The sequence below is a fragment of the Pantherophis guttatus genome, chromosome 2 (assembly GCF_059756535.1).
Source record: "Pantherophis guttatus breed Tessera chromosome 2, ASM5975653v1, whole genome shotgun sequence".
Taxonomy (NCBI): Eukaryota; Metazoa; Chordata; class Lepidosauria; order Squamata; family Colubridae; genus Pantherophis; species Pantherophis guttatus.
In genome coordinates, this window is record NC_142064.1 from 139,969,082 (window position 1) to 140,545,797 (window position 576,716).

A 576,716-nucleotide genomic window follows, 5' to 3' on the forward strand; every position below is an offset into this window, starting at 1 on the left:
CATTGCTTTAAACTGTAATACAGTTACTTCTCAACTTATGGTCAAATTGAGCCCAAAATTTTTGTTACTAAGCAAGACAGTTGTTGAGTTTTGCCCCATTTTATAATCTTTCTCACCACAGTTGTTAAGTGAATGTCTGTGAATAAGATGGTTATTAAGTGAATCAGTCTTCCCCATTGACTTTGCTTCTCAGATCACAAAAGGTGATCACATGCAGCAACCGTCAAATACATGCCAGTCGCCAAGCAACTGAATTCTGATCATGTGATCATAGGAATGCTGCAATGGTAATATGAAAAACAGTGATAAGTCACTTTTTTCAGTACCATTGTATCTTCGATCATTAAATGAATGGTTATAAGTTCAGGACTACCTGTGGTCCTTGGAAAAGCTTAATTACTTAATGAGTTAGGAGCATATAATGCTCAAGACTGAATTGCTCATGAAAAGTCTAACTGAAATCTCTACTCAGACCATGAATTCTACAAGTGATTTTAGGTGAGGTGCTTTGTGAGTACTTTGACATTATTATTACAATCTTCATTCCCAACTGCTTTGCAAAACTGGAGGAAGCCCAATTGCAATCATTCTCATTTTTATCTATTTTGCTAGCATACCCGTAGCATTTTCAGTTCTTGCTGATATATTTCTGTCTCTGAGCAACATCCATGACAGGTTTCTTAACTGCAAAGTTGTTGTCCTCTATTTACTCATTGGCAGATTCCCCAAGTTGTTCTGATTATGGCTGTGTGTTGTTACGATAGGAAAGCAGAAGTTACTGACAATGCTCCAAGACACTTAACTTCTACAAATAAAATAATGGCTCCAGCCCAAAATTTGGGAGTCCATTAGCACTCTTGTCAATTTGAAAAATGGACCAGGACTAAGCCGCTGCCATGTTAGAAAATGAAAACCAGATTTTACTATGGTTTCAAGTGAACTGTGCAGAGCCAGAAGCCATGTACTTTCAGAAAACTGTAGAGGTTTACAACCAATCTTTGCCTGGTGCAAAACTCTTATGCAGAGATGCTGAAAGTCTTGTGTCGAGATGGTGCCCTCCATTATGCTAATAAATGCATTACTGCCTGTCTGAAGGATTCTGGAGGTCAAATATCTGAAGCATTCTGAAAGAGACTTACAAATGCTAAATAGCTTTATCAGGGTATTTTTAGAGTGGTGTGACAAAGGTTTAAGAATTTATGTTGCATTCCCAAAGTAATTTGGCAGGACTAGGAAGAAATCCTGTATAAGAGGTTAGATTCTGACTTCTGACCCAGTAAGGTCTCTGTATCTACTGTACTGTACACAGTTGGAATGATTAAAAAAAGAAGCCAAATCACAGCTTGTTCGCTTAAGCCAAGGACTAGATACGGGTAAGCAAGTGTGTCCATGATGGTATTAATGGCATATTAAATGTCAGAGCTGAGCTATTTACTGGTATTATAGTTCCCAAACCTCTACTTACATTTATCTTCTAGTTATGTGTATCATCAAAAACCTTCGAGTTCATAAAATGCACTATAATCAGCTAAACTTGCACACTTTTAACCAAGTGTATTCTGGGCTTTCAAGTATGTTTAAGCTGATGTTTCATTGTTTTCTATTTGTCATGCATGATGGAAGTTAAACCCTTTACACTATTAAAAAGAAGAATTAAACTAGGTATCTACTAATATTCCCACAGGGGCTAGTTCAACACCTATTTAGAATAAACATTTAAGAAAATAGTTACCATACAACAAGCCAAATAGTGCCACCTCCTGGTGAAAAATAGGATTCTATAAAAAAGAGTCTGGATTAAAAGTTTTCCACAAAAAAAAATGACAGAGCATTTATTTAAGTAAAAATGTTTCAAACTATATAATAATGGTAAGAAAAGTAAGATATTTCACAATTATAAGATTATAGGTAGAATTTAAGTAAACAAATAATACAGATTAAAAATAAGGGTTTATACAATGCATCAGAGCCAGTTCCCAAAAGGTGCTTCAGAACACCGAAATGTGTAAACTAAGCATTGGTCTGCAACTTTTTAAAGTAGCCACATCTTTTCCCAGGATTGCTCATAAGCCCTCTGCGGTTGCCATCTGATCTGGAAAAAGACAAGGATGCTTTAAAAAGCTGCCCAAAGGTACTATGTTTTATGCTCCACAGACTTTCAAGTTCCATTTTGGAATTGAATCCAAAGCACTGCATAACACTATTAAAATTATTGCAACAAAGCATTTAACCAATTCAAAACACTATGTTTTATATAACACATGCAGCCAAGCTGAAAAGCTCTAAACGCATAAGGCTATCAGTCTCAAAAAAAAAAAAAAAAAAAAAGTTTACCACTATATAGGTTCTTTTTCTTGCAACTTTTTTTTCACACTGAGTCAAATCTGGCAGTTTGGTTCATAGAGAACTCTGATTGCTTGCCAAAAGAGAGAATCAAGTTTTCAAGAGGAAAATGTTATTCAGGACAACAAGTATAGAAGGTAAATTATACTGCTCAAAAAAATAAAGGGAACACAAGCAGAAGGCATCCAAGATCTGAATGAATGAAATAGCCTTATTAAATACTTTGTTCGTTACATACAGTAGTTTTGCGTTCCCTTTAATTGTTTGAGCAGTGTATGAACTACTGTATGTAAAGAACAAAGTATTTAATAAGGCTATTTCATTCATTCAGATCTCGGATGTCTTCTGCTTGTGTTCCCTTTATTTTTTTGAGCAGTGTATAATATCTGAAAGACAGAAACTATGCCATCCTTAAGCTGATTCTTGGGAACAAAGATGCTCCTAAAACCAGCTTGGAGAAAGCCAATTGATTCATAGGAACCTGGATGCCAATTTACAACTAGAGTTGTATGGACAAAATAAAATAAAATAAAAGATAAAATGGACAGATTCTCTCCTAATCCTGATCAAGCAAAGTCAGCTTTCCCTTTTATAAAATTGCAGACTGCATATCATACTGTAGGTACTGAACAATACCTCTCTTGAAAACAGTGTTACCACCATTTTAAAAAAGTATTACTCTGTTTTTATATATACATTAAAGTGCAGTCTCTTTTAAAGTAGTCCCCATCTCTTGGAAACTGATCTGGAAGCTCTGCAGTAGTATTGTTAGTAGTGATAATGTCATAATTAAGTATATCAAAGCCCTATCTTTTTCGCTTAACTGTGAAATGGCTGAAACTGTGGTAAGCAGAAGAGAATACAATGCCTTTTAAGTGACTAAGTTACAAAATGGAATGTGAAACACATTTTTGCTCAACTGAGGCAGCAGCTATCTCCACAATTTTAAGCATTTAAACTTTATCACAAAATTGGTAACATTCTTGCATGTTCCAAAATATATTCCTATAAAACAAATCTGAAGAGTTATGTGATTTTTCACACTAATTTGCAACACAAAGTCACTTTCGTAAAGACGCCTGCTTTAGGAATAACAAAACATTACACTCCAATTTAAGGCCCTGCACTTTTCAGTAAGTCCTCTATTTAAAGAAAAAAAAAAAGAGAATAAAATCTATTCTTCATCATTATCTTCATCATAGTATCTGTTCCTCTTGATCTGTTCTTCCACACTTAAACCATCTTGGTCTTCTCCTTCAAAAAGCCCTGTATCTTTGGATCTATAATTTGGACTAGTGGAGAATTCTTTTTCACTTGAGAGAATCAAGGATGAATATTCTGGAGAGATACAAATCATTGGTTCTTTCTCAAGAAATGCTGGTTGTCCTGCACCTTCTTCTTCTTCTTCTTCTTCTTCTTCCTCTTCCTCTTCCTCCTCCTCAGGCTCAGCATTATTCTGCCCTTTCTTAAATAGGAACGCTCCATTTTGTGCTTCTTCCTTTTCCTGATCTAGTTCTCTATCCTTCTCGGCAGTATTTGGGGTACCGACATACTCAATTGTACTGTTTTCTTCCTTCGGTTTGTTCTTGACTGCCATTTCCTTCACAAGCTCGTCACTTTGCCGTGCTGTACTTGTTTCATGCTTGGGAGGAGATGAGTTTTCCATTCGATAGTTCCTCACAGATACTGTTCTAAATGAGGCAGCTACCGTAAATGGTCGACATCTTTCTTTTAATGATGATGTTCTGCGTAGCTTCTTAAGATCTTGGTCTACTTCTTCCTGCGGATCTGGTTTCTGAACCTCATCCTCTGGGGGCCACTTTGGTTTGAATACTTTAATGCCTTCTTCCAAGACACTCCCTTGACTGCCTTGTTCAGGAGGAGGTGGCCAGGAAATCTTCAACTTTTTTGTTTCTGTAGTTTTTTCTTCCTTCTCAGACATTCCAGCAGCTTTTGCTTCCATGCTGGCAGCTAAAACCCCAACTTTTGCAATTGGGGCATCTTCTACTCCTGGACTATGAGGGGCTTCCACGGCATTTCCAATACAGTCATCAGTCTCAGTTTTGCTTGTCCATAGTTCTTTGTGAGGCTTATGTCCAAAACCTTCATCATAATTACCTTTAGACTTGAACAGCTGGTTAAAGTGAGGCTTGCAGTAAACATGTCCTTGAAGAGAGGCATATGTTCCAAGTCTGTATAAGGAAGACACAATAAAAATGCCCATTAGTAACTCACACAATTGAAGAAGCTTACCATGCCTTTAAAAAAAAAGCCAGCTATTTTATCACTGACTACATAAAATAACCTAAGCTAACATATGAGATTGGGCAGTTGCATGCATCTACTGTTAAATATTATACCAATCTAATTACACTAGTTGTTCTGTTTAGAATCACTTTCCTTATACAGCAACTTTAAAAGGGAAAAATTTCTCAGATACAAAAGATAGTCATAGTTTAAAAGAAATCATGGTTATTAAAAGCAACACCTGCTGTTGTCTTACAAAGGGCCATATATAAAGAGAAAACTGCAGAACCCAATCTGCAGATGGAAATTATCATAATGAACACTGTACAACCATTTCAGGACAAACCACTTATTATTTTTAAAGCTTAACAGGACATGTGGATTTTGACTAGAAAATTGTCATGGGATTGCGTAGCCAGTGTCCAAATGGAGTCAGAGACGCTGACATGAACCAGTTTTATATAAATAAATATATTTACAGTATATAAGATAGGCAAACGGGAGCATCATTAGGTAAATCAACACAGCAGGAACATCATGAGATAAAACACAGACAGCACACATATCATATAGAGCAGGGGTGTCAAACTCAAGGCCCAGGGGCCAGATCTGACCCACGGGGTGCTTAGATCTGGCCCGCGGGGCTGCCCTGGAAACAGCAAAGGACTGGCCCGTGGTGCCTCTGCCAGCAAAAACAGAGCTGTGTATGACCCTCCTGAGCTCAGTTTTTGCTGGCAGAGAGTTGCAGGAGGCCATTGCAGCTGAAAATGGAGCTTGCGAGGGCCATGGGCGGCATTCCCAAGCTCCATTTTCACTGGCAGAGGGTTGCAGGAGGCCATCGCAGCTGAAAACTGAACTCAGGAGCCTATTTTTGCTGGCAGAGGATGCTGGCCACCATAGGTGCTCCCAACACAAGGGACGTCAAGCTGACCGTGCCCACCCTGGCAATGCCCACCACAGCCCCCCAAGGTCAAACACAACCCTGATGTGGCCCTCAATGAAATTGAGTTTGACACCCCTGATATAGAAGAAAAAGGCGGGAAACAAGGAATCTCCCCCTTTACTCTTACAGCAACCAATTACAACTCTGATTCCCTCATGCAGTGGTCAACTCTCTTTAACCAATTAGCTGTGTGTTCTTACTCATTGTCCAATCCTTCCCTGCTCCAGCTATTACATTTTAAATATCTTAACAAATGGATCTGAAATATAGGTAGACCTTGCTTAATGATGGTAATTGAGACCAGAATTTTCATTGTTAAGGAATACGGTTGCAACATCATGAGACTATGTTGCTTAGCAATGGTAATCCCAGCAAATCCCCATTAGTCATGATAGTTATCTGATCTTATTTTTGGAAAAAAAAATCCAGATTAATAGCCTTCTCTATCTCTAATGCTGTTACTTTTTTTAAAATTTAGATCATATGGATTTTAATTTTCTTTTTGCTACCTCAGTTAGAAACTGCACAGTAAGCTTTATTATCTATGACTACTTCATTGTGAGCATGTATAACTGCCCCCAAATTAATATAGCTCTTGAACTTCTTGTGACCATCCAAAGACTATACTCAGTTCACATTTTGGTATAGCTCTACTATACTAAAATCATTTATCTACCTTAAAGCACATTAGAACATTAAATGTATATAGTAAACTACATTTATTTTGTTTGAGGCTTACGTGAGTTTGCTACTGCAGTAAGAACAGCGGAAACAGCTAATGTGATAGACTTGCTGGTTGGCAAAGAGACGCTCCATTGGATATACAGTCTTCTTGCAAGCAATACATATTTCCTTTGCTGGCACCTGAAATTTCTGTTGAAAGAAAAGTGGATGAACGGTGTAAATATGAACAATCTTTTGATATTTTTCATTCAAGAGTCCTGAAGTTAGCCTCTACAGAACCTTCCTCTAAAGTTAATACAGATTAAATTATGTAATTTAAAAAGAACATTCTCTCCTATGTGTACCTAGTCCTAGATCTCATCACATTAGAAGGGTTAGCATTTTTGAAAACGTTTGCAAAATCCCAAAATAATTTAGCAGGCTATCTTTTGTTTATATTTCTAACGGGCTCCAGAATTTATCGAACAACCAGATGGAATGGACAAAATTCTAAATTTCTGTCAATTTAATGTTACAATTGTATCATCTTCTTCAGCATCTCTAGAGGGACAACAGATTCAAAAGAGAGGTAATTGAAGAGGGAGACCAAGAGCAAAAGCAGCAAAGGCACTCAAGAGTCTAAAACACGGGTGTCAAACTCGTTGTGTCACGTTGCCGTCACGTAATGTTTCACGTTTTTTCCCTTCGCGGAGCTGGGGTGGATGTAGCCTACGTGTGACACATCTGGCCCGCGGACTGCCAGTTTGACACCCCTGGTCTAAAACAATGAAGACAGATTTAAAGGCTCTAACCAAATACTTAAAAATGTTAGTAGTGATTAGTTTCACTACAAAAAACACTATCATCCTGAGCATTATCAAGGCTACTCTCGGAGAGGGAGGGAGAGGAATGGAAGAAAGGGAAATGGAGAGGAAGGGAGGGTAGGGGACAGGAGTAGGAGAGAAGATGAGAAGGGGGAAAAGAAGAGAGGAGTGGGGGAAAGGAAAGGGAAGTAGAATGAGGTAGGAGAGGAGGAAGGAGAAAGTAGGAGAGGAGAGGAGGGAGGGAGGGAAGAGAAAGAGGAGAAGAAGAAGGTGGTTTGTTGCGAAATGAGGGAAGAAAGGGTAGAAGAGCAACTCCGAATGTAATTAAAATACCTTGTTTAAACGCTTTCTTTAAGGAAAACATGTATGTGCATGATTAATTATGTATAAGAAAATTTATATTTTATATTATGTATATAAGAAATAAAACTGAAAAACTTTTCCCAAAAAAAAAAGAAAAAGGCTACTCTCGGTTTAAAATGCCACTCACAATTCTTTTTTTTTTTTTTAAAGGTGGCAAATTAATGTCCAGAACAGCTCTGCTAAAGCATGCTAGAACTAGTCAGTCAGCACCACTCGGAGCTGGCTTATGGTTGACGCATGTAGGATTGTTCCTCTTCTCTCTTTTCCAGTGCTCAAGCCTGGGAGCTCTGCCTTCACCCAAGCAGAAAATGCATGAGAAAGCATACACAAAGTTGAAGAAGCGCAAGGAGTTAGGGAAGCTCAAGGGTATCTACAGGCTACGGTCAAAAAGTCACTATGGCAGCCATAACACAGGTAGTCTCCGACTTACAACCACAATTGGGATCAAAACTTTCATTACTAAGCAAGGCAGTTGTTAAGTAAGTCATGCAATTTTATGGCATTTTTTTGGTCACGATTGTTAAATAAATCACTGTGATGGTTACATGAATCATGCAATTGTTAAGCAAACCAGCTTCTCCCATTTACTCTGTCAGAAGATGGCTGGGAAGCTTGCAAATGATGACCACATGACCCCAGGATACTGCAACTGTTGTAAATGTTGGTTGCCAAGTGCTAGAATTTTAACTGTGACCACCAAAAAGGGTAACAGTCATAAGTGCAAGAATGGGTTGTAAGTGACTTTTTCAGCACCACCATAACTTCAAACTGTCGTTAAATGAATAGTCATAAATTGATGACTACCTGTAGTGCGATCAAAGCTCTGCTTCCTTTTTATGACTGATTGTAACTTCAGTGAATTTACCTGAGCAATTAGGTGAACTTTTTATCACATGCTCTGCTGCCTTCAAAATCAACTGTCAAACAATTGATTCTTATAGTAAGCTATCTAACTGAAATAATTTCATAATTTCTGGAATTAGTGCTTCAACAGGCAGAAATGATGAATGTATTCTAATGTATGAAAACTCTTCCTGTACCTTATAATTGCTATAAGAATGTGCCATTTAAATAAAAGTGAAAACAGACTGGGCGGCACAAATTAAACAAAGAGATAGGACACAGCTGGGCGGAAAGAGATGTGCTGCTAGATAGACCATTCAAGCAATGTTGATAATTAATAATATTGTACCTAAAGCCTATCAAGATTTCAGTAGGTTTAAATGCCCGGTGTTGCTTTATATATGGATTAGCTACCCACAGCTTTTGGAAATGGGTGGCAAAAAAAGCATAAAGCTGGTTTTGTGTTCTATAGAAAAACTTTTCTGGAAAGAAAGAAATGTTGCACACAATGAAACGTTTTTATTATAATGATTAGGGAAGCTATAGTGGCATGGAATTCCCCTAATAGTGCAGTCTACAGATCCTTCTAAAGAATCCAGGAAATAAATCTGAATATTAAAACTCCACCTTTTCCAGCTTGCTCTGGGAACAGGCACACTTTGCAATAAATGACATCAGTTGCAGCAATGTGTATTCCCCTTTCCAACTTACATGGGAGAAACTTTTGGGGGTGTGCAGAAGTATATTCCTTTTCAAGCATGTTATGAAGAGCAACTACAGTAGAACCATGAAGTCCAGTTAATAAAAAGAGGAGAGGACGCAGGAAAGCTGAGAGATGAGCTCACGTTAAAAAGGAAGCAGAAGACAGGAATAGAGATTAGAAACCAGGAGCAGGAAACAGAAGCTGAAAAAGACAAATGACTATTTATAAACGTATATGGACTTGTTGGAAAGTATACTAAGTAGTTCCTCCAGTGAAAAATATTTTATTATAAAGCTATTAAAGTAGGCTCAGGCGCTAAGAAATTCCTTTATGAACAGGCAAAAAATTTCAAAACAAACGGTAACAGCATATATACGACAGTATAACATATTTCACACAGAACTGTTCAGGAAAAATTACATGGACATATTAATGAAATCATCAGCAATACTGCACAGTTTCCTATTTCAGTCAAAAAGCTGACATACCCCTTCCCCCAAATTAGTGGTAAACAGAAATCAAGTGTCAAATGTTCTGGTTTCCATAAACATTTCTATGACTCAAAAACCATACCATGTACCTTCTTTCTATCCCTTTAACAGACGCAGTTGAAAATAGAATTTAGTCTATTGTAATTAAAAGGTAGAGGGAAATATAGATTGACATTGTCTTCATTATTTCACAAATATCACCAATAGTCACAGAAAACGTTATGATATGTCAGCAACTGGACTTCCTCATGGCTAAAGAAAGTTTGAAGCACTTTGTATTTTTAGAAAACATATATTCATGCAGGTATGTTAAATACAGAAACATAACAAGCTTAGGGACTCCAAAGCAGAATTATACCGATAAGCCAGTCCTAAAATACGTTTCTAAATAATTAGACCTTTTTAGGCCTATGTATGTTTTCTTTTTTCATTTATGTATACATGTATGTACATGTAGCCATGTCATTGTTCATTTGTATATCAACGTATTTGTGTTGCTTATTTTTGAATGCATTCTGTATGTTGAATATAAATTAAATCATGTTATACAGAAACCATTGTACCAAAGATACAATTTTTCAAAATAGCTTTTGTTGAGATGTCGTGAGAGTCAATGTAAAATCACAGTTAAGGTGCTGGAGTAGTGTTAAGAGACACCCACTTGGTCACTTTTTCTCAACTCACTCTGTCTCCCAGAATTGTTAGAGGAAAAACTGGGTTAATGGAAAAAGGCAAGACATAAATCTAACAAAGGAATAAGCAAATATATTTTGCAATTTCACAGAACTATAATGTAGTATTCTTTCATGACCTAAAATGTGGAAAAAGATAACTTAATAACATTTGGAAGTAAAAAAGCAGCATGATGTACAATTCTCACCAACTAATTTACATTTTTGATTTTTTTTCCTACATTGCCCATGAATGAAAAAAAATATCCATTGTACCTTCACTGCTTTGGGAGGAGAGCTGTCAGACTGAGAAGACGCTCTAGAATTAGGACTTTGCTGTTTGGCATAGACAGGTCTTGCAATTTCAATCTCTTTCTGGAAGTTACACCCAGCTAAAACAAAAGGAGTCATATTAGGTTCTTTTCCTCAAAACTCATGAATACAAGGCTCTGCCACACAGTCCCAGTTCCACCAAATCCGCCAAGCAATCAACACTGCTGCAGTTGAAGAGCGATGAGCACCTGTCTGATCATATGGCCCCCCACCCTGAATGAAAAAGAAAAAAGAAAGAAAGAAAACCCTGAATGCTTGCTGTGAAAGGAGACTTTTGAAGCTGTTAGGCCACATTCCATTTCAAGGACTTATGAACAGAATGTTATATGACACTTAGGATCCAGTGAGGCAAGAATTTCCGGCAAGAGGAAAAATGACTACCCATAACTTTTGCAAAGCAAAAATAAATAACGTTTCTATGTGATACTGGATATACTGTAGCTGAGTTAGAAATTAGTCAATGTGACAGCTGAACCTAGTTGATGGTCTGGTTTTGCAGTGGTGCTAAGAGCCTATCTATGTTGAAGTGTCCACAGACAAATCCTAGTACTAAAAAGTTAACTTATTAAATGCAGTGCACAAAAACATTGTTTTTCACAAGCTGCAAGGTGCATAAATGTTTTGTCCATAAATGAAGCTAATTAAGTAAATCAGAGCATAGGTTTTAAATGACTGGTGAGTTATCGGTTTGACCCAACAATATTTTCCTACCACATAAAATAAACTGCTAAGTATTTTTCTGAGGAGAGGAAATTGAAAACAACAAAACAAAAACAAAAAACATAGAGGTATGATTCAAACTTAAACTAAGTGAGACATTTGTTAAGTGAGTTTTGCCTTTCGTTCTGTGCATGCGCAGAAGCGCCCCACCCATGCTCCCGGTTCCGAACCGGTAGTGAAGGTAAGTGGAACCCACTACTGAGTGACACTAAAGAAAGTTAGCCCAGGATCTCTTATGATAAACCTTGATTTTTGCCTCGATAATTCCACCAAACAAGCTATTTCTAACTTCTTATCTGCACATCCATTCACATTCCCTTCAGGAGACAACACAAAAAGTACATTATTTCTAATACACACTAACCTACATGAGATCACACTATCTGATAAACAATGGGGCCAAGCAGATTTATATTCCAAATCTATTATTCTGCAATAATTCAGAGGTTTCATTAGCATAGAGTTGTACCAATATTTTTGTTTGTTTTTTTGCACTTATAGTAGTCTCTTATCCCTGTTTTTATAGGCAAGCCCTCAAATTACAACCACAATTGGGATCGGAACGTCCATTGCTAAGTAATGCGGGCATTAAGTGCGTTATGCCCAATTTCATAATTTTTTTGCCACCAGTTGTTAAACAAATCTGGCTTCCCCTGTTGGCTTTACTTGTCAGAAGCCCCCTGGGAAGTTTTTTTAAAAAATGACCATGTGATCCTGGGATGCTGCAACTTTCATTAATAAGTACTGGTTGCCAATTTTGATCTTGTGTGAGTTATTAAGTGTGAAGACCGGTCATAAGTTACTTTTTTCAGCACCACTATAACTTTGAACAAATATTAAATGAAAGTTAAGGACTACCTCTATGGCAAAATCCATTTAGTTCTATTTTTGAAAGTCAGAAATGATCAACCGTTATGCAAGCAAGGAGAACACAGTCTAATCTGTTTTAAGCACATGCAAAATTCTTAAAGGGTTCAAAGTACAGAACAATCAGCTGTGGGATGATTTAGGCAGTTTTGCTTCTGATTATATAGAAGACTGGCAGTGTTTCCAGAATTAGGTTTCAGAAGGCAAAACAGGTATTTTTCTGAACTAAATAATTGGTAAAAGCTAACAGACAGGAGGACCTTCGGGGTAGCATTGCAAACTGACCATTGATGCTTTTTGTGGAACCTATGAATATGGTCAAAATAGGAGCTGATGAAGGGATCAGCTCATCAGAATTCTTCTCAAGACTAAGAAGAAAATAAAGATCACCCGTGTGGATCTATTTAAAAATGCCAGAGATGAGAGTGATGTGCAAAAAGATGTCAAGATGAATTTACCAATGAAACCAGTTGATGTTCTGATTGTTAAAAAGACATACAGGTATAATCAGAAGAGTGTCTTCAAAAGCCTTCTTACTTTGGATTTACAAAAGCAACATATGTGGAACCAGGAAAATTTTCTTAGAGAAGAGACAAAAAGGAACTGCTTAAGGTGTTCCCGGAGGAAGAGAAATTGATAAGAAATCAACTTGTGGGACACTAATTGCCTTGGTGGCACAGCAGACTAAAGTGCTCTTAAGTAGCACCAGCTGCCTGCAATTACTGCAAGTTCAAATCACACCAGGCTCAAGGTTGACTCAGCCTTCCATCCTTTCGAGGTAGGTAAAATGAGGACCTGGATTGTGGGGGCAATAAGATGACTTTGTATAAAAAAAGAACACCGCTTAGGGGGCCCCAAAAGCCCTACTAAGCAGGTATATACAAAAGTATGAAGGTTATTGCTTAACGCATTGTAAGCCGCCCTGAGTCTCCGGAGAAGGGCGGCATATAAATCAAACCAATAAATAAATAAATAAATAAATAAATAAATAAATTGATGGGAACTAAAGATCAAGCTTTTTAAAAGCGGAAATAAGATATATAAAGTGTATATGTTTGATAATGGTTAAAAAAATATGTTATGGTTTTCTGGTAGCTGTTAATGGGATTTTTGGGTAGCTGTTAATGGAATTGTATGATGAAGCTTTAAAGATCTATTTCTAAATGGGAAGAAATTTCTTCTGCTTTATCCTTTACAGAAAATGACAAAGTTTGGATTGCAATTTTTTTTTATTAAGATTAGGAATGAATATGTTAATATTTCTAGTGATTGTTAACAGACTTTTACTGATCAGGATGTGTAATTTATGTAATGTGATTATTGATAAGGGATAAGATATGGGAAGAAGAATTTTTATTTAAGTACTAGAGAAGGCAACAATTTAGTCAAATTGCTTATATTTGCCTAGAGGAAGGGGGAGTCATCTCTTATACATCTTTTCTCATTTCTGTTTTCCTTTCCTTTTTTCCACATTTCATCTTTTTATATTATTCTTACTTTGCATTTGTTTTTGTATCTTTGTACTTGTAAACTTTAATAAAACTATTATAAAAAGCCTAGCAGACAGGAGACATCTGTTAATTCCTTATTTTGTAGGTTTGGGGATAAAAAGAGAGATTAAGAACTCACCAGTGCCATCTTCACCGAGACTGGAATTCAAACCATCTCTTACTGAAACCTGTAGGAGAGATATGCATATGAACCATCTTTCCTTATGGAGTTACCCAGAGAAGTAGAATTTATCTCATGTGATAAGCATAAAAGCAGCAAAGCAGGCAAAGTTGTTGGGAAAAGCACAAAGCAGATTGTGATTAAATGCAAAAACACAGCATTACTGCCACATCAAATCTTAAATTGCCACAAACCAGCAGTCCCTACTATTGTGGATTACATAAACCATTATACCATGTCTGGAGGTTTCTGAGGACTACAAGCTAGCAATTGGCAATGTGAAAAATAGAACACTCCCAGATAGTGTCCACAGAATCCAAACTTTAAGTAATGTTTTAATTTGTATTTTAAGGTAACATTTAAATTTTTCTGCATAAAATCACCAAATCACAACTCAAAATCGTGTAAGATTTGGATGACAAAGCCAAAGACTCTTACATTTGGTAAGTCTCAAAATTTTCACCATCCCCCCCCCCCCCCCCAAACTTTGGCACTAGTACTACAGAAAAATAATATCCTTGAGAGCTTGGATCACACTGGGAACAAATGCTTCATAGTTTTAGATTCTATTTGTAATTATTTGCATTTAGCTAACAAGTCCAATCCTCCAGCTCCAAGATCCATCTGTCTATCAAATTTATATGCTTAAGTGTATAGCTTCCACTATCATGATTTTGCAGCTCCAGTGCTTGCAAATTGTTTGATTAAGTCAGATTCTATGTAACTAATGAACATTTCAAGATTCAACACAGATACTATAAGACTATTTTCTTTGAGTAAAATTCAACTTCATTTTTACAGATGCATCCATGTTTAATTATTTTAGTATGGAAATGATTTGCCACTGGAACCTTCTGAAATTTTTTTTCAACCTTAATATTAATAGATCATCTCCTTTTTCAAGCACCAGCCAGGTTCAACTCTGTTTAGCTTCAAAGGCCAGACAAAAGAGATTACTCCCCAACCTTTTGGTCTTGGGAGGCCCAGCAGGGGAGAGGGAATGGTAAAGTGTGAGAGGCAGGTGTGCACAGCTCCATTTGCTCAAGCAGCAAGCACACGTGCCTGCTGCTTGCACAAGTGGAACTCCATGTGTGTTTGCCTGCCACGCATGTGGCCAAATTCTGAACGTGTGGTGGCCCAGTTTTGGGCCACAGCCCGGGGGTTAGAGACCCCTGCTTCATAGCACTCTCTAAGTGGTTTACAGAGTCAGCATATTGCCCCTAGCAGTCTGGGTCATCATTTTACTGACCTTGAAAGCAGGGAAGGCTGAGTCAACCTTGAACCGGTCAGGATTGAATTACTGGCAGTGAGCTGAATTAGCCTGCAATACTGCTTTCTAACCACTGCGCCACCATGTCATTTAGCCTTTGAACATGCAGTCTTCAGAAATTGAGAGAAGCATCTAGGATGATACTATCTTTCTATACACCTTTGTTTCTCCACTTTGTTTCTATACAGTGTGTGTGTGTGTGTGTGTGTGTGTGTGTGTGCGTGTGTATTTGTTTTCTGAGGTTTTCGTGGGTGTTTGTATGCAATCACAGCTGCGATCACACATTGCTCCTAGAAGCACGAAGCTGAAAACACCAGCCTGAAGATGACGAATGAGACTTCGTCGAAACGTCGCCAAGACACTTCCAATTTTACGCGGGAGAAAACCCGGATAACCAAAGACCTACACACATACACACACACACACACACACACATATATGTATAGTTTATACAGATAGTCTTCGACTTACAACTGGTCACCTAGCAACTGTTTGAATTTACAACAGACACCCCTCTCTCCAAAGGTACATAAAGACTCTGTTCCAAAGTTCCAAATCCCCCCCCATCACATGACTTATTTTGGGTGCCCATCAACTAGCCCAGCTGTTTGCAATGTCCTGTGGTCATGTGACTGTGATATTTTGTTGAAACACTTCTGGGTTTTCGCAAAAATGCCTCATGATGCATAATGATGAAAAGGTTGTATAATTGGGTTGGTCATGTGGGTGACCTGCTTTACAACCATCATGACTTACGACCACAATGGGCAGGTTCCATTAGAATACTAAGTCCAGGACTACCTGCAATCTCCCACATTGTTTTCCTCAACCCTGATTCACTATCTTTTAACATCATGCTATTTGCATTACAGTTTTTAATTTGCATGTCAATCTTATTCGTTCCACATTTGAGAACACTGTACCGCATCAGGAAGAAACACTAGCTTATCTTCGCTTAATAAAAGTAGAACTCAGCATTTTATCTACAGGAGAGTTCTATCTGGAATTTCAGAGGACCGACCAATATGTACACACATGCACAGAGTATATGTTTGTATACACATGTACACATGCATGCTTGAGTACAGGGCAATCATAAATCAAGTTGTGCCACATTCTGAGTAACAGGGTGCCTCCCCGCCCCCAATATTCACCCTGTTAAATCAAATGCACCTTAAGACTGCTCAATTAAGGAATTAATACACCATAATAAGCTTAACTGCAGCTTCCTTCTAATTTACAGTGAAAGCCCCACTGTGAGCAATTAAACTGTGCAAATTAACAAGAAGCCAAGTAAGCTGGGCTAACATTCTGTGCTTGTGGGGCTGATTTGGAGAAACAGATGATCCCAGGCATTTCACAGCACATTCAACAGCACTCTCAGTGAAAGACACTCATGTTTTAAGCCCTCACGTGATATGAAGCAGTGCTTTTGGCATGCAATTAACATGCTGGTAGGTTTATTAAATATTCTTGCGCACATTCTTCCTATACCTAGGAAAGCTTTAAAAACTTTCCCCCCCCTTATTTCCACATTTCCTGCATGAAATTCTCATGCGTATCAAGCAAATGCTTAACCGGGGCAGAAGGGAAAGCCACAAAAAAAGCCTATAAAATCATAAGTTATTCACTCTTTCAAATCAGCAGGAAGAGGCCTTTTACTGAAAGCATCCATTCAGCTGTAGGAAAAGAACAAATAAGGGAAATTACTTCTTTAATCCATGGTGCTTGCTTTAAAATGAGCTGACCTTCTGTTGGGGAAGCAACTCCCAACAAACCAGGAGGTTACTAGGATAGGATTAAGATCAGTTTACCTGAGAATGCAGAGAAAAAGCTCTATCTAAGGAATAAAAATGTGCTGATAGCTTTCAGGAAATAAGGGTATGGGTTCTGCACAGGAATTTTTTTAATGGGCATTTCATGCTACTCTACACATTACTTCATGTTCAATGACTCCATTAATCTATGCTTGGAAACAAAAAGCTACTAAGATGTATCTTGGATACTATAATACATATTAAAGGCCCGCTCTATTCAGTCTAAGGCAGTGTTTTTCAACCTCAGCTGTTTTAAGATGGACTTCAAATCCCAGAATTCCTTAGCCAGCATGTTGGCTAGGGAATTCTGGGGACTGAAGTCCACACATTGTAAAGATTTCTGAGATTGAGAAACACTGGTTTATGCCAATAAGGCAAAATAAAATATATACATTTTGGTAATCATACACAGTATAATTTTAGATTGAAATGTTTCCACAATCTTATAGCCAGAACATTTATTCACCAGTTTTCATCAATACATACAATCCCATTTTAAACATTCACAGGAATTCCATATCTGGGTTGTTTTAATTTTTAGCACCATGGCAGTCCTCTTACCTTTTCTTCAAGGTGCTGGGGAAACAAATTGTCAGAACATGGTGGCAAATTCTCCTTCTGCTCATAATTGTAGTCTTTGTCTTCATTTTCATTAGTTTGAATCTCATTCTAAAAAAACCCAAAACACTTGAGTTTGAATAAATATTAGTCTTTAGATTAATTGAATATGGGTTGAGTATATTTTTTAATATGCCTACAACTAGATTTCTGTGTAGAAGAATATGGCAAAAAAAGATGAAAGAAATATAATATTAAAGTAACAGACCCATTATCTTTACCACACAGTATGTTGTCGTTTTAACCATTCAGTCTCTTGGTGACTTTATAGCATTAGACATGACTAAATGGTTAAAACAACACAGTATATACACCCTATATTTAATTACTGTATTATTATGTTACCATTCAATTATATTCCTAAAGTCATTCTTAAGGCTAGAACTGAAATGATAAATTCATTTTATAGTCAACTAAAACCTGCAAAATCAATCAATCAATCAATAATAAACCAAAGGGAGGTACCACCTCCCTTAAAATCTTACAGTAGGACCCGGTCCACATATATAATGCTAAAGAAACTTGTCTGAAAGCTAAAGAAACCTGTTTCTAGAAAAACCAGTAAGAATTTCCCAGTGAATCTCTCAACAGAAGCATTGATATGTGGTCCTCACTTACAACCATTTGTTAGTGAATGTTCAACATCACTTTAAAAAGTGACAATCATGATTGTTCTTCCCACTTATGATGGTTGCAACATCACCATATCAATGGGGGAAACCGGATTTGTTTAATAACTGCATTATTCATTTAATAACTGTGGTGGTTTGCTTAACAAGATCATAAAATCAGGCACAGCTCACTTAACCACCTTGCTTGGCAACAGAAATTCTGGTCCCAACTATAGTCTTAACTCAAGGAATACAGAACATTTCTTGTACAGAATATTTCACCAGTAAGGCACAACCCTGGAAAAAGTCCTCCTTTGGCAGTTACTAGTTTCAACTTAGTGGCAATAGACCTTCTCCTACAAATTTGGTTTCTGTCTAGTTTAAATAATTCCATTACAGCCCTGATGGATTTTTTTGCCCAGCAAAATGGGCATAACATTCATTTCAATCTCACACTGGTGCTAACTTAAATTAATTTACATTATGTAATCAGTACCGTTAATTATACAAGTAAGGCAGAAGTCATGCTGTTGGATAAAAGTGCCCATTTGCTCCTGCTAAAAGGAAGATGAGCGAGGAGAATTGCAGCTGTGAGAACGATTGGAAAAATTATTACTGGGAGAATCATAATTCACTAAAATTAAATTCTTTCTTAAATGCCAAAGCATCGCTACAGGGAAAGTAATAGTGCCAAGCTGTTACTGTGGGAAATACTTCACTGTATGGAATTTTAAAAGTTCAAAAATGTCAAACATCATTATGAAAACTTCACAGGGTTGAGAGAAAATGTTTTTTTTCTTATGTTAACAAGAACAAGGGATATCAAATTGGTACCCCTCCCAATACTAAAATATTTTTTTTTCTTTTGTTAGAAAGCTAGCTGTATTTTGGGAAAAAGAAATTGCAATGAGTATGGTTTATGATTTTCCCTGTGTAGTAGGCATGAGTGATGACTTTTGCACTGAAAAAAGAAAAGCTTTTTTTAAAAAAAAAAAACAAAGCTTTATTTGCAGGCAGATGTCTACTTCTCTCTCTGCAATACATACACGCAACTATTAAATATGCAAAATAGCAGGAGGAGAGATATCTTCCATGCTATTTCCTGCTTGCCTTGTCAATTGCACAGAATTTGGGGAAGAGAAACATTTTCCTTTAAAAATCATTTTAGGCTTTTGCAAAGGCTTAGGGAGAAAATGCACTTCGTTCATTCCCAAATTCTCTGTTTGCTAAGCTTAAGAACATAAGATAAACTCTGATGATATACTATAGAGTTGTTTGGGCTGATGGCCTCTGCTCTACTCTCTTATTTATGGAACTCTGAAAATTATACTGCATATACTGCCTTCTATATGGTACTCTTGAGATATTTTAGACCACAATTCCCAGCGGCCAAGCCTGCTGTCTTGGGAGTTGTAGTCTAACATGCCTTGAGAGGATCTCACTTGGATAAATTAATGTAGATCTTTGTAAACAGAAGAAAATCCCACCCCACCCCCCAACAAAATTTATTTGCAGTTAGAATATTCCTATACAGATACAGAAAACATCTTGGTTTTGCACAGTGAAATTGTTTCTCTTTATCAAATTTCCAAGTAAAACGCCATTCCTTATTATCTTAAGCTTTAAGGAGCTATCAGCTCTCTAAAATAATATGTAACAACTGTTATTATTGGGTTTCATAGAATAGACCATTGAAGTCTAACCTCAATCAGCTGTTCAAGCTTTATCACAAATTAGCCCTGCATTCCCATTCCTTTCCTTCCTTTTTATAAGAACTGCTGACAAATGAGTTAGCAGACTCATCCTTGGGGAACTACTACTTTTTCCTAGAACTTCAAAGAACATGAACTGGAATTGGGTATAAAACAATACTGCAATTAGGGAGGAGGGCATCTAAACACATATAGCCAGTTTTTAAGACCAAAAATGTTTTCAATTTCAGAACTGCATTTGTATATAAGAATCCAGTTTTCTTCAAGCTTTTTTAATTTCAGTGGCCAAATTTGAGAAGAAATTTTCTTTGGCAAACCAGATGGGTTAGAGTTAGCCTAAATACTTGCTAATTTATTGCACAAACTCCAGAAATTATCCAAGTAGATATTGATCTACCCTAGGTTCACATTAATTTACTAACCTCTTCTAAATATACAGAACATAGTAAAATGTTCAGTAAGCAGGATAGGATACAGTATATTTGATTACTTTAAATGTTATGGTCTCCTTAAAATATAACAAACTCATTTTAACTAGTTGTTGCTTGCAATTCCTTATTTCAAGTATGCAGTAGCCCAGTTGCCTTTTGAAAAAACACCTTTGAGACATAAATCAAATCTCTCATTCTCAAAGTTCTTTTTGCTTAGACGAAGCTACTAGGCATTGCTATGTACATTTTTATGAAAAAGTAGCTGTTCTAAGAGACCTGAGTTGTAATACTTGGCTTTCTTGAAATTGTTCATTTGATAAATTGCTGTCCACTCATCAATTATTCCCCTAAACCAGCCTTTCCCCCACTTGCTGTAAAAAACAAGACAAAAAATAATATCTCCTTCAAGTTCAATCACATTTTGGTGTGATCTGGAGTTATTGCTTGTTTCATTGGTCCTTGGAGTTATTGATGGTCTGCTAGTGTCTAGTCTTAGGTGAGCATCCATATTCAAACTGATGTTACCTAGTTAGGTAATGAAATGTCCGCAAACCAAGTTCAGAGAGCATCAAGGACTCCACAGCAGAATTTCTCTGACCCCGCAAGAGGATATTACCTACTAGACCTCAATCTACATCACAATTTGACATCAGGAAATACACAAAATACAGGGGATGGGCTCCTACATCTAAATTTTATTTTATTGAAAAGCAAAGAATTCTAAGCCAGACATTAGAAACTCAATTCTTTCCATGCTGAACAAAATAGCACAAAATTTCCATTTCTTCCTGTATAGAAATATGGAATCTCTGATCGTTTTTTCATTACAAAACTAAGTGCTTTGGTGTAAATGAGGGAGTCATAGATAATAAAGGTAATTTAAAAAAAATCTTTCCAATTCTCACAGGTAAGCAAAGCTTATCCCCTGTTCTGTTACAGAGGCAAAAAAGAGAAAATCCCACACACATAAAAAGAACCTGAAAGAGGTTCCACTAGCTTTAATTAGAAATGAGACTTTAAAAGGGGAAAAATCATGACTCAAGAATTTTGAATAAAGTCTTCAGTAACATTTTAGATGGAATCCTCTACTGCAGAGCAGTGACAGCCACCCATCTCTAAAAAGTAAAACTTACCACATAACTGTGAGAGCCACTCTGCTTGGACACAGCCGCTTGGTACTTAGCAAGTCTATCTTTGATGGATGTTTCTGAAAAGCGAGGTATTTCTAGGTTTCTCCTGTTCTCTGCTTTCTCCGGGTTTGAAACTGCAGAGGAATAAAGCAAATTATCTAGAGCCATATTTTTCAAACTTGGCAGGTTTAAGATGTGTGGACGTCAAATCCCAGCATTCAGACATTTCAGACAGCATGTTTGAAAGTTTGAAAAACACTGATCTTCTAGAATAAACACAGCTGCTGATACTGAGACCCATTGTAAGAGATGAAAACTTCAATCTGCTTAACACAACAACTATTTAGTAACCCAGGTGGCCAAAGAGCATGAATTAATTCCAACTCCATAACCAAAGCAAAAAAAGTTTACCTTAAAGAATGAACTTTGCTTTAAAGATTGCATTCGTTTCTTTGCTAATTTAAAGCTTAATTATAGGCAATAGCATTAGACCTGGATGTGAGTAGTTCAAGAGTTACCCTTTTGAAAACAAGAAGATGTCAAAAAAAATAACCTAAGTACAGGTTGGGGAAACCCTATGATTTAGATGCTTATGCTTTTGGCTCCCCCCAAAAAGCACTTCCCCATTCCCATTTGAAAAATGTATGAGGTTATTTCTGAACTTACATAACATCCAGAATTGGAGTTGAAGAGGTTGCTTGGGGGCACAGTATTGAGGTTCATACAAGCACAAATTTATGTCATCCAATTTCAAATAATACAAATCACACTCAACTTACAAACTGTCCCAGTTGTCCAGTTTGCTAAGAAAATCAGGGAAGGGCTGCTGCTGCTGCTGCTGCAGGGCCAAATCTTATGTAATTACTATGTCACCACAGTTAATATGGGTGTAACTTATATCTACCAACAATTATGCTGCCATATCTGTGGAGATCTGTCTCTACACCAAAGAAAAACATATGATCATGTTATCTCTTTTGCACACAAGGATATAGCAGTTGGTAGTGACTGCAATCCCCAAAGACATTTCCATTTTATTAAAGGGATGCATTCGTTTAGTATCTAGAGTATCTGTTCAAGTAAACACAGGTCATCACCAGAAATCTGGTTCTAATAGTAGAGTAGCTATGAATCTGAGAAGTATCAATACTGAAAGTTACATATTTTTTAAAGAAATCCAATCAAAAAGGACAAAACAATTATCAGCTCTAGAATGATTTTTTTTCTTGGTTCTATGTATCAAACTGAAAAAGAAATATTTGATCCACCACTATTACAAGTTCCATCTCAAATCAAATTGTATCAAAACACAGTTGAACTCACATTGGGCTACATCATCATTTCAAACTCTTTAACAGTTCACACTAATTTTCTGTACTAAAATTTTTTCCATCCCTTTTCCTATGGCAATTTCAGGTAAAAACATTGATCAGAAGAAAACAAGTATTACTTAAATTTCAAGTTAGGTATCAATTAAATCTCGTCATAAATCTAATACACTTTCTCCTTCCTTTAAGAATTCTATTTGAGTAATAATATTTGGAAGTCTCTGGGAACTATACCAAAATTTTCTACTCCTCTGTATTAGATGATTTAGGGATGTTTCCATTCACTCTCAGCTTCAATTCCCTATTACGGTGGATTAATTTCTCTGGCAAAGGGCAGTGTTCTTCAATTTTAAGTGTGGACTTCAATTCCCAAAATTCCTTAGACAGCATGTTGACTGGGTAATTCTGGGCACTGAAGTCTACATATGATGTCTGGGAAATTCTGGGAGTTGAAGCTAAATATTTTAAAGTTGCTGAGGTTGAGAAACACTGGTCTTGGAAAACCTTTTGTCTGAAATGGCATAATGTTTCCTGTTTTGGCAGGGGTTTCAATCAGAATAGAGCTGGAAGGGATCTTGGAGGTCTTCTAGTCCAATCCCCTGATCAAGAAGGAGACCCTGTTAAAATCCATTTTTTAAGCGCTGTCCCCGCCTGGGTTAAATCACTTCCCCGGCTTCCAAACAATTTGCTCTATTTCTTCACTTCTTCCTCCTGCATCTCACTTTTCCCGGTTGTCACAGCCTCAAGGCAGCCGCCATGGCTGCCGCTCAGCCGACGCCGAGGGTAATCCTCGGCCCCAAAGAACCTGCCCGTTCCTCTCGGCCGATCAAGGGGTCCCCCTCTTTCCCCCTGTCCCTCCAGGACAGGGTAGGTCTGTAGACCTGCCAGCGGCGGCATAACAGACAGGGTTTTCGCGGGGCTCCTAAAAGCCCCGCTATTTCACCATCTGGGTCGCCGCGACGCCAACCGCCTTAAACAGCGGCTACAGACTGTGGGGGCAAGAAGATTTAAAAAGTTATTTGCTGGAGGAAGAGACCCATTTATGAATGACTTTTATTATTGAATGCTGTGGAATGGCTGTTAGTTGGAAATTGTAAAACTTTGAAACTCTTTGTCACTGAAATGGATTACTTCTGGAGAGACAAAGAGGGAAGAGGTGGTAAGCAGAAATTTTTTGAAGCAACCGGGAAAGCCCAGCGGAGAATTACAGAATGGCTAAAATGGAGTCATCTTGTGGAGAAGTGAAAGTTTAAACCTATGGATTGCTTTTGAATTAACTCAGACACAATGTATCTTGTTACCTAAGTTGGTCAATTATGAAAGCAATTAAGGAGCTCCAACTTTGGGGATTTCTATTGGTGGTATTAAGGAAAGAAATAAGAAAGAACAATTTAAACTGCCTAAGCAGATGTGGCAGAGGAAGTTAAAATGGTTGCCTGTTAAGAAGAAGTGAAAGTGTAAATTGTGGACTGCTTAATATTTAAAGGAGAAACTTTGACTCTTGCTTTCTCAAATGGATTATCTTGAAGGAAAACTAAAAAAGTTTGATTTTGGATGTACTTAATTCGTTTCTGGACTACCTATGGATAGTTGGAAAGAAGGAATTAACTGGTCAATTAAAACTATTGATTAAAGGCGAGGCAACAAAAGGAAAGGGCGTAGAAACGGAAGAGGACATGACAATATCATATAGGGAATAAAAAAGAACTAAATCCTTTAGTCTTTATAACTTTACTGACATTGGATTTGAAAGGAAAGAAAAAAAATTGGGTAGCAAGACGAAAAATACTATAGTCTGATTAAAATGGATGTAAATGTTTTTTATGTAATTGATGTCTAAATAATGTAAGGAGGAGATTTCCTCTTCCTTCTTTTACTCTTCTTTTACTTTTACTTTTTTATTTATCTTATTACTCTTTTATTTTATTCCTCTTTTCCCTTTTTCTGTTCTTCTGTGGAATTCTTTTTTTTTAATTCTTTTTGCCATACCTTTATTTTTATTTTTATTATTATTATTATTATTTCCTTTTCCCTTTCTCTTTCCTTTTTTACTTTTCATTACTGTTATTAAAAGAAGTTATTTTTAAGGTGGGAAAAATCTGATTTTAGAAAAACTATGAAGAGTATGAATGAATTTTTGATTATTAATAAGAATTGTTGACAGATTTAATGATTACAGAAACTTGCTTTTTTAAAAGCGTTTAAAATATTGTTCTTTACAGAAAATAAGAAAATGTTAATGAAGCCTTTATTAACAAGAATTGTTTATAGATTTTATGATTATTTTTAAAGCGAGAAATGCTATTATAGAAAAACTACAAGAAATCTGAAGACTATGAAAGAACTTTTTAAGTATGAATAAGAGCTTTAATGGTTATGGAAAATTGATTTTAAAGTGGATTACAATGTTGTTTTTTCTTTTTAAAGTAAATAAGAGAATGGGAATGAATTTTTGAATATTAATAAGATTTGTTTATAGATTTTACAATTATGGTAAATTGATTTTGGAGATATTTAAAGAAAATCAATAGTTTAGGAGAGAGTAGGAGAGAAGATCTGTCAACACAGACTGCGACCGGTCGGAGAGAAAGGAGGAGAACCACTGTAAAACAGTGCCCCCCACCCCCAACCCTTCCAACCGGGTCGATGGTATCAAAAGCCGCTGAGAGGTCTAATAGGACCAGGACAGAGGAACAACCCCTGTCCCGACCCCTCCAGAGATCATCAACCAATGCGACCAATGCCGTCTCTGTGCTGTACCCGGGCCTGAAGCCCGACTGGAACGGATCTAGATAAGTCGATTCATCCAGGTACTGAGGCAGCTGCCATGCAACCACACTCTCAACAACCTTCGCAACAAAGCGAAGGTTGGAGACAGGACGATAATTTGCTAACACAGCCGGGTCCAGGGAGGGCTTCTTGAGGAGGGGCCTCACCATGCCTCTTTCAAGGCGGCAGGAAAGACACCCTCACTCAAAGAAGCATTTATAATCCCTCGCGTCACCTCCCGGGAGGCCAGTACCAACCAGGAGGGACACGGGTCCAATAAACATGTGGCCGCACTCAGTCTGCTCAGTATCCTGTCCACGCTCTCGGGAGTCACAGGATCAAACTCTTCCCATATAATATTCTCAGGACCTGCCCCTGTCATCTCCCCTGGATCTACCCAGTCAGAGTCCAGCTGTTCCCGAATCTGAGCGATTGTTGACAGGGGGGCAGAGGTCGACCCCGAGGCCCCTTGTATGTGGGGTGCCGCAAGGATCGGTCCCCTCGCCCCTTCTGTTCAACATTTATGTGAAGCCGCTGGGTGAGATCATCCGTGGTTTTGGGGTGAAGTACCATCAGTACGCTAATGACACCCAGCTGTACATCTCCACCCCAGACCACCCCAATGATGCCCTCGAGGTGATGTCCCGGTGCCTGGAGTCCATACGGATCTGGATGGGGAGGAACAGACTCAGGCTCAACCCATCCAAGACCGAGTGGCTGTGGTTTCCGACGTCCCGATATAGTCAGTTGGCGCCATCTCTGACTATTGGGGGTGAGTCGTTGGCCCCCACAGATGGGGTTCGCAACTTGGGCATCCTCCTGGACTCGCGGCTGTCTTTAGAAGAGCATATGGCGGCCGTGGCCAGGAGGACTTTTTATCAGGTTCGCCTGATTCGCCAGTTGCGTCCCTTTCTGGATCGGGACTCGTTACGCACGGTCACTCACGCCCTTGTCACCTCACGCCTGGATTATTGCAATGCTCTCTACATGGGGCTCCCCTTGAGGAGCACCCGGAGGCTCCAATTGATCCAGAATGTGGCCACGCGGGTGGTGACGGGAGCGATGTGGCGCTCCCATGTGACCCCCCCCTCCTGCGCAAGCTGCACTGGCTCCCAGTGGTCTTCCGGGTGCGCTTCAAGGTTTTGGTTACCACCTTTAGAGCGCTCCATGGCTCAGGACCAGGGTACTTACGAGACCGTCTTCTGCCACCAGTAGCCTCTCACCGACCAGTTCGCTCCCATAGAGAGGGGCTCCTCAGGGTGCCGTCGGCCAAACATGTCGACTGGCAGCCCCCAGGGGGAGAGCCTTCTCTGTGGGGGCACCTGCCATCTGAAACGAGCTCCCCCCGGAGATACGGAGGATCCAAGACTTACGCATCTTCCGCCGCACCCTAAAAACGTTTTGGTCTGGCCTAACTCTCCCTTTTAAATTGGGTTTTAAATGTTTTGTAGATAAATTGGATGTTTTAATTTGTTTTTTTGAGCCTAAATTATTTAATCTGTTTTTAATAGTTTTTTAACTTTTGTATGTCTTTGTATTTTATTTTGGCTGTTCACCACCCTGAGTCCTTTCGGAGTAGGGCGGTATACAAATATGATAAAATAAAATAAATAAATAAAATAAGATATATATTAAAAGGCATTATTATTTTAAATTGGTAAGTTAAAGTAAAATGCTATGAATCAAGTTAATTAAATGGAAATTAGGATTAAATTGTGAATTAGTTAAGTATAAGGTTAGGAGTGGAGGAAAGCAGCTCTGGAAAACAGCTAACTAAGCTGTGAACCAGCTAGAAAAATAAACTTAGGAGGAGTGGAGGAGATAATGCTGGAGAGCAGTTAGAGCCAAACTGTGAACCAGTTAAATGTAAGGTGAGGAGTGGTGGAAAGCATCCCTGGAGAACAGCTAATTAAACTGTGAACCAGCCAAAAATAAACTCAGGAGGAGTGGAGGAGACAGATCTGGGAAGCAGTTAAAGCTAAACTGTGAACCAGTTAAATATAAGATTAGGAGTGGAAGAAAGCATCCCTGGAAAACAGCTAACTAAGCTGTGAACCAAGCTAAAAATAAACTTAGGAGGAGTGGAGGAGACAATGCTGGAGAGCAGTTAGAGCCAAACTGTGAACCAGTTAAATGTAAGGTGAGGAGTGGTGGAAAGCATCCCTGGAGAACAGCTAATTAAACTGTGAACCAGCCAAAAATAAACTCAGGAGGAGTGGAGGAGACAGATCTGGGAAGCAGTTAAAGCTAAACTGTGAACCAGCTAAATATAGGTTAGGAGCGGAGGGAAGCATCCCTGGAAAACAGCTGATTAAGCCGTTATCCAGCTAAAAATAAAACTAGGAGGAGTAGAGGAGAAAATGTTGGAGAGCAGTTAAAATCAACTGTGATCCAGCCAATAAATAAGGTTAGGAGTGGAGGAAAGCATCTCTGGAAATCAGCTAACTAAGCTGTAATCCAGTTAAAAGCAAACCTAGGAGGAGTAAAGGAGATATCTTTGAATTAGTTGTAATGGAGAAGATGATTTAACTAGCAAAAACAAAATATTTTGGGTATAATAAAATATAGGTGTGGAATAAATTTTAAAGTGAAATGATTTTGAAATGTTTGTAAGAGAGGAGTAAAATATTCTATGTTGATCTTTAGATGCAATATTGACGAAATACTGACTTAATTTGGGTCTTTGAAGTAAGAAAAATATATGAAATGCTGATTGTAAAAATAATAAATGAATATTATAAAAAGCTGTTTAGATTTGGAATTTAAGATTTAGGGTGATATATAATAGTATGTTAAATGTTAGAACAAAATGTTAGATTGAATGATAAAAATTGGGTTTAGATCTGTTTTTTCTTTCTTTTTTTTTTACTTTTTTTTCCTTTCCTTTTTAAGATGTTAATGGATGAAATTTGGAATCTATACTTATTTTATACCGGACCAAACTTTTGCTCTAAAAAGATATGTTTTTATGTTTTATGTTTAAAAATGAATAAAAATTTTTAAAAAAGAAAAAGAAGGAGACCCTGTACCATTTCAGACAGGTGACTATCCAGTTTTTTTCTTAAAAACTCCAGTGATGAAGCATCTACAACTTCTGAAGGCAAGCTGTTCCACTGGTTAATTGTCTTCGCAGTTAGGAAGTTTCTCCTTAATTCCAGATTGCTGAAGCACTTTGTACTTATTTTGTATATACAATATTTTGATCTCTTTGTCTCATGTACAATCCCTGATTGATCAATTGCAACTTTCTTCAGTACATACAATATGTGGCCATTTTTAATAATATCTACAGAGACAGTCTTTGACTTATAACACTTGGCCTGGAATTTCAGTCATTAAGCAAGTCATTTCATAACAGACCTGATTTTATGACCATTTCTACTGTGTTCATTAAGCAAATCACATGGTTAAACTAAACACATGGTTGTTAAACCAATCACACAGCTGTTAAGCAAATCCAGCTTTCCCCATTGACTTTGCATGTTGGAAACTGTCTGGGAAGGTTACAAAATGTGATCATGTGACCACAACATGCTGAAACCCTCATAAATTTGAGCCAAATTGTGATCACGTGACAATGAGGGCGGGGCAAAAATCATAATTTTGAGGATGGACCATAAGTCACTTTTTTCAGTGCCATTGTAACTTCAAACCATTGTCAAACAAGTGATCATAAATCAAGGACTAACTGAACTTGCATATTATCTTGCATATTATAATGATCAGGCACACAGTTTCAATATATTAGCAAAATATAAGCATTTATCCTATATTTTTCTTTTAGCCACTTCATATAAATTAGATATATTTGCATTTTAAGTTGTTTAATATTTTGAGCGTTGAGTTCTTTAATATTCTTTATTAAAGAATAAATACTGTGCATGCAATTGTACTTATAGGAGTCATCCCATCTATAATGAATATTGCTCACGTAAAGAATTGTGGCTCCTTTCTCCATGAGGTAAGTCGAGGTCCTCTGAAAAGAAGTGGCTCTCTGAGATCATCCTACCCTCAGCAGCTCTGCCATGGTCGTGAACAACCTGCTTTAAAAAGGAAAGATTTTCTATTTATTATTTGATTAGTGGTCAAATGAAGAAAAAGAAATAGGTAAGCAGCAGCAAGGAAGATCAGTCCAACAACATTCACACAGCAAGCCAAGATGTTCTTTCTCTTTCAATGAACTCTAAATGTATGGTGAATGCTAAGAATTTATTCAAGCTGGTAAGCATTAATTTAGTTATGTTGACTGTACAGGTAGTCCTCAATTTATGACCAAAATTGGGCCCACAATTTCTGTTATTAAATGAGACAGTTAAGTGAGTTTTGCCCCATTTTACGACTTTCCTTGCCACAGTTGTTAAGTGAATCACTGCAGTTGATAAGTTAGTAACCTGATTGTTAAGTGAATCTGGCTCCCCCCCCCCCCATTGACTTTGCTTGTGAGAAGGTCGCAAAATGTGATCACTTGACCTTGGGACACAGCAACAGTCATAAGTATGTGATCTGTCCCCGTCCCCACACACACACCACACAGCCAGCCGAGGGTTAAGGAAACACTTTGGAACGCACTCAGTTCTTATCTTCCTCTTGGCAGCGATAGACACACCGTCTGCCAAGGGACTTTATTTTCACAAACAGACAGATAAGATACGAACGTTCAAGAAAGTCCAAACATAAAATAATATTCCTCCCAACAGTTCCGGACGAGGCTTCAGTGACTATTCAAGGTTTACTTTTGTTCGTCACAAAAGATTCTTGACCACAACCCTCTATTATATAGTCTCTGGGGTGTGGTCTCTGGGGTGTGGTCCAGTGACTCAGTTCTAATCCCTAGCACGCCTCCCCAGCTGCTGCAAACGTTTATCACGTCTTCGGAGGCGTGCGTCCAGGAATGAGGTGTCATTATCACTCTGATCTGAAGCAGCTGTTTCTTCTCCCTCGGCCGGCACTTGAAACAATGCCAGAGGGGAGGGGCCTGGAGAGGGAGGCCTGGCTGACTCCTCTTCCTCATGCTCGGAGCTTTCTTCCTCCGATGGGACAGGCTCAGAGGGCGGGGCCACAACACTATCCCCCACCGCAGGGCCCTTCCCCCGGGTCTGACGGTCGGGATGGGGTCGGGACGGGAACTGTTCGTGGAAAGCCCGCACCAGGTCAGGGGCCTGAACGGCAGACGCATCCACCCAGGTGAAATCCTCGGGCCCGTACCCCTTCCAGGCAATGAGGTATTGGAAGCGCCCCTTCAGCCAACGGGAGTCCCGGATACTGTCCACCTCGTACGTCGAGGCATCGTCCTCGTCGGCTGTGGCTGGGGGGGCAGGCGTCGGCGGGCGGCGGAGATGGCTCGCAGGGGCCTCAGGGACCAGGAGGGACCGATGAAAAACAGGGTGGAGCCGCATGGAGCGGGGTAGAGTCAACCGGTAGGCCACCGGATTGATGACCGCCTCGATAGGGAAGGGACCGATAAAGCGTTGGGCCAGTTTCCTCACCGGCCGGTCCGTGGGGAGGTGTTTCGTGGACAACCACACCCGATCTCCTACTTCCAGCGGTGGCGTCGCCCGGCGGGCGCGATCGGCGAATCGTTTATAATCCTCTTTCGCCCGGATCAGCTGCCGCCGCACCAGTTGCTGCACCGCCTGCAGCTCCGAGAGGAAGTCCCGGGTCTCGGGAACAGGGGAGTCCATGATGGTCAACGGGAAAAGCCGTGGATGGTATCCGACGTTGGCATGGAACGGGGTCATCTGGGTGGAGGTGTGTTGGGAGTTATTAAAAGCGAACTCCGCTAGGGGAAGGTACTCGGCCCAGTTGTCCTGCTGCTGGTTGACAAAACAGCGGAGGTACTGCTCCAGTATGCCGATGACCTTCTCCGTGCCCCCGTCAGTCTCCGGATGGTGCGCCGACGACAGGCACACCTGCACCTCCAGCGCGGCCATCAGGCTTTTCCAGAAGCGGGCCGTGAACTGGGCCCCGCGGTCCGAAACCACTCGGTCCGGCAGGCCGTGGAGGCGGAAGATATGTTGCAGGAACAGGCGAGCCGTGGTGCGGGCCGAGGGCAGGCCGCGGCACGGGATGAAATGTGCCATCTTCGTGAGCGCATCCACCACCACGAGGACGGTCGTGTACGTAGCGGACAGGGGCAGGTCTGTCAGGAAGTCCATGGAGATGGCTCCCCACGGTCTCTCCGGTGTCGGCAGCGGCTGGAGGAGTCCGGGAGGGGGGCCGGACGCGGCTTTGGCCTGTCGGCACGTCACACAGGACGTCACGTAGGCGTGCACATCGTGCCGTACCCGAGGCCACCAAAAAGTCCGCGTCACCAAGTTCAACGTCTTAAAGAAGCCGAAGTGCCCCGCCGCGGGGTTGTCATGGCACTGGTTCATGACGAGGGCTCGGAGCGGACTCGTGGGCACGTACAGCCGACCCCGGTGTCTGAGCAAGCCCTCCTCCACGGTCCATGGGGACGCGGGGCCGACGTCCGCTCTCCGCTGCTGCGACCAGTCGTCCCGTCGCTGCGCTTCCAGCACCTGAGCCCGCAGGTCCACCGGTTCCTGGACCGCGGCCAAGGAGTCCACTGGCAGCACCGTCCGGGGGGGAAGGGAGTCCTTGGGGCAAAAGTATTCCGGCTTACGGGATAGCGCGTCCGCCCTCTGGTTGAGGTTGCTCGGAATGTATGTGACGTGGAAGTTGAACCGGGCGAAAAACAACGACCACCGGATCTGCCGCTGGTTCAACTTTCGTGCCGTGGTGAGGTGCTCCAGGTTCCGATGGTCCGTCCGCACCTCCACCTGGTGTCGGGCCCCCTCGAGGTGATGTCGCCAAGCCTCGAACGCGGCCTTGATGGCCAGCAACTCCTTTTCCCAGATGGTGTAGTTGCGCTCGGAAGGGTTGAGTTTCCGGGAGTAGTATGCGCAGGGAAAAAGAGTGCCGCCATCCACCGGAGCCTGTAGCAGCACCGCCCCAATTGCCACGTTGGACGCGTCCGTCTCCACCACGAACGGACGGTGTGGATTGGGGTGCCTCAGGACTGGCTCTGTGAGGAAGGCCTGCTTGAGGACCTCGAAGGCCTGCTGCTGCGGGGGCCCCCACTGGAACGGGACCTTCTTCCGAAGGAGCTGGGTCAACGGCAAGGTCAGGGTGGCGAAGCCCGGGATGAAGGTCCGATAGTAGTTGGCAAATCCCAACAGACGCTGGACGTCCTTCACCCGACGCGGGGGTTCCCAACTGCGCAAGGCCTCCACCTTGCGCGGGTCCATCGCGATGCCCTCGGGGGTGATGATGTGCCCGAGGAACTCTATGGAAGTCTGGAAGAAGTAGCATTTCTCCAACTTCGCATAGAGCTGGTGCTCCCGCAGGCGCTGCAGGACCTGGCGGACATGCTGGAGGTGACTTTCCGGGGTCCGGGAATAGATCAAAATGTCATCCAAGTAGATCACCACGAACCGATCCAGCATGTCCCGGAACACATCGTTCATCAAATGCTGGAAGACCGCGGGGGCGTTGGTCAACCCGAACGGCATGACGGTATACTCGAAGTGTCCATACCGAGTGCCGAACGCCGTCTTCCACTCGTCCCCCTCTCTCACGCGCACCAGGTTGTAGGCCCCTCGGAGATCAAGCTTAGTGAAGATCGAGGCCTCCCGCAACCTCTCCATCAGCTCCGGGATCAGCGGCAGGGGGTAGCGATTTCGCACTGTGATGGCATTCAAGCGCCGGTAGTCGCAACACAGGCGCAAGTCCCCCGTCTTCTTTTTAACGAAGAGGACCGGGGCCGAGAGCGGGGAGGTCGAAGGCCGGATGAACCCACGGGCCAGGTTCTTTTCCAGAAAGTCCCGTAAGGCGGCCAGCTCGGGCTCCGACATGGAGTACAGGCGTCCCGAGGGCAGGGGCGCGTTGGGCATTAGGTCCACCGCACAGTCGTAGGGTCGGTGCGGGGGCAAGCGGTCCGCCTCCTTCTCGCTGAACACGTCGGCGAAGGGCGTCAGCTCCGGAGGCAAGGAGACGTTTGGGGCAGAGACGTCCTGGCCGGCGCAGGTGTGGCGAAGGTGGTCGACACACTGCAGGCTCGGGAACGAGATGGCGTTTCTCGACCACGCCACCTGAGGGTCGTGCGCCCGAAGCCAGGCCATCCCCAGGACCAAGGGAAAGTGCAGATCCGCCGTTACGTAAAACTGGATCGCCTCCTCGTGGTTCCCGATGGCGAGGCGCAAGGGCTGGGTAGCGGTTTTGATGGGCCCCGCCACGAGTTCCCGCCCATCTATAGTTTCGACCCTCAACGGAGGGTCCACTGGAACCAAGGGGACTTTGTAATGGGCCACAAAGGCCTGGTCCATAAAGTTCGTGGTGGCCCCCGAGTCCACCAGCGCGTGCGCCTGGAGCCCTTCCGACCGGTTAGCCAACAACACCCGGGTGTTCAAAATCAGGTGCCGAGGGGGCTCACAGTCCACAGCCGCCGACTCCGGCGGGGCATGGTCACGTGCCTGACCCAGAGTTTCCCCTAGGCCAGGCCTGGCCCGTTTCCCGGCTGGTCACGCCGAGACTCCGAAACAGGCTTGAGCGGTCCACTCCGCTTCCGGGGACACGAGGCGGCAAAATGTCCCGCCTCGCCGCAATAGAGGCACAACCCCCCTTGACGTCTCCGCATCCGCTCCTGGGCCGTCAGTTGAGGTCTGGCTGCTCCAAGCTCCATGGGCTCCTCAGCCGTCGCCACAAAACGCTGTGCGGTCCGGAGCGCTGTCGGTGCGAAACGTGGGGGTGCCGACGCTGTCGGTGGTTCCGGAAGAGCCCGACGGGGCCGTCGCCGTTGCAGGCGGGCGTCGATGCGCAGGCATTGGGTCACCAGCGCGTCGAGGGTCGGTAGCGCCTCCACACGAACCAGCTCGTCCTGCATCTCGTCGGAAAGGCCGTCCTGGAAGGCGTCCATCAGCGCCACCTCATTCCAAGCCGAATCCTGGCCTAGCAGTCGGAACTCTGCAATATAGTCCTGCAGGGGGCGCTTGCCTTGGTGGAGGTCCTTGATGCGCCTCGCTGCCGTCTGCACCCGGAGGGGGTCCTCAAACATGGTGCGCAGGTGTTGTAAAAAGCCCTGAAAGTCCAGGAGCAAGGGGCTATCTTGCAACAACAGGGGCGTGGCCCATCGGGCGGCAGTGCCAGAGAGGGAGCTGATAACAAATGCCACCCGAGCCCGGTCATCCGGAAAATCCTCCGGCCTCATCGCCATAAACAGTTGGCATTGTCCCAAGAAGGCCGGAAACATCTCCTGCTGCCCAGAAAACCTATCTGGCACGTTCACTGGGCATCTCGGACGGGGAGGGGGAGGAGGTGGAGCTGCAGGAGCATTTCCCAAAGCAAGTTGGGCAGTTAGCTGTGCTACTTGCTGTTGCAGAAGCTGATTGGCTTGCAGTATCTGCTGTAACTGCTGCTGCAGCTGTTGGTCCATCGTGGGTTAACGATGGAGTATGGGGGTGACGAACAAGATGATCTGTCCCCGTCCCCACACACACACCACACAGCCAGCCGAGGGTTAAGGAAACACTTTGGAACGCACTCAGTTCTTATCTTCCTCTTGGCAGCGATAGACACACCGTCTGCCAAGGGACTTTATTTTCACAAACAGACAGATAAGATACGAACGTTCAAGAAAGTCCAAACATAAAATAATATTCCTCCCAACAGTTCCGGACGAGGCTTCAGTGACTATTCAAGGTTTACTTTTGTTCGTCACAAAAGATTCTTGACCACAACCCTCTATTATATAGTCTCTGGGGTGTGGTCTCTGGGGTGTGGTCCAGTGACTCAGTTCTAATCCCTAGCACGCCTCCCCAGCTGCTGCAAACGTTTATCACGTCTTCGGAGGCGTGCGTCCAGGAATGAGGTGTCATTATCACTCTGATCTGAAGCAGCTGTTTCTTCTCCCTCGGCCGGCACTTGAAACAATGCCAGAGGGGAGGGGCCTGGAGAGGGAGGCCTGGCTGACTCCTCTTCCTCATGCTCGGAGCTTTCTTCCTCCGATGGGACAGGCTCAGAGGGCGGGGCCACAACAAGTATGAACCAGTTGCCCAAGCATCTGAATTTTGATCACATGATCATGGAATTGCTGCAAAGGGCTTAACTATGAAAAATGGTCATAAGTCACTTTTTTCAGTGCTGTTGTAACTTTGAATGGTCACTAAATGAACTGTTGTAAGTCGAGGACTACCTGTATTAATTTTATGTGAAATTCCAGGTGCCCGAAATGTGTTAGACCCAAACACCTGGTGGCTCAGCAGACTAAAAACATTGTGATTAACACCAGCTGTCTGCAATTACTGTAAATTCGAATCTCACCAGGCTCAAGGTTGACTCAGCCTTCCATCCTTTCTAAGGTAGGTAAATTGAGGACCCAGTTTGTGGGTGCAATAAGCTGACTTTGTATAAATATACAAAAGTATGAAGGCTATTGCTTAACGCATTGTAAGGCGCCCTGAGTCTCCGGAGAAGGGCGGCATATAAATCAAATTAAAAAAAACAAACAAAGATATATCAGGTCGGCTGGCCTGAGGGTGGCACTCTGTCAAAATTGAATATATCCTGGCTCAAAATTCTTTACTTATACGTAATGTTGGTTGTTAAGAAACAAAAAGTCCCACAAATTCATCTATCCAAATTCAAAGCTTCTGAATATAAGCTGCCAATGGAACCCCAGGTTTGCATACACAGTATATTTTTAAATTCCTATTTTGATCCGTTAGCAGAAAATACAGCAATTTCATCTGACATTCGATGATACTAAAAATGACATATAATTTAGATATAGTAAAAAAGGAGGCTCAAATACACAGACATACATACACATAATTCCCAACATCACCTCCTTTACACACAGCACCCAATGATCTTAGTGAAGATAACCACATGACAATTAATAGCAGCGGAATCACCTCAAATCTAACAAGAAAAAAATGAATGCAGCCAAAAACAATCAACAGACTAATCAATAAAGCATTTGAGCTTTGTTTCATCAGCGAGAGGTGTTTTATTTCAGAAGCAGTTTGGTTTTCAAATAATCTTTTAGAGTAATAGGAAACATGGGGAGGAGAGGGGGAATAGAAATAATTTCTTTCCAAATTGAGAGAGATGTTCTTGTTAAACATCATACTGCTACACTTAATCAAAACCCAAATTTTAGCGATAAAGTCCATTTTTTAAAAAGTGCACCCAGACGTCAAATAGATTCAGTTTCATTAAAAATGAAAGTTCAGGGGTTGCTCTAATTTCTCAGGAGCCATTTCTCCTCTCCTTATTAAGATGCTGTCAGCAGAGAGGAATTCATCTGGGCCTGCATTTTTCTATACTCAAGAAGGGAAGGATTAGGCAATAGAATTGTAAGACAGCGCACAAGTTCCAGAAATCACAGCACTGCAGAGAATTAGAAAGCATGTGAAACAAAGCAAGTCACACACCCTACATATGGTTACCACACACAAGTACTTCCTAGGAAGTGAACAGCCTTTGCAGAAAGTTTAGGACCATGTTCTGTCCCCCGCTTCCCTACACAGGCAAACACACAACCAGGCACGCCTGCCAAGGTTTTATTATGCAATCAGACTAGAATCCCTTGCAGATAAGAATTTTGGCAGTAAACTGCGAAATGCCTGCCAAATCAGTTTTCACTCACAGTAAGCAAGAGAGAGTTTATCCTCAGTCCGGTCCAGTAGCAAAAAAGTAATCCACGAAGCAAGAGTTAGCCAAGGTCCAATCCAAATATGTACAAGCCAGATTTCAGGTAACGCGATGTGACTCTCAGGTTTTTAACTTTGACCGTCACAAAGCCTGAAGAGCAATCACACCCACTTTTATTCCTTGTGGGGTGTGGCTCAGTGACTCAGCTCAATCTCTGGCCCTCCCACGCCTCTTTCGTTGCTGCGCACGCTTCTCCCTCCGACGCTGCCTTGGATCAAGCCAGGATTCATCATCCTCGCTCCCTATCTGTTGTTGTTCCGATATGCTTTCCTCCTGGCATATCCCAGGCTGTTCCTCTTGGCCTTAAGATGGAACCTGAGGCATTGCCAGAGAGGAGGGTCCTGGAGAGGGAGGCCTTGTCAGTTCCTCCCCATCACCTTCTGAGTCCTCTTCCTCTGTTAGGACAGGCTCGGGAGTCAGGGTCACAACAGACCAACAAGAAAAAGCATTTCATCAGAGGAAAAAATGAATGTGTGCATGTTGACATTTGGGTGTTATGTGCATGCATGAAAGTCGACAGCAGGAAAAAATCATAATGTCCTGACCCCCATTATTGTCACAAATAGCAGAAAGGATACAGGAGACAGATGTGCTGACTTCAAACTAATTTGACTCAAAGAATTGATTGTGGACTAAAGTGAAGATGTTTATGGGTTTTGTTTTTCTTATCACTCATAGCTTAAGAAAAAGCAAGTCTAGAAATTTGCAACAGGAGAACAAGAAAAAAAATATTGAACAATTTATAATAATAAATTGGGCAATTTATTTCTATAAATGTATTGAGGAAATATTAAGATGGACATCAACTTTCCATGGCTCTTCCACTTTCACCACAGCTTTTATAAAGCTGCTACTTGCCATCTAATAATTTTTTCTTCAATACTGTAGTCACAGCAAAGTCCCGTCACATCTAGAATTCTAAAATACAGGCCCAATGTTGCTCACAACTGAAAGGACCTGGCATTGTATTTTTAAAGTAAAGCAGTTTTCTGCTTGATTATGCTTAGGTAGGAGTCAGCCTAGATGTTTAAAGCAGCTAAAGGAAAGAGTTCCTATGGGTACAATAAATAAGGGCTCCGATTACGTGGAACAATCCAACAAAGTCTACACAGAACCCACTTAGCCCTTAATTGAATTCTGTGCAAAGGAGAAACAAAGCCACATTGTACAGTTTTAAGAACTGCCTGTCCTTAGGAAAGTTATATGGGAAGGTGTGGCAGAATTTATGCCTTAGTTGTAAAAGATGTCATTGCCAAAAGGATAGCCGTACTACTAAACCTGCACATCCTCTGTTTTGTGTAATAGCTAAGCTATCATAATTGTCCTCCGCACTAGAGAAGACCTCCCAGGTTGCATGATCCAATTTAATTCACAAGACTAAAAAAAAAAAAAACATTACCAATGCAGTCATCTTTAGAATGATTACATACATAAGCCAATGCCAATTGACTATGAGATACAAACTGTTCAAACTTCCAAAAAGTACTTTAACGATTAATTCTCAGTTCAAGTATCAATTCAGAATTTTTAAAAAGAACTTCACAAGATTTTATGTCTTTCTTTCAATCAATCACATGTACCAGATTCTTTTATTGGTACTTCGGTGCCCCTATTTTGCAAATACAGTTTGCATTAAAAAGGTCACGGGGTATCAGATAGGACTAGAGGTTGATATGCTAATTTTTATTATAGTAAGATATTTTATTATAAAATATCTTAGACATTTTAGAACTTAATAGTTCTTAAAGGAGGATTTGACAGATGGACAAAAGTATAAAGGGATAAGAATGTAGCATAATCAAGCAAAACAACTTCCTAAAGTATCTTTGCATTAAATGTCCTGGTCTATTTTGCAGAAAACACACAATGAGGGATGAGATTGGGCTTGCATTGTCTTCAAAATATTTTTCTAATGCTATTATAATATTTTGATTTAAAAAACCCACTTTAGACATATGTTATTTACACATGCCCAGACGTAGCAGCATGCTGCAGATCTGCTAAACGGGATTGGAAGCTGAATCAATAGCTATTTGCATTCCACTCTTCAGTGTGCTAAAACCAGTTTGTATACTCTACAAGCAGTGTGACATTGCCAATATATCTGGGGGGCATCTAGCGGAGGAAGGCCATTTAAGTATATAATTATTCTGAATCTGATTTTTTTTTTTAAAAAAAAATCCCAATGTCTAACACCAAATTAGTTCCAGTTTATGAAATCTTTGTAAAGCCTTCCTTTTTAGAGATCACTGCCCAAAAGTCTTCACCAACTTATAAAATGTTGAATTTGTATTAAACAATTGTAATATTACATAATTAACCAATGTGAGGATGGCTATAAAAATAGATGACAATGGGAAGGGGTATAATATAGAATAGAAGGGAAAAATTGAATTTGATTAAGATTAGAGATGAGGATGAAGGGTAATATTGGTTTTTTTAAAAAATAGATGAGGAATAAATATGGCAAAAAGGAAATCTAGAAATTGTAAATTTAATTGAAATGACTAAACACTGTTTAAATTTGTGAACCGGCCAAATATTCTGTTCAAAGAAAATACATTGTATGATTGTATGTGTGCTTGTCTAAAAAATAAAAAAAAACTTTTTATAAAACAAAACAAAACAAAAAAGGTAGGTACGTCTTATAGTCCGGTGCGTCTTATACTCCGAAAAATACGGTATTCTACACTCTAGATAATTATCTGATTAATGGCCAAAGTCCTCAAAAAGTCAGTGCCTGGAAAGAAATACTGGAGCAGGAAATTTTGTCAGCATCTTTTCTGTCATCATTCTCAAAAACCAGGCTGTTGAAACAAATTAAAATGGGATTCTGACCATTTTCAAAGCAATGAGGCATCCCAATCTCAAGAATCCACTATGTGCCATATTGTTATTGAAATGGACCATATATATTCGTTATTCTAGGCACTTTTCAGCACAGCCTTTGCCAATTTAATATCCTTCCAATTTCTTGGCTTTTTAATCTCATAATTGCTGCTGCATTGTGCTTAGCACAGGACTAATCTAACTAATCTCATAATTAATACATCTCACTTGAAGGTCCTGCATTGAGCATAATGTTGATAATACATTCTAAAGTGAACACCCTCTGGATGGTTTTAGGCCCTTAGGCATATTTACTAACTGTCTGAGATTCTATGATTTAAGAACAATCCTTAGTATAAGATATATAACAGCATATAAACATTTTATTACTGCAAAGTTGGTACTAATATAGCAAAATGTAGTTTAAAAGTAGGAATATAGTAATTGGTTGAGTGAACCAGAAAGGTAAACTTTATCCAGATCTTTGAGCTTGAACTACAATCAGGGTATATTAGGATTACCAAAATGCATAAGAAGCAAAGGGGGTGGGGAATCAATGGGTAAGATGTGTGAATATACAAAGACTCGGAAGACATTATCTAAATACCAGGGTCAGCAGCTTGGGTCCTGCAAAGACTTAAGTAAGTCCATCAAGGCAGGGGTGGGTTCTACTTACCTTTACTACCGGTTTGCAACAGGAGCACACACGCGCACTTGTTTCTCTCGCTCACGCTTCTGCACATGTACAGAATGTCAATTATGACGTCCGGGTGGGTGGGCGGAGCCTCCCGCCACTTTTACTACCGGTTCTAAAGAATCAGACAGAACCAGGAGCAACCCACCACTGCATCAAGGCCAACGTTCCACAAGGCTTTTTAAAATACTTTTTTAATGAAAGAAAGCTAGCATGCTCCAACAGATTTCAACATAAAATTTATAGGAATGCCTTTGGTCTGCACAAAGGTCTAAATGGATGGACAGAAAGCATCCTGCAAAGAACATTTGCCTTCTGAGATACTGTTATTTAATAGCAGTGGTGGTGCAGTAGTTAGAATGCAGTATTGCAGGCTAATTCTGCTCACTGCCAGGTGTTTGATTCTCACCGGCTCAAGGTTGACTCAGCCTTCCATCCTTCCGAGGTCTGTAAAATGAGGACCCAGATTGTTGGGAGCAATAGGCTGACTCTGTAAACTGCTTAGAAAGGACTGTAAAGCACTGAGGAGTGTATAAGTCTAAGTGCTATTGCTATTTTGTTACTGGCTATTTTTATAGTAATTTTGCAAATTAGCAGGCTTTTCATGGAGGTCTTTTTTTTAACAAGAGTACAATTTGATCTCAAAATTTCCACATACACTCAACCACAAAGAATGCCCATCGCTGTAGTAAGTAGTGCTGATGACATAAAAATGTCCTTGCATAAAAATTTTTCTAATGATCATTACTCTATGGGACAGGACAATGTAGAATAACAGAGTTCGAAGGGACCTTGGAGGTTTTCTAGTCCAACCCCCCGCTTTAGGCAGGAAACCCTACTGTACCTGTGCATTTTGTTTTTCTTGCCCAAATGTAGAACCTTGCTTTTTTCACCACTGAATTTCATTTTGTTAGATAGTGCCCAATGTTCAAGTCTGTCAAGATCCTTCTGTATCTTTAAACCTATCTTCGGGAGTGTTGGCTACTCCTGAAAGCTTGGTGTTGTCTTCAAATTTGATGAGTTCCCCATCTATCCCCTCATCCGAATCATTATGTGAAGTGTACTGGGCATAAAATAGAGCCCTGGGGTACCCCACTGCATACTTCCCTCCATGTAGATGCGGTTCCATTGAGGACTACACGTTGAGTGCGGTTGGTCAGCCAGTTATGAATCCATCTGGTGGTGATGCTGTCTAACCCACATTTTCCCATTTTATCAAGTAGTAGGTTATGGTCTACTTTATCAAATGCCTTGCTGAAATCCAAATGAATACTGTATGAATACAAAATGATTCAAAGTGTAATGAATACAGTATGATCTAAAGCAAGGTGTGTATGTGTGTGAGAGAGAGAGAGAGACAGAGGCAGAGGCAGAGAGAGAAGGTGGGGGAAAGAGACAGAGAGAGAGATGCCTTTACTCTAGGACCTAAATGTTGTTTGCATAATAACTATCTGTCTGGAACTAGATTCAGCTTGAAAGGTAATGATTGCTCCAACATTATCTAGTGCATTTTTCACTAGTAGGGCTGGATCTCTCCAGATGATATCAACCATTGACTGCAAATCACTGGCTCTCACTGCAATGCCTTTCCAATGACAAACTTTTGAAGAAAGACCACATTGTTTATTAGGGCTGTGTGCAATGCATGCTTCAAAAATTACTTGAAAGCATTGCACAAAGACCACCACATAACTTGTACAAGACCAAAAGGGAGAGAAATGCCATTGCTTTCAGGAATATACTCATTAAAATTAATGCAACCAGAAGCCTGCTTTAAGAAATAGTACAAAGGGGCTTGGCCTTGGGCAAGATCCAAAGCACTTCTTTTGAATCATTTTCAAAAGCTGCATGCACAGCCATATTGTTTGTGTCTTCAAATAAGTCTTAGGCAAAGGAAATGACATTATCATAAAGCACATAGCACAAAATTCTACTGGTCTTTCCTTCACTACTGTATTTAATAGTCAATCAATTTAATACAAATCACTTAAATCCAGAGATATCTAGTGTGAGCACAAAGGCATTTCAGTTAGATTGCACAAGGCAGCCAATCAAGTTCTTTCCATTCCTACTATTGTTTGCCATTCTCTATTATGCAATTTCAGAGGAGCTCCTGAACTTTAAAAAGAACTTAAGTCTTAAGGAACAGGGACATACGGGAGAGAAAGCCCTCATTTTGTATCAAATCTCTCTTCATCTCTACATCCAAACTATTTGGTTTTGACAGTTTATATACCCCTCCTGCATTTATGAACAAAATGGTTTTTAAAAATCGTTAAATAGAAGAATATTGGTGGGGGAGGGGATTCCTGTTCTTGTCTGCAAAACATTTAAACCGGATTTTGTTTGCAGTTTTCAACAAGATAAAAATGTTTACTTCTTACTGCTGTGCATTAATGTTATAGTTATTAAACAATCCAATCAACACATTATGCTTATCTTTCTTTTGAACGATCAACTGTCTACTGACTTCTCCTTCCTTGGCCCCAATTTTTCCCTAGTGACTTCTGCTAAGATGCCCAACCAATTCTTGCTCTTGGAAGTTCACTGTAAATCTATTGTTTCAGCTTATTTTAAAGGGAATAATTATAACTCAATTGCAAGCTTTTCCTAGCTGTAAGATCAGGTAAGGATTATCACAGCCTAAAATATCTGCGATTCTTAACTGTATTAATCCTGGACTATGGAAATATATACGAGGTGTTTCCTGTCCTTTTCTTACTGCTACGTTATTGAATCTCTTCCCATTTATTACTTTAACTATGTTGCTTGTATCTTTCAATTTATATTGTTTTTATTTATTTCCTAATATGATTTGATAGCTCATTAGTAACCTAAGTGTTGTATCTTATTCTCGATGAATGTATTTTATTCTCCTTATGTACACTGAGAGCATATACACCAAAGACAAATTCCTTGTGTGTAACTTGACCAATAAAGAACTCTGTTCTGTTCTATTCTGTTCTGTTTTGTTCTGTTGTTCTGCTCTGCTCTGCTCTGCTCTGCTCTATTCTATTCTATTCTATTCATGGGTTTAAGTCCATTGACAGAGACAGAGAGATCAGTATTTCTGTAATGCTGTCATCTGCTCCCAGATAGTGGATAACACAAAACATAACACCCATATGCAACTATATATGTATTCTAGTGGATTCTGAACGTATCAGATTGGTACACTGAGGACACATCAGGCATATGAATCAATGAGAACTGCATTATATATTCCAATTCTGATCTGAAGTTTCCAGAGCCTTGTGGTAAACTAATTCTGTCCATTTCACATATATTTTACAGGATTTTACACAAAATTGATTGAAGTTTAACTACTAGAAAGAGGAAGGGAAAAATACCTAAAGCATCTAGTTTACCATCACAACTTTTGTGCATCTGTGAAATCCAAAATATGCTGCTGTAACATATTTTCTGTACTACTAATTTGTCAGTGATGCAAAACTACATAACAATCACTTCTATTCGGATATAACTTTTACAATGCACAATTTTATGACTTTTTTTAAAAAAATGTAAACAATGATAAATATGCACCTAAAGACCATGTCTTCAGGCTGAAACATTCTTCCTGCAAAATCATTTCGCACAGCTATGAATAGCTTTCTAATTATAAAGAGTATGAAATGTTTTCTATATGGGACAGTTTTCTTTTATAACTGAAAGATTTTGTAAAACTGGAAAAGTTGCATATTCCTAGCATGTTTAACTGACTGTAAATTTGGCCTAGAACCAATACAAGCAGCATGTATATTAAATTTTGAAACATGTTTAAGATGAGTAATCTATGTCTACAGATCAGGTGTCCACATGTCTTGGGATAGCTGTACACACCCAGCTATTTCATCCATGTTATGTTCAGATCTAATTGGACCACTCAATCAGCATAGCAGGCTGTATCTAGTTAAGGTAAAATAAACTGCTCCTGTGGCAACCTAGATTTGGAGATCTAATTTAGAAAATTTAGCTTGACTCCAAAGTAATTCACCTTTTCAAAGCCCTGAGGAATTCTAAATCACAACTATATCTTGTTTATATTCTAGCATAAACTTGGAACACATACAAGGGGCTAAACTGACGGGAAACTACGAAGAAACTGGGAAAAGAGTGCTTCAAGCCACTACCATATGCAACTCATTTTCTTGTTACTCAATTTGCAATTTTCCCCAGGGATACAGTCTGTAGTCCACATGCTGGATCAGATTTCATGAGTACTTGTAGGAAAATGCAAGGCCCATGAATTTGCAAGTCAAAACTGGCGAAGACAGGCATTCTCAGACTATCATCACACACTTTCTTCCTGTGAGAAGATTTAGCAGCAGACAGAAACATTTGCCAGGATGCAGACAGAGAAGAGTGCAAAAATTGTTGCTTCAAACATTAGTTTCCACAACTCAAAAAATTAATAAATCAAGGAACAGTTGTACTGCAATCACAATATGCGCGCGCGCACACACACACATTCCCCAGGTTCTTTTCACAATTGCATGCATGCGCACATCTCAATTTATTTGGAGGCTTCAATAGGGCCAACACCCCAATTAGGCTAACCTCAGTTAATTAGGTTTCTTTTTGCAGCAGCTATTGGCATTCTAAAAAACCTGCATTCTGCCACACAAACTCTTCTCCTTTGAGCAAGAATTATTGTGAGCAAGAATTATTGTGCTATCCACAAAGGGGGGGGGGGATTTTTGACAATGGGAACAAATAAAAGATACCCACTTCCACGGCAGGCGGATTTTAGTCACCCTTTTACCATTTTTCTTTTCTTTTCAAGAGCCAGGGAGAACTGAAGCAAATCGTTCCTTACCTTTGTTTGAACTGCATCCCCCCTCTCAAACATCATCTTTAGTTTGTTTAGAGGAACATTAAACTTCTCTATTTTCCCTGACGACTCTGAGATTTCACTGGTCTCCAGCTTTCCTATGTCTTGTGTGGATTCTCTAAGACAATTTTCCATTTCCCCACTCTGAGACGACTGCGCTTTATCGTCTTCGCTGCCGACACTGGGATATCTGAACCGGCCAAATAATCTGGAAGAGGACTGAAGTCTCAATCTTGGACTAATCCCTGAGGTTTTGTTAATTTCTGCTAGGGAAGCAGAGCCGCTTTCAGTTCCACCACCAGGGCTGACAGCCTTCTGCCTAACCTCAGCACGGCAGCTTTCCACAGCTTCCTTCCGGACCTCCGTCCCCAAGCTTGGATTTTCCCACTTCTTCTTCAAGATGCTGAGGTTCCCCCTTTTAAAATGAGGGGGAAGTGGGTCAATGCTCTAAAAAAAAAAAAAATGAATAAGAAAGTGAGACCGGTTATAAAAGCTGTCCCGAAGTTCTTTCTCCAGGAAAGAAAGGAAGTTAAAACGCTGAGCAGACGGCACTTTCAGACAGCTGTGAATCGTTAGAACTGTGCCACATGGAGCAAGGCTGGATCCAGGGCAAGGAAGGGGAGAAGGGAGGGGAAAAGAAAAAGGAGCTGAAGCAGGAAGTGAGAAAGCAGGATGGCCTTATATGGAAGCAAGGGACTCCACTGAATGAGAGAGCTAGAACCAAGCCTATTTGCCTCAACATTCAGCACAAAGGAAGGAGAGGAAAAAAGCCCACCTTCTCCCAGCCTGCTTCCAGAATAGGTGGGAAGCCATATGAGATGGCTACTGTCAAAAGAACCCCTTGCCTCCCATCTGCTCCACAGGATGACAAAGAGGACCTAACAGCAAGCTGTTTTTTAAAAAATAATAATTGAGGCTTATCTTCCAAGGAACCTGTCATTCACTCTCTGTTCTTTATAAGCATTCGCTTGATCGTATTTTGGTAATTTTCTTCCTAACCGCGCCAGCCATTAATTTTATTTCTTTTTACCTATTTATTAAAGGTGGATCACACCCTCACAAGGATTGTGATTTGGACCACCGATTAAATGATTTAGAACCAAAGGGTTCTAAAAGATTTAAGGTAGACCTGGAAAACGTTGTGCCATTCCTGTTTTAACACAAGCATTTTATTTATTAAACGGGCAAACTCTTCTGCCCAACTTTTTCTAAGTGAGCCATTCACAGTAGTTGGCAACCTGTATCTTCCTAGTTTGCTATACTGGTGTTCTGCCAGGTATAAGATCCAACTAAAAAAATGGAAAGGGGCTACAAATTTTTAGGTTATTAAACAGGATAAGCGGCTATACTGGGATTAGTTCTCTGTTATTTCTTGTGGCTACATTGAGAGTTCCACCTTGCAAATCAGTGAGAAGGAAACATACGGTAACTTTCAGAAATAATCAGTTTTCTGCTCCATTTCAAGCAGGTTTAAATGTACAGAGAGAAGTAAGAGTGCAAGATCAGGGAGTCAGAAATAAAAAAATAAAAAAAAAGTGGGGGGAAGAGGTACAGAAGAATCACATAAAGCAGTGTAAATGTTAGTGCTTTTATAGAAAAATCAGGTCCCAAAAAAGTATTCGGTTGCATCTGGAAATCTGGAATAAACAGTACAGCACACTGTGACTGATCTTGGACACTGTTTGAATTCATTTTTGTTTTAATGCCCCTGTGCAAAGCTCACTTTTGTGGCCTCTGCTGACCTGACTCAGAGTTTACTACTCAATCCTGTACGTCAAAAGAATCATCAGCCAGACAGAATTGCTATCTAACAGACACAGGTCCAAGAGTCAGCTCTTTAATACAGTGAGTCACATATTAGACTAGGAATGCTAAAAGAGAGGGAGAAAAAAAAAGCCAAGTTTGATAACAATCAAAAGCAGGACAGAGAGTTCTCAAGCTCACCAGAACAAAACTTCATCTAACACAGAGGATAATCAGTTCCAGGCAGCACACAAATACTCTTAGTAAGGTTGGAAGGTTATGCTGAGCAGGCAGAACAGAATCAGAAGCATGGATAAGGTCAAACATTAGCAAAAGCTGTATCCACATTCAGTACCCTAGATTAGATAACAGAGCCCAAAATCAGCAATCTGTTTAAATTCAGAGCTATTTAAATGAAATCACTTCAGTGAACACAGGAGTAGGGAAGTTACAGAGGCAATTCTAACTTCACTGGTATAATACAGAGAAACTCCAAGGACTGAAGTTAATAACCAAAGGATCTGTTATTGTCTAATGTCCATTTTTTATTTATATAAATTTTACCAGTGTTGCAAACGTTGTCAACTTCCATTTGTCACCTTATCAGGTTTTTCATTGTACTTCCATCTTTTTTTTTTACCACCACAAAGATGGAATATCTATCTATAGATTTTGAATGATATGATGGTAGCTTTCTATATGTTCCATCCCTTATACATGTAGTCCTTGACTTACAACAGCTCATTTAGTGACCGTTTGAAGTTACAATGGCATTGAAAAAAGTGACGTATAACTGTGTTTCCCACTTACGACCGTTGCAGCATCCCCAGTCATGTGATCAAAATACAGACGCTCGGCAACTGACTCATATTTATGAGGGTTGCAGTGTCCTGAGGTCATGTGATCACCTTTTGTGGCCTTTTGATGAACAATGTCAATGGGGAAACCAGATTCACTGCAGTGATTCATTTAACGACTGTGGCGAGAAAGGTCATAAAATGGGACAAAAGTAACTTAACAGGCTTGCTTAAGCAATAGAAATGTTGGGCTCAAATGTGGTTGTAAATCGAGGTTTACCTGTAGCCAACTCTGCCTTAGGTTATTTTCCCCAGAGGTTTTCACTAGAAACAGCTTCCTCTTCTACCTTTTCCAGGTATCTCTCAAACCGAGAGAACTGACTGAGGGAGAGAACTCATTGTTTGCACACAGCAGTGTTGTTCTTTGCCCTGCTGCACCTCCTTCTCCTTTCCCTTCCACCATTAATTCAAAATTCTGCATCTGAGGACTTTGATGAGATGATCAGCCCAGAAATATGATTGCTTCTTCCTGTTTTTAAAATGTTGAGTCCAGCTAAGATGCCTTCCCTGTGAAGATGCAGTCCTAGTTCTCAAAGAAGATCAGCCCACACTAATTGCCTGACTTCATAATCAGGGGTTTCGGGTGCAAGCTGTTTTGATGTATGCCTATGGGCTCATATCTGTGGACAGGGAAATATAATTTGAAGGCAGTGAAACCTGGTCCTAAAATGGCAATATATTCTGCCTTGTGCTTGAAAGAGTGATCTAAGCTCTCACTGCACAAAATTCTTGACCCATCCTGATTCCCAGCTCCTGGCAATATACTCTGCAGCAGCAGAAATTTGGAAGGCCAAATGTTTGCTACAGGGAACACAGAGAAATGCTAATGATTTACTTATATTTGTGAAAAATGTATTTATAGTGGACTTAAAGAGGACAAGACAGTTAATAGTAAGTGAATACTGATTGGCTGACAATTCCTTATGTTAAACCAGAGGTCCCTAACCCCCGGTTCGTGGACCAGCACTGGTCCGCTGATGCGCAAACAAGCAAAGCCCCATCCGCCAGATGCAGGCAGCACGCAAAGCCATGCTTCCTCCGGTCCATGGAAAAACCTCTCTCCATGGAACTGGTCCCTGGTGCCCAAAAGGTTGGGAGCACTGTGTTAAACTATAACTAGTCAGAATGGTATTCTGAGTACAATTGGCAGTGATGTTTCTGCTCACAGAAACAAACTTTGGAACCAAAATATAATATACATTATATTATATTATAGATATTATATGAAGCTAAAATCCTTCTGACATGTTTTATTCCCAGAAACAGAACCAGGCATGCATCTGTATTAGGAAGATTATTTGTTACCAAGGCCATTTTTCCAATGGCTGGTTAAAGTATTATCCATAAGTTCTTGGTTGAATATTTGCTACACCTAGTGCTGTTTTTTCTCTTATCTCTGCTGCTATTAATTGCTCATTTATGGTGCACGGGGCAATTTGAAGAAAAGGAATGCATAATTCATTCCTTTGCTTCAGTGGTGGGTTGCCCCCGGTTCACGCTGGTTCTATAAAACTGGTAGTAAAACTGGCGGGAGGCCCCACCCACTGACCCTGACGTCATGAAAACGCTTCTGTGCTTGCACAGAAGGAAGTGCGCACGGCCCCGTTGCGAACCGGTAGTAAAGGTAAGTAGAACCCACCCCTGCTTTGCTTCTTGTATCCCTTCCTTCCCACCAAACAGCACCAACAACAGGAAAAATACTTTCCCCCTCCCCCACACCCAATTTCTCTCCTTAATGTAGTATGAGAGTTGGGGAGAAGACAAGGAGCTGTGTGTTGAAGCCAGAGAGAAAGTTACTTCTCCCTATGTATCACACTGCCTCCCACTACACGCTAGCTGTAAGTTAGGCTCCCTTCAAATAGGAGTTTAAGTAAGTGAAGGTGAGGATGTAGAGAAAGCAGGAACAGGCTTCTCTGCCTTCCCCAATACTACACAGACCTCCTGGTGCCAGTTGGGTGTTAGCTGGGCTGATCCTTCTTTTAAACCAGATCTACAAGCAGGCAACCTGGCCTTGGGAAGAACCGTGCCTGCAGCAGCCTAAAGTGGCCAATAGGTGCCAGGCTAATTCCACCCTCTAAGAAGTCATCACCAGAATGGTTAGGGAACAGCATTAGAGCGCACCTATGGTAAAGCTGCCATGGGTTATTGGCTACTTAAGAGGAAAAACACAAGTTAAATATAAGAATCACTAAGGATAACTTTAATTATGTTGCTTCCAGGAATGTGTCGGGACACTGTAACAACATGGCAAAACAACAACAACAACCCGGATCTACTTAATTATATTGTCATAGGCAAATTAGGAACATTACTAAGCAGAATGATTTCACACCTACATGTAGATGAAAAGTACAAACTTGACATCCCGGAATAAAACTTGGGCTATCTTCGGCCACTGGAAGGCTGTTCTAAAGCTTTCTTTTTTGCAAATGTTTTTGCTATGTCAAATGTCCTATTCCAAAATTTTGAGTTAATGATTAGAGACGTAAATAGCCTGTACAACAGGACAATTCAGAAGCAGCTTCAAATATTCTTAAGACCAGATCATTCTCCCAACTTTCTTCATGTTGGAGCAGGAGGCAAAGGAAGGTGCTATTGTTCTCATTCTCCAACATCACATGCATTTCTGGATGTCTTTTCTTTCCGACATGCAGTGCAATGTCTACAAAGGGATGTGGTATACAGCAGCATGAGCCTAAGCTCAGCACATTGGGCAAACCCAGTCAATTGTGGCTTATTCGGTTAAAAATGTGTATACAATCCATGGCTTGGTACAATATGTGAATTCAGCTACTGTGCCTTTATATTATTCTTGTGGGCTTCACTAGAAGGATATGTGTATAAAAGGCTTAAAATTATGGTTTGCTTTGTATCAAACAAAAATATAGAGAGATTGTAGTCAATTAATATACAGGTAATTCTTGACTTTCGACCACTATTGGGACCAAAATCTTAGTTACTGAGATTAATCTCAGCAATTAATCAAGATGTCCAGGAGATGGTTTCTTTTAATGATGCAATCCTGGCCTTCTCCGTTGTGGTTGTTAAGCAATCTCGGCATTGTTAAGTAGAGTTCCAGGTAAGGTGTGCAGGGTGGCTCAGGAAAGTAGGAGAGATCCTAGGAGGCTCTGTTCAGGACTTGAAAATCCTCCCTGCCAAAATCCAAGTAGGATTTTCAGTCACTGAGCAAAAAGGCACATGTGTGGCCTGCGCTTGGCTTCCCAGGGCCTTCTCTACCTGACTGGAGCACTCCACACTCCTTACTTTACCAGGCTGCCACTTAGCTCTCTGTTTGGATTTTAATTCCCTCTTGTCTCTGGGGATGGTTGAAAGTTGCCTGCCAAAGTATTTCACCTCCTCTCTGTGCACAGAAGGAATCTAACTTCAGCTCTGTTTCTGCACCCCGCCAAACGAATTCAGCTCCCCTTAGCAGGAAGCTCTTTCAGCCAACCCCCCGAGACAAGAAGGGGTCTTCTTGTAAAGTAGAAGCTGTTTGCACTCTTCCTTGCTAGCTTTCTCCACTGACTTTCTGGAGAAGGTTGCATATGGCAATCGCATAATTGTGAAGTGCTTGGCAGCCAATCATAAATGCAGACAGATTGCCAAGAACCCAGATTACGATCACGTAACCGTTCAACATTTTGGGATGGCAGGAAGTGCTTTATCGGCTGTAAAGCACCCTTTCTGTGGCCATTGTAATTCTGGACTGTTGTTAAACAAACGGTTGTAATTCAAGGACTACCCGTAGTAATGAAGGATTACAATAGTCTGATCATATTAATTTGTAATTCTAGGCCTGGAGTTTTCGAGATGTGAGGGAGGGGGGAAGCTTAGGTGGGATTATGATGTTCCCATTTCAGAACTGAAGCTTTGAGTCAGAAACAGTATCTGATAACAAAAAAAATCTCTGAACAGCTGGAAAGTATTACTTGGAATAGTAAAGATGTTATTTTGGAAAGCAATGGCATGTTAGCTTTATTTATTTTTTTCTTCAGACTGCTACTTTGCTGAATAAAATATAATCAAGAACCATCAACCTTATTTACATAAATCTAAGGAATCGGTTAAAAAATTAACACAAGCGGCAGAATTATGCAGACAGCCCGCATCTAAATTTGAAAGTTAGCATTACAACTGCATAAAAGCTGAACACAGCAACCTATTGTGCTTTGAATCTAGGACAAATAATTTAGCGTCTCAGACGTTTTGAGTGTCAGGAAACTTACTTGATTTTCTCATTAGTCAACCCTCGTGTGAAAAGAAGAAACTGCGTCATAGCAAAGTCTAAACCAGGGTGGGGAACTATGGCCCTTTTATGACCTGTGGACTTCAACTCCCAGAATTCCTGAGCCAGCATGCCTGGCTCAGGAACTCTTGGTGTTGAAGTCCATAAGTCATAAAAGGGCCATGGTTCCCCACCCCTGGTCTAAACTAAGGCCTAAGGCTAAGAACATTTCTCAAAGTCAGCACTGGAAGAGGAGACGGAGAAAATCTTTTGAGGAAATTCAAGAGTAACTGCTAGAGGGGATCAAAAAACTGAGATGTCATTAAGTTGTCATGCTACTACTGAGTTCATAATCATTTAAAAATACTTACACTTCTTTTTTTCTCTGCAGCCGCTTCTTCAGCTGCCTTCTGGTACCTTTACAGCAAAGAAAGGCAAAAGGTGGGAAAAAAACATTTTTATTCCAACCACTAAACTTTTCAATGATATGTATACAAAATTTCAAGAAACAACTAATTATTTTTTTAATAATAAGCTGCAAGTAATTGATATCACAGTTTAGTAGAAAAGGGGAACAAAAAATGTGATCTTATATTAAAAAAACACCCAGGAAAATCCCATGCAAAACTAAACAAAATAAATATTTTAAAGGGCCACATGTGACAGATATATCATAATATGAACTTTTTACCAGCTACGGATCATTTTGCAAAATGCAAAAGTGCTAATTTCATGCAGCCAGATCAGCTCATATGCAAATATACCCACAGGAAAAAAAAAAAGAATTGTAATCCAGCTGCCCTAATACTTCCTGGCTCACTCTGATAAAGTAGGACAAAATCCAACAAGTTTGTCCCACAATAAAAGTTTATCCTTTAAAGTTAAATAAAAATTGAGTAACATTTTGTGGTAAAAGATTAACAAGGATATCCATTGTGCAATTGATTTACACCATAGCATTAGCTATCTATAATTATGTAAAGCTATTTATTTTTTGAAGCTTGTGGTCCTCTCAGAGGCCTCTGATGAGGAACTATTAAAAGCCTTCAAGACAGAGGATTATTTCAAGATGACTTTTTTCCACGTTTTCATACCAAGCAGCAATTGCAGAACAAGTTAAAACCAGCAGGTAAGATAATAGTAAACCTGAGGCGAGTCACTGCTCTTGAAAAGGCTGATCACCACACCCATGACTAAGGCTGATCTGATAGCCTTTGTCCTACCCTTTGCAATCTTTAGCAGCCTCCAGATACAGATTCTATTACTAATTATACATATATACATATACATATACATATACATATACATATACATATACATATACATACATACATACATACATACATACATACATACATACATATATATATGTTGCAACAAAATTCAAGTTCCTTTCCTGGCAAAACAGGTTAGATCAAAAGGATGCTCACAGAATATAGTCACTTGATACTCCAGTGAAATATGGAATAAATGGAGGTTCTTTAATGTGTACGCACATTGTCCCAATCTTATGCTTGAGCTAATGTAAGGAAAATGTTTGAATTGCCTCAGGGTGCTACCCCCCTCAGAACAATTTTATCCCACACTTCTATCAGGCTTTTTCAGGTGTATCAGCAACATAGGATTCTGAAATCTCTCTTCATCAAGATGGGATAATGGCAACTGGCTCAGATTAATTTAAGGGATCTTCTACAATTGTAACTGATCATGAATTTTCTCAATAGCTATGATCCAGCATGCCTCCACGATCAGAGGAAATTTGCTTCCCAGAAATTTATTCAGTACTTTGTACAAACACTCAGTTTCAAGAGTCCAGCAGCGAAATATTTAACACATAAACACATGCATCAGTTTTCACCACCTAATGTTCTTCAAATGTCTGCAACATGCTCTTCAAGTGCTGCAGAACTTTGGAAATTGCAGGCCCTGTAGACCCGATGCAGGTAGAGCAGTGCTTCTCAAGCTTGGCAACTTTAAGATGTGTGGACTTCAATTCCCAGAATTCCCTAGCCAGTCTGATGTCCACACATCTTAAAGCCTGAGAAACACTGCTCAAGAGAAAACTAAGAGAAAGGCTGAAACAGCATCTCTGGAAGAGGAACACTGATTAAAATGCAGTATTGCAGGCTAATTCTGCCGACTGCCAGGAGTTCAATCCTGACCGGCTCAAGGTTGACTCAGCCTTCCATCCTTCCAAGGTCGGTAAACTGAGGATCCAGTTTGTTGGGGGCAATATGCTGACTCTGTAAACTGCTTGGAGAAGGCTGTAAAGCATTGTGAAGCAGTATATAAGTCTAAGTGCTATTGCTATCAGTTCAAAGTAGTACTCCAAGAACAAGCACAAAATTGAAGTATGTGGTCATTGTGAGAAACAAAACTTTGAGCTATATAGCCTTCAGTCTGCTTCAGTTGAACTATTATTCAATTTCAATTAAGTCCCACTGTTCCTCCAAGGAACACCAAGTTGCATAAATAGACCCTATTTCCAGGCTTCTATAATCGAAACATCCCTGAGAGAATTAATTGGAGAAATATTCCATGGTGCCTCACTGATGACACTAGCTATGACCTGTCTTTGCATGCTTTTGGTCTACAGCAGGGCTGTCAAACTCCCGGCCCATGGGCCGGATGCGTCACCTGTTGGCCACCCCCGTGCCTCGTTTAGCGAAGGGTGGGAAAGTCCCGATATGTCATGTGACGCTGCCATGACGACACAAGTTTGACACCCCTGGTCTATAGACATGCCTCTCTACTACAGTTGTTGAGCAATGCTTTCTATGACCTATTTGTCAATTTTACATACTGCTTCAATCATGACAGACAAGCATTATTTTTGTCTTGGGCCATTCAAATCCAGGTACAAACCTGGATTGTCTTGATGAATAAACAGCAACACTTGCTTCATTGGTTTCCTGGCTGATATTTGGTTTGTTCTCATATATTGCTGAAATTTCTACCAAATGAACTGACGCAACAAACACGAGAGCTGCTTTTATTTATTTATTTTCAAATGAATATTTGGATCTAGGATAGTAGCTATACACGCCTGGCCTCTCTGCTTTGTAAACCATAGTTTATGCCTCGGAATGTTGTATAAACCCACTCATGGTTGCTAAGGTTCAAATCAGAATCTTAGCAATGTCTCTGTGAGCTGATGCAATATTTGGCTGTAGAATCTGGATTTAAAATGTTTTTAGTGAGAAGAACTCCCAGATCAGGCTACTGTATAACAACAACAACAACCAATCTGTCTTCAACTTTATTGTTAAAAAGAATTTAAATCCTACATCAGTCCAGTCACATTTTGCATCTTTTGCTACAACAGACAACATGGCTCTCCTCCTACATAATTAAAAAGTAAACTCTCTTTCAGATTATATTTAATTTCTGATGACTTCACAGACACACTCGTGTATGTATAAAGAATAAAGTATTTTGCTATGCCTTCTTATGGAATTTTTGGTTTTACTTCCTAGTTTAGCTTACAATGCTGGGATCGAAGGATTAACTAAGTCTGACACTGATTGGGTTTTAAAGGTCAGTCCGGGTGCTACTAACAGTACTTACAGTGGGAAGGGAAGGGTAGGAAAATGGGAAAAAGCAATACAAGTATAATCTGTTCTCTCTCTGACCTGGCTGCTCTTAAGAGTGATCAGATGAGGATCAGATGATCCCTCCCTGCCCTGGAAGCTCTCACACTGTCTCACAGGGTGCAGATAGCACCCATTTAGCAACTGGCTCGTTTACTGATCATGTGCGGTTACAATGATGATGGGGGAAAAAATAACTTTACAACTAATATTTGCGTTTATGACTCTGGGCAGCCTGTAATGCAAAAGAACCTGAACTTTGATCATTAAGTACTTCAATGGTTTCACTCAGTGACCACTTTGCTTAGGAACCAAGTCCCTAGTCCTAATTTTGGCTGCACCTATGCAGAGTTTGGAGCCCTCATATAGAACCTCCACAGCCAATAATTGAAACAGCCAGGAGAAAAAGCAGCTCCTCATTGTTTCCCTCTTTAGGAATAAATAAAGGCAAGGCTGTCTCCCTTACTGAAAACTACATTTATTATTTATTCCAGAGAAAGAGGCTTGTAGGATTTTCTGCCTACGATACCAGAATAATTTAGCCAGTTCTGGCACTATAATCCTCAAATTTACATTTTTAAAAGGTAGTTCTAACTTCAGACAACATATCACATTGGGCTGGGTTAGTCTGTAGCCTAACCGAAGCAAATGCAGAAATTATTTAATGGATTTATATTGCCACCCCTGCGGGCGCACTTTTGAAAGTAGCTTTTAATAATTAAAACCAATTAGAAAAATGAAGTAACATTCTGCTAAAGTAACAATAACATTGAACAAGAAAACATTTAGCAGGCAAGTAAAGTTATCAGATATGTTTAACTGATTCAGTAGTTTCCTGGTGGAATGACAATTTTATATTATTATAGAACAGAGCAAAATGTGGGTGGGGGCAGCAAGTTAACCATGGGAAGCAAATGGTGAGACGAATGCCAGTATGATCTGTTCCCATCCTCAAAACATTACAACCTGAACAAAATATGCTTCAGCTAGTTCTCACTATATTGCATCTTCTTAAAGTTTCTTTCCGATACTCTGAAAATATCTGTGATTAACCTTCTCTCAGCCTTTGTACTGGTGGGTTCTACTTACCTTTACTACTGGTTTGCAGCGGGGCCACACGCGCGCGCACATGCGCAGAAGTGTTTCATGGAGGTGTGATTATGCCCACTGTCTGGATAACAATCTAGAGGGGTCGGTTTTACTACCGGTTCTATAGAACCGGTGCGAACCGGGGGCAACTGACCACTGCTTTGTACTAATCTGCTTTCAATAAGCAAATTCAAAGCTAAAAAGCTTATGTGCAGAAGTGACTTATTACACTAGCATTCTGGGTTTGTCATTAACATGTTTTAATGGGGGTTAATTTGGCCAAAATGTGGCTTAATGGTATGAACCAGCCATCCTCTTGTCAAATTACACATTTCTGAGAATCCAAAATTATTTGTGATTCCACTGTGTGGCCTAAAAGAAGTCAAATTAAATACTAATTGGAGGTATTGCAATACCATTAGCAAAGATCAGCATACAATCATTGAAAAATACAAGTGTAACTACATCGGGGAATAAGGGTCTCCTTGCTTTTTAGTCTGTTTAGTCTATTTGGAATTTTTAAAATAGTTCTGTGTGCCCTTCTGAAATAGTGGTTGCCAAACAACACACATCACAAAGCACCTGAGTTTAGATGCTTTCTCTACTTTTGTCCATTTCATAGAATCATACTGTAGAATCATAGGGCTGGAAGGGAGCATGGAGATCATCTAGTCCAACCCTCCTGCTCAAGGCTAGACACCTTATACCTTCCTGATCGAATGCTTGTCTAGCCTATTCTGGAAAATCTCCAGTGTGGAGCACTTTTTGTTTTAATTTAAGGAAGACACACATATTTTTAAACAAGGCTCTCTCTTGCAGCCATCTATCAAGCTGATGGGGTCTAGGAGTACCCTTGAAAATAAAAGTGATGCTGGAAGCTATCTGTTCAGTTACTAATTTTCATTAAAAAAAAAAACTAAATTCATTTTTAAAATCTATTGGGGGAAAAAAGCTTGGGATTCCTTGAAGACCTATCTGGGTGGACACTGGTACTTCTGGAACTATCCTTCTTTTCATCAAGAAGTAAGAAATCAGCCCATCAGTTATAGCAGCCTCTGTATATGAACGGGCCTCCCCACTGAAGCTGTTGGGTGTTGAAAATATTCAGAGTGTGAGCCTTTGCTAGTCCATCTTGAACAAGTCCACAGATAATCAGTTCTAATTTCAGCCTGTGGAGGAGGTGCTGCCATGCTAGTGGCAGGTAAAATTGCTGAAAGATTGGATTACAACAGCCAGGCCTTTTCAATTCTGTCCTGTCTCCTTTGGAAATTTTAAACTGAACTATGCTCACTTGTGCTCTCTTTCTTTCTCTCAGGAATTCAGGGAAGGCATTTCCTGAAAACACTTAAGGCAAAATATGCTGCCAATTGTGGCTCTTTCTTTCCTTGGTTACAATGACGTTTACTTTCCTAAGAACAAAAATACTGTTTTCTCAACTCCCTGCGTTTTCTTTCTGCAAAGGAACATAATTGTCTTCTAATACATAGAAATGTGGTTCAAAAACCTTATATTAACTCAAGTTTAGTGTCATGTGTAAACCAACAATCCAAAATTACAGATATTGTGCCAGCACAGAAATTGGAGCATAGACCAGCCAGAAACCAACAAAATACATCTGACTAAACTATAGTTACATACTGCAATCAAACATATATAAAGTGCAGCAAAGTATAGTTTGATGGGACATGTTTATTGAGCAGTCAAAATCTCCAAAGTACACACTAGTTGCCGTCATCATATTTGACCCTTTCAGGCTCCCAAAAATAGAGGCCAGCAGGTCAGAGAATCTGCATAATTCCAAGAAAAGATCCTTAAATCTAGACCCATTATTTCCATTTGTTCCTTATCAGTTCAAGCTTGCTCAATTTTCTTGAAACCTAGTATCTACTTGTCACCTTTCAATTGCCTATCCACTGGTGAAATATAAAATTTGTTACTACTGGTTCTGTGGGTGTGGCTTGGTGACTTCGGCTGAAGAGGTTGTAAACAAAAATGCTTTTTAAAAGCCTCTGACGATCCAGGCTGAGTTGCCTGATCATCAGAGGCTTTTTTTTCTTTTAAAAACATTTTTTCTACAACCTCTTCAGCCAAAGAGGTTGTTTAAAAAAATGCTTTTAAAAGCCTCTGACCATGAGGCAACTCAGCTGGGATCGTCAGAGGCTTTTAAAAGCATTTTTTTCTGCAACCTCTTCGAGAAGTTGTAGAAAAAATGCTTTTAAAAGCCTCTGATGATCCCAGCTGAGCCGCGCAATCATCAGAGGCTTTTTTTTAACTTTTAAAAGCATTTTTTAAGCCGAAGAGGTTGTAGAAAAAATGCTTTTAATTTTTTTTTAAAAAAAAAGCCTCTGATGATTGTATGGCTCAGCTGGGCGTGCATATCTAATAATAAAATTTTAAAAGGAAGAAAGCAAATTCCTGAAAAATACATAGCAAAATACTTTCCGCTTTAAATATTCATCCCTGTATCAAGCTAATGATGATTCCATTAGCTAAGCCAGGGAGTATGCAATGCAGTGCCAGTAGACCCAACATGTCAGACATTTCCCTTGTTGATGTGGCCACCAGACATTAGGGGAATTTACACAAAGAATAACAACAGAAACAATAAATGCTACAAAGTAAAGTATCAGATTATAGTATTATCCTTATAGAAAAAGTCTTGGGGGGGATGTCCATGTTTACTTTCTAAGCATTCTTAGGAAATAAAAAGTATGGCTAACTCCAATTAAGTATTTAGTTTAAGAATGTGCCACTTGGCCAGAAAAAAAAAGAAAAGAAAAAACTGAATTGGTTGACGAGTATTCAGGGAAGGAGTAATTGCTTATTGTGAGCTGATATGGAAAGGATTTTGTTTTTCTGCTCAAACACAGGCACACATATTACACTTTCTCAATCCCCTTCCTCACCTCTGCTCCATGGCTGAAAATTCTCATTAGGAAGCTCTGATATTTATCAATTTGCATCTCACATGGACATGCCTAATTACAGCACAGTTTTGGAGTATTAATTGTAAAAAATGTCTAAAATTCTGTGTGTGAACATATGCCTTCTCTATGTTTACTAAATATTTTTAGAAAAACTGATATTGGGCACAAAATTTTACTGCGTCTCAGCTCACTAATTGCTTCGAGTTGGAAAAAAAACTTGATACATCAAGTCTTAAAACATGGTATTCTCTACAGTAAGGGTTATAGCAATATGTATCTTAAAAATAACTTTTTATTTGATAAGTCACAACCTGAAAATCCCAACGGAACTTACTTGGAGAACCTCTGTAGGAGAGCTGATGATGTGTTCGCATTGACAAGAGACAATTCTTTGGCAGTTATCCTCAGCGAATGTGAAGCCCATTGCCTTCGGTTAAATGGAGATGGCTCCATTCTGAAATGCAGTAATGCCTATCGGAGAATGAAAATGACAGACTGGTTTTTACATAGAAATACTCTCCATCCCATTGTCTTTGAGTGACAGTAACTCCCCACTTCCCCACTTCTTGAACTTCATTCTAGACCCCAAGAAGAGTAGAATGTTTAACTTTCAGTTTAACTTTTAAGAAAACATCTCAGAAATATTGGTTTCTGATCCTCTAGTCTAGATAGAATAGAGTGCAACATCCATAATTTCCAATCAGTATTGCCATGGAAGTTATCAATTTGGGAAAAGTTAATCTAGCTCATTCAAGCTACTCCATGCAACCCACGAAATAAGCTGCATCTCATGAAAACATCTGCTGTAAATAAAATTGTTAGTCTCAAATATGCTACTAGACTTTCTGAATCCTAGATCAGTCTGTAAATGTTTTTATAGTAAAATACATTAATTCATTAGGTATAAATATTTTAACCACCCACATATCAGTATGTTAATAGTATATTGTCACTAATATATAATGCCAACAAGACTTTAATGCCATGGTAGAGTGATGATGTGTGGCTTTATGCCATTATTTGGATGACTGGAGTATGTGAAGCCAACTCAAAGCAATAGAGGCAGAAAGATTTGTTCAGGAAATTGTCAGCTTATACATCATATAGACAATGCCAGTTGTAAAGAAAACACAGCGAGGTACAGAATATACCAGTCTCACAACAAAAGAAGGCTTTCAAAACAACAGATAGTTTCCATATAAAGGCAATGGCACTCCACTGGAAAGTACTAGGAGGCATGAGAAGGCACCTAAGATGAGATTTGTCAAACTTTAGGCGGCTTTAAAATGTAGGCATACTTTGGAGCTGTCTCAGACTACCATAGTTGGCATCTTGCCTTTGTTCTTCTGGAACACAAGATTAGCCTAACCAGATATTTATTTATTTATTTTATTCAATTTGTATACCGCCCTTCTCCTAGTGGACTCAGGGCGGTGCACAGCCAGAACTAAAACACATACCAATACAAAATTTAAAAATTATTAAAAGAATTACATGACTTTGGCCCAAATTTAAAACAATTCAAACTAAAACCCATTGACAATTTAAAAAGCTAAAAAACTAAAAAAGACTAAAAAAGGCTAAAAAAAAAAGGGGGGGTACAGTTATGCATGGATGAGAAAGTTCATAAGTGAAGAATTTGTACAGCTGATCACTGTTTGTGTCAGACCTGGGGTTTTTTTTAAGGAACAAACAGCAGATTTGAAGGTACTTTCCATCTTCAAAATGTCTCAACAAACATAACGGGGTTTTTTTTTTATTAAGTGATAATCTATGTCACATATATCCTGCATCTGCATAACCTGTCTTTCACCCTCCTTCTCCTCACCCCATTCCAATTAAAATTCTACTTCAAGCTAGCCACTCTATATATCTCAAAGGATGAACTGCAGCTTACAAAACTTTTTAATAATGTTGGTTAGTTGGAAAAAGTGCTACTAGTATCCTGATTTTTTTTTCCAGCCTCAGCATAACATTCTTGGGTATAATTTTGCAATAAAACCTCTTTTCTGCTATTGGACTGTCCTCCATATAAGTAAGCAAATGTATTAAAATACACTTTTCTTCATACCTTTAAAAATCAGCCTAAATACACAAAAAAGACTAGAGTTAAGAAACGTAAGAAAACTCACTGCTAAATCTTCTTTGTAAGATTTACATAGAAAATTCATTATAGCTAGCATTTTAGTTTTCAAAGAAAAAAGTTCAAGGAAAAAAATATAATGCAACACTTAAAACCAGAGCAACAGAATAAATTCAGTTCAGCCATTCTGCACTGCCAACAGATGCTTTTCTGGAGTAATCTGTTACTAGCAAATTATTATAACTGCATGAAATTGTTAGGGAAATTTGAAAAAGCAGTTCTAAAGAGGCAGATTTTAGTAGGGAAGATATCGTTGACTGCTCTCACTCTTTCTTTTGTCTTTCTTTCTACAATTCCTATCATCCTCTCAAGCCGAAAAATAGGATATACTAACTTCACAACAACCTTGTAAGATGATGTCAATGCAACAACAACAAACAAAAAGCAGCAAAACTTATACACTCCTTCAAGTCCATGTCATAATTAAGCAGATACTATATTTGAGCAGCAGTCATCCCGTGTTCAAAGTACTCATTGCACATTGGCTAAATGTTATGTGATGACACTAAATCCTGGAATTTAGGTGAAAAATGAAAAGTCCAAGCAGATAGTGTGAGCAGTTTTTCCCATGTGCAATGAATACATTCTCACATAGCGTTATCCATGTTAGCAAGCTAGAAAGCATGACACACACTACATGAAGTAATACTTTACCTTTCAGAGAATCTTGTTTCCCATGAATGGTAACTTATCACTTTATCAACATATGGAGAAAAGATGTAGGGCTTAACCTCCAAGTGATGCTAAAAGTATCCAAACCATCACAACCTGTATTTGATGTATAATGAGTTAAACAGAAAAAAATGTTCTTTAAAAAGCCATTAAGGCTTCGATTTGATCAAAGGGCACTTTAGGAACCAAGGCAATCACTAGTGGGATTGACAGGTGAGGTTCAGAGCCCCAGTTTCAAAGTCTTTCTTCATTGTGGAACTTATTGGGAACTCTGAGCCAATCACTATCCACCAAACAAACTTAGAAATACCTATCCAATGCTCTATTAAGCCATAAAAAATGTACATATATGTTGAAAACCAAGCTAAGTGCAAATTATTTAATAATAAATTGAATACACCATGATTTATTGGCTGTATTTATACATGCCACCAAATTGTATGTATTTTTTTATGGCTTAACATGTTTCCTGAAACCAGCTCTTGTGGTTGTCATTAAACAATGTGTCACCTAAATGTGTGACATGAAGCCAGTCAACTATATTTATTCTTGGTTAGGCGAACCATAGCTTAATAGGTTACCATCACCCTTAACCAGTGGTGGGTTGCCCCTAGTTCACACCAGTTCTATAGAACCGGTAGTAAAACCGGCGGGAGGCTCCACCCACCGACTCCAACGTCATCAAAATGCTTCTGCACATGCGCACGGCCCCGTTGCGAACCGGTAATAAAGGTAAGTAGAACCCACTCCTGCCCTTAACCCACAATTGACACAAAATGAAGGTTTTGCTCAGCAAACAAACTAAGCACAAGCAAACCACAATGTGACTTAGTATGATGGTTTGATTCACGCAGGAAAGATATAACATGGTTTTAATTTAGTCTTGTAGTTTTTCAACCATATTTATGCTTTAAAATGTTCTGCTAAAGTAGCTATAAAGCTGCCACAAGGATTAAAAAAAGGGCGAGAAAACTGTAAATCAGCTTGGAAGAATAAAAATGTGATGTAATAAAATAAATAATGCAGGCCTCGTCTTCAGGCAATTGATGAGAAGGCTGTTTTTTCCTGTCCTTACCTTCCTCAGGGATTCCAAGAAAAAAAATTACAGGGAGGGATTTCTTGCTTTAAGCATTTCTGTGTAGGAACTTGTAATCAACCAGCATTGCTGTAGCAAATGAGTCCCAGGAAGTAACTCCAATTTCAGACACAGATGCTGAAGTCCAACAAGAGCACACAGGAAGTTCAGAAACTGGTTCTCCGACTCTGCTTATTGAGGAAAATGACCCAACTGTACAAACCCTGGAAGACGTCCTATCCCCCTGGGTGGAGACTGGCAGAAGGAATAGATTGTCTATTCTCCGACATAACAGGAACAGAAAAATGTGCCAATTATAGAGAATGTGCATTTGCAAATATAGGAGACCCAGTGAAGCATATTGAAAACAAAATGAGCTATTCAAACTCTCTTCAAGAAACCGAAGCTGTTGCTTCTACCGAGAGTCCACTGAATGGAGATAAGCCAAAAACTAGACTGCAGAATGTAAGAACTTTCACCCCTTCAAGTGGTTAACATGAAAAGGGTTGACTATCCATATAAGAAGTCTGAAATGTGCAACATGCAGATTGGTTTTCTATACAAAATTTAGAACAGGAAGTTTTTGTTTGTAATTTGAACTCTTTGTACTGCATTATGTAACAGTTCTTAGCATCTGCACTCCTCTAAACAAAATTAAGTTTTTTAAAGTGTAAAGCATGCTTTAGTGTTGTCAATCCTTTAAATTTGGGTGGGGTTACTTCCTTTGCTGTTTCTTAATCTACTGAACTATATTCTTGCACCATTATTAATTATTTTCATTTGTACACCGGTACCCTTAATAATATATTAAAATTGTTCTGCACGTCATTTGATTGTCAGCAGGCATAAAAAGTGCAAAGAAAATGCTATCCTCCGAACTGGGGCAATACCTGCAATTGTGTATATACATCTAACTGTGTGTAAGGTGATCTCTGACTCTGGAAGATTCAAATTCTATTTCAAAGTAAGTTGTGTCACAATATAACCCATTCAATTTGCAAGCCATTCCTGATGGATGGAAACCTAATCCACTTTTCCTTTATTTTGTCTTCCCGAATGGCAGATTGCAGATTGCTTTCAGGAGCTCACTGCAAGCAAGCATGAAATGTGAGCTGCCAGGCAGGACGCATGGCAAACACTTATAGTCTCTCCAATGAAACAGAAAAGCAGAAGAAAAGCACACTGGAATTCAGGTCCCACTCTGTAAGGAGTCATAAGAGAAGAAATAAAGTTGGCATCCTAAAATTGCAGAGAAGGTGGAATTTTGGAATGTCTGCAGTGTCCCAGGAACAGATTTGTAGTTAATGGCATATGACTGAGGGGGACATTTGCAAAACACATCAGGTAAAATCTCTGTTTGTGGGGATTACTATTTCTTCTCAAGATCTAAAATCTCTCTCATCTTTGAAGTGAGACAGGAGAACTTGGAAAGGTATGAGACACAGTAATTCAGATCCGAGGCAGGAAAGGACTTTCAGAGTGGATAATGGGTATAGGTGCACTCTGAATGCTTCCATATTTTTCTTACATTTGGGTGGTAGCTCTGCATTCCTACAGCAATATGGTTTTGAGTTAAGGATGCCCAGACAGCATGCAACAAATTGTCACATACTTGGCCTCAATTCAGATACACATTCTCCAGGAACCCTGAGGCTACCAGGTAAGCCATGAAAAGGGGTGGCTTCTTTAATGCAATGACAATTTCTAGAGTAAGCATGCCCACAACCTTTCCAAAGCAATTTTCGCTTTAGATCAGAATAGCTGCACATGTTGTTTTCAAAGGAAAGGATAACAGCCTGCAATGGTTAAATCATGAATTCTTATTATTGAAGAATTATATGAATTGAGTTCACCTTTACCAGACATCTTCACTTACCAACCCCATTTAGCAAGTGGGGCATCTGTATAATTTTGCTTATTCATCCAAAAGTGATTTGAGAAGGAAATCTGGGAGAAAGCTTTTGCTATTCTATCTTTTTCTTCACTATTTGGCTTTAGAAGCAATCAGATTTATGGATTCTGTTCCTTTAATGTCCAATCCACAGCTCTAGAAACCCAGTACCAAACTGCATACATATGACTGAACACGAAGACCTCTAGCAACCACTTGTGTAAATAAACTGTTGCAGTTCAAAAAATTTGTGAAACATTTTTTTCTAAAAGGAAGCTGAGCAGATCCCGAGAAGTGTTTGTTCACCAGCACTCCCTTGGTCCCTCTTGCCTTACCTGCTATTAAGAGTGTTATTTAATATACACTTTATAAAGGTGAAGTGCCACAGTCACACATTAACTCAAGATTAAAAATACAAATGTCTTCCTTGCAATGCTAATTTATAGGGCTGAGCGTGCTTCAGAATGATTCACAAAAAATACTTTAGTCCTTATGTAAGCATAGCTATTAATTAAGCCAGCCTGCCTTTTTTTTGGGCTTCCATAGGAATCTGAAAGAAAGCTCCCCTTGCTTTAGGGAATTAGTTCGGTCAATTGTATGGGTTAATGATGCAGTACTTTTCTGCAAGGTCACAAGGAAGCCTGGGAGGGAAAAACCCAGGTTGCTTTACAACTTGGAAGCATTTCTTCCAAATAATTTTTGAATCTCGCACAGCCCTACTGACTTACGCATCTTTCTGATTTTAGGCATCTTTTGCTACAGAGTAGCACTGCAAATGCAAAACGTTAACAGCTAAGACCAATGTAGATGCCAAGATGACAACTGACCATCTTTAAATATGGATTTCTGTGGGACATATTTCAATTATTGTCTTTCAGCTTTAGGTTATATTTTTTATACCACATTCTGCACATACCACCCAGGATTTCATATCAAATTCTATGGTGGCCAGCAAAGTCAAAAACCACTAGTACCTACTGAGCTATTACCCAGGAAAAACACCCGCTTTCCTTAGCTAGCATAAATCTGCACCAAAAAAATTCTCATGTTGATTATAAGGGAAAAATATGTATCCACAAGGGCACTTTTAGTAAAGGTATAGAAATTTTGTAACATTTCAATGATGCCAAAGTTCTTGTACCTTTTCATCAAACAAGTTACTGAAAGGCAAGAATGAAGGAGGGTACAGTAGTGACTAATTTTTGACAAAAATGTGCATTTTCATAGATGATGTTGAAAGGCTGTTCCCCAGAGCCATTTCCATTCCACTAAGTTTAAAAATAATTTTCTGAGCACCATGGGACTGTCTTCACTACCAAATGATGGCACACTCCCTTCAACTGACTCACACGGATCAGATCAGAAAAAACTCAGGAGCTGGTGGGAGCCCTCTTCAACTCATTCCATCTTTTTGGGTTTTTTTACAATGTGGTTTGAAAGGAATAACCCTGGTAATTGTCAAGGAGAGTAGCAAGCTGTTCCTCTCTTTAATTTTAGAAGACCAGTGGGTGGAAATGTAACATTAAAAACAGTTTATCAGGTAGAGAGAGGATAGAAAGTCAAAGAGCTGAGTGTTTCTGCCAATGAGAAATTGCTCACCCCAAAAATCTAGAGCTGATGCTCCAAACTGGGTTCACACCAATTTGATTTGAACCACAGCAGCAGCTAATTTATAGATGTAGGCTTTCTTGGCCAACATCAAACTGATATTCCAATGTTTTGCCAGCAGCTGTGGCTGGCTTCTTCAGAGCTGAAATTGATCTGCTCTCTTGCACGCTTCTTGGCAGCTCACTTTCACCTCTGAAGATGCCAACCACAGCTGTTGGCATAACATCAAGTTACCAGATAATTAAGCCACAGACTATTAGTTTGGAAACTCATCAACATCGGAAGAATCTGAGCTGTACTGCTGTTACTGAAAATGAAGATGTAATGTCTTAAGGGCCATCACAGTCCATCAAAGAGCACATGATCATTACAGGTGGAGCAGCCATAATGGTAGTATGTATGCTCTCCTGTGCAGGAGCAGACCTTCCTACCTTTTCATAAAGATAGGGCTAATGAGGCTTCCAAGTCACAATTGTTCCTACAGAACAGTATTTGCAAAGGCCAACTAAATGAGTGGCTCTCCATCTCAAACTCTTTATCAAGGCACTCCCAGGATTGGTTCAGGACATTATGTGTTTTGTGTAGTTAATGTTTACATGGGAACACTCATCCGTAAAACAAACATTACCTAACTAGGTTGGTTGCGCCTTTCCCCACTGAAACTGAAACTTCAGAATGGGTAGGTTTTATGATCCCGATGTAATTTTGATAAATCCTGATGCAAAACATGACAAGGCAGTGATTCAAAATTTGGTTTACTTTCTTGAAATCAAGCATGGAAAGGTTTGAGAAATGGATTGCCAGCGTCCTCAGAACTAAACATAAAAGTGAATAGCATGTTTTACTGAAATGCTGTTAGAATAGTCACCAAATTTTGCCACTTCACTGAATCTAGTCTATTTTAACCAGCTTCTATGGCAAAATTCGCTCTTATTTAAATGGTTATGAAAACAAGATAATAAAGCAGCTCTGCAGGAAATTTGGCAAGTTAACCTAACCAATCCTCCCTTCCTCCAAGCCAACTTGAGTTTTCTCTGTAAAATCATATGCCTGGCAAAAGCTCTTTGCTATTTATTTTAACAAGATTTCCTCTTCGACATCTAAGCCTAAAGAACCAAGTACAATGTGTCTGTCCGGCCCCAATAGTGCACTGTACAAACACCCTTTTCATGCATGCTTGTACTTTTGTCTAAAGAACAAAGATTTTAATCTACATGACAAGAATCATTAGTTATTCCACCATTAGTTATTTTTACTGTGCTAATAGATATTACATCAGATCTGTTGTGTTAGAGACTGGCAAGAATCCAACCATTTATATGAAATTTAGTAATTTATATACCTATAATTCCAAAATAGTTATGAAAGCATGAGGTCAGAGACACCAAGAGTACACAGATGTAACAACAGGCACATCCATTGTATAGCACAGTGTTTCTCAACCTTGGTAGCTTGAAGATGGGTGGACTTCAACTCCCAGAATCCCCCAGCCAGCAGCGCTGGCTGGGAGATTCTGGGAGTTGAAGTCCACCCATCTTCAAGCTACCAAGGTTGAGAAACACTGGTATAGCATATCATTAAACATAAGACAGCTATGCTGGATCAGATCACAGGATCAAGTTCTACAACCACTTTCTACAAAATTCAATCCAGCCAGGCGTTAGCTTATTGCTCAGTATAGTAAGAGGATAAATGTTCCATATTTAATAGTTTTGAATGTATAAATTTCATTAATGTATTCATTCAATTTGTATGTCCACCCACTTCACTAAAAGTGACTCTGGGGAGTGGACAACTATCAGATAAAAATTAAAGTTGTACCATGGCCAAAATGCAGCCAGGTTAGGAAGGCTATGATATAAGGAGTATATTAAAAGGTTTCTCTCAGATTCTGCTAGCTGTTGTTTTAAAGATTAAAGAAAGATTTACTGATTGACCTTTCTCTTTAAATGCAAGACAATAACTTTTGTAGGATTTGCTAAGAAAATGTGCAGACAGAGAATTTTAAAGTGCAATTATTCTTCCTTAGAAACCCTCAGATCAATCAAATCAAACTTTTATTATAGCATAAGGTGGGCAAGATGCAAAGAATCAAAATCATACAAGATACATTAGAATAAGAAAAATCATGTCAAAAGCCAAAAATATCTTTTTAAAATCTAATGAGGAGGACTAAAAACAGGGATAGGAGTAAAAGAGCATGACAAACTAAATCTATCACAATACACATCACTCTAAAATAAACTAGATGCTCATTAAAACTGTCTTATCATCTTCTGACATATTTTAAGTACTGCTGGCAGAACCTGGCAATATTGTATGTTGTAGCAGGATTGGTATCTGAAAGCAAAGAGAGGTGTACAAGCCTTAGAAATCTTGTTATGGTTATGACCATAAGCCCTGTTAGCTCCTGAAAGAAACTGTCATGTTACTCTTCTTCAAAGTTATTCATTCCTGGATAAGGGAGGAACTCGTACAGAATATTCCAAGGTTACTCCAAAATGAGTGGAGAAGATAATCCAGGACAGAGGTGCCATTTGCACACAAATCTATAGTCCTGTCAACCTACTTTATCAATCACAATCTGCTTAGCCAGAATATGCATCTAATCCTTCCAACTAGTACAAATAGTCCTTGATTTACAAACTTTTCTTTAGCAACCATTCAAAGCTACAATGGCACTGGAAAAAGTGACTTACAACTGTTCCTCATCTTATGACTGTCACAGCATCCCCATAGCCATGTGATCAAAATTTGGGCAACTGGTATGCATTTACGATGCTTGCAACAGCCCAGGATCATGTGATTGCCATTTGCAATCTTCCCAGTCACTTCCAAATTGGTTTAACAACTGCAGGATTCATTAACCAGGGGGAAAAAGGTCATAAAATTGGGCACAACTCACTTAACAATCACCTTGCTTAGCAACAAAAATTCTGGTCCCAATTGTGGTTGTAAGTCAAGGACTACCTGCATTTAGCCAAGTCCTAATGGATCTTTTTAAATGTTCCATATATGCCATTATGAATCATATTCCATTGTTTTTGCTATACCAGTTTTAGCTTTGTGAGAGTTATATCTGGCTAATCAGCTTCAGAATTCTCTTTATTTTCCTGGTAATTGGGTACAATTGCAAATCTGCAAATTCAGTAGTAGTTTAGAAGAATAGCTTTAAAAAATCAGTTTGGCACTGTAATAAAGTAGACACATGGATATTAATATGAAATTATAGTAGTGCATTTACAGAATACTAAATCTATACAATAAGAATGAAAACCAAAAAAATCCCATATGTTTATCTTTTGTTTTCATTGTACAAATTTCATCTTGTGCTCTAGAATGAAGACAAATTAAGGGAGACTAAAACAAGAAACAATATGAGCAATGAATTGTTATCCGGCAATTAAATATAACAACTTTGAAGTGAAGAATCACAATGATAAAATGTAGCAGACAAGAATTCAATAGTTTTAGGTTCTATTCTTTATCAAGACCACATAAATAAAAACAATTAAAACTTTTTAACAAGAGATAGTTAAAAGTTACATTGCTCTTCTTGTAATTAATCATTACTCATCATTAAATGTACTATGACCTACAGTAATTGGCATATTAATAAAATATTGAGCCTGGATATGCCAATTACAGTAGATCATAGTTCATTTAATCATTAAATACTGAATAAATCATGGATGAGTCCATATACAATACTACTTTTATGGTTGTGGTTCATAAATCATAGACTGTTATGCTTTATGAACCACAGCCATAATAGTATGGTTGACATAAAACATTAAGCCAAAATCAATCAGTTTTGAAATAAAACAGAACATGCATTACTATAATAATGGCTTCAGAATCATTTTTAATTAATTGCTATTTCTTTCTGAGCCACTTTTTTCTCAACATCCACTTTTCTTATCTCTTAAGGAACTATTTTCAGGAATGTTTTATTGAAATGCATATAAATGACAGAAAATACTGTACAAAGCTAACAATAAGAAGTTAACTGGCAGCTTACAAACCTATATTCCCATAATATACATATTTCCCTCAGAAATTCACTCCTCAAGGTACCTAGTAAAGGTCTTTTCCTGAATACTTTCCTTTTCTTACCATGAAAAGACTTCCTTAGAAAATCTCTATAAAAGTCCAGGCTTTTGTGAGTTAGTTAAACTGAAAATGTACCAAGTCTTCCAATAATTTTAAAGGCCATTCATTCACTATGATATCCAACTCAAACATAACATTATGGAATGATGACCACAAATCTCTATCAAAAATCACTTGTTAAAGAGAGTAAAATGTCTCTTTTTAGTAAAAAGAGTAAAAGTATGACAGCTTAAAGATCAGTTCAATAGCTATGAAAAATACATCTTTAAGTATTTTTAATACTTAAAGAAAAGAAAAAGAAGATTCACCCAAAAATATCTACCTGGTATATAGTAATGGTCAATTAAGAGCGACACAGCAAATGTCCTAATACTATAACTATGGCTTACTAACTATCTGCTTTAATTCATCTATGATTACTCCAGGGCAATCATTCCAGAAGGAAAAACAAGGTGGTGAAAACCAACATCAGACCTGCCCTTACACAAAAACAATTTTCAACTAGTATATACTCGGTATGTTTTTTTTAAACCTAGACTTTTAAAAACTATACCACCAGAGCATTCCAGTGGTATACCTAATAAAGTGAGAGTGCTGCATAATGTAAACCAGTGTTTCTGAATCTAATGCCCTATAATTTATTAGGCTTCTTTTTCCCAGCATTCCACAGGTGCCTTGGAAATTCTAGTTATATATTCCCAATTCTCCCAGAAAGTCCAAGATTTAGGAAACTGAGATAGAAGTGATGCAGCACTTTTTATGCCTCCCTCCTTCCAGAGACTGTTTTTAGTGGCTATGCAGTACACAATAATACACAATTTTTTCCAAAATATCCTACTCCAGATAATAGAACATTTAATTGAACTAAATCAAAAGAGAGTAAAAAGATATTTACTATTAAAATTTGGCAAAATAGCTGATAACGAATCACTAATGAATCTGCAGATTCATGTTTGGATACAAGGAGGTCATTTAGCACCCTTAATAAAAGGGTTTCTTGTTTTCAGCAGCAATATTTATGGCATAAATCAGAGACATCTGCAATAGTACAATTACCTGCTTCTGCCACTAATAGGCTTAAATCCTTTCCTAACTAGAGATAATTTTGGTGCTTGGTCCACAAACTTGTTTTCTGGACAGGTTGTTTTCACAAGAATTTTAAAATGATTATGATATGGAGCTCAAGTTGACATATTTTGTTAAACAATGATAGTTTGCGTGTAGCTCACCATTTTGAATTCAGATACCATGGCTTATAAAACCAGTCATGGTTTAGAGCTTAGGACATGTTGTGGTACAATTTATAGTTATTAAAAGCATGTTAACCAACTATGGTTTAAGGTATATATGAAGAAAGTAACATAGCCACAAACATACTACAATAGTTTGGGTAACATATTGTGCTAATTACAAAGCACAGTCTATAAAGTACAAAAGGTAGCTTTGTACTATATACTAAGCACGATCTAAAGTGTTTTCTTTGGATCTTGCTTAGTATTATACTACAAAGCTACCTTTTGTACTTTACAGACTATGCTTTGTAACTAGCACAATATGTGACCCACACTACTGTAGTATGTTTACAAACAATGGTTAATGTAAACCATAAATTGGCATTGTGCTATCCAGATATAGTGAAGGAAACATCAGTTTCTAACTAACAAAGAAAACAGCTCATGTAATAGACAATTTGAAAATTTGGAATAACAAGTCTCAGATTTGGGACATAAAACTCAGACAATTGACCAAAGGGTGGATGGAGAGGGATTACCCAGAGTTTGTTGAAAAAGCCATAGTAGCCTGATTCAAACATAATTCTTGATAGTTGGGTTTACCCATCATGTAATCAGAGCAAAGCATATTATGGCTTAATGTGATGTGTGAATGCAAACTAGAACACTCTTACTGAATACTGTAACTTTTTCCACAGCCAATAGTTATATTATGTTACAGTGTATGTGTTTGTAATAATAGTGTGTATTAATATAAATATTAATTATAATTGAAGATTTCAAGGTCAGAGGCAGCCCTCTGTATTTTGAGACACTATCAATTAACAATTATTATTCTGCAGATTTTTCTTTTTGAACAACAAAAAATCCATTCCAGGTATTAGCAACCACTCCTTCATTTGTACTATGTAGCCTAGAGAGTATTCCAGTGCTCAGGGAGAAAGGTGAGTCAAGGACATAACTCGGTCAGAAGAAATTTTTAGATTTTAAAGGTACACCTTGAGCTTTAACAAGCCATAGACTGGCCTCCACACAGTCCTTTTTATATATCCTTTTCTTATCTCTCTTTGGTTATAAATTAGTCAATCCTGGAATAAGCAGGATTTACACCTTCAACCAATTCTACCATTTTTCAAACATCGTGAAAATCGTGGCAATTTTCATTAGATTGCATTTTACAGTTTTAATGTAGTTGGGCTGCCTTAACACATCCAATAAATAAAAACAATATTGGCCTGAAGAAAGATTTTTGCTAACTCGTTTCCCTTGCAAATATTATGAAGTACTATATTGATGGAATATAGAAAGTAGAACTCTTGATTACTATCAGCTAAAGGGAGAAACAATCATCACTTCACTAAGAGCAGCGCTAGAAGCTATAGGCCAACAACCTTGCACCCTATTAAGCCTACATAATAGAAATTTCTAGGGCAATCTTTCTCAGTAGAATATCCTTGTACAATATCCTTGCAATTGGTTGGGGCAACTCCTCCCATGGATCACAGCCAGCATACTTGGTAATATAGACTGAGAATGCCAACACACTTAGAAAGCAATAAATTGGGGAAAGTAGACCTAATGTCAGGATTACTTGACAGTCTAATAAGTTCTGGGAAAAAATGCTGAAAGACATCCAGATAGGTTATCTTTCATAAAATTAAGTAACCGCTTGTCCAAACAGATTCAAGATCTTAGACCCAAAACACTATATAGACATTTGCAGCATATTGAGCACCAAATAGTTTTAACACTGAGAAAATGAACTACATCTAGTATTCTCAAACTGCTAAGCAAAAGGCAAGATCAAGGTGTACAGGATGAATGACAATATGGAAGATTGGCAAGCCCATTATTAGTGCCTCTACCTAAAGATTCTCAGTATAAAAATGCCTAGGAAATTATAGAGTTAACAGGAAAAAATGTCTAATTCCTTCTAACATAAAAACCAGAAAAGTAGTGTTGTAGGCCAGAAATACAACACACGCACACGGTAAGATATAACTGTCTACAAACTGAGCTTCCTGGCCCCTTGCCCTTTAATCGGCTGAACTCCTATTACTTACCTATTTGTTTATTCAAAGCATTTGAGCAGCAGTAACCAGTTCACTGCATACAAGAGGTCCGTTCAATAAACTACATTCTTTTAAACAGTCTCCTACAAAGCCCCCCCCCCCCCCCAATTAAAACACTCAAGGCTTTCTTTAATAGTTGCTCAGCTCTTTCTTCTCCCATTCAAAGGACGGAAGAGATAAAAGGAAGGAGCGTGGTTGACACTTCACTATTAATTAATGTAACTATTTCAGAGATGGGAAGCAACTATGGGAGAACAGCTATCCATTCCTTAGAACGGATATACTGTATTATACACATTACACTATATAGGCACCTTGATCCTAGAGTGATACGAATTACATTTTTGCAAAAGCAAGATTACAGCATCTCAGCGAAATAAAATGTGCGTCACAAATGCCAGCAAGATAAGCCAAACATAATGTCTTTCCATCTACCTCGACTTCTCAACAGCGGCGGCCGCTCCCCAAACCTCTTAGCTGCGCGCACCTGTTGCTTCTGCTGCGGCAATAGGTACCTCCGGCGCCAAGTAAAGAAGCGAGATAACCACGCCCCCCCGGAATCTGAGCCGCCTATGCCCGGCTTTGGCCCCGCCCCGTCATTTTCTAAGCCAGAACGCTTCTAATTCTTTAGCGCATGCTCGACCTGTTGCTCTCTCTCCCTCTCCCTCTCCCTCTCCCTCTCTCTCTCTCTCTGCGCGCGTGTGTGTCATTTCATAAAAGAAAGCAACTAAAAGATACAGTATTCCCATTTTTTAATGAGGAGCAGCATAATTTAGCGAACGCTAATTTATCCTGAGAAATAAATGGTAGGAGAGGTTCTTGCTCAAATGAGCAATGGCTTTTCCAATATGCGCTACAATTTCTTTCTTTTCCCCTCATGCGATGCCACAGCACACGGAATTAAACTAGCCAACCACACCTTAGTCTACCGAACTCAGCCAATGTAGTTAGTTTATGGCTCAGTAGATGAGTGATTGAGTAAACCATGGATAAGTTAACCATAAACGAGCATGTGATAACAAGCACAGCTAGTAGATATTCTTCGAGATGATCTCAAATCTGCACTAAAAATGCAAACGATTCAACCTTTACATTTTCATAAGCACAGTTTTCCATGTAATCTATTGTCCATAAGTTGCAAACAAATATATTTTTACAGGACAATAAAAAAAAATGCATATTAAAAGGGAGATTCTGAATACTGAATTTTACTATATGTGATTCTTGCTTTTCAATATTGGGAAGTCTAAAAAAGAATTTGCCTTTTAGAATTCACCATAGCGCAGTGTAAAGGATTACTTTTTGTCCATAAACAAAGTAGTGCAGTATTTATAGCAACCATTACTGCTATAATCAAGTCCTTCCACTTTGCTGGTCTTCTTCACACCCTTCCTGATATATATATTTTACAGTGTTTCTGTTCTGCTTCTTCAACGTTCAATTTTTGTTTTCATAGAGTGTTATAGGAAAGCTATTCCTTATATAATTTTGATTTTTGTATAGACAACTGTGGAAACTGAATACTGTATCTCTTCCAAGGCTTTCACTGCCATTATTCCAGATGTGGTCTGTGTCTATGGTCTGTGTCTATGTCTGTGGTCTATTCTTGACTGCCAGTTTTTTTTAAAAAAAATTACTGTTGATAGTGAATCCTAAAGGCAAAAAGCTACCCATCAGTATTTTCATTGTCAGCTCTAAAGCTGGTTTCTGTGCTTGTTGTTATTTTCAGAGTAGTGTCATCACATAGCATAAGTTATTGATGTTTGTTCCTTCAGTTTTAAGGTCACACTCATCTTCTTCCCATCCAACTCCTTGTTTTGTTGTTTATATATATAATGCTTTGTTTATATATAATAAGGAAGACTAGAAAGCCTTGTCTCATTCCTTTGCCAATTCGGAGCCAGTCTGTTTTGCTGTTTTGTCTGCACTATGATTTCCTGAACTGTGTACAGGTTTTGCATGAGGCCAATGAAATGTTCTAGGATTCTTATTTTTCCAAGTGCAGTTTTGAATATAATTGATACAATCAAAAATCCTCCTATAATCAGTGAAGCACATGCTGACTTCTTTTTGACATTTTTTGGCTTTCTCAATTATCCAGTAGGCATCAACAATAATATATATTGTTCCCCAACTCTTTCTAAGACACCTTGAACATGTGGCATCTCTCTTTTTATGTAGGGTTTTAATCTTCTAGGGATAATGTGGTATGTAAAATTAAGAGTATTGTATGACAGTTTATATAGTCTATCAAATGTCCTTTGATATTTGAACGTAGGCAATTATCTTCCAATCTTTTGGCCACTATGTTTTTCTCCAGATTTGCTGGTATAGATTGGTCAGAACATTTACTGATTTTTCTTCTGTTGTTTCTATTTTTCTGTAAATACTCCATCAGTTCCTCTAAACTTTAATTTATTAATAACCAGAGTGCTGATCTAACTTCATGTTCTAACACTAGAGGTTCTTCTGAGTTTTGTACATTTTCTAAGGCATTTCTGAAGGTTCTTGTGAACATAGAATATTTTCTATTTTGGAATTTGACATTCCTTCTGTAAAGAATTTCAGGGTACTACTTCCATTTTGTTTTTATTTTTATTTTTATTTTCTTTGAATCAGTTACTATCTTATACCAAATATACCAATGGAAGATTTCATTGGACTTCAGAAATCTTTTGGAAGAACATTTCCTGTTTCAATCTTTCATACCTTTAGCAATATCATTGCAATGTTGTTTCTTGCTCTTCTGATAGCTCTTTAAAATTGTTTGTTAATTCTTGATATGTTTGTCTTTTTTTTTTTTTTTTTTTTTGCTTTGGTCTCTCTTTTCTTTGCAATTTTCACTATTTACTTTGACCTCTAGTTTGCTTTCTTTCTTCTGATTCTTGGTCACTGATAGTTTCTTTTCACACTCAACTTTAGCAACTTCTTTCATTTCATTCCATACTTCCTCTTGTTCCCTATCAATGAGTTTTAGGACTTCAAAGTGATCTCTGATGATATTCTTGAAAAAAAGTAATTGAGATGCCTGGATATAAACTCTGGTGGGTTTTAATAATATATATGTTAAAAAGCAATGGTGCTAGAATACAGTTTTATTTCACCCCCTTGATAGTCCAAATATAGTGGGAAAGTTCCCCTTCTGGTTACATCTTATTCCAGTTTTATCATATTGTTTACGAATCAGGAATAAGGATGGAGTAATGGTTAGCAAATGTAGTGTCAATTTGCTGGTTCTCTTGTGGTGCTGTCTCTGGATAATTGTTTAGAAGGGGCAACAATTGGCTTGGACAAATTGGTGATTGAGGGAGAAGACATTTCCTGCTGCCAGTTAAGGTGGCTAATCCTGAGTCTAGCGTAACCCCATAAGAGACATTTCGTAGGCAGATCAAATAAAGCCAGATTGGGGATCAGAATCAGAGTGTTGGCCACTCCTATGGAAAGAATTCAGTTGCAAGTTGCACAGAGGAATAACAAGTTGTAGATGAAGCAGCATTGGATTAATAGAATCAGGATCCATACAGGAGGAAGCCAGTGGGAGGGGGGCTGTGGTTTGACTAGTCTGATCTTTAGAGTTCAGTTGTATGCATTTATCACCTATGGAATGAACATCTGGAAGATTATAAAGGGATTGTGTTACATTGATATACTGTACTGTACTTGCCTGTCCCTCATTTCATTGAGCCATGATGGCGCAGGCTAATTCTGCTGACTGCCAACTGCCAGCAGTTCGGCAGTTCGAATCTCACCAGCTCAAGGTTGAGTCAACCTTCCATGCTTCTGAGGTTGGTAAAATAAGGACCCAGATTGTTGGGAGCAATATGCTGACTCTGTAAACCACTTAGAGAAAGTTGTAAAAGCACTATGAAGTGTTATATAAGTCTAAGTGCTTCCCTGTTTTCCCCAAAATAAGACATTCCCTGATAATAACCCCAATCTGGTTTTTGAGCGCATGGTAATAAAGTCAAGTGCTTATTTCAGGGTTCAAAAAAATATAAGACAGGGTCTTATTTTTGGCGAAACACAGTATTGCTATTTCTCTAAATGAGTTTTGGGCTGGAACCCTGGCATCCTATAATGATTAATAATTAATTAATTCACAATTAATCAACTATGATCAATCTAAATTTTTAGTTTTTTCTAACAAAAGACAAAAGCCCAAGTGGACAATTGATTCCCATGAATTACAGAAAGTCGAATGTTTTAAATACTTGGGCATAGTATTTCAAGCATCTAGGAAATTAATAGCCTGGATAAATTGTGCCACATCTACTGCCAAAAAGAACACACAAGCAATAACTAAACTGCATGGGCAGCAGGGGGCAAATTACATTCCAGCAGCTATCAAACTGTTTATGGCTAAAACAGTTGCCCAACTATTACAGCATATGGCCTATATACGAACCTAAAGGGTTTATGAAGCCATTCAATCAAATTTCCTTAGGGCTTTGGTACCTCAAAATGCATACACCCCACTCAGTGCAGCCTTGAGGCTTAAGCTAAGGTGTGAAGTAGTAAGGCAAGAAGATTTCATGGAACTACTTATTTGCAGAGTCTTTGCCCTTGTGGATCCAGAGAGGCAGAAACTCTTAGTCACGTCCTCAGTTGGTGTCTTTTTTTATGATGTCCCAAGACATGCTCTGACCTCCCCAATCATTTCCAAATATGAGGGTCACACTGATAAATTTTATGTTTATTATTCTTTAAGGGATGCCCACATTACATACCAGTTGCCAAGTATCTTTACCAAGTCATACAATTGTGCCAACTTTTAATTAGATATATCATTTTATAATCCTATTGTTCTGTCCCAATTGTTGTATTAAATTGTTTTTCTTTTTACTGTAAAAGCTAATCAAAGATTGTAATAAAGGCATTTTATTTCATACATCAAAGACTTTACAGTAATCAGTCTGGGTCATAAACACCATTTGTTCTCCAAAATATTCTTGGCCTTCCTCAGTAATATGTTGATTGCCATCGGACCTGAAGGGACATCTTCTGACACTATAACTTGAAATGCTTCATATTGTTTATCTAGGGTGTTTTCTTGGTGAAATATAGGAGTGACTTATCATTGTCTTCTCTCACGCAGTATAAAACAATACCTTTGTCATTGTCACTAAAATGAACACCTGCCTCCAGCATTTTTCCGTGTCACTGCTGCCTTATATAGATGCCTGCTTGCTTTAACTAGACAACTGGGTTGATCGTCACACCCAATAACCCTATTGGGAATATATACTCTTGGCATACACTTTTTTTTTAATTTATTGCATTTTATCTCCCCTTTATTACTTTATAAGTAACTCAAGGTGGCAAACCTATCTTGTATGCCTTACTTCTCCTGTCTTCCCCACAACAACAACTCCTGTGAGGTGAGTTGGGCTGAGAGAGAGTGACTGGTCCAAAATCATCTAGCCAGCTTTCATGCAAACTCACAGTCTTCTGGTTTCTAGACCAGCACCTTAACCAGTGGTGGAATTCAATTTTTTTTTACTACCAGTTCTGTCGGCGTGGCTTTGTGGGTGTGGCAGGGGAAGGTTACTGCAAAATCTCCATTCCCACCCCACTGGGGCCAGCCAGAGGTGGTATTTGCCAGTTCTCCAAACTATTCAAAATTTCCACTACCGGCTCTCCAGAACCTGTCAGAACCTGCTGGATTTCATCCCTGCTCTTAACCATTACAATAAACTGGCTCCATAAATCAATCCCAGCATTTTTCAAATCCCTACTAGGAACATATGGCCAAGATAAGGCAGCACAGCAGCACAGCAGGTAATGTGATCTAGAATAATAAAAGCACTAATGTAAAAGACAACCTGTGACATTATTTTGAATAGTTACAGGCTACTGTCAAATATAGGATGCGGTGGCTCAGTGGCTAAGATGCTGAGCTTGTTGATTGAAAGATCGGCAGTTCAGCGGTTCGAATCCCTAGTGGAGACGTCTTCAGATAGCACTGACTCTTTGGCTTTGAAACGGAGATGAGCACAGCCCCCTGGAGTCGGGAACAACTAGCACATATGTGTGAGGGGAACCTTTACCTTTACTGTCAAATGTATCATTGGTTGGTAGAACTGTCAAACAAAGCATAGCCATGCAGTACACTTCCTCCCATTTTACAATCCTGTCAGCCTTCCCATATAGACCAGACAAGAAATACAACCAGATGAGTTAATTGTACTTTATTGTAAAGCTACATCAATGGAATTTTTCCAAGTCTGAAAATACAAATTTCCCAATGTCACTTTTACATCTTGAGAAGCTGGGGAGGAGGGAGGGTGTCCCTGAGTCTCTTTCTCTGCCTGTTACACAGCTCCAGCCTGTGCAATCCATTATCTGACTATTCCCTAGGCAGCATTTCTTTTTTTATGTTGCTCAAGGTCTTTCTCGGGTACCATTACAATTCCAGAAGGAGTGGTAATTGCCATACTGTAGAATCAAGTGGACCTCTTTATAGACAATTTAAAACGTTATCCAATAACATTGTTTAAATGTTAATCAAGTGACAGTGCTAACAATATTATTGTCCATGTTCCACCTAAGTTATATTGCCTCCAAAACAATCATATTAATAAAATAAAGGAGAAGAAAGAATTTTACAATCAGGAAGGATGGTGGTAGCAAGATAAATCTGGTAGAAATTTTCCATTGTTAATAGGATTTTTTTTAAAAAACCAATTTTAAAGAAAAAAGGATAAGAAAAGTACATCCACTACTGGGAAAATTCCCCCATACAGTGCTTGGATCTGATGTTGCTCATCAGGAAGGATAGAAGAGCCTTGGTGGCGCAGCAGACTAAAGCACTGTTAAGTAACACCAGCTGCCTGCAATTACTGCAAGTTCAAATCTCACCAGGCTCAAGGTTGACTCAACCTTCCATCCTTTCAAGGTAGGTAAAATAAGGATGGGGGCAATAAGCTGACTTTGTATAAAAAAGAACACTGCTGGGGGTGGGGGAAGCCCTACTAAGCAGGTATATACAAAAGTATGAAGGCTATTGCTTAATGCATTGTAAGCCGCCCTGAGTCTCCGGAGAAGGGAGGCATATAAATCAAACCAATAAAGAAATAAATAAATAGCTCAGCAGAGAAACAAAATCATAAGAATTTGTGAGGTAAAATTTAATAATAAATACATAACTGGGAACATCTAGTTTTTTAAAAAGGACACTGAAGAGGTTTCCGCAGTACCTGGAGGAAACGTCTTATCTAGATCCGTTCCAGTCGGGTTTCAGGCCCGGGCACAGCATGGAAACAGCATTGGTCGCGTTGGTAGATGATCTCTGGAGGGCTTGGGACAGGGGTTGCTCCTCTGTTCTGGCCCTGTTAGACCTCTCAGCGGCTTTTGATACCATCGACCATGGTATCATGCTGCACCGGTTGGAAGAGTTGGGGATGGGGGGCACCATGTTACGGTGGTTCTCCTCCTTTCTCTCAGACCGGTCACAGTTCGTGTTGGCAGGGGGGCAGAGATCGACCTCGAGGCCTCTTATATGTGGAGTGCCTCAGGGGTCGGTCCTCTCGCCCCTTCTGTTCAACATTTATGTGAAGCCACTGGGCGAGATCATCCGTGGCTTTGGGGTGAAGTACCATCAGTAAGCTGATGACACCCAGCTGTACATCTCCACCCCAGGCCACCTCAACGATGCCCTTGAAGTGATGTCCCAGTGCCTGGAGGCTGTGCGGATCTGGATGGGGAAGAACAGGCTCAAGCTCAACCCTTTCAAGACTGAGTGGCTGTGGTTCCTGGCATCCCAATATAGTCAGTTGACTCTATCACTGACTATCGGGGGCGAGTCTTTGGACCCCGTGGAGAGGGCGTGCAATCTGGGAGTCCTCCTGGATATGCAGCTGTCCTTGGAGGAACATCTGATGGCTGTAGCCAGGGGGACCTTCTGTCAGGTTCGCCTGATTCGCCAGTTGCGGCCCTTTCTTGATCGGGATTCCCTGTGCACAGTCACTCATGCCCTCGTCACCTCTCGCCTGGACTACTGCAACGCTGTCTACATGGGGCTCCCCTTGAAGAGCACCCGGAGGCTCCAACTGGTCCAGAATGCGGCCGCGCGGGTAGTCACGGGAGCCGCATGGCGCTCCCATACAACTGGCTCCCAGTGGTCTTCCGGGTGCACTTCAAGGTGTTGGTTATCACCTTTAAAGCGCTCCATGGCATAGGACCTAGTTATCTTCGAGACCGCCTGCTGCTACCGACGGCCTCCCATCAACCTGTGCGCTCCCACAGAGAGGGCCTCCTCGGGGTGCCATCAGCCAAACAATGTAGGCTGGTGACCCTCAGGGGGAGGGCCTTCTCTGTGGGGGCACCTACCCTCTGGAATCAGCTGCCCCCAGAGATAAGGAGAATCCAAGACCTCAGTGCCTTCCGCCGTGCCCTTAAAACCTTCTTTTTCCAGCAAGCCGGGCTGTCCTAACACTTTTAAAAATGTTTTTAATTGTTTGTTATTGTTTTTAATCATGGGGCCAAATTTATATATATATATTTAATTGTATTTTAATGTTTGTAGTTTATGCTTTTACTTGGCTGTTCACCGCCTTGAGTCCTCAGGGAGAAGGGCGGTATACAAATTTAAAAATAAATAAATTAAATAAATAAATAAAGCTAACAAATGACTATCATAATTGACCAATGAACAAGATGACTATCGTAAAAAAGTGTGAGGAAGGTTTCCCTCAGGAAGGAAGTAATAGAGAAATCAAGGGAATAAAAAGGAAAGGAAATTAAAAAGAGAGAGCATTCCCTCATGAAGGCATGTTTGTAGAAGAGATTCAGCTTCTTCTCCAAAACAAATATACAGGTAGTCCTCAATTTTCAACCACAGTTGAGCCCAACATTTCTGCTGCTAAGAGAGACATTTGTTAAGTGAGTTTTACCCCATTTTGCAACCTTTCTTGCCACAGTTGTCAAGTGAATCACTGCAATCATTAAATTAGGGACATGGTTGTTAAGTGAATCTGGCTTCCCCATTGACTTTGCTTGTCAGAAGGTCGCAAAAGGTGATCATATGACCCCAGGACAATGCAACCCACATAAATATGAGTCAGTTATGAAGCATCTGAATTTTGATTGTGTGACCATGGGGATGCTGCAACAGGCGTAAGTATGTAAAATGGTCAAACTCATAGGTCACTTTTTCAGTGCCTTTGTAACTTTGAATGGTCACTAAATGAACTGTTGTAAATCAAAGACTATTTGTATTAAAAGAACATTTTAGAGAGAGAATTGAGAAAATAGATGCAACCAAACAGAATACAGTAGAACTCTGACGAACGCTTCTGACCACAACCAAATCGGGTTCCGACCAAAAAATTCACTTTTTTTTTTTGAAGCTGATTTCCCCTTCTGGGCCATATTTTTGTAAGCACCAAATTTCTAAAATTAGGTTTGGGCCACGATTAAATCGGTTTGCGACCAAAGTTAGGGAACGAATCATGGTCATGACCAGAGGTTCTACTGCTTGGAATATCTGAAAGGGAAACTATATAGTGAAGAGAGGTAGAAATGGAAAAACTGAGAGAAAAGAGAAACAAATAACATATGGGAGAGATATATTTCAGCAAAATATACAACAACCTATTAAATGCCACCATTATACTGCCCTTTAGTTGGATTTTTTTTAATTGACTATTTTTAATATTTTAATATTTATGATTTTATTGCAAGCCACCTAGAATTGCTTTTTACAATTTTTCATTGTAAACTGCCCAGTTTTGCTTTTTACAGTTTTTATTATAAACCACCCAGAGTGAGATAGGTGGCATATATATTTTATAAATAAATAAATAATTCCCAAATATTTTACCATATATATGCCTATATTGTTCCCAACAATATTGAAAAAGCTGCCAAAAGATAGGAAGTCTAAGAAAAAGAGTTTATGAAATTTATCCCTAACCTTAAAAAGTACAAGAGAGAATTAGCAGAAATCTGTGATGGTATTTTATAGACTCTTATGAGCTATTCAAACAAGCAGTTTATAAAACATTTTAAATTTGTCCTGCTTTGTTTAGAAAATATAACACCTTAAAAATGAAAATATGACAATATTTTATTGAATTTGCCTCACAATAAATCAGTCCCTGAAATGGAGAGAAGGAGCTTAGGGGTATTTGCTGGAGAAGATAATAATAAAAATAGTAGGGCTATACTAATTTTATTTACAGTGACCTCATTAGCTGGAGTGAAAGTTAAGGAACTGGCAACTGACATACTTTAAAAGTATAAGTGATAGTAGCTCAATTAGTTCTGAATGAAGAAAAATTATCAAGTTAATTAATTAGAAATGAGAAAAAGATTGAATTATATAGAATGAAGAAAACGATAAGACTTAACAAAGCGTCTTTCCAAAACCAGGAAAGACTTAAAAGTAATGATGAGGCTTGCATAGCAAAATCTATCTAGATCACATGATACCCAGATCATTGGTACAATAAGAAAGCTAGGTTTATAAAGTTCTAAACAGGGAATAATGATCTTCCTTCCCCTTAAAACCAATAATATAAAGGTTGAATAGGAAAATTCTTCTTTCATGCAAGAAAGGCTGGAAGGACTTTTCTGTGCGGTCCACTGAAAAACTCAAAGCTAAATAATTCATCTCGAAATGCAGAAACTGTAATGCCAGAACTGCATTTGTGGTAGTTGTATTCAAAAATTCTATAAACCTGATTTCAACAGTCATTTCAAATTTACTGGATGCAACAATAGAGGAGGATGGTGTAGACCAGATCAAATGAAACAAATAAGTTGCAGAGGAGGACCAAAAGCAACTGTAAGTAATGGTGCAAAGTTTTAAAGAAATCTTCAGCAATCAGCTTGTCTTAAAACATTGGATCCATACATAATAATATACTATTGAATATTAAAAAAATTAAGATTGTGCTCAGACTAAAGATAAGTAGACTCTTTACCAGTCAATGGGATTCATTAGTGATGTGGGTTAAACTGGTGACTTTATGAGAATATATAAAGATTATAGAATATAAACTATATTATAGAATATAGAATGTACTTTATGTGTATTCTTTGCAATTTAGTTGAATTACTGGAACATGCCATTCTTATTTCTCCTCTATCTAAAGTGTCTGGCAGACAAAGATGGAGCACAATTCAGTGGAAAAGTTTTATATTTTGATTAGCCTGTGAAGAAAAGCTGGTAAATTGTATAATATAATCAGTAATTTACTATAGGGAATGTGTCCTGCTATTTGTCTTGTACTTATGGTACTATTTTGAGTACTAATAATGAAAACCATATAAAATATTCAGGAATCTTGTTCTATTACATAAGGATAGTAGGATTTACAATAAATGTATAAGAGGTACATATACGGTAGGTTTATTTATTTATTTATTTATTATATTTCTATACCGCCTTTCTCCCGTAGGACTCAAGGCGGTGTACAGTCAAGAAAAATATAGACACACAAACATCATAAAATTGCTAATTAAAATTGTTACTTAGTTTGGTCAATTAAATAAAACCCAGAATTAGATAACATTTAAAAAATCATTTGAATGTTTGTATGTTTAGCCCTGCCTGTTGGAACATCAGGGTCTTGAGGGCACGGCGGAAAGCACGGAGATCAGGGATATTCCGTATCTCTGGGGGCAGTTCATTCCAAAGGGTTGGAGCCCCCACAGAGAAGGCCCTCCCCCTGGGAGTCGCCAGTCGACATAATTTGACTGACGGTACCCTGAGTAGTCCCTCCCTGTGAGAACGAACTGGTCGGTGGGAGGCTATTGGTGGCAAAAGACGGTCTCGTAGGTACCCAGGTCCTAAGCCATGGAGCGCTTTAAAGGTGATAACTAACACCTTGAATCGCACCCGGAAGACCACCGGGAGCCAGTGCAGCTCGCGTAGGAGAGGTGTTACATGGGCGTAATGAGCTGCGCCCATAATCACCCGCGCGGCTACGTTCTGGACCAGTTGGAGCTTCCGGGTGCTTTTCAAGGGGAGCCCCATGTAGAGAGCATTACAGTAGTCCATACGGGAGGTAACTAGGGCATGAGTGACCGTGCGCAAGGCGTCCCGATCCAGAAAGGGACGCAACTGGCGGATCAGGCGAACCTGATAAAAGGCACCCCTGGCCACGGCCGTCAAATGATCTTCTAAAGATAACCGTGGATCCAGGAGGACACCCAAGTTGCGGGCCCTCTCTGTGGGGAGCAAGATCTCATCCCCTATTGTCAGTGATGGTACCAGCTGACTATAACGGGACGCCGGAAGCCACAGCCACTCGGTCTTGGAGGGGTTGAGTCTGAGCTTGTTTCTCCCCATCCAGATCCGTACGGCCTCCAGGCAACGGGACATCACAGCAAGGGCATCATTGGGGTGGTCTGGGGTGGAGATGTATAGCTGTGTGTCATCAGCATACTGATGAACACTCACCCCAAAACCACGGATGATCTCACCTAGCGGTTTTACATAAATGTTGAACAGAAGGGGTGAGAGGACTGACCCTTTTTTTTTTTTTTTTTTTTTAATTTGATTTATACCACAAATAAGGTGCCTCGAGGTCGACCTCTGCCCCCCTGCCAACACAAACTGCGAACGGTCAGAGAGGAAGGAGGAGAACCACCGAAGAACGCTGCCCCCTATTCCTAACCCCTCCAGCCGGTGCAGTAAGATACCATGGTCGATGGTATCAAAAGCCGCTGAGAGATCTAATAGGACCAGGATAGAGGAGCAACCTCTGTCCCGAGCCCTCCAGAGATCATCCACCAATGCGACCAATGCCATTTCTGTGCTGTATCGTGACCTGAAGCCCGACTGGAACGGATCCAGATAGACAACTTCATCCAGGTATCGGGGTAGTTGTTGTGCCACCACACTCTCAACAACCTTCGCAACAAAGCGAAGATTGGAGACTGGACGATAATTTGATAATATAGCCGGGTCCAGGGAAGGCTTCTTGAGGAGGGGCTTCACAACCGCCTCTTTCAAGGCGGCGGGAAAGACACCCTCACTCAGAGAAGCATTTATAATCCCCTGGAGCCAGCCTCGTGTAACCTCCCGGGAGGCCAGTACCAACCAGGAGGGACACGGGTCCAATAAACATGTGGCAGCGTTAAGCTTGCCCAGAATCCTGTCCACGTCCTCAGGAGCCACAGAGTCAAACTCTTCCCAGATAACGCTCTCAAGACCTGCCCCCGTCTCCTCCCCTGGATCTACCCAATCGGAGTCCAGGCCTTCCCGAATCTGAGCGACTTTATCATGCAGGAATTGTACAAAATCCTCAGCTCGACCCTTTAAGGGATCTTCCCATACCCCCACCTGAAGTAGGGAGCGGGTCACCCTAAACAGTGCAGCTGGGCGGTTCTCTGCAGATGCAATAAGAGCGGAGAAGTAGCTAGACTTCGCCGCTTTTATCGCCACTAGGTAGATCTTAATATAAGATCTCACCTGTGTTCGGTCAGATTCAGATCGGCTTGTCCTCCAATCACTCTCCAGGCGTCTTTTCCGACGCTTCATCTCTCTCAGCTCCTCAGAAAACCAAGGAGATAGACGAGATCGGCATCGGGTCAGAGGCCGCAAAGGCACGACGCGGTCCAAGGCCCCAGTAGCCGCCCTGTCTCAGGCGACCACCAGGTCCTCAGTCGAGTCGTGAGCCAGAGTCTCAGGAAATGGCCCAAGCTCCATCAGGAACCTTTCGGGGTCCATCAGGCGCCTGGGACGGAACCATTTGGTTGGTTCCGTCTCCCTGCGGTGGGTGGAAGTGACTTGAAAGTCCATGTGAAGGAGAGAATGATCAGACCATGACAAGGGCTTGATGTCTATATCCCCTATTCTTAGATCATTCAGCCACTGATCAGAGATAAAAATCAAGTCCAGAGTGTGATTCCCCAAGTGGGTGGGGCCTTGAACTACCTGGGTCAGGCCCATGGCCGTCATGGAAGCCATGAACTCCCGAGCCGTCTCCGACATCTCACCAGCAGATGGCAGGTTAAAATCCCCCATAACAATAAGTCTGGGGGTTTCCACCGCCACCCCGGCTATAATGTCGAGCAGCTCAGGCAGGACCGCTGTTACGTGGCAGGGAGCCAGGTACGCAATCAGTAGGCCCATCTGAATCCCCTGACCCCACCTCACAAGGAGGGACTCACATCCGGCTATCTGAGGAACAGAGGCCTCCCTCGGGCAAAGACTTTCTCTAATGATTGCTGCCACTCCCCCACCCCTTCCCTGAGTCCTTGGCTGATGGAATGCACGGAAACCTGGTGGGCACATTTCCACAAGGGGAACTCCTCCCTCCTGGCCTAACCAGGTCTCCGTAATCCCTGCCAGGTCAGCACCCCCCTCTGAAATAAGATCATGAATGAAGGGGGCTTTATTTACCACTGATCTGGCATTACACAACATCAGCCGTAGACCCAGGGTTATAATGTGCAGGGAGAAAGTGTATTCCTATTACAGATAAGGGAATGATAGAGAGTAAAAAATGTATGTTATCAAAATGGAGGTCTGATTTTTCTTGGCTGGAGCCAATTATTAATGAAAGTTGTTTTTTAGTGCTTTAGCTTCTGTCTGAGTTCAAAAAGTATGCAGAGTTCTCTAAACTGTGACTTACTCTAGTCTAGCTACACTGTAGAATCAAGTAAGTCTGTTTATAAACCATTTTAAATTATTTAGTAAAGATCAATTAATTACAATACTTTGCTTAATTGTTAACCAAATAATTGTGTTCTCCTATGCCTTTTCCAGATTTCTGGATAATGGTATTCTGTTGTGATTCTATTTTTGTGATAGATCCTCATTGGGAATAAATTCTTCTTGGGAATCTATTTATTTATTAATGATTATTCTATTGATCTTACTGAATGGGTAGTTTAATTCTATTAACTGAACATCTCAGCCAAGCATATCCCAACAAGTGTAATTGATATATAGAGTCTGGCTATAGATGATAGATTTGGTGGTATATTCTGGATAGAACCTGGAAGTAGGTAGGGTATGCATGTAAATTGTAGGTTTCTTATGTAATGTGATGTTTATTTCTCCAATGTGTAGTTTATAACTCCGGCTTTAGCCAAAGGGGTCATTGATCTTTGTAACTGAAAGTTGTGTGGATATTGTTAAGATCAGGATGGAATTTGTTGAGAAATTCATTTCCATGAGTCCAGATAATGCAAATATTATCAATGAATCTCAACTAAGGAGAAAAGTTGAGAATATATTGTTCTAGATCAGCCATGAAGATGTTGACATATTGTGGAATCATATATGTGGCAGTACCACAGATTTGCAGATATATATTATTGCCAACTGTAAAATAGTTATTGACAAGTATAAAACACACAGTCTGATAATGTTTACGATGGCTTGAAGTCCCTATTTGGTGGGGGCAGGTGATACTCTATAGTGCTTGAAATTCCATGGTGGCTAAAGTGATATTTTTAGAGTAATTGCCAATGGATTTCAGTATTCTTAGAAAGTCTGTGTTGCCTTGGCGGCTGAAAGGGATGTAATAGTGCAGTGATGGCAAACCTTTTTGCCATTTCGTGCCAGGACCGGGAGGGGTGGTTACGCGCACATGTGCCTACATCCATAACTCTATGTGCCCTGCCTCCGTACATGTGCATGCGACCCCCCCCCGCTCCCCCTGCTCCTGGCACGCAATGGCATGGTAGGCCTGTTTTTTGCTCTCCCCAGCCTCCAGAGCCTTTTTATTAGTCTGGGGAAGGCAAAAACAGCCTTCCCCACCCCCTTGGAGACCCCCCAGAGGTCCCACTGAAAGTTGGCAAACGGGCATTTCTGGCCTCTGAAAGACCTCTGGGGGGTGGAGAAGGCCATTTTCGCCCTCCCCAAACTCCTAGAAGGGCTCTGGAGGCTGGGGAGAGCAAAAAAGTGAAAAATGGGCCTTCCCCACCACCTCTCAAGGTCCTCCAGAGGCAGGAAACAGCCTGTTTCCCTACTTGTGGTGGGCCCAGAAGGCCTAAAATCAGCTGGCTGGCGCATGCATGTGCACCAGAGCTGAGCTCGTGTGCCCACCAATATGGCTACACATGCCACCTGTTGCACGCGTGCCATAGGTTTGCCATCATGGTAATAGTGTATTTCACATTAAATCTCCTATCATAGCCATATTTTCCTAGAAGCGGAGTCTTCATTATTTTTACTTATTGAAGCTAAAGTTTTCTTTTTATGTAGCATATATAAACCATCCAGATTCAGATTATAAGAAAATGGAAGAAAATTCTTGCAGAACAATTTCTGAACTTGTACAGACAGAGCCTGGTATGCAGGCAATTGTTAACAAGAGTAAACTGAGGTCAGTTCCTAGGCACTGCCAACAGGGGTGAAAAAACCTGTAGCCTTCCAGAGATACTGAATATTTCTCTCAGCAGCCTCATTAAGCATGTATACCATACAGGGAATTTTAATTCATCAATATTTGGACATTGGAAAGCAACAGGTTCCTCACCTTTATGTCCAGCCAGGATACTATATTCCAAAGCATTTAATATATTTAGATTCACAATTGCTTTACAATGTCTCATTCCCATTCAATAGTAATTTATTTGATTCCCATTTGGATATTCTAGAGCAGTGATGGCGAAACTATGGCACACATATTTATGACCATTGCAGAGTCCCAGGGTCATGTGATCATCTTTTGTGACCTTCTGACAAGCAAAGTCAATGGGAAAGCCAGATTCATTTAACAACCTTGTTACTAACTTAACAACTGCAGTGATTCACTTAACAGTGGCAAGAAAGGTCGTAAAATGGGGCAACATTCACTTAACAACTGTCTCACTGAGCAACAAAAATTTTGAGCTCAGTTGTGGTCGTAATTAGAGGGCTACCTGTACTGTTTTTATAAATAACTCAAGGCAACAAACTTAGCCTTCCTTTCTCCTGTTTTCCTCACAACAGCCCAGTGAAGTAAGAGGCTGAGAGAGAGCGACTGGCCAAAGTCACCTAGCCAGCTTTCATTCCTAAGGCATGACTAGAACTCAATCTCCAATTTTCTAGCCCTGGTGGTTTAACCATTAGATCAAACTGGTTTTCTTGAAATATAGAGATACCCCTATATTAGCAAAAAGTAAGGAGGAGCTCATTATGGAAACTGAAAAAAATCAGTTTTAATTAGATAAGCTACTTACATACTTAGTAAACTTAGAGTTGATAGTAAGAAAGTGAAAATACTAGAATTTTGTATTCTGGACTCAAAACAGATAAAAAAGTTTTCTAGGGAAGTAAATAAAAGGTAAATTCTAAGAAGGAAAGTAATGGCAAATAAAACAAAAAGAACATTATGTCCTGACAAGATCAGAACAGTTAGAAACATTCATTTATTTATTACTAAATTTATATAGATGCCCAACTCACACACAGTGATTCCAGGCAGCATAGATTAAAGAGATTTCAGGAGTGCCCTGGAAGAACTACAAATGATTAATAAAGACAGCAAGATGACAAGGCTTTGTCCATTCAGCCTTCATGAGCAGCTGAGTCTGAGTTGAAGGTGTCTAATTTTCTGAGGAATCTGATTCTATATGACGTTTGAATTCATGTCTTTACTTTTGTTTCTACAATAGTGATATAAAGAGCCAAACTATTTTTGTTTAGAAATGTTGCCTGCAGGGGAGGGTTTCAAAACCCATCGCTATCGGTTTGCTCGTGGGTGCTCACACGCGACACTTCTGCACATGTGCAGAAGTGTCCGGGCAGGTGGGCGGAGCCTCCCACCGCCTCCTCTACTGGTTCACCTGATCCAGGGTGAACCAGTAGCAACCCACCACTGGTTGCCTGGCAGGGCAAAATCTAAGATTGTTTGATTGATCTGATTTGATTTGTGTGCTGCCCATCTCATCTAGAGGCTTCCTACAATTACCCTCTCTGTTCCTATTCCTTTTCATCCTTTATTCTTTTTCTTTTTAAAGACTATCTCGAACAATTGGATATACACAACCCTCACTATCAAAATGTGATTGGTTATTTTATATTATGTTATGAAACTTAAGGAATATGGGTATCTATAAAGTCTGGTGATTTGCACAAATTCAGGTTAATTTAATAAACCACAGCTTACCATAGGTACTTGTGGGTTAGTATGTTATGTGAACATGCACTGTATGATTATTGGGCTGGAAATATATTTGAACTGTATAGCAGATCCTCGACTTATGACCATAATGGAGCCTGCTCATCTTGATTGTAAGTTGTGATGGTCATAAAGTGGATCACCCGCATGACCAAGCTGATTTTATGACCTTTTTTGTAATGGTCATTAAATGAACGCTACAGTCATAAAGTTGGGCCATTTTTGTAGAAAAACCAGAAATAAATGCTGGTTTGCAGCAAATCCTTCATAAAATCCAGTCATGTGAATGTGAGACATTGCAAATGGCCTAATTGAGCTATTAACATTACTAAATGACCATGGTTTGAAAGAGATCTTAACTTTTGATATCTTCATATTGTACATTTTTTCTCCAACCCGGTAGGAAGCAAATATTCAGGGGAAAAAAAAACAAGTGTTTCCTTGGGGAAAAAAAGTTTAGCAATTGGGATGGCAGGAAAAGACTATCTGTTTGGGAGAATGTTTTCTTCCCTTGCCCCTTCCAGTTGTGTTCTGGTTCTGAGGAGAGAAATGGCAAAGGGTCAAGTAGGCTTGCCATGTAGGCAATATGCAATTAGTTTCCGTTATTGGCTCAGGCTGAAGCAAGTGAGATATTCATTCCTGAATCATGCTCTTGATTAAACTCTTCTTTACTTGAGATATGAATAATTTGAGATATGCCTTCTACCAGTAGTGGGTTTCCAATTTTTTTACTACCGGTTCTGTGGGTGTGGCTTGGTGGGTGTGGCATGGCTTGGTGGGTGTGACTTGGTGGGCATGGCAGGGGAAGGATACTGTAAAATCTACATTCCCTCCCCAATCCAGGGGAAGGTTACTGCAAAATCCCCATTTCCTCCCGATCAGCTGGGACTTGGGAGGCAGAGAATAGGTGGGGGCGGGGCCAGTCAGAATTTTTACTACCAGTTCTCTAAATTACTCAAAATTTCCACTACCGGTTCTCCAGAACTGGTCAGAACCTGCTGAAACCCACCTTTGCCTTCTACAAAGAATCCTCAAACGTGAGAGAGAAAAAATCAGGAAATGGATGAAAATTAATAAATAGTGATTCCCTTTGGCTTAGAGCTAAAGTGATAAAATAAGTCAGTACAACTCCTTTCCTTTTGAATTAGGCATAAGGGAATTGAAACTAGTCCTGCCCATTTCCTGACATCTTAAAAGACTTTGTAAACAAATCTTGAGAGATTTTATTTGTGCTACCTACTCAGTTTAGTCGTAAATAGCACTTCAAAGTTGCAACTCAGAATTTCCTTCCATTATCTTTGTACTTAGCATAGAAGCTGGAGACAAAATATCCATATCTTCACTTGGCTTTCCCACCTCTATCCTTTTTTCCCCATTTTCATCCTGTCCCTGAATTCAGTCAGATTACAATGCAGCAGGGTGTAGAAGATACATAAAATGACTGAACCTATTACACCATAATGCAAGAAAATACGTCTGAAAAAGTATGGAAAGCTTGGCTGCAATTTTTACTTATATCAGGTTTTGCCCTAAAATACAAATGTATTGGCCATGGATTTGGTTACTTACACACAAACACACAATATTCTTCTTTTGGACCCTATGAATACGTAGCTACTAGAATTCTTTTTCAATAGGAAGTAAGTCAATTGTTCTTTTGCTTTCAGTTACTAAACTCTAGACCAGGGGTGTCAAACTCACGGCCTGTGGGCCAGATGCGTCACATGCTGGCCCTGCCCCCACACGGTTTAGCAAAGGGGGGGAAGTCCCGATATGTCATGTGACGGTGCAAGTTTGACACTCCTGCTCTAGACAAAATGTATTCAAAGTGTATACTAAAAGATGAGAAATCTTAATGGTAAAGATAAAGTGGTCCTGATTCAAAGCTTCCTTCACTTACTTGAATTGTATATAATGTTTATAGCTGATGTTCTTTCTTCCTATACATTCTGTCAAAGATTTTCCAAGACTTCATTACCCTTACAGACTTATTTATTGATGTAAGAAGTTTCAGTATTTATTTCAATAATCTATTTTGAATTGGATGTTACTTTTATATTAAAAGTAAACTGAAACTGTTACTTTTATTTTAAAAATAAACTTCGATAAACTGAAATTTATTTCCTCACTGTTTGCCATTTTCTTTTCTTTTAAGAGTGAGAGCTAGTTTGATGTAGTGGTGAAAGTGTGAATTCTAGTCCCACTTTAGCAGGGGTGAAATCCAGCAGGTTCTGACAGATTCTGGAGAAACGGTAGCAGAAATTTTGAGTAGTTTGGAAAACTGGCAAATGCCACCTCTTGCTGGCCCCAGAGTGGGGTGGGAATTGAGATTTTGCAATATCCTTCCTCTGGAGTGGGATGGGAATGGAGATTTTGCAGTTTCCTTCTCCTGCCACACTCACCCAAGCCATGCCTACCAGGCCACACCACACCACGCACACCAAGCCACGCCCACAGAACCGGTAGTAAAAAAAATTGGATTTCACCACTGCACCTTAGTTATAAAAGCTGGTTGAATGCCTTTGGGTCAGTTACACATTCTCAGTTCAACTCTCCTCACGGGGGTTGTTGTGGGGAAAACAGGAGGAATATCAGGTATGTTCCCAATCTTGAGTTATTTGTAAAAATAATAAAGGAAATAAAAACAAATCTAACCTAAAAAAAAGAGAGTATGATTACAATATTTTGTCTAAAATTCATTGTTCGAATACTGTTAAGATATATTAAATCTTCCATAGAAGGAATCCTTGTCCTAAGGTTGCAAATTTAGGAATAAAATAACAAGCAAGGATATTGCTCTCTCATTTTTCCATTCTCTGGTGAATTTAATTATAATTTCTAAATTAAGCCCTAACTTAATTTGAAGGGTACTATCATGTTGTATAATTAACTGAACATTTTCTCATTAGTAATTACATTTCTGAAATATTTAAATATGACAATTTTATATGTGAACTTCCACAAAAAAATTGGATTTTCAACTTTTCTGATTATGTCAGTGAACATTTGTGTGAGGGTGGTAGTGAGAGAAGAATACCTACATTTAGGGAATAATGTGGAAAAAGAAGGTTTGGGGAAACCATCTATGCACGTTATGGCAATGAATTCCATAGTTCTGCACTATATATAGGAAGGAAGAAACATAATGATGATAGGGATAGTAGATTGAGATTTGCGTGTATGCTATCACATTTTTATTACCATGATCTCATTTTTTTTTAAAAAAATGATTTATATGCTGCCCTTCTCCAGAGACTCAGGGCGGCTTACAGTGCGTTAAGCAATAGCCTTCAAAATTTTGTATATTTTATACAAAGTCAGCTTATTTTTAATACTATACATATTTTTATGTATAGATAGGAGAATATTTAATTAATTTGTATCTCCATCATTACCTTTACTTATCTTATCAATAATCTTATATTGTCATTTATATTCACATACATTACTCTGGACAGCTTACAATAAGTAGATAAAAAACTAAAATCACATATACTGTAGTACAAAAAACAAAAACACACAACAGTCAGAATCAGAAAACAATTGTTAACATAGTCAGAAGATAGGCTCTGATACACACCTATGGCCCCAGGCTCTGGCCTAAAGCCAAGTTTCCAAGACCTTGAGGAAGGTCAAAAAGGTTGGAGCCAATTTGATATGTAATTTGTCCCTATCAGCTATGCATATAATACTGAATATTATAATTTATATTTTCTTTCTAGAATACTGTAAAGACTTAGGTGCCTCATAAATACTATAAATAGGTATTTAATTGTATAATAATGTGTAAATCATTATACACTGGCTGTTTTCCACACCATACATTAAACCAAAACGATACTTTATAATCTATGCTGTGATTACGTATGCATAGTATGGTGTCGGAAGAAATGTCCATCTGGGTTCAGTTCCAAGTGGGAAGAAAGACACTGGAAACCTGGAGACTGCTTGGAAAGATGGTTTAATGATGGACAGTATCACATGGTTTGAGGTCCTGGGCAAAAAGAGCACATGGGTGAGAGAGGGGGAGACATTTTTACCCTCTTTGAACTTGCTTCCTGTTCCTGTGGCAAGAAATGTATCCTGATTGGTTGTCAGACTCCCATGCTTGGTTGAATCTTGCTGGGTGATGTAATCTTCCCAGGTGCCATATGATGAGATGGGTAGAGAACTAATCCTATTATGTCCTGAGGGTGAAGGTCTTTTATGTTGTAGATAAGCTGGCCCAGCCTTTTGTCTTGTAAATAACCAAAATATCTCGCTGGGGGCAGGGAGCTGAGGCTAAGTTTCTATTTTAAGATTTCTTTTTCTCTTTTAGAGGAAATATTCTGCCTTTTTAATATTTCCTAGAATATTTCATTTTTCTAGGAGAGGGTGGGTGCTAACTTCCTACAATCGACTCTTGTGTTATCTGAATGATGAGGCCACTATTTCAAGTACCTGGAAAACAAAGTCTGTTGACAAAATATGTAATGTGAACATACTATAGTTGTAAGTAGATACTAAAACTCTGATTGCATTTTTAGAACCACCATACTGAAATTATAGAAAAGTAAAAGTAATTTATAGTATTGTTATAAATATTGTAGTGATCAAGTACAGCTGTCATTTGTGATTTTTGGCTATCAACCGGTTTATGTTTATCCTTAACCTTTCCCAATCTACTGGGCTCCAGATAACTGGCAGTTGTGCAAAATAAGGAACATAGAAATTATATCTTAAGTCATGTGGAAGGCTCCAAGTAGGAGAAATTCTGTAGTTTAAGAGAGAGTAAACAGATAATTGTAGAGGACATTTTGCACCTACTCAATCCTTTTAACTAGCCCTTCAGTCCTATATCCTGCAATATCATATCAAACCAATTTCTCTTCTCTTCTTCTAGCAGTGTACTTAATGGAAAAACAGCTTAAGATAGAGTCCTGGTTTAATCAATTATTACATGGGAACTTAAGGAAGAAACAAAAACAAACAAGAAAAAACTGGTAGAGCAAGCTCTGGAAATGCATGCTTTTGATTCAGTGCCCCAGACATTACATTTTTGGAGGAAATGAAATATACTTTCCTCCCAAAAGCCAATATTCATAACAGTCATAGTATATGCTGCTGAATATTTATGCTGACCTAGAAAATAACTAAATTAGCTAAAAGGTGGCATTGTCCCCAATGCTTTAATTCTATTAACTTGTGCCTAAGGAACATCATGACATCAAAACACTATGTAAATAGTAGGGCTGATCATATAAGAGTCAAGCTAGCATTACTGTATGTTCTATCATGTTTCTTCATTATCAACTTTTTTCTATTTAAAAAGTACTGTAATGAAATAAAGATTCTAGGTCAATGTAATTGCAAGCATTCCATACTACTGCCAAAGGCAATGTTGTAATTAAGCATAAACTGTGATGTTCCGGTATAAACATTTAACATTGTCAGGTGTTTCCTCTGTTCTTAATCATTGTGCTGTAGTGATGGGGATTTATTCATTTTGCTTGTTTCAATATTGATCTCTTCCCATTAAACATGCTTATTAAATTTTCTTAATGTAAGTTTTATTCTATTGCTGTTAGCCAGCTGCATCTGCAAACTACAATAATTTCATCAATGACTTCAGGATTAAAATAAATTAGATATAGATCAGGTTTACACACAATAGAGTATGCTGCCATTCAGATTTGTTGAGTCATAATTCATGGGAACAGGTGCTGAACATGTTTTCTGGGAATATGGAAGTCCTAATCCAACATGCGTTCAGAGCCCTATTATTGTACTGCCAGAGCATCACATACACTCCAGCCATTGTAATGAAGTTTCTGAACTCCCGGACTGGATGAAATTAAATTAGTCTAAAACGATAATACGATACCTAACTATTGCCTATGTTTGATCATTATGAATGTTTTTATTCTAGTAGAATTTGGTCACTTCAAATATTTACTTATGCAGAATCCTTCTGCTCCAATAATATAAATCCTGATTTATTTCATTCCTGTTGCAAAATCATTCTGTACACCATGTTCCTAGAGGCACAATCTTCTGAGGAGAAAAATCTCAGAGGAGGAGATGGGTACAGCTAAGCCAGCTACGAATGGCCTCAGGCATGGCACTTCTGTTTTTCCTCTAAATGATTGCATAAAGGCCATTGTTTCAATATATGTGGGCGAAAGTATATGACAGTGTCTTAGGACACATTTGTGGCTGAAGTTATTCCTGTTTGTTTTTTAATTTTTACTGGAGAAAGATTGCAGTGTTTATTTTCTGAAAATGTCACTTTCTAAAAGTTGTTTATAAAATGCTTAATGTTGTGAAAAACTTATTTTCCCAGCAGAGAGGAAAACATGATTAAAATGCTCAGGGACATTCTACACACATTCCCTTTAATTATATACTGGATTATATAGTGCCTCCGGCAGCATGAAAGACATGCTGAATTGTGTCTTGACTGGGTCACAAATCCTATTGAATTCAGTAGGAACTACTGGCAAATAAGCCACCCTTCACTTGGATAACCTCATCTCTGTAGTAGATTTTGTTTCTTGGTATCATGCTAATACTGTAATTCTGTGTGATTTGATAACATAAACTGAGTTTTTAAAAGCACCCAGTTATTTCCAAAAACAATTCTTTTAGTTGAAATTCAGTATTACCTATGTAGGAAGTTAGCACCCACCCTTCTCCTAGAAGAATGAAATATTCTAGGAAATATTAAAAAGGCAGAATATTATATTTTCCCTAAAGGCAAAATATGTTTCTAAAGACATAAACTCAGAGCTCAGCACCCTGCCCCCACCCCCACCCCCCAGCAGATTGGTGCCAACCTATCTACAAGACAAAAGGCCTTCAGCTCCAAGATGCTAGGATTAGCCCTCACTCAAGATCCAAACCAGGACAAAGCCATTAAGCCATAATAGGAATTGCCCAACACCCTTTCAGAACACATGCCTCTTCATTACATCATCACCCAGCAAGATTCAACAAAGCCTGGGACACAGACAGCCTACAAAGTTAGCTAAGATCCCCGCCCCCTGGGAGTCTGATAACCAATAGGATACATTTATTTCACCATTTATGTGAGATCTTTTGTTTTAAAACTGATTCTGTTTCTTAATTACTATTTTTTTGCCATCAATTGCAGCCACGCTTTTCTTCCAGTTGGCAAAAATAGTGGGTTCAACAGAGCTTGAGTGTCAGTTGCTCAAGATTCACAGCCCAAGAGAGTGACCATATTCGCTATTTGGCTGGTGCTTAAATTTTCCAGATGTCAATTTTTGAGAAGGCTTGTCCTGATTATTTTCCTAAAGGCTTAGGTCTAGAGCTCCAAGACAGTCTTTCTAACAATATCCATGTTTTTGTTCATACTGATGCTTTCCCCAACCAAAAATGAAATGTATGTGGCTCTGACTAATACCTGTAAGTTCCTGATGCAATTTCATCTCTAGGTCTATGCTGGCAAGCAATGCACAGGATACAAACACAGTTGCATTGTTGTGCTCTTGCAACTGGTCACAACAAACTGCATTTCATTGTGGAGCTATCTCTATTTCCACGAACACTTAACTATAGTTTGCACCAGTGGTGAAATCTAAAATTTGTTACTACCAGTTCTGTGGGCATGGCTTGGGGTGTGTGTGTGTAATGTGACTGGATGGGCGTGGCCAATTTTTTTTTTTAACTTTTACAACCATTTTTTCTACAACCTCTTCGGCAAAGAGGTTGTAAAAAATGCTTTTCAAAAGGCTCTGACGATCCCAGCTGAGTTGCCTGATCGGCAGAGGCTTTTTTTCTTTTAAATGCTTCTGACGATCAGGCAACTCAGCTTGGATCGTCAGAGGCATTTAAAAGAAACAGAAGAGAAACCAAAACAAAGAAAGACAAAGATCTCAGAAAGGAACTTAACAAGGAATTTCATAGAGCTATTATGAGAGACAAAAAGTACACAACATCTGTAAAGACACTGAAATTAGAAACAGACGTGAAAAAACTAGGAAATATTTTTAAAAGATCTCAGAAGGAGCTTCCAGCCTTGAATTGGTATTCAGATGCTATACATAGCCCTACCAAGATCATTGTTATTCTGGCAATAATTTTCCTTGTGGTGCTTTATAGAAGTGAAAGTTAGACTTTGAAGAAACAGTAGTATTGAAAGACTGTTGATGGTTTTGAACTTAGGTCTTGGAGAAGACTCTTAAGAATCATAATAGCAAAGAATATAGATTATCCATAGAACAAATCAGCTCAAGAGTTCTGATTAGAAGCACAGATATCCAGATCCAAATTATCATATTTTGGACATGTAATATGAAAATCAGGTTTCTTGACAAGTTTATATTGCTTGGAAAGATGGAAGGGAAGAGAAAAAGAGAAGAAGTGGTCAATTCAATTATAGAAGTGTTGAATAGATTGGAAAATCTGAAAGGTGAGAAGATCTACTATGTGGGTGCTAAGAACTGATACAACTTGATAGCACATAATTGATTAGGAAAAAAATTACACAAGGTTAGGATTGCATAAGGCATAACAATTTCTCAGATCTGAAGCACAATCCTATCTCAGTATATTCTTTAAGTTATCCCATATTATAGACAAGAATGTACTGGTTCCTTTTGTACACTTAGTTAACTGGGGGATGAGGTAGGGTGGAGGCTAAGCTAAACTCTAACATTTAATTTAGCCCTAAACAAACTGAAATTTCAACTAAATCTCTGCCTTACTCCCCAGCACTGTATCATGCAAACTCATACCTGTAGGTTAACTGTCACACCTGATGCTCATGATTGACATGAAATCCTGGAATAGGGCTTTCATATCTAGAATGCAAAAATCTGAATAAAATATTCTGCCTACTAATGGTGGTTTAGATTTTTGCAGTCCAGAGAGGTACCATGAAAATAGGGCCCAAAAGTATATTTCTATGGCCATTTGGAAGGGTTAAAACCAGGTATAAATGCACACATCCCCCCAAGCCTATCTATATAGCACCAGCTCTGATGAAAGAAAACACTGCCAGTTTTCTTTTCACTTCTGTAGGAAAAACAAAACCAGAAATAGGAAGGAAAGTAACAGCCTCATCCACATAAAATATATGTAGATATATATTTTTAAAATATGGTTGTATTGACTACTGTCAGTGATGTAACCTATCATGTGCTAGCAGTGCATTGTAGTGAGTAAGTAACCAAAGGAGGAGATGACATGGGTAGGCATGTATGTTGTATATGTCCAAGTTATTACTTTGGCTTATGGTCATGTGTTTAGCTTGCCCTCCTTTAAAAAGTAGTAACAACATTTCTTTCTCCAAGTATTTTGCTAGCATTTAAAACATGTAAAAATATAAAACCCCATCCCTAATGCTGACGTTCCTACTATTCTTTGGCATTAAAAAGTATACAGTAATGAATTTATGGAGTGTTTTTATTTAGTAACTATGGTGACACATTACACAACACAAAAAGTATGATCCTTTTTCTGCAACATCGGTGCTTTTCAAACATCTGACTGCTTTACTGATTTTAGTTACTAGGGAATAAAAAAAAAGTATAGAAAATTAACCATTGGAAGAAATTGGTAGACTTTGGTTCTGAATAGTGCTTGCCAAACAATACACTGGTTGCCAATTCCTCAAACAGACCTTCTTCTTCAACTCAGAATTGGTATTAGCACCTGGCAACTGTGGGGTCATAACTATAGTAGAATTCGGTATCGAAACTGACCCCGAGCTAAACTTTTGTTAAACCTAGGGCTGTGAGCAATGTCAAATGCTGATTTATTTTTGTGTAATGGATATTTTGTTGAGAACTGTAGAAAAAAAAACCCCATGTGATTTGGCATTTGTATCCCTAACCCCATCTTTGCCTTTCATTCAGCTGCTTGATCAAGTTATTTGACACTGAGCCCCATTTATTTCTCTTCTTTAAAACAAGCATTGCAGCAGAAAACTGTGGGTTCAAAGAAAAACTTAGGTGTTTAAAACTCAGAATCTGTTATCTTCTTTAGACTTAGGTTTGTGATGGAATGTTTGGTATGACTCAGAAAAGGGAGACGAGAGTGCTAAAACCATTACACATATTCTGAGTCCTGGAAAGTAGAAAGTGTGAAAAAGGAACTCAAAACAACTCCATCTGGTTTTGATAGAAATGGAGATGGGTAGGTTGACCTGGAGATATGTTACAGACTTTCAAGATTGTTGCAAAACTCTTACCACATTTAAGTATAGTTCAAAACTCCTGGTTTCCAGACTGCGCCAACCTTGACTGGCTAGCAATTATCTTCCTTTTGACCTCAGACTTGTGTTCTGGGAAATTAGTATTATTTATGATTAACTAAGCTTATTACTTTATGTATATGGATACTTTTTTTCATCTGCAACACATATTCCATTTCAAATGTGCTTGCTCATCCCAAATGACAGGGAAATGCAAATGGTGGTTGAATCTAGTGTGTTTAATTCTCTATAGTCTTATTAACTGAAGCTGTATTACTTTTCCTAAGGAGGGAAAAGAAGCTGCTGGTGCAACAGCACTCTTTTGAAATAGCAGGGTTGAATTAAAATAGTAGGATTGGGACCAACCAGGTAAACAAAGCTGATAGATGTGAAAATAACTATGAGAAAGAGTAGAATAAAAAATAATAATAGGCTGGTAGGCTGCTCATCATTTGACATAGAAAGCCGTCAGTACAGCAACTTTTCATCTGCCTACAGCAGCAGAAAATAAAAGCCACGAACAAGCCTTGATTAAAGGCCGACACATACTAGGGTGAGTGGTGGGGTGATGGGGCACATTATTGAACTATTGCCCTGTGTCAGCTGGGCATTTCCGTTTTGTACTGAAAGCAGCTCAGGCCCGAGTGTGCCTTGGGCCTGGGCTTTCTCTTCCCCACCAGACTCTGCTGAAGGCTTCCAGCACAATAGGGCTTAGTCATACTATTTGTCAGCCTGACTTGGCAGACAGGATCTTTAACTTTTGGCCTCTTTAGGAAGCAAATTCCTGATATGCTGCCTCTGAGGTGGAGTTTCCTGTAGGTGGGGAAACAAGGCTCTTGCGAAATGAGGAGAGTTGAAGTATGACTTGCTGGAGGCAATGAGCTCTAACACGTAGGTGAAGTCATATTGACAGTAGACGCTGGGAAAACCAGAGAAGAGTGGTTTTGATCAGCTAGTTGTCGTCACTGTACAATTCAACCCTCTACTGTTTTTATTTGAAAATATGCTTATTAAGGTTTAAGTCCCACTGATTCAATAAGACTTATTTCCAGGCGATTGTGCATAGGATTGCCATTAATTGATTTTTCAGAAGGATTTCACCATCAGTTAGAAAAATGCTCCTTTTATCAGTGCCTGTAGCCAGATACAAGAAACAGTAATCAATAATCCTGGGAAGACTCAAAAGATACAAACGTGACTACTTCATTTGTCCTTCCTTGAGTTCTCTATCTGGAGGCAAAAGAAACTGATTAAAAGAAGTCTGATAATAAGACATTTGTTGCAGCTACAGCAAACTGAGCATATGAACGTTACTATGTCATGACTTTTATCCTTAGAGATTTGATTACAATCTTTGATTATTCTCCCCACTGGATGAGATTTATGTGGTTATAATCCTAAATTATCAGGAAGATGACTATTCCTGCTAAAGGGGGAGGGGGGAGGGGCCCCCAAAAGACACATTCCTTAGCTCAGCAAAAATCCAGTACCTTTTCCTGTAAAACCAGTTGTCAAGAGCTCTGTGTGACAAACTTTCCATCTGGGCTTCTGGATCCTTAACATTCATGAATTACGGCGAAACACATGTTTTATAATGGTTTTTATTTATTGGTTGTTTTATAATATGAAGCTGATTCATATAAACTATTTTTAAAGTATCTTGGACTCTCTGTTGAAGAGTAAAGTATCAGCTAAACAAACTAATAAAAATATCAGTTAAATAAATTAATAAAAAATATCAGAAAAATATAAATGAATCAGGTCTACAATAAATACTGTATATTGTTATTCAACCCCTTATATAACATATTGTTTTAACATATTGAAACAAATTGTGATTATTGTCTAATTTACAAATGCTTAAAATTATATCCAGATATTTTCCATCTGGGAATATTCTGAATCCTGCAAAAGAAGAGAGAACATGAGTTTATATATAAGACAAAATAATTTCATAAATATATGTTGCGTATTTTTAAAGCAGTAATTATATGATTTTGCTTTCAGAATATTGTCATTTTGAAGCTGTTTACTATGCACAGGTATAAAGATATAAAATAGATTATAGTTGAACAAAGAACGTTTAACCATTTTTAAAATTAATTTTAGAACAGAACTATATTTTTCAAAGTTTCAAAATAGCAATTTAAATCTGCGACTGCATGCTGTGAGTTGTTAATACTTTTTCTGCTTTCTCCTTGTCCCATTGCAACCTATGTTTCAATTATATAATGTGTTAAAAAGAGATGTATTGCTAAGTGTGAGCAACACATCCCCGGTCAAAACATTAAGAGAGTTATGTTCGTTGGGAGACTCACAAAATTGCTCTAAGGGCTGTCCCCAGCTGTTTGTGTGCATGCGTACAAACATAGTACTTTGCTTCACTAAGAATCCCAGCAGAAGTTATGTCCGTGGATGAGCTTTCAGATATGATAGTCTAGGAAGCAAAGGTACCTACAGGATCTGATGCTTCTGTCAAGAAATGAAAACAGTGTTGCACCATCACGATACCGTTTCTGTCCCCATTATATTGTATGTCTGATGCGACAATGCAGATACAAGCTTGCATCATGATGGCACAGCATTGTTTTCATCATTGCACCTTTCATGCACACTCCAGATGCTTCTATATAATGTAACTAAATGGTGCTCCATCACTGGAGGCTTTTAAGAAGAGATTGGACGGCCATTTGTCTGCAATGGTAGGGTCTCCAGCTTGAGCAGGGAGTTGGATTAGAAGACCTGTTAGGTCCTTTCCAACTCTGTTCTGTTATTCAGTTGAAATAAGAAAACTATGATGAACTTTTCAAAAACTGATGTAAGTTTCTCCTATTCAATAGTGACATCTACAGGCTACTATGCACAGAACTGCAGCTAATTTTATTTTGTTCCATATTAGGGTCATGCCTATCCAGTATTCCCAACTACTAACAGATACTATCTATGCCTCATGTATTTATACATATGAGTTGTTTTGACTGCCTGGGCAAATTGCAAGAGGTAGATGAGGGGTAGAGGCTTTACAATCTTCTCACCTAACTTGTTAGTTAAGTGAATCTCTGTGTTTAAGAGACAAGGGGAATCTTCCTTCGTTCCTTCCTTCAAGAGATGGAAGAACAAGTGAGGCTTTTCTGACCTCACATCTTTCATTTTTAAGAAGCTGGCATGCAGATCAATAGTTCCCTTGTGCTTCATCCTACTCTCCTCCTATGCCCCATCCACCAACCAACCAGATTTTTTGGGGGGTGGGGTTACCATAGAATTACAGGGCGAGAGAGAGGGGGGGGACCTGTCAGTCAAGGATGAACTTCACATGGAGACAGAATTATCAATCAGGATGAAACTCCCTTAATACTACGATAACTAGCAAATAGAAAGGTTACTGACAGGTCTATTTTGTATAATATAAATATCTAATCTTTCTTGAAGTTCAATCCAAGAAGCAGGGTCTGGCAAGAGGACAGGAGAGCAGTATTCCTATAAATAATAAGTGTAAAAAAGATTAATTTCAATCTTTGAGTTGATTGATAATAGGACAGTTAGTCAATTCACAACTCTCAGAAGTGGGCCCAAGAGGCAGAAATCTGGGGGAAGGTTCAGGGCTATTTCAGGCTTTTCTTGCTCTTGTTTGCAGCTGGTTTATCTCCAGTTACTGTAAAAGTAACCTTGAGGAACAGGAAGAAGAGACACAGCCAAGACAACAGTGAGATTTTTTAAAAAATGAGTTTAAAACAGAAATGTAATTTGAAAAAAAATCTCTTAGATTTGACTTTCCCTAGTTCTCACAAAGAAAAAGAGAGAGTGGGGACATATATTCAGACCAGAAACATTCTTTTATTGTAATCATATAATAAAAGTAATATTAGTATTCATAACCTTGCTTTCTAGTGTAGTCTAAAGCTAATAGTGCATTCCTACCCTCCATCAACCTGTCAGCAAGGATTTTATTTGTTTGTTTTTGGCTCAAGTATGCCAATCTCTTAGAAATCCAATGTTTGTTTGGAAAGCAATATCAGAAGATCAATATTTAGATATCAATATAATACTGAAAAGACTATGCAAACTAATTGCCCTGTCTAGTTCATAGCCCAGGTCAAAATGGCCATTGATGGCAGCTCCCAATGACTTAAGGAAGGAATATGTATCTGTAGCAAACTTAAATGGCCAGTTAGAGCTGGACATAGCCATGATCTGACTGTGTCATTAGCCTCATCGTTGGGGCACTGTAGATTGTATGATAAGATTTACATTAGAAGAGATGAAACATTACATTAACATCAGCTCTCTCTGTAATGTTCTGGGGATGAAATGTATGCATTTATTCATCTTAGATATAAATCTGATCTTTCGTTTGAGAGCTCACAGCAGCATTCAGAATATCCCTCCTGTTTATTTCCACAAAAGCAGCCTTGTGGGGTAAGAGAGAGAGATGGAGGTCCTGTCATGAGATGGTGTGCTTTAAGACTTGTTGAAAGCTGCCTCATGCAATGCCAGGTAGGAGGCGACGATGAGCTAGTGACATGGAGACTCCATAAAATTCCATGATTGGAGCAGGAAGAGCTGCTTCATTTCTTCATCTCAAAGCAACTGGGATCCTTGACAGAAAGGAGGCAGTATTTGACTAAAGTAAGAATGTGGGGAGAGTGGCAAGCAGTCAAAATGATCTTGCTATGGGGCCTTAGATCTGGATAAAGAGCCAACAGAACAACTAAGGGCTAGGTTGTCCTTCTCAGCCAGGGTCATAATCATTGACAGAGGTAAGCCATTTTTGGATGGCCATGGGCCAACATTTGAGAGGATGCAATGGGCATGGCAATGGGAAAAATTTCCATCATACATATGAAAATGCTATCTTCCTCCCCCCCCCCCCCCCCAATTTTATGGTATACTTGTTTGCTGTCATTCATTAATTTTCTATGTGCTGGCTGTTTTAGAATGGTGGGAAACTATTTCACTCATTTTGTTGCTTACGTTTGGTGGTGGGCATACAAAAAACATGCGTAGAGTCAATGGTTGCCTACCCATATGCCATAGAGATACCCTGGATATATCTATGAAGAGAGTTAGGTAAGGAGAGGGGTCATCTTCTCATCTTTAAAACAACTATCTAAAATAGAGGCAGGAGGGGAAAGCATCATTATTCAAGAACTGGCTGCTAGAAAAGGTGACAGCCCGAGGTATCTATGGAAGCAAAAAAAGTTCTGAAAATGATAATGGCAGAAGCATCACATCAGATAAATTGCTGAGGCTGCTGTGGATTGATGTTCTTTAATCAGTGTGAAAAAAAATCACAAAATATTGCATTAAATCTTCATCACTTATATCAGCTGTCATCACAGAGATTCCTTAATGCAAGGCCACTTACCGAGTCTCCATATATCGAAGGGGCTTCCCCCTCACAGAGGAAATGTCTAATTCCAAAAATCTAGGAATATCTGGAAAGCCAGAGGTCTCAGACCACAGAAAAGACACAGGTGCTTTGGGTCCAAGGGGAAAACTCAATTCTGTGATATCGGTCTTCCACAGTGATTCTATTTGCTCGCTGCTTGGCTTTCTTCTGTAGAGAAAATACAATTATAATGCAAATGGAAAAATATTGGAGTAATCTATTTAATACAGTTTAATAAAATGATGTACAAATTCTTATATATTTAACATGAGATAATAGCTCTGCAGAGAATAAAAAACAATTAACAGAGAAATTGACATGGTTTGTTTAGCTATGGCGTGATGAATAAGATAAAATTAAGTGGATGTACACAATATAATAAACCATGAGCCATGAACTATGTTTCTCAAAATACAATGGCTGGATTCACACAACACTATTAGCCAAAATCAAACCAACCAGATTATGTTTTAGCGTAATAAGTGATGCTTCATTGGCTCTCAACTGTCCACTCCCAGCAATTAGACTATTAGTACTATACTATAGGCATTTCTCTATAAGATGTATTTTGGGCATTAATTATTTCAAACAATACAGTGACTAAAAAAAGGTACATTATATTCTTAAAAGTTATGGGAATAATTTTGGAGCACCCTCTTCAACTTAGTCTCATCAGAAAAATTCACTATTAATTTTTCAAAGACTATGAAAAAGTTAACACTTCCGTTTTATAAAGAGCTTCAGAAAATAATACAGCTGTGCAATGCTTCAGATGCAAAGATATTTTAGAGCTTGCAAGAGCACAAATGTAGCATCCATCTACATCACAGCACTTGTGATTTTCCAGATTTGCATGCAATCCTCAGAAAAGACACAGATGCTTTAAAGTGTTGCAAGCAGGTGATACATTCATGCTTCAAAGCATGTTTGGGACATCAAATCATAGTTTTGTTACTGATTCAACTATATTTTAATGATTTATGGGGTTTGATGAAAATGGTATTGATGTTATTGCCATGAACAATCTTGATGGTTGCGTTTGATATTGTGCTTGAATATAACTTTAAAAATAATTTCCTACAGGGAATTTAGGTTATCTGATGTGAGGAATATAACTAAACGATTTGCCCCATTGTAGCCTTCCCTCCCTGTGGTTTTTTTTTAGCCATACCTGACCATAGCTGTTACTGTGAAATCTTGGGATTTCTTCACCCTAATCAGGGGGCTTTTGTAAACCTTAGTCTTCAAGAAGTCTGGTCTAATGTGAGGCATGTGGAAGGTCTCCTTCTTTGTGATATCTTCTGCTTTAACTATCAATAGGCATGGATTGCTGAGGTGGAGTTGGGCACTCGAATGGAGCTATAACAAGGACAGAAAGAAAGAATTTATTGCACCTCACTATGGATTATTAATTGTCTATTATTTCGATTCATCCATACCATCATTTTGAAAAGTTGGATCTGAATCAGATTGTTGGTTTGGACTCCTAACTGGCTAAATCAAACACAAATCAAGAAAGTATACTTTTCTCTGTAAAAATACTTGTCTATGAATTAATTCTAGCATTGGGATTAACATCCCCATCATGAACATCAGATTCCTATCTTCATTTATATTGCAAAATAGAACTTATTGACTGGATTCATACATCATACTAAATCATTATCTGTTCTTTAACCATTTTAATCAGCAACAATTAACTAGGGTTACATGCAATACACAATAACACATTGGGGCTTAATAAGCTATATGAACATCATGTGAGTTTAAGCTACTATAAACAAGTTTCTTTATTCTCTAAACTTTTCCCAATGTAGAATGATTGTGAATCATGACATCAAAGTATTCCAATTTGGCAATCTCCGAACAAATTGGCAACCTCCAAACATATTATGGTATTTGTAATAATAGTAAGTCTAAAAAGATATTAGAAAGAAATAGACAGCAGTAAAGGATTTTTAAAAGCCATTGCTTGTATCTGCACTTTGTATACATTACTTTTCTGCATGCATAAAACATGTCTGTGCATACATACACATAGGCAATTATAAAAATATAGATATGATAGAAGAACCATAAATAGGAAGGAAAATGGTTGGCCATAACTTTCCTGGAAGAGAAAGGTGGAAGGGCACAGCTGCAGGGGAATTGTCCAATGGAAGGATGTGGCAATCTGCAGTCCAGTCTGACCTTGCAAGCTGCTGCCAAAGTACCTCACTCCTGAGAGGATTTTCATAAACTCCTTTGAGCCAAGCCAGGATGAACACAGGGCAGGAACAGTGTAAGCACTAAGTGCAGATATGACAAGTGTCTCAAAATATCAGAGGATGGGGAATTCGATGAGTGCTTATGAGCTCTCCAGAGCTGTGGAAAAGCAGTGGATTATTAGCCTAGGTAATACTTCTGAGGCTTTATACTGTCAATTCATACTTGTAGGCTTACCTGGGCAAACAGATCAACCATTTTTGTAAGGCAGTACTGGCGCTGCTTCTCTACAATATTCTGCTTAACTTTCCAGTTGTCCAGAAGCTTTTTCTGATAAGCATCCACCTTGTCCACCATCTTGTACAAACTCTGCATTTTGGCACCATCATTTGCTTCTCTGGCAGCGTCTAACTGAAGAATTAAGCTATGTCTGTGAATTAGGAGTAGTGAGAATAAAGTAGGTACATATTTCTTCATTGCAAGTAGTTTAGACCTAATGCTTTAATAACTTGAACCAAATTTAATACAATAAATAATTCTTCTTTCTCAGAATTTCAATTATATGTATCTCAGCTGCTCAATATTGCTGTTTAATATTTCAGTGTTAGACCAATAACAATAATATGTTTCTTCCAAGTATCAATATCTAACTTTATAATTGTTTACAGTTTAGGAAAGTGAAGCCCTACCCAGTGGTAATGGGGTCTTTGTGTGTAGGGGCCGTGGGTGTGTCACGCTGATGAAAGCAGTGCTATCTTGTCACCAGGGGTGGGTTCTAAATTTTTTTGCTACCGGTTCTGTGGGCATGGCTTATTTCGTAGGCGTGGCTTGGTGGGGGGTAATGTGACTGGGTGGGCATGACCAACCTTTTTTTTTTTTTTTTACTTTGAAAAGCATTTTTTCTACAACCTTAAGAGATTGCAGAAAAAAATGCTTTTAGAAGCCTTTGACTATCAGGCAACTCAGCTGGGATCGCCAGAGGCTTTTAAAGGCATTTTTTTTCCTACAGCCTCTTCGGCCAAAGTGGTTGTAGAAAAAATGCTTTTAAAAGTAAAAAAAAAAAGAGCCTCTGATGAAGTGGGCGGGGTAAGCGAGCGGCTAACGGGCCAGGGACCGGTTTGGGGGCGTGGCCAGCCAATGTTATTACCGGTTCTCCGAACTACTAAAATTGTTTACTACCGGTTCTTGCGAACCAGTGCGAACGGGGAGCAACCCACCACTGCTTGTCACCAGTCCTGCCCCTTTCCTATATGTATTGGAGAAGAATCCTACAGATGCCACTGGCCTAGTCTGCTAAAATAATATATAAAATCTCTAACATATTGCTTTATAACAACTGCTGTGAGTTTTTCTTTCTTTTTTATTCTTTTCTGGAAATAGGAAGAAAAAGTGGGTAGTCCATTTATATTATATTTATATTATAGTACTATATTATAGTACTTAAATAGTAAAAGAAACTGTAGACCTTTACAAATTCCAGCAACAGAAGTCAGAATGGGAGGAAGTTAACATGTAAAGTAAGGTGACCAGATTTTAACATTGGTAAAGAGGGACATTGTGGGCGTGGCTTATTTTGTGGGCGTGGCTAGCTGGTCATGTGACCGGGTGGCCATGGCTATGTTTATAGGGTAAGGTGAACAGATTTTAACATTGGTAAGGACACCATTGTGGGTGTGGCTTATTGTGTGGGTGTGGCTTATTGTGTGGGCATGGCTACCTGGTCATGTGACCGGGTGGCCATGGCTATGTGTATAGGGACTACTCAGAGGGCTGAAAAGTCATTTCTGACAGGTCCTCACACTTTTGACTGGTCCTCACACTTATGACCATCCTCACATTTATTTATTTATTTATTTATTTATTTATTTATTTATTTATTATATTTCTATACCGCCTTTCTCCCGTAGGACTCAAGGCGGTGTACAGTCAAGAAAAATATAGACACACAAACATCATAAAATTGCTAAATTTATAAAATTTATGCCCGTGCAGCATTCTTAACAACCATGTCACTCATTTCACAACTGCTTCTCTTCAACAAGGTGACAAGATAGGGCAAAAATGTAAAATGTGAGGACAGTCGTAAGTTCGAGGACTGGTCAAAAGTGTGAGGACCAGTCAAAAATAACTTTTTCAGCCCTCTGAGTAGTCCATATGCACAAAAGGACTAACCAGAGGGCTGAAAAAAGTCATTTCTGACAGGTCCTTGCACTTTTGACTGGTCCTCACACTTATGACCATCCTCACATTTATGCCCGTGCAGCATTCTTAACAACCATGTCACTCATTTCACAACTGCTTCTCTTCAACATGGTGACAAGATAGGGCAAAAATGTAAAATGTGAGGACAGTCGTAAGTTCGAGGACTGGTCAAAAGTGTGAGGACCAGTCAAAAATAACTTTTTCAGCCCTCTGAGTAGTCCATATGCACAAAAGGACTAACCAGAGAGCTGAAAAAAGTCATTTCTGACAGGTCCTCGCACTTTTGACTGGTCCTCACACTTGTGACCATCCTCACATTTATGCCCATGCAGCATTCTTAACAACCATGTCACTCATTTCACAACTGCTTCTCTTCACCATGATGACAAGATAGGGCAAAAATGTAAAATGTGAGGACAGTCATAAGTTCGAGGACTGGTCAAAAGTGTGAGGACCAGTCAAAAATAACTTTTTCAGCCCTCTGAGTAGTCCATATGCATTAAAGGATTACAGCAATAGAGAGGGATGAAGGAATGGAAATTAGAGTAGGAGTGAGGGTAAGAGAGGGAGGAAGAGAGGAGGAGAAGGAGAAAGAAAGAGGAAGTAGGGAGGAGAAAAAGAGGGTGGGGGAAAGAGAAAGTAAGAAGGAAAGAAAAGAGAGAGGTGGTAGGTTTGAGGAGAAAGATTGCTGTACAATAAAAAAGATGAAAGGGAAGAAAGCCAACCCCAAGCAAATATAAAGATATTAAGATAAAGAATGAATTGTTAAACTTTAGAGAATAAAAGAGAACAAATATGAATATATAGCAATAATTAGAAACACACATACAAACATACAATGTATTTTCTTTGAACAGAATATTTGGCTGGTTCACAAATTTAAACAGCGTTTAGTCATTTCAATTAAATTTACAATTTCTATATTTCCTTTTTGCCATATTTATTCCTCATCTATTTTTTAAAAAAACCAATATTGCCCTTCATCCTCATCTCTAATCTTAATCAAATTCAATTTTTCCCTTCTATTCTATATTATACCCCTTCCCATTGTCATCTATTTTTATATCCATCCTCACATTGTTTAATTATGTAATTATGTAATACAGTTGTTTAATACAAATTCAACATTTTAATATAAATCAATTAGTTATAAAACTATCTTTTTTGTATATTAATGAATATGAACATGAATATTCCAATTATTTCCATGCAATCCAATTTCTTACAAATCAATTGATTATATTTACCAATAATAATAAACCAAATAATTTCCCCCATATATTCCTCTGAACCACAACTTAACCATTTCTGCTTTCAACACAATATACAATTAATAGTATCTCAATTATTACAATTCCCTAGTTAAATACAGCTTTTTTTTCTTTTGTGTTTTAAAATCTTGAACTCTCCTCCTAAATTTCCCATTGTTTGCAGTTTTTCACCTACCTTTTTTGGGGAGGAAAAATAAAAATAAAAATAAATCTCTCTCTGCCTCATTTTGTCACGTTGCACCAAAGATCCTGGTTTCGGTTTCGGTTTCGGAGCTTAGCTAGGGGAAAAAAAACTGCTTCAGGAACTCTTTATACTGATTGCCTGTAGGGTGGCCCTTTGAAGCCCCGGGCAAGAGTTTAAACAGTTTTTTTTTCTTCTAGCCATCAGCTGGGGCTCAAGAGGCAGAATGAAAAATCGGGACTTTTTTGAAACGCCGCGGGACGCGGGACAAATTGCTAAAAATCGGGACTGTCCCGCCAAAAGCGGGACGTCTGGTCACCTTAATGTAAAGTAAAATTCCACTGAGATAAATAGATTTCTAAATAAGTATGCTTGGGGTCAGAGTATGATACTGGTTCTTTTCCCCATTGAGAAATAGTTTTTTGTTCTTAAAAATTTCAAACACTGTAATTTAAAAATTAAGTATCACACATGTAGTAAAAAAAGTTTTTAAAAACAAAACCAAAAATTAATCTAAGAATCTTCTCTCTTTGAAGATGTTTCACTTCCCATCCAAGAAGCTTCAGAAAATCCAGTCGCCTCTTGAAAAAGTACTTTTGGGATAATTAATCAAAGAGTAAGCAATGCCCAATTCTACTTTTTCATTAACATATTTGCATTTGAAAACAAATGGTAGAGGAACGTATTTGTTGTGGTTGTTGGAAAGGAAGGCTTAAAAATCAGTCATGAAGATCATGGAAAACCTAATTTTCGGGGGGGGGAGAAGTATAGAAAGAATAGCTTTCTCTAAGAAAAAACTGGTGTTAGTTTATGCATAGTCATATGTAAATTTAAAACAATCCCCAAGTTTTTGCCTCATGTAGAATTTTGCTAATTACTCCCTATTGTTTTCATTTAGCATCTACAGAAATTATGATAGTTAGAAATATCTGTAGCTTTTCAGAAGTTTGGCTGCTAATGTAGGAGCAATTAACTGAGAAAAGCAAAAATAACTAGGAATTTTTATCTGGAGTTGCCTGAAATTAAAATGCAGTTACTGCTTTTGTGAAATTTTGTATTAACACTTATATTACCTGCTTTAGATGTCTTCCTGCTTTCAATATTTTAAATTTTTTTATATATATATATATATACACGCACCAAACAGAATTCAAAAATGCTAACAATTTAGGATACTACAAGAAAGAAACAATTTTCAGACTAATACATATACATGGGCAGGCAGAATGAAACTGGCCAATATTTACTTAGCAACCAGCAATGCATCATTCATAACTTAGTTACCAAACCAATCATATGAGCCGAGGTGGCGCAATGGTTAGAGTGCAGTATTGCAGGCTACTTCTGCTGCCTGCCAGCTGCCTGCAATTTGGCAGTTCGAATCTCACCAGGCTCAAGGTTGACTCAGCCTTCCAGCCTTCCGAGATGGGTAAAATGAGGACCCAGATTGTTGGGGGCAATATGCTGACTCTCTAAACCACTTAGAGAGGGCTGTAAAGCACTGTGAAGTGGTATATAAGTCTAAGTGTTATTGTTGTTGTTTTTATTAATATTATTATTAATATTAGTATTTATTCAGTATATTCTTTTTGATAAATAGAATGTATTCTCTGCATTGCAATCTCAAAAGAATTAAAGTATTGCAGAACTATTTGATAACAGAATTGGTGAGGAGTAAAGCATTGAATAATCTCCATGACTTTCAAAGTCTCCCTTTCTCCAAAGTAAGAAAGGTATAGCTTTTCAAACTATAGATATGTTTTAAAAAAATTTATTGTTTTATTCATAAATATTTTTGAATACAGTGTATTGTCAGGGCATAGATATTTTTTGTTCCCTCGTTTAAAGTAATTAAGAGGCACAATAACAAATCCAGCTGATGTAACTGAGGTGCTTGATGCCAGGATAGAAAGGGTTTGGATCTACTTTGTCCTGTTTCCAGAACACTTCATTTTAGTGTCTAATGCTAGGGGAACATAACATAACTGAAAACAGTTGAAGCCTATCAACAAGTGAAGCCTATCAAGGTTTTTGCAAATTATGAATAGGGCCCTCCACTATATAAATACAAATTATAAATACATGCAGTACTTAACAGAAAGAGAAAACTGAAAATAGTTACACCCTACATTATTTCAACATTTAGACTTTGCTCTCTGATGAATAGTAAACAAAAAGTTGAAACTAGAAACCGCACCTTTTAAAACAAAAACCCAGCAATACCTTCATATAGTTACAACTGGGATTTAGTAAATGCAACGCATGTTTACGGTATACACAGGATTGTTCTCCACTATTTATGGCATACATACAAACCTCTCCTATTGTACATTCATTGATATTTAATGAGTAATATCTTCTTTGAAAATGGTGTTCGCAAAACTTCTTATTTGTGTTCTTTTTTTGATGTTTTCTATGTTTTCTTCAAGAATAATATTAATTAAGAAATAATATTAAGAAATAATATTTTCTTCAAGAATAATATTAAAACCAAAAACTTGTAATATTTTCCCAAAGTCTGGGAGATTTATAAAATGGACCTTTCTATTCTTTGTAGTTTGAACCACACTTTCTGCTTGTCTAATAAATTGTAAAAATTATAGACTGCTTGTCATATGAGTAGTTTTCCATTGTGTTTATAAATTGCTCAGGATATCTCCATCTTGTTATTATTCTTTAAAGTAACTAATGGCAGTGTATAAAACTGAGGCCTGTAAATATCAAATATTTGGAAAATAGTGTAAAACTGCTAAGTCTTTTATGACCTTCAAGTTTGCAAATATCAGGCTTTCTAGAGTTTCTCTGGCATTGATAAAATTTCTTTTCATTGAGAATATTTATTCTAGCAAAACTCCTAGCTTATTTGCAAATGCTAGGAAATCATTGCCATCAAATAGTCTTGCATGACCTCCACATTTTATGATGTCTAAATGGCTGTAGGTGAAACAAGGATTAATTAATTCCTATAATATTATAAAGCTTCCTTTTAAAAAACTAACAAACAAACAAAGAATGGTTGCATGTAATAGCCAACTATTTACTGTTCATGTTTTGAGATAGGCAGTACTGCTTCATTAATTTCAATGGCATCTAAATCAACTATAAGTGTTTTACCTGGATAACATTTTGTATATATAGGTTTTAACTCATCATCTGGAGAAGAATTCTGACAACTCATAGGAACCCAGTCCAAATATTTGCGATTTATCTGGAAATGAATAATTTATGACTTATATTTAGATTGGAAGGATTCCTGTTCAAAAATATCTTTTCAAAATATATGCACGCTCACACTGCTGTAAAACACTCCATCTAAATTTGGACAAATTTTTTGGGCATATGTGGATCTATGAGTTGTACTGGAACAATAAGCCACTGGCTTCAATAATCTATCATGATCTTGAAACAATGTTCCACCTGTTGCAGGGCAGCGTCAGTATTCAATCAGTATGTCACTATGTCTTCAGCTATAGCCTACAGGGAGATTTATTCCTAAAATAATTTCCATCTTCTGTGGAATGTTCCATGTAGGTGTCATATTTGTTCAGTTTTAGAACTGCAGCGTTACCAGCTTTTTAGTTAGTTTTTGCTCATAGTCATCCGTGAGTAAGCTATGAAGGGGGATTGTCTACAGACACCAGAATGCTTTCCAGGTGTGAGATAAACAAAGACATTTTCCTTTTGAATGATTTGGAATTAGCAGATTTCACACACACAAAAAAGTGATTATATATTAAATGCCATTAAGAGCTATCCTTTTGTATATTTTCCCTATGTCATGGATAAGTTTTTAAAAGGTAAAGGAGTTCCTGTGGGTTTTACTCCCCCAGTCGTAGTCAGCTTTAGGGGGCGGTGCTCATCTCTGTTTCAAGGCCATTGAGCCTGAAGACATTTCTGTAGTCATGTGACCAGCATGATGTCATAGAGCACTGTTACTGTCCTACAGAAGGGATACCTATTTATCTACTCATTTGCATGCTTTTGAACTGCTAGTTTGGCAGGAGCTGGGGCAAAGATGGGGGCTCACCCTGTTACACAGTGCTTGGATCTCGAACCTGGGATTTCCAACAAGCCAATAAGCCAACAAGCCCAGTGTCTTAACTGCTGAGCCATCAGCTGCCCTGGATAGAGTTAACCAACTAAAAAATTAACTATATCACTATACAATCTGTATATGTGTTTTTACATTTAATTATTAAAGTATTTTATTTTTTAATTGTTTTATCTTATTCTTCTTACCTTTTGATTCTTTTATTTTGTTTTGTTCTGTCTTATTTGGGAATGTGATTTAGTCCCTGTCTACTATATAAAGAAAATTATATCGTATTTCACTACTGTACAGAGTCAGTTTTGCTTTTCTGTGTATACACCATTACGCAAGGCTACAAGATTTTCATGTGCTCTCCTGGGGATGGGAGCAGGTGAGCAGGGTCCTTCTCTCTTTGATTAGATCTTGAGGTTGAAGCAGTTTCATATATGGCTGCGCAGATATTAGTATTTTCTCAAATAGTGTAAGTACCTGAGTCTCTTATCTGCTTAATTTAGAGAAGAAGATAGAAATGGATTGCAGACTAAACCATTCTGTAGTTAAAACAAAAGTTGGTTGTTATTTGATTGACTAAGTGATTAACTGACATAACCTCTAGAATGGCACTAAGAGCAATTAGCAATTTACCTTCTGAGACATCTCTTTCTGGTTTAAACATCAATTTGTAATTTTTTATGCTTGTCATGACCCATACTGAGAGTGTCAGGCCTGAAAGCCATCTTTTGCATTGGATCTTCAGGCCTGCCACATTTAGTGCTGTGGGAAACTGGGAGGGGGGGTTATATGGAGCAGGGGAGATATATAGTCATAATAACATTCCTTTCTCCGAGAGTCAAAGACAACTTGCCCTGCACCTGGTGTGGTGCGACTGGGAGGCATCTCCAATTGGGACGGTGCATTGATTGGACCATGTGTGATGGACGTGTCAGTGCTGGGCAGGGACTTGGACTTTTCTTTGGGTGGGGAAACCCTGGAAGCTTTCAGATTCGGGTTTTCCCAGATGTGCCAATATGATCTCTCTAATAAAATGGATGACAGAGAACGAGGTGGCTGGATGGAGTCACTGAAACAGTAGGTGTGAGCTTAAAGAGGATAGTAGAGGACAGGAAGGCCTGGAGGAACGTTGTCCATGGGGTCATGATGAGTCGGACACGACTTCGCAACTAACAACAACAACAACAACAACAATAAAATGGAACTTTGAGGAACTTCTAGCCTCAGATTCTTTCTTTGGGGGTGTTACTTGGAACCCTGAAAAGAGAATTCATTTTCAGAAGCTAAGTACAGCCTTAGACTTAGAGAGACTGATGGGGACCAGGAGTTGGGGCCTAGTAGGGCAAACTGAGTGATTCAGACATTTGTGGCTCAAGATTCCAGCTAGGATTCTAAAATCTACAATAGTGGTTCAAGACCCAATTGCCTGAGACACACAGACATGAAAGACTGTAAAGAAAATCTTGCAGAATATTGGGAAATTACTGTTATTCCTGAGGAATCTGGCATTTTCTGTTGAACAAATTCAGTTTATTTGGTTTCAGGAAAATTCTATATTTGGAGCTGACCCAATACAGTACTAAAAGCAATTCTTGTGTGGTCTTACAACCACTTGCTGGAAGCCATGCCCCATTTTCCACGATTAACTAGATCTTACCCTTTCCAGACTTCTCTTGTAGTAACCCAGACTGTGAACAGTTAATCCGAAGAGCAAAGTCTCAAAACTCAGATTAGCAATACTTATTTTAGTAGCTAAGAAGATTAAAGGTGCAATACCAGCAAGTACTCTACTTTCAAATCAGAAATCTATAAACAGGCAATTTAAGGTGGCAAGATTCTGGTTCCTTTTCTTATGCTTTTTCAATATAAAGAGCAGGAAACTTGTTGCTTTTGTGAAGACAAAGCAAAAATACTTGATGATTGCTTTTGAAAAGGTCTAAGAGTTGGTCTTACACTGATAAAGGTTCAAATGACTAAGCACCTAGTTGTAGACTTCTCTAAAACTGTAAGACTTCACCCTAATCTACCCTGAGATAGATTGGTTCTAAATTGAGAGTTTCTTTACTAGCTGGAATTCTTATACCCCCATCCCACTCTTCTCAATAAACTCTGCTAAAGTGAACTCTATGGAAATCATGCTTAAAAAGAATAATTTTGGTTCAGATAGTACCAAAGGATCTCCTAGAATTATTATCAACGTGACAAGCGAATGTCACACTATTCATTTGTACAATAGTAGGATTCAAACTTTTTTACTACTGGTTCTGTGGGCGTGGCTTGGTGGGCATGGCTTGGTGGGCTTGGCAGGGGAAGGATACTGTAAAATCTCCATTCCCACCCCACTCCAGGGGAAGCTTACTGCAAAATCCCCATTTTCTCCCAATCAGCTGGGACTTGGGAGGCAGAGAATAGATGGGGGCAGGGCGAGGCAGAGCTGGTATTTACCGGTTTCTGAACTACTCAAAATTTCCGCTACCGGTTCTCCAGAACTGGTCAGAATCTGCGGAATATCACCTCTGCACTTGTACCTTCCTGGTATTTGGAACTCTTCCTAAAGTATCTTAGTTAGCTTCTGAATTATTGATAGATCTTTCTTCTATTTCATTCCTTGTCTGTTCTGTTTTTGTTTTTCTCTGCAGTAAAGTCACTTGTCTAGCTCAGTTGCTTCTCTGAGTTTACTGTAATTCTGTTTTTATCAATCAAGGGTTATCAAGGTATGAAAAATAAATAAAAAGAATTACATCTTTGACTGGTATTCTTTGAAAAACTGAGTTCCAGTCAAGATCCTAGAAACTAACCAAGTAATATTGTAGTGTGAAATTATAACATGTGCCCAGCAATATGGCTTCTATAAATCCGCGGTTGATATAGCTACACTTTTTAGTTCTTGTAAACATTTATTTAAGCCATTTGTTATTTCACTGACTAACACTATAATAATTGTAGGGATGATTTTGTGAGATCTTTTCCATCAGCTACTCATTTCAATTTTTACATCCCTATATTTTGTATTTTTTTCTATTTTTTTCCTTAGTTCCTTGGGTATTGATACATATACAAAAAATATTCTTTTCATTGTTATTTTAACTGTTGCATTTATGTTCCAGATATTCCAGAGCCATGGCGATGCAGTGGTTAGAGTGCAGTACTGCAGGCTATTTCTGCTGCTTGCCGGCTGCCTACAATTTGGCAGTTCGAATCTTACCAGGCTCAAAGTTGACTCAGCCTTCCATCCCTCCGAAGTGGGTAAAATAAGGTCCCAGATTGTTGGGGGCAATATGCTGACTCTGTAAACCGCTTAGAGAGGGCTGTAAAAGCACTGTAAAATGGTATATAAGTCTAAGTGCTATTGTTATTGCTATTATTATCTGTATGTGAAAAATCTTTACATTAAAATTTTAACATAATTTTCAATGATTGTTTTCAAATTTGTTATACCCACATCTAGGAAACCCATAATTTTTGCAACAGATGTCAATTGATATTTTGTTGTGATGTTGTCTATATATGAAAACTGAGCAATTTTTTTGTACCTACTAAATATGTGATCCAATGTTCTACCTTTTTCTTTACAAAGTCTGCATTTGCTTGATTTCATAACATTTGTAATGTTTGTTCTTTAATGATAAAATTAATCCTTCTGATGATGTCAGCTTTTAACTATTGCCAATTTTTTGTCTTGTCCACTTTATTTGAAATTTTTAATGTATTGGTAATGATTTATTTCCCCAATGTTTTAAATGATTTATTGAACAATTCATGTTTATAGTCCTTTTTGCTTCTGCTACATTCTGGATGTTTTCTTTGCAAACTACAACAATAATTTTCTCTTTGCTTGCCTTAATATAATTGTGTGATCCTGGTTATCTTTGTTTTTCCACTCTTATACCAGCAGTAAAGCACAACCTCTGATTTTTAATGCTAATGTACTCAATCAACATCGATTTGTGGATTTAGTGCATTAAGCATTGTCATCAGCTTTCAGGTTTTCTGATCTAAATTGTCCAGTTCAATCTGTGTCCAGTTTACCGTATTAACCATGCATTTGTGGCTTTGATTGTATTTCCACAATTTAACTTTAAATTTAGATACCGTATTTTCCGGCGTATAAGACAACTGGGCGTATAAGACGACCCTCGAATTTTCCTGTTAAAATATAGGGTTTGGGCTATACTCGCCGTATAAGGCTACCCCTCTTCCAACGCGCACCAAATAAAAATTAAAAAACATCAACTGGCTCACCCACAATGTAAAAGCAGCTGTGCTAGACCCAAAATGGCCCCTGAAACAAGCAGGAACCTCACACAGCCACAAAAAGCCCAAAAAAACAACTTTCATACTTTACACACACACAACACAACACAACACAACTGGCTCACCCACAATGTAAAAGCAGCTGTGCTAGACCCAAAATGGCCCCTGCAACAAGCAGGAACCTCACACAGCCACAAAAAGCCCACAAACCCAACTTTCACACTTTACACACACAAAATTCCACATACAGCTTTGTGAGATTTTGTGTGTTGTGTAGTTAGAGTGAAACACTACAAAAACACACTAAATCTCAGAAAGCTGCACAAATATTATTTTATTTTATTTTTATATGAAAGCTAAATTTAAAACTTCCTAAACTTTAAATGGCTAGGTCTAAAAAAGAACAACTAAAAAAAAACCCAATTAACTATTTTTTTAAAGATCCCAAAGGGGAAAAAACTTACCCAATAGACCAGGGGTCTCCAACCTTGGCAACTTTAAGACTTGTAGACTTCAACTCCCAGAATTCCTCAGCCAGCTTTGTTTTGCTGGCTGGGGAATTCTGGGAGTTGAAGTCCAAAACTCCCTGCCTGCTTGATTGCAGGCAGGGAGTTGCTTGCTGATGGAATGGATTCAGGCAAGCGAAGCAAGGCAAAGTGAAGCAAGGCAAGCAGCTAAGGTAAGCAAGCTGGAGGGGGAAAACTTTTTTCCTTCTCCATGGCTCTGGCGATCCCAGCGGAGTTGCCTGATTAGCAGATCGTCAGAGCTTGGATCGCCAGAGCCATTTAAGGCTCGTCAGAGCCTTTCAGGCTGGTCTGCCTGGTTATAGGAGAACGACACCTGGCGTATAAGACGACCCCCGAATTTGAGAAGATTTTCATGTGTTAAAAAGTCGTCTTATACGCCAGAAAATACGGTATATTTTTTGCACTTCTTTCAAATATTTTAAACTGGATTTCTTTTTAACTTTATCATGCAAGCTGTTATTTGATCTAGGTTATCTGATCTAGATATTTGTAGTTTTCCTCCAATAGGCAAAGATAAGATTCACATTTTAATAGTATATCGTCATTTTGATCAGTTCTTCCTTTTTTTATACTGAGCATTGTACACATGTCAATTCCAAATTTCATTTTGTTATCATCATTATATATACTTACAATACTAAGGATTCAATTTCAGATTTGTTTTTTCTCCCAAGTAGTTTTAAATCATCCCTATATAACAGATGGAATATTTTCTACCCTTTTTTTAACAGTTCATATCCAAGTTTTGTTTTATTCAAAATATGTAAAGGGTGTCATTGAGATGGTAAAAAACAATGGAGCAACTGAATTCCCTTAAAAAAATCCTTTTCCTCTCCTTTAATTTCACAATTTACCATCAAAGTAGTAGTCTACTTTTTATTAACTTTATTTATTTTAATAAAAAAATGTTGTGTATCCAACTATGTGGAAGAAACTCAGATCCTTTATATATTCAAACCAAGCATTCTACTTTGATTTTTGTTTTTTTGTTTTTTTGCATCATTTTATCAAATACCAATTGATCTTTCGTTCCTTACACCTTTTGGCATTTACCTTTTTATTCAAGTAGAGACATGAGTGTTTGGATATGTAATTCAAAATCACGATTTTGTAAGTCCCATCATTCATTCATATCTCAATGAGATATCTAGCACCCTTGAAGAGGTAGTGCCAAAGGTGAAAGGCATTCTTGATAACTTAAAGCTATTTCTTAAACTTCTAAAAAATATCATTTTTGGGTGGCAGGAGTTATCAGCAGAGTGCACAGGGAGAAGACAGTTCATAAACTTGAGGCAACACTACTCCCAAAGTAAAATCAGAGGCAACAGCTTGAATGACTGGCAATGACAGATAGATCTGACTGATGGTTAAAAATGAACACCTGGTTCAAATTAACATATAAATTATGAGTTTATAGCAGTTCATTCCCAGCATTAAATGGGATGAGGAAATAAAGTTGCAAGAACAACTGATCTTTCCATTACGGTCAACCTACTATAGTCCCCATAGAAAGGGGCCTATCTATGGTAGTTGATTTTGTCCTACCTACCTGTGAAATTGTGAAATTGATTCACAATCTGGGATAACTGGTTTATTTGACTTAGTTCTGATACTAGAGTCAGACACTAATAACTAGCCTGATGGTCGGTGAGGTTTTTAGAGGCTCAGTATTCAACAATCATGATTTTCTGACAGTTCACACATTAGCTTGGTTCTTTGGTTTGACTTTGCAGAAGTTACTTGACTAGATAAGAATCTTTATGGTAGATTAGATTGCTCATTACCAGTGAGTTATTTGCATGAACTAATTTGGAGTATTACACTTCTGATCAGTGGTGGGATTCAAAAAGTTTTACTACTGGTTCTGTGGGTGTGGCTTGGTAGGCATGGCATTGCTTGGTGGGCATGGCTTGGTGGGCGTGGCAGGGGAAGAATACTGTAAAATCTCCATTCCCTCCCCACTCCAGGGGAAAGTTACTGCAAAATCCCCATTTCCTCCCAATCAGCTGGGACTCGGGAGACAGAGAATAGATGGGGGTGGGACCAGTCAGAGATGGTATTTACCGGTTCTCCGAACTACTCAAAATTTCCGCTACCGGTTCTCCACAACTGGTCAGAACCTGCTGAATACCACCTCTGCTTCTGATGCTGTGATGTTTCTTCTTATATTCCAGAAATCAATTAGGCAATGCTTGGTGATCTTTAAGCCGAGCAGTACTATATGTTGCATATGTGCCATCTCTGGCCATAGATTACAGGAGAGCTGCTAGAACCTGCCTCAGTCTTCTCAAACCCAATTGCAAAGGATAGTCCATACAATTCTATATAGAATGTTTGCCATATTTCTAAGATGAAGCAACAGGATGCAGCTTGATGGTACAGCCTCTATCCTACATCCAGAAGGTCATACTGTAGTTTTAATCCATGGTCTTTACAGTAAAACCAGGAAAAATTCCAGCTTGAAATTTTGGAAAACAGTGCAGATCATATTAAACTAGGTAGATTAATAAAATGATTTGATATAAGGGACCTTCTCTTGCCAATATTCTAAAGCATGGATCCTTCTTTTGACAAGTCAAGTTGCCAAATTTATGAATATGGATCGATTATTTCTTAAGACTGCTGTACTGTGTTTTACCATGGAATATTACAACACAATTATAATACAAAATTGACAAATACGTTGCAGCAGTGCATGTTATGCATAGAGTAATAATCATTCCTACACTGCAACTTTGCTTCTCTTGGAAAATACTTTATCGGTCTTTTATACCTACGGTGATTAAAAATATAGGTTTGCTTTTAACTCTTCATTTATAAATTAGTGGGTTTAAAAACTATCTATCATGCTTTAATCTAATAAAATGTGTCTCTTAGTTGCAAATACCAGTATTTAGCTTCATATTTGATGTTTGATCTTACCTGACTTCGTGGAGATTGTAGAAAGACTTGTATTTGCGAAAGAGCAAAGCTAGCCTCTCCACGTTGCTGTGTAATGCTTGCTTGATAGTTTCTTTAGTATCATTGTATAGATCTGGTGAAATACCAGCCCTCTGAAAAGCTTCCCGCAACAGCTTCAGGTTTTTCCTCTGTGCTTCCACATTTATCCAGTAGCGCTTCTCTGGGATGCCGTATGTAGGAAGCTCTTCTATTTTGGTGAACATTTTAGGGAACCATGTAGTTTCTAATTCAGAGTAATCTTCCTTTAATGCAATACTAGAAGAGGGAGTGGTCTGAGGAGTGGTAGAAATTATTTTCTCCTTAGTAACGGGTGGCATTTTACATGGCTTAACAAATATATCCAAAACAGAGCTTTCCACTACTTTCAATTTGGGACTCAAGGGCTTATGTTCCTTCGGTATCAGTCTCTGCTTCTCCGGCACCTTGCTCTTCTGCTCCTGATCTCTGCTCTCTTGATCTGGTTGTTTTTGCATCTCCTGCTGCCAGCTTTGCAGTTGCTGCTGCCAGCGCTTCTCCCAAGTGTGTTCGAGCTCTTGTTGCTTCTTCTGCTGCTCTTTTTGCCACTGTTTATACTGTTCTTCTTGCTGCAGATGGGCTTGCCTCAGGGTTTCCATCTGTCCCTCGTGCTTTGCCTGTTGTTGCTGCCACTGCCTTCTCTTAATCTCATACTCCTTATCCTCCTCTTTCCAGATCTCCTGCTGCTTTCTGTGCTCTTCCTTCAACTGGTTCCAGAACCACTGTTCTTTGGCCTGCTCCCCTTGGAGTATCACATGCTGCTTGTACTGTTGTTGCAGCTGTCTGACCTCCTCCTGCAACCTGCACTGCTGCTCCTTCTGCTTCTCTCGTTGCTCAGCCCAGTACTGCTGATAATGATCGTTTTGCTGCTGCAGGCGCCGCCAGTGCTCAAGCTGCATCTGCCAGAGATGCTCCTGCTCCTTGTGTTGCTCCTGCTTCTGCTTCCACTCCTCCTGCTGTTTCTGAAACAACCCCTGCCATTGTACCAGATTCTCTTTGGCCTTTTCTATTTTCTGACATTCCCCCTGTATCCGTAACTGCTCTTCTTGCATTCGTTCCTTCTCTGTCAGTAGCTCCTTTTGAAGTTGCTGGTACCAAAGCTCCCTCTTAATATTTAACTCCTGCAAGCTCTTCTGTTCCAAATGGCTCACTTTTGGGGATAGCTCTTTTCCTTTGTCGACAGTCTTTGGTCGCTCCTCAGAAATTGGTATAATTATTTTCTTCTTGTCTTGTTCTTCAGCTTCCTGCTTCAGTTCCTTGACCTGCTCATCACCTTCATCAGGCACACGTTCCAGAGATTGCTCCTCTTTTGTGAGAGGTAAAGCCTTGGCCAGGTCTTCTTTCTTCTCTTGCCATTTAGGTAGGCGGACATCCGGTGGAAAGAACAATTCTTTGTCCTGGGGAAGTGGGACCAGAATGGGTACCTTCTGGGGAGGCAGGACCAAGATAGGCATGTCCTCAGGAGGGGTGACCAGGATGGGTATGCCTGGGGGAGGTGGGACTAGGGTGGGTATGACCTGGGGAGACGGGATCAGGGTGGGTATCTCCTGCAGAGGTGGAGGCTGGGCAAGGGTAGATCTCTCCAGAGGAGGTGGGACCAAGCTGGGTATCTCCTGAGGAGGTAGGACTAGGGTGGGTATGACCTGGGGAGACGGGATCAGGGGGGGTATCTCCTGCAGAGGTGGAGGCTGGGCAAGGGTAGATCTCTCCAGGGGAGGCGGGACCAAGCTGGGTATCTCCTGAGGAGGTAGGACTAGGGTGGGTATGACCTGGGGAGACGGGATCAGGGGGGGTATCTCCTGCAGAGGTAGAGGCTGGGCAAGGGTAGATCTCTCCAGGGGAGGCGGGACCAAGCTGGGTATCTCCTGAGGAGGTGGGACTAGGGTGGGTATGACCTGGGGAGACGGGATCAGGGTGGGTATCTCCTGCGGAGGTGGAGGCTGGGCCAGGGTAGATCTCTCCAGAGGAGGTGGGACCAAGCTGGGTATCTTCTGGGGAGGTGGGACCAGGGTGGGTATGACCTGGGGAGACGGGATCAGGGTGGGTATCTCCTGCGGAGGTGGAGGCTGGGCCAGGGTAGATCTCTCCAGAGGAGGTGGGACCAAGCTGGGTATCTCCTGAGGAGGTGGGACCAGGGTGGGTATGACCTGGGGAGACGGGATCAGGGTGGGTATCTCCTGCGGAGGTGGAGGCTGGGCCAGGGTAGATCTCTCCAGAGGAGGTGGGACCAAGCTGGGTATCTTCTGGGGAGGTGGGACCAGGGTGGGTATCTCCTGCGGAGGTGGAGGCAAAACCATGGGGGGTATGATCTGGGGAGGTGGGACCAGGCTGGGTATCTCCTGCGGAGGTGGAGGTGGGACCAGGGGGGATATCTCCTGTGGAGGTGGAGGTAGGACCAGGGAGGATATGTCCTGGGGAAGTGAGACCAGGGTGGGTATCTCCTGGGGAGGTGGGACCAGAGGACGTATGTCCTGAGGAGGTGGAGGTGGGACCAGGGTGGGTATGATCTGGGGGGGTATCTCCAAGGGACGTGGGACCAGGGGTGGTATATCCTGGGGAGGGAGGGCCAGGATTGATCTCTCCAGGGGAGGCGGGACCAGGCTGGGTATCTCCAGGGGAGGCGGGACCATGGTGGGTATCACCAGGGGAGATGGGACCATGGTGGGTATCTCCAGGGGAGGCAGGACCAGGGGGGGTAACCCCAGGGGAGGCAGGATCTGGGGAGGTATCTCCAGGGGAGGCAGGACCAGGGGGGGTATCTCCAGGGGAGGCAGGATCAGGGAGGGTTTCTCCAGGGGAGGCAGGACCAGGGGGGGTATCTCCAGAGGAGGTGGAAACAGGGGGGGTATCTCCTGAGGTGGTGGGAATAGGGTGGGAGGTGGGACCAGGAGAGGTATGTCCTGTGGAGGTGGAGGTGGAACCAGAGTGGGTATATCCTGGAGAGGTGAGGACAGGATGAGGGTGGGTATATCCTGGGGAGGTGGGAACAAAGTGGGCATCTCCTGGGGAGGTGGGACCAGGGGGGGTATGTCCTGGGGAAATGGGGATGGAACCAGGGGAGGTATGTCCTGAAGAGGTATAACCAGGGGGGGTATATCCTGGGGAGATGGTGATGGGATCAGAGTGGATATATCCTTGGGAGGTGTGGCCAGGGTGGGTATTTCCTGGGGAAGTGGGGCCAAGGGAGGTTTGTCCTGTGGAGGTGGAGGCAGGACCTGAGTGGGTATGTCCTGTGGAGGTGGAGGCAGGACCTGAGCGGGTTTGTCCTGTGGAGGTGGAGGCAGGACCTGAGCGGGTTTGTCCTGTTGAGGTGGAGGCAGGACCTGAGCGGGTTTGTCCTGTTGAGGTGGAGGCAGGACCTGAGCGGGTTTGTCCTGTTGAGGTGGAGGCAGGACCTGAGCGGGTTTGTCCTGTTGAGGTGGAGGCAGGACCTGAGCGGGTTTGTCCTGTTGAGGTGGAGGCAGGACCTGAGCGGGTTTGCCCTGTTGAGGTGGAGGCAGGACCTGAGCGGGTTTGTCCTGTTGAGGTGGAGGCAGGACCTGAGTGGGTTTGTCCTGTTGAGGTGGAGGCAGGACCTGAGTGGGTTTGTCCTGTTGAGGTGGAGGCAGGACCTGAGTGGGTTTGTCCTGTTGAGGTGGAGGCAGGACCTGAGTGGGTATGTCCTGAGGAGGTGGAAGCAGGACCTGAGTGGGTATGTCCTGTGGAGGTGGAGGCAGGATCTGAGTGGGTATGTCCTGTGGAGATGTGTCTTGGGTAGATATGTCCTGAGTAGGGGTGACATGAGTAGATGAAGGAATTTTGGTTATTTCTTCTCCACTTTTATCTTCCAACTTTTCCATGCTTTGCGAAAACTGTTTATCTTCCTCCAGATGAGTAAGGGACTTCTGCTTTATCAAGAAGCATTCTTCCACTTTGTCCTGTATTGCCTTAAATAATTGTTGAGCTTGTTGATCTGTGGGTTGAAATTGAACTGATACTTTTCCACTGCCTGGAGGACCTTTCTTTAACTTTTCTAGCTTGTCCTCTAAACAAGCAAGAGTGGCTTCTTGAAATTCACGGAGAGCAGTTTCTTCAACTCTTGAGACTCTCCTTTTTTCTTTTGTAGTATATGCTTGTTCAGCTGTATCAGGAGGCAATGTGGACTTTTTTATTTTGGCAGGCTTGTCTGCATGGCGGCCTCCAGTCACTGGTGCTGCTGCAGTGTCTTTATATGATGGCTCTAATTCTTCAAAAATATGTTTGATAGTCTCTATATCTATCATACCATCCTTCTCCCTGGCAATCTCTTGCAACTTCATATTTAAACCATGAATCACTCCTTCAGTTTTCTCTGCCTGCTTTGGGAGTTGTAATGCTTTAGTCCATCGTTTCGTTTCTTTCTTTTCTCGGATATCTTTTGATTTCTCTGCTAATTGTTTCGGGGCTTCCTCAATTTGTTCTGCTATAGCTGTTTGTATCAAGTCTTTATCTTGGGATTCTGGCTCCTCCTTGGTTTCTGAAGTTGTTGTTGGCTTTTGAGTCAGTTCACCTCCAGGAATGTCCTGGGTAGGGGTGTCTGGGGTAGGAATACTTGGGGTAGGAATGCTTGGGGTAGGTATGTCCCTGGCTGTCTCTTGCAACTTTGCATCTACACCATGTCTTACTCCTTCAGTTTTCTCTGCCTTTTTTGGGAGTTGTAATGCTTTACCCCATCGCTTTGTTTCTTTCTTTTCTCGGATATCTTTTGATTTCTCTGCTAATTGTTTCGGGGGTTCCTCAATTTGTTCTGCTATAGCTGTTTGTATCAGGTCTTTATTTTGGGATTCTGGCTCCTCCTTGGTTTCTGAAGTTGTTGTTGGCTTTTGAGTCAGTTCACCTCCAGGAATGTCCTGGGTAGGGGTGTCTGGGGTAGGGGTGTCTGGGGTAGGGGTGTCTGGGGTAGGGGTGTCTGGGGTAGGAATGCTTGGGGTAGGAATGTCCCTGGCAGTCTCTTGCAACTTCATATCTACACTATGTCTTACTCCTTCCAACTTCTCTGCCTGCTTTGGGACGTGTAATGCTTTGCCCCATCGCTTTGTTTCTTTCTTTTCTCGAATATCTTTTGATTTCTCTGCTAATTGTTTCGGGGCTTCCTCAGCTTGTTCTATTATAGCTGTTTGTGTCAGGTTTTTGCCTTGGGACTCTGATACCTCCTTGGTTTCTGAAGATGTTGTTGGCTTTTGAGTCAGTTCACCTCCAGGAATGTCCTGCGTAGGAGTGCTTGGGGTAGGTATGTCCCTGGCTGTCTCTTGCAACTTCGCATCTAAACTATGTCTCACTCCTTCCGACTTCTCTGCCTGCTTTGGGAGTTGTAATAATTTACTCCACCGCTTTGTTTCTTTCTTTTCTCGGATATCTTTTGATTTCTCTGCTAATTGTTTCGGGGCTTCCTCAGTTTGTTTTGCTGCAGCTGTTTGTGTCAGATCTTTATCTTGAGACGCTGGCTCCTCCTTAGTTTCTGAAGTCGTTGCTGGCCTTTGAGTCAATTCACCTCTAGTTATCTCCTGTGTAGGGGTGTCCTGTGTAGGGGTGTCCTGTGTAGGGGTGTCCTGTGTAGGGGTGTCCAGGGTTAGTATAACCTGGGTAGGAGTGTCCTGGATAGGGGTGTCCTGGGTAGGGGTGACCAGTGTAGGTATATCCTGGATACGGGTGTCCTGGATAGAGGTGTCTAGGGTAGGTATTTCCTGGGTAGGGCTGGCTGAGGTAGGTATGTCCCTGGCAATCTCTTGCAACTTTACAGCTACACCAGGTCTCACTCCTTCCGACTTCTCTGCCTGCTTTGGGAGTTGTAATAATTTACTCCATCGCTTTGTTTCTTTCTTTTCTCGGATATCTTTTGATTTGTCTGCTAGCTGTTTCACGGCTTCCTCAGTTTGCTCTGCTGCAGCTGTTTGTGTCAGGGTTTTATCTAGGGTCTCTGGTTCCTTCTTGGTTTCTGAAGTCATTATTGGCCTTTGAGTTAATTCACCTTCAGGTATTTCCTGGACAGTTGTGTATAAGGGAGCTGTGTCTTGGCTAGGCATGTCCTGGGTAGGTGTATCCTTGGTAACTGGGAATTTGACCATCTTTTTTGTTTTCATGGTCACTACAACTTTATCTGCAGTACCTTTCATTGATAACTTGCGCCTAGCTCCTTTTTTATCTTTTTGGAGGCTTTGACCTGAAATGTCTTCTGCAGTCGGTTCAGTTAATGATGAAGGTTCCATTGTAGATGGAGTTCTCTCCATAGGCTTTTCATAACTGGATTTAGGAACCACTCTATCAGATTCTGTGTCCAATGTTTTGTGACTAGTGAGCATTTCGCCTAGTACCTCTGGTGATCTTTCAATGACTGTTCCATCCATTGGTGGACGTTTTTCATCTGTAGTCTTTGGTGGTTGCTTTGTTTTCCCCTTGTCAGAAACTGCTTTCTTCTGTTTAATTTTTATATCCTGGATGCTTCCAGTTGGAGTTGGTTCTCTCCCATAAATAGTTAGTAGAGATGCTTCTGAACTCTCTCCTTGAGATTCCCATTTTTCATCCAAGATTTCTCCTTCACCTTTTCTAGTTAGCTTCTTTTTAGGTTCTGTTGGGAGTTTTGGTTTCTCAGCTTGTTTGCTCTTTACATCTTTTTCAACAACAGGTGTTTTAGTCTGAGATTTACCTGGAGTAACCTTGGAAAGGGTGATGTTATCTGCTAATGATGCTTTCTCATTTGCATCCTGCAATTCTTTTTGAATCATTTCATTTGTGACCAGGAGTGCCATGCACCTTTCTTCAGCACTTTGGACTTGCTTCTCCAATGCCGTCTTTCTCTCCAGGGCCATTCTCAGTTCTCTTTGTAGGACTAGAACCTGAGGATCTTGCTTCCTGCCTTCCACAATAGTTAGACTGTCACACTTGAGTTTTAGGTTGCGGCATTGTTTAACTAGAAGGCTGAAAGCCTTTATAAGGTTTCCTACCATGGTTGCAGTATACTTGAGGGCAACTATTTCTGCTTTGTTGAAAAATGAAGATTCCCCTAGTTCGTGTATCATGTTGTTAACATCATGACAACGAGTAAAAGCAAGAGATTCATCATCCAACATCTGTTCGGGTGTCAAAGGCTCACCTTCCTGAGGTGTATCTGCTACTTTATCTCGCCATGCTTTAAACAGAAGGGTATATTTTTGACCTGAGGTAGAAAGGTAATAATAAGAGTAATAACAATAGCAATAAAAGGAATAGTAGTAGCGTCGGTAATAATGTAAAATTGAATTGAGAGATAAAAGATCATTGGACCAGAAATTTTTAAATGTTATTACTATAAGAGTATATTAATAAATCATCTCATATGTCAAGAAGAATATTACAACTAATTGTACTTATGTCTGTAACATAAATTGTACAAGAACATGGTCAGGGAATCCCTATTAGATATATTTAGAAAACAAAAGCAGCTCAGAGTCGCCTCAAACTGTGAAATGGGTGGCAAAGAAATTTGATAATATTAATAATAATAATGGGGGAAAAAGCTCTCCAGAATCAGCTTACAAACACTGCTAAACAATAGACTTGGGACACAGCTGGTAAAACTGCACAAACGATAAAAACTGGAACCAGGTGACTGGGATTTGTATAGTGATTAAAAAGACATCAGTCACACAAAAGTGAATGAAATGTACATCTTCCCTAGCAATATGCAAATGCTGACAGTGGCTTAGAGATAGATTCTGCTTCTGACATTGGGTCTTTTGTGGCTGATCTTTGCCAGGTGATGGTTCTCAGATACATTTTGTAATTAAGCCAAAAGTATGGCTTCTAGTGAATCCACTACTTTTTTTTAGGTACCTGATTTCCGCCGTGCCCTCATTTTCTCTGCAAAGAGTGGCTGGAATAGCTTGATCAAACGTTGAACGTTTCCTTCAATTTTTTCAATAAATTTCAAGAGATCCCTCTCCATTTTTTCAACTATTTCTTCACTGGGAATTAGTTTTTCTTGTAATTCAACTTTTTTCAGGATTCCATCTAGAGAGAAATTTTAAACTCAAATGGGATGGAAGAAAGATCCTTCTTAAATAACATTTTTTTTTTAAATTTGATTTATATGCCGCCCTTCTCCGGAGACTCAGGGCGGCTTACAGAGCGTTAAGCAATAGCCTTCATACTTTTGTATATTTATACAAAGTCAGCTTATTGCCCCCACAAACTGGGTCCTCAATTTACCTACCTTAGAAAGGATGGAAGGCTGAGTCGACCTTGAGCCTGGCGAGATTCGATCTTACTTTAATTGCAGACAGCTGGTGTTAAATTACAGTGCTTCTGTCTGTTGAGCTAAACCAGGCTCAACATTGAAATTCTTCCTTTGGAAAATATTCTATAGAGCCATGATGGTGAACCTATGGCACACGTGCCACAGGTGGCATGCATAGCCATATCAATGGGCACGCAAGCTCAGCTCCGGCACGCATGCGCGCGCCAGCCAACTGATTTTTGGGCCTTCTGGGCCCATTGGAAGTAGGGAAACAGGCTGTTTCCTGCCTCCAGAGGGCCTCCGGGGTTGGGGGGTGGGGAAGGCCCATTTTTTTATCTCCCCAGGCTCCAGAGCCTTTCTAGGAGGAAGGGGAAGAAGCCTGGGCTAAGAGACAGTTACTGATTCAGAATCTCCCAGAAAGTTTCCATAAGTGAGGATACCAAATCTGAATACTAGTCCACTATCTTTAACTTCTCTACTACATTAGTTCTCACCCGCGGGAGTGGGGGGAGGATGAAAAATTATCCTGAAGTTTAAGTCAATAAACTTGCAGTTACTTGATAGCAGGCATTCCCACTGATAAGAGCCTATATTCTGGAATACTTTCCCTGGGAAATTTAACACATCAATTATATCCGATTGAAACCATCTCTCTAAAATCAAGCCTCTCCTGTACGAAAGTTAGATTAATTTTTCAATTACATGTTTGTTTTTCACTATCTTTTTACATTAAAAAAAATTAATTATTTTTCACATTTCTGTACCACCATCACCCTCAAAGAGGGGCTCTTAATGTATTATTTTATTATTATATTTTAATTGTTCTATTTTGCGGTGCAAATGTATGGCTAGTGGTATATAAACTAAAATGAACAAATGGACATTAAGTGAGGACTACTTATACAACGATGGGTTTAGATTAGACATTATCTCATGGAAGAAGCATCACATGGTAGGTAGGGAAATAGTTAACTTATGAATGTTAAATTAAGCAATACAGCAGTTTACTGTTTTTAAGGCATATCAGATTATTTTATATGAAACCAAGACTTTTTTTTACCTGTTACAAATAAAGCCGAAATATGGTTCACAAGATAGTTTTGCATGCTAGAATATTGGTTGGATGTCCCAAGTCTTCTTATAATTGACCTTGTTCTATTTGGGGGTTAGGGTTAGTGTTGTGACTGTGACACAAAATAATTGCTGAAGGCTATGCACTGCCCACCCCTATCCCTTCCTTTGTCAAGGAAAGACCAACAGGAAAATGTCCTTGATTTAAAACTTAAGCAGACCCCAGAATCTTGCCAAATAATAAGTAGCTATAGCGTTCCAAGTCCAAGAGATAGCAATCGAAAATTTATTGCACTGAGCTTATTATAAGAAAGTAGATCATTTTTTAAAAATCAGTTTATCCTAATTATAGGCACTTCTTGGGTTACAATATTCATTCAGCAACTGTTTAAAGTTCCAACAGTGCTGAACAAGGAGACTTAGGACCAGTCCTTCAAGTTGCAGCCACTGCAGCATCCCTGTGGCCATAGGACTGCAATTTGGGCACTTGGTAACCAACTCACATGGTGTTCTGGAGTCGTGTGATCACCATTTATCACCTTCCCTGCTGGCTTCCCACAAATGGGGAAGCTGGCAGGAGGTCACAAGTCTTTTTCACAGAATGAGGATACAGAGGTAAATAGATGCAATGAGCCTAGCTGATAAACTAAAAATAAACCAATGAAAGTTTAATTAAATAACTAAAACATGGTATAACTGATAAATTAATAGTAGAATGTGTGTAAATGCATGCATATCCTTCCAAGGAAAAAAAATGACTTTTTCTTTCAATTGCTGGAAGATCCAATTACTTTGATAGGGCAATTGGTGGGATGTAAGGTATATAAGATTAAGACCATTGTGTTAGAATTTAGATTCCTATTAAATGTTAGCTAAACGTAGACTTCACATCAGTGGTGGGTTGCCCGCGGTTCGGACCAGTTCGCAAGTTTCTTTAACAAGTATAACCAGTGGGAAGCCCCGCCCACTGCCCCAGATGTCATCATTGGCGATCTGAGCATGTGCAGAAGCTTCTGCGCATGCGCAGAAGCAAGGCGTGCACGCAGAGGCAAGGCGCACACGCGAACGAAGCGAACTGGTAGTAAAGGTAAGTAGAACCCACCCCTGCTTCACATGCATTATATAAGTATACCTAATTAAACAGTGGTAGATTCTCATTTCTACAGTATCAGATCCAGCATCTATTGGATCAGATTGTCAAAACTCTTTTTCTTTTGAAAAAAACAACTTTTCTATGAGATAGAATTTTGCCAGATTATCCCTTCCCACTGTTGGTGTTACAGAACTTACTGCATTCTTTTAATGAGTCCAGTACTAGGCGCAATTCCAGTAATTTATCCATGTTTACATTTAGCACATCATCAATGTCATCTAGGAAGTGAGATCGACGGCTTTTCTCCTCCCATGTTAATATGGTGTTATATTCCTTTTCTAATTTTGGATCGATGCCATCATCTTTTTTATAGCGCTCATAAGCTCGATTCACGTTCTCCAGAATGCGAAAGAGTTTTTTAGAAATCTCCTGTAAGAGCAGAACATATTTGCAGAGAAAAGTACTGTATTGAATTGTTACAGGAATTCCCAACTCAGCTGTCTAAACCACTTCTTAGTTTTGGAGCTCTTTCAGTCTCCTCTTAAAATTCTGGGAAATTTCTAGATGTGTGAATGTGATCTTACTGTAATACTTTAGTTGGTATGCTACCTGCTTTGTGTCCTATGAAGAATGGGGATAGAAATGTATTTTTAAAGAAATGTTAAATAATAGTGAAAATCTCTTAGATTTTAAAATGAGCAAATTCATAAAAGATATGCCTATCCATTTCTGCAGGTATTAATCAAACAATGTAAAACCTCCAGATTCAGAAATGATTACCTTGGAAAAAAGAACATAACTAGAAACTAGAAACTCTGCTTCTAGATTTCCTTGAAGCATCTCTCCTCTCCCCTCCTCGCATTGTAAAAAAAATACCCCAAAACAGGACGTAGACTCTGCTTACTAGCAGGAGGAAGGCATTGTGCTTTCTTTTTTCATTCAGGAAGGGATTCAATAATAAATAGTATTTTTCATGATGAAAGAGTGTAATGTGGGTGTTTTAGCATTTATTTGTGAAATAAATTAATATTTTCCTTTTTTCTACCTTTCAGAGGTGGTTGGAGATGCTCAACAAGGCAGAACCAAAACACTGGGATATTTGAGGGGGAACAACAAATGCTACTCTCTTCAAACTGCATTTCCTAGTATTCAAGACAAATCAGATGTTCCCCCGAGATAGTAAATCCTATAAGATGTTTTCTCTGTATCTGGGAGATGTAGATGTAGATACATTTGCGACTTCTCTTCCCAAAAGTATAAAGGTGATGATAGTGGTTTAAAAGCAGATTATAGTACTGTAACAATAAAGTTTTAAGAGTTTACCATTTCTTCCCCTTCATTAATGACCAGAATCAGATTGTATTTTGCCTAATGGTAAAACTCTTACTGATTTGTGGTCCGAGAATATGCAATTGATAGTCATGAATCTATGAGGCAAACCTAGATACTATTGTGAAGAGTTCTGCAAACTTTATTGTCCTTTTCCAGGGCAAGGTGCTACATTTTTGGTGCCTACCTTCTTGGCTCGTTCCAGTTGTTCCACGTCAATTTTATCCAAAACACGCCTTACAGGAATAGGAATTTCCACTGGCATGGTTTCTTTTTTGGTGGTTGTAATTTTGGGCATACCAAGACCTTCTGATGCAAATTCATTCACACTTCCTGATTTCGATGATGATGAAGAGCCATCAGATTTTGAAGTCAAGGATGGTAGATTTTCCCATGCAACAAATCTTTGGAAATGCATGATTACTGCACAGAATGAGCCAAATAAGCCTCCTGTACTCTTTATCACATAATTTGTGTTGGTAGGTGAGTGGATGGGTGAAAACAAAGAGATTTACATTTCAAAAAAAAAAATTTTTTTACAGTTAAATGGAAAATCACCCAGAGAGGAGAGGAGCAGATTCTGTTTATAGAATTGATTTCTCCGTTGCCATTCCATGGCTTCTAATCCATGATGTCACTAAGCAAGCAACAAACATTTGCATATAAAGAAGCTTCAGGGAAAAGAAATTCATAATTCTACATAAATAGGAAGTTTCATTGCCAACATGTCCCACCATATATCAGACCTTTGGAAGGAAAGCAGCATTGCAGTGCTTCATTAATATATACAGTAGTAGTTGAGCATTTTAAGTTTATCCTCAGTTTAGACAGACATTTTGAAAATATTGAATATACTAGCTGAATATCCATGCTCCGCTACGAAACTATGTGATCGGGCTTGATAAATCGACACTTAAGAGTTTGAAAATTAATGAGTAGTTACAATTGGCCTCTCCTCTCCCCTTCTCTCCCTCAGGCTAGCCCCACAGAAGCCTCTCCTCTCTATCCCCTTCTCTTCCTCAGGCTTGCCCCATAGATCCTCCCCTTCTCTCCCTCAGGCTTGGCCCACATAAACCTCTCCTATCCTATCCCCTTCTCTCCCTCAAGCTTTCTAGCCCCTTTTATCCATGAGTCTTGCTCCTCAGAAGCCTGTCCTATGCTATCCCATTCTCTCCAGTTATTTTCAAGTTGGGAGGGGGAGTAGAATGTCTAACTAATTAGCATCAGTGTGTGTTATAATATAGGAAATAATAATGCTCTGATGGTCATTTCAAAAAATCCTTTTAGTGAGCACCTAGAAGCCAAGAGGAACACACGTGGCAAATTTCAAGTTTGTAGGCTTTACGGTTCTGGAAATTTCATGATTAATGTGTGAGTGGTTTTCGCTTTTATATATATAGATTTGTATATTGGCACTGAACAGAATCCCTTTTCAATCCTGGCATTATTTCTCCAAACTTGAATTGACAGTGTAAGCCATTATCAAATGTTACAAAATATTTAATGTTATAACTTTTGCATAGCAGGCAGCTGATTTGAAGCATCTGTCATAGATAGAATGGTAATGTTGATAATTGATTATCAATTATAATGTTATTGCATGTTTACTGCGAGACAGAGAATCAAAGAATGACAACTACTTGGAGGATTTTTTTTTTACTCACAACTTGGACAATTTGGGATATTTTATTCCATGACTTGGAAAAATATAGTTTATATGTATGGGCGTAAGTATATATATTTATATATATATATATATATATATATATATATATATATATATATATATATATATATATATATATATATATACGCCCTACTCACACGGGGGGAAACACGCTGGACCTGGTTTTTGTCTCTGGTCAGTGGCTGAGTGGTCTCGAGATAGGGGATATAGCGATCGAGCCCTTGTCATGGTCAGATCACTCCCTCCTTCGCTTTGACCTTCGAACCGCCACACCCCGCCGCAGGGAGGCGGAACCGATGAGGTGGTTCCGCCCCAGGCGCCTGATGGACCCGGATAGGTTCCAGACGGAGCTTGGGCCATTTTCTGAGGCTCTGGCACACGCATCGACTGAAGACCTAGTGGCTGCCTGGGATAGGGCGGCCGCTGGGGCTTTGGACCGGGTCGTGCCTTTGCGGCCTCTGACCCGGCGTCGATCTCACTTGGCTCCCTGGTTCACCGAGGAGCTGAGGGAGATGAAACGCCGGAAAAGACGCCTGGAGAGCAGTTGGAGGGCCAGCCGTTCTGAATCTGACCGAACACTGGTAAGGTCTCATATTAAGACCTACCTGGTGGCAATAAAAGCGGCAAAGTGTAACTATTTTTCCGCTCTTATTGCGTCATCAGATAATCGCCCGGCCGCCCTGTTTAGGGTGACCCGCTCCCTGCTCCACCAGGAAGCGCGGGAGGATCCCTTGGAGGGTAGAGCCGAGGACTTTGTACAATATCTGTATGACAAAATCGCTCAGATTCGGGAAAATTTGGACTCTGACTGGGTAGATTCAGGAGGGAGGATGGAGGCAAGTCTTGAGAATATTACCTGGGAAGAGTTTGATTCTGTGACTCCGGAAAACGTGGACAAGATACTGGGCAGATTAAGCGCGGCCACATGTTTATTGGACCCGTGTCCCTCCTGGCTGGTGCTGGCCTCTCGGGAGGTTACACGAGGTTGGCTCCAGGGGATTATAAATGCTTCCTTGAGAGAGGGTGTCTTCCCTACCGCCTTGAAGGAGGCGGTGGTGAGGCCTCTCCTCAAGAAGCCTTCCCTGGACCCAGCAGTGTTGGCTAATTACCGTCCAGTCTCCAACCTTCGCTTTATTGTGAAGGTTGTTGAGAGTGTGGTAGCGCGACAGCTTCCTCAGTACTTGGATGAATCGGCTTATCTAGATCCGTTCCAGTCGGGCTTCAGGCCTGGATACAGCACGGAAACGGCATTGGTCGCATTGGTAGATGATCTCTGGAGGGCCCGGGACAGGGGTTGCTCCTCTGTCCTGGTCCTATTAGACCTCTCAGCAGCTTTTGATACCATCGACCATGGTATCATGCTGCACCGGTTGGAAGAGTTAGGGGTGGGGGGCACCGTGTTGCGGTGGTTCTCCTCCTTTCTCTCTGATCGGTCGCAGTCTGTGTTGACAGGGGGGCAGAGGTCGACCCCGAGGCCCCTTGTATGTGGGGTGCCACAGGGGTCGGTTCTCTCACCCCTTCTGTTCAACATTTATGTGAAGCCGCTGGGTGAGATCATCCGTGGTTTTGGGGTGAAGTATCATCAGTATGCTGATGATACTCAGCTATACATCTCCACCCCGGACCACCCCAATGATGCCCTTAAAGTGATGTCCCAGTGCCTGGAGGCTGTACGGATCTGGATGGGGAGGAACAGACTCAGGCTCAACCCATCCAAGACCGAGTGGCTGTGGTTTCCGACGTCCCGATATAGTCAATTGGTGCCATCACTGACTATTGGGGATGAGTCATTGCCCCCCACGGAGAGGGTTCGCAACTTAGGCGTCCTCTTGGACTCACGGCTGTCTTTAGAAGAACACTTGACGGCTGTGGCCGGGAGGTCTTTTTATCAGGTTCGCCTGATTCGCCAGTTCCGCCCCTTTCTGGATCGGGACTCGTTAAAAACGGTCACTCATGCCCTCGTCACTTCACGCCTGGACTACTGTAATGCTCTCTACATGGGGCTCCCCTTGAGGAGCACCCGGAGGCTCCAGCTGGTCCAGAATGCGGCCGCGCGGGTAGTTATGGGAGCAGCATGGCGCTCCCATGTGGCTCCCCTCCTGCGTGAGCTGCACTGGCTCCCTGTGGTCTTCCGGGTGCGCTTCAAGGTCTTAGTTACCACCTTTAGAGCGCTCCATGGCTTAGGACCGGGGTACTTACGAGACCGCCTTCTGCCACCAATAGCCTCTCACCGCCCAGTACGCTCCCATAGAGAGGGGCTTCTCAGGGTGCCGTCAGCCAAACAATGTCGACTGGCGGCCCCCAGGGGGAGAGCCTTTTCTGTGAGGGCACCCACCATCTGGAACGAGCTCCCCCCAGAGATACAGAAGATTCCGGATCTGCGCACTTTCCGCCGTGCCCTCAAAACATTCCTGTTTCAGCAGGCCGGCCTGGCCTAACTTTCCCTTTATATTGCTTTTTGATTTTATTTTAAACTGGGATGTCTTATATTATCTAGGACCAGAATGTTTAGTATATTTTAATTGGTTTTTATTAACGTTTGTATTACATGTATTTCTATCGTTCGCTGTTCACCGCCCTGAGTCCCTTAGGAATAGGGCGGTATATAAATTTAATAAATAAATAAATAAATAAATAAATATATGAATGTATATAGTATGTTTATATGTGTGTCTTTTGAAAGCAGGTAACAGAATTTCATTTTTAAGTGTATCAGTATGCTCGCAGTACTCCGAGAGCATATGCACCAAGACAAATTCTGTGTGTGTCCAATCATACTTGGTCAATAAAGAATTCTATTCTATTATCTTCTTTCTCAACATCTCATGAGCCAGACATGTTGTTATCTACATTAATCTCCTCCCCCAAACAACAGAAATTAACAAAATTGTTCTATCTTCTCTTATTTAATAATTATAATTGAATCAAACCCTGGTGCTGCAGAGCTGAGAGATAAAATAGTATTTATTGTTCAAAATGATTTATTTATACAAATTTGAATAAGTGGGAAAGCTTACAAATCTCCTGCAGCACAGAATTTCAGCTTCACAAAAAATAGAATCAACATCTATCTGTCCTATCTGTTCAACCACTGTTTAACTTTTTGCTGGAAGCAGAAGGAAATTAAATTTTAATTTGGGGTTTTCACAATTATTATAGAAATATTGTGTATTGTTGATTTTAGAGTAAGAGGTTAATGTATTTTATGTCTGTATCTGTACCAAAGAAAATTGGAAGCTATTGGATGTTTTTTTTTCCCCTTTCCTTCTGATTTTGCCTTTTAACTCCTCTTTTCCCAGCCCCCCTTTTTTTTGTATTTTATCTTTTGCTGATTTTATTTTTAAAAAAATGCTTGGAGCATTGCAAATACGAGAACACCGTGATCAGAATACCTCTTTTGTACTAAATCCAAAAATTATTTGTGCGGAAGATACAATGCAGGAAAGTTGTTTACATCATTTTCTGCCAGCAAACATACAGGTGAATAATAAAAAGGGAGATAATATTATATATAATATAATATAATATAATAAATCTCAGATAATATTGGGGAAATCCTAAATTCCTTGTTCATTAGCATGGCTCTTGTACTATAGTATGTCATATCAAAACAAAGCATAGTGGTCAGGAAAAGTACTATGAAAAGATCATGGAGATGTTGGGTGACAAAGATTAATCAAAAGTTTGATACTTGTTTGTATCAAATAGATTTTTTTCTACTTATGTTCCCCTGCCTCTCTATACCTACTATGTAATACACTAGTAGTAATATGGAATAGATTTCAGTTTTGTCTTCTTTAGTTCAGGACACTAAGTTCTGTAACTTCAGTGCAATGAAGTTTACGAAAAAGGGCGCCTTCATCAAATACGTGATCAAGACAAAACAGCACTCCCCCCGCCCCCGCCCCCAGAAAAATAGGTTACACATAGCAGTTAAAATAATAGCTTTTAGTCTTCAAGATGCTACAAAACTTTAATTCTAGCATACTGGAGTGACCGAAGGAAGGTACCGTAAAAAGAAGCATTTTGCAAAGTCGTCCTACAAGCTCTGAGCTAAAAAAAAAACAAAACCCCACCTACGCTTGCGAAAATTTAGCTGGATTAAAGTACTCAGCCGTGAGTTTAGTTTAGCCAAAATAAAATAACGCGGAAACAGTACAAAACAGATTTTCAGGATTGGCTGGGTATAAATCGGCTCGCGTATCTTGCACGTGTTTTTCACATTCCTGCAATACGACGCTCCCTACGGGCAAAAAGAATGGTTCCTGCGAAGAACAGGTGGAGGAATGGCACCCCCTCCCCCTTTCAGCTAATGGTACATTCTGCCGCTACCACGCTCGCGCGGCCGCTAACGCGATCGCTTGTCACCAGAGGGTCATTTCTCTAAGGCTTGTCAGTGAGCAGCTCGTAGTCCGGAAGCATTTGTGGGAATTGCCCCGGAAGGGGAGGGGGGAAAGGTTGCGTGTGGCGGCGGCGGCTGCGGCGGCTGCTGGGGCTCGGCCCTGGTGGTGAATGGAGTGATAGCGGCGGCAGGAAGGAGAAGGAGGCCGGAGGAGGCGGAGCTCGCGTCTTTTTGCGCGGAGTCAGGCTTTCGTTGCCGGCAGTGGTGGAGGAAGACGACCTCGGCAGCTCGCCTCGGGGGCTTTGGTCGGGGTCGGGAGGGTCAAAGACTGGCCGGGGGGGAGGCTGGAGGAAAAAGATGCTGCTCTTCATGGAGGTGAGTGGGGGGTTGAGCCACGTGACTCGCCAGGCAGCGCGCGCTCGCCCGTTCGCCGCCCGGCTGGAGGGGGGGGGATGGGGCCTGACACAGCAAATAGCCCCCTCGTGCGCGTGGGCGCCGGTGGGGAGCGGTTTTGTGTGTGTGTGTGTGCGGGGGGAGGGGAATCTCCAGGCGGGAAAGGAGGGAGGTTGGAAGGGACGGCGCTCCCGGCGCACTTGCCCGCCATGGTGCGCCATGGGAGCAGGAGGAGGAGGAGGAGGAGGAGGAGGAGGATCACGCGGCCGCCGGCGGGGTAATGGGGCGAAGCGTGTTTCGGGACCCAAGCGCCAATCGGACACGCTGGGCCAGTGGGTGGGCCTCCCAAGGTCAAGCTTCGTGAGCGGCCCAGGAAGGCCTGTGAACTGGGGCCGGGATCTGCGCTCGTGTGGGCGAAGGGGACAGGATGTGGAAGCGTGGCTTGCCGCGTAAAGGTGAAGTAGGCCTAAGGGGAGCGCAGTTCAGGGGACCGTACCGAGGAGCCTTTGTGCGTTCGTGGACGAGTTGTGTTAGCTGCTTCTGTCTATTCCTCGGGGTGGGTGCCGGGGTGGAAAAGAGTCTGGGCGAGAGGAGAAGGCCACGAAAGACGTCGCAATGACCTTTCGTAAAAGTTTTCCCTGATGGCTGCTGCTTGGAACATGGCCGGACACGTGTGAAGGTTACACGCATATCTGAGGCCCGCGCCGAGGAGGAAGAAACGTTTTGGAAGCAGTTTTCTGCCTCCCTATTTCCCATCTTGCCTCTTGTTAAAATAAATTTTAAAAAAAATAATACGTGGGAAGTCATCCACTTCCAACTCTCTCTCTCTTAAAAAAAAAAAAACCTGCAGGCACATGGCAGGAGTACAATATATAGTCAGCTGACTGCTGGCTTTCTTTTTCCCTTGCCTGGCTAATGCTTTGAGTAGATTCCAGATTGTATTGTTCTTATTGTAGAAATGTCAGACTAGTAAAGCTGTAACTTAGCAACGTGGCACTGGTTTAACTGTGCCCATATAAACAGAGCTTTTAAGAGGAAAGTGGTGTAGGTTTTTGGTGCTAACCTGGCTTTTAAGGCTGGATGTTTAAATTATTTCTATCCCTTCAGAAATTGCTGAAGGAGGAGCTTCATAATATTCGTTTTAACTGAGCAACACAGTTTCACATTTTTAATTCCATATACATTGCAACATATGGAAAAGTTTTTATACTACAGTGAAGTTTCAATAGAGACAGCAGTTTAAGATAATTACTTAGTTAAAAATCATTTTTAAAATAAAATACTTGTTTGGAGTTGTCTATTTTATAGAACAGGCTTAAAGGTACGAAGTTTTATTCATAAACGTGCATGAGACTGATTCTGGGAAATAACACATAGGAAAAGGCTTATGCTTTGATAGCTTGTTCTGCAAACTAATTGATAGTTATAGTTATATAGTTATATATCTATATATAGTTTTATATAGAGTTTTATATATATAACTATATATAGTTATATATAGTTATATATATATAATTATATTGCAATCCCCCCCAACATCAAACCTGTAACTGAAATTTATTCTCGATGGGTAGACCACCTTGGCTGTGAGAAATAGACACATGCCGACTTAACATGAAATGATATTACGTTTGCCGCCTTATTATACTCAAGGTATGCAAAATGTCAACTGCACCTAAATATGCTTGCTGTGAAGCAAGGCCCACTGAATTCATTTGGGCAATAGTCTAGGTAAATGAATATAGGATTTCATCTTAAGTCAATGAATACTCCAAGAAATAGGACTGTTAATGTATAAAAAAATTATAAAGTAAGAGTCTAATTTATAAAGATATCTACAATAAATCAGATGGAGTAATAATTATTAGCAATAAAATGCTTTTATGTTATTGTGAAATATGTGCAATCATTTAATAGGGGGATAACTGGAGGAATAACTGATCCTGCTATTATAGTTCTTATAGAGAAATATATCCCGATGTGCCATGACTCATCATTTATTACTATTAAGATGATTTTCAAAGTTTGCAACTTAATCCTTTTTTTTAAAGAAGGTGAAGATAAATATTCCCAAGGCAGGAAAAGTCATACAGATATAGGCAGACACTTTTCCTGATCTTTTGACTACAGCTGTTAGAAAAGTTGTAATCCTATATTTTTACTATCAGCCTGAGGTGCAGTAGCTTTTTGTAATATGTAAAATATTTTTTTTAATGTTTAAAGATCTGTAACAATTCTGAGAAACTTAACTACAATTATAAATATGATTTTTTTTTTACAAGTAAGGTTTTTTTCTGGAGAGCTTTTAAAAGTGCAAGCTTGGAATCAGAGTATTGAAATCTACTTAATGATGGTATTTATGAGTTGTCATTATTCAGTTCTGTTTGACAAAGTTGAATAAAATTATGTTGGCTCTTTCACATAACATTTTACTATAGTACAGATTGAATTAGAACATTGACCACAGCAGTATGCCAGAATTATAGTATAGAAATCTAATTAAAAAAAAAAAGTTGAATAAAATTATGTTGGCTCTTTCACATAACATTTTACTATAGTACAGATTGAATTAGAACATTGACCACAGCAGTATGCCAGAATTGTTGAGAATTCTGGTTTATATGTTATAGATAATGGACCTGTGCAATAGGAATATTAAACTCTGGTTTAGAGGAGATAAATACTTCCAGTTAGATTGAACCTGTGCTTTGGATTGTTGAAGAAGGAACAAAATTATAAATCCTGAACAAAAAAAATTGGCATTATTTTCTGGCTGGTTTAGTGGCATAGCAATTCTGGATTAGTTTTACTTTGAATGTGGCCACATTAGCGTTGAATCCTGAATTCCATGGTTGTCTTTTCTCTGCTGTGACTAGCAGCTCTGTAGTTGAAGGAAGGAAGATAGAGTTTGTGGCCTTTTGTGGACTATACAGGTATCTTACAGCTTCATCTTAAAGCTTCAGTCAATACATACATAGTTGCCTAGTAATTGAGCATTTTCTCCTGTTTTCTTTCTATCACAATATTTACTAGCTCATCTAATTTAAAACTGGTGAGAAAATAGCCATCTCTTCTTGATTTAAAATATCGAAGACTATAAAAATATAATCCTTGGCATCTCCACTGACATAAAGTTGGGTTATAAGGAAGATGGGCCTGATAGAAAAGATAGTTTGGAACTGGTGTAGATGTGGTTGATATATATATATGTGGCACCTTAAAAGAAACCCCACATTTTTCTGGTCTTGTAATTGTATAGCTCCAGAAAAAAATATGCTCAAGAAGTGTTACAGAGATTGTGATAGGGTGGTGGTACCCTGTTAATGTTTCTTTTAACTCAAATTTGGAAGAGTTTTATGACACCCCCCCCCCCCCCAGTAGATTTTGGAATGGTACAAGAAATGTGCTCATGATGTTGAATTAAAACTAAAGTTTTTTTAAAATCTCTATGCTGCATCAGCATTAATGTAGGTGGTTTAGTTCATCTTGAATTTTAATACTGAAAAAGAACAATAGAAAACATTTCTTGTTGCTGAATGATTGAATTCTTTGTGCAAATTGCTTAAAATATACTGATAGATTTGAAGAGCAGGTATTATAAGTAAATTTTGTCATATTTGGCAGTTATAATGGAAGAAAACATACATGCACTCTTGCGTATAGTCCTTTGAAGGCAATTTTAAATTTTGCACTTTAAATATTAACTGAATTGCTGAGTTAAAAGTCAACCCTTCATTGTCGGTGATGCAATTAGTTTGTTTAACTGAGTTTTTAAATAAAATACTCTCTGTGTTGTTAAAGTTAGATATTTAAATCTTTTAGTGTCAACAAAGCTGGATTTGAGTTTTGTCCATACAACCTGAGAAGCGCCTTTGAATTGTCTAAATAAAATATTTTGTTTAACTCCGCCTTTTCTAGGAAAGTTCAAATTAGTTTTCTGCAGTTGAATATTATGTATCATAACTAACCTGATAGTGAATAAAGTTGATTCTCCTAAGCAGACATTAGCTAATTTTTAAACCCACTAATAGTTGTCATATATCTTTCCTTCCTTTGTTGCAATTTATCCATGAAACAGATGTGATCATTGTTATAGCAATCCAGAGAGATCACTAAATACAGTTTAGAATGTCTCGAAACATTTACTATTGCCCATAAATCCTCTCAGAAAATATTTGAGCATTAACTAGCTTAAGTCGAGTACCAATAGGTTGTTAATGCTTTTGTCTTACAGCGTATAGAATTTATCTAAGATGTAACTTTTGATTTTATGATAATTAAGGACTGCCATTGCCTGAACCATATTGGGAAATGCTGATGAATATTTTCACGTTGTGACTTCTTACAACCAGAACTGAAAATATGAAGGAGAATGATGGATTTTTGGTCAAAATTAAATTTTGGTGCACCGATATTAAACAACTTGCATTTCTTGATTTTTTGGGCTGATAATGATCACCTAAATGATGTGTCAAGTCTCTTATGGGATGTGGATGTCAGATAAAGCATTACTTAAATCTGCTTAGAACTAAAGCAAAAATATGTGTGGGTGGTCATCATTCTTTGTTTAAATGTATGATTGGATGATTGATTTTGGTATGAAGTACCAGATTGTGAACATTTTAATTTATATGGAAAATATGTTAAGGTATTTAAACTTGAATTTAATTTACCCCACACATACCTTGCAGTAAAGAAGCATTCGTTACAGTGCATTCTGTTATTCTTGTTTTGTGGGCCTCAAGAACACACATAGGATGAGTTCATTCTAGTTCTAAAACTTTACCTATACAGATAGTTCTTGACTTACAGCCTTTCATTTAGTGTCCATTCAAAGTTACAATGGCACTGAAAAAAATGACTTACGACAATTTTTCACACTATCATTGCAGCATCCCTATGGTCATATGATCAAAATTCAGACACTTGGCAACTGGTATGTATGTATGGCAGTTGCAGTGTCCCAGGATCATGTGATCATATGACCTTTTGTAACCCTCTGACAAGCAACGTCAATGGGGAAGTCAGATTCACTTTACAGCTGTGTTATTAATTTACTAACTTCAGTGATTCACTTAACTATGGCAAGAAAGGTTGTAAAATGGGGCAAAACTTGCTTAGCACCTGTCTTGTTTTGCAAACAGAAATTTTGGGCTCAATTGTGGCTGTAAATCTATTCCCCACAGCAACTTAGGCAATTTTTATAATTGATATAAGAATAAGATTGTTCCATTTCCAAACCTTTGTGACTTAATCAAGAAACAACAGTGTGAACAAGCCATTGACCTGATTCACACATGGTTGTCTAATAATTTATCAACCAATAGTGTTTTTGTTGTGAAGATAGTTGTGCTTTTAAAATACTATTTATAGCAACAACAGAGGAATTATAATAGGTAGAAAAGTATTGCTGGTTTTTTTGTTAAGAGATCATCTGGAGGGTATTATGAATTTCAGTATATTAAAAATTCATTTTCCAGTCCCAATTGTGAACATAGATCAAGGACTAGATTTATTCAGAATCAGTTATGTCCATCCAAAGGGGTTACTTGTCTAATAAGCATGTCTAGAGCTAGAGCTGAATTAGATGTACATTTTTAAAAACATGCAGTACTTATTGGTGACATAGGTGATTCAAGGATGGTATTTTAGGATTATTATAACAGATCATTCTGTTGTGTATTGATTTTGAGAGAGTTGTAGCTTTGGTAGTCGTCTTGATAGACATGGTCTCTACATCTGCTTGATTTGTTGAGTGGGGAATCATCTCTTCATGTTCTATTACTGTACAAGCTGTATGAATTCTGCATTCACTTTTTTTAATGTTTGCAATAATTTAAATATTTAGAAAGGGGAAAGTATTACAGGCTAATATAGGCCGCATAAAAATAGAAACTATATTATGAAATATTTTCACTGAAAGATAGCCTTGTGTAACAGGTTCTTAATCCAAACTATTGTATACTTGGACATACCACACTATTTTTTGTTTTCAAGGCTGCTCAGTCATGAGTTGTCAGCACATTGTAAAAGTAAGCTACAGTGTTGCTTTAGATTTCAGCTGAATCTTATATATGAAAATTTGGGATTGCTAAAAGAAGCAGGAAATTGGTACAATGAAACCATGATTTTAATTATGGTTTGAGTTTATTCATTAAAGATTATTGTTAGTAAACATCAATTTAATTTACAGTTAAACAAATGTTTATCCTTATAAATTATTTCAAACCCTCAAAAAGTAGTATTATAAGAAAGTCCTGCCAACTATAAAAAACTACTAGTCATTAAAAAATATGTACAGTAGTCACCCTTATAGCATTATTATTTACCCACTTGTAAGATTGTGGATTAGGATAGCTCTTTTAAAAATGAAAGTATTTTAGAATGATAATTAGCAATGCCGTTGGTACGGATTCACTGAATTGTTCAAAATCATGGCATGCCCGTACATTAAAATTCTATTTTATTTTTAAGAATGCCCATTGACCTGTATATAGCCAAAACTTTAATATACTTGAGGCTGGTGTTTTACTTTTTATTATATGTGCATCCAATTTCTATAATTACATTAAAATGTACTTTTTCTAGTACTGAATGATACATAGGCAATGTCAGTCATATTGCAGAATCCAGAACTAAACGAATCCTGCAAAAAAAGCTATCCTTAGTTCTATGCCTGAGGAATACTCAGCAAACATTTATTTTACTCCTACTTTTTTTAGGAGTATTGGAATTCTTATGTGGAGCACTTATTATACTTTGTACTTAAAATATAATGACTAAATAGCATTGTTTTCCATGCCAGTCATTTATATGTGAATTTCTGCCTTTGGAATGCACTTCTTTGTACATTAGCCAATTAAATCGAGTTTTATAATAGTAACACAGTGTGTAGAAACTTCTGTTTGATCAGAAACATAAGTGCTTAAGGAAACTAATGTAATGAAACAAGGATGCACTAATTAAGTTCTGGTTTGTTTGTTTTTTTGCTGTCCTAGGTTAATTAATTAGTTGATTCTTGTGGAATTAATGTGGAGAACAGTCTTGTTTTAAAGTTTTACACATTAATTTCATTTTTTAAGAACGTTTTTGGGGCAAATATTAAGGGAAAATATAGATGAAACTCAATTTTAAATACAATCTAAGCATGGGTTACTTTTTCAAAATAACTCCTTCAAATATCATAATGGAGAGATTTTAGGACAAATTGTGTAGGTAGTTTATTAGTTGCAAAACTAACAGCTGTTAGAATTTTTGAACTTGTATAGGAGCAAAAGTATATTAATGGCCATCCAAACTGTTTCCTTATGTCCTATTTTTTTCTGTTCTATGGACAGGGGATGGTACTAAAACTACTCCTTGATGCTAGAGAGACTCCAGAAGGCTAGACTCTGGAAATTCAACTTCCTTATTCTCTGGCTTGTGCTTCTCTGTGGCAAGATGGTCAGTGCTTGTTTAGTATGCCTTAATAAAGAGGCTTTTCTTGTGTTGTATTTTGAGATGTGATTTTGTTCAGGAAAGTATTTTTTCAGTGTATAAGGTTTGGGCTTTCACAAAAGAGAGTGAAAAGGCTGTAAGCAAGATTGCAGGGGAGGGGGGAACGACACCCTAAAATCTTTGAAGAACTGGGCTTTACTGAATGCCAATAGTAAAACCTGAGATGTGCAGATGGTTGAATGACCAGAAGAACTTTACAGTATTTTATACTCTAAACTGAGTGCTTTGAAATTGAGGAATAACATGGAACCTAAATTTACTCAATTGCATGCAATGATAAATCACAAGTGTATTTATTAAACTGTAGATTGCCTGAGTAGAATGATTGAACAGCAAAGAGCAATAAAAACAATCCAAAGTTATTTTCTGAAATTTTTATTATTTTCTAATGCATATCTTCTGTTTTCTCAGCAGGTAACCTCGAAAGGTGCCAGCTTAAATCCTAATGCAAAGGTATGGCAAGAAAGTATGCAGGGAAACCCAGAAGCTGCAGCAGTAACTAACGGCACTGAGCAATCATGGCAAGAGGCAGCAGCTGTGCAGGGTAATTGTACAGAAGGTAAGATGTCAGGTTGATATATCTAAATGCTATTTAATTCCTTTCTTAGTTTTGAATTCTACATGTAACACTAATACCAGAATTTAGTAGTAAGAAGCAAATCTTGTTCTTGAACAGCCTGTGATAGCTACTGAATGCTAATGGCATGTAACATGAGGCATTAACTTCGGAAAAGTTAGTTAAGATATTTGAAAAGAGTAATTTTTTTAGGACTGTTAGTGGCCCAGTGATGACCAAGTATCGCGCTAAGAGGGGATCATGTTGCTAAATGTACAGAAATGATCTCTTGACTTATTCTTTCTCTTTCTTCTCCTCTTTCTTTTCTTGTCTCACTTTTGTCTTGATCTTTTTCTCATTTCTGCACCTTAGTGAACACTTGACCCTATGAACAAAAAGATTATGAGATCTGAGGGCCATGTACAATCCTTCCTACTTCCTTAGAATAATGAGCAATTTAGTAAATAATTTATTATGGAATCAGGCCATTGATTTCATCATCAGTTATTTGCACTATGAATAAACTTCATTTTGTTATTTGACATGTAGTAGCTGCTAAGTAAGAGATTACTGACTCTTAAGTATCTTGCAGTATTTATGTGAATTAGTTTGGCTAATTGTTGCTGGGTGATGAGAGGCTAAGGAGATAATATAGAAATATTTATTAATCAAATTTATATGGCCACCCATCGCATTGAAAGTGTTTCTGGGTGGCGTACAACAATCCAATAAAGCAATAAATATAAAACAAATATAAAATAATTACCTAAAATATTATAAATTATTAAAAACATTAAAAACTATAAAAGAATAACATGTATATAAAATAACTAACTAATAACAATACTAATTTTTTTTGGATTTCTGCAACAAACTTTATATGTAGTTGATAAAATTTAAATGTACATAATGGCTTATGAGAGTTGTATAATGACACCATCATAATGATATAAATTGATAGATGCTACCATTTGTCCAGTGCCATCACTCAAGTAAATCACCACTATAATGTCCTTCCTTATTTAGCAGACATTCATGAATAGCAAATATTTCTTCCCTCTCCATTAAATTGAGTAATATGGTTACTTTCTTTGTGTTTAATATTTTTTGTCACAGTAAAAAAATTAATATAGTAGCTCATATTTGGCCTAGAGCCAACTTTGCTGTAGTAATTAAGGTGCTTGACTAGGAAACAGGAGACTTTGAATTTTCGTCCTGTCTTGTGCATGAAAAACCAAGTGGATGTGACTTTGGGTCAGTCACTCTCTCTAGCCAACCCACTTCACAGGATTGTTGTGGTTAAAACAGGAGAAAGGAAAGAATATTAGGTGTGTTTGCTGCCTTGAATTACTGATAAAATAATAAAGGTGAGATACAATCTGTGTTCAAGGGGTTACGGAGCTCACTTAAAATTTTGGTGTTTTCACTGGTGCCTTGGGGACTTTGGTTTACGTGTTTTGTCTTGGTGGTTTCCAAATATCTGTAGAAAGGATCTAAATATAAATCACTGAATCACAGTTTGCCTTTTTTGTCTTTTGAAACAAGCTTTTGGAGTTGTTTCACAGCTGTAATCTGAAGAATGAAGGACATGTAGAAAGGATTACAGGGTTGTAAAAAGTAGGAGAGAGAGAGAAGGTGGTATAGTTCTTATTGTCTAGTATCCTTGACAGTCCTTTAAGTTGTCATTTATATAAAAATATTGGGGGGGAAAGCCAAAATTGGTGGATGCATCCAAGTTAAGTTAACCTATATATCTGAGCACAGTAATTGGTTTAAAAAAAAAGCCTTGTACTTAGAGGTCTCACAGGTTCTTTTAATTATATCCAATTTACAACTATTCCTACTACTGCTACTCCAACTACTCCTTATAAGTCCTACTCCTAGAGACAATTATCTCTTATCTAACGGCTTTGCTCCCAGATAACACCACCAGCTGCCTCTCAGCACAGCTTTTATATCCAAGGTTGCAGTGCTGGCTACGGAGAATGCTTAAAGAGAAAGGATTATAGCAGCACAACCATTTTCTGGGCAGCCTGCTCTCTCACAAGAGGTGCTCAAATATTAGCTTTTTATATAAGGATGGGATGCTACTAGACTTTATTTCCCATTGATTGCTCTTGTACTCTTTCAGGCAATACTGAGGCTGCAGAGGATTGTACTAAACAATATGAAGCAATGTATTCATCTTGTGAATTGTCAAGAAACAGTACATGTGCTGAAGAGTCAGCTGCTAATGGTCTGGTCTTAGCACATGAGGAACTTGGATATCCACTCTATGATGTTTCCGGTAAATAGTCTACATTGTGAAAACCTACATTGATTCAAACTAGGAATAGCAATGAAATGTTATTCTGAATGCATTGGCAAATTATGCAGTATATTACATAGGTTCTGAAAGTACATACACACTGTGTATACCCTCAGTATCAGTTATGTATAGTGTTTGAGATTATTGATATCTCAGAACTTGGATAGTGGCAGTAGTATTTTTGTTCCCCCAAAATAATACTTATCCCGAAAATAAGCCCTAGCATGTTTTTTACATGCGCTTAATAAAAACCATATCCCCAAAATAAGCCCTACTTAAGAGCCTGCGCAGCTGGCCGGCCATTTTGTCTGGTGCTCGCAGTGCTATGGCCACGGGTGTGTATGTGTGGAGCTGCCCCACGTGCCCTGCACCAGCTTACCTCAGGACTCCTACAGTCAGTTCATCCAGGCCCGACACTTGCCTTGCCTTGCAGCGGCAGCACCAGCAACCATGTGCAGCAGGAGCCCACGTGCCAGCTGGCCCATTTCTGCTTGCTCATGGCCACAATGAAGCAGGAAGTCAAGCAGTATGCTGGTGCTGCTGCGGTGAGCCAAGCCAGGTGTCAGGGCATGGCTGGCTGGTTTCGGGGGCCCTGAGGTAAGCCAGTGTGGGGCAGCTCCACCCCTAGACGCACCTCGTGGCTGCGGCACTGGCGCGTCGGTTGGCCTGCTTCATTGTGGCTGTAATTAAGCAGAAGTGGCCCAGTGGCCACGCGGGGTCCTATTGGACAGGGCTGCTGGAGCCACCACTGTGAGGCAGGTGTCATTGCGAAAAGTATAGTTTCCAAATAATTAATACATTTAATTTTGTGTTTTGTTATTTTTATTATATCCCAAAATTGACAGCAGTTGTCGAATTCTGTACTTTAAAGGAGTTCTGGAAAAACTGGATCACTTAGGAAAGGAGGAGCAACAGGGATGACTAGGGAATCAGGGAACAGGGAAACAGGGAACTAGATTCTAATTGATTCAAATTGCTATGAGGAGAGGGAAGGACCCAAGTTAGTTAAGCTTTGAGAAGCAAAAACTAGACATATAGCACTACCCAGATTCTTGAAAATATGTTACACAGATTTGTGATTGTGATTCTCTTAGTATTATTCCAGAATGTGAGGATTTGTTACAAGATAGATTTCAATTCAATGTTAAAAGTGTATTAATAGTGAAAACAATTGATAAATGGAATCAAGTACCCAAGGAAGTGGTATGATCCACTTCAGGGGCTGTATTATCATTGAGACTTGATAGCCAGGCTTTAATTTGGATTCCTTCACTGAACAGGGACGCAGTGACCTAAATGGCTGCCTCTAACTTCACAATTCTAGTGGAGGTATTCTGTATATATTCTGAGGTACAGTTCTTTCAGTTGTTTGCTTTTGAAGAAAGATACAAAGAAAAAATATTGCAGCTTTGAAACCACACCAAAATGTTTTTAAGTGTTTGAATTCCAGTCCGCACCCCACACACCATGTTTAAGGGGTTTACTGAAAAGTTGAAAATTATAATTTAGTTTCCCAGGCAAGACAAGGTCCTGTTTTATTTCTCTTCTTTTAAATGTTTTTAAAGGACACTAGATTGAAAATAATTTCAGGACAAATTGCTTGTTCTTTTTTCATGCTTTCTGTTTATTATTAACTGTTTACTATTAAAAAATATGTATATATTTTTATTTCTTGTTTGATATATTGGTGTCCCAATTCAATTTTGTGCCATAGTCTCATTTTGCATTATTTGTGCTTATGCAACAACAAAATGGGAAGCCTGTTTAATTTTATTGTTTGTGTGTAAATTGCATGTAAGATTTTCTTCCAGGTGATAATTGTTTTTTTCTTCTTCAAAACATTTGAAGATACTAACATTTAGATACTAACATTTGAATTAGTATCTAAAGGCAAATAGACTATTGCAAGTATTTGTGGGTTATAGATTTCTGGTAAAAAGCCCTGTATATTTTTGAATTATGTTCACTATCACATTAGCTCTAATTTGATTGCTTTATAGACCCTAAATGACAGCAGCAATCCTATAAAGAACGTTTAAATGCAATTGATATTAATAGAATATTTCTTTGTTCAAAATATACCTAGAACACCGTAAATACTACAAACCAATGTTGTATAATTAATAAAGTTTAAAAAGAAGGAACAGTAATTACTAGGTGCAGTTACAAATAACTGATTGCAGCCTAGGTATTGGGGATTTGGTATCATTTGTTAAGTTTGATGTTCTTAATAAATCTGCCCTACTGCAATTCCACCAGTCCTCCATGAAGAAAAAAACTTTTTTGGCTATTGATATCCTTTGATCCAACACTGCTGAAAGGAGAAAGGAAGTAAGATACGTGTTTTCAAAGCCTCTGCTTTCTAAGAATTCCCTAATCTTTAACACCATATTCTCAGAAAGGTGTTAGGAGCTAGGGAGAAGTGTGTTACAACTGCTTTCTGTCAGAAGAGATAAAAACTAAATATAAGTTCCTGATTTTAGACAATATATTCTTGGATTTTTTTTCTCAGGTGAAGGCAATCCTGTCATTTCCACAGAAGATTTAAAAGAATGCTTGAAGAAACAATTAGAGTTCTGTTTCTCACGGTATTGTGCCTTTTGATTATATTAGTGTATTCATGAGGTTAGTTTCAGCTAAATAGAACCACTTGGCATGCTTTGTGGATATTTTATAAGAAATTAATTTGAAAATCTAATGAGAGATATCTCTAGAGGCTCCCAGTGCTAATAATAAGACCTTGATATAGTTGTGAAGTCAGATTGATCTAAACATACCTTAATTAAAATACCCTGAAATAAAATAGAGAAATAGTTTATTTTTCTAATAACTGTCCCTGCTTTCTTGGGGATAAATAATTTGAATTCTTTAATTTTAAATACAGTTGCCAAATTAAAACCTCAGTTTGCTGGACTGTGATGCAATGGGGTTCATATTGAACAGACCATTGCAGTTTACATAATTGGTGTAATTATATCATTACACAAATGATCCAAATTATTTGCATAATTTCACATCATTAATGACCTAAAATGTATAATTTGCGTTGCTATGATAATGTACACTTTGATATAGTTGATTCAGAGAAATAATGGACTCCCTTTCCATCCAGGTTTTTTATTTTGCTAAAACAAGGTTTGCTGCAAGCTAGTCAGGAATGATATTCATAATTTAGTGTAATGCATTAATAAACGCTTGCCAAAACCATCTTGGAATAATCTGGATGATGTGATGTGGGAGCAAAGAAATACTTAAAATGTTTAGCACCCTCTACTTTTTCACCCTAAATCTGAAACTATTTTTCAGTAATAATATCAGATTATATTGCTATGGTAATTCTTTAATTTGGGAATATGATCAAGATTTTGTTTAAAAATAGTACATCCTTTAAAAGTGGCTGGGTTGTATTATTAACTGCTTAAACTGTTTCTGGGGTTAGTAGCTTAATTTCTTTTGAAAAGAAAATAGTACCAGTATTGGTTTTTTTAAAAGTTCCATAAAATGTTTATTAATTTATTTCTAGTGAGAATTTATCCAAGGATCTTTACTTGATGTCTCAGATGGACAGTGATCAATTTATTCCAATATGGACTATTGCCAATATGGAAGGAATTAAGAAACTGACAACCAATATGGATCTTATTGTGGAAGTACTAAGAGGTATATAAAAATCTGATTTCTCTGTGAATTCTATAGAATTGTTATTCTATATGAATCTCTTGTCCTGATCTTGTTATTACATAGAAATGGATATAGAGGTATTCCTTCTTTAGCAACTACAGATGGGACCAGTAGTTCTGTCTTTAATTGATGATGTTGCTAAGTGGGAAATCACATGCCTGTGTTTTCCTTTTCTTCTCTCACCCATCCTTTGAAATGATCACTCTAGCACTTGGATAATTAGCAAGAAGGGAATTGATGTTTTTAGCTACTTTCTTTGACAAAAAGGGATGACAAAAATAGGTCAGGTACAAAAGAGACTAACTAGATATTGCTTGCCCTCCCCATTTAAGTAATCTGCCCTACCGAGTTTAGAAAAAAAAAAAAAGCAATCTCTTTGGTACCTGACCCATTTGTTCTCTCCATTCCCCTTGCAGAATAAAGAGATTGGAGAGAAAGGGATTACAAGAGTGTTAGCAGACACACTGGACTGTTTGTGTATGTATTCAGAATTGGCACCAGTGTATTCCTTTCAAAATGTATTCCCCATTGTGTGTCTGCTAACCCTCTTGTAACCCTTTCTTCTCCCATCTCTTTGGAGGTTAAAAAAAAGAAAAGGAATCCCTGTGGATTTTACTCTGCTAGTTGTTGCCGACTATAAGAGGCGGTGCTCATTTCTGTTTCAAGGTGCTTGAGCCAGCACTGTCTGAAGACATTTCTGGTCATGTGGCATGATGACATCATGTAACACTATTAACTCTCTGGAAGGGACAGAATATAAAACCAACAGTTCAGACACAGGATCACATACTACAATGACAATCATGTGACTAAGACATGCTCTGAAGGCACAAATGCAGGCATTCGTCGTAAAGCTACTTGTTCAGCACTATCCCAACTTTGGCAAATGAGGCAAGAGATAAGCAAGGTTTCCCTGGATTTACAACCAGTCATTTAAAACTTCCAGTTGTCATAAAATATCCCTCCCACCACCACTTATAGTGGTTGCATCTGAGTAATTAGAACTTGTTTGTACTTATAGCAATAGCACTTAGACTTATATACCACTTCACAGTGCTTTACAGAGCCCTCTCTAAGCTACTTACAGAATCAACATATTAGCCCCAACAATCTGGGTCCTCTTTTTACCGACCTTGGCTGAGTCAACCTTGAGCCTGGTGAGATTTGAACTGCCAAATTGCAGGCAGCCAGCAGTCAGCAGAAGTAACCTGCAGTATTACATTCTAACCACTGTGCCACTGCGGCTCTTATAACTGTTTGCCATGTGCCCCATGATCATGTGATAGCCATTTGCATTTTTTTCTGCCAGCTTCTCTAGAAAGTCAATGGGGAAGCCAGCAGAGAAGGTTGCAAGCTGTTGCTGCCTGCCAAGAGGATTCCCTCTCATCTCTGGGGACTGGCTGAAGGAGCAGCCTGCCAAGAGAAACAAAACTCCTTCAGCAGGGTGGAGAAATGAAGCTCAGGTCCCAAAGGTCCATGTTCCATTCCCACAGTCCACCAGAAAAGTTCCCTTCCCCACACAGGAGAGCTGAATTTCATACAAACATGGAGCTTAGATCCTGAAGGTCCACACTGTGTTTTGTAACCCACCAGAGAAGTTTTCTTCCATGCGCAGAGGGGAGCTAATCCCAGCAAGCAGTTCTTTTGCTGTGTCTGCTTAATGACCCAGAAGATTGCTTAATGACTGCAACTGGGAATGCTGGGGTTGCAGTTATTGAGTAAAGCAGTCACATGGGCTTTTTGCTTAACTGCTTTGCTGAGTGACTGAGATTCTGGTTCCTATCCTGGTAATAAATTGAGGACTATCTGTAGTTGACCAAAGATGTATTTTCTAAAATAAACCTGAAATTTGCCCCAGTACAGTGTATTATACCCATAAATACAGAATAGTATTTTAGTGGCATACATAAAATCTGTTGTGCCAGATGATGATACTCTTAACAGAAGAATGAGCAGTTACATACATTGAGTACTAAACAGTGACCATATTGTTTTAGCGAATTTGAAATTTGCTTTCTCAGTGTATTTTCAATAAACAGAGTTCTGTTCTGTTTAATTTAGCTTCTCCTATAGTCCAAGTGGACGAGCAAGGAGAGAAAGTTAGACCAAATCATAAGCGTTGCATTATTATCCTTCGTGAGATCCCTGAAACCACACCAGTAGAGGTAAGTGTCTTTTAAAATGTGAAAACAAGTTCATTTGCAGGACAATAACCAGTAGGTTAAAGTAGTTTATATTTGATACAAGTTTGCAACTGAGAGATGGTAATGTATTTAAGCTACATCTTGGTTTTGAGCTAGATTTGAGAGAATAGAAATATTTCGCAACAATTGTACTTTTAAAATACCTGATTGTTTACCACATTCTTATAGCAAGTATCTTCATGTAATTTGCCTTTTAAAAAAGGTATCATGTCAGCATTGCTAGTTGTAAAGAATAATGACTTTTTCTTAGCTGTGAATGAGTATTATTTTTTAAAAAAATTGTTAATTTCCTAGGCACCTTGATTTGGAAAGTCACAGAATGATTTTATATACTTAATATTAACCATTGTTTGGAAACTAAAATGAAAACAATAATTTTCAAACTATTGCAGAAATTAAAATCCTCTCCAGCATGGATAGGATTTTTTAAAAAACATAATTGTTAACGTAACATAATTCACTGAAATAGTCCTTATATATTTCATCCAGGAGGTAAAAGCACTATTTAAGAATGAAAGCTGTCCCAAAGTTATAAGTTGTGAATTTGCTCACAATAACAACTGGTACGTTACATTCCAGTCAGATACTGACGCGCAGCAGGTAAGAATATTATGCGTTCTGAATTTCATTGCCCTAATGAATTCTGTCTTTTTCTAGTGTCTCAGATAAGTCAAAGCAGTTTGGAATTCTTGCTTTTAAATAAATCAATTTAATAAAAATAGATTGTATTTATATATTCAGAAACATAGGCAGAGCAAAAGCATCAGGATCTTAATAAAGCTTATAGGGAACTTATTTCTTAAGATTATGAATAAACAACCTACTCTTAACCAGTAGTACATATGCAAACATGTTCTTGCTATTTTCCCCTTCAAGCATGTTCTCATTCAGTTAATCTGAAAGTGATTGGAAATATTTGGTGTTCGATCTCTTCAGCGTGGCAAGAAATCCTTTTGTTCTCCTTTTGTTAAACAGGCACATTGAATTTTAGACTCTTTCAGCATTTCTATAGACTGCTGCTCTTCAAATTAGTTTCGTAAGATTTCTGCAGCTCTACAGATTTGCAGCTTTGAAAATGAAATTATTTAGAACATGGTCAAATCAAGTCTTTTGTTAAACCAAACCAAACAAGACTCCCATTTCTAGGAAATGTCTTTGCTGTATTAGAATCCTGTTTGATGTGACTTGATATATTTTGTGCTTTCTTTGAACCTCACTAAGGGCTTTAGGTCTGTATGTAATTTCATTCTGGAATTTTCTCTAGTTTAGTTGAAAAGCAGTAGTCCCTTTCCCCCTAAACTATATGTCTAAAACCAAGTTCACCAAAATTCTGTTTTTTGTTATTCTGATGACCTTGTGAGGATCTTTTGTTTAACATTTTGGTCTGAGATTTTTCTTCCATTCTCTAAAAGCAAACAAAATAACCTGTGTTAGGATCTGTAGTTTTAAACTGATTCTTGGTTATCTTTCCCAGCCCCCAGATATCTAGTTTTGCTTTGCAGAAATCATGCTCCTTGTCAGAATTGCTTACTACAGTCATACAGGTCAATTACTTTGACCCTATCCCTGGTTTACAGGGTTCCAACCTCCACTCATTCAGACCTACTTCCAATTTCACCAAAATCATGTAAAATGACAAACCATTTGAAATCTTAAATTGTCTGCACTCCATTTGGGTCCTATTATCCAAGCTTAGTAAAAAGTACCTATGCTGACTGCAGCCCACTAATTGCTGCTTAATACTACCTAAAACTCCCTGATACCATCTATCCCAGCAAAAAATCTCTTTCCTCCACTTTCAGTATTCCAAAAGGTAAGGACATTGATGATTGTAAGCAGCTAGGTGATTGTAAATAGTCAGTAAATGGCAGAAGATGTGCCACTGCACACATTGCTGTTTTCCAAAAGTCCAAATGAAATTCTTCCTGTCCCAGGATCACAGCTATGGTTTCTTCAGTTCCACTGATCCATTTGGTACCTCTTGTACTTTCTTTAGCCCTCATTTTGCAGCGAGAACAACTTGTGTTCATCTGAAATGTGAAATCAGGAGAATTTCCCAGCAGGTTGATGTTGAGAGAGACCTCACTCAGAATGTCACCGTGCCTGAATGTCAGACCCTATATATACAACTTATATGTAAAATGTAATGTGGTATCTCCCATTCAGTTTGGTGAGACACTGTGTGCTCAATCTCAGACAGTGCTGGTTCTTCTTTTGATAGAATTATGCTTTCCTTTGCCCTCTCCTCTGCCATTGCATAAGGTCTCTAATCTCTCATTGCTCAGCTAGAGAAAATTCCAGAACTTTCAGATTCATTAGTTTTGAATACACTGATGACATTGAATTTTAGTTAAAGGTAAGCTAGCTGATGTTTTATCATTTATCTTAGGTATATTGTTTTGCACAAGTCTTTATTTCTGGGATGTGATTCATAACTTTAAATAGAGAAAATTACTGGTTGTTTTAAAGAAAAATCTACACATGATTTTTGAAAAAAGATTTGTTTCAGAAAATATGGGAAAGGAAGGTGGTGTAATTTTTTTAATGCTTTAATAAATACAACAAAGTTGAAATGTTGCAGAAGTAATAAAAGTGCTGTAGAGTTACTTATATTTCAGCTTGAAATCGATCCTGGAAGTTCTTTAATGTTTTTGAAAATGTTGTTATACTGATCTGTCATTGGATATTTTTATATCTGTACAGGCTTTTAAATATTTACGGGAAGAAGTTAAAACGTTTCAGGGCAAGCCAATAATGGTAAGCTTTATTATCGTTGTATACCTCAAGTTGTAGTTTAATACTTAAACAGTAAGTTATACTTATAACTTCTTAATCACTATTAGATTTTCATTAATATGATTATCATAACCTTTATGATTGTTTTTCTACAGGGTGTCATAGATGTAATATTTTGAAGCACCAACTTTAGTTCTGGTTTAATTCAAAGTTAACTATGTTATGGTTAACTATGAATAAGACTACAAAGGATTATTTATCATATAATTTTGTGGCAGTTTTAATTGCAAGAGTAATCTTGTCATGGTAAAATCTTGATAAAAATTGAACATGAGAGACTAAAAAAAGAAGAAATATTTGTTCCAGACAGTGATTGAAAAGCGTATCTATTAAACTGAATTGCAGTTGCTCCCAAGACATTCTGCAAAGTGGCTCAGCAAAGAATCTAAGTTGGTTGTAGAAATAATCAAGAACTAATTTGAATTGCCATTTTTAATTGCAGATCCCAAAATTTTAACAAAAAGTTAAAAGGTAAAGCTACAGACAACCTGTTAGGAAACAGATGAAATACAAATAGTAACATTTGTGTCCTGTAACAGTATATTTATATTTGGTATGATAAATATAGCCCAGTTTAAACTTTCTTACACAGGCCAGGATAAAAGCCATCAACACATTTTTTGCAAAGAATGGTTACCGGGTAGTGGATTCCAATGTTTATGTTCAACCGGTTCAAACACAAGCACAGTTTGCCTCACCACTGTTCATGCAGCCTATATACAGTCCTCAGCAGTACTCCATCTACAGTATTGTGCCTCAGACATGGTCTCCAAACCCTGCACCTTATTTTGAAACACCCCTGGTAAGTACTTAACATTTGTGGTTTGCAGTGTTTGCTTTACTTCAAAATATATATATCTGTCTTAAATAATACCAAGTCCCCTGTCCTGTAATGAACGTCATTTGACCCTCACACAGCATTTAATTGATGTTGGAATTGCATATTCCACTTTTTGTTGCTTGGGAAGTGATAACTGATAACTCCAGGGAATTATACAGTCATTTAAATTCCAAATAGAAAATATTTATGCTTATAGCTAAGTGGGGTTTCCAGAACCATATAGATTGGCAAACCATATAGATTGCCAAACAGTGCAACTGTTTGGCAGACAAAAGTGTTCTTCACAAATTCAGGATGCTACTCTGGAACTAAAATATAGTGGCACAAATTAATCATTATCAAATATATAAACAACTATTTTCATTACAGGTAGTCCTCGACTTACAACAGTTCCTTTAGTGACTGTTCAAAATTACAACAGCACTGAAAAATGTGACTTATGACCAAGTTACAACCTTTGCAGTATCCCCATGATCATGTGATCAAAATTCAGATGCTTGGCAAGTGGTTCATGTTTATGATCACAAGGTAATGTGATCACTTCTGGCAAGCAAAATCAATGGGAAGTCCGATTCACTTAACATCCAGGTTACTGACTTATCTACAGCAGTGATTCACTTAACAACTGTGGCAAGAAAGGTTGTAAAATGAGGCAAAATTCACTTAACAAATGTCTCACTTAACATAAATTTTGGGATTAATTGTGGTTGTAAATCGAGGACTACCTGTATTGATAAACTCTAATAGAAAATAGTCAGATCTGTTTTAATAGTGAATATAATGAAATGCAGTTTGCATTGTCCTAATTTTATATTTTTGAACTGTTTAAATATTTGAACTCGACAGGGTTGTTGATTCAAAAACAAAAGCTTCTGTTTCATGAGCAGGTGTTTTATTTTAAATGATAATCTGGTTTGCATTTATCTTTTCATTGCATTGCTATATCAATATTATTTTAGAAATTATTTTCCAAAAGTAATAAATTGGAGCATACCTCCAACCAATGCATAGGCATCCAAGTTTATGTTATAACAACAATTATTGTGGAAATTATATAGTGTAATACATACAGGTAGTCCTTGACTTTAACTGTAATGGAGCCTGGAATTTATGTTGTAAGTCATGACAGTTATAAGTCAAGGCCTTCATGTGACCAACTCAATTGTATGGTTGTTTTTGCAGCAGTCTTTATGCTAATGCTGTAGTCATAAAATGAATCCATTCATTCCTATGGGCAGTTTTTGTTAGAAACCAGAAAAAGCATTGCAGTCACGTGACTGTGGAATGCTGTAATTGGCTATAAATGTATGCCGGTTTCCAAGTGCCTGAAATATGGATCATGTGACCATGGGAATACGCCAGGGGTGTCAAACTCAAGTCCTGTGGCCCGGATGCGGCCCATGTTGTGCTTAAATCTGGCCCATGGGACCAGTCTGGAAACATCAAAGGACTGGCTCGCAGTGCCTCTGCAAGCGAAAACGGAGCTTGGGGGGCTGTGCCCACCTCGGCCACCCCCAGCCCCACCCACCCCTGATCTTCCAAGGTCAAACAAAACCCTGATGTGGCCCTCAATGAAATTGAGTTTGACACCCCTGGAATATGCTGTCAGAACTCCAGAACGGGATCATAAGTAGATTTTGGAGGATTCTATCATAACTGTGACCATTAAGCAAGAAGGATTACCTATACTTCCTTGGTTTTAGCTGTGCAGCTGTTAAAATTGCAGTTCTGAGAATTTGTATTCAGTTATTTGTTTGCAGTGAACCTCATGATATATGTCGTGCTTACTTCAGGCTCCGTTTCCGAATGGTGGATTTCTGAATGGCTTCAGTTCACCAGGTTCATACAAGACAAATACTGCAGCATTGAGTATAGGTCGCCCATTCCATAGAAATCGGTAAGAAAGTTGGCACCAACATTTTTGGAAAGTAAAACTTCTGTGTTTATATTGGACAATCACCAAACTGATTCAATAAAGGAGTGTGGTTATTTTATCTGTACTCATAAGTTAATTCCTGTCAATTCCTGCTTCAGTTTCATATCTGTATTATATTTTCTTCAGTTTTATACTGTATTTTTCGGAGTATAAGACTCACCTTAGTTTTTGGGGAGGAAAATAAGAAAAAAAAATTCCGCCTCTGCCTACCAGCATCCATTGGTATTCATCTGGCTAGCGTCCTGTCAGTGTGTGAGAGAGTTGAGGGCTGTTTGGAAACTGAAACAGTATTTTCTGTGTGAGCAACAAGGAAAGAGAGAACAAGGAACTTGGCTGTGGCTTAGCTCAACTGTTCTGAAGCTGCATGCTGTGCTGATCTCTGAAACTAAAACTGAAACTCCTCTCTGCTTGTGTTTTGCTTGTATTTACTACCACGTTGGAAACCTGCTTTTGGTATTGTATATTTACTTCATAAATTCTCTTTATATTATATATAAAGAGAAGTTATTGAATTGTGCTGAATCAGTTACTTGTGTGTGCTTTCTGGATGTGATTGCTGCTGCAAACTCTGACAGTCCTTGCAGCAAATAGCGAACAGCCAGGTCAGCTTTAGCACATTATTGCAGCCTGATTCAGCACGAGCAGCTGATTGGTGGGTGGATCGGAATACCCTGGAATACCCCCAATCAGCTGTTCGTCTGTAGGAATTGCCACAGACCATTGCCGCCTCTGTGCCAAGCATTTTTCGCTACATTCGGTGTATAAGATGCACCCAAATTTTCACCCTCTTTTGGGGGGGGGGTGTCTTATACTTCGAAAAATACAGTATTTTATTTTCTTCGTATCTAAAAGAAGTAGTTTTGCTTTGAAAATTTTTTGGGTTTTGAGTTTCACAGCTGCAAACAAAGGCCCTTTGTTTTTGGTTTTTTTAGTCTACATATTATGTTTGATGAGAAGAATCATCTTTAACTTACAGCAATTTTTTGGTCTACATTTGTTTTAATCTAAAACTAACTTCATTTCTTTTTAGTTAATTTCATTGTGTTCTTGTGGCATATCTGTCATTGGATGTTGGTGATAATGTTGGTGATCCATTGTGTTAATTATGATACCCAAATCATTCTTTTATTTTTAAGTATCTTCTGACAACAGGTCATTTTAAGAAAATATTTTTGAAATATTTTTTCTTGAATTGAAAATTCTTCATTTGCTCATTGCTTATAGAATTTGTTTTCTTACTTTCCCTAAGAAGTCATTTTTCACAGCTATGGTAATTATTTGTTGCATTATTTTATAATCCTAACAGTTTACCAAAATCCTGGTGTCATTGAGGCAGCCTTAAATGAAACAGAATAAATAAATAAATGAATGGTGGAAGAAAAAAAATAACACCAGTTCTTTTACAAACTGTCTTGAGTTGTAAAAGAACTTCACTAAAGTAATTAGAAACTTATACTCACATTTTACAGTTTGAGATTGCAATGCATATGTTTAGCAGTTCCCTACCCATGTATATCATTGAAATCTAATCATAGAATTGCTTGTTTTGGACCAAGAGTTTGGTGGATTGAGGCAGGGGGGAAATCTTGGAATGTGCCAAATAGGTATGTTAAACTTTTGGGAGACAAATATTCCTGTGATGTAAGATCAAAGCACTTTTTAAAAATGTCTGCCTGTGACAACTTGGCAGAGGGCTTTTTTTAGTGCAATGATGTGCTATTTCAAATCTACTTAAGAATCCTTGTTAAAGGATTGGAACTTTGCTTTGGAACTTCTTAAGAAGGAAGAAATATATTTGTTTTGTTTTATCCTGTGTACAGATAGTCCTCGACTTACAACCACATTTTGAGCCCAAATTTTTTGTTGCTAAATAAGTAAGTTTTGCCTCATTGTATGAACTTCCTTGCCATAGTTGTTAAGTGAATACCTGTGGTTGTTAAATTAGTAACATGATTGTTAAATTAATCTAGTTTTCCCATTGACTTTTCTTGTGAGAAGTTTGCAAAAGGTGATCACATGATTCCGGGACATTGCAAATGTCATAAATATGAACCAGTTGCCAAGCGTTCCAAATTTTTATCATGTGACCATGGGAATGCTACAATGGTCGTAAGTGAAAAATTTACAAGTATTTTGTCAATGTTATAGTAACTTCAAACAGTTACTAAACGAATGGTTGTTAATCAAGGACTACCTGTATTTATCTATCAACTAAGTTTCATATTATGCCACTGAATAGGGATAGTGGGAAAGGAAGATAGAGAGATCCTTGGTTGTCTAAACTTTAGGTGGCTGTCCAACCCCCAAATGAAAAAAGGAAGTATTTGATTATTATTCCTTAAATTCAAATCTAACTAGAAAAGGAAAAGAAAATGAAATAAATGTGAGAATATTTATTTGAATTTAAGAAAGAAATGGACAAGATGGTAAGTCAAAATAGGGAATGTTTATGTAATTGGAAAATGTGACATTACATACTTGTATAGTCATGTCTTTCTGCTCTTAAGTATATGCTCAGTGTAATCTCTTTAACATCCATAGCAATATACCATCCATATACCGTCTCGTTTTACATGATTGAATAGTTGTAACTTAAAGTGTATTACCTGAGATGCAAGAAATAGTTTTTTGATGGAAAGCATTTTTGGAAATTATTAAACTTACTGAATTTCGTTCTATTATTCATTTCTATTATATGATACTAGTTTTCCTTCCTTCCTTCCTTCCTTCCTTCCTTCCTTCCTTCCTTCCTTCCTTCCTTCCTATTTAAACACTAAGTTAGTAATACATTTATTAATTACCTAGGGAAGAGTTGTGGTTGGAGAGTACTGTTTAGGAATTGATTTGAAGAAATGTTCTTGCCAGTTCTTGACAAACAGATCTATGTAGTTACAATAAAAAAAAAAAAATACTGGCACATTTCTTTGTATCTTGACATCAACTTCCTCTGAGCTCTTTTGGGAAATTTATTTGTGTTGTGGGAGGAATTTATTCACTTGTTTTTATATGTCAATCCAGCGTGAAGTCTCATTTCCGGTTGGCAAATAGCTCAGAACACTCATCAGAAGGACCCTCCACACACAGTGCTGTCTCAGTAGGTGATGGACACTTGCATAGAACCACTTTACGGAATTTTCAGCCAGAGCGGCAAACAAGTACACTATCAGGACATCAAGAGCCAAGCTACACACAGAAGGAGTCTCAAATTACTCATGTAGAACAAAATGGTGATTATGGCATGGGAAGAGGCAGGTAAGGCCTTCGTATTATTATGTCATTAATTCATATCACATATGAATAAACATAAAACATTCACAGACACTTTTCCTTACTAATTTGCAGAAGAAACCTTTTCAGAGGTCGGAGGAGACGGGAAGATGACAGACTATCAGTAAGTATTTACTTTTACTGCAGTCATATCAGTCACCAGCTGATGAGAATGATACTGACATCGTGAGAATTGTATGTGAATTTTAAAAAATGCTTTACAATGTAAAAGTTTTGCTTATAAATTGGACTACAACAAGAATTCAGGCAATCAAACTAACTTTCAGAAGTATCACATATCTTACTTTTTCTGTTCGTTAAATATTCGTTTATATGGCTGCAGAAACATTTTCACATAAGCAAAGAAATTCATCTTATATGTGCTTGAAGTTATGATGAATCCCCCCTCCCCCCAAGTTCTCTTTGAAGTATTCAGACTCCTGGGTTTAGAGACTGAAAGTTTACTGTCCCAAAATTGTTTGGGTTTTTTCCCTGAATGCAATGATGCAGCAATTCTGAGGATGATATGATATAGTTTCCTAGAAAGAAGTATTCTGAAACAGGAAATGGTTGGCAGGTTTTCAGATCACCTGAATTGACACATTCTAGAAGAATAAAAGAAAAAATTTGCAGGGAACATATTACCACATGTGGTGGACGTGCCCAAAAGTAAAACAATATTGGAATAGAATAAGAAAATGCCTGGAAGAGATAACCAAACAACAAATAGATATGAAACCAGAATTATTTTTATTAGGAATATTTACAGGGAATTGTGACAAAAAATACAATATTTAATTTTACACATCACAACAGCAGCAAGAATAATGTACGCACAAAATTGAAAGAATAACAATGTACCATCAGAGGAAAATGTAATAAGGAAAATCTTAGAGAGTGCAGAGATGGATAGACTCACAAAAGAAATAAAAGATAAAGAAGAAACAGAATACTACATGGTATGGAATAAATGGTATAAATGGTTAGAGGATAGATGTAAAGGTTAAGGAAAGACTAAATGAGGAAGATATAGGAGTTAGAAATTAGTAACAAACTTGTATATATGGAAATGACACAAAATGTATGATTGTAATTTAATATATTAATATATCAATATGAATAAAAACTAATGGAACCACATGTACAGTTAAAGGTAAATTGAAGGAGGGGGAATGAATACGCAATAGAATATTGAATATATGGAAATGTTGTAAAGAAGAAAACTTAAAAAAAAATTAAACTGTTTAATAAAAATTATTTTAAAAAAAAGAATTTGCCAAGAAACAAGAGAATATTTGTCATTGGAATGGTGAGATTAACAATAGTAATAGAATTTAGACTTATATATTGCTTCCTAGTGCTTTGCAGCACAATGGAGTATAACCTATTATATTGATGATAAACTAGAGAAGATGTAAAATGGGAAGACATGGGGAAAGTTTTATTGGAACTCAATTTGCTATAATTCAGTTCAGGTAATATACAAGAGGATCCTTAGAGTTGTAATCTTGAGGTAACAATCAGGTATAAATGTAGTCCTTGACTTGCAAGCACAATTGAAACCAGAACTTCCACCACTAATGATGCAGTCATTAAGTGAGTTGCACTCGATTTAACCACCATTTTTCCAATCTAGCTTCCGCATTGATTTTGCTTGCCAGAGCCTCCTGGGTGGGTCACAAATGGTGATCATGTGACTCGGGGATGCTGCAACCATCATAAATACTGGTTGCCAAGCAGTGGTGGGTTTCAAAATATTTTACTACCGGTTCTGTAGGTATGGCTTGGTGGGTGTGGCATGGCTTGATGGGCGTGGCAGGAGAACAATACTGTAAAATAGATGGGGGTGGGGCCAGTCAGAATTTTTACTACTGGTTCTCTGAACTACTCAAAATTTCCGCTACCGGTCTCCAGAACTGGTCAGAACCTGCTGAAATCCACCTCTGTTGCCAAGCACCTAAATGTTGATCATGTGACCGCAGGGACGCTGTGTCTGTTATAACACCCCTCCAATCTAGCTAGAGATGCCATCACAAAGAGGCCTCAAAGAAAGCCAGGTCTCCAGCTATGTAGGACTTCAGAAGTGATCATAGGCACTTTGAATTATACTCTGGTGGAAACAAATTGGCAAATGGTGCAGTTGGAATATTAGTATTATATATCAATATTGGGTTGTCCTGGTTAATATGAGAGTGGTTTCATTGTGTACTAATTGTAGTTCTAGGTGGTCTTTAAAAACAGTCCCATGTTGAGTGCATTAAGTAATCCACTCTTAAAGACCAATGCCATGAGTGACTAGTCAGCGTTGGCTATTCTAAAATTGACATCTGTCCATCACCAAAACTGGGCAGAGGCCCTCCTGACCATAGCTTTGACTTGCTCCATTAAAAGCAGTGCATAGCCTGTTGGCATAACAGCTGCTTCTGGGAAACACAAGCTCATCTACAGCTATAGCAAATAATGTCCTAGAGTCAGTCAGCTTTTGAATATTCAGCCATTCCAGAATTGCCAATGCTAAATTGCTCCCTAATAATTAGGATTGGGTACAAATGTCTGATGGCATTCTCTGGTTTTTGCAAATAAGATTAATGAGAATAATACATATTAACATGCTACTTCTCTTTTTTAGCGACCTCAGGCTTCAGTTGAAACCAAGACTTTGACACCAAAGTTTGACTTGCTAGCCTCAAATTTCCCTCCATTGCCGGGCAGCATGATAAAAACACAAGGAGATCCTGTTCTGGAGAATAGGATGTCAGATATAGTTAAAGGAATAAGCAAAGAAAAGGTACTTAATTGTATTTTTTTCACATTCTCTCTCTCTCTCAATTTTAATCTTACATGACAGTTTTTTATCGTTATATTATTTGACAATGTTAAACATGCTTAATTCATCCTTATTACATTTGCTTGAACCCAAACAATAAATATTGTTTATATTACCTTTATAGGAGCAAGAGCAAAACGGATAGCATTTGCAAAAGTTGTTTTTTGCTTAATTTATATATAGTATATATTTTAAAATTCAAGAAATTAAAGCCTTAGTACATTCTGGGCTTACACCAGTACAGTGTAGGAAAATGAAATTTTATTTTAAGGTGTTCTTTTCACATCCAGCATTAAGCAAAAATTGTTGAAAAACGTGGCTTACAGTTCTTCAGCCACACATTACTGCCCAGTAACAAATGAACAAATCTCAATTGGGACCTGCAACGTTGTTGCTAAGTGACATGGTTGTAATTGAAACATCTCATAACTCTGCATAACTTGTCTGTTTCGCTGCATTTGATAAGTAAATTACCTGCAGTTGTTGAACGCAACAAGACATGAGTGTGACTTTCCAGTTGCTGGCTTTCTCAGTGACTTGGTTTGTGAGAGGCTGGCTGTGAAGCATCAACCATCTCCTTTGCGCTGATTCCCCGCTGGAGCCCCAAGCCAAATGGCACAGACATGTCTTTAGGCCCTTAGGAAAAGATAGTCTGGTTGGGGCCAACCTCACATTGGGAGTCAAGATATTCCAGTGGGTAGGAGCAACAGCAGAGAAGGCCTTCTTCATTCCCCCAATTCCATTGCTTTCTGTCTTCAATCTTAGATGAAGCTGCACTAGGCCTTAAGATAGGGTTGATGGAGCCCCTTGTTCTTGTTTTAAATGTTTTTGGATTGAGCCTTGCTCATATTTGTTGATTTATTTCCAAATATGATTTATTTATTTCCTGCACTACCCACTTTGATCCTTGCTACTTGGGCCACAATAAGTTGTCTGTCCTTGATCTCAATGCTGTGAGGTGGCTTGTGGCCTATATGATACCTAATTTTTCTTTTCTGTAATAACATACTTAGTTTTTAACCTGTACTTTTGCAAACATTCTTTCTTCCCTTTTGCTTATTTAGGAAAACAAAGATTTGACAGTTAGTTGTCTAACATCCACTCAGGAAGAGCAGGGCCAAAGTGTTGTTCAGCCTGTCACGAATGCCAGTTCTCCCTATGGGATTGATCTTCCTGGATTAAGGTATGGAGATTGGTCTTCCAATTACAAGTATTACCAATAAATATTTTGTATGGCAAGAGAAGCACAAATATATTTTTGTGTGTTTTAGTTCTAACACCAGTAAAATTGGCAAGTTTTCTCCTAACGTAACCCCCAGACAGAAAATACTATGTAAGTTGGATTCCTTTTGAATATTTTAATTCAGGTCGCTGTCTTAATCAACCAACATTGAAAGCATAGTTGCCTTTATTTCCAAAGCAGAAAATTAATCTGTTTGAAAATGTCTGTGTGCTTCAAAGCAATTCATTCAGTTATTTTGTTTTTTAAAAAGTCTTTCTGAAGTAAATCAGAAAGATGTCACACAATTCTGAATGTTTTTTCTAGTGCCACTCAGCAAGAGAAAAAATTGGAAGAGGTTCATGTGCACAAGGAGGCTGCAAGTCAGACTTCCCCACCTTCATCTGTATGCCCCCCCAGTACTGTAAAATCACCGAGGACAAATACCATTTCATCCACAACCAATGCAAACCCAATGCCTGCTGTAGTGATACAGGTAAGTACTGCTTTCAATCATTTTGGATAGTTTTAATAAACCACCTTCCAGATACAATAGAGGTACAGAATGTAACCTTTAAAAATAGCCTGAAATAAAAATGTCAGACTCACTTGGATGAAAATGGTAGAAAAGCAAATATAGGTAATCCTTGACTTATGACCGTAATGGAGTCTGTCCATTATAGTAACAAGTCTTGGTGGTTGTTAAGCAAGGTGCCCAGATGATTGCCTTGCTTAACGATCACCATCCCTGCTCTCCTGAACACAATCATTAAGTGGAGAAGTGGTGGTGGGGGAAGGTGTCTTAGGGTTGGGCTAAGCCCGTGAAAGCCCATCCTAGGATCGTCTGCCCTAAGTTTTTCAAGGTTCCACCCCACCCCGAGGCACCCTGTGCTACTCTATCTGTCCCTTGAGGAGCTTTCAGGCCCTGGGTCTACTTTCCTACTCCACTGGGTATCCACAGGGTTTGGGGCTGCTTCCCACCTCACTGGATCCCACCCTCCTCCCCAACTCTTGTCACTGATTGTTTATTTGCCATCTAAAGACTCCCAAGCTCACATTGGAAAATGAGAGTAAGCTACTCCACCCCCTCAGCATCTCTAGGCTGTGTGGCTTCATCCTGAAAGTTAGCACCATTTTTAGAATAGCTGCAACATGGCTACTCTGAAAATGATACCCACTTCCTGGATAGAGCCATGAAGCCCTGCAGGTATGCTGATGGGCAGAGCAGCCTGCTCCCCTTTCCCAAGTGGACTATGTAGCAAGGCTCCATGTACAGCAGCTTCTTCCAGAAGATCTACACTGAAAGGTAAATGATCGGGTGATGGGGCTAGGAAGGAGGGTATGGGAGACAGTGGGGTGAGAAAACAGGGAGAGCAGGAGGAGGAGGGAGATACGCTACAGTCCCTACGGTTGGTCAGAATCTGCCTGAATGTTGTTCACATGACCACAGGGTGGCTGTTGGAATTATAACTTTGGAACTAGGTTGTAAGTAGCTTTTCCAGGATCTGCCATAACTTAAAACAGTTGCTAAGCAACTAGTTGTAAATTAAGGACTAACTGTATGTACAATTGCTAAACATAGCTTTAATTTTAAATTGTCACTAGCATATGCCCCTTGATTTTGTTATATTAGAGGCATACTAAAGTGTTTTTCTTTTGGTAAGGAACCTCGGAAGCTCAGTTATGCTGAGGTCTGTCAGAAACCTCCAAAAGAAGTACCTTCTGTTCCTGCTCAGCCACTTAGGGAGCTGCGTTCTAATGTAACCTCCCCTGCCAAAACAGAAGAAAATGGCACCCATGAGAAGGCTGGAGAGAAGGCACATGAAAAGTCTGAAGGACGGATGAATGACTTGGCTGTTTTCAGAGGCAATGGGCCTCCCAAAGGAGCTGCAGGAAAAATCAGGGAACAGAGGCGCCAATGTGGACGTAGGTCTTCTCCTCAGGGAGCGCCTCGGCGAGTTGGCAAGGAACAGTATATGCCACCGCGATCACCAAAGGAAAATTGATCAAACTTTTTATTTAATCAGAACTGTGAACTAAAGAGCAGTAGAGGAGAAACTGGCCAGCTCAGAGAATAAATATAGGAAAAGTGGACAGTAAATTGAAGAGCACAGGGTTTGCAATGTGAGAGAGCTTAAAGGGATCCCAATATTCATCTCGAAATGATACAAAATGCTGGAGAAATAGAATCAATATAAATATGATAAAGATTATAATTTTTGTAACTTTCTGTTTTTAATTTCCTGTTTGAATTAGATTTTTGCATTAAGAACTAGCTTATTAAAGATGAGGAACAAATACACATATTAGCATGTTTCTTACTTGAAGAGGGGGCAAATATTTTTTTTGGAAAAAAACTGTAAAAGTTATAAATTACTTCTAAAAATCTATTTAAGGTATGGCTTGTAAGATGACATGTATGCCATTAATGGCCTTGCATTACAATTCAGCCCCAAAACTGACATGCTTGGTCAGTATGAATGAGTGTAGCCATATTACCTGTTATGTCATGATTTAGTCACTGATGATAATTAATTGTACTACTGTAGGATTTTGTGTTTTGGAAATATAGTCTTTGACTTTACTACTTTTGGTCAGCTTTTAAAACTATGATTTTACTCTGGAGTATGCAAACAGTAAGATTAGTAAACAAGAAATAGTGGGTAAGGTTTTAATTTGTTCCAGCATTTTCTCTAATTAGGATTAGCATTTTTTTCCATTGGTTTAATATTTTCTCTGATCCTTTATTACAGAATTAAGCACATCTAGCTGGAATGTAGTTATTCGGATACTAATGCAGAACTAAAAATAGGGAATGTGAAACTTCATAGTAAACATTACCTTGGTGCATTGAATTGAGATTTTCAACTTTTTAATATTCTCAATTCTCTAGAAGGAGGTAAGATAATTTGGGGGGGTCTGACTTCAGTTTAACAAATAGAGTGGCCAACCTAGGGCCATACTTTGATATATTGAAAACAACTTTTCTACTTGAAGGAGTTTCAAACTATACCAGAAATCAGATTTTATTTAATGGGGAGACAAAACAAAGATTCTTAAATTTCCCTGTTTGATAGAGCTGATAACTGAAAATTAACTTACTTTGGAGAATATTGGCAAGAATATTAGGATAGATTTATGTTAATTAGAATAAGAATGTGCAACAAACAAGCTGATGATTATAGAATTTAAGAAAGTAGGACAATTACAAAACATCAATCTTGCAAAATCAACATGCTAGACTTCAAAGTTCTGTATTAAAGTGTTAGGAGAAAGTATATTGGATTCTTTAGTTGGTAGCAAATAAACGAATTTAAAGACATTAGTTGTAAACACTGGAAAACTCAGTTATGAGATACCACCATGCATTTTTAGTTTGTGTGTTAGTGATAACTTTAAAATGTCAGTGGCAGATAAATAATTAACTGTGAAAATGGTAATCTTCTGATTTTTCTTAGCCAGAAAACTTTTGGCAGTTTCTTATTCTGTAGGCATTCTCTATCAATGGCTTTGAGAACACTCATATCTATTTTTTATATATACAAACACACATATACATATATACATATACAAATATATATGTGTGTGTATGTATATATATATATATATATATATATATATATATATATATATAGTCAGATTTGTCATTTCTCTAACTTATTCAGCTTGGCAATCACTTTTTTTATTTGATTGAGAAGTGTAAATGTACTTAAGGTAGTTGATATTCTTTTTCTATGCATGTTATTAATCATTTCTCATTTTGAAGTAACTGCTGGCCTTGGCAGACTTTACATTAAAACAAATAATTGATCACGTCTTTTAAGTACAAACCCACTTTGGTTTACTCATAATGCTATTTTTGCTGAATATGACACAAAAGGTGAAGTACTTAAAATGTTAGGAATTCTGAAAAATGTATAAATACTTCATTTTAAAAGACCCATAATTCTGATTATTGCACTTGGAATGGAAAAAAGGTTGAACTGCTATACTGTACCGTACTTGTTTTTAGGATAGATAAAAGCACTGTGTCATTGCAAACTAAAGATGGATTTGAATTAACAGTTGCTGGGAGTTATTTAAAAATGCTTCCTCTTCAAGAAGAATGCAATTCTGTGGGAAGATCCTACTTTAAAAGTTACTTGGCAATGTAAGGATGTGAAATCTAACTCTGTTTATATGTCCATGCTTGAATGGAATCTAGTATTCAAAGACAGATCAACTAAATGTAATTCTTTTCTTTACTGGATATTGAAACAAACATAGCTCACAGATATTTTTTTGTGAGGGAAAAAATTGATTGTGGGAAAGGATGTGTTGTACATCCTGAAGCTTATGTCTGCGCATGTGTGCTTTCCCCACACAAGTGGCTCTTGTGCAATGTATGTGTAAAGTGTGTAAAAGCAGCTTTTCCAATGTCAGATTAATACCTTGGAGGGATTTACAAAAACTGAAGTGTTTGATAAGCGTTTCCTCAGTTAACATCTTCTCCACTCTCCTACAATATCCCTGTCTATTTTGTTACCATAAATACCCAAATCTGTAAATTTAGATAGAAGGAATGATGAAGTAAAAAAACAACCACCATATGCTATATGCTGTTAATTCAATTACTTTTGAGTAACAAAGTTATTTGGGCTAATCATTATTCTCAGAGAGTGAATTGGATTTTCATCAGTCTTCCCATATTACTTTAGAAATGAGACATAATAAGTTTTTAGATTCAATGTCTGGGCAATTTTACTATCTTGCTGTAAGGATGTGCAATATTGGCAGTGTTTGTTTTCTGCATAGCTGTGCATTAAATGTAAATGAGCAAATCGACATTGTTAAAACTGAAAGTTGATATATTGACCAACTTGTAAATCATTATCCTCTGTCTCGGCAATGGTTGAATGTAAATGACATTGACAGTATGATTTATACTGGTAAATGTAATAAAAGGAGCATTTTCATTGTAAATATTGGAACAGCAGAGATGAAGCTGATGTTTGCATTTCATAGAGCATCAGTGCCAAAACTATCAACTAAGAGAACAGTTGTATTTCCCTTTCAATAGGTCATCATTGGACGTACATGCCTTTTACCCTTAAACTTTTGATGAAATATAATAATATGCAAGATGATAACGATCACAATTACCTTTGTTTCCTGAACTTGTGAAAGGAGATCTTCATTAGCAGGAAATTTTGGGTTTTTTACACATTTTGTACACATTCTGTATCTTTAATTTTATTCAATAATTCTGAGCCATGGTATTGTACTTCTCTAAAAGGGAAAAGGAGAAGATTCTCTGTGGGTGAAATTTGTATTTCTATTTGTTTTCTCTCCCCCCCCCCCCCCCAAAGTAGCTTGGAAAGTTGTGATGCTGTTTTAACAGATTAAAATCAAACTCTTCTTATTGACCTGAAGATATGGGCAGATCAGTAGCAATTAAGTGACTTAAGCAATGCTTTACTATAATTTAAATAGCTATGGCCTTATTACTTCGTCAGTATCAGCTAAATGTCTGAATATATCCACTATTTTTATTGTCATCAAGTGAACATTCACTTGGGTAAAAATTCCTGCTACATGTGTACAGATTATTTTAAATTTATAAAATGCTACATTGTATACTGATAAAAATGCAACAGAAATGCACTTCGGGGTGGGGATTGCTTAAACTTTTGTAAACTGTTGATTACAAGAAATATGCAATAGGTTTTTCTTTTAACTTTTGATATTTTCTTCTGAAACATAAGATCACCATCAGTCTGTAATGGTCTATCATGCTCTTGTGTGTATGTGAGAAAGAATCTATTATATAGCATTGGCTTCCTTTAGGATGGTACCTCTGATTTCCCTTCTCTTCCCCCCCCCCCTTTTTTTTTTGTTCTTTAGATGAAGGTTATTTGCATCTTCAGCCCTCGACTCTTGAAGAGATGGGAATGAGTGTATTAATGTAGATTTAAAATTTAGCATAGGAACTAATCAGCCTCTGAACTAACCTGTTAACAACTTCAACACTTTTATTTAATGACTTTTTAAAAAAAATCAGTTATGAATAAAATTTCCCTCAAAGAAATTTCAAATATTAAGTGTTGGTGTGCAAATGGCTTCTGTTTTTAATAAACCAAACTACTCAGCTATATCTTTCCCCCAAAAAGTTTGACTTCTGTGATACATCTAGTCTGACTTAGCAGAGTGATGGCTTCATATATATCTCAATTATTTGGCTTATCTATTTCTTATCAGTTTGGTTTATTCCTGTTGTCAAAGCTGTCTAATCCAAGAAATTGTGTAAAGTAGGTTCATGCTTAATTGTTAAGATTATACATGTATTTGTATTTGTTTTTGACATTGCCAAGGTGCTATGGGAAATTGAAATAACAGTTAGAAGGAAATAATAAAAGCCACCTTAAAAAAACAACTTTGTCTGAATATTATTTGGTGAAATAAAGAAATAGTAAGAGGATATTTGTTCAAATCTAACAGGATCAAAAACGAGACATGAGGGGAAACATTGATTAGTGAAAGAAATCCATGAAATTTATCAATGAAAATGAGATAGATCATTTCTTTTATTTCCTTTAAATTTTATTTTATTAATATATTCTATGCATCAATACACAAATGAAATATACAATTCTGCCACCATGGTGTAATGTGAGTACATTGTCCATAAATATAAAGTCATTCCTTTATACATACATACTTGCCATCATATATCTATTCTATCCCACCTTTTCTGGACCCAATCGTACCATAATTTCCAACTGTTATAAAATTCTGAATCTTTTTTACCATTGATCAATCTAGTTAATCTATCTGATTCCGCACACTCATTAATTTTATATATTATTTTCAAATCCATCGGTAAGTATTGATTTTTCCACTCCTGCGCAAACCCTAATCTTGTTGCAGTAATAATATGAATCAACAAGAACCATATACCTTATTTAACATTCAAAGGTTTTGCCCCCAACAGGAAAATATTGGCCTCAATTCCAAATTGATCTGTGTAATTTCCAAAATCCACTGCCGTATTTTTTCCCAATATTTAACCGCCTGCGGGCAGGTCCACCATTGATGAAAGTAAGTTCCATTACTGTAACTGCATTTCCAACAGCAGGAAGATGTCCCGGGAAACATTTTAGCTAGTCTTGTACTGGGGAGATGCCAATGGTAGACCATTTTATATATGTTTTCTTTATATCAGGAGGCCATGGTTAATTTCATATTTTTCAACCAAATCTGTTCCCATTGCTGGAAGTCAAGGGGATATCCAAAATTTCGCCCCCACGTTATCATACAATCCTTCACTACATCCTGTCCTATCTGCAGAGACGATAAATATGTATAACATTTAGATAGTACCCCTTTCCCTCCTCCTAATAAGATCTTATCCAATTCTTGTCTTTTACGGTAAATTCCTTCACTATATAAATCTTTTTTATACCTCGAGTGCACTTGGGAATAAGACCACCAGTTTATCTTATATCCTTGGAGAGTTAATAATTCTTGTGACTTTGGATTACCCTGAGCATCCAAAAAGACTTCATAAGTCAAAGTTTTCCCCCCTTTATACAATGGCGGGTAGATCTGAGCTTCCTGCGCTGAAATCCAACATGGGACTTTTGAATATACTCTTCTAATCTTTTCCCAAGTGTACCCAAGAGTCCTATGTAAATAGTGATCGTCAAAGTGTCTGGGGCAGCTGGACACTCCCGGCCATAAAAAATAGTGCCAGCTATGTTGAAGACTGGCTCCCTTAAATGTCAAAAGTTATCTCTTTTGTAGGGTCATCCATTCTTTCACCCAAATCAAGTTCGCTGTTTGGTAATAAAGCTCCCAATTTGGGAGTCCAAGTCCTCCTCTGTTTTTAGGTTCTTGTAATATTTTAAGTCCAATCCGCGGCTTCTTTCCCTGCCAGATAAACTTGGATATACTCCTATCCAAATTTGTAAAAAACTCTTTGTTCAACCTTACCGGGGCTGTTTGAAATAGAAATAGCCATTTGGGTAACACGCACATCTTAATGGTTGCCACCCTTCCCAAAATTGATAGCTGGAGATTTTTCCATCTTTCTAGATCTCTGAGCACCTGGTTGTAAAGAGGAAAATAGTTATCCTCCTTTATGGAGGAGCATCTGGCAGTCACCCATATACCCAGATACTTAATTTTGTCATTTTTAAACCCATCAACTGCTCCAGCTGTTGCCTTTGCATCTGAGTCATATTCTTTGCTAGGATTTTAGTTTTTTCTTCATTCATCAATAATCTCGCTACCTTCCCATACTCTAATCAAGCATAATAATTTCAGGCCCGAGTCCAGTGGTTGATCCAAAATAAATACAAGATCTTCTGCATAAGCCTGGACTTTAACTTCCTCCTGCCTAATCTTCATTCCTCTTATTTCCGTATTTCCTCTCACTTCTCTAAGCAGAGGTTCTAAAGTCAATACAAATAGCAATGGGGAAAGGGGACATCCCTGTCTTGTACCTCTACAAATTTGAATCCTCTCCGTTTCCTCTCCATCTATGAAAACTCTTGCAGTCTGTTCCCGGTAGATAGCTCGAATTGCCCGAATAAAATTCCCACCAAATTCCATATATTCCAATTGAGAAATCATAAATTCCCAACCGATTTTGTCAAAACGCCTTTTGGGCGTCAACAAAAATTAAAGCTAATTGTTTATCTGGGCGATTTTTGAAAAATTCTAATGTATTCATGATAATTCTAAGATTATCTCGTAAGTATCTATGAGGAAGGAAGCCGTTTTGGTCTGAGTGAATGAATTGGTTAAGGAAATAGCTAAGTCTGGCTGCAAGGACCCCCGCAAATATCTTATAATTGGAATTTAGTAATGATATATGTCTATAATTCTTAATAAGAGATAGGTCAGTTCATTTTTTTGGAATAATAGAAATATAAGCCCCAGTCCAAGATACTGGGACCTGAGCCTCTTTCATAACCACATTGAATAAATCCGTCATGTGTTTTCCTACAACATCAAACACTATTTTGTATAGTTCAACTGGGAGGCCATCTCTACCCGGGGTTTTGCCATTCGCCTGTGCTTTCATAACTGTTTCTACTTCCTCCATCGTAAATTCCGCATTAAGAATATCCTTCATTGTTTCCGAGGCTTTAGGCAAGTCTGTCTTTTCCAAGTATTTCCAAATTTCACAAATATTTTCCTCCCCTTTCTGATAAAGCTGTGTAAAGAAATCCTGGGCTACCATTCTCTTGCCTTCCTTAGTACAATGAAGATTCCTAATTACATCTTTCAGCCCTTCTATTCTCTGTTGTTCCTGCTCCTTCCTAAGCCGGTAAGCCAGCCATCTTCCTGGTTTTTTTGCCCTTTGAAAAAATTTTTGTTTAGTCCACTTTATTTTATTTTAATTCCTCTTGATCTAATAATTTAATCTGGTGTTGCCAGAAATCCCTTTCCTCTATCAATGTTGTCTGGATTAATCCATTTTGCAACCTTTCTTCCACCCGTTGTAATTTATTCAAGAGGTTGTCTCGGTGTTTCTTACCAGCCCTGTGTTTATCAATCATGTATTTGATTAGCCATCCCCTCATCACTGCCTTAGCCGTATCTCATGTATTGTATATTGAAGTATCCTCTTTCTTATTTTCCTGAAAAAAAAGATGTAACTCCTTGATGTAAACAGATGCGAAGTGAATTGGGAGATATACGACAGACATTAATACAAGAGGAAAAAATGAAAGAGATGGAGAAGAAGACGGAGAGATGCGAAGGGCGGATGGACAGCTGGCAGAAGAGACAAATAACGATAAATAGGGACTTAGAGGAAGAAATAATTTTTTTGGAGATGGAGAGATCTTTTTTTTTCTTAGAATACAAAATGTGGCGGAAGAGAAAGGTGAAAAACTGGATGACATTGTAGGAGAAATAGTTGCAGAAACTTTGGAGGTGGATAGATGCATGATCCAACGTGATATTGATGAGTCTTTTAGAGTATTCACTAGCTATGCAAAAAGGAACAATCTCCCTCGGGAAATTCACATTTGTTTTAATAAGAAAGCCTTGTGCGAAGAATTTTATAAACGAACAAGGGATCAAACTATTACATATAAAGGCCAACGTATAATAGTTTTGAAACAAATTCCAGGTCGGGTAAGAGAACAGAGACGTAGATATCAATTTTTGACGACTTTCCTGAGGAAAAACGCAATTTCGTATCATTGGCTGTTACCTGAAGGATTACTGATGACATGGAGGGATAAGAAAGTGAGGATTTGGAGTCTTCAAGAAGCAAGAGAACTCATGGAACAACAATTCAATTTGTCAGAATTAGATGTTGAAGGAGAAGGGGAAAGTAGAAGTCTGGAGGAATCAAAAGAGGAAGAAGAGGTAGAGGAGAGGAGAGAAGGAAAGGTGGGAAAGAAGGGTGGGGGAACACGAAAAGTTGAGGAATTAACAGCGCCTCAGAGGGAGACAAGACAAACAGCTAAGAAGGCCACAACAGCGGGAAAGTAAAAACTTAGGTGAGAAAAGGAGATGGGGGAATTAGTACGTTTGATATCTGTAAATATTAATGGTTTAAATGCCCCTAATAAGCGTAGTAGGATTTTGAACAAATTAAGAAAAGCTAAGTATGATATTGTCTGCATGCAGGAGACTCATATAAAAAAAGATCAAAACCATTTGTTAGAATGCCGGGCGTTGGGTAAAACCTATACCTCATTAGCAGGACAAAAAAAAGAGGGATAGTGGTATATGTACGATATCATTTGAAATCCCAACAGGTATTTGCTGACCAGGAAGGCCGGGTTCTCATGCTCGAAATAGAAATTGCCCAGTGGAAGTCTTTATTGGTTTGTATTTATGCCCCTAATGACAATCGGAGGACTTTTTATCAAAACTTTTATGTTAAACTGGGTGACCTGGAATACGAACATATCTGTTTAGTTAGAGATTTCAATGCTGTAATGGATAGAATGCAGGATTACGTCCCGGAAAACATACAAGGAGGGTTGAAGGATATTAAGAGAACATTACCAAAAATATGTAATGATTTAAGGGAGGAATTTGGACTGCAGGATATATGAAGGTTGAGAAATCCCAATAAAAATCAATATACTTATTTCTCTCCTAGACACTATTCGTGGACCCGAATAGATATGATATGGATGTCCCTTGAGTTGAGGGGTTGGTCTCGGAAGTGGAAATAGGGACCAACCAGTGGCAGACCATAACCCGCTAATGGTAACTTGGAAGATCTCACATTGTAGGAAGGGTAAATGGAGAATGAATATAGGTATCTTGAGAGATGAAGAATTTATGAGTAAATTTAAGGAGATCATTTCTTTTATTTCCATATGTAAGTTAAATCAGAGAAAGCAGGTTAATCTTTTGAAAAGTCAGCCTGTAGATTTAAGTCATATTCCATTCTGGGGTCTCTCCAGGAATAGTTATAAAACCCATTAGATAATTTTTTTTCTATAAAAATGTGTGAGTTTTAAATGCCTTTAGTTTTGTTTGAATTAGCCTGCCATCCTAACTGGTAGTAAAAATCCATTTTTTCTATTTTTTTTTCTCCAATACATTTGTTTCTAGATTCCACTTGGAGCCAGAAGTAGAAATTGGATCCTACCTTCTCTGGAAAGAAAGAAATTAAAAAAGGGAAGGGTGTTGGCAAGAGATGGCCCAGGGCACATTTATTCCTTTGTGATGCTGACCCCAGAGGTAGATTATGGGCTCAAAAATATTCTGTGTTGCAAGGAGAAAACCTTAACTTCCATTCAGATGATAATGATCCATTTTCATTAATACACTTCAATCTACGTGTGACTGGCATTTCTTTGTTTTTATTTTTCTTCAGAAGAGATACAATTCTCATAACTCCTATTTTCAGTTTTACTACTTAAAACAAAATCAAGGGTGATTGACCAAGAGCAGAAAAAAGTAGGTCACTACAATTTCTTTGCAACAGTTCAGTTTGCTATTGCCTTTTTCCAGGTTGTCTTTTTTTCAGTTCAGGCCTGGAATTCCCAGGTGGTTTCTTATCCAAGGACTAATGAGGCCTGACCTTCAGCTTCTAAATTCAGATAAAATTGGGTGTGTATTGCTGAGAATAAGGCCAAAAAGGCCGAGAACCTGGTTTAGGAGTTAAGAATGCATTTAGATAGAATCCTTCTTTAATCTTTCCTAGAACAATAGTCATGCGAGCAAGCAAGCTGAGACATTGTATGTATCTGAAATTAAAGGGGAGAGTTGTTTGTGAGAAATACTCCAGTTTATAGATAAATTGGGACAAGGCACAAAAGAGCAATAAAAGATTAAAGACAGATTTTCTTCAAATTCTTCCTATCCAACCTCTATAGTCTTAATACGCTTTATTGTCCTTGGTAATGAATAAGCTATTCAGCAGAGAACAAACATACTTTGGTTTGGATATTGTAAAGCTGAGGCTTGTTGAACAAAACAGCCTGATTTGCATAATGGCTGAGCTTGCATAATATAGAATAAAGTTAGCTGGTTTGTAGCTCTGCCTTGTAGGAAATCAGGAAATTGCATTAATTCAATAAATAGTTTCAATTAGCCACAAATTAGTGCTTTGTGCAAATTCAGTCACTCTGGCCCTGAATGTTTTATAAAAGGCATAGGACTGTTTTATTACCTATAGTTTATTGATTATTGTTTTAGTAACGTTTGCATATGGAAGGCAGCTGCTCAAGAGTTGATGACTAAGCCAGTAATTAAATAAAATAAGCAGAGGCGGCTGAGAATCTGACTATCTTTGTAATGACTAAAACACTACGCAGATCTGCCCTTTTTTACATTTATTTCCCTTAGATAAATTTAGATTCTGCTATTGTATTTTTGAAGGCCAAACTGTGATGATGCTTACAGAATTCATTAAATAATCCTTCGGAAGTGCTTTAGTGATGTGTTAATCAGGCCCAGAGCTTTATTTGACATGTCCTTTTATTTTTTGTCATGATGCTTCCTTTCTTAATATTCTTATTTTGGACTGGTCAGTGACCATAATAAAGATGCTGATGAAGATGATCACGATTAAGACAACAGACTCTTCAATTAGCTCTGTTGACGTATTCCTGTGATCCATCACCAAAGGGAAAAAAGCACTTACCTGAATTAATTGGGAGCAGCCATATTGGATTATATCCCAGCGATTTTTGCTACTGATTGCTCATATTTTTTTTTAACAATGTATAGTTCTTTAAAAAGTAGTGGCCCTACTGTATGAAGAGCCCCTAGGGACAGTGAGAGGAGGTTCTTGACTCCTTTTACAACTTCCTTTCCATTTCACATAAAAATACTATATACTTTGGATGAAGCTGCCCTTTTTCTTGGACATCTTTAGCCCTGTATCTCTGTTTAATGTTTATGAGCCATGGTGGCACAGTGGTTAGAATGCATTATTGCAGGCTAATTCTGCTCATAGTCTGGGGTTCAATCCTGACTGGCTCAAGGTTGCCTCAGCCTTCCATCCTTCTGAGGTCAGTAAAATTAGGACCCAGATTGTTGGGGGCAACATGCCAACATTTGTAAACTGTTCAGAGTGCTGTAAAGCTCTATAAAGCGGTACCTAAGTCTAAGAGCTATTGCCATTAAGAGATACTCCTACTTTTTTCAGTTTACTCCTGCCAAAGAGTCCTTGGATAAGAATACTAACATTTTAAGCAGAGCGATTGATAGACAAAAGGATTGACAACCCATTTTAAGTAAAGGGATTGTTAAGGTGTTCCTGGCTACCACATTTGCAGGACCAGAAAAAAAACACAAAGGCATGAGTATAAAATTGGGTAGTGGGACTAATCCTATTAGGAAGCAAGGTTTTGAAAAGGATCTGGGTGTCTTGAACCAACACAGTTCAAAATATGATGCAGCTAAACCCCCCAAATGTATCAACCAAAATGTAGTATCACAATTAAGAAAAGTAATTGTTCCACTATGCATGTCAGACTGATACTAAGTTGCATTAACAGAGAGATACAATCAAGATCAAGTGAGGTACTACTACCACTCTATAAAGCCTTAGTAACACCACACCTACAATACTGCATCCAGTTTTGGTCACCACACTATAAAAAAGATGGTGAGATTCTAGATAAAGTCCAGAGAAGAGCAACCAGGATGATTAGGGGACTGGAGACTAAAACATATGAAGAACGGTGACAGGAATTGGGCATGGCTAGTCTAGTGAAGAAAAGGACCAGGGGAAACATGATAACAGTGTTCCAATATTTGTGGGGCTGCCACAGAGAGGAAGGGGTCAAGCTATTTTCCAAAGCACCTGAAGGCCAGACAATGAATAATGGATGGAAACTGATCAAGGAGAGATTCAACCTAGAAATAAAGAGAAATTTTCTGACAATGAGAACAATCAACCAGTGGAACAGCTTACCTTCAGAAGTTGTGGGAGCTTCATCAATGGAGGTTTTCAAGAAGAGATTGGACTGCCATTTATCAGAAATGGTATAGGGTCTCCTGCTTGGGTGGGGGGGGAGTGGACTAGATGACCTACAAGGTCCTTTCCAACTCTGTTAAATCTGTTCCAAAAATATTTCATCCATTTTTGAGCACCACATTTTTGGATAGACATTGGCAAATTGGTACCTTCCAGAAGAAAGCAACCAAAATTGTCACGAGTGTTTCCAGGATTGCTGTGGCTATCTGCCTACTCACAAACAGTATGGTTTTAATCAAGCCATCTACTGTTGCCAATTACCTGCAAGCCTTCCCCGCCCTGGATAATTGCAGGTTGACTCCTTACATAAGCAAGGACCTTTTGCTTGCTACTTGGGCCTAGTCTTCTAGGCCTAAATGCACAGCTCCTGCAGGAAGCTTGTTGCAACGCCGCAGATGGGAGAAGAATGCAGATAAGGACTCCAGACGTCCCTACAGAGAGACTCCCACGGATGCTTGCCTTTTGCTGTTTTGAAACATGCAAGCTATCATCGGGACTGCCGCTGGACCTTCTTCCTCCCACAAGCTTCAAGCAATGTTTGCTGTTTGAACTGTTTTTACTTCAGGTGACTTTTAGCTGTGAGGCTCGTGCTGCCCTCGTTATGATTGCCTTGATGATGTATCGACGCCGAAGCTGCTTACCTTCATGCTAGCTTTATTCTTTTGTGAACTGTTTTCGGTATTGTGGAGAGGGATCTAGGGAGATAGCCTTGCCTCACATACCCAGATAAGACTTTGTTTTTAATGTGTTTTCTTAAAGACATAGTGCTTTTTAAATGTTTTAAAGTAAATTATATTTTTACACAAGACGCCTCTGTCAGAATTATTTCAGTCTCAGTGTGTTTACTCATGAGCTGGTTCACGGTCCGGGGTACCCCTCAACCCCATTTCCTAACAGTTGGTAGCAGAGGATGGTTTAACGAACTTACGCTCATGTGGTAACGCGCTAGACTGGAATGTCTGCAGTTGAATAGATGTTGACTAGGGCAGCAGCAGCAGCAAAAAGTATGAAGTCACAAACTGGACTGTCTGGGGCTCAGGCCAAAAATGTTTTGGCTGAAAAACCCCAAACTCTAATTGATTTAGAGAATAGTGGAGCTGTAAGTTTTGGAGCAGAGGCCTCAACTTGTGAAGGGCCTAAGATAGTGAGTAAACCATCATCACCAAAAGAAGTAGAGACTGGAAGAACGCCACTTCAGGTCTTGAAAACAAATACAGAGGTGGATGATGAGTTTAGGAAGGCAATCCTTCAGTGTTTAGGTTTGCCCATAGTAAGTCAGAACCCGACTGCGGATTCTAGTGAATTATTAAAGAATCCAGCCGTGAAAGGAAAGAAGATCGAAGTCCTACAAAACACCGGATCGGTAAGAGACTTTCAATCTTTTCCTAAAACCCCCACCTCAGACCATAAGTGGAGAATGGGGGATAACAGATTGCCTGATTCGAATGTTCCTGCTTCTTTGTTAAACCAGCATGGCCAAGTTGACATTGCGCCACCTGCTGTTGAAGCCATCATAGATCAGGCTATAAAGACTTTAGCTCCCTTGATGACATCAGTGACTTCTGCTAAAATAAGAGACTCTCATGTTGAGCATAAGGTTGCAAGTGTGATAGAAACTTTGGCAACCATTTTAGGCGATGGTTTGCAGGCACCATCGGCTCAACAAATAGTAGCTGCACATACCAAAGCACCCCTGATGTCTGCGACTAATTCAGCGCACGCCACGAGTGGGATATATCCATCCCTGATGACATCGACATCCAGGACAGTTCCGGAGGCTGCCTCAACTGAAGATAGGAATTTGGGAGCGCGCCCAAAAATTCCTAGAGATGTGCACCAGAGAGGACCCTCGAGCCTTTGTGATCAAACCAGGATGAGCTTTGCATCCTCACAACCTGAAGTTTTAATCCCTCCCATTGGGGAGGAACGATTGTCAGAATGCCTGATGGAAGACACTGTGTTGTGTGCTTCCATTCCAATGCCTTATTGCCCGTTCCAGGATGGACCACATTTTGAACATCAATTAATGTCTGTTCCCATGTTTAATAATGTACAGGTCCTTCCTCCTAATTTTAAAAGTTTAAGTGTGGGTGGAGGAAATTTTAAGGAATGGGTTAAAAGTATTCAAGTAATTTTAATGAAAGAAAATGTTTTACCGTTGTTGTTAAAACCCCCACCTAGACCATGGTCCTTAGAAGTTGATCTTTTACATCACAAGGCCTTTTGTATTTTACTGATGTCTATTGACCCTGCACTATATCCCAGCATACCTAGTAACCTGACCGTAACAGAAGTTTGGGTGAAACTGCATAAGCTATTTTGTTCAAAAAGCTCCCATGTTACAAACAGAGTTTATAGGGAGTTCTATTCCGCAAGGTTGAAGGCGGGAGTAGATATTAATGAACACTTATGTGAGTTAAACAGGTTAAGGCAGGAATTGATGTTGAGGGGGGAAACAGTGTCTGAACAAACCCTCATTACTGTTATACTCAATTCCCTTGACCCTAGCTGGGATAATTTTATATCGCAACTGGATAATGTTAGTTGTAATAACTTATCTTTAGAAGTGTTATCTGGCAGATTGATTGCAGAAGATAACTTGCGAAAATGCAGGGCGGCTTTTCACAAAAAGGAAAAACCTTTAAGAAGGCCCGATAGTTCAGATAGAGCATATACTATCGGAGAATGCTTCAATTGTGGTTCAAGAGAACATTATAGAAGGGATTGCCCACAAAATGTAAATGCTAGGGCATGCTCAAATGTACCTTCTGATAATAAATGTAAAAGGAGGTCATTGCCTCCTGGTAGAAAGCCAAGTATAGATGTTCCTAACCACAGAAGGGGTAAAAAGCCAAATGAAGGCAACAAAGGGAACAAACCCAGGTTTAATGATAGCTCTGTAGGTATAGTGGAAACTACTGAGTCAGAGCTTACAAGGGAACAGCAAGAGCAACTATGGTTAATGGACAGTGGAGCCAGTAACCATGTTGTCAGTGACCGAAGGTTGTTTGTTAATATGAGAAGGCATCAATCCATGGTCAAAGTTGCAAACGGTAAAAAGGTGAATGTTGTTGGCATTGGAGATGTTTATATTCCTGGGATAGGAAAGATTCATGGAGCATTGTATGTACCAGAGATAGATCACAATTTGCTAAGCCTAATGAGGATATGTGAGAACCCCAGAATGGAGATTCTGTTCTCAGGAGGAACAGCTGTGATCAAAAACAACAAATGTGTGATTGGGGAGGTTTTGAAGATAGGTGGTTTGCCTTATTATTCCCCCAATACGAATGCTGAGTTCTGCAGCGATAGCAATTACACTATCTCATTTGGTAGTAACAATGAATCACAGTTAGAACTAGGTGATGAGGATCAAGACTTTCACCAGAGGAAGCCTTGTAAAGACAAATGTAAAGTTAATAAAAAGTTTTTAAATTTTAACTTAGAGTCAGATAGTAGGGAACCTGAAAATGCTAATGCAATTTCTATAGGAGAGCCGTTGCACAATGAATGTGCTCACTTGATGCATCGCAGGCTAGGTCATGTGAGTTTTCCTGTAGTGAAAAAGGTAACCGAACACTCAAGGGGAACCAAGATCAATGATTGTAACACATTTCTAGATTGTTCAATTTGTAGGAGTGCAAAGTTGAAGGTGAAATCCGCGCCTAAGAGGTTTCAGAGGTACTCTGAACACCCGTTTCAGCTCGTCCACATGGATTTGGTGGGTCCATTCGCACCTTCCGTGGGTAAGAGACGGTACTTTCTTACCATAGTAGACGACCATAGCAGATTTGGATTCGTTTTTCCCCTAATGTCCAAGAGTGAAACGTTGACTAAGTTTAAGGAATTTTGTAACTTAGTCCAGAACCAGCACCAGGTCAGAGTTAAGAAAATCTTGACTGACAGGGGGACTGAATTTAATTCCAGGCAGTTCTCCAGCTGGTTGAGAAGTAAGGGGATAGTCCACTTACGCACCGCGCCTTACTTTAAGTTTCAAAATGGCGTTGCAGAACAGTGCAGCGACGTATTACAAACTATGATGCGGTGCGCCCTAGAGGATTCCGGACTAGACTTCGCGTATTGGGTAGAAGCAATTAGATACGCGAACTACACCTTGAACCGAGTGTGGTCTAGCGTGGTGCAGAAGACCCCATACGAGGTGTTATACGGCCATAAGCCTAGCTTGGCACACCTCCACGTTTTCGGGGTGATGGCCGATGTTCATGTCCCGAAGGAGCTCAGGAGAAAGGGAGACCCAATCTCTGTTAAACTGAGATTTGTTGGTTATGAGCAGGGCTCCAAGGCATTTAGGTTTGCCTACCCTAACGGGAAATTAATGATATCAAGGTCTGCCACTTTTCACGAAGGGGCCAATTGGAGTAAGATCCATGCCGATGAGATTCTTACTCAGAACCCTTCCCGCAGTTGTCATAGGCGAGCGGAGGATGTATCAGAGGACCTACCTGAGGATAGGGATACATCTGGTTCTGGGAAGCGTGCATCCCAGGCACCCTTGAAAGGGGTATTGAAGCGTAAGATGGGGGTAGCCAGGAAGGATAGGCACCCAGCTTCTGAGACGCATAGTGATAGTCACGAGGTAGATGACTCATCGGACGACTCTGATGTGAGTGACTCTCCTAAAGGCAGACCAGTTAGGGTTACCAGGGGCAATAAGCCTAAGAGGTATGACGACTTTGTTGACCAGTCAAATAGCCGCAGAGAAGGGGATTGTCACGAGTGTTTCCAGGATTGCTGTGGCTATCTGCCTACTCACAAACAGTATGGTTTTAATCAAGCCATCTACTGTTGCCAATTACCTGCAAGCCTTCCCCGCCCTGGATAATTGCAGGTTGACTCCTTACATAAGCAAGGACCTTTTGCTTGCTACTTGGGCCTAGTCTTCTAGGCCTAAATGCACAGCTCCTGCAGGAAGCTTGTTGCAACGCCGCAGATGGGAGAAGAATGCAGATAAGGACTCCAGACGTCCCTACAGAGAGACTCCCACGGATGCTTGCCTTTTGCTGTTTTGAAACATGCAAGCTATCATCGGGACTGCCGCTGGACCTTCTTCCTCCCACAAGCTTCAAGCAATGTTTGCTGTTTGAACTGTTTTTACTTCAGGTGACTTTTAGCTGTGAGGCTCGTGCTGCCCTCGTTATGATTGCCTTGATGATGTATCGACGCCGAAGCTGCTTACCTTCATGCTAGCTTTATTCTTTTGTGAACTGTTTTCGGTATTGTGGAGAGGGATCTAGGGAGATAGCCTTGCCTCACATACCCAGATAAGACTTTGTTTTTAATGTGTTTTCTTAAAGACATAGTGCTTTTTAAATGTTTTAAAGTAAATTATATTTTTACACAAGACGCCTCTGTCAGAATTATTTCAGTCTCAGTGTGTTTACTCATGAGCTGGTTCACGGTCCGGGGTACCCCTCAACCCCATTTCCTAACAAAAATGAATAAAGGCCTGGAAGAAAAAAGAAAGTTTGGTGGTATTAGGAATACAATATAAAATAGGATGAAATCTTCACTGCCTTCATTGATCAGTCTGGAAGCACTGGGTATTTTTAGCTTGGGAAAACAAGGATGGGAAATTCCATGGTTCTAGCTCAGGGGTGTCAAACCAGTTGTCATGTGATGTATCACAACTTTTTCCCCCTTCGCTAAACGGGGGTGGGTGGGCGTGGCCAGTGTATGATGCATCTGGCCTGTGGGCTGTGAGTTTGATACCCCTGTTCTAGCTGAAGGGATGTTATGTAGAAGGGACAAAATACAGTTGCATATCAAGACAACGTCCTCGTGTTATGAGCCATTTAGCAATGCAAGAGACAACTTCTGGAGGGGTGGACTCTCCTTTGCTAGAGGAGTTTAAACTGAAACTAGGTGGGAAATAGCATTTATTGGGGATGCCATAGTTGTGGTCCCTTATACTGTGTAGATGGGTTGATGGCCAAGTTTAAAGAAGTTCTTGGGAACTGAGAGACATTAAGTGCTAAACCAATTTCTCAGTGTGCACTTAAGTATGCATAGATTAATAATAACCACAAAACAAGCATGTTCACCCTTAAATGGCAAAAACAGTACTAAACAATCCTTCTGAACTGTTGGAGGCAAACACCTGCCATTTGTTCATAATTTCACACAAACTCCTAAAAGGTTTCTGCAATTTTGACTTGGCCACTATACCTAGAAAGGTTGTCTTCAACTTACAACAGTTCATTTAATGACCAAAAATACAATGGCGCTATAAAAAGTGACTTATGACCGTTTTTCAGAGTTATGCCCTTTGCAGCATCCCCATGATCATGTGATCGAAATTCAGATGCTTGGCAACCAGTTCATGTTTATGACTGTTGCTGTGTCCCAAGGTCATTTGATCACCTTCTGATAAGCAAAGTCAACGCGGGGATGCCAGATTCATTTAACAACCAGGTTACTAATTTATCAAGTGCAGTGATTCACTTCACAACCATGGCAAGAAAGGTCATAAAATGGGGCAAAACTCACTTAACAAAGGTCCCACTTAACAGAAATTTTGGGCTCAATTGTGATCGTACGTTGAGGACTACCTATACTAAATAGTATACCAGACTGAAGGTAACTGTTAAACTGGTGGCTCAGCAGACTGATAGCATTGTGATTAACACCAGCTGTCTGCAATTACTGTAAGTTCGAATCTCACCAGGCTCAAGGTTGAATCAGCCTTCCATCCTTTCTAAGGTACTGAAATTGAGGACCCAGTTTGTGGGGGCAATAAGCTGTATAAATATACAAAAGTATGAAGGCTATTGCTTAACGCATTGTAAACCACCCTGAGTCTCCGGAGAAGGGCGGCATATAAATCAAATTAAAAAAAAAAAAAAAAACCATCGCTTGCTGGAGTTTTATACATTGCGCCTTTGTCTTTGGCTGCATTTGCATAAAGCACTGCGGCCCTTAGCCTAAGTAAACTGATCATTTTTCCAGTCGACAGTGTTCCGCTAATCCAGAAATTGTGGGTAAAACGCGACATCCATCGGGGAGAAGCGTGGCGGGGTCGTCGAAGGCAATTGCGCAGAGTTTGGAAGGCTCGAGTGAAACGCAATTGTGCCTGGAGGGAACCGGGAACCGCTCCACACGCAGCCGCCTCGCCTGGCCTCCTACGGCCGGCAGCAGTCCGAAAAGGCAGGCAGTTTTGTGGGAGGAGGCCGGTAGAGGACGCCCGCGGCACAGGCCCGGCTTTTCCCAGCACTGGGCCTGCCCTGCCCTGCCCGGGGCGGCGCTTCCCCCGTCTTCTCGTGGGGCGGGGGAGGAAGGCTGGCGCTTGGGCTGGGCCTGCCCGCCTCTCTCATGTGACTTAGCCGGGCTCCTTCAACGCGGCTGAGAGGAGGAGGAGGAGGAGGAGGGTGGCGGCGGCGAGGCTGAAGGAGAGGCTCGGATTATGGCCACGGCGGCGGGTCTCGTTGCCGCCTCTGTTGGGCACGGCAAGACCCGGACCTGCCGGCGCTGAGAAGGGAAAGGAGGAGAAGTCGCCGAAGTCAGGCACTTTTCGTTTCCCATCATGGCTGAGCCGCCGGGCGGTAACGGCGCCGTTTCTCCTCCGGTCGGTTTGCCCCGAGAGGTCCGTGAGCAGCTGGCGGAGCTGGAGCTGGAGCTTTCGGAAGGTGAGCCCCCTCCCTTTTCTCTCTTCTCTAGGGCGGAAACCAGATTATTGGCAGCTTTCCATTTCTCCGACGGTGGAGAAGAGGGAACGTATTTCTCCCCTGGGCTTCCCGATTGAATTGATTGATTTTCTTTGCTGGGGGTGGGGTGGGGGCAGACGGATAAATGGGGGAAATAAGAAGAAAAGGCCCCTGCCTCTTGTGTGTCCCCCACCCCCAACGTGCGCTCTCTAGTCTGTTCCCTGGTGGTGGCGTTTACATTTTCCTTTAGGGTTAGCATGGATCTTCCTATTGAGTGTCTTGTATGAAAGCTGGATAAAACAGATTAGGTCATTTTGGGGTGGTTTTTTTTTTTTTTAATGTTAACGTTTACCAAAATAAATACAGCCGCCTGTGCATACGCACACACTTCTGCACACACCCACACAAATGTTTCAGTTTATTTTTTCCTTCTCTTCCACAAAGACGCAATTTCCTCTTTTTTTTTTTGCTTTCTGTGGCTGCATAGATGAGATTTCCTTTCTTTCCTTTTTTTTTTTTTTTTACATTTCCCTCAGCCTGTGACTCAATTCTGACTTTCGACCTGCATTGTAACATAACTCACAGAATCTACAGTCATGGGTAGGATGTTACTAAACAAATACTTTGGCTCTTGCTATAAATGGGTTTTTGGGGAGCAGTTTGGTGAGAATTTAGATTCGTACACATCCTTATGAATTTTTATGTAGGATGCATTGGAGGCCATGGTTAAATCACAGTTTACTTCTATCTCCACTGACTGTCATGGATCTGATGTTTTTTGATGCTACTGTGGCACAATAAGGTGGATTCAAGGTGCATATGCTCCTGATTTTTGCTTGAAAACTTCTATTAAAATAGAGGTCATAGTTATCTGTTCAGTATAATGTTCACTACAATAACATTGCTGGCATATATAAGAAGGCCAAAAAACATAGATCTGAATCAGAGATTGTGTGAATCCCCCAGGTTTTGCTTTGAATCCTTCTGAAACAATTAGCAGAACACTAGTCTCATTCTGTGCAGACAAATGTGCCATTGCAATCATGTATCTGTCCATTTTTGTCACTGTGTGTTGTAAAAATAGATCCAATGCAGTGATCGTCATAGAGCATCACCATTTTATATAGAACACACCTGAAATCACCAACTAATTATTTTTTTTTCCTGCACAGACAGAATCATTATAATCATCAATCTTCTAATTTTGGGTACTAAGTATCTCTCTGTAAAGAAATGGCTTCAGTCCAGTTTTGAGGTTTAGTTTTAGAAGTACAGTAACAATAAACTGTTTTTTTCCCCCCATCATTTGGCCAGATGTCCCTCAAGATTTAGGTTTTTTTTCCCTTTTTCTATTTGTTAATTTGTTAATTGCCAGGCAAAGTCTTCTTGGAATTACTACTTGACTAATTAATCTTTTTTCTGAATCCATCCTTTAAAGAAGACAATTGACCCATCACTTCTACATCATAATTTAGAGAAATCCTTAGGCAGAATATGATGGTTGAGGATGTAACAGTCACTGAGAGCACCAGGTCACATTCTTTCCATTCCTCCCATTCATTCCACTTGTATACATCCCAACACACCAGTGATGGATATAATCTGCAGGTTCACATGGATCCAACATAAAAATCATAAGACCCTACCTTTTTGCATAATAGGTGCAAATATTGTTTTGTGCAGAAGGATGGAATCTGATTTGTAAGTGGTACTCAGTAGTTCCAGGTAAAAAATATGAGGATCCATTTTAACCCTGCCTGGATCCTGGTTTTAATTTCTTCCATTTGGGTACTCAGATGGACCTTTAAAAAAAAATCTTGGTTTGTGGGAAGCTCTGCTGTTGAATGAGAATTACAAATATGCTTTATGCAGTTAAGAGCTTCTAGCATGATAGGCCTTTTGTCTGCCTGGATAATTGCTGCAGTTTCTGTTTTATTCCCCCTGCATATATTAATTTAGAAAATGTTATATGTATCTTACCACTTGGTGCAGTGATATCACAACTTGTGTTAGAATATATAGGGAATTCCCTTACTACATCAGCAATATTGCCTGTCAGTGAACATCATAGTGGGTGGACTTGATAATCAGAATTTGGTAGATAAGAGAAAAATGTGAATACTGTAACCAGTTTTACCATTTTAAAGATAGTCCAAAAACTGTTTTTGAAGTTATTAATTGCATTGTTCAAATATACGAAGTTTAAACCAGAAAGCCTTTCATACACATTCTGAAGTATAAGAGAGACACGATGCACCATTTTTCTTGATATGATATCCCAGACCTGGGCATTTTATGGAATGTGGGTCACATTTACACCTTTGACTGTCCTTGTCCAGCCGCAGTGTTGGTATTGCCAGCAGGGAATAGGGCATCAGCACCAGGGGGCAATGGTGTTGGAGGGAGTGTCATGGTGCAGGGGACAGGACAGCAGTGGCCCTCCTCAACAGTCTCAGTTTTTCATATGGCTCTTTGGGAAAATTAATTGCCCACTCCTGCCATATAATGGTTCAAATGTATACATGCTTAAATGCATATACAAGCAAGTGACTCCCAAACTACAGTCTGAAGTTAGAAAAGTTGGTGAGGCTAAACGGGAGTTTATTTTTGTGAGAAATGACTAGGAATCCTATTTCCTTCTGGGATTGAAAAGCATTAAAAATTTGAACTAAGCGTTCTTTAATTTTAAATATATGTTAGTTGCATTCAGGTCAAGGGTCTCAAAATAGAACTCACTTGACTAAAGCTTATCCATGACTACTAGAAATGATTTATCTTCCATATACTGCTGATTGGCAGGCCAGCATCTCTTTGAAAGGAAAATGAGTTTTAAAAGGGGTCTAGATGGTTGAGGAGTTTAGAAAACAATGAAGACTTTTTTGAGCTTTCTATGTGGTCTGCAGCCTGTTTCAATGCATATGTAAGTACTTTACGAAGTTCCTGTTTATGCTAAAAACAAAACCTGAAATTGTATTTGAGACATAAATGGCACATTTCCTCTTTTTCTTTTTTCCCCTTTTAGTTGTTTTCTTAACTCTCCAGGTTGTTTTCTGCTCACTGGCTGTTGAACTATTGTCTTCTGTCCTCAAAAAAATGGCAATCATAAGTGAATTTTGTGAAACAAAAGAAGCTGTTGAAGTTAAACAAGAATTAATAAAACATACATAATTCATTGTTACTGTGCCTGAATTTCCTTTTGGGACACATGTATGAATCATTTTTCAAAACTCAAATAGTAGTCTCATTTCTGCAAAGCTGTAATTTTCTGAGGAGAATACAAAGTTAATTATTTCAGAAGGGGACATTTTGTGAATTATTTTACCCTGATAATGTATTTGTCATGACAGGCTGGATTCTAAGAAGTTACTTAATTAGTTCAAGAGATTGAACTAATGGATATTTTTTTTTTGGGTTTGGTGGAGAGGGTACCGCCTCCCATATCTATCATAATTCTTTTATAATAGCTCTTTTTGTTCTTTTTTGTCATCTAGTTTGTGTTAACATTAGATCTGCCGTTCATTTTTTTTTTCTTCTGTTCAATCATGTCTGATTCTCAGAGACTGCCTGGACAAGTCCCTGCAGTTTTCTTGGCAAGGTTTTTCAAAAATGGTTTGTCATTGCCTCCTTCCTAGGGCTGAGAGAAAGGGACTAGCCCAAAGTCATCCAGCTGGCTTTGTATGTAAGGCAGGACTAGAACTCCTGGTCTCCCAGCTTCTAGTTTGATGCCTTAACCACTACTCCAAACTGACTCTCATTCAAATACTACAAATCAAACATATAGTTGGCCAAGTGGAATTAATTTTCGGATCTTGAATGAAAAAACTTAAAAGAGATGACTGTTTTAAGTGTCCTATATTATATGATTTTACACTATAAAATGTGTACTGTACAAGATTAATAATTGAGCAAAGATCACATGTCTTGCTTGTATAATGCATTACATTTTAGTAATACTGGGCCATAGAGAAATCATTAAAACTAAAGGCCTGTTGATACTCAATATTAATATGCAAGTAAGGATACAGAGAAAACAGGTAATTCTGTACAAATCATTAAAGGATGTTGCTGTATTTCTGTCCTTGGTCTTTAAGGAGAATAGCAATCTATACATTATTGCTACTGCTGCTTTTGCTGCTGCTGCTGAAGAAACTGTTTAAGTCTGGTCCATGGTTTTCTTCTGCATAATACTTGGGCAGGAAACAATAATGTTACATTGTTATGTAGGAACATAATCTTCATGAAAATCTGTATGTACAACTTTAGAGAAGGAATGTTGCTTATTTAATAGCAAATTTATACAATTTTCTTGAGTAAGCAATCTATATACTAAGATTGTTCTTGCCCTTCATATTTCTGCTCATCCTATTGTTTTTTAATTTATTTTACCATTTTTATATGTTTTCCCAATCATCAGCTTTCAGGGCTTTTTTTTTTGTTGTTATATTTTTTGTCTTGTTTTGTTGATGTTTTCTTGTTATAGTCTTCTTGTTTTGATATGTAGCTCTGCAATATATAAATATAAATTTCCAGTATCAGATTTGATTGACCCAGTTTCATTTATGGAAATCTCACACAAGGAATTATTTGAAATCACATTTGGAGAAAAGTGAAAAATATTCCTTTTTATATCATTTTCAATAAATCCTACATTGCGAATATACCGGCACATTTGGCTGATTAAAAAAACCCAGTTTTTATAATGTTATAACTTACCTTACACAATTTAATCTTTTAAAGTATGCTGTGGTATGCTTATTCTGCATTGTTTGCATAGCATCTGATCTTGATACGGTATCCCTGAAGCTGCAATTCAAAGCACTGCAGTGGTTTTTCAGCATAGCCCAGTAAGGATGCTAATTCAATATGGAAACTTGTTTACATAGGGATGTCTCTCTGTATCGATAGCATGCTACTTGCCCTGCATATAGGTACTTCTTTGTTGCATTCTGATCATTGTTGAGTGAAAATTATATATACAGAGAATGGAAACTCATGTAAACCAATAATGTTTCCTCCCTGGGGAATTCTGATTCTTAAAGAGAGTAAAGATTTTTTACAGAATAATTTCAGCACCTTTGAGCCAACTAAATTTTCCAGAAAGCTAAAAACATCAGATCTGAGGTAAGCATTTCTATTAAGAGGGACCTTTGTCTACATTGATTAGTTGTTTACTGTTATTACTGATGCCTTTTGGGGATGGTTTTATGCCAAGGATGTGGTACTTTTCACTGGAATCAGTATAAGCAGAAGCTCTATAAAACTATACAGGCTTACATCAACCACTTCTGCATCATGCTACAAAAAAGGATGCCAATCAAAAGCCTTGAATGTGATACAGTTTTTATTTGGCATCCTGGTCAGCTACAGTTTGTGTGTGGTGGTAGATTATTTGCTACATCTTAATTTGGTAAACCAGTGCACAAATTCTAAGCCACCTACCCATCCTTGCTTCTTCCTAATCATCTGCTATAAATTAAAGTAGTTCATTAGTGCTGGTAGAAATTTCCAGCTACCAATAGATACATGGAGTTTGGTTTCCTCTAGTCATACTGGCATGCATTTTGTGATATAGGATTAATTTATAGAAATATAGGATTGTATTCTGACGTCTGTTTTGGATCTCTATTTTTTTTTATCATCTTGCTTTAAGAATTTGCTTATTTTCACTAGGTATTGTTTACTATGCATGTTGTCAGTAAGGGCCTTGTAATAGCAACCATGTTATTTCAATTTTGTTTCTGTTGGTGGATAAATCAGTATAGGTGTCTACAAAAGAATATTACAGTATATGGGCACCATATGAAGGTAATCTATATGTGATATTGATGTTGAAGTCAAATGTTATGGGTCTCTCAGGAAGTCCTCATATGGTACAATGTTTTGTCAAGATCCGCAGTTTCTGTTTCTGACAATTGAACAAAATGTCTAGTTGTCCAGCCCTAACTAAAGTTTGACCATGTGCCAGAACCTGCATGTTAATCAAGGAGCCAAGGCTATTTATGTTTGAATTATGTCTTTAATAATTTGTGGCTATATCCTTGACAGTTTTTATGTTATCAGAAGCATACTGCAGGACCCGGGGCTTTTGTCAAAATAAAGTAGTTTTGTGATGCTATCTAAACCCTCTTTAAATGTGGGTGTAACAGAACAAAATATGTACAAAAGGGGCAGGGCTTATGGCTTAATATGCTTTTGTTATTTGCCCGCCTTCCCATGGATGCCTCTGTATCCCACTGTTTCTTTGACTTGAGAACTTCATTCCTTCTGTGCTTCTTCTCTTTTAAGCTTTGCAAAATCTTTCAGGAGCTTTATAATAATTTATTCCCATCGTTTGTTTATATTATTCATGCATAATTTGCTTTCGCTAATTACAGAGGTGATTTTTCCCCCTATAACATTATGTGTGTTTTTACAGTGTGATAAGTATGGGTATTTTTAAATCATTGAAAACATTAATGGGCAATTAGCCAATTTAATATCTCATGTGAAAAGGGCATTTATTATTCTTTGGCATCTTATTAAAGCTATTGATTTTGTAGAGGTTTGGAACATAAAAAATTGCTGCCTTTAATTTCTGTTTTGCCTTTTGCTTGTAAATAATGTGCTGCTGGTTTTGATTGATGTTCCTTAGCATTAATCCACCATTACTTCTTATTGGGGGTGGTTGAGGGGAAACACTCTCTAATCCAATAAACCAATGAGAAGCAGTGAGAAATAATCCATGCCATAGAGATGCTGCATCAATTTGAGTTGTTGCAGAAATAAACAGATGTTTAATAATTATTATTTTAGGTATTATAAATAATAATTATTTTAGGTATTGTGTCTGTTTTTGAAAATTTGAGAAACTAAAACTGCATTATGAAGTGTGTTGTTAGGTACAATTTTACAAATGCTATAGTGCAGAATGAAACTGACAAAAGTTTTGTCTGGAATATTCCTTAGAAAAAGAAGATTCTACTAATCTGTTTTCTAACAGTTACATTCATTGTAACAAGTAGGGCGTGTTGTATCTAAAAATAAAGATTCCTTACTAGAATTTACCTTTCCCAAATGTACTGTTTTATGTCTATTAAAGGAAGTTGTTCTGCTTATCTCTGGTAAAGGAATACCATAATAGTTGTAAATGTCCTGATTTTGTTTCATACTGTACACATTTTCCAGACATAAGTAGGCCTGAGTCTAACATTGGAAAAAAATTGAGCTTTTTTGGTGTGCAGATAAGGTACTGTTTATATTTGGGGAAGATGAATGCTCTCTTATAGATTCAGGGTGGCTGGATGGGAAAATGAGAAAAGAGGAGTTCCGAATGTTATAATCTTTTTAAGCAAATTTATGCTATAACCCAGTCTTCAAATATTGTTTAGTTATGGATCCACCCTAAAGATGCACAGAAAGGGAAATACTTAGTGCCGTGATGGCGCAACTATGGCACATGTGCCACAGGTGGCACGCGGAGCCATATCTGTGGGCACGTGAGTATTGCCCTAGCTCAGCTCCAGCGTGCATGCGCATGCCAGCCAGCTGATTTTCGGGCCTTCCAGGCCCATTAGAAGTCAGGAAATGGGCCATTTCTGTCCTCCATAGGGCCTCTGGGGGGTGGGGAAGGCTGTTTTCACCCTCTCCAGGCTCCTAGAAAGCCTCTGGCAGCTGGGGAGGGCAAAAAATGGGCCTACTGGGCCCACCGGGCCATCACGTGCCAAAAGCAAGGAGAATGTCACACACGCATGCGTGGGGGGGCGGTGGGCATTGAATTATAGGTGTGTGCATGCGCATGCGTGCCCCCCTTGCTTCCCCCACTTTTGGCACGCGACGGCAAAAAGGTTAGCCATCACTGACTTAGTGCATGGTTACATTCTGGTTCTTGATTTTTAAAAATACAATTACAGCAGCTTACTTGGCCATTTTAATGAAAAAGTAGACAAATCTAGGGAAAGTAATTATATTAGTAGCTGTTCTTCATAAGGGCCATTTCATAAACATGTTTAACATAAGATGTAATATGGGTCTGAAATTAAGTTATTTTATAATAATCTGTTGTGGCTTTCCAGGTGTTTCAGCTTTGGGAATGAATGAAATGCTGGATTAGGCATTTCATTGGATCCAGTGTACTTCTTCTAATCAGTATAGATTAAGTTATTTCTCCCCAGCATTCTTTATCTGGTGAGACATTGTAATTTGAATGAATGTTTCTTCTGAGATAATTCACTATATGAGAAAAGAGTTGGGAAAGAATAGTATCTAAAGATAAAAGAACTGGCAAGGCAAGAGTAAAAATTCTTGTTCTCATACTTGGGCTTTATTCATCCTCTCACCTCTGTCAGCTTCTTTAGGACAGAGCTTGCTTGAGCTCAAATGCTATTGAGTTTAGTTGTGACAATGAGGAGAAAGAGAGTATCTGTTGTAAACTCCAGAGATAACTTCGGTCACCTGTATAAATAATAATAGGCTTTGTCTGGATAATCAAGAATTTAAAATTATGTGGATACCAGTGGAATAGGCTTCTTTAATCTGTGTGAAATTATGCAATATTAAGTTGCGTGTTGGCTAGTAAATTCAACCTTGATTCACAGCACTGAGCTCATAAGTAACAATAGATTAAAAAAAATAGATTTATCACAAAAAAGTTAAATAATATTATGGTGTATTTAAAATAAACCATACTATAGATTGATTGATGCCTATGAGTTAATTTTGACTCTTGGCAATTGCCTCAACAAGTTCCGGAAGTTTTCTTGGTAAAGTTTTATACAAGTGGTTTGTCTTGCCTCCTTCTTAGGGCTGAAAAAAGTGTGATTGGGGAAAGGTCATCCAGATGGTTTCATGCTTAAAGCAGTACTAGAATTCACAGCTTCCTGGTATCTAGCTCGATGCCTTCACCATTAACATAGACTGCCTTATACTTAACAGTTAAGGATAATTAAATAGCTTGCAGAGGGAGAGTATTTAGGACTCAACAGCATGACCAGATCTTAGGCCTTCATTGCTTACCAGCTGCTCATGGTCCAAAGAAAATATCAAGACACAATGAATGTATTTCTATTGAAGCTAGGGTATAACTATTTGATAGGCAAATTCAATTGACCAATGAATACTCAGAGTAACATAATTACATTTTCCTCCAGTGGATTCCTGTTCCTATCTGTTTAACTAAAGGTGAGTCAAAGGCGGAATCAACTTTTTGAATGTGTCTGGGCATGTTATTTGCTAAAATGTATTCTGACTGAAGAGAGGAATGGCTGCATTACAGGACAGCTATTTTCCAAAACACAGACACGCATATTAGCATTAAGAGGGTGGTTTTTTTTTGTTATCTTTAATGAATATATAAGAAAAATCAGAATATTCAATAAGGATGTTTATTTATTTAAATATTTGTGTGGCCATGGATCCTAGAATGCAACTCAGGGCAGTTATACATATTTACAATAGTGTTTAAAAGTTTGTGAACTCTTTGGATGTTCAATATTTCTGCATAATAATGACCTAAAGCTTGATCTGTTTTCCACAGAAGTCCTAAAACTGGATAAATAGAACCCAATTAAGCAAATGAGTTAAAAATATTATGCTTGTTCATTGGTTTTTAGAGGAAAATGATCCAAAGCTACATATTTGTGTGTGACAAAAGTTTTGTGACCCTTTGTTTTCAGTAATTGGATGATCAATTGCCATTATGTGAGATATCTTTCTATTCAAATGGATGATTCTTATTTTAAAATCTAGTGATCTTTGGATTGAGTTAAATCAAATACAGAACAATTCTATGTGTATTAAAACTGTCCTTATTATATTCCATACTGTAATCTGAGTTTATTCTTGATTTCAGTTATTAGAAACATATGTTTTTGCAAAATTTCCTTTTTAAATTATCAAGGATTTATTTATTCATCTATCTATATACTACTAAACCTCTCATGTCTAGTTGATACTTTGTAACACTCAGTTGTCACTGAATCATAGGAAAAAATACCTAAAATGAGCTAACCTGCAGAATACCAGCACTCAATAATTTTATTTATTTGTTTGTTTATTTTATTTATTTAGCTATATCCCACCTTTATTATTTTCACAAATAACTCAAGGCGACAAATATATCCAACACATCTTCCTGCTATTTTCCTAAAACAACCACTCTGTGGTTGGGCTGAGAGAGAGAATGACTGGCTCAAGGTCACCCAGCTGCCTTTCGTGGTTAAGGCGGAACCTCTGCTTTTTAGCCTAATCCCAAGGGAATGAATCCTTTTGATGCTTCAGTGTTGCTGCACTGCTGCTGTTCAGACTTTGCTAGTGGGAAGATGGCAAGGAACATCAGCAATCATTTCAATTGCTTCTGTTCCCCATCAACTTGTGGGAAGCTGTCAGGAAACATTGGAAATGAGAATCACATGGCCACAGCTGAGTGCAGTCGCATGGAGGTGGCATACTTGTGGAAAGCTTGCAGGGAGAAAATAAATGGAGAAATGGTGCACTCACCACCAGTTCCCCTGTGTTCTGGTCACTAACATATTCCCTTGCTCCCTTGCCTACCTGGCAGCAGCCATTTACCTACCTGCTGGGATGGGAAGGGAAGGAAGGAAGGAAGGAAGATTTCTGATGCTCACTGCTATCTTCAGACAAGGAAATGGGAAGCCATCAGAAATTTGGAAGTTATTCCTGCTCCCACTATTTTTTGTCCACCTGTGATTATTCTGTTTCTATGTATCTGAAATGATGACCCCACAGGTCAAGAGTTGTATAGTACATTCTATTTCTAGCCTATGTTTAATTTAGGAATTCAGGAGGGCATATATAGTTTTCTCTCTCTATATTTTTTCTGCATAACAACTCTGAAAAACAGGTTGGGTAAAGGGAACGTAACTGTCACAATGTCACCCAGTGAGCTTTGGTGACTGAAAATGAGAACCTCAGTCTCCTCACTCTTACTTCAACATAGCTGCTTTAAGAGGAACTGAAGTCCTGCTTTGAAACACTGGGAAATTTTACAGAGTATTTTAGTCAGCATTAATTTGAAGGAAGTCTTGGTGGGGCTCAGTAGTATTTCCTCTTATTTATCTAGGGTGGCTACATGAGTTAGATACTTTTTGACTTCTGTTATATTAGCACACATAAATATGCTTTCAAATATATAAATATAAGTAAAGTTACAAGGGTTGAGATTCTCAGGAACATTTAAGTAGGACGCCAGAAAATACATAATCTTTGGTGGATGTTTTTGATCTTTGGTGGAAAGAATTTGATGCAAGTCCAAACGCAACCCAGTTTTTCTGCAATCGTGTAATGACAGATTGGGTCATCAGTAGTGTTCAAACAGTTCTCTCAAGGTCCTCACAACTGCATTTAAACAGCTGGTAGAGATACCTTGTGGAGAAAACAGGCTAGCTCCCACCCTGTTTATGGTGTCAAAAGCCACAGCATTTGCCGTCATTTCGGAGCTCCTTCCTCTGATTTTAACACACCAACTTCTATTTTTAATGCTTTTATTCAAATATTTGGTCAGTGTTATTTATTTTTATTACTTTTATTCTGAAGATGGCACCAAAGAAACTTTCATTAGTTTTTATATTTTATGTAAGCTCCTGGGAGCTTTTTTTTTTTTTACTGCATAAAAATTTTTTATACAGTAAAATTTAAAAATAGAAAATTTTTTCTATCCCATTTTACTGGGATAGAAATGTGATAAATAAAATCAGGAGGAATGTCTTCTTGCTGCTAAGGAATTGGCTTAGTCCCTTTGTTGTGTTCTGTGGAGCAGTTTGCTTTATATCATAATATTTAGAAAATTCTGTTCCCTGGTGTGGCAATTTTGATGAGTAAGATGGAGAGAAGTACAAGTCTCATCCCCTGTGCAAATCTCTGCTGGCACTCACCAAGATCAGCTCCCTGGTGATCGTATCTCTGTAATTGTAATGCAGTTACATAGCATCCAGAATATAATGTAGTTTTCCCTGTCATAGGTGAGGCCAGTTTGTGACAAGTAGTGAGACATGATCTAGCAAGTTCTTTTCCCAGATATTTTTGTTTAAATTTGCAGGCCTGGAATTCTGAAATAGCGATGGATAAGAATGAGTGCTTCTGTAGGCCTTCAATACTTTGGATTTTAACCACCTAGTGTTGTCTCGATCATTATTTTTTTCCATTTGGTTTGCATATCGGTCGTCAGCTTGGCTGTGCAATTATAATAGTAAGCACTATGTGTCTGCTGTTGTGTCTAAGTTCTGTGCCCAGAGTAAATTATGCAGATTTCATAAACTGTCTCCAATATTCAAAGAAATTGTATTTTAAAAAAAGATTGCCACAACAAAAAAAAGTAAGTGGTAAAATGAATGTGAATAGAAGTAAGCAAGCAGTAATTGATGGGGACATTTCATAGCAGATTGAAGGCAAAAGAAGGAAATGGTTACTTGCAGTTATTGGTAAAACTTTAAATAAAAGTTCTCTATATCAGGGCTGGGCAGTTAATTTTCCCAAGGGGCCAATTAAGAAACTGGGAGTATTTGGAGGGCCAAACCAGTAGGCTGTGTAGGTGTGTAGGCATGCATGCATGCACGCACATACATAAATTGGGGGAAAAAAAGCCTTCAAAATAAAAGCAATCCATGTGGGCTGGACAGGGACAGCTAAAGACTGGATGGGTCCCGGGGACCATAAAATGCCCAGGTCTACTCTATTCATTGGACTACTGTAATGTGATGTATGTGGGCAATGGTGAAATGCAAATTTTTTTTACTACCAGTTCTGTGGGTGTGGCTTGGTGGGTGTGGTGTGGCTTGGTGGGCATGGCTTGGTGACCATTGCAGGGGAAGGATACAGCAAAAACTCCATTCCCACCCCACTCTGGGGCCAGCCAGAGGTGGTATTTGCCAGTTCTCCGAACTGCTCAAAATTTCCGCTACCGGTTCTCCAGAACCTGTCAGAACCTGCTGGATTTCACCCCTGTATGTGGGCCTGCCTTTGGAGATGTCCCAAAAGCTACAGCTAATATAAAATACAGCAGCTAGATTACTGATTACCTAATAGGAGTGTCTGTGAACATAGAAAAATGCCAGTCCTAAAGTAAATACATTTGTTGGTTTGATTAGTTTATGATATAACCTTTTAATTCCCATTTGTTGCAGTATTGGGATATATTGGCCAATGTTTTATCAGAACAGAATCTGGTATGGACATGAAAATGCCTCTCCTTCCAAGATTTATGCCCAAGTGATGGGCCTTCTCGGTGATGGTTCTTATAATTTAGAATGCTACTACCCTCAAGATATAGTCTTGTTCATCTTTTACAAACAAGTTAGCTATTCTCTGATTTTCCTTTTGACTGTAGTTGTCCTTAGGCTTCTTGTTTCTGCATCTTTTCTTGTTTATTGAGTCTTTTATTTTATGCTTCCTATCCAAAGTTTGTCTGAATGGGGGAGAGATCCATAACTATTTTTCAGTGGTATTTTGTTAATGGGTTTTTTTCATTGATAAAGAATGAAGAGAAACAGATGAATATCTAAAGAAACAAAATTGATTGAGGATTACTGAGGGACAGAGACAAATTATGAATGGACAATTAGAAAAGTTTCTGAAGCGTTAAAAAAAATTAAAATAGAAAAGGTTCCTGAACCAGATAAATTATGAGGTTATTATAAATGTTTTGAGGATATACCCTTAAAACCTTTACAAAACACAACGAACTCTATCCGACAGGAGGGAAGATGTTGGAGAATTGGAAAGAAGCCAATATACCATTAATACTCAGAGGGACAAAATAGTTTCTTATTATATTCTCTATAATATCAATATACATTGATATTATTGGATAACAGCTATAAGTTTTCACAATGATCCTTGTGGTAGACTGAAAATACTTTTGCAAAAATGTATTGATAAAGATCAATGTGAGTTTTTAATCAAAAAAGACAAAAACAGTGTCAGAACTTTGCTGCATATTCTAGAATATTAGAAGAGCATATTGGAAAAAAGCATTCTTTTTTTAGATGCAGAGAAAGCTGTTGACCATTTGAATTGAACTTTTCTACTTATGTTTTGAAAGATAAAATTAATTTATACTCAACAAAAGATATGAATAATGGAGATTTAAGTAAACCATGTAAAATACAAAAAAGGAACAAGACAAAGTCACCTATTGTCCATTTTCTTGTTTACAGTATTTTAGTTCTTGAAATACTGAATAGAGATATAAGACTCAGTCAGAGGTTAATGAGTGTAAAGATTAAAAAAGGTCCATGATGCACCCAGGTGGAGGAGCTGCTCCGGGATGAGCAATGGCCAGTCCTGTGACTAGAGCTCTGGATTATGGGACTGGCCAGGCAGCTCATGGCGTCGCTGTAAATCTCCACTATAGAGGGAGGTTCGTCCAACTTGCAACTTTGCAGTGCAGCCCTCGCCAGCCAGAATGAGGTAATGGTGCAAAGGGGGGGTGGCAGTGCAGGCAGGCGAAAGAAATGGATGGCGGCAACCCCAGGTTGTTTCTTCCCCCTGCTTAGCTTCCTGTTGGCTGAACCCACCAGTGGCTGTCCCCGCCCCTCGCCCTCCCTTCTCAGTCACTCCTCATCTGGCCTGAGAAGGGAAGGGCAGGATGGAGATTTGCTCCATATTCCAGAGCGGGAGCAAAGCTTCGTCTCTTGCTGGATCTCGCGGGCATTTCTTCCGGCCCTTGTTGGTGCTCCGTGCACCTCGGTCTCTCGGGGAGATTCTTGACATCCTCTCAGCCCCAAGACATTGGTTGACCCATGAGATGAGAGAGAAAAAGAGAATGAGAGAGAGAGAATGATTGAGAATGAGTGGGAGAGAGGGGGGAGGGAGAGAGAGAAAGAGAGAGGAGGGAGAGTGCCTGAAGGACCCCATCCCGTCACTGGGAGTCCAGGCGCTTCAGCAAGTGGTGTACTGGATTCGTATTCGTGGTACACGGGATTTAAAATTATGAACTTGGTGGTCCCTGAAGTCCAAAAGATTGGGGGACCCCTGTTTTAAGATAGGGGTGTCAAACTCGCGGCCCGTGGGTCAACTGCCCATGCCCAGTTTAGGAAAGGCGAAAAAGTCGTGATACGTCACATGACACTGTGACAATGCCAGTTTGACATCCTTATTCTAAAATGTTGGCTATTGTCCCTAGTAGTGTTGTTACTTCTGACAGGTGAAATTATAAATTCATGGGATAGTATCTGTGAGGGGAGAATTTATAGAAGGAAACAAAATAAGGAACTTAAGAAAAATACATATTGTGATAGAATGTTCTCATTTACAATATTGCCTTTTAAAAATCAAATTATCATGGCTCTTCTGGAACAACCTAGAGATGCGAACCTAGAGATACAAACTTCTAGAATGAATAGGCAATTGTTTCTTCTTTCATTGCTGGCCTGTCAATGAAAGCCCTGGAATGTTGAATGTACAATATTTGTAATTTTATGTTTATATATGTTTATATATGTTTATAGTTTTATATGTAATTTTAATTAAACTGTTGGAGGAAAAAAGGGGTAAGCTGCAGTCCCATTAAAATAAGACATCCTTATGCCTGATTAATAGTGCTTAATAGTGCTTGAATTGGCCATTTCTAGATAAAGTCTTTTAGAACTGACAGACTCTCCTGCAGGTACTGATATTTGGAGCAAAAAGTAAGATAGTGAAATGCAATTTGGGAATGGGTTGTTGATTAGGTGAATTTTTGTGAAGAAAAAATTATTTTGTTAGTAGAATTAAAAATATGAATGGTCCTTGCCAAGGAAAAAATACAAATTTTGGAATATTGCTTTTAAATGCATGCAGAAATATTTTGGGTTGCATGGCATGGCATCAGAGGAGGTATTCAGCGGGTTCTCACCGGTTTGGGTGAATCAGTAAGGGAAATTTGGCCTGGGTCGCCGAACTGGTAGCGACCTCTGGATGGCCCCACTCAACGTTTGCTCGCCCCGCTATCCCTGCCCTATATATGTTATCTTCGCCACACAGCCCAGCTGATCGCCTTGCCAGTCCCCTCCCTCCACGCCTTGCCCGCTCTGCTCAGCTCACCAAAGGTAAGCTTGCCGCCCGCTCGCCCTTTGCCTTGGGTTGGGGGCCGGGGCCCAGAGACATGTCATTCCCTGAGACCCCAGACCCTCCCGCTTGCTGCCCACCTCAGCCGGGTTGGGGAACGTGCCATTCCCTGGCTTCAGCCTTGCCCCAGGACTCCAGCCGCACCGAAAAAAAGTCACGGCGGCTGCAGGCATCTTGCGACAAGGGGGGCGAGATGCGGGCTGGCGGGGAGCCCAGCAGCGACAGATCGGCCTGGTTTGCCTTCCCCTCTGCCACCAGCTGCTGTGGAAGGAAGGTAAGCCCGAAGAAAGAGGGGGTTGTGGGGGGAGGAAGCAGGACTAGGGCTGGAGCCTCTGAAGGATGGGAAACGGGGTGACATATGCGACTGGCGAAGGGAGAGCGGGCGGCATGCAGGAGGAGGCCTTTGACAGATTAGGCCAGGCCTGGGTAGAAAATAGGTAGAAAGAATAGCAGTAAGTTCAAATTTTTTTCCTACCGGGTTCTGTGGGCATGGCTTGGCAAGAGGTAATGTGACTGAGTGGGCATGGGTGTGAGCGATATCAAGTTGGACATGCCCATTCAGTCACATGACCCCTCACCAAGCCACACCCACAGAACCGGTAGGAAAAAAAATTGAATCCCACCACTGGATCGGATGGGATGGGATAGATGGCAGATTTCTTAAATGCAGTGAGATTTATTTTTGCTTGGTAATTAATTTCCAGTTATGCTTTCTGAGCTTCCCTGTTACTTAGAGAAACTATAATTGTCAAGTGACAGTAATTGTAGTACTAAAATCACTTTTGGACTTTTTCCAGCCTCTTAGTAATAGCTTTGTTCTAAGTCACATGCCTGGGAAGATCACATAGATTGGAGGAATCACTAAAATTCTGAGATACTCTGTGTTGTATTTTGAGAATATATTTGGGGAAATTGGGTTTTTTAAAATTTTCCTCCACAGTGTCTGGCCAGATTCAGTTCAATTTTCAATCTTTTTGTTTCTCCCACTTCTTCCCTCACATCAATTTTGATTTGGTTCTGATCAGTTTTCAGAGACCTACTATATTGATTAACAGTGTGCTGAACTCTTATATCACCTTTCCCTTCCATTGGTTAGAAAAGAGAAAATGGCTTCTTTCTTGAGATACAATCTGTACAACGTAGACCACAGTAATGTGTTTCTCTATACCTCTCAACCTTTTTCTTCATTTCACAACCGTGTGATGCACTCTGGCTTATGTTATGTATTTATTTAGATAGCTAGGAAAGAGGTTGGGCATTATAAACCCCAAGAAAAGATGCTATGGTATTTCTTATGCATATAATAAATTTACGGAATATGCTAGAATAGTATAAATGCAGTATTATCTATATTGTCTAGTGTTTGAGGTAAGGAGAATAATCAATGTGATGTTAAGCCCTGTGATGTTGAGTCAATAATAAGTAAAATAATGTGATCTGGTGGCAGAAAAATGATTGTTTCTGGATTTAAATTACAACCTCCCTTCATACTGCACCCTTCAATGTAAGTTACTCACTGCAACAAACTCTTACTAATGTTGGGAGTGGCTATCTTTGAAGAGCAGCTGGTTTATGAGCAGCATTTACTTATTCTCTCACCGCCACTCTGATTGGTAGTTCAAACACAACTTCTCCTTTTAAAGGTTTGTAGTGAAGTTTGGCTCATACAGAGTTGAGAATCCTAAATGTTTCAAGGTAAGACACTTTTCTTCATACAGTTCTGACTTCTAATGCTTTGAAATTTCACCTATTTTCATCAAGTTTGTTTGTAGAATCATCTAATGATTCAGGCTTATAAAGATGAAATAAAAATACACTGTGGATGAAGACAATCCTTGACGGATGTGTTCATCTTATTAGAATGCTGACTATTTTTGTTTGCGTAGCAATAAATAGGGATTTTTACTCACAATTTTCATGATTCCATTGACCTTTTTACTTACAATAATTCTCTGGAGTATATTAGATTGGAAGACAGTGAGTGATTTGCCCAGGATTATCTAGTGAGCTTCATAGCTCTCTAGATCTTGGAACCTGGTCTTCAGATGGTCAGAGCCAATCATTGCTACTCTCATGTATGCTCTTATTAGCTGGCAGCCCCTTTCTAAGCTTAATGCTCCAGGCCATGATTTCTTCATGCTTGCTTCATCATGCAGTTGTAGGAATGAAGGTTCCTGTTTATTTTTCAACTAAACATGAACTCGCCTGTCTTAAGTGCTAGTGCTGAATGTGATTCAGTGAATGACTTAATGCCTTCTTCCATATGTCTGAAAAATCTGGACTTAATTTCTTGTCTTGGGAGTCTCTGGGGAAATAAGGAATAATGATAGAATTTATGTGTTGGCAGATTATTTATCTAAAGGATAAATTACCAGTCTTTTTTAAAAATGTAGACAAGAAGTACTAGAGATTCAGAGACTTATCTTTTGCCAGAATTGTATAGTAGTTCTATCCGGCAATACTAGTCATTTTGCTAAATATAGAGAGATATGCTTTATTATGCCAGAATAGTAAAAATGCATAGAAAATGTCTTTGATGGAATGATTGTCGCAGTTGAATGCGGAATTTAGTTCCACTTCACTATCCTTTAGAAGTGGCATGAAAGAAGTGTTACAATTAAAAGTGAACTGTGACACAAGAACTTCCAGTTGAAATTTCACTTCAAATGCCTCAGTGTGCAGAAGGCTAATTGATACTTTATGAACTGGAATAAACATTCTCCAAGTCTTTAATCCCTGTAACATGTCCTTTAACTGATAGATTTAAAGCTACAACTGGGTTCCTAGTGAGCTGAACCAGAGTAACAGGAACATCAGTATTTGTTGTGGGAGGGGTGCCCACAACAGTTGGATCACAGATCTGAAAAAAATATACTTTTGATGTAACCAATTAGTGTGGGATCAACGTATACTATTTCTTAAGGAAATTACCGTTATTATATCCCTTCTTATAGAAAAAGCAAATATTAATGGGAGAGGAGAGCAAGGCAGAGAATCATGGAGAAGATTTGCAGATATCTTCTGTTCTTGCCATTTCAATATTTCCTCTTTTGCTTTCTCCTAAAAGTTTTCTGCTAAAGGAAACACCTCTTGAAATAATTGTAGAATCTCCTACTGCTCTATTTACCTTCTGCTGTTGAAGGAAGGGCACTAGGGTATGTAAGAGCCCGAGGATGTGAAAGCCCCTCGTGTCTTCTGTTTGAGATGAAAATGTGTTATGAGCAACCTCTCTGAACAATGTTGCCCTGGCTGACAATGGGACCGGCTTTTTCATTAGCGAGAGAAGACTTCCTGCCCTTCTCAGCCTGCTACTTGTCACACTGGGAAATATGGAGGTGGAAAATGTTATCTAGGGACATGTAATATCCTATGACTGATTGAGTTTCCATAGAGAATGTTCACCCACAGTTCCTTTAGGTAATGTTTAGTAATTGCTGAAATGTATTTTGGAAGGCTATTGGCATGATTTCTCATCTGCAAAAGACTAATATGTCTACCTCTCTGAAAACTGAGTCAGCGTCTATATGGCTTTTTGAAGGTCATTCTGAGTCAGTGGCAAGTCCTAACTTCTTGTGAATTGGTTGCTTAATAATGATGCTCCAAAAAGCAATACAACTGAGTCACATAGACTTATCTGCCCTTTCTTTGGGTTCTGTTTTCTCTTGATTGCCAACATAAACTACACAGTACCTTGCACTAAAAGCGAATGACAAATACTAACAAGACACCCCAAAGGCTTGAAACTACCTTGTCCTAATATGCAATCTAATGGGAGGAGCTTTCTCCATTTTCTAGTGTAACTTTACAAGTCAGTGTTTTCCCACCATCTGCTTCTCAATCTGCCAACAGATATTGCTGTTTTGTTCCCACTATCAAGACATAACTACTGTACTCTGAAGCAAGTAGGCATCATAGTAGCAACCAAATTGAATCGGAGTCTCGTGTAACCCTAACTTTTGGAATTGAATTGAAAGTTTCCATTTGTCCTAACTTTCTCTAGATACCCTATTATAAAAGACAGCATATAAATCATAAAAGTAATAAATGGACACACAATGCTCTCTTGCTCTGTATGTAGATAGATATTTTTTGGGTTAATAAATAAAGCAGCAACTTGTTCAGTTTATACCAAAGTATCGGTAATGTCTATAATTCAAGTTGAAAACATTTCTGCAATAATGAATTTGAATTGTGTTTGCAAAAGGAAAATGTAAGAGATTGAAAGTAGGATATTTATTCCTCGTTTGCATACTTCTTGTTCCTATGCTTGGAGATTGATCTTGGGGTCTCAAATTGTTATGCCTGAATATATGGGGCTAGCAAGATGGCAAACTTTTGATTTACTTCTGCAGCTGAACTCTTTTGCACTATTTCCCCTTTTGTGTTGACCTATATAAACCTGAGCCTGAGTAGCGATAAAACCTGGCCTACAGAAACTTGACAATTTGAGAGTGATGCTACAATGACTCATAATACCTTGTCCTCTTCATTCATTTACATCTTTATTGAAGTAAGATTGCCTCCTGGACATAACCTTGGATTTCCATCCCTGGTATCATCTCATTGTTGCTCTTGTTTTTAAAGCAGACACACAAAACTTTTAGAGACTAAACCTTTGAATGAAGCCATTATAAAAACGTTGCCAAGCGATAATGGGGCTGCAGTTTGGAATTCGGTAGACTTATTTCTAAGTAAATGTGTATAAGATCTCACGGTAAATAACTTTGGGTAGTGCAGTCTTTTGTATGAGTAAAAATGGAAAATGATTTAGGTTTTCCAGTACTCTTAACCTTTGGCTGTAAATCACTTTATTTTCTGAAAGCAAAGAATGTCTGGCTTTGAATCTGCATATTTTATGTAAATCATGGATCCCTCTCCATGGCACCAAAGTACCTACTGAAACTTCCTTGACACCTTCATGCCTCATCTGGTTTTTAATTTAAAAAAATGGGAAGCTCTTGCCTCAGGCACAACCTGAGGCATTTTGGCAATGCCTTTGGGCCTCACATAAACCACAGACAAGATAATACATTGGTGAGTTGAAACCTAGTGCTTTGTTTGAGGAATATGCACACCTTGTGGGAAAATGGGAAGGGAAGGGGATGGGACGGAGGAAGGAAGGGAAGGAAGGAAGGAAGGAAGGAAGGAAGGAAGGAAGGAAGGAAGGAGAGAGAGAGAGAAATGTGGTAGAGATTATTTTGCTGAGCTAGAGAAATGATAGAGGCAACCTCACCTGTTTGAGTTTTGGGAGAATGCAGTTCTTTCCTTGTAGCACTGAAATAAAGTTGCTCCTGCTCCACGGCTGTTTTTTTTCTAGAAAGGGATAGTGGTTATTGCTGTAGAAGAAGTTCTTACTCTCACTTCTTCTTGCTACATCTGTGGGTTTTAAACTCGATGGCTTCTTTGTCCACTGCTCTGCATTGTTTGCTCTGGAAAGAGTATGCCTTGTTTACGAATCCTTGCCCTTATCTACTTTCAAGCAAAAGAACTCTGTATGGGGTCAGTGCCTGCCCTTTTATTGTGAGTCAGATACTGCAGTAACCTTTTCATGATGGTGCACTGATCATCAGGCTGACCTTGGATGACTGTGTGGGCTAGCATATTTTGTTTCATTTCTTTTTTTTTTTAACAGCTTCAACATTTAAAAAAAAAAAAGATTGCAGAACCATAGCCAGAATTTTTATGCTTGGGACTTTCAAAAATACCTGGAAGGAAGGAATTATCTTACTATTGAAGATTATTTCTTTAAACAAAGTGCTTGTCAACCATCTCGTTGCTTCTGGGTCCAGTGGTCAGGAACGGGGTAATCCTACTCCAATATGCTCGATTGAGTCTGCTAACTGAGAAGCTCCGCCCCTCTGACTTGCTTCCCAGCTTTCTGACTCAATCCGATTGAGAAAGACACGTTTGAGCTGAGTTCCTGGCAAAAGCTTTCTTTTGCAGAAATTCTCCATTCCACTGACTTCCAGATAATCTCGGTGAGCATTCCAGCGAGAAGGGCTTTGTACCCGAAACGGCTGAGGACCATATTTTGGCTTTGGTGGGGGCTGGAGGTTCCCTGTAGGTTGAGCCTAGCCTTCACAACAGCGCGAAGGGCTAACACTCAAATCCGCTGGCAACCTAACGTTGCGGGGAAACCCAGGCTGGGGTTTCCCGAAGGAGTCCTTTCGAGCCTCTCCGCCTTAATTGCGAGCCGCTTCTCCCTGTGCAGGAGATTTTGTCGCTGGAGCGTTCGGTGGCTCCCTCGTGAAGCTAGCAGCGCTGGAGGCTTCCGTTGCAGCCGCGGTTTGTCGGGCGGCTCCCTATCGATGCGAGCGGCTTCTGGCTTCGATTTGGACTCCGTGGGTGGACCAGTTTGGCTGGTCTTCTCCCTTACTGTGGCTTCTCCTCGCTAAGGTATCGGAAAGGGGGGTTTTTGGGTGCGCCATGCTGGCGGCCTTCTGCCTGTATTCCGGTGGCCATTTTGAATCGACCGCGTGGCCGTTTGAGGCCTTGTCTTGTTAAGCCGCTACTTTGGATCCCCCTTACAGCCAGTTTTCGTCTCCAGACGCAAGGCTAAGTGTGGCAGTGATTTGGATTTGGCAGTTATAGTTTTTGTTAATTCATTGGGAGTTATTCTAATTGCTGCCCTTTGTTCCCTAGACCCATGATGGCTTCTCAGAGGTCTTCCAGGGCTAATAAACAACGCCTTCAAGGCGAAGAGTCTCAGGGATCTGCCTCTGTTCCTGCAAAAAAGAGCAAAAAATCACACCATTCTGCTGGAACGTCTAAGACTTCACAATCATCAGCAGCCTTAGCTAAGGAGGAACTAAAGCTCCACAAGGCTATAGAGAGCCTTGGTAGTACAGGGGTTTAAGGCACCCTGTTATTAAGCTGGTTATTAAGATTAAGACCAGCTGCCTGCAATTACTGCAGGGTTCGAATCTCGCTAAGGCTCAAGGTTGACTCAGCCTTCCATCCTTTCTAAGGTAGGTGAAATGAGGACCCAGTTTGTGGGGGCAATAAGCTGACTTTGTATAAATATACAAAAGGATGAAGGCTATTGCTGAGCACATTGTAAGCCGCCCTGAGAAGGGCGGCATATAAATCTAATTAAAAAAGAAAAGAAAAGAAAGCCATTCAGAAGGCCACTAAGGCAGCTTTCTTACAGGAAAAGGTCATACCTAGTCCTCAATTGAATGTTCTTCCTGCAGCCTCCCCTCAACCCAGGGAAACCTCTCCTTTGCCCCAAACCACTATCCCAGCCTTATCCCCAGATGGGGACCCATCCTTGGCTGATGAACAACCGGAAGTCAATGTCACATTGTTTGGGGTTCAATTGGAGGCTCCTTCCAGTCCTGCCCCTTCTGAAGGTTTGGTTGCTCCTGATCTACCTGGGACTTCCTCAGATCCGGCCCCTGTGGTTCCTGAGGCCCTCATTACCCCTATCGTATATCCAAGAGGCTATCTGGGAGAGGGTTAGACAGGAAATGCTCCAAAGAACATCCTCATGGGTAGCCGACCAGGCCTGCTCCCAGGTGGATGTTGAGGGTTCTATTGCCTCCGCTGAACGTGCCATCGCCCAAAGCGGGGGGAACCTTGGTTCGGGCCAGATCAGAGCCCCTTCATCCTGCCAATCTGAACAGGGTTCCCTCACTGGGGCAGACCTTTTAGATCAGGATATGTCAGAGGATGAGGATTTAGCCCCTGACCAACCTGCATTTGTTGGTCTTTTCAAACCGCAATTGTTTAGGTCACTTCTCCACAAGGCCAAGACCACCATGGAGTCGGGGGGCCCAAGTCCAACGGAAGTTAACCCGAAGGAGGGTGTTGCCACAGCGGTTCCTCTCTTTGAAGAATCGATAGTAGAGACAGAGGAAATACCAGGGCCTAAACTTTTTAGGGATGTTTTACAATGCCAATGGTCCTCCCCAGCTTCGGGTCCCAGCCCCAATGCGATGGACAAACGCATATATAATTTGACTCCTGAATTGACATCTCTTTTACAGGTTCCTACTGTAGACCAGCCGGTAGCGGAATTGTCGGCTAATTCTAACTTGGCTGCACCCCCGGAGGATAGCCTCCGTCCAGAGGACAGGCATTTAGACAATTCCTTGGTTAGATCTCATCAAGCCACGGCCTGGTCAATTAAATTTACCATGGCCACTTCCTTTTTCAATCGAGCTTCCATTCTTTGGTTGCCTCAACTACAGGCTAGACTCCCTATATCGGATGTCCAGTCCCAACAGGACATTAGCAAGGTCATTGTGGCCCTAGAATATTCAGTGGATGCCACATTAAACTCCTCTCGCTTCGCTGCCAAAGCCATCGGGTCCTCAGTGGCTGCCCGTCGCTTGCTCTGGCTCCGCCAGTGGCAAGCTGACGCCAAATCTAAATGGTGCCTGGCTTCATCTTTCTTTAGCGGACCCAAACTTTTTGGGGTGGCTCTGGAACCACTTCTAGTGGAATCCAAGGATAAACGCCGCATCCTTCCAAATTTGTCCCCTCGGTCTGAGGATCTCTCTCAGTCGTCCTTTCGGCCCTTTCGTAACCCGGAGGGGGGTTTCACGGGCTCCCGTAGACAAAGGTCCTTTCCACCTAGACAGTCCCGTTCACAGGACCGCCAGTTCCCCTCTTCTTCCCAGGGTCAGGCTAGACGTCCCTTTCGAGGGGGCCAGGGGCGGGGCTTCCACAGGTCGCGCTAACAGCTTGGATGGGCTTCCCCTTGGGGGCCACCTGGCGTCCTTCGCCAGCCAATGGGAGGTTACCTCGTCGGACGCGTGGGTCAGAGAGACTATCAGGTATGGCCTCTCTCTGGAGTTCCTCTCCACCCCCCCCCCAGACCGATTTCTGCGATGCCCTCTCTCTCGGGTCAGGGCCTCCTGGCTCCTAGTAGCATCGGCCATCCAACATCTTCTCGAAATTCAGGCCATAGAACCGGTGCCTCAGGAGCAGCGCGGACTAGGCTACTATTCACGCCTATTCGTCATTCAGAAATTGTCAGGGGGATGGAGGGCATTCTCGATCTCAAGTCCCTGAACCGACGGTTTGTCTATCAACTGTTCAAAATGCAATCCCTCCAAACCATCTTGGAGGGCATCAGGATCGGGGACTTCCTCACCTCCATCGACCTGACGGAAGCTTACCTGCATGTTCCCATCCACCCCGCATAAGTAGTAAGTAGTAAGTAAGTAAGTAGCCGCCCTTTCGTCCATCTTTTGTTGTGGGTCCAGGGGTTCTCTGTCTAGTCGCCCTCTCATTAGGTAGTTCCTAAGGGGTGCATCTAACATCCGTCCTGCACCCATTCATCGGTACCCTACATGGGACCTTCCCAAGGTCCTAGACGCTCTCACGAGAGTCCCATTTGAGCCCCTCAGGGAGGTTGGACTGCGGTTTCTATCCTATAAGGTGACATTCCTTCTGGCCATCACCTCGGCCAGACGGGTATCGGAACTAGCAGCCCTCTCTACCCGAGCTGACCTGTGTATTTTCCACCCAGACAGAGTGGTTCTTAGATTGGACCCTACCTTTCTCCCTAAGGTCAACTCTCCCTTCCACCGGTCCCTAGATATTGTCCTTCCCGATTTCTGTCCCAATCCTTCTCATCCTTTGGAACGTGCCTGGCACACTCTAGATGTCAGACGTGCCCTGCGTATTTATCTTAGGAGAACCTGTTCCATAAGGCAATCAGAATCACTTCTAGTATCCTTCCAACCTTCTACCCTAGGCAAGAAGGTTTCCTCGGCCACGCTGGGCCGCTGGCTCAGAGCTACCATCGCCAAGGCCTACGAGGTCCAGTCTCTTCCTGTTCCTCGCCACATTACGGCCCATTCCACTTGCAGTGCGGCGACCTCAGTTGCATGGGCCACCCAGGCTTCCATAGAGGAGGTCTGTAGGGCAGCCGCTTGGGCTTCCCCTACACCTTTATTAGACATTACCGTCTTGACTGTTTTGCCTCAGCTGATGTGGCTTTTGGCCGCAGAGTGCTGCAACAGGTTCACGGCAGGCGGGCCTCTCCTCCTCGGGCGGGTCCCTCCCGACAAGGTCTCTGCTTGGGCATGTCCCGTTCCTGACCACTGGACCCAGAAGCAATGAGATTGGGTGTTGACTTACCTGAATGCTTCATCTGGTTGCACTGGGTCCAGTCGTCAGCCCCTCCCTGTTTCGGTCCTCGTCATTCGGATGGCTTTGTCGGTCTACCTTTATATCTATTGCAGCTCTACCTGTCGATCTGCTGTATCGTCTTTCTTCAGAAAGCTGGGAAGCAAGGCAGAGGGGCGGAGCTTCTCAGTTAGCAGACTCAATCAAGCATATTGGAGTAAGATTAACCCATTCCTGACCACTGGACCCAGAGCAACCAGATGAAGCGTTCAGGTAAGTCAACACCCATTTCCAGTAGCTCTGCTGAGAACAGGTGTAAGTCTTAAGGAGCATCTGGGTAAATGTATTTATAGCATTGGGTTTTTTAAAAAGCTGCAATACATTTTCCAAACATTTGATATTCAAAGCAGTCTTCTTGATCAAAATTGGAGGTGAATTTCAGCTTCATACTTAAAAAGATATATTACTTGTTTAATTCCTTTAATTGGTAGTGGGATTTTTCCTCATTATGAGAATCCAGTTATTTTTGTCCTTTGGAATCCTGGCTTCCCTTTGTTCACGATCAAGCAGAGTCGGGGACTGAAGCTGTAAAGCTGTAGGATTTTCCTGCCTTGACCTATCAGAGAGTTTGAGTCTGTCTCTTTTCATTAATTGGTGAACATTTTTCATTCATTGGTATATTTACTATGTCTGCACTACAATTAATCATCTCATCGTTCCCACCACCTGTCTCCTTCCACTTATGACTGTAACTTTGTTGCTTGTATCCTTATGATTTATATTGATATTGTTTCCTGATTGCTTATTTGTACCCTATGACTATCATTAAGTGTTGTACCTTATGATTCTTGACAAATGTATCTTTTCTTTTATGTACTCTGAGAGCTTATGCACCAAAAACAAATTCCTTGTGTGTCCAATCACACTTGGCCAATAAAAAATTCTGTTCTATTCTATTCTATTGATGTACAATGGAGCTGTCTATGGAGATTCTCAGTCATCTGGATCATGATTTGACCGAAAGGTGCTTTTTCAAGAGGCAACTGGATTTTCTTTGTCTTTCCTTGAAGACGTTTCACTTCTCATCCAAGAAGCTTCTTCGGTTCTGAAGAAGCTGCTTGGATGAGAAGTGAAACACATTCAAGGAAAAACAAAGAAACCCAGTTGCCTTTTGAAAAAAGCACCTTTGGTATAACAGGGCTTTTTTAAAACTGGAGGACATGGTGGAGGAAGCAACTTCCTCTTTTATTCCTCCTTCCAATGTTATACACGAGCTATTACTCCCAAAGTGACTTTATCCAGATGTTTTTGGCTTACAGTTCTTGTCACTTCCAGCCAATGTAGCCAATGGCCAGGAATAATTGTGTTTGTAGGCCATATAATATAAAAGCTGTGAAGATGAATAGCATTCACAGTATTGAATATGTATTACAAACATATAGTGTGCTTATTTGCTCCAACAATTGATCTAAAGAAATTCATTTAGGCTGTTGAATTTTTAATGAGTTCAGAATAGAATGCCAAGTTTCAAGAGAAGTATTTGGAGTAACCCATTCAGATACCCACATATTTTACAAAAGGCTTTTTGACAGCTGTCTTCGTTTTTAAAACGATAAAAGGATTTTGTTTACATCAAAGCATTGGTTGGGTGAAGTATTAACATGAAAGACAGAAATAAACATTTAAAAAATATTTCTGTGATAGATCATTTATTTTTATTTGAGGCCATAGAGAGATCAGGTTATGAACTTTTAAAAGGGACTCATAAAAGAAACCTGACATAATGGAAACACAAGGGAATTTCCTGCCTCATTGGCTACAATGATTTTTTTTTTTTTTTGCCTGTAAACTTCCACTGCATTCAGGCAACCTGCTTTCTCCAGCTTGTATCCCCAGGGGATAGAAACAACACAAGAAGCTGTATATTGCATCTTGTAGGCATTCTATAGTCTTAATGTTGAAACAGCTGGATGGTTCGCTGCCTTGGGAAAAAAAAGATGTATTTTAATGCAAGAATAATGTCTGCTGCTTTCAACAGCTGGAGCTGTGGGAATTGGATGATTCTATGAATAAAAGCTCTTCTTTACTGTCTCTTGGAGGGTCAGATGTTAAGTGCTAAGATAGATGGAGGGGACGAAAGGTATTTTCTGTTTGCTAGTTTAAAGCTTTCTGTGAGTGGTCTGTTGCTTTATCCCAATTGAACCAGTTTGCTGTAGGCTTTCTAGGGAAGGTTTATCAGGATTTTATAGAATTAGGGGCTCAGCCCTACCTTGGAATATACCGCCATCTCATTATGAATCTGCTTAGATATCAAGAGCTACAAAGGAATCTCTAAGTCTAAAGATTGTAGATATCAGCTTATCAAGCACAGGAAAAGGGGATTTGTATGGCTCTCAGACTGTGTATCGGATTTCTTTACATTCAGGTTTTGTTTTTAGTTTTTTCCAATTAAGTTCATGTATATTTTATTATTTATAAATAATAATATTAATTAAACACAATTTCTCTCTTATGGAAGGAGAAAATGTAAACTGAAAACACCAGTAAATAAATATTGTTACTTGCCTATTTTTGTTATTCTGAATATTGTTATTCCAGCCTTCTGATCTGTCTGAGTGAAGATAGTGATTTGATGACTTGGGGTAAAAAAACAACGGCAACGTATTTTTTTTTTTGGTGCTATTTTCATGTGTCATTCATCTGTCTTCTCAATCCAATATTGTCAAAATGGCTGTCAGCTGTGCTGACTGAAAATTATGAGAGTTTCAGTTCAGAATATTGGGAGAAGAGAGGTTTTTTTAAAAGGAATTATTATGCAAATAGTATTGTTTGACTCAAGGATCTAGTAAGGGAGAGAAGGCGTTTGAATAGAGACGTTTCTGTGGAGCAAGGCTGAGGGAGAGAAGTGGGATAGGTTAGGATAGGGTTTTGTGGGGCAAGGCTGAGGGAGAGAAGGGGAGAGGAGAGGCCGATCGTAACTACTCAGTAATTTTCAAACTGTAAGTGTCGATTTATCAAGCCTGATCACAGAGTTTCATAGTGGAGCACGGGTATTCAGCTAGTCTTGAATATTTCTAATTATTCCAGAAGGCTTGAATGTTCCTTTTTCTCTCTGATTTTCACTGTAAATTCTTGCATATAGCTCATACCGCAACTATGATGTCTATGGTGGGGGAGAAGATATCACAGATTTACTATGAGAGAAGACAGTATAGCATTTCAGAAGGGGGAAAAAATCAAATAATATGGCTTGGTTTAATATTTGTATTAAAAAATAACTGGCAAGTTCTCATTTCTCAATGTAATATTAATGTAGATTAAAAATTCTGTGAGTATGGAAACTACTTTGTTCAGGCAAATTTAATTATTAGATCTTTATTCCATTTTTATTACTTTATAAATATCAAAGCAGTGAATATATATATTATTCCTTCCTCCTTCTATTTTCCCCACAACAGTCCAGTGATAATGACTGGCCTAAAGTCACCCAGTCAGCTTTCATGCCTAAGGCGGGGACTAGAACGGAAGGTTTTGTTTAACTTTGAGGGAGAACAGCTGGAATAGGGAAAGGATGTCATATTCTTCTAGAATTCAGGACACACAATAACTTGATATAAGTTAACAGTTAAATGGTGATATCCATTATTCAGAGAAAGGGTAAGCTGCTCATCATTGAATATGTTGAAGCCAATGCAGAACATTCACTTGTCTATCATGATAGATGCCTGCATTGAGAGATAGATTACTGTAGTGTAAATAGACTTTTCCAACTTTGTGATAATACGATAACTATTTTTGAAGCTCTCTCACTTCAGGATTTATATTGATTACTTCCATGTATCCTCTCTTGCAGAGGGGTGTGTAACTCACATCTTTCAAGTTGCAGAATGCATACTTTTGCATAATTGTAGTACTCTACCATTGTCTTTTCCTTTTCCTTTCCCGATATATCATCTTTATTATTTTTACAAATAACTCAAAGTGGCAAACATCTCCAACATACCTTCTTCCTCCTTTTTTCCCCCACAGCAACAATCCTGTGAGGTAAGTTGTGCTGAGAAAGAGTGACTGACCCAACATAACCCAGCTGGCAGGACTTGAATTCATGGTCTCTTACTTTGTAACCTGATGCCTTAACCAATAAACTAAATGTTATAATAGTTGGATCTATTTACCAGTGTTATCTTTTACCAATGGGACTTCCGGTGGTCAGGAGACTCCAAATACATTACATCTGTCATCATGTTACTCAGCCTTAAATTTATTTTGTTCCCTTATTTAGATGATTGTTTCCTAGCTGCATATAGATCTGGCTGTTTATCCAGGCCTTGGAGTAACTTGTGTTGGACTCTCCTGTTTGTGACCTTTTGTTAGTTTTCTTGTTGGATTGCCATTTTAGGATCATTTTGTAGGTTTTTTAAAAAAAATGCCTTTTGGTTAATTTTCTATATTTTAATATATTTTATTGTTACAATATTGTCTTAAGCAGCCCAGAGTTGATTGGAATTGGATGGCATTCAAATAAAATAAAATAAACAACCTGCTACATGAAGCATTTTATGGAAAGACTAGCATCTCTCTGCCCTTTGGTGTCTTTGCCATTACCAGCAGGAACCTCTCTTTGTTCTCTGAATAATAAGTATCGAAACTCTTTGAACCATTGTTCTACTGTGAATCACCTTCTCTCATGTATAGTAGGCTCTCTGGTAGCTGCAGTGTCTTGTCAAAGTGAAGGATTTTTTTTTTAATAAAGGAGCAAAGCAATCTACCTAGTATTCCCTTTCTTCCAAAGTCAATCGTGATCTTCCAGTTGCATCAAGACATCAAGGCTGCCTATCTTTTTTCTCTACTCTTCATCATCACTGGAAAAAGTTCTTCATTTTGGAGGGGATTTGTCATACTCTTTCTTTGGGTGTTTGTCATGTCCCGGACTATATGATAACATTTCACAAGAACTAGTGTTTATTTATGGCCACCCAGTGTCCATCTAAAAGGTATGTCTCCCTAACCCCCCAGTTTTCCAAATGGATGGTCGCAACTTCAAATCTCTGCGTTGAGGTGTTGAAATATCCATGCTTTAGCTAGCAGTGACAACAATAATAGCCTTTTTTTTAAGGATATATCAAAGTTACGCTTTCCATCTTCTTCCAGCATTATAGACTGAATTGTATCTTTTGTGATCTTACAATAGTCAGACCATGGAAGATGCTTGTTGTTCCTTTGTGTGTGTGAATCAGAGACTACCTGTAGTTTTTCTGGTCATAGTCTATAAATTCATACAACCTGCCCTCATAATGAGTTTGGGGTCAGGTAACTTAAATGTTCCTTCAATTTTTTTATTTTTTTGGAAGACAATATTTTTATCCAAATGTTTAAACGATACAGTTAATTACACAAGTGTCACATAGTAAGAAAATGTAATAATTATTAAGTCCTTAAAAGACTATACCCCCCTCATCATAAAAGCAACCAAGTACTTTTCTGTAATATCAATATAATAGCAATTTACAAGTTTAATTACTTTAAATGTATTTATATTTTAAACATTAACTGCAAACAGATTGCAAGTCAAGTTTTAAATAATTAGTTAAACTTGGACCACACACAGAATCACATTATGCAGTTTTGCCTCTTCATTGGCATAAATCCAGTTCAAAGACACAGAACTGACAGATTTTGTTGAGCCAGCATTTAGAATCTGATATACAGAATTATTTGCAATCATCCAGGGCTGATGTACCTGACTTTAAATAAATAGACAAGTTCCAAACTTTCATCACATTAATATTATCTCACCAGTAAGAAACAAATGCATCTAAAACACATGTATAATGTTCCTATGTTTTTGTATCTCCAGCTTAATGTTACTTCAGGTTTTGTGTGTCAGTCACAGGAACTGAAGGGGCTTCACAGGAAATGTGTTTAGCAGCATGATATGTGTGGGGATGGAATTCCTGCATACATTTCTATAAGTGAAGGTACCAAACTTATGCATTACATATGTCCACGTACAGCTACACATAAGTAACCATCTCATTTTCTTCTCAGTTGGTAATTTGGAGTTAATAAAATAAATGTGAAAAAGATATTAACATATCTATTAATGTAGCTGGTCTTTTTCAGCCAAAGAAAAAAACAGCATTAGCGGGAAAATATTTTTTCTTCCTTGATGTTCTTTTGAGTATAAGATGTTCCTTTTAAAGTGCAGTTTTCAGCTCAAGGGGCAAGACCAGATAGCTTTATCTTTATTAGACCAAATACCTTGACTACTTTATTTTGCATAGTAATTATGCACTCTCCTTTTCATCCCCTAATTTAAAAATAGCTGGAGGTCATGGAACACCACAGAAGTGTTGTGAGGCTTCCATTCTTTGTTTGCACGAATGATTGCAATATCAAATGAAAAGTGAAAGTTCCTGCCAACTTTCTTGACATTTTTGTTCATAATATGCTTATGTCAGCACTGTAAGTTGGTCATGCTGGGTGTAATATAGAAATCTAATTCCTCACTCCAGATTTTTCTACAGCATGCATGGCTACTGGAGCTGCAAAGAATTGAAAAGAAGCAAATATATGGAGGATGGTAGAGAAGATAATAGAAAAGTAAACTTAAAAGTCCCACGTAAGTAAATATGCAGAGTCAGGTTGAATTGCATAACACAATAGAGTTATGTTGGATTAAAATTAGAGGTGCTGTATGAGACAACAGTAACACTATTCCCAGTTAAATTAGTAACACGGTTGTTAAGTGAATCTGGCTTCCCCATTGACTTTGCTTATCAGAAGGTCGCAAAAGGGAACCACATGATCCCGGGACACTGCAACCGTCATAAATATGAACCAGTTGTCAAGCATCCAAATGTAAATCACATGACCCTGGGGATGCTGCAACGATCATAAGTGTGAAAAATGGTCATAAGTCACTTGTTTCAGTGCTGTTGTAACTTTGAACAGTCACTAGACAAACTGCTATAAATCGAGGACTATGTATAATCTTGATATCTTCTGTTGTGACCTTTAGGTCTTTCTTGGGGACTTAGTAGTTAATTTAGACTGTGTCACAAGATATGTGAACTGAATGGATTTTGTTGCCAGAATGTAATTGTTTGAATGTATTAGTCACCATGCAGGTAGTCCTTCACTTATAATTTGCTCACTTAGTGACCAAGTTACAATGGACACCCCCCCCCCTCCAAAAAAGATATGACTCAATTTTGAAGTTCCAGTGGCTGCTCCCTCCCAGAAGTCACGTGATAACATCAGACTGCTCTTTGCAACTAACTTGACAGAGTTTGTCCATCCTGGTATTGGGACTGCAGCTCAGATAACCCTGCCCTGTGCCACTAGTTATAAGTGTAAAGAGTCCAGTTTGCTTACTGCCCAACTGCTTGTCCCTGTCCATTCAGTGCCTTCATAGTAGAACGCTTCCTTGCTGGGTTGCTCTTATTGCCCTCTCCATTCAGTGCCCATCTGCATTGACTCCCTTCTGATTGCCCAACTCCACTCTTTCTTGTGGAGGTGCACTTCACAGGCAGTCAGCCACCAGTCTTCTGACTCTGCTGCCAGTCTTGGCCACGTCACCACATGCAGCCAGCTTCATTTTATTGCTGCTCTACTACATTGTCAGGGTAGTCTTGCTCAATTGTCATAATTGTGAGCTGTCCAGAGTCATTTGCTGAGATAGGCAGCTATAGAAATTGAATCAATCGACCAACCAATCAATCAGTAAAAATGGAGGTACCTCCTCCTGTGCCTGGATTGTAGCTTTACTTAGAGGACCAGAGAGATGACCTTGAAGAAATTATATGGTGGTCATTACTAAAATATGAACTTGGCCTGGGTAAGAAAAAAGACATGAGGAAAAAAAAACAAGTTTCTGATGTTCTTTGATATAGGGGAAAGAAATATTCTCAGTGTTTCAAAAATTCTTACAGCCTATTTTAATAAAATCAAGTTTTAACATTTTTGTGGTTTCTCCTACTTGCCATCTATTTCACCTCAACCTCTAACCTTCCTTAGATGGTGGCTTCTTGTCTTCTTGTTTTTTCCCTTCCCACCCTCTCTACAATTCTTTCTGTTCTTTGTGGTGCTACTTCAGGAAGCCAAGCAGCTACTAACGTATTTCTTCTCCGGATACCAAGGATAATATATAATTTCTTTCTGAGGCAGCCAACACCTTTTAAAGGGAGAGCTCCTCATTCCCCCTTGGGCAGAGCCCTTAACGTAGTCCAGGTGAGAGGAAAAGTAGCGGGACTTTCACTGTGTGGTATCTCTTCTTTTGCATGCTTCTGGGGCCCTTCCTTTGTTTTTCTGCACCAGTTCTTTTCTCTCTTATTTTTTAAAGGTACAGGTAGTCCTTGACTTACAGCAGTTCATTTAGGCACCATTCAAAGTTACAACGGCACCGAAAAAAGTGACTTATGACTATTGCAGCATCCCCATGGTCACATGATTTACATTTCGGATGCTTGACTACTGACTCACATTTATGACAGATGCAGTGTCCCGGAGTCATGTAATCCCCTTTGGTGACCTTCTGACAAGCAAAATCAGTGGGGAAACCAGATTCACTTAACAACAGTGTTCCTAATTTAAGAACTGCAGTGATTCACTTAACAAATGTGGGGAGAAAAGTCATACAATGGAGCAAACTCACTTAACAAATTTCACACTTAATGACATCTTTCTTTATCTTTATCTTTATCTGATTTGTATACCGCCCTACTCCCGAAGGACTCAGGGCGGTGAACAGCCAAACTTTGGGCTCAATTGTGGTTGTAAGTTGAGCACTACCTGTATTATTTTTTAGCTCTTTTAACCTCTAATTGCCTTGCTTTGAAAATCAATCTACATCATTTGTGGAACTTTGCCTTATTTACAGTTTTTGATATTCTTACAAATAATTGAAAAACATTCTTGAGTCAGGGATTGTTAAAACCCTATTATTTCCTGGAAGTTCCTTCTCCAGATAATGAGAAGTATTGCTAATTTTCTTCTCTATATCCAGTTACAATTCTGTGGAGAACTATGGAAATGGGAGTTTTAAAATATTCTATGAATTCAGAAAGTTTCATTTACCTCCAAAAATTTCCAGATAGCTAGGCCAGATAGCTTTCTTTTGTGTGACTTTTTCAGTTCAAGACTGATAGATAAAAGATACTAAAATGGATATTGATATTTTAATTTCATAATTGTAATTATTAAAAATATGAAGGCAACCTCTCGGTGGAATCCCGAAATTTAAAAAACAAAACAACAGAAAAAACAGGGAGGGACCAAAAAAAAGGAGCCATAAAATTTACATCTATATTTACATTGTCACCACAATTGTGATTATGTGCATTTTTAAAAATTCATCTAAATATAAGATGTTACGTAGTAATAGTTACGTAGATTATACGAAGAAAAAATATAGATTTAGATCACTGCTCTCTGAAAAATTGAAGAACTATACCAAAGAAAGACACAAGTCCAGAAATGACACTCAATAACAGTTTAATGAGTGGATTATTTGGATTTAGGGGAGGCTTTCTATTTTTACTAAGGCAAATAGTTGCCATTTTAAAGATGTAACCTGAATAGAATACTAATTCACATTTTTCACCATGATTTATTTTGTAAACAATGCTGGATATAGCTTTATGGCTTGGGGAGCTGATAGGTACATTCTGTTTAAACATTTGAAGCAATGAATATTACCGCAATTGAGGAAGAACATGCTGTTTGCTTTCCCAAATTGTGTTTTGTTTTATTTATGTAGAACTCAATGTAATATATTTTTATGAAGGGAGTAGTCCAGCCACCTGGTTCACCTGGTGATTTTTAGGATCTCTTTCCCTATTTATGGCATGACTTCATAATAGGTGATTGGATCTCTTATTTTATTACAACATTTTTTTCTGGCTGCCCATCTAACTTATAGAGATCTTGTTCATGAACAGAAGTAGGAATTTATTTCAGCTGAAACAAGCTTAAGAGAGAAGCCTTGGTTCGTTTTATATTTTCTTCTCCAAATCCAAGTCACAAATCTATGTGGTTTTGTGACTGGATGCAGGGGTAAGCTATGTTATCCAAATACTATGAGCTGCAAATAATATGAGCTGCACAAATCATATTTATATGTGTAGTCCCCATTATTAATGGTCTTAAGTGTTTTTATAATTAAAAACACTTTTATAGAAAGGTGAGTTGTTTAATTCCCAAAAGATATTGTTTGTTTAGATGAGATTTAATCTAATTAGGAACAAAGTTGGCATGTATGTATGTGTGTATATAAAAACCTAAATATTTGAAATAGTACAGAGAATATGTAGTTGTAAGTTTTTCATTGGCACTATATATTTGAAAAATTACATTTTGAAAAGCAACAGGTGAACTTTTTTGAGATAAAGATTGGACTGCTATGAATGTTAATAAAATGATGCATTAGATAAAAGGAAACTGAACTGTAATCTACTGTCTAATCCAATTTGGGATAGTGGGTAGATATATTAGTTTCTCAGTCTAGGGCTGAGAGAAGCTGGGGCAAAATCATCTGACAGATTTCCACACGAGAAAGAAGACTAGAACCTGAGATGCTCCATGCCTAGTTTAGCACCTACAATGCTATGTTAGCTATTTTTTTAAACTTACATTAATTAATCATTAATATTGAGTTCATAGAATATGATATACATCATAGATGTATAAAGAGCCTGTAGTACAGTGGATTAATGTATAAAGAGCCTGTAGTACAGTGGACTAATGCACTGTTATTAACATCTGCTGCTTGCAATTACTGCAAGTTCAAATCTCACCAGGCTCAAGGTTGACTCAGCCTTCCATCCTTTCAAAGGTAGGTAAAATGAGGACCCAGATTGTGGGGGCAATAAACTGACTTTGTATAAATATACAAAAGTATGAAGGCTATTGCTTAACGCATTGTAAGCCGCCCTGAGTCTCTGGAGAAGAGCGGCATATAAATTAAAGCAAAAAAAAAAAAAAAAAGGTCCAATACAATTATCTAGCCGATTTGCTGATAGTTAAGAGAGCTGTAAACTTTCAAAATAGGATTAAAGTTCAGTTGAATTCTAAAGCATCAGTGGATAAAATACATTTTATGCATTTTCATAATTTTATTAATGTATTCATGTTTGAAAATCCCTGCATATATTGTTTTAAAATACCATTGTTCTTGAAATTGCATACATTGTGCATATAGTGTCTTTTCAGGCAAAACCTTCTTGCTAAAGGAGGTTTCCGCAATTAATTGCATACATTCTAATTAAATGTTGTATGAAACAGATTATTGCTTCTATTTTTATCAGGTAATAGAAAATGATGCAATATGACCTTGACTTTCTTAATAATAGTTTATTAATATAGTTGAATATAATATTTTAAGGAGTTGTATCCAGAGCTATTGTAAAGGCTTTAATAGGGCCTATGTACCACTCCAGTCCAGCAGGGGCCTGATTTATATATCTTAATGAGCTGAGAGAATAAACTTGAGGGCGAAGAGGAAGAGACACAGCCAAGACAACAATTAGATAAATCTCAGTCCAAAGCAGGAATGAAGTTGGAAAAAAATCTCTCAGATTGGACCCCCTCCGGTTCTCTTTAGGATAAAGGCAGGGAGGGGAGGGACCCATTCAGGTTTGCAAAGTTCTGTTATCTTGTAATAAAAGTAGTTCTGTTACCCTGTAACCCTGTAATAAAAGTAGTTCATTATTCATGGTATTCAAGTCTAATCCATCTGAAAACTGGTAATATCCCTTATGGTAAGAAGATTAAAAACAACAACCCTCCAAATTAAATTATAATTAATGATCCCAGCTGAAGAGGAATAACCAAACTGTGATACTAAATCATCCATCCATCCATCCATCCCAAATCATAGAGCACAGCTCATAATTAGTGATAGTATTGCATAGAAAGTTATTCTGTATGAAACATGGAAAAGCAAAGCTCCTTATCTCTTCTTAAATACTGTATTTTTCGGAATATAAGACGCACCGGAGTATAAGACGCACCTACCTTTTTTGGTGAGGAAAAGAAGAAAAAGAAATCTCCCTCTGCCTCTTCCTCTGAGCAATTTTGCCTCCTTGCAGCAAACAGCATACAGCCTGCTTTACTTTCATTTTCGTTTTCAGCATAGCTTGATTAGACAAGGAAAAAAAATCTGCTCCAGCAATTTACCTCTTTGCAGCAAGCAGCAGAACAAATCAGCTGAGAGTTGGGAGGCCAATCCAATCAACTTGTGCTAATTAGGCTGTGCTGAAGCTGAAAGGAGCTGGTTTTTTTCTTGCTGTTTGCTTGCAAGGAGGTAACTGCTGCGAGGCAGAGGCCAAAGGGTGGGGGCCAGTGGGTGGGCAGGGCTACATTCGGTGTATAAGATGCACCTAAATTTTCACCCCCTTTTAGGGGGCAAAAAGGTGTGTCTTATACTCCGAAAAATACGGTATCTATGTTCACTTTATTTGATAAGATTCACAAGCATTAAAATGTATGAAATATATAGCTTCATTGGGTACATATGGGAAAAACAAAAACATGCTGTATAAAGAGGTTTAAACTATAGTAGAGATTTGGTTTCCTGGGATGGAATTAAGTCTTGCCCATTAAGTTGACTATCTTTACAATACAATTTAGTATTTTCTCCTCTTTTCTGCAGCCCTCTGTAGGCCTCCAAAATGGGTTCCAATGGGTAAAAATAATAATGGCTGATGCTAGATGATGTGCACTCTTGTTCACACATCTGGCAGCTACACATTGGAGAAGATTGGTCAGAAACCCAATCTATGGCTGCAGTGGTATTCATGGAACTCACAAGCATTACCCTTAATGTAATTTAACTGATTGAAATCAGCTACACCTAAAAATTATGTGTAGATAGTTCTTGACTTATGACTGTTTTATTGGCTGTTTGAAGTTACAATTGTGCTGAACAAAGTTGCACTTATGACTGTCAAAGTGTCCTGGGGTTACGCGACCACCTTTTGCAATTTTCTGACAAGCAAAGGCAATGGGGAAGCCATGATCATATCAAAATTCAGGCATTTGGGGACTGGCATGTACTTATAATGATTGCAGCATTCTGGAGTCACATGTTCACAATTTGTGACCTTCTCAGGCTCCCGACTAGCATATAATTGGGGAAAGCTAGATTTGCTTAACAGCTGCATGACTCACTTAACAGCTATAGTAATTCACTTAACAACTGTGACAAAAAAGTCACAAAATCAAGGATGACTCACTCATTGCTTAGCAATAGAAGCTCGGCCCAATTGTAGTCATAAGTCAAAAACTACCCCTGTACACCCATTGATTCACTTATTAAATACAAATTGTTCTGTTGAAGCTCAGTTCTCTGCCACATTTATCGAATTAGAGAGATCCATTTAAATATCATGCTCATCAGTGGAATCATAAATACAGGTAGTCCTCGACTTGCGACCAAAATTGAGCCTAAAAATTTCTGTTGCTAAGCAAGACAGTTTTGCCTTATTTTATGAACTTTCTTGCAACAGTTTTTTTTTTTTTTTTAAATTTGATTTATATGCCGCCCTTCTCCGAAGACTCAGGGCGGCTTACAATGTGCTCAGCAATAGCCTTCATCCTTTTGTATATTTTATACAAAGTCAGCTTATTGCCCCCACAAACTGGGTCCTCATTTCACCTACCTTAGAAAGGATGGAAGGCTGAGTCAACCTTGAGCCTTGGCGAGATTCGAACCCTGCAGTAATTGCAGGCAGCTTGTTAAGTGAATCACTGCAATTGTTAACTTAGTAACATGGTTGTTAGGTGAATCTGGCTTCCCCATTGACTTTGCTTGTGAGAAAGTTGCAAAAGCTGATCACATGACCATATGACACTGCATCAGTCATAAATATGTGCCAGTTGTCAAGCATCCAAATGTTAATCACGCGATCATGGGGATGCCACAACGGTCGTAGGTATGAAAAACAGTCATAAGTCACTTTTTTCAGTGCCGTTGTAACTGAATGGTCACTAAGCGAATGGAGTTGTAAGCCAATGATTATCTAATGCATATTTGAAACTTAATTCAGCAACTAGTTAAATTGAGTCCTTTTAACTTCTTGCATGGTTTGTTGATCAATATTTCAACAAAATTAAATTCTAGGTGAGGTAAAAAGTGCCTGTGTTTTTTACTTAGAACATATTATCATGTGAGTATTTGGGTAGCAAACATTTAAAAAGAAAAGTTGAAGGTGATTGCAATTTATAACTTTAAGCAAGCTATTGTTTCCTTTAGTTACAGAGAATTTGCAAGGTGATATTTGGATATTTATAAAAACTGGTTTTTGATGGATCAGCTAGAACTTGTCAGGAAATTTTTATAGAATTATGATGCAGAATTATTAATAGGGATAATGATTTAGAAAAATGTATTATGTTTGCAGGAGGCACTGTTCTTATCAGTTGAGGAAGTATTCTATTTTGGATTATGGCTTTGGTTTGTTTTTTGGCATGCTTTCAAAAATGTATATGCCCAGACCTCTTGATATGTTATCTTGCACATATTGAAATATAGAAAGATATTTGCCAAGTTGGAAATTACATGTCTGTGCTTGTGTGCATTAATTTGTGATTACCAGTAGAACTGGCTGGCATTTGATTTTGAAAGAATTGTGATGTTGGAACAAGATTAAAAGAGGTTCTGAGACTACTCTGAGATACCATGTTTCAGTATGGAATCTAGAGTACATATAAAATGTTTAATTTAATCTCAAATTTTATGTATAAATCTAGCTCCTTGCTGAAAGACAGTTCTAGTAGTAGGGAAGAACACAAATGATCAGCAAAGGTCAGAGAAAAGGTGGAACCATGAGACAAATTGAAAGATGTAACCCCCCCCCCTCCCAAAGAGTAATAAACATGGAAGAAGGAGAGAAGATGAACACATTTAAAAATTGCATAATTAATATGTTATTAAAAGCAACACCCAAGTATGAAAACTTTGATAGTCATTGTATAGCTGTTGGCTAAAGATATGTGGAGCAGCTCACTCAGTCTGATATATGAGGGAAATACTGGCTTACAATTCTAGTAATTCCCAGCTGCTATATCAAATGTGGAAAATTGTGGCAATTCCTGTTTAAAAGCATTGGAGGTCAGAAGGTTGGGGAAAGCTATAATGAACTGATATAGATGCAGACCTGAATTCATCTCATGGCATTTATTTATATATAATGCTACTTCAGTCATTCAAGTTCTAAGCAGCTGACAATATAAACTCAACGTCCTAAGCAGCATATAATCAAAACAATAAGCATATAAACTTATCTTAATAATATAAAATCAAATTACTGCTCTCTAGCGTGTTCTCTAGTTAGAATTAACTTTTCTTTACTTCTTTAAAGGACTGCATGATTTGTCTCTGACCTAGATTTAATGTAAGTTGGATGCCAGTAAAATTGAATAAATGTAATGGCGTTGTGCCAAACCTAACCCCAGTCATTGGGGTTAACTTTTCCCAGAATTTCAGCTAAATTATAGGCTTTCCAGGTTTGATTCTTTCTTGGCAGGATGTTTTCTTTTTAAACACTGCTGTCAATTCCATATTTGAAAAAGCTCCTTAAAGTTCCTATATTTTTCACCAGTATTTCAAACTGCCATAAAAACGGTCATCAGTGAAAAATGTATAGATGAAACCAAAGTTTATAGCGATAGTTTTCTTATAAGTCTATATAAATCTTTAGCAGAATAGTCTGGTATTAAGCTTGGGAGACAGATCATTGCTGAGACAGGAGAAAGAAGAGAAGCTGGATGAAGAGTCTGAGAAATGCTGTTAAACTCCTAGAAAAAGCGGACCCAGGGCCCAATGTTGAAGTAAAGTCAGGGCTGAGTCCCACAGTTGTGGAATGTATGGCCTCAGTAGATGATGATACATCAGCACAGTCACCCAGCCCTCAGGAATAATACTAATTTCAGGTGGAATCAGCCCTAGGGTATTCAAACTAGAGGATGGAAAGGCAAGAAGTGGTATGCTTCAAGGGAAAATGCCTTGAGATAATGTTTAAAATCGACAGCATATCTGATTAGGACATCTAGAAGATTGGATCTTCAAATAGAAAACCCTGTTTCAGAACAGTCGGGGGACTACAACAGTGTTGGTTGAAGCTAACCTGTGTAACCATGGATATTGAATTAGAAGTAATTGCTTACTTTCTAGACACTCTTCCCTTGTCTTTGAGCACTATATTCTTGACTTTTCTTGTCCTGTTGCTTGGTTCCCATATCTTTTATGGGTGGGACAGTGTCAGTAGATGCATATCAGGGACTGTCTGAGAGCATGTCTGAGGAAAAGAATTCATCATTTTGTGAAAGTGATCTTGTAAATGAAAAGTTGTGAATGTGTATTATTTATGGGATTCTCCTGACAAAAAGATAGTCTAATGCAGCTTTTATTTTACATATATCCCATATCTTTGGGGTCTGGATTATTTATGTGTTAAAGTCAGAAGTTGGTATATACAGGTAGTCCTCAATTTACAATCACAATTGAGCCCAAAATTTCTGTTGCTAAATGAGGCAGTTGTTAAATGAATTTTGTCCCATTTTATGACCTTTCTCGTCACAATTGTTAAATGAATCACTGCAGTTGTTAAGTTAGTAACACGGTTGTTAAACTAATCTGGCTTCCCCATTGATTTTGCTGGTCAGAAGGTCACAAAAGGGGATTGCGTGACCCTGGGACACTGCAATTGTCATAAATATGAATCACTTGCCAAGTGCCTGAATTTTGATCACATGACCACAGAGATGCTGCAACAATCTTTAGTGTGAAAAACAGTCATAAATCACTTTTTTTCAGTGCTGTTGTCACTAAATGAACTGTTGTAAGTCAAAGGCTACATGTACTTGCCTAAATGTTGAAATGGTTTAGATTAGATTAACAGAGTTGGAAGGGACCTTGTAGGTCCAAACCCTGCCCAAATAGGAGACACTACACCAGTGATGGCCTAACCTTTTTTTCCTCGGTTGCCAAAAACATGTGTGCATGCACATGCCCACACCCATAATGCAATGCCCCTCCCACACGCCTCACCCCCTGCACATGTGCATGCGACCTTGCACATGCGCATATGACTCCCGGATATGTGCATGCGCATGCGCATGACCCTGCCCCCTTTCCCCCCCCACGCATGCATGTGCGACCCCCCCCTTTTGGCATCACATCCCAAAACAGCACTGGGGGGGGGGGGGAAACCTTCGCCTCCCAAAACGGCTGGGAGGGGAAAAAAAAGCCTCCCAAAATGGCTGGGAGGGGGAAAGAAAGCCTCCCAAAATGGCTGGGAGGGGGAAAAAAGCCTTGTCTCCCAAAACAGCACTAGGAGGGGAATCTCCGGAGATCTGGGAAGGCACAGGCAGCAGAAAGTGAGGAGAAAGGTAGGTCTCCTGCACATGCGTGTGCGTCTCCCACTTGCAGGACAGACCCAAAAATCAGCTCGCTGGCGGGAAGCATGCGTGCATGCGTAGTGGAGCTGAGCCGGGCAATGGCTCACGTACCACGCGTGCCATAGATTCGCCATCACGGCCCTACACCATTTCTGACAGATGGCAGTCTAATCTTTTCCTGAAAGCCTCCAGTGATGAAGCTCCCACAACTTCCGAAGGAAGCTTTTCCATTGGTTGATTGTTCTCTTTAAGTTGCAATCTTTTTCATCTTGATCAAATTGAAACCTTTCTGGCTCCATTTACAGGAAATGGCTTTTGGTGGAATTCTTAGATTCTAACAATGATCGTGGACAGTTGTCAGAGTTTACAATGCCCTTTCTACCATGTAGGAGATTATATTTTTTTGATTCCTGCCAAATCCTTTTATCTGCTGCAAAGTTTTTCTTTTGCTTGATATTCAGTATGTCTGTCATCACAGTGGCAAGGACGTTTATAACTGCTTTCATAATTGTATCAAGAGTAAGATAAATGTCCATAATATTACAGATCCAGTGGATTAGCTTGCCAGAACAACTTGATGAGAGTAAAATATTGCTCTCTTAATAACTTATTATTGCTGTTTCTTTTATGGATAGAGATGAAGAAGGCAAAAGCTTAGGTTTTCATTTGATTTCCTGAACATTTCTGGAATGGTTGAAAGAATTGTGGTATCTTCTTCAAATTCCTTAATTGCTTCTGAAATTGGTAGTAACAAATACAGTGCTCTTTGAAATTGAACCTAAAACTCTTTACTCTCAAGCTGTTTCTGGGTATAAAAAAAATGATATGGGAAACAGTACCATGTACATATAAGCAATTTTTTTGTATGTAGCAAAATCTCAAATGTTTTAGTAGACCTCCATTTAGTTTCAGATGGCAATAGAAGTTCATTTATCTTTTATGATTTTTGAATAATTTTAGAATTGCTTTGCAATCTTCAAATAGAGCTTTCATTGTAGTCAAATGTATTTTGTCTTTTGCCAAGAGATTCAGTTCCTGAACAAAACAACCATACACTATTAAATGAGACTATGTTACCTTTAATACTTGTAATTGAGTTTTCATGTTATTTTCACATTGTCATTCGCAAGAGCCTATACTCTTTTTTTTTTATCTGCACCTTCAGTTGCTTCACTCAAATTGGCTACATATTTACCTGAGTGTTGAGTTGATTCAGGAGTAATTTGTCCTGAGGAATGCTGGCTTAGGTATTGCTAACATAGTGCTCAGTAAAGAATTTCTTTATACATCAGCTCACCAATTTAACATTTATAGTGTCCGTGATAGTGCTTAATTGATTTTTGCACCAATAACTTTTTGAAATTCTGTATAACATCAGGGACAAGTTATTTTTCAATGCTCCTTCTAGTATTTATTTTTGGCTATGGAAAGAAGAATCCTACCTGCAAATACAACTTGAATGAAAATTTCATCTGCCCTTTTTTGAACATTTGAACATTTTGTTTAGAAAAACCTTGACTGCATTGAAGAACTACTAACAGGTTGTGGCACTAATCTAGAAAAACATGGCGCTGCTTCTCCTTTGCCCTCCCCCATAATTGGCAGCTCACCACTTTAACTTTGCATGTTTGGCAGCTTTGCTGCTTCACCTGGGTTACCAAATTCCTGCAACAGGAAAGGAAGGGAAAGAATTTTTACCTAATCTATTCTGGAGTTCAGTTACCAGCTGAACTCCAGAATGGAGTTCATTGTAACTGGAAACTGTTATTGGTAAAGTTTTGAGGCATTGGGTTATTAAGTATGTTAGCTGGTTTACTAACGATTACCGGTAATTCTTGAGATAGACTTTTTGCAGATGTTATCCCAGCTTTTAGTTACAGTAACTTCTTGTATGAAGACTTATTCTTTCTGGACACTTTTTGTATCTTCTCCAATGGCCTTTCATTTTTGCTGCATCATTTACATTGGTTTCTCCCTAGCATTTACGTTATCTATTTTCCTTCTGTAGTTTCAGTAAAGATTCCAAACACCAGATGTTTTGGTAGGGATAATGATACTTTCAAAATAAACCAAATTTTAAACAAATTTTGATACAAAGTCTTCCAGCCTTCATTCATAGTTCGCAAAAGAAATGAGACGGTGTCATGTATGTATAGCATTGATATAAAATGGAACATTTTCCGTAATGGAATTTTTTCTACTATTATTTTTTTTTCCCCCACAGAAGGTTTTCCATTCCTAGACCTTGGTGGAAATAAACTGTGGAGTAAATCGGTGGATTACATTGTCAAGACATTCAGGGCTTCACTTCTATTATGTGCCCTATTGTTTTAAATACAGGTAGACCTCTAAATTTACCTCTAGAATTGAGCCCAAAATTTATGTTGCTAAGTGAGACATTTGTGAAGTGAGTTTTGCCCCATTTTATGGCCTTATTCTTGCCACAATTATTAAGTGAATCATTGCAGTTGTTAACTTAGTAACATGGTTGTTAAGTGAATCTGGCTTCCCCATTGACTTTGCTTGTCAGATGGTCACAAAAGGTGATCACATGACCCTGGGACACTGCAACTGTCATAAATGTGAATTGGTTGTCAAGCATTTGAATTTTGATCAGGTGACAATGGGGATGCTGCAATGGTTGTAAGTATGAAAAACAGTCATAGGTCACTTTTTTCAATGCTGTTGTAACTGGTCACTAAACGAACTGTTGTAAGTTGAGGACTATCTCAATTATGAAATAATTATGACATAAATTATTACTTTGTGAAATAAAATTATAAAATAAAATCATATTCATTACTGATTAGTCCTATCTAAACATTTATGGATTTTCAGATAAAAATAATTTTCAAGTAGAAGCTTAGATTTTAAAAAACGTTTTAATAATACGAAGAATTACTTCTCCCACCAGAAAAAAGTTTCCAAAAGGCAGGATATAAATCAAGAAAATAAAGTATGGATTGTTGGAAAAATAATTCTTTACTTGTTTGTTTAATGCATCACATTTACATGGCTGCCCATACATTTGTATGTATAGTATTTAATTTTAATAAGATGAAGAAGTTATACTGTGTTTAAAACAACGAAAGCCTTGTTTCTAGAAAATCCTTGTGATTACTGAGTATGTTTGTTCTAATTTTTGGTTACATTTTGGTGCATTGTCAGATGCTAATTGAACTTCTAAACATCTTGAACATCTATTTTACTGTCTTAAATCCCCAATTTTAACAAAGGGTTAATTCAACTCTGTATCCTGTTTATTCAGCTGTCATTCTAATTGGGATCTATTTTAGATTATATGGGTTCCATATATTCTCTGGCTGGCTGGCTGGCTGGCTCCCGTTCTTTTTGTGCTAGCCATATTAGCTATGAACTCCAAAAGCTCGTGATGGAACCTGTTATACTTAAAAGCGAGGAGCCAATTTGGATGTTGTAGATTCCATTGAGGGCCTTTTTGGTCCTTCTAATTAAACACAATTAACTCTATTGCAATTAAACTGAGGTTACTTTAATGAGTGGTTGAGCCTAATCTCTTATCAGTCAGACTTGTTTTGATCTTTGGTAGATACGTATCAAAGTACTAGAATGATTTATTCAAGACAAGGAAAACGTTTAATTAAATGTTTGGTGGAATTTAAAAAGTATACTTGCTTCTCTAATCACAGAGAAAGTTAGTTCTACAATAAAAATTGTAGAAGATAAAAGATAGAACCCTACTGCAATTTCCCTCAAAATTGTAGATTTCAACATTTGAGTACTGTTGATCATAGAGCCAGTTTGGTGTAGAAGTCAAGGTGCTGAACTGTAAACTGGGATACTGAGTTCTGAGCCTTCCCTAGTTATGGAAGCTGATTGGGCGACTTTGCGCCAATCACCTTTCTCAGCTTAACTCGCCTTGCAGAGTTGATGCTGTGAAGAAAATAGGTGTATATATATAATCGGGTACTACCTTGCTGTCTTTTATGGAGAAATTAATTAATTAATTAATTAATTGTGTTTGTGTGTGTGTCTCCACAAAAGACAGCAAGGCAGTACCCAATTGTATAATAATAACTGAACATGCACATCACATTTGAACATAATGCAGTGCATTTTTGATCATAGAAATAAATATAATTGTTGCCTTTGAATTTGAGTTTCGAACGTGCATATTAATTCTATGTGGATGGGTATCTCAGTGCAGATAAATATCAAGCAGGTGACTTAATTCAAAAGTGTTTACCGAAACACTTTTATTACTTTATACACTTTAGGAAGCCATTACATCTAATTTTCTATTTTGGAAGGAGACTTATCCATTTGCTGCTCCCCCACCCACCTACCCCTGAAAAAAGTACTGAATGTCCTTCTTGCCTAGGCATCCAGTTGGTTACACAGAGAGTATAATTGATCTTCCATGGATTAGTGCTCAGAACTTCAGCCTTATCTTTTGACCTTTTCATCTAGGGGTTCTATCTCTAGTTTTCTTCAAGGAAATAGTGTGTTTGAAGATACTATGGAGATTAAATGGTTCAGAGATAATGGAACATACATTTCTTTTTTATCTATCCTTCTAAGAGATCAACACTGTATAACTGACTCATGAATTCTCAAAGCAGTTCTCTAAGAAAGATTATGATGAAACATGATGGTTTTTGACCGTGAATCTCACTATTGTCGTAAACTTTCTAGACTTTTTAGAAGTTTTTTTTTAATTTGTTTTTTCTCAAAATAAATAGGAAATTTTTCTTCACCTGTTTTCTTTATTTGTTAAACTTACTTGCTATCTGTCTCACTCTGGGGCTACTTTAGGCAGCTTACAATAATAAAAGGGAAGAAATGAAAAGAGTGTAAACAGAACAGAAGTAAAATAATAGAATAATCAAATCAACAATGAAAAAGAACACAGTGAAAATACATCTATATGAATACATATATAAAATAAATCTGTAGATAAATACATGGGTGCTTCTGCCAATATCTATTCTATTTACAATTCTTTCAGACATTTACAGTTCCTATAATGGATAATAGGAGGACAGGAGGAGAAAAGGAGAAACTTTCTGATCAAAGAAAAATTAAGCCCTTCTTTTGGTTGTGAAAATAAATGTCAGGCTCTCCTGGTGAAAAAGAAGCATTTGGCATCTACACTTTATAACTTCTGAGTAATCCTGAAAGTAGTTTTGCATAAAAGTCTTCCTACAAATTTTTTTTTGGGAAATAATATTGAAAATACAGCTTAAAAACCATTTTATGTCATTTAAAAAGAAAACTTTCTCGTGAGTGGAATAAATAAGGGAGGCCTCGGGAACAATAAAACCCCCCAGAAATATTTTTTCATTTTATTTCTGTTTCCAAATATTTCCAGTGTCCCCCCCCCCCCCCCCAATCATGCTGTCACATACGGTATCTTGAACTTGAAATTTCAAATATCATAATCTGGGTTTTGGTAAAAATATAAGCTGCTGTAAAAATAGAAAAAGACACGGGCCTCTTTTTTTAAAAAAATATATCTCCAAACGCCAACATGTATATTCTCTTTTGTAATTATCCCTCGGATTTTATATTCCCTAAACTTGACAATACAATTATTTATTGTTAATTTGCTAGGAAGAAATGATGCTGTTGCTTTCCAGTAGGCCTCTGTGAAATGGTGGCTTCTTGTCATTCAGAATAGCATCTGTTCTGTAAAAAAAAAAAAAATATGGAAAAAAATAATTTTGCCTAGGAGCCGCTTGTACTTCAAACTTATGCATAGTTCAGCTGAAATAAGGTTCCATTGTTCATTTAGAGTTGGTATGCTATAATAGGCATACTGTTGTTCAAGGTCCTTAAACTCATTGGATGGCAACGGAGTACTCACTATCTTTCAGCATGATTGCCTAAATAAAATGCATAATTTGTATGAATGTTGTCTCGAGTACTTTCAGTGACAATAGAGATGAAAGACTGTATTGGTACCCAGAGAAACCCATTTATTTACACTAAGGGGTGTGAGTATCAGTTCTTCATGCCTTCACTAATGCAACTCTTTGAATGGTAGGGAGATTCAGGAAAGAGGAAGTCTTGCATTTGTATTTGGAAGATGATTTCAGTGAAGCTTTAGATCCTAGCTATAATGCTTGTTATCACCTTTTCTTTTCTGAACAGAAGTACCTATCTTGTTTAACTAATTTATTTCTTCCTTACTACATTAGGGTAAGTCATTTTAGGTTTGATTAAACAAGTTTGTTAGAAAATTGTTAGCTTTATAAATTTTTTGCAGTTGTCCTCCGTACTTGGATTCCAGGATCATCAATCTGTTTTCACTGATGTGTGGCTAACCACTTTCTTTGAAATGTGCGTATTAAACTGAATATGTGCAAAACTGAGTAACTGAATATGTGCAAGAAGTGCTGCCTTTTTTTGTTTAGTCAATGGATCCAATGAGCCTATGATCCAAGAAGCACCTAGTACTCAGCAATAGGCAGGTATTTTGCACATATTCAGAAACCCTCGTTCTATCTTTCACATATTTTTCTGTAATATCTACCTAAAACATCAGAAGTGGATGTGGAGTCACTACATGATCAGAAAATTATTGTTTTAAACAACTTAGTTGAAAATAAACACCTTTTAGGGCATCTGTGGGTCAGATTGTCCATATTTGATGAGGCATTATACTGTGATGAAAATGTATCAATTACATGAGAGAAAAATGTATATTTAAAAAGCAAAACTGGGTCTAATGCAGGAATGGGCGCTGTGGCCTTAAGAGTCAACAAGTGATCTCTGTCTAGGTTCAAAAGCTTTGATGAACAGATATGACAGAAGGGAAAAAAATTGGGCATAGAAATAGCAAGGGAGATAGAAGTTAGTGGCCCAATGTAATATGGTTTTAACAGAAAATTGCATATAATTTGATTCATATAATATAACAGACAGAATTGGAATACATGCTCGGATGTGTGTCAAACTTCTAGCTACGTTTTCAGTTCTTTTTTTAGTTTTAGAAGAAGGCTCCGTTAAAGGTTTGATTTCAACATATAAATGTTTAGAGTATAAATATACAGTACTTGACATTATTGTGAGACAAGTATGCTCATTTATCTTTGTTAGTGCACGTTTCATTAACTTGCCAAAGCAATAATACAAGTTTGTCAGGCTTACGTAATTGAGTACTGCAATTGAGTGAGACTACTGAAATTATCCCAGAACTATTTGAGTTTATTAAATTAGGTTTGAGGGAGAGAAAAGGAGCATTAGTTCAATAATATATTCATTTGATTAGATCCAGTAAATCAGTTGGCAATACTTTTGCATGTAATAGATCTAGATCCAATTCTTCATCCAATATGTGCATATCCTATTTAAAAAGTGTTTGCGGAGAAGACACTTCTGCATTATTATGTATCATTTTACCATGGAATAATTGGATGTTAGTTGCTTGCCACAGTTAATAAAGGAATTGAATGAGAAATAAATAATTATTAATAAGTGTATATTATTACATGTACTTCAGAGCTAGTAACGGGATTGCTTGTTGAGGGAAAGGGGGACAAAAGGCATCAAATATTGCCTTGAAATTCTGCAGTAATTTTAAGTCACTTCATAGATATTTGCCTATTGCATCTTTTAAAGTAGTTTCACACTGAACACTTCTTCAGAAGTTTAAGAATTGGAAGCAAAGGCCTCCTGTATGAAGCTAAGCTTCTACAGGTAGTCTTTGGCTTGTGTCCATTTGGTCAGTGACTGTTCAAATGAGCTTACAACTGGTCCTTGAAGCTCTGGCTGTTGCAGCATCCCTGCAGTCACACGATCATGATCCGGGTGCAAGGGTGCCTGACTTGTGATTGTGATGTCACAGTAAACCATGTCACATGATCACCATTTGCAAATTCTCTGCTGGTAAAATCAGGTCAATAGGGAAGACAGCAGGTGTGTTGCAACTTGTTTGTAAGTCACTCCTGCCACTTTTTCTCCCAAGGATCTTGTAGCACCCGCTGCCCACTTGTACTCCGTAGAGCATGCTTGGAGTTCAAACTGAGTTTACACATCCTTGGGATAAACATGTTTGTCATCCGATGAAAATTTTAAAATAATTAATGAAATATAAAAGTAATAATTAAAAAATAATAAATAAAAACAAAAAAACCCCTCAAAGGGCAGACTGATGGGCCACTATGCCTTTTTTGTAGTCAGTTTTCTATTTTTTATATTGCAGTCTGCAGACTCCACCGTCCTGCCCATTGCTTCCACTAACCCACCTGAGGCAGGGGTGAAATCTAAATTTTTTCCCTACCAGTTCTGTGGGCGTGGCTTGGGTGTGTGTGTCCTGTGACTGAGTGGGCATGGCCAACTTGATGTCACTCACAGCCACGCCCACTCAGGCACAAGACCCCCTCCCACCAAGCCATGCCCACAGAACCCCGTTTCTATTTCTATTCTGCCACCCACTCGCCACCTGCTCTCTCTTCACTTTGGGTTGGGGGCCAGGGCCCAGAGATGCGCCATTCCCTGGAGCCACCGCCTGCTCGTCGCCTGCCTCAACCAGGTCAAGGAATGCACCATTTCCCGACACCAGCCTTGCCCCGGAGCCGCTGCCCGCTCTCTCATGGCCAACCGGCGTGTCCTTACCTTTCTCCCGCGGCTGGCTGTCAGGGAAGGCAAGCACCCGAAAGTTACCGGAGTCGCTCACTCTCCTTCTTGAATGTGCAGCCACCATCACCGCACCGGTCCACGTGCTGGCTGCGCAAGTGCACACCCAACCTGCTGCTGATGAGTGAATTAAATAAATGGTATGCGCTTGCGCAGCCGGCACATGGACCAGAGCGGCGATGGTGGCTGCACATTCAAGAAGGAGAGTGAGCGACTCCGGTAACTTTCGGGTGCTTGCCTTCCCTGACAGCCAGCCACGGGAGAAAGGTGAGGAGTAGGATATACCGTGTGGCGAAGGGTGAGCAGGCGGTGGCTCCGCGGCAAGGCCGGAGTTGGGGAATGCTGCATTCCCCGACCCGGTTGAGACAGGCGGCGAGCAGGTGGCAGCTCCAGGGCTTTGGTGAATGGCAGGTCCCTGGGCCCTGGCCCCCGACCCAAGGCGAAGGGCGAGCGGGCGGCGAGTGGGCGGTGGCTCCGGGGCAAGGCCGGAGTCTCTTTCTGGGCAGGTATTACGGAGACCTGGTTGGGCCAGGAGGGAGGGGTTCCCCTCGTTGAAATGTGCCCACCAGGTTTCCATGCATTCCATCAGCCGAGGTCACAGGGAAGGGGCGGGGGAGTAGCGGTTATTATTTAAGAAGGTCTGAGACCGAGGGAGGCCACTGTTCCTCAGACTGCCGGCTGTGAGTCCCTCCTTGTGAAGTGGGGGCACGGGGTACAGATGGGTTTGCTGATCACGTACCTGGCTCCCTGCCACGTGGCAGCAGCCCTGCCCGAGCTACTCAATGTCATCGCTGCGGTGACGGTTGACACCCGCAGACTTATGGTCATGGGGGATTTCAACCTGCCGTCCGTGGGTGAGACGTCTGAGATGGCTCGGTAGTTCATGGCTTCCATGAAGCTATGGACCTGACCCAGTTAATTCATGGCCCTACCCACACGAGGGGAAACACGCTGGATCTGGTTTCTGTCTCTGGACAATGGTTGAGTGATCTTGAGATAGGGGATATAGTCATTGAGCCCTTGTCATGGTCGGATCATTCTCTCCGTCTTGACCTTCAAACCGCTACACCCCGCCGCAGGGATTCGGAGCCGGTAAGATGGTTCCGCCCCAGGCGCCTGATGGAGCCTGATAGGTTCCAGATGGAGCTTGGGCCATTCCCTGAGGCTCTGGCACAGGCCTCGACTGGAGACCTAGTGGCCGCCTGGGATAAGGCGGCCGCTGGGGCTCTGGATCGGGTCATGCCTTTGCAGCCTCTGACCCGGCGCCGATCTCACCTGGCTCCTTGGTTCACTGAGGAGCTAAGGGAGATGAAGCGCCGGAAAAGACGCCTAGAGAATAGTTGGAGGGCCAGTCTTTCTGAATCCGACCGGACACTGGTAAGATCTCATATTAAGAATTACCTAGTGGCAATAAAAGCAGCAAAACGTGTTTATTTTGCTGCTCTTATTGCGTCATCAGATAACTTCCCGGCCGCCCTGTTTAGGGTGACCCACTCCCTGCTCCACCAGGAAGCGCGGGAGGACCCCTTGGAGGATAGAGCCGAGGACTTTGTTCAGTATCTGCATGACAAAATCACTCAGATTCGGGAAGACCTGGACTCCGATTGGGTTGTTCCAGGGGGGATGACTGAGGCTGGTCTTGAGAAAGTTATCTGGGATGAGTTTGATCCTGTCACTCCTGATGACGTGGACAGGATTCTGGGTAGACTGAATGTGACCACATGTTTGTTGAACCCATGTCCCTCCTGGTTAGTGCTGGCTTCCCAGGAGGTGACCCGAGGCTGGCTCCAGGGGATTATAAATGCTTCATTGGGTGAGGGGACTTCCCCGCCGCCTTGAAAGAGGCGGCCGTGAGGCCTCTCCTCAAGAAGCCTTCCCTGGACCCAGCAGTGTTGGCTAATTATTGTCCGATCTCCAACCTTCGATTTGTGGCGAAGGTTGTCGAGAGTGTGGTTGCACGACAGTTCCCCCAGCACCTGGATGAAACGGCATATCTGGCCTGGGTACAGCACGGAAATGGCATTGGTCGCGTTGGTTGATGATCTCTGGAGGGCTCGGGACAGGGGTTGTTCCTCTGTCCTGCTCCTATTAGATCTCTCAGCGGCTGTTGATACCATCCACCATGGTATCATGCTGCACCGGTTGAAAGAGTTAGGGGTGGGGGGCACCGTCCTACGGTGGTTTCTCCTCCTATCTCTCTGACCTGTTGCAGTCGGTGTTGGTAGGGGGGCAGAGGTCGACCCCGAGGTGCCTTGTTTGTGGGGTGCCACAAGGGTCGGTCCTCTCGCCCCTTTTGTTCAACATTTATGTAAAGCCACTGGGCGAGATCATCCGTAGTTTCGGGGTGAAATACCACCAGTACGCTGACGACACTCAGCTGTACATCTCCATCCGGGACCACCCCAACGATGCCCTTGAAGTGATGTCCCGGTGCCTGGAGGCTGTGTCGATCTGGATGGGGAGAAACAGGCTCAGGCTCAACCCATCCAAGACTGAGTGGCTGTGGTTTCCGACGTCCCGATATAGTCAGTTGACGCCATCACTGACTATTGGGGGCGAGTCGTTGGCCCCCACAGAGAGGGCTCGCAACTTGGGCGTTCTCCTGGATTCACGGCTGTCTTTAGAAGAGCATTTGACGGCCGTGACCGGGAGGATTTTCTATCAGGTTCGTCTGATTCTCCAGTTGCGTCCCTTTCTGGATCGGGACTCCTTACACACAGTCACCCATGCCCTCGTCACTTCCCGCCTGGACTATTGTAATGCTCTCTACATGGGGCTCCCCTTGAGGAGCACCCAGAGGCTCCAACTGGCGCAGAGTGCGGCTGCGCGGGTAGTGATGGGAGTGACATGGCGCTCCCATGTAACACCTCTCCTGCGCGAGCTGCACTGGCTCCCGGTGGTCTTCTGGGTGCGCTTCAAGATTTTGGTCACCAACTTTAGAGCGCTCCATGGCTCGGGATCTGGTTACTGACAGGACTGCCTGCTACCACAAACAGCCTCCCACCGGCCAGTACGCTCTCATAGAGAGGGGCTCCTCCGGGTGCTGTTGGCCAAACAGTGTCGACTGGCGACCCCTAGGGGCAGGGCCTTCTCTGTGGAGGCACCTACTATCTGGAACGAGCTCCCCCCGGAGATACGAAGGATCCCAGATCTGCGCACTTTCTGTCGTGCTCTCAAGTCCTTTTTATTCCACCAAGCTGGCCTGGCCTAATTTTTCCCCTTTTTTCTTTGTTCTTTTTACAATATACATTTTAATTTGTTTTTAAATTATTGGGGTGTTTTAAATTTGTCTTGGGCCAAATTGTTTAATTCGGTTTTATTCTGCTTTTAAATTTTGTATTTATGTGTTTTACTTTGTGGCTGTTCACCACCCTGAGTCCTTCGGGAGTAGGGTGGTATATAAATCTAATAAAACAAACAAACAAACAAACAAACAAACAAACAAACAAACAAACATGTCACTTCTGCCTGTTGGGCCACTTCCAGGAAGTAATGACTTCTGGGTGAGTGGGCGGAGCCTCCAGCTGCAGTTGCTACCAGTTCTCCGAACTACTGGCCATCATCGCTGCCGGATCGGCCGATCCAGTCTGATCCGGTAGCATTTCACCCCTGACCTGAGGTTTCTGCTGGCCCTCCCACAGCACTTGCATACCTCCCTTCACTCCTTAGCTGAGTTGTCTGCCCCTTCCTGTTAAATGACTTGTGCATCCTAGGTTTATGAGGGCAACTGAGATCACAATCATAGTTGTGATTGCCACTGTTAAGCAATACTGTCTCATGATGTCATGCTTTATGACTGCATTGCCTACCGAGAGCAATTTTAGTTTCAAATGCTTTTGTAACCTAAGGACTACCACAACTGCTACCATATAATGGAGTACATACATGATATGTAATGGCATATTCTAGGTTTTTTTTAAAAAAAAATATTGGGATGATCTTGTAAATATTTTTTTTTTGCAAAAACAGTATATTTGTGACTTTTTTCCTTAAACAAATCTGAAATTTCTGTTGATATCTCTTCCTCCTAAATCACTTATTGCATAGAATTTACAACTGAGGAAAATTCTATTATTAAATAAAAGCAAAATTTTGGTTGCCTTTGTCAGCTTCTTTGTTAATGGCGATTTACAAGGGACAGATCATCAAAACAGGACATGATACGCCTTAACCAACGGTTGTATAAATCAGGGGGACTAACTATGATTGTACAAAGAAGATGCCTTCTGTTGCTGTTTACAGCTTTTTGACAGCATAGATATGTTAATGAACTAGAATGAAAATACATTCCCAAATGCACTTTTTCGGAGATGTAATGGGGCAGAGGACAGCTGTTGTGATGAAGAATACTGCCATGTTCAGCCTACAGTTTGTGGTGAATCCAGATGGCCCTATCTTTAGCATATTAAAAGGGCATGTTGATTCTGTTTGAAGCAGCAATATATTTAGAACAATCTATTAAAGCCTGTTTCAGGCAGCAGTTAAAAATTATCATTGCAGCAGATAAAGGATTACTTTGGTTTTTTTTTATTTCCTGTATATTATCTTGCTTTATCAAAGCTCTGGCTAATATGCGTTCTGTAAGCAGACGTAACAGATTGGTTACAAAAAGTATGGGAAGAAACGATTTAATAGTTCTTTCCAAATGGCATAATTTTACACATTGTTCTAGTCAATTGGTACATGCAACAACTATAGTTGATAGCTATTCGTGTCGATTATTCATTATATTGATTGCTACAGACAGGCCTCGAGTTACAACTGCAATTGGGATTGACATTTTTGACATGCATTGTGGCAGTCATAAACCAAGATGTCAACTGACAGCACTGATTTACAATGGCAATCCCAGTTCATCCTTCTGTGGAGAGAAGATACTTGGGCAAGTGAATGCTTCCTGATGCATGGCAAGCAGCCGCAGAGCTGGGTGGTTTTGGGGCTGCTTGCTGCTCTGCCAGGCCAGCCAAAAGGAGAAAAATAGGGGGCGAGTTAGCCAGGGGAGTGTGTGTATGTGTGTGTGTGTGGGGGGGGGGATGAAGCATCTCTGTAGTTGTAAACAGAAGTGGGCTGCTAAATGCCATAAGTTTGATTATGTGATGTGGGAAGTACTGCAAAAGTCTGAGCATGAATTGTAAATCCATTTTTTTCAGCACAATCATATGTCAGAATTGTAATTTTGATTTACAATCATAGTGATTGTAAGTCAAGGACTACCTGTATTCTTCATCTAAAGATACAAGAGCTTCCTAGGCAGTTTACAGGTGATTTCAAAATGTTTTAAGGCCACAGTAAAATAATACTGATAACATAAAATTTCATCAGGTTCCTTTGCATAAGGTAAATGATATTACTGGGCTGGTTTGGGGAGTGAACTCTGATATTGTCTTTCCCTGTATTCCTGTGACATGATAGCATGGGTGAATAATATTGTTAGGGCCGTATCCTCAGAAGAGAAGAGTTACTTTATTAAAGTAACTTTAAAATTCTAGTTATGACAATGAAGAATCAATCAATATAGTTCAAAAATGTGTTTTTCCACACATTTAGCTAACTGCTATTGCAATAGTGCAAATTCACAAAAGAGTTTGTATCCATGAGCAGAATTCCCTTGCAGTTGGCCTATATACACAAAGGAATAATTCATTTTGATTTCATATACTCCCAAGGAAAAATGTTCTAGGTCAACTCTTAGTCTTTTTAAGTGGAAGTATTGGTCACACACAAAAAAGGAAAAAAAGTAGCTGAAAGGACTAAGAACTAGAGGATAATGGACTAGTGAAAATAAGCCCATAATGTCATTTCTTGCCTCTACACAGAGGGAGATAGAACAAAGAAGGGTTCTTGTTTATAAGACTGAAGCAAATACCTGGAGTGAATTTCATGCCTTTATATTTTTTTCTGGCTGGAGTACATTCTGGCAGAGGGTTGTCAGCCTGGTATTTTGGCAGAAGGTAATCAGCCTGGCATTTACTTACAGCAATAAAGTTACTACACAAATCTTTTCGAAATTAATTTCCTCAGCACGGGTCCTTCTTGTCACTAGAGACCCCTGGATTTCACATTAAATTGAGACAGTGTTTGTAGCTTTTTTCATATTCAGAGTATTTTGGAAATCATAACGTTTGCATGATCTTGATCTAAGATGTTATTATAAACATTTTTTTTCAAGAAATGCAGTGCTTGCCACATCCTGAGCTATTCCATGTAAATAGAAGATTTTTGAAACTTTTGAAAAGCTGATGTAGAAAAAGTTTTGGGGTAGGTTAAAAAAAAGAAAAGAAAAAAAAAAGCCTTTTCTGCCTTGATCCTTTTGAAAATGAACATTATAGTGGAAAGAATAATGGATTTGGCATTTTAGCCATGTTGATTATGTGCCAGTATGGTTTCCTTAGCAATGGAATTCCTCAAGCAATGGTTGCTGATGTAAACATAATTGAATGCTAGTTGTGTGTCTTGCATACAGGCTGTGCTTTTTAAAATGTGTGTGTTGGTAGTTTTAATTTCAAAACAGGTTAGAACAGATTGTAACTTTTCTCTCTTGGTCAAGCAAGGGGACAAATCAGAGCCATTTACACTATTGAGATGTTTGCATTTAATTTCACTATGATATTTATTCCATCCCACATTTAGTCTTTCAATCTGCAGTTAAAAATAAGTAGAAATCTTAATTCTAGAAAAACTGGATAGATATTATTCTTTGCAGATTAGATCATGAGCCTGACTACAACAAAGCAAGCAACCGTGAGGGCTGAAGCTAATGAGGCAGGAATCAGCAGTGCTTTTGCCATATGGCATGGTTATGTAAACATGGAGCTTTCACTGTTGAGGCTGCAAAGAGAAGAACCACCAAACGTCTGTTGACTCAGAAGGGTGGGAGAAAAGGCCCAGGATTGAAATCCTGGGGTTATGTATAAGGCTTGATTCTTGAGTTTTTGCCTTAGACATATTTATTTGCAGATCTATATTTTCCCCCTGAGTAATAAAATACTTAATCTGCCCTTGTTGAGTCTGTGATTCTGTTATTAGCTAGTTGCTGAAAGCACAGTCTGGAATAGAATTCTTTATTGGCCAAATGTGATTGGACACACAAGGAATTTGTCTCTGGTGCATAAACTCTTAGTGTACATACAAGCAATAAATGATAAACCATGATCATACTTATCGTAAAAATGCATTCATCATAAATCATAAGATACAACACTTAGCGATAGTCATAGGATACTAAATAAGCAACATAAATCATACTAGATGCTAAATAAAATAATATAAATTGTAAGATACAAGCAACAAAGTTATAGTCATAAGAAGATAAGGAGATAGGTAATAGGGAAGATGAAAAGAATAATAGTAATACTAGATAGAAGGCAAAGATATACGGGTAGTCCTCGACTTACAACCACAAGTGAGTCCAAAATTTCTGTTGTTAAGCAAACCATTTGGTAAGTGAAATTTGCCCCATTTTACGACCTTTCTGCCACAGTTGTTAAGTGAAACACAACAGTTGTTAAGTGAAACTGGCTTCTCTATTGACTTTGCTTGTCAGAAGGTCACAAAAGGGGGGTCATATGACCCTGGGACACTTCAACCTTCATAAATATGAATCAGTTGCCAAGCGTCCAAATTTTGATCATGTGAGCATGGGGATGTTGCGATGGTCGTAAGTGTGAAAAATGGTCATAAATCACTTTTTTCAGTGTCATTGTAATTTTGAACAGTTGCAAAATGAACTGTTGTAAATTGAGGATTACCTGTATTGCCATTGTCAATATGAAACTTACAATCACCCAGAACTGGAAGGGAAAGGCTTTTAGCAGGGCTTAAAAGGACTAGTTTATTTGGTCCACAAATTACTGCTTGGGCCCATTGGGATTAGGTGGTGGTGGGAAAATTGAAATTATGGGCAGAGGGATCTATGATAGATGGCAGTAGACAGGCCATTACTGGAAAGGGGTTGGAAATGTGGTGGAAAGCCTCTCTTCACAATTGTAGCTATTGTTACTTAGCACCTGGCCTGTTTTGTAATGAAACTTTGTTTCTCCACAAGGTAATTGTGGTTGGGTGAGGAAGGAGGGGATTTCTCTATTCCCAGCCAGTTTTCAGATTCTGCATAAGCCTCAACTTGAAGACTAGAGAGGAATCTATTCATTTGTGTAGATAACCTGTGGAGGGTCCCAGATGGGAGTATGTGTCCCTCTTTAGTGAATTTCTTAGATCTTGGACTCATGCATGGTGGTTTGCAAACTACTACAGAGCCAGAGCATCTGAACCTTCTTCCCATATCAGAAAAGAAAGTAGCAAAATAAATTTGAAACAATTCAAATTAATTTGAAACCCTTTTTAAAGCATAATTCCATTTATGGTTTTGAATCACAACTGAAATTTAGGCTTCTCTTGACATAAAGGTTTAATATTCTAACTTTCAAATATCTTTTTTTTTTTTTTTGGTTTAATTTATATGCTGCCCTTCTCCGGAGACTCAGGGCGGCTTACAATGCGTTAAGCAATAGCCTTCATACTTTTGTATATTTATACAAAGTCAGCTTATTGCCCCCACAATCTGGGTCCTCATTTCACCTACCTTAGAAAGGATGGAAGGCTGAGTCAACCTTGAGCCTGGTGAGATTTGAACTTGCAGTAATTGCAAGAGCAGATGTTAATAACAGTGCTTTAGTCCACTGTAGTACAGGCTCTTAAACTACAGGCTCTTAATCCTTAACTAAGAATAAATCTTTCACTATTTGGTCAGAAATTAGGTTTTTTAAAAAAAATATTTTATACTGTGTTGATTACTGCTAATCCTATAGATCGTATTTTTTGGAGTATAAGACGCACCTTTTTACCTCCCAAAAGGGGGTGAAAATTTAGGTGCGTCTTATACACCGAATGTAGCCCTGCCCACCCACTGGCCCCCACCCTTTGGCCTGTGCCTCACAACACTTACCTCCTTGCAAGCAAACAGCAGGAAAAAACAGCCCCTTTCAGCTTCAATATAGGTTAATTAGCACAAGTTGATTAGATCGGCCTCCTGACTCTCAGCTGATTTGCTCTCAGCTGTTTTGCTAGGGCTCTCCTGCTTGCTGCAGAGTGCTGGAGCAGATTTTTTTCCCCTAGCTATGCTGAAAAAACGAAACTGAAAGTAAAACAGGCTCTTTGCTGCAACATGACAAAATGAGGCACAGAGAGATTTCTTTTTCTTTTTTCTCACCAAAAAAGGTAGGTGCAAACAATGGGAAATTTAGGGTAAAAGAGGAGAGTTCAAGATTTTAAAACACAAAAGAAAAAAAGCTATTTAACTAGGGAATTGTAATAATTGAGATACTATTAATTGTATATTGTGTTGAAAGCAGAAATGGTTAAGTTGTGGTTTGGAGGAATATATGGGGAAAATTATTTGGTTTATTATTATTGGTAAATATAATTAATTGATTTGTAAGAAATTGGATTGCATGGAAATAATTGGAATATTCATGTTCGGATTGATTAATATACAAAAAAGATAGTTATATAACTAATTCATTTATATAAAAATGTTGAATTTGTATTAAACAACTGTAATATTACATAATTAACCAATGTGAGGATGGATATAAAAATAGATGACAATGGGAAGGGATATAATATAGAATAGAAGGGAAAATTGAATTTGATTAAGATTAGAGATGAGAATGAAGGGTAATATTGGTTTTTTTTTTAAAAAAAATAGATGAATAAATATGGCAAAAAGGAAATATAGAAATTGTAAATTTAATTGAAATGACTAAACATTGTTTAAATTTGTGAACCAGCCAAATACTCTGTTCAAAGAAAATACATTGTATGTTTGTATGTGTGTTTGTCTAAAAAAAAAAAAAAACTTTTTTTAAAAAAAAAACAACCAAAAAAGGTAGGTGCGTCTTATACTCCGGTGCGTCTTATACTCCGAAAAATACGGTAATTGGATTTCAACAATGACTTTCAGTTTTTGAAATGATATCAGATATTCAGTATGTAAACCAAATATGTATTGCAAATTTAGTTATGTTTATGATATGTAAATTATACACTTTGTGTTTTCTTTGCCTTTTTTTTGCCTCTTCTCTCCTCCTTTTCTTGTCTTTTGTTTTCTTTCTTTTCCTTTCTTACCATGTGTAATAAAAATATATTTTAAAAAACAGACAGTCAAGTAAGAAGAACTGAAAGTTCCAGCCTCAACAAGCTTATCGGTAAATGGAGTACTAAATTGCACATATCAAGTTTCCAAGATTTTGTAATCTAATCTTTTTTCTCCTTTCAATAAATCTGATTAATAAGCTTTGTGAGAATCTAGAGCAGATGTTAGGGGCTTAATCTCAGAAACTGTATATGTGTAATTAGTATAAGAGTATATTATGGATTATTCATACAAAACAATTAGATGGGATTCCCATTTTCTCACCAACTACAAACTTAATATGTTCCAATAAAATATAAATATTATTTGTATTTGTTTGTGTATATTTATTTACAATTTAACCACAATGTCTTTTTTGTGTATTCAGAAAATTAAAGATTTTTTTTTAAAAAAAATATGAGAAATGTTAACATGATGTGTTAAAATTTAATATTTTAGCAGTGTTAATGCAGAGGAAACTGTAGTGAAACAATTGTAGTGAAATTGTGTGACGGGATGTATTTGTAATATTTTTTGTGGGATTTATTAGGAACATCTATCTAGATTCTAGAGGAAAGAGCTACCGAGAAAAATTGTGTTGGCCAATTCTCCTTCTACCTAGGTAAATTTTCTTCTTATCTCTAGTATAAAGCCAGAATGAAGTCCTGGACATTTTCATAATTTTAGCTTCCAATAATTTTTATATTGTATGCAGTGTATAATTATCATTATACATTGCGTATAATACAAATAGAGAGTAAGATTATAGGTATTTCTTTTCTTAATTTTGAGATTTCTGACATTCAGGGTGAACATAAAAAGTTCTCATAAGTTCTGTGCCCACAGATACTCCAGCCCTGTTTCATATCATTTAGAAAGATTCCCTGGTTCTTTGCTCTAGGAAGAAAATTAGAGCACGGGTAGCCTAACAGTTAAGACGCTGGGTTTGTTGACCAGAAGGTTGGCAGTTCAAGACCCAAGCACCATGCGATGTCATGACGGGGTGAGTTCCCGTTCTTGTGTTGTAGACTGTAGATAGATGATGTCATATACCGCCCCCTCTGTTGAGAGAGGGCTGTTCAAAACAGTCCTTTCAGCAGTTCCAAGAAGGCTCCACACCCATTCGCAGTACTCAGCTGATCCTGAGGACACAGATAAACCTCCAAGTGGCCTCAATGACTCTCTAAAAAGAATGCAAATAACCAGCTGTCTGCAAGGAATATAAATCCTTCCATTCCCCACCATCCAGTCAGAACTGAAGAAGCTTCTTGGATGAGAAGCGAAACGTCTTCAGAGAAAAACAAGAAAGCCCAGTTGTCTCTTGGGGAAAAAAAAGCTCCTTTGGTTCAGTTATATAGTTTATTTATTCATCCCCACACATAGAAGAGGAACCAATTAAAATGCATTATTTTATGTGATATGAGGAAAGAATGAGAGAATTAGTGATGTATTTTGATGCATGGTGTAATTGTGGATATATGATTCAGAAAAAGTTTGGCAGCATCTTTTGAAAGTAATCATTTTTAAGGCATCAGCTGTCAAAACCTATTTCATCTATTTCATCTATTAGGGATGCATGGCATGACTTGACTGATGTAGGACTTAAATATATTAAGATGAGGAAGGAGTGAAGATAGGCAAGTTACGCAGATAGGGTTCCTTGAGAGGCAGATTACAGGTAATCAATTAATAGAACTGTTCTGTGTAAAGCTGTTGGGGCACATAATGGTTTTGTTGGTATAGATGTGGAAACATTCTACAGGTAGTCCTCAACTTATGACCACAATTGCAATAGCTCAAAATACTGGTTGTAAATTGTTGTAGTTGGAAGCTGTAATAAGCGGACTTAATTTTATTACCATTTTTATGATGGTGATGAAGCAGATCACAAGATCTTTAAGCAAATCGCTTGGCCGTAAGTCTGAATCCAGCTTATCCAGTGGATGTTTTTGGCTGGAAATGTCAATGGGTTGTATGTACATGAAGTCCTTGACTTATGACCACAATTGGGCCCAACATTTCTGTTGCTAAGTGAAACAGTTGTTACGTGAATTTTGACCCATTTTATGTCTTTTCTTGCCACAATTGTTAAGTGAATCAGTGCAGCTGTTAAGTTAGTAACATGGTTGTTAAGCAAATCTGGCTTCCCCATTGATTTTGCTTGCCAAAAGGTCATAAAAGGGGATGACATGATCCTGGGACTTTGAAACCGTCATAAATGTCCATCAGTTGCTAAGCATCTAAATTTTGATCATATGACCATGAGGATGCTGCAATGGTTGTAAGTGTGAAAAACAATGATAACTTCACTTTTTAGGGCAATTGTAATTTCACTAAATGAACTGTTGTAATTCAAGGACTACCTGTAACTTTATTTGAATCTGCCATAACTTTTGAAAGGTTGTTAAGTGATCAGTTGTAAGTCAAGAACAACCTATGGATATCTGAGTTTGCTGCAGGCCATGCTCCCATCTTATATTGTTGTACTGTTTGTTTGTTTTTTTGCTTGTAAGAACTTACTTCTAGTTGGTGGTTGTCTGTATGCAAGTACAGGCCTACCCTGAGGTGCCTGTAAAATGCGGAATCATTGCCTAATAGGAATTGTAGCCTATTAATAATGCATTTACATGGCTGGAGCTGTGAGCTGTAGGTGACAACTCGTGTTGCTTTGTTGTTTTCTTGTTTGTGGTCTGTGTTTTAATAGATCCTCCCTGTTGATTTGTGTATTGATCTTGCTGGGTAGATAGAATTAAACTAAACATTAGGAGGCTGAATTATCAGCTAAGCATTATGATTGTTTGCAGTCCAGAGTCACTTGCTTGAGATGGGCATGTACAGAAATTGAATAAATAAATTTATCTCTATCAAGTGGGTCAAAACAAAAGAAATTGTAATATAGACAATAGATTTGGTAATATGTTCTAGAAGTATGTAGATATGCATGGTGATTATGAAGAGTGTGGTATTTATGTATGCATTGTGCCATTTTACCATGACATTGAACAAATAGGCTTGTTTTGTAGAGAACACCAAGCTTAAGTTGATTGTTGGATGGAAATTTTTATAGTCTTGATGGAATCTGATGTGGAATTATTTCCATGAGTCCAGATGAAGGAAATGTCATCAATAAATCTCAAATTAAAAAAAAAGTGGGAGGGGAAATAAGTGTTAAAGAAAATCTTATTTGAGGTAAGCCATGAGGATGTTGCTATATTGCAAAGCCCTATGTGTATCTATAGATGTGCCATTAATTTCCAGGTATATTGTTACCAGGAGTGAGTTCTACTTACCTTTACTACCAGTTCGCAATGGGATCATGCACATTTAAGAGAGTTAGATGGGAGTTTGGAGGTCACCTGACTCCATACTCAATGTAAGATCTTCGAAAGAAAGAGAAACTGAATAGGTTGAGAAAAAGACAGGCCAAGAATATTGGATTTGAGTAAAGCTGATAAGATCCTCAAGAAGAGATAGGTGTAATTTTTAAAAACAACTATGTATGAATCAGTCATGAATGTGGTTAAATCAGGTATACAAAAATATAGTGAAATGGTATCAATATAAATGGAATTTTAAAAATTGAGGTTCTTCAAGTTTTAATTTCTTTAATTTTATTATTTCTTATTTGTTTTCTGCACATAATATTGCTTACCCAAAAAGAAATAATGTGATGGGTATGCTTTCAGTAGTATTTAGAATATATTTCTTCAAGCTGCTATCTGCCAGATAGATTGAACAAAACACCCTATAAAATGTGAATGAAATGTTTTTAAAGAAATGGCTGTTTTGCTCACTTTTTGAGGCAAGATTTTTTAAATATACATAGTAATGTACTGTATGGATGCCAGTCAAGCTCCACAGTTCTTTATTTGTAAGCTACAAAATAATGGCTTTCCCTACTTGCCTATTGGAGCTCTATAGCTCGATTGGAACTATAGAGCTGGGACTTGCTTTCAGGTTAGGTGTAGCTAATGGCTATTGTTTTATTGGTATTGTAATACTGGAAAAGATCCCCTCAGTGCTAAAAGAGTTCTCCTTCTGAGGACTTCAATTCTGAGGTAAGCTGTGCCTGAGAATGAACAATGATTGGAGAATTGGTTTCCTTTGCTGCCGCCACCCATTAATTGTAAATCTATTTAGCCTTTCTCCCTTGCGTTGCTTAGAGAGTCCATTGAATGGGATAATCCTCATCTGATTGGCCAGAGACTGAGTAAGAATTTGTTTAAACACACCTCCTCTTCCTGTTTAGCCCCAGTTCCTTACTCAGTCCGGCCTTTAGAGACTTGTTTCTTTTAGCTCCATTCCTTGGACTCTCTAAATTTGGGAGAATCTCAGCATTTTTCTAATATTTCAATTGGCTAAGAGCCTACTGATCTGCCGGCAGTTTGGGGATCCCCGCTCGACTGAGCGCCACTCGGCTGAGCCGTGGCTTTGCCAGCGGCAGTTTGGATCTCATTTCTCCGCCTTCCTCCATCGGCACCAGGATTCCTCTGCCTGCAGTTTCAAAGTGATCGCCTGTCTGAGTTGCCTGGGGAGTGCGTGGGAGGCTATGTTGTTGGCTTCGCACTGCGGGGATCGAGGATAGCTCTGTGTTGTCAGAGCTCATCTGTCCCTCACTTTGCTCGCATTGCCATTGCCGCAGGAGCTGTTTTGCCGGCTCCAGCTCGGCTTGGGTTCAGTTCAGGCGCTAAAGGGGCGGTGTTGTCAGCCCTGCACCATTTGTCTGTAAGATACTCTGGGCGCTTCAGGAGCTGTACTGTTGGCTCCACGCCATCCCCATAGGGGTTTTCCAGCATTCGTGGAGCTGTTTTGCCTGCTCCCAGCCATTTGGCCACCATTTTGAGATGCTTGAGGGCTGTGTTGCCGGCCCTGCACCATTTTGTCTAGCATCGTGTGAGGTGTTTCAATACGGAGCAGTTCTGTCAGCCTTGTGTCACATTGCCCCAGTTGGAATTTCTTTTGGGGGGAATGCTGCAGCCTTTTTCGTAATAGTCTGCTTGTCCCTGCTGTCCCTGCCACCAATTGTTTTGTTCAGGAGCAGATCTCACTGCCAGAACTACTCTCTATTCGACATTTATTACGGCCAATACACCTTCCAATATGGCCAACCACAGTCGCTCCCCATCCAGGAGATCTAAATCTCCCTTTCAGCACAGGGGCAGATCTAAGACCAAGCATTCTTCCAGAGCCAAAACATCTCAGACTGCCTCCTCTTCTGCTGCTGCAGCAGAAAAGGATGCCAGGAGAAGGAATCTGGCACTAACCAAACAATTTGACAAGGCCAAGAAACAGGCAGAAGCCATCATCCCCCCTATACCCCCCACAATGGCATCTCCATCCACCCCAGCCCCGGGGCAAGATACCTCCACTCAGATTCACCAAGATACCTCCTCCTGGTCTCCAAATATTCCCACTGAGGCACAAGAGGACCAGGCCATATTCAGAGAAGTTTTCTCTCAAGGAACCGATTCCTCCTCGACTCTGCCTAGGCAGCCACGCGCCTCCAAACCATCTGCCACCTTCACTCCCACGGTGGCAGGGCTCCGCCCAGAAGAGGGCCATACATCTACCCTCCCCCAGGAAATGTGGAACCTCATTGCACAAACAGTAGCTAGAGGCATTGGTACGGCTCTCACTCAAAGGGGAATTCTGGCCCCGTCATCTGCTCCTGTTCCAGCACAATGGTCTTCCAGGGCCTCATCCTATCTGGACAGCAATTCTTCTTTAGCTGCCCATTCCCCCTCACCGTCTCACCACAGTGACCAATCGCTCCTAGACGAAGAGGAGGCCTCTGATTACAGCCTCTCTGGAGACGAGGAGGAAACCCCATCGGTTAGGCTTTGTTCCACGGGTCTCTTCCACATGTCCTTTAAACATAAGGTTGTTTAAGACCTTATTGCATAAGACAAAAGTCACTGCCAATATGGGGGTCTCCCTGACATGCATGGCGGATTCTTCGGATCCTAGTGACTCCAACAAGCTGCTATTTACAGAGGCTGTCACTGAACAGGAGGCTATACCATCCCCAAAACTCTTTATTGATATCGTCCAGTGTCAATAGGCCCTGTTCTGTCCCCGTGTCACACACCACACAAACAGACAGCCGGGGGTTAAATAAACTGGTAGACAACAAATTCTTTCGATAAGAGGATTGGCAGCAACTCAGTAGCTTCTTGCCAAGAACTTTACTCATAAACAAGATACACACAGTTCAAGAATTGTGAAGTCTGTAATTAAATCCAAGGCAGATAACGTTGTTTCCAAAGATGCAATGTGACTCGATAGTAGTTAGTTTTTTCCATCACAGAGTCTGAATGGCCACCTCACCCCCTTTTATACCCTGTGGGGTGTGGTCCAGTGACTCAGCTTAATCTCTGGCACGCCTCTTCTTCTGTTGTGTGCACTTATCTCTGCGACGCTGCCGAGGATCCAGCCAAGACTCATCTCCCTCATTACTGTCCACCTGTGGCTGAGTGGACATGCTTGGCCCTGGGCCTATCTCTTGCCCTTTGGCGTACACCAAAGGCATTGCCAGAGAGGAGGGTCCTGGAGAGGGAGGCCTTGCCAACTCCTCTCCTTCACTCTCGGAGTCCTCTCCTGCTGATGACACAGGCTCAGGTAACGGAGCCACAACAGGCCCAACCGGTTCCATATCAACACTGAGTGGGCTAGACAAAAAGCTGTACACGGTGGAACAGGGGCTCGAGGACCTCCTCAAGCTCCCCACGGTCGATGTTCCCATGGCCAGCCTGACTTCTTCCAGCATCCTATCATCCGATGCAGCCGAGGGTCTTCGTACAGAAGACAGACAGGTCAAAATTTCTACCCCTAAGACCTACCAGGCTGCTGCGTGGGCTATTAAGTCTGCTACAGCAGCCTCCTTCTTCGCCAGAACATCCCTCATTTGGCTCCGCCCAATGCAGGCTAGAGCATCTCCTGAAGATGCTTGTCTGCACCAGGACATCAATAAGATGATCACTGCTACAGAGTATGCTGCGGATGTGACTCTCAACTCAGCCAAATTCACTTCGTGCGCCCTGGCTTCCAATGTCACATCTCAGCATCTTCTCTGGCTGTGCCATTGGCAGGCAGACATGAGGACCAAATGGTGCCTCGCTGCAGCTCCCTTCAAGGGCGGATCCCTCTTCGTGGAGGCCTTAGATCCAATCCAATCCAATTGTTCATCCAATTAGGGACAAAAGAAAGGTCCTTCCATTTGCCTCCAGACGCTCCGATAGACGATCTGCCTTTCCCTATCGAAAACAGTCCTTTCAATCTTCCGACCCCGGGCTCCAAAGCCTGCCCACCCCCTCCACCCCCCGCGGCCGTTCATTCCCTTGGCCAACAGGTCCCACAACAGACAGCCCTTCAGAGAGTGCACTCATCAGCCTCAGTCCAGATGACCCTTTCACCCCTACCGTAGAAAATAAGGATCCTTCTCTTCAGGGACCCATTGGAGGTCGTCTCGCTGATTTCTCAAACATATGGCATAATACGACCACCAATGCTTGGGCCATTCAAGCGGTCTCCCTAGGAGTCACATTGGAATTCATTTCTGAACCCCAAGGCATTTTATCAATTGTTCTACATGCACTGACCCTTCCAAGAGAGCTCTAATGGAAGCCGAAATTCAGCACCACCTAGCCATTTGGCCATTGAATCAGTCCCTCCGGAGCATCAGGGTGCTGGCTTTTATTCGATTCTTTTCTTGGTCCAGAAGAAGTCGGGGGGCAGCAGGGCCATATTGGATCTGAAACACCTGAATGTTCATATACGGTACAGGCGCTTCAAGAAGCACATCCTGCACACGATTCTGGGCGGCATCAGAGACGGAGATTATTTGTCATCAATAGATCTCCGGAAGGCTTATCTCAATGTTCCAATCAGACCACCCCATAGGAGATTCCTCGGGTTCTGCTACGGGGGGTGGGTGGGCAGAGCTCATTTTCAATACAGAGCCATGCCCTTTGGACTTTCTTCCATCCCTCGTATTTTCACCAAACTCCTAGATGTAATGGCGGCTCATTTAAGGGCATTACCGGTCAGATTGCAATGCTACCTAGATGACATTTTAATTCAATCTCTACTATTCCAACAGGCACAGTCCGATCTCCAGGTGACAATCACGGCCCTTCAGCAACACGATTTAACCATGAATTGGGAGAAAAGTCAGCTGACTCCCTCCACCAACTTGGTCCACCTCGGGGCCCGCATCGACACAGTGGCAGGTCTAGTATTTCTGTTACAGGAATGACGATGCAACATCCAGGCCACGGTGCAACAGGTGAAGTCTCTATGGAGGGCACCCCTCCTACTGCTCTCTCAATTGTTGGGCCAAATAATCTCGTGCTTGGCAATTGTCCCTTGGCCAAGATTGCACTCATGACCTCTTCAGTGGCTTCTCTTGCCAAGCCAAAAGGCAGGTATCAGCAACTCCAATACCCAGATCACGGTCCCCCCAAAGGTACTCAAATCCTTCAACTGGTGGACGTCCGCAGCTCTGACAAAGGGTTCCTTCTTTCATGAGCCTCAGCACCTGTTGCCAGCCTGTTTGGCTGGGGCACTCACCTCAATGCTCAGGTCACTCAGGGGCGTTGGATGTCCAAGGACCTCCTCAACTATGTCAATTGGTTGGAGTTGCGTGCTGCCCATCTGGCTCTCTGCCACTTCCAACGCCAAGTGTCAGGGCACCACGTGCTTCTCAGGACAGACAATGTCATGACATAAGCCCAGCAAGGTGGGATGCGCTCTAGGATCTTAATGAGCAAAGCCGCACAATTGGGGCTATGGGCAGAGAGACATCTGCTTTCTCTGCAAGCAGGAACCTCCAACTCCCGAATGGACTGGCTGAGCAGAACTACCATCGACCTGGCAGAGTGGCAACTGCATCCTGCTCTCTTCCAACAAATTGTGTCATGCTTTGGTCAGCCTCAAATCAATCTATTTGCCAGTCCGACCAATGCTCAAGTTCCTTGCTTCCTCACCAGGTACTGGATTCCGGAGACCGAGGGGACCAATGCCCTCTGCTGCAACTGGCCTCTGGGCCTCCTTTATGCCTTTCCCCCGATACCCCTGATACCGAGGGTCGCACAGAAAATCTTGGAGGAGAGTGCAGAGGTCATCCTCGTCGCTCCATATTGGCCTCAATGAGCTTGGTTTGCGGACCTCATGGGGCTATCAATCAACCGCCCATGGAGGATCCCTCTGGATCAGATTTCCCTTCGCTAGGGTGCCGTTTACCATCTGGAACCCCAGTGGTTCCCGTTAGCCACCTGGCACTTTTAAGGGAGATCCTGAAGAAGAACCACTTCTCATCCAAAGTAATCTCCACCCTCCTCGCTTCCTGCAGAGGGTCCACCACCCATATATACGACACAACTTGGTCTTCGTTTTGTCGCTGATGTGTCTCTTCAGGGATTGACCCCATGAGACCATCCATTCCACAGGTGCTGGACTTCCTTCAAGCAGGTCTGGATGCTGGTTTAGCAGTCAACACCCTACGATGACAAGTCACTGCCTTGGCAACTGTTCTCACCAGCAAGCATCATGGTACGCTGTCTCAGCATCCACAAATTCATTGTTTCTTACGGGGAGCTTCCAACCTTCGCCCTCCCCCTGTCCACATGTATCCCTCCTGGGTTCTTTATCTCGTCCTTCAAGCCCTAAAAGCCTCACCTTTCGAACCGCTGTCCTCCGCCAGCCTCAAATTTCTGACCTTCAAGGTTGCCTTCCTGGTTGCTGTCACCTCTGCTCGCAGGGTGTCTGAGCTGGCGGCCCTCTCTATACGCAAGGACTTGTGCATATTTCATTCTGACCGGATCATTTTGCGGATGGATCCCACCTTCCTCCCAAAAATCAACACCTGGTTTCACAGGGCCCAAGAGAGGTGGTGTTACCTGACTTCTGCCCCAGGCCCACTAATTCCAGCGAACACCGCTGGCACTCCTTGGATGTTCATCGGGCCTTGAAAAGGTATATAGCCAGGACAGCTCCGTTCCGTAAATCTGAATCATTATTTATTTCCTTTCAACCAAGTTCCCTTGGCTCAAAAGTGTCTTCTTCCACTATCGTTCGCTGGCTTAAGGCCTGCATTTCCCTGGCCTACAAATGAAAGAACAAGCCCATTCCTGGCCGCATCACAGCGCACTCAACGCATAGTGCGGCCACCACTGCTGCTTGGGCCACACAGGCTCCTCTTCTTGAGATCTGCAGGGCGAATACTTGGGCTTCACCAATACCCTTCATTCGCAATTGCAAATTGGACAAGTTTGCATCAGCCAAAGCCCCCTTTGGTCACAGAGTACTCCAACAGGTCCTTCCTCCAGAGGGTCTGCCTGACTCTATTTCTTCCCCCCCCCCTAAGGATATTTAGCTTGGGTATATCCCATTCAATGGACTCTCTAAGCAGCGCAAGGAAGAAGGAACATTGGACTTACCTGAAGGTTCTTTCTCCTTGCGCTGCGTGAGAGTCCATACCCTCCCTTGTTGGAGGTCCTGGACTTTTATTAACTCCTTTTCTATTCAAGTTTTTGTTTCTTCAGATCCGGACTTGGTTTCAGAACTGGGGCTAAACAGGAAGAGGAGATGTGTTTAAACAAATTCTTACTCAGTCTCTGGCCAATCAGATGAGGATTAATGCATTCAATGGACTCTCACACAGCGCAAGGAGAAAGAACCTTAAGATAAATCCAATGTTCCTTCTCCTCCAGCCTTTGGGGAATCGAGAGGATTGAAGGAGAAATCCTCACCCCAAAATCTTTGGGAGTGTAGCTCAGCCAACCTGGGATGAATGCTAAAAGACAACTAACTTGTCAACTCCAGGATTTAAACAAAAATCAATGTTATCATTGGTGCTGAAAGAACATCTTCCTTTTAGCTTCCAGACACAACACAGCTAAAGAGCAAAAATAGAAAAATCACTTACACATTTCTAAGTCTACCTAAACAACTCAATTTTCAACCTTGTCGTCCAGGACTCCAACCAACTGTCTCACAAAAGACATCCAACCTGTTCCTACCCAAAATCTGACAGAACCTCTTCTTTTTCTTTATTGACTGTCAGTGGTCAGGTGACTATCTCTGGCCATATAAGGCTGGGTTGTGACTTAAAGGTCCAATTGATCCCCACTATGGGAGTAGAACTGATCAGTTTGAGAAAGTATATATTGTATATGCAGATAAGTTTGCATTTGATGAGTATTAGATATGTGATTAACTTTATCTAGATTTGAAACCTTTTTTCCCAGCAGTTGCTTTATATAAGAGGTTTATAAGATTCCAAATGATGAAGCAAATTTGCTTCACTGCCAAGCTAATTAAAAATCACAACTAATTTATAATAAATTATAAATGCATTTGCATATATTTCTTTGGAGAGTCTGGAAACTGGTACATATAATACTGACTCATCTTGTGGCTGTATTTTGGGGGAGTATATTTTGATGGACCTATTTAAAGAACCATGGTAGATAAATTTACACATTATTATTATAATCCAGTGTTACATAACTACTCAGTATTATGTGGGAATGAAGGTATGCTGCCCACATCTTATATTGTATTCTTGAAAATTGCTTGCATTTTGTTGTAATTTAATCTAGCTTTCAGTTATTGAATTCTGATACATAAAGATTATTCGATTTTAGTGGGTAAAATTTGGACTCCTGTCAAACCTAGATGTAGTTCAATTTAAATGTAGAATCTATGATATACAATATACAATTAAATGCTCTGAATGTTATAATGTGCTCCCTTTTATTGGTTGCATTATTGTTTTTGCCTAATGTCTGTTTTTAAATAAAACTATTTTTATAGACAACTCTCCCCTACCCCAGCTTTTGCTGTCCTGCCTCATCATGGCAGGAGAATGAGTGAAGAATGTAAATAACGTATGCCAATATTTATATATTCCCAGTAGGGAAACCCAATGCAAGAAGGTCATCCCAGCTACTCAGCTATAGCAAGAAGTCATCTTTGTTGGGCCACAGAGATAGAGGAAGATGCTGGAGATGAATTATCACTTTAGTAACATGATAAAAGACATAAATTCATACTCTGTGGGAGAAAGCAATGGTAAATCACTTCTGTATTCTTAGCAAGAAAACCAATAGGTAGAAAATTTAAAATAATTGGTGATATAGTGCTGGACGAAAGCTCCTCAGATCAGATGGCACACAGTATGCTACTGAGAGGAGCGGAGAATTTTTCAGTGTACTCATGGTGTTTATGACGTGGCTAGATTAATGACTGTCGGACAGATACTGCTGATGTTGCCATGCAGAAAAAAAAAAGCTGCAAAGACAGAATTACAGTGGGAACATGGAATGTAACAAGCATGGACACGGGGAAGCTCAGAACAATGAATACGATGAAAGATGAAATAAGTACAAATGGACATCTTCGGAATTAGCAAATTGAGATAGACCGGGATTGGATACTTTCAGCTAGAATATCACACTGTTTATTATTCAGGGCAATTAAAAACAAAGGAGTCAATCGTTCATACAAGCAAAATGTGCTATTTCTGATTAGAGGCCAGAATGCCAAAGTTGGAAAACGTAGTTGTATTGTTTGGCTTAGGAAACCAAAATGAAGCAGGAACGTTTCCACTGCTCCAGTTTCTTCATAGCTAAGAATAATACCAAACAATCAAAATGATGCCCATATACATTGATATCACCAGATAGAATACATAGAAATCAAATTGACTATTATTGCTAAAAGGAAGTAGAAGAGCGAAGTTCTCACATCAAAAACATGACAAGGTGCTGACATAGGACAGATCGCAAAGTAATCATGCACAATTTCTATGTTAAGCTAAAGAAGGAGAAGAAAGCCAAGCTGTTTCCACAAGATGACCTTGCGTATATACCCACTATTTTCAAGGAGAATATCATAAATCATTTTGACATCCTGGACATCAGTGATGGGGAACCAAGGAACTAAGGAATGGACTTAAAAAAGTTGTTAAGGGTGAATTGGAAAAGAGACTGCCAAGGACGAAGAAACAGAAGAAAGGAAACAGTGGGAATTGCCGAGAAGAGAAGCCAAAGTCAAAGGAAGACTATCCCCATTTCTCTCCCCCACCGCCCCGCAAAAAAAAAAAAAAAAAAAAAAAACCAATCAAATGCTCCTTTGCCAACTTGGAGCCAGTCTGCTTTGCCATGTAGTGTCCTACTGTGGGCACATTACACAAAGACCTAACTCTCTGAGAAGGTTCTATTGATTGGAAAGATGGAAGGGAAGAGAAAAAAAGGATGATCAGCAGCGATAGGTGAACTCTGTTATGGTGTTGATGGATGCACCATTGGAAAATTTAAAGAACAACTTTAGGGGCAGATTATTATGGAGAAAAATTATCTACATAATTACTAAGAGTTGACACTGACTTGATGGCACATAATTATGAATAATAATTTGTAAATGTTAAATTAGATAAATAAGCTGTGGAAATAAGTAGAAGTGGGGTCATAATTATAATAAGTATTTTCATGACATTTGCTCACTTTTTTTCCTTAAGTATATTTCCTAGTGGCTCACCTGAAACCAAAATTGATGAAATGCATACCCAGATGAAATTGGAACATCGTCTTTAGTATTAAACATTTAACTGATGTAGCTGTCAATAGTCTTTGAAATTACTATTACATAATGCCAGTGCACTATGAGGTGAACAAAGGACAGATAGTTGGCTGAAATGTTTTGGCCAGATTAAGATGTTATGACAGTTATTCATAGTTTTAATTGAAACTTGTATAATTTACTGAGTAAATTTGCTTAAACTGTGTTCCATTAGATAATTTATGTTACATACATTAATTTTTTATTAACCTGATTTTGCTGTCTTTAACTAACATTTTTAATTCTGTGATTTCAGATGTTTAGACTTGTTTGTATTAAAATGTATTTATTTATCTCTTACCCTATCATTAATAGGGTTCTCTTATTATATGGGTACTTAAATAAATGCTTTCATAAGGTGAGCCTAAGGGCACATAGCAGTGACTTTGATTTTTAAAAATATACTTGTTTAATAACATTTTAAATGCAATACTCGGTGCAGAGGAACCTGGGAAAAACTTTCCTGCTCTCACTGTAGATTAGATAAAGATGAAATTCTTGTCATTTCTGCAACACAAAAAATAGATTTTGAAAATCAATTTCTTTTTCCATGGGCATCTCTATGTTAACCAGCCATTCCTACATTTATTTAGAAATGTGATTTGGTAAGTGGATGTTAGCACTAATAAAATGGTGAACTGAGTTATTTTTATTTATTTATTTATTATTTAAATTTATATACCGCCCTTCTCCCTAAGGACTCAGGGCGGTGCACAGCCAAAATTAAAATACATACAATACAAAATTTAAAATAATTTAAAAGCAGAATTAAATCGAATTGGCTTCCCAAAATATTAAAACCCATTACCCTTAAAATAACCCATTAAAATTTTAAGCCAGCCCAGCTTGCTGAAATAGGAAGGTCTTCAAAGCTCGACGGAAGGTCCGGAGGTCCGGGATTAGTCGTATTCCTGGGGGTAGCTCGTTCCAGAGGGCGGGTGCCCCCACAGAGAAGGCTCTGCCCCTGGGGGTCGTCAGTCGGCATTGCTTGACCGACGGCACCCTAAGGAGGCCCTCTCTGTGGGACCAAGTTGGCCGGTGGGAGGTTATCGGTGGCAGAAGGTGGTCTCGCAAATAACCGGGCCCTAAGCTATGGAGCGCTTTAATGGTGAGAACCAATACCTTGAAGCGCACCCGGAAGACCACCGGAAGCCAGTGCAGCTCACGCAGGCAAGGTGTCACATGGGTGCGCCATGTCGCCCCCATAATTACCCGCGCGGCCGCATTCTGGACCAGCTGGAGCTTCCGAGTGCTCCTCAAGGGGAGCCCCATGTAGAGAGAATTGCAGTAGTCCAGGCGAGAGGTGACGAGGGCATGAGAGACTGTGCATAGGGAGTCCCGATCCAGAAAGGGACGCAACTGGCGTATCAGACGAACCTGATAAAAAGCCCCCCTGGCCACGGCCGTCATATGCTCTTCTAAAGACAGCCGTGCATCCAGGAGGACGCCCAAGTTGCGAGCCCTTTCCGTGGGGGCCACTGACTCGCCCCCAATAGCCAGAGAGGCACCAGCTGGCTATATCAGGACGCCGGCATCCACAGCCACTCGGTCTTGGATGGGTTGAGTTGAAGCCTGTTCCTCCCCATCCAGACCCGCACGGCCTCCAGGCACCGGGACATCACTTCAAGGGCATCGTTGGGGTGGTCTGCGGTGGAGATGAAGTTACTCCACTTTACATATAGCCTTGTGTTCATTTTACAGGTTGAAGGGTCCCAATATATGTACTTTTTCACTTTTTAATGAGAAATGCTATAATTGATTTTCCTGTTGATTTTATCTTGATTCTGGGGAAGCAGACAGTTTATTTTGACAATTTATTTTCTAGTATGCTTTGGTTTTTCTTATCCTCTACTGGAAGAATTATCAACTTTTTATATGTCAGAAGTTCCCGGTTTCCAGCAAACTATGTTGCCTGGGATTTATGAAACAAGCCTTGTCACCATAGGCTGATTTTACACTTATTTTTATTTGTGTGTCAGAGCATTTAATAATATAGAATAGAATAGAATAGAATTTTTATTGGCCAAGTGTGATTGGACACACAAGGAATTTGTCTTGGTACATATGCTCTCAGTGTGAATAAAATAAAAGATATGTTCATCAAGAATCATAAGGTACAACACTTAATGATACTCATAGATTACAAATAAGCAATCAGGAAACAATATCAATATAAATTGTAAGGATACCAGCAACAAAGTTACAGTCATACAGTCATAAGTGGGAGGAGATGGGTGATGGGAATGATGAGAAGATATATATATATATATACCTGAATATATACCTGATCCTACCTAGTATCAAAAAAGCTAAGTAGGTTTGAATCTATTTAGTGGTCAGGTGAGAAACATGAAGGAAATACTAGTGGTGTACATTAGATGATAAAGTAAAATAAAAAGCAAAACCATTTTCATGCTACTGCTAAGAAAACCACATGGGTATATCAATACGGCTCAAGTTGAATAAGTCATGATAATATTCTTTTATTTCCTTAGTTACTCTAGCCACCTTAGTATCTTACATTTTTTTGTCCTTCATGCAAGTAACCACTACTGACTTAACACTTAAATATGCTTAGGAGTGGTATACTAGGCTTAATTCAGGTGTTTCCGATGGTGCTGAGTGGACACCTTCATGGTAAATGCGGTTATTCTGCTCATTTTGCTGGTGTTTTTAATAATTTTCATCTTAAATTATTTTATTTATTAGACTTATTTGCTATCCAGCTCACATCAAGGCGACTTTAAATTATTATCAATGCTCCTTGCATTGTAGAATTATGAGAGTTTACAGGGTGAGCAATCTTAATTTTCCGAAAAAGTCTTAGAAATAATCCAAAGTGCTCAAAAAATAAAGGATTTATAAACACTGGTCTGACAAAAAAAGAGTTTTTAAAGAGAGGCATAACTTTCCCCTCCCCCAAAGCTTAGGCTGTTGCAAAAGTATTTGGTTACAACCAGAAAAGTTACATATCCATAGCATAATGTTCTTGTAAAGTGTACAAGAAGCTTCTAAAATAATCTTCATATTCTTTATGTAATCATATTAATACTTTTGTTGCTTTGCATAATATTCTGGTTCAGAATATTGAAAAAAACTGCAACTTCTGCCTGAAAGAAAAATTGCATTATCACCCCAAGAAAACAAAATTCCATGTTGGATTTAATTGTGTAAACTTGTTTTTATTGCATAAATGGAAAATGTATTTGGAACCAGTTCTTCGAGTTTATAATTGTACATATTGTATAGCTTTGTGTAGTTGCAAATCTTTTTTACCTTTCTTGTGTATTTTTTTCAAAAGAAGCCTTAACAGTTAGCAAACAACAGCTTTAAAACAGCTTTCAATCTGCTCTAGATCCTTTGTTTTCTGAGATTGTGGTTTCCTGGAAGTTTATTAGTTTTGCTTACTTTAGTCTGGCTATACAGCAAAAGAGACCTAAAACAGGATGGATTGATGACATCAGCAAGTATTGCGGTCCCAATTGGTAAAAGAAAGCTTGGCACCGTATTGATTGGAAAGATGCAGAAGAAGCTTTCATCCTGCAGTGGATAGACAATGGCTAAAATGAAGATGATACCACTCTTTATGGTTACCAGCAGTTTGTCACAGTTAAATCAATGGCACAAGATCCCTCAAATGTGAATTTCTAGATTTTTGAAATGCAGCTGTTACAAGTATAAGAGCTGCGGTGGCGCAGTAGTTAGAATGCAGTACTGCAGGCTACTTCTGCTGCCTGCGATTCAGCAGTTTGAATCTCACTAGGTTCAAGGTTGACTCAGCCTTCCATCCTTCCGAGGTGGGTAAAATGAAGACCCGGATTGTTGGGGGCAATAGGCTGACTCTGTAAACCTCTTAGAGAGGGCTGTAAATACCGCTGTGAAGCGGTATATAAGTCTAATTGCTATTGCTATCTTTTCCAGCTCACAGTATAATTTGGACCCTTTTGTTCTGGAAACTGCTTTATTTCCTTGGGAAAGAGAGGGGTGATTTGTTTATTGTTCCAGCTATTCATTTGTTACATTGTAAATGATTCCTTGTTCTAATTCCATAAGGATAAGGGAGAGGAGAGAATTGAAAAGCTCTCATTGTGAAAGTGCAGCATGATTAATTGCGGTTACCACCTTAAAAGGATTGAACAGCACTCTTTAAAAGGGATTTTTGGCTCCAGTTGTGGAAAAGCAACTCTTTTAAGTTGCAGAGAATTTGGTGTTCACCTATAGGCACATGTTGGGCCTGGACATGTAGGTTCCTTTGACTGCAGGGGTTTGGCTCTAATATAACATTTAATAACTTGTAGTTCATTGGTTGCTAGGCAGCAATTACCCTGAGGAAAAATTGAAAGGTGTAGATATTTAAGAGGTGCCCATTGTAGGATAATGTGCTGCCCCCCCCCCACCCCCCCAAGTTAACACAGCACTGACTTGCTGGCTGGTGACTATCCAGTTTTATCACTTTTAAACAAACAAAATGCTTGCCAATATCTTTTCATTCACACGGTCTCTTCTAGGGCTGTTTGGTATTCCTGTATAACAAATGAGAAACTGAGTCTGTGAGCTAATGAATTGTTTAAAGTCACATGAGGCCATGACATGTAGAGATCCCAAATCTAGGACTACTGTGCCGTGCACTGGACTATATTTGTTGAAGCCTGTATTTCAGAAATAATGGTGCTTTGATTTATCAGAATTTCTCTGAAATTTTCACAGGAATCTTAAGGTTCATATTTTTAATTCTTTAGGGCCAGGTAAAATGGCCTTTCCTCAAATTGTATAGTTCCACGTACATTTTAGTAGCTTACAAATTTATTTGCTACTTCTAGCTTCTCTGGCAGTAATCAACAATAATCCTGCGCTTTTTAAATGTCTGTACCTGAACACTTTTATTCTGAGCAACAAAAGTAAATACTTTTAATTTATATCAGAGCTTTGAATTTGGAAAGTGCAAGGATAATTTCCTGAATGCAAGTGAAAAATAAATTTAGACCAATCCTACTAAACAAATTTGCTGTGGAACTAAAGAAAGAGGTGTGAGTTGCTTTTTTTCAGGAGATCCAGTTTGATATAGTGGTTAAAGGTGCTGGATTAGAAGCCAGGAGTCTGAGTTCTAGTCCTGCCTTAGGCATGAAAGTCAACTGGATGACCTTTGGCCAGTCCCTCTTTCTCAGCCCTAGAAAGAAGGCAAGGGAAAACTGTATCTAAAAACGTTGCCAAGAAAAGTGCAGAGACTTGTCCTGTAATCACCAAGAATCAGTCTTGGCTTGGTAGACCATAACACATTCAATCAATAGAGGTTTATAAAAAAAGCTGTTCCAGATTGAGAGATTACAATATGAACTATTTTAGGTACCTGGTAGATGACTATTAACTGACACTGCCTTGCAGTGAAATCAACCCAATGTATCTGTATTTTTCATAGCAAGATGTTTGAGAAGAAAAAAAATATTTAGAGAAAACCTTTTTATTTTTACTTACTGAGTAAATTTGCTCTGAAAGAATAGAAAGTGGAGGAAATTGATAGTAAAACATCCACTCTATTTTGTTTAAAATTACATACATACATACAGTGGGGCAAAAAAGTATTTAGTCAGCCACCAATTGTACAAGTTCTCCCACTTAAAAAGATGAGAGAGGCCTGTAATTGACATCATAGGTAGACCTCAACTATGAGACAAAACGGGAAAACAAATCCAGACAATCACATTGTCTGATTTGGAAAGACTTTATTTGCAAATTATGGTGGAAAATAAGTATTTGGTCAATATCAAAAGTTCATCTCAATATTTTGTTATATATCCTTGGTTGGCAATGACAGAGGTCAAACGTTTTCTGTAAGTCTGTTGCTGGTATGTTGGCCCATTCCTCCATGCAGATCTCCTCTAGAGCAGTGATGTTTTGGGGCTGTTGCTGGGCAACATGGACTTTCAACTCCCTCCAAAGGTTTTCTATGGGGTTGAGATCTGGAGACTGGCTAGGCCACTCCAGGACCTTGAAATGCTTCTTACGAAGCCACTCCTTCGTTGCCCAGGCGGTGTGTTTGGGATCATTGTTATGCTGAAAGACCCAGCCACGTTTCATCTTCAATGCCCTTGCTGATGGAAGGAGGTTTGCACTCAAAATCTCACAATACATGGCCCCATTCATTCTTTCCTGTACACGGATCAGTCGTCCTGGTCTCTTTGCAGAGAAACAGCCCCAAAGCATGATGTTGCCACCCCCATGCTTCACAGTAGGTATGGTGTTCTTTGGATGCAACTCAGCATTCTCTCTCCTCCAAACATGACAAGTTGTGTTTCTACCAAACAGTTCTACTTTGGTTTCATCTGACTATATGACATTCTCCCAATCCTCTTCTGGATCATCCAAATGCTCTCTAGCAAACTTCAGACGGGCCCGGACATGTACTGGCTTAAGCAGGGGGACACATCTGGCACTGCAGGATCTGAGTCCCTGGCGGCGTAGTGTGTTACTGATGGTAGCCTTTGTTACGTTGGTCCCAGCTCTCCGCAGATCATTCACTAGGTCCCCCCATATGGTTCTGGGATTTCTGCTCACCGTTCTTGTGATCATTTTGACCCCACGGGGTGAGATCTTGCGTGGAGCCCCAGATCGTCTTGTATGTCTTCCATTTTCTAATTATTGTTCCCACAGTTGATTTCTTCACACCAAGCTGCTTGCCTATTGCAGATTCAGTCTTCCCAGCCTGGTGCAGGTCTACAATTTTGTTTCTGGTATCCTTCGACAGCTCTTTGGTCTTCACCATAGTGGAGTTTGGAGTGTGACTGTTTGAGGTTGTGGACAGGTGTCTTTTATACTGATAACAAGTTCAAACAGGTGCCATTAATACAGGTAATGAGTGGAGGACAGAGGAGCCTCTTAAAGAAGAAGTTACAGGTCTGTGAGAGCCAGAAATCTTGCTTGTTTGTAGGTGACCAAATACTTATTTTCCATCATAATTTGCAAATAAATTCTTTCCAAATCAGACAATGTGATTGTCTGGATTTGTTTTCTCATTTTGTCTTTCATAGTTGAGGTCTACCTATGATGTCAATTACAGGCCTCTCATCTTTTTAAGTGGGAGAGCTTGCACAATTGGTGGCTGACTAAATACTTTTTTGCCCCATTGTACATACATACATACATACATACATACATACATACATACATACTGTACATACATACAATGGATATGCAGAAAAGGTGCTTCACAGTAAGGGCACTTCTCCTCTACCTGTCAACACCTTTTAAAAGAAGATACATAATTTCCTCTGCTCATATAGTAGCTGCACAAATCCAAAAAATAGGTGTTGGAGGTAAAAAAGTGTTGACAGGATGCAAAAAGGTACTTTGTGGGTGCGGGCAGGTTTTTAATGCCTCTTGATCTCAAACATGTATTTTCTTTGAATTCTGTAACAATCATATAAACCCAGGAAAAGACTCCGCTTCTTTAAGGAGGCATCAACCAGCAAAGTATGCATGCCCACACTGGCTTTGAAGAACTGCCTGTCCCTAATGCAAATCCATACAAATATACATAGATACCAACTACCCTATTTTCTGGCAGAATATTCAACATAATGTAGGGTAGAGAAAAGGAGTAAAAATAGTAGGTTATATAAATTAAAAGCATGAGATAGGAAAAAAAGAAACAGAATCAAATCTGGTTTATAAAAATACCATTTATATTCTCCATTTGCTTCCAACCCGGCAAACCACGTCTACACAGTGATTCATACATTTTGTTGTTTAAACCTCTCGCCTCCTTATGTCAACCCAAACATGTATTTCTTGATCTTTTATTCTTGAACCCATTCAATCTTCCATTATGTGCTTATAAGTCAAATGCCCATGTGTTTGCAAACTTGCCACCCTCTCTGCCATTTTTACTATGAGGCGTCTTGTTCTCAAACCCAGGGACTCTTTTACCCACCTCTTCTTTCCTGCCATAGGGGAAAAATGGCATTTGATAACTGGAAAGAGAAAGAGAAAATACTTTGCCCCCCTGTCAGTTGTCCCCTACTTATTTGTTCTGGGTTCCCATTATAGTGAAAAGTAGTCACATTCAAGAAGATCACCATGAAGAGAGGGATGAGGTTTCCCTCTTCTCATCCAGCAGTCCTTTAACAGAGAGGGTAGATGTTTCACAGCAGTTCACCAGAAGTTGGTTTGGTGAATTGCTCTGGAATATTATCCTTTAACTCCTTCACATTTGTGGACCTCTTGCCAATACAATGAATGGATTGTTAAGGAGTGTTCGTGAATTATTTCGCAGGAAAAGGGAACAACTCTGCTGCCCACTTTTGGGCTTACCAGAAGTACATCAACCAGCTGTCTAGGAGACTGGTAGAGACAACAGGAAGATACATGGAAGCCATTGCTTGGCTACAGAGAAGCCTGTCAGGAGCTGTATGAAGATTATGATCTGCGGTTTGCCAATCCCCTCTCTCAAAGACTGAAAACAAAATTTAATTTACACCAGTAATGAGCAAGTTTCCTATTCCCTTATGTCACTCCCCAGCTATGCTTCAAGCTCCAACAATATAGTATGATAATATTTGCACTATCAACTTCAATATTCCTGTTTGTGTTCTTTTTTTTTTTTATCTTAAAAGTGTGAAGGAGGTTAACAATGCAAGGCAAAATGTATTACACACTCAGCAGAATTAGTATCATTACACTGAATTCCATCTCCATGAGCAAACAGCCAGACAAAAACCCAGATAAAGAATTGCCTCCTACTGCTTTCACTTACATCTTCCTTGAAGAAAATAAACTTACCAGCCGGGGCCCAACTAATGCCAAAGTGTTTCACAGCAGCTGTTATTTTCAGAGTTGCTTCTGGTCTCTCCGAAATTGCCTTGAGTGCACAATAAGATTCAAATAGATGAACACACAACCCCCTGTCTCCCAACAGGCTCTTCTCTAACTGGATTTCAAAATTTAACATGATTAAGACAAACAAGCTCGTATTTCTTCTGGCTGCTTTGACAATTCTTAGTGATATATGTAATTCATTTTATATAGCCTTAAATAAAAATTAAATGCCTGTTAGGACTAAAGTTAAAAACAGAAATTCAAGTAGAATGAAAATCCATAGAGGGTTGGGAAATGAAAACTAGCGTGGTATAATGATAAGGTGTTGAATTAATGCAATACAGGCCTAAGTTTGAATTTTTCATTAGCCATCAAGGATCACTAGAATATCTCTTAATCCAATCTACATTACAGGATTGCTATTGAACAGAAAAATTGCAGGAGAGAATGTCACCATTGTGTGCTCCTGGATGGAATATAAATGTGATGAATGAATAAATAAGGGAATAAATCCTTATTGGTATTGGAAAAAGCCTCTGTATAAAGCATAACCTATTAAAATCTGAATTAGAGATCAAACAGACATTTTAAATTAGAGTCTTTGTTGTCATTACATTAAAGCTAGAAATATACAGGCCTGCCAGCAAAAAAAAATATATCATTGGCCTATTATTCATTGTGTTGTTAACATTCTATTCACATCTTCAAACTTTCAGACACTTAAGAACAACTAGAAAATTCATTGATATCTTACAGTGGGAAGTCAAGCTATGAAAAAATCTGCAGTGCAACTTGAAAATTATAAATAGCATCAAAAGAAGAAAATTTGAAGTTGCATCAAGAGAAGGAAACACAATTAAAGAGATTGTTTTAAACAATAGCCAAACAGGAGAAAAAAAGTAATCTAGAGGATTTATTGTAAAGTTTCAACCCTAGTAAAAAAAAAAAAAATTTGGCTGAATGTATCCATATTGATTTATCATTACCTAGAATGAACATTTATTTATATGTATGTAAAATTCTAACCAATTTTCAATAATTGTTGAAAGCAATTCCAGAGAGGCAGGTGACCCTTGAAATAAAATTTACGTACCCCTAGATAAAAAGAAATAATCAAAGAGGACAACTGTATTAAGTTTATACATGTGATGACTCCCTCGGATGCTTCCTCGATACCTCTTCAGATGGCTTCAGAAGAAGATGGAACCAGTTGCAGGAACATCTGGAGGGGAGTTGGTCAGTGGTTCCAAGCCATTGAATTATACACTGAAAATCTGAAATTTATCAATATATGAAGAACTTTGAATATATTGGGTATGGACAAAGCTTATTTTATTATTTGTTTCTTATTTTATTTATTTGTTTGTTTATTTGTTTATTTATTTACATCTTTATACCGCCCTTCTCCCAAGGGACTCAGGGCGGTGCACAGCCATACTAAAACATGTATATCTATAAAATTTTAAAAACAGTTTAAAACATATTAAATGATTTGGCCCTATATTAAAACCCAAAACACCCATTAAAATCTGTTCTTAAACCAGCCCAGCCTGTTGAAACAGTAGTCTTAAGGGCACGGCGAAAGGTACGTAGGTCAGGGATCATACGAATCTCTGGGGGCAGTTCATTCCAGAGGGCAGGTCCCCCCACAGAGAAGGCTCTCCCCCTGGGGGTTGCCAGTCGACATTGTTTGACCGATAGCACCCTGAGGAGTCCCTCTCTGTGGGAGCGTATTGGTCAGTGGGAGGCTATCGGTGGTAGAAGGCAATCTCGTAAATACCCAGGTCCTAAGCCATGGAGCGCTTTAAAGATGGTGACAAGCACCTTGAATCGCACCCGGAAGACCACCAGTGCAGCTCGCGCAGGAGCGGTGTTACATTTTAAAGGCAGTGTCGTTATGGATTGATTATATGCTTTTGCTCTCTCCTGATGAATTGCCTTATTGGTATAACAACAAGATTGGCCAATTTTACTTCGTGAGGTCAAGAGCTAATGTTTAAAAACGAAGCTGCTTTATCCGTTTCATAAGACTTTTTTGTTTTTGTCTTTTTTCTGGTTTCTGCTTTTATTGATTTGCACTTTATTTCTTACATTAAAGTGAATAAGAGATATAGAAATGCAGATCAGCTGGATATGCATGTAATTTGAAGTATAATCATAATAATATTGTGTACTTTTGATAAAATTGGGAAAAGTTGTATACCAGCTGTTTTAAAGTACTCTTGATTCTACATCTTCTGACATTAACTAGGAAAATTGGGTCAGATTGTGAAAAATCCTTGGAGAAATAATAATAGGAAAAAAAATCTGGATTTAGGTATTCATAGCTCGTTTCCAAAGCAGCGAAAGGCTTCAGTTATGGCATCTTCAGTTTATCTCTGACCTAAATGACAATTACACATGTGTTGAAAGATGAGCTCTCAAATTCTAATACCAGTTGATTTCTGTTGCACAGATCCTTTTTAAAATACTCTGAAAAAAATCCTTTCTGTTAAAGACATTAGGAATGAAGAGGGCTATTCTTGAGGATTTTTTAAAAAATAAATTCTATTTTGTAAATACATTTGTATGATTGATGATGACTTCAATGTATTTTAATGCAGTTGGAATATTACTTTTTTTTTTTTTTGCAAATTCAGCAACAAAACTCAGTTGACATTTCCAAACAGAATTAAATCAATAGGCTGTCTTTAAATGGCCAGAGCAATCTATTGTCTTCCATTTTGTGTATGTATCATTTTCCCCCAGAGATACATTTAGTGTTTTATATGTGATCTTGCATACTCAAATGTGACTATGATTTTTAAAAGGGACAAAGGCATCTATCTGACTGTGTTTATCATTTCCTTTACTAAATCCTTCCCATGTACTGCTAGGACTTCACAACCTTTTATTCTTTGTGAGTTAGTGATTGTCTTGTAAATGAAGAAACAATAATGTATAACAGTGTCTGCAGAAATACTGGTGACAAATAGTTCATGTGAGTACTTGCATATCTTATTTTGTGAGGATTGATGAGTCTTTTGCTTTTATGTGAAATGACATTATTGTTCTGATATTCCCATTTGGATTTGAGAGCTGATTGACAGAGTACTGTGGGATGCTGTAGACTCTTTGTTGTGTGTGTGTGTGTGTGTGTGTGTGTGTGTATGTGTGTGTGTGTGTAAAGGAGTCCCTGCAAATTCCTTTTCTTGCTGACTATAGGGGATGGTGCTCATCTCCATTTCAAGGCCTTTCAGCCATTTCTGCAGTTATGTGGCCAACATGACGTCACAGAGCACTGTTACCTTCCCACCAAAGTGGTACCTATTTATCTACTCGCATTTGCATGCTTTTGAACTACTAAATTGGCAGGAGCTGAGGCAAGGATTGGAGCTCACCCTGTTACATGGCACTCAGGTCTCGAACCTGGACTGCCAGCATAAATAAAACATAAAGAAATGAAAGCTGAAACACCATAGAAAAAGATGTTGATTATGGAAAATATTCTGTTGGTAACTGCTTTAAGCTAAACAATATGGAAATTACCCAAAGCACTTATAAAAAATATTGTTCTGAAATGCATTTGGAAAGAGTTCAAGAATTATGACTTAATAGGATGATGGTATTGCTCGTAAGCTTCCCTATCTCTGTACCTTCTAGTGGAGGCATTTTACTGACAACACAGTGAAATACTGTTATCCTTTTCATAATTAAAAAAAAATAGAGTTATGAAGATGAATGGATGGATAACCAAATGAAACAACATAGCAATGTTTTGTAGTTATTTAAATTCTAGAGGAGAAAGTAAAATTTAAAATAGAAACAAAAACAATCTAATTAGACATGGTTCACTTGTGTTTTTTTTGACGCAGCCTTCAACATACTATACTATAATGGCTTGACCTCAAAGTGTAAAATCATAATAATCAGACTGTGTATGCTGAACATTGTAGTTCAATAGATCTGGAGGAAGATTAAAGATAACTTTTCTGAGTCCTGCTTCCTTGATTTACGTTATGCTTGTTAGCCTCCCCAAGGATACTGATGTGGCCTCAAGCCCTGTCCTTGAAGATGACTTCAAAGCAGCACTAAATGCTGCCTTGAGGTTGCTATCTAGAATATGTAACACTAAGGCTAGAGGAATTGCAGTGACTGCAGCTACCAAGTAAATTAAGTTTTAAGAATTACAGGAGATAATGATTAGAAGGGTCTTTAGAAGATAATTCCTGTGCTGGAGTTCACTAGTTTTGCCATTTAAGGCCTTAAACTGCTTAAGCCTCCAATACAACAACATTTCTATCAGTAATGTATTCGCCCAGAAGCTTGAAAGTGTATTATATGGTTACATAGGAACAAGGCCCTCCCGATGGAGGTGTTTAACATCAGAATGCCCTTATCCTGGAGACTAGGGTGTGTTTACTGTTCAGTTCCAGGTGAGGTCCTCTTTTTACTATTTCATGTGTCAACAACTACATTTTGTTTTTTTCTCTATTGTCCCTTGAGGAAAATTAATGCTTCACTACTTATTATGGAAATTGTTTTAATCTTTTAAAGTATTTTAATCGTGCATCATTATTTTCTTCTATTTTATGGATTGTAATGTTTCCAAAGATCTGAGTATATAGTTTTTAAATACTTCAATAAATAAAAAAGTACCTGTGAAATGTAGTATAAAATCTATACTTACACTGTACTATAAAATAATATTTATATAACAGCATAATATTTATATAACAGCATAACATTATTACATAACAGCAGAAAGACTTGCTGTGGTGGTGTTTCGGCATAGTATGAGGCAGACCCGTCCCAAAGTTTGTTTTTTTTTGCAACAAACCACAAGTCAAAGGCAAAGTTCATTTATGAATTTATGTCTTAGACTAGAATCCTAATTTATTACCGATTTGTACTCTACTTCTTTTTGGAACTTGGGTTTTTATTCAGCAGTGTCACTATAATATTGTTACACCAAAAAGACTATAGAAGCAATATCTTGGCCATAAGTTTCGGTATTTAGATTCAGTTTCCGTTAGACTGATGTCCATGCTCAAATCTCTCCTCTATACTGGATGGTTCACAAATAATCTTTTGGTGATACAGTTACAAAATGGTGATGACAAATCTACAAAGGCACTTCAGTTGTTTCTGAACTTAATGTTTTTTGTGCTCTATTTTAATCCTTTCATATTTCAACATTTTTTTCCTGCCATTCTGTAAAGGAATGCAAAGATGACCTTGAAGAAAGTATCCAACCGCCATTAAGTAAACATCAGCTTGGTTCTGAAAGGGAGGAGGGAGTCGAGGAAGAAGCTCAAAATTTCTCTGTCTCGATTCTTTTAGTATAAAAAGGGGTGAGGGAGATAAGAGAATCTCTGTCATGCTGTTTGCACAGCCTGAAGTAATAATGTAGCCTTGTGAAGGATTTGGCCTTTCTTAAAGAACTGACACATTCAGATAAAATATAAATTTAGAATGAAAAAAGAACAGCCATATGGTTCTTTCTGCATATCAAATAGATCAGTGTCATAGAGCTTTATTTAATAAATTAATCATCATCATAAATTAATCATCATGTAACCTATTTTCTATATTACTTTGTCTTTAGTGTATATTACCATGATGGCAAACCTAAGGCACATGCCACCATAGGTGGCATGCGGAGCCATATTGGTGGGCACACGAGCTGAGCTCTGGCACACATGTGTGTCCTGGCCAGCTGACTTTCAGGTTTTCTGGGCCCACCAGAAGTCAGGAAACACAGTTTCTGGCCTCTGGAGGGCCTCTGGGGGTGGTGGTGAGGAAGGCTCATTTTTCACTCTCCCCAGGCTCCAGAGCCTTTCTAGGAGCCTGAGGAGGGCGAAAACGGCCTTCCCCACCACCCCCCGGAGGTCCTCCAGAGGCCAGAAACAGCCTGTTTCCCGACTTCAGGTGGGACCGGAAGGCCTATTTTTCGCTCTCCCCAGGCTCCAGAGCCTTTCTAGAATCCCGGGGAGGGCGAAAATGGCATTCCCCACCATTCCAGAGACCCTCCAGAGGCCAGAAACGGCCTGTTTTCTGACTTCCAGTCCCACTGGAAGTCTGGTGGCCCACCGTACCATTGCATGCCAAAAGCAGAGGGAGTTTGGGGAGGGGCACGCACATGTGCATGGGACGGGGCACATAGAATTATGGGTGCGGGCACACACATGCACTACCCCCCCACACTCCCCCCACTTTTGGCACTCGATGGCAAAAAGGTTAGCCATCACTGGTATATTATATAACGACTCCCAAGGCTTGTTACTGCCATCCAGCTTGCTTTGAATAAATTAATAGTCATGAGCAATGTTAAAAATAGATCATGTTAAAACAGATGAAAAATATGCAAAGTTTATGATAGTTTAAGTGGTGTGGAATACCAATAATGGTTTTTAGAAGGGTTTGTAATCATACCATTTTGATCTAATGGCTTGAATAATACTGTTTGGTGGTAGATCAAAAAGCTGGTTCAGTTGACCATAGCTGCAAATGTACATATAGTAACTTTAAATAGCCTAACCTGCATTTATGATACGTTACATCTGACATTTTGCTACCTTATATTTTTTAGGAGATATTACCCAGAAGGGCTATGAGAAGAAAAGGGCGAAATTGTTGGCTCCGTATTTCCCACAGACTCAAGGTAGGCCTTTTGTGATGCTTGAGATGCTTTTAAGAATATTATTAGTTGGGCTATTATAAGTCATAAGTATGTCAAAAGGTAGTGTGTTATGATATAATTGCATACTTGATTATTTAGATATTTTATTTTATTAAATTTACATGCCTGCCCCACTCTTTGATAATCCCGGATAGCATACCAAAAAAAAAAAAAAAAGTAAGAAAATACTGATTTAAAAACCAAAAACATCTAGAAAAAAACATTCTAAAGAGTAAAATACAGGCAACCCATCACTCACTCCAATCCAACAACTAGGGGAAGACATAGATTTTTAGGGCTCTTTTAAATACAGTCAGGATGGAAGCCAGACAAACCTTGGGAGTTAGTGTTCCATAGGGCATAGTCTGCAAAGAAAAGTTACACTTCCTGTGTCCTATAAGATAGTAGTGTTTAATGAATGACCTGGAACATCCCTACTCTGCCCAGTCATACTGACTAGGAAGATACTTTAGAAAACAGGTGATCTTAATCATATTCTCTATATTATAGGCAATAAAAACCGTAACATTAATTGCATTTCTTAAGTCTAGTGGTAACCATGCAGCTCACAAAGCAAGACTGCTACATGGATATGATATGACATGTCAATAATTAATTATGCAGCTGCATTCTGGACTAGCTGCAGCTTCATTCAAGGACAGCCTCATATAGAAGGCATTGCAAAAATCAATGCATGAGGTGACCAAATCACAAGTCAGTGTCTGAAAAACTTTCTGATCCAGATAGACATGAAATTGGTTCACAAGAATGAAGCTGAGTAAAGACTTTGTTACCTCAGTTGCCATCTGCTCCTCAAATCTGTGTGTCCAGGAAGACCCTCAAATTGTGCAGTCCTAAAGGGGGAAATGTTATCCTATTCAGGATGAAAGATGAATTGTCCCTGGTTCCGGGGAGGGTCTAAAACAACCATTCAGTCCTGTCAAATTTGAGCTTGAATCTATTTTTCCCCATCTAGGGCCTCATAGCAGTAGTGGGTTTCAATTTCAGCATGGGCGTGCTGCTTCTGCACATGTGCAGAGATGTCCGGGCAGGTGGGCGGAGCTTCCCGCCACCGCTACTGGTTCACCCGAACCAGGGCAAACTGATACAAACCCACCACTGCCTCATAGCCTCCAAACGCGCAAACAAGATTTTGAGTGCATTGTCCAGGTAGTCTGCAGTGCATTGTCCAGGTAGTCTGTAGTTCAGATATGCATCTTCATATTGATAATGCCTGATCCCAAACTGGCCACAAATAGTATTAAACAGAAGAGCGTGAGGTAAATCCTTGAGGTACCCTATTCTTTAGGGGTTTCAGACTTAACTGACTCAACCACAGAAAAAGGACAACCACCACAAAACTTTACTGCCCATTCCTAATCCCCAGAAAAAAACCACTGTACTATACATGTAGTTCCTCCAAAGGTCATCAACAAATGCAGTTATTGCTGACTCAGTGCTATGTCTAGGTTTGAAACCTGACTGAAAGGGCTCCAGATAATCAGTTTCCTCCAGGGCCCTCTTTACTCACAGCCCAACCATCTCATCGGTCACCTTTCCTAAAAAGGAAAGGCTGGAAACAGGACAAAAATTGTCCAGCACATTGGCTCCAACAAAGGCCTCTTGAGGAGGGGATGCATCATTGCTTCCTTTAAGACTGCAGGGACCATTCCCTTCCACAACAAAACAAATACAATAGTATGGAGCTAATCACATCACATCCTGTGGTATGAGTGGGTGGGTGGATAGATAGCTGGACGGATAGGGACAGATAGCTCTTCTCATTGTCTTTCAGCCTAATCGACTAATGTGGGCTAAGATGATAAAATAATGAATGCAATGTATGCTAAAATACCCTCTTAGAATAACTTGTATAGAAATGTATGCATGATGTAGTTTTAAAACAACCATATACATTAAAAAATGAAAGAAGTAGAGCCAGTGGGAAATAAAGAAGTATTCTATTCACAGTATTCTAGATATAATGAAAGATTATTGGTTCATTGGTCATAACAATAACTGTTATGGCTATAAAAAACCAGAAAAAAATAGCAAAAGACTACTTAATAAAAATAATTGCAGCATTGATACTTTTTTTTTTAAGTCACAGTAAGTTTTAAGAATGTACTGAGGCCATTTGATGTGGGAGGGAATTGGATATACCATACCAATTTCATACTGCAATTAGCTATCGGAGAGATTTAAATGAAGGAGAGGAAGAGTTGAAGGGACTGAGTGTCAGTACCTTAGAAGAATTAATTTTGCTTTGTTGGCATATATTTGAGCTGGCAAGTATCATCATTACTTTCATCAACAGAAGAAAGAGCTTTGCAGTTTGAATGTTATTTTATGACACAAAGATGTATTTTCAAAATATCCTAGCATATATATTTCAAGTTTTAACAAGTTAAAAAAACCAAACAACAATCCAATTTCTTAAGCTGTTGTCTTGCACGACATTAACAATCTGAGAAATAGCATTCAGTTGGACTTTAGCTTGAAAGTAGTCTTTTTCACCGACTCTAAATAACAACAAAGCTCCTTAAAAAGGAAACTTAAGGTTTATGCTTCTTGATGGTGAGTCAGTTTGCTTCTGAAACTTGTAAAGGAAAAAAAAATCTGAGGTTATAAACTCGTTCATTAAAATAACGGGCAGATGAAATGAAACCAGAAATTTTAGGGATGTATGCATTGAGATAAGCATTGCATGTTGCTTTCCATGGGAATTGGGTGTGTCTGACCTACTCCCGTTAATGCCCGAAGGTACTGAAAATAAATTTATTTTGATGCAGCCAGTTGGTTTTTTTAAAAAAACGCATGGGGAAAACGACCATATTCATACAGGAATATTTTAGTGTCTTAATTCACATAAGTAAAAAAAATTTTTTTTCTTGTGAAATAAGTAACATCTTTGCTAAAAGATCCATACTTGATATCTTGGGACTTCCAAAGAGGAGGATTGTTCACTTTTCTAAGCTGTTCTGTACCTTTCTAGCTCAGTTGGGCCTTTTGCAAGAATACCTGATGGTAAATTTGTTTATTTCAATTAGAACAGATTGTAGATGAAGAATGACATTCTTAGTTTAACTTTCAAATCTGTGGTGTTGCTCCCAACATCCATAGCTTAAAATAACAGTTTTTTTTAAAAAATATGGATGATGCTTGTGTTCACTTTATTAGAACGCTTTACAGTTTTCAGATAATGCCCAGAAAATGTGTGATGATGGTAATTCTTGATTATTTCTGCATTCTGTCTTCAAAAGTGAGCCAGTAAAAAAATAATACCCAATCCTTCAAGTTATAATGCTAAATCTTTGGGGCTGGAGCCCTCAAAGTTAAATTGGCTTTCATGAGAGTTAAATTAATATAACATGTTCTGTAAATAATAATTGTTTTTTATTAATCTGTATGTTAAAAATTCAGAATTTTCTGTTATTAACCTATGCAAAAGCTATACAAAAATGTATCTATTGTAACGTGATGTTATATGTTTTTGATTTGAAAATTTTAGCAATGTGGATTTGATTTACAACTGATCAATTTAAATTATAATATACTCACTAGGCAGGTAGATTGTACAATTATTTCTAACAAAAGCACGTTCATTATTGAAATGGTATATGCTATATAAAGCAATAAGTGGGACATTTTTCAGATCTTAATAAAACAATAGATTAATAGAACTGAACTAGACTTGCATACAAATAAATGGATGGATGGGCAGACTTCCAATTCCAGGTCAACTAGTTGTTTATGTTTGGAAAATATTTCTACTATAAAAATGTGAAATTTTTAGATTATATTAAAGCTATTTAATCACACTTTAGCTTTCTTCAACAAATAATAATTTTAAAAGTTAAAATCAAGTGTTTGCATTTTAAAATTATTTTATATATAAAAATAGGCAATTCAGAAATCAGCAGAATACATTTAAATTGATCTAATAACTGAATCTTTTTCTAAAATTGCAAAGAAGGCAAATGAATAAAAAAATTAAAGTGATGGAGCAAGAAGGAAGAGTTTCAAAACTGAAAAGACTAATCTTGTCTTTGTTTTCCAGATTCTCAATAAAAAGAAAAACACGGATGAACTAAATTCAGTACCCAACAATATTTTAAATTTATTTTGCCTTTTCCATTTCTTCTAAATTCCTTCACATCTTGGGGGTCTGTAGCATAAACTATGATCAACCTGTATATTAACATTTAATTTGATAGTTTATTATAACTTTTACTGCTGTACTGTAATATATTCAGTATACTGTTGTATACTTAAAAGTAGCAACAAATGTACGTCTTATTGTATCAATCCATATGGAATGCACTTCTTCCTTCTGCAGCTGTATAGGCATATATGAATATGTTGTTTTGCCCATCAAAACTCAGGGTAACTATTTTCCCCATAGAAACTATTTGTACAACTGTTTGTACAAAAATTTCCTTGTAGTATAAACTCTGCTGAGTGGACAGTATGTTGGTTAAAACGACTGAACCATATCAGAGAAATTTATGTTCTTAACTTCATGCCAAGATTTTTTTCCATAAAAAAAATCTGAGTATGTTTTTCATCAGTTGCTTCTTGCCCTAGTTTAGTAGGTTTTTTTTTTAAATCTTTTATTATAGACAAACATACACATACACACATAGACGTTTAAACAAACTATACATAAACTAACTATACAGTGAAATCAAGTCATAGAGCTTGAACTTTGAAAATAGAGCTACTTTGGTAATTATATATCTATATATCTATATATATTTTCCTTCATCATGTATCAATGTTTATATAACGATATTTCATTTTATTTCCTTATTTTTGTATCATTGGGTGGTATTCCCTTATTTCGTGTTCTTTTTATCTAACCAGTTGTACCATTTTTGCCAAATTAAGTAATAGTCTGAATCTTCTTTTCCCTGTATTTCTTTGGTCAGTTTATCCATTTCCGCACATTCCATTGTTTTTTGTATTATTTTTTCTTCTGGTGGCGTATCTTCCAATTTCCACATTTGTGCTAAAACGATTCTAGCTGCGGTTAGGATGTGTATTATCAAGTATTGTGTCTCTTTTTTATAGTCCTTTGTCAGTATTCCTAATAGGTATGTTTCCGGTCTGAGCGGCACTTTTTGGGTGGTGATTTCTTCCAGCTGACTTTGAATTGTTTTCCAAAATTTTTTGACTTTTGGGCATGACCACCACATGTGGTAGTAGTAGCCCTAGTTTAGTAGTTTTATTTTACAATTCTTCAGGTCTATTTCTGCAATTTTAGAGTTTTCTTTATCATCTTGCAAGCTATGGATAATATACTAAGTGTGTGATGTGGCTGGAAGACTAATGCCCAATAAATCTGAAATGGTACATGTTGAGAAGTGATGACACTGAAGATGGAGCATATTAATCCACTTTAAGAAAAGCATCAGTGGAATTTAGGTGTCTGCCTTATTTAAATAAAACAGGGATAGCCCATGAAATATCAGCCTATTTCATTTAACTGTGTTCAGATTGTAATGTAATCATAACTATATTTGCTTAAAATGTGACCATTCAATTAAAGTAGGAGAAACCTAGCCAAAACCTAGGACTATAGCAAACTGACTATCCAGAAGAAGAATGTATGACACCAATACATGTAGTGAGACAGTGGTTAGTGAATTTTGCCTCATTTTAGAATCTTTCTTGCCACGGTTATTAAGCGAATCACTGCAGTTGTTAAGTTAGTAACATGGTGGTTAAGTGAATTTGGCTTCCTCATTGACTTTGCTTGTCAGAAGGTTACAAATGGTAATCACATGATCCTGAGACACTGCAACCTTCATAAATACAAATCAGTTACCAATCAATCAATTTTTTTTACAGTCACAGATCAGCAGACATCAATTGCCAAGCATCTAAATTTTGATCGCATGACCATGGAGATGCTGCAATGATCATAAGTGTGAAAAACTGTGATAAGTCACTTTTTTCAGTATCATAGTAACTTCAAATAGTCACTGAATGAACAATTGTAAGTTGAGAACTTACAAGTTGTGTTTACTCAACACAAGTTGAGTAAACCTGTGTTTACTATAATGGAGATCCTGTATGTTAAGATATGCTTCCTTCAGCATTTTCAAAACAGACGCAACTGTCATAGTAAAGTTTCCTTCTGGTCATCAAAACTGAACTTTTAGGTACTGTGTGTTTACCTGTTTTACCCATAAGCATAAGAATTATATTACAAATGGCATATCTTTTATATGGTGCTGCATAATTAGCTTTTGTGAAGAAATGATACATTTCTTGTAAATAATCCAGAAACTTTCTTGGGATTGTAGGAAATTGTTCTGCTCATTTTCTGTTCTTTAATTTTTCTTCTGTTTTGTTTTTCTATTCTGATTGCTTTCTTCTCTGTTACATTTATATCCAAACTCTTCCTTCTTGTGCAGATTTATTCCATCACTTCAGATTTTCTATTCAATTGCTCATTTGCAATTTTAGAAAAAAAGTTCAGTTATTAGGTCAATTCCATCTCTATTATCAGTAGAATATCCTTAGAAATTGTCAATGACTATATATTCACATGTTTATTTTTAACATGCAAATGTATTTCTTTTATTTTTAACATTGTAAGGAAAACCTTTAAAAGATAAAAGAAATATTGATGAGATTCTTCATATCATGTACAACTTCTTTTCAAACCTTTCTCTGCAGTTTGCAAGATAATTTGTTTTCTTTTATTCTCATAAAAACAACCAACTTCCTTTGATTGTTACATAGGTCTCTGCTCCCATCTCTGTGGTAAATAATAATCTGAGTATCCTTTTTCACTGAAACCAGTGCAGGTTAAGCATGTACAAGTACATTGCCATTGTATTATTTTCTCCAATTATTAGGATCTATTTTAATTTCTACTTTTACTTGCTTTCATTTTAATACATGTACTACAGGCAGTCCTTGACGTATGACCATAATTGGGGCCAAAATTTCCATTGTAAAATGAAATGGTCATAAATCAAGTTATCACATGACTGGACCCAATTTTACAACCATTTTTACCGCAGTCTTTTAAGCACATTGTAGAACTGTTAAGCAAAATCACATGGTTGTTAAGCAAATCCAACTTTCCCAATTGATGTTTTGCTGGAAACCAGCTGTAAAGATTGCAAATAATGTTCATTTGAATGCAGAGTGGTGGAACCAGTTGTAAATGCAAGTTGGTGGTCAGGCGCCTGAGTTGTGATCACATGACTGTGGGGGTGGTGCAAAACAGTGGCAATTGGGAGGACAGATTATAAATAATTTTTTCTGAGGCCATCACAGGGTGGATTTGATTTAAATCGAGTTAATTTAAATCACTAGTAAAAAGACTTGATTTAAATCAACTCTATTTAAATCATAATTTTTAAAGAGCAACTGTCATCTCTGCTACTCCTTTGACCCACTGTTGACTCACCGATAGTCCCAGTGTTGCAGAATATACAGCCTCATGCTACATAACTAAGCTCCATTTCATGCTGAATAAACTAAATTATTTATGTCTCTTAAATAGAAAACTATCTTACGATAGATTTTTACCCCAAAAGTTTTTTATTAAAATAAATTCGATAAAAATTAAAAAAATCTGATTTAAATTAAAAAAAATCCGATTTAAATTTTAAAAAATCTGATTTTTATCCACCCTGGGCCATCATAACTTTGAACCATCATTCAATGAATAGGTGTAAATTGAAGACTTAACTGTAGATTCAGATTAGTAGTTTTTCTTTTTCCCTCTTTGCTTGTAATAACCCTCCTTATTTCACGTGGGAGAATGTAGTTTATACTGTAGACTACCTTCCCTTTAATATTCCATTTCCTTTCTTTAAAATATTTTTTCAAAACCCAATACCTTTGGGGAAGTGTTTCCAGTTTCCTTATAATATTTCCTTTCTTCTGCTGTTAATTAATGCTACTGATGTTTATCATTTCCTTGGTTAATAGCAGATGTCCTAGATTCAGATTTATGCTCACCACAGCTTCTTTGCCTTTTTTCTTATTTCTGAAAATGAGATTATTAATAGTTTAGTTAATGTTTTATTAATATTAAAAAAATTTAATGTTCTATGCCAGAAATCAAATTTCTTTTTAAAATAATGGTTAGCAACCAGCACAGGAAAAAAAAAAACAACCTCAGAAGCAATGAACAAAAACAACAAAATGCAAGTCATGTGAAAGCTAAAAAAAAAAAAATTAAAATACAAAAAAAAAGGAGAACATTCAATGAAATGTAGTAAAACAGCACAAAACATATAAAACAGAAATTCAATAAGAGAAAAGGGAAAGCCACTGCTGTGACATCTTTGGGAAATTGCTGCAGAGAGAAATGGAGGAGCAAATAGGAAACGAACTTATTCAAGTTTGGGGTTTTTATGGAGGAGGCTAAGGGAATGGCTGCTGTTAAATTGGTATAGAAAAGGCAGTGGAAAAAGGCACACAATAAAGTCTCTGGTTCTTTCTGACCAGTGGGATGACCTCTCTCTCCGATTAGGATCCTACTGTATCTCCCATCTGGTGCTGCTGAGGGCAAGGCATTCAGACAAGCCCAAGAAATGGCTCCACAGCATGCTGGGCAAACAAGGTTGGATAATGTACCCTGTGGCTATTAAAAAGTTTCCACTTCAGAACACCACCTCCCTCCCTCTCAAAAAGTTGGCTTTAGCATTCAAACCTGTCTGGGGTGTGATGTCAACGACACTTGAAGGGTTTCAGCTGCAGCTTTCTCTAGGTTTAGGAGCAGCAGAAAGTAGGTAAAAAGGCCACAATAAGACAAGTCAGTGAATATTTTTTAACCCCCCCTTTCATCATGAGGAGAAGTTACCAAGGAGAATTAATGGGACAAATGAACGTTTGGAAAACAGGAGTTTAAGATGGAGTTTAAGCTTTAGATTAAAGCATTCAAAACATAGTATGGGAAGCAGAAGAATACTACCTAGACTGAAAAGCATCTAAGGATTTTGAACCATAGTAGCTATGCACCGTACAGTATTTGGAAAGTAGTGTTACCTTTGAAAACCTTGATGGCCGTAGGAATGTATCTGCCTCTTTTGAAATGAAAAAAATCCAAATTGCCTTAGCACTGTTGTTGGCTTTGGCAAGCTTTGTAATTTGAAAAATTATGCTGTTTTATAAAAAATAATAATTTTATTATTTCCAATTTTCAACTGATGTCTGCGGTGACAAGATCTTCCTCAGAAAAGCATAATTTTGGTCTCAGAGCAATTGATTGTAAGCCCTTCTTTCATAAGAGTATTTTTCTAAGGCCTGCAGACAACTCCTGAAAGTGCACCTGTGTGAGCAAAAGAATCGATCCATCGTTGAGATACAACGGAACTGTCAAATACTTGTCACTGAGTTTAGAAGGGGGGAATTCCTTTTTGGATAAGGTTGTTATATGAATTCACATAAATATTAAACGATAAGGAAGCTAAAGTACAACCCTTTTTCAGGGTTGGATAGGTAGATTGGAATGTCTCCAATAGGGTGGACAGTTCTATAGCATTTAATTTGGGTGACTTTATCTTGATTTTGTTATAATTTATTGATTATGTGCCCTCAAGTCAGTGTTGACTCTCAGCAATCACAACTATAGATTTTCTTCAGGGTACTCTGTCCTTAACCTGGACATTGTTCAGATCTTTCAAAGATATAGCAGCCTAATTAGAAAGAGTAATCCCTGATCATTAGAAATGAGGGACAGTTTCTATTGGATTCAATCCCTTGGAATAGAATTGATGGCTTAATTCATTTAAGATAATCTATATCTATAATCTAAAAAAGGCAGTATTGCTCATGTATGTATTTCTCTCTTAGGAATTGTAAAATGGCACATTGATCCATTGTAGATCCGCCCTCCCTACATTTTGCTTATTTATCAACTAGACCATTCTGCTGATCTTTCAATCTAATAATTTAGGATACCAAAAACAAAGTATTGTTTTTAATTCTTGTTACCTTCTCAGAATCATGAATTTCAGAATGCTATTTATTATATATTGAAGTAGTAAAAATACAGTGAAATAGTAAATAAATAAGGAATAAATATGGAACCAAGAGCTTTATTTATAAAGGATTTTCCTTTGGTACAAGCAGAACCTTGTATTTTTATTAATGAAATATTAATTGTAGGTTTCTACTTAAAAAGTGATTTGATGTTAAGATAAAACTGAATCATTGTAAACTAGGAAAAAGGGTTAAATGCAAAGGGAGTTTAAAAAAAACCCACATGGTTAGGCAGACTTGCAGCAAACAAAACAAACAAGGGGCATTCATTAAGCTTTATGGCTGTTTGAGAGATATTTGTTCTAGACAAAGGACATTGTCATCCTTCAAATGCTGCATTTAAAAGCATGCAAATCTCTTTACTAGCACTGTTGCTAGCTGGATGTGTTGGTGATTGAAAACAATCAATATAGCAAATACATATGAACTCTTTGAATTTTGGGGTATTCCTTTCAAGATTTCATTTTTTTACTATAATTCCTGTAATTATCACGTTGGCAAATCAAGCGTTTCAGTGACTTGGCTTTAATAAAACAAAGGCAGCGCTAAGGTTCAGTACGATTAGCATCAGATTGATAACTTGTCTGATGTTTTTTGCAGAATGTTGTCTTTGTGTATAGTAGGCGTTAGTCACAAGATGGTGAGGCAACACTAGTATAATTATATAATTAATAAAATATATTAAAGGGGAAAATATAATATAATTAAAATCTTAGCCATTAGACTACTCATAGTTCTGCTTAATTCCTGCCTTCTCTTATTAATGATAACACTAATACCGATAAATCTGTGTTAAACAACCTTTTGTAGAAGATAATGATGTCTTCAAGTGTGAGCAGGAACCATGGCTATTGTGGTTGCTTCTAGGAAGCTACTTTTTGGTTGCAACTTGGCAAAATGCTGTTTGGAATTTTTTTTAATTGGATTTGCTGGTGCAAGTTTATACCTTGGTTTGCAACTCTGCCCCCTAGTGGTAGAATATAGAAATACTGCTTTAGTGTTTTGTAAAAAACCGAAAAATACAATTCTTAGAATAGCATCTTATTCTGTTTAAAATTATTTTACTGGTGGAAGTAGTTTTGATATTTGCTCCTGGGATAACTGGGCCTTTAAACAATAAATATAATTTAGAAAAGTTGGCCTTTGATATAATGAAACTAGTCATTTGTCTTTTGGGTTTTTTTCCTGCTCACTACTTCCACACTTTGGGAGTCCAAATTAAGATCTATTTATTTTTCTCCTTTTTCAACAGCGGGTGAATCAACCTGCAAGTTAATGTCATTGAATTGTGTGTGTGTGTGTTTTATTTTCTGAAATTACAGCAAACTCAAAGGAATCCAGTGTGCATGACTCAGCAATAATTCCAAAATAAAACAATCCCACGCACAAGAAGACAACAAAAAATTACTTTTGATGATCCTAAATATCAAATGAATGCCTTTTAAATATACACTTCATGCATCTTAGTAGATTCGTTCCTCTTATGTATATAATACATGCTTGTGTAAGTTTTGGACCCCAAGCATCATACATGGTGAAAACGAAGGGTGCTGTTTACACAGTCCACGTTTTTATGCTACGTGATATTTGTTATGGGTATGTTTGGAATAAGTAGACTTTTAGAGATCCCAAATGTCTAAATCTGTGGTGCACTAATTTTGAGGATGCTATATGGTTATCTTTGAATCATTGTTCTTTTTTGTGAAATAGAGACCATAGAATTCAAATGCCTGCAGACACAGAATTCGGACATTGTTGTATTATACCTGCTTCTAGAAAATCAATACCAATGTTTTTAACTTACAGTATAGTAAAGTGATACTGTGTTTCTCCAAAAAGATGACCCTTAAAAAGAAGCCCTATCACGTTTTTGAGTGCATGCAATCAAATTAAGCCCCATCCACAAAATTAGCCCTAATTAAGATCCCACCCACCCCGGGGTGCAGGGGGTGGGGTGAGGCACACAGGTAAAAAATAAGCTAGGGTGGGGATGGGTGGTGGTGATGGAGCTGCCCTACTTACCAGTCCTTATACACCCTGACACTTGCCTCTCCTTCTTCTGCAGCCACTTGCCACCACTCACACGCATCGATCCAGAGCTCTGTTATCGGCTGCAGATGCCTTCCAGCAGGCATCTGAAGGCAAAATGGAGGCCAGGGCGATCCGTGAGAGTGGTGGCAAGTGGCCGCAGGAGAAGTGGGCCAGCAGGACATGTAAAGAAGCAAAGAATTATTGGGTTAAAATATAGATATGGTTAGAGGAAATGCTACAGCAACGAACAGAGTTAAGACCAGAGATATTCTTATTGGGAATAATACTGGAGAAATATAGCGAAGAAGATTATTTGATAATTCACATAATAACAGCGGCTAGAATAGTATTTGCAAAAAACTGGAAAGCAGACAAAATCCCGTCGGAAGGAGAGATAATAAAGAAGATCTTAGAATGTGCAGAAATGAATAGATTAACATTGAGAATAAAAGATAAAGAGGAATCAATGTATTTCAAGACATGGGGATGTTTTTATGATTGGTTAGAAAAGAAATATAAATAAAGATAGAGGAATGGCTAGGGAAAAAATAAATAAGAGAAAAGACAATAAAAAGAATAGACACTCAGATGACGCCTAGGAAAATGGAAAAGGAGGAAGGGGAAAGAGAAAAAGAGTTACTATAGAAGTGTACATAAATGGTAAAACAGATATAATTATTAAACAAAAAAATTTGAAATGAAGTTATATGTAAATGGAAAATCAGGGCTGCTCGAATACCATTCTAGATTAAATTGAAAATGGATACAACAAAGGAGTGGGAAAGGAGAGAGGAATAGAGAGAGGGAAGGAGGGGAGAAGAGAGGAAAGGAGAGAGAGGGATAGAAGAGAGGGAGAAGGAGAGGAAGAAAAGGGAGGGGAAAGAAGAGTAGGCGAGAGGGATAGAAAGGGAGGAAGAAGAGAGGACTGGGGGAACAGGAGGGGAAGTGGAAGGGGAGGAATGAAGAGAGTAGAAAGGGACAAGAAGAAAGAGGAGGGAAGAAGAAGAGGAAAGGTTGTGGTAAAACAAAAAAGAGGAAATGGTAAAAGAACAGCCCCGAACAAATAAAAATGAAAGTTAAAGGATAAGATGAATGATCAATGATTAATGATGGATAGGAGACTGTACACTTAAATATGTTTATGAGAAATAAAAATAAAAAAATTTATGCAAAAAAAAAAGGGGCCCCCCAGCAGCGGGCTCCTGATGGGTGGAGCTGTCGGTGTCACTGCTGCAAGGTGAGTCAATAATTAGAACCCTCCAAAAAGAAGGCCTAGCTGTTTTTTGGGGGGTCAAAAGAAAATAAGACCCGGCCTTCTTTTTGGAGAAACACGATAGTAGCTTCTTACAGTCCAGATGTTCTTAAACTACATCTCCCAGCTGTTCTAGTTTGCTTAGCTAATGATAAGGGTTGCTAAGAGCTGCAGTTCAGCAATGTGCACATGGCACAGGTTGTCCAGCTGTGTTATAAAGGAACCTTGCTTTGCTATTGAACAAGTAGTAATTATGGAAGTCTTATTGAATTTTTATGCATACTTTTTGAGTTTTTTACTTTAGATGTGTCTTTCTGAATGTGTTTTTTGTGAACATACATTGTTTGTTTTTTATCTGCCTTCACTTCATCAGCCATTTTATTTATGATGCTTCAGATTTCCTCAAAGTCTATCCCAAATATGCTTTTTCAGGAGGTAACTGAACTTTTTTTTTCTTCAAAGACATTTCACTTCTCATCCAAGATGCTTCTTCAGCTCTGACTGAATGGTGGGGAGAAAGTCCAGTTGCCTCCTGAAAAAGCACCTTTGAGTCAACCATAATCTGGATGACTGAGAATCTTTACAGACCTCTTCAAAATCTAATGACCATTAAATTTCCAGTAGACCAATGAATTCTTTGCTAAAAAAAATCTTACCACTATCTTGACCAAGCATATTTAAAGTTTCCTGCTGGTAGAAACTGCTGGTCAAGCCAGATTATTCTAAAGAGAATAATAGTAGTCACCTAATATCTGCTAGGTTTAATTGACTCCCATTTGCTTTATCAGAGAACAGTGGAGTGAAGTATCATGTACTTTACTATAAATACAAGGCATCTCACTCTGTACCGCAAATCTCAAAACCTTGCTTAGCCCTTTTATGTTCTTAAACGTGCAAACAGTATTTGAATAAAGAGACAGTTTATGAGTCACTATCCTGTTCAGGTTTTTTGGCTGCCAGGAAAAATAAATGTCCTTGCTTTATGGTGCAGAGAAAAGGGAACCTGCATTCAGTTGTTTTTAGATCTTTGAATAAACTGTTGGAAAAAACAATTGAATATATTGCTTACTGTCAGTATATTAAGGAAAATACCTGGCACCTTTTGGAGATTGAAGCTCCAGTTAGCTCTATATATGGTAGTAATGCAAGTCAAAGTAGGCTAGATCTGAACATGAGTGAATTTCATAATTATTACTCAGTAATTTGTAATTAGTAGCAGTTTCAAAGCTTCCTAATGTGATTGGCCTGGTGGACTCATAAAATGGCTACCACATGAAGAAGGGTGGACTAATTATAAAATGGTTGCTGTGATATTTATGTGACATTGAAGTTAAAAAAATGAAAAACCTTCATATGTGTTTAAGTACAAAACTGTGATATAATCTCCATTCCAAAATTAAAAATTAATTCAAACCTGAGGCTCACATATGAAAAAGATGTTTTAGGCAAAACGTGCACCAGTGATTCAGAAACCAACTAGCCATGATAAAATAATAGCACGTAAAACACACAACATTCTCCATGCAAAATTTACTTTTTTTCCTATTACCCCTTTGAGTGTTCCTTGTAACTATATCTAATCTTCTGGGATATTCTCTATCATTGCTAATTTACCTTTTTCTTGAATGGGTTGACTCAAAAGTAATATAACTTTAATTGACAGTTATTTTTATTACTTCCATCCCAAAGAATGTAAAGAAAACATGTAAAGGAGCCCAAGACCCTACCTGTCCATAGAAACGTTCTATTTACTATTAAAACTCTCACATCTGTTTGATTGTTTGTAACCTTCAGTTGGATAAAACAGGTAACAGTTTTTGAATCAATGTCCTTCAGATGGACTGATTTATAGAATGTGTCCAAAACCCAGGACCAGTGGTGAAATTTAATTTTTTTAACTACCAGTTCTGTGGGTGTGGCTTGGTGGGCGTGGCTTGGTGGGCGTGGCAGGGGAAGGATACATCAAAATTTCCATTCCCACCCCACTCCAGGGGAAGGATACTGCAAAATCTCCATTCCCACCCCATCCAGGGGAAGGATACTGCAAAATCTCCATTCCCACCCCACTCTGGGGCCTGCCAGAGGTGGTATTTGCCAGTACCAAGCCACGCCCACAGAACCGGTAGTAAAAAAGTTTGAATCCCACCACTGGGTAATAGTTTGGAATTTTGTCCGGGTCCTCTTTCTTCTGTTTGGTAGTCTAGAGTGAAGAGTATGTCCTGTATTTTCCAGGGAATACATAAACACAAGTACAGAAACAACATGAGGGGGGAGATAACTGCAATATATAGGCACCTGCTCTAATTAGAACATCATTGATATATATTTGCATACACAGAGGCAACATATGACTTCACCCTGGGGAGAAAGTACAGATGCAGAGATGTTATTTAATTATGCAAAATAAATTACCAACACCTTTTTTTGGGTACTACTGGTAGAAGGGTTGGAAATCATTCCAAAAGACATGCTCTATGTGCTTCCCTTGCTTTTTTTATTTTGTACCCTTTTAAGGATGGTACCAAGGGCTACAATTTTATGCCATCCCTGAATTTAAATAAAATTAAATTTGTAAGAATTAATATGTGTGGGAATGGCCAGATTATTGGTGCTCCTAGATTTAAAAGTGTTGCTGATAGATATGTTTACATTATGTTGTGGTGGACCTGGCATTTGTTATCAAGACCTGTGGTTTCATCTCTTACATCAATCTCAAGGCTAGGACTAGAGTTTATGTCTGTGTGCTGAACTATCTGGACATCTTATCTCTGGTCATCATTGTTCCTGCAGTGGCTTAGTGTGGGTGTTTATGTATTTAATTGACTATAGACACGACCTAGGGATGCTGTTGGTGCACTAAGTGTCTAGTGCCCATCAGGATAGTGATGTGGGTTTCTAGTTTGGAAACCTGTCTGTTGGTATTGGGGACCTCCATATGACAGGTCCTGTTTCCAGTTGGGCCCAGGCAATTGGGAGTTAGCCCTGGGGGCTTTAGCCTCAGCATACACAGACTGGCATATTAGAATTTTGCTTCAGAATATCAGACCTAAACATGAAGAGAATTACCATCACACTTCTGTCATGTCACATCAATCATTTCTCAGTCCAGATTCGATTGATAGTTAACTGTGACCTCTGTAGAGCTGGATCCATTTTAATGATTCTGGAATATGGTGATTATCTGGTGGGTGAATCTGGTGAGGGTCTGATTCATGTTGCCAGTATGAAGTGACTTGGGTTCTTGATGAAGTCATCCCAAATCAACCTCTCTCCCTGTTGATCAACTCTGGGTGGATCCTTATTTACTGAAAGCTTCTGGGAGATGAAGCAACAGAAATTTTGCATAGAATGTGCCAGTGGAGAAAAACTGAATCTGATCAACCTAAGGTATATGGCCTCATTTTCTGTGTTAATAAGAGACATGAACTGACTTTATTTATTTTTCCTTATTTTTTATTAGCAAGTTGTTGTCCCATAGCCATATTTGGATGACTAATTCCCTTTTGAGAAGAATCAGTATAAAGAGATCCCACCTGGTTCTGTGACCAATTGTAGTTTTTTTTTAAATTTTTTTTTATAGAAAGTTTGCTCAAGTCTGGGGACTTGGGTAATGGCTGTATCATCTTTTTTACCCAAGGGATTACTGGTACTTTTTACCTCTGACCCCTGAAGAGGTTGATCAGATATCTCTAGGATGTTCTCTGCTTCTTATGGGCTGGATCCTTGCTCCTCTTGGCTTCTTTGTGCAGTTGGTGGGGAAATAGCGTCATGGCTATTAATTTACAGAAAGTTTTGGTACACCCCTTGCCTTAGGAATCTCTCATGGAATGGAAGGAAATTGTGGATGAGAAAGAGGATGAGATGCTCTCTATGGAACAAAGAGAGGGAAGATCCTGCAATCAGTCAATGGTCAGAGAAAAAAACTTTGAAAGGAACCCCCCACCCCACCCCAATTGATCAGACAGTTAAAAGTGGTGACAGGTTGTTTGTATCTTCAGATTGCAAGGTTGATGTCAGCCCTCACAGATAAACCAGACAGGAAGCACAATTAGATGACAAATCTATTTTATTGTAAGACTACATTAAAACAGAAATTCTAGTCTTTTCTCTAGCCCCTGAAAAGGGAGAGTTGGCATTGGTTACATTGGTCAGTTGCCTTTTTTGGGATCCTGATGGGGGAAGTGGTCCCACCTTGGTCCCTTAAGAACTCTCTTTTCAGTACCATCAACAGTGGTATCCTTCTGGAATGCTGCTGGGGGTTGGGGACACAATGCCTCTGATCCTTCCTCATTGGTTGGTTCCAGGCATAGGGGAGAAGGAGGAGAAAGTTGATCCAGGAGTGAGGTGTCTCATAGACCAGGGATCCACAACTCCCGGGCCTCAGCCCATACAGAACTGGGCATTAGAAATTGGTGAGCATGCACATTCACGCAACTTGACTTGCGTGTGCAGCGGATGGTGAACATGTGCACACAGCTCCATTTATGTGTGCCCACCGCTTGTGCAAATGGATCTGCGGGCACGCTCGCCCATCGCTCATGCTGGAACCATCTCCTCTTTCCCTCTCCCCGGCAGTCCATAAAGCCAGAAAGGTTGGAGACCGCTGTCATAGACCACTTCCCTTAACTCTATATGAAACCACTGGCAGACGTCATCTGCAGTTTGGGGGCTGGCATTATCAATATGCTGATGATACCTAGCTTTGTATCATTACTCCAAGGAAGGCTGAAGTCCTGTCATGATGGCTAGAAACTGTGAGGATCTGGATAGGAGACAACAGGCTTTAATTGAAGGCAGAGTTAGTATTTGTCTATTGTATTTTTCTGTTTGTCTCCAATAATGTCTCCAGATAGCATGCAGGTCCTGATGGAAGAGTCCTCCTGGGTTTATGGTTCATGCTGGAAGAGTAGATAGAGGACTCAGCCAGAGGCTTATTGCAAGCAGCAGACATTCTTCCAGTTTCTCATTTTAAATGGAATTTTACTGTAATTCTTTGCTGTTTGATATTTAATATACTAATGTTTGGAGGTTATTTGTTTGCTATTTAGTTTACTGCATAATCAAATAAGCGTGCCATATGCCAATCAGATGTATAGAAAGAAAATGTCTATAAAAACAGAGTTTTGCATGCTGCCTAGCTCTTTATGAAAATAGTTCTGCTATTGGGGCATGTGCCCTCACTGTAATTGACAGATATCTGTGTAGAGGGAAATTGTGGTGTGCATAGTAATAAACCCTACAAGTTTTTAAATAGAACAATCAGTGTGCTGGCTATTGACTGCGCTAGGGGCGAGATACCCACATGCCTTGCTCTGGATTGGGTGTGATAAATCTCATGGAAAATTTATTTTAAAAGGGTATTGACTCATCTATGGCAAGCCCAGACAAAATTATGATCCTAGGGTTCAGGGTGGAGAGAGATGGTGGCAAACAAATCGCCAACCTGTTAACCCAGCCAAATTTTAAATTAGGTGTTGGCTGCTTTTATTTCAGTCAGCATAAAAATCATATTACAGACTTTCAACTCTCTGAATTATCTAATTCATTATTGGCTACCCTACATAGAGTTTGACACTTGCCTTAGTTGTTTTAATCATCAGCCGACATGTATGTTGGTACTCAGTAGTCACATAGCAGGCTGTTTAATCCAAGGAATAATTTAATGTAACTTGTTTTTTACCCAGGGGGTAAAAAACAAGTGTATTTGTTTATGTTTTCTCCAAGAGACTTTTATTGGGTATTGCCAATAGAGTCTGTCTGCTTGTTTTCCTAACTCATTTTTATCGTTTCCCTGTTTTTGCAGGTTGATTTATTTCTCCATAAATGCAATTTTTGCTGTTGTGGAGCTTAAATGTCTCTTCTAGAGATTATTTTTCCAATAAAAATCTGCATTGTTTTAATACTGGAATAATAAATAATTCCCAGCTTTATTAATTTATTTAATTTATGAAATACACATTTCATTTGTCATTAAAACGTCAAAGAAAGGGCACAATGCAAGATAAAAAGATACACTCCAATATACAAACAAAGAAACAGAAAAGCACATTAGAACAGCAGAAATACAGTCTGTGGCTTGGGTATTCAGCTGGTAGAAAAAGTCCATAATCAAAGCCACCTGTGATCCATGCCTATAACTTGGGACATTAAAATAGTCTACCAAACTATTTTAACTTATGGATTGACTGATATTGGATGTTAGGGCAACCAACATTTTGAAATGATCTTGAGAGTTCATGGACAACCAGAAAAATACTTTGTAGTATGTTATCCTATTTGGAGTTCCACTTCACATTCCCCTAACAATGGTACAAAGATAGCATAGTAATTGTTCTTAGAGAACGTGTCCTTAGGACAAGGTCTAGTTCTGGGGTCCCCAACTCCTGGTCCATGACCGACACCGGACCACGCAAATCAATGAAGCCCCATCCGCGGGATGCAGGCAGCATGAGAAACCATACCCCTCCAGTCCACGAAAAAACCTCTCTCCATGGTCCCTAGTGCCCAAAAGGTTGGGGGGCACGCTGGTCTAAATGACTTATCCCCTGCTAACTATGCATGTAGTCTATAATTTTTTCTTTAGCTGTTTCAGTTTTCTTTAGCTGTTTTCAGTTCTTAGCTGTTTTGTCTTGGTGTGTGATCAATCTATGAAGTATCATTCATGTTCTTATTGATAATTAAGCCAGGGTTTATATCTTCTGAGCACCTTTTGGCCAGTTAAAGCTGCTCAGACTTTCCCTTTCCCCTTAGATCCCTGGGCATTTCCTTCCATGACCAATTTGGACTGGGCTTTAGGGGGGGAAAATCAGAAATTTGATTTTTAAGGATGTTTCTACTCACATAATGCTGTACAGACGTTACCTGGGCTCATTATATATACATATAAGAGTATTCTGGTATACCATTACACCTGTTATTAAACACATATTCAGTGATCTAAAAAAAAAAAGTAATTATACATGTTAGTTTAAAAAAAGGGAGGAGAAGGGGCTATTCATTGACTTATACTAGAAATGTATTGTATTGCTAGTTCTGCGCCAAATGAATACATTATAGGTTTTCTGCTGCTTCAGCTGTTTCCTATGGGTGTCTCTTGAGAGGGCAGCAGTGCCGTTTTCTTTATTCCCTATATAATTTGGAGTGCTGCCAATTATGGCCATTTGCTCTATTAAGGCAGATTAGAGGCTTGGTCATTAGGGCAGCAAAAATTATACTAGCATATAATTGGAGGAGGAGTGCAAGTTAACAGAGGCATGATAAAGACCACCTATTTGCCTTATGTAATAATCAGCATTCTGTAGGAGCTGCTGCTTTTGAAACATCTTCCAATGCTTTTGCAGTATTTTGCCTTTACCTCCTAGCCCAGGACTGCTTTTTCAATGGTGCCAAAGTTGTTTTGAGATATATGTGGACTGTAAGGGCTGTCCTAAGATAGCTGAGACTATTTGGTGCTGATGTAAAGCCAAACTAAAATATGATTTCTCACTTTTTCCCCTTTTGACTGATTACCGCCCTATTATTTTGGCCAGGAAAGGAATATTTGTACCTAAAATCTCAGGGTTCAGAGATAATTTTTCAAGAATGTATTACTGAGTTATATAACATCACACACATAAATCAAATAATTTAACAACCGGTTCTCTGACCTAATGACCAGCTGAGTGGGCATGGCCATGGTGGGCATGGCCATGGTGTGTGTGACAAGCAGGACTCAGTCTCCTGCACCCCCTGGGAGAAAAAATGGGCTGTGAAGGGGGGAATGTGCTACTTCCCTGCGCTCCGTTTTGGGCCTAGTAGGCCTCCCTGCGCTTACCTGGGAGCCAAAATGGGGTTCGTGGGGACTCCTGGAAGGGGAGGGATGGGACCAGCCAGTAATTTAATTACGGGTTTGCCAAACCAGCTGAATCCCACCACTGCACATAACATAAGACTCAGGAATGCAAATACCAAATGGCTACTGCCTGTGCGGTAATTCATGACAGCAGTAGTCATTCTATCTGCTACACCTATACATTTATTTATCTACTTTAATAAAAAGGCCTTGGTGCTCATTTCTCCAAAAGAACAAAAGAGTGCATCTTTTCTTTATGAATTAATAATGCACAATATGGTTACTCCTCTCTCAGAGTGGACCACCCCTGAAAAAACTTAACATTTTCCATTTTTCACTAGCTCTCTCTAAAACTACAGTTCAAATCTCTATAATTTTAAAAGCAGTCTGTCTGCTCAGTAAAAATATATCTCCCCTTCCCTCATTGGCATGAAAACAAGACATGTAGTTATTAATGTTGCCAGCTAGATCAGGGCCAATGCTTTCAAAGTAATGTTTTTTAAAGTTTTGTTTTCCTAGAAATTCTGTAAGTCACTCTGATTCTAGGTATTTTGATTGTAGCAGGCTAAGAAGGGAGCCATCAGTTTTGAGTCTAGAAAGCATTTAAGAAGTACCCAGATCCTAGATTCAGTCTTGTCCAAGTTGATGCTTTTCAGAAGAGTTGAAGCTGAGATAACTCCCACCATCTCTAGCCATCACATCAATAGGTTAGATGATTTTGAAATAGTTGCTCTTCTGATTCCAGTGTATCTGGAAAGCAAGTAGGCTTGGTGCTAGTTATAAAATCCCAATGGATTTAATTATCTTCGTTTTTCTAAATAAAAACTTGTAGCTATTAAAATGCTCAAGAGTATTGTTAAATCTATGGATAATTAATAATGGTCAAAATGTTTTAGTTGTTGCTTAATGCTTAGGAAGATGAATATGTTGGCATTCTTACAACATATAAAGCATTTAGAGGGAAGACAATGCCAATGAATGATATGAAATGGGTCTTAAATGTGTTTGGAAATTAGTTTCATTTAGAGGGAAGAGTCTCTGTTGTATTTATTTATGTGAGCTTCAAGTGGATGCTTAATGTTGTTTCAGATATGAAAATAAAATAAAAAAAATTGCTGGTTTTCTATTTAGTTATATTATGCTTCTGAATTGTAGATTAGACACAGGCTCGGCCTTCTGGATAATTAAAGAAATCCAAGTTCTATTAATTTTCTTGATTTTTTTAAACAAATTATATTTAAAATTAAGGTGCAACAGTGATGTGCATGCAGTCTTTTGACTAGGTAATGAAAGTGAAGTGAAACAACTGTTTCCAGATACTTTTTAAAAGACTGGGAGCTTGATTATTGCGTTTTAATTAGTTTTTAATTATACAAAACATGGGTTTTTTTCAGTTTGTATGTTAATATGTATAGATAGATTGGCTAATACCTTTTTAATGTTCATTTAGAAAAAGAAAATCTGATAATCTCTTACCTTTTCTTGCTATTAATTTAAAGAAGAGGCATATTTGTTGATACTCCACATTTCAAGTTCCTTGGCTGCATATTTCTAAATAGTTTTTACTTGATAACAGAAGCTGCTACTACTGATTTAGTTTGATATTGTTGATGGCAGTCAAGACATACCTGCAATTTCTCTGAGAATATGTATACAAGATGCCTTTGAGGTGACCATACTTAATTTCTGAGCAGTTTCAGTATTGTATTTCTGCCATGATATTGACCTCACTGTTACAAAAGTAAGGTACAAAAATATTACTGGCATTCTGATTAATGTTTAATGATTAATACAGCACATAATTTGTTTGTTTCTTAACTTTTAATTCTTAATGTGGTGGTTGTTTGAAGGCTGTTGTGGAATCATAGTCCAGATTTGGAAAATCAAAAGCAGGGGAGGATGGTTTTCACAAGTATCTCAGCACTAGATGCTCTCTCATAGACCAGATTTCCAAGTTGTTTCCACCTCTTCTGAAGAAAACTCATCCAGGGTGGTTATGTTAAGGTGATACTGAAGTATACCACTGCTCTGTTCCTTGCAGTAAGAAGTCATCGGGTTCTGTCATACATGCTTTTTAATATCTACCTGAAAGTATGAAATAGCTCATATTAAACTGGGATATATTCGTGATGTTGATTCTTTCACTGTTTTTCTTTTCCAGTGGAAGCAGATTTCTGATTTTCTAAGTAAGAGTTTGGATGATGCAATATTCTGAAGCTAGGAGCCATTTTGTAACTTGAGGCAGGATAAATATACATTGATGATAAAATTTTAATTTGTCCTCACGTATTATGCATAACAATAGTAATAATAATAACAATAAATAATAATATATATTGAAACAAACCATAATAATATAATGATCCCTCAGTTAGGCACTAACCTCATGAGATTGTATGGCATGTGTGTTCTGAGGAAAATGAAAGCTATGACATTCAGCCATATTGGACAGGGCTAATCAGAAGAGGCAGTAATAATGATAATGTAATAAAAACAAGAACAGAATGTTTTTCCTGGCAAGGAAAAGCATTACGTGGTCAATTTCTACAAAATATTGAGAAAGTGAATAAAGTCAAAACCTGGCATGGCTTACCGTTGGAAGGCTAGAAAAAGAAATTGAAGGCTTGATTTTGGCTGACCATGAACAAGCTATTGAAGCTAAAGCAATGAAGGCCAGAATTGAAAAAAATCATCAAATGATTCAAAATGCAGATGGTGCAAAGAGGCAGAAAAAACAGTAGATCAGACAGCTTGTGCAAGAAGGTTGCACAGATTGATTATAAACAACAACATAATATAATCACCAAAATGATTCACTAAAATATCTGGAAAAAAATATCCCCTGTCATTAATGAAAAGATGGTGGGAACATAGATTTTGAAAAAATAGTTGAAAACAAGCAGTTTAAAATATTGTGGAATTTCTGAATATAAACTAATGAAGTTTTGGCTCATAACCCAACAGATTTAACTGTGCTTGAAAAGAAAAAGTGTGGATAATTGTTGTGGCAATACCAGGAGATAGTAAAATAGAAGACAAAGAACTGGAGAAGATTACAAAGTATCAAAATTGAAAGATTATGGCATAAATGAGTTGTGGTGGTCCCAGTGGTTATCAACACCCTCCATGCCATACTCAGAAATCTTGGACAGCACTTAGGAAATCTGCGCATTGCCAAAAATTCCATCTGTCAATTACATATTGTCCATATATCACGCCAATACATTACGACATCCTAGATTCTTGGGAAGTACTCAAATCATATGAAGGCCAGCACCAGCTAAAGAACTGGCAGCTATGATTTCATATTGCTGTGTAGATTATGATGATGTCTGGATAGTGGACATTGCAATACCTGGAGACAGAGAGTGGAGTAGAAGAGAAGAGAAGAGAAAGAACTGGAGAAAAATCACAAACTACAAAGACCTACAAATAGAAGTAGAGTAAATATGGCAAAAGAAAGCAAAGATAATATCAGTAGTAGCTTTGGGTGGCATCTGGACCACCACTTGAACAACATCAGCACTGACACATCAGTCAATTGCAAAGGCAGCTTTATAGTACTTACAACTTACATCCTGCAGTGACACCATAAAAATAATATCTGCCAGCTAGAACTTGGTGGATAAGGTGGTTAAAATGCCAAATCTAGCCTCAATCTAGCTGACTGTGCAATCAACAACAACAACAACAACAACAATAATAATATAATATCTAAATTAGATAATGTACCTTTTTAAAAAATCAAATAAAAGTCTTTAAAGTCAGGAATAGGTTTTTGTACTGTTTGACTATTGATGCTTCTACAAAAATTAACTGTAATGAACTCTAAGAATTAAAACATATAAACAGCCCATGATACTTAATCAGTCAATGATAATAATAATAATCCAGAATGTGCTAAAGATAAATATGTTCCTATGCAAAAGGAAAGCAATTTGTATGTCTTGCTTATTGCTGTCAAGATAATCTATTGCTCATATTTTCTTTAGAATATACTTAATAGAATCTGTTTCATTGGTTTCTTCAGAAATAATACTGGAGTGGAGTTAATAGTGATTATAAAAGTAGATATTGTAGATGTAAGAATCTTCATGTCTTAAGCTTTTCTTAACTTCTTTGATGTTTAATTTGGTTTAATTGGAAATACTTTAATGGTCTGGACTGTCTCCATATTTTAACTAAAAACTGATTGAAAATAAAATTGTGCATATAGATAAAGCAATGCAAATTATATTGTGATTTTCTTTGTCATTCTGGAAGACTCTGAAAAAATTGTGGAGAATGCTACATACAGTACTTATTTGTATAATAGAAAATGTCCAACATTTATTTTATTTATTTAATTATTTAGTTATCCTTTTTATTGGCTGTCACAGAGTAACCATGGGCGGCTTACAGTCATAAAAATCTATCTATACCTGTGTGTATACACATACCTGTATCTATACATAAATAAGATAAAACCAACCATTAAAATCTAAAATCTAATTACACATGGGGATGGTGGGGGGCAGAGTGGGGGGAAGTGAGATCTGTTACTCAATCAACCAATGCCACTGTGCTTTTCCTCTATTGGAGCCCCAAGCTGACTGGGAGAGCCAGATCTTTAGGCCCTTATGAAATGATAGGAGGCACATTGGGAGCAGAGAAGGCCCTCCTCCTGGTCTCTGCCAGCAGGAATAATCAGGCTGACAGGAGCCACGGCTTGCTTTCTCTGCCAGCATGAGTAGGATGGTTCAAACCCAGTGAGATGAGATGGTCCCTCAAGTAGCCTGGATCCATGCCATGAAGTGCTTCAAAGGTGATCACCAACACCTTGAATTGTACCCAGAAGCAAACCGGCAACCAATGCAGCTCATGGAGCAGTGGTGTTACATGGTCCATTCTTAGGGTCCCAAGAACTGCCCACACTACCGCACTCTGCACCAGCTGTAGCTTCCAAATGCTCTCCAAGGGTAGCCCCATGTAGAGTACATTACAATAGTCCAGCCGTGAGATGACTAGGACCTGAATGACTGAGCACAGGGAATCCTGATCCAGAAAAGGCCCCAACTGGAAGTTGTGCAAAGATACTACCGAGCCATGACTGCTGCCTTCTCCTCGAGCAGAAGTCACAAATCCAGGAGAACCCCCAAGGTGCAGACTGGATCTGTCTGGGGCAATGCCACTCCATCCAGAGTCAAAGATGACAAAGTCCCGGAGCCCCATTTACACAAAACCATTCACGCTTTCAGTTTTTCTTTTTTTATTCAGTCAAATCCCATTGTCGCCCATGGAGGCCCCCACATCCTCCAAGCACTGCAAGGGAGCATCACTTGGATCACCAATGAAAATATAGAGTTGGGTATATAGAGTTGGGAATCATCAGCATCAGAGGTGGGTTTCAGCAGGTTCGGACCAGTTCTGGAGGACCGGTAGCGGAAATTTTGAGTAGTTCGGAGAACCGGTAGTAAAAATTCTGACTGGCCCCGCCCCCATCTATTCTCTGCCTCCCGAGTCCCAGCTGATTGGGAGGAAATGGGGATTTTACAGTATCCTTCCCCTGGAGTGGGGAGGGAATGGAGATTTTATAGTATCCTTCCCCTGGAGTGGGGAGGGAATGGAGATTTTACTGTATCCTTCCCCTGCCATGCCCACCAAGCCACACCACGCTCACCAAGCTACGTCCACAGAATCAGTAGTAAAAAATTTTGAATCCAACCACTGGTATGGATCCATTATCAGCATACTGTAGTTACCTCACCCATGGCGATAGACAATCTCACTAGGTGGTTTCATATAAATGTTGAAATGGAGTGGAGAGAGTACTGAGCACTGCAGCCTACGACAAAATAGAGGCTGAGGGCTGGATCTCTCAATCCCTATCAACACCAATTGGCACCAGCCACAGAAAAAAAGGAGCTGAATGAGCACAAAACTCTGCTGCTCAGCCCCCACAGCAGACCCAAAAGGATATTATGGTTGATGGTATCAGTAGTCGCTGAGAAAATAAGGAGAGCGAGGATGGCTGCACTACCCCCATTCCACTCTCGCCAAAGGTCCTTGACAAGGGTGACCAATGCCATTTTTGTCCCATAGCCGGACCTGAATCCTGACTGAAAGGGGTCCAGATAATTTGTTTCATCCAAGACCTCTAAAGCTTCCAGGCCACCACCTTTTCTACAACCTTCTGTAAAAACAGATGTCAAACTGGATGAAATTGTCCAGACAGGGGATCCAATGATGGTTTTTTTAAAGAAGGGGCGAATTTCTTTTTAGAAAAACTAGCGCTTTTCTGATAAAATGTTGTATTTTATACAACATGTGTTGTGTCAATAATGTTTATATTGTTTTAGCCTTCATTTTATCAGATTAAAGAAGTGGCTTTTTAGAACATTTTTCCTGTAGAAAGCAAATCTGGCAATTTAAGAAGAATCAATGTATTTACGTATTGACAAACTGAAAGAATAAGCAGGAAACATTATTGTTATGGACAAGAACTTTTTTGGAGTAAAAGTGATGCAGATTTACAAAGGATAGTTTCAGAAACACACCAAAATTGTTTTTGTTAAATCCCTTTGACCAGTTTAAGTAAGACAGACATCTTTTAAGATTAGATGAATCAGGGTAAGTCTAACAAGTGTCCTTTTATTTTTTTTTCTTTTAAGCAAACAATTGTTTTAAATAAGCAAAAAAAAAAAGTGCAATTGTTGTCAAAACACAATTACATTATTTCCTTAGTATACACAGTTTATTTCCATTTGTTCACAACTCTTACCCATTGTCCTCCTTCTGGAAGGGCAAGGCAGTTCCAGCAAATGTAAAAAAAAGGCATTCAAGAGTCAAGTGGTGGGATAAGGCTAATTAATCAAGTCAGAATCCCAGTGAAAATCTGGAATTGGACAATTTTGTATAGTATTGTTAGCACTATAGTAATTATGGTTGTATTAAAAGTTTTAAATTAACAAGATCAAAATCTCATTCCACATGAGAACACCAGATTTGATTTCTTTACAGTTTTGAACATTTTAATAAGATTTTTTTGGGGGGGGGAACTATTTTAAAGATCATTGGGTTTTGCTGTAGGCATACCTTTGTGGGTCCCATTTTGCTGACTCCCAAGTTTTATGGGTCATGGTAATTATTGTGAAAACATATGTCTATGTGTGGTTTAATTTCTTTTTTCTGCCATATCTGTGATTCTTTTGTTGTTATTGTTGTTGTTTTCTAGCAAATCTTGAAAATGCCATTTGGCCTGTCAGCAAAGATTTAATATCTTTTAAATATTTTGTATTTAAAAAATGTACTCCTTTTGGAATGAATGTAAAACTAAGCAGTATAAAAATGAGCAATTCAAGCTGAAATGAACACGTCTGCTCTCCTAGGCCTTGGTAGTCCCCCTATAATTTCCTCATTCTAGCTTCCCATCACAAGCAATATAATTGGTATGCTACAAATAAAATGTTTTATTCTTTGGGGATTTCCAGCCAATTTTAGAACCATATTATTTACCTACATAAAGCAGTTTGATCCCGCTTTAAAATTTCTTTTCTTTTCAAGCAATGTTTAACTGTTAGCAATATAACTGCTAATTAGCAACTATAATGACAGTGGGGAAAAAACTATAATTAACAGTGTTAAGTTCATTGACTGATAGGCCTTAGGTAATTATATGGGGATATAGACAAAGATGTAATGCCTTGACTTACAACTTGCCCTTATACTTAGGACCATTGCAGCATTCCGGCGGTCACGTGATCAAAATTTGGGCACTTGGCAACCAGCATGTGTTTACAATGGTTGTATTATCTCAGGGTCACCATTTGTGACCTTTCCAGTCAGCTTCCAACAAGCAAAGTCAGTGGGGAAAGTTGGATTCCTTTAATGTCTGTGTGATTCATTTAACAGTGACAGCGATTCACTTAAGCAAAAAGGTTGTATAATTTTGGGTGTAACTCCCTTAATGACCACCTCGCTTAGCAGTGGAAATTCTGGTTCGAATTGTGTTTGTAAGTTAAGGGCCACCTATATCGGCAAAACCTGAATATAGTGTAGACACCACGTGTAGTACAGTTACATGTTGTTTGTCCATCATTGATGAAAACGTCTATGGAGATTCTTAGTCATCCAGGTCATGATTGTCCTGAAGGTGGTTTTTCAAGAGGCAACAGGACTTTCTGGTTTTTCTTCGAAGATGTTTCGCTTCTCATCCAGGAAGCTTCTTCAGCTCTGATTCCCCACCATCCAGTCAGAGCTGAAGAAGCTTCTTGGATGAGAAGCGAAACGTTTTCAGAGAAAACACAGAAAGTCCAGTTGCCTCTTGTAAAACCACCTTTGAGACATTGATGAAAACCTTGACACCATCAGTCATGTTAAAACTAAAGATTTTATGTTCTAAAGATGACTGCTCAGGCCAATTCAGGCACAGTATGGTGCCTATTACTGTTGGAATTAACCGCTTACATTGCCACGTTCCATTTCTAGTTACAGTTTTATGTATTTGATGGGGTTTTTTTTCTCTCCAGTTCTTTCTCTTCTATTCCTCTGTCTCCAGATAGTGTCATGTCCGCTATGCAGATTTTTTTGTCTTTCTAATTGACAGTTGTTAAGTCTGGGATGTTAGGTGACGGGGTGCTTGTCTGAATTCTAAAGTTCCCAGTGTGATTTAGCTTCTTCATTTTCTATGACTTTGCCAATGTTTTGGTTCTACTTGATCTTGTTTGCAGGCGAATCGTATTTCTTGCAGATATTCCAATGCAACATTGCTACTACTTTGTCATGTTGTTTTTTTGTAAGTCAGTCTGTCCGATGTTGTTGCAGCAGGTAACTAAGTGGCCCATTTATTTCTTCAGCTTCTTTGCCGGGGATGGCATTTGCTGTCTATTACTGTCTTTTCAATTTTGGCTTTGTATGCATTTGTTCTTAAGGCTCGGCCTTCTACTGCTAGAATTAGCTCCTCCTCTAAAACGATTGAGCTTATGAGGCATGCCAAGCCTGGCCCTCTGCAAAGAAAAAGAAAGAAAGAAAATGCTAATGGCAGCTAAAACATTTGCTTTTGGATTCGAGGGTGCTCTGCGCAGCCTCGGAAGAGCTGCACTCCCTTTGCAGAGCCTTGGGAACACAAGGGCAGGTTTAAAAAAAAAAAAAAAAAATCTCCATGAAGCCACCTCCAGTGTTCCAGCCCTGCCCCAGGAGCATAGGAAAGGAGGAATATTAAGACACCACACCACAATATTTTTTAAAAATTCTTTGCTGATAAAGAACCAAGCCGGATGCCCTCTTGGGAGGAAGAAAACAGCAAAGATCAGTTAGCACGATGATAGGCAGGGCAGTGAGGGTGGCTAGGCTGGAGCCTCCAGGCTTCATTTGGGAGGTGGGGGGTTGGCTACTTCATGCCCTTGGAATCTCCTGAGCATTTGGAGCTTCCTGTGGGGCAGCTCCTTTGAGTGGAAGCTAACCAGTGGTTTGGCCCTTGGGGAGCTTGGCTGCTTCGTGCTGCACTGTTGAAACTTTCCTAGTGATTAAGAGCATAGATGGGAAGGGAAGATAGGTAGGTAAGAGGAGTTATAGCACCACCTCCTGGACAGTAGTAAGTGTGGACAGGCTGGCAAGAGCTAAAACTGTGGTCATGTGACTGCAAGGAGAAACCTACAACGGCTGTAACTTAGAACACAGGTCGTGAGTCACTTCGCTCAGTACTGTCATAATTTTGGTCACTGAACGAACCATCATAAGAGTGGTGCGGTGGTCTACAGGTGGAGCTCTTGCCTCACAAGCAAAAGGCTGTGAGTTCGATCCTAGGTAGAGGCAGATATTTCTCTCTCTGGGCACACTGAGAATATATTTGCTGAACAAAACTCCGCATTGGCAACAGGAAGGGCATCCAGCCATTAAAACACTCCGCTAGTTCCATTCTGTTGCCCTGACTCCACCCCGCCAAGAATTATGAGGTTGTTGAAATGAAGATGATGATGACTGAATGAATGAATCATCATAACTAGAGGATTACTTGTATTAAGATTGTGAAAGTGGGAGTGGAAAAATAAGAATTACCCTTGTGAAATTTAGAATTACAGCAGAAGGGCAGCAGAATTACCCTTCTGTAATTTATGATAAAGTAGCAAGATTTCTTATTCCATTAATTAACAACAGCAACAGTTATTCCCTTGATACTGTATACCTAAATTAAGCTTCCAAAATGCAGGAAACTTGAGTTTATCAAACAAAATAAACATAGTTCACTTCTAATACTAAGAACCAATTCCAAGGCTTGGTATTTGTTCAAAGAGTCCGGATCATTAACTCCATCTATGATTTTTTGCAAATTGCTGTGGCGCTTTGGGGTTCTAATAAAAAAAATAAGATTTGAAAGATCACCCCAATCCTTGAAAAAGATCTTGTTTTTTTTAACCACCTTGTCAGCCTTTATAATGGTGATACAGCAAATTGCCAGTCTTATGTGAAATAATATATCCCTCCTCCTCCGCCAGAATCTTCAATATGTAGCCTGCTTTGCAAATAAAGTAAAGTAAAGTAAAAAATAGCAGGTTGCAATTGTTTACTCAAAAAGGTCTCCAGTTATGAATGACCTTGTTTCTCTTCCTGCACTGAAACAAAGCCATTGTACTGCGTTTAAAAACATTATGTCATGTGCCTTTTGGTGCTAGTATGCTATTATTCTTGTGAAGCTTGCTGGGCTTAGCTTAAAGAGTACTAGGAATTACATTTTAAGGTATTCTGATCCAATTTATAATTGGCTCAAATTGATTATTTTCCTCTGATGAAAGAATATATCATTAAATGTACTACAAACAGCAAAAGAGCAAAGGTCTGCATACTGAGAAGTGTAGAAATTCTCATTGTATATATATCCATACATGGAATATATATCTGTGATTATACAAAGAACCATCAGTATTGTGAAAATATTCTCGGACTGCTGCCTCATGAAGTTATTTGAAGTGCCTTGTCTTAGTCACCTTTTCTGCTTTCTTTACTGAATATTTACTTTCTGTCTACTGAGAATTGTGGCTATATATACCAGGGGTGTCAAACTCGATTTCATTGAGGGCCACATCAGGGTTGTGTGTCACCTCAGGGGCCAGGGTGGGCATAGCCAGGGTGGGCATGGCCAGCTCATTGTCACTCATGTCAGGGGTGCCTGTGGTGTCCCGAATGCTCTGCCAGTAAAAATGGGTTCCTGAGCTCTGTTTTCACCTGCGGCGGCCTCCTCCAGCCCCCTGCCAGCAAAAACAGAGCTTGAGAGGGATACCTGTGGCCCTCCCACGCTCCATTTTCCCTGGCAGAGGCACCATGGGTTGGTGCTTTGCTATTTCCAGGGCAGCCCTGCGGACCAGATCTAAGCACCCTGCTGGCTGGACCCGGCCCACGTGCCTTGAGTTTGACACCCGTGATATATACACTCAAAGGGAGATCTCTCAAAGCATTGTTTCATAGACCTTAACTATTTCAATAAAAGAATGTCATACATTGGTATATGTCAATTTTTAAGTTTAATAAGACTCCATGGTTACAGTGAAACCTGTAGAGTTTGTTAATGTCCTATAATGTCCCAAATATGTCCACTTCAGTTTCCTGACAAAATGTTTTTATTTTTAAATATTCCCACAGGGATTGAAACAGGTTTACAAAAAGAATCCCGCAATCAGACACCAACTCCATCTGCGGTTCCTGCACCATCTTCATCTAAATATCACCGAGGACGCTCTGGGGGAGCCAGAGACGAACGCTACCGGTCTGGTAAGGAAGCCACAAAATCACCTGATGAACTTTGAACCAAATGAACCTTTGTAGCTTTGACTAAACAATAAACAGAAAAATTATTTATGACATGCTGAGGGTGCTACAGGAGGGAGAAAAAGAGAAGGCCAGCTGGGATCATTAGATGTTGGCAAATTATGAATGATAGTGAATTTACTTTGTTTGTGTAAAATAATGTTTAAAATTATCCAAATTAATATCTGTGTCAGCAGGGGAGATTAGAAGAAGAGCTAAAAGCAGCCGTCCGTCTTCTGAGGTCACAAACAGACTCTTCAAATTTGACTGGAGTAATGTTGATGTAGGCTATGGTTAAAAAATATTGAAAGCCTGAGTTTTCCCCTCTCCTGCTTATACCCCAAAGAATTAGGGTGAAAGTAATCTCCATTTATTTCTTTGTTTCCTGGGCTTAAAGCATGTTTTTGTTTTTTAACAGTTTCTCCAAGGTCACCTTTGTGGCTCTGTGTGGTACCCTAATCTAAAGCCTGTTGCATTTTAATTGTGTATAACTGAATGCTATACAATACATGATCAAAACACTTTCAAGGTTATGAGATGTTTTATTTAGTAAATAAATTTAGTAATAATTTACTAAGTACTAATTTCCTTAGTGTCAATTTTAAAAATACCCAACAATATCTGCAGCAACTAGAGTAATATCAAAATGACAGATTCGTGTAGAAGCCTCTCAACAATTGCCCTGCATAGTTACATCCCAATATATGACGCATGTGCATAAATTGTAGCATTTGTGTACTGATACTGTCACATGCATATTAACATTTGTGTCCCCGACCACATGCACATGAATATTTCTACATATGAGCAGCATGCCAAGTCCTTATGGAATAAGTTGCTACATTTTACTTATAACAGAGATCTCAGCTTTGTTACAGTGCCAGATTGACAAACTGATTTCTCAATAGTTTCATATTATACGTGAAAAAAACTTTTATGCCCATTTATATATGTACCTTTGTTTCATTTGAACAAGAGTCCATACTCTTATTACACAATGTAAATATCTTCTTTTCACAATAGTTAGCTAGCTAGCTAGCAAGCATATGGCTTCTCACAGTAAAGATTAACGTTCGCTTCATATGAGAAAAATTAGCATGGTGGGATTCAGCTCACACTGACAGTCTTTTCACTGGTTATGAATATTATGTTTGGAGATTACATAAGATTCTCACGTAAGAGTGACTCTGACATCTTCCATATACTGTTTCCAGCTGCTGTGAAGTAGTAAGGGAATTGGAGTACAGCTACCTGCTGTGGAAAGGTTCACTTTGTACAGACAGAACTTGCATCTTGACAAGGGAGAAGATCCCTCCTCCCCCTTCATGTCCACAGACTTATTTTGAAGAAAATATATGAATAAAAGAAACAGTTTCCTTCTATCCTGAGTTTTTGTAGTCATTACATATTACTGAGGAGTTCTGATCTTCTTGAAATTAGCTTCTTGCTTTAGCTATATTTGAACTTTGGTAAGAATTGAAGGAGTCTCAAAAATAGACCTATTTTCTGCAAGATGAAGGCCTGGTGGCACAATGGTGGCAGAATTGCAAGCTAACTCACTGCTCACTGCCAGGAGTTTGATTCTGAACAGCTCAAGATTGACTCAGTCTTCCATTCTTCTGAGGTCGGTAAAAAGAGGACCTAATTGTTGGGGGCCATATGCAAATACTGCTTCTTTTGTAAACTGCCCAGAGAGTATTGTAAAGCACTATGGGGCAATATATAAGCCTAAATGTTATTGCTATTGCTAAGATGGTGCTCACTTATACTTTTAAAGACTATTCATAGTCTGCAGTGCTTTTATTCTAGTAGTTGGGGCAGAAGAACCTTTCTGCATCAGCTCTCTCCCAAAGGTGGTGTCTCTCCCCCCCCCCCCCTTTTGAGACAGTCATGACCTGGATGATTGAGAATCTCCATAGACATCTGTAACAGTTCTGCTCGTGCTGCAGATGTGCGATTTCCAGATTGGAAATCTGGATGTGGCACATTCAATAAGAGTAGTTCTTATACAAAACAGTTGAAAACCAAATGTTTAAATTCAAGCCAATCTAAGTATTTCAGCAGAGTACAAAATGTATGATACTGTTGAGCAATATCCAGATTTTGCCAAAGTGGATTTGAATAAATTCTGTCCATGTTTAGGACCTGAAATTTCCTAAAATTGAGGGAATTTCTTAGCGTTATTGACATATGAGTAATCTGCAATTGTCGTCAAAGTTCTTACTTTACAAGTGATATTCTTACTTTAGGTACTTCACATAATGTATTCCAATAGCCAATCCATTACTGAAATGTTTATCTGTAGCTATGAATTTGAATCTGTTTCACAGTGGCCAGTCGATATGAATTATATGAAAAGTCACTTTTAGTTACAAATGTATTCAGACCTTTAACGCACAAGTATTTTTTTTTAATCCTACTGGATAAGGTAAACTTTTGCGTCCATATGTTCCTTCTTATTGTGCTCCAGAATGAATGAATGAATCACGTTGTGTTGGTTTCATCTTAGCACTCTGTTATTGTGCTTGTCCAAATGAGTCATATTGAGTAAATGGCACATTTAGCATGAACTCTGTTATTTTTGCATAACCTCCTGCAGACTTTATGACCTTGGTCCCTGTCATCTTGATGAAGTCGTTCTTCTGGAGCATATTGTTCAACAGATTACTGTTGAATTTAAAAACTGTACTAGCCCTTTGAAACCAGGCAGTCAGTTGTGTTAAAATAGTTGTAGATTTATCCAACTAAAAAGCTGTACTTTATCTAACTTTAAGAGATGTGAAGGTCTGTTAACATGCTTTTCTTTATGTATTCTTCAACTATAGTGTTTTCAACTAATATGGATGTTTTGTGCATCTAGACATTTGCGTTTCTGCAAATTCAAACATCTCAGTATGATTCATTTTGTAAAATGGAAATCTTCTAAATATTAATATTAGTGGGGAATATGTCACATTTGTGTGAAACGTTGAATTAGAAATTAGAATTAGAATTAGAAATCAGATAGTGTATGTTTAGCTTTAATTTACATACAGTATACTACATCAGAAATTCCTGCTTCAAGAATGAGAAAGGAAATTATATTCACCACTGAACCTCCATAGTATCAGTCCATGTTATTCGAAAAGATTTCCAATTCTCTGGATCAGTTGGTTAGAGACATAAGAGCTGTAGAAAAGAAGAGTATTTCTAAAGGGGAAAAAAATCTCTGCACACTGCTGTAACCACAATCTTACCATTAAATATGTTTAATAATTCATTTTAGTCATATGAAATTTTCTTCAGAAAAGCATGCAAGTATAAATGTTTCTTGTTTTAAAATATTCTATCCAGTTGATCAACAGAAGTTCATATTCTGTGAAATCAGCGAAGCTTTCAGAGACACTATGTCAATTTGTGTAGGATGTGCCTAAAATAAATTAAATGATACAACTTTGTTCAGTTTCTGTTGTTAGCAATTGTATGCTTAACCTTGCTATATATATGGCTTCATGATCAGTTTGCTAAATGGCTATAAAAGGATACCTCTGTTTTAGACCTATGATTAAACGCTCTGCTCTGTTCTTATTTTCTTACGGATTTGCATCTATTTTTCAGACATCCATACAGAGGCAGTGCAAGCTGCATTGGCAAAACATAAGGAACAGAAGATGGCCTTGCCTATGCCCACAAAAAGGCGTTCTACGTTTGTACAGTCTCCAGCTGATGCCTGCACGCCTCCAGGTTAGAAATCAACTGGGAACCAATTGATTTCCTTTCTGAGAACTTGCATTTGTACTAACTCTTTGTTTGATGAATGAGTCATATTTAGAAAAATATTTTTTTACATATGAAATATGTACCTTCTTTCCCTTTAAATGAAACTTTATGAACTCCAACTTCTTTTCTGCTTTTAAAATATTTTTCACCTTTTGAAGATTGCTGTCTCCCCAAATATACTTTGTTTGCTTTAACAAGTCTCTCAAGTGAAATAGAATGTATATATGTCATTTATTTTATTGATCCAGAATGTTCCTAACAATGTGCATGGAAGACATATCTACTGTTACTCTCATCAGAATAGATTTCATTAATGTGGAGGGATTCTGTGTTGCAGAATTGAGATTCCATACACACTTCTCCGGATAATATACCTGATATTATCTTTTTTAAAACGGTCATTGCTAGTGATTGAGTGGTTGATATGTGAAATAGATGAATGGAGATTATTGTTCACAGAGAATGTGGCATTCCCTATTTTTTGAGATTTCCAATCAACACAGCCAATGAAATAGCTTCAAATCCTGTTGCTGTAAGACTGACGGCACCTTCCTCTTGTCAGTTGGAAACATGAATGAAGAGAGGAATTGTGTTAAATGTGTTTCTACTTGTGCCTTTTCTTTATTCCTAGGTTTTTTCTCATTCAAATAAAAGCAAAGACCAAGTGGCCTTGATTTCCATATCCAATTGATTTCTCATGTTCCCAAAGAGTGCTGTAGAAATGTAATGAGTAAATAGCATATCGGGAGCAAATGTCCTGTCTTTAGTTTACCATACAGTTAGGCAAGATAAAAGTATCTGCTTTCTTAAATGGCAATGGATTGGAAAGGAACTGGTCTCCTTCACATCTGCCCCTCCCCCTCCCCATGTCTATCACCAGTCTTTAGAAGGATGGGAGGAATACTACCATACCATCACTACTTATTATTTTCCAGATACTAGTCCCTAAACAAGTTTGCAGTTAGGTTAATCACTTTTTAGCATGCCATTATCCCTAATGTACAAGCATGTATATGCCTTCACCCCCCCCCCCCGGTGGAAATCACTATAGATTACTGTTGGTATATTTGAGAACATATCTTAACTGCACCATTAACCGAGGTTTTTCATTGTCACAATTAGCATTCCCCTTCACTCTTTTCAAGGAACGCTGTAGAAAGGGTGATAGGGCTTAGCTTCGAGGCCCTGGGTGAAGCAGTTTAGATGGGCCCTTTCAGGTTGGGTTTGGGCTGAACTGTATTATTGTTAGAGCATTGGTTGCACTCATTGATGACCTTTGGAGAGGTCAGGATGGAGATGATACATTCACCCTGGATTTCTCTGTTGCTTTAGATACCATCAACCATGATATCTTTTTGGACTGGTTCTGGGGTTACGATCAGGGTCACTGTTTTACAATAGTTCTTTTCAGTGGTGAAATCTGAACCAGTTTGCCACTGGTTTGCTGGCCGTGCATGTGCGGTGCGCGCCAAACGTACACTTCGCACAGAAAAAGGAAGCTTGGGAAGGTAAGTAGAACAGCAATGGGGGGAACAGCTGTGCCACGCAATTTAGATTCACTAGAAAGCAGGATTTCCTGCTTTCTAGCAATTTTAAATCGCGCGGCACAGCTGACCATTGGAAATACCAGTTCAGAGGAACCAGTAGCTTTATTTTACTACTGGTTCACCCAAACCGGTAGTTTTTATCACTACCGGTTCGCCTGAACCGATGCGAACCAGTAATATTTCACCACTGGTTCTTTTTCTTCCTCTGAGGCCAGTTCCAGTTAGTATCAGTGAGGAGGGAGATCTCATGAGAACTCTTGCCTCTATTACATTGGCCTGAAAGACCTGATTATATTACATTTTTAGATACATATACACTGAGGTTGGAAAATGGTGTTGATTTTCCTGCAGAAGATGGATGGTCAGCAAACTGCAATGCTGCAGGTATTCTCCAGAGATGTTTGTGGCCTTGTGTTATGAGAACCGAAATGTGAACCAGGTCTTTTCTGCAGGTTTTGGCAACAGATAAGAACAATATAGAGAAAAGAGGTCATGTACAAAGTAAGACTGCAGCATTATGAATCTCCCCTTAGGTTGAGAAGAAAGTATAGCTTCAGACCAGGGTGAGAGTTGACTATATTTCTAGCCCTGCTTTGGAGTATCATCGTATCTCCAGATTGGGGCCTATTAGTTTACTTCTGGTCACAAGGAAGTGCAGCAATAGAGATGGTAGGCAGGCAAGTTATATGATTATCAAAATTGAATATATTTTAAAATGCAAAACCTCTTAAGAGACAAAGGAGTGGTATATCATCTGTGGAATTTCTGGTTTTCATATTAGTATAACAGCTCTGACAACTGTATTTGAACATTGTCAAACAAAAAAAAGAACCAAACAAACCCAGGCCTTTTTCTATTTGGAAAGTGCAGATCTATTGCAAGCTGAGACTTGCAGAGTAGGCACTGTAATACTCCCTAGCTCAATGGCCTACTTACTTCCAGGACTCATGATTCTTGGCTTCTTAGAAAGCATGTTTCTCAGTCACAGCTGATTGTAAAAACTGAACAGTGATTCATGTTCAAAAAGACACTTTATAAATGTATTTTAAACAGAACCAAGTTTAAAAGCAAAAGCTGAATTCATTACTTCTTATTTACGTATTTAAAACATTTACATAGCCACCCAATCTATTTCAAACTTTGGGTGGCTTCCAATCAAGAATTAAAACAATAGCAACAATAAAACAGCATAAAAACAGTATCAAAACTATTAGAACCATAAATGTTAAAATAGCAATAGCACTTAGACTTATATACCGCTTCATAGTGCTTTTACAGCTCTCTCTAAGCGGTTTACAGAGTCAGCATATTGCCCCCGACAATCTGGGTCCTCATTTAACCACCTCGGAAGGATGGAAGGCTGAGTCAACCTTGAACCTGGTGAGATTTGAACTGCCGAACTGCAGCTAGCAGTCAGCTGAAGTAGCCTGCAGTACTGCACTCTTAACTATTGCACCACCTCGGCTCTAAAAACAAAAACCTGATTGCCACGACAAGCTTCCGTCATGAAGTTACCTTATCCTATCCCAGCACTTGGGAAGGAAAAGCCAGGTCTTTGTTGCTTTTCAAAAGGCCAGGAAAGTAGAGGCCTGGCAAACCTCAGGTTATAGAAATAGGAAGGAATTCAAGCTCCTTCCCAAAGTTGGTTTGGTTTGGTTTCCTACTCCATGGAGACATAACAGGTGTTGTGGCTCAACATAGGAAAAGCTGGAGTACCTCATACATGCTTAAAGGCGCTTTACTTAAGTCATACTCTCCAGATGCTTTAGACCTCAGTTCCCAGGCTTCCTAGCTAGCATTATTTTTGGCATTAAGAATTTTACAAGCTGAAGCATTCGAAAGACGGGAAGTTGAGGAAAATAATTCAAGATGAAATTTTGGTTTATAGTCCATTTAGTGGGAGAATAGGATTAGGGAGTGTCAAAGACAAACTGTCATCCTATGAATGTTGACTTAGAAGGAAACCCATTAAGCTCAATAGTGTTTGCTCCCAAGGAATTAGCCATAGTTGTCTATTTTGGGATTAAATAATAGTGACACACTAAAAGGCAATGCTGGTATCTAGATTAAACTGCAAATAAGTGACATTGACTATGTATGTTCCTTTTTAATTCAAATGTAATACTATGGTATCACTATTTACTGTGAAGTGACTGTTATAGAGGAGCTTCATTCAGATTTTAAAGCAGAAGTATAATAATGTTGTCTACTTTTTTTTTCTTCCCAAGAATGATTTCTCAAAATATCGCTTCCACAAACATACTAGCAATGTTTAGATGTACATGCTTATTTGAACAGTTTTTCTCACCTATGAATGTCAACAAATCTATATTGAAGTTAAGAGTAACTAACGAATATGTATAAGAAATAGTCAGGCTGGCTTCATTTCAGGATATAAAACCAAATTGGTGTCATGTTAATTGGAAAACAAAATCTTCCAGGTTAGTGGCCAGTGTGAAACAGAAGCTCTGTTTTGCAGTGAATTTATTTGTTTGTTTGTTTGCCATGATGCTCAAAATAAATAAAAGTTTGAAACCCTGTTTTATAGTATTCTTATAGCAATTCAGATGCTTTTGAGAACTGCTCTAGCTGTATACAGACTTGCTTTGTTTATTGCTCCTCAGTACTCTTGATTTTTACTAAGGGTGTACAAAAAGTTTCACATTGTACCATCCCAAATTCAAGATTCAAGGCAAACAAACTGTTTGCATTTGATGGAGGCTGCCTCTCATTTCAAAAGTACAGTACTTTGAACTTAATACAAGTGTTTCAGATTGGAAATGATACATATTTCCAATTTTTGTATACCGCTAGTATTTTTTTTAATTTATGTTGTTATGCTTCTCTTCCTTGTGAATATAGATTGTGTCAATTTTCTTGTATGATTTTGAAGAAATAATCTCCTTCGTTAAATACCTTAGTAATTTTGCTGATATATAAACCTGTACGTATTTTTTATTATGTACAAGTCACCCTGAGACCATAACAAATCTTAAAAATTTCTCTTGTTTGGATCAAACGTAGACTATTGCATTTGTTGTATGTGGGGGGCAGGGGGGCGGGCAGATTTGCAGCATGTAGATCAGTTTGGAGGTTCCCAAATTATTCATGTGTGATCTAATTGTACAAATATTCAGATTCTTTCAGAAGGCTTGAATTACAGCTTTCTTATTTCTCTTTGTAAGCCTGAATTCATTCCCTAATGTCATGAGGTTATATTACTTCATCCTCTCCATTTGTAGGAGTCCATTGTGTGCCTTTCATATTATAAGATATGTCAAGCAACACATGAACAAACAACTACATATGTAACAAAGATTCAAGGTCAAAGTACATTTCATTCTCTCCCCCCCCCCCCAATATATCTATCCATCTAGTCCATCTTGCATTGTGCTTTATATTAAAGTAGAATGCTGTGTATATACTAAATAAATAGGACATGAACTATTTCCAAAAGCCAGCCTGGTATAGCTAGATTTAGCAGTGGATTCGAGATTTCATATCTTGTATAAGTGGAGTGAAAAAAATGTATTGTAGCCTGTGCCAGGAGTAACCACAATAGTTGACTGTGGGTCAATTCACATATAACAAAAACTTTGATTCGCCAATCAAGAAATACCAGTAAACTTCCAGCTTTCTTCCATATCTCACCTCCTTCTCACTCATGGGGAAGAGAATTTATGAATTTTAAAGAAACAATGTACATTTTTTGGAGATTCAAAACTAAGGCTCCATGTGGTTTCACAGAGACCATGATCTAAAAGCCCACCCCAAAGTTATCTGAATAGTAATATGACTAAAAGAAAAATAATTAAATATTGCTTATATATAATTAAACTTATTATTATCATTTTGGGAATGAGTTGCATTATGCTTTGACTCTTTTATTTATTTTGGTATAGTGTAAAAATTCTCAGATAACTTTCTCAACTGAATTTGTTGATTATATGCCATCAAATTGGTGTTGACTCTTTTTTTCAGGATGATTTGTTCTTCAGGTTTTCCAACTGTGTACCTTCAGGTTTTTCTGACCCATCAGGTCTTCCAGTGGTGTATGTATATCACTACAGTGATTCAGTCACTCCACCTTGCTGTTGGTCTTCCCTCTTTCCTTCCACCTTTCCAATATTATAGACTTCTCAAGAGAACTAGCATTCACATGTGTCCAGAGTATCTTAACTGGAGCCTGGTCATTTGTGTGAGTGACAACTATGTACTGTGATCCATTTGTTTCTTGGCTATTCATGGCATTCACAGAAGTCTTTTCTACCACTGAGTTCGAAAAGGGTAAATTACCTATGCAATTTTTAACTTTGTTGGTATAGATACATTATGTTGCCTGGATATTTTTTTTCCCAAGGTGTTCACTGCTACTCTTACCATGTGGTACTCTGTGACATGTTTCTTAACTGCTAGTTTCTTTACTGCTGATAGTCCTAAAAGACAGAAGCTATCTACCACTTCAGTTTATTCATTGTCAGTTCTAACGCTGGTTGTCATTAGTTGCTCTTCTTTATATTTAATCTTAGTCTTATTTGTTCACTGTGTCCCTAGATTTCCCTTGCTAGAACTTGCATCTTCAGCCATCAATCGTGTCATAGTGCAGCTTATTTATGTTTCTTCCTCCAATTTTAAAACCATTTTAATCTCTTAGAATCCAGCTTCTCTCAATATGTTTTCACCAGATCAAATCTAAGCTTATTTCCTGTCCTGATGCAAATAAAAACAAATAGCAGGAGGCAGATCTACAATTCAATTTTAAGTATTTGGAGAAAGGTAAATGTGATAAAGATGAATTAAACTGCAAGGATGATTCACATTTTGCGAGACCTTCTTAGGTTTATTCCACCATGTTATTTTTAGTACCTTTACAGGCAACAGCATTCTGTGAGATTTTCATGCCACAAATTAGATTTACTTGTTGGAATAGGTAGTTTTTAATTTCTCTACTTTCAGGGTTATCATTGGGCACTTGGTCATCTGCTGAAATGAAGAACTTGAGAATTCAGCTCCTATTGAGAATTATTGTTTGACCCTATTAAAATCATGGCAAATATCAGGATTCCTGCCTATGAAAGGATCAGCTGCAAATACATATGGAAAATGTTAATAGAATAGAATTTTCATTCTTATGTAGTGGGAAAATATATTTTTACTTTTTACTTTACTTTTATTTAATTTGTATACCGCCCTTCTCCCAAAGGACTCAGGGCGGTGAACAGCCAACAATAAAATAGATACATACAAAATTTAAAAAGCAGAAATAAAATCGAATTAAATAATTTGGCCCAGACAGATTAAAACCCCAATCAATTTAAAACAGATTTAAACTTTGAAAATTAAAAGATATTAAAAATATTAAAATATTAAAATTGTTTAAAAATTGTTTTAAAAGAGGGAGAAAGTTAGGCCAGGCCCGCCTGGTGAAATAAAAAGGTCTTTAGAGCACGGCGGAAGGTGCGCAGATCCGGGATTTTTTGCATAACAATCGTACATAATTTTTTCCCTCTGAAATAATAGTTTTGAATGTCCTGTCCAGATAAACCACTGCAGGGTGGCTTTAAATAATATGAAATTAACTTTCAGTGAAGTTTATTCAAAAAGAAAATTGTTCTGTATATGTTGTACACCACAGAGAATATTTAGTAAAGGTTGGTTCCAGTTTCCATTCTATTGAATATGAAACTCTCTGTATTAAAGATTAATATGTTCTTCTTTGCTACATGCCTATTATTTGAAATCTATCAATAATACAGATTTTTTCAAGTAGTACGGTGGAGTTTGACTCAAAGAATTATAATACAACACTGGACAGAGACATACACAATTATACAATGGATTGTTGAACTATTGTCTATCAGGAGTTTTTGATAAAGGGACAAATAATTTCAAGCAATATGATCACAATTGAAGTGTGAGAGGATATCTGTTTATATCATAATTTTCCAGGATTTCTTTTTCCTCCGTATCCTTTTCATTACTATTATGATTATTAAATTTGAAGTTGGTGAGAGAAACTATAATTGACTTAAAATCAAAAACTTTCTTATCCAGGGAAACCAAAGAGGAAGAAAGCAACATATAAGTTTAAAGTTGGCTGCTGATCTTTTTTAACTTTTAAAATGATGCTTTTATTAGATTTAACAAAATTAAATTTACTAATTTAGTCTTGCCTAGCATAGCAAAAAAAAAAAAAAAAAAAAGCGAGAGGATAATTGTACTTTTACATTCAGCCATACATTGTCTTTGCCAGCTCTAATTTTATTCCACAGCATTGATTGTTTTAATGTTTAATTATTTATATGGCCTCTTTTTTTTAGTAGCTCAGTTATATAATCCTGCAAAATATGCATATGCAATTAACTTTGCAAAAGTGTTTGCTAGTCTTGACATTTAAAATGTAGTATTTTGTTTTGCTCTGCAACAATAATTATCATTTTCTTTAATGTCTAAATTCAAAATGTGTGGAACCTGCTATTCGGGGAAAAGAACATTCCAGAGAACGCTAGAGTCTTCTGTTGCTTCTCCAGACCACACTAATGTAGCTGTTCTTCAAGTGAAATCAATCCTGCAAATGGACATGGGCCTCCATGTTGAACATGTGGTCCAGTCCAGCCCCATTTCTATACCATACTCCAAAAATAAGAATCCATTTCTGGTTGTGGGGTGAGGTTCTTTAAAATCCCAGGCCATCTCCAGAATGGGATTGGAATGGGCTGGAAGAGGAATGGAATGTTCTGAACTTATTTGGTACTTGGGCCTATATTAATTTTAGATCCCACTGCTTATCAAATGAAGGCAGCAGCCAGCTCATTTTCCTATCCAGAGAATAGTTTTGAATGTACTAGGAAAAACAATGTGTTCCTCAGGATCAGATTAAATCATTTTTCTTTCTAGCATGCTATTTTATATTCTATTGATGGAGAGGAGAAATTCACTATTCTTCTTGCACTAATTAATCAGTTTCCGTGCAATGTTGGCTTGGAATCTTGTTGTCACTCAGGAGAACCTTAAAATGTTTGTTGATCAGATGGTAGTTACTTGCAATAAGTGGAGCTCATTTTTACTTTTGGACATAATACAGGCCTCAAATTAGATTTTGCTTAGATCCATTCCCACTCAATCAGGTTTGAATGTATGTTTTTAATAGAGGCCAGGAGGATATATATTTTTTTTAAAAGTTATTTGATGATCTATCCCTAAGGCTTCATTGACATTCTTTGTCTTGGTTCTTCAGTCTTTAAGAGAGAATATATCAGATGAGCTGAAAAGCTATAAGCTTTGCTATTTGAACACTCTTAGAAGGAGCAATAAAGTTTTTTTTATTTTGTCTCTCAATCTCATTAATGAAAGAGGAAAATCAATGATGGGTAATGATCCCTATTGGTTTGAGAGGAAATCGAATAAGGATCTGGAATTGGGGGAGTTCTCTATGACTCCTTTGTCAAGGTCAGATCATGTTCTGGTAGTCATAAGATTCTCTGGTGCCATCCCTCACTGAGAGAAGAATAATCTCCCAGTGGTCAGAGGTCATTGAAGAATGAACTCAACTGAACATAGGTGAAAGCTGCTATTAAGTCCTATCTTATGGTGGTAAAGTGATGAAGTGACAGTACTTATCTGGCCTTATTGTGTTCACAATCTGTGAATCCCAATATCCTTGTTCTGGGTGACCCAAGCCCTTCTAGTGCAGATCAGGAACTAGGCAATTTACTTATAAAATTGTGCTGGGGAATTTTCAGAGCAAGTGTCAGACAAAAATCACTTGAATTTTTCCCAGTTAGATGCCGGCTTTGGTACAGGTCCCATAGAGGTGCTTGGAGGAAAGTACTTGCCCAGTTGTTATAAAGAATGGTTTGAATCTGTTGGGCCTGAGGAAATGGATAGGATCCTTATGACTGTGAGCTCAGCCACTTGTTCATTAGACCAGTTCCCCTCCTGGTTGTACAAGCTTGCCCAGGGAGTGACATGTACTGTACAGTAAGGTGGGTTCTAACAGTGGTGAATTCATCCTTGAGAAATAGAGTTGTTCCTTTACCTTGTAAGGAGGTTTTGATTTGTCCCCTTATCAAGGAGTCATTGATAGATCTCACTATACTGGACAACATCTGTACAGTGTCTAACCTACCTTTTTTAAAGGAAAAGTTGTGGAGAAGCCGATTGTGCAGCAGGTTCAGCAGGCCCTGAATGAAGCAGATTATCTGGGCCCCTTTCAGCCCAGATTCAGGTTTGAACATGGGACAGAAACAACATTGGTCATGCTTTTGGTTGATCTGCATCAGGAGCGAGTTTGGGATAATGCATCCATCTTGGCGTTTTCTTGACTTCTTGGTGGCTTTTGACCATGGTATCCTTTTGGATCGGTGCCATGGGCTGGGAGTGGGTGGCACAGTATTGGGTTGGTTCTCTTTCTTCCTACAGGACTGATATTGGTTGATGTTGATTGGGAGTGAAAGATCATGCAAACAGTATGTGGGCTCCCTCAGAGTTTGGAACTCTCTCCACTCCTATTTAACATTTATATGAAGCCCCTGGGTAAGATTGTTCTCCATTAAGGATGAGTGAGCATACTGATAATACTTAATTATTTCATTTCTGCCCCTGGTGAACTGAGTGATGCTGTGGATGTCTTATGCCAGTGCCTGAAGGCTGTAAGGGTCTGAATGGGAACAACAGGCTTTAACTGATTGTTGGCAAGATTGAGTTTGGGTCTTAAGGCCTTCCAAATCTGATATTTTGCTATCTTTAGTGCTGGATAGGTCCCACTGTCCCAAACATACCAGTGCACAATCTTGCAAGTATGAAAGTCCAATTCTCCTTGCCCTTGCCTTGGTAGGTGATAACTTGGGTAGAATTCCTCCTGAGCCTTTTGCTCCACCCACTATGAAGCTGTGGATTATGCTTATCTGACCATTCCCTAGACAGCACCTGTTCGCCTGGTCTCCCAAGGTCATTCCCTCATACCATTACATTATCTGAGAAATTAGTCTTATTTCTGATATCAGTGCATGTGCCCAATGTCTTGGCTTCCTGAAACATTTATTATCTTAATAGTATTAATATAGTGTCATCCTCTTTCTGGCTTTTTTTTTTTTTTTTTTTTGGTCAAATGAGATTTGTTCAGGTTGCTGGGCAAGAGCCATGGTGGTGAAGTAGTTAGAATGCAGTACTACTACTTCTGCTGACTGCTGGATGCTAGCAGTTCAGCCATTTGATTCCCACTGGCTCAAGGTTAACTCAACCTTCCATCCTTCTGAGGTCGGTAAAATGACCCAGATTGTTAGGAGCAATATACTGACTCTCTAAACTGCTTAGTGAGGGCTGTAAAGCACTGTGAAGTGGTATATAAGTCTAAGTGCTATTGCTGGCAATATTAAAAGACATCAGATTCCTGTTAAGGGAGACTTTTTACTAATAGCTGGATTTTGTTATTGAGTTTTCTTTTTCTTTTTCTTTTTCTTTTTCTTTTTCTTTTTCTTTTTCTTTTTCTTTTTATTTCTTTCTTTCTTTCTTTCTTTCTTTCTTTCTTTCTTTCTTTCTTTCTTTCTTTCTTTTTTGCAAAGACTTGTTTCAGTTGCCACATGATACTGATAATATGTTGCTTGCTTTAATACTTTTCACATACGATTTGATATATTCTTGGTTTGAGATTCAACAGTAACTTTATGTGGGTCCTTTCTGGATTATCTTATCAAAGCAATTTGCTTGTGAGAAATTACTGCATGCATTTAGCTGAATATGAAGATCCCAACTGACAATTCAACATTTCTCAATTTTTTCTGAGTGTGTTAGTATTTATTCACAGGTTTATATTTTTAAGAAAAGCTGCCCATTTCCATTCATTTTTTTTTCCAGTGGAAAGAGCTGTAGTTTAGTAGCAGAAAACTTGGTTTTTCATGTGCAAAATTTGCTCTTTAGTTACTGATATTTAGGTTCAAGTACCTGAAAAACCTGAGTTTGTGCCATTCGGGAGAGATGTGTGGATGGATCAGTGAGGTGACTTATTATAAGGCAGTAGTCATGCATTCCAGCTCTATAAGGCAAGCAGGATAGTCACCATTACCTCATCTCTGTTCTAGGTGAAGGTGATAGGACGATTGTTTTAAATTTAGATGTGCACAGATAAATTACCTTCCTCTTTAGGCTCCTGATTACATTACTCTTGCTTCTCTAGTTTTTAAATGTTTATAATGATTGATGGAGAAAAAAGAAAAAAAATATAGGTCTGGAATAGGGGAAAGTAAGTAAATGTTTTTAGCAATTGCTCTCAATATCATGGTGAGAGGGCTGAGATGAAAATAGCTGTGGCTTCTCATCTTTGTCAAGAATGCATCAGGATCAAAATAATAATATCCATTAGGAAAAATGATTTTTTTAATCAACAGGGGACTGCAAAAAGATGTCTGGCTTTCTTTTCTTTGACTCAAATGACTACCACTTTAAAGTTCTGAGTTTGTATAAAACAATGAGATTATTGATGTACTGAAGGGCCAACTGTGACATATTTACATGCAGAAATATATGCATACTTTTGTGTGAAAGATTGCACAGGTACATAGATTAACAGATTGAATACTCCTAAGTATTAATCATACTGCATAGATAGTTGAATACTACAGCACTTCTTTGTAACAATATTTATGATTCCACAATATAGCCAGCATTTTATAGTACAGTACTGGTGTTGTTTTGTATTAAAAAAAAATGGGATGGATGGGAGGAATTCTTCAACATATACATCTTCAGTATGTAAAAGAAGTTTTACGTCCTCTGTGTTCATCTGCAAATCAATAATTATAGACCATATGAAATTTCCCAGAATGTCTATTCCCAAACAAATGTTCAGATATGGGTTGATTCCGATGTTTTCCATTTCAGAATTGTTAATGGTTGGGGAAAACTGCAGCCAGGTTCCATAGCATGCAATTTGCAGGGTGATGACTACAAGGCTATTTTACCTGTGAGAGTTGGGTGTATGGATATTTTTCTGGTGGGTTTTCAACAATTTTACTTGCTTTTCCTTTGCGGTAAGGAACAAGCTGGCCCAAGTTGGTGGGCTTGCTAACAGCTTCCTTCCATCTTGACCCATGCTTAGTGCACTCTGCATTGGGTGGTACGGAGCCTTTGCCAGTGTTTCCTCGGTTGCAAAAAGAGCATGTTAAGTGCAGTGTGCTTCCCTTTTCTGATCCCACACAGACACGTCTTCTGCCTCCGAAGATGAAGGTTCGCTCAGGCGCCAGGCTGCCCTATCTGCTGCATTGCATCAGAGCTTACAGAATGCTGAGTCATGGATCAACCGATCTATTCAGGGGTCATCCACATCTTCATCAGCATCTTCTACACTATCCCATGGAGAAGGCAAAGGGACCAGTGGGTCACTAGCTGATGTATTTGCCAATACTCGAATAGGTAGGAGCTGGGGTGGGTGGGATATGAACTTAAAACATTTTGAATATTTATTTTTCTGTAAAGCTTTAGAAATCTCCCCGATGTCAAAGCTCAAATTATTTCCAAACTTTTTCTAGAAGTCTGGCAATGTTAAGCATGATTTTGGAGAAAGGACTCCATCGGAAGAGAGGGAAAGAGAAAGGGAGAAGCCTTTTGTCATAATCACCATGAAACATTTGCACAGCAGCCTGGCTATTTTTTATTTTTTTTTATGCCACTGGTGTTTCTGATACTTGGAGCTGCTCTTTATAGCCGGTCATTTCACTTCCAAGCCAGCAGAAGAGAGTATAATAATCCACATGTCCTGTGTTATTGTAGATGTCCGCCCCTTAATCAGTCAGAGACATTGTCCTTTTTAAAAAATCTATCGGACAAATGCCACAATGAGTGACATTGTGAGATCACAGTAGTGAGATCTTAGGGAGAAAAAAAGTCAACTTTATCACTCTTATCACCAGGAAGAAATTTTATACCTCTCCAGTGACTGAGTCCTAGTATACAAAACAGGGGTTTTTTGTTTTTTTGTTTTTTGTTGTTGTTATTGATCTCAGGTCTTTCCAAGAAGGAAAGTAGGAAACGGCCCACCTGTCTTTAGTAAAAAAAAATTTATATTGCTTTTGGGGACCCTGAATCATAGGCCCTGAGCTTCCTAAAGTAGCCCCACGATGAGAGAGGCAGCAAATAAATTTAACAAACAAATAAATTTTCCCCAGCTCAGTAGTACATATTTGTTGGGGCATGTATAGATTTGGATACCCCAGGCTCAGTTTTTTGATGCTCTGAGGTGCTCCCTGCCGCTGGTGCTGCTGTGTGAAATTTTGTAGGGTTTGTTTGGCTCCATCATACGTGTTTCTGTATTAATGTGTCCCAAACAATATTGTTGCATCTCAGGGGGGTGCCTGTTTCTTTGTGTGCTGTCTGCTTTGGCTTAATTGATTTCAGACAAGCATTGTATAAATACTTGGTGTCTCTTAATTGCTGCTTTTTATTTCTTTCAATCTATATGTTGCTGCTGTCTTCCTTCCTTCCTTCCTTCCTTCCTTCCTTCCTTCCTTCCTTCCTTCCTTCCTTCCTTCCTTTCTTTCTTACTTACTGGGATGTGACTCATTTTCTAAAATGGAAAACTTTTTTGGGGGGAGGGGGTTACCTATTTAAAAGTCCATCACCATAAACCACGCTTTCTTCAAATAAAGAGATTCTCATTAAAATGTTAACTCATGGCTATTCAGTTGTTGAATAACTGATGTCTCAAATTGATGTTATAAAATGCACCTTTTTCTTTTGTAAGAAACATGTTAGGAATATTAAGAACAGCTAATGAAAAGCGAGGTTTCCAGTAATAACATTGCATTTGAATATTTAAAAAAATACCAATATTTGTAGCTCAAGAGTTACACTGCCAAGTTCTTGGTATTCTCTGAGCTTAGTTGTTTGCTTGCAATCATTTCATTACCGAACTGGGTACTGTAATATTATATATGCTGCATATAAATGACAGAAAACCGCACACTCACTCGCACTGATGATGTTGTCTAGTTGAGTAATGAAATGTCTGCAAGCAAACAAACAAGCTCAGAGAGAACTAAGAACTGCACAATACAGAGACAGGTACTAGTCATCACCTATAAATATAAGAACATTCTAAAATGTTAGGGCATTTTCACATTTATAAAAGACAGTCATGGTTAGCCTCAAAACAACAGAACCTAATTTAATTGATAAACACAACTCACAGAGTTTAGTTTAGTTTAGTTTATTTGATTTGTATACCGCCCTACTCCCGAAGGACTCAGGGCGGTGAACAGCCAACAATAAAATACATAAATACACAAAATTTAAAAACCCGATAAAATCAAATTAAATTATTTGGCCCAGACAAATTAAAATACCCCAATAATTTAAAAACAGATTAAAATTTACATATTTAAAAAGGGAAGAGATTAGGCCAAGCCCGCTTGATGGAATAAAAAGGTCTTCACAGCACGGCGGAAGGAGCGCAGATCCGGAGACCAGTGGTTAAAAGAAGAGAAACTGATTGCTCACTATTTTGAAAAAAATTCAAGCAGTAAAAATCCCATTTTTGGTTTGACATGTTTCTAGGTCTCTGAAGTATAATGTAATATCTATATATGTATAAGATACTTGTTCTTGGAGGTATCAAGTTTCTAGTTGTAGTTCTAGTTCTAGTTCTAGTTCTAGTTTCTAGTTCTAAAGTTCTGAAGCTTTTCTGAAAGCTCGTTTTCATACTGCTTTGGTGGCTGTGTGCCAAATTCAGCACAGATTGACCAAAACTGAATTCAGTGGGTGTTAGTAACAGCAGCAGCAAATATGAAATTATTTCCCCACAGACTGACATTATCTGATTAAACACTGAGTTTCTTTCTTCTAACCATTGCACACAAATGAGAACTGACTCTTGGACAAAACTGAAGTAGAGGCTATTAGTGATCCGAACACTTTTGAAAGGTTGGCTGAAAAGACTGACATTAATTTAAAAAGTGCAACAGTGAAAATCTGACCCTGTTTGAAAGCAGGATGATGTTTCTATTTTATATTTATGTTTCAGTCTATATATTGGAGAGGGACTCTTTACTGTCCTTCAGTTCCTTATCCTAGTGAAAATATGCATCTACATTTAGAAATCCAAAACAATTCAACATTAAAATGCAGAAAGCAACTCAGCAAGATACATATAATACACGTTCTGTCCCTCTCAGTAGTTGTACGCTTAGTGACTAATAACATTGGTGAGCATAACATTCATTAACAAAGTGAATTGTGTACGAGCTTTTAATTGTGTGGCTTATGATACATGTGTGGATATAAATGAACTTGTATTCTTTGTATATTCCAGTGCTGTAATCAGAATATGCTTCCTACAGAAATTGAATATTTGGCTTCTAATGTTTATATAATCTATTATAATACTATATAGAGAAATGTAATCTGTATAATTATCAATTATTAGTAGTGTATATTTCTTTTCTTGTGTTCAATCACGTCCAGTTCTTAGAGATTGCCTGGAAAAGTCCCTGCAGTTTTCTTGTCGAGGTTTTTCAGAAGTCTTTTGCCATTGGCTCCTTCCAAGGACTGAGAGAAAGTGACTGGCTCAAGGTCACCCAGCTGGCTCTCAGCAGTGTATTAGAAACAATTACGTTTCAATTCAGTAGAAGGAAAGAGAATGATATAAAAGTGTAGAGAAGCTTTGTAGTAATCCAGTCTAGAATTATTTTAGTCAGTAGTGTCAATATCATTGTTTTTGTTGCAATTTAGAAACTTAGTGAAAATCTGTATGTTTGTAAAAGGATTCAGTTTAAGTTTTTCCTATTACATGCAGTTATCTAGATGAATTGTAGAAGTTAAATGACCTTTTCCCATCACACATTTGCTGAGTTGTATACTGAAGAATCTGAAAGAATCCTACAGTTCATAATAGTAGTTACATGGACAAAAATTCTCCTCTTTCCCTTAGGTACAATTCTTATCTAGGCAAGAGAATACATTTGATATGCTGGTGTAGTGTACTTTTTTCCTGCCTCTTGAACATTGCAGTGGACACCTTAAATCAAATTCAGATAGTCCCGTTAACCTTCAAAAAGAGACAATGTGATCTGTTGGTTACCAAAGAAGAAATGTGAACTGACATGAATAACTAAATGGAAAGTAAAAATGAAACTTAGTATGCATCATGTTCTCTCTCCTTTGTGGTTTTTGTCAAGATAATTGAACCAAAAACATATACCCTTGCATCAGAGAAGGGAAGAATTGTGAAGGTAACCAGTTTCCTCTTGGGTCATCTTGTAACAAGAAGTAATCTGAATCTGACTTTTCTTCCTTGATCCTCTTTTCAGAGAATTTTTCAGTTCCCCCGGATGTTACTGCAACTACCTCCACACCCGCCTCTTCTGCACGCCCGTCTGCTATTGACCTTCCTCCATCGGGAATAGTGAAGGGCATGCACAAAGCATCCAACCGGTCCAGCCTTATGGACACAGCTGATGGTATATCTGCAGAACCACAATGCTGTATTGTCCCCCCCAAAAATAAAATTTAAGCAGGAATTGGGCCATTTAATGTCACAGAATTCTGAAAGGATAACATATGGGAGTTTGGGACTCAAATGGGGGCAGCAGGGTGGGGCTCCTGATAACATGGAATCCTTAGTTCTATCCTCTGTTGCTTCTGTGCAAAAATAACTATGTACTTAAGAAAGAAAAAGCTTCTGTTATTTAGCTTAACTTTCCAAGACTCCCAGACTTGACAGCCGCCATGGTCTATGAGTAGGTTAACTACCTGGAGTAGCATCACAAGGATGGTTTGATGTGTCTTACGATGGAAGATGCCATGTCTACAGAGAAAAGGCTTGCAGTTTTCAAATAGTCCCAACTAAATTTGTGAACAGAACAGTTAGCCCTGTATTACCACCAACATTTATGTTGCTAGGATAGGCAGGAAAATGTTGAGATAAGTCTCAGTTGGTTTTTCTTTGGTAAAGAGAAGGGGGGGGGGAAAACCAAAAGTATGTAATTTTGTGAAAAACAAAATGGGCTTGCCTTGGTTCTTGAAGGGGTGCAAAGATTACATCATTCAAATTTGAGCAACAACAAAGAAAAGAGGGAGATGGTTTCGGAACAGCCAAAATCAACCAAGCCACATATTTTATTTAAATTTCCGACACAGTAGGAAATATTCATTAGTAGTATTTTGCTTTCTATTCAGAATCCTATTAAATCCCCAGGTAGGAAGTACACGGAGAGGTTATATTTTATAATCATTTCTGGAGACATAATTCTTTAATACATCTTTTATAGAATGAAAGATAATGATTCTTTTTACAGGCAAAACAAAATTCTTCAGATGAATATCAGGCAAATGCATTGGCAAAGGCTTGAATTGTATTGGCTTTTCTTGCTACACTTCTTTACATTTTGTTTCATACTTCTTTGGTTATATGACAAGCTGAGTTATCTATATCTCCGACCCTGTGTAAGAAGAACAAGCTGCCAGAGCCTTTATCAAATATTTCAGCGAGAGACACATGGCCACTTCTCATAATTAATAAGCCTAAATCTCAACGCATGGAAATCCAGGCTTGACAGTTGGAACTTTAGAGAAGGATAGTTCCTTCTCCAGAGTTTTCACTTGTTAAGAATCAAATAACCATATGCATGGACACTCTGTAGTTTGGCACATGGGAAAAGGACCTTCCATCAGCTAGGTAAAAACATTAAAGCAACTCCATTTGCCAGTTTAGTACATTATTAAAAATCCAACAGAGGAACCAGAAAAAAGAAAGTTGCTATTTAAAATAAAACATAGAAAACTTGCTAACTAAAACTGTCAAGTGCAGTTGTTCCTTGAGGATATTTTCGAGGTTGACACTTCATGGCAGGATCTGGTCTTGATCATTCACCAGCTGCTTGAAGTCAACGCAACTTCACCAACAGCAGGTTTTCCTTTGAGGTGGCAAAGTAGATAGGCAGATATGGAATAACTTCCCCAGAGGAAATTTCAAAATGACAGATTTTCAGATAGTTGATTCATATAGATTTAATTTAATTTAATTAATTAAATTTATATGCCGCCCCTCTCCGAAGACTCAGGGCAGCTCACAATACATTTAAAAAATCATTATAAAAAGACATTGAAAAATTAAAAAACATTAAAAACATTAAAAACTCATTCACACCATTCATGGCCAGATCTCGCCAGATCACAAGAGCGAGATCAACGGCCCCAGGCCTGCCAGAAAAGCCAGGTCTTCACCACTTTTCGGAAGGCCAATAGGGTGGGGATGGTCCGGACCTCAGGAGGTAACTGGTTCCAGAGAGCTGGGGCAGCCACAGAGAAGGCCCTCCCCCATGGGCCCGCCAGCCAACATTGTTTAGCTGATGGCACCCAGAGGAGACCAACTCTCTGGGATCTTACCAGTCGCTGGGACCTATGCGGCAGAAGGCGGTCTCGAAGACAACCTGGCCCTGAGCCATGTAGGGCTTTAAAGGTAATAACCAACACCTTGAATTGTGACCGGAGACCAATAGGGAGCCAGTGCAGCTCGCAGAGAATTGGTGTAATGTGGGTGTACCTAGGTGCACCCACGACAGCTCGCGCGGTTGCGTTCTGGACCAACTGTAGTCTCCGAACACTTTTCAAGGGTAGCCCCATGTAGACCACGTTGTAATAATCTAACCGTGAGGTGACAAGGGCATGAGTGACTGTGAGGAGAGCCTCCCGATCCAAGTAGGGTCGCAATTGGTGCACCAGGCGAACCTGTGCAAAGGTCCCCCTAGCCACAGCAGTCAGATGTTGCTCTAATCTTAGCTGTGAGTCTAGGAGGACACCCAAATTGCGAGCCCGTTCTGAGGGGGACAATTTCTCCTCCTCCCCCCAGAACCAAGGATGGACAATCGACATAGTTTTTAGGAGGCAATACCCACAGCCACTCGGTCTTGTCTGGGTTAAGTCTGAGCCTGTTGACTCCCATCCAGACCCTCACAGCCTCCAGGCACCGGCACATCACATCCACTGCATCACTGAATTGATGCAGGCTAGAGATATACAGCTGGGTATCATCCGCGTATTGCTGATATCTCACCCCGTGTCATCGGATGATCTCACCCAGCGGCTTCATGTAGATGTTAAATAGGGGAGAGAGGACCGAGCCCTGAAGCACCACACAAACGAGGGGCCTCGGGGTCGACCTCTGTCCTTCTACCAACACCGACTGTGACTGACCAGAGAGATAGGAGGAGAACCACCGTAACACAGTGCCTCCCACTCCCAGCTCCCTTAGTCGTCCCAGAAGGATACCATGGTCAATGGTATCGAAAGCCACTGAGAGGTCAAGTAGCACCAAGATGGAGGAATGACCCCCATCTTGGGCTCGCCAGAGATCATCCATCAGTGTGACCAAAGCAGTTTCCGTGCTGTAGCCAGGCCTGAAGCCAGACTGAAAAGGGTCTAGATAGATCCTGTGTAGCACAAGGCTGAATTCTAGGACAATCAACCTGCAGTTCAGTTTTATCTGAGTTTTGGTCGGGATATCCCCAAGAATGTTGTGTGTTTAGGGCAGTGTTTTTCAACCTTAGCAACTTTAAGAAGTCTGGCTAGGGAATTCTAGGTGTTGAAATCCACACATCTTAAAAGTTGCCAAGGTTGAGAAACACTGGTTTGGGGTAATGGTTTATAGCAAGGGGGGAAGAGAAACCTATTCTGTCACACTAGAACGTTTTTGTGCCTTTCAAAGAGCTGGTGATCAGGTCCTTATGCAGTTTTTTAGTTTGTGATTTAGTAACCCAAATTTGGGACCTTGCTCTGCTCACCTTTCCCAGAAATTGCAAATATCTTCACTGCCGCAACTGGGGCCAGCCTTTCAGTATATGTGTGAGCAGAATATATTTGCTCTTTAAACTCCTGTCTGATTACCCAGACAGTTCTTGCAGTTGTCAAAAACATAATTTATGCCCAGAGATTTTCCTTTCCTACTCTTTCCTGCTACCCTATTGGTGCTGCTTTGATTTTGTATCCCTGGGAAGAACCAAAACCTGCTGTCTGATTTGTCATGTTGTCCCATTGTGTGGAATTGCTGTTGCTGCTTATAAGTCAATATTTCTGAGAATTGGACAAAATACACTTCTTTGATACGAGTAAGAATGTATGGCTGGAATAATCACAAGTTACTGTCACTTTTATTGTGTTTTCTGAAGAAGAATAAAACGAGTTGTATTATGGATCTCTTTCCATTGTTAATTACCAAATAATGGCTATAGGAGTAAAAGATTCAGAAAGTAAAGTCTGGCATATAAGTAATGAAGTTGTGTTTCTAACTAAAATTGGAAAAGTTTTGTTTTCTTTCTGTTAAAAATTAGTAGTAGAGTACAAATGTCAGCAATAAATTCAATTTTTTGAACAATTTCTTGGATGGATTCTGAACTTCAGAGCCTCTGGCTTTTTAATATTGGATAGTCCCATATTGTGTTTTCTCTGCAGTCACAGTTGTAGTTTGTATTAACATTTGTGTAAAACAAGTATGTTACTTGTGCAATATCAGCTGCTACCACTGAAACCAAAGGCAGAATTTTTTTCCAGTTCTTAATTCTGCGCCTAAATTCCCACAAGGATTTCTTGTTTTGTTTTGTGAGATCTCTGCTTGTCATAGCATGGCTCTTTCACCCTTGCTCTGTTTCTGTTTTTAGGAAACTGTATTTGCTTTAGAAACGAATTTTGCAGCCAAAAAAAGATAGCTGATTTCACATGTGTGAATTAAACATATTTATTAGAAAATTTGGATTGCTCATTTTGAGATCAAAAGTACAAAGGCAAAGCAACTGCTTTATATGTTTTACTCCTACAGCCATGTGTGGTATTTTTAAAAATGGTTTTTGATATTGCTCATTTATTGAGCTAGTTCCATCTCTAGAGAAGTGATTTTGTCCCACTTTTCAGCGCAACTGCTTTCCATGTTTTTTTAAAAAAAGTATAATTGTTAAGTGTCCTACTTTATATGTAAAACACCTGTTCTAGTGGAGTTTGCCTACTTAAAGATTGGGGGGGGGCACCCTAAATTATTGTAGCTGTAGGACTTTTGCTACAAGCAATCCTTGGTTAATAATGGTAATTGGGACCCAGAATTTCTGTCACTAAGCAGTGTGTTATGTGACCACATTGTTTAGAGATAGAAATCCTAGCAGTTCCTATTGCCATCATTAATTAAATCTCGCTGGTCATTAGGTAAAGACCCAGCCTGATTCTAGCCATTCCTAGCTTGGTCCCTCCCAGCTCTAAGCCTCAGTAAGAGTCTGCTTCCTCTTGAACTTCCCCTTACCAGCTATATTTGCATGCCCCATCTCTGCCCTTTTGACTGCCCTGCACAGTGATACTCCTCAGCAGAGATGGCAGTGTTACACGGGGGCTGAAACAGAGAGGCCTATGGCTTTCAATAGCTGCCACTGCCCCTGAGTCCTTACTTTAGAACCACCCACCACCACTACTGAGAAGTGCCACCTCAAACCTCCTGCTGCAGCTAGCTACCAAGGGGCCACAATGCAACATCCCAGCCGCCCAGGAGTGAAATGCTCCCAGTTCGGACCGGATCGCCCGATCCGGTAGCAATGGAGGCAGGTGGTTTGGAGAACCGGTAGCAAAAATCCCTGCCCCCCTCCAATTGCCCAGCTGAGCCATGCAATCATCAGAGGCTTTTTTATTTTATTTTTAAAAGCATTTTTTCTACAACCTCTTTGGCCAAAAAACTGCTTTTAAAAGTAAAAAAAAAAAAAAGCCTCTGATGATTGCGCGTCTCAACTGAGATCATCAGAGGCTTTAAAAAAAAAAGCTTCTGCCGATCAGGCAAGTCAGCTCGGTCAGCTGGGATCACCAGAGGCTTTAAAAAAAAGAAAAGAAAGCCTCTGCTGATCAGGCAAGTCAGCTGGGATAGTCAGAGGCTTTAAAAAGAAAGAAAGAAAGCCTCTGCCGATCAGGCAAGTCAGCTGGGATCATCAGAGGCTTTTAAAAGCATTTTGTTAACAACCTCTTCAGCTGAAGAGGTTGGGAAAAAAATGGTTTTAAAAGTAAAAAAAAAAAAAAAAAGTTGGCTACACTCACTCACTCAGTCATATTACCCACCATCACCAAGCCACACCCACAGAACCGGTAGTAACAAATTTTACATTTCACCACTGCAGCCGCCCCACCAACCTGCACTCCACTGGGTCTTGCGCTCAGCTGACCTTCTTCATTGTCTTCCTCCCACCACTGAAAAGGCACGCCTGGCCTGGCCCTATGCAAAGCAGCTGCTGGCCGTGCTTTCTTTCTGGTGCCATGTACATCCTTCTCACAATGCTTCATAGAGATTGTGAACAGGGGTGTCAAACTCAAGGCCCGCGGGCCAATCTGACCCACGGAGTGCTTAGATCTGGCCCGCAGGGCCACCCTATAAATAGCGAAGGACCAGCCCGTGGTGCCTCTGCCAGTGAAAACGGAGCTTGGGAGGGCCGTGTGCGGCCCTCCCAAGCTCCTTTTCACTGGCAGAGAGCTGCAGGAGGATGCTCCTGCCCGGACCACCACAGGTGCCCCCAACACGAGTGATGTAGAGCTAGCCACGCCCACCCTGGCCATGCCCATTCAGCCCCCCGAGGTCAAACACAACCTTGATGTGGCCCTCAATGGAAATGAAATTGAGTTTGACACCCCTGGTTTATAACAATTTACAAAAATTGTATACATTTTGAGACCTGAGTGTACATGCCAATCATTCAGTACCACTGTACCTTTGAACGGTCGCTGAACAAATGAGCATTAAACAAGAATTACCTGTATTTATGTGATAGGCTGTTCATGCTTTGGAAATGATTCAGAAGAAATGCTTCAGACCATAAGCACATCTGCCTGCTATTCACTGAAGCAGCTTAATTTTTTTCATGCCTTCCACTGAAACCTGAAAAAAAGATTCTGCTGCTTTAAGGAACCTGCTTATTAAAGGTGACTGTTAAAGCAGAGAAACTTTTTTCCTCACATTCATGCAGAATCTTGAAAAGAAATGAGGGTTCTTTAATGAATAGCAGAATTGTGCTGTGCAATGATTTTTGAAGTATGTAAAGCCTTTGAAGATAATTGTCTAGCTTTTGATAAGTCTCCAGTTGTCCTTGCACCCTCTGGTGGCCATGTCTTAAGGCAATATTATCAAAATAACCTTGAATGCAGCTGTATCCATTCAGCCAAACATTTCTGATCAGCTAGGAATTGAGGTCTGAAAAGTATTGATAAATGCCATGGTTTGTAGCCCTAGCAGAAACAGAAGGTATTTTATGATAACATCCACCGTAAGACATAATAAACCTATATATCCTGTGTGATGCCAATATTAATGGTAGATTTGAAAAGCAGAAAAATAATCTAAGTATTAGGAAAACATCTTTTGAAATATTCAGTTTACTCTACATTTGGACTTCATCCCAAATATAAGATATCTTTTTATATATCAGAAAGATTATGTAATTTCTCTAAAATTACAATTACCCATATTTTACAATGGCTCTCATTTCTAAACTTGCAAAAAACTGGATGGCAACAACACTGGAGTTCTTTTGTCAAGTGGTCAGCCAGATTTTTGTAGTCCAGCTATTATAGGTCTATGTTTGCTCATATTTGATGTATTTCTGGTAAACTGAACTCATTTCCGATACTGTAGGTGTCCCTGTAAATAGCAGAGTCTCCACAAAAATCCAGCAGCTACTCAATACTCTGAAGCGACCTAAACGGCCACCTCTGAAGGAGTTCTTTGTGGATGATTTTGAAGAAATTGTGGAAGGTATATAGATTGGGCATCTTTCCATGGACTATATAATGGGGCTATTATCATATACCAGTGCATCTCAATCTCTTTTTTCTCACTTTTGCATGTTTACTTTAAGTCTTAAAGTCTATTAATTAATTAAAAGTCTTTTCCTTGGCCAAGTGTTGAGAAAAATGTATGAGATAACCATCTCAGATCAACAGAAGAGCCACTAAATGACTAGGGGCACATGGAATATGAAGCTGTTGATTCCAATGCCAAGTTTATTTAAAAGGGTGTTTAGTAGAAGGTATGCCTTCATGGACAGATGTAATATTGTCCTATAAAAATATTCATGAAGAATAAATATTCTTTGAAAGTCAAATTCCTTGAATTAAAATTACCTGATATGTTGGGGGTTTTTTGGGGGGGAATTTAATAAAACACAATTTGTCTCCTCTTGGCATAGTTATTTCTTTGTTCCTTATTCCATCATCTACTCCCACTTCAGAATTTTCTGCCCTGTTGCTCTATATAAGGAATAGTTTCTCTTTATTTCTAAAAATTACAATCTTCTTTGCTTCTCTAAATACCAGACAGTTTGTCCCTATTTTTCTTGTCCTCTTCTATCTTTGGTGTATTTTTTTTTAACTCAAGCCCTATTTCTAATCTCTTTGATTGAGAGTTAAATTTTTCTGGATATGAATTTTAACCTTGGTATTCTATATTACATCTAGTATGTGGTTCATGCTATACAATATAATTATACAGTAGCAGCAAGCGTAATAGTAGGTTTCTACCAAATGCAGTTGGATTAACAATATGGTTTTCTAGGTTTGAAAGCAGACGCATTTCCTATCTCCTATTGTGAGACGTTTTTCCTTAGCAACAAATATATTCAAATTGCTTTGGCCTTTAACAATAGATTTCAAAACCCTAATTATTAGAACCATTGGAGGGGAAGAGTGGGGAATCTTTTGCATCACTAATAGGGAGGAATGTATAGTTTATTAGCATTTTTAGAACATTGTTCCATTTTGTGAATGGTTTTAACATTTGATTGGATGATGTTTTCTTTGTAGTTCCACAGCCAGACCCTAATCAGCCCAGGCCTGAGGGGCGTCAGATGACACCTGTGAAGGGAGAACCCTTGGGTGTAGTTTGCAATTGGCCTCCTGCTTTAGAAGCAGCTCTGCAACGCTGGGGAACAACACAGGCCAAGTGTCCTTGTTTGACAGCCCTGGATGTTTCTGGGAAACCCGTCTACACGTTGACATACGGTGAGTTTCATTAGCTTGATAGTCTTCATGTTTTACCGTACATATCTCTATATTGAGCCACAGTGGCACAGTGGTTAGAATGCATACTGCAGGCTACTTCTGCTGACTGCTGGCTGCCTGCAATTTGGCAGTTCGAGTCTCACCAGGCTCAAGACTGACTCAGCCTTCCATCCTTCCGAGGTGGGTAAAATGAGGACTCAGATTATTGGGGGCAATAGGCTGACTCTTTAAACCTCTTAGAGAGGGCTGTAAAGCACTGTGAAGCGGTATATATGCCTAAATGCTATTGCTATTGCTATCTCTTTGAGTTTATCTGCTTTGCTTGATGCATTAAGCAGTTAATTGATGAAGTAGTGTTTTGCTAATCTGCATTCATTCTGCCCTTCATGGACATTAGGTTTTCATCTAATGTATACAGCATATATAGATTATATATAGTTATAGTAGATACCGGTAGTTGCATCTATGATAACCATAGCACAAATTGTGTATTAAGTTTCATCAAGTAGTCAGCAGATCAATATAGATTGGATACCTTAAAAGAAAAAACACGTAATCTAAAGTAATGAGAACACTGTTACTATTCTGTTTTCTAGATTTAAATTGTGATAGGTTTAGATTTTATTTGAGATATAGCAAAAACATGTATGTTTGTGTATCATTGGGTATACAGCATCTCTATTGGCTACTTTCTACTCCATAGCAAGTAAAGCCTCATTCGGGATGGTCAGCAACTATTATTGTCTGGCTGGCATTACAGGGAAGAACACAATGCTAAGAAAATTCTTGCCTCTCTTGGCTATCAACCCCAATTTTATTCACAGGACAACTTGATTTACTTCATTCAGATGGACCCAGTTTGTGGGGGCAATAAGCTGCCTTTGTATAAATATACAAAAGTATGAAGGCTATTGCTTAACGCATTGTAAGCCGCCCTGAGTCTCCGGAGAAGGGCGGCATATAAATCAAATTTAAAAAAAAAAAAAGATTGTTCATCTGAGGCACTTATCTTTTTGGGCCAAAGTGAATGGCAGTTAAGGTCACATAGCCTTTTCAGTGGTCTAACCTTGAACCATTCTGTGGGTGCTCTTTTTTATGGTGCCTGACATCATTTTTCTCATGCATTTATCAGGGTTTAGCTGCTGAATTTAAATTTTTGTGACCCTTTTCCCCTTCATACTGCAAACCGAGTCAGATATCATGTATCGTAATAAATATTATGTAGGAATATAATACTGTTGCTAATGCCACGAATGTGTTGATTGCTTTTTCTCTTTATTCCAGGCAAACTGTGGAGCAGAAGCCTTAAGTTAGCTTATACACTATTGAACAAGCTGGGCACCAAAAACGAACCTGTATTGAAACCTGGAGACAGGGTAAGATGCTTTACCTTCTAACTCGCACTTCTTATGATAAGCAAGAGTGATCAATCAGGTGTACAGGTAGTTCTCACTTAACAGTAATTGGGAATACAGTTTTCATTGCTAAGTGACGCAGTTGTAAAACGTGATGTCATGTGACTGCATTGCTTAGTGACAGTAATCTGGCAGTCCCACTACTGCCTGGAGAGGGAGGTACTGGGTTGGCCAGAACTTTGGGGACCAGTTTTAGTTACAGATAGTTCTCGACTTAATGACCACAGTTGAGCTCAAAATTTCCATTGCTAAGCAAGAGAGTTGTTAAGTGAGTTTTACCCCATTTTACAACCATTCTTGCCACCGTTGTTAAGAAAATCACTGCAGCTTTAAATTAGTAATAGGGTTGTTGAGTGAATCTGATTTTATTTATTTATTTATTATTGAATTTATATTGCTACCTATTTGCACATGATGACTCAAGGCAGCTTACAGAGTATAAAACTTCATTTAAATCAATAAAACTAATAAAAAAGAATCAAATAAATTAATATAATATAATATAGTAAAACCCCCACCATTTTCCCATTGACTTTGCTTGTCAGAAGGTGACAAAGGATCACATGACCCTGGGACACTGCAGTAGTCAAATTCAGACCGTTGCACACCGTCTGAATTTTTATCATGTGACCATGAGGATGCTGCAGTGGTCATAAGTATGAAAAACTTTCATAAGTTACTTTATGTATGAGGGGTTGTTAGTCAAGCACTATCTGTATAACCCATCTATTACAATTGGTAGAACTGTTTTTTTTTTTTTTGTTTGTTTGTTTGTTTTGTGAATAACCTTGGGAAAGCTACTCGTGTATTTTGTTCAATTAAAATATCCACTTTTACCTGTTAAAAGTAATGGTCAAAACATGAATGCTGTTTTCCCTTCTTTCTCTAATGAAGTATTTTTGTGAATCACAGGTAGCCCTTGTTTATCCCAACAATGACCCTGTCATGTTCATGGTGGCATTCTATGGCTGTTTGCTGGCTGAAGTCCTCCCAGTGCCGATTGAGGTGCCTCTAACCCGAAAGGTAATAGTGATTGATCATAGAGGAGTCATAAGCCGTGAGTGCAAATAAGAAACAAACAAGTTGTTGCTCTTAGATGCACTTACATTCTTGAGGTTTCCACCAATTGTTCCTTTGCTAGGTTCCTAGGCTTGCAAAGAGATGTTCAAGTGGGTCCTCCATTTCACAGCTATTATATAGACAAACTCACAAAACCATGGTTTCTTTCCCTGTATACTCATTGTGCATGCAGATATAGTGTGAAATAGGAGAAGAATCTCAGAATTAAGCACTTTGTTAAAATAAAATAGTGGGGACACTGGTGTCTACTCTTCATTCCATTGAGTTTTATAGTACAGTAGTCACATAAGGGAAGGGTAGATCCTTCGGTCATTGTTATTATGTTTTAAACATTATTGTGCTTGTTTAAAGTTTGACATTTTTACACATTTCAGTTTTAATAAAATTAAGATTGAACAGTGAAAAAAGTAGACTATTCCATAGCTATGTTAATTGTTATGCCAAAAGAACAAATTTATTTAATTTGAACAATAGTCTGAAAATCAACTTTTATTGAAACTCTTTTTCTTATTAAAGAGATTGCAATTCAGATTGCAAGCTGCGTTTACTAAAGAGTCAAATTTTAGGCAATTTTATGCTTTTCTACAATTGATATTATTCTCAAACCACAATCTGGATATGTGTATTTGCTCTGTCCCAATGTCCCAATGTTACTATCCATTTAGCAATACTTTACTAAAATATAAGTTTTGTGTGGTTAAAAGTGACACTGGTTACTAGGCTGCAAATCATAGTTGTTTCCTTCCTTTTCTTCAGGATGCTGGTGGCCAGCAGATTGGCTTTCTACTGGGTAGTTGTGGCATTGCTTTGGCACTCACCACTGAAGTTTGCCTGAAGGGACTCCCCAAAACACAAAATGGAGAAATTGTGCAATTCAAGGGTTTGTTATATTTAAAATGTTTTTAAATATATTTTTTAAAAAGTAATGAAAATGGTTGCCTACATCTACTTTTCCACCAGTTGTAGAATAAATAAAGTAATTGACCTAAATATAGTTAATTGTAAGTGTATTTGGCATAAGCAGGTTATGAATCTAACTATCACAAAAATATATAGCATCTGTCATTCCTCTAGCAGAGGAACCGTTAGATTGTTAAGCCTCAAAAATTAGAACTATCTATATTTCTGCTGTTGAGCCCACCAACCACAGTATCTTTCATAACGGGAACGAACTGGAAATACATTGTCTTGTTGTTCTGTGGCTTTAAACACAAAATAGTGAAGCTCTAAATAGCTTACACATTGAGTATCACTTCATGCTATGAAAATAATATGGTCTGCTTATTCTTTTTTCTCAGTTTCACATATTTGTAAACAGCTGGTGCATAGCAACTTCATCCAATACAATTATGGAAAAATATTTTTTAAAAAAGAAGACTTTCATTATCACAATTATTTCTGTGCAAAGAGAGTTTCTGAGAAATCTGCCAGTCTTCTGAGACAGCCCTAATTTCAACATTCCTTTTGTGGTTCACAGTAATATGTACTCTGTCTATGTATTGTATACATAGTACTCTGTCTATGTATGGTTGTCGCCTGTTTCCTTTTAAATTAACTTTTTCTGAGGATTAGACATCAGACATTAAGAAAACTGGGGAACTGAATTTGTGGTAGCAAGCTGCTTCTGAATGAGCCAAGTCCCCATGATTTGTACTGTAAGTGCAACCCTATGTTCTGCCCCAGCTTCGGATTCCCAGAGAATGTGACACACACCAAGATTGGCAAACACTGTTTAATTCCAAACAAACCCCTTTCAAGAATGCAGGCTTCCCGTGCAAAGGGTCCTTATCAAAGTTATTAAGAACAAAGTCCGACAAAGGTTGGCAACCAGCCCAGAAAACCAGATATAAGTTGCTCACTCTCCAAGATGCTCTGTAGTAATGAGACATTTTTCTAGCAAGAAAGCACTAGCTGCGTGCGACTTAAATAGGTTAAGGGAGTAGCCAATTATCCTCAAGCCCTACTCTCGAGTAGACCTCCTCCTCCTGAGTAGCCACTCCTGCCTTTTGGTAGCCCTGCATGCCCAAGCATTGAGGAGAGGCTCCTCCACTTCGCTCTCTCCACTGGAAGGAGCCTCTGGAAGTTCTGAAGGCCCTGGCTGAGTCTCTGCCTCTGGCACCACATCCTCTTCAGCCTCCTCGCTGTCGGACACAAGCGCCGGCTGCACAGGCTGTTGGCGCGACACCACACCAGCCTCCTCGTCGTCAGGATCAGCCACGATCCGTGCAGGCCACTGGCAGGCCACAACACCCTAACAGCTTGTGACCTAAAGTTTGAGTTTCTTTTTTGGTTCTAGGTTGGCCAAGGCTCAAGTGGGTGGTTACAGATTCCAAGTACCTCTCCAAAACACCAAAGGATTGGCAGCCCAACATTTCAAATGCAGGGACCGAGCCAGCTTATATTGAGGTAAATGGGATTTGACAAAATAAAATATGTTACGATTGTTAATACCTTTAGGTCATTGCAAATATTTTATGCAGCAGGTACAGTATGTCCTCTTTTTCTTGAAAATGTGTGCTTTAAGATTAATTTAGATTTTGTTCATAATCTCCGTCCATGTCTCACAGGGGATTAACAAACGTGACACAAGTATTTAAATATTGAAAACACACTTCATCTGAAACCAAGGAGGCAGAATTATTGAACATCTCCTCAGTATTTAGCATGTTTAAAATCAAGAATTGCGTACCTTTCCAGTATAGCTGCATTTTGGTGTGCCTTATCTGATTTGGGCTTTATGGAGAATGTATTGTTTGCTGAACTAGTAGCTAACCTTACATTGTAAGTAAACATTCTACACTTATAGCAGGTTCCCTCTCCCTATTTTTTTATCTGATACATCTTTTCTGTGCTAAGAATTGCAAAAACCTGTCACAAATTTCCTACATTCATTTAGAATGAAGATGATGTAAGAGAAGAAAATCCAGGCTTACATTTTTTGCATTGTGATCAACACTGAGTACTTTTGTAGGTGGACTGCACTACACAAGCATACAAGCATGGTCATGAAAAGAGAGAAAGACCAAATGACTGTATCTTTATGAATCATGATGTAAATATAACTATAGTGATTCCGGATAGAGGAAGTTTAATCGACGATGTTAATATTCTTTTTTCCAGTATAAGACCAGCAAGGAGGGAAGCGTGATGGGTGTAACTGTGTCCCGAATTGCTCTCTTGTCTCATTGTCAGGCTCTGTCTCAAGCATGCAACTACTCGGAAGGTGAGCCCTATGATACTTCTCATACTATATACGAGGCTAAATAATTTCCCTTAGAAGGCAAAGACAAATTGCATTGGGGGCGGGAGGTGGCCATATCAATATCTAGATCTATATATCTATAGCTATATAGCTATATATTACAAACTATTCTAAAAATACGAGTTCCAGGTATTTTTATATCTTTATCTATATCTGTCTGTCTGTATCTATCTACCTACCTATCTCTCTGTGTGTGTGTGTGTGATATCAGCATAGTTCTTGTCTGCATAATCACATATCGGTATAAATTATTCTGGGAAACAGTTTGGGGCTGGTAGTAATAGCCATTTTTATTTTGATAAGGATATTTTCTTCTCTCTAGACATATTGCCTTCCTGCCTCTTTCATTTCAAGCGTGCTGAATTTTAAGAAAACATATTAAAGTACCATCACTGCAAAATTCAAAGAAATTAAAATAAAATTTGTTATTTATAAATGAAATACTGTTTTAACCTTTTTTTGGTTGGGATCCCAGAGGTGTTTATTGCTATTGCCAATGCAGGCCAATATGTGAATGTTTTCCCTTTCTTCCATAACCCCCAGAATCACTCAATAATGAGATGGGCAGCATATAAATCAAATAAACAAACAAATAAATATCTGCCAGATGAGCATATACAAGCTTTCCTGGTTCTTGATTGCCATTTTCACTGAGGATATTTATTTTCTTTTTATGTATCCTGCCTTTATTATTTTTACAAATAACTGAAACCAGTGAACATATCCAAAACATCCTCTTCCTCCTCTTTTCCCCACAACAACCCTGTGAGTTGGGTTGAGCTGAGAGAGGGAGAGAGACTGGCCCAAAGTCACCCAACTGGCTTTCAGGGCTCAGGTGGGACTAGAATTTACGATCTCCCATTTTGTAGCCTGATGACTAGGTCAAATTTGCTAATTTGCCACTGAAATATTTACTGAAGCTATACAGTTACATTGGTTTCTGTGCCGATTCACAATGAGGTCAAAATAACAAAACATCCGTTGCGATGTCACAATGCACGTGCTCTCTGTTAAGTACCTGCGTGGACCTTTGTGATGCAAGTATAAAAAGGGTGGTGTTTGCATCACTTACTCAATCTTTGTCCCCTCCGATGAATGCCGAAGAGAGGCTAATACCAGATCGTAACCCAAGTTTCTTATAGACATTGAAACCATTGAAAGACAACTATAGGCTTTTTTCATTTTTCTTCTGATAAAAAGAACCCAATTTTTGCAGCAGAGTTGTGTATTTTGAATTTCAAAAGTAAGTATTGTTACATTTGTTTTAGGTGAAACACTAGTGAATGTCCTGGATTTTAAAAAGGATGCAGGATTGTGGCACAGCATGCTAACGGTGAGTCGGTCTTTTGAGGGTCTTTTGTGAAAATATTCACAAATACCACTAAAACTAAGCTTAGTGTTAAAAATGATGGAACCTTTAAAAATGGCATGATCATGGTCTGATGAACAATTGAAAAAGGGCTCTTGTAATTAATGTTTTTACTTAGAATAAGAGATGGACAACCTTTTGGTGACCATAACACCATTTAATTTTTCTTTTTTGAGATGGTGGTAGCTCCAGAGGAACCAACATGGAACTACATCATATATGTGGAAAAGGGCTGAGATGTCTGTTTTTACAGGTTTTGATCTTTGTGGGATCTCATTATGGTATTCATGTATTTCCCTGCTCAAAATGTCACATTTTTGATTGCTGACAGGTAGTAGTTCCCCCACCAAATGGTGGCGGTATGGCCAGAGAAGCCCCAGAAGGTCATATCAAATTGGTTTGGGGGGCTGAGAGTGGCAATGGGTACTGGATTTGCCCACTTGTAAGTTAGTCTCCCTCCCTCCCTCTGTATTCTAAGTTAGAATAAGATGTTTCTATTCCTTGAGGTATATTTCTTTCATTCTTTTGTTGTGATTGTTTGCATTGTGATTTTTCTGTGAAACAATGCTCAGGAAAGGTTATCACACTTATGACCATGTAATAGAATGATCTATAATGAAACATGAAATAACTGCATCCCTAAAAGTCAATCTGGGCAAAGGCATTGTCTAAATAATAAAGTTTTCTTTGTAAAAGAAGGCTGATGGAGATTAGACTAGCCAAAGCCCATTTTAGGAGTTTGGGAACTATATAGGTAGTTCTTGGTAGTTCTCGGCTTACAACAGTTCATTTAATGACCGTTCAAAGTTATAATGTCTCTGAAAAAGTGACTTATGACTGTTTTTCCACACTTATGACCGTTGTAGCATCCACATGGTCACGTGACTTACATTTTTGATGCTTGACCACTGACTCACATTTATGACGATTGCAGTGTGTTTCGGAGTCAGAAGGCCTTTTGTGACTTTCTGACAAGCAAAGTCAATGAGGAAACCAGGTTCATTTAACAGCCGTCTTACTCATTTAACAGTTGCAGTGATTCACTTAACAAAGGTGGCAAGAAAAGTCGTAAAATGGGGCAAAACTCACTTATTTTATTTATTTATTTTATTTTATTAGATTTATATACCGCCCTACTCCCGCAGGACTCAGGGCAGTGAACAGCCAGATAAAACACATAAATTACAAAATTTAAAAACAGTATAAAATCTGATTAAATAATTTGGCCCGTGACAATTTAAACAACCCTGATGTTTTTAAGACAAATTTAAAATTCATCATTTGAATTAAAAAGGGAAAAGAAAAAGTTAGGCCAGGTTAAATTTAACAAATTTCTCACTTAACAACAGAAATTTTGGGCTCAATTGTGGTTGTAAATTGAGGACTACCTGTATTAGAAAGCAATCACTCCGATTCTCACTAAAAAATTGAAAAGCTTCTCTCAAGGCCCTGGTGCAGGTAGAGAATGTGGGCTTTCACATAACTGGGTCCTGTGGAATTTTTGTCTATACCAAGTCAGTCTGTTGAAATAGGGGAATTGTTTTCTGTATTTGATTGATGCCAATCTAGACTACGGCTGAAGTAGGAAATGTCACACTACAGCGTGCTTTACTGTGGCAACACTTGACATTTCAACAAACGAGTGCAGTGTGCAGAGTAAAACTGTTTGGGGATCCAGCTTTTGAAATAATGACCCAAATCTGAACAGAACCTTCTGATGATCAGGAAACATAGCTTCAGGTGAACCAATTGCATAAAAGTTTTCAGGACTTGTGCGTTGTTGTTGTTTGTCTTCCTGGGTGAAGTACTTTTTGATCTGTATCTTTTGTTGTTATTTTGGTAACAATAGTATCGCTTTTTGTTTTTTTCAGAGTGTAATGAACAAGCTGCACACCGTCAGCGTGCCCTATGCAGTGATGAAAACCTGCCCTCTTTCTTGGGCACAGAGAGTTCACACTCACAAAGGTAGTGTGGATATTGAATTGCATGATTGATTATCTCTAGTATTTTTAGCACCTGCAGAAATGAATGGGGCAGGTGATATTTAAGAACTCTCAAGAGACCTCTAATCCTGTTCCAGTTCTCTTATAGACAGATGTTGGGGGGGGGGATGGGACGGGACTGACAATAGGTGTTGAGCTATGAAGTTAAAAGCATATTACCAGGATCCATGATCCATCTGCTGTGGTTATCCCAGGTTGCTTACTTTTTTCACCGAATAGTCCTAGATCCTTTTGGTAAACAAATTTCCTCTTCCCAAGTCTGCCTTGGTTCTAAAAAAGTATCCATATATTAAACCTTTTCATTTGTTTTTCAGAACATCCTTGTGGTTGGTTCTCATAAATATGCCTGTGTTTCTGTGTATTGATTTCTACTTTCTCTTCTGGATTTGCAGCTAAAGTAGCTTTGGTGAAGTGTCGAGATTTGCACTGGGCCATGATGGCTCACCGGGACCAAAGAGATGTCAGCTTAAGTTCCCTACGGATGCTGATTGTAACTGATGGTGCTAATCCTTGTGAGTAGGCCTTGATAGTATTGCCTACTTGTTAAACAGATTTTCTCCCTGAATTTCTCTGATGTCTGTATGAGTGAGAGGATGAGTGAAAGGGTTGGGCATTCACCAAAGAAGAGACTGCATCCTCCTTGAAAATGTGTATTCATTTTTCATTCTCCATTCCTTTCAAACTACAAAAATAGAAAGGCAAATGTGTGTTAAACAGCTGTTTGCTTTTTTCCACAGTCCTGATATACAGGCTGTTGTCATACATTTTATGAACATATGGCAAACGTTTAAATAATTTACACTTGCATCGAACACTGAGATGCTGAATCTAAACTGGTAATCCTTTGGTCTTTGATGAACAATGCAAGGGTTTGAACTTGCACAGTTCATCAAAGATTAAAGGACTGCCAGATTAGATTCAGTATCTCAGCATTTGATGAGGACCTTCCTCTGATTCTGACTTTTTATTTCGTGAAGGATTTCTAACCTACCTTTCCTGAGTGTTCAGGGCAGATGGTATCACTAAAGCCAACATCCAGAGCATTATATTTTATTTATATATTTTATATACGAGTAATAAATAGATGAGATTGCTTTGTATACAAAGCTTTTGCTAGACATTGGAGAGTGAAATGGCAGTCATCACGGTCCCTGAAGCAAGTTTTACCTTTCCTTGTCTTAAGAAGAGTTAAATGGTGTCATGCTGAATGGTATCAGCAAAGTGGTAAAATAAATGATGGAGAGATAAAAGCACTTCTTAGCCTCAGATTGTGAATAGCTTGCATTCTACTTCCAATCCTCAGTGAAACAATCAAAGTTGTGCGGAATTCATACAAAAATTGTATCATTAAAAGGGAAAGGTGGAAATATTCCTCTAAAAGGAATTTTAAAAACCAAGTAGCTTTAATGGGCCACCTAAGGGAAGGAAGCAGGAGGGCCAGCCTAACTGTGTTTGAATTGCACATGAGAAATGATCCAAAGGTCTTTGAAAAAAATGAACAACAGATTTTCATGGGATTCCTGCTGCTCATTGGGCTTAATGAATTGTCTGCCCAGATGGTGCTAGGAAGAAATGAGATTTGAATGCAGTTATGATTTCTGGATCAAGTGGAGGCAGGGAGACTGCAGCAGGGATATGTGTGTGTCGCTCTTTTCTGGACAGGATGCAATCTCTTATTTGAAATTGTATTTTATGATTCAGAAAGAATCTGCAAAAGCTTCTAGCTGTGCATGCCGTTATTCAGAATTGCATTCTATATTTGGGATTAAAATTAGTTCTGGTAATTTCTTTTTGGATGCTGGGGAAAAAATAAACAGGTGGAAGGTGATTTTGCTTTTGCTTTTGCTTTGCATAATCCAGCATTTGCAGTTTTATTTCTGCAAGAGTTTATTAAGCTTTGTGCATGATTGATCTACGGACAATGCTCAAAGTTCAAGTCTACATTACAGCATTGTAATTAAATGAAGCAGTTTAATTTTAGAAAGAGGTACTCTATTACAGCAATTACACATATGTGCAGTGCATTAAATCTTTTAGAAAACAAATTACATTTAGAGGTCTTATAAATAGCAGTCATCATGGCTTTTAAAGAAGCCTTTGTGTTTCTGTTATCAAGCCCTAATTCACTATTTCAGATAAGAATGTAATTGCTTTCCAGGGTCTGTGTCCTCCTGTGATGCTTTCCTGAGTCTATTCCAGAACTACGGGCTTAAACCAGAGGCAATATGTCCTTGTGCTACATCTCCTGAAGCAATGACAGTGGCTATCCGGAGGTAAAATTGGATCTCGCTTTTCCAGGACATTTCCATTATCTGCTAAAGAGACACTATTAATTTACATTTCATGTACTGTATCATTTCTTATCTGGCATTTCAGAAGCTAAAATTAGATTCATTTCTTGAACAGCTACTTCACTATTAAATAACTGATCTTCTCTTTGTATGACAAATCGTTATAACATCTTTATGATCGATACATCCATACTGAACATTGAGTGGAGAGACAAAAATTCTGATGGAGAACAAAGTACAATGAATGAAAAATGTTTTTGTAATGAATGTATGAAATTGCAGAACTATAAAAACATCTATAATGTTTTCTGTTTTGCTATTTTTTATTTTACACTGGCTTATATCATGCAGAATATATCAAGGGTTTTTCTGGGGGGGGTGGGGAGGTTTCCAGTTATCCATATCCTATGCAAATCAGTTGCATACTGTAATTTAAAGATTGTAATGGGTATTTGTCAGCTTACATTTTGCTCATATAATTAATCTTCTCACAGCCTAGCAAGTGATTATAATTTTTGCTACCATTACCTGAAAGCAAACATTCAATAGAACTGTGTTTCCTAAATGAATTTATGCACAGGAGGCTCCTTAGCCATTATTCTGTGGAATTTACTGTGTCAGTTCCTTTCCAAATACTTGGTTCTGATGGGGATTGTAAACACTCAGATGACTAGAAAAGCCTGGCTATCTGAAAATAATTTCAAAATGATGGAATCCAGCAGTGTCCTCCTGTCTATTACCTTATGGCGTAGGGATACGAATAAATGAGATAAATTCAACTTTTTTCTTGTAGGAAAATCTCAAGCTCCAGGCAAGTGGATTCAATTATAAAATTGTGCCTTAAAATATGGAGCCAGGTGCAGAATTAGTTCCTTTTTTTGCAGCTTTTGTAAATTAATGGGAGTTGGAAATTCAGCCCAGTGTATGGCGAAACACCCAGTGATTTACTCATAGGTTCTGATTCATCTTCGCACAACTTTATGGTCATAATGGCACCTGCCTTTCTTTTCAGACCTGGTGTTCCCGGGGCACCTTTGCCTGGAAGAGCTATCTTATCAATGAATGGTTTGAGCTATGGCGTCATTCGTGTAAATACAGAAGATAAGAATTCTGCTCTCACCATACAGGATGTTGGTCATGTTATGCCAGGTGGTAAGTGTCCTTGGAGTGGGAAGATAAGTTACACAGGCTCTCTGATTGCTTTCTTCAAGGTCCTGCTAAGATACAAGCTCCATTTGGATCCTCTTGCCCCCGAACTGTTTGCACTCCACAGTTTCCTTTTAAGAATTGCGATTGAATTTAAAAAATCGGCATTTAAGCTTGCCTTCTTTCGTTTTCCCTTCCCTTTCTTTTTGTGCTTGTGCATCTGTGTGCATAAGCTGCCTTTTGGAATATAATCTTTAGATTGTAGATTTGAGCGCTCCCTTCTTTCTATTAATACTCTGCGTGCCGTTTTAAGAGCCTTTTTGGTTGAAGAGTAAAGGAAATGTGTGCTTAGATTAAATAAATAATAGGAGTAAAGCATCTATAATGCGAACCACATAGCTTACATTGCTACTGCTGGAGCCCCAGCTGCTGGGTATAATCCTTTGCTGTTGCACTCTTGAGCCTCTGCATGCTGACAACAGATCTCTTCATCTACTTGGATATTCAAGTCTTTTGAGGCTTATTTAATTCACTGAGTAAGAAAATGGGACATTGTGTTTGCCTAATCTTTCTTCTGCTTAGGGTTCACATTACCTTGCTTTTAGGGCCCTATTGGGTTTTCCCGCATGCTTGCAACTAATTCTCCATCTCCGCCCCTTCCTCCTAGCCTGTGTGCAGAAGTCTGAAAATATGCAGAGTAAGTGAAATAGCTTTTGCCCGAACAGAATTCTGGAAGCAGGCTTTTTCAGGCGGGGGAAAAATGTCCAAATGCTTTGTTTGACTCAAATGTTTTAAACAGCAAATACAACTGTTGGCACTAACATTGATTTAAATATGCGGTTTGCTTTCTATATAATAGGCAACCATATTGTGACTGAATCCTTGGAACGCATTCAGCTCCCATTGTATTTCATTTCCTGTCTTCTTAAATATCTTCTGTATTTTCAGCTAAATTCCTGTTTTTGTGTCAGGTGAGGACTTTCGTAATAGCATGTGATTTGTTCTAGGAATGATGTGTATCGTGAAGCCAGATGGCTCCCCTCAGCTTTGCAAGACAGATGAGATTGGGGAAATCTGTGTTAGCGCCAGAACAGGCGGGATGATGTATTACGGGCTGAGTGGAGTAACCAAGAACACGTTTGAGGTACAGTAATCGAATTGCATTTTCTGTTTTGACTTGGACTATTATCTGGTTTCATTCAGTTAGCTGTTTGGAACAGGTCTGTTGTATTGCTAATTTGCAGTGTTGATAGTGAATGTTGTTGAAAGTGAATGTTTTAGAGCCGCGGTGGTGCAGTGGTTAGAATGCAGTACTGCAGGCTACTTCTGCTGACTGCTGACTGCCTGCAATTTGGCAGTTCAAATCTCAGCAGGCTCAGGGTTGATTCAGCCTTCCATCCTTCTGAGGTCTGCAAAATGAGGATCCTGATTGTTGGGGAAAATAGGCTGATTCTGGAAACCACTTAGATAGGGCTGTAAACCACTGTGAAGTGGTATATAAGTCTAAGTGCCATTGCTATTTTCTGAAGCTCTCTTTGAGCTGAGATTTCAAGTGTGTTATCTGTGCTCTGAACAGCTAAATTATACCAGCTTAATTTTCACTATTTAAGCAATAACTGGGGAGGCAAAGGGCTTTCAGGTTTCATATTAAGCAATACCAGTGAGTCCACTGATTTGTTTATAGTTAAAGTTAAAAATATTTTTATGATATGACAGCATACTATTAATACCGAACCAGAAGTACTACTTAAAATGAGCAAATTAATCATCCACCTGAATTGTGAGTTTTAAGTGTTGTTAATCACTTTGAAGCCAATTTAGAATGGGCATACTGCTGGTGTGTTAACATGCTGGAAGGAAGTTTATTGAGCATAATATATTTTTACATAAGAATCTTTGTGATGTATTATAAGTCTTACGTTTTCACATTGGATGTCTATCCTGTGAAACTAATTAATTGCACAGTTGGGCACCATCAAAATATTAAGCATTTCTTAACATCAAGAAATTTCTCATTCTGGTTGTTAAGAAACAAAGAAGTACAATGGGAATAAATATAGGAGCTCCCTAATCTATGAACAGCAGTTCCTTAGTCCTCTGTTTACCTTGCTAAGACATTCCTGCTGGCAAGCCAGGGTTTTTTAATTTAAGTTCTGGAAAATGTCAGCGCTGTGATTAAATTGATAAAGGTGCTGCAGTAAAAAGAACAGATTTTTCAGCTGTTTTGTCTTTTTCCAGGCAAAAATGCTTTGGCTGTTCAATCACCAACAATCTTTCTCTTTTTCCAGGTCTTCCCAGTGAATTCAGCTGGTTCTCCTGTGGGAGATGTGCCTTTTGTGCGATCTGGCTTGCTGGGGTTTGTTGGGCCTGTACGTTTCAATTGCCTACTACTACTACTACTATTATTATTATTATTATTATTATTATTATTATTATTATTATTATTATTATTATTATTATTATTATTATTATGTGTCAACCTTTAGGTTGACGCTGAGTTCTCTCTTATCCTCCACTTCTTTATAGCCCAGACATATATTTCACAGCCTTTGTCATCAACATATGCACAGTTATTCACTGCTTTGCACATCAATGGTCAGTGACATTTCACAAGTTGAGCCTATGAAGCTGGCATGCATAAACTGGAATGTGAATCCAAGTCTAACTATTGACTATACACATATTATTAAATGAGCAGAGTGGCTGATACATCGTATGCTTTGAATGTTTTTGGTGACACCTCTAAGATCCCCCCCACCCCGCTCTCAAATATATCATTTATAACTAGGAGTTTTGGTGCATCCTTATTCCTTCATTGTCTCTGCAGTAGCAACCACAACGAAGAAAAGTACTACCCGACCTCCCTTTCCACTGTATGCAGAATACAGAAGCATATCACATTTTGACTTAATACACATTCTGTACTTGGAATATCCTGGTACACGATTTAGCCCAATGCTGCAATTTCTGTTTTTTGTAGGGCAACTCATTACCACTCACCCATAAGCCTTTATAAACAGTCTTATGTTCTTTTGTCTGGATTTATTTTCTTCTATCTGTCATAAATAGTAAATGCTTTTTATTTTATTTTTTAATGTAGATATTTCTAGGGTGTGGAAGCAGGGGGTGCAAGGGGGAATTTACATTCCAGCAAAGTTGGATGGTGGCTAAAATAAAAGACATTTTATAAAAGGCAAGGGAAGCATTTGACATTTGTGATAGGCATTTTTTTTTCTTTTCTTTTTTCTTTATAGGGCAGTCTGGTATTTGTGGTTGGAAAAATAGATGGGATGCTCATTGTTAGTGGACGCAGACATAATGCTGATGACATTGTGGCCACCGGATTGGCAGTTGAATCCCTAAAGACGGTTTACAGAGGAAGGTTAGTCTACATCTCTCTAAATAATACTATGATGACATTATTTTTTTGATAGGCGATTGTTAGAATCAGGCTGTTCCATTAGTAATGTTCTCCTATGAATCCAAAGCAGTCTCTTGGTCATCTGAATGGCAGATTCTTATCTTCTTCTGAGAGTAGGTTGGGTTTTCCTGAGGTAGCCCTTCTTAATGTCTCCCGGGCTCAATGTCTCCCATCCTGAAAAACAAGGAGCAAAGAAGAATCTGCCGTTTGCCACTCCAGCTTTCACCAAGAATGGTCCGCAGGTCAGGCAACCCAGCAAAAGACAGAGTGGTGGGACCATTTTTAAATCTCCATCTAGTCTTGCAGGAGGATTAATAAGTGAAGAACTGCATCTTCCTTGTAAAACATTCTCTTTCTCCCCAGACATTTGATAGAAATCATTTTATTTTTTACCACCACCCTCAAACAAATGCAGCAGAAAAAGACCAGTCCTAAAGAGAACAAAAAGTCTCCAGCATCTCTCCACCAGTAATCAGCACACAGATAAGCATAGATTAACTCCAAGGTTAACTTCAGACCAACAATCAAGTCAGCAATACCCCAATCAAGAAACTGCCAAAGAGCCATCAGTAAACAGCCCAACCAAAAAATCTCTGCCCCCACCCACCCAGACAGGCAAGCCACCAGAATATAAACTGACAGCAAACAGCACTCCTTACTAACACTGATGATGTTACATAGTTTGGGTAATGAAATGTCTGCAAGAAATCAAGGAAGCTCAGAGAGCACCAAGGACCCTCAGAAAAAGATTTGCCCTTTTCATATAGAATAAACATAGGCCAGGATTCAGCCCAGGGGTGGGTTCTACTTATCTTTACTACAGGTTTGCAATGGGAGTGTGCGCACACGCTTCTGCGCATACACAGATCATCAATTATGACATCTGAGCAGGTGGGCGGAGCCTCCCACCGCTTTTACTACTGGTTCTAAAGAACCAGACAGAACGGGGAGCAACCCACCACTGATTCAGCCCCAGCATTGCTAAAGGCATGGCTGCTACCTATAACCTCCCCATTTTTTCCCCTTCGAATTGGCAGCTTTAATAATTTTAGTACAGATAACAGATTTCTTGATTTTTATTTCATTAAAATATCAGTCCAAAATATGTGGCAATTACTATTGCAGGCTGCCATCTGTTTGATTGAAACAAAAAAACAAACAAACAAAAAAACACACACACACACACACACCCAAAAAAAATATTGTGCCAAGGATTTGTACAGTAAAGGGTGTAGTGAGGACATCACCCTGCTCTCAATCATTTAAAAAAATAAATAAATACTGAAACTTCATAATGCCATCCCATTTCATGAGAATTCATGTTCTTACTCTAACATGCTTTAACATTTGGTAATCTCGTGCAGTTTTGATTTTTTGCATATCTCCCAGACACCATTTGAGGTAAAACTGGTGACACAACTCTGTAAGGCAACTGAGCACAGCCGTACAACCTTTCCTCTGTTTCTTTTTTAAGGATTGCTGTGTTCTCTGTGACTGTGTTTTACGATGAAAGGATTGTGGTGGTAGCTGAACAGCGGCCTGATGCTTCTGAAGAAGATAGTTTTCAGTGGATGAGTCGTGTACTGCAGGTCAGACTTGTGTTTTCTCTCTCACCATTGACCTGAACTTAGATCTTTTGCAGGCACGCAGGGACTTGTTCGTGACTTATGAAGCATTTGACTCCTTCCTCGAGCTCAGCCTGGTCATCTCCTACACAATTGGTGGTTATGGCCATAAACTAGAAGTAAAGGCCAGTTTACAAAAAAACATTGTAAATCACGGTCATATGACCATGGAATGCTGAAAACTGCCATTAACGTGAACTGATTGCTGACTGCTCAAAATGCAGTTATCATGTGACCATGGGGGGGGGGGTGAATGGCCATGAGAAGTTTGAATCTGGGTTGTAAGTACTTTTGGGGGGACTCCATCCTAACTTCAGGTAGTCACTAAGCAACTTGTCATAAGTTGACAACTTGTAAAGGCTTGTTTTTTAACAAATTATTTTTCAGTACTTGGAGAATTTGTCTACTCCTTTCTGGAGTTATCTAGGTAAAAAATACAAATATCTCTTCATAGTTCTAGAATATCAACCTTTGTTTTCTTGGTTCTTAGGCAATTGACAGCATTCACCAAGTTGGAGTATATTGCCTTGCTCTTGTTCCAGCAAATACTTTGCCAAAAACTCCTCTGGGAGGGATTCATATATCTCAAACCAAACAGCACTTCCTGGAAGGGTCATTGCATCCGTGTAACATTCTCATGTGCCCACACACGTGTGTAACCAATCTGCCTAAACCCAGGCAGAAACAACCAGGTAATTAGACAAAACTTCTCATAAATGGATTAAAAGTTCTTGGTATTGGTGAAAATGTTTCTTGTCATAATGGAAAAGGAGTGGGCCCCTATTTTTATATCCCGGATAAGTAGTTGGGGGCATATCTTCATGGGGGCAGGTCAGTGGATAGGCTCTGAAGTTGTGCATCAGACATGACCCTATTATTTTCAAGCATTTTTTTCTGATGCAAAGCTCATTTGGAATTAAAAGTAAATACATGATTGAAGCAAGAAAAAAGTTTCATGACACTTACATTGTAATTTTTATTGATGTACCATGTTTTTCCAAAAATAAGACCCTGTCTTATATTCTTTTGAACCCTGAAATAAGAGCTTGGCCTTATTGCCATGCGTTCAAAAGCCCGATTGGGCTTATTATCAGGGGATGTCTTATTTTGGGGGAAACAGGGTATAATACTGTTAATTGTCTTTTTTTCCTAAGTGTTTATACCTTGGTATGTGCCAGCAGGTGTTGGTCCTGCCTCTGTGATGGTGGGGAACCTGGTTGCAGGGAAGCGTATTGCACAGGCCTCTGGGAGGGATCTGGGACAGATAGAAGAGAATGACCTGGTGAGAAAGGTGAGTATCTCTGCCACATTCTCCAGACTTCCTCATGGCCCTTTCGCGAATGAGGAAGGATGGTGGTTACTTTTAAGTTGGGAAATGCATTTTCTCAAAATCAGATAGCTGTGGATCAAAAGTTGTGGGAAGGAGCAGAACCAATACAAGACTCTTAGCTTATGGTCTGATTGTTTCCTTTCATTTCCCACAAAGAGTAAACGGCATAGTAACAGATTGCTCTAACCTGAGTCTGAACTGTCACTACCCCAATTCTTTAACATAAAGCCAAGAGTAGCTTACTTCTGAAATTAAAATGCTATAATATTCCTGACCATTGTTGCAAACCTCATCATGTTTCTATGTGTGTTTTTCTCCTGCTCCTTAAATTCTAAGAATCATTGATGTCATTCTCTTACTCACAAAAGGACATCTGCTTCTTTGCTTAGGCAAATAAGTCAAAATGGCTTAATGAATGTAAGGCAATATTATACCACACATGTACTATCACTCAATGGGTGTGAAAGAGATCTGTATCATTGGATTGGATTGTGGCCCTGGACAAGTGCAGCCAAGTCTTAATCTTAAACTCCTTTCCATTGATATTTGTTGTTATACTGGACTGTTAAGGAGTAAGAGGCAAAGGCACAGTGTCTTAGGCATCCTGAGATGGGTTAAGTTGGGGATTCCACTGATACTTGTCAGATAACTATTAAATATTGGTGTCAGGTGCTTCCACTAGCCTGTCTCTAGAATTTTTGCTCATGTGCCTGAGTGGGTTTTTCACATTGCTATACTTCTCCATTTGCATTTCATAGAGATCATCATTCAGACCACACCAACTCCCCAATTTAATCTTATGCTTTCGATAACATCTTGGTCCACTTTGGAATTATTTTTAATCAACAGTGAGCTAATACTACCCCATCAAACCTAAAACTGCCTCTAGAACAGGTATCAAATTGGCGGCCCGCAAACTGGATGCGTCACATGCAGGCCACACCCACTCCAGCTCCACGAAGGGAAAAAAGGTCACGATAGGTCACGTGACGGCAACATGACCCCGTGAGTTTGACACCCGTGCTCTACAACTTACTGATTTTTTTTTCCTTTTTGCAGCATCAATTTCTGTCTGAGGTGCTTCAGTGGAGGGCACAGGCAACTCCCGAGCACATGCTTTTCCTCTTGCTCAATGCCAAGGTAGAGATAAAAGTTTTGCATTTTCCCAACATTTGTGTGTTTTGAACTCCTGTGTCTTCTCACCCTTTAGCCTTTAAAAACATTGCTGTTCTTCTGGGCATGAGATGGTTGTTTGTGGAGCTTGGTTGGTTGGTTTGGTTTCTCTTTGAGGGAATATTCTGTTTAGAGATATGGAATTTCCTTTCTTTTTCTTACTCCTAAACTACCTAAAGTTCAATTCAACCAATCAATTGAGTGTGTTTTTTGTGCTTGTTTTTGTTTTCCACATTTAGAGAATAGTTGTACTGTGTCTTGCTAATTATTCTTGATTACATAATTTGGAGTCCCATTTGGATTTTAGTTGTGGTATATTTTTACATTGGTTGTCATTTTACTGTTTTAATTACTGTGTTTTCCTGAAAATAAGACCCTATCTTATATTTTTTTGAACTCTGAAATAAACACTTGGCCTTCTTTTCGGGGAAGTCTTATTATTTTGGGGCATGTGGAGCAAAATGGGGCTCCTCTTGCTGTCTTAACTGAGTTCCAGCTCTGCATTTAAATATTTTCAGGGAGGGCTTATTTTTGGGGGAGAGGCTTATTTTAGCACATGCGCTCAAAAGCCCGATTGGGCTTATTATCAGGGGATGTCTTATTTTCGGGGAAACTATAGTTTTTATGCATTGGTTATTTTACTTATTACGTTCTGTTTGTTGTGCATGTTTTTTCTTGTATGCTGGTTAGAATCACATTGTGTTGGGCAGCTATATAAATATTAATAAGTGCTTCCTCCTGACTCATATAACAAACTAAATAAGATAAGATAAGAATCTTTATTATCACTTTTTTTCTGTGAACACACTGGCACACATTAAAAAATGAAATTCTGATGCCTACTTTCAGAAGAATATATCTATATACATACTCATACATGCACACACATATTACACACACACGCACACATATTAATCACAGTCCATTTTGAATATGTAGCAGAAAAAAGAGTTGATTCTATATGGTACAAAGCTATTACAGAATCTAGTTGTTCTGCTTTGGATACCACAAAGCTTCCTTCTAGAAGGTAACAAAGAAAACCAGTCATGGAGAGAATTTGCAGTGTCCAAGACAATACTGCGGACCCTGATCAAGCATAATTTACATGCTATGTCCTGAATAGAAGGAAGTGAACTTCTAAGAACCTTTTCTGCCATCCTCACCATTCTCTGCACAGCCTTCCTGTGGAAGTACAATATATTTCCTTCCTGGGTAAGAAAATAATGGAAAGTTGTTAAAATACTAGAACAGTGATGGCGAACCTATGGCACGCATGCTGGAAGTAGCACGCAGAGCCATCTCTCCAGGCACGCCAGCCGTCACCTATTGCTCTTCTGGGTTCTGGTGCGCAGATGCGTGCTGGCCACTGGTCTTTGCACATGCATGCATGCATGCCAGAAACTGGAAGCAGGGAACTGCTCTTCCAGTTTTTGGCGTTCCCCCGCATGCGCGCTACAGAGCTCCTCTTCCAGTTTCCAGTGCTCCCCCTGCGCGTGCATGCTCCTGTTTCAACACTCGGTGCCGAAAAGGTTTGCCAACACTGTACTAGAAGATACAGAGGAATATATTTCAAGGAAATGATGCAATACAATATAAGTTAAGAAATGTTTGCTGATATAAGGATATAAAAATAGCTTTAATGAACCATACCAGGAACAAAAACTAACATAGATTCTACCCTCACACGGAAGGGTGATGATGATGATGTGCCATCAAGTCAGTGTCAACTCTTAGTAACCATGTAGCTACATTTTCTTCAGGATAGTCTGTCCCCAACCTGGTCCCTCAGGTTTTTCCAATGATGCACTAATTGCATATATATTGAGTCCATCAAGCTTGCTGTTTATCTTCTTCTCTTTCCTTCCACCTTTTCCAGCATTATAGACTTCTCTAGAGAGCTAGTTCTTTACATAATGTGCCCAAATTTAGGCCTTGTAATTTGTACTTTGTGTGAGAACTCTGGATTCATATTTACTATAAAGCAGGGGTGAAATCTAAAATTTGTTACTACCGGTTCTGTGGGCGTGGCTTGGTGTGTATGTGGGCATGCCCCCCCCCTTTTTTTTTTACTTTTAAAACCATTTTTTCTATAACCTCTTTGGCTAAGAGCAGTGGTGGGATTCAAGTAATTTAACAACCGGTTCTCTGCCATAATGATTTCTTCCAACAACCAGTTTGCCAAACTGCTCAGAAAGTTAACAACCGGTTCTCCCAAAGTGGTGCGAACTGGCTGAATCCCACCACTGGCTAAGAGATTGTAAAAAAAATGCTTTCAAAAGGCTCTGACGATCTAAGCTGAGTTTCCTGATCAGCAGAGGCTTTTTTAAAAAGCCTCTGCCGATCAGGGAACTCAGCTTGGATCGTCAGAGCATTTAAAAGAAAAAAAAAGGGTTTTTTTCTTTTAAATGCTCTGCCGATCTGCCGATCAACTCAGCTGGGATCGTCAGAGCATTTAAAAGAAAAAAAACCTTTTTTTGACCGAAGTTGTAGAAAAAATGCTTTTAAAAGTAAAAAAAAAGCCTCTGATGATTGTGCGGCTCAGCTGGGCATGGGGGAGGCAGGGATTTTTGCTACCGGTTCTCCGAACCACCCGCCTCCATCGCTACCGGATCAGGCGATCCGGTCTGAACCGGGAGCATTTCATCCCTGCTATAAAGCCTTTGTTTGTTTTCCTGGTTATCCATGGTATTCTCAGGAGTGTTCTCCAACACCAAAGTTCGAAAGCATCAATGCTCATTCTATCCAGATTTTTCAACATCCAGCTTTCACTTTGACAGTGTCAGAGGGAAAATAATTGCCTGCACAATTCATGCAATATAAGAATATATTTTATACAAATTCTAAATATTAACAGAAGCTCTCCGATGGCTAAATGTTGAGATAATCTTACATAAAATGAGGACCTTGGAAAATAATAATAAAAAAAAACACCTCATTGTTCTCCTTTTTACCATTATTCTCACTTTATGACAAGAAGGCTTTTATTATTTAATACACGAGATAGTGTAACTTAGACAAGAGAAGTTATAATAAAGTTAAGTAAATGTGATTGCTGTAACTTTTCAAATCGGATTTATTGGGTGAACTCAACTTTTTATTATGGTCCTGTTTTTAAAATCACTTTTAAACCTACACAATGTTGCCGTCATTTTCATTCACATCCATCTAGCTTGGTGTGAGTTAGCATTACTTCCATTTGAAAATGGCATAAGGCTAAGAGACAGTAACTTTCTTCATGCAGTTATTGGAGCAGGAGTTCATATCCATGTTGCAAGTCTAATATTTCCCCTTAAAACTCATGGGATTACTTTCATTTTAACTCTAATGTTATGCAGTACCCTCTTAACACGAGAATGACAGCATACCCTGCAAAGCCAAAGGCCCTAATGTTCCTTGAAAATCATATTTGCCTCTGATTACTCAAGAGAGCTTGTCTTTGTTTCTGAAGCAATTTCTCCAAGCTCGGCAGACTTTCAGAGTTTGTTTGTTTTTATTCTCTGCAAGGGGGCTCCTGTCTGTACAGCAACTTGCCTACAGCTGCACAAGCGAGCGGAGCGAATTGCATCAATTCTGTATGAAAAGGGACACCTCAATGCTGGTGATAATGTGGTGCTGCTCTATCCTCCTGGTAAGGAAAACCGAGAATGGGGGTGGGGGGAGTTTACTTGGGATTCCCTGCCATGTCTAAGCTGTAAACTTTCATGAATCACTGAACTACAGGAAAATGTGTTGCAATTATTAGAAGAGAAGCATTTGATATGTCAAGTTGAAATTCAAGAACTGTAAAACAAATTAGAGCAGGAAAGTTGTTTAGATCCGGGGTCCCTCCATCTTTTGGGTTCAAAATGCCTAATGACTCTGATGGCGTGTCACTCTCACCAAACAAAAAATAAACAATTGTTTACACATGTTTTTTTAAAAAAATGCAGACAAATTGGGGCAGTTCTGAATGGCACAAGGCCTTTGTTCTTGAAGCAGATTTGGAGAATGCCCTTCCGTGGCTTCTGTAGCCTCTGAAAACCATATGAAAACCTGCCTCATTTTTGCGTGATTTTCTGAGGCTCTGGAGGCTGCGTGACTTTCAGAGATTGTGTAAGAGACACCCCATTCTCGTGCATCCTCCAAAAATCATGCAAGACAGAGACATGCTTTCAAGAATAGTTATTGACAAGTGTTGGTGAATGCTAACGTGTCACCCAAAGCATCATGCCATGTCACCTTTGACACACGTGTCATGGATTCACCATCACTGGGCTAAGGGGATCTCAAGTCAAGTTCCTTAAGTCCCCCTCCTTGGCTTACTGTCCTGTTTGAAAACTGTCTTAGTGCTGTGACTCGTAAAAAGCTTTCATCCAAAGCAAAAATAAATGGAGAAGGATGATGTGACATTGTTTCTTGGTCTTCTAGGCATTGAACTCATAGCAGCATTTTATGGCTGCCTGTACGCTGGCTGTATCCCAGTGACTGTCCGGCCTCCACATGCTCAGAACCTCACTGCCACTTTGCCCACTGTGCGGATGATAGTAGATGTGAGTATAAGAGCTGAGCGTAAGCATTTGCATCTACATCAGTAGTTCTTGCCCTTTGTTTTAGAATGGTGGCTTATTGTGTATCATCTGAAATAGAAATTATTCTATTTTGGGGGAATTTGTTTTCTGTTGTGATACAGGTAGTTCTCAGTTTATGATAGCCATTAGGACTGGAATTGTCACTGCTAAGCAACATGATTTTAAAGTGTAAGATCGTGTGACCATTTCACTTAATGATGGCAGTTCCAGCAGTCCCGGTTGTGTTGATAAGTGATGTCCATGCAATTCATTAAGCAAGGACCTGACATGATCGCGACTTAGCTTCCTGCCCGCTTTCTCACTGATTTTACTTGTGGAAAGCCAGCAGGGAACTTTAGAAATCAGGGGATACTGTGATGGCCAGACCTCCAAGCTCTGTTTATAAATCCCCCTCATTCAGCACCCCTGCAAGTTTGGATAGTTGGTTGTAACCTGAGGATCACTTTATGCTTATTATCACTGAGATACTATAGAAATATTAATATTGCTGCCCTGTAATTCATGAATCATTATCAGAGCAGTTAAGTTTCTTGTGTTCAAGTTAGAAGCCTTTTGCTTTCTCGATCCTCTTGGAAGGTTTATTTAGCCTTTAAAGCCACACATGAAGGGGAACATCATTATATTTTAGTAGAGAATGGTAATATTTTCTGCCTAATGATTGATTGTCTTTCCTGTAACCCAAAGCCACAAAAGATACAAACAATGGATTTTCACTGAGTTCAGGATCTTTACTGAGTTCAAAGTCTTTACTGGATAAAAATGATAAATTTGTTAAAAATCAAAAGAAATTCTTAAATGTAAGGTAATAGAGTGGATACTAAAATGTGAAGTGCTAGCTATAGAGCATGGGTTCCCAACGCCCAAGCCGCGGTCCACTACCGGGCTGCAGCCTGTTCAGAACCGGGCCACGGAAGCGGTGGGAAAGCCCACATGCGCGCAGCTCCATTTGTGCAAGCAGTGAACTCGTGTGCTCACCTCACACAAATGGAGTTGCGTGCACGCTCGCACGCCATTCACACAGAACCATTCCACCCCCCTTCCCTCCCTTCCAGTCCACAAAGCCAGAAAGGTTGGAGGCCGCTGCTGTTAAATTCCAGATATTTCACTTTCCTTGTGGATTGACTTAGTGTAACTAGGCAAGTCTCAGTGTGACTCCTATACCTGCTGAGTTGGGGCTAATATAAAGCTATAGTACAAGCTTTCTGTATGAAGAAGGCAAGAATCTGTGAACTATTTTACATGCTAAAAATGCACTGTATAAATGATAAATGACGATGCTGTCAAGAATGATAATCAGATAATCAACCGTACTTATCAAATATATTTTAGGTGAGCAAAGCTGCCTGTATTCTCACAAATCAAATTCTGATGAGACTACTGAGGTCCAGAGAGGCGGCGACTGCTGTTGATGTAAAAACCTGGCCAACCATCATCGATACAGGTGACACAGACCCTGCTAGGCCATCAAACTCATACCCAGGATTTCCAAGCAGTTATAATGCACATGCGAGCCATGAGCCAGCTCTGTTTTATTTAGAATTGTGTTGCTTATCTCTGTTGCATTTCTGCATGTCATCCCAATGTTCCTCCCCAGGCTAAATTCAACAATGATCACTTTCTTCTTTATATGTTCCAGATGATTTGCCCAGAAAGCGGCTACCTCAGGTCTACAAACCACCAACTCCAGAAATGTTGGCATACCTGGATTTTAGTGTTTCCACAACAGGGATGCTTACAGGAGTAAAGGTATAAGAGTGCTTGATGTGTTGGATGCCTGTGTTATAGCTAGAGTTCTAAAATATTTCTAGTTGTTTGTTTATAGATAAAGATCATATTTTTATCTGGGCATAAAAATCGCTGAATGGCTAAAATCAGATATTAGAAACTGTAATGCATGAGGGAGAGCAAAGTAATCTTGCTATGGCTTTGAATTTAAAAGACACTTTAAGTGGTTCCCATAGCTTTGACTGCAAGATATGAAAGACAGTGGGGTGGCATATGATAGAACACCATTTCTCGGTGAACAATGCTCATGATCTTCTAATAAATTGGATGGAATAAGAAACAGCTTGGACTACCAAAGAATGTGTGGCAGATGTACAAGGACAAGGGCAAGTTCCCTTCTCTGCTTAGAGAAGGGAACCAGTTCCTGGTTAACAGTGGGAACAGAAGTGTTGCCATGTACCAGGTCTTCTTTTTGAATATATTGGCTCATTCTCTGGCCTGTTCTCATGGCCATAGTGTAACCTCATCCAGGAGTAAGGATGGAAAAACCCTGGAGGATCCCATTAGCATAAACAAACTATTTGGAATATAAACTGGTGGACAGCAATAGCAGTTAATACTTTCATGCTAATACTAAGGTGCAGTGTGAAAATCCAACTTTAATTTCTTGTTTAGTTCATGCTCTGGGTTTCGTTTGACCGCACGGCTCCTGGCAGAATATGGAAATATTTTCCCTTTTTTAAAACAAAAAGTTATATAGATAAATACGACAAAACAGGATGAATAATTTAAAAGAATTGATTCTGAGTTTTGCTGATGCAATAAAAAAAAACCCTTCTATTTTCAACATTGGCACCACATAATATATGGCTGCTCATATACTTACCTATTAGTGGTACTTTTATCATATTCATATACACGTTATCATGTTCTTCTATTGTGCAACTGGGATTCGGTCCTCCCACCTCTTTTTTCTTCTTCTTCCCACAGATGTCCCATGCATCAGTCAGTGCCCTCTGTAGAGCCATAAAGCTCCAGTGTGAATTATACTCCTCACGGCAAATTGCCATCTGTCTTGATCCCTATTGTGGGCTCGGCTTTGCACTTTGGTGTCTTTGTAGGTAAGAGTCAGGATGTAATTAGAACTGGTGGGTTTGCAGAAGATAAATCTTTGCTTGATATAAATCAGAACATCTGTTTTAATCCAGTGAAATGCCTGATTGTAGGAACTAGAGGATTGGATATCAAATGAAATCTAATTCACACGGCAGAACTCTCAAGAAATATGCAGTTTTATTATCTACATGCCCAGTATTTTCCTGATGATTATTAAAACATCAAAGAGATTCTGCACTTTTTTTTTACATGATTATCCTATGTCCCATGTATTCACATTCAATCAAATCTTTATTATGGTCATAGACCACCCTAAGGAAAATAGGCTGGTATTGACATTTTTTCCATGTCCTTGGGGAATCATTGTTACATGAATGGTAAGTCTTAAATCCAGTCCATGTCAGTATCTGTTAGATGTTCTACTTCATTCTGCAGATTTAAACAAATAGGTGTACAACCACATGAGAAAACTTCCATCTCTCCCAAATGTGGGTGCAATTTGGTATATACGTTTTTCAAATATGTAAGCATTTATGCTTGTTTTTGAAGAGATGTTTTAAAGTGGTGAATATTAGAAATCACAAGTTAGTCTTTTTTTCTTAGGATATATTTCAGATTGGCAAATAACATTATTCCTGGGATGGAAAATCCCAAGACTTTGGTGGATTTGCCTAATATCAATTGACTATGGATTTAATGACAAAATGTTTAATTCACTATGAATTAATTGTTGTAAACAACACATTTACAACAATTATTGAAACTAATTATTGAAATCACTCTTTTTGTAAGCATGGGACATACAGTTGGGAAAACTATTAACAAATCAGAAATGGTTTGTCTCTTGTAGCAGGGCAAATAATTAGCTCAGAAGCAATACTGAGATCAGTTTGATCACAAGCTTCTTTGAGAGCACGTAATGATCTACCTTTTAAATATCCCATGTTTGTTACACAACTGCCTTTAACAGCAGTCAGTCCATGATTTAGGCAGTCATAATTACAGCAATGAATGAGACTGAATTAGTAATCTATCTTGGATTGGGGTGGATAGGAAGAATGTTTGCACAGAAGAAGGATCAGCAATCTGAGGCAGAGGATAATATTTTAGGCTGTCAGGTTAATAAAATCCGTCTATAATTGATTCGTGATGTTCTCTTGCAGTGTGTATTCTGGTCATCAATCCATTTTAATTCCTCCTATGGAGTTAGAATCTAATCTTTTCCTGTGGCTCTCCACTGTAAGCCAGTATAAAATACGGGATACTTTCTGTTCCTATTCTGTCATGGATATGTGTACTAAGGGGCTCGGGAATCAGGTGGAAGTATTAAAGGTAAGAATCCTCTCCCTTCACCCCCTATCCTTTTAAACATATTTTAGAAGATCTATTTTAGTATTCAGATTATTAGAACAGAATATTAGGGTCATACTGATCTTGTAAGTACAGGTGGTCCTTGTTTAATAACCAATTACACTGAAGAAGATTTATGGCTGGTTCTTGAAGTTGTGGCCGTCGCAGTGTCCCCACAGACAAATGATCACAGTTCAGATTCTTGGCAACTTCCTTAATATCTGGAAATATTGAATTTATCAAACCTGTATACCCCAAATTTCTTTTTTAAAAAATCTTTGAAACTGCTTATATTCCTAGACACTACTTTAATAATTCTTAGATGGTTAGGACTTGAATAAAGTTTCCACCAAGATTGTGAATGTATAGCTCAGTTCAATCAGGAACATTCTGCATACATCTTAGGTTGTGTTGAACAATCTTCCTGTCAGTTTTTTCTGAGGTCCCAGTTTAGATTAAAAGTAGCTTTCAGTTCTTCTGTAGTCACGTAAGTGTATTTCATAAACAAGTACCATAGTAGATAGTAGAGTGGTTTGACTTTTATAACTATATAAGACAATCATCTTGCTATTGAAAACATAAATATTTGTATTTATTAAACTTGTTATATAGCTTCAATACAGGTAGTCCTCGACTTATGAACCACAATTGAACCCAAAATTTCTGTTGTTAAGTGAGAGAGTTAAGTGAATTTTGCCCCATTTAACAACCTGTCTTAACAGTTGTTAAGTGAATCACTGCAGTTGTTAAATTAGTAACATGATTGTTGAGTGACTTTGGCTTCCCCATTGACTTTGCTTGTCAAAAGATGATCACATGACCCCAGGCCTCTAACCATTATAAATATGAGTCAGTTGCCAAGCATCCAAATTTTGATCATGTGGCTATGGCAATGCTGCAACAGTCGTAAGTATGAAAAAAAGGTCCTGTCACTTTTTTTCAGTGCCATTGTAACTTTGAATGGTCACTAAATCAACTATTGTAAATTGAGAACTATCTGTAGTTTTTTACTTTTCCATTTTTAATTATTTATAGTTTAATTCTTGTTAAAATTGTTTAGCTTATCTATTTTTTCCTTTTACTAAATATGTGTAGATGCAACAATGAAGATATTAACAGAGTAATAATCTGACTGAAATCCTTATAATTCAATATATACCATACTTTAATCTGTAGCATTTTAAAACACAATTCTAAATCAAAATGTCAAATAATTTTATGCTTGTAATAGTGATAGCCTACTTGTAATTAATATTGATATTTTTTTCTTTATTTTTAATACTAAGTTATCTAAATAATAGAATGTCAGTAATTTTCAATTAATGCTGGGTAAATATGGTATCTGAAGATACAATATATTTAGATTTATAGCAAAAAAAAAATGGAAATATTTGTTAAAATTAAATTTGACAACTGTTTTTGTTTTAGGATGAAATAATTGACTTTATCAGAGATGACAAATTATAGTTAATTGTTAAATGTAGGGACATTGATTTATGTGTGCATCTCCCCCTTGTTTTATGCTCCGTAGCCAAGAGATCAACATTTTATATCTGATCATGATTGTGAACAATCTGCATTTTTTTGTTTCATCCAATATGAGAAATTGTGCTTTGTTAAAAAAAAAAAAAGCCAGAGTTTTGATATCTTGCTTTACAGACAAAAGCTGCATGATCCAATTACCTATACCGACATGAAAAAGGAAATTGCAGATTGATCCAAATTGTCATTAGAACTCTTAAAAATCCATCTTCTTTGCATATAAAGGGAGAAGAAAGGCAAACATGGAATCTCAGGGCTTTGGCAATAGAAGCCCAACACAGTATGTTGTTAAATTTGGTTGGTGCAAAATTCTCTGCTGATTCTTCCACTTCAATTTCCCTCAGCAATGGGGCTGTTAAAACCCCTGTCCACTGGTTTGTTTATGGTTAAACATGCCATAAAATCCAAGACTACTTCTTCCGCCCAAATTAACAATACAAGGAATTATACTTCTTGATCTGGGTTCCGGTCAGAACTAGCACATGTCCTGTACTTGAACAAAACGTTACCTATAAACAAATATGCTGTAATTGTTCTCTACCAATTAATGCTCGTGGGAGGAACTGGAAGCAGTGTTCATATTAACCAAGCTTAAGCATAGTTTAGCATTGTAGGTGAGTTAGATCTGTATGTACAGTTTTAGGTGTATGTTGATTTTCCTCCACAGGATTTTGCAAATTAATTGTACCTAACCCAGTACAGATTGTTAGAATAGATAAATAGAAAATATACGTAAATTCCTAAAATGAAATATAGTGCATATTATGTTCTTAAAAATTATACTGGATGGCAGCTGATGTTCTAGTTTTAAGGGTTTGAAAAATTGAGGGTTCACTTAAGCATTTGGATGTTGGAGTTTTGTTAGAGTTGAGTTGAGAGGGACATGTCACTCTGATCGTTAGATTTTTTTTCCCCCTGCTGCTTTAGATCAGTATCTTGCTACTGATTCAAACAAATATATTGTTTTAATTATCCAACAGCCCTTGATGGTATATCCTGATCTGGTTTTTTAAAATATAATTCATATCTTTTGATCCTTCACTTTCTTTTTTCTTTTAATCTTAAAGAATTGCAAATATTTTGGACCTTCACACAGCTTTTTCATATAGCTCTAAATGATGTGGGAAGAGTCTAATGGCTACATTTTGCTTGGTTCTATATTTCTAAAGAATTAGATAAATTAAAAAGATGGGCAAGGGTTAGTGATTTTTTAGTGGTTTGCCTGGTGTTAAAAAAACCAAAGAGCCTGATTATGTTTTCTAGATGATTATGAATGATCATTTTCTAGATGCAAATGAACTCCAAGTACTTGGGATAGTAACTGGAGCATTGATTAACATTATCCCTAATTGTTTGATATACTGTCATATTTTTTATCAATAATTTAAACTTTTCTGTATTAACAGGCAAGAGGTATCAACTTATCAGGAGTCCGGACTTGTGTAGTGGTGGCCGAAGAACGCCCACGTGTTGCACTTACTCAGTCTTTCTCCAAGCTTTTCAAGGACATTGGTCTATCATCTCGTGCAGTCAGCACCACCTTTGGATCAAGAGTCAATGTAGCTATCTGTTTACAGGTAACAGTGAAGATTTGGTAGGTTTATTTTTAGAGATCAGGGGCTCTGCATATTAGCAGAATACTCAACCTATTCTAAATCTGTTGGTGCAGGGGTTGATGGGTTTTTTTGATCTTGAAGAATAGTGATTGCTGATTTGCAGGCTTTTTTTTATTTACATGGACTCATTCGTACTGTATAATGCTTATTTAAAAAAAAAATTAACCCTTTTTGTACTGTGAAAATAAACATGGCTACTTATACAGGGGGACTCTCTGGGAGACTAGTTTTATACGTTCTCCTGGTTAAACATAAATAAATAGATTAGATTAATAAAACATAAAAATCAGTTTTTCACTAATATTTTTCAAACTGAAAAAGTAAAGCGGGACTGTGCTATTAACTAAAAGTTGTGGAGCTTCTCTCAAGAAAACGTACAAGCAAGTATTCTTGGATTTTCAGCAGAAATATTTTCTTTTATGTACTATCTCCCTTATTTGACAACATTGGACACTTATGTATCTAGTTTGCATTGCTCTCATTGAAAGTGCCTTTAATATGTATCACTTAGCAGAAAATATGACACATTTAAAAATAATCTCTGTTATTATAGGGAACCTCAGGGCCTGATCCAACCACAGTTTATGTGGATCTGAAATCATTGCGACATGACAGGTACTATTATTTTTATTGTATTTAGTTTTTGAATGAATTCTGTAAGAACAGATCATTTCAATTAGAAGTGTGCAAGATATTTCACTTCTTATCAGCAGTAACCAGCAGACACAAGATTATGAGTAGTAGTTCAGAACTTCTGGAAGTCGGTGGATGGCTTATCCCAGATTTACATACAAATTTCTTGATTTCCCCAAATATTATTGTATTGGAACAAATCAGTATTTATCATTTATATTATGCTAGGCATATGGTGGTAGCAATCTTTTTGGAAAGTGAAAGTGCAATTTCTAACATTCTTATCAGTTACGGATTTACTTTCTTTCTCACGAATAATAAAATTGGCCCAATATTTAACATTCCAGAAGATTATTTTTCCCACTAAGAGAATAGCCATTCCTTCTGAATTTGCAGAATTCCTAAAATATCGGCCAACCAGTTAGATTATTTTATGAACATTTTTCCTCTACTCCGATAAGTATTATGAGGACACCTACAATTTAATTCTGTTGGTATTCTTGACACTTTTACTGTATTACACAGGCATATACATTCTGAAAGTTCTAAAACAACCCTATAATTAATGGCTAGCCAATTCAGATTGTTAAACAGGCACTCAGTACTTAAAACTAGCAATTTACATACTCTTAGAGGTAGCACTGTAGGGAGAGAAAAATGGCAGTGGGGCTGTGGGGGATTCTTTAGCATAATAGTTGGTGTTAGACAGGATATTGTCAGTGATTGCCCTGATCAGAAGGCTTTGTTGAAGTGAACAATAACAGGATGTTATTCCAGAATTGTCGGTTTTTCGAACAGTCTCTTCCTTTACATTTAGTATTACAAAATCCCTCTGTGTGTGTCCTCACAAGCATGCAAATGTATGTACACACACACACACATACACACATTTTTTTTTCCATTTGGCTCGAAGAGGATAATTCAAATTTACCTACATTGTACTTAGTGGTTCTTGCTTTTACATTACCGAGTGGATAGGAAGCATTAGGTTCATTTACAAGGGAGCTGGGGAATGCTAGCTGCAGTTCACATATGCTTCATACATGAATTTTAATGATGGAAAGTATTTTCCATTGGTTTTGCCACTCTAGATTAGAACCTCTCCTTTGAAATGCAGGCTATCACTTTCAATATGCGAGAGCTTTCTCACATTTCTTCTTCTTGTTGGCAACATGTAATAATACCCAGCAAACCAAACCTCTTCCCATCTCTCCTCCTATGATCACATTTATGTCCTAAGATTAGCAGAGGACAATACATTTCAACAGAACAGAAGCTAAGAAATCAACAAGAATCAAAAACTGTCTGTAATTGGGATGAAATATTATTGATTCTCATAACATCTCAATTCTTAATACTTATGTGAGACTGACAAGACAGATAAAGGCATAGTTATTACGGTAAATTTATATACCACCCATTTTGCTATTCAATTTCAAGTCAATTTCCCAAAGTCACTGTCAGGTGACTGGGTAGCTGACAGCACAGTCATATACTGGGACATAAAGAAAATCCTGTATTTATAATGAAATACCAATTAATGAAGAAAAACATAAATTTAACAAAGCTATTTTATAAAACATGCAAGAATATGTTTGGGTAATGGCACTTTTTCTGGATATTAAAAAAGGACATTGCCAGAGAATATGGGTATTTGCTTATGTCACTTCTCCAAAGAACTTGCCAGATGTACCTAGTGCAAATATTCTTCAGCTAAATTTGCCATTATCTTGCTAATAACCAACTATCAGCCAAGCAAATGGAGAGATTGAAGGGATTTTGTCAATGCTACTTGGAATGATCATCCTTGGGTTTTTAATTTCTTGAATCATGACTGAACATTACTAAGAACTTCAACATTATTATTATTATTATTATTATTATTATTATTATTATTATTTATTATTATTATTATTATTATTATTATTATTATATTTCTATACCGCCTTTCTCCCGTAGGACTCAAGGCGGTGTACAGTCAAGAAAAATATAGACACACAAACATCATAAAATTGCTAATTAAAATTGTTACTTAGTTTGGTCAATTAAATAAAACCCAGAATTAGATAACATTTAAAAAATCATTTGCATGTTTGTATGTTTAGCCCTGCCTGTTGGAACATCAGGGTCTTGAGGGCACGGCGGAAAGCACGGAGATCAGGGATATTCTGTATCTCCGGGGGCAGTTCATTCCAAAGGGTTGGAGCCCCCACAGAGAAGGCCCTCCCCCTGGGAGTCGCCAGTCGACATAATTTGACTGACGGTACCCTGAGTAGTCCCTCCCTGTGAGAACGAACTGGTCGGTGGGAGGCTATTGGTGGCAAAAGACGGTCTCGTAGGTACCCAGGTCCTAAGCCATGGAGCGCTTTAAAGGTGATAACTAACACCTTGAATCGCACCCGGAAGACCACCGGGAGCCAGTGCAGCTCGCATAGGAGAGGTGTTACATGGGCGTAATGAGCTGCGCCCATAATCACCCGCGCGGCTACGTTCTGGACCAGTTGGAGCCTCCGGGTGCTTTTCAAGGGGAGCCCCATGTAGAGAGCATTACAGTAGTCCATACAGGAGGTAACTAGGGCATGAGTGACCGTGCGCAAGGCGTCCCGATCCAGAAAGGGACGCAACTGGCGGATCAGGCGAACCTGATAAAAGGCACCCCTGGCCACGGCCGTCAAATGATCTTCTAAAGTTAACCGTGAATCCAGGAGGACACCCAAGTTGCGGGCCCTCTCTGTGGGGAGCAAGATCTCATCCCCTATTGTCAGTGATGGTACCAGCTGACTATACTGGGACGCCGGAAGCCACAGCCACTCGGTCTTGAAGGGGTTGAGTCTGAGCTTGTTTCTCCCCATCCAGATCCGCACGGCCTCCAGGCAACGGGACATCACAGCAAGGGCATCATTGGGGTGGTCTGGGGTGGAGATGTATAGCTGTGTGTCATCAGCATACTGATGAACACTCACCCCAAAACCACGGATGATCTCACCTAGCGGTTTTACATAAATGTTGAACAGAAGGGGTGAGAGGACTGACCCTTGCGGCACCCCACAGATAAGGTGCCTCGAGGTCGACCTCTGCCCCCCTGCCAACACAAACTGCGAACGGTCAGAGAGGAAGGAGGAGAACCACCGAAGAACGGTGCCCCCTATTCCTAACCCCTCCAGCCGGTGCAGTAAGATACCATGGTCGATGGTATCAAAAGCCGCTGAGAGATCTAATAGGACCAGGATAGAGGAGCAACCTCTGTCCCGAGCCCTCCAGAGATCATCCACCAATGCGACCAATGTTGAATGCATTTGAATGTAAAGTAGTTGTGGGTGGGTTGCGCAAATAAGGTAACAAAAATAATTTATACTAAGATAAAAGCAGTTGTTCAGAAATAGTTGATTTGAACTTTGGGCCAATCCCTTTCTCTCAACCCAACCCATTTCACAGAGTTATTGTTGTGGGGAAAATAGGAAGAGGAAGGTGTATTAGGTATATTTGCCACTTTGAGTTATTTATGAACAATAATAAAGGTGGGATAAAATAAATTGGAATGTAATTGATGATTCTGTGGTGACATGAATTTAAACAAAATGGAAGAAAAATCCATTTTTCTGTTTAGTGTTGTTAGTGTTATGTTCAGAATATTAAAGAGTAATTTAAGTATCTTGTAATGAAGTTTCTTAAATCACAAGTATGTGATTGTGTTGATTTTTTAAATTTATCTCCAGGGTGCGGCTAGTTGAAAGAGGTGCTCCCCAGAGTCTCTTACTCTCCGAGTCAGGCAAGGTAATAATACATCAGTTTGTAAGTCTTTGTGAATAATTTGCATGCATCCCAAAGTAAGGAAACAATAGAATTCAGTTAGCATTTGTGATTTGGGGTGTACAATTCCTGTGTATGAAGAAAAAAACCCTCCATTCTGGCCAATGGCCATTTAAAATACTAGTTTTTCCTTTGCTAAGTAATGAGTTTGAAGTATTGTTTCCTTGTGTCTGGCCTTGTTGAGACAACAGATGGAGTTGGAGATGGGTAATAATGCTAAAATAATTAAGAATATAACTCAGGTTAGATCCTAAATAGTTGTGATGGAAATGGAGGAATTGGAAAAATTGCTTGAGCTAAATTGAATCCTAACAGCAGAAATGTCGAAGTTGGAAATGTTATTAGGCTATAAAATACACAATTGTTTGTATTACACTTACCAACGTAAGATAGGTCACATCCTCAAGAAGTTAAAAAGAGAGGCTTGTTTAAAATGCTTATTTAGTATAATACAGATGCCAATATCTTCTCCACCCCCCACTCCCCAATTTCCTTCTCTCAGATATTGCCTGGAGTCAAAGTGATAATTGTTAATCCTGAGACCAAGGGACCTGTTGGTGACTCACACCTTGGAGAGGTACGTGCTGCTATTGGTACTTTACAAAAGTGTATTTAATCTAATCAAACTTTATGCTCCCAATATGTGTCCAATATGCAAAGCAATGTCCAACTGAAGAGAATGTAGCACACAGATGATATTATCTAATTGGGTAAAGAACATCTCAAGCAAATTACCAAGCTCAGATAGCACCAAGGATTCTACAGTGTGGTTCTTTCAGTTACCAAAATCTTTTGAATCTTAAGAAAAAATGCATTCCTTTTGCATGAAGGCTGCTTCTAAGGCCTGTCACATCCTACTTAGAGCATTTAAACTACAGATAATTTATATGATGACGAACGTTATATTTTAGTTATGCTTATCTGAATGTATATCTATATTCTATGGTTAAAAAGAGACAAAATAAAAAAGTATGAAATAGAAGATTTGTGTTTTATCACCTTCATAGATCTGGGTGAATAGTCCTCACACTGCTAGTGGATATTATACCATCTATGATAATGAAACCCTCCAAGCAGATCATTTCAATACCCGCCTGAGCTTTGGGGATGCTGCTCAAACTCTCTGGGCACGAACAGGATACCTTGGCTTTGTACGACGGACTGAACTCACAGCTGCTACTGGAGGTAGGACAAATTACTCTTCCTTTCTGTGGACATTTTTACTGGTGACATGAATGTAAAGTTAAAGTTACAAGAAAAGCTGTTAGAACAGTTTCCCACAAATCAACATCAATATATATATTAGTGCATGTACCTTGAGTACTTTTTTAGATTCAGGAATAGCTACTGGGAATTTTTCTATTAGCATGATAGTTGCTATCATGCCTGTTGGAAAGTAGAGGAGAATTGCTATACAGGTAGTCCTCAACTTACAACCACAACTGAGCCCAAAATTTATGTTGCTAAGTAAGACAGTTATTAAGTTAGTTTTGTTCCATTTTACGATCTTTCTTGCCACAGTTGTTAAATGAATCATTGCAGTTGTTAAGTTAGTAACACAATTGGGTTTTTTTTTCCCAATAAGTTTTTAATTTTATTTAATTTTATTAAAATGCAAACTGCAAAAAACGGGGGAGAAATACAACAACAAAGCAAAAGTAAGGACATAGAAAAAAAAATGTGTCTAAAAAGAAAAAGACAAACTTCCACATAGATTGTCTCTCCTAGTTGAACACTGATAAATATATTTCAAGAATAATAGCTTTTCCCTCTTGCAAAACAGGCCCACAGATTATAAACTTCTACAATTCTTTACCTAACTAATTTGACCTGGCATCTATCTAATATATAAAACACATTGTTAACCGGTAAAATCAACAGCAAAGTTAAAATTCAAAGCTCCCTGTTAACAATCCATTATTGTATTTTATTTGCAGAAAAGCCACATTGGCTTCTAATCTACCACAAACCACCCAGTCATTATTTCTGATATATCCAGGATCAAATTTCTTTGCTTTCCAGCAGAGGTTAAAAAAAATAACACCACAGCTTTTAAAAATTAATAAAATACAAAATCCTTGTACTGAAAATCCTGTGTAAGTGTAAATCAAATCAGATTGCTTCCATTACCCTGGAAATTGCCCTCGACTTCCATATAGGGAAAACGAAAGTGATTTGCAACTCCAAAATAAAGTAATAAAAAGATGCAAAAAAAACCCCCCACCACATTAAAATCCAGTAAGCAGCTAGAATAAGTCAAAATTCAACCAGTTCATTAACAATTAAAGATAAAAATCAAAATGAAAAAAAATTCAAAGTGTGCAGTTAAAACTAAGGCATGCTTAAAATAAATAGCTGAAAGGAAAAGATAGATATCCAGCTCTCCAGCTGCTCCTACCCAGAATTGCAACTGTCAAGATTCTTCCCAAGTAGGTACACGGTTGTACCGAGGGTCATCTTGGGTCATCCCTAGTTGCTCTGTTTAAATTTGGGGAGCATGCCACCAAAGAACCAGCTTTGACGGCAAAATCAGCTGTTTGTCGGCAGGAAAATAAGATCACCCCGCCGCTTAGCATGCCATTTTTGGCGAACCAGTAACATGGTTGTTAAGTGAATCTGGCTTCCCCACTGACTTTGCTTGTCAGAAGGTCGCAAAAGGTGATCACATCACCCAGGGACACTGCAACATAAATATGAACCAGTTGCCAAGTGTCGTGTGACCATGGAGATACTGTAATGGTTGTAAGTATGAAAAAGAGTTATAAGTCACTTTTTTCAGTTCCGTTGCAATTTCAAAAGGTCACTAAACAAATGGTTGTATGTAGAGGATTACCTGTAGTTTGAGAATTAATCCCCCATATATTTTTTAAACAATTAGGACAATTTTTTTTTTTTTAAATTTGATTTATATGCCGCCCTTCTCCGAAGACTCAGGGCGGCTTACAATGTGCTCAGCAATAGCCTTCATACTTTTGTATATTTTATACAAAGTCAGCTTATTGCCCCCACAACTGGGTCCTCAATTTACCTACCTTAGAAAGGATGGAAGGCTGAGTCAACCTTGAGCCTTGGCGAGATTCGAACCCTGCAGTAATTGCAGGCAGCTGGTCTTAATAACCAGCTTAATAACAGGGTGCCTTAAACCCCTGTACTACCAAGGCTTCTTCAATATTCTCTTTTGAAGAATCTGCATAAAATCTATATATTAATTTACAATGTGCTCCTTAGAACGCCACGATGCATTGTATGTCGTTGGGGCACTGGACGAAACTCTGGAATTACGTGGATTGCGTTATCATCCAATTGATATAGAAACTTCAATTTCTCGGATGCACAGGAGCATCGCAGAATGGTACAGTTTTATGCAATATATTCCTTTTGGGAAAATACATTGCTTAGCAAGGGTGTAGCAATAGGAAAACAAAGTTACTGACTGTAGTTGTAAATTCAGAGCAATCTGGATCCTGAGCAATCACATCTGTGTTTTGAGAAAATATTAAATTGAGCATTTCTGTTCAGAGCTTTGGGTGATAGCCTCAGCTTTCATTTCATTACTGATATGAGAACAGTAGCAAACTATTCTGTGCTATTTTATAGATTATATAACTATAGCTTAAAATTTTACATTATACTTTAGCAAGATTTCCATGTGTAATTCAGTTTATTTATTAAATAACTATTTATTGTAAACTAAAAATAGAATGCATGAAGTGATTTATATATTTTAAAGTGAGTATATTACTGTACTTGATCCGTTCCAAGTAGTCATTTCAGAATGCATAATACTCTTGGATAGGGAAATCTTTGAGTTTAAAATTGAGGTATTTAAATATATTAGCATAGTCTTATAAAAAAGTAATCTGCAGACTCATTCCTATAAAGTGTGTATAATAACCTGTGGATTTCTTATTTTTCTTTTAGTGCTGTATTCACATGGACCAACTTACTTGTAGTGGTTGTGGAATTGTGTGGCTGTGAGCAGGAAGCTCTTGATTTAGTCCCTCTGGTTACCAATGTGGTCCTGGAAGAACATTATCTGATTGTAGGAGTTGTGGTGGTAGTTGATCCTGGAGTGATACCCATCAATTCCAGAGGAGAGAAGCAGCGGATGCATCTCCGTGACAGTTTCTTGGCTGATCAACTGGATCCTATATATGTAGCATACAACATGTAATTTTGCAAGTGTGGGTCTGAAACTATCCTACAAACTGAGCAAGAACCAGGAATGACTGTGGAAACAAAAAAAGCTGACAGAAAACTTAGCAATGGTAATTGTGAAGCTGGACAATGCTGTTTGACTCCTTTTCTCTCCATCTTACTGGACTGACAGCAAGCTGGACCGATCAAGACAAAAGATGGCAACCAGGGATCTACATTTGTATTGTAAGATGATAGCTTTACAGGCAATGAAAAATAGGCCCTCGTGAAAAGCGAACACCAATTATTAGGGCCTTTATTGTAGTGTTAACATTTTCAATTACTGTATATATTTGTACTTTTTCTAACACTGATTTAGAATTCTATGAGGGATGATTTATTTAGTTAAAATGCAAATCTGTAAGAACCTGGTTATGTAAGTCTTATGTATACCGTCTGTAAACAGTGTACTTTAAAACTGTTAGCTTAATTCTGTAGTACTGTGTTGATAGGGATCACGTTTACTTAAAATTGTGCCATGACCACACTCAATATTCAGCAGAAGAATCACTTATTCATATAGCTTCTCATGAACTTAAAAAGAATTTGCCTCTATTTAAAATATATGTAAATATTAGTATGCATAATTCATTTATTTAGAAAACTGATTCAAATATTTAAGAATTTAACAAAGTCCTTAAATTATGGTTAGGCAATTAAAGTGAGGAATGCAATTAGACTATTAGGTTTCTCTTATTTTGTTGCTGGTCAGGTATGACATAGCATGTAGAAACTTAAGTTTTCAATGCACATGTTTATAAAGAGGCTGACACTCATCAGCGTTACAAGCATTTTAAAAAGCAAGAAGCAATTCTGTGACTTTGGAATGTTGAATAGAATTTGTATAGCCTACTAAAATGGTTTTTATAAGCAAACACTTGTTAACCAGAACCACTCCATTCATGATCTTAGACATATTTTGTTGGATGGTGCACAGTAACAATTCATTTAAAAGAAAATTCCTACCATTACTTTGATGTGCTTCTTTCTGGGTGGGATTCATTACTGTACTGCAAATCATGGGCTTTTGCAGGATGTCTTTGAATCAGAAACAGCCAAATTCTTTTAAAAGATTGGCAAGTTGTGATTATCCCATTCAAAATAGCTGATCAGTTTCAGCCTTCAAAGAATTGATGACAATAGATGCCTTAAAATGTGCTGGAATAGCCATTGTTTGAAAATGGTCTGCAACCCCATCTCCAATAAGCTGGTAGGAAAAACAATATTGCTATTTAGACCATTTTTCCCCCATTACACTTTAGAATCTTCTCTTTGTTTCTCCTTAAGAAGTTTGTTAAAATAACACAGAAGCCGATAACTAGAAACGGTGACAAACTTCCTTGGGCCATTTGTGGCCTATTGTGTAAATACTTAGAATATTTTAATAATGTCTGTTTACCCTCCCTGTAACAAAGTTAGTGTTTTTAGATATTTTTAAGAGAGATATAAATATAAACCTGAATTAAATCCTCAGCTACAGCAGCTATATTAAGTGTAGCTCTGGCAACTTATTCCTTAAGACAAATTCCAAATGTATACTTGAAAACCTTTCTGTACAAACTTTCAAAAGCTTGGTTTTTTAATGGCTTGACGTATAGATATTTAGACAGAAAACCTTTAAATATATTAACAAAATATTCACAATTACCTTCTTATACATATGTTGTTCAATATATCTTGAATTGAAGAATTATGGCAAAAATAGTACAGGGTGGAGGGAGGTTCATTACTTCAAATCGTTGAAATATTAACTACTGGTTCTTAATGGAGACGATTTGAATATTTTGCATTATCAGTATTTCCACAGTGTGGTGCTGCTATGTAAATTAAAATGCACCCCATGCTGAAGTTGTTTTAACTTGTAGTTTGCAATAGTTTGGAAAACGAACACAGATAAACCAGTTGCTGGCACTCCACATGGGAACAGAAGGCCTTCAGCAAATAAATGTTCTGTGTACTCCAGCCTTTATTTATTCACTCCAATGTGGCTCTTAAGAGGTCTCAATTTTTATAAAAAATACACTTTCAATGTCCTACAGAATGAAAACAGATCATAGTTATCTACCCAAGGTTGTAGCAGTATTTTCTACACTTACGTTTAGATTCTTATTACATTTAATATGGTAATTTACTATGGGCAGTCAAGAAAAACATTTGAAAATATTACAGATCTTCTAATCTGAAATACTTCAAGTTTTGTTTTCAACATTAACTTCAAATATATCATTTTTCTCCTTGATTTAATTGTTAAATATTTTATTTCTTCCCTGTTAATGTGAGATTTTAATATACTTTTTCCAAAGATTTATAATTAATACACCAAGGATTTCAATGTTACTCTTTAGCCCCGAGATCTCTTCAGTGCCACACATATTTGCCTTCCAATAATTTATACACATGGCTGAGATTCCAAAGGAATGATTGTAGAATCAGTGCTCTCTTTATGGGGGTTCTGACACTGATTTGCTCAGTGTGGCTTTGGGTGTGCTATTCTGTGTTCTCCATCAGACATTACAGATTCCACTTGGAACACAATAAGGATTAGTTCTCTGTAGGTTCTGGAGTTAGCTTATCCTCCCGCCCCCCCTCATTCCACATAATCATTGTATGGTAATATTTTTTCATATATCCAAAGAGATTAAAGCCAGCATTTTCAGCCTTGGCTTTTTGGATTTGCTTATTAGCTCAGGTAATACTTAATTTAAATACAATGGCTTGGATCAAAGTATTCCTTCTGCAAATGGAAGGACTGCTGTTTATATAAATCCAAGATTAAATTCCAAGAACAGTGGAAGTGGGGGAGCTCTGTGAATACCCTGCAATTCTCATGTTTCTTTCACATTTTGCTTTTCAGAGGTTTATGGGGTGTTGATAGTAATAGAATTGCCTTCCTATATTCTTGGGAATATCCCATGAATGCAGTTTCATTAACAAAAAACTCTCTGAATTCACATCATTACCAAAATATATTAATATGAAGCAATTAGAACACTATTCCTGAGAATGAATTTACTACCCTGAATCAAAACTACAAAACCACATTTCACATTTTTTTCAAAGATAGGCTTTTTTAGTTAAATAATTTTGCTTTTCAATTTTTTTTTTGTGCAGTTTTGCAATGATGGGCCAAGCTTAACTGTGATGGAGATATGATTGTAAAAACAATAGAGCATTGTCTTTAATCTTTTTTTGCTTTTGTTGATGTCAATACGTTTACCATTGTCAGATTCAAATCACAACTGTGTAATTATGTAAAAAGTCTTTTTTATTTATTTGAAATTAGGTTTTAGATATACTTTTTAAAAGATTTTAACATCTGGCTGGACAGTGTTCCATTAATGCATTGATTGTGTCTTTCTTGTCTTGTGTTAATAAATAATGATGCCTGTCTGTTTTTATTATATCATTAACATTTTATCCCGTTTTTTTCAAAGCCTGTTGAAGCCTATTTTTTCAAAGCCTATGACCAACTTTTAACTCCAGTTGGTGAAGTCTGCACATATAATATTCCCTTGTCCAATTAATTTTGCACACTATATAGTAAATTGAATGGTGAAGATGGTGGCCAAATAATCTAGTGAGTTTCTGTGATTGTTATTTGCATCTCACTGATTCTAGTCTAATTCCAATCATTATAGGACTTATTTGAAACACTAATTTTCGACAAAGTCCCTGAAGCAAATTACTATAATTATTTTTTTTTAAAATTAAAGCGCAGCAGAAACACCCCCCCCCCCCCATTTTGCTAACTCAAAAAGGAAGTATATTTTGCATCAAACGTATTCATAAGTAGCCCCTGGAGAAAAAACTGTCCTAAAAATGTCCAAGTTTGTATTCCGAGTCTTTTACTTACTAAGAACAAAAATATACTGTCATTTGTCCTCACTATTAGTTCTTCTACACTCCTGCAGAGCAAGTCCTATGGCATGTAAAAGGATGAAAAGGAGAAATTTCTGTCACTCAGGTTGAAACTCAGGAAAGTACTCAATAATTTGTGACCACCTAGTGACCTACTGGATTTTTGCAGCTCATATCCCATCTAAGGCACTCATGAATAGGAAGTGCATTCAGATTTCTATCACTGCTGGCAATAAATAAATAAGAACATTACCCTAGAATGAACTACTGAAAATGTACTTTGGGGCAATGTGCTTCAAAGTCACCCTATTGTAAGGCAATATGATCTTGAAACATCAAGCAAGGAGTGTCTATGGAGATTCTCAGTCATCCAAGTCATGGTTGTCCCAAAGGTGCTTTTTCAAGAGGCAACTGGACTTCTGATTTTTCTTTGAAGACATTCCACTTCCCACCCAAGAAGCTTCAGCTCTTACTGGGTGGGGAATGGAAGGATTTATAATCCTTGCAGACAGCTGGTCATTTGCATTCTTTTAGAGAGTATTGAGGCCACTTGGAGGTTTATCCGTCAGGAAGGGGTATGGAACCTTCTTGGAACTATTGAAAGGACTGTTATAGATTGGAGATAGATGATGTCACAACCCTCTCCCTCTGTCGAGAGAGCGCTGTTCAATTGACATACTCACTGGTATAGGTATGTGGATGATACTTGGGTCAAGATAAAAACACAGGAATTGGAAGCATTCACTAAACATAAACTCTGGACAGAAACATCAAAGTTTCATGGGAAAATAGTCTAGCCTTCCTGGATTGAGCAGTACACATTAAAGAAGACAGAAGCCTTAACATTGAAGTTTACAGAAACCCCCACACATGGATCAATATTTATATTTTGATTTTCACCATCCATTGGAGCACAAAATGGGAGTCATCAAAGCCCTGCATCACCGAGCTGAAGGACTGCCTACCAGCAAAGATGGTAAAGGAACTAAAACACATCAAGGAAGCCCTCAGAACATGTTGCTATCCCAAGTGGGCCTTCATCAAATCTCAAAAAAGTCTCTACAGGAACTCCTCTAAAAACGGACAACACCGAGAACAATAAATGAACCAACGTCGTCTTTCCATATGTTGCAGGAATATCAATCAGAAAAGTTCAGGAGGATCTTCAGCCAACAAAACATACGTGCATTCTTTAAACCAAGAATACACTAAGACAGAATCTTGTCCATCCCAATGATAAAACACCCAATCCTAGAAACAAAGTGAGCAACGTGGTATATGCAGTACAATGCAGTGAGACTTGCAGATCTGTACATTGGGGAAACAAAACAATCACTTCATAAGTGCACAGCACAACATAGGAGAACAAACACATCAGGACAAGATTCAGCAGTCCATCTGCATTTAAAAGACAAAAGGCCACTCTTTTGAAGGCAGCAAAGTCCACATTTTGGACAGAGAGGACCGCTGGTTTGAAAGAGGGGTCAAAGAGTCCATCTATGTCAAAACTGAACAGCCCTCTCTCAACAGAGGGGGAGAGATATGATGCCATCCATTTCCAGTCTACAACAATCCTTTCAACAGTTCCAAGAAGGCTCAACACCCATTTGCACTACTCAGGTGATCCTGACCACACAGATAAACCTCCAAGTGGCCTCAAGAACTCTCTATAGATGCAAATGACCAGCTGTCTGCAAGGAATATAAATCCTTCCATTCCTCACATCCAGTCAGAGCTGAAGAAGTTTCTTGGATGAGAAGTGAAATGACTTCAAAGAAAAACCAGAAAGTCTAGTTGCCTCTTGAAAAGGCACCTTTGGGACATTAGGCAAGGAGGATACAGCACATGCAAGAGCTTGATTTTTAATTGCACCATATACTGTGCCATATTAAGGAAAGATAGATTGAGGCTATTCTTTTATCTCTAATAAGACAAAGCAGGTATTTTGTTTAAAATTATATGGTTCATAGGCATGCTGCAAAACAATGGTACCAGCCTCTAATATATTTACAATATATTTACAGCTAAAACCCATATAAATATCATAGATATAAATATAGTGACTGGCGAGAAGAAATGCCAAGATAACTTTGGTTAATAAAAGGCAGTGAGCAATCCCCTTTGTTATTCAGTTGTTCAGTCCATTCCAATTCTTCATGACCCAATGGATATAATTTCATCACGATGAGGAACTATTTCTAATGTCCTGTAAACTGAGATTTTTTTTTTACTAGCCACACCCAACACAGAGGTTAATTGGTGAACAGGCAATCATTTTGTGAGCGTGCACAAATTCTCAAAATTTCAAATCTATGTCCAAGCCAAAAGCCTCCTCCCTTCAGTAATTTCCTGTGGAAACGTAAAATCTCTGAATTTAAGACGAAAAGAAGAAAGAGATCTTCAGGTCCAAACTTTTCTTCCTTTCACTTCCTCCCATTGCTCAGAAGAGGAAGATGTGCCTTATCAGCTCTCTACTTTAAAATCCGCAGCCGCAATGTAAAGTCTGGAGTGACGCAGAACCGGTCAAGCTGTTTTTTAAATGCACACCTGTGTTTAAACCGTTTTATTTTTTCGCTTGGCCGCTGCGTCCGTAAATATAAAGCGTTTTTTAACCTAATATTCTGCTCTTGTGAGATAGCAGGCCAAGATTGCAATCCTAAAGTTGCTTCTTTGACGTCACTTCTGAGTACACTTAAGTAGAATCAGGATACGATCCTATGTTTGCAGACTTAGTGGGACTTCGCTCGCGATAAGGCACGGAAAGGTACGAAACCACATACCCCAAAGGCCTTAAAAATACCCATTGCTTTGCCACTCTAGCGTCCCCAGACTTGCAACTCTCTGATTCCCGGCTGTGGTTAGTCTAGACCAAGGGAAAAAGAGAAACTCTATTGTTATCAGGCGGTAGCCAACTCTAGCGCTGGCCTCCGGCGCACTCTATAGTCACAACCCGCCCACCAAGAGCAACCGCAGGGTAGCGTCCCCCTGGCGGGGACTAGTTTGGTAATGCTGACAAGTACCGGTGGGTCCGGTTTCCTGAGGCGTTAGGGCGATTCCCTCTGGGCAACGCGAAGTCGAGGCGAAGCCCGGAAAGCCTCTGAGGTAAAAGCGGGCGCGACGGCCAAGCGACTCAATTTAGAGCGCGAAGCGGATCGGACGCGACTGAAACCAGCGAGCGCGAGCGGGAAGAGGAAGGAAGGGAGAGCGAGGAGGGGGGAGGGGGGCGGGAAGAGAAGCGGCTGAGCAAAGTCCGGAGAGGGGAGGCGTTGGGCGACCCCCTTCCAAAGCACGCGCGCATAAAAAAGGCGCGAGGCGCTGAGCGGGGGGAAGGGGGGGCGGCAGTTGGGGGAGCGCTTTGGAGGCGGTTGGAATTTGGCGGGAGGAGAAGCCTGTGATGCGCCGCGTCGGTGCTGAGGAGCGCTCAGCCCTTCGTTCCCAGCTGTTGCACAAGCACCGGGGCTCCCCCGATGACATCCATACCTTCTTGCCGCGGTTTATCAGTCCAAAAGATCAGGGTGCCCACAAAAAACCGAGCAAGGCTTACCATAAGCTCTTGCTGGGCTCCATCTGCCCAGTCAGTTTACACCCGCTTACCTTCGTCCTCCTCAGGCCGTCGGCTTCAAGAAGAGCCGACTTTTTAACATGTGCCGACGCCAGGGAATGGGAGTACTTTTTAGAACCAGCAAATGTCACAAGTCGTCAGTATCCCTCGATACTCCGCGACGGTAGTTGGTGCCAGTGCAAATAACGGGGGGTTAGGTAGATGTTTATGCCCCGCTTCCAGCAGACCGTCAAGTGCCAGAATCAATAATGATTTTATACCTTAAAAACCTCTTAAGAAGAATTAAGTCTATGGTAGCCCCGCAACCCGGAGTCTTGTATCGCCGTTTTCTACTAAAAGCATTTGTTTTTGTGAACTACAACTCACTTCATTGGATGCATAGACTAATTTATGATTTAAGTTAGACTTGTGGGGGGAAGAGGGGACATATAGATCAGATTACACATGCTCTCAATAATTATAATGAGTTATATTGGGACTTTTGAGATAGCCTGAAACCTTTTAAATGTGGGTGAGCTCAGCAGTTTCATTCAAGTTTTACTGTGGACTTTCATTGGTTTCAGTGAGTTACTCGACTGGCGACCCCCAGGGGGAGAGCCTTCTCTGTGGGGGCACCTGCCCTCTGGAATGAGCTGCCCCCGGAGATTCGTAGGATCCCCGACCTTCGCACCTTTCACCGTACCCTCAAAACGCTATTGTTTCACCAAGCTGGGCTGGCCTAAATGCTATTTTAATGGGTGGTTTCTATTTTAGCTCTTTTGGCCAAATTATTTAACATTTTTAAATTGTCTTTTAACTTTCATATAGTTGTGCGTTTTATTTTTGGCTGTACGCCGCCCTGAGTCCTTCGGGAGAAGGGTGGTATAAAAATTTAATAAAATAAATAAATAAATACTCCAAAATCTGTCATGAAGGTTAAAATCACAGCTCAAAATGCTGAGATTACTTTTCTTTTGAGTCTGATGTGAAATCAATGACTTGTTTTGTGCAAATTGCCTTATGTAGCATTCAGAAGGGCATTTCTGGGCAGGTGGAGGAAGAGTGTGTGAAGGCATGGCTAACCTTGTGTGGGAAGTTACTGTGACTTGTGATGATGCTGTTACTATAAATGAGGGGGCGAGTAGACATCTGCAGAGTGTGCAGGGTCTGGTTACTTCATCAGTATTATTTCCCTGTTTCTGATTACTTGTGAAAATCAGCTTCAGGATGGATGGTTGTTTGCATGCAAGTACAGTCCTGCCATCCAGTGCATGAGAAAGTGCAATGTCATTGTCCAGTATGGGTTGTATTTTATTAATAATAAGTTTGAATGAATCGAGATATAGGTTGGACAACCAATGATGTTCTGTTCTTGTACAGCAGTCTACCTTCTGGTCTTCCCTGGAATTGATCTGGCTCTGTTAATTTGTTTGTTACACTTTCCTTGTTTTTTTTTTTTAAAAAAAACACGTTTGCTACATATTTCATGCGGAGGAGAGAAGGCTTGCATAATCATTTCCCCCAGAAGTTCTTCCTAAGGAGACTTGCCTGATACAAACTGATACCCTTTTGGTGCCAGGTGGAGCCTGATTTTTTTCAGATATTTATTTAATGCTTAAATAAATCATTGCAAATTGTTGTATTTTTATAATAACCATCTAATGAATTCTTAAGTGTGGCTCTCATGGCCTGTTAAAAATCAAATCACTGTTTTTACTGTGTTTATTTTTAGTCTCAGTTTTATTTAAGTGTGTGGCACACGTTTTTTTTATATTGAAAATAGGGATCCAAACTCAAAATAAATAAAATATATGAGTGTGCCTAAAATATGAATAACAAATTGTTAACAAAATCCCCCACATATATTATATCAGTTTTAGAGGAAAGTTCTTACATTATTTCTATTAAATGTATGCTATGATATTGGCTTAGTGATTTAAAGAGGCACTGTCAAACTATTCTAAAATAAAAGTGTTTTTCCCAATAGTCTCTATTACAGCTTTTGGAAAATTAAATAGCCCCTATTTAAAATTAATTGTATGCTTATTATGCTGTAATTACCTATACTACACAGCTTTCAACAAATAAAGTAGATTGCTGAACAATACAGTCTTCAAAAAGCATTAAAAAAAATGGGGAGGTGAGAGGTTGTCCAACCTTGAAGTAATATTAGATTGTGACAGAATTACAATTTTACTTTTATTTTGATTTAATAATTAAATTTTATATCTACAAAAAGTGTAGAAGACAAAATAAAGAAATATTTTTAAACAAGGAGCATGCTAGATAGATTCTTCTGGATACAAAGTTAAGAGGAACAGCAGAAATCGTTCAATTGAAATAAGAAATATTAGGCTCCTAAAGAAGATTTTAATATAAAAATTGAATTGAAAATGGCCTATTAGACCTTTAACAGCTGCAGTTGTATACCATTGCTAGTGTACTATGGCAGGCAATATTATTAGCTGTTTATCTCAGTTATAACATTGAAATGTTTTATTTTATTTTATTTTTTTTGTCTCCAGAATTTCTGAGTTTAGGCCTATAAGAAAATTATAACTGATACTTAGCGAGATTTTAGTTTACCAAGCAAGGTAAATGTATCTTATGTGAAGTTGATTCACAATACTGCTGATGGTTTGATGGAGATGGATATTTAGAAACTGCAAATATAGTGAATTTAGAATTGAATGTGTATATGACTCAGCATCTCTAGACTAGAGGGAAAGAACAAGATGTACTGGACAGGTATAATCACGTGGATAGGCTCCAAATGCAGTTGTTGCTCATTGTTGCTTTAAGATGGAAAAGAGGAATGCTAAAAAGCAAATTGATATTTATTAATTGTCAATATGCTTTTTATTGTTTAATTTTTAGTTTTCTTAATAAATAACAGTAATCAAGAATAGGTGGTGAAAAGTTCTTTTCCACAACTCCATCTTCGGTCTCCATTGTGACCTTTTATAGATGGGATGCTCTGCTCAGTATCATTTAAACCTTGGTCATGTCTCATTTACACTATTGCAGTGTATTTTATATGAAGTAACCCCTGAAGACCACCTGGAAGCTTTAATTGGTCCAAAATGCAGTGACTCCAGGAGTTATGGGTGCTACACGAAATAATTTATTTATTTATTTATTTATTTATTTGGCAATTTATATGCCACCCTATCTCCAAGGACTCAGAGTGGCTCACAACGGTAAAGATGCACAGTTCCTCATTAAGACAATATAAAATTAAAATTCCAATTTAAAACAATTTAAAGTTCATTAAGAAACCCCCACCCCCACCCCCCCATCAGTCCAGGCTGCGGAACAACCAGGTCTTCAAATCACGGCGGAACGAGTGAAGGTCAGGGGCCGTCTGGAGCTCCAAAGGAAGTTGGTTCCAGAGGGTGTGTGCGCCCACAGAGAAAGCTCTCCCCCTGGGGGTTGCCAGCCGACACTGTCTGGCTGACGGCACCCTGAGGAGGCCCTGTCTGTGGGAACGCACCGGGCAATTGGGAATTATCGCTGGCTGCAAGGGGTCCGACAAATATCCCGGGTCTAGGCCATGAAGGGCTTTGTGGTAATAACCAGCACCTTGAACCTCACCCGAAGGGCAACAGGTAACCAATGCAATTCGCGCAGGAGGGGTGTAACATGGGAGTGTCAGGACGCTCCCATCACAACCCGTGCGGCCGCATTCTGCACCAGCTGAAGCCTTCGAGTGGTTTTCAAGGGCAGCCCTAGGTAGAGAGCTATTAGCTGTTTGTTTCTGAGTGCAATTGAAGAATTTCTTCGTCGCCTTTAAAGGCCTACATAGCTTAGAACCCATGATATCTTCTAGACTACTTACTCTCAGTAGTTTTGGCTTGTTTGTTAGAATCTAGAAAGTAAGAGTTTATCTGGATCTCTATCCCTAGAGAATGTCACCTGTGATATCAGCAGCACAGGCCCTTCTCAGTACCTGCCTCCCTTCACTGGAAAAGCATTCTCCTAGATCAGGCCTAATGTTCTTTTATTTCTGACAAATAATTAAGACTTGGGAGGGGGGAATATGATGTATTTAATGTTGATCCCTCCTGCAAGGGGAATACTTATAGAGTTTAGTTGTTCATTGCTGTCTAGGGTATTTTGATTAGGGTTTTTGTGTATTTTTAAAATCGTATTACTGTATTAGCATATAAAAAACTCAGTCACAAGGAAAGCAGCATGTAATTCTGTTAAAATAATCATACACGATCAACAATTAAACCACTTTTTAAACTGAAAATGAAGAAAAAGACATTTTTTCCATTGTGAAACAGGAAACCAATAGAAAAACTAAAAAGATTATCAACATAATTAGAAGCAGAATTTTGGCATGGATGGGAGGAAAGAAGAAAAGGACATCCTGCAGCAAAATGAGTGATCTTCACTATAATGGTGATGATTCTACTACTGGAGACTAAAAGATGAAGCTGTAGAAATACCGTCCTGGAGAAAGTCTATCTATGTGGCCACCAAATGACAATAAACTTGGTGGCATACAATCAGTCAATCAATCAAGCGATCAATATTCTTATGCAACAAATTAGTACTTAAGCACAATTACTCAATTGCAGTGATAATTTATACATGACATGACATCTATTGTGATATGTACAGATGCAAGTTAGCATGTGGTAAGATGTAAATTTTATAAATAAATTAATAAATAAATTATTTTAAAGAAGTATTTTTAAGTTGGTACAATTACTCAAGAATTCTAATTCATTTTTTACCTTTCTAGAATAGCATGGCTTAACTTTTTTAAATGTTTTAAATTGGTTTGTTATTGTTTTTAAATTACGGGGCCAACTTTATATATATCCTTTTAATACTATTTTAATGTTTGTAATTTATGTTTGTATTTGGCTGTACACCACCCTGAGTCCTCAGGGAGAAGGGCGGTATATAAATTGGATATAAAATAAAAAATAAATAAATAAAAATTTGCATAGCCAACTAAAATTAGATTAACTGTTAAAATATGTAGACTAAGAATAATAGATTTTATTATTCAAATTATTTGTATCAAAAAGTGCTCTAAAAAGTGGAATCTGTTTTAATAGCCTATTGGTTAATAAGAGTTACGAAACTGCACAGAATGATTATTTTTTTCCATTTTAACAGTAATGGCCAGACGATATACATTTTTCCAATTCACTATAAATTTCTTCTTACATATAAAGGTTTTAGTTTTAATAGTTTATCTTCTCACACTATTTTCCTTCCAGAACATCAAAGAATAAGCAACTCTGAACAAGTGTAATAGAGATGCTCCAACATACAAAATAATTATAAAAATAGATCTTTGATAATAACGTATGGTGCAAAGCAGAAACTGCAATCTTCAAATTCTCATCTTTGTATAAATTCACTGCATGGTTTGGATCAAGCCATGATGTATCGATCTTATTCTCGCCTATCATCTATATGTTGGGAATGAAAATCATTTTGCACTTAATAATAGGTATTTTTTGAATAATTTTATTAAATACTTTTTTAAAAAAAATACCAATACTAACTAATATAAGATAAGAAAAGGAAGAAATCAAAGAGAAAGCTAAGTGCAAGAAAGAAAAAAGAAAAATAGAAAAGAAAGAAAAAAGGTACAGAGAAGTAGCTTCTGATCTTTATAGCAATTATAAATACAATTATAAATTTACCTTTTATTCTTCGGTTACAACATAACTCTTCTTTCTATAATTATTTTGTCTAATCAAAACCATAAATCATGTTTGTTTTTTTCTGTTTCGTGCAAAAAGGCTAAAAGAGGTTTCCAGTGAGTAATAAATGTATATATTATCTTTTCTCTGATCGAATATGTCATTTTATCATGTCAGCAAGTTCCATCATCTTCACCAACTATTCCTCCATTGTGGGAAATGCCAAATCTTTCCAACTTTGTGCATACAATAATCTCACTGCTGTTATGTAAAAAGCAAAATTCCATGATTTCATAATATTAATAATCAACTTAAAACAAATTAAATTATTCCTCAATGTTATTGGAAAGCTAGTGTTTAAATATACATTTATTGCTTTGAATGACTGATATTTAGAAGGTCCCTGCTAAAATAAAGCATCTGAAATAACAGATATTAAAACAGAGTAACAAATTAGGATTCTATTATTGCGTTATATCTCCATTTAATTAAGTAGTGGAGATAATTATGTCAATGGGGATATATATTATTGTTTAAATTTTAGCAGACAATCATGAAATATTTAAAGTGCAAGTAATTTAAGCAAACATTCTGTTCCTATTTTTATAGCTTGCAATAAGTATATTTTAAGGAATATAAGAATATATATAATAGCAGAGAAAAACATTAGTTAAAAATAAGAGCCATAGTAATGTGTATGTAATTTATTGTTATTGAAAAATAGCAGTAGCAATTATCAGGAGTTTCTGAAAATGTATTATCTTAGAATTAATTATTATTAAGGAAAGCAAGTAATTAAAGCATATTCTCAATGCACTTAATGTACATTTACTCTAAAATAAATCCATTATGCTCACCACTGGTTAACTTTTGTGCTTTTAAGATATCACCTATAAAGTTTTTTAAGTACGAACCTCTGTAGCTTATTCTCTATATGCCAATTCAGATGCTACAATCATCACTCCAGGCCCTTCTTCAATTATCCCCTCTAAAATTTACATTAAGGCCTTTTAGTCATGGTTCCCTTGGTACAGAATTATTCTCTCAGAAAAAATTAAGATTGCATAGGGCAAAAATTGGTTGTTGAATGTTGCGTTAAGCCCTTTTACAGTTAATATGACTTTAACAATAAAGAAGTAATCAGTGCTTGCTAAATGCAAATACTGTTAATTATTAATTATAATTATTTTAAGAGATTGATAGTACCAAATATAGATTTGTATCAAAAGAAATATATGGTATTGTATTAATCAGAGAAAATAAGGGGAAATGGTTGTTAATTCCAAGGCTCAGATTCCATTACATATAAAGTAATAAAAAATAATTTAGAATAGTTGAGTTCTAGTGCTAACTTCACTTTTCATAGCATTAGATTGTTAAGCCATGATATCAAAGGATGGGGTTGGCTATTGTAATACCAATATATAAGAAGGGCAAAAGAAATCCTAATCTATAGTTTGAATTTGAAGACTTTCTGAGGGATGAACACACTGTTTGGAACAGAACAATCAACATTAGACCATGCCTTGGCCCTGCAACGTCTAGTAGAAAAGTATACCCATAACACAGGACAATCCTTTTATGCAGCATTTATCAATTTCAGGTCAGCTTCCAGCACAGTATCTAGAAGTACAGGTAGTCTTCAACTTTCAACAGTTCATTTAGTGATCGTTCTAAGTTACAACCGCACTGAAAAAAATGACTTATGACCGTTTTTCACACTTACAAACGTTGCACATCCTGATGGTCATATGATCAAAATTCAGAAGTTTGGCAACTGGCTCATATTTATGATGGTTGCAGTGTCCTGGGGACATGTAAAATCACCTTTTGTGACCTACACAAAGTCAATGGGGGCATCAGATTCACTTAACAACTATGTTCCTAACTTAACAATTGCAGTGATTCGCTTAACAACTGTGGCAAGAAAGGTTGTAAAATGGGGCAAATTCACTTAACAAATGTTTTTCTTAGCAATAGAAATTTTGGGCTCAATTGCAGTTGTAACTTGAGGACTAGCTGTACATTATGGCATACATTTAAAAAATACCACAGTTGACAAATATCTATTCTTGCTCCTCATTAAAGTACATGAAAATATGATATTGAAGGTTAGGTGCAGTAATCAAGAATATGTAATAAAGGAAATATCCATAAGGAAGAAAGTTGGGGATGTGTAGTGGCTTCACTTTTATTCAATTGTTATATAGATTCCTTAGTTCTTCATTTAAATAATATTTTTACATCCTTCTAAATTATAGCCTAAAGACAATTTATTATTGTATGCTGATGATGCAGTAATTCTGTCATTAACCTCCATTGGCCTTAAAAGAGCTTTGAAATCACTTGTGTATGTATATAGTATCTTCCAGGTTACCTGCTGTGTTCCAAATGCAGTACTTTGACAGGAAGTAGGAGTCAGTACACTCTCTGAATAAATATCTTTACTTATTGGTTAAAATTATGCAACCATCCCACTGAACTGACCCATTAATATTAGCAAACAACTACTAATCTTCCTGGGAAATAGTGATCCAAAAGAAATTGAGCCTCTATGGTTTCTTCAGTGATGCTTTCTTAACCTTCAGAATTAGATCAAGTAGATTAATTAATACTAAGACAAAAGATCTTAATATAGTAGGTCAAACTGAAATTGCTGCTTTGTTTCCTAATATAAGCAAATAACCATGTTTTATGGCCTAAATCAGTCTCTTATTTATATCATATCACAGTTCCCAAATTCAGGAGAATCTTATTTTTAGCTCAATTTAATGTTCTCTGCACAGCGTCCTGGAAGGGAAATACAGGAAAAACCCCATACAAAAGTTAGTAGTGCCCTTGTGATACAGGCACCATAGAAACCATAGCTCATGTTCTTCTACAGCATACTGCCAGTTGTGTGGGAACATTCATCATCAGCTGATTACCGCCTTTTTAATCTAAATATCCAGGACATTTTGATCATTTTTATTTGCTGATAAATTAGGTAAGTTTATTTCTCTAAAAGTAGCAAAATTTTGCTACATTATGTTTAAGCTTTGCACACAAATGGATGCCAATAGTTCTTGTTATGGTTAGGGTTGTGTTATTTTCTTGAATGTACTTTAATTGGTCAATGACTGAAATAAATTTCAGTTTGTCTTTTTATTAATTGGATTGTTGTGACAATACATATTTCATAGTAAAATATGTCTATGTTACAAATAATAATTATGTAGTACATTTAATTCATCAATACCTACTGGTGGAACTGTTTACATATGTAACATGTCTATTTGACGTGTTTCTCTAAATTTCATGTAGAGAAATACTAATTTTAATGTCAGATGATTTTATTTTTTTTTAGTTTGGTGGAAAAACAATATGCAGGACAGGGGGTTCCTTTTCTTACTAATTAAGGAAATAAATTTGTTTCTTATATTATGCATTTTCAGTTAAAACTTTGGCTCTTCTCAAATTATTTACAAGAAGGGCCTATATGAATATAAATAAAAATCATAATACATTTTTATAACTACTGTTTTATTTGGTTTAGATGGCTAAATCTAAAGTTGAATCCTAATAGAAATATTGTGGCACTTTTTTCTTATTCTTTTTTCTTGGCTCCTCCAGCATGTCTTTCCTTGAATGAAAATATTTACTGAAAAGACAGAATTAAGGCATAACAGGATAATTACATTACTGAGCATAGAATAATATGTTGGCTGGAGTCTGTTCTGATCTAATCTATGGTTCATTCTTTTATTTATAGTAATGTGATGCAAGGAATTAATGAGATCATATAGTTGTCACAGTTTAACTTTCTAAAGTACAAATTCAGCAATATTTGTAGTATTCTATAATGATTCTAGTTTTTCATGTCATTCAAACTCTATATCTCATTGTATAGAAGACTTTGAGATGGGTGATATCATTTCAAGCTGTAAACTATACTAGTTTTTCAAAACCTTGTTTTACAAATATTGGTGGTAGCAGGAATTTAAAATTTGAATTTGCTCTTTACACCAAGGGTACATACAATGTTTTCAAATTACTTAGGAACCCCGTCACATGTTTTTCCTGTGAAGGTATCTCCTTCCATTACAGTTCCCTTACAATTTAATGTGTTTTCTTGATTTAAATTCATTATAAATTCTTAAGTACTGGCCAGGCATGTTGTATCTCATTGTTGGATAGAGAATGGACTCTACAATATCATCAGTATTCTTTAGCTGCTGCACATTGAAATTGGAAATGATGGTTCAGCTAATTTTCAGAAAAGCAAGTCCACCTTGACTGAACCTCTTGTTTAGGATCACCAGACTGGAAAACTACAGAATTAGAAAAGTACAAGTGGTGCTGACAGCAAAATATTGTAATACAATGTGATCCTGCTTAGTGTACCTGTTGTACCTTCTTTCAAGATACTCCAGTCCATTCCCCGAAGTTATGCTCCATTGGCGCAACCTTCTAACTTGCACATGGAATATAAGAGCCAAACCTCCAGGTTACTGTGGAATCTCCCAGCCTAAACTGGAAGAAAAAGCAATAAGTAATATTTCAGGGTTTTGTACTTTTGGCTACCTTCATTAAAAGTTCATGTTCATAAATCATTGATTAATTACTATCAACACATGAGGGCATGATGGTACATTAAGAAGACAGGGAAATCAGCTCTTGATCGTCTATTTCAATCACACGTCTTGCATGGATGTACAATAATTGTGCTGAATCATGTGGGGGACCTGAGAGTGGCTTTTTTTTAAAAAAAAAAAACACAATCTTACAGCTGATAGGCAAACTATTAGTCTCTTAAAATTTGTTCCATACTAAAGAAGATTGAAAACAGACTGGGAGCTAGTTATTTTTTTGATAAAACCTCACATGAATTGTGTTAAGTTTTTAGATTACCTCAGCTGCATTCATCTGTAGAAGATACCACCTAAACTTACTATAACAAAGACATTATATACTGCCCATTTTATGTTAAAAGACTTGCTTGTTATGATCCCTTATTCCCAATATTCTCCAGAAACATTTTTTAATTGTAGTTCAGTGCCAGACAAGAAATAACATATTTACCTGGATCCTTCTTATGTTTATGCATTCTTTTTTCATGCATTCCATTTGTTTCTTCTTTCAGCTTAAGGGTATCTTTTTCTGCTTATCTATCTTATATTATCACTTACAGGAATATTAGAAGCCTTTTTCCTAGATTTTTTTTCTTTTTGTACTGTTGCATAGCCTTGCAAATTTAGTATAAAATTTGGAAATAATATCTATGGAATGATTCTGTTGTTGGAATAAAAAGTATTGTTCTGAAAATATGGGAGTGGTATACAGTTAGCCGTCACTTTATGTCCACTACCTGATATTAATTGAAGAATTTTATGGTGGTGGATGGGAATGGAATCTTCTGAGGGTTGATTTTTTATACTCGGCATACTTTCAAAACTAAGCTCCTGTGGTTGGATTCAGCAGGGAAAGATCAGTGAGTCACACTGAGATTTTTTTTCCAGTTTATCAGGCAAGTTTTTGCAACTACTTGAAATATTTTGTAACATGCTCAGAGCTGGTAAATGAACTTGAATGCTTTGGGGGTATTTTTATTTAAATACTTTGTATACAGTAGCACAGTTGACTAGGCAATACTACTTAACTGCAGGTACAACAATACAGATGCAGAAAGTTCTAAAGCATACAAAGATAGAAGCTATCTTCTTTATCTTATTCTTTTTCCCTTTTTGTCATTTCCTTGTCATTTCCTGGAGGAAATGACAAAATAGCAATAGCACTTAGACCTATATACCACTTGACAGTGCTTTACAGCCCTTTCTAAGTGGTTGACAGAGTCGGCCTATTGCCCCCAACAATCTGGGTCCCCATTTTACCCACCTTGGAAGGATGGAAGGCTGAATCAACCTTGAGCCGGTCAGAATCGAACTGGAGTTTGCAGTGAGTTAGCCTGCAGTACTGCATTCTAACCACTGAGCCACTACTGGTCTCCTGAATTTCCCATCCCAATTTAGTGTCATTAAACAAGGACTACCTGTAATATCAAATGGTGGTGATACTAAATATATTTTGATACAAAGTTTGATATTTTTTTTAAATTGAAATATTTTTTATGCATCCAGTATAAAATATTATTTATTTATTTATTTATTTATTTATTCAACTTGTATACCGCCCTTCTCCCCAAGGGGACTCAGGGCGGTGAACAGCCAAACTTAAAACACATATAATACAAAAGTTAAGAAAAAACTAAAAATAAATTAAATCATCGGCATTTCCAATTTAAAATCCCAGATCTACAAAACCGAAAGTTCCCAATTTAATACCCAGAATCAATAAAATCGAAAATTTAAAAACCCCATTAAAACCATTTTAAGCTAGGCCAACTTGCTGGAATAAATAAATCTTCAGGGCCTTTCGGAAAGCACGGAGGTCCGGGATCAGTCGTATTCCAAGAGGTAGCTCATTCCACAGATTGGGTGCCCCCACAGAGAAGGCTCTCCCCCTGGGGGCCGCCAGCCGACATTGCTTGGCCGACGGCACCCTGAGGAGGCCCTCTCTGTGCGAGCGTACTGGCCGGTGAGAGGTAATCAGTAACAGCAGACGGTCTCTCAGGTATCCCGGCCCTATGCCATGGAGCGCTTTAAAGATGAGAACCAACACCTTGAAGCGCACCCGGAAGACCACTGGGAGCCAGTGCAGCTGTTACGTGGGAGTGCCCTGTGGCTCCCATAATCACCCACATGGTTGCATTCTGGACCAGCTGGAGCCTCCAGGTGCACCTCAAGGGGAGCCCCATGTAGAAAGCGTTAGAGTAGTCCAGGCGAGACGTGACGAGGGCATGGGTGACTGTGCATAAGGAGTCCCGATCCAGAAAGGGGCGCAACTGGCGCATCAGGCGAACCTGATAGAAGGCTCCTCTGGCCACGGCCATCATATGTCCTTCTAAAGACAGCCGTGAATCCAGGAGGACACCCATATTAGAACATATATGACAAGAAGTCAGTCCTGAACATGTGAATAATTAGGAATATATAATTGTAACACACAGTAGTAAACAGCTGCTGATCAATTTATAGCAGGGGTATCAAACTGGGCCGGATGCGTCATGCACTGGCCATGCTCACCCCTGGTTTAGCGAAGGAGGGGAAAGTCACGATACATCACGTGACAATGTGACGATGCAAGTTTGACACCTATGCTTTATAGTCTAAACAACTTATAAAATATTTTAAAAGAAACATTGCCTCAGATTCTGAAAACTGGTCCATCTGGTTCAGTGAAAATGCATTACATATTTTGAAAATCTAGAAAGATATAGCAGCAATGGAAGTGAAAGTTGAAAGTACCTAATTCTTTTTTTTTTTTTTTTGATTTATATGCCGTCCTTCTCCAGAGACTCAGAGCGGCTTACAGTGCGTTAAGCAATAGCCTTCATAGTTTTGTATATTTTATACAAAGTCAGCTTATTGCCCCCACAAACTGAGTCCTCAATTTACCTACCTTAGAAAGGATGGAAGGCTGAGTCAACCTTGAGCTTGGCAAGATTCGAACTTACTTTAATTGCAGACAGCTGGTGTTAAATTACAGTGCCTTTGTCTGCAGAGCTATCCAGGCTCTTTATACTTTTTATTCAGACTTACTGAGTGTAGTGGATTTTATTCACATTTAATAAGTATACATTTGTAGCTTTAAAGTACTTGTATTTCTATAAGTTCCATTGGTTTCAGTATGTGCAGTTTAGCCAGGTTCATATCCCTGAATTATCTATATCAGGGATTTCAAACTGAAGGCCCAAGGGCCAGATCCAGCCCATGGGGTGCTTAGATCTGGTCCACAGAGCCGCCCTGGAAACAGTGAAGGACCGGCCCGTAGTGCTTTTGCCAGCAAAAATGGAGTTTGGGAGGGCCACGTGCAGCTCTCCCAAGCTCCATTTTCGCTGGCAGAGGATTGCAGGAGGCTGTCACAGCCAAAAATGAAGCTCGGGAGTCCGTTTTCACTGGCAGAGCGCTCGGGCCACTACAGGCACCCCTGACACGGGTGACGTCAAGCTGGTCATGGCCCCCCCAGCCCCCCCAAGGTCAAACAACTCTGATGCGACCCTCAATGAAATTGAGTTTGACACCTCTGATCTATATTAACATTCTTGACACCATATCCTATTTCACAGCATAGCTGAATATGATAGATATATTTTGAAGAGGTATCAATTTCTTTTAACTAATTATGCATATTGTCTATCTTCAATATATTATAGATTGATTATGGACGAGGTGCCCAAAAGCAATAATAACAATTCATCAACATCTCCACAAGTAGCATCTTTACAAGGCACCGCTCTACAGGAAGCTCAACTTTCTCATGTTTCTCAACAGGTAAAAATAGCTACCTATGACCAGACCCATGAAGGAGTTTTAAGTAGGCTACTGCAGAGTTTTCCTTTCTGATGTTTGCTTTCTAAATAGCTTCAATAAGTATGTATACGATCTCAAAGGGTTTTAGGTAATCATATGCTTCCAGAAGAAAACTCAAAATATATACAAATATACTACAATAACCAAGGTTAACGTCAAACCAACAATCAAGTAAACAATACCCCAAACAAGAAATTTCCAAAGAGACATCAGAAAACAGCCCAACCAAAGAATCTCTTAAAATCAACCCCACCCACACAGACTAGCAAATCACCAGAATATAAACTGACAGCAAACAGCACTCCTTACTATGGTAGTACTTATCGTGTTACCAAGTTAGGGTAATGAAACATCTGCAAGAAAACAAGCTCAGAGAGCACCAAGGACCCTCCATATTCTATAATATATTTGCACACCCCATAATATCTGAATTCTCATTCTCTATTAATTTTAGAAGGTCTATCTAGTTCTGGTCCATCTGAACTAGTTTATCAGTGAAATGGAGAATTGATTTTCTTTGAAATATTGTTGAGTATATCCAATGCTTTTAAAAACCTAAGTTTTTAATTTAAAATATTTCTGAAAAGATGTCTTCAAATATCAGAAACATAAATATGCTAAACCTAAAAATTGAATTGTAATTATTGTGATAGTTGTTTAAAATATTTGCTCCCAAGAAACGATCTACTTCTTGGCATAATTAATAAAATTACATAAGGTCAGAAGGGCTGTTACAGGCTTTATAGTCCAACCTCCTGTTTAAACATGGTCACATCCATGTAATTTTTTTTTGCAACAGTACAGGTTTACCTTTATTTTCTTCTTCAACTTTCTAATAAGATTTTCTTGTTCAAGTATTACCAGGCCAGTCCTATTTAATTTTCTGAAATCATCTAGAGTTGGCTAGGTTCTGCCATCTGTTAAGGCCTTCAGCAAATATGTCAGGAGGAAAATAATAATTCATCACAAATAATGTAACACAAAGCACTGACATTATATTGTCTCCACTTCTTTTTATGGAGATTATTCATGTGCTTAAGATAGTTTGAATAGAATAGAGGTGCACTATTTATATTTGCTCATTCTAAAATAAGTGTTTTAGTGCCTGCTGCAAATTCTTTAAATTTAAGAAATTCTTACCTAAAACAGTTTAAACAGCAGCACAACAATAGTATCTGTGAAACTTAAGCAAGTGGTTATATTTTTCTTGTTTTTATAATTTTACTAGGCTTATAATGCAAGGCTTATAATTTATGGATGGCTATGAGCCATCCATAAATGAGCAATTTATATCTCTACCATGGGTTAACAGGATTACAACAACTAAAAAAATAGAGCCAGATTAAAAACAAACATTAATATACATGAATTGAACACAGTAATAATAAAATATTTCTATGCCAAGGAGCCATAAAACCCCAGAAAGTTGTATGCACATATCCCCCTAAAAGTCCGGTTGACTTTGATTGCTTCCTAAAACTCAGGAATGTGGGAACAAGTTGATATTTTTATGTTTCCCTGTGTGTAATGATTTCAGGAAGAGCTTCTGTATGAAACTATGGATACATTTTTGTTTGCTTTTCGAAAAATGGAGTTTAAGTAAGCTATTGGACTTAGTAAACGAGATTAGCAAATACTGAAAACTGGCAAGGATGACAATTGAAGATATCTGATGTACATATAGTTCTTAGAATGCATTCTCAGAATTAAATTTGTTTAACTGGGTTTTTTTCAATGTTTCAATCTGCACAGCCTGACTTAATGAACATTAAGTCTCTGGAGGTGGCTGCTAAATTGAAGGCAAATTCCCCCTCCCCCTCCTTGCTCTGCTCCATAACCATCCATCTTTTTGGTTATCATATTGATGCATTATCTTGTTGTGTTCCTTTGTCAATGTTTATTTTATTGTTCTATTATTTTACTTCTCTTTGCATTCCTTTCCTTTTCTTCCTTTTTATTATTAAGCCTCCTAGAGCAGCGGCCTCCAACCTTTTGGGCACCAGGGACCAGTTCTGTGAAGAAAGGCTTTTCTATGGACCGGAAGGGGGGTGGTGTTGCGTGCTGCCTGTATCCTGTGGATGGGACTTGGCTTGTTTGTGCAGCCCGTTTGTTGCCATGCTGTGGCACGGTGCCGGTCCACGGACCGGGGGTTGGGGAACCCTGTCCTAGAGTAACCCATGGTGAGATAGGTAGCAAATAAATTTAACAAATAAAATAAAAAATAATAAACTAACATTAAACTCTGTTGTGTCTCAACTGAAATGTTATTTACATAAGAGAGTTTATTTATTAACTATACTTTCCATTCCATTGATCGTGAATATGGATACTAAACTACTTCTTTCTCTTAGATGTCTCTTAGAGGTCCAACTCCACTAACAGTGGTACATTTGTCTGGAGATCATGTCCAGGGAGTCATTCATACAGCTCAGACCTCCTCTGTGATTCACTCACCACAAGGACAATCAGTACAGGTACATTGTTCATATCCATATGTAACTATTTTCAGCTTTTACTAAAAGTTTGTATTTATACATTTCATATAAAAAAAAAAAAGTTCCCCTTGAGTCAAGCTTGAATTCTGGTGAGTTTATGGACAAGTTTCATGTATATATATTGCAGTAGTACAGAAATAAAACTTAAATAACAGAAGTCTATATAAGCAATTGATGGTTTATTGCATTATTTATAAAAGTGAACATTTATTTATTGGTTGGTTGATTTATAACAATATAAGATCAAATGCTTTGTCCACCTAATGAGAAGAGGAGACGGCAGAGGATGAGACGGTTAGATAGATTCATTGATGCAATGAATATGAATTTGGACAAACTCTGGGATATAGAGGAGGACAGGGGAGGGCCTGTCATGCTATGGTCCATAGAATCATGAAGAGTTGGACACAACTTAGTGACTGATCAACAACAACACCTAATAAATATCAAAGATGTATAATGGTGGGTCAAACATATGTTGGAAACATAATCACTCCGAAGGTACCTTTTATCACCTTTGAACATGTAAGAAGGTTAAGAGTTATTGGAATAAATATGTACTTTAATCCACAAAATTTTTAAAACAAATGTACAATTGAAACCAGAGATTTTTCTTTTAGGTTTGATGGATAAGCATTGGGAGAAAAAAAACATGGGACTTTGTTTTTATATATGATAACTGCCGCAAGACTTGCACAGAGATGGAAAGACTTACAAATTGCCCCAATGGAAGAATGGATAGTGAAGTTAATGGAACTGGCTGGCGAAATTAACCACCTTGATTAAAGAAAAGTTTTTGTCTAACTTTGTTTCTGTGTAAAATCACTTTTGGACTTTTTTCTGGAAATTCAAAGAAATGCTATATTAATTTTGGGATCTGATGATTATAATTGTTGATTATATTATTATATTAATAATATTATATTATTGAATTTTATATCAAGAGATTAATGTATTTTATATTTGTAATTGTATTGAGGAAAACTGAAAGTTATCCTCCTATTTTTTTCTTTTTTTATTCTCTTGCAAATTCCTCTTTCCAATTTTTTGCCACCTTAACTCCATAATATATATAAAATATTTTTAGAAAATTAATAAAATTATTTAAAAATTGAACTGAAACTGATTTACAAGTTGAATTAAAAATTACAGCTTACAAGAAGATGGAAAAAATGGATTTATAAGTAAAAGATAATGGTTCAATAATTGAAAAAGTACTAATAACAAACCAGATGAGTGATCTGGATTGTTTCCTTATATTGAATTTACAAGAAGGTTTTACAGGAGTTGCTATATTGGAAGTACAAAGGGGACTTGATAAAAATGAAAACAAGAATTTTGAAATAAGAGGAGATATATGAAGGCAGGTGCTAGAACTTTCATTGAAGAATTTAAAGATTATTTGCAGAAAGAAAAAAATACAAAATTTATTTATTTGACCAAGATTAAAATAATGGGTTTGTTATTTGGGGGGATGCTTGATGGCTTCTTGACAATGGTTATTTCTGACAATGTTTTAATTGTTTTTTGAGTAGGACTGAATTTTGATTATTTGAAGAGAGAAAATGGGGATTTGTTTAAAGGGAAAAGGAAGGATTCAGATTGGGTGAAATAGATACAATTTGTAATATTTATGAAGTTATTTCTGATAATCCTTACTGGATGCTTGTCATTTAATAGGGAGAGATGAATTTTTAGAGATGAGTTTATAAAAACTAGGGTGATATATGGAATGAAGAGATCTTTGATTTTACTTTAAGAGATAGTGATAAGTTCTTAATACTGATTATACTTGCTGTGGATGAAAGGGGAGCTTTCTTTTTATTTTTTCCTTTTTATGCACTTTTTAATTTCTTTATTACATAGTTGTATACATTTTACTTGTTTATTATAATCTTTAATAAAATTATTGGGGAAAATAATTGTACCTTCTTTAAATGCTAATACTGTATTGCAATATAACTGTAATTTGTTTTAAATCTTTTTTGTTTGTTTGTTTGATCAACATGAGACAGCTCCAATCTTTTTTCCTTTGGATCTACACATAAAGTGATTGGAATCCATAAATATTTTACAGTCCAGTTTCTAGTTTAAAAAACAAATAACACTTTTTTTGAATACATTTATTTACCCTAATCATAGAATTTTTTTTTCTGTAAGTTTTTGAAAAGCTGCTGTCATTTCTTAAATTTTAATGGTTATACCTGACATAGAAGAAATGGTACATCATATTGTCTCATATAACATTCAACAAAATGACAGTTGATTTCTTTCAGGTGTCATTATCAGAGAATGAGGATTCACAAGATTCTTCGGATAGCATGGACTCTTCCCAAAAAGCAAGAGGTCTCTTAGCACGCCGTCCATCTTACAGGTCTCTCTTTTATACCAAAATATAATTTCTTCTCAGATCTGTACTAGAATTATTATGGAAAATAATATTTCCTGGCAAATTTGGATTCTTTGGACAAAAACATGGAAGAATACCAATTCTTTTGGCCTCATCTATCCTAGCCAAATGGCAACAAGAAATGGCCAGGACATAGTTTTAAAATAATTTTTGGAATGGATAAATTCCCTTAGGAAATTACGAGCACATCAATTTCACTAACTGCAAAAGACTGATTAGATAGTGTCAATTTTTTTAAGAAGCCTCTCAATAGAAAGAACCAATAAGTTTCTTTAAATTAGTGTTTAAAATCAACTCCTTTCACAGCTCCACAAAATCAATTATTTGCCAGATATTTAAGATATTTGCAAACATTTAAAAACTCTTCTGATTATTATTTATATTTAAATGAATCCACCAGTGTCACTTATTTTTGACAGTTGCTTCCCTATTAAGTTTTCTTAACAATTTGATTTTTAAAAATCTTGGCCAACATTCTGTAGGCATTTTTATTTTTTGCAACTTTGCAGCCCTAAATGTAACAAAAGTTCTGTGTTGTGGTTCTTTCCAGATGTTTGCAGAGGAGTAACTGCTGGCGACAAAAGAAATAAAGTTATTAAAAGACTTCTAGTGTTTCTTAACTGCATGCATATTAATATTATAAAATAGCATAAGAATGTCAAACCTAACAACCATCAAACTAACTAAATCACCATTGTAATAGTAGTTCTTAAATTATACAGCCTTAGTGGCATTAACAACACTTTTTGTTCCCTGCTTCTAGAAAGGCTGAGAAAGGTTTGAAAAAAGCAGCCCAGCCACAGGATGTAAGAATAGCCCAGCTGCAGTGTTTGGAATAGTCAATAAAACTCTATGCAGTGTTTTTCTTTCATGGTTTCAGCAAAACTTTCAAAACACATTGTTTTGTTTCATGTTCAGAACTTTCAACTATTTTGAGGTTAGAACATTTCAAGGTGACAGTCTTTGTACAAGTCTAGATTGTAGTACTTCCTGATAAAAAAGTCCCTGATAGAAGATGAATTCTTTTGCACAATAATCTTTGTTCTACAGTAGGAAAATGCAATAGGTGCCATTCTGAGTATTGAACATTGCAAATTTCTCTAGAACTTTTCCTGAATAGTAAGCTTAAGTATAGTGCATTATGGAGTTAGATTTTATTTCCGTCCTTCAGCATTTACATTGAAGCCTCTGAGAAACTCATATCAAAACTCTGACTTAGATATTCCAAAAAGGAAAAAAAACAAGACTGCTATTCTTCATGTTCCATTTTCTAAATCTTGTTTTGAATATGTGTTTGTGATGGAAAGCAAATAAGCAGATAATGTAGAAGAGAAGGGATTTTCTTCTGGATCTCTTCCCACTGCTGGAACTTTTTCTCTAGCTGGCCATATTACTACAGGGATTGAGAATGAACTTCATCAGTGTTATCTTATGTGATTGTTGTGGCCTTTTTTTTTGGGGGGGGGGGAACCCAGAACCATCTTAGTCATTTACCATGTCATCGCCTCCCACTTATATTATAGTAATATGCTATATATGGTGCTGTCCTTGCAGACTGTTCAAGGTTTGGTTGGTTGAAAATATAAAAAACCATGTTTAGAACCAAACATTCATTCACTCCAAATGTTTGTTTCATTCTGTGAAGACCTAAATCATGTGAGGGAAATATTTTAATGTCTGAGAGCCACATAGATTGCTAGCTGATGTTCTGGCTAATTGGTGGCATGATGGCACAGTGATTAGAATGCAGTATTGCAGGCTAATTCTGCTGACTGCCAGGAGTTCAGTCCTAACTGGCTCAAGGTTGACAGCCTTCCATCCTTCCAAGGGCAGTAAAATGAGGACCCATATTGATGGGGGCAATATGCTGACTCTGTAAACTACTTAAGAGAGGGCTGTAAAGCACTGTGAAGCGGTATATAAGCTACTGGTTAAGGATCCTGTATTTTCTGGAGCCAACAGCTACAGTTTGCCTATTTGTTTTGTGTATAAAACATGAATTTCAGGGAGTCAGTGTAATATAGTAAATTGTTAGATGTGTGTCAAGAAAACCCAACTTCTGTGTCCACTGGGTGAGTTTTGTCAGGCCCTTCTCTCTCTGAGCTCTACCTGGCTCAGGACTATTGTGATGATAAACTTAGGGAAGCCATGCCCTCCCTCATGGTTGCTCTTTAAGTTCTCTGGAAAAGATGAGGGGTATGCAATAACAGCACTATACAGCAGTATCTCACAACTACCAAGTTTGCCTGTGAGCTTGTGCAAGAACTTCAGTCTGCTTCTGAGGCTACTTAGACTTTTCCAGCTATCTGTTAGGATATTTTCATGGAATCTAGGTTTTAATACTGCTTCCCAAGCAAATGCTGTCTTTTATAGAATATCCACCTTCAATCTTTTTATTACATTTATTGTACCTTACATATTCAAGGCAAAAGAATTCAAAAATATGCATCTCTAGCAATCATTTTAATGAAAAGTTTTTAGTCTTATAAGGCCACAAAATATTGGGCGCTGCTTCTCTTGAATGTGAAAAAAAGAAACTGTGCCTAAAATTGTACATATCGTAATAATCAATATAATAATAATGTAGCTATTTATTCAGCATGGTTTTTGTTTCTTCCAGCATTATATATCTGATACATTGTGTTGCTTTTTTATAGAAAAATCTTGAACGATCTTTCTTCTGAAGACACAAGGGATAGGAAAGATGAGTCGAATGCTATTGTCACTTCAGTGCCTGTCACTACACCTGTTTATCAGACCAGCACTGGTCAATATAGTATGTATTAATTAATAAACTTCTACACTGGATAGTTTGCCAGCACCCATGATTCTAATTTAGAATTACAATCCCTTCCCAAATTATTTATTATCAGAAAAACAAAGCAATAATTTTGGAAATGTTTTTAATTCAATCATTATTTATTATGAGTTAAAAATCGTAATTTTTTTTCATACTAAATATTTATTCATTCAAAGCATGTAATCCAACAAGCCAGCTTTGAGAAAATGTTTTTAAATGTACTTGTCAGTCGAAGATTACTTTATTACCTGTTTTTAGGCAAGAGACTATATTTAATGGAATATTCCTATGGGACTGCCCAAAAGAAAAGAAATTTTCTTGCTTATAATTGATTATCTTATGCTATGCACTATTCAGCATCTTCCCTCTTCCCTTCTGTCTGGTTTTGAAGTTGCCATTGCCCCAAATGGACCGTTACAGCTGAGCAGTCCAGGTGCAGAGAGTGTGCAGGGCTTACAGACCTTCACAAATGCTACTGGGACTCCGCTATTGCAGTATGTGCAGACATCTGATGGCCAGCAGATACTGGTACCAAGTAATCAGGTAGTGGTGCAAAGTAAGTATCCACTTTAAATAATTCAAACCATTAATCTCTGAAAGCCGGCTGGGTGACCTTGGACCAATCAATCTCTCTCTCTCTCCCTCTCTCTCTCTCTCTCTCTCTCTCTCTCTCTCTCTCTCTCTCTCTCTCTCTCTCTCTAATCTACCTCACAGGGTTGTTGTGGGAGAAATAGGAGGAGGATGGGCAGGACATAAATAAATAAATATTACTACCAGTTCATTAAACGTCCATTTATGGCAAGGTTGGGCAATTTCCAGTACACTTAAAGCTTTGGTACAACTCCCAAATCCCTTCCTTAACTTATTAGCAGAAATTGATCATAATATTTAGCTTTGGCAACTAAGATGTATTCCTACAATGAAAGAAGGGCAATCTGTAGTAGATACTATTCTCCCAGTTGCTTTGAGAAAAGGGCTTAGAATTGTTACGTTGCCACTTGTCTAAGAGAATTTAGCTCTTTTCCCAATTTTGGCTTTCCTTTGTTCCAATTGTGCCAGCCATCCTTCTGACCAGGACTATACAGGTTAGCTGTTTTCTTTCCTTTGTCTTTTTTTGGTCACCTGAATGTAGGGTTGGCAGGAAAGGGTTAAATCCTCACTCTGATGAAGGAAGAGCCTCCCTTTAACCCTAACCTTGTCTTCTGAAGACAAGGTAGATATTTTTTTTTTCTTTTGGCTTCAAATAAGCTGGGAAGAAAAGCAGCAGCAGCAATAATAGAAGAGAATGTCACAGAGGTTAAATGAAATGGGCTTCATGTTGATAAGCACAGTAATCGTGTGCTGGGACTTTCAAGGCTTTCTCCTGCCAAAGAGAGCACCAGGGAAGGTAGCTCAGCCCAGTGAATAGGCCAGAAGCAGAAGGGAAATCATGGGGACGATCCATCCAACGTCCAACTGCTGGTTGTTGGAAACACCAGATAGCCTTGGTATTGTAGTTGTATCTTCCAGAGGACGACCTCCTCTACAAATTCCTGGTAACTGCCAGGACCACTGCTGATGACTACAAACCATTCAGGCGGCCTTTCCACCAGTGCTGATTAACAGGTGAGATAGAGGCACCAGATGAGTTCAGAAGCAGAGAGCTTCCCTCTCTATGCCCTCCTGCAAAGAGATATTTATTAAGGGTAAATGCATGCATCTCCTGCTTCCCATTTCCGATACGGCAAAGGAAGAACATAAGATTACCATATTGGGGCCACTTGGAGCTCTTATGTGATGGACCATGTCAGTCAGCAGAGGACATTGGGGATGAGAAATGTTGGGGATGGAGCTGGTCTAGCTAGGTCCAGTATGATGGCATTCCCTCTGAAACTGACAGATGTCCCATGTGGCCTTTCCCCTTCTTTCCCCATAGAATGAAGGTGGTAATATATCACCTAGTTGACATTGGCATAAAAGAATGGAGAATCTATTCTCCCTATTTCTGTTCAAGGGAGTAAAAACTGGAGCTTGGCATGTCATCCTGAACCTCAGACCACTGAACAATTCTATTAGCCATTGAATCTGCAGAATGGAAATTACTGAGGTGCATGACAGAAATCATCTAAAAATCTTTTAAACTGTGATAAACATGCCAGAAGCTTACTTGTTCGTTTTCATCAAGAGTTTTCTTGGATTTTCATAAGTGAAGCAACAATCCCAGTTCAGAGCACTACTCTGTGAACTGACTTCAAGTTCAGATCTGGAACATCACCTTTGCATGAAAAGTCTTCCCATTTGGTTACCATTATTTCCAGGTTAAAAAGAAGGAAAGGATGAGAAAGCTTTTGAAGAATCTCACCCACCCTCCCAATAATTTCTATGTACTTGTAACTCCTTTCTTTATTATCTTACAAAATGGACTGGTATTATACAGTGTTCATCAAAATAACATCTGAGGCTTCTGTAGGTTGGAATCCATGCCAATCATGTGCAAAAGTGTTTATAGCAGACAGAGAAAAATCTTCAGGAGAATGTTTAGTGGTGAATGTAAAGAGTTCATTCAAATTTCAAATACTTCCTTGAGAGATCTTTGTAGGTTTGTCACCTGGCCTTCTGAGTTCATATTTATTCATTACTGCAAACTTAATTTATATTAGCTGCGGTGCCTCAGTAATTAGAGGGCAATACTGCAGGCTACTTCTGCTGACTGCCTGCAATTTGGCAAATCGAATCTCACCAGGCCCAAGGTTGACTCAGCCTTCCATCCTTCCAAGGTGGGTAAGATGAGGACCCAGATTGTTGGGGAGAAATATGCTGACTCTGTAAACCACTTAGAGAGGGCTGTAAAACACTGTGAAGCAGTATATAAATCTAAATGCTATTGCAATATAAATTTCCTCTAAGAAGAGGATCTACTGAAAAGAGTTTCTGGCAAAACTCAGGACCCTTCTCTTGAAAACTTCAATCCCAGAAATGTCTCTAGTATGTCTCACTGTAGAAGTTAGTGTATTAGACTTACAATGAAGGTCCGCTTCCTGTAGCAGGGACAGGCCACCTAGCCTATCCAGGCAGTTACAAGAAAGAATGGGGAGAAGATCTCTTCTTTATTCCTACCTTACTTTTTTCAAAATTTCTCCTCCCACAGAAAGCTGCTTTTAATTCTTCCCCTAGAATGGGTGGTGCAGTAAAATCTGTTATTGTAGAAAATGGGTATTTGCTATTAAGTTAAGCGTATTATTTTCTGTCATTTAGGCAGTCTTAACTAGTGGGGAACAGTCTCTCTAATGCCTGAACCATTAAACAATTAATCCTAACCAATTATATAATCGTACTTTTTGATTAATTCCATAAGTTTTGCAATTTTCCACTTTCTCTTCCCACATACAGAGTCCATCCTTGTCAGCATTTGCCTTTATTCTCAAAAACCACCACTAAATATGGTATATTTATTTCTTGCCCAACCCTAAACCTAGTGGAATCATTAGTTTTATTTGGAAGGTGGGAGTAGCAGTATTTCAGTGTTTAAGAATCACTGCTTTATCGTGTGCTCTACTCTGATTCCTTAACAGCTGCATCTGGAGATATGCAGGCCTACCAATTACGCAGGACACCCACCACCACTTCCCTTCCACAAACAGTTGTGATGACAACGCCTGTGTCCTTGACATCTCAGTCAACCAAAACAGATGATCCCCAACTGAAACGAGAAATAAGGCTGATGAAAAATAGGTATTTACTTTCCACTTATGTTCTGAAAAGAGATCTTATGTACAGAGATTACCATTAGGTTTCAGCCTTTTATCTTGCCTAAGGAATATTATTCCCTTCTAACTAAATGCTTGTTTATATTGCCTGCTTCCCCCCCCCCCCCCGATTTAATTTTATTTTGGAGTGGGAAATACCTTCATTTAAAAATGCCTTATTTCAAGAAATAAGGAGAAAAGAATTTTGTTTTTAATAAATAAGTAAGAAAACAAGATTCTTGAAAAATAAATTTAAAGCATCCCCCTAGGAGCCTTAGCTTTTTCACTTGTTCTTCATAATGAAAAATTATTGTGAAACATTCCATCAAGAGCCTTGATAGTACAGTGGTCTACGTACCCTGTTATTAACACAGCTGCCTGCAATTTTCTGCTGGTTCGAATCTCTCCAAGGCTCAAGGTTGACTCAGCCTTCCATCCTTTCTAAGGTAGGTGAAATGAGGACCCAGTTTGTGGGGGCAATAAGCTGACTTTGTATAAATATACAAAAGTATGAAGGCTATTGCTTAACGCATTGTATACCGTATACTGATGGATCATTTGAACTTTACTCTGTGCTTTTTAATGTGTCAAATTTCTGAAGTAAAATCCTAAATAGGCTTCAGACTATCCTTTTTTTAAAAAAAAAATATTTTCAGACTATCCTTATGTGGGTTTGAGGCTATATTCAGTGGACATACAGTTATTTTGTTCCTTAGTATTAGAGCATATTTATACATAGTTGCAGTACCTTGCTTTTTCTTGGACTAATTTAACTGTAGACAGTCTTGACAATTGATTTTATTTAGTATAAAATATTGAAAAATACTCAGCATTTATTTCAAAATTTAGTTAAAAGAATTAAATCAGATTTTTATTATAGCCATATCAGCATTAGGAGGGAAGGGTACTGTCAATTAAAAACACAAAAAATTCATCAAAGGCTACAAAATAATAAAAAGCTAAAAGGTATAGAATAAAAGTATATACATAAAACAAAAAGGAATCTAAAGGGAGGGATAGGAGCATAAGATGGATTTAGGGGAGCATAAAGGTTAGTACATGGCAGACCATGTCTTATCACAATACAGAGCACTCTAGAATGACTAAACTATACTTACCTGGCAAGGGAAATATCCTGGTCATCATCTAAAGAAAAAAAAAGTTAATGGCCATCATCTTCTCTAAGCAAAAATGGGATGTTTGTAAAATATTTTAAGTTTTGTATCGTAATTAACATATTTTTGCTTTTGGATTTCAGAGAAGCTGCTCGAGAATGCCGTAGAAAGAAAAAAGAATATGTTAAATGCCTTGAAAATCGAGTTGCAGTCCTTGAAAACCAGAACAAAACTTTAATTGAAGAACTAAAAACTTTAAAAGATCTTTATTGCCATAAAAGCGTGTAAGAAAAGAAGGTAGAAGCTTTTTCACGAATATCAGGGGGATTTGATTTTTAAAAAATTAAAATGAAAGGTCAAAAATCTCTTCAAATTCTACAACTTAAAGACTCTTAAAATATTATTTGAAATTGTTGCATGGCAGAGTACCAAAAGAAAGCATGAAATGGTGTGAAGAAGCATTCCTCTGGCACAACTGGAATCTTGATTAAATATGGACACGTACCTTCTGTCAATCGAGCTATTGAATTTCATGAGCTGTAGTTTAATTTTAAATGCTTGTTAACTTTTGATTGCAGTTAAATTGCAGAGAAGCTAAGACTGCCATCAGCTGTAAAGATCTATTAACATGTTTAATCAGGGTATATTCATGTTTATTCTTTAACCCATCATACTAGATCTGTGCATGTAAATTGACAAGCAATGAACTGCACATCTGCAATGAGCATTCATATGTTTTGGTTTATGCAGAGTCCGTAAGCTTCAAATCCATGCATTCAGAGTTCCCAGTTGTGTGGTTTCTATTTACTTTTGTCATATTTGTGCACAAGGTCACCTCTGTATTTTTTGTATACCTGGAACAGTCCTCATATAAGAAGGCTTTTCAGTTTTGTATACATATTTTTCCTTCAGATTGGAAATTCTAAGCTGCACTATAATTTCTTGAGACCATGCATATGATTTCAAAGGCAGACAATTTAATTTTTTAATGTGCTGTTTATCAGTATTGATAAAAGCAATGGATTCCTTGTGTTTGGAGGCACCTGAAGACATGAAATATATACCAATCATAGTTATTCCAATTTTTTTGACGCTTTATACAACTGAACAAATGCTACTGGAGAATACCTTGACTTTTTGCCTATGCATTTAGTCACAGGTAAGAAACGTGTCTGAAAGATGAATTCAAGTGAATGTGCATCATGTATGCTATTTGAAGATGCCGTTTCTGGCATACAACGAGCAAATGCCAAGATCCTTAGCTCTGCCCATTTTATGCCACAAAGAAACCAAAATTACAAACCAAAGATAATGCACACAGAGAGACATTGAAGTACATAATTTCAAGACTATATTCGTAAACCTAGTAGTAATTTGTTAAAATAAATCTGATTTTTATAAAGAAGTAATCCTGCTGGAATTGGTCTCAGATATATTTTTATAGTTAAAATATTTACCTTTTATATGGATATTTTAGATACGTACAATTTCAGAAAGCAGATATTTTTCTCTCAGATTGTCAACTTTATATTTGTAGAAATTTTTGAGAAACTAAAGCCTATTTCTGTGTACTTTCATCTGGTAGGGATTAACAAAAATATTCTTGAATATTCTAGGGGGAAAGGTTCCTATTGTTCATAGAAAAATGCATGGATCGTTTCAATATGAAGATGCTGTCAGGGATAATTATGTTACTTTGCTTTCTTATTTTCAAGAAATGTTAAAGACTTATTTTGAATACCTAGTGAATGTTAAGCCAACAGTTGTTGCCACAATACTTAATCATTCCAATGATACCCTTTAAAATTATGCCATTTCAATCCGTATTTTAGGCCAAGAAGATGCTATTATACTGCTGCATATGTTACTGCTGCATCTGGGCAATTTTGAGATTATCATGATACATCATTCCATAGAAAATGCCATGAAATCATTCCTTCTGATACCAGCAGCCCCATGCCTTAGAGAACAGAACAGCAGAATATTTCTACACAGCCATGAAATTGTGCAGGAAATTGTTAATAAACTTTAAAACAAAAATGATGGTGCCTTTCTCTCCCAAAACTGTTAGCTTCCAAGAGCTAAACAAGAAAAGAAGCTGCATGGATTTCTGCAGTTTTGGGGTAAACATAACAAAAAAAATGTGTAACCTGTACAATAGGCTTGACACATCTGATGTAACCTCCCCCAGCAAAGGAACAATAACTGGAAATGGGAGGCCCTTAAAAAAAAGATGCTATCTCTGAAAATAAGCCATATGCTTCTCTTGGTTCTGTTCTCTTTTAAAGACTGAAAGGGCAGTACTTACCACTTTTTATTACCTAAGTTGGCTATAGGCAATTTAATACCTACCAGGACTGCAGTTCATATTATTCTAACCTGATATGATGGACAAAAAGGATTGTGAGAAGTTGTGATCCATAAATCTGGAGGACATCATATTGCCCATCTCTGTAGTTAAAATATTCTGAAAAGAGAAATTGGATTCTGGGAATGGGTATCTTTGGAAGGTCCTCTTTAGGGCTCCATTTTCTGCAGGCACAAGCGGAGCTAAGTAAATTTCAGCAGCCAGTGCTATGTGGTGAAGTAGCATAGAGGGCTGATGTTCAGGGTGAAATGTAGCCGAAGCTATTAGTTTTGCACCAGAGCTCCATAGTTATGCACTATGGAGAGAAGGGTATATATATATATATATATATGTGCACGTGAACTTTTCCAATTATTTATCCTCACCTGAATTGAACTCTTTAAAAATGCCTATGATATATATCTATAAAAACTTTTAATAAATAAAGCTTATCAAAAAAATGCCTCATGTTTGTGTCTTTAAAAATAATCTTTAAGTATGGTATGCGTGCAAGCACACACACACACACAGTGTCAAGACTGCAAAAACCCATCATCCCAACCAGCACACGCAAATCTGGTTTGCCATATTGTTCACATGAATAAAATGGCAAACAGCTGCTGTTCATAAAACAGAGCACCTGTGTTGCTAGTCTCTGCTATGGATGGCAATCACCAAGACTAAAGTATAGTATACAGCTGGACTCCCTTCTGTGCTTTTGTTAATTTTATTATGTTCAATTGAAGTTTTCAGATTTAACACCAACATCTGACATTTAACACTAAGATATAGCATCTGATACCTATATTACCTTTTGCTAATCTTAGCTCAGTATTGTTGTATGTAGGTCTCAATATAATAGCAAAAATACTTCGGTATTCAGAAACTATTAAAATAATTATTTAATGTTATTATTTCAGAACAAGAAGTGTTTTTAAAAACCGTCTTTATACAGCCTGTTGATGAATGATAACTATTTTGCAAAACTAAACATGATTTGCATTGCAACAGTATTCTTCATCACTGTAATTTCATGCACTGTTTAACAAGACTACCAATGGCAAGTATCAGCAAAATTCAATAATGTCCAGTGGATTAGCAATTTGATGAAAGATACTTTCTTAATCTTAATTTTTAAACAATTTGGTTGAACACTTTCCTCTCGAGAATAAAAATAATCAAAAACAATGTTTTCCAATTTGTTCAGGCTGTCAGAAGAGCTAATGCTTTTTTTCCTGCATGAAATTAAATAGCCTCCATTGTTAAATGGCCTTAAAAATAATGTCAGTTCGAGTTAGTACATAGATGGGGAACCATCAGGAATGACCAGAGTTGTTAGGACGTTGAAAAAAATATCCTAGAAAGTAGCAATGGACAATCACTTCCACTTTGCTGTGAAGAAAACTCCCATGTTCTCACCAGGAATTGAGCCAGGCGTATGGGCATGGTTCTATTTTTTTTTAACTAGCTAGAGAATAGCAGTAGCAATAGCACTTAGACATGCTTCACAGTGCTGCACAGCTCTCTCTAAGCGTTGTACAGAGTCAGCATATTGCCAACAATCTGGGTCCTCATTTTACCAACCTCAGAAGGATGGAAGGCTGAGTCAACCTTGAGCCGGTGAGACTCGAACTGCCAAACTGCTGGCAGTCAGCAGTCAGCAGAAGTAGCCTGCAGTACTGCATTCTAACCACTGCGCCACCATGGCTCTTACATATCAAGACAGTCTGATGAGAAATTGATGGCTTTTACAGAGGGCACTGGATGAAGCAGTTTAGCGACTTTTTTTCAGTCTGGATCCATGCCAGGGCACAGCACTGAAACAACATTGGCCACATCTGAGAACCTTTGGAGGCCTCAGGACGGCTTTCAGTACCATTGACCATGGTACCCTTGTGGACTAGCTTGTGGGTTGGAAGTGGGAAGCACTATGTTACAGCGGTTCTCCTTCCTCCATGACTGGTTCCAGTTGGTGGTGTTAGGAGAGGAAGGGTCAAGCGTTAGGGCGCTGCAATGGGAAGGTGCCTTGGGCTCAAGCCTCTCACCAATCCTTTTTTAACACCCACATGCAATCACTAGAACAGGACATCTGTCATTACGGGGTTTGGTATCATCAGTATACACAATTATGTATCTCCACCCCTAGCCACACAAGTGGTGTGGTGGTGGTGCTGGTCAAGTGCCCAGAGGCTGTTATGAGTCTGGATGCTGAGGAACTGGCTTCAACTTAACCCTGCAAGATGGAATGGCACTCCAGGATCAGATATTTCATCATTGACTCTGGACAGGGTGGCACTTTCCTGGATTGAGCTGGTGCGCATTTAATGCTCAACCCCGGAGGTCCTCCTGGGCTCATGGCTCCTACTAGAGCAGATGGCAGCTGTGCCTAGGGAGACCTTTGCACAGGTTTGGTGTGCCAGATGGGCCCATTCCTGGACTATGGTCACTCATGCCTTGGTCATCTCCTATCTGGATTACCGCAATGTTTTCTACATGGGACTGCCATTGAACGCAGTTTACACAGAAAGCTCAACAGGTCCAGAATGCAGTAACAAGTACAGTAATGAGGGGCCCCTAGATTTGTCCATGTAACACCTGCACTGGCAGTTTGCTTCCACTACAATTCAAGGTGCTCATCATCAGCTTTAAATGGCACGGGGCCAGGCTACCTGCAGATTGTTTTTCCCTAAGCACACCCACCTATCCTAGCAGGTCAGATAGGGTAAGCTTTAAAGACCTGGCTTTTCCCACAAGCGCTGGGAATTTAGATGATGGCATTTTAGCATTCATTAGTGCCAGGTTTTTGTTGTTTTCAATGTTTTATGTTTTAACTTTTTGAGTATTTAGATTTTAAAATGATTTTATCTCTTTTAATTTTTAAAATTTTTGATTGGGAACTACCCAGAGCTGGGTGGCTCGATAATATTTTTAAACAAATATTTCCAGCATGAGAAAGACTGATTTCCAACAAATCTTTATTTTCAAGAATATAGAGACCAATGTCATGTCATAATGTAACCTGGCCTGAACCCTGAGGAAAAGGATCCAGGGAGGGCCTAATACACTCACAACAATTATTCCTAAAAACAGAAATTTGGAGAGCGAATGAAACTTTATGGGGTCCAAGGATGTCCGTTTGAGAAGGGACCTACTCCTGCCCTTTTCAAGACAGGCAAGACCACCCCTCCTGCAATGAATCACTAACCACAGCTTGGGCCCAACTATATGCCACTACAGTACCTAGGAGGGCTTGGTCAAACAGGAGACATAGGTCCCGAACACACAGCAGCAAGGACTCTGCCCATTTCCTCAGGATCAAGCACTTCAAATCTTCCCAGATAACTGAGCTTGTTCCAAGTTTTGACTAGGACCTCAGTGGAACGATGTACCAGAGCTTCATTCTCAAGTTACTCAAAATTTAATTAATAAATAATAAATAAATAAATAATAAAATACTCAAGTTCCCTCTGAAACCTCATTGGTTCATCAATGACCTGGGGTTAACTCGTTGAATAGGCCCCAGCTTCCTGCAATGGAAGGCAGTGATACAGAACGTCAGGGATAAAAGGGGAATGATCTAACCATAGAAAGTGACTGGTATTAGTATCCCTCCATTTAGATTATCTCACAACCACCCTAATCTTACATGTGAACTCCTCTGAGAGTTGAGCCCCGAATAAGTTGGACCAGGTCTGTAATTGCTACAGTGCCAGTAGTGGGTTGCTCACGGTTCTCTCTGGTTCTTGCAAACCGGTAGTAAAAGGGGCGGGAGGCTCCGCCCACCTGCCCTGACATCATATTTGGTGATCTGCGCATGCGCAGAAGCGCGCACTCCCATTGCAAACCGGTAGTCAAGGTAAGTAGAACCCACCCCTGTACAGTGCCCATGGGTCACCTCTGAGTCTGGGCCAATGCCCCCCCCCCAACCCAAGCCTGGATAACTCTAACAACAATCTGGCCATGGGATTAAGGTACTCAGACAGGGAGGAAGATAAACAGGAAGATTTTTTTTTTTAAATCTATCTCTGGATAGATTAAAAATATGTGTTTAGTTTACCATAGGGGAAGCAGCAAGGGTAATAATTCTTAAGATCAAATGTTATAATATTAAGTCAGTACTAGGAGAAAAAAAAACCTTAAAAAGTAATTTCTCTCCAAACTACAGTTGTCAGTGACGAAGTAGCAGGTCTAAAGTTCAGACACAATAAATTGCAGTGAATGGGCAATGTTTTTATTACATCTGTTAGCAGTTAAAAGTAATAAATATTGCAACACATGGAAACAAGTTGGGAAGCTGATATCCCAACCCAATGGGAGATTTTTTTTTTCATAAAACATTGCAGAAAATTATCCATCCTGCAGTCAAAAAAACAAGATAAGGAGCCTTCATAGTCATGGCTTTGTCGAATAAAATAACTTGAGACTGTATCCACTTTCTGTAAAAACCTGTTTGCAGATAGACTCCTGGCAACCTTGGCCGGCCACAACCGTAACCAAAACTGCTGATCCCTACCAGATAGTACCTGGTGAGATCTGGCATATAGCATGCAAGAGGACCACCACTGTCTCCCTGGAACATAAGACACCAAGAAAAAAATATCAGTGGAGGGAACTCTCAGATATTAGTGGGAAACATATTATTAATCTAACACATTTACTTAACTTCGTGGGCATGCTTTGCTTAACAAGATTTTAAAATCATAACTGGCTGATATAGCACAATCCACTAATGTATAAATATTAGCTGGATATGTATGTTAAGCTGAGCCAAGTATTAGGGTTCATTGTATGTTCTCAGCAAAGAAGTTGTGAGCTATACCTTCCATGATTTGACCAAAAAAAAAAAAAAGCTTTTCTGTAAGATACCCCCTCCTAGAAATGGGATATTCTTGCCTTGGTTATACTGCAAAATGTACCAGTCCTGTCAGTCTCTCAACATCTGACATGACAACTCCACTGCAGGCCTCCTGGTACTTTTCTGAAAGTCCAGTCTTCCAATGGTAGCTGCCAAGAAGGCATGAGCTAAACAGCTATTAAGAGAGGCAGCCTTGAACGAACCTTCTTAGCTTCAAACCTGGCAGGAAGTTTAAATATTCTGAAAATTAAGATTGTTTTACAGGACTTACTTTATGGCATGTTTGATCACCCATCAGCCCAAGTATTATAGCTGGTGGGGTGCAGGAGAAGGGCCTTCTCTAACATTGCCCCTGCTCTCTAGAACATATCTCCCCCCATCCCCAGAGTAAGGTCAGCTCCAACCCGCCTGACCTTCCCTGAGAGTCTAAAACCAGGCTCTGCCAGTTAGCTTAAGGCTCCAACGAGGGAGCATCACAGTGGAGGTGGGCCACAGTTTAACAACAAATCCCACCTCCCCACCCCCATTCTGCTCCCATGCCCTCCCCATCTTTAATTGGACTGTAGCATTTGGCTTGTATTAACTTATTTATGTTTTTCGTATATATAATTTTTATCTGTGGTGGAGCAGTGGTTAGAGTGCAGTACTGCAGGCTACTTCTTCTGACTGCCGGTTGCCTGCAATTTGGCAATTTGAATCTCACCAGGCTTAAGGTTCACTCAGGCTTAAGGTTGACTTCCATCCGTCCGAGGTCGGTAAAATGAGGACCCAGATTGTTGGGGGCAACAGGCTGTAAACACTATAAACTGCTTAGAGAGGGCTGCAAAGCGCTATGAAGTGGTATATAAGTCTAAGTGCTATTGCGAAGTGCTATCTGTTATGATTGTAAACAGCCCAGAGTTACCATGTGGTAAGATGGGCAGCCAATACATTTTATAAACAAAAAAGTAAATAATGAAATTCTCTTTTACCTGACAACCATCAATTCCTCCTTTTTCAGAGCCAGCACAAAGCATGTTGTCTCTCACCATCCCTGCATACCAGTCATGTTTATTACAAGTTGATATTGGAATAATATCGACCTGTGCTTCTTGTAATACATCTCTCTCTCTCTCTAGGATGAAAATTCAGAACAAAACTGTAAGTACTCCTATGTCTGTTTCAGGCAAAAATGGAAAAATGTTGGTGCAGATTATTCTTGGTGCTTTATAAGAATCTTAAACCTAACAACACGAATGCACCTTGCTTCCAATTGGTTACCCAGTCACTTGCTCAAAGAAAAAATTTAGAGGTTTTTTCAGCATTTGGATATGAAATGAAGTTTATTTGGCACTTAACACAGCCAGTAGGTAAATAGAGAGGTTACAATGCAATGCTATCTTTTTGCCAGAGTTCCTTCTCATTTTTTCCAATGGGCAAACATTGAATTGTTTAGGCCAAGGGTGTCCAACTTTGGCAAATTTAAGACTTTTGGATGTCAACTCCCAGAATTCCTCAGCCAACGTCTTAAAGTTGCCAAGTTTGGACACTCCTGGTTTAGGCCAGGGGTGGGTTCTAAAATTTTTTACTACCGGGTCTGTAGGCGTGGCTTATTTTGTGGGCGTGGGTTGGTGGGGGGTAATGTGACTGGGTGCGTGTAGCCAACTTTTTTTTTTCCCTTACTTTTAAAAGCATTTTTTCTACAAACTTAAGAGGTTGCAGAAACAAATGCTTTTAGAAGCCTCTGATGATCAGGGAACTCAGCTGGAACTCAGCTGGGATCACCAGAGGCTTTTAAAGGCATTTTTTTCCTACAACCTCTTCGGCCGAACAGGTTGTAGAAAAAATGCTTTTAGAAGCCTCTGATGATCCCAGCTGAATGGCGGGATCATCAGAGGCTTTTTTTTTTTTTACTTTTAAAAGCATTTTTTCGGCCGAAGAGATTGTAGAAAAAATGCTTTTAAAAGTAAAAAAAAAAAAAAAAAAGCCTCTGATGAGGTAGGCAGGGTAAGCAAGCAGCAACCGGGCCAGGGACCGGTTCAGGGGCATGGCCAGCCAATGTTATTACCGGTTCTCCGAACTACTACAAATTTTAATACTGGTTCTTACGAACCAGTGCGAACCAGGAGCAACCCACCACTGGTTTAGGCAGTATTGAGGTATAGTAGTGCAATGAAATGAAAAACAATGAATACTGGGACCAATGTTAAGCAACCTGTCCTTCATAGCATCAATGATTATGCATGTGAGCTGAGCAATCAGTTAACTTAGCGAAGCAAGAAAGGTGTTACTGATATGATCACAGAAAAACAACATGGTTAAAAGTTGCATCATTTTTTAAAATACGAATTCAGGTGTTCCTGTCTCATGAAAGATATAAACAGGTAGAAACGAACTGTAGAAAAATATAAGACTACAGATGTTCCCTTCTTTCAATATTTATAACAGAAAATTGATTCTGGCAGGAGAAGCAGTTTTTTGAATATAGAATTAATGGTTAAAAGGTTTGTAAAAAGGAGAGTAAATATATCAGTTAATATGAAAAAAAACAAAACCATTTTAGGCAGGAGTGAAGTATTGAAACAATATTTTATCCTTATGGAAAAAATTAGGACAGAATGATCAAGCAGTAGAATGATTATAGGGCACAAAGCTCATTAGCAACTCTTACATATGAGTGACCAAGGAAAAATGTCTGAAGGAGTCAGTTGTGTTCATCTGCCATACGTTTCATCACTCAATTTATTCATCAATAGTTATAGCTGCTCTGCAATCCCAGGATAAAACCTGCAATAGGGAGGAACATTGTTCCCCATTTGTTAAATGCTGGGCTGTTAGGCATATTCTGTTTAAAGGTCTACACCAGGGGTGTCAGTCAAGTCATCATGTCGTTGTCACGTGACATATCGTGACTTTTTTCCCGTTTGCTAAACCGGGCATGGGCGTGGCCAGCGCGTGACGCATCTGGCCAGTGGTGGGATTCAAATAATTTAACGACCGGTTCTCTGCCCTAATGACCGGCTGATTGGGCGGGCCATGGGGTGGAATAGCATTCAGCCTCCTGCAGCACTCTGCCAGTCAAAACGGGACGCGGGGTTTAATTACAAAATGTGGGCTTTGATTTATGACATCCAGATTCAGCGAGCAAGGGGTGTGAACTGCACAGAAAATACACTTTTGTTTGGTTATGAAGAAATATTCCCAAAGTCAGATGTACACTAAATGTGGACTGACTTTTACCTACACACCTCCCCAGCAAACAGCAAATTTTGAAGCTCCAGGTAAAGAGGATTCATTTTAGGATGAGTAACCACAGTTTGCATGTTGGAGGTTCCTAAAGGAATGCTGGGAAACTCTGTATTTTAAAGAACATTTGAGGGAGGGGTGCAGAATAGCCCTTCTCTGCCTGAGGCTGTAGAGACCCAGCACCAATCAAAACTCCAGTACTGATGATGTTACCTACTGTAGTTTGGTAATGAAATATCTGCAAGAAAACCATCAAGCTCAGAGAGAACCAAGGAACCCACAGTTCAACTCTAAGCTATAAATATTCTCTTCTATCGATAAACACTTTTTGGTTAGAGGAACTCAAAGCCTGCATTATATGAAATGGATTTCATTCTAAATTTTGATATGACTTCTGTAAATAAGGAATGTAGAATTATAATGGCTGAGTATTTGATCCTTCATACATCAAAAAAATACAACGCTAAGGGATAAGCAAATAAAAAACAGATTTCAAAAAAGAAAAGGCTCAGGAATTAAAAAGAGTGAAAGTGTAAAGAAAGAGGAAAAGAAGGAAAACTGAAAAGAATGACTTCCAACTTCCTTTGGAACAGATATAAGTAAAAAAATATATCAAACTCTTACTCTTAGATTAACATTTGTTTACATTATTTCCATAATCCCTTATTTAATCATCAAAGCCCAGATCAACTTTTAATTTCAGTTTCTCACAAAAAGCCCAGTAATGGTTCATATCGCTTTAATCACTATTTGTTAATGAAATCACAACTGATTTATTTAATTGCACCAAACTCTAAATAAAACAGGAATGGAAAATCCTAAAATCTAGTGTAGACCCATGCTTCTCAACTTTGGCAACTTTAAGGTGCATGGACTTCAATTCCCAGAATTCCCCAGGCAGCATGAAGTTCACCCATCTTAAACTTGCCAAGAAAACGCTGAAAAACGCTGATCTACATATAGATTTTTCCATTCCATTTTTACTGATTCCTACTTACTTATGAGCAATCATAATGCAAAATCCCCATTCCCAACTCACTTCACAGTGATGATCATGCAAAATCCCCATTCCCAATCCCTAGAGCAGGGGTTTTGGGCCTGGAAGTCCTCCTGCACCACCCTGGAAGCCAAAATGGGCCCCAGGGGGACAACTGGGAGGGACGGGCGGGGCCAGCCAGAGATGGGATTAGCCGGTTCTCTGAACTGGGCAAAAAGTTAACAACCAGTTCACCCAAACCGGTGTGAACCGGCTGAAGCTCACCTCTGCATCTGGTCCGCGAGTTTGACAGCCCAGGTTTACGCAAAGAATTTTGAATGGTCTATGCCTGGACCAACATGTTTGTTATGTACACAACAAAGATCTGGAACTGTATGTGTTTTGTCCAGACAGGTGTGTTCTAGGCAGAGATGTGCCCCAGAATCAGGAGAATGTGGAAAGAAGTAAGGTCACCAGTGATGGAGACTAAAGGAAAGTATACGAGTGGAAGGCATAGGAAGGTGGAGAGAAGGGTAAGCAAGCCATTTGGATACATTTAGCAACAAGCTGACAGTGATGCATGGTTCAGGAAGGTCTGTGATGCATGGTTGAGATCTGGGGGAACAGTAGAAACATGTTTGGCCTGCTGTGTTGAATTAAAGCATGGTGGGACAGCAGCACATAGGTAAAGAAAAGTCTTGGGAAGGAAGTGTAATGAAGAGTAGAGCTGACCTTGTGCATAGGGAAGGAAGGAATGAGCCACCAAGGAGAATTTGCAGGGGAAAATTGCAGTCCTAAAAAAGAGGGAAGCGTGAGGAGGAAACTATAAATAATCCCACCCTATGTTGTTCAATTTAAGATGGGGCAGAAAGGAACTTGACAGGCTTTCAATATTCTGCTGTTCCGCTTTGCTACAATAAAAAGTATTCCTGGAATCCATGCCGGGCCTGTTTCTGGACTTAGTCTACTTCAAAAGACAAGAAAATGATAGGCGAGCTGGGCCCACGGCAATGCAGAGCAAGCGAGAGGGGCAAAGTGCACTAGTCTTATCCTATTTAACCTACAAGAACCCTCTGGATTTCTCTAATCTGTCTCTCAGTTCATTGGGAATCTGAGGCTTGTGGAACAGATCAGCCAGACATCTGGCAGTGTGTTTATCCCCAGCTAGGAATAAGACACATTTTGTGCAACTCCCCAAATATATCATCCACCAATTAATGGTTTCAGCTGCACTCTGACTGCTCGTCCTAAGAATGTCTAATTTGTCTTTAAATCAAAGGGGAGTGGTACCTCATTCCTGGATAATTTCCATCCACCACCAAAAAGGAACATTCAGGTTTCAATCCAACTTTCTCATTTTTAATAGACCAATGGAAAGGGGAAAATAAAAATTCACCTTTTTCTGTTGTCTGTCCCCATCCAGTTATAAAACATGGCATCTCATCATTTAGAGCAACAGGAACATCAGGTATACAGATGGGCTGGATATATTGATTGAATTTGATAGACTCCATCAGTTTGAACAAGGCAATGTCATTCTCATAGGTAATCTTGTTAAAACTGGGATGCATAATGATAGCCCTGATCCGGCTCGCTTTGGTATGGACGTGGTATCTAGAAATATGATGCAATCCAATCACAGCTCTCCAAAACGAAGCGACCCTAGAACAGAATAAAGCCCTCTGTAGAAATCAATGTGAGCTGGCTGTAGAATTGTATGGTAGCTTCCTAGACCCTGAAATTTGCACACTTTTACTTACCTTTTACAAAAGTATTTTTATCAATCTTTTTTAGATAAAGAGACAATGAACAAGCAAAGGGAAAAATAAGTAATGCAGAGATATAGTATCAATAAGTGGACAAAGTTGTTACTGAAGTAAACAGTCCCAGTAAGTAATTGATGGAAGATTAATCATAAAAAATAGAACACATTAAATTATTTTTACAGTTTAAAAAAAGGATTTTAGAGCTTTTTTAATATCTGAACTGAGTGTCAAAGTCTCCACTATTTTGGCATTTAAGAATATCAAAAAGGGATTAAACAGGAACAGAATTAAAAACATTTTAGGTAAATATTTAATTTCTAATTTCCTCTTTGCTATACTCTGAGTGGTATATAACATTTATACATTTTCATGTATTTCTTATTTTGATTTTTTTTTGGTCAAATTCTTTTTACTTTTAAAACACTTTAGATGTTTATATCTGGTGTGCTGTATCATATGGAATATACAGCATTTGAAAGCTATTTTTGCTTACCAAACTGTTCCGTATGCTGTTAATTTTGCTGTTAAAATGTATCTTAGAAAATTGTGATTTTTTTGTTTTATAATGTCTTGGAATTATGGCTACTTAAAAAAATGTGATTCATAGTACTGTGAATAGTATTTCCATGTACTGCACTTGGGATTTTTTTTTTACATGGCCACTATATATGGTTAATCATCCCTTCTTATCCCTTATGACATTTTCAGCATGTATTACTAAATTTGGCAATTATTGATGCATTTGTCTATTTTGGGAATTTTATACAATGTATAAAGCATTAAAGCACACCAGTTTTCTCAGTTGTAACTTGGGCTAAATTATATAGATTTGTTCCATAATTTTTCCCATACTTGTGTTGTGACCTTAAAGTTTGCATCCATTTTCTTGTGCTTTCTCTGTCTGCCTCTCCCCTCTCTCTCTCGCTGTACATAATCTTCTATAGTAGATCATTTAAGATATTTAGCCCCTTTCTCAGAGCATTTCTTGCACTGATTTTTAGATATATTTTTGGTCTTTTTCAGTCTTCCTTGAATTAGTTTCAATGTCCTTTTTTTTGTTGTTATGCTCCTCTGGCAATGGCAGATGGATAGTTAATACAGAGACAAAAGACATTCTGCCCGGTGGTTAAAAATAAAATTTATGCAGCCTAACCATCATGAATTCAAAATATCAGCCCAGATTCCCCAGCAGGAAAGAAGTAGAATAAAATGAAGAATAAGAATAAAAATAAAATACTGATAAATGGATAATGATGCAGGTGTGAAAACAGACACAGGAAATAAAAATAAAACTGAATAAGTAAAAGAAAGAGATTCAAAATTGGCTTTTAGAGGGAGCTCTTGACAGTAGATGCTATGTGGACACCATCCTCTTTGTTGGGGAGAAATATATGGCGTCAGACTGGTAGTTCCTGGGAAGATCTCTGCTGCTGAGATCCATGGGGGAAGGATTTGTTTCCGATTCTTTCAGGCCTCCTGAACAGCTGCAAGACGTCTGATTTTTGAAAAAGCTTGGTTAATCCAGGGACTATTTGCCTTCTCCTTTTTTGCGATAACTCCCTCACCTCCCTGAGTGATTCTGAAATGAAGCATTTAAAATAAATCACAAGCTGAAAAAAGTGGGGGGCCTGGATGTTCCTCCTCCATTTGGTGACCTGACGCTTCTCCTCAGGGGTGGGTTCTAAATTTTTTTACTACCGGTTCTGTGGGCGTGGCTTATTTTATGGGTGTGGCTTGATGGTCATGTGACAATTATTTAGGATTTAGCAGAGGTACGATCTACCCATTTATTTTTGCAGGCACTGATCTACTCATGTATTTTTTGCAGGCACTGATCTACTCATTTATTTTTGCAGGCACCGGTCTACTCATTTGTTTTCTTTTAACACTGATCAGCTGTAGGGCGGCCCTTTGAAGCCCCGCGGCAAGACTTTAAACAATTTTTTCCCCTCTAGCCATCAGCTGGGACTCAGGAGGTAGCAATAGATTGGGGGTGGGGGCCAAATAAAAGGTAAGAATAACGCGGGGGGGTGGGGGTGGGGGGCAGAACCGGTTTGGTGACGTCATATTGTCACCGCTACCGGCTTGGCGGAACCGGGAGGAACCCACCACTGCTTCTCCTCATAGTAACAATTCAAGCCTCTGCCTAAGATGTAGCATCTGAAGAGCAGGGCACCATCTCCTCTCCTACTTGTTTCTCCTGTAGGTTGTGCCAAGTGAGAAGCACCAGTGTGTAATTTTTCATTACTTTTTTATCTAGATCAGGGGTGTCAAACTCAATTTCAACTGGGTGGGTGTGGCTGACTGGGTTGACGTGGCCAGCTTGATGCCACTCCCCAAACTGCTGGTATGTTTCCTCTTCGCATTGGATAAACCGGGCCAAAGCCACACTGTTTCCTCTTTCTGATGGATAGACCGGACCGAAGCGATGCAGACTGGTCCCTTACATTTTCCAGCCCACCAGCCAGAGGCAACCACATTGCAGGCCGGATTCAGCCCACAGGACTTGAGTTTCACACCCCTGATCTAGATGGATTATCCCTGGCACTAATCATGGCAGTAGCAAGCTATGAGGAAGAGAAAAAGAAATGGAAAAGATGATAGAACCAAAAAGAAAGGAAGTTTAGCTTGATTTGACCATATGGGAAGAAGGCAGAGGTGCCAGATGTACATGGTCTCTGGACTAATGAAGGTCCAGAACAATATCCTCTTACAGGCACAATTTCAAAATCATCTAGCCATGCTTCCAATATGAATGAGAAGAAAACACCCACTATGGAATGCTAAAGGAAAATGTCTCTGATTACGCTAATTAACAAAACACGATCATGATGGTCAGATCAAATCAAACTCAAGCTGCTGACAATGGTTTTAAAATGTCATTTTAAGAATCCCACTCCCATCTGAAATCTCCTAATAGCCTACTAGTGAAGAAATACAGCAACATCAATATCATCCAGCAGATGTCAGGCACAAAAATGTTAGCACCACATGTGAAGTTCCAATCAAACTGATTTATTACTACTCAGGCCTATGCAAGAATCTACTCAACTAATGCTTAGCACTTGTGTGGCATTAAGAATCCTTGGAATTCAAGGGGGATGTGGTAAATTTAGACCATTTGTGGCTGTGTAGAGATTCTAGGTCGATTCCTCTCTTGACTCTGCCCCCAGGTTCTGCGCTCCTTCTCCTACATCAGAACATTGATTGCCAGTTTTGTCTAAACTCTATTCATTATTAAATGGAACTAGGATTAAATTAAGATAGAAAAACATGAAAGATCAGCCATTGACTCATAGCTTAAAGTACTAATGCCAGCACCCAAAAAATCAATAATTTAAACCTATGATCCTGAATCAACAACTATTTTGGGCTTTATGCTTTTTAACATGTATACTTTATTAGGTTCTAATAGTCTAGTTGAAATATTAATTTATATTGCTAGTCCATGTATGTCATGGCATAGGCTAAACAAATTGGCTTTATGGGCTCCTTTTTGTAACTGGGGAAAATTACATAAGGAGTCTAATGTTTGCTACATTTAGTATTAAAAATCCCAAGTGTACAATTAAAGTTTCTGGAACCCCAACCAAAGTCTCATTTCATACATTCTTGTTCTTCAGACCTCACAAAAATTATATTTGGAAATAATAATTTTGACGGGAGTAAACATGTTTACTGTTATATTAGAAAAGAATTTACTACTCAAGTACAAAGGCCACAATCTCTAATCCAGGGGTGTCAAACTCAAGGTCTGTGGGGTGCTTAAATCTGGCCCGTGGTGCTGGCCTGGAAACATCAAAGGACCGACTCGCGGTGCCTCTGCCAGCCAAAACAGGCCACATGTGGCCCCCGTGTGGCTTATTTTCAGCCTTCTGCAGTACTCTGCCGGCCAAAAACAGGCCGCATGGAGGCCTCGGGAGGCTTTGGCACAGCCTGTTTTTGGCCAGTAGAGTGCTGCTGGAAGCCATGGAGAGTGAAAACGAGGCGCAGGGGACTGCACGCTGCCACCCATGTCCCGTTTTGACTGGTAAAATGTTGCAGGAGGCTGTTCAGGCCGAAAATGAGGCAGAGGGTGTGCCCCATTTTCACTGGCAGAGTGCTGTAGGAGGTGTCTGTCCCGTCTCCACCCCCCACTCCCTGCCCCTCCCCCGCCTGTGGAGAACTACAATGCTAATCTGGCCCTCAAAGAAATCCAGTTTGACATCTCTGCTCTAACCCATTAACCATGAATGAAGAGATTATTTCTCCACTTTGGAAAAACAAAAAACAAAACATAAGGTTTTTTAAAGACAAATTTATTTGTAAGTGGAAATCTGACATAAAACTCACAGTTCACACAAATGGAACCCAATTTAAGATTCATCAGAAGCTCCAAAATAGAATGTCAGCTAAATATAATTGAGTAAACAGTTATAATCCTAGTTTAGGCATGAAAGCCAGCTTTGTGATTTTGGGTCAGTCATGCACTGTCAACCCAACTCACCTTACAGGGTTGTTGTGGGGAAAATAGGAAGAAGAAGGAATACAGGTAGTCCTCTACTTACAACAGTTCATTTAGTGACCATTCAAAGTTAGAACAGCACTTTAAAATGCAACTTGCAACCGTTTTCCAGTTACAGCCTTTGCAGCATCTCCATGATCTTGTGATCAATTGCTTGACAATTGGTTCATATTTATGACCGTTGCTGTGTCTCCAGGTCATTTTGCGACTTTCTGACAAGCAAAGCCAGATTCACTTAACATCTGTGTTACTAACTTATCAACTGCAATGATTCACTTAACAACTGAGGCAAGAAAGGTTGTAAAATGGGGGAAAACTCACTTAACAAATATCTCACTTAACAACTGAAAGTTTGGGCTCAATTATGGTTGTAAATCGAGAACTACCTGTATTAGGTATATTCACTGAGTTGCTTATAAAAATAATAAAGGTGGGATAAAAATAAATAAAAATATGCTAGTCTCAACCTTCCTTTTCAACTGCTACCTAGATCTGCCTAATTTTCTTTTTTCTTAAATCCGGTTTCTTCCAGTCCTCTCAGGTACTTTGCTTCTGAGATCTCTTACTTTTGGTTCTGGATACTGACCCTAACAGATTTTTTTATTCCTTCAAGCTACTCTCTTTTTTGCTCTTTAACTTGAGCAGGGGATTGGACTAGAAGACTTCCAAGGTCTCTTCCAGCTATATACTTATTAACTTCAGTTTGCAGCTCATCTACCTTTAGCTTCCTTCCTCTATATTTCTTTCAGTAATATTTTTGTAGGCTGCTTTATTTTTCCCTACCCATTTTGACTTTACTCAGCTGTAGTCTTACTATCATAGACTGATATCGCTTTTGTTCATACCTATAGTATGACAGAATTAACTAAAAATCACATAAGCAAAAGCTGCCCATTTAGGTAAGCATTTTAATGTAGTGCTCTGCAGAGCTATTTCTCACCTAACCTCATTGTGGACCGATTTGGGATAATAAAAGTTAATGACAGCAACATATATTTTAGTAACACTAATGTTTTATTACAAGTTCAGGAAGTCAAGATCGATTCAAAAATATATTTCTAAATTCAGCCAATACTGTACAGGCAAACCAAGCCTTTTTTCCCCTTCTATACTGATAAGAGTAGTTTTAAAACGGAAGAGAATACATACGTCCATTCTTTAATGCAGTGTGAAGCTGTCAACACCGAGTTGTGATTAATTAATGATCCACCACAAGCATGAACAAATCCTTTACCGAAACGATAAAGCTCAAGACTAACTTGCCATGGCCACCCGCCAAGCTGAGCATCAAGTCCACCAACAATTCGTGTCCCTGTTACTATGTTATCCACAACTGGCCTTGTTCCGCAATCTAGGAGGCAAAAAACAGTGCCTGTTTTAAGGATTCCTCCACAGACATAAATTCCTTGACAAGCAACGGCAAGTTTGAAATCGGCGCGAAGAGCGATTAAGTAGATGATGGTTGCGCAATATGGGCGCAGCCAGCTTTTATTTTAAACCAGAGGCAAGTCTGATGTTGATGATATTCTGATGTGGAGGGGTGACATGATAGCAATGTTAGAAGAAATATCCTTCTGGGTTCAGCTCCAAGTGGGGAAAAAAGACACTGGAAACACGGAGACTGCTTGGAAAGATGATTTAATGGTGGACAGGATCACATGGTTTGAATTCCTGAACAGAAAAGGGACTAGATGCAGCGAGTCCCCGGGTTTTATGCCCTCTCTGGCTTTGAACTTCCTGGGGCCCAGAAAGAGTATTCTGATTGTCAGACTCCCAGGGGGTGGTGGTCTTAGCTAGCCTTGCTGGCTGATGTAATCTTCCCAGGTGCCATGTAGTGAGTTTCTGTTGCTAGATGGGTCCTATTATGTTGCAGATGATGGTCCATTGACAAAGATGGGAGGGAATTGAGTTTCTGCCTCTGGCCCATTGACAAAGGGTAGGGGGGGGGAGCAAGAAGGTGTGAGCTGCTTCGTCTTTAAAACATGCTTCTCCCATTTCTCAACCGGGGAAATATAATATTCTGCCTTTTTTAATATTTCCTAAAATATTTCATTCTTCTAGGAAAAGGGTGGGTGCTAACTTCCTACAGCAGTATTCCAATATTTGAGGTGGGGCTACCACAAAGGAGTCAACTTATTTTCCAAAGCACCAGAGGGCAGGACAAAAAACAATGGATGGAAACTAATCAAGGAGAGAAGCAACCTGGAATTAAGGAGCAACTTCAGAACAGCGAAGACAATTAACCAGGCTAACCAAGGCTAGGTTAATTAACCAGGTTAACCAAGGCTAGCTAAGGCCCCTCCCCCCCCTGGGAGTCTGCCATCAGAAATTGTGGGTGCTCCATCACAGGAGATTTTTAAGAAGAGACTAGACAGTCACTTATCTGAAATGGCATAGGTTCTCCTGTTTGAACAGGGGGCTGGACTAGAAGACCTCAAAAGATCCCTTCCATCTCTATTCTGATTGATGTGTTCAAAATACAGGCAACGTGAAATACACCTCCGCCTCCTCCTCCTCCCCCATCCCGCGCGTGTTCCTTATTTCAGATGCCTTACTTTCTATTTAGTCTCCCCACCCACATTTTCCTATCCATATGCCTGCAAACATCCCTTCATATCCGCCAGAGCTTCTACTTCTTTCTGCTCTGTTTCTTCTTGGTCGGGATTTCTGAGGAAATCTCCAGGGCACCCACTGCCACCCTGCCCAGGACAGCCGTTATGGACGTTTGCAACGATCAGCTACTTTCGAAGGCGAAGAAACCTCCCACTCCACGTTTTTTTAAAAAAGGGGGCGGGATTTCCAATCCCCGCTTTGCGGAGTTGCACCTGGAGTGAGATTTAGACGCCGACCGCGAGGCGCTCTTGTAAAGGAGAGGTTGTCGGGAGTTGTAGTTCTCTGGGGAAGGCCAGCGGCGCGGCCCACGTGCCCTCCGCGGCTTGAGGGCGGGAGCGGTTGGGCCTTGCGCCTTCGGCGCGTCGAGCTCTCGGGTGGAGAGGCGGCCTTACCGGTTGTAGGGATCACAGAGGACAGGGCTTTGGGCGGGGTTTCGCTCAACAGAAAAAGCAGCGGGAATAAGGAAGAGAGCGGCGCGCAAAACCGCCTCTGCATCGTCGGTCCGGACCAGAAAGGAAAAAGACGCCCGCCTCGCTCGCCCTGCTTCCCGGCAGGAAAGGATGCCCAACGGCGGGGAGGCGGCCGCGGGCTCCGCCTGGAATGGCCTTTGCGACGCGGCAACGGGAGGCCAGTTGGATCGAATGGAGGAGTGGGTGGGTGGGTGGAAGGAGGAATCGCGATCGCCAGTCCCACTATCGGGTGGAGCGGAGGAAGTAAGATGGTTCGCTGTTTCTAGATGATGGGAGAGGGAGAAGTGGGGAGAGGGAGCGAGCGAGCAGGCAGGCAGGCAGGTAGATTAATGATAGATTAATGATGATAGATTGACAGATGATGGATGGATGGATGAATAGATGATAGATTGACAGATTGATAGATGATAGATTGGTGATATAGATAGATAGATAGATGACAGATAGACAGACAGACAGACAGATGATTGATGGATAAGATTGACAGATGATTGATAGATGGAAAAATGATAGTAATGATGATAGATGATTATAGATAGATGAAAGATTGACAGATGAAAGATTGATAGATCTATATAGATCTACACATACATGCACACACATATTTACCCTCATGCATACACACACACACAAAATTCTAGAGTAGAAAAATAACTAACTGCAAGCTTTCCATAGTTGCCATACATAGCCAGTGTACAGAGAATATGGAGAAATCTGCTCTTTACATCTCCCTTCAAGGCAGCAGAGATAAACTGGCTTTTCGTTCCCTGAGCTGGTCTTTAATCAGACCTGCCCCACGGGAGTGATGGGAATTGTAAGCCAAGTGTTCAGAGGGCAGAAAGCTAGGGAAGATGGAAATGATGAAGCTTCACACATGTTCAAGTGGCATCTTAATCTAGTACTAGAAGTTCTTAGGGGATATAGTCTAAATTATTTTGGATATTTGTTCATTGCTTTTCTTGAATTAGAACTTTTTGCCCATTAATGTCCTTTAGCATCTCAATTTGAGATTGGAATCTTATGGAGGCTTTTGTAAGACCTTCCTTTTTTCTCCAATGACTGTTTCTATCTTCAACGTATTTATAAATGATGTTGTAATACTGCCCTTTGTCTTTTATAACAGCTGTCTGAAATTTTGATATATTTTTTTTCTTGGCTTTGCCTTTTCTTCTTGGCAATTTCCATTGTTCTGACATCCTGTTTGCTTACTTTTGTTTATCCGTCTTTGGAAGTGTCTCTTCACAGTCATCCTTAATTTTTTAAAATTTCATTTCACTGGTTCCCTTTCACAGAGATTTAGGATTTTAAATTATTCTTGGTATTGTGCTGGAAAGTGGAAGGTATATGCTCAACCAAAACTTATTATTGTGGAAACTACTAGCTTTCTTCTTCTATTTTAGTTGAACATAGAACTGGCACAAGAATAGTTTATGATCTGTTCAATAACCAGCCCATAGCCATATCTTTGCTGAGCTCTTTGATCTCACAATCAGTTATTTCTGTGTACTTTATCAGAAATTCAAGTATATGCAGTAGGCATTGTTTTGATTGCTTGAAGACTGTTAGCAATGAAGAAATCATTGGATTCACAGCAACTAATAAGTTGTTCTCCTGTTTTTTGTTATTTATTTGTATGTTTTCCTCACTTTTTATTTTTGGCATTCCATCTCCAACCATAAGCAACTCGTTTTACTTGCATGTTCAGCTCATCTTTCTTGTATATTCTGTTGATTTCAGATTGAACACAATGATAAAGCTCATGAACTTCCTCTACTGCATCAGTGAGTAGAGCATAAACTTGATAACTGTCACATTAAAGGATTCTCCACGGATGTTATTTGTTCATTGACTACACTTTACCCAAGTACTTCCTTTCAATCCGTGGAATGCATTTAAGGCACCCATCTGGGATTCTATTATTACTTTTCCTTAGAAAAAAATTTCAGATATTCTAACCATGAATAATTGGAAAAGACAGATTAATTTAGAAATAAAAAAGATTTTATTTCCTTGATTTCTAAAGGAAAGGATTTGACACATCCTGAAACATAGATTCATCTCATTATTAAACCACTGGAGGATTGGAAAAGTGCTGATGTGGTTACCATCTTCAAAAAAACAAACAAAACAAAAAAAAATGGGGGGGGGGGAGAAACAGATCCAGGAAACTACAGACCAATCAGATTAACATCAATACATGGGAAGATACTGGAAAAAATAATGAAAAAACAGATCTGCGAACATCTAGGAACAAAGTTATAAGTAGTAGCTAGTAGAGATTTGTTTAAAACAGATCATGCTGAACCAATCTTATTTCATTCTTTGACAAAGTGACTAAGTTAGTAGACCAGCGAAATGCTGTAGAAATTTAAACTTCAGCAAGGCATTTAACAAAGTAAACCACAACCTACTTCTTGGTAAGCTAGAAAAATGTGGGATAGACAAGATCACCAGATGGTTTGTAACTGGATGACAAACCATACTCAATGTGCAGTCTTTAATGGTACTACATCTACATGGAGGGAAGTAAGCAGTGGGCTACCACAAGGTTCCGTCTTAGACACAATACTTTTCAATATCTTCATAAATGACTTAGATGAGGGAACAGAAGGATAACTCATCAAATTTGCAGACAACACTAATCTGGCAGAAATAGCCAACACCCCAGAAGACAAACTCAAGATCCAAAAAGATCTTGACAAACTTGAACAATGGGCCCTATTCAACAAAATGAAATTTAATGTGGAGAAAAGCAGGAAAAAACAAAGATACAAGTACAGATTAGGAGACACCTGGTTCAAAAATAGTAACAGTGAAAGGGACCTTCGATTCCTAATGGGAAACCACTTAAAAATGAATCAGCAGTGTGCAGCCGCCACCAAAAAAGCTAATACAATCCTTGGTTATATAAACAGGCATAGAATCAAAATCACATTAAGTATTAGTACTGCTTTATAAAGTTCCACTTTATAAGAATACACCTGGAATATTGCATTCAGTTTTGGTCACATTACAAAAAAGATGTTGAGACTTAGGAAAAATTGCCAAGAAGAGCAACTAAGACGATTAAAAGCCTGGAGACTAAAACATGAAGAATAGTTGCAGGATTTGGGTTTTGCTAGTTTAGAGAAAAGAAGGACTGGGGTGGCAGGCATGATAGCAGTATTCCAGTGTTTGAGAGGCTGCCACAAAGAGGAGGTCAATTTATTTTTCAAAGCACCGGAGGGCAGGACAAGAAACTGAATGGAAACTAATCGAGTAAAGCAACCTAGAACTAAGGAGAAACTTCCTAACAGGACGATTAATCAGTGGAACAGCTTGCCTTCAGACATTGTGGATGCTTCATCACTGGAGGTTTTTAAGAAGAGACTGGATAGTCACTTGTCTGAAATGGTATAGGATCTCCTGCTTGAGTAGGGGGCTGGCCTAGAAGACCTCCAAGGCCCCTTCCAGCTCTATTCTGATTCTAAATGTGGGTCTCATGATTCTTCATGGCAATCTTGGCTTTCTAGTTGGGATGATACTTCATGATCAGACAGACTTTGTACTGAAGACATACATAAGAAATAATATATATGTATTTAAATATTACTGATGAGATAAATCAGATCAAAATTGGCCATATTTTTCCTTGAAGGTGACAAGGCTTTTATACCAGTTTCGAATGGACTTGTTTCTAGTTCTCAAAAAAAAAAAAGGGGGCTGTGTTCCTAATTTTTTACCTAGATTCAAAGTATTTATTTATAAAGAACAAAAAGTTAAAATTATAATGGTCTTGCTTCATAGCAATGAATTATTATGAAGAGAACAGAACAAGGATGTCATTTCTCCCTTTATCTTTTATAGCATTATAACTCTTAGCATTTCAAATATGTCAAGAAAAATAGAGTATTATAACCCAATTAGTTGCACAAGAACATAAATTATTTATGACTCGGTGGCACAGTAGTCAGAATGCAGGATTGCAGGCTGATTCTGCTCACTGCCAGGACTTTGATCCTGATGGGCTTAAGGTTGACTCTGCCTTCCATACTTTTGAGGTCAATAAAATGAGGACCCAAATTGTTGGGGGCAGTATGCTGACTATAAACCACTTGGAGTGCTGTAAAATCTATGAAACGGTATATAGATCTAAGTGCTATTAATATTTTTTATAATACTGTACTAACAACCATTCACCCTTGAGTTATACAGCAGGGTCCCCAACACCCAGCCCGTGGCATGCCAGAAACCGATCCACACAAACAAATGAAGCCCCATCTGCAGGATGCAGGCCACATGCGAAACCACACCCCTTCTGGTCTGTGGAAAAACTCCATGGAATCAGTCCCTGGTGCCCAAAGGTTGGGGGCAGCTGTTATATAGTATGGTTCAGTGTCAGAGTATCAAAGTAACGAAGAAAAAACTCAGATGCTGATATTGAATTTAACAGAGGATGAAAAATTGTGCATTGACTAATAGGCTTTTAACATTATCACTAAGTCAAATATTTAGCATTTAAAAAAATAGAAATGGAAAGACATTTCTTGATAGAAGAAATTAAATTTGTCTTCATTAGCAAGAATTGCAGTGATTAAATGAATATTTTACCAAGTCTAATATTTTTATTTCAAATTATTTCAGTTTTATTGGAGAGTAAGGTATTAAATACCTGACAGACAAGTAAATGAATTATATATAAATAAAAGGCCAAGTATTAAATTCAAGAATTTGCAAGATTCAGAACAATGTGGCATCATGGCTCTGAGTTTCAGAATGTACTATTATGTCTACTATCTATCATGGATTTCAGTATTGATTAGAATTGTACTCTAAGCATATAATAAAAAATGTTTGAAACCATTGAAAATTCAGAATCTGAAGTTTCTGAAGAACACAGACAAGTATTGAGCAAGCCAATTACAATTCAGGATATTAAAGTTATAAAGATTAAAATTGGAAAGACACCAGACCCAAACGGACTGAATACAGTTAGTCCTCAATTTACAATAGCTCATTTAGTGACAGTTCAGTTACAGCAATGAAAAAGGTGACTTATGACCATTGCAGCATCCCCATGGTCATGTGATCAAAATTCAGATACATGGATTATATTTATGATGGCTGCAGTGTCTCAGGGTCATGTGTTCACCTTTTGTGACCTGTCAAAATCAATATTGCAGAAATAAACCTAGGCCTTGGCAGGAAAATTAATAAGTTTTTGGGGAGGTATTATTCACATGGATTTCCTTGAAACTGGCATTACTGTCAACGCAGAATGTTGTATTATAACATTCAACAGTTTGAAATTGGTTAAGTAGAATTTGGAAGTACACAAAAGGAAATATTGCTGCAGCATGAAAGCACTAAATCTCTCATCACCCAGGAGGCAATTGCAAATTTGATTTCACTCTTTAACCCCATCCACTATGCAGACCAGTTTTGGCACCATGCAACTTCCACTTTAATAAGCAACTGAATATGGAGGAAGAAAGAACTTCAGATCTGGTTGAAGAAGCACGCTTTAGGAAGCTCGTCCATCATTGGCCAAAGTATGTAAAAAATAGTGGTGATTATGTGTAGAGGTATACAAATAAAATAGTTTATTTCGATAATTATTTTCCATTTTTTAATTAAAATATCCATATATAAATTAAGGTTAGGGAGATGGAGGCATACTTTTCATTCAACCCTCATATTGATCAATGACAAATATTGCAATTTAGACAAAAATTAAAGGTACAAGAATATCTCAGCATGGGACCATTAGATGTTAATTTTTCTATTGTTCTGCAGACTGTTCTACAGCTTTTTAAAAAATTAATATTGGATTGTTCTCTGGTGGTCTTTCATGTGATGTTTTAAGTGTTTAAACGCTCAAAATATTTTTGTCACTAATTTGAACAATGCTATTCACTTATTCAGTGCCATGCCTTCACATATACTCATATATTCCATTCATGACACATATCCTTTCATGCAGTAATTCATATTCTCATATTCTACACTCTTTCTTACCATTTTCATTCATATGTATTAATAAATTCAACATGTAATGTTTATGTTTCCCCGAAACTAAGACCTTTCTGTTTAATCAGTGCATGAGATAAAATAAGCTGCCTCCCCAAAATAACCCCCCTAACTACTTACACGCATGCATAGCCAGTCCCACCATTTCTGCGGGTTGCTTGCTGTGCAAACAACATGAGGTGAGGAGGTGAGGCCAGAGGGGGGGGAAGGGGGGGAGCATGCTCTCCCCTGCCTGTTCTTTGCGCCAGCCGAGTCCTGCCGCTGCCGCCACCTTGTGGAGGATGACTCTGCAAGGCTTGTGCTGTTGCACACACGAACTGCAGCACCACCATGAGCATCATACCGGCACAGCTGGCGTCCTGCTGCTATGTCAAACCTCACGGCAGTGCTGCTGTTTGTGCATACAATGGCGCAAGCCTTGCAGAGTTCTCCATGAGGCAGCAGTGCGACGAATCTCAGGGCTCTTGTCCCTTGCTTAGCCACCCCCCCGCCCCCTTTAGGGATGCAATTTGGGAGTTGCAGTTGGGGCGGGCAAGAAGCGGGACGCGTGTCTTACCTTTCAAGCTCTGTTGTGTTCCTCCAATAAAAAAACTTTATTGAACTCACATTTTTTTTTACAACGTGTTTCCCTGGACACAATGGCGAGAAACATGACGGAGCTTGAAAGGTAAGACCTGTGTCCTGCTTCTCACCCGTCCCACCTGCCACCCCCAAATTGCATTTCTAAAGGGGGCGGACGGCTAAGTAAGGGGCAGGAACCCTGCCATGCCCGGCGAGGGGGTGGGGAGAATAGACTGCAAGGGGAGCCGCGTCTCGTTTCTCCCCGCCTCACCTGCCAGAAATGAGTCTGTGAGACTCAAAATAAATGAGAGAGAGAAGGGGGGGAAAGAACAAAAGAGAGGAAGAGGATGAGAGAGAAAAAAGAGAAACATATATGAGCAGGAGAATGGGGAGAGAAAGAAAGGGAGAAAAAAGAACAGATATGAGAAGGAGAATGGGGAGAAAGGAAAGAAAGAAAAAGGAAGAGAAGAAAAAGAGAAACATAGATATGAGAAGGAGGGAGGGAAAGAGAGATCCATTTCCTATACACAGGGAAACCGCAATTGCAAACCCTAAACCCACAGACTGGGGAAAAACAATTGCAAACCCTAAACCCCCACACAGGGAAACCACAATGCCAAATCCCAACCACCATACCCCCAGGGTTTTGGATTAATGGATTTAATGATCTAAAATGACTTTTATTTTGACCCCCAGACAAGAGGAGTTCAAAAAGAAAGAGCTACTCTGTGGAATTCAAGAAAGGAGTCGTGGAGGAGTCTCACGGCAAGAATCTGGCAGCTTTCTGCAAAGAGAAGATGTTGGATCTACGTATGGTCCGAAAATGGAGAGTAGAGTACGATAACCTCAGTCAACAGGTGCAGGAGGGAAATGGCAAGAAGCGCAAGTGTGGATCAGGTCGGCAACCATTATTTCCTGAACTTGAAGACAGTATCTCTGAATGGATCGCTGACAGGAGAGCAAAGGCTTTAGCTGTATACAGGGCTGATATTCAAGCATTTGCCCTTGAAATGGCACCACAATTACAAATTTCCAAGGAACAATTCAAAGCCTCTCAACACTGGCTGGATAGCTTCCTTCAGCGACATGAACTGTCTCTGAGGAGATCCACCTCGTTGTTCGAGCTGGAAGATGGTGAACTTGTCAAACGGGCACTTGCATTCAAGTCGTTCGTTGATGGCATTGATTTTGCCAAGTACCAGCTATCGAACATTATAGCTATGGACGAAACAGCAGTCTTTATGGGCCAAGGGGTTCAAACCACCATCGACCAGATGGGTGCCACATCAATTTATATTCCCTCCACGGGATATGAAAGTGCATGTGTGACGTGCATATTGGCTATTCGGATGGATGGAACCAAAGTCACACCGCTAATAATAAGCAAAGGAAAGAAGGACAAAATCAAAAGGGTTTCAGGGATTTACGTCCTTGAAACTGAAAAGGCCTGGTGTACCCAAGCAGCTATCAAGAAGTGGGTGGAGCTAATGCTCCCACTTGTTTTGCGAGGTGGCCAAAGAGGCATGGTGGTGTGGGATTCTGCCAGCACTCACCGTGCCAAGGACATGAAAAAATTTCTTGCTCAACGCAGGATTGATCAAATAATGATTCCTGCAGGAATGACTGGCTACCTGCAGACATTGGATATTGGTATTAATAAGCCATTTAAAGACCATCTCCATGTGGAAATAAATCAATATATAGAACACCGAATGATACGAAACAAGAACAGTAATTTTGTGAAGCCTGGCCTTCCAGAACTTGTCAACTGGGTGAAGAATGCCTGGGAAAAAATAACTGATGACTGTGTTGCAAATGCAATAAGAGCAGGATACATGGACAGGAGGTACTCCTTTAAGGATACTTCTATTGCCAAGCATGAAAGATTGGGACCTATGGTGTTGAGCCAAATGGACTTACCGGTAAAAGAAACAGAGGTTGGAATTCAGGATGTGGACAGTTTTGATGATGTGGAAGATGATATGACTACCATATTGGAATAAATTGTTCAGTTTAAAAAAGATTGTTGAATTTGAAAATATTGTTGAGTTTGAATACGGTAAATTGTTCATTTTGAAAATATTGTTGAATTTGAATACAGTAAATTGAATTTGAATAAATTTATTGTTGTACCATACATGAAACACGTAAAAAAAAAAACCTTCTCGTGAGTTCAATAATTCTTTTTTTACAATGTGTTTCCCTGGACACAATGGCGAGGAATGCAATGGAGCTTGAAAGGTAAGACGCGCGTCCCGCTTCTCGCCCGCCCCACCTGCCACCCCCAAATTGCATCCCTAAAGGGGGCGGGTGGCTAAGGAAGGGGCAGGAGCCCTGCCATGCCCGGCCAGAGGGGGAGAAGAGACGGCAAGGGGAGCCACGTCTCGCTTCTCTCCCACCCCACCTGCCAGAAACGAATCTTTCTGAGACTCATTGTGCTGCCACCATCGGCAGTGGCGGGATGCGTCAGGGAAAACAGCGGCCAGCTGCTTGGCTGGCACGAAGAACGGAGGGGAGGTGACAGCAGCGATGGGACATCCAGTTCCACACTCACCTCCTCCACCCCCAAAACAATAAGACACCACCACCCCGATAATAAGGCCAAGCCCTTATTACGGGGTTCAAAAGAAAATAAAACCCTATCTTATTTTCGGGAAAACACGGTAGGACTCATACCAGAAACTTATTTTTAGGTCTTTATAATTTTTTGTCTAAATTAGTTAAATGTAAAAGCTGGTACTTCAAAGGTGATTTTGGATTGGGTCCAGTATATGTTTTCTCCGAATAAGCTTGTTTTATCCATGAGTGTTGTCTGATGTGGCAGAAGTCCATTGATATAAAGGGAGGAATTTATCTGTGCAATAATATGCTATGATTCATTCTTCCATATGCTCTACAGCAACAAGATAGAAATATTTGGAGTTGCAAACTAAGGAAAAAAAGCGTTCTCCAATTTCATGAACCTTGAGTTAATCCTACTAGAGGAATTGAGACAGATCAAGCTATTATATTATATTTTTGCTATAATCTTGCACCAGTAATTCATACATCATACTTCTACTTGGAAGTAACTTAAGTTTCAACTTAGTGATTGATTATCTACTGCATATTCCAAAAGATAACATCAGTTAATTTATATCATACAGCATAACAAAATTTCAGGCATTTAATACAACAATACAAAAATATTTAATAATGTGACTGATAACTAAAATTACAAATGAAATATATTTTAAGTGCTGCTGGGATTGTAAAGTCATACATTACAAATTCAATTAGTTGACACAGTTTAAATAAACAAGCAGAAATGTTAAATAGTCCACCTAAGAATGTGTCTATTTATAGAAGGTGAAAGGTTATCCATTCCATAGTTAAAAGAACAACAATACTTTGGATGTTCATTGCGGTTGTAGTTTTATCATGAAGATTAAAATCTATCCATTTTCTGTAGCTAATTGTACGTGTATAGAGACCTGGATAATCATCTTGATTACAGCCACTGGAAAAACTGGTGATACCTATCAGATAGTATTTGGATACATTTGGGAAATAGCACATCAAAGGTCCACCACTATCTTCCTGGAATGGAAAAAGTAAAATGTTCATGTTATTCTGAAGTTCTGAAATACTACATAGGAATCTTCTGCTTGGTTCAGATAGAGTTGTGATGGCGAACCTATGGCATGCATGCCCGAAGTGGCACACAGCCATGTCACCTGGCACGCGTGACGTCACCCGTTCCTCTTCCGGGTTTCTGGTGTGCATATGTGCCCGACAATCAGCTGGCATTTTTGCATGCGGCAGTGCTGAAAATTAGAAGAGCTGGTCTTCCGTTTTCCTGCGTGAGCATGCACTCTGGCCAGCTGATCGATGCCGAAAAAGTTCACCATCACTGAGATAGTGTTATTTACACAGGCCTTCAGCTAACAAAAAATACATTTTAAAAAAATTCAATTATTTATTCAATTTCAAAATATTGATACAATTTTGTTGGCATATTACACATTTATCATAGACTACAAAACTGTTATGAAAATTATGTTAAAAACAATATAGGGGCTGTGAAAAAGTGCTTAAGAAAAAAATATGTACAGAAAAATTAAAAATCCTACAAACACGAACACTTCAAAAAACATTAAAAAGTAGATAAAAAAATCCATGAAAATACAAAATTTTCATGTCAGAAGTTCCTCTGCATTCAATATTTTCAAACTTTTAATTTTATATGAATACAAAAGGTTACCAATAAGTTTTAAAACAGTGAATTGAACCTATATAAGACTATAAGAAATAAGAGTATTTGATCCCGTCTGTGTTCAATACAAAGCCAATTCAAGGCTGAGAGTTGAGTCCTCCACTTACAGCAATTTGTTTAGTGACCATTCAGTTAAAGCGGCACTGAAAAAAGTGGCTTATGACTGTTTTTCACACTTTCAACCACTGCATCATCCCCATGGCCACACGATCAACATTTAGATGCTTGCCAACTGACTCACTCATTTACAAAAGTTGCAGTATCTGAGAAGCAAAGTCAAGGGGGAAGTCAGATTCACTTAACAAAGTGAAACAACAGTGCTTCACTTAACAAATGCAGCAAGAAAGGTCGTAAAATGGGACAAAATTCACTTAACAAATGTCTCACTTAGCACCAGAAAATGTTGGCCTCAATTGTGGTCATAAGTCAAGGGCTACCTATAGTTAATTTAAAAGAACAAATTACTTTGAGATGTTCCTTATTAAATAAAGTTCTTTCAAAAATACATGAATTCATAAATTCTTTTAATTTATCTACTCATTATTCAATTTAAGGCACTGCAAAATACCAAATGACACTATATATTATACAATTAAAACTTATAAAAATATTTTTATTTTACCATACAGCTATTTGTTGGTGAGGCAGCACAAATCATATCAGTTGATAATCTTTCTTTATACCGTTCGTATTTATTACAGACATATAGTGGAATAGTAATTACTTGAGCTTCTTGTAATACAGTTTGAATTTTGCCTGTAAAGAAAACACAAAATATGTTCAGCATTCTTTCCAAGAGTTTCCAAAAGAGCAGTAAAAAAATTGTACCTTTAAAACTAACAAGTCTGTTATGGAATAAGTGTTCAAAGACTTCAGTTACCCCACTGAATGCTAGGCAATGTGCATTACAAAAAGGTCAAAAGCTACTTACCAAAAGGTAATTATCACTATTTACATTTATTTTACTTCATTTTTCTTAATCATGCTTACTATTCTACAAACAGCATATGTAGACACAAACTCTTTTCTAAGGACATAATTTGGAATATCAGATAGAGTGAACTGCAGTTCATAAGAACTAGTACCATCATAAAGTTGTTAAATCTTTAAATGCTAGATTCCTTGTTGCTAATTGTATAGTAAGACAAGCGCAAGCCTTGTGAAAAATACAGAATATTGGCAGCTTTAGATCCAGTGCTATTTTCTAAGCATAATGTCCTAAGCCTTCAAATCATTAGATGACGAAAAAAGGCATTTTTTCACCCATCCAATTTTTTCTATAGAACCCCCACCTACGTACATTGTAGTCATTAAAATAAATGAAACATAATAATTAAAAAATATTAAAAATATCCAGGTAATTTCAATATAAGATTATTTCATCCTTAAATTTAGCAATATATTTCAAATGTTATAAAAACATGATAATCTCATTTTTAGAAAAATAAAAATAAAATTTGGCTTCCAGGAGAGGAATGGTTGACTGAAGACATTTTTGCAGAAGCAGAATTGACAACTGTGGCAAAGAATGAAGAACTGGTGAGTACAATATACCTGCTCCTGTCTTCTCTGTGAAGGAGAAGATAGGAGATCACCCACATATATTCCAGACAACTGCTCCTCTTATCTTGCAGGTGTGACCAATGGAAGAGGATAGGAATAGCCATCTTGATTGCAACTGCGGTCAGCACCTTTTAAAGGACATTTTCTATTCTCTTTCCAAAATTGCTTTTTAATTACTTTTAAACTTTTAAATTGGATTTTAATGGGATGTTTTTAATTGTGGGCCAAAGTATTTAATCTGGTTTTAAATTCTTTTTAAGTTTTATATTTATGTATTTGATCTTGGCTGTTCACTGCCCTGAGTCCTTCGGGAGAAGGGCGGTATATTATTATAATTAATAAAATAAATAAATAAAATAAACTATTAAGAGATCTTTGGACTGATAAGTTTGAAAACACCAGGTGAGTTTGCTTCAATCCTGAATGAAAGATTTTAATTGTATAAGTTTAAAAATTTAAAGAATTTGTAATAAACAGCAAAAACTAAATAAGACTGATCTCAGAAGTTATAAATGAACAAGGGGGCAGATAAATTGGGAATATAGAAACATAATAAGATTTTGGAATTAATTATAAAGAACCAAGAACCCATGGGAAATAGATATTTTCTAGTTTTGCGAGACATAATGATAAGTAATTTTACGTTTTTAAAAACTGGACACTAGAGGGAACTAAAGATTCTAGGCAGAGGGGGGAAAACCACAAGCGTACCTTTTGTGTCAATTAAAATGATGCAAAACATAACATTCAAAATATTAACAGAGACTCTTGAAGAATAGAACCAGAGTTTAATAACCACAATATCAATAGTGTCAGTCATGTGTCTGCCTCTATGGTTAGACTATGTTTAAAAAATGAAATTGAAGAAATGCAAAACAAATTTTATCTAACAAGTTAGAGCTGATACTGAAAGTGGATTTGCAAATGACAGGCCAAAAGAATAACTTGGAAAAGGATTTCTCACTGGTTATACAAAAGAAACTGATTGTATTTTAAAAATCAAAAGGGAAATACAAATGATGAGCCAAGTGACTTAAATATTTTTTTGTTACTGAATTTAAAAAACAAGTATGTAAAAGACCTAAAGCATTCTTTGTGATGAAATAAAAAAGAATTGAAGAAAAATCAAATCTTAGGACAATGTTTGAATGAAGATTAAGACTGTTAGAAATAAAAAAAAGGAATATAATGTTGGTTAATTGGAATCTTAGTGGAGGTGAAGAATCACTAAATTTGTTTATACCTGTGATGAAGTTTGAGAGTTAATTATTTACATATTTTGTCTTCCTTTCCTCTTTTTCCCCCTTTCCCTTTATTTTTTACTCTTTTTATTCTATTTTCTTTCTCTAAATATAGTTTTATTAACTTTATAATAAAAATTCATGTTTTTAATCTTGACTCTGTTCCTTAACAGCAAGAGTAACTGTTAGTTTAATTCCATCTACATAAAATTAGTTTCTTTCCCAAGAAACAGGCTTGATAATGCCAAAGCCTTTAAAAATATTGAATGTTATATTTTAGGAGTACAACTTCAATATCACATTTACATCTTTAACAATGTTCCCTCTGGACTTGTGTTAAGTAATGCTCCAATTTGAAACCAAAAGGCAACTGTCAAGCCTGAATTTGATTGGGATGTGGGATTGTTTGTATCCTTGGTTATTCTGACATGAATTTAGTTTGTGAAGATGATATATCTAAATAAATTTGTTCTTTGAGGAAATGCAATGCCTCGGAGTTCGATTTGTAATGGATGCATTACTTGGAACCTGATAGCAACTATAGCCTATAGCTGTGATGCGAACCTATGGCACATGCACGTGTGCTGTCGCTAGCTGTTCTTTGCATGCACCGGCCAGCTGGCCTTTGGGTTTCCGGCACTCCGGCATGCGCGGGCATTCTGGTTTGGGCACTCAGTGCCGAAAAGGTTTGCCATCACTGGCCTAAATCAAAGTACATTTCACCAACTACAGGTTATTCTTACTGTTAATAATGTTACTGAATGCTATTATTAAAAAGATAAGAATTAATACAAACTAGAAAAAGAAAAATAGAAAGGGAAAAAAGAAAAAAAATAGAAAATGGAAAAAAAATAATATCGCTAAAAAAAGAAAAATATAGAATTTACTTCCCCTTGAAGCAAGTATAAACTATTCTAGTAACTTACTACCTTCCTGTAAAATTCAACAAGTTTTCTTCTCCCCATATCTCATGTTATCTTCCACCAAATCTTTAGAGTTTCATCATTGAGTTCTGATGAGCAAAGTCCATTTTTAACCTTGATCAAATAAATTAACTTTATATTCCTTCCCTTTACTTATAACAATCCCCTGAAATAATAGTCCTAGAACTTTATTTTGCCTCATTTTGTCTTTATTCCTTCTCATAAAATTCTTCAAACTTTAACAAGTTTCTTTTGTAAATCCAATATAAAAAAGTTATCCAGGTCTTTTGGTTTGTTAATTTGTATGGCAGTATAGCAGTCAGTTTAATTTGTATTTACAGTATAGCATCTCCTTCCATACCATTCCTGTAGCCAATGATTTTTAAATCCACTTTCAAATCAATCTCAGTCATAGCCAATAAAACATCTCCTCTTCCATACCATTTTTCCAAACACTATCTATATAGGTAGTCCTTGATTTACAACAATTCATTTAGTGATCATTTGAAGTTACAATGGCACTGAAAAAGTGAATTTATGATCATTTTTAGATTTATGACTGTTGCAACATCACATGATCAAAATTTGGGTGCTTGGCAACTGGCATATATTTATAACAGTTGCACTGTCCCAGGGTCATGTGAACATCATTTGTGACCTTCCCAGTCAGTTTCCGACAAGCAAAGTCAATGGGGAAAGTCAGATTCGCTTAACAACAGCATCATTCATTTAACAACTGCAGCGATTCACCTGTGCAAAAATTGTAAAATGGGGCAAAATTCATTTCACTGCCTTGCTTAGCAACAGAGCTTTTGGCTCAATTGTGGTCATAAGTCGAGGTCTATCTGTAATGGCAGGCACTGTTAAAATCAACTTCTGGATTCATCCTTCAATACATTCAATATTAAAGTATTTTGTTCCATTCAGATTTAAGTGTTCTTGTCCTTTAGTTCCTTCTGGTTCTCTCTAGTGTCCAACCTTCAAAATCACCTCTCATTATATCCATGTATCCATACAAAAACAACAGCATTTTCCCATGAGAAGGATTCTTAAAATTAGTTTAAAAATTTTATTTCAAACCAATTTGGACTCTTAGTTCATTTATAACTTCTAAAAATCCACATTCTAATCATCCTTTTGCAGGTTATTACCCAAAGGTTTTTTTAACTACTTATATTTGTATTTAAATCTTCTGCTAAGGAGTGAAGGAAACTCACTTCATTGTAGAAAAACTTGCCTTTCTTTAGGTTCTTAATATCTGAAAAACAGTTAATAAGCAATTTCTGAAAGTGATTAAGAAAGGAAATCCAGTATCTTTTGAAAAAGTGCCAGCTTGGGCGAAGATGACAAACCCTCATCTCCCAAAGCTTTAAACCTGCTGGAGATTGTTGGCTGGTGATCTCCTTGCAAGAAGCAATTGTCTGGAGCATATGTGGACATTCCAAAGTGCTCTCTTGTTCAGAGAGGAAACCTGAACAGCTTCCCCAGAAGTCTACTAATCTTCTCTTTACCTAGAAAACAACAGATTGATCTGTTCAGCTGACTATATGGGGCATGTGATAATTTCTTGATGTTGATTATATCAGGAAACCAGAACAAAATAGTGAGGCTCGTGATTCCTGGGGCAATTTATTTAAAACAAATATGCCTGAAAAAGATGCAGGCACAAGAGCATCTCAAGAACTTGTCACCAAATATTTAATATAATGGAAAGGAACATGATTAAATACATATGATTTAATGTAGACTATATGAAAATTATTCATTCTCCTGGGTTTTCTTTCTTAGCCTATAATTTTATATTCCATAACATTTCATAGCCCTAATATGAAAGCACTCATATCAATTTGCTTGAATCATTGGCCAAAAGAAAAGTTGCTTCACATCTGTAATATGAAGTAATTCAGCAGATAATGACATTTAATTGAGTTTGATGTGTAGGCAAAGGCTGAAAGTTATATTAATAAATATTATATTATAATATTTGTATTAATTAATATTAATAATGCAGACAGACAAGGATGGAGATTCAGGGATTTTAATATCAGCAGCGGGAGTAATTTATGCAGAGGTGCATATGGTCTCCTGCTCCCATATGCACCTCTGAACTGCCCTGAAGGACTAAGAATCAGCCAATCCCTCCTAGCGATGGCATCACATGCTTTCTTGTAGGCTGAAAGGAAACATAGCTCCCAACCCCTACTGCCCAACTCTGTTCTCCATAGCAGCGGTCACCAACTGCTGGTCCGTGGACCACTGGTGGTCCGGGAGAAAATGTTGGTGGTCTGCAGAAAAATTATTTGCATTTTTTTATATTGCACTAAATCAGGGGTCCTGGGCTGGATACATGCAGTGAACATTTGTGTTGCTGCAGAGAGTCTTCCCCTTCGGGGTCTTTTTGTACGGATTGGAGTGGGCAGAAATTCCAACTTGGAGTCTCTTCAGCCTCCTGGTGCAGAGCTTTGGGTGAAGGCTGAAGGGAAGTGCCGCTGGTGGCAAGGAGCTGGAGGGCCTTGTTCCAGTGGGACTGCATCATGGCCTGGAACTGGCTGACCTTCTCAGCCCGCTGAGCCTCCAGGCACCAGTACCTGGCCTTGCATTCCTGCAGGTCTTCCCTCTGCTTGGAAAGCATATGAGGTGCTTCTGCTGAGCCTCCTTCTTGGTCAGATCCAATTTGAACTGAGCCAGCTGTTTTGCCAACTCTTTCTCGTGGTGGCTGCTTAGCTCCAACAACTGCTTCCTGTTGGAGCCCTAAGGAGCCTGGGCGGGGAGGCGAGGAGTGGCTGGCAGGAGAGGGGTGAGTAGAGGCCAGTGAGGCCAGGGGTGAAATGTAAAATTTGTTACTACCGGTTCTGTGGGCGTGGCTTGGTGGTGGTGGGTGTAATGTAACTGGGTGGGCGTGGCCAACTTTAAAAAAAAAAAAAAACTTTTCAAAGCATTTTTTTTACCTCTTCAGCCAAGAGGCTGCAGAAAAAAAATGCTTTGAAAAGCCTCTGACGATCCCAGCTGAGCCACGCGATCATCAGAGGCTTTTTTTTTTTACTTTTAAAAGCATTTTTTCGTCGGAAGAGGTTGTAGAAAAAATGCTTTTAAAAGTAACAAAAAAAAAAAAAGCCTCTGATGATCATGCGGCTCAGCTGGGCATGGTGGGGGCGGTGTTCAAGGATTTTTGCTACCGGTTCTCCGAACCACCCGCCGCCATCACTACCGGATCAGGCGATCCGGTCCGAACCGGGAGCATTTCACCCCTGGGTGAGGCGCCTCTTGATGTGAGTGACATCAAGTTGACCACGTCCACCCAGTCACATGACCACCTAGCCGCATCCACTCAGCTGGTCATTAGGCAGATCATATTAGTGGTCTGTAGGATTTAAAATTATGAATTTAGTGGTCCCTGAGGTCCCTGCTCCATAGTACCGTAAGTTAAATTACTTGAATTAAAATATGAAAGCTTTCTGAGTTCATGAAATGTTATCTGCAGAAAGATTAAATAATTACCTTTTTTCTTTCTGTTTTCCCATCCACTTATGTAACATGGATTCTTATCAGTCACTAAATGAGAATTCTGAGGTAAGCAGATAGGCTGAATATATTTATTGTACTCAACAAGCTTCACAAGTTTAAACATTGCAATGTCATTTTCATAGCTGTCCCACTTGAAACCAGAATGGACAATGATACTTTTCACCCGACGACTTATGGTGTGAGAATGAGGTTTATAAAGATGATGTAAACCAATCACAACTCTCCAATATTCTGGGTTCCTAGGACAATAAAATCATTTGTAGAATTAATGAGACTCAGTGGCTGCTTTATATAATTTTAGAGCTATGCAATCTTAAAATCTGTAGTACTGTAGTTCTAATTTAGTTCAAGAATTCTATCAAGTAAGAAAACTTGTAATTTTATCAAGGGGATACCTTAAATAAAAATAGCAACATAGGCAGGGGTGAAATCCAGCAGGTTCTGACAGGTTCTGGAGAACCGGTAGCGGAAATTTTGAGTAGTTCAGAGAACCAGCAAATGTCACCTCTGGCTGAGCCCAGAGTGGAGTGGGAATGGAGATTTTCAATATCCCTCCCCCAGCAGTGGGGAGGGAATGGAGATTTTGCAGTATCCTTCCCCTGCCACGCCCACCAAGCCATGATCACCAAGCCACATCACGCCCACCAAGCCATGCCCACAGAACTAGTAGTAAAAAAAATTGGATTTCATCACTGAACATAGGTACTATTCTCTGCCATTAGGATTTTATTTTATTATGACAATTATTCCTTGAAATTTTTAAGTGTTCAATTTGGAAACTGTAATACAGAAACATGAGATACAAATACCATACAATATCTTTTTGTTCTGAAAGATAAATCTGTATATACGTGCATTACCACATGGATACAGGAGATAACAGCTCTAAATGGATTGGGGGAAGGAATCTATTACCAGTCCCCAAACAGATGCATTTAAGAAACTTAAAAGCAAATAACTGAGGACAATACAATAATTCTCTTCCATTGTTTTTCCAGCTATTTAAAGTATGATACATTAATTCACAGGTAGTTACTATACTGCTAGCAAGATTACTAACTACTGATAGTTCTCTCCTCCATGAATTTATTCATTCATCCCCATTTTAAAATCATCTGGATTAATTATTACTATCATATCTGATGGCAGTGAACTCTTATATTTTAATTATAAATTGTACGAAAAATTTATTTTGGTACTAAAACCCACTGCATTTAATTTCAATAGAATGTATTTATTTATTTAGCGTATGGTTGATCACACACAGTATTAAAACACTTCATTTTTATAGGTTAAAAACAATTAAAACAATGAAAAACCAGTAAGAAAACCTAAGAGGAAAACAGAAATAACATTTCAAAGTTTAATGTCGAGTTTGGAGATCCAGTCAGTAGCTTATTTCAATAGAAGAACCTACTTGTTGCCCATTTTTCATATTATGTATGATTTCATACATAGCATATCTTTACTCTCTAGCTGCATATCTCTTCAGATCGTATCTCCCTTTACATAACATTGCTCCAAGCCAGGCCTGTCAAAATGGCCGCCCGCCCAGATGTGTCATGCACAGGCCACTCCTACCCTGGCTCCACAGACAAAAAACATCGTGATATGTCACGATACATCACATGACACACTTGAGTTTGACACCTGTGCTCTAAGCCAAGAATCTTTCCTCCAAAGGAGCTACATTTTTCCATTTTTACCATTTAATAGTATGCTTTTTGAAGCATAGTGAATAACAGTATTCAAAGTGAAGGTTCACTGTAAATTTATATAAGGAAAATATTATATTGGTAGTGTAACTGGCAACAAACCTTAGACAATCACCAAGATTTATTTTACAGTAAACACATATTGCATAGAAAGAAAGATGCTGATTTTTGTACTCATTTCTATCTAGATTCCAGGCCAGCAAGTTTTAAAAATCCCCAAATAGAGGAATTGACATTAGCCAAATAAAATATCACTATAAAACGGTAGATAAGAGTGCTGTATAGCAGGAAAGTCAGTGTGCTAGTATTATGTTATTTTAAGCAAAAAGATTCAGTAATAGAAATTGGCCATTCTAGAAAATAAAGAAGCCAGTAAAGCAAGTATTTTTTTCTGAAAGCAAATATTTCAGAAAAGTCTTAGAAAATAGCCACCTTTATGCACAGCTGCATAATTATGCAATCATCTGGTCCAATTAGTAACTTTGTACTTGATGGTTAGTTTGCCCTTCATTGAATAGTTACAATATATTCAGTCCCCCCCCTTTTTTTTTAAAGAAAAAAGGGTAGTTCAGACAAAAAATGGATCTCCTAGAAAGTATAATTCAAGATAGTATGCTTTTTTTCTACTTCCATATCTATTAGACTACTTCTTTATCTGAAAAATCTCTCAGCTTGTATATATTATTTTTAAAGTGTTTTTAAAAATAATATATACAAGCTTTTAAGAGTTTTAAAAGAGAGCATTTAAAAGTAGTAGTTTAAATGGACCCTTTCATCAATGCCATTTTAATGGCTAAAACTTTAACATCCTCTTTTCAGTGGCTTATCAATTCTGAAATCAATGAGCAGTTGAGTCACGTGATGATGGATTTTAAACTTTTCACAGACACATGATATTTTATCTATTTCTAAGTATAATATAGTCAATTATTTAGTACAGAAGTAATATTGTCTTAGGAAATGTCTTCTTGGCTCCTCCGGTCTTGTAACAAAAAGCAGTTTAACAAAAAAATAATAATGTACATCTTTTATTCAAGTGAGAAGGAAGGACTCACCCAGGGACCTCCTGTTCCTAAGTGGGACTGTGCATAATATACTTCATAGGATAAATATTGTTTTTTTCCTGTCTATAAAGTTTACTATTGCTGATGTTTGTGTGGGCATAGGTATATAATATTCTTTACAGAAAAAATAATGAAATAATTGGAGCCCTTAAAGGTTTTTTCTTTTGTTTTTGTGAAGGGTGATATCTAATATGGGTCTTAAGAGTGGTGTTAAACAATTTAGATTATCTTTAGACCGAGGCATGATGGCAAGATGCATGCTACCTATCTTTTCAACAGCCACAGCTTTGTGATAGCCAAAAATGAATAGATACTTATGACATTGAATTCTAAAGTTCTCTTCATAACTTTAAACCAGTCACTGAATGCCTGGATCACCATCACATGACCGTGAGGATACTGTGACTATCATAAATATGAGGACCAGTCATTGACTATCACTTGTTCCGATCCTAAGTTGGAATGGTGCTGCACCAATGGTCCTTAAGTGAGGACCACCTCTAGAACAGAAGCAGGATGATATTTTGGTAATACAAGTCACAGCTAATATAATTGGTTTATTCATTTCTATTTATTTATTTGTATGATTTTATAACCGCCCATCTTAATAAATAATTCTGGGCAACTTACAATTCAATGACTGCATTATTCCTTAAAAGAGTAAGTGGAAAATTGGTTAATGGTGCTTGGAAACATCTTGCTTCTCCAGATAGATTAGGAAAAAAAGTAATGCTTAAGGTAACATTTTTACCCTGGCAATAATTAAATATATTAAGATGTGGATTTAATTGACATGGTCTGAAAGCCAAAAATTCCAAAGCTAAATTTTCCTCTTTTTATATTTCCTTTTAAATTGCTTTTGAAAAATATGGCATAGGAAAGAAAGCAAAATAATTTCCTAAAGAATTTTAAGACCTCAGCCTACTTCAATAGTTCAGAAAATTCTTCTATTGAAGTCACAAGCAAAGATCAAAGCATTCCAAATTTCCAGATATAAAATTTGTCCCTACCTTAAAGGAGCAGAAATAATCTTTGCAATCTCCTGTACTCCCACTGACTCATGGCCTTTCCTCACTTGCACTTAATCGCAGAATGAACTTTACACAGGAGGGGTTTTTTTGTCATGCCATTATGATTTTGCCTTCATCTCATCTCCAATTCAGATCTGAAGCTGACTAAAAGCATCCTTAGTTCTGGTTTTAAAACAGTTCTTCCCTTAAACGGGAAACCAGCCAGGAGAGTTTTGCTTTGGGAACTTGGCTTTGAAAATGGGATCAGTCCAATTAAGAGACAGCACACACAGTGTAGGTATCATATGAGTGGTGACTCCCATGTCCACTCCACATCCTATTTTCCTGCTTGTAATTTATTTATCAGGACTACTTTTAATCATCAGTTTAAGGCTCCTTCAGAAGAAAGCTAAATCCATGTTTAAATAGGCTAGTTAAGAGCTAGGAAGTGTGGGAAAAAACATGCCATGAAGGGGAGGGAGCTGTCGTTCTGTAATGGGTCACCCCACCTGTCTTTATAAACTCAGCTCCACCAAAATTCAGATCCCCTTTTCACAACTTTATTAATCCCTGTTGATTAATAGCAATAGCTCTTAGACCGCTTATCCCGCCTATACTTATACCGCTCCATAGTGCTATACAGCACTCTTTGAGCTATTTACACCATTATATTGCCCCCAACAATCTGTATCCTCATTTTACTAACCACAGAAAGATGGAAGGCTGAGTCAACCTTGAGCTGGTCAGGATCAAACTTGAGGCTGTGGCAGAGTTAGCCTGCAATACTGCTTTCTAACCACAGCTGGAACCTGTGGAAAGCTTTGAGTGAATCTTGAAAGATGGTGATCTAGAAACCTAGAGCCCCAGCTCAGACTCCCAACCCTAGCACATTTAAGGACTGGGGACTGGCAGATGCTCTCCCACAAGCCTCTGATATTTGGTGGGAAGGAAGAGAAACAATGCTGTAGGAATACACCAATCTCATACTTTAACTCATATTACATAAAAACACCACCATTTGGTGGCATCATACCATTGCAAGGATAGCAATGAACAGCTATCCCTAACAACAGAAATTTCATCCTAGCTTAGTTTTCTGCCAAGTGACAAACTGGTGAACAGCATTTTAACTATCAAGGAAAAGAGATAAAGAAATTCTTTAGCTGACTTCCGGTTTGGCGTCGCAGCGAGACAGCTGGGGAAATAGCGGGCTCTGATGAGCGCCGTGAAAACCCCGGCTGCCGAACCACTGCCGATGGGTCTTCAGACCGGAACCATCCTGTAGGGACGGGGAAGAAAGAGAGGGACCTCAGACGATCAAGAGGAACAGGCAAGTTCCTCGGAGGTCAGAGGGAACTCTCTGTGAGTTGGCGGCGGGGGATGGCAGCCATGGCGGTTGCCATGAAGCTGGGACAACCGGGCTAAGTATAGAGCTGGAGAGAAGAAAGAAACGGAACGGAGTTTTTTTGAAGCCGGGTGAGTGACAGCCAACTCAGGCTTGAATAACAACAAGAGAAACATCTTACAACTATAAGACCCCTAATGCGTAATAGCGGCTAAGAAGCATGGGGACAAAGAGGATTTTGAAATGTAATTTGGAAAAAACAAAAACCCAATTGAAAATTGATTTCTGAACAAACTAATTGGAAACTTTAAACAATTAGACATGGTCAAAGGATTGGAAAGAAATAAAGAGATCCTTTTTTTCCCTTTCTTTTTTAAATGGCAAGAAAAATAAAAAGAACGGATAATAAGCTTTAAGAAGAAAAAAGGATGTATAAATAAAAGGGGAAAAAAGAAAAAAGAAGTGAGAAGAGCTATTTAAATTTGGACTGGACTTTAAATATTTGATATTTTTAAATTGAAAAAGAAAAAAGAGAAGTCAACTAAGATCGTGATGTAATGGAAACAAAATGGATACTTATTAAGCAATTGGAAATTGTGGATTGCAGAGAGACACCATCTGGAGTAAAAAGGAACACTGCAACTTGGTTCTTTGTTTTGGAAAATTGTGAACTTCACAGACAATAACCATGGGAACTTGTGGTGGAGGATTTTCTTGTCTACAAGAGGCTTGACTTTGGAGGAATAAAAAAAGAAATAGAAGGGAATACAATGGAACTTTTATAATTGGAGCAATTATTTGATTTGGAGAATGGAAATAAAAGAAATAACTATAATGTTGCACAGGAACCTCACACAGCCCCAAAAAGCCCCAAAAAACAACTTTCACACTTTACACACACACAACACAACACAACTGGCTCACTCACAATGTAAAAGCAGCTGTGCTAGACTCAAAATGGCCCCTGCAACAAGCAGGAACGTCGCACAGCCACAAAAAGCCCAAAAAAATAACTTTCACACTTTACACACACAAAATTCCACATTCAGCTTTGTGAGATTTTGTGTGTTTGTGTAGTTAAACACTACAGAAACACACTAAATCTCAGAAAGCTGCAGAAATATTATTTTATTTTATTTTTATTTTTATTTTTATATGAAAGCTAAATTTAAAACTTCCTAAACTTTAAATGGCTAGGTCTAAAAAACAACAACTAAAAAAACCCCCAATTAACTATTTTTTTAAAGCTCCCAAAGGGGAAAAAAGCTTACCCAATAGAACAGGGGTCTCCAACCTTGGCAACTTTAAGACTTGTAGACTTCAACTCCCAGAATTCCTCAGCCAGCTTTGTTTTGCTGGCTGAGGAATTCTGGGAGTTGAAGTCCACAACTCCCTGCCTGCTTGATTGCAGGCAGGGAGTGGCTTGATGATGGAATGGATTCAGGCAAGCAAAGCGAGGCAAGCGTTGCGACTAGCAGATAAGGTAAGCAAGCTGGAGGGGGAAAACATTTTTCCTTTTACATGGCTCTGGCGATCCAAGCTGAGTTGCCTGATTAGTAGGCAACTCAGCTGGGATCGTCAGAGCTTGGATCGCCAGAGCCATTTAAGGCTCGTCAGAGCCTTTTGGGCTGGTCTGCCTGGTTACAGGAGAACGACACCCGGGGTATAAGACGACCCCCGACCTTTGAGAAGATTTTCATGTGTTAAAAAGTCGTCTTATATGCCGGAAAATACGGTAAATGGTATGGTTTGATAGAATTTAGGATAATTGGGAAATTGTGTTAAAGAGCATTATTTGAACTAAGAACTATGTTTAAATGTTAAATTGCTATATTTCTAAAATTAAAAAGATAAGATTTAAATTTGATAAAGTAATAATGGAATAAAGATTTAATGAGCATAATGAAACATAAATATGTTTGAATTGTATTGTTAATAGTGAGGATTTAGAGTAAGAATTGTTGTATTGTGAGTTATTAATTGAATTAAGAATTGAGGTGGGTTAATAGAAGGGTTATTGTTTTAAGTAACCCTTAAATATAAGTAAAGTTAAGTAAATATATGTTAAATTTTTTAAATATGGTATTAGTTGTATATGTGATCTAAGATTTAGAAATAAGTGCTATGGCAAAATAGAATAGATAAAATTTTGTTAAAGATTTTGTTAAAAATTGAACTAAGTGATGACCGGATCAAAGCTGTTCCGAAAGGATGTAATTTGTATGTTTGGAAAAAAATAAAAACACTTTTTGCAAAAAAAAAGAAATTCTTTAGCTGTTTCCCTCTCCTAAAATATGTTCTGCGTGCGTTAAAAGCTGCTGAATCTAACAGAATAACAGAGTTGGAAGGGACCTTGGAAGTCTTGTAGTCCAACCCCCTGCTGAAGCCCACCCCTATACCATCTAGTTTTTATCTAACTTAATTTTATCTAGTTTGATTAAAAAAAATTGAACAAGTGTTGTTAAGGCTGAAGATATACTAAAACACTTTTTCCAAATCTCTCCTTGCAGATATAATTCCAAAATTCAATCAGTTATTTAAAATCTTCAAACTGTACAGAAAAAGATTTAGAAATTAAAGATACATACACCCATTTCTTAATGCAACGTGCTACTGTCAGTACCGAGTTGTTATTAATTAAAGATCCGCCACATACATGCTGATATCGACCTGATGGAACACGATAAATCTGAAGACTAACTTGCCATGGCCATGCTCCAAGCTGAGCAACATGTCCACCTAAAGACTGAGTCTCTGCTGTTATGTTAACTATTGCAGGCCTTGCTCCACATCCTGGAAATCAAAATGTAGTTATATTGTTAATTTTCAATTATTCTAAAATATCTCAAAAATCAATACCAACATTTAAAACATACATAAAATAATAACCAACGAGCCTTTTTAAAATTTATCTGGGTAGGAAATATTTGCTGTTATTGGATCAGATACTGTTAGAAGATTAATGATTCTGAAATACCACTAGCTTTTATTATTAGAAGAGTTGTCCAACTTAATCATTTGAATTGAAGCAGCAGTAAATTCAAGTCAATTTGGCTAATACTTTGATCTGCTCCAGTCAGTGGGATCAGCAGTAAAGAGATTTGGAGTTGTAATCCAAAACATCTGCAGGTGTTTAAATGCCTAATTCTAAACTCACAGGAAGTCCACAATTGATGCCTCAGTAAAACAAACTGCGAAAGTAATTGACTTTAATCTCATGATACTATTCCTACATGCTGATCAGAATAGAGTAATTGTACTCCCTTGTAATATTTTTACAAAAATTTTGTTAGGCTAAAAAAATTGCACAAAGTTATCCAGTGAAATTGGTAAATCAGTGATGTTTTGATTCCAAATCTTCCCAGTTCCACATTATACTGGTCTACATATTTTTATTTTGGCTGCAAAACAGTATCTAACAACAATGGAATGGGAGCCACTTTGCTATAGCAGTTAAGGTGTCAGGCTAGACACTGGGAGACTGTGTGTTCTAGTCCACCTTGAGCACAATGTCAACTGGGTGGTTTTAGCCAGTCACTTTCTCTCAGTCCTAATAAGGAGGCAATGGCAAACCATTTCTGAAAAATCCTGCCAAGAAAACTGCAGGGACTTATCCAATCTGAAATACTTACAAGATTCTCATAATAGTATTTGTATTTATTTATATTCTGCCTTTATATATTAGACACCAGGCAAAAGTTGTAACAGCCCTTTTATTTAGAATTGCTACCAACAACCCAAGCTGCTTTCAACAGCTCCAATTAATGTGAAAAGTCAAACCTACAATACTAGCAACAATACTTCTTCCATAATAAAAACAGCTGTAATGCAATGCTGGTAAGACATAGGTCCAAAGCAATTATATGAATCAACGTCCTTCAAGCCTGAAAACTAACAAATTGAATGTGGCCAAAGAAGCTTCTCAGAATTTCCTACAGGAGCACCAACAACAGATTTACGGGCCGAGAGGTAAAGTAACTGGGAAAACAGCTGGGCCCTTATATTTGGGACTGGATCTCAATGACAATTGTGGAAACGGCAGCATCCACGCCTAGTAACTCTTGCTCATTTCAAAAGTAAAGGAGGAGAGGTTCACACGCCCACAACCTAATTGCTGTACCGTCGAGAAAGTTCGTAGGGAAGGAAACCTTCGCATTGTCGGAACGCAACTTTGCGCAGACATCCTCGCGGACTAGTCACCGAGAGCAAAGGCCTGGGGCAACCCCCACTTTCGCCCCTATTTATGCAATCGCCGATGGGCCTTTCGAGACTCGCCACTGTTGGAAAAATGGCAGGAGGGTAGCCCGGGGGAAGCCTCCTTTTCGGGAACGCTCGCAACCTCTCCCGCCGAGGAGACGTTTCCGACAACGGCCTTGGCCCTTGCGCGCCCTCGGCCAAGGATTCCCGCGCACTCCGGTGACAGTGTCCCCCCCCCCCCTCGATCTATTGGGCTACCCAGTCCTGAGCAACACGTTGGCTCACCGTCGGAAAGATTCAGGAGGGGCAGAGCTTTGGGCGCGGCTTCCCTGAACAGCACAAGCAAAGCCCAAAAGGAAAAAGCGGTGGGGCTAAAATTGCGGCTCATCGTCCGTCCAAGGAGCAAAATGGCGGCCGACTTCGCGTGCGTTCTCCCTCAGGCGGGGCCCGCTAAGGGTCAGGCGACAAGCGGCGCGAGAACGACGGTTCTCCTCGTCAGCCTCGCGGGGAACCCACTCGCGAAGGTGTTACCCTGGCGCAAATCGAGGCACAGCCACCGAGAGGAGGAAGGCGGGGATTTGCTTTCAAGCTGTCATTGAACCCATCCGACTAAAATAACCGCTGGCTGAATCGGGGGACTCCGGGCCCACCTCATCACCATATGGGCCCCTTTGGCTACTCTCATCCTGACTGGCAGACACCACCTGCTTACCTTCCAAAGTAATGGGGGACACAGAATAAACTTGTGGCGAGATGGGCGGCAAATAAATTTAATACATAAATAAAACATTTAATAACTAAATATAAAAACAGCTCTTAAAGCCTCTTTGATGCCCTTCGATGTTGTCCGACTGACGGGAACATTGCCTCTTCATAATACAGCAATGAGTGACTTAATACTTGTCACGACCATCTTAGAGAGGCGCAGAAGAAAATATTGCCGATATATTATCAAGAGAAAATATATTCGGGTCCCATATAAGAGGGACTCATTCCGTTCGTTCCCCCCCCCCCCTTCCCAAAGTATATTTCCTAGTAAAGACGAGCTAAAGGGAACGACTCCCATGCAAATCACGATCCCTTGGATGCAAAACAGATACTGGTTGCTTGAATGGTATGACAGGCAAAAATGTTAAACCATGTGTTGCCACGAAATTTTGGCACTCGAGTTTGGTGTGAAGATGGTAAGAATTTGATCCCAGAATTTGAGAGGGAAACATTTACTGTTGCACAAATGCTTCTTTGCTACCTAAAATTAGGAAACAGTAATTAAGACAAAGCAAAAAAGCATTTATTGAGAGTTAAATGTTTGTATAAGGTACAGGAAGAAACTATACATTCAGTGTATTTGATATTTCAGAAAGCAAGCAATAAAACAATGAAAGACATTGATTACTTGTGACATTTGAACAATAAAACATTGATTCTAGATTACATTCTACAAGTGGCAAATTTATGAATTGCATTATGACTTCCTTTTTCAAAGTGTACTTTCCGAAAAAGTGTTCAAGGACTTTGAGAATATACTATTGTTTATTGCTGAAAAGACAAGTTTTCCTGTACCTATATCAAAAGAAATAGCCTTGGCTAAGAAGAAAAAGAACATGTTTTTCTGAAGTTAGAAAAGAGGCCTAGACTGCAATGTTAAAATCACCTTTTAAAAGGTTGATAATAAACTCTAAAGTTCCAGATAACAAATGGAAGACTAAGATTTGTTATTTGAAATTGCTCTGACAGGCTATTGATGGTAATCTCTTCTAATGGAGGGTTCTTGGACATCAGGTCCTGCAGGGACTCTTAAGTTGTTTTTAGATCACATTGAGCCAGGCTCTGATAAAAGCAAGGTTTTTATATATAAAACTGACTTAATGAGCTATTGGTGCTAGACATAGATAGATTAAATGGATTGGACTGGCCAGACCAACTGGATCATCCCCACTCCTGACCCACTCCACAGCTTTCTGGGAGAACAATTCATTCCTATTGTTTACCACACACTTCTGAAATACCTCTTTCTACTGTATTCAACTTGTTTCTCTTGATATATTTAATTCATAATATCATAACAAAATGAACAGACACTCTTAACCATAGCTACTTTCAATTATATCCTTTTGGATTACTTACAAGGGTTAGACAAAGGAGTGTTTTATTATTTTCCCTCCTCCTTAAATAAGTTTCTAGTTAATATTAACAGGAAAGAATGCTTGAGCCCATGGCCACTCCAATTTTATCCCATGCATGCTCACATTGTTTTTGCAAGCTAGTAGAGGTCCAAAACCTATTCTGCAAGCCGAGATAAATTTGTCCATATCCCACCAGCTAGAAGGCACATAACGTGCAATATATTGATAAAGTCAAAATGTGCCTTAAAACATAGCAAAGTGTGACTGAAATATTTTCACTTTATATCTCTTTGGATTATTAGTTTTTCACTCTCTCCCCCTTTACTCAGTTTTTTCCATTTGTTTAGCCTCCTATACATTGTTTCTCCTATATGTAATATTTAGAGCAAAATCCCATGTTTGGGACTGAAAGTATCAATTGTTAGGTTAAGATCACAATCCTGCATCAACTTATGAAATACATTTAAGAGAGCTGTCTTCTCGTCCCTTCACATAATTTCTCTGGTATGTTATCTCCAGGTACCATTTCAATTATTTGGAGAGTTGATGATGATTCCACATATCAGTAAGTTTGTTTATTATTTTGCCAAAAAATTACATTGCTGTGCTCAAGAAGACTATGTTTAAGGCTTTAGATTGCACCCATTTTATCAATTTATACATATTTATTATTTATATTTCATATTTTTAAACCACCCATCTGCCTCAAAGGGGCTCTTTGTATATAGAACATTTATATTTTATTGCATATATTTGAATCATTTATAAAGTTGCTAGAAGGAAATATAGAAAATTTACCTTGCAAAATAAATGGACAGCAGTTATTGATCACACTTTTTCATATTTCAGATACAAAGCTAAAATTATGTGTTTGAGAAGATTCATGTCTAAAAAAATTCAGTTTTACATCTTCATGATTTTTTCCAAAGAAATAGTCTAGAGTATAAAAAATACAAGAGTATTCAAATAATTTCAAAATACTTTATTTGAAAATATTCTTAATTATCTAGTATCTTTTAAAAAACATAATTTATCCTTCAAAGTGAGAAATATATAGGGTAGATTTGTTTGAAATTCTCTAATCATGTATATGATTGCTATTATTTATTTAAGAACTGACTTCATTTTCATATTTTAGTGTGTTTGGAAAGATCATTATCATTAAATTTACAGATCATTATTTGAATGTAAATATGATGCAAGGCAGAATTACATTGTATGGACATTTTTAAAAAGCAAATGTTGATAATGATACTGTTCCCAAGAATCAAAAACATTTAAAGAGCAATACAAGTTTACTGCATACAATTGAAGGAAGCTGCCATTTTATAGAATATGGAAGACTGTCCACCACACAATTAAAAAGATGAAGAGGCAATGAAGTTCCACGGTTACAATTTTACTCTCTAAATACTTGTTTATCCAACTTATATAATTAATTGTCCTAACATAAACTCCTGGATATCTTGGGCGACCACAACCATAACCAAAGCTGGTAATTCCTACCAAATAAAACTTTGTAGTGGTTGGAAGGTAGCATGTCAGAGGACCACCGCTGTCTCCCTGGAACAGGAAAAGCACATAATGTTTTAATATGTTTATTTATTTATTTGTTTGTTTATTTGTTTATTTATTTATTTGTTTGTTTTATTTATTTATTTTTAGGAAGCAACAGATTATCAATTGTCAAAAGTAGATACTGTTTTCTAGGAAAAATAAAGCTGGAAAACCTGAACAATCTTATTCTAGTTTGGTAATACACAAAGTAGGTCAATTAGATATAATTTCTTGGAAAATCAGCTACTTGCTTATAGGCTTGACCAAAAATCAAACTATATATCTAAGAGTACATAATCTATTATCCAGTTTCACCTATAATAAAAAAGCGTTTTATACGTAGCTAATGAGGACAAATCACTTTACCCTTTATTTTCAAATTGTCTATTTTGGAGACAGGTAAATTGCCCAAATACACAAAATAAAAACGGAAACAAAATAAATTCTAATTTTCCTATAAAGCTTGCTAGTATTCTGTAAAAGCAGCAATTATTCAGGATTAAACCAAGTTAAACCATAACTATTGTTTCACATACTGCAAAGTTGGATTTTTTTGTTTGATCTTGAAAAAGCAAGTTATATCCTGGCAGGTAAGCAAGTTATGTTAAAGTATTAAGTCAATTTCATTTTAAGTCAGGTTCATTTTTCAATAATTGATAATGATGAAAAAAATGAAATTGTAACAATATAGTAGAAAATTTAGGATTTTTCAGGAGTTCTGAATAGTATTTTGACTTTACTAATCTTTCTGGATAGCTGTCTTCTTATATTAATTCACTTTTAATTCATCCACCCAATGACTCACATGGACACATCCAAGTATTTTCTTAGCATAATATAAAAATGGCTTCTCACTGCCTTCATTTTTTTGCAAGTCAGTTGGCTGAACTAATTGTCTTTTACATTTTTCCTGACTGGAGGATTATTCTCATTCTTCAATTCTGTACTGTAAAAACAGTGTAAGTGGAAGAAAAATAACCATGATTGTAATATAATTCCTGAATTATTCAAAAAAAATAGGCTTTGTCTTTACATGTCTTTGCTGAATACTGCATCTCCAGAAAAACATTTATGTGGTTTTATGTCTCAGAATTCCCACCCAGAGAATTCCCATTTTTACATGAGTGTAGCATAGTACTCCATTAATCCTGCTGGGAATACAAGTTAATGGTAGACTTACCCATGCTGATAAGGTAGAAAAGAGAGTAGGAAAATAAAGAGCAAGTTTCGGTGGGTGTGAAAGTTAAAATAGGATTCTGCAGGTATGAGGGTAGCTATCCCATTTAAAGACGAACTTTTAATATCTACCTGAGAGCAAGGCAACAGCAAACTATTCCTGTATTTTTATTCAGTTAACACAATGTAGGAGATAGATTAGCACATATTTGAAAGTGAATGCTTTATTAATTGCCAATACAGACAGTGCAGACTCTACATCTGAACCTCCCAAGATAAATTAGTGAACTGAAGGTAGATCTGCAAAAGCCAAACCAGTGAGGAACCAATGAGTAGACTGGATTCCTGGAACCTCTCTGAATAAGGAAAAGATAGGATATTGCCTATATGTGCTCGTAAAATCCTAAAATGTACTAAAACTTTCTATTAAGAATTTTAAACAAAAATAAAATGAACACAAACTTAGAACAAACAACAAAGAAAAGGCCAGAAGTACAAAAAGAGAAATAGAAGTAACTTCCATTTTTTACAGCAAATATAAATAAAAATACAAAATTATTCTATTCTATTCTATTATTCTTTTTATCTTTTTTTTCTAGCCATCAGATCCATAAGTCACAAGTTCATTTTTCCAATCAGCAATACATATAGATATTGTTTTTTATCTAATTGAAGAAGTCGATTCAGCCATTTCTGCAAATCCGATTCCTCCAAAATGAATAATTCCAAATCTTTACTTTTGTGCACATTGCTACAATTATCATATATAAAATTAAATTCTGTGACTTATTTCCTACTGTTTTGTCCATCAATTTCCAAAGAAAATACTTCTGTTTGAATTGTATTTAATCTTGTAAGATCTTCTGAATTCGTGTTTTTACTTGTACCCAAAATGTCTGGCTTTTTAAAAAGTCCATTAAAGATGATAAAAAGTCACTTCATGTGGTTCCCATTTCCAACATAAATTTATACATTCTAGACAGTAAATGTTTATTACATTCTAGACAGTGTCTCTGATGATCTATACATCTTTTTACAGAAATTGACTGTTTTTTCTCACAAATTTCCTTCACAATTTGTTCAAACCAGACTACCAGATAATTCAGTTTAATCACAGATTGCTTATTGCAGTACTGGAGCAGCAAGACCCTTCCCTATAGATTGTTAGAACAAAAAGGACATTCACAGACTTCCTAGCTATTATAATAATGGGATTTATAGCAATAGCAATAGCACTTAAGAGTTATATACTGTTCTATAGTTCTTTACAGCACCCTTGGGGGGGGGGTGTCAGGATATTGCCCCCAAAACCTGGATCCTCATTTTACCAACCTCAGAAGGACAGAAGACTGAGTCAACCTTGAGCCTTCAGTATCAAACTCCTGGCAGTGGGCAGAATTAGTCTGCCATATTGCATTCTAAGTACTGTGCCATCACAGATCATACATTATCTTAAATTGGTTTTGGTTCCAAGAGCTATACTTGCTTTCTAGTATTTTCTGAGATTATTAATATTATTTGTCCAAAATTTTCTGAGTGAGCTGACAGAGTTTATTGTTCTGGAAAGGCAGTTAAGGGCGGTGGATATTTTGTTTTGTTTAGTTTTACTTGTCAAACTTGTCAAATCAGGTACCACATATTCTCTTACAAGTGACTTTGAGAAGGACCTTCCAATTTAGGAAAAAGTAAAACTGGTGTACAAGAAGAATTTGTGCAGATATCCCTAATCATGGTTACACTTGCTTTTTGAACAAGAGCCTCAAACTCCAGAAACATCCTCAAGCTCTGCCAATCAGCACTAAGATACTTTTACCTTCTTCTTTTAACCTTCTTTCCCTTCATTCTAATCTCTTTGGCTTTAGTAACTTTAGATGTTAAAGTCCTTGAATATTCCAGACAACAATCCAATAGCCATATCACATGACAGGTAACTGTCTTGTTGCTCTGATGGACTACAGGGGAGGCAATATGGCTGGAAAAATCATGACTAGCATCTAGGCAGCAACAGGATTCAGGCTGATACTCAACTCAAATGAACAGGTAGGTTTCAGAAGAAGGAGAGAAAATGAGTCCAGATGGATATCAGAAGGATAATGAGAGCAGTATAATGAGAGAAGTCTAAGCAGGAAGTTAACTTTGTACATTGACTACACAAAAGTTAATGACTATTGATTAAACTAGCGTGGGGACCCTACTAAGAGAAATTCCCAGAATTTCTAATGTCCCAGAACATCTAATTATTTTTTCTGAGGAAATTTTGCAGTGATCGGAAGCTACTGTAAGAAACAAATTTAGAGAAACGAGTAATTCAGAATTGAGTAGGTGAGGCAAGGACACGTTTGTTCCAATATTTGTTGGATATATCAAATGAATATATCTTAAGAACGAAGGCTGAAACACTAAAAATATCCAATATGAAGATGATACTATTTTATTTGTTTAACTCCATTTTGAAACAGCTTGATTCCTTAATGATTTCCATGAAATTAATGAATCAGCCATCAAGTCTTCCAACATATTGCCCAATCTAAGTTATTCTTGATTCTATGAATTTAGTTGGGAGTTTAGGGGGTAGAGAGATAAAATGTTGATGACATCTTTCTCATTTAATATAGAGCAATGTTTCTTAAATTGTATAAGGACCCCTGAGGATCCCCCAAGATCCTCTCAGGGGTCTGCAAAATCAAAATTATTTGCCAGCTATTACAGATATTTTTTAAAATGTAAAAACAATGTCATTTTTCTCATTATTTCTTATTTTTAAAAATATAAATTATTTTTCATGAAAATATTTTATTTATGTGAATATTTAATGGTTTAATACAACTATTTTTACATGATGCAATATATTTCTACAAAAGTGTCAATTTTATCAATATCACAAATATCAATAAATAAAACTCTACAAATAATAGCTGTTTTGGAGTTCTCCATAATTTTTAAAGAAAGCCAGTTAGGTGTAGTGTTTAAGACAACAAGCTAGAAACTGCAAGACTGTAAGTTCTAGATCTCCTTTAGGCACAAAGCCAGATGGGTATCTTTGAGCCAGTCACTCTCTCAGCCTTAGGAAGCAGGCAATGGTAAACCATTTCTGAAAAAAACCAAGGAAACAGTTGTGTAGGTCAGGGGTCCCCAACCTTTTGGACCTCAGGGACCACCAAGTTCATAATTTTAAATCCTGCAGACCACTAATACAAATCCAGTGCGCTGCTTGCTGAAGCGCCTGGACTCCCAGTGATGGGATGGGGTCCTTCAGGCACTCTCCTTCCTCTCTCTCTCTCCCTCTTTCATTCTCATTTTCTCTTTCTCTTTCTCTCCCCATTTCTCTCTCCCACTCATTCTCTGATTCCCTGTCTCTTTCTTTCTTTCATTCTTTCTCTTTCATTCTGTCTCTCTCATTCTGTCTTTCTTTCATTCTGTCTTTCTTTCATTATCTTTCTCACTCTCTTTTTCATTCTCTTTCTCTTTCATTCTGTCTCATTCTGATTCTGATTCTCTGATTTTCTTTCATTCTGTCTGATTCTGTTTTTCTCTCTGATTCTGTCTCTTTTTTTCTCCCCTTTCTCTTTCATTCTCTCTCCCCACTTTCTCTCATTCTTTCTCTCTCCGTCTCTCCCACTCTTTCTCATTCTCTCTTTCATTCTCTGTCTCTTTCTTTCTCTCTCTCGTTCTGATTCTCTCTCTGATTCATTCTCTTTCTCTCTCATCTCATGGGCCAGCCAGGGTCTTGGGGCTGAGAAGTCAAGCATCTCCCCGAGAGACCGAGGTGCGCGGAGCACCAACAAGGGCCGGAAGAAACGGCCGCAAGATCCAGCAAGAGATGAAGCTTTGCTCCCGCTCTGGAGCGAATCTCCTTCCCTCCCTCCCTTTCCCTTGCCAGGCGAGGAGTGACTGGGAAGAGAGGGTGAGGGGTGGGGACAGCCACTGGTGGGTTCAGCTGACAGGAAGCTACAGCAGGGGGAAGAAACACCCTGGGGTTGCCGCCATCTGTTGCTTCGGCCCACCTGCACCGCCACCCCCCTTGCACCATTATCTCATTCCAGCTGGCGAGGGCTGCGCTGCAAAGTTACAAATTGCACAAACCTCCCTCTACAGCGGAGATTTACAGCCCCACCATGAGCTGCCTAGCCAGTCCCATATTCCAGAGCTCTGGTCACAGGACTGGCCATTGCTCATCCCGGAGCAGCTCCTCCACCCGGGTGCGCCATGGACCACCAAAATTTTCTCGCAGACCACCTGTGGTCCGCGGACCACCTGTTGGTGACCACTGGTCTAGATAGTTGTCAGGACTCATAAAGTGATTTGAAGGTACCAAAATGAATGAATGAATGAATGAATGGTGAGAAGGTGTCCTGAGAACAAAAAGTTTAAGAAACACCAATCTATCTAGTCTCCAAACTAATCCAAAAGAAACTTTTTGAAATAAGATATGCTATTTAAAACAAACCTTAAGATTCTGTGCTGTTAGTAGACAGATGAAGTCTAAGTAGTACGGATACTACTTTCCTTGGAAATCACAAGACACGTGATCTACTGATACACCTGATATAAGGTGGAGCTATTCTAATGGATCAATTAAGATATGACTTTGAAATGCATGTTTCCAATAATAATTTTTGTGCTTGAAGTGATAACATTTTTCTTTCATTGCTATTCTGAAATGCATCCAGGTAATTTTGGTCATAAGTCTCCATTATGGTTGGAGGGGTCCCAACTTAGAAATTTATCTCAGATAGGAAAAGAATGAAAACTGGGAAATTGCTCGGCCACTTTATCGCATAAAGAACTCAGTGGTTCTGTCCTGGGACTGGAAAACAGAACGGCAGTTTATTCTGATCCCATTCGTCAACAAAAGTAATTTTGGCCTCATCCATTAGCCAAAGGAATAAATATCACACGTTTGTAAGAATAGAATAGAATAGAATAGAATAGAATAGAATAGAATAGAATAGAATAGAATAGAATAGAATAGAATAGAATAGAATAGAATAGAATAGAATAGAATAGAATAGAATAGAATAGAATAGAATAGAATAGAATAGAATAGAATAGAATAGAATAGAATAGAATAGAATTCTTTATTGGCCAAGTGTGATTGGACACACAAGGAATTTGTCTTTGGTGCATATGTTCTCAGTGTACATAAAAAGACAAGATACATTCATCAAGAATCATAAGGCACAACACTTGACGATAGTCATAGAGTACAAATAAGCAATCAGGAAGTAAGTATCACAATTATTCAAGGAAGAACTCCAAAAACAAAAGTCTGGTCTTCCTAAGCTATATATAGTATGAACACTAGCATATTCTTTCCACTTTGAATTAATCATCTGCTTCATCTTCCCTTATTTGTATATTTTTTAAATTGCAAGCATGAGGGCAAGATCTGTTTCTCTTCTGAAACTGATCTGAACTCTTTGAGAAAATTTCAGAAAATCTGCTTCAAATCAAAAGCCTAGACCAGGGGTCAGCAACCTGTGGCTCCGGAGCCGCATGCGGCTCTTTGGGCCCTCTGCAGTGGCTCCCTGTCAGGTGATCCCACCATTGGCTGCAGCGGTGGGTTCTACTTACCTTTACTACCGGTTCGCAATGTGGCCGCACACGTGTGCTCGTTTCACTCACGTGCACGCTCTTCTGCGCATGCACAGAAGCGTTCTGATGTTGGGGTCGGTGGGCGGAGCCTCCCACTGGTTTTACTACCAGTTCTATAGAACCGGTGCAAACCGGGGGGGCAACCCACCACTGATTGGCTGGCCCTGCCCCTCACCCTCCCTTCCCAGTCACTCCTCACCTGGCCTGAGAAGGTAAGGGCGATGGCGGGGGATAGAGAAGCGGCCAGGGCAGAGACAGAGAGATACAGAGAGAGGGGGGGGGAGAGAGAGAGAGAGACATAGAGAGAGGGAGAGAGGGGAGAGAGAGGGAGGAAAGGGAGAGAGATATGTCAAAAGGATTTTGTGGTTCCTGGTGTTTTTTAACAACTGATTCTCTGCCCTAATGACCGGCAGGGTAGGCATGGCTGGGGGGGCATGTGACTGGTGGAAGTGAGTGACATCGAGTTGGCCACACCCACCCAGGTTTTGTGGCTCCCAGTTGTTTTCTTTTCTGTGGGAAACGGGTCCAAATGGTTCTTTCAGTATTTAAGGTTGCAGACCCCTGGCCTAGACTATAAGGAAATATGCAGTAAGTAAATAACAGGCTATAGATAAATTGTAGTAATATGTAACAAAGATTAATTAAAATATATTGTCCAAACACCTGCACGGCAAGCTTTGCCAACATAATCTAAACTAAAATTATCTTCTTTTTACCTGGCAACTATCAACACCTCCAGTTGGAAAGCCAGCACAGACCATATTCAATGTAATTGTTCCACCATACCAGCTGAGTTTATTACACATTTTCTGTGGAATAATATCTACTTGAGCTTCTTGTAATATTAAGTTGCTTTCACCTGTAAAAAAAATATAACATATCATGACATTGTGAAACAAATCAGTCATTATTTAAGACAACTAAGCCTTTCTGATATATTCTACCAAGCTTACATTACACTTAACGCTCTACAAAGTATACTGCTGGTCAAAGTAATCTTCAAGATTCATTCTAGTATTTTGGGAGTTTTGTCTACTTTTGTTTGGCATCCAACGTAGAACCCAAGATTGAACAGAACAGCAAGTGCTGTTAAGATTTTTGTTCTTTTTATTATTTTATTTCTATTCTCATGAATTATTACATTTTAAAGACTTTGTTGTCCTTTTGTCATTAGTTTGTAATGATATAAGATTTATTTTTATGAATTCATTTTTGTGCTGTTTTACTTGTCAACATGGCTGAGTTCAATAGGGAAGAAACAGGAATCAGTAAAATCAGGGTCAAATCAGTGCTTTAGACTAGATTTTAAAAATATTTTAAAATAAAGGTAATTCTTTTTTGATAGATGCAAAAAAAAAAAGAAAAAAAGAACCAAGATCTTGAATACTGTAAAGTAATAGCTGTATCCAAATCTTTAACTGTATACTTTTATTCCTTCGAACCAATTGTCCCTTGAAGTTTAAAATTTAAAAAAAATAAAGTTTAAAAAATACTGTAATCTGCTAAATTAGTGAAATTCCTACTTCCTCTATTTTGGTATTTTTTTTACTAAAACATTTCTGAAATTTCAAAGGAAGTTTTATATGTGTGATGATGATGGTGGTTACATTTTTATCATAAATTAGTTTCAGTGTTATTTGCCCTCTCAAAGTTGAGGACCAAACAGCTTTCGGTATATAGGCCAATAAACTCTAAAAAAGCCAGACAAATTATACCGAGAAAAATGAAGTTGGGTTGAGAGAGTTAACAAAAGTAAAGTAATTATGACCAAGCATGTTTATTTGTTGCAGAACGGATGCCTGATGAATGGGGAGAAAGTATGAAATGAAAAACTAAGGAGAAAGGGTGTAATGAAATAAAATGTTTAGAATCATTAATTTAGCTACACCATACTATATTTGCTTCACTGTCATTTTAACAGAAATGCTGCAAATTATAAAGATGACAAAAATGTGCTATTCTTGGTGCTAAAGGTACTTTGCTTGAGTAGCGAATCTTACATTTAATCTTTAGCAGGCTAAACACTAGTGAAATCTTTTGATGGTTGTTTTTTAGTTTCAAATGCTGGAAGGTAGAAGTAGCCAGATTCATCAACATTCTAAATAGGCAGTCCTTTTTAGTTTGTAAGATTAAAAAAGCAAATGCTTTGTGGATAATGCATCTGTTCAGGTTGCTCATACCTAATTAGTAAAGTCAGAAGCAGAACTAAATGTAGTCTGGACAGCCAAGTGACTTCATCTAACAGTAAAAAGAGGTGCTACTGATCACTATAGAGCTGAATGGGAAGGGCTATCTTTCAGAGTTCAGCGCCCAGAAAACTTAAGATGTAAGAACCATTTCATATTTTAAAAGTACAATTAGGGTATCAATTTGGTTTCAATGTAACTGTATGCAACTAACCTCACTGTGTCTAGGTAAAGTCTTCAAGTTGAGTTTGACTCCTGATGTCCACACAATTTTCTTGGCAACAGTACAAAAGTGGTTTCCTACTTCCTTCTTTTTAAGACATCTTTTAATTTCCCACTCTAGCCTACAGCACAAGTACTAGTCCATGAAAATCTTTCATTTGGGTATCTTGCTTAGCTTCTGAGCTCAGACAATGTTGTCATTTGCTGAAGCTCTCACCATATTATCTATTCCAAAATCCTGTGAGAGGACACTGAATTAAGTAAGCTGTAATTCGCAGAGCAGTTGAGTAGATGGCAGCACTAGTTAACCTAATGAGAGTCAGTTTGGTATACAGATACTGTAGTTCTAAAGTTACAAAGGGAATTGGGTCCATAATTTCCATCACTAAGCAATCCAGCATGACCACATTGCTTAGAGAGAGCAATCTCTTCAGTTCCTCTTGCAGCTGTTGAGCCAGGACCATGAATTAAGTCAATATGTAATTTTGACTCCTTGTAATTTCCTGCCAGCTTCCAACAACAAAAGTTAGTGGGGAAGCCAGCAGGAAGTTGCTAGACCCAGACAGGTTGCCAGCAGGCTGCCAGACAGGTAACTGGCTGCTGCTGGGTGGAAGAGAGAATGAGGGGTGAACAGTTGCAACCCTCTTAAATTCAAGCCAGTAGCCAAGCATCCAGATTGTAATCACATGACTACTGGAGTGCTGGGACAGCCGGAACCTTTAAACCAAGTTGTAACTATCACTTGTTCAGCGCCATTGTATCTTCAACTTCAAACAGTTGCTGAACAAATTAACCAAGGACTTACCTGTAGTAGTTATTGTGCTGGCCTAAAAAATAGGCAATGGCAAACTACTGCTCTACTGCTGCAAAGAAAGTTGCATGATTTTATTTGTAAGTCACAGGAGTTAAAACTGAAATTGAAGGGGGCTTTTTCAGTTCAGGCAGAGGGAATGTCCTCCAAATCCAATCTGCTGTTAATAGAGTTCCTCTCTGCCCTTTCCCTGGTTACCTTGTTCAACATTTGGGAGAACAGAGGATGAAAAAAGGGGATGGGCAGCAAAAGTTGATTCTACATGTTTAGCTGCTTGCATATAAATTCAGATTCAAGACCTCTTAGATATAGAAGGCCCAGTGCCAAAAAAATAATCCTTTTGTGCCCTATATTTGTAAAAACCTAATTTCATTATCTGAGATTTTCAGCATTCTCTGAAATATAAATCCAGTCTAGTTTTCTTACAAACATGTGAAATGCCATGAAGTGTATAGTAAACGCAAAAATATTCTTAACCCTTTAAAAGAGAATCAAAAGTATTATGAATACAGTGGAACATGTTTACTTTTATTGATGTTAGTTTTAACTGATTGCTTTTGTTGCACAGTAATTTTTAATCTGATGTTTGTATATTGTCTTTATACAAATGTCACAGAAATAATAGAAAAGTACCTTTTTCCTTTGTTTTACCCCATCCAGATATGTAACAGGGATACTGTTGATTTTTCAAAAGATTTGTGGCAGGTAAGCAGATCGGGTGAACATAGTCATTGAATCTGATAGATCTGACTAGTATTATCAAGGCAATGTCATTGTCATATGTGTCTGCCACATAATTAGGATGTATATTGATAGCTTTAATCCGACGTTTTATTGTATGAGAGTTGTCTTCATTAAGATTATGCAAGCCAATTACAGCCCTCCAAATGGCTGGGTTCCTAGGACAGAACAAAACTTTTATAGGGATTATTGTTCTTATTATTACATTGCTATTTTATAATTTCCATGACATGGACATTGTTTTTTTTTTCATTCTATTCAGAGTAAACAATAAATCAGTAAGTACAGATCCTGATTAAAATTGGATTATGTGGCTAAAACAAGGATCACTGCAAAAAATAACAAACACTAATAAAAAAAAGTATTTTTTCTCTACACACACATATATATATATACTATCACTCCACTCAATTACGTATCCTCCTTCCCATAGTAACTACTGCTCAGATGCTTATGGAAAATCTACATGTCTCTCTGGTGGTTATATATATATGTGTGTGTGTGTGTGTGTATATATATATATATATATGTAGGTCTTTGGTTATTCGGGTCTTCTCCCACGTAAAATTGGAAGTGTCTTGGCGACGTTTCGACGAAGTCTCATTCGTCATCTTCAGGCTGGTGTACTCGGCTTCGTGCTTCCAGGAGCAATGTGAGATCGCAGCTGTCATTGCTCCTGGAAGCACGAAGCCGAGAACACCAGCCTGAAGATGACGAATGAGACTTCGTCGAAACGTCGCCAAGACACTTCCAATTTTACGTGGGAGAAGACCCGAATAACCAAAGACCTACATACAAACACCCGCGAAAACCTGAGAATATATATATATATATATATATAACAAACCTTGGCTACGTAGGGAAAACCTGGCTAGCACACACGCACACACACACACACACACACACACACACACACACACACACGTGTATAAATTAGATTTTATATGGTGGTAGCATATATTCAGCATTACTTATAGCATTACTTAAAGCCAATGAAAGTATTTTCCAATCTAAGCCCTTTTTAAAGTCTCCAAGTAAATAAATCATTCTGACAAACCTTAAAATGTTCTGTATAGTTTCAATTTTATTCGGTTTCTATATCAAAACTAATCAAATCATTAATATGGACATAGACCAGGTTTAATCAGTTTCTGTGTCACAAATATTTACAAGTAATGCTAGTACCCAAATTAGTGTCCTTTCCAGTATTTTAAATGTTTAATTATAGGCTGACACGTTGCAAGGTAAAGAACAAAATGTTATTTTAAGATCAAAGTGTTATTGAACTCAATTTGGCTGCACAAAATGTACTGTTTGAATCATCCCAGAAGAAAGACAAGCTGAGACTGGCACGGAGAATCCTGTAGCAGAAGTAATGGTGATAGGGAAAATGTTTTGATTGTGAAGGTGGGGATGGAGAATGAGATGTCTCCTTTATTTCTTTTCTGCATTTTGTTATACATTGTTCTGGTGTGCTGGGATATATGGTTTATCTGTAGGTGGAATAGACAAGTATTTTTCCTGTCAGTATTTCTCTGGACATCATGTTTGTCTTCTGTGAAATACCTGTTTCTCTGTATGGCCATATAAATCTAAAAAATAAATAATACACATAAAAGCAACTTTGAGTGTCCTCATGAATCACAAGTTAATCATAAGCTAGCAGTGTGATGCAGTCTGTCAAAAAGCAAATGATACCTTGGAGCAGACTTTAGAACATTGACAGTATTTGCTTCACTCTACTGTTCTAAGAATTTATCTGGAATACTGGAATGCTACTGTTCAAAGGCCAACTGGAGCAAATTCCAAATTGGGAATTTGCTCCAATTTGTCTAAATTGGAGCAAATTCAGAAGAAGGCCACCAATATGGTGAAAGGTCTGGAAACCAAGCCCTATGATGAATGGCTGCAGGATCTAAATATGTTTAACATACAGAAAAATGATTGAGCATTTATTAACTCTACAAGCTATGAGATCAAGCTGCCACATCTGTAAGTTTTTCTTTTTTAGAAATCTTCAAACAGAGGCCAGATGGTTATCCAACAAAGATGCTCTAGTGCAGGGTTATCAAACTCAAGGCCCAGATCTGGCCCATGGGGTGCTTAGATCTGGCCTGAGGGACTGCCCTGGAAACAGCAAAGGACTGACCCGTGGTGCCTCTGCCAGCAAAAATGGAGCTCTGTTTTCAGAGGGTTGCAGGAGGCCGTCGCAGCTGAAAAAAAGAGCTCTGGAGCCCATTTTCGCTGGCAAAGTGCTTGGGCCATCACAGCCACCCCCGACACGAATGATGTCAAGCTGGTCACGCCCCCCCCAAGGTCAAACACAACTCTGCTGCTGCCCTCAATGAAATTGAGTTTGACACCCCTGCTCTAGTGGATTTTGAATTCAGCAGGGGCTTGGTTTAGGTGACCCCAAATATCCTTCCAACTCTTAATGCTGAAACTGTGTTATTCATGCACCCTTCAGCTAGCTGAAAAATAATGTATGTATGTAGGCATGGATCCATCCATCAGATTTGGAAAACAATAGCGGGGAAGTGAGTAGAGAAGACAGCATGGCGAGCCTATTGCTTTTCTCACAGCCCAGCTTTTTGATAATTTTTGTCATTTATGTTTTATTAATATTTGACTAATTGCCCATATTAACAGTAAAAAGATGTCTTAAGAAAGGTAATCTCTGAAATGGTGAAGAATTAAGTCTTAAATAGATCACTAAGGCGACTCAAATGACATCCCACTCTGGCAGTGAAAAAGAGATGAGGGAGAATGAATAATCCCTGTCAGTGGTCTGAAGGCTGAGTACTGCTCAAGAAGCTTTGAGGATGATTTAACAGGAAATACAATTAAGAAACTTAAATAAGAAATTGGATAAATGAGACATTTGGATTTGAAAGGATTTGCCATGTTTGAACAAATAAACAACTAAAATATTTGTCTTCTCAAGATTTGAAGATCCACAAATAGCTAACAAACTATAAGCTGTCATCATGGAAAATGAGTTTAATTATTGAAAAAGTCCAGAAAATGTTACTAACACTAACTGGATTTGGCTAATATACAGAATTATTAACAGATGATATTTTCTGAGAATTAATAGGAATCAGGGAAAATGCAGAAAGGGCTAATTTAATTGGATATTTAAAACTTAAAATAATAAGCATTGCATTTCATATGCAATGTGTCAATAGAGATTCTTTTTTTTATTGAAAAAGTTTTTCAAATACAAATTTCCCCCCTCCTTTCCCCCCTCCTCCCTAACCCCCCTCCCCCTCCCCTCCCCCTGTGGCTTCTCCAAAATAAAATCCAAATTCATAAGATTATATAATACTTTACCATCCCTTTGCTCCACCCCCCATACACTGACCCTTTCTTTCTAATATTATTATATCCCCCTTATACTATACATTTCAAAATAACATTCAACTATAACATTATATAATAACTCCTAATTTAGCATATTATTATATCCCCCCGTTTAGCAATTTCTACTCATAATCTACCCTTTTCCTCCTCCCCCATACATATATCTCTTAATTCAAATCTTTTATACATATTAGTATAACATTTCAAAGCAACCTTCAACTATAAAACTATATAATAAATCCTGATTTGACATTTATTCAACTCATAATCTGCCCATTTCCTCCACCCCCATACATATATCTCTTAACTCAAATCTTTTACATGTATTCATATCTAAACATAATATCCCTTTTCTTAAACTAAACAATCAATAAGCTAACCTGTCTCCACCCACTTTCCTACAGGACTACCATACATAATAATTTTTAATATCTTTATTCTTCTGCCCACACCACTAAGAAGTATTCCCTTATATAAATAAAATCCTCAAATGACTTTAAGCTTGTAATCCATATGATATCTTCTGTAATGTCTTTCAGCTGGATTGTTAACTCCATCCCCCATGTTAGGGTAACATCACATCCTAATTCCAACAGTATGTTCGGTATCTTCAATTACCATCTGCCCCCATCAATAGTAGATGTCTTCATATATAAAAAAAACCACCCGAGTGACTTTATATTTGTATTCCATATAGTGTCTATTGTAATGTCTTTCATCTAAATTATTAATTCCAACCACCGTAATAGGGTAACAACCAGATCTTCTGCGTGCCCCAATCCCATAACTCTCTTGTCTTGTAGCTCAGCATAAACGTAATACATTTATCAAAGAATCCAAAATAGATAGTTCCAATCCATTCAGTTTAAGGCCATTTTCACATCCCAAAAGTACAGCACTGCAGAGATCTGTCACTCTCCTCAAGATAATATAAACCAATACTTTGCCTCAGCTATATTTTCATGTATTCAATCATCTCTTAGATAACTGGCATTACACTGTTGTTTAGTCTAAAAGTTTTTATTTTTGTAAGACCTGCTTCTTCTTTTCTTGACTTTTTGTGGGTTAGATCTCCATCCTGGTTTCCTTTCTGTAAGTTGTATATCAACTGTTTGGTTTCCATGCTGATCTATAACTTGATCTTGTTGGTTTTGCTTTTGTGGCGTAGATCTCCATTCTGGTTTCTTTTCTATGAGTTGTATATCAACTGATTGATTTCCATGCTGGTCTGTTACTTGATAAGTCATCACATTAGAATCCAAAGCTGCCTCTCTTGTATTTATAAATAGTCCAGCTGAGACCTCTGAAGGAGAATCCAGAAGCGGTTCATCTACAAAGACCTCTGTAACTTGTTGTTTTTCCATTACTTCCACCTCCATCTGCTTATCCTGAATTTCTATCTCTTGTTGATTTTGCTTTTCTTTATTCCACTCATATATTATACATGGAGATGTTGAACCCATTTTGAGAATCTTATAGTAAAATTCTTCCGTTTTTTCAACAGTATTTAGTTGATATCTTTCTCCTTGATATCTCAATATTATACCAACTGGAGCATCCCACCTGAATAAGATGTTTTGTTTCTTTAGCTCAGTCACCAAAAATCCAAATTTCTTTCTGTCTTTTAACATCTTGGGCGGCAACTCTTTATATATCCAGATCTTTCTTCCATTCAGTTGTAGAGTAGAATTAAAGGATTTTTGCACAATATCATTTCTTATTCCTTTATCTGTAAAGTATTTTTCTTAAATCATCTCTATTATTTTCCTGTAAGCCTCTCATTCTAACCGCAAATTCCGTGAGCCTGTATTGCATCATTGTAACTTCTTTTTCAATCCCTTGTTTTATGTTTTCTGCATTGTAAGTCTCGTGATCAGCTTCCTTTTTAGACTTTACTTCTGAGCTATTATCTTGAATATTTATCAAATCATTTTCAATTCTTTGTATTTTATTATCCAAATTATAAATCTTATCATCAACTTCCTCCATTTTAGACTCTAATAACTTGATATTTTTATCCATCTTTATGACTATTTCTGAAAAAGCATTAGTCACTGTTACAATCTTTCGTTGCAAATTATCATACTTTAGTTGTATCAATTCTTTAATTTCCTGCCTAAATTTTTCAAGATTCTGGTTCACAATCTCATCATGTCTTGCCATTTCCTCCAAAACAAATTCTTTTATGTTAAAACCATTCTTCTGAGTCTGCAAGTTCGAAACTTGTTCACATAGTTTGTAAATGGGGGAACCCCCCTCCCCCCCGCTGCTTGTTTGTCTGGCTTTGTTAGTTTAGACGCCATCCTGCCACACAGACAAACTCTTTTTAAAGAAAAGGACTTCTCTCCAGACAATATCACTATCAAATCTCCAAGAAGAAACATAAAGTAGAAATTTTTCTTTTCAATTCTAGCCAGCGCTATTATTTCTGCTACTTTGTAGCTTGTTAAACTATTCAGGCGGAAGGACTTTCACTTTCAGCTTTCTTCTTCTCAAACCTCAGCTAGTCGCCATTTTAAACTTTTTTTCCTTCGCTTTTAAAATCGCTTATAAAATTGTTAGAAATACTTGCGATTTAGGGTCCAGAGTCCAGATCTCATCCTCTTTGTTTAAACAATCTGTTAGTTCTCAGTAAATGGCTTGGTCCTGTCGCCTAGCTCTGCAAAAAGCAGAGTTCTCTCGAAGCCCGGAGCAGCGGCGAGGAAAAGAGGGAGCCTCATCCTGCTTCGTCCCCAAGAGTAAAACAAAAACTCTGGGGACTTCGCAGAGGGCTCTACCTGCCCTCGCCTGCTCTGTCTCACATTTCCTTAAGGAAATGGAGTTTTTCAGCCGCCTTTCAGATGTAAAGGCGGCTCTTTACGAGCGACGGGGCTGGCGGTCTCAAAGGACCGTCTGACGGCGATGGAAGCCCGTCAATAGAGATTCTTGTCTTAAGTTCAATCAACTGCAAAAGCCAAGAGATAATATATTGGTAAAAAAAATCAGGTGGAAAAAGAAAATTTAGCAAAAAACCCATGGACTAAAAAGATAAACTGGAATGGAAATCAAGTGTTGTATTTCAAGATACTAGCTCTGCCATTATTAAAAAGAGGAATAAGATATAAAGGAAGAGACATTGTTTCTAGGCTCTCAAAAATAAACAAAGAACAAATCATCTAATAAATATGTCATGAAGAATAAAGAACCACCTGTAATGTTTAAACAACTGATACTACTTATGAGAAGATAATACAATGAGATTCTTTAACATTCAGAACTCATAAGATGGCAGCTAATTGTAACATAAATGATGTTTCAATATATTGGGAAATACTAAGAACAGCAAAGTATTATTTAGACATTATTTAGACATAAGATTAGCAGCAAAGGGAGGAGTTGGAGCTCAGTGTAGCACTCCCCTAGAGACTTGTTGGCAGGTGTAATTAACTCAGTTCATATGTAGTCTAAACAGATTGGAAGGGTAAGGCTAGTAAGAGTAAATGGAAAAGAAAACTGGAGTGGTCTGTGGAAAAGGTATAGGAGGCACAAAAGGATAGCTAGACAAAAATATTTTCACGAATATAATGACAAATGTATTGGTAGGATAGCTGAGATTTCACTGTTAGTAAATTTGTTTTGCAGGAATGGTAAACCACACCACAGTAGAAATATAATACAAGTAGTCCTCAAGTTACGATGACAATTGGAACTGGAATTTCCATTGTAAACTGATGCAATCATAAACTGTAACATCATGTGACTGCATTGGACAGAAATTCCTACAGTCCCCAATGCCATTGTTAAGTGAATATCCTGGGACTTTAAGAGAGCACCACCTCACAACTTTCTATTAATTTCCAACGAAGTCAGTGGGGAACCCAGTAGGAAGTTACAAATTCCAGGCAGTTTGCAAGAAGGCTGGCACGCATGTGACTGCTATAGGATGAGAAGATACAAGAGGGTGGGGAGGCAAGAACAAAGGCCTTAGAGAGGATGTGCAAGCTATTGGGACATATACATATACCTCCTTGAGAGGAGGTAATCACTTAACAACTAAGGTGATGGTCACCAATTTAGATTATTTAAAGAAGAGAATGGACAAATTCAAAAAGAATCAGACTAACCAAGGCTACTAATCTTAGTACATATTTACTATCTCCAACTTGCAATAGTGAAGGAGGAATATTAGTGATTCAGCTTCTCAAAGTCATGTTTGGCTACTGTGTAATAAAGATGTTTGCTTGATGATCTCATGGCCTGAGCAAGCAGATTTCTTCCTTTCATTGCTGTCCAGCAGAGTTGCTAGAGGAAGTGAAAACCAGACATTTTAAATGAAGAAATTAGATGAGCCATCTAAAACTGGTAAGTTAAATCATGGACTAACAAAGGAGTTAATTGGAGGAAAGAGAAAAATTTAAAAATTGAATATAATAATATATAATCAAGCAGAGATAAGTACTATTAAGGGGAAATGGTGCAAAACAATTTTAAATTTTTTTTCCTCTTATCTTATTCTTGCATACAACTATTTATCATTAAAACAATTAGGTCTGGTCCTGGTAGCTCCAAATATGAGTCTTTTATTACTCTAGGATTGGATATGAAAAAGCTTCAGGGCAAATAATTAAACAAATCAGTTGAAAGCACTAAAATTTGTCCCTAGACTATCTGTGTGATCCTTGACAAATATTCTCCTTTATTAGATCCTTGACAAATAATATGAAGCTACACCTGGTTCAAAATTCAATTCATATAAACTAGGAAAGGCATGTTAAATCTCAATTTTTCATACATAATTATATAATATTTGGTCCATACTTCTTTGGTCAGTAGATTTATCACACCTAAATTGAAGAAAAAGTATTAGAATGGAGAGATACATACTCTGATGTTTTAATGCAGTGTGCTGCTGTCAACACTATGTTTTTATTAATTAAAGATCCACCACATATATGGACATATCCTAGACCAATTGCATAAACTTGAAGACTAACTTGCCAAGGCCATGCTCCTAGCATAGCATCATGTCCACCTACAATGCGAGTTCCTGCCGCTGTGTTTTTCATAAGAGGCCTTGTTCCACAGACTAGAAATCAAAGAAAAATAGGTAAGTCATGTAAGAAACCGCATTCACGTAGCAGCAATATATTTAAAACATTTTTTTTTTGCAAAATCATATTTTATAAGAAAGATGAAACAAGAGTGAAAGATTTGTGGAACTGAATCACTCCCATTTAGGTTGTATGACTAGACCATATATTTACTAGTCAATTTTATCTTAGCCTACTTGTACAAAGTCAGCCTCTGTAGTTAATTTATGGTTGAATGTATTGCACATGAAAAAATACACCAGAATTAACAGGATGGTGAAATGTAGCTGAAAACAAACTACATAGCACATAAATATTCAAATTTAGTTCATCAGGTATAGCAGAGACCTTCAAACTTGGCAGCTTTCCGAGTTGTGGACTTCAACTCCCAGAATTCTCCAGCCAGCTATGCTTGTTTGAAGACCTCTGAGGTATAGGATCTTTACCCGTGTTCCAATACATGGGTAAATGAGGCATAACATCTAAATAATGATCCCAAATTGCATTCAATTTAAAGATTCATTATTTTAAGATCACAGAATTGATAACCCTTCAGGCACAATTTGGTATGTAAATTACAACTTTGGCTTCACTGTTCTTTCTTCTGTTACTACCGATAATCCCTAAACTTTAATTTCTTTATTTCCAAACTTCTGAGTTTCCCATTCCAGTTGCGATGGCGTAATTACAATCATTTCCCCAAGAGCTGGGTACAGGTAAATTATAACTATTTATTTTCGAGTAGATCCTAGCACAAAAATTCAGGGCTACGGGCACGCTGGGCCCTTATATTGAGGACTGGATTTCAATGAAACATATCGACAATTGTGGAAACGGCAGCATCCACGGCCTGATAACCCTTATTTCCTTCGCTCATTTCAAAAGTAAAGAAGAAGGAGAGGTTCACACACTCACATCCTAATTGCTGTACCATCGACATCAGTACCAACAACAGATTTACGGGCCGAAAGATAAAGTAACTGGGAAAACAGCTGGGCCCTTATATTCGGGACTGGATCTCAATGACAATTGTGGAAACGGCAGGATCCACGCCTAGTAACTCTTGCTCATTTCAAAAGTAAAGGAGGAGAGGTTCACACGCCCACAACCTAATTGCTGTACCGTCGAGAAAGTTCGTAGGGAAGGAAACCTTCGCATTGTCGGAACGCAACTTTGCGCAGACATCCTCGCGGACTAGTCACCGAGAGCAAAGGCCTGGGGCAACCCCCACTTTCGCCCCTATTTATGCAATCGCCGATGGGCCTTTCGAAAGCCGCCACTGTCGCAAAAAATGGCAGGAGGGTAGCCCGGGGGAAGCCTCCTTTTCGGGAACGCTCGCAACCTCTCCCGCCGAGGAGACGTTTCCGACAACGGCCTTGGCCCTTGCGCGCCCTCGGCCAAGGATTCCCGCGCACTCCGGTGACAGTGTTCCCCCCCCCCCAACTTCGATCTATTGGGCTACCCAGTCCTGAGTAGCACGTTGGCGGTCAACGGCCGAGCTCGAAGGCCTGCGAGGACTGGGCGAGGCCAAGGCTCACCGTCGGAAAGATTCAGGGGGGGCAGGGCTTTGGGCGCGGCTTCCCTGAACAGCACAAGCAAAGCCAAAAAGGAAAAGGCGACGGGACAAAAGTTGCGGCTCATCGTCCGTCCAAGGAGCAAAATGGCGGCCGACTTCGCGTGCGTTCTCCCTCAGGCGGGGCCCGCTAAGGGTCAGGTGACAGGCGGCGCGAGAGCCGTGGTTCTCCTAGCGGCGAGCCCCTGGCTAAGGCGCTACCCGGAGGCATGTATGGCCAACGAGAGGGGGAAGGAAGTGGGGACTTGCTTTCCAAGCGGTCTCTGAACCCACCCGACTGAAATAACCGCTGGCTGAACCGGGGCCCCTCCTCACCATCATAATGCCCCCCGTTTGGCTACTCTCATCCTGACTGGTAGACTCCGCCTGCTTACCTTCCAAAGTAATGGGGGATGCAGCCTTAGATCTTCAATGAGGCTGCTCCTGTGAGATATATTATGGTTTATGGTGGGAATGTCGTGAGCAGCTTCCTCATGTAATCTGGAGATATTTCTAGACAGGTATTTCTTGGGTTCTGTGTTTTGTGTTGTGTTGTCTGTATATTCTTTAACTTCATTTACCTAAGCTGTATAGTTAACCTTCTCAAAGTACTGTATTTCCACTTTACAGGAATGGCATGTAAACCCTGTAAATAAGCAGTTTTATTAGAACTGTTAACAGAAATTTTGAGTAGTTTGGAGAACTGGCAAATACCACCTCTGGCTGGTCCCCAGTGGGATGGGAATGGACATTTTGCAATATCCTTCCCCAGAAATGGGGAGGGAATGGGGATTTTGTAGTATCCTTCCCTTGCCATGCCCACAGAACCGGTAGTAAAAAAATTTGAATTCCACCACTGTATGTATGTATCAATTGCAATTTCTGGGTAGACTTCAAGGGCAATTCTAAGTGCATTGCAGTAATTAAATGTAGAAGTAATAAGGCCATGGAGATACTGTTGTCAAATCTTTTTGCCTAAAAACTGCACTAGGTATAACAAGACAAAGACATTCCTCATCATAATTTCCATATGGATGCCTCCCAAGACTAGTAAGGAGGTCAGTCAACAACAATCTTGTTGCTACATAAACAGCACTTTTTTCTTGGGATTCTGTTTAACTTGTCTGTTTTATCCAATCCTTTACAGTCTCCAAGTATTGCTAAGGACCTCTATGATATTCACCTCTGAGTACTTATACTGTATGTGTGAATGTGGAGAGACACAGAGCCTAATCTATCTACTGGTATGTCAGCTACTACTAGAAACACGTACCAATAATGACCTTTTTGGGCCAATGACAAAACCAGGAAGGTGGCTTCATTCTGACAGTTTAAAGTTTGACCTAGACACAGAAGAAGATGACATGTATACTTTGATATCCTTACTGTAACTGACCTATTTTACAAACATTTTGTGTTACAACGGATGGGCAGGCTCCATTATGGTTGTAACTCAAGGATTACCTGTACTCCAAAGTCTTCCTTTTTCTCTTTTTGAAAAAAAATGGAGATGGGATGAAAGTATCCTAACAATAGATCAAGAATTGGTTCTTCAAGCATCACTTCAAGGCATCAGGTGCAATTTTACCCCGAAAGAGGAATTTACTTTTTCCAAAACCTACTCCCTTTAGCCTCTTACCCCATTCTCCATTCTTTCCTCGTGCTAATAAGAATATGGTCTATATCAGGGTTGTAAAACTCCATGGGCCAGATGCATCACACACTGGCCACACCCATACCCAGTTTAGCGAAGGAGAAAAAAGTCCCGATACATCACATGACGATGCTAGTTTGACACCCCTGGTCTATATCCCCAAGAGTCATCAAGATTGAAAGAATACTAGGTAAAATTAATGTGTGATAATTTGTATAACTGCAGACTAGTATAATTACAGAAGATTATGATTACTGATAATGATTTCATGTATCGGGACATGTTTCTTATTCTAGATATTAATCAAAACTTTTCAACAAAATGTGTATTAATGAATTTAAGATGTGACTGTTTTATATATTCTCTTTCATAAAAATGTATTTTGTTCTAATGAAAATGTTATATTTATATTGCCAAGAAGGTCAAGCAGAACAATTAAGATCAAACTTTCACATATTTATAATTCTAGTTCAAACACTATATACACATACGCACAGAAAGAGGTATTAAACTGTATACTTTATAGTAAAAGTTAATTTTAGAAGATAAATCAGGAAAAACCTGGAAGATACATCCATCCATGATCTAATGCAACGAGCTTCTGTCAATACTGTGATGTTATTAATTAAAGATCCACCACATACATGACTGTATACTGAGGGAAATTCATAGATCTGAAAGCTAATTTGCCATGGCCAAGTCCCAGGTAGAGCATCATGTCCACCTATAATCCGAGACTCAGTCACTATCTCAGTTTCAAGAGGTCTTTTTCCACATTCTAGAAATAAAAAAGTGATGCTGGTAAAATGCACACCCCATAAAACATATCCTGTTTTCGACAGCATCATTTGAATTTGAAGTATCATTTGAAGCTAACTAGCATTATTTTAAATATTCAGTTTCTTGTAGCACTTCTGTTATGAGACTAATTTCCACCATAGGTGTCAGAAGTTGATCATCAATTATGCTCACTCGTGTCCTTGTTATCTCTCATCTGGACTACTGCAGTGCAATCTACATGGGTTGCCCTTGAAGAGCATTTAGAAGCTTCAACTAGTACAGCATGCACTTGCATGGGTATTAAAACGTGTCGGTTAGTTGTCACACATACCACTGCCTTGTGAGCTGGATTAGTTGCAAGTTGTTTCTGGGTGCAATTCAAGGTATTGGCTATCATCTTTAAAGCCCTTCCTGACTGGGTGTGTGTGTTACCTTAGGAACAATCTTCTTCCAGTTGCTTCTACCTGTCCAGTTAAGCCAGGCAAGTTGTACATGCTGTGGGTCTTGGCAGCCAAGAAATGTCAGCTGGCAGAAACCATAGGCTCTTCCCTCTGGAATATTTTTCCTTTAGATATCAGGATAAGCCCAACCCCATTGGCCTTTGCAAGAATGTGAAGACTTGATTGTGTGTCTGGGCCTGGGGCTTTAAGTTTGTTAAGGGCTCTATTTCCTGGCTGTATTAATATCCATAATTTTACTTGGTACCATATATATTTATTTTGTAATGCTTTAATAGTATTAAATTGTTTTTAAGCTTTATAAGGGGAGCTTACTAAGATTTATTTATTTATTTGGCTTAAATGCCACTGCAATTAATAGTAAGCACCTTGCATACCCACTTTTTTTTCCAAAAAAAATAAGGTTGAAAATAACCATTAGAGATAAATTAAAGCAAACAGCTCACAAAATTTCCACCCCAAGGCCATTGGGAAAAAAACAATGGTTTTTCTTAATGGCTTTTCTAAAACTGGCAGAGTAGATAAAAAATGCCCTCCTCCAAAATCCCTGATAATCCCTAAGTGAAGGGTACTTGAGAACCTCTTTGGTATGTACTTATTCCTCCGAGACCTGTATCTAACTTCTCCCTTTGTTCTAAAAAAAAAAATCAAACTATTTTGTATGTAGCTGCACAGAAAGTTTTTGGGGATAATTTTCCTGCCATGCATGCTTCGCTTGCAGAGATCCTCCTTCAGACACAATGTATGTTCCTATCTGTAAAGCAAGCTGCCATGTTTATGAATGCCATTTCTTTGAATGCTAAGTGACATTACAACAGTTCATGATGCATGATAACATGTCCTAAGAACCATCTGAGTTTGCTTTAGGACCAAAATGCCATCACATGCTGTGGTTAGTGCTGCTTGCCAGGCAGTAAGATGCTCCCACCAATAGAGATTCTCGAGATAAATTTGCCTCATTCTCCAAAGAAATCACAGGGAGGACTCTGTAGAACCATACTCAGCCCCTTCGCCTGGTTGCATTTGCAATCTTCTCCCCAATGAAGAACTGTGACTGAGAAAACCTTTGCTGCCCACTACCTAATGCTAACCATCTTGGGCATTGTGGCACTTAAAATATTTGGGATTTTACCTAGAAAAGGCTTGGGGGCTTCCAATGGTAAGAAACATCCAACGCCCAGCGAACTGAAGGGGCAAAACCAAGTTGGCAATTGATAAGGTTCAAGCAGAGCCCAGCTTTGGGCTGGGCTTTAATAAATAGCCCAAGGATCCCCCCAAAAGAAAAGGCCGCGACAAGGTTGCAACGCAACATGGCTGGCAGAGGAGACAAGATGGGGGGGGGGGGACATCTTTTTCACATCTCTTTCACCAGAATGTGGTTGTCACATAGTGTGGGAATAAGTGGTGGTGGGCATCCTTTACGGCCACTGATCATCTGCCTCGTAACTTCTTTACACTCTTGTGGATAGTGCAATGTTGTTGCTGGTGAACTCGGAAGGAACTTTGCCAAGGATAAAGCTGGACAAAGACATCACATTGGACATTTTTTTCCTCATTTTGGTGATAGGCAATATACATCATTTACAGCTTTCATGAATGGGATTGTGCCTTTACTTTCATTAGCACTTTTGTTTTGCGCACACTGATAGAGCTATGAATCTGGGCTACAAAAATTTGGAATACAGTATTAAACAGTGGCAAAATGTTAGAAGTTTCCAATTTTTGCTGTTGTCAATTAGTCACCCTGAATTTTGCCACCCAGATCTAACCAATTTTACTGTTTTTCCTTCATTATATTGTAACTATCTTTGCCACTAGTTTTCTTCCTAATGGCCATCATCTTATATACCCCCTTCATACAGGAAAACAAACTGTAATTACAACAGTAGTATATCCAATTGTAAAGGAAAACTTGATCCGAGTTTTACTTCTGCTCAACTGTTATGCCTAAATAGACAAACAGACAGGTGGAGGAACGGATGTATGGACAATTTCTTAGGTCTTTTGCCATCAGTACATAAAATTGATTTTGGAAATGCAGTCATATCACTGTGCTCTTTATGGTTCTCAAAGGTTTTTTTTTTTTAAGGAAAGAGTTTTCTTTTGGCTTAACATGCTACTATAAATCAGTATTTTTGAACTTTATTATAACATTATATCCCCACTTATAGTTTATTACCAATATAGGTAATGTGCAAAATCTTATTACTTCAATTTACAAGTTTTACTAATGAAGTAGTTCTAATGAACTGCTGCTTAAGAGGCAGAAAATCATGCTGTTCAATTTACTAATTGAGAAGAGCTATCAATAATTTTCAATTTTCTGATATTTAAAATTTGTGGCTTTTTTTAAAAAAATATTATTTTTTTAATACCAGCCAAATCCTTATATGATAGTTACTTAGTTGAGAATGAAAGTAAAATAATACACTGGAATTTCAAGCATACAATCTGTATTCAATTGCAATACGTTTTATTATTTTTATAATGACAGTGAATACATGGCAACATTAGGCACTTGTCATATGCATTTCTTTTGCATTTATGTGGAATAAGATAATTTTACAAATTATTAGTTCCATCCTGGAGGGAAAAGTGTTTTCACTAGAGAGATCAGTCTTATTGAAATAGTAAAATATTCTTATATTTTAATCCATTTTATAGTCACAATGAAATTCATAGCTTTTTCCCTGCAATGGCTCCTCTACCCTATCCTCTCTGACGGCTATCTATAACTGATTAAAAAAATTTGTTTCCTTTTTAAAATAACAGTTTAAATACATATTTTCAATTTATTTAGGCTACATTGGTGAAATATTACAAAACGTATGTTAAACGTAATATATTCATTTTCATATTCATCAATATGAATATATTATGTTAAACGTAATATATTCATATTGTCAAATGTTAAAAAAATTGCTCTATACATGTTTATAAGAGGAAGCAATATTTAAAAGACCATCTGATATAATGGTTTTATATATAATTTTTCATAGATAAATATGGAATGTTATCCATCTTATTATCGACAATATTAGAACATGATGAATGTTCATAGTAGTAGTTCTGCTTTGTAAAAGAGTGTTCAACCAATTCCTGTAATTAGTTAGACGTACATAGATCCCTGGATTTTGTGGTCGGCCACAACCACGGCCAAAGCTGGTTATTCCTACCAGATAATATTGTGTGACATCTTGGATATTATTACACATCAATGGTCCGCCACTGTCTCCCTAAAAAATGAAGGAATTCATTTGAATGTTGCTTAGAATATACTTACATTTTAAGATTCTGATGGCCTATTTGGACATGAATTGTTAAAATATTTTTCTAAGAAAATATGGAAAGTTTGAATTAGGCAATCTTGTGAGTCATTTAGAGAGCAGTGTTACAAAATGCACTTAGCACTCAGCCCATTTAATTCAATGGGGCTTCGTTTTGGGTAAGTGGTGCAAGATTGCTAAATCACTAAATTGAAATTATTAACATTACTAAATGTCTTCATTGATATTTTGAGCATTCCAGCTCCAGAATAAATATGCTTAATTTAAAAGTCAAGATACACAGCTAGAAATACATAAGAGTATTCATCCTCTGCTAAGTTTTATGATTACTACATATGCAATGTTGAAATGAACCACTTTCAACCTCTATTTCAAAATTGTTTTGTATGGACACAAAGTGGTTGAAATATTCTAAGCAAAGTAAAAAATATTACTTGAACTAAATTTTGATGCCTGTTTTCCCACAGAAAGTGTCAACTAATTTTATTTCCTAGATTTGTAAATTTGCTTGCCTAATCAAATAGTACCAATCAGGATTTTATGGCAAAAGAATTAAAAATGAAATTATTTCAATTTTACCTGACAACTATCCACAGCTCCACTTTCAGAGCCAGCACAAAACATATTCGTTGTTACAGCTCCACCATACCAATCATATCTGTTACAGATACTTTGTGGAATAATATCAACCTTTGCTTCTTGTAATATATATTTTTTTTCACCTTTAATGAAAAAATAAAAAGTAATGCTACAAGTATACTTATACTTTTTAAAAAGAAGTATAACTCAATAAACAAAACTGCTGCCTCCTGACAGCTATTTACTTTCTGAATAGCAGCCATGTTTTTAAAGACAAAAATGAATTTTGTTTTAAAGATTTATCCACAATGATGTATATGTATTTGGGAGGGAAGGCATATATTTTTATACAATGTGTCATTATAGAAATTAGTAAGCGTTTTTATTTTATTGAGAACTACATGATTGATGTGAAGTAAATATATGTTACTCTGCTAATATACAGTATTATGACCTGCAGTCACAATAAACCTATTTATTAATCCTATGCAAAGCAGTTGTGGATTTTTTTCATGAGTGAATTTTTGAAGCAAAATACTACTTTACTCTTATTACGTCAGTATGGAGAAATGTGCACACTATTTACAACAGAGGTTAGAATATCAAGATCAGAAGTTTCCAGAGTGATTGGTAGAATGTCAGCACATGTCTGGCAAGGTTGAAAAAGTTCATGAAACAGGATGTGCGGGGAGCGGAATATTTTAATTGAAAGCACGTGATGATAAAGGTGATTGTTTTGTCCTCTGTTATGTGAACTTAAACTATATGCAGTTTTTTCTGTGACAAGGTTTACATGATTTTGTCAAAATCCTTTTCTCTCATAACAATGGCAGACAATTTTATCTATATGGATGCAATTACTGTATACCAACACATTGTTCTTTGTCCTTGCTTTGAACTGATTCTCCTTCTCCAATAGTGATTATTTCTTGATTCCTGTTCTTATTTGAGACATGAAAATACCAATAGCAATAGCAGCAATAGCACTTAGACTTGTATAACCTCTTCATAGTGTTTTGCAGCCCTCTCTAAGCGGTTTACAGAGCCAGCATATTGCCCCCAACAATCTGGGTCCTCATTTTTACCGACCTCAGAAGGATGGAAGGCTGAGTCAACCTTGAGCCTGGTGAGATTCGATCTGCCAAACTGCTGGCAGCCAGTGATCAGCGGAAGTAGTCTGCAGTACTGCATTCTAACCACTGCGCCACTGCACCACCAAAGTACAACTCCTCAGTCAAAATATTTTGCTTAAGAGCAAGAAAAATATACACTTTCATTTTTCAAAAAAATCAGCATTGTTTATTGCTTATTATCATGAAAACAGGAGCAATGCTTATTGAAATTGTAGAAACTGAAGAGATAGCTGCATGTAATGCTCAGTAATTGATGGAACAAAAGCAATATAAGCACAAACTGTTGAATGCAAACACACATACATTCCCCTGCCCTCCCCGCCCCCAATTGCCTGTGTATCATAAAGGTCACCACAGGCTTTTTTCCACTTAATGGGATAAATGGAAGTAACGTAGAAAGATTTTATGAGTTCAGTAAAATTATGACTGCACTCAACATTAAATTTACAGGGAAATTAAAACAGTTACCTTTCTCATGTGCACTTCCCCATCCTGTTATATAACATAGAGTACCATTACCTAGAAAAAGAGGACTTGGAGGTAAGCAGATAGGCTGGATATAATCATTAAATGTGATAGGATTTTGTAATTTGAATAATGCAATATCATTGTCATACGTTTCCCGCTTGAAATGAGAATGGATTATAATTGCTTTGATTTGTCTCGCTCTAGTGTAATACTGATGATGATAAAGATGATTTAAGCCAAATACAGCTCTCCAAAACTCTGGACTCCTAGGAGAGGGAGAAATGATATACGGTATTGTAGATAATATTTATTATAGAATTATGACTTCAGTACTATTTAAGAATTGTCATGGCATCTGTTCTGGGCAAAACTACTAAGCATCTTACCAGACCAAAATCAGAATCAGTAATCCTATGTAGAACCAGAACTTTATTGATAGAAAACCTGCCTTTACTACCGTATTTTCCGGCTTATAAGACGACTGGGCGTATAAGACGACCCCGACTTTTCCTGTTAAAATATGGGTTTGGGCTATACTCACCGTATAAGACTACCCCTCTTCCAACGCACACCAAATAAAAATTAAAAAACATCAACTGGCTCACCCACAATGTAAAAGCAGCTGTGCTAGACCCAAAATGGCCCCTGCAACAAGCAGGAACCTCACATAGCCACAAAAAGCCCAAAAAAACAACTTTCACACTTTACACACACAAAATTCCACATACAGCTTTGTGAGATTTTGTGTGTTTGTGTAGTTAGAGTGAAACACTACAGAAACACACTAAATCTCAGAAAGCTGCACAAATATTTTTTTTATTTTTATTTTTATATGAAAACTAAATTTAAAACTTCCTAAACTTTAAATGGCTAGGTCTAAAAAAGAACAACTAAAAAACCCCCCAATTAACTATTTTTTTTAAAGCTCCTAAAGGGGAAAAAAACTTACCCAATAGAACAGGGGTCTCCAACCTTGGCAACTTTAAGACTTGTAGACTTCAACTCCCAGAATTCCTCAGCCAGCTTTGTTTTGCTGGCTGAGGAATTCTGGGAGTTGAAGTCCACAACTCCTGCCTGTTTCATTGCAGGCAGGGAGTGGGTTGCTGATGGAATGGATTCAGGCAAGCGAAGCAAGGCAAGCGTTGCGATTAGCAGCTAAGGTAAGCAAGCTGGAGGGGGAAAACTTTTTTCCTTTTACAGGGCTCTGGCGATCCCAGCTGTGTTGCCTGATTGGCAGGCAACTCAGCTGGGATGCCAGAGCCACGTAAAAGGAAAAAAGTTTTTTCCTTTTACATGGCTCTGGCATCCCAGCTGAGTTGCCTGATTAGCAGGCAAAGCTGGGATCATCAGAGCTTGGATCACCAGAGCCATTTAAGGCTCGTCAGAGTCTTTCGGGCTGATCTGCCTGGTTACAGGAGAACGACACCCGGCGTATAAGACCCCCAACTTTTGAGAAGATTTTCATGTGTTAAAAAGTTGTCTTATACGCCGGAAAATACAGTATATATATCTAGTAGAAGACTTAGTCATAAATGCAATCTGGTTTCAAATAAGACAAGTACAATCAGATCATGATTGGTAGGGTTAAACTATCAGATCCAGTCTGTGCAAATCTGATCAGAGGTTTTTCTAGAATACCTTTATATTTCCTATGCTTGTCTGGATTTCTGCAGTTTTGACCAAGTATCCCCAATATAAAATAATTATATTAAAACAACTTTCCCAAAAGCGTTTAAAAATGATCAGAAGAGATCTTGGAATTGGACCTCAGTAATTCTACTCAAAACACTTGACAGTACAAAATTTTCTTTAAATCTGTTGGTGATTTATCAAAAACTGACCCTAATAATAGTGCTACATTCTTAAATTTGCACTAAAAAGTGCATATGAGGTATCCTCAGATTGGTAGATAGTAATGTCTCTACTAGTAATGATAATTAATTAAACATTTTGGTTGAAAGGTTTTGATGAATTTGGAAAAATACCACCATATTTGATCATTCACTTGCCCAATTCCCCCAACCTTTATTAAATTGTACAAGATAGAAATGCTATTGCTATTAACTCTCAGATTTTGTGTACCAAATCACAGGAAAACTACGTTTTATTTTTCAATTCACAATTCAGGTAGTTCTCACTTAACAACAACTGAACTCAGAATTCTGTTCATAAGTCATTGCGATCATTAAGTGGGTCACCATGTAACTGATTCAGTTTTACAACCACTTTTATGATGGTTGTCAGTCATGCAGTCATTAAGAGAATTATGTGCTGGTGAGCTTCCAATTCTCTGGTTCAGACAAATATTCCTTTCTCTTAGCTACTAATTTGTGGAATATTTTTGGTTGGCTGATTTCTCCTTTAAAGATAACATACACCCAGCTAGCTTTGACTTACCTTGAAATGTAAGCAATTTAGGAAATCTCAAGCCTGTAGGCCACACTGACAAGCCATTCCCCCCAAAAAAATCTCAAAAAAAGGACAAAACTAGTTCTATGTTATTGCCAAGAATATTATCTGGATTTATAATTACGTGTAATTATAAAAGACCACACTCAGCTTGAGGTACACTTAATCATTTTCTCTTTCCAATATCCATTTTCTCTTTAAATATCATATATTGGTTGCCAAATTTCCTTTTCCAAAGTTTTATAGATGCTGCCAATTCCAAAATGAAAATCTGCCTCATTATCTGCTTTACTGTCTATTATAGACACCTATAATGTCTATCCTTAGTAAAGCTGCTAGGTCCTTAATGAGCCTAATGAGCACTTAGTGGCATTTTTGCTATTAGATTGCTAACCTCCAGTGCATGGTTTCTTTTATTATGATAACCTTGATAGGAAGGACCAATGAAAGACATGGCAACTAATGGATTTGATCATTTTACGGGACTGCCACACTGAAGACAGCTCTGCAAAAAGCAGAGCTGACAATTACAGCAGAATAAAGAGTCAGCAAGTAGACCGCAATAACTCCTCTGGACAAGGAGATCACCCATAAGTGCTCCAGTCAGCTGCTCCTTGCAGGACGATCACAAGATAGCAGTCTCTATTGGGTTTAGAGCTCTGAGAGACCAGTGAATAACCATCTACTGCAACGCTCTCTACATGGGGCTCCCCTTGAAGAGCACTCGGAAGCTCCAACTGGTGCAGAATGCGGCCACGCGGGTACTTATGGGGGCGACATGGCGCTCCCACGTGACACCTCTCCTGCGCGAGCTGCATTGGCTTCCGGTGGTCTTCCAAGTGTGCTTCAAGGTGTTGGTTCTCATCTTCAAAGCGCTCCATGGCTTAGGACCCGGTTACTTACGAGACCACCTTCTGCCTCCGATAACCTCCCACTGGCCAACACGCTCCCACAGAGAGGGCCTCCTCAGGGTGCCGTCTGTCAGGCAATGTCGGCTGGCGACCCCCCGGGGAAGAGCCTTCTCTGTGGGGGCACCCGCCCTCTGGAATGAGCTACCCCCAGGAATACGACTGATCCCGGACCTCCGGACCTTCCGCCAGGCCCTGAAGACTTTTTTATTTCAGCAAGCCGGGCTGGGTTAAAAATTTTTAATTGGGGAATTTTATGGGTAAGGGGTTTTAAATTGGAGAAGCCAAAGATAATTTAATTTCATTTTAATGTATTTTAATATTTGTATTGTGTGTTTTTAATTCTGGCTGTTCACCGCCCCGAGTCCTTCAGGAGAGGGGGCGGTATAAAAATTTAATAAATAAATAAAATAAATAAATAAATAAATAAATCTTGTTCAAACATGGTTGGCACCTTTGAAATGATACCAACTTTACTTATTTCCTTTTCTATTCACTTTCAGAAATTGCTTGTTAGTGGCTTTTCAGCTGTTAGGAATATTAATAAGTTTTCTAGCACTTGGGAGAGTTTTCTTCAATCCTTAACAAAAGAACTTTTAACTACAAGTTTATTGACTTAACTTTTTTCCAATAAGCAACAGGCTGATTAAAACTTTGCTTTTAAAAAGATACAATTGGACTAAGGGGCCAGATAAATTTGAAATAAGATCTGTGAGTTAATTTTAAATAATTTTAAATTCTTTCCATGGAAAAATGCCTATTTTTTATTTTTTGTAAAAAAAAAAACAAAAGATTTAAAAATTGGAAACTAAAGGCAACTAAAAATTACAATTAAAGGAAAAGAATATTCAATTTTGATTTACAATGAAGCAACAATGGACATATTGAAAAATATTTTTGATCAATGGGCCCAGAAGTTAATTTTAAGTGTCTGCCTCTATAGATAGATAAAAAGATCCTATTGAAGACGAGCAAGTATTACCTGACATGATTGAGACAGATGTGAAAATAGAATTAACAGACTATGAGAATGACATAGAAGATTTTACATTGGATATACAAAAGAAGCTGGTTTATATATTAATAATTAAAAGGGATATTTACAATCCCTTTTTATTGTAAATAAAAGGGATATTTATAAAAAAACAAACAAAGAGAGCGACCGGAATAATTTCCTATATGGGATTTACAAAAGAGGCTTATCGAAGGTTTGAAGAATTTTATGAGAAGGGACAAAGAAGAAATTAAAATAAATCAAGTTCTACATTAGTTGGAGGAGCTAAAAATTAAGACTTCCTCCCTAAGTAAAAGTGAGGAAGTAAAAGAAAGTTGGTTTATTTGACTAGGTTTAAAATATATGTTTTTATGATATGTATGTTGTTTATCATATGAACATATGATAGATATGTTATTTCTGGTAACTCTTGATGGACTTTTGCTGACATTAGAATTGAAATGACTTGAGATGACAAGGTTGTAAGGATTTAGTTAAGTTAAGAGATGGGATATGGAAAGAAGAGATCATTTATTGTATTTTAAGAGAAGATGCTAAGTTATAAATATTGTTTATAATTGTGAGGAAGGTGAAATCACTATATATTTCTTTTTTTCCACAATATTATTTTTTCTTCGCTTTCTAATGTCTTTCAATTTTTTTCTGCACCTTCTACTCTTTCTTTTTAATCTTCTACTTTTTCGGTTTGCATTAGTTTTATTTTAATTATAAATTTTAATAAAATTACTGTATAAATCATTTTATACAATAATTTTATACAATAGATATTTTCTGTTAACTTGTGAAGCTTAATTTGGTTGTGGTTTTGAGTGTTGCTTTATATAAATCTTGTGAATGGTAATGACCTATGGTAAGGGACACACCTAAAAATCTGATTTGATTGGCATGGAATTTATTTTTTAAAACATATTTCCATGACCTTAAATAAATACATGTGAGAAAATAAGCTACCTTTCTAAGTTATAAAGTCAAAGGTTGCCTATATACACAAGTTCATCATTGTTTTCTGCACAATCAATCCTGTTAAGTTGTTAATTTAGTATACTTTACTAGGTGGAATATTTCATCTTGCCCCAAATAAAACTGTACATTTCTAATAGTATTTTTCTTGCTTGATAAATCAATTCAGGAGGAAAAATATTCATAAAAATGTACAAATATTTTCAAATCAAACAATTTTACCTCACTTTTTTAAAATCTAAAATTAACTGAAAAATGTTTAAAATTAAAAGATACATACTTCCATTTTTTAATGCAGTGTGCTGCTGTCAGCAATGAGTTGTTAGTAATTACTACTCCACCACAAATATGATGGTATCCTACACCAAAGTGGTAAACTTGAAGACTAACTTGCCATGGCCATGCTCCAAGTGGAGCATCACGTCCTCCTACAATCCGATTGCCTGATGCCGTCTCATCCATAGCAGGCCTTGTTCCACATTCTAGAAAACAAAGCACAAATACTAATTAAATGTAATATTTGTAAGTAGTCCATAAAACACACTGCAGTTAGCATTAAAACAGATCCTGGAAGCAACTTCAAATTAGAATATAATTTGAGAGTCCATAGTCGTCTTGTATATTATTTCTAAACACTGACCATGCAGAATTTATTAATTTAGAATTTTTTCAGCCTGCCTTCCTCCCTCCCTCCCTCCCTCTAATATTTTGTCTAGTAAAGATAATTTTGTGATACTTTATAATGCTGCTCTAATATAATTAGTGTTGATATGGATTCCTTTGATTTTGTCATGCATGGCCATCTTTATATTTGTCTAAAACCAACTCTTCTTTCAAGTTCCTTCTCTTTGTTAAATTTGCAACAATTATGAACACATGAATGTCTAATTTTCTTAGAATAGAGCTTAGAGCATTCTATAGGGGATATTCTCCATTTTGTTCTGGAGGCAGGACTGGAAAAAATTCTATAGTTCCTTTGTATGAGAAGAAATATTTCCTATCTCTTTTCTGACTTTGTCTTATTCTAGAGTTTACTGGCTTTACTAGAAACTCCTTCAATTTTAACAGACCTCCATTTCAATTTTTTCCTTTTTTTCCCCCTTTCCTTTTCCTTTACCTTCTCTCCCACAAATTCACTAGAACTTCCTACATAGCTATGACATTAATGGACACTAATTTGCTACCCATCGATATGTCAGAGTCACTCTCCAACAGTTGGGGCTGAGCAATGGGTCCAACCTCTAGTGATTCATCAGTGTGCTTCCTTATTTCCCTGTGTATTTACCTAGAGAAACTGATCAATGTTGCAGCTGCTGAGTTGCAAATTACTACCCATGTAAACTTCACAGCCACAAAATCTCTCTGAAGGAGATGGATGGTTTCGAAATTTAATAAATAAATACAAAATAAATGAAAGGGAAAGCCCAACAATCTAGTTATTAAAGAAGACAGAAACTGATGGCATAAGCACCCAATCTTTTAACCCAATCCCTCTCATTACCCTTCACTAAAAAAAATTAACTATCTCCAGTCTCAATTGGTTCCATCAGGTAATTCCTTCCAAAAGGCATGGGATTCAAGTTGAGCAATAGTCTACATGGTCAGGCCATAATGAATAATCATGAGGACCAGAATAGTATTGGACTCCTCCTCTGCCAGTGAAAACAGGAACTCCGTTTTCACTGGCAGAGGCACCGCAGGCCGGTCCTTCACTGTTTCCAGGGTGGCCCCGTGGTCCAGATCTAAGCACCCCGCAGGCCGGATCTGGCCCCCCCGGGCCTTGAGTTTGACACCCCTGCAGTAGACTTAGCACCAATGGCCTCTGTGACTACCTCAGTCAAAGTATAAATAATGTAGCAAAAATGTTCTAACTATTAATCTGGGCAGTGTCCAGTAGTATGCTGGATCATGTGTCTGAGATAAGTGTGACTGATGAACTGCAACACAGATTTTAAACCCAAGCTGATTCCAATACAATAGAAGTAATGAGTGGAACCTGTCAAAGACAGATCCAACCTAGAAGTAAGAAGAAATTTTCTGATAATGAGAGGAATTAATCAGTGGAATAGTTTGCCTCCTGGAGTTGTGGATGCTTTTTCACTGAAGATTTTCAAGAATAGATCAGACAACCATTTGACTGATAAGGCTTGTGCCTTCAGCTGGGGGTTGAACTAGAAGACTCCAAGGTCACTTCCAGCTTTCTGATTCTATGAAGGTCCAACTTAAGTTAAAAAAGAAAGCCAGCCATTATATATTCCTGAACATATATCCACCATTTTCAATAAGAACACCAGAAATCCTGAATCTCATTGAAAGGAAATGAGAGGAATTGAGGAATAAATTTAAGGAGGTATTCAAATCAAATCAAATCAAATTTGCTTTATTTGATTTGATTTGATTTGATTTGAGGAGGCATTAAGGATAAAAGTGAAAAGAGACATCCAAAGATGAAAAAAACGTCTTTGTTCAAACGTAAGCTATTAATGCACTGAGATTTGTGAAGTCCCAATGGATCTTATGCAACTTAAAAATTGCAACATTTGATTCCATAGCTATTACTTAAGGAATAAAACTATTAAAACTGCTATGTTAAATGTATAAAACTCTTACATTCCAAAAGCCATGGATGATTGATCAACTACACTAACGTAACTAAAAGTTTAAGTGCATTGATAAAGATGTTGGTGGTTGCATTGAGCTAGAATGCAAACAACTGTATTAGAAAAGAAGAACATTAGATACATGTACTGATGGGCTGTCTGCTAAAATAAAGCCAGGTCATGGCATACATTTGAAAATAAATCAAGAAGCCTATAATTGTGGAGTCTGTCTGGCAAGAACAAAGAATGCTTATCCACAGGAAATATGCATGTGTAAAGCTTGTAACAATTCTGGGTAGTTAGAAAGCTGCTAAAAGTAACAGTTAGGCAACTTGCAGACTTCAACTAAAAGTTAGGAATAGAGATGGCTTGTAGCAAATAAAATGTGTATTAGATAACTCCTGGGACATTCATTAGACAAGGCTTAGGAATAGGGACAGCTAGAGACCAATAGAACAAATTAAACATTTTAGTAATAATTCTATATTAGATGATATCTCTTATTATCCCGTCTTGTCCCACCGCCTTTAGTTAAAATGTATACAGCTTTCTTAATCCTTTGTTCTTGGCTCTCTTGGCATTTAGGCCAGAAGCCCTTTTCCTTGGGGTACCCCAATAAAAAGCAATCAAAACCTGTACCTTGTATCTGGCGTCCTTCACTGGCCTCGGCACCAGGCTCAGACCCAAATTGGGGACAACAATCAAAAGCAAAAGTATATATTCAAGATGTGCTGAAGGAAAAGTAACTACAGGTAATCCTCGATCTATGACCACAATCGAGCCCCAAATTTGTTGCTAAGTAAAACATTTGTTAAGTGAATTTTGTCCCATTTTACATCCTTCCTTGCCACAGTTAGGTGAATCAATGCAGTTATTAAGTTAGTAACACAGTAATTAAGTGAATCTGGCTTCCCCATTGGCTTTGCTTGTAAGAAGGTCGCAAAAGGTGATCACATGATGCTGGGAAACTACAACCATCATAAATATGAGTCTATTGCCAAATGTCCAAATTTTGATCACATGACCATGGCAATGCTGCAACAGTCATAAGTGTGAAAAACAGTCATAAATCAATTTCTTCAGTGCCATTCTAACTTTGAACAGTCACCAAATGAACTATGGTAAGGTGAGGACTACCTATAAAAGCCTAACAGTATACTAAAATATACAATATCACTGAAGAAACAAAAGGCAGATGCTTAGGATGTGAATTTGCAAATACAAACAGCTGTCATGGAGCCAAAACATAAGCATCTGACAACTAAGCTGCTTCAATGCAATCAAATTTCAGAAAGACTAATCTCAGGGTACTTATATGGTTTAATAAAAATAATATTCTTGACGTCAAATGAGACCTCCTGAACCAAAATAAGACAATTAAGCAACAGATCCATCAGATCAATAAGGGTTTCCAAATGCACAACCTATGATTCATTCTATAATTTAAAAAGTAGAAACCGGTAGAATTTTAAAGAGAATTCAGATCCAGGATGGGCAGCTTAGCCTAACAGAGAAACTGCTACATTTGTTGGCATCAAAAAGAAAAAAAACCCTCTTCCAATTTGTTCTTAATGAATTTTTTCTGATGCTACAACATCCAAACTCCGTACATATTATACTGAAGGACGAAAAAAACTTATACAAATATTATAGAAACCGACTGAAGCAGTTTCCACCACAGAGATTGTTGCTTCCGCTCAGGTTTTGAACAACACTGTAATCTAAACTGAACTGCCCAATATGCTAGGAAGTTTCTCGTCAGAACAGCAGGAAAGAGATTTCAGACTAAAGATATTCTTAGGATCGAGTCCCAAAGGTGCTTTTTCAGGAGGCAACAGGATAGTGAAGAATGGAAACACTTCTCTTCCATGAAACTTCTTCAGCTCTGACAGGATAGTGGGGAATGTAAAGATTTATATTTCTTGCAGACAGCTGGTAAATTTGCATCTTTTTAGAGGGTCCTTGAAACAATGTGTGTCCTCAGGATCACCTGAGTAGTGCTCCTGGTTCCTTTGCTCTGCAAGTTTTCTCTGGAAATCCATTCCTACTCCCACACCATTCAAAGGGTATTCATCCCAAATTTCCATTCCCCACTATCCTGTCAGAGCTGAAGAAGCTTTTTGCATGAGAAGCAAAAAGTCTTCAAAGAAAAAACAGGAAAGCCCACTTGCCGCCTGAAAAAGCACCTTTGGGACAACCATGACCTGGATGTCTGAGAATCTCTACAGACTTTTAGGACCGAGTCCTATCTCGATAGCTAAGGAAGCGGTAGATCTGCCATGCTGTTAAACTGGAGGTAAATCCTGATAACCCCAATTCTCACGGATGTCCGTTTCTCTGTATTTGGAACCAGTACTTTCTAAGGAGAAAAACCATTGCATCCAATGCCTTATGGCGTTTTGGACGGTCCTACTGAAAGTCCTGTACAACTGTATTTTTTTTGCAGATAATACTTCAAATGAACCAGGCGGCTATTTGGGTTTGCCAGTTAGAGATGCCGCAAAGTAAGAGCCGGGAGCGGACCGCGAGCGCTTTGCGCCTTCCTGGGTACGAAGGCCTGCGGGCGTCGTACCCAGGCCTCGCCCCGTAATACCACGAGCCGGGCCTGCCTAGGCTAAGCGCTCGCCCAACCCACTACCGAAGGCGGGAGAAGGTCGCCTCACCGTTTCCATCCTTCGCAAAGGAAGAGCAGAACAACGCCAGGGGAAAAAGGGAAATGACCGCGAGTAGAGAACTCCGGTTAATCATCCTCTCAAGGAAGAAAACGTTCGCCGTCCGCAGCGGAGGAGGCTGGAAGGAGCCGGCGGGGCGGTTGAACCAGGCCTAGGGAAGTGGTTCGTGCGCCCTCCCGCAGCAGCTTCTTGGAACTCGGCCTCCGCCGACACGAGAAAGGTCCGAGTTGTGGACCAAGGGAAGAGAAAGGGAGAGAGGTTTTAATCCGCTTCCCTGCGGTTATTTACCAATTGCCAGGATGCGATTCTAATCCCCGTGAAGTAATCGATTTATACGCCGTTTATCTTCCTGTATCTTTTTAATACGCATGAAATTGGTGAAATAGGACTTATTGAATGGAATGGACAAAGAAACAGATGAGGAAGGAGACCGAGTTATAGGGGTCCATGATAGACTTTTAATCTTGGCTCAGCTAAAGCCCATTAGCTGCCATTAAGTATAGACAACTCTGAGTCACACTAGTGGTCTGCTTCATGTAAGAGGATTTCTATATTATGAAGGAAAAGGAAGCATGACAGATACCTTTATGCATATATAAGAAAGGTAAACAAATAAATGTATTTATAGCCTAGACTTATAGTTGGTCTTTAATTCAGGAACTTGAGGCATACAGTAGTCCTCCCTCTTCCCATTTTCCTTCCCACAATCCTGCACAGTAACCTTTGGTTGGGCACTTGGGCTGAGGGGAAATGATGGCCCCAAACTCGCCCATTGAGCTTCTGTGGCTCAAGGTAAACTGGAACCTGGCTCTCCAAGTGCCAGTCTGATACCTTAACCACGACATCACACTCTCATTCCATCCTCTGGGCAGCTGAATACGCCCGTTAAACATTCTGAATAAATGTGCATATTACTGTTGGAAGAAATGTCCATCTGGATTCAGCTCCAAGTGGGGAGAAAGACACTGGAAACATGTAGATTGCTTGAAAGAATGGTTTAATGGTGGACAGGATCACAGAGAGATTTATATCCTCTGCTGGGCTTTGAATTTGAGCTTGTATTCTGATTGGTTGTCAGACTCCCATGGGGCCATGCAGGGGTAACTTTGTAGGTTTACTTTTGAGTCCCAGGCTTGGTTGAGCCTTGCTGGGTGATGCAATCTCCCCAGGTGCCATGTGGTGAGTTCTGTTGCTAAATAGGTAGAGGGCTAATCCTATCTTTGTTGGATCTTGGGTGAGGGCATTTGCTTATGAATAGACCTAGCTATTTCTTTATCTCCTAAGTGCTGATATCTCCTGTGGGTACTGAGGAGGGTGGGGGCTATTAAGAGTGAGTCTGCTTCCTGCCTAAAAAAACATGTTTCTCCATTTCTCATCCAGGGAGGTATAATATTCTGCCTTTTTAATATTTCCTAGAATATTTCATTTTTCTAGGAGAGGAGTGGGTGCTAACTTCCTACATTACTTAGAGAAGGACAATGTAAATATGCTCTTACACCAAGATCAGTTACTAGTTATCGCCACAGGGAGATAGATGCTGGCCCAACTCTTTTGACAACAGCACAGAAGTGGCTTGCCATTATTGTCCCCAAGATATTTTTCCTGAAATATAGATCTGGCCTTGGGAAGAAAGCAGTGAACTGTTAAGGGAGAAGAACGCAGCAACTTACTCCTTTGGAGGGAAGTATGAGAAAGAAACTCAAAATAACCCCACTTTGATTTTGTTTGATATAATATGGGGCAGAAAGAAACACAAGAGGCTTTCTATCCTACAATAATAAAGAGCATTCATAGAGATTATTACAAATGAAAATACATGCTTTAATATATCAATGAGCAAATTAAAATTACAAACTATTATTAAATGTTTTTTTTTTAGAAATAATGAGACTGCAAGATGATTCACTGTATTTAAAAAGCAATCTGATATATTTATAGCACATCAAAAAGCCACTTCATACAATTAGTTGGAAAATGTTCCACACCACAAGCAAACAAAGAACCTGCTGAATGCTCACAGTATTGGTTTTGCTAATTTGTCTCCTCAGCCAGATCATGTACTTAGGCAAATTAGTGTAAACTCCTGGAAATTTTGGTCGGCCACAGCCAATACCATAGCTGGTAATTCCTACAATGTAGTATTTAGAATCTGATAAATAGCATACAAGTGGTCCACCACTATCTCCCTGAAAAATGAAAAAGATAACAATGAGTAGTGATTCATAGTATTTAAAAGCATGCATGCATAAAGGCTATCCCTCCTCTTATTTAGTTTTCTAGTGAACATACAGCAGCCACATATCTTCAGTGATATTCAGGGTTCTCATTCCATTATGGCGGATTGAGAACAAAGAATTAGATCTTCCTCGTGGCCACATTAATGTGCATTCCTCCTGTCCTTGAGTAAGTACGAAAGTGCTGTTCCCACGGTAGAGCCAATGTAGGCTGAGAACAGTTAGCTTTTCTTACAGATTTAATTCGCAAGAAGCAGTTCACTGAATAAGAGACATTATGTTGTTTTCATAAGTTACCTCTGATTTATTTGCATTGAAATCAGTAGGATAAATTAGTCAACTTAACTCTCACTGATTATATTAGAATGAAAGCGTTATTTGGCTGGACTCTAAAATAACAAAAGCAGTAGTAATTGATCTTTCATCTCAATTCACAAATATCCCATATAAAATTCTAAAATTGCATCAATTTTAATTTTCTTTTCTGAAATTTCCTATCTGCTGTAGTGCATCTGTAAATCGCTAATTTAGTAAACCTAACCTGATATTAAGTGAGTGTACCTGACAGGTATCAACACTTCCATTTTCAGAGCCAGCACAGAAAGCAGTATCTGGTATTGTTCCTGCATGCCAATCATATTGATTGCAAGTGTCTAATGAAAAAATTTTTATCTGAGCTTCTTGCAATGTGAGGCTGCCTTTACCTGTAAGGAAAACAATAGCTTTTAGTTTATTTATTTCTAATTTGCAACAAGAACTATGTAAAAATGCTAAATTGGCAGTTCTTGATCTAATACTAACACACTGGTCCAATTATCCTATGCAATTGGGAGGCCGTATATTAATTGCCACAATTTTTATGTTTAGAGATGTGCCAAATTCTAATTGCCAGCTATTGTCTGCAGATTAAAACTGCAACATTGGGAGAATATCATTTATCCTTGAATATGCCTCATTATATCTTCTAATATGTAGCTTTTAATTCAGAAATCCATGTTTGAACAATACTCCGTAACACAGGAATTTTCATACCTACACACATACACAGAAAGTTGATCATGTGCATGATCTAATAATAATATATAGGGTTATGACTAAAGCAAGCAACTGAAGAACCATCTGTTATTTAGAAAACTACAAAAATGTGCAAATTTGATAGTTACACATTTTAATAGTTTTATACAATCTATTGATTCTATGATGCAAGTAAGAACTTGCAATGGTGAACAATTCTGACATATCCTTGTGTTGGTAGCACTGTATCTGTGGATGAGGAAAAAGTGGTTTTAACACTGCCACTTCAGAAACAACAATTACTGCATTGTGCTTACTGGAAAAGATTTTTGGCTTGTTCTTTCTAGTTTCTGATAATTCATTAGAGAAAAATATTGTCATGATTGAGTAGTCCAAATGAAAAGCACACTAGTTAGTATTACGGATTTTGAAAGCAATGGATGTATGTATACATTTATTATTCCTTTTGTGAGAAAAGAGAATAAACATGTTTAGGCATAGACTGAGGGATGGGATGAGGTGCTGTTAATGGCTGGCAAGAAAGCACTGTCTGGCTGACAGTTACCTGAACTTTTTTTTTTTTTTACCAGAATATACAAGTACTGATTACCTGGGGAGTCTTTGCAAGCTCTATAGATTCACAAGCATGTAAACATACATCTATTCACGGCTTGTTGATATCAATTTAGCCATTATTCCCTGGAGGGAATCAGACATCCTTTTCAATAAGGGATGTAAAATATCCTCACAGCAGTTAGCACATGCAAAACCAGTTCAATAGATGTTGTAAGAATATAAGGCTTAGTTAGCAAACAGGTCTGGGGAAATACATTAATGATAAAAAACATCAGTTTTCCTTAAGTATATTTGGTATAAATGTATTCATCCAATGAAATGTCCATTGCATATCTATTACTACAGGTAATCCTCATTTAGCAACTGACTTGGATAGCAATTGTTCACAGTTACAGTGCTGATGAAATGGACGTTGACTCACCTGAACGTCCCTTTTCAGCTCGCTGCGACGACAATCCACATGGGGATTGGAGAGGGATATTAAATCTCAAACCATTTAATCAATTTATATTGTACAGGCAATTGATTTAATGGTTTGAGATTTAATATCCCTCTCCAATCCCCATGTGGATTGTCGGAGCAGCGAAGCTGGAAAGTAGTTTTGTAACCAATGCCCACGTTTATAACCTTTGCAACATCTCTGAGACGCATGTTTCCCATTAAAATCAGTTAATACAATCCTATGCCTGATCCCCTTCTCCCCTCTCACAGAGTGGAGAGATTGACTAAACAAATTCTTTCTTCCTAGCTGCTTTTTTCTTCCCCCAAGCACAAGGCTTTCCTGAAAAATGTTAACAAGCTCAGCTCTGTCGGCTTAATTAGTTGATTATAACCTTTTGCCAACTTGTGCTATCACCTGAAACAGAGCTGAAGGTTCTATTCTAAAAGCCTTCATACTGAAGGTTTTTTTTCCTCTTAAGCCTGGTAGCATGCTTGGCAACACAGCTCAGACTGGCACATTCTTTAATGTGTATTTCCCATTTTGTGCCTGCTTACTCTCTTGTAATCTCTTCCCCTTCAATGAATGTAAATACAAACATAAATTATCTTCTTACTAATTATTCCAGTGCCAGGGTTAGCATTCAAAATGGTGGGGGAATGGGGGAAAATGTTATAGGATTTGCCCCTTAACCCACCTTACACATGAGTCAAATTTCAGAAAACATCTCCATCATTTGGCTTCACCCAACTGTTTGGGGTCATATACTTCTGACAGTGTAAAGCAAAGGAAAACTGAAGTAAACTCATAAGCACAATTGCAGTTGTGGGCAGTGTTGAAATGTAAAATTTATTACTACCGGTTCTGTGGGTGTGGCTTGGTGGTGGTGGTGGGTGGTAATATGACTGAGTGGGCGTGGCCAACTTTTTTTTTTTTTAACTTTTAAAACCATTTTTTCTACAACCTCTTTGGCCAAAGAGGTTGTAGAAAAAATGCTTTTAAAAGCCTCTGACGATCCCAGCTGAGCCGCGCGATCATCAGAGGCTTTTTTTTAACTTTTAAAAGCATTTTTTCAGCCAAAGAGGTTGTAGAAAAAATGCTTTTAAAAATAAAGCCTCTGATGATCGCGCGGCTCAGCTGGGCATGGGGGGGGGGGCAGGGATTTTTGCTACCGGTTCTCCAAACCACCCACCACCACCGGGCGATCTTGTCCGAACCGGGAGCATTTCACCCCTGGTTGTGGGATTTTTCTCTTAGCAACTATTTCACTTTAAGGACCTAATTGCCATACCCAGCTGTGCTTGCTAAACAAAGACGACCTGTGTGGCTAATTGCTGAGTCATGTAAAACCTTGAATTTCTGAGTCTTTTATTGCTCTATATGTAATCCATGAGTTATTTGTGTCAATCATTTGATACCTTTTAAAAAAATATTTACTGGAATCATTGGGAACAGAAATGCGAGTTTCAGTAAAATATTAATTTTAATGGCTACAATTCTAACCAGAACAATTTTCTCCATCTTGAAATGTCTACTGTTACATATTTTCAGAATTGTGAACAGATCTTCATTATTACTAAACTCCTATTTAAGCATTTTTGCAATAGTAGAATACATAATTAGAAGGAAATGTTTCTTTTCTTCCTCTTTAAGTTACATGACAGAATTTGAATTTTCTCTTTACTGATCCGATAATCTGACAAAACCATGTTGCTGTATATAGTCCATTTTAATCCTTTTGCCGGGTAACTCTAGGTACAATATCATCAATGTTTAATTCCAATTTATGTTCAGAATGCAATAAAAATTTGGTATTTTAACTTCTCAAATTTTATTTTCTTGATGTATTTTCAGTGCCAGTGCTCCAGTGTCAGTAAAACTATGGGAGAGGGGAAAGACAACTTTATATTAGCCTCTTCAGTATAGTATGTTATTGTGATAGGGAACCATTGGCTATTATCATAGTTTGTGGTTCTTTAACACCACTCTGTATCCATGTATTTATTATTAAATAAAGTTTAAAAAATGACTAATCTTTAAAAAAATACAAAACATACAAAATAACAAAAATACTAATATTCAGTGATGAGCCTAAAAAGAAGTGTATTAACTTCCTTTCTAAAGTTACATAGAATGGGAGCCATATGCGAATCCAGAATACTACATTTCATAGCCCTGACTGTGATACACGAAAAGACTCTCTAATTGTCATTCGGTATTGGTGATAAAGTCTACTATAACCCAAAGGGAATGTGACTTCTTTCACCTATGGAGGAAAAGATCTGAAAAATTGTGTGTCCTCTGGGTACCTTCTCAAGAATCATAGGACTGAAGTCTGAATCCTTGTTATTTGGGATTAAAACTGAAAATAACAACTGGAAATAATTCATAATTTGTTGATTGTCTGATACTAATAAGACCAGAATATCCTTTTGCAAAGAGAAGGAAATAGTAAAGAAGAAGAAATGGCCTGCAAACAGATCATTTTTAAAGACTGGTATCTAGGAAAGGAAGTGAGTAAAAATTATCTCATATTGTTTATATCAGATCTTCCCATCTTATTATTTTCCAGAAGTAGTACATACAACTCCCATTATATCCACCTACTATGACTCTGTGTATATATAAATTTGAAAATACTGAAATGCAAATCTGTGAATATCAAGTATGTCTGAGAATAATATCCAAAAGGAGCTCCCTCCTGATTGTACTTTTCTGTGTGTAATATAAGAGAAAAACAGTTGACTGTAGTGGTTAAAAGCACCAAGCTAGAAACTGGGAGACTGAGTTCTAGTCCCAGTTTAGGCATGAAGCCAACTAAGTGACATCGAGTCAGTCCTTCTCTCTCAGCCCTAGAAATAAGACAACCACAAGCCACTTCTGAAAATATAGTTGCCAAGAAAACTGCATGGATTTGTCAGAACGATTTGAAAATTCCCCTCCCCCATGAGAAAAATATTATTCTCAGTGCAAATAAACTTTCTGAGATCACTAAACTCATTTTCACTTTTAACAATAGGTTACTTTAAAGGAAAAGTAAAACACTTACCTTTTTCTTTTTTCATTCCCCATCCACTTACAAAACATTCCATATCAGAAGTCAGGGCAAGAGTAATGTTAGGCAAGCAGGCAGGCTGAACATAGTCATTAAATGTGACAGATTTGCTTAGTTGAAACACAGCAATATCATCATCATAACTTTTTGAGTGATAGAAATAATGGATCTTGATGGCTTTTATACGTCTTTTTATAGTGTATGTTTTATGTTTGAAAAGATGATGCAAGCCAATCACAGCCCTCCACCTCTCTGGACGCCTAGGAGAAAATAAAGTATCTTTAAAAATTAGTAATTATTATGTAAATGTAATTTCAGAGAGATGAAATTGTTTATTTCAAAATGTGTGCATGGCTAATAAGCATGGAGCCAGGTTTTATTCAGATGATGACAAAATGGCACTGTTATACAAAATACAACCAGTTTAGTCATTTAGACTGATCTAAAAATGTAGCATTTGCAAAATCAGATTCAAACCATTTATTGCAATATTCCTAATTCAAGAATTCTAAAATAATGTATCTGAAATTTATTATTTAAATAGATTTTATATAGCCAACTATCTCACAACAGTGACTCTAGGCAATGAACAAAAGATTATAAACCAAAGCAACCAAAGACCATCAATATAACACATGCCCAAGATCTAAGAACATATATTCACAATTAGTTTAAAAAATACCCACCAACCCACTCAACAGCAGAGATTGCTTAGCACTCTGGCCCCAATGCCTAAGGGAACAACCAGGTTTAACTGCCTTGTGGAAGATGAATAGAGTGGGGTCCAACTGGATCTCCAGAGAGATGTGCTCTACAGGGCAGCTACTATTATAGACAGAGCACAACCCTGGCTCCCATGACACTGCTCAGTAGAAGGAGTCAGAGCATGTCCACCCTGTTAGTTCTGGTAGGGCAATTGGCCCTGTGCCATGTGAAACTTTATAGGTAGAAACCAGCACTTTGAATTATACCTTGAAGCTTCTTGAAAGCCAGTGCAATTCACACTGCAGCAGTATTGTGCAACCTAAAATGCCTAAAACTGCTCATGTCACTGTATTTTACACATTCTGGTCAAATATTGAATGCGCTTGAAAGGTAGTTCCATGTAGAGTGCCTTACAGTAATCCAAACAGTAGGTAGATCTGAGTTTCTGTAAATAGGGCCTCCCAATCCAGAAAAGGGCTCAATTGGTACATGAGATGAACCTATCCAAAGAGCCTTCTTGGTCACATCTGCCACATGCTCTTTGAAAGGGAATCAGAGTGCAAAAGGGTTCCCAAACTGTTCACTAGCTCCGTCTGTAGGAGTGCAAATAGAGTGAAAATATTTGGATCCAATGGCTCCAATACCCACAGATCAGAGCTGAAACCTGTTCTTTCCCATCCAGACTCCAAAGCTTCCAGACACTGAAAGAACTCCAGTGGCATCACTTATCAATCCAAGGCAGAAAAGTATAGTTGGATATCATCAACATTCTGATGAAGCCTCATGTTGATGGATGACCCCAGTAAAACTGCATTTTAACATGTAGATGTTAAAATAGGAATGGAGAGACTGTACCCTGAAGGAACTCCACAAAGCAAGAGCCTCAGTCTTTACTTTTCCCCATCAGCATTGACTGGAACTAGCCCTGGAGAAAGTAGAACATCAACACAGTGCATTCCTGATCCAAAGCTCCTGAGCTGTTCCTGAAGGAAACCATGGTTGATAGCACTGAAGATTATTGAGAAATCAGTAAGGGCCAGGATATATTCATGACCCATCAGAGGCAATTAATAGGCATATCCAATACCATCCCAGTGCTTCATTTCATCAGGCTAACAGTTCAAACTCTTCCCAGCTAATCAGTTAAGACTATGCTCAGGCAACTCCATAGGACCTATGCAGTTCTACCTTCTCCAATAGATGCCAAGAGCATTCCCAGAGCAGCCCTTAAATATTCCCCCGGTTCCTCCTTGTTCATGACAGGCTGGGCAACCTTAAAAGAGCCACTGATCAACTTTTTGTAAAATCAACAAGGGTGGAAAATACATTTTGCCACTTTTACTATTACCAAGTAGGAAATGTATGCAGAGAGAGTTGGGGCCAGGGGAACTGCCAGAACTTAGTCTAATTTTATAATTCCCAAGGAGACTCTGTGCAGATGCAGAATCAATATGTATAGGAATAAAGACATTAGAACGACAATACCAAATATTTTCTTTTAACTTTGGAATTGTCTTAAAAGTTTGTATCATACTCAGTTCACCTTTAAAATCGACCTGGTTATTTAAATTAAGTCCTGTTTCTTCTCCTTTCTCACTACACAAGACAGATCTTACTGTATTTTCTTTCCATATTATACTCGTAACACCTACTCCTTGAGCAGGAGCCATAAGTCTAGAAGCACTCTAAAATTGTGCACCAGCTGAGTCCAAGGGAATGTCATTCACTCAAAGATGGAATTTCATTCAGCTGGGGGTACTTGTGAGGTAGGTCAACCATCAGTTCAAGATGAGGTGTCATAAATAAAGTGATAATAGCTCATTTGGTATTCTGGGCCAATCTGGAGATGCCACAAAGTCCTGAAGCAGTGTCTGGAGGTTGTAAGGGTTTAGCTGGGGAGGGGGGGGGGGGAGATCTGATTAAAATTGTTGTGACATCAACAAGGGTGGAAAATACATACCAAGATGAAATTGCTATTCATATGTAAACATCAGTAAACATCAAAGCAGTTAGTCTGGACAGGGTTGTACTCCTGAAATAACTGTTTATGACTCATGGCTCTTTGTGGGTGCTTGGCTGAGTCTTTGCCCATCTTTGGCTAGTGCATCAGTTAAAATCCTATCTTGATCAGAATGATATGAAAATATCAAATCATCCCCAGTATTAGTTATGGTATATATGTTTTAGTTTTATTGTTCACTGCTCAGAGTCTATATGGATTTGGTAATAAATAACAACCTGAGTTAGTTTGGAAAACCTTTGTGGTTTACACAGAAATCTAAAAAACTATAAAGCCATAATATTCTTAGTATCTATATACTCCTGAAATGCCTATCTTAAATGAAGCTTATCTTCACATACATTTTTACAAATAGTGCTTTAAAAATATTACTGCAGATACTTGTGGAGAAGCCAAAAATCTTAGATGCCAAAATGCACCTAAAAATTACATTCAGCTTTTTTTTTTTTTTAATTTGATTTATATGCCGCCCTTCTCCGAAGACTCAGGGCGCCTTACAATGTGCTCAGCAATAGCCTTCATCCTTTTGTATATTTATACAAAGTCAGCTTATTGCCCCCACAACTGGGTCCTCAATTTACCTACCTTAGAAAGGATGGAAGGCTGAGTCAACCTTGAGCCTTGGCGAGATTCGAACCCTGCAGTAATTGCAGGCAGCTGGTCTTAATAACCAGCTTAATAACAGGGTGCCTTAAACCCCTGTACTACCAAGGCTCTTATCCACAGATGGCTTTTATGTGGGCATATAGAGTTTGGAGTCTCTCAACAGTCATCTGATTGGGGCAGACAGTTCTGCAAGCAACTGCTATTTCCACAAGGAACTGTCAGAGTGCTGAAAATGATAGCCATTTCCAGGAGGCATGGGAAGCAGGCACAAGTGCTCAGGGTCCTGGTGGGGAGGGATGGGGGGAGAGGCGGAGGTGGTTGGTTGTAAGGGCAAATGACCTCAGAGGTACTGTAACTGTCATAACTTTGAAATGGGATCATATGTAATTTTGGGATGTCTGTTTAACTTTGGACAGTTAGAGTCCTGTCATATCTTGAGGACTACCTGTATCTGATACACAGGATAGGACAATTCAGAAGGGCATTCCCTCCCTTCCCATGGGTCAGATACTGCAGTTTAATCACAGTACAGTGAATACTTTCTTGTAAAGTGGGAGAGGCTTTCCTGCTTTCCTGGAAACTATCCACCCATCCTGTGATCCCCCCTGAGAGTACAAAATCTATTTAAAATAGTTCTTCCCATTTTTTTCTACCAAAACATGTGACAGAAAGGAGGGCATATGTTAAAGTGGAATCTGCCTCTTCTCCACAACATGATAGGTTTCAGATAACTTGGGAGGTATCAGCTAATGAAGTGAAATCTGTTTTTTAGGCAAGTTGTTAAGTGCTGTTTACCATGAATCATCCTTGCCACTCTGAGATTGGAGATTTAATTGGAGAAAGGATCTTTCACCACCATTTCTCTTGGGATCCTTGTACGCCCCAGCAGCCTGAGTCTAGCAGGGGTGGCAAGAGAAATCAGGAAAGATTGTTCTTTGCTTTAAGGGGAGAGTTCAGCTTTAGTGAACCAGACTCTCTTATTCCTAAAAGTAGAATGCCTCTGAAAAATAATACTCAGCAAAGGGAATGGGGTGCATCCAGATTAATACAGGGGTGGGCTGCTAACGTTATGGCTGGTTTGGAGAACCTCTAAATCCCACCCCTGGCTGGCCCCACCCACCCACCTCTTCCCCCCTCCCCTCCCAGGAGTCTCCACGCTGCCTGTTTTGGATTCAAAGTAAGTGCAGGGCCTGCACGGAGGCTCAGGGAGGAGGAAAAACGGGCCTCCCGGAAGTTCTGGAAGGCCGGAAACAGGCCCTCTTGGGAGGGTCTCCAGAGCCCGGGGAAGGCAGTTTTCACCCTCCCAGAGGCTCGAGGAAAGCCTCCAGAGCCCTGGGAAGGTGAAAATGCCCCTCCCCCCAGCCATGGTGCAGGCCGACTAGGCCACACCCACCATGGCCACACCCACCCAGCAACTAGGCAGAGAACCCATTGCTGAAATTTTTGAAGTCAACCCCAGGTTAATCAATGACCAATAGGAGTTTAGCCTTGCCCTGACCATCACTGTTGAAGAGGCATCCTATATTGTAGAGCAAGACATGTTCAAAGAAGAGGGAAAACACTATTTTTAAACCAGAATAGCTAATGTAAGCTGCCCCTGCAGAGGGTTAAAAGTAAAATGAAAGAAACATCATGAGGTTATGTTCCCTAAAAAAAATTAGTTGTTGCCACAGTTAGTGAGATCTGATTTAATCTTTACTTCAGAGTTTATGGTGATAATGTACAATTACAAAAATCAATATTGATATTGATGGAAGAGCTTGTCTGTTGGCTTCTGAGATCACAAAAATACATTGACTGGCTTTCTGTTACTCTTCCTGTTCCTAAAGTTAATTTCTAATCTGAGAACTCAGATGAAAATTCCAGATGCTTCTCTCAATCTGGAAAACAGTTCAGGTGAAGATGATTTCAAAATAGATATTTAAAAATATACATTTCTAAATTTAGCACCTATTTTTTATCCATGTATTTTTCTTACACTAAAATCTATAAAGATATAGGGATAGGTAATACATACGATTTTCCTATACAGCAGTGTGCGGCTGACAATACTGTGAGGTTATTAAGTAAAGTTCCACCACATAAATGGATAAATCCTGCACCATGATTATATACTTGAAGGCTAACTTGCCATGGCCATGCCCCCGCCTCAGATTCATTTCCACCTACAATCCGACTCCCTGATATGCCTACAGCAGGCCTTATTCCGCACTCTAGAAATGAAATCACAATTGTTAGATGTGACTTTATAAATGCAAACTTTAGGGTTTCTCTGAATAGCAATTCTTTTCAGTTGGTGTTTTTTCTCATAAATCCATACAGTACACACTCCTACATGCATACATAGTCAAAAAGAATCAAGAAGTTGATTTCAATAAATATTTTTAAACTATTTCTTAACATAATTACTTGCTCAATTTCAATATGATGGAAAACACTTTCTTTTCCTTTTATTTTATTTCCATTTACTTACCTTGAGTGGAGATGAGAAGTGGATCTGTAAATAACTCAGTGGGAAACATTTAAAGTATATATTCTCTTCATTTTCATTTTTAAAAAATACTTGTTTTCAGGATAGAATAAAAGCTGTTCACAGAAATTAACGAAAAAGGCCTTATTAATTCATTTATACTGCAGAAAAATTACTTAGTTTGTATAGCAGGACAACTTATTGCTAATGCTTTCATGGAACATCACAAGCAGCAAAAAAATTCTGGGTGCTCTGAAACTACTGAAACTCTGGTACTTCTGAATCAGAATGAACACACATCTGAGTCTTTGGATTAATTTCTGGTTAAGTGAACCACTGCAGATCATTAAGTGTGAGAGTGTATGAAGTTGCAGGAATTGTGTATGGCTTGTGTAGAGAAAAGAAGAACTAAGGGGGACATGATAACAGTATTCCTAACTGAGAACAATTAACCAGTGGAACAGCTTGCCTTCAGAAGTTGTAGGGGTTTCATGACTGGGATTTTTAAGAAGAGACCGGATAGCCACTTGTTTGAAATGGTGCAAGGGATTGGTCTAGAATACTAGAAGACCTCCAAGGTCCCTTCCAGCTCTATTCTATCTTAACATGACCATAACTTGCAACTTCCAGCCCACTTTCCCATTGACAACCAGAAGCTGGTTTTTGGTGATCATGTGATTGTGGGACACTGTGACCACTATAAACATGAGCCAGTAGCCAAGCACCCAAATTGTGTTCATATTTTTTTTATTTTGATTTAAATGCCGCCTTTCTCCGGAGACTCAGGGCGGCTTACAATGCATTAAGCAATAGCCTTCATCCTTTTGTATATTTATACAAAGTCAGCTTATTGCCCCCACAAACTGGGTCCTCATTTTACCTACCTTAGAAAGGATGGAAGGCTGAGTCAACCTTGAACCTGGCGAGAATCGATCTTACTTTAATTGCAGACAGCTGGTCTTAAATTACAGAGCTCTGTCTGTTGCGCTATCCAGGCTCCCTCATATGACTGTGAGGATGCTGTGACAGCTGCAACTTCAAAGACATCTCATTTTTCAGTGCCATCGTAACTTTGTACAGTTGCTTAAAATATATATATATTAAATTAGGCCCAGACTTTTCTTATTATTCATTGCACAGTCAACCAGATGTTCAGACTGAATTTTGAATTTTTATCCACCTACAGAGTCCTTCCCAGAGACCTGGTATAGGCAGATATTGATGCTTGATGGTGTTAAAGATATTGTCGCAGGAACTAAACTGTTCTGAATAAAGCTGCTTTTGCCATCGACTGATGATTTTGTCAATGCCATTGGTGTTCAAGTAGTGCTTCAGTTGTTTTGGGATTGTACCAAAAGCACCTATTGGTACTACCTTTGCTTTCTTTTGCCAGTCATTCTATTTCTTTTTTTTTTTTTGGAAAAAGTTTTTTTATTTTATTTCTTATAAACATATTGTAAACGTACATTCTTTTATCCATAGTTAATCACACATATACATATATTTTCAAAAGAAAAAGATTTTTTAATTATATTTGGGGTTGCTCTTCTACCCTTTCTTCTCCCTTATTTTACAACAATTCTTCTCATTCTTCTCTCTTTCCCTTCCCTGCCTTCTTCTATCCTTTTCTACTTTCTTCTTTCCTCCTCTCCTTCCTCTCCTCTCCTTCCCCTTCCTTTCCCACTCCTCCTTTCTTCCCCCTTTCTAACCTTCTCTCCTACTATTTTCCCCTCCCTTTCTTCCTCTCCTTTTCCCTTTCTTCTGTTCCTCTCTCTCCTCTCCTCCCCTCCTATCTTACTCTCTACTCCTCTCTCCATTCTTGTTCAAAATTTCCCCTATTGGACAGCCCTGATTTTCTATTAATATATGCTTTCTTTTCTATTTCTTTTCTATTTTACCAATTACACATATATCATCATGATTGTACATTTATGTAGTAACATTTTTTCCTTCCCCTCCCCATACCCCTTTTCCATTTACAGTGTCATCTGAGTTTCTATTTCTTTTTTGTCTTCTCTCTTATTTACCTTTACATTGTCCAATTTATTAATCTGTCATCTTTTATTCATATTTCTTTTCTAACCATACATAAAATTGCCCCCATGTCTTGAAATACACCGATTCCTCTTTATCTTTTATTCTTAATGTTAATTTGTTCATTTCTGCACAATCTAAAATTTTCTTTATTACTTCACCTTCTGATGGGATTTTTTCTATCTTCCAATTTTGTGCAAATAGAATTCTTGCTGTTATTATGTGTATAATTAAATACGTATCTTCTTTACTATATCTCTCCGGTAAAATACCCAATAGAAAAGTTTCTGGTTTTAATTTTATATGCTGGTGTAACATTTCCTCTAACCATGTCTGTATTCTAATACAATAATTTTTTGCTTCTGTACATGACCACCACATATAATAATACGATCCTGGCAAGTGCAAACATTTCCAACGTTTAGCCTTAGATTTATCCTTAAACATGTTTGCTAACCTTTCTGGTGACATATGCCATCTATAAAATATTTTATATATGTTTTCTTTATATGCAGTTACCATTGTTATTTTATAATTCCTTTTCCATAATTGTTGCCATCTAATTCTATTGTATAACCAAAATTTTTTGCCCTTGTTATCATTGTCTCTTTTACTTCATCTTCTAATCTAATTTGCAATAAGTACAATTTCTTAATCATTTTTCATCTGTTCCAGTCAATATCTCGTCCAGTTCTGATTTTCCCAAATTAAAACCATACTGTTTCAAGTCTTTATCCTATCTTGATTGTATTTGCAATCACGTATACCAATCTGTCTCAATCCCTTGTTTTTCTAGTTATTGTTTCTGTTTTAATTCTCCCTTCTCTGTTAAAATGTCCTTATATCTCACAATATTTTCCATGTTAATCATATTTGGATGTGTCAATGCTTCTATTGTTGAAAGTCACATTGGTATTTTCATATAATGTTTTTCTTTCACTCTCTCCCATACTGTTAACAAATCATTCCTTACACAATGTCTCTGAAAGTATCCATGTATCCTATTTTTCCCGTACCATAGAAAAGTGTGCTAACCTAGTTGCAAATCATGTCCTTCCAAAATCAATAATCTTGTATTTCTCAATACAATCCATTCTTTAACCCAAGTTAACATCGCCGCTTGGTGGTCAAGTTCCCAGTTTGGTAGGCCGAACCCTCCTCTAGTTCTAGAATCTTGGAGCAATTTAATATTAATTCTTGCTTTTTTTCCTTGCCATATATGTTTCCACATCTTTCTTAATTTTTTATTCACTTTTGTAGATTTATAGTCTAACTCATTATTAACAATCACATTGAAGTCTCCTCTTATACAAATATCTTCATATTCATATTCTAGTATTTTCCTGTGTAATTTTGCATAAAATTCCTCTTGATTTTCATTTGGAGCATATATTCCCACTAATAATATTTATTCTATTCAGTCATTCTATTCCTATTTGTGGGTCTTTGTATTTTTTTTTTTATAGAAACTTTATTGAGATTTTTTACAAAACAAAAAAAAAAGTAAAAAAAAGAGAAAAAGGAAAAACAAACATTCAAACAAAAACAAAAAACACATAAATATAATAACATTTTCAATTTGTATCGGATGTGCAGTGTTTTAACTATTTACATAAATAATACTTGGTGATATTTCAACTCACTTTTAACCAATATTTAACACACCTTTAGATCTTTCTTTCATTTTGTCATGCAACCACTTGTACCACCTTTCCCACACCATATAGTAAACTGAATTCTCATCATTTAATTCATAAGTTAATTTAGTCATCTCTGCGCACTTGAGTATTTTCTTAATTGTAAGCTCTTCTGGTGGTTGAGTTTTCTCTTTCCAGTACTGTGCATATGCCAATCTGGCGGCTGTAATTATGTGAATCATTAAATGTGTCATTTCCTTTCTATATGGCTTCTTTATTATTCCCAGGAGGAAAATCTCTGGTGTTAGTTCAATATCTTTGTCAGTTATTTCATATAACCATCTCCTAATTTTATTCCAGTATCCTTTCGCTTCCGGGCATGTCCACACATGTGAAAGAAGGTGCCTTGACCATAGCCACATTTCCAACAGTTGGGATGTATATTGGGATATATCTTTGCTAGTCTGGCCGGAGCTAGGTACCATCTATGAAGCATTTTGTAATGGTTTTCCTTATATGCCACCGCTCTAGTCAGTTTAAGATTTCTATTCCATGCCTCCTCCCATTCCCCAAAATTTATATCGCGCCCTATATTTTTCTCCCATGCAATTATTTGGTTCTTTGTGACATCTTCGAACTTATCGTCGCCTAATAAATAATTGTATAGTTTTGCCAGAATCTTTTTATTTGTTCCCATCAGGACTTTATCCAATCCATTTGGTCCAAGTTCTAAACCGTATTGTTCTTTGTCTCTCTGATATCTGGATTTTACTTGTGAGTAGGTCCATCAATCTAAAATTATTCCTTGCTCTCGTAAAGTGTCATTTGGTTTAAGCCTCCCTCCTTCGTCTAAAATATCTTTGTATCTGCCCATTTTCTCCCTCTCCCACCTATTTGGGTGGGTCAGGGCCTCCATCGTTGAGAGCCAATTTGGGATTTTTTTTGTAATATTTTTGCCTAATCTGGGTCCATGTTTGTATCAAGGAGTCTCTAATTTTATGTCTATGAAAATGTGTCTTCCTTTTCTTCTCGGTGTCCCAAATGAGGGCATGCCACCCTTTTTGCAAGTCATGGCCTTCTAAGGTAAGAATCCTCTCATTTTCCAGGGTGATCCAATCTCTTATCCAAACTAGCTTAGCTGCCCTGTAGTATGTTTCCCAATCTGGGAGTCCAAATCCACCTATATCTCTTTTGCCCCGGGTCTTTGTATTTTGTTACCTTCTCCAGTTCTTTTTCTTCTATTCTGCTGCTACCAGGTTCATCCACATCTGCTATCTAGATTTTTATTTCTTATCGACAATTGTTAAGTCTGGGGTGTTATGTAGCAGATACCTGTCTGTTTGAATTCTAAAGTTCCAGAGCACTTTAGCTTCTTCATTTTCTATTACTTTCTCTATTTTATGGTCCTATCAGTTCTTGCTTGCAGGCAAATGTTATTTCTTGCAAATCTTCCAATGCACCATTCTTGCTACTTTGTCATGCCATTATTTGTAGTTAATCAGTGCGATCTTCTTGTAACAGCTAACCAGCTAATCCACTATTTCTTTAGCTTCTTTGCAGAAGTAGCATTTGCTGTTTCTGCTTGTCTTCTCAATATATTATGGTTTTTTGCATAGTCAGCCAAATGTTCAGACTAGATTTGGCATTTTTATCCACCTATCAAGTCCTTTCCAAAGATCTGGTATAGGCAGATGTTGATGTTTGATTGTGTTGAAGCAGACCTCAGCATTCTATGACTTGTAGGCGACATCCTGCCAGTTATAGCCTGTGAGCAACATCTGGCCCTTTGCCTGTTCCTATCCTGCCCAATGTAGGGCCTGCAGCAAAGACAGCCCTATTGGTTTGGCCCTCCACAACAGTCCCAGTTTCGCGTGTGGCCCCTTGGAAAATTAATCCCCCCCCCCCCCGGTGTTAGAGGTATCATCATAGGATGTAAGCTGTTCCAAGTAAAGCTCCTTTATATTATTTAATTTATCTGCCTCCAATTTTGCACTTTGAGGTGACTCTAAGCAGCTTACAGTGTGATAAAATATGTACAGGTGAAACTCGAAAAATTAGAATATCGTGCAAAAGTTCATTTATTTCAGTAATGCAACTTAAAAGGTGAAACTAATATATGAAGACTCATTACATGGAAAGCGAGATAGTTCAAGCCTTGATTTGTCATAATTTTGATATTATGGCTTACAGCTCATGAAAACCCCAAATTCACAATCTCAGAAAATTAGAATATTACATGAAATCAATAAAACAAGGATTGTACATAGAACAATATCGGACCTCTGAAAAGTTTAAGCATGCATATGTACTCAGTACTTGATTTGGGCCCCTTTTGCATCAATTACTGCCTCAATGCGGCGTGGCATGGATGCTATCAGCCTGTGGCACTGCTGAGGTTTTATGGAACACCAGGATGCTTCAATAGCGGCCTTCAGCGCTTCTGCATTGTTCGGACTCATGTCTCTCATCTTTGTCTTGACAATGCCCCATAGATTCTCTATGGGATTCAGGTCAGGCGAGTTTGCTGGCCAATCAAGCACAGTAATCCCATGGTCATTGAACTAGGTTTTGGTACTTTTGGCAGTGTGGGCAGTGCCAAGTCCTGCTGGAAAATGAAGTCAGCATCCCCATAAAGCTTGTCTGTGGAAGGAAGCATGAAGTGCTCCAAAATCTCCTGGTAGACGGCTACATTGACCCTGGACTTAATGAAGCACAGTGGACCAACACCAGCAGATGACATGGCTCCCCAAATCAACACAGACTGTGGAAACTTCACACTGGACTTCAAGCATCTTGCAGTGTGTGCCTCTCCATTCTTCCTCCAGACTCTGGGTCCTTGGTTTCTAAATGATATGCAAAAGTTGCTCTCATTAGAAAAGAGAACTTTGGACCACTGAGCAACAGACCAGTTCTTTTTTTCTTTAGCCCAGGTAAGACGCTTCTGACGTTGTTTGTTATTCAGGAGCAGCTTGACAAGAGGAATACGACATTTGAAGCCCATGTCCAGGATCTGTCTGTGTGGTGGCTCTTGATGCACTGACTCCAGCCTCAGTCCACTCCTTGTGAAAGTCCCCAACACTTTTGAATGGCCTTTTCCTGACAATCCTCTCCAGGCTGCGGTCATCCCTGCTGCTTGTGCACCTTTTTCTTCCACACTTTTCCCTTCCACATAACTTTCTATTAATGTGCTTTGATACAGCACTTTGGGAACATCCAACTTCTTTTGCAATTACCTTTTGAGGCTTTCCCTCCTTATGGAGGGTGTCAACGATGGTTTTCTGCACAGCTGTCAGGTCAGCAGTCTTTCCCATGGTTGTGATTCCTACTGAACCAGACTGAGAGACCATTTAAAGGCTCAGGAACCCTTTGCAGGTGTTATGGCTTAATTAGCTGATTAGAGTGGGACACTTTGAGCCTAGAATATTGAACCTTTTCATGATATTCTAATTTTCTGAGATTGTGAATTTGGGGTTTTCATGAGCTGTAAGCCATAATCATCAAAATTATGACAAATCAAGGCTTGAACTATCTCGTTTTGCATGTAATGAGTCTATCTCATATATTAGTTTCACCTTTTAAGTTGCATTACTGAAATAAATGAACTTTTGCACAATATTCTAATTTTTCGAATTTCACCTGTAAATATAAAAACAATTATAAATGTAAAAATGATTACAATGACAAAAAATTCAAGCAAACTAAAAACCCTGGGTTTGGAGCAGAGAGGTGGTTCTCTTATGACTGCACCAACCACCTCCAGCCAAGAACTTCTCCTTCAGTGCTCCAAACCAACGGGCACTGCCAAGTTTTAAGGCTTACCTGATGGTTAAAAGAGAGGAGGTAGATCTCACCTCCTGTGACAAGATCTCTAAGAGGGTGGGGGCTCCTCTCCTGGATCCCACCAGCTGAAATTCCTTGGCTGATGGGATCCATAGTAGGCCAGCACAAGTGGATGGGCCAATCCCATTGGGGAAAGATGATTCTGCAGATATCCTGAACACATGCCAAAAAGGGCTTTAAAGCAACACCTTGAATAGCATCCAGAAGCAGATTGTCAGCCAGTTGCAGCTCACATAACAGTGCTATTACGTGTGCCACCCTAGGGGCCTTCCAAACTGTTCATGCCACTGCATTCTGGACCAATTATAGCTTTCAAATACTCTTAAAGGGTAGCCCCATGTAGGAGAACATTGCAATAATTCAACTGTTTTTGAAAAACAGTAGACTTTAGAATATAATACTTCAGAATAACTACTAAAGGGAGAAATCTTTACATGGCTGTAGGGCGACTTTTAAGATTATTGCGGCTGGCACGGGTTTATCTGACTTATTAGGTTCTTGTTTATATTCCAGGGTTTGTCACAGTGATGAAATCTGAACTGGTTTATTACCAGTTTGCTGGCTGCGCATGCGCAGTGCGCACCATGCACCAAATGCAAGGTGCACACGTGCAGTGCACGCCAAAAAGAGGCATGCAGTAAGTAGAACAGCGTGCGAGGGGGGGTGATCAGCTGTGGCACGCAATCGTTTTTTTACTTTTAAAAGCATTGCTTTTAAAAGTATATTTTTTTACAACCTCTTGTAAAAAATGGTTTTAAAAGTAAAAAAAAAAAAGCCTCTGACGATTAGGCAACTCAGATGGGATCATCAGAGCCTTTTAAAAGGATTTTTAAACAGCGTCTTCAGCCGAAGAGGTTGTAGAAAAAATGTTTTTAAAAGTAAAAAAAAAAAAGCCTCTGATGATCACACAGCTCAACTGGGCATGGGGGTGGGCAGGGATTTTTGCTACAGGTTCTCCGAACTACCCACCCCCATCGCTACTGGATTGGGTGATCCGGTCCAAACCAGAAGCATTTTACCCCTGGTTTGTCAGTTTGCAAGAGAAACAAATGTTCTATCTAGTCAAGGTCAGGTCTTGTATTCTTGATATCATGGAAATAAGATCATGAGGTTTTGGTCCCAGGTTTTGATAAAATAGTGGTATTGCCCCTTCAAATGGGAGCTTCACCCAAACCTAGCACTGGGTCTTGTGTGCATTGACTGTCATGTAGTCTCTCTGTTATTCTACCACTGGAAATTTCAATAACTGAACAGAGATTTGTTGTTTGACATGTATTTCTGTTTAAATCTGTCTACTAAACTTAATAATAAAGCTTTAAAATCTGTTACTTACTGGTGTGTTTATTGTCTCTGGATCCTCAAAGACCCAATTGGCTGGCACTTGACATTGGCCAACACTTGGCAGTACAAATATTGATTAAAAACTCTATTTATTATTCCACATTCCTGGGCATAAATCTCAGAAAGGGGCTTTCAAACACCAACAAGCAATCATAAAACTGAAGAAATAAATAAATCCCACCTCCCTTCAGATCTTTTCTCCAGAGAAGTTAGCAGTCATGAAGCAAAGGGAAAGATCACATTTCTGTGGTGCTTTTCATTGATCATTTTCTTTTTCTTGAAAATTACCCATCAGCTGCCAAATCTCCTACAATGTGGGTCCTTTAATTAAGCTCATAAGTCTCTATATCTAGCTACATATCTGTTCTCTTGCTAAACACAGTCTCAGGGAACCAGTAAGTGAGCACAAATCCAAACTCCACTTTTGTAGTAAAGCCCAGTTACTTACAATATAATAAACTATAAAAATATAATAAATCCAACCATATACCTCTGCCTGAATGTATCTGAAACTATTTCAGCATCAGGCTGACTGGATCTGAATGGACTTGGAAACTAAGTAGGATTGGGCCTGACTGGTGTAGAGGCTGGAACCTTCTAAGAATTCTAGGTCTATAAATTACATTATTAAGGTAAAACAAACAAATCCTGAAAAAAGGCAGTGCCAAACTCCTCCTACACTGCTACAAAGAACTATGTGAAGTTATTAGAAGTTGAACTCCTTTTAAAGATGTTGCCTTTTTATTTATGAAGAACTCTAGAAGGACCACATGTACTACAGGGATTTTCATGTCCACATATAGCTCAGATTTACTAGATTATACTATATGACAGTGCTCCCCAAACCTGCATAAATTACCCAAAATTGAATAAAAATGGTTTTTTGGGGGGTAATAACAGCACAAACCTATATGTTTTTCTATATTGTTAATGCTTTACCTACATTGAGTAGAAAGAACTTTTTGATTAACAGTTTTGGGTAATAAAGAAAAAGTTTGTGGAGCACTGATATATAGAATATAACATTCTACATTAAAAGACAGTAGTGTATTGCATTACACTAGGCATGACTTACATATACCACTGAAATAGTGCACATCAGGATAACAGATCTATAAACTAAGCATCTCAAGCACTTCTAGATTTTCACACAGGGTATCAATTTTCTACAGAAAGGCATACCAACAGTCAACTTTTAGGGTAACCAGATAAACTTCAACATGTAAGCAATATACATTACGATGACGCCTGGAGTCCTTGTGTGCGAGATGGCCGTCTATATAAATTAGATAGATTGATGATAGATAGATAGATAGACAGACAGACAGACAAACCTTTTACCTTTCAGTTGGTATTCTGCCACCTTAGCAAATACCAAACCCATTTAACAATCTAATTTATCTGTAATTTTTACATTTGCTTTCAATAATAACATAAATTAATATGATTTAATTTAAACTTGAGATTGTATTATATAGAAAGCCATGGCCATTGGTTTTACATTGGTTTGTACATAATAATAATATAGTTTCCTCATTTGCATTTATGTAAAGGAAAATATGCTCCTGAGTCCTCTTTTTCTGCCACTTTCTCATGGCACTGCCTTTATTTTGTTGTTCATCTATAATTGAGCAAGTACTATACTATCTTCAGCTGTTCTAAGTTGAGGGGTATTTTTCTCCCTTAGGCTAATTGTGATCATTGTCAGCTTCAAGATATGAAAAATCTGAGGGGTTGTTGCCAGTGGTACAGTCAGATCATCATCAATCCAACACTGGTAATTTTATCCTGATGTGAGCATGTCCTCCTCCCTTCTGAATCTTAGGCACTATCCTTCATGGGCTATTTTGGAGAATCAAAAACTCTAGCTAATTCACACTGGCAGAAGCTGGGACAAGTAACGGGAGCTCACCCCGTTACCCGGCACTAGGGATTCGAACCACTGAACTGCTGACTTTTTGATCAACAAGCTCAGCGTCTTAGCCACTGAGCCACCACATCCCGAACAGAGTTTAGAGCATACTATATTGGATATCTCTCCCATTTGCTCTGGGCTTGTTTTCTTGATCTTTCAAAAACATTTGGCAATAACTTAGAACTAAATGAGAAGCAACATTATCAAATTTCTTGGCTACACCACCTGAGTTAAGAATTCCAAAATTATTTCGCATCCCTTCAGTGATCATAACTAAAGTGGAAAATGTGTTAGTGTAAGTAATGTAAACACATACAGATTAGGACAAAAATCCTAACTTGCTTAGACTATTAATATAAAAATTGAAAAATGAGGTAAGACATGTATAGAATCAGAGAGCATTCCAAAGTGGGCTGTATCTGTCACTCAAGCTAATGTTAATATACATGTAGTCCTTGATTTATGATCACAATAGAGCCCCAAATTTCTATTGCTAAGCAAGATAGTTGTGACATGAGCTTTGCTTTTACCTTTCTTGTCACAGTTGTTAAGTGAATCACTGCAGTTGTTAAATTAGTAACATAATTGTTAAATGAATCTGGCCTCCCCATTCACTTCGCTTGTCAGAAGGTGATCATACAACCCTGGGAAACTGCAATCATCATAAATACAAGCCAGTTGCCAAGCACCCAAAATTTGATCAAGTAACCATGGGGATGTTGCGACAGACTTTAAGTGTGAAAAATGGTTATAAGACACTTATTCTAGTGCTGCAAAGAGTCACTAAACCAATGGTCATAAGTCGGGGACTACCTGCATAGCTTGTGTAATACTGTATCCAGTTCTGCTCACGGTGACACAATAAAGATGTCGAGACCCTGGAAAGTGTGCACAGAAGAATAAAAAAAGATAAAGTGTCTGGAGGCTAAATTATACAATGAATAGCTGGAGGAGTTAGGCATATCTAGCTATTGAAGCCAAGGGTTGGGGGGAATATGATAGCTGTCTTCCAGTGCTTGAGGGGCTGTCAGGAAGAAGAGGGAATTGACTTATCCTATAGGGCACCAGAGGGCAGGACAAGAAGTAATGAGTGGAACCTGTGAAAAAGAGATCCAACCTAGAAGTAAGGAGAAATTTTCTGATAGTGAGAGGAATTAATCAGTGGAATAGATTGCCTCCTAGAGTTGTGGATGCTTTTTCTCTACATATTTTCAAGAATAGATCAGACAACCATTTAACTGATAAGGCTTGTGCCTTCAGCTGGTGTTTGAACTAGAAGACTTCGAGGTCACTTCCAGCCCACTGATTCTATGAAGGTCCAACTTAAGTTTAAAAAAGAAAGCCAGCCAGTTTCCAAAATATGTTCCTGAACGTACGTGTATATCCACTTCAAATGAACCAGCCGGCTAGGGTTTGGGTTTGCCAGTTAGAGATGCCGCAAAGTAAGAGCCGGGAGCGGACCGCGAGCGCTTTGTGCCTATACACCTTCCTGGGTACGAAGGCCTGCGGGCGTCGTACCCAGGCTTGCTCGTTGGCCTCGCCCCGTAATACCACGAGCCGGGCCTGCCTAGGCTAAGCGCTCGCCCAACCCACTACCGAAGGCGGGAGAAGGTCGCCTCACCGTTTCCATCCTTCGCAAAGGAAGAGCAGAACAACGCCAGGGGAAAAAGGGAAATGACCGCGAGTAGAGAACTCCGGTTAATCATCCTCTCAAGGAAGAAAACGTTCGCCGTCCGCAGCGGAGGAGGCTGGAAGGAGCCGGCGGGGCGGTTGAACCAGGCCTAGGGAAGTGGTTCGTGCGCCCTCCCGCAGCAGCTTCTTGGAACTCGGCCTCCGCCGACACGTGAAAGGTCCGAGTTGTGGACCAAGGGAAGAGAAAGGGAGAGAGGTTTTAATCCGCTTCCCTGCGGTTATTTACCAATTGCCAGGATGCGATTCTAATCCCCGTGAAGTAATCGATTTATACGCCGTTTATCTTCCTGTATCTTTTTAATACGCATGAAATTGGTGAAATAGGACTTATTGAATGGAATGGACAAAGAAACAGATGAGGAAGGAGACCGAGTTATAGGGGTCCATGATAGACTTTTAATCTTGGCTCAGCTAAAGCCCATTAGCTGCCATTAAGTATAGACAACTCTGAGTCACACTAGTGGTCTGCTTCATGTAAGAGGATTTCTATATTATGAAGGAAAAGGAAGCATGACAGATACCTTTATGCATATATAAGAAAGGTAAACAAATAAATGTATTTATAGCCTAGACTTATAGTTGGTCTTTAATTCAGGAACTTGAGGCATACAGTAGTCCTCCCTCTTCCCATTTTCCTTCCCACAATCCTGCACAGTAGCCTTTGGTTGGGCACTTGGGCTGAGGGGAAATGATGGCCCCAAACTCGCCCATTGAGTTTCTGTGGCTCAAGGTAAACTGGAACCTGGGTCTCCAAGTGCCAGTCTGATACCTTAACCACGACATCACACTCTCATTCCATCCTCTGGGCAGCTGAATGCACCTATTAACTCAACCCCACCTTGATTTTGCTTGCTATAATATGGGGCAGAAAGAAACAGGCTTTCTATCCTACAACAATGAAAAGCATTCATAGAGTTCATTACAGATGAAAATGCATGCTTTAATATGTCAATGAGCAAATTAAAATGATAGACTTTATTGTTAAATAATATTTTTTTCAGAAATAATGAGATTACAAGATAATTCAATGTGTTTAAAAAACAATGTGATATATTTATAGCACATTAAAAAGCATGTTTTGTTGCTTCATATGTTTGAAAATGTTCCACACTACAAGCAAAAAGAAGCTGCTGCTGAATGCTCACAATGTTGGTTTTGCTAAGTTGTCTCCTCACACAGAACATGTACTTAGTGTACATGCAAATGTACCCGCAGAACATGCAAATTAATGTAAATTCCTAGAAATTTTAATCGGCCACAGCCAATACCATAGCTGGTGTTTCCTACAATGTAGTATTTAGAATCTGATAAAAAGCATTTATGCACCACTATCTCCCTGAAAAATGAAAAAGAACAATGAGTAGTGACTCATATTATTTATAAGCATGCATGCATAAAGGCTATCTCTCCTCTTATTTAGTTTTCTAGTGAATATACAGCATCCAAATATCTTCAGTGACAGTCAAGGTTCTGATACTATAAGCCCAATACGGCAAACTTAGAACAAAGAATTAGGTCTTCCTCATGGCCACATTAATATGCATTCCTCTAGTCCTTGAGTAAGTATGAAAGTGCTGTCTCCACAGTAGAGCCCAACTTAGTCTGAGAACAGTTTTCTCTTACAGATTTAATTTGCAAGAAGTAGTCCATTGAAGAGACATTACGCTGCTTTCATTATATCATTGTATCTTCTAATGTGTAGCTTTTAATTCAGAAATCCATGTTTGAACAATATTCCGTAACACAGGAATTTTCATACATACACAGAAAGTTGATTGTGCATCCCCCTCCCTTCTCAATCTTAGGCACTATCCTTCATGGCCTTTCCTCTTTTGGGGAATCAGAAATCCCAGCTATTTCACTGGACTCATCAGCTCTATCTATGGAGACCATGGATTATCTGGTACTGTACATGTACATTATACATACTATATTGGAATGATGGGTTCAGAAGTACAGACTTCTCCATATTGATTATCTTTCACCATCCACATGAGTTGTCTGATGGACTTCTAAAATTAACCCAATCATGTTCAGAATATAGCAACTCCAGGACAACCTCTCTCATTTTATCAGGCAACACCCACCACACACACACACACACACACACACACATGTGCTACATGGCTCAGCTTTCCTATAGTTTTGAGTATGACTTTAGTGTTTTTTGAAAGGATTACAACCCCACTGTCAAAATAAACCCACTTGGAGAGCTGAAGGCAGACTGCCTAGTAAAAGCAAGAGACCTCTCCTGCCTAATAGGTTAGCTTTCACACTCTGTGGATCAACTGGTCAGCATATTTGAGGAGGCTGCACATTTTGACAGTTGGCTAAACTTCCAAATGTTCTGATTGGTGGATTTTTCGTTTTGGTGATATTCCATAAGAGGGTGGATAGTTTAGAAAGCTTAATGAATGATTTGGATTAAAATGTCCCATACACCTGAAATTGGGATGCCATCAGGTGACAAACCAGCACAGAAGCCATTCTGCCAAGATATGGGTTGGCAATGAGGACATAATTTTTTTTTTTTTGATGGTATCATTTTTCTGTTGCCTCAAGGCTAAGTGAATGGTACTTTACTGAATGAAGAGAAAGAATGATGAGGCAGTCATTGTTTAGCTACCACAATTGGTCATTAAGCAGAGTGGTCTCTAAGTAAAACTACAATTGTGCTTATGATTTTGAGCGGAGGTATACCGGTAGCTGTCCAGTCTGTTCTTGAAGACCTCCAGCGACAGAGCACCCACAACTCTAGGAGGCAAGTTGTTTCATTGAATAATTGTTCTTCATGTCAGGAAATTTCTCCTTCCAGATTGGATCCCTCTTTAACGAACGTCCACCTTTCTTCTTCCCCTGTCCTCAGATGCTTTGGAGAGTAAGTTGACTCCCTCCTCCCTGTGACTACCTTTCAAGTATAGGAAGACAGCTATCATGTCATCACTAATCCTTCTCTTCATTAGGCTAGATTTACCTAGTTCCCATAAACATTCATCATACAGTTTAGCCTCTCATCTTTGTTGCTCTTCTCTGCACTCGTTCTAGTGTCTCAACATCTTTTTTGTATCATGGTAACCAAAACTGGATGCAGTATTCCTAGTGCAATATAAAGAAGTGCTATCACTTCTTGTGATCTTGATGCTGCCCTTCTGTTGATGCAGCCCGGGATTGCATTTGCTTTTTTGGCAGCTGCAGCACACTGCTGGCTCAAAGTTAAGTGATCATTCACTAGGACCCCAAGGTATTTCTTGTAGTTGTTGTTGTTGAGCCAGGTACCACCTATCCTATAGCTGTGCATTTAGTTTTACCTGCCTAGGTGCAGAACCTTGCTTTTCTCACCACGGAATTGCATCTCATTGGCTAGGACCCAATGCTTGAGTCTATCAAGATCCTTCTGAATCATAAGTCTATCTTCCAAGGTGTTGCCAGTTCTTCCCCTTTCCCCTCCAGCTTGGTGTTATCTGCAAATTTTATGAATTCCCCTTCTATCCCTCATCTAGATCATTTATGAAGATGCTAAAGAACATTGGACTCAAGACAGAATTTTGAAGTACCCTACTGCATGTTTCCCTCCATGTAGATGTAATTCCATTAAGGACCATACACTGAATGCGTTTGGTCAGCCAACTGCAAATCCATTTGGTAGTGGTACTGTCTATCCCACATTGTTCTATCTTACCAAGACGAAGATTGTGGTTTATTTTGCCGAATGCCTTATTGAAGTCCAAGTAAACTATATTCATAACATTTCTCTAATCCACTAATTTAGTCACTTTATTATGTTATCTATGTGTCTCTGTTTTTACTTCTAAGGTGTAATTAATTGAAAGAGAATGGCTGTTCTATATGTTTTTCTGCAATTTCACACATTTGTAAAATAACGTTTATTTTTTAAATGCTATAAACAGTATGGAAATGTTAGGAACATGTGTAAGACAGGACTTTGAATTCATTAAGCGATTATAGAGTCTTTAAATAAATAAAAAAATTTAATAGTGTGATCGTTTTTATATATTTTATAGCGCATAAGCGATTCATAACAGTGGTGCTTATATTTAAAATGTAGATTAAGTAAATGTTAAGTTCTAAGTATGTGTGCATGTAGCAGATTAGAATACTAAGATTAGAATACTAAGTTTATTATATTGAACTACCACTTAAATCAATTAGTTCCATTACTGAGAATTTTCTGAAAAATGTTATGTTTGCAATGAAAAGAAAAAAAACTTAATCAGCTGTTATCCTATTTCAATAAAATTTGAATTTTATGCAATATGGAACGTTATCCATCCAGCAGTTCCCAAAATTAAGGCAAGCTGAAGGCTTACAATATTTGTTTTGTTAGATAAATATGAATGTATCCATTTTTTGTAACTTGCAGCACGCACATAAAGTCCTGGAAATTTTGGTCTGCCACAGCCAACACCAGAACTGGTGATTCCTATTAAATAATATTTGTTTGTATCTGGGAAATAGCACACCAGAGGACCACCACTATCTCCCTACAATGTAAAAAATAAAGATAAGACAAGTTAAGTGTTGCTTTATTGCTATTTTGAAGATTTAGCATATAATCCTATTTGTCTGAGTTATACTTGCCATGACATATCAAATGAAAATATTGATCATTTGGAAATCTGAATATCCTGAAAGGGAAATATTTGCTTTTGTTGGACCACAAGATTTAAAATTAAATTATTTTAATATACATACATTGATACCTCGATTGGGTAAGTTGCAGATTATTTATCCATAAAATGCATTTCATTTATAAAATCAAGGCAGAATACATAGCAGTCTCTCCTATTTTTCCCACAACAGCCTTCTGAAGTAGATTTTACAAATACTGGCCCAATGAGCTTCCATGGCTGAGGGCAATCTGGAACTTGGGTCTCACTAGTGTCAGTCCAACATCTTAGTGACTACACTACACCAAAATTGCACTTCAAACTCAGCATGTTAAGGGCTTATCTACCATCAGGCATTTTTGTACCCAGATATTGAGAATCACTCTGTATTTCCAAGTGATCTATTCTGAAAAGAGGTAAAGTAATCTGAATCAGAAAAAAATACCATGTTTTCCCGAAAATAAGACCCTGTCTTATATTTTTTTGAACCCTGAAATAAGCGCTTGGCCTTATTGCCATGCGCTCAAAAGCCTGATTGGGCTTATTATCAGGGGATGTCTTATTTTGGGGGAAACAGGGTATCTGCTATTATTTATTAATTTTCTATGCCACCCATCTCCCCTATAAAGTGACTGGGTGGTTTACAAATTATAAAACAAAGTAATTAAAATAGTAAAACATTAAAACCACATATTAAGATTTTAAAAACTATACTGAAACCAGAATTAGAAGATGGACAGGACGCCCTACTGCTATGCCATAGCCACTGCTAAAACCTTCACTGAAAGACTGTGAAAAAACTGATGATTTATTTTTCTTTATATTCATATTCATATGCATAAATTAAAAATATATCTCACAAATTTCTATAAGAAATTTAGTTTTCCTGTAACATCTTTTTGCTTTCAGGAATTATTATTATTTTTAATGAGTTAGTTGACTGGTTTTTCTCTTTGTGGGCATTAACAGTCACTTTTGTAACTATCTAATGATTTTAGAAAAAGCAAACTATCCTTTGAATTTTACTATAAAAATTCAAATAACCATTTTATGACATAGACTGTCATCAACTATTTTTTTCCTTCCCAAACTGATTGTAATCCTATTATTTTGGCATACTTCTGTGCTTCTACTTATTAAAAATTGATCAAGCAAAAGCGGTAGAAGATAGTTTCACAATATTTTTATAATGAAATAATTAACAATTTACCTGGCAACTATCAACATGTCCACTTTCAGAGCCAGCACAAATCATTTTCAGGGATACTGTGCCTCCATACCAATCATAGCTATTACAGATTTGCAATGGAATAATGTCAACCTGAGCTTCTTGTAATATATGTTGACCTTTACCTGTAATGAAAGCATAAAATAAAGCTGGAAGTATATTTGTGTAATGTAGGGATAGGGTAGGGAATCTGGTGGGGAAAACTAATGGAACTTTGAAGGTTTTGGGACTATAAATCAAATTTCCTGCCCTGTATACTTCATACTGTATCTACAGTCATTGACAATTTTTGCAAATTTTATATAACAAATCAATATTATTTGTTTGACTGCTATATTGTCAATCTATTCATTTTCATCTTTACATTACTGCAACTCTGAGTGACAGTTTTAAGGTCAAATATCACTATGGAGAATTTTAAAATTCATGTTATCTGTGCAGTAAACTATCATCTCACAAAGCATTACACCATCATGCTAGACCATAAAAAATTTGAATATTTTTTTTGTTTTATGTCAGAATATTGCATTTGGAATGAGTTTGCTTTGAATTTTCATTGATCATTTAGTGGTATTTCCATCAATCCTGGGTACTGTAGGTAATGTCTAACAGTAATGGACTAGCCCGCATCCTATGCTATTGGCAATATACCAGTGGCTTGGCTAAGAGTAACATTGTGATGATGAAAAAATGCTGGGAATCATAGTGCTTGAGAAATTGTAAATTCTGGCCCTCCAGATGTTATAGTACTGATTCTCAGCATCTCTTACCATGACCAAGGCAGTGAAAACTGTCACTTAGCAACATATAGAAGCCCAGAGGTTTTACACCTTTAAAATTTGTCCATTTGTTGAAATAAACTACTGTTCTGTTCTGTCCTGTCCAAGTTTTGTCAATAATGCATGCAAGAACAAGAGAAGAAAATTCCACTAACCATTGCATCCAGACAAAATTGGATTTATTTGATAATAACATCACTTCTATAATGTTTCTGAAAAGAATTACTTTGAAAACGTCAATATCCAGAAAAAAAAGAAAATTTTAAAAATGAATACATTGTGTTATTTATGCATACATACCAGTATCTAGAAAGTTTGGTAAAAAAGTGATTAAAAAGGTACTATCACTATGGCTGGTAACTTTTTAGTGAGTACATTTACTATTAGCCTTGATTTAATTTAATTTGTGAATAAGATTGCAGTTTAATATCATTAAAATCTTGATCTTAATATTAAAGTAATAAGAATAGATTTACCTTCTTCCTTTGTGCTTCCCCACCCACTTATATAACATGGATTCTTAGAGTTATCATTCAGAAAGTGAGCAGAGTCAGGTAAGCAGATAGGCTGGACATAGTCATTGTACTTCACAAATTGCAATAGTCTGAACAAGGCAACATCATTTTCAAAAGTTCCAAATTCATAACCAGAGTGGATAATGATATCTTTGATATCATATTCTTTAGAAAAAGGCCAATGTATGTAAAGATGATGCAAACCAACTACAGCCTTCCACTTGTTTAGTTTCCTAGGGGGAAAAAACCAAAGGTCCATAAGTGTCAATAGATACTATAGAATTATTACATCAGAGATACTGATAACAGAGTCAAAACAATTCAGTAATTTCACTTCAAGAATGTTCAGATTGGAATTCTGAAATCAAAGCCATTCTTTGTGAAAAGCAATCTTCTTATCTGTGTCATTAAAATAAAGGCAATTGTCTTGGAAATTCTGTTCAAAATTAAGCAAGGGATTCCTATTAGAAACTGGAAGTCAGCATAGAGTGAGGACTAACATAAATAACTACAGGAATAATTTTCGCTGCTAATAAAAAAGTTTCAGAATTAATACTCATCAAAGTATGTTATTGGCAGTACTTAAGCTTAAGGAAAGTTACTTCTATAGAATTTTAATATCAGTATTGAGCAAGAAGCACAAAGTACCAAATCCAGCTTCTTTTTCTTGAAGCTAGATGCTTTGCCCTACCCCATTTTTTTCCACCTTGACTTCTTCCATTCTTCAATCAAATTGTTGGGATTTTGGCTCTCTTGCTGACAGTCCTTGATCCTGTACTTATTTTGATTATTTTGCCATCACTGTCATTCTTGTCCCTAATTGCTTTGGTCTTTCTAGGTTCCTATATATTTTCCCCTACTTTCCTATCTCTTGGCTCTTCTTTCCTCCATATCTACTTTTATCACTGCTCTTCAGTCTTCCACATCTGGACACTGATTTCCAAAAATGCAAAGAGGGACATATACTGGCCTCTGAGGATGCAAAAGCTGCACACAAGTAGTCTATATTTCTTCCACTTACATTTCCTGAAGATAGCTTATTTTGTGATCTGTAGGATTTGTTCTGAACTGAAAATGGCAGATGAGTGCAACCTGTGAAATCTTACAGGGCAATTAATAGTACCAGTCCCTATCCTGATTTGAAGTTCCAAAGATAATGGATTCATAAACAGCTGAAATTTACCATAATTCCCCCTCATCTCAAACCTAGATGTTGAATGCTTTCAGGCTTGGAAAAGACATACAACTCAACAATAAAATGTATTTTAGCTGTAACAAGAAAGCCTGGACAATGTCTCTTTCTGGAATTTACAAAGTTAGCTGATAAAAGCTTTAAAGATTTCTCTTGAATGCCAGAGATTGATGCAAAACAGTAAGCAACTGGACTTGATTAATAAACTTATATTATTAATTGCAATTATTCTGGCATTTGTACTATGTATTTTTTTGGTACTTGACCTACAAAACACTGAAGCCTACAATAAATGCTTTTAAAGGTTTTTTTTTACACTTATTAAGCTCAATCTGTAGGTAAAGGTGTCAGAATATCTCCTGCCCTTATAAGCAAAAGATATGTGGAAGAAGGAAATAGTATAGGAAGGAGATTCATAAATAAATAACTGACAGCACTCTCAGAGTTAAACCAGTCCTTTTCTTTAGGTACTTCCCACGAGCATAATGCTGCACACTCTGTAATGTAATTATATGTATCACACAATTTGATCTCTTTATGTAATACATAAACAAGTTTCTCCTTCTCTTTTCATTTTTCCTCTCACTTTATTTCCATCCAGCTTGGCTATTCTTCCCCTTACAGATTCCATATTGGGACTACAAAAATCCAGACTACCATATGGCAGCTTCCACTTAGTGGTTATCATGTCTTGCAGAGGAGAAATGGTAGCCCTTCCTATCCTTGTCCAATGAAACATCTCATTTTCTTTTTTGCCATTTCATATGGAAGGACAGAGGGAAATGTGTGTCTGTCTGTCTATGCGTGTCTGGGGGGAGGGTTATTTGTGCAGGGAGAGAATGGTTGGTATAGTTAGATAGAATTTTTAAAGTCAGAAGAAATGACTTATTTTACAGGAATTAATTAAAATGTTTTGTTGCCCTGGTTCCTATTTTTCCTCTTTCACACGTACACACACACACACACACACACACACACACACACGTACACATGTGTACCAATTAATGGGAAGAGGAAGTCTCCTGTTTTCATTTCCTTTTCCCAAAATATTCCTTCTTTCTTTGGAGGATGAATTCCTCAATCAGTCTGTTGCCACATAATCTTGTAAATCCAGGTTTCAAAGTGTGTCTGTGAATATATATACATATCTTCACCAGAGCCGTGGTGGCATAGTGCTTAGAATACAGTATTACAGGCTAACCCTGCTGACTGCCAGCAGTTTGATCCTGATTGGCTCAAGGATGACTCAGCCTTCCATCCTTCCGAGGTCAGTAAAATGAGGACCCAAATTGTTGGGGGCAACATGCTGACTCTGTAAATCACTTAGAGAGGGCTGCAAAGCACCTCTATAGTGGTCTATTGCTATTTCTATATACACATGCACCAGAAATGGACAGAAAACCATTTAGAACTGAAAGATACATACGGATATTCATGAATGCAATGTGCTGCAGTCAGCACTGAGTTGTTACTGATTAAAACTCCTGCACATATATGACGATATGCTCTGTCACTGTAATGAATTTGAAGACTGACTTGCCATGGCCATGCCCCAGGTTCAGCATCATGTCCACCTACAATCCGGGAGGCCATTGTGGACTCATCTACCGCAGGCCTTGTTCCACATTCTAGAAATCAAAATAGTTTAATGGTAAGAAATGAAAGATTAAAACAAAACCAATGTTCAACAATATATTAAAACTAGCTCCTGAGAACTAGAAATTACAGGTAGTCCTCGACTTAAAACCACAATTGAGCCCAAAATTTCTGTTCTTAAGCAAAACATTTGTTGGATGAATTTTGCCTCACTGTATGACCTATCTTGCTGTTGGTTGTTAAGTGAATCACTGCAGTTCTTAAGTTAGTAATACAGTTGTTAAGTGAATCTGGTTTTCCCATTGACTTTGCTTGTCAAAAGGTTACAAAAGATGATCACATGACCCTGGGACACAGCAAGTCATAACTATGAGTCAGTTGCCAAGTGTCTGAATTTTGATCACATGATCATGGGGATACTGCAATGGTCGTAAGTGAAAAACAGTCAAAGTCACTTTTTCAGTGTCGTTGTAAGTTTGAACAGTCACTAAATGAACTGCTGTAAGTCAAGGATCACCTGTATTAGAAATTGATGGGGGGGAAATTACCACTTTTCTTGTTCATAGGATAGCAATATAAACATTAATTTGTCCCAAAGGTGCTTTTTCTAAAAGGCAAATGGACTTTCTTGCTTGATTTTTTTCCCCCTTTTTTCCCCCAAGGAAGCCCAGTTGATTTTTGGAAAAAGCACCTTTGGGACAACCATGACCTGGATGATTGAGACTCTCCGGAGACATACAGTATTGTATCTTCACTTTGAACAATCTTTTAAAAATTGTATTGTTAATGCTTTATTGTTCAAGTAATTCTGTGAGTATAATATATGATGGGGCTATTGTATATTCAACAATACGCAAGTTAAAAAAATATTTTGACCTTTGAAGCTCCCAAACACCCTCCCACCCCAGTTCCAAGTTCTCAATTGAAAGTTGGAGGAGAGATGGTCTGCAGTATGCTCCCATGGAGTTTCCTGCAGTCACTGCTCAACACCTGTACACCTGTACTTAACAACTTCCCATTTGGCGTGTCTACTACCGTAGCTGACTGATTAAACAAAGCAGAATCTCAGTTTTACCTGCCTCTGATTTGACTTGGAAAGATAAATGGGCAGAATTCTTGTCATTTTCACTCACTTTAAATAAATAAATAGAAATTCACCAATTCATTATCTTAGGGCAGTGATTCACCAATCCTTGCTCAGCACTTCTTTTATGCCCTAATCATTGGTTGTTTGTGTGGTTAGGAGCCAACGAGCCAGCGTTGCCAAATAGTGGCGACCTGGTTCACAAACCACAGTGGACTCATTCACACCACCACATTCTACTTCTTGGATGCAGATACCTTGGATTTGGCAATAAAGGGTGCAATTAGGCAGGGGATAGGCAGCTCCCTATATCCTCCAAGAGAACTGCTGTCATTGAGTCGAATGAAAGCGCAGCAGTGAAAGTGCAGAATTGGGCTCATGTCAACCGAAGTTGGAAACACTTTCAAAGTGGAGCAGGAAAACCCAGTTCCAGGCTATTATCTCCACCTCCCCCGATAGGAGCCAAGTTCAGGTTAGGCAATTAGCTCCTCAGCAACCCTTCCCTTCTCTTCTGGGCAAGGTGAAACAATGGCTTAAGAATGAAGTAAGGTAACGTTGTGTCTATGTATGGTGAACCTAACCCTGAACGCCCTTGCACCACCACCACCCGGGATCAGCATGAATTAGGGCTGCAGGGAGCAGCTTTCCTAATAACAGCGGTGCTTTCTGCCATCCGGTCTTTTGAGAGCAAGCTCAGTCAAAGGCCATTGCCTTACGGAGCAACGAGCAGGTTAAGTTAAATGAAATGAAATTCAGAATAGAGCTGGAAGGGACCTTGGAGGTCTTCTAGTCCAACCCCCTGCTCAAGCAAGGCAGCCTCGCTCTCACCGTCTGTGAGGGAGGCGGGGGGCAGGAGCTCCAGCAGCAGAAACAGCGGCCAGAAAGAAAGAATGGACGAACAAAAGCTCCGGATCATCTTCGATCCAGGAAGCAAATGGCGGCCGGCCTCCTGGATGGCTTCTTTTGCGGTTGTCCGTCTCGGGTGCAGCGCGGCTCGAGGGCCGAGTTTCCCATGGCGCGAGCGCTTCGCGGTTTCAGCACGTTCTTTCCTTTCCTTTCCTTTCCTTTCCTTTCCTTTCCTTTCCTTTCCTTTCCTTTCCTTTCCTTTCCTTTCTTTCTTTCTTTCTTTCTTTCTTTCTTTCAATCGTCGGGGTTTGCTCATCTTACCTCCCTTGGACACACACTGTTTCGATTTTAGATTTAAATTGTAATGTCTAAAATGTATCAGTTTTAGATTTTTTTAAAAAAACCCCAATATCTCATTTCAAGATATATATGCTTTGTTGTTACCCATAGTATATTTAAAACGGTCTGGAGAGTCAATAAAATTACTGACTTTAATGATGCCCAAAATCCTCAGACTCGATTCTAAAGCAACCATCAGTAATGATGCAAATGAAGAAAAGTGGCAGATGCCAGAGTTTATTACGCGCGGAGTCTTGGAACATGCGGAAGGGGATCGATGGGATATTGCAGTTCAAAACGTTGGGAGGAAAGCAAGTTCTCTACCCAGGCGGGGCAGTTCCCCGTCCTTGCAACTAAGGATTATTTTCTTCAAGTTCTGTTGGAGAGAAACCCACTTGTACTCGTTAGCAGTTAACTAGCTATTGGCACAAGCAATTGGAGATGCCTTAAGGTTGTTCTATCATAATTCCATTTTCTATACATTCAGAAAACTCAGTAGCCGTCCCTTCCCCTATTTGCTATTATAAATGGACAGAAAGCATCATTGGTGGGTTCGGCAAAGAAGGATTCTAAGGTTATGTTTATTTTAATCTGAGTCTAGCCAGGTGAAAACAAGTTTCTAAATATAATTTACAATTTGTTCTGCAAAAGTAAACAGAACTGAGTGTACTAGGAATTTAAACAATCTGATCTTTTCCACCCACCTTTAAATAAGGAAAAAAGTCAAACATCAGTGAAAGCAAACAGAGATTACCTTGATTCTATATAACTTTTACAAAGAATCAACCTAAAACTATCATCAAATAAAAGTTAAATCAATCATTTTTGACTTCACCATTCAGCAAAACATGGATCCTTAGTGCAGATTCTGTTCATTTCACATAATTTTTATTTACAGTCCAGATCAAATCACAAATCATGTTTGTCTGCAAGCAGCGATCCATCACTAAAATAAATATAAATATTAAAAAATCAATTTTAAATATACTGTGGGTAACAACAAAGCATACATACCTTGAAATGAGAGATTTTTTTTTTAAATCTAAAACTAATACATTTTAGAGATTACAATTTAAATCTAAAAACTAAACAACAATCATATTATTTTTTTCATGTTTATAACTGTACTGCATTCTAACCACTGTGCCAGCATGGCTCATAATACTTTAAGTTGGTTAAAGTAATAATAGTTTATGATGGTTAATGAAATCGAGTAGGAACTTTAATATACCTCGTTAGACCCTTAGGAAATGTTGTTTTTTCTTCCATGCAATCATGTGATTCTCAGAGTCTGGTTCTTGAAGTTTTCTTTGCACAGTTTTTCAGAAGCAGTTTGCCATTGCCTCCTTTCTAGAGCTGAGACAAAGTATCTGGACTAAAGTACCCAGCCGACTTTGTTTCTTAAGACAGAAATAGAATTTGTGGCCTCTCAGTTTCTAGCCTGATGCCCTAACCCCGTGATGGCGAACCTATGGCACGTGTCCTACAGATGGCATGCGGAGTCATATCTGTGGGCACGTGAGCATTGCCCTAGGTCAGCTGCAGCTTACATGTGCGCACTGGCCAGCTGATTTTTGAGCCTTCCGGGCCCACCGGAAGTCGGGAAATTGGCTGTTTCTGGCCTCCGGAGGGCCTCCAGGTGGGTAGGGAAGGCTGTTTTCGCCCTCCCCAGGCTCCAAAAAAGCCTCTGGAGCCTGGGGAAGGCGAAAAACAGGCCTACCAGGCCTGTGGGGCCCTTTTTGCTGTTGTGTGTCAAAAGTGGGGAAAGCATGGGGTGCGGGGTGTCACGCACACATGTTAAGTGAGAAATTTGTTAAATGAATTTTACCCCATTTTATGACTTCTCTTGCCACATTTGTTAAGTCAATGACTGCAGTTGTCAAGTTACCAACACGGTTGTTAAGTGAATCTGGTTTTCCCATTGAATTTGCTTGTCAGAAGGTTGCAAAAGATGATCACATGACCCTAGGATACTGTAACCATGAACAAGTTGCCAAGCATCCAAATTTTGATCACGTGACCATGGGGATTCTGCAATGGTCATAGTCTGAAAAATTGTCATAAGTCACTTTTGTCAGTGCCGCTGTAACTTCGAATGGTCACTAAATGAACTGTTGTAAGTCGAGGACTCCCTGTAAAGGGATCAGCTTCAGCACAGCCTGATTTAGCACAAGCAGTTGATTGGTGGTTGGATTGGCCTCCTGGAATACCACCTATCAGCTGTTCCAGGCTGCAGGGATCGCCACTTCCCGTCGCCGCCCATTGCTGCTGCTGCCTATCACCGCATCCGCCTATTACCGCATGGCTCATTAGAACTGGCAGGGATAGGTGGTGGTGGCAGCAATCCCCGCTGCCTGGAAAGGGCCAAAAGCAAGACGTGCGGAGGCCAAAAATGGGACGTGCAGATCAGGGGTGGTATTCATTTGCTACCGGTTTGCAAATGTTAGCGCATACCGATCCAACCGCCAATCAGCTGCTTGTGCTAAATCAGGCTGTGCTGAAGCTGACCAGGCTGTTTGCAGTTTGCTGCAAGGAGCTAAATTGCTGGGAGGCAGAGGCAGAGACAGATTTCCAAACCCCCCCCCCCCAATTTTCCTCCCCATAAACTAGATATGTCTTATACTTCGGAGCATCTTATAGTCTGAAAAATACGGTAGATGCTATGAGGTCACGTGATCTCAGGACACTACCCACAGCCACAGATATGGTGTGGTTGCCAAGCCGACCACCATTCAGTCCTTTGACTACGGGGGATGGGATGGGACCAGGGGTGAAATGCTCCCAGTTCGGGCCGGATCACTCGATCCGGTAGCGATGGTGGTGGGTAGTTCGGAGAACCAGTAGCAAAAATCCCTGTTGCCCCCCCCCCCCACATGCCCAGCTGAACTGCACGATCATCAGAGGCTTTTTTTTTCACTTTTAAAAGCATTTTTTCTACAACCTCTTCCGACGAAAAAATGCTTTTAAAAGTAAAAAAAAAAAAGCCTCTGATGATCGTGCAGCTCAGCTGGGCATGGGGGGGGGGGTTTGGTGGGGGTACGCGTTGCACCGGAGTTTGGTGGGGATCACGTGGGAATATCCACTGCACTGTGCTTAGCTGCACCCACAGAACAAGAAAAGAAATAGGCGCGTATCGCAGTTTTTACACGGGAACTGGGGCCATCGTACATCGTATCGCAACTCATTATGGCGGGAACTTCTGCGCATCCTTCGCGCAGCTTGGGTTCGGCCATTTTTAAACTGCGGGAACATTAACAGTTGACGTTGAGCCGCGGAGCTGTTTAAACGCCGGAGAATTGCAGTGTTATCTAACGGTTAACAGTCTTGTGAGGCGTGACACGGCATGAATATACTGCACTTCGTTACAGAGACAACTTACTTCTTTAATAGTTAGTTCCGGGCGTCTGTTATCGTGCTTTAGTAAGTTCCACTGAATTTGATTATTTATTATAATTATTGATTATTATAAGATATCCGTTCAACATTAACACAACATCCATGCCAGAAGGTTTGTCGCATGCGGAAGAAGAGCAATTGTTGGAGTTAGCTTCGGACGGATTCTTGAGAAATAGACATAAGGAGTGTACTTTAACATCATTCTGGTTACAAATGCAACATGTGTATCCGGTTTTAACAGAAAAAGTCCTGAAATACATCTTGCCTTTTCCAACTTAATATTTATGCGAAGTTGCTTTTTCTGCATTTGTAGACATTAAGTCGAAAAAAAGGAACAGACTATTGGACGTGGAACCGCATCTCAGATTAAAATTAACAACCAGGGAACCAAATTATGATGATCTGTCATCTCAACATAAATAATTTCATCCTTCTCATTGAATCAAATAAATGTTCTTTATAATATAACTTTCGTTTATTTTGTGTATGTACCAAAAAAATAAAAAATAAATATATTTTGATTTTTATTAAAGCATATGTTTTTTATGAGGGGTACTCAGCGTTACGAAAATTATAGAAGGGGTACACATATGTCAAAAATTTGGGAAACACTGTCCTAGAAGATGGGACACCCAAGGACAAGGAGTAAATGCAGCTGTGTTGTCAAGTGCCTGAATTGTGGTCATGTGACTGCAGTGCGTGGCCAACCATTGGAACTTCAGATCTGGATTACAAGTCCCATTTTTCAGGTCAGTCATAACTTTGAATGGTTGCTAAGCAAGTAGAACTAAGTCAAGGGCTACCTGTAATAATCTGTACATGTTTCTAATCTTGTGTTTTATGTCCATCCTTCCTCTTTTACTTCTAAACACTTTGTTTTGTTCTACACAAGTCTTTGACTATAATAAAATTTAAAAATGAAAAAAAGCACTAGGCTGAGGCAGGGGTGAAATCCAAATTTTTTTGCTACCGGTTCTGTGGGCGGGGCTTAATTAGTGGGCGGGGCTTGGTGGTAAGGTGACTGGGTGGGTGTGGCCAAGTCAATGTGACTTCTTTGCCCTTTTTTAACCTACAAAACACAACACAACACAACTGGCTCACCCACAATGTAAAAGCAGCTGTGCTAGACCCAAAATGGCCCCACAACAAGCAGGAACTTCACACAGCCACAAAAAGCTCAAAAAAACAACTTTCACACTTTACACACACAAAATTCCACATACAGCTTTGTGAGATTTTGTGTTTTTGTGTAGTTAGAGTGAAACACTACAGAAATACAGTAAATCTCAGAAAGCTGCACAAATATTATTTTATTTTATTTTATTTTTATTTTTATATAAAAGCAGCTAAATTTAAAACTTCCTAAACTTTAAATGACTAGGTCTAAAAAAAGAACAACTAAAAAAATCCCAATTAACTATTTTTTTTAAAGCTCCCAAAGGGGGAAAAAACTTACCCAATAGAACAGGGGTCTCCAACCTCGGCAACTTTAAGACTTGTGGACTTCAACTCCCAGAATTCCTCAGCCAGCTTTGCTGGAGTTGAAGTCCACAAGTCTTAAAGTTGCAGATAGAGCTGCTCACTGATTAGCTTGATTGCAGACAGAGAGATTCAGTTGCTTGCTGATGCAATGGATTGCGTTGCGACCAGCAGCTAAGGTAAGCAAGCTGGAGGCTTGGGGGTGGGGGTGGGGGAGAAAAAAAAGAAACTTTTTTTTCTTTTACATGGCTCTGGCGATCCAAGCTCAGTTGCCTGATTAGCAGGCAACTCAGCTGGGATCATCAGAGCTTGGCTGGTCAGAGCCATTTAAAAGAAAAAAAAAAGGCTCTGATGATCATGTGGCTCAACTGGGCATGGGGGGGGACGGGGACAGGGATTTTTGCTACCGGTTCTCTGAACTGCCCGCCGCCATCACTACCTACTTGTCTGAGCGGTCCGAACCGGGAGCATTTCACCCCTGGGCTGAGGGCATATAAAGCGATGATTTTGGAGATCCCAGCACCCATCAACAGGGAAAGGTCTTTGTGCTGCAACCACTACTTTTCATTAATTGGCCACAAAGTGAATCCCTGCTGATCTGGGACCTTTTGTAAAGGATAAAAATGGGATGGGCTGGCATTAAACAAATGTGCCAAATTATTTCCCCAAAATGTGGTAGTATCAGGTTAAGGTTTGACAACACACCTCTTCGCAGTCCGCGGTTAAAGGGATTATTGAGGATCAGTCTTTTCCAAGGGTCAATTACATAACCCACAATATACCTTACAACCAGGAGACCTGATATTTACATTTGCCATATTCAGAAAAAGCCACGAGGAAAGATTCACCAGAGAACAACAAAAAAAAAACAAACACAAACCAAAACAAAACAAACCACCAAAACCCCAAGCCCCCTTTTTTTTTATTGAAAATGAAAAGCACGATAAGTAAAATGAGGAAATACACAATTCAGCAGTTAGCAAGCTTTGATACATTATCAGTTTCTAAATTCTAAGCCTTAGCTTTCAGTCTAATCCCATGCCAACATATGCAGACTTTTACCCGCTCTACAACTACAGGGGTTAAGAAGCTGAGAAAAATCTTTCTGGGTAGGCCTCTCCTAAAGGCCAACAAAGGCGTCTGCCTGAAGTATTATTTAAGCAAGATTCCCTGCTCTGCTTGTGCTTAAGGTAGGGCTTTGTCCATTACCAGTTTGTTCTTAGAGAACTCCACACAGGTTGCGAGTAATACTCAAAAACAGCCCTCCTCTAGCTTTCCCTCCTGGGAAGCTAACATGGAGGACTGAGTGATGCCACAGCAAAATGGCGGGGGGCTTTTTTCACCCCCACATAATCTTTTGATAGTAGGATTGGTTTTTCTTTTATATATTTATATAAATTATTTTATCTTAATATTCTTTTTATTTTAATTTTAACATTTATTTGTCCTTCCTCCAAATCTAATCCAAGGTACCATTTAGGTTTAGTGCAGCCTGAACTTTTAGGAGCCTTTCTCCACTCCGAATTGTATAGAATAAACGCTTTTCTTATTGCAGCGTATGCATTGTCACTGTTAATTCCTTAAAGTCAAAAATCTGATTTTAAGAGAAAGATGCTTTCTCTTAAATTACTTCACAGCGTATCCATAAATATGGGGACAAACTATACTTAGTTGCAATGAGCCTATGATGTGTTGCAAGTTCAGTTTAGAAAAACCCGCATTCTCCAAATCTTTCCAGGTCTCTTTTAACAAGGAGCACCCATCTGTCAAATATCTCCAAGTAGGGTCATAGACTTGTTGCCAGAAGGAGGTCCAGTTTGATCTGCTAGCTGCTACATGTTCAATGAAATAGAATGCACCACCCTGGAAAAAGTAAAATAATACAAAAAAGGATAATATAAAGCAGAACATTTTGAAATTGCACAAAAAAATTCCCAGTGTAATCAAGATTGTTGTTACAAAACTTCCTGGGGACATGAAGCAATAATTAAATATACAGTAGATACAAAATGAAACTGGAATGCAATTTAGCCATTAATGGTTTACAGGAGATGAAACTCAAATTTTGAATAAATTGTTCTTTTATTTTTTATTTATATCCTTCATTATTTTAACAAATAACTCAAGGTGGAGTACACATCCAACACACTTTTCTCCTTTTTGAGTGATTGACCCAAAGTCACCCAGCTGCTTTCATGGCTAAAACGGGATTAGAACTCAATACATCAAAATACATGAAGAAAGGCAATTTTTCTATTGCTAAATGAATAAAGAGATACAGTTGACCATAAAGTCAAACAAGTCCTATTAAAGGAGAAAAAAGCTGTAAGGAGCCATATTAGTGGGCACGCGAGCTCAGCTCCGGCATGCATGCGTGTGCCAGCCAGCTGATTTTCAGGCCTTCTGGGCCCACCGGAAGTTGGGAAACAGGCTGTTTCTGTCCTCCAGAAAGCCTCTGGGGAGGGTGGGGAAGGCCCGTTTTTCACTCTCTCCAGGCTCCTATTTTGGGGAGAGCGAAAGACGGGCCTTCCGGTTCCACAGAAAGTTGGCAAACAGGCAGTTTCCAGCCCCCGGAGGGCCTCCCCCTCCAGGCTCCTAGAAAGCCTCTGGACCCACTGTGCCATTATGTGCCAAAAGTGGAGTGGGGTGCAGGGGGGGTCGCACGCACATGTGCATGGGTAGGGGGAATAGAATTATGGGTGTGGGCACGTGCGTGTGGCCCCCCCCACTCCCCACGCTTTTGGCACGTGATGGCAAAAAGGTTAGCCATCACTGCCCTATACAAATGCTACTTTTTTTATCCTGAATATTCAGTTACACTGCATTCATTCTTGATACCATTATTATGAAAAAAGAAAAATTCTTTATACAAACTACTTATACAGATTCACAATTTTAATTGTTCACCTATTTTCCTTCTATACTAAAATGTATCCTGTCGGCGGCTTTCGGTATCATCGACCATGGTATTTTCCTGAGGTGACTTCAGGGGATGGGAGTGGGAGGCCTTGTGCTATCCTGGTTCACTTCCTTCCTCTGTGGCTGCTCTCAGTCAGTGTTGATAGCAGGGAAGAGTTCCAGCCCTCACCCACTGCTTTACAGCAGGGGTGAAATCCAGCAGGTTCTGAGCAGTTCGGAGAATCGGTAGCGGAAATTTTGAGTAGTTCGAAGAACTGGCAAATACTACCTCTGGCTGGCCCCTGAGTGGGGTGGGAATGCAGATTTTGCAGTATCATTCCCCTGCCATGCCCACCAAGCCACGCCCACCAAGCCACGCCCACAGAACAAATAGTAAAAAAAATTGGATTTCACCACTGCTTTATGGGGTTCTGCAGGGCTTGGTACTTTCTCTGCTCCTGTTCAACATTTATATGAAGCCACTGGGTGAGATCCGTCACCATGGACTGAGGTATCACCAATATGCTGATGATACTCAGCTGTATGTCTCGGCCCGTGGTGAGTTAAGTGATGCCATGTCCTCCCTCTCGCAGTGCCTAGAGGCTGATAGGGGCTGGATGGGGAGCAACGGGTGGAAACTAAACTCTTGCAAGATCGAGTGGCTCTGGGTTTGGGGTTCATTGGCTCAGGGAGAATTGCCACCTTTGGTCTTTGATGGGTTGGCATTACCTCAAACAGACCCTGTTTGTAATTTAGGGGTTTTCCTGGATTGACGACTCCTGTTCGAAGGAGTCTTTTTGCCCAACTGTGGTTTGTGCACCAGTTACACCCTTTCCTGGACCAACAATCCCTACTCGCAGTCACTCATACCCTAGTCACTTCCCATCTTGACTATTGCAACAAGCTCTATATGGGGCTGCCCTTGAAGAGCATCTGGAAGCTCCAGTTGGTGGAAAATGCAGTGGTCCGCATGGTTTTGTGCAGACCCCAGTGTGCACATTTATTATCTTTCCTGTGGAAGATGCATTGGTTGCTGATTTGCTCCTGAGTGCAATTCAAGGTCCTGGTTGTCACCTTTAAAGCCCTTCATGGCTTGGGACCAGGTTATCTGAGGGACTGTCTCTTACTGGTCACACCTACCTGACCCATAAGAGTGGGAAGGCAGGGAATGAGGCGGATCTCATCCCTGAGGGAGGCACACCTGGTGAGATCCAAAAGAAGGGCCTTCTCCGTGGTGGCTCCCCCTCTCTGGAACATCATTCCCCCAGAGATTAGAATGGCCCCCACCCTAATACTCTTCCGGAAGGCGCTGAAGATCTGGTTCTGCCAGCGGGCCTGGGGAACCCAGAGTGGGATGGAGCCCATTAAATGGCTCGTGTGATCTGCTGTTCCTGGGCCAGGGGGTGGGAGGTGGGGAGTGATTTTGTTAAATTGTACTATATTAATTTATTGGATTCTTTTTATTAGTTTTTATTGTTTTAAATGTGGTTTTATATTCTGTAATATATTCCGCCATGGGCGAATAGGCAGCAATATAAATTCAATAAATAAGTAAGTAAGTAAATGTTGGAGCTTCTCTTTTAAGTTCATTTTATTTGCCCTTCACTGCTTCTTCCTAAATTTAGAATATCATTTTAAGATGCAATAACCAAAATTTCAAAAGAATGACAGAGAGAATAAAATAAGCCTCATATCTTGAAAAGCGGAAATGGTAGAAGGATGACGTTTTTAACTTGTTTAAGTGGGTTGTCTTTATCTAGGTTTAGAATTTATATTAACCATTCTGCTCACATGTACTTTGAATTTATTCCCCAAAAAGTGACAATTGGAAGTTTAAATAACAAATGTTGGGTTTATATAAAAGCTGGAACTTCTGGCATTGAATCTTTTCCCGAAATAAAAAATCTGGCATTGGAATATTATGAGCCTTGTGACTCATTCTTAAACTTCATGTTGCCAGGATTGTTGCTATGCTTGATCATCTCTTACCATTAACATTAAAGTTATGCATATATTCCTTGAAGTTGTTGTACAGAGTCTGAAAATGATTCAGAAACCCAAGGCAGGCAGGAAAGGTACGGTTGCTTTAAGCAGGAATCCAGTTTAGGTTCAGCCTGAAAATCAGCAGCACAAAGAGCAGCAGAGAGGTGCTGTTTTCGTGGGATCTAAAGCCCTTGCTCCCATGCACCCCTGCATAGTGCCCATTATTTTCAAAACATGCACACCTGCCTTGTGCCCATTATTCGGTGGTCTGGACAGTCCAGACTTTTAACTTTCCCTCTTTGCCCTTTGACTTACTGGTCTGAGCACTCGCAGAACCTCCTTCAAGGCAGCCTGGGGGCTGTTCACAGAGCAAAACACCAGCGTGCCAACCACCACGTCCACAGAGTTGTCCGACACCGAAGACATGTTCTCGGCAGGGGTGACCACAAAATTCTCAAACTGGAGGTGCGTGTTCTGAGCCATGCTCTCCAGGAGGACATTTCGAAAGTTGGGATTGTAGTCCAGGCAGGTCACACGAGAGTTGGGGGGATAAAACTGAAAGTTGCTGCCAGGGCCCACGCCGATCTCTAGCAGGTGGAGCTTTCCCGAGGAGTCTGCAAAGTCCTGCATGTCCTTGAACAGCGCCTCCTTTAGCTTGTGCATTCTTTTATTGTAGATTTTGCTGAACTGGTTCATGAAAACTGGGAAAGTTCTTTTACAAATAGGATCCCATAAGCCAAAATAGGCAAGCACATAGATGGGCAGGGTGAGGATTTTCATGCATTGTTGGAAGATGAGAACCAGCATCGTTGCCGGACTAGGAAGAGAAACCCTTCTTGCTTCACCCTCCCTCAACGATTTGCTTTAAATACTCCCTGCTACGCCCTGTTCCTTTAATGATGTTTCGTAAGCAAACCATCCACATCCAGTTCCCAGTTGGGATCTGTTCCAGTTCTTCCTTAAAGGAACAGCAACAGCAAGAAAGAACAAGAAAGTCCAGTTGCCTCCTGAAAAAGCACCTTTGGGACTTTCAGTCACTTGTTGAAAAAAAAAGAAAAAAAGAAAAGATCCAGTGGGTGTTGTAATTTGCAACATTTGAATTTGATTTAAAATGCAGCTTGTTCTTTATAGAGCTTAGAGAAAATCAATAATTAAATTTAAAAGACAGAAGGTGACAAGCCGTGAGTATGTGTAGAAGGCGCAAGCTCACATTTTTGGTCCCAGGTGAACTGGTTTTTAATTCATGTGCCACCCACCTCTGGGTGTGGGGTTTCCTGCCTAAGCAGGGGGTTGGACTAGAAGACCTCCAAGGCAGGGGTGAAATGCTCCCGGTTCAGACCGGATCGCCCAATCAGGTAGTGATGGCAGCAGGTGGTTCAGAGAACCGGTAGCAAAAATCCCTCCCCCCAATGTCCAGCTGAGCCGCCCAATCATCAGAAGCTTTTTTTTAATTTTTAAAAGCATTTTTTCTACAACCTCTTCGGCAGAAAAAATGTTTTTAAAAGAAAAAAAGCCTCTGATGATCACATGGCTAAGCTGGGATCGTCAGAGGCTTAAAAAAATAGAAAAAGCCTCTGCTGATCAGGCAAGTCTGCTGCGAACTTCAGAGGCTTAAAAAAAAAGAAAAAGCCTCTGCCGATCGGGCAACTCAGCTTGGATCGTCAGAGGCATTTAAAAGAAAAAAAGGGTTTTTTTTAATTTAAATGCCTCTGACAATCCAAGCTGAGTTGCCTGATCGGCAGAGGCATTTAAAAGAAAAAAAGTCTCTGCCTATGAGGCAACTCAGCTTGGATCGTCAGAGGCATTTAAAAGAAAAAAAGGGTTGAGCCACATGATCATCAGAGGCTTTTTTTTTTACTTTTAAAAGCATTTTTCGGCCGAAGAGGTTGTAGAAAAAATGCTTTTAAAAGTAAAAAAAAAACCTCTTATGATTGTGCGGCTCAGGTGGGCATGGTGGGGGGGGGGGCAGGGATTTTTGCTACCGGTTCTCCGAACCACCGCCGCCATCTCTACCGGATCAGGTGATCTGGTCCGAACCTGGAGCATTTCACCCCTGGACTGTCCCCGCTAGTGTTGACTGATAACTTTCCTTCCCCCTGGAAATAGGCGATAGACCACAAGCTGGGCTCTTATGGGCTCTGACCGGTATTCTTAATGTCCCTAGGCTTTGACCAAGCAAAGAAAGTCATAATCAATAGAATGAAGGACATGAAGTTTCAAGAAGAACTAAATAGGTTACTTCTCCATAGTAGGGACAGAATCAAACAGAGTCAGGTAGTGCATTCTAGGCATTGACCACTCTTGCTGAAGTCGCATTTTCTGCAATCGAGTTTGGAGCGGTTTACATTGAGTTTGTATCTATTGTGTGCTCGTGTATTATTGTGGTTGAAGCTGAAGTAGTCATTGACAGGTAGTATGTTGTAGCGCAGTGGTTCTCAACCTTCCTAATGCCGCGACCCATTAATACAGTTCCTCATGTTGTGGTGACCCCCAACCAGGGGTGGGTTCTAAATTTTTTTACTATCGGTTCTGTGGGCGTGGCTTGGAGGTCATGTGACTGGGTGGGCGTGCCTAGCTGGTCATGTGACCGGGTGGCCATGGCTATGTGTATAGGGACTACTCAGAGGACTGAAAAAAGTCATTTCTGACAGATCCTCGCACTTTTGACTGGTCCTCACACTAATGACCATCCTCACATTTATGCCCGTGCAGCATTCTTAACAACCGTGTCACTCATTTCACAACTGCTTCTCTTCACCATGGTGACAAGATAGGGCAAAAACATAAAATGTGAGGACAGTCATAAGTTCGAGGACTGGTCAAAAGTGCGAGGACCAGTCAAAAATAACTTTTTCAGCCCTCTGAGTAGTCCATATGCATAAAAGGATACAGCAATAGAGAGGGATGAAGGAAGGGAAGGGAAATTAGAGTAGGATTGAGGGTAAGAAAGGGAAGAAGAGAGGAGGAGAAGGAGAAAGGAAGAGGAAGTAGGAAGGAGAAGAAGAGGGGGAGGAAGAGAAAGTAAGAAGGAAAGAAAAGAGAGAGGTGGTAGGTTTGAGGAGAAACATTGCTGTACAATAAAAAAGATGAAAGGGAAGAAAACCAACCCCAAACAAATATAAAGATATTAAGATAAAGAATGAATTGTTAAACTTTAAAGAATAAAAGAGAACAAATATGAATAAATAGCAATAATTAGAAACACACATACAAACATACAATGTATTTTCTTTGAACAGAGTATTTGGCCGGTTCACAAATTTAACCAGTGTCTAGTCATTTCAATTAAATTTACAATTTCTATATTTCCTTTTTGTCATATTTATTCCTCATCTATTTTTGTAAAAAACCAATATTACCCTTCATCCTCATCTCTAATCTTAATCACATTCAATTTTTCCCTTCTATTCTATATTATACCTCTTTCCATTGTCATCTATTTTTATATCCATCCTCACATTGGTTAATTATGTAATTATGTAATACAGTTGTTTAATACAAATTCAACATTTTAATATAAATCAATTAGTTATATAACTATCTTTTTTTGTATATCAATCAATATGAACATGAATATTCCAATTATTCCCATGCAATCCAATTTCTTACAAATCAATTAATTATATTTACCAATAATAATAAACCAAATAATTTCCCCCATATATTCCTCCAAACCACAATTTAACCATTTCTGCTTTCAACACAATATACAATTAATAATATCTCAATTATTACAATTCCCTAGTTAAATAGAGCTTTTTTTCTTTTGTGTTTTAAAATCTTGAACCTCTTCTTTTGCCCTAAATTTCCCATTGTTTGCAGTTTTGCACCTACCTTTTTTGGTGAGGAAAAAGAAAAAGAAATATCTGTCTGCCTCATTTTGTCACTTGCAACAAAGACCCTGCTTTACTTTCAGTTTCGTTTTTTTAGCATAGCTAGGGGAAAAAAAATCTCCTCCTCTCTTTGCAGCTAACAGAGCCCTCCACAAAACAGCTGAGAGCAAATCAGCTGAGAGTCCGGAGGCTGATCAAATCTACTTATGGTAATTAACCTATGCTGAAGCTGAAAGGGGCTGTTTTTTTCTATTTTTGCAGGCACTGGTCTTCTCATTTGTTTTCTTTTAACACTGATCAGATGTAGGGCAGCCCTTTGAAGCCCCACGGCAAGAATTTAAACGGTTTGTTTCCCTCTAGCCATCAGCTGGGACTCAGGAGGCAGCAATAGAGTGGGCGGGGTAAGCGAACAGCGGGCGGGGTAAGCGAACAGCGAATGGCAATCCAACAGAGGCAGAGGGTGAGGTTGAGTGAAGGCATGGGGGGGGGCGAGAGAGGGCTTTGGCGACCCCTGTGAAATGGCCGTTCGACCCCTAAAGGGGTCGCGACCCCCAGCTTGAGAACCGCTGTTGTAGTGGATAATTTTGTGTACTACGGTTAGGTCGGACTGTAGGTGGCGTAGTTCTAGCTTGTCCAAACTCAAAATTTCAAGCCTGGTGGCATAAGGTATAACACAATTGAAGTATTGATGACAAAATAGGCACCGCAGCAACACAGCATACATTTGTTTGTTGACAGAGATGATCTCCACATGGGAGAAGTAGCTCAGACGAATTTTTCTTTTCTAGCCACATATTACAAGTGTTCAAAGAGAGCAAGTGGACCCTTTGCTGCCTCCCTTGGGAGACTTATTGAACACATAACACCTGGCCTTCTTTTGCTGTTTCCAGGGCGGCCTTGCACCCCATGGGCTGGATCCGGCCTGCGGACCTTGAATTTGACACCCCTGATTCCATTCACCATTTGAAATGTTGCATTTAGAAACAGAATACCATACATTTGTATGCAAATCCAATTAGATGCTATGCACTTGCCTTGCATTTGACCTCCATTTTTCAATATCACCTGGAAAAGAGGCTGCTTAAGACAAGCTAGGTCTTCCCATTTACTCCTGCAGGTTATGAGATAACTAACAAGGTTTTTATTCAAATCCCAATTAATTATTTTCCTCTTTTGCTATAGCAGATGCCCAAAAGCACCTGATACTTAATCGTCATTAATGTGTAACCTTCCCTTACTGGTGCCTAAACTAAATGGCTCAGGGAAGAGAAAGGCTGCAGGGTTTTAAAAGCTCCCAACAAGAGCAACCCCTTTATGAGTTGAATTCCAAATTCCAGAGGCTGCCACTTGGGCTCACTCTGGCAATTAAGGAAGGGCCCCTGGTGCTGTAAGTTAATGGGGGCAATTTAAATACACCTGATGCTGTTTTTTCTAGCCATGGTGTCTGCTTTAACATCATTCTACTTTGGTATCCATCTTGCAAATTAGCCAGCAACACAAGAATTTCAGGAAGCAACAATCCAATAGGTTTATTCATTCATTTATATAGGTAGCATGCAACTTACGACCATAATGGAGCCTATGCTTCCAGACCATAAGTCCTGACAGTCATAAAATGGTTTTACAACTTTTTTTGGTTGTATATATATTTATTTTTGGTTATTAAGCAATCGCTGTGGTCATTAAACAAATTAACACTTCATCTGAAAGTAAATGCTGGCTTTTTTAAATTGAAAATGAAAAGCATGGTAAGTAAAATAAGGAAATACCCAATTCAGCAGTTAGCAAGCTTTGATACATTATCAGTTTCTAAATTCTAAGCTTTAGCTTTCAGTCTAATCCCATGCCAACATATGCAGACCTTTACCCGCTCTACAACTACAGGGGTTAAGAAGCTGAAAATCTTTCTGGGTAGGCCTCCCCTAAAGGCCAACAAAAGCTTCTGCTTGAAGTATTATTTAAGCAAGATTCCCTGCTCTGCTTGTGCTTAAGGTAGGGCTTTGTCCATTACCAGTTTGTTCTTAGAGAACTCCACACAGGTTGCGAGTAATACTCAAAAACAGGCCTCCTCTAGCTTTCCCTCCTGGGAAGTTGACATGGAGGACTGTGTGATGCCAAAGCAAAATGGCGGGAGGCTTTTTTCACTCCCACCTAGTCTTTTGATAGTAGGATTGTTTTTTCTTTTATATATGTATATAAATTATTTTATACTAATATTCTTTTTATTTTTATTTTAACATATATTTGCCCTCCCTCCTGTAGGAATCCACAATCTGCATATGTGCAGGGATTTTCCTGTCTTGGATGGCAAACCTCAGATAAGGAAGGTTACTTGCTCATAAGCGCCAGGAAATTACATTAGAAGATAAGACCCTAATTCTGTAAACAAGAGGAACAGGAGGAGAGGAACTGGGATGTGTGTTAGATTTTAATTATAGCCAAATATTAGAAGTGCTTAAGCCAGCAGTAATGATTAACCTATGATTTAAGTTACCTGGAAGATTCTGTGAGCCAATGATATTCTGCCAAGTACACTGTAACTTGAAAGTAACAAACTATATAATGTCACTATGTAAGACAATAAAGTTACCACATACATCCTCAACCTTTGTGTGTGTGTGGTATCTACAAGTGGCGCTTGAAAAGGGACCCCTACTTCATCCGGCAAGATTTGGTGCACCTTCAACCCGTGTGGTATCTTCAACCTTTTAAAGGTTTCTGTAAGTGATGGGGTCTTCGCTTTCTGAGGAACAAAGAAAGCATGCTGAGGAATTAAACTATTTACTTAACAAAAATCACACTGATGTATCACAACGCAGTCTCTTTTTTTTTTTATTGCAAAAGTTTTACAGTTACATTTTCACCCCTTTTCCCCCCCCCAACACCCACCCCGATCTTCCCAACCTCCCTAACCCTCCCTAACCCTCCCCTCCCCCCCGGACTTCCACACAATATAGTCATATCAAGTAAAGAAACCCCCGTTAGTATAAAACTTGTATAAAACTTGAACCCCTCCCTCCCCCTTATAATTTTTTTCCCCCCTCTTCATTACATTAAAATATTTCTAATAGATTATTTTCAAATGAAAGCTATTTGATACTTCCTAGTTTGATATTTGTTCTGAATATATTCTATCCACTTTTTCCATTCCCATTCATAAGTCTCTTGTGAACAGTCTTTTAAATATGCTGAAATCTTCGCCATCTCTGCAAAACTGGCCATCTTCAAAGTCCATTCCTCAATAGTGGGCAAAGCTTCGTTTTTCCAGTATTTACCTATCAACAATCTTGCTGCTGTTATCATATACAACAGCGGTCACCAACCTTTTCATCGCCGCGGACCGCTCTCTTCCCAGGATCCTTTGTGCTGCAGCGGCCGGCGGCCCGGTGCCGGCCCAGGAGCCTTTGCGGAGCCTTTGCGCACGGCCCAGGAGCCCTTGCGCTGCAGCGGCCGGCGGCCCGGTGCCAGGTACTCCACGGCCCGGCACCGGTCCGCAGACCGGGGGTTGGGGACCACTGATATACAATATCAGTTTTGTTTCACCCAATGTAAAACCCTTAACTATACCCAATAAAAACAGTTGTGGAGAAAATTGAATTTTTTTCTTCAAAACATTCTGCATGACCCACCAAATTTTTATCCAAAAAGCCTTAACTTTCCTACAGGTCCACCAAACATGATAATATGTAGCATCTAAACAATCACATCTCCAACATTTTGGCTGAACATTAGGGTACATACACGACAACTTTTTGGGATCTAAATGCCATCTATAAAACATTTTATAGAAATTTTCCCTCAAATTCTGAGACTGTGTAAATTTAACATTCTGAACCCAGATTTTTTCCCATGTTTCCAACATCACTGGTTCTTCAAAATTTTGAGCCCACTTAATCATACAATCTTTAACTAATTCAGTTTCTGAATCCCTTTCTAGCAAAACATTATAAAGCCTTTTAATATGCATTGGACCTTTCTCTTTTATATGTCTAACCAATTCTTCCTCATGCAACATAATACCAGTTTTTTGGTCCTCTTTCCATCTCGATTGTAGTTGATTATATTGTAGCCAAGTTAAATTAATCCCTTCGGCCAACAATGTTTGTAGTGTCTTCAGCTGCCATCTGCCCGCATCTGTAAAAAGAACCTCTTTGTATAAAAACCCCCCGAGTGACATTATATTTGTATTCCACAAAATATGACCAAGATCCAGCCATAGCGATATTTTATAATCCCATTTGAATCGGTGCTTCTTCCAAACTCTCATCAAAGAATCTCTAAGTATATGGCTTTTAAATACTTTATCAACTTTGTCGTCATAAAATAAGTAGGCATGCCATCCAAATTCAAGATCAAAACTTTCTATATTCAGTATTCCGGCCTTTTTCCTTCCAAACCAATCACTTGTTAAAGTCAGAGCTGCTGCATCATAATATAACTGTAGGTTTGGAAGTTTAAGACCTCCCCTTTCTGGAACATCTTGCATAATTTTCAATTTCACTCTCGGCTTTTTCTCGTTCCAGACAAACTTATTCACTCCAGTTTGCCACACTTTCAGTTGTTTGTCGCTTTTAAGCACCGGAATCATTTGAAACAAAAAGAGAAATCTTGGCAAAATGTTCATCTTAACTGCTGCTATTCTTCCAAGTAGAGACAGCTGCAATTTTTTCCAAGTCTCCATGTCTTTCTGCACCTCTCGCCACAACACCTCATAATTATTTTGAAACAATTTCATGTTTGATTCTGCAACCTGAACTCCTAGATATTTTACCTTAGGTACAATCTCAAAACCTGCCCTCCTTTCAAGCTCGTGTTTATGATCTTGTGTCATGTTTTTGACTATCATTTTCGTCTTTTTTTGATTCAGTCTAAAACCTGAAACTTTACCATAGTCTTGTATAATGTCCTTCATCAGGATGATTGATTCCATTGGTTGTGCTAGGGTAACAACCAGATCGTCTGCAAATGCTTTTATTCTGTAATCCTCTTGCCTTATCATTATACCTTTCAAGATATTAGAGTCCCGTATTGTGTTTAACAAGACTTCTAGGGTTAAAATAAATAAAAGTGGGGACAACGGACATCCCTGTCTTGTTCCTTTTTCAATTTTAAACTCTGTTGTCAAACTTCCATTAATAATAATCTGTGCCTTTTGCTCTTGATAAATTGCTGAGATCGCCTGTATAAATTGATCCCCAAAGTTTTTTTTAAAGTCTTTAGTAGAAAATTCCAGTCCACTCTATCAAAGGCCTTCTCTGCATCCAAGAAAACCAGCACTGCAGGGATCTGTTTATTCTTCTCAAGATATTCCAATAAGTCTATTACTTGCCTCACATTATCCTTCATGTATCTGCCCTCGATAAATCCCGCTTGATCATCATGAATCACTTTTTGAATTACTGGCATCAACCTGTTGGCTAATACCTTCGCATAAATTTTATAGTCTGTATTCAGAAGAGAAATTGGTCTATAATTCTCTGGTTTTTTAGGACCGGCTTGCTCTTTTGGTATCAAAGATATAAAGGCTGTTGTCCATGATGGGGGTATTTTACCCCCTTGTTGAATATTACGAAATAGATCTCTGAGTTGTTCCACCATTTCAGCTTGCAAAGTTTTATAATACACTGCTGTCAGACCATCCGTTCCAGGAGCTTTGGCTGTTTTTAATTGTTTAATTGCTACTATTATCTCCTCCTCTGTTATAGGATAATTCATTCTTTCCTTTTGTTGATCAGTAATTTTTGTAACTCTTTTATCATCTAAGTATTTTTCTATAAGTCCATTCTGCACCTCCTCTTTAGCGTATAGTTTAGAATAATAGTCCACAAAAGCTTCTTTAATTAATTTTTGTTGAAAAATTTCTTTCCCTCCAATATCAATACTATCAATAGTCCGTATACTCTGTTTTTTCCTCAATGTGTAGGCCAACCATCTGCCCGGTTTATTAGCATTGCAAAATGTATTATGCTTCGCATATTTTAAGTTTGTTGCAACTTGTTCCGCCATAAGCATTTGAAATTGGTCTTTCAAGAGTTTTATAGCACCACGTGTTCTTTCATCTGTTGGATTTTTAATAAGTAACTGTTCTTTATTCTTTATTTCTGCTTCCAATTCAGATCTTTTCTTTTGTCGAATCAATCTATGTTTAGAGTTCATGTAAATAAGCACCCCTCTCATATATGCTTTGCTTGCATCCCACACAATTTCTATTGGGGTACCTTTATTCAGATTTATTTCAAAGAATTCTTTTAAGTGTTTCTTAAGTTCTATTGTATTTTTTTCATATCTAAACAAGTTCTCATTTAATCTCCAAGAGCGTCTCTCAGTCTTATCTATCTCAATTTCTATCCATACTGGGCTATGGTCAGTCAAAGTTCTTGGAAAAATCTTTGTTCTTTTTGTCTTAACAAGTAAATCATCTGACAACAAAATGAAATCAATCCTAGAGAAGGATCTATGTCTATCTGAGAAGAAAGTATAATCCAGTTCTGTTGGATTGTGTATTCTCCAAATATCTTTTAATTCCAAATCTTCTTTCATATCAAAAAAAGTCTGAGGTAACCTGATCCTGGACTTCGCCAAACTCCTTTTATCTAATTTAGAATCAATTACTCCATTCCAGTCTCCCATAATTAAAATAGATCTATAGTCCCATTGCAGTATTTTGGTATGTAACATTTTATAAAAATGATCCTGTTGTTGATTGGGAGCATAAATTCCGATCAAAAGAATTTGGCCATTTGTTGTAAATAATTCAATTGCTACAAACCTACCATCTTCATCTATTTCTATAACTTTAGCCGTAAATTTCTTATTTACATAGATAACCACACCATTCTTTTTTTGCAGCGTTGAAGATATAAAATGTATTCCTAGTTTGGAGTTTATCAAGTATTTTTGATCTTGAACTGTAATATGCGTTTCTTGTAGGCAAATTATATCATTATTAAATTGTTTCAAGTATGTAAATAATTTCTTCCTTTTCTGTGCTGAATTCAACCCATTCACATTCCAAGATAAACACTTAAGCGTCATCTTCATCTTTCTGGAGCAAAGAGCAGAATAACCGAATATCATCCGAAATCTTCGGTGTCGCTCCCCCCATGGCTCGAGTCTCTTGTATAGTAGTCTTAGCTCCCTTCTTGTCTTGTCTTTCCTGTTGTTGTTGTTGCTTTTGTTTAAGTAACTTAGATTGAGCTCTAGTTATACGTTGATCCTTAACTTCGATCATCTGAACCGGGTCCAAAATTGGAGAAGATTCCAGCAAAGGCTCATCCAAAAAACCTCCTTCTGCGCCTTGCATTTCCTCTGGTTCCTGCTTAGACTGTTCTTGCAATTCTCGTTGAGGTTGCTTCTCATCACTCTCCTTAATCTCCAAAACTGTGGATGTACGTGGGGATGGTGTTCTTTCCTTAAGAATAGTAGTGTAGAAGTGCTCTGCCTTCTCCACGGTATTCAAACAATGTCTTTCTCCCTTGTATCTCAAAATTATACCAACTGGGGCATCCCACCGAAATTGTATCTGTTGATTTTGCAATTCCTTAACAAGAAAGCCAAAATCTTTTCTGGTTTTCAACATTTTAGGAGGTAATTCTTTATAAACTCCAATTTGTGAGCCCCCCACTTGCACAGAGGTGTAAAAGGATTTTTGGAGGATGTCATTTCTTATTTCTCTGTCTGTAAAATATATGACCACATCTCTGGGCAATTGTCTTTGTCTAGCCACCCAAGAATTCACTCTGTAAATTTTATCTATCTTGTGAAAAACCACATCAGGATTAACTTTTAAAATCTTAGCCAGAGCCTCAGAACAAATCTGTCTCAAGTCCTGTCTATCCTCTTCTCGAATTCCTCGAAGCCGTATTGCAAACTCCATTGCCCTGAATTGTACCATCACGATTTTGTTTTCAATTCTCTGCATTTTATTGTCAACATCTGCAATTTTATAATCATTATCTTTCATCTTAACATTAACTTCTGATTTAAATTCTTCAACTTTAGAATCAGCTTTAATAATAAATTCTGCCAGGCCAGACGCCACTTCTGATATTTTTTTGGTCACCTTGTTTTGATTCTGTTTCACCATATCTTTAACTTCATTAATTTCCTGCATAAATTCCTAATGTGACTTTTGAAGTTTGTCATCTATCTCCTGTTGAGATTTTTGAAATTTATCATCCAGAATTTTAGAAATAAATTCTTTTAAATCTCCCACATCAAGATCTTTTTTCTGAGTCTGTGTCTGTTGTGCAGGGGGAGGCTGTGTTTTATGTGTGGGAGATCCACCTCCTGTTGCCTTCGCTTCCTGCTTCTTTGAAGCCATCCTGCCATGTAGGCTGGTTTTACTAAAAAGGGAAGTTCTTCTTCCTCTCCCACCTCCACAAAGACTTCTGAAAAAGTCCCCCAGAGTTAATCAAACAAGAACTAAAGTAAAGCAAAGTCCAGTATTGAAAAAGGAGAAATTTCTCTCTTATTTCTCTTGTTACAAGCGAAGCAACTTCGTAACAATTTAGAAACTTTGTGACAAAGCAAGATGAGTTCAGCAATCCACACTCGCCAGCTCGTTAACTCTGAGGCTAAGCGCCATGTTTTTACAGTTCACTTTCACTCATCCGCATTTTTTCCACTCAAATTAGAAAGCCAAGAAAACTCTAATACTTGCGATTCCGAGTTTCAGGGTTCAAGTAAAAATATGCTGCTTATTAAGGCTGGTTCCTTTCCTTTCAATTTGAAGTTTCCTGTAGCCGGCTTGTTCTGCAAAAGCAGACTTGTCCCACGCCGCCCGGAGTTCCAGCAGGTTGAACGGGAGCCACTCCTGTTCCCTCCCCAGAAAAGACTCCCTGAGGGGGTTGCAGGGGCTCAACCTATGCCCTGCGATCTCTCTTCAAAAATCCTGGGGATTTTGAAGTTTTAGAGCCGCTTCTTAGTCACGAAGCGGCTCTACAAGCGGCGGGGCTGGCGGAGCTTCAAAAGGCACCGCCGCCGCCGAAGACGAGGAAACCGGAAGTCCCACAACGCAGTCTCTTAAGGCTGGTCCAGGAGATTGCAGATCAGTGTTTATGGTATCCTGAAAAGGGGTCTTTAAGATTATCTGATTGGGAAAGAATTGGGAAGGTTTTACATGCTGAGCCAAGAGCTAAGGTAGAGATTTTGCATGTATGACATTTATGTAGATATGCAGTGGAAAAATTTGGAACTACTGAACTGTCTCTTTTATCTTCTCCACCTCCATGTTACTCTAATGCTGTTATCTGTCCTCCTTCCTCCCCGGACTATCTGTCTCCTTCGGCTCCTAATGACACAGGTCAGATTGCTAAACTTTCTAACTCTGCTGTTCAGTCCTCTTTTCAAAAAAATGGTGGAAAACTGTAAACGGGATTCCTCTATGCCTGGGGCAGAACTTGCTGAATTATTGTCTGTATGTCCTGTACAATATCATCAGGGCCAGGGCCAATTGGCAGGACAGCAGATAGCAGAATGGGAAGGATTACCTTATCAAATTTTAAGAGAACTAAAAAAGGCTGTTACAGAGTATGACATCGGTGGTAATTTTACTAGAGGCTTGGTAGAAGGAATAAAAAACGGATATGTTATGGTTCCTGAAGATTGGAAGCAAGTTTTCAGAATGATTTTAACTTCAATGCAATATGTTGTTTGGGAAAATGAATTTATGAGACATGCTCAGGCTGCTGCTCTGGGGGGTGGAGGAGCATACACGATGGAACAATTCTTTGGCTCAGGTCAATTTGCTACAATTCCTGCCCAAACTGGACTTCCCACAGCCACCTTAACTATTGTTTCTGAATGTGCATTTCATGCCTTTTTAAAGGTACCTCAGGCTGGGGAACCACGAGCAAATTTTTCCAACATTAGACAGGGGGCTAGTGAGCCCTATGCTGATTTTGTAGAGAGATTGTCTAAAGCTATTCGTCAACAATTTGACCATCAAGAAGCTGCAGGGGAGCTTCTTCGGCAATTAGCTATTGAAAATGCCAATGCTGATTGTAAGCAAGCCTTGCAGCCCTTAAAAGCTACCAATCATTATACTTTGGCTGACATGCTGAGAGTTTGCCAGGATATTGGTTCTCAAACTTATAAAATGCATCTTTTAGCTGCTGCTATACAAAAAGGGCAATGTCCTACAGGCAATTGCTTTAAATGTGGTAAACCTGGACATTTTCAAAAGGACTGTCGCTCAACTCCTGCAGCCTCTCAAAATCGCC

General features: G+C 38.6%; 11 protein-coding genes across 28 annotated transcripts; 3 read left to right on the top strand and 8 right to left on the bottom strand.

The window, feature by feature from the left end:
• Positions 1-1,804: 1,804 nt before the first annotated feature.
• Positions 1,805-75,334, bottom strand: LIMA1 (LIM domain and actin binding 1). 4 transcript variants are annotated; one of them, XM_034412434.3, is made up of 11 exons: positions 75,110-75,334; positions 60,203-60,339; positions 52,634-52,679; positions 45,762-45,884; positions 29,300-29,408; positions 21,275-21,405; positions 17,331-17,438; positions 13,641-13,689; positions 10,368-10,483; positions 6,273-6,406; positions 1,805-4,535 (listed from the first exon to the last, which is right to left on the bottom strand). In XM_034412434.3, exons 2-11 carry the CDS (start codon positions 60,319-60,321, stop codon positions 3,518-3,520), a joined length of 1,953 nt encoding a protein of 650 aa, XP_034268325.2. In that variant the 5' UTR covers positions 60,322-60,339; positions 75,110-75,334; the 3' UTR covers positions 1,805-3,517. The 4 variants fall into 4 exon arrangements, with proteins under 4 accessions (XP_034268325.2, XP_034268323.2, XP_034268322.2 ...); XM_034412432.3 differs by having other exon boundaries at positions 29,300-29,411; XM_034412431.3 differs by having other exon boundaries at positions 45,423-45,884.
• A 29,188-nt stretch (positions 75,335-104,522) lies between these two features.
• On the bottom strand, positions 104,523-139,453 carry LOC117663101 (uncharacterized). Its single transcript, XM_087885149.1, has 8 exons — positions 137,895-139,453; positions 136,576-136,807; positions 133,812-133,988; positions 125,931-133,155; positions 110,769-110,961; positions 109,498-109,685; positions 108,303-108,494; positions 104,523-104,842 (listed from the first exon to the last, which is right to left on the bottom strand). The coding sequence occupies exons 1-8, from the start codon at positions 138,123-138,125 to the stop codon at positions 104,788-104,790; spliced, it is 8,493 nt and encodes a 2,830-aa protein (XP_087741275.1). The 5' UTR covers positions 138,126-139,453; the 3' UTR covers positions 104,523-104,787.
• Positions 139,454-143,701: 4,248 nt separating this feature from the next.
• LARP4 (La ribonucleoprotein 4) lies at positions 143,702-178,223 on the top strand. Of its 8 annotated transcripts, none has more exons than XM_034412435.3 (17): positions 143,702-144,111; positions 151,467-151,572; positions 152,038-152,185; positions 154,314-154,469; positions 157,003-157,078; positions 158,014-158,150; positions 160,233-160,336; positions 160,865-160,975; positions 163,079-163,132; positions 163,764-163,973; positions 165,806-165,909; positions 168,967-169,200; positions 169,291-169,339; positions 171,845-172,003; positions 173,107-173,225; positions 173,589-173,757; positions 174,926-178,223. In XM_034412435.3, the coding sequence occupies exons 2-17, from the start codon at positions 151,492-151,494 to the stop codon at positions 175,265-175,267; spliced, it is 2,253 nt and encodes a 750-aa protein (XP_034268326.2). In that variant the 5' UTR covers positions 143,702-144,111; positions 151,467-151,491; the 3' UTR covers positions 175,268-178,223. The 8 variants fall into 8 exon arrangements, with proteins under 8 accessions (XP_034268326.2, XP_087743050.1, XP_087743052.1 ...); XM_087886924.1 differs by having other exon boundaries at positions 143,787-144,111; positions 152,041-152,185; XM_087886926.1 differs by lacking the exon at positions 154,314-154,469 and having other exon boundaries at positions 143,787-144,111.
• Positions 178,224-194,987: 16,764 nt separating this feature from the next.
• DIP2B (DIP2 acetate--CoA ligase B (putative)) lies at positions 194,988-393,000 on the top strand. 4 transcript variants are annotated; one of them, XM_034412436.3, is made up of 38 exons: positions 194,988-195,353; positions 286,640-286,711; positions 319,471-319,599; positions 323,233-323,358; positions 336,138-336,350; positions 340,241-340,390; positions 347,575-347,694; positions 348,741-348,938; positions 350,223-350,314; positions 351,266-351,376; positions 352,190-352,313; positions 353,730-353,839; positions 354,554-354,656; positions 355,964-356,028; positions 357,936-358,029; positions 358,460-358,579; positions 360,226-360,340; positions 361,371-361,510; positions 362,512-362,648; positions 363,793-363,873; positions 364,759-364,886; positions 366,400-366,514; positions 367,041-367,242; positions 367,729-367,841; positions 368,940-369,020; positions 372,558-372,681; positions 373,461-373,582; positions 374,951-375,062; positions 375,258-375,367; positions 376,337-376,467; positions 377,626-377,794; positions 380,761-380,931; positions 381,524-381,585; positions 385,320-385,377; positions 385,916-385,990; positions 386,421-386,598; positions 388,642-388,765; positions 389,335-393,000. In XM_034412436.3, the coding sequence occupies exons 1-38, from the start codon at positions 195,251-195,253 to the stop codon at positions 389,585-389,587; spliced, it is 4,731 nt and encodes a 1,576-aa protein (XP_034268327.1). In that variant the 5' UTR covers positions 194,988-195,250; the 3' UTR covers positions 389,588-393,000. The 4 variants fall into 4 exon arrangements, with proteins under 4 accessions (XP_034268327.1, XP_034268328.1, XP_034268329.1 ...); XM_034412437.3 differs by having other exon boundaries at positions 367,732-367,841; XM_034412438.3 differs by lacking the exon at positions 336,138-336,350.
• A 3,347-nt stretch (positions 393,001-396,347) lies between these two features.
• Positions 396,348-426,442, top strand: ATF1 (activating transcription factor 1). Of its 3 annotated transcripts, none has more exons than XM_034412439.3 (8): positions 396,348-396,570; positions 410,933-411,050; positions 413,441-413,563; positions 415,861-415,958; positions 418,652-418,770; positions 419,186-419,350; positions 422,346-422,505; positions 423,778-426,442. In XM_034412439.3, exons 2-8 carry the CDS (start codon positions 410,940-410,942, stop codon positions 423,920-423,922), a joined length of 921 nt encoding a protein of 306 aa, XP_034268330.1. In that variant the 5' UTR covers positions 396,348-396,570; positions 410,933-410,939; the 3' UTR covers positions 423,923-426,442. The 3 variants fall into 3 exon arrangements, with proteins under 3 accessions (XP_034268330.1, XP_034268331.1, XP_087743057.1); XM_087886931.1 differs by lacking the exon at positions 396,348-396,570 and adding an exon at positions 407,085-407,212; XM_034412440.3 differs by lacking the exon at positions 410,933-411,050 and having other exon boundaries at positions 396,349-396,570.
• A 3,748-nt stretch (positions 426,443-430,190) lies between these two features.
• LOC117662803 (transmembrane protease serine 12-like) lies at positions 430,191-444,415 on the bottom strand. Its single transcript, XM_034412442.3, has 5 exons — positions 444,313-444,415; positions 442,457-442,658; positions 436,434-436,699; positions 431,808-431,950; positions 430,191-430,551 (listed from the first exon to the last, which is right to left on the bottom strand). The coding sequence occupies exons 1-5, from the start codon at positions 444,413-444,415 to the stop codon at positions 430,309-430,311; spliced, it is 957 nt and encodes a 318-aa protein (XP_034268333.2). The 3' UTR covers positions 430,191-430,308.
• Positions 444,416-454,130: 9,715 nt separating this feature from the next.
• Positions 454,131-472,284, bottom strand: LOC117662805 (transmembrane protease serine 12-like). The gene is made up of 5 exons (XM_034412453.3): positions 472,084-472,284; positions 470,190-470,394; positions 462,441-462,706; positions 455,838-455,971; positions 454,131-454,539 (listed from the first exon to the last, which is right to left on the bottom strand). Exons 1-5 carry the CDS (start codon positions 472,184-472,186, stop codon positions 454,300-454,302), a joined length of 948 nt encoding a protein of 315 aa, XP_034268344.2. The 5' UTR covers positions 472,187-472,284; the 3' UTR covers positions 454,131-454,299.
• Positions 472,285-474,891: 2,607 nt separating this feature from the next.
• LOC117662804 (transmembrane protease serine 12-like) lies at positions 474,892-496,304 on the bottom strand. Of its 3 annotated transcripts, none has more exons than XM_034412444.2 (5): positions 496,183-496,304; positions 494,439-494,640; positions 486,105-486,370; positions 482,969-483,111; positions 474,892-475,487 (listed from the first exon to the last, which is right to left on the bottom strand). In XM_034412444.2, the coding sequence occupies exons 1-5, from the start codon at positions 496,283-496,285 to the stop codon at positions 475,251-475,253; spliced, it is 951 nt and encodes a 316-aa protein (XP_034268335.2). In that variant the 5' UTR covers positions 496,286-496,304; the 3' UTR covers positions 474,892-475,250. The 3 variants fall into 3 exon arrangements, with proteins under 3 accessions (XP_034268335.2, XP_034268340.2, XP_034268342.2); XM_034412449.3 differs by lacking the exon at positions 496,183-496,304 and adding an exon at positions 495,767-495,986; XM_034412451.2 differs by lacking the exon at positions 496,183-496,304 and adding an exon at positions 494,993-495,614.
• Positions 496,305-501,547: 5,243 nt separating this feature from the next.
• On the bottom strand, positions 501,548-541,007 carry LOC117662806 (transmembrane protease serine 12-like). The gene is made up of 7 exons (XM_060688870.2): positions 540,627-541,007; positions 527,786-527,981; positions 522,432-522,697; positions 510,128-510,329; positions 504,556-504,821; positions 502,955-503,097; positions 501,548-502,324 (listed from the first exon to the last, which is right to left on the bottom strand). Exons 1-7 carry the CDS (start codon positions 540,709-540,711, stop codon positions 502,082-502,084), a joined length of 1,401 nt encoding a protein of 466 aa, XP_060544853.2. The 5' UTR covers positions 540,712-541,007; the 3' UTR covers positions 501,548-502,081.
• A 3,808-nt stretch (positions 541,008-544,815) lies between these two features.
• LOC148115356 (transmembrane protease serine 12-like) lies at positions 544,816-552,731 on the bottom strand. Its single transcript, XM_087886935.1, has 5 exons — positions 552,548-552,731; positions 550,466-550,667; positions 547,809-548,080; positions 546,536-546,678; positions 544,816-545,199 (listed from the first exon to the last, which is right to left on the bottom strand). Exons 1-5 carry the CDS (start codon positions 552,633-552,635, stop codon positions 544,963-544,965), a joined length of 942 nt encoding a protein of 313 aa, XP_087743061.1. The 5' UTR covers positions 552,636-552,731; the 3' UTR covers positions 544,816-544,962.
• Positions 552,732-558,680: 5,949 nt separating this feature from the next.
• Positions 558,681-563,504, bottom strand: LOC148115357 (thiol S-methyltransferase TMT1A-like). The gene is made up of 2 exons (XM_087886936.1): positions 562,976-563,504; positions 558,681-559,642 (listed from the first exon to the last, which is right to left on the bottom strand). The coding sequence occupies exons 1-2, from the start codon at positions 563,465-563,467 to the stop codon at positions 559,406-559,408; spliced, it is 729 nt and encodes a 242-aa protein (XP_087743062.1). The 5' UTR covers positions 563,468-563,504; the 3' UTR covers positions 558,681-559,405.
• Positions 563,505-576,716: the final 13,212 nt, after the last annotated feature.

What these genes read in the sequence shown, in the direction of transcription:
- LIMA1 (XM_034412430.3), bottom strand. Translation starts at nt 60,321, where the DNA reads ATGGAGCCATCTCCATTTAACCGAAGGCAATGGGCTTCACATTCGCTG. An exon ending in CTCCTACAGAGGTTCTCCAA is followed by an intron (nt 52,680 to 60,202) that starts GTAAGTTCCGTT and finishes TTTGCTGTAAAG; the next exon opens with GTACCAGAAGGCAGCTGAAG. An exon ending in CTGCAGAGAAAAAAAGAAGT is followed by an intron (nt 45,885 to 52,633) that starts GTAAGTATTTTT and finishes TTTTTTTTTTAG; the next exon opens with AGCATTGACCCACTTCCCCC.
- LOC117663101 (XM_087885149.1), bottom strand. Translation starts at nt 138,125, where the DNA reads ATGCATTTCCAAAGATTTGTTGCATGGGAAAATCTACCATCCTTGACT. An exon ending in GGACTCATTAAAAGAATGCA is followed by an intron (nt 133,989 to 136,575) that starts GTAAGTTCTGTA and finishes ATTTCTCTCTAG; the next exon opens with ATGGAATCCTGAAAAAAGTT. An exon ending in GAGGGCACGGCGGAAATCAG is followed by an intron (nt 133,156 to 133,811) that starts GTACCTAAAAAA and finishes TTTCTACCTCAG; the next exon opens with GTCAAAAATATACCCTTCTG.
- LARP4 (XM_034412435.3), top strand. Translation starts at nt 151,492, where the DNA reads ATGCTAGAGAGACTCCAGAAGGCTAGACTCTGGAAATTCAACTTCCTT. An exon ending in GCAGGGTAATTGTACAGAAG is followed by an intron (nt 152,186 to 154,313) that starts GTAAGATGTCAG and finishes GTACTCTTTCAG; the next exon opens with GCAATACTGAGGCTGCAGAG. An exon ending in TCCACTCTATGATGTTTCCG is followed by an intron (nt 154,470 to 157,002) that starts GTAAATAGTCTA and finishes TTTTTTTCTCAG; the next exon opens with GTGAAGGCAATCCTGTCATT.
- DIP2B (XM_034412436.3), top strand. Translation starts at nt 195,251, where the DNA reads ATGGCTGAGCCGCCGGGCGGTAACGGCGCCGTTTCTCCTCCGGTCGGT. An exon ending in TTTTGAAGAAATTGTGGAAG is followed by an intron (nt 347,695 to 348,740) that starts GTATATAGATTG and finishes TTTTCTTTGTAG; the next exon opens with TTCCACAGCCAGACCCTAAT. An exon ending in GGTGCTGCTCTATCCTCCTG is followed by an intron (nt 372,682 to 373,460) that starts GTAAGGAAAACC and finishes TTGGTCTTCTAG; the next exon opens with GCATTGAACTCATAGCAGCA.
- ATF1 (XM_034412439.3), top strand. Translation starts at nt 410,940, where the DNA reads ATGGACGAGGTGCCCAAAAGCAATAATAACAATTCATCAACATCTCCA. An exon ending in CACAAGGACAATCAGTACAG is followed by an intron (nt 413,564 to 415,860) that starts GTACATTGTTCA and finishes GATTTCTTTCAG; the next exon opens with GTGTCATTATCAGAGAATGA. An exon ending in GACCAGCACTGGTCAATATA is followed by an intron (nt 418,771 to 419,185) that starts GTATGTATTAAT and finishes CTGGTTTTGAAG; the next exon opens with TTGCCATTGCCCCAAATGGA.
- LOC117662803 (XM_034412442.3), bottom strand. Translation starts at nt 444,415, where the DNA reads ATGCAGAGGCGGTTTTGCGCGCCGCTCTCTTCCTTATTCCCGCTGCTT. An exon ending in CACTGCATTAAAGAATGGAC is followed by an intron (nt 436,700 to 442,456) that starts GTATGTATTCTC and finishes ATTCTGTTCTAG; the next exon opens with GGTCGCTTCGTTTTGGAGAG. An exon ending in GGGACAGACAACAGAAAAAG is followed by an intron (nt 431,951 to 436,433) that starts GTGAATTTTTAT and finishes TTTTCATCCTAG; the next exon opens with AGAGAGAGAGAGATGTATTA.
- LOC117662805 (XM_034412453.3), bottom strand. Translation starts at nt 472,186, where the DNA reads ATGAGCCGCAATTTTAGCCCCACCGCTTTTTCCTTTTGGGCTTTGCTT. An exon ending in CCTCCTGAATCTTTCCGACG is followed by an intron (nt 470,395 to 472,083) that starts GTGAGCCAACGT and finishes TTTGATTTCCAG; the next exon opens with GATGTGGAGCAAGGCCTGCA. An exon ending in GGAAAACAGAAAGAAAAAAG is followed by an intron (nt 455,972 to 462,440) that starts GTAATTATTTAA and finishes TTTTCTTTACAG; the next exon opens with GCAAAATTCAAACTGTATTA.
- LOC117662804 (XM_034412444.2), bottom strand. Translation starts at nt 496,285, where the DNA reads ATGAGCCGCAACTTTTGTCCCGTCGCCTTTTCCTTTTTGGCTTTGCTT. An exon ending in GGGTAAAACAAAGGAAAAAG is followed by an intron (nt 483,112 to 486,104) that starts GTACTTTTCTAT and finishes TTTTTTTTACAG; the next exon opens with GTGAAAGCAACTTAATATTA. An exon ending in GAGGTGTTGATAGTTGCCAG is followed by an intron (nt 475,488 to 482,968) that starts GTAAAAAGAAGA and finishes TTCCTGTTCCAG; the next exon opens with GGAGACAGCGGTGGTCCTCT.
- LOC117662806 (XM_060688870.2), bottom strand. Translation starts at nt 540,711, where the DNA reads ATGATTAACCGGAGTTCTCTACTCGCGGTCATTTCCCTTTTTCCCCTG. An exon ending in CACTGCTGTATAGGAAAATC is followed by an intron (nt 522,698 to 527,785) that starts GTATGTATTACC and finishes ATTTTCTCCTAG; the next exon opens with GCGTCCAGAGAGGTGGAGGG. An exon ending in CACTGCATTAAAAAATGGAA is followed by an intron (nt 504,822 to 510,127) that starts GTATGTATCTTT and finishes TCCCTCTCCTAG; the next exon opens with GAGTCCAGAGTTTTGGAGAG.
- LOC148115356 (XM_087886935.1), bottom strand. Translation starts at nt 552,635, where the DNA reads ATGATCCGGAGCTTTTGTTCGTCCATTCTTTCTTTCTGGCCGCTGTTT. An exon ending in CATTGCATTCATGAATATCC is followed by an intron (nt 548,081 to 550,465) that starts GTATGTATCTTT and finishes TTTTCCCCCTAG; the next exon opens with GAAACTAAACAAGTGGAAGG. An exon ending in GGGAAGCACAAAGGAAGAAG is followed by an intron (nt 546,679 to 547,808) that starts GTAAATCTATTC and finishes CTTTCATTACAG; the next exon opens with GTAAAGGTCAACATATATTA.
- LOC148115357 (XM_087886936.1), bottom strand. Translation starts at nt 563,467, where the DNA reads ATGCTGGTTCTCATCTTCCAACAATGCATGAAAATCCTCACCCTGCCC. An exon ending in TTCTGCGAGTGCTCAGACCA is followed by an intron (nt 559,643 to 562,975) that starts GTAAGTCAAAGG and finishes TACTTTTTCCAG; the next exon opens with GGTGGTGCATTCTATTTCAT.